Source organism: Spermophilus citellus (assembly GCF_964194105.1).
Source record: "Spermophilus citellus genome assembly, chromosome: 14".
NCBI lineage: Eukaryota > Metazoa > Chordata > Mammalia > Rodentia > Sciuridae > Spermophilus > Spermophilus citellus.
Window position 1 is genome coordinate 94,137,348 of NC_138194.1, and position 576,716 is coordinate 94,714,063.

The following is a 576,716-nucleotide window of genomic DNA, read 5'->3' on the forward strand; positions in this document are numbered from 1 at the left end:
AGACTTTCAGGCCGTCCAGGTTCTATCCCAGGATTCACTTCCCTCTCACCTGGACTTAGGGAATGAAGACAGACTCTGCCCATCTCGTGGCAGTGTCAGTTAGAGGATGTGCATTCAAAACATTCAGTCCTCCATCAAATTATTTATTGAGGGCTTGCTTACTAAATGTCAGGGCGGTTCTAGGTCCTGGGGCTACAGCTGGGAACAAAAACAAAATCTGGGCCAAGCAGGGGACAAACACCTGCACAGGGGTCAAGTGGTGCTGAGCAGCTAAGAGGAAGAAGTAACGCAGGATCTGGGGGAAGAGGGTGCCTGCGCTGCCCTAAATGGGTCTCCAAGGATTTGTAATTTGAAATTCCCAGATAAGAAGTCCCTCACTGTAATCCCTGTTTGGGAGATTGTCAGGGACTCCATATTTCCCCTTGCCTATAATGATAAAGAATGCATTTTTTCTCTCCATATAAATAACAGGAGATACTTAAAAGGCATTTTCTTCCCTCTGACTTGCTCCCCAGCCCTCAAGCCCTTCACATCATTATTTTGAAATCCATCCAGATTTTTCAGGAATATAGACAATGTCCTCTAAAATATCTTGCCCCTGACCTCTATCAGGGCATAAGCAGGGTTATAGCAAAAGCTTTCATTTTGTCTCATTTTCATGGTCCCACCCTCCACCTCCAGCTGTTCTGGGGCTGTGGCAGAGTGCCCAAATAATGAGTGCCAATTTGCCTGATTATGTTTATTCCTTTCTTTAAAAGGTACCTGGAGCTCAATACAGTGGCACATGCCTGTAATCCCAGGGGCTCCAGAGGCTGAGGCAGGAGGATTGCAAGTTCAGCCTCAGCAAAGTGAGGTGCTAAGCAACTCAGTAAAACCCCTGTCTCTAAATAAAATACAAAATAGGGCTGGGGATGTGGCCCGATGGTTGGATGCCCCTGAGTTCCATCCCTAGTTCCCGCCCCCCCCCCAAAAAAAAAGAAGGTGTCTGGAGCCTTTTCTCTTGCCCAGGTCCAGTGTTAGGAGCTAGGGACACTGCTATGATAGACTTCAAGGGGTCTCTCAAGGGGTTCCAGGTCCTGAGGGAGTAGCAGGGTGCCCAACCAGTGCTGAAAAGCAACATTAATGAGGCATGTACAGAGACAGAGCAGGGAATGGTAGGTGCACAAATTAAGGTGCAGAGAACCAAAGACAGGGCAGAAGGAGAACATTGGAAACCCTTCCCTAGAAGTTTCAAGAGACATTTAGGCAAAGTGTGTGGGAGGAAAGAACCTGGAAGGCTGAGGCCAGTGAATTCAAATCCTTCCTCACCAGTTACCCCTTTGTGACCCTGAGCCAGTCTCTAAGGCTGCCAGAGCTCCAGTGCCCTCATCCCTAAAAGAGAGGAACTGATGCCAATCCTGCAATAGTAAGAGAGAAGTGGGTAAAACTACTGGATCTTGAACTATGACCTTGAGCAGCAGGAAAAGGCAGAGCTGAGCCGCTAATAAAAAGAGCATTGATATTCCTGGACGCTTATGAAGTGCTAACCAGGAGCCAGATGCCTGCCCACCTCATTGAATTCTCACAACAGCCCCGTGAACCAACATGCTCAGTGTTATGTATGAAGATCCTGAAGCTGGGAAAGAGATGGAATTTGCCTGGGGTCATACTGATTGTAGACAGAGGTGGAGCTGGGCATGAACCCAGATTATCTAACTCCAAAGTCAAGGACTTGCATACTCCCTGCAATTGAAATGGAATGGACAATAATTACTTGGTTAGGTGGTGGGGACTAAATGGAACAGAATGTATGTGGAACACAGCACTCATAGGAGCCAGGAGAGAGCTGGCCTACTCTTGCTAATGCTATCATAATAATTGTTAAAGACATAGGGATGAGGAATTTTCTGGCAAGCTTAGACTCTGTGGTTTGAATGTAACATTGAGTGCAAATTTGGAGCAAGGCAGGAAACGGCATAGGTGAAAGTGCGGGTGAGGGCAGGAGCTGGATCATGCTTAGCCTGTTCTCCATTGAATTCAGAGATACTTGCCATGAGGAGTCCAACTCATATGTATGTGCCTCTCAAAGAAGAAAGTCTCCATTCACTGACTACAGCGAGGCTAAAAGGCTGGCCTTGGCTTTTTAATCAGATTCTCAGAGATTTGACAAACTGAAACATAGGGTCCTGGGGACAATTCTCAGGGGGCCGCTGGCAATTCTGCAGTTATCTGTTCCATTCCTCTGGGGTATGAGCCCTGTTGTCAGAAGGTAAAAGTCCAACGTGCTGAGAGAGGTGCTGGACTGGAGATGGGAAGTCCTGCCTGCCATTTCCAGCTGCACAATGCTCCACAAGGCATTTAACCTCTGACTACTTTAATTTCTTCATCTGCAAAATGGAAATAATGATGTTATCTTCTGTATTGAGAGGACTATAAGAGATGATGAATATTTAATGCTTTATAAACTGTAAAGCCATGCTTAAGTTTCCATATTAGAAACTGTTTCTCTCATAGCACAGTCATCACATCTTTCAAGTAAAAAAAAAAAAAAGTAGCAATTTAATTCCTCACACACCTCAGAAATGTGATTCCCTGCTGGGCAGTTGTGGTGCTGAATGCTTTTAGTGTAGAGGGTAGGGGAAGTAGAAGGAGACGGGAACTTTCTTTGTTCAATTGGTTAGTATTTTGCAATCAGGCCGATTCCTCATCCTGTGATGAGAAAAGCACATTTTGGAAAGCTCTGCTTACCTGTTTGTCGGGTTTCCCACCTCTTGGGCCACTCAGAACCAAGAGGGATCAGGGAGGGGACTCAAGCCTAGCCCAATCTTGCTAGAGATGCTGACCCACAGTCTCAGCATGACCAGGTAGAAGGCACCTGTAGATGCCCCCCAGCCCTTCAGGCTGGGTACCCCCTCAATGAGGTGCAAGGACTTGTCACCACAGGGAGCTACGGGAGCCTCTGAAACAGGCCTACGAAAGCTGGTGAGTGTTTCCAGGGTCTGCAGGATTAATGCTTACTGGATATAGGGTTTCCTTTTGGGGTGACAGAAATGTTTTGGGCTGGGCGGAGTGGCCCATGCCCATAATCCCAGCAGCCTGGGAGTCTGAGTCAGGAGGATCTTGAGTTCGAAATCAGCCTCAGCAAAGAGCAAGGCACTAACCAACTCAGCGAGACACTGTCTCTAAATAAAGTACAAAATAGGGCTGGGGATGTGGCTCAGTGGTCGAGTGCCCCTGAGCTCAATCCCTAGTATGGCCTCCGCGGAATGCAATGTTTTAGAATTAAACCAAGGAGGCAGTTTCATGACATAATATATGAATGTCACTGAATCATTCACTTTAAAATGGTTAACCGTAAGCTATGTGAATTTCACCTGAATTCTTTTAAGAAGAAAGAAAAACACTAGTGAGCAGGAGCTTCACTTCATTGCGATATATCCACAGTCGGGCTACAGAAATGAACCAGTGTGGGAATCACAGCAACTGGGTGTGGTAAGGACTTGGGAGCAGCTGGTTTCTACAAATGATCTTTTAACCATTAAAAGTAAAAGAAATCCAGGGACTAGGGTGTGGCTCAGAGGTAAACGCTTGCCTAGCATGCGTGAGGCACTGGGTTCGATCCCTAGCACCACATAAAAATAAAATAAAGGTATTGTATCCACCCACACTAAAAAATAAAGTGTTTAAAAAAGTAAAAGAAATCTGTATTGAATACTGCAGTATTATTATTTTCATCGTTATATAACTTAATCGATTTGGGTGGGGGCAGAATGTGTAACACCATGCAAATACTTCAGGTTGAACTAGGTCTGAATTCAGATACTGGCTTTTGCCACAGGATCTTGGAAGAAGTATTTGGACCCTCTGTGCCTCAGGTTTCTTCCTGTAAATGGGCCGGCGACCATTCCTACAGCAAGACATTGTTACAGGGACTGAGTGGGACGGTGTGGGTGAAATCCCACCTGGAAGGTGTCCTTGTTGTTGTCGTCATTTATTGTTGGCATTACTGTGACATACAAAATCTTTCAAAACATGGACCCATGAGGAAAATGGACCAAAGAAGTTCTTGGGGTGTGTCAGCCCGCTGGGGTGGCTGCAACGAGTATCATAGTCTGGGAGGCTTATCAACAATGGAAATTTATTTCTCACCCTTCTGGAGGGAGTCTGAGATCAGGGTGCCAGTATTGTTGGATTCTGGCAAAGGCCCCCCCTTCAAGTTTGCAGATTTCTAACTTTTTTCTGTGTCCTCGCTGGGAGGGGAGGGAAGAGGGGGCCCTCTGAGACTTTTTTGTAGAGGCACTGGTCCCCCTCAGGACACCCGCCTGCCCACAGGCCCTGCCTCCCAGCAACATCATAGTGGGGGTTAGAATTTCAGTGAATGGTTTTGGGGAAACAGAGACATTCAGTTCATTGCAGGACAACCTTGGAAGCACTGACTAGCCTGGTGTCCCGGAGCTGTAGATACCACAGTCACTAAGGGATCCCTGGGAACACCTGCACAAGGCATCTGTCACACGTACCTGGGCACATAGGGCATGGCGGGTGGTGGTGATGTGGTCAAAGCAGACATAGCTTCCTCCCCTCCCTTGGCTCCTTATAGGTCTCCAGGGACCTGAGGTGAGAGAAGAGGCTGCCTGGCATGTCACTGACTACAATTAAAAGCAAGACAGAAAACTAGAAGTTCCGCCAACTCCCCTGGGATGAGTTCATGGAGAGCAGCCAGCCCTTCTCACACCACCAAGGGCCTTAATCCCCAAGAAGAGCAGAAAGCACAAATGGCTCTGGAGACATGGAGGAACTGCACAAATGGGTGACTTTCCTTGTCAGGAAAACCTCACTTTGGGGGGAGTACTTCATCCCTGCTCAGGTGTTGCTGAGATTCTGTGAGATATCAAATGGTAAGAGATACATGATAAAGGACAGAGGTCCCTCACCTTGGTCATGTTGAAATAAATCTACCTGCCAAATTTACTTATGTATGCATGCATTTGTGGCTCTGGGGAGGAAACTCAGGGCCTCGTGCTTGCTGGGCAAGGGCCCTACCACTGGGCTACACTCCAGGACCCTGGATTCAGAATTTGAACTCAGATCTGTTTGCATTTCTTTCACTTTTGCCTTTGTTGTTTCTTGAAAAGAAGAAACAAGGTGCAAAAGAAATCAAGGTGCAAATAAGGTTTGGAAGATGGGGGAAGATTCCAGGCTGGGAAAAGTTAAAATATCTCCCCGAAAATCAAATACAAAAATAACCCCCAAACGGCCTTTAATTTGTTCTGTCTATGCCAGGCACTGGGTACTTCACGTGGATCATTTATGCTTCTGAGAGAGAGGTTTTCCTTGGCCTCTACTCAAGGCCACACAGCTATGAAGGGGCAAAATCAGGGTCCCCCCCCAAATGTGAATTATCTTAATCATTTTCATTATTGAAGTTAGTCCTGATCCACAGATGGGAAATGATGAGCATCAGGGCCACCAAATGGCAAAGGAAGTTGGTCCTTGTAAGGAGCTGGCTCTGTCGACATAGCTTCCTTCATGGACACTTAATACCGTCTCGGAGCCTGCGACTGCTTTCCTCAGTTTCCCCATGGGCAACAAGAGGGTGGGGTTGAAAGGTTTCCCACATTCTGTGAGGACTACAAACTCAAGCACTATCAAGATGGGCAAGGAACACAAACCAGAGAGGCGCCCCCAAATTCAGCAATAGGGAGCAGTGGGACCCGAGGAGAAGCACTTGGACCTTCACATTCAAACCTTCACACAAAGGACAGGTTTCTGCCTGCAGGCTCCACATTTGCAACCTATCAGAGCAGAGCCCCAGAATCAACTGCACCAGCATCACCCGGAAACTGCTTAGGAAAGCAAAACCTACTTACTCGGAATCTTTCCGGGTGCAGCCAGTGTGGAATCTTCCTCATCTACCAAATCTGTGTAGTAACAAGCCCCCCGTGATTTTGAGCACCATTTGAGCACCACTGACTTTGAGCAGAGGTTCTCAGCCCTGAATGCATCTCAAAAGCACCAGGGAGCTTGCTACATCTCCAGTACCTGAGCCCCAGCCCAGGATTCTGAGTTATTTGGACGTGGGAGAGGCTCAGCCTTCAGAAAGTCTCAAGGTTCAAGTGGTTTTCATGTGCAGCCAAGGCTGAGAACCCCTGCAGGTGGCCATGTGGAAAGGCTGTATGTGCCCATTGTACTCCTCTTGGGTTCTTCATATCTCCCCCTTTATTTTATTTTTTTTAAATATTTATTTATTCTTTTAGTTTTCGGCGGACACATCTTTGTTTGTATGTGGTGCTGAGGATCGAACCCGGGCCGCATGCATGCCAGGCAAGCGTGCTACCGCTTGAGCCACATCCCCAGCCCCGCCCCCCTTATATCTTCCATATCCTTGGGTTCTGCAACTGCAAATTCCATCAACCACACATTGGAAATATCCAGAAGAAACATCAAATACATACTGAACATTTCTTGTCATTGTATATACTATATCCCAAATGATGTAGTATAGCAGCCATGTACATAGCATTCACATTGTATAAGTGTTTGAGGTTTTTAAAATTATATTCATACTTTCTATGCAAATGCTACAGTATTTTGTATTAGGGATATGAGCATCCTCAGACTTTGGTATCTGTGGGAGTCTCAGCACCACGTAAAAATAAATAAATAAAATAAAGGTGCTGTGTCCATCTACAACAATATTTTTTAAAAGGCTGGGACGTAACTCAGTGGTAGAGCACTTACCTAGTATGCACGATACCCTAGGTTTAATCCCTGATACTGGGAAAAAAGGAAAACCTTTACAGAAATGGTCTCCTTGTGTGTACTCTGTAACTTGGGGTCTGTTGGTTCTGAGGACATGTTTTGCATGTCTGATGCGGTTGACTTTTGCTCATTGTGTTTACTACTTAACTACTGTGGAGTCTCTCCAGGCTTTTCTGCTCTATCTCTCTGCTCCAGCTGTGGTGTGGTGTCCTCTGCCCGCTCTGGAGAGCTGCACCCTGGTCCCAGTCTCTCTTCACCTATTCCCCCTCTTGCTGCTGGAGGGAAGCCTTACTGGTCAGTTTCTATTTTCTTATACCCTTGGAAGAATATTCTGCCACCCCAGGGATTCTCTGCTTGGCAGCACGAAGGAGCTGCTGGCATCCAGCTGTCCCCGACATGGCTTTCCTGAGCTCCTGCTCCGTGCCTGCTCTGTGTTCACTTTCCACGGGATTGTGTTTCATAAGCTCAGCACTACCTACATTTCAGCAGATTTCCATGGCCATTGTCTCTGGTGAGTTCACCCGAACAATCCCTTGATGGAGATAAAGCAGAACTATTCTCTTGCATTTGCACATAAGGAAATTGAATCACAGAAAGGTTGAGTGACTTGCGGAAGGTCACAGAGTGTGTTAGAGACAAATTTAGGACTAATGCTCAGCTCTCCATACTCTTTATTATCCTATGTTCTTTTGAAAATTGTATTATGAAAATAATTGCATTTAATGCTAATAACACCACTTTGTAGTTTTAATGTTATTTCCATTTTGCAGATGAGAACACTAAGTTTGCCTATGACGTGATCCCAGAGCTACTTAAATCAAAACCTCCCAGAGTAATTGTTTTTTAAAAATTTGTAGTCCTCATTCCCCTGACATTCTTGTTCACTGGGTCTGGGTGGGCCCAGGGATCTGCATGTTAATGAGTGTGATTTTTTTTTTTAGGGGAGAAAAAGTTTATTTGGCATTCCTGGTTTCAGAGACCTCAGTCCATAGATGGCTGACTCCATTGCTCTTGACCTGAGGCAGAACATCAAGGCAGAAGGGCATTGAGGAGGGAAGCAGCTCAAACATGACAACAAGGAGGAACAGAGAGATCTACTCACCAGGGACAGAATGTAAACCCCAAAGACATGCCCAAGTGACCCATTTCTTCCAGCCATACCCACCTACCTACAGTCACCACCCAGTTAATCCAGTAGATGAATGCACTGATTAGGTTAAGACTCTCCTAACCCAATCATTTAATCTCAAAACTTTCTTGCATCCTCTCACTCATGAGTTTTTGGGGGATGGCTTATATCTAAACCATAACATTCTGCTCTTGGCCCCCAATAGCTCATAACCACCTCACAAGGCAAGATACATTTAGTTTGTTTTCAAAAGTCCCCATAGTCTTAACAGTTCTAGCATTATCCCAAAGTGTAAGTCCAAAGTCTTCTTTAAGACTCAAGATAAATTCTCAGTGTGAGCCCCTATAAAAATCAAAAGCAAATCAAAAAAATCAAAAGGAAGTGTGTGTGTGTGTGTGTGTGTGTATACACACACACACACACACACACACACACACACACACACACACACAAAGTAAATATTTTTATTCCAGAAGGGAGAAATAAGGCCATAGAAAACAAGACCAAAATCCATCTTGGCAAAACAGGTCCTATACCTCTGCATCCAACATCTGGGGCACATAGCATTATGATGTTCTTTCCAAAGGGCTTGCATAACTCCACCCTATGGTCTTGTTGGTTGTAGGCTATATGGACTCTCTCTTAGGTTGTTTCTGCTCAATTTCTGTAGCTTTCCTCAGCAGACCTCCCAGGCTACAGGCATCTCTTAATCTCAGGGTCTCCACTGCAACTTAGGCTTCTTTCTCACTTCTTCATGCATTACCCTCTCAGGGGAAGCCTGCTGGGACTCTGACCCTGGGGCACACTTTGCCTATCCTCCCAGGCCTTCCTTTTTAAGATTTCTAGTTGTAGGTGGACACATCACCTTTTTTTATTTATTTATTTTTATGTGGTGCTGAAGATCAAACCCAGTGCCTCACACATGTTAGGCGAGCGCTCTATCACTGAGCTACAATCTCAGCCTCCAGGCTTTTTTTGAAATCTCAGTAGAGGCCTCTGTGACACCCTAACTCCAGAATCCTTCATTCCTGCAGAACCAGAACCACATGGTTACCACCAAATTTGGCTACCATCTCAAGCAATAGCCAAACCTCCTGGGATCAAGGTGACAGCAGTCTCTGAGTGCCTGGGCAGCTGAGGATGGTGAAACAACTTCGTAGGACACCTGTGCAGGCAGGGTGCCCCATTGGTCTTTTCTGATAGGAATTTTTACTTTTTATATCATTGAGCCTGGGATAGGTGTGGTCTTGCCAATTCCTAAGATAACCTCAAGCTATCTATTCTGATAGTTTTCGGTAAAATATTTAACATCTTGTTAGTGGCTATAATGTCTTCAATAACCATACTTCCTTAGTCCCAGTTTTACTCACAGTTTTCTGGGCAAACTGCAAGATTTTCAAATCTTTCTGCTCCCGATTATCACTAAAACTGCCAACAGTATCCATGCCTCCCCCTGAATACGGTCCTGCCTTGAAATTTCCTCTGCCAGATTAATAAATCCATCACCTTTAAATTCAGCCTCACAGAAAGTCTCAGGACATGGACAAAAGGTAGACAATTTCTTTACCAGAATGTAACATGAAAGGCCTCTAGTCCAATTTCCAATAAAGTTTGCTTTCCCCTCTGAAACCTCCTGAGCCCAGTCTTTACTCTCCACAGTCCTAGTGGGATTCTGGTCTCTTGAACTCCACAAGAATTGGCCATTGAGCTCTGCTTACAATATTCTAAATCTTTTCCAGCTTTAATCTCTAAACTTTTCCAAATTTCTCCTACTACAACCAAGCTTCAAAGGCTTCTGAACTATGTGGTCAGGTTAGTCACGGAAGCAAGCTCACTTCTTGGTACCAATTTCTGTTTTAGTTGCTTTTTTTCACTGCTGTGACCAAAAGATCTGGAAAGAACAACACAGATGAGGAAAAATTTCTTTGGTGCTCTTAGTTTCAGAGGTCTCGGTCCATGGAGGACCAACTCCATTGCTCTGGGTCTTAGGTGAGACAGACCATCAAGGGTGAAGGGTGTGGTGGAGGAAAGCAGCTCAGGACATGGCAACAAGGAAGCCCAGAGCACGGAGTGATTCTTACATGCACTCAAGCACGAGGAACCAGGCCCTAGAGTTTTGCCCTTCTTGTGAGCCAATATTCACTGTGGCAGACAGCTCCCACATAGCTGGGCAAGGTCACCCATTGTGGCTGCCAACTTCAAGGTGGCACATTACTGTAAAGGTTGCAGTGGAAGAGGCTAAATGTTGGCAGAAATTAAAAAGCTGCACATGCTTGCAACTGCCTTGCTGAGCCACGCACCTGGGAAAACCCAGCTCTGAGCCGATATAGCTGCAGTGACTCCGACGAGGTGACCTGGGCTATTGGGAGTGATCCAGAGGGAATCCCAGGACCATGTTCTTCAGGCATTGACTTCCTGGAGATCAGAGGTTCCTGGTCTACTGATTATGCCTTAGCCAAGTGCAAATAGGTAACATTCATAGAGCACTTACCAAGAGCCACACACCTGGCTGGGCATCATACACATGATCTCATTTCATAGTCAGTGCTATTATTATCTTACCTTATAAATGAAGAAATTGAGATCTAGAGTCTAATGACTTACCAAAGAGACACAGCAGGCAAACGTAAGTCTAAGCCTGTGCTCTTAGCCATAATTTAATGCTACCTTCTTATAAAAGTCATTTTAAAAATGTTATTTTTTAATATACCAAACGTAGTACCTGGAACTCAGTAGGTGCTAAATAAATGAGTTGCATGAACCAACCGAAACAAATTTTGCAGGCGACAGCTGTAAACTGGAGCATAATTCCTCAAACAATGTTAAACAAAAAAGAAAGGAAGTTGTAAGTGAGTATTGTCATTTACCTCCTTTTTATTGAAGTCTATTGGGCTTGGAAACACACACACACAGAGAGTTAATTGATGGCAGGCTGGAGTTGGAAGCAATCTGGCTATTTGGAATCTTTTTTTTAAAAAATATTTATTTTTTAGTTGTAGTTGGACGTAACATCTTTATTTATTTTTATGTGGTGCTGAGGATCGAACCCAGGACATCACACATGTCAAGCGAGTGCTCTATCACTGAGCCACAACCCAGCCACTATTTGGAATCTTTATTTGATTTGCTTTAGTGGTTAACAGTTTTAAAAATATGACCTGCCACTTTATGCTGCAAATTCTCCAAGCCTCAATTTACTCATCAGAAAAATAGGAGTGATCATAGTCCCCCGTCTTCGGACGGTAATGATGATTCAACCAGACGAGACACCTCATGTGCTTAGTGCATGCACAGCACACGAGAAGTCCCCAATCATATCAGTGATTGTCACTTTTATTATCACTTTTGGTGCTTGTGAGAAATATTCTTCTGTCACACTCATGCAAAAGAAAAGGGTGAATGGAAAATATAAGTATAGATGAAGCCTTGGTTCTGAACACAAATGAAGATCCAGAGGTTGCAAAGGGTACGTTAACTGCCAGAGATTAATCCCACATAGATTTGTACAATTTACATTCCTCCTTGACGCACACTGTGAGTTTTTCAAAATATTGTAACTGCTTTTCATTTCCACCTGTGATTATAGATTGTTTAAGTTGCTATCAAACTAAGTTGCAGATGGACACAATACCTTTATTTATTTTTATGTGATGCTGAGGATCGAACCCAGTGCCTCACACATTTGAGGCAAGTGCTCTACCACTGAGCCAAACCCCAGCCCCTCTAACTACCTTTTGAGTGGCAGCTTTACTTGATGACTGGATGGAAGGGGTATTAAAATGCTGGATAAAATCCCTCACCATCACAGGGCTCTGGAGTTTGTAGGGGTTTTACACACATCTTCTTTAATCCTCAACTACACTTTCCCCTTCAAGATGAGGCAACGATGCTATTACTACCATCTTTTTTTTTTTTTTTTTTTCCAGTGCTGGGGATTGAACCAGGGCCTCCTGAACCCAGGGCCTTCTCCAGGAGAGGTTGCAGATGGACACAATCTGATGGAACACACAATGGAGGCAGAGAGCTGCCGTAACCCACCCAAAGCCAGCCACTTCATGACAGAAGCTAAGCTTAAACTGTCCCTGGAATCAGTCTCCTGACAAGAACTGATTCTCAAATTCAAATTCCCACTTGGTGACTTGGCGCCTCGGTCCATTCTGTGTTGTTGGAACAGAACACCCCAGACGGGGAGGGTATAAAGGAAGGAAATCTATTCCTGAATTGCTGAAGGTCGGAAAGTCCAAGGCCAAGGAGTCTACACCTGGCGAGGGCCCTTGTGCTGTGAAGGGCAAGAGGGCCTGAGTGTTGTCCTGAGTGTTGGACAGGGTCCATCTTTGTTGGACAGGTCCTTCTTTGAGGTCCCCACTCCTTTGATAACCGACCCACACCAACCTGTTGTAAAGGCAGAGCCCTCCTGACCCGATGGCCGCTGGTCTCACCTCTGGGCACTGTTGCATGGGGGATTGAGCTTCCAGCGTGTGGACCTTGGGGGGCACAGCAAACCACAGCACTCAGGAACCAGGTCAGTGAGGATCCCCGTCCGTGAGAGAGCGGGGACTAGCAGTAAGAAGAAATTTTACCAGGATAAGCTGATTTGGGGGCACTTCCAGCCAAGATGGGGTAACCAGGAACTGATTTGTCCTCCAGTCTTAAGCAACTGAAAATGAACAACAAATCAAGAAATATAAAACTGCTGTTGCAGACCGCGGGCCGCAGGCGGTGAGGGGAGTGGTCCTGAGCCAGGGTGAGCAAGGCCTCCCCAGCCTCTGCTCCTCATCTGGGATCCTTTCTATCCTTCAAAGCCCAGCTCCAGTGCCACCAGCTCCGTCAGATGTCCCTGACTCCTGCTGGCAGTAATCTCTGCCCCGATGTCCTGTGGCAGGTCTTCAATGTGGCACTGGTCATCGTCCGGCATGTTGTGCGGTTTGGTGGATGGGAAGGTTCCTCCCCACTCCATTCCCCACGGAGCTGTGAGCAGTTGGCACAGGGGAGCAGCCAGCGCTTGGCAGGACACCCCGGGACCTTCTTACCCACCCCAGGCTGCATCGTCACAGGGAGGAGGGGGACAAAAGGCAAATGGATGGAATTAGGCAAGCTTGGATCAGTGTGGAGGGGACAGCAAGAGGCCAGCCTGCCTCTAGCTCAGGTCTAGGAAAAACCAAAATATTGTGTGTGGTCTTTGCTTTTTTTAAAGTTATGAGCATCTCGCAGAATGGGGGCAAGGGCGTCCATCTGTCCCACAGCCCCTCCTCCAGGTAGGCTCCTTTCTCAGACCAGCTCAGGACCTCACATCCGTCCAGGCCAGCTCCAGCCTCCCCCAACCCCACACCTGTCCTGCGAACGGCCACCGTTCGCCATATTTGCATGCAATCATTTTCATTCTCTTTCCTTTGTTTATTTTTTGGGTGGGGAACCTGAGTGTTCCCTTCTGAGTCGGTGCATCTCCCTCCACCCTCTCCGAGCTTGGTCACCCCCATGTATCCACAAACAGGATGTAGAATTTTGCAGTTTTAAAACTTCATAGAAGTGGCTCCAATTTGTAGGAACCCTTCCATCAACGTTCTGTTTTGCTCAATGCTCAATGTCGCTCCCTATGGACCTGGTCTGTGTATTTAGTGCTTTGTGGCGCTCACTAACCCTGTGAGGACCCTGGAGTCTTTCCATGTGGCCAGCTCTGCTCCCTCCATCCCCCACAGTCCCGGCTTCGTGAGAGCAGGGCTTTGTCTGTAGTCCCCAGGACAGGGTGTACCCTGAAAAATCTGTAAACTTGTTCCAAGAATGAATCAGCACCCTGCAGTAGCCCCCCACACAGACTCCACACAGTTCTAGCCTCTTTCCTCTACAGATGGGGGGTACTTTCGTTATTCCAGTATTTTGCTTCATTATTCCAGTTCTTTTATAGGGATGTCCGTCTCTGTGTCTTCTGTTCGCATGTGGGTAGAAATCTCTCTGGACCCCAGTTGGAGTGGTTGGGAAATAGGTTAGATATGTACAGCTTTGCCTTATTAAATATGACTACCTACTTTCAAAACATTATGCCAATGTAAGTACAAAGTCTGCCCTCAAACCCTTTTAGAAGGTTTTCTATGCATAAAATGTGAGGCGCGGAGATATTTCTCTTTGGACACATTGAGACTTTTTACCTTTTTCTTTTTGACAGCTGTTGGCATTACTTTGCTAAGATCCACCTTATTTTCTAAGACAGTCCTGTTGGTGGACATTAGTTTATGCTCTGAAACATCCTGAGTGCATCACATGCACGTTCATGGCAACATATTATTTTGTTGCTGTATCATAAAAATTACTGATGTGTATTTTTAAAAGAATGCCCAACAACTTAGGAGGCTGAGACAGGAGTATCCCAAGTTAAGGGCAGCCGCTGAGAATGCAACTCAGTAGTTAAGCACCCCTGGGTTTAATCCTAGCGCGCGCGCGCGCGCGCGCGCGCGCACACACACACACACACACACACACACAGATTTATTTTTCTTAGAAAAAATTCCCAAGAATTAGAATTTAGGTCAGTATACTAAAAATTATTTTTGTACCTCTTACTGCCTCAAAGGATTACATATTATCACTTAGAATGCCCCTCTCCTGGAAGCCAGTTTCCTTTGGGCATCTTGTTCATTTATGTTACTGAATTCACTCTGAGTCTCCACAAGGCAGGGCTGTGTTGATACTCTTCTGTGTCCCTGGAGTCTGGCACATAGTTTTGATGCACAGTAAATATTCATTAAAAGAAAAAATGGCTCTGGAGGAGGATTGGGTATCAGTCTGGGAAGATGGGGTCACCTCAGCTGCCCTGGGAGTGGGTTAGAGACCTGAGAGGGTGGTAACAAGGCTGTGATTCCTGGGGCCACCTGGGGCCTACCTGGGAGCTTGCCTTCCTGTCCATTCCTGGTAGCAGGCAGCCAACTGGTTGGGCTAACTGTGGCCTCTGTGTGGGCAGTGGGGTTACGCCAAGGGTGGGGCCAGGAGCAAGACCCGCATGCGGCTGCTGATCTGTCACAGCAGCTGATGTGAGCACAGGACCTGGCAGGTCCCAAGCTGGTGCTCACAGTGGTTTGAGGAAGTGAGTCACCTGGGTGACACCTGACCAAGAATATCTACTCTGCAGCTTGGGGAAAGTTAAGGGTCTTTATGTGGCACAGATGGACCTGGATTGCCCAGGTTGGCCCTGTGAAATCACAAGGATCCTTATAAAGAGTGGCAGGAGGGTCACAGTAAGAGGAAGAAGCAGTGACCACAGAACTACAGGTTGAGTGATGTGCTTTGAAGATAGAGGGACCTGGGCTGGGGTTGTGGCTCAGCAGTAGAGCACTTGCCTAGCACGTGTGAGACCCTGGGTTCGATCCTCAGCACCACATAAAAATAAATAAATAAAGGTATTGTGTCCAACTACAACTAAAAAATTATATATATATATATAATATATTATATTCTTCATATATATATATATATATATTATATATATAAAGAAGATATAGGGACCAGAGATGGAGGAATGCAGGAAGCTTCTAGAAGCTGGAATAAGAAAATGCCGCCCTGAAGCCTCCAGGAAACAGGCAAGCCAACACCTTGATTCAGACTTCTCACCCCCAGGACCAGAAAAGAATAAATCTGTGCTGTTTTAAACCACTGAATTTGTGGTAGTTTGTCTTAGCAGCTGTAGGAAACTCGTACCTGTGAAGTGGGGATGGCTATTAGCCTGGGCCACCCAGCTGCTTGAAGACTTAATGCCCTTCAAGGTTTCTACATGTTTAGAAGCATGCCTAGCAAACAGTAAGCACTTAATAAGCACTTTGGCAAATCACCTGAACTCCCTGGATCCAGACACACCCAGGATCAGGAAGGGCTTCTGAGAGCAGCTGTTTCCAGGGGGTTCAGCCTGCTCTGTTCTCCCTTGCTGCCCTCCACTTAGCAGGTGCCTGGAGCTTTGGGGGAAGGTGAGCCCTGGCAGGTGAAGCTTCAGGCCTCGCCAGGCCATCAGGGAAAGCTGATGGGGGTTCATGGGAGTGAAGAAAGAGTCCCGACAATTGCACTTTCCTGCAGTGATTCAGTAGAGCAGAGTGGCCAGGAAAGCAACCGGGGACAGCTCAGGTCAAGGCAAGAAATCAGGGCAAGGGAGGAATCATCTCTTCTAATCATCTCTTTGCCATGGTCAAAGCTTGCATACACACACACACACACATAAGAGCCCACGTGTGTACACACACACACACAACTGATGCTCCCAGTAGTGCCAGGATGTAGGCAGAGCTATGTAACCCATTTTCCAGATGAAAAACTCAAATTTAGAGAGGAAAAGTCTTGCCTAAGATCATGCAATTGGCTAGGCTCCCAGCAAGGGCCAGAGCCTGGCTTCCACTCCCACCTCTGTTGCAGTCCTGGGTATTGGTGACCTAGCAGGTGGGCTTCAATTTCCTTGCCCCTGCTGCCCTGTGGGGCTGCCCCTCCCTACTCCTCCTTCCCCTTCTAATTGGGTGCATGCACAAACAGGATTACATTCATAACACCACCTACTGCATTTGGTTTCAAGAGCAGGGGCTACCTGATGATGAATACTAGGCCAGAAGGAGAGAGGACCACTTCTCACGAATCTCAGGTCATTCTTCTCTTAGTGAAATTCTGGTTGGGTCAGGTCCTCAGCACTCGCTCCTTAAACCTGTTAGTTGAGGACTCACGATGTGCTCATCCTAGCAGGGGCATGCACATGGCAGACCCAGATGGGGCCTCTGAGGCACCTGATGCTTGGTCAGTGGCCTGAACCCAGAACTCGTCGGAGGGCAGACAAGGCCTGGTGGAAAGGCAGTGGGTTAGGCAGTGGGCACCCGCTGGATGAGAAGGAGGCTAAGGAGAGTGAGAGCAGCATGACCCTGTCAGCCTGGCAGGCAGTGGGCACCCGCTGGATGAGAAGGAGGCTAAGGAGAGCGAGAGCAGCATGACCCTATCAGCCTGGCAGAATCCCAAGACGCCAGGCCCCAGGCCATTGCCACTGAAGCCATCTTTTGCTGTCAAGTCCACTTGTTTTGATTGAATAGTCAAATCTGTGAATGCTACTTTTCAAAGGGCAGTCTGTGACCACTTGCATGAGAACCACCAGGCTGGGTTTGCCAGAAGCCCCCCCCCGTCCTGGGGCTCAGATGGCTCCAGCGCCCCCGTCCTGCTCACTCTGTCTCTAGGAGCCAGTTGCAGGCTTTGCATTTTCCAGTTTGAGACCCACAGGTTAGGTGTTGGGAGAGACAGGCCTGGAGACCGCACAGAGACGAATGGTTCGTTTGGCAGAGGGGAAGGGCAGCTGGGTACTGCTCTGGGTTGGGCTCTCCTGGAGCATCCCGGGAGCACTGAGCAGTGGACAGCATGGGTGTGTAGGAGCTGCAGGAACCCTGCCTGGAGGGGAGGATTCTGAGTAGAGCGGAGGGGTTACCTTGATACCTGCACTTTCCAGCCTGACTCACGGAGAGAGGGAGTTCACCGTTGAGGGCCCGAGGGGCCAAAGATGAGGAACTTCTAGAAGAGTTTCATTTTTATTTTGCAACTCACAGCTCACCCTTGGGCAGCTTGCCTGTGACTCCCGCCTAGACCTGTTTGTCACAGGAAGTCCGGTTCCTGAACCTCCAGACTCTGCTCCAGGATCTGAGCCCAGCCTGTGCCCCTCCCCAGGAGGCTCTGCAACCTGACTCAGGAAGCAGAGCAGCCAGGTGTCCCCAGGGTGGTAGAACTCACAGAAGAGGAGGCCCCAGGGCTCTAGGGCACAGGATGTCCAGGCTGGGCCCAGCAGGGTCGGGTGGGGACAGATGCTATGGTGGAGACCGAGGAAGCCCCTGCTAGGGCCAAATGGCTGTGTCCCCCAGAAGGAGGCAAATAAATGACACTTTCCTCTGGTTTCAGTTGACAGCAAACTTTTTATTGGCCCAAGAAGCTGACACTTTGTCAGTGATTTCATAATAATAATGAAAGCAAAAGCTGTGATATTTCCCCCTTTCTCCTCCTCACCGCCCTAAGAAACAGCAGTTTCAAGCTTCCCCTGCTAAAAGTAGCCGTGGGAAATTAAGAATGAAGGGGTACAGGGTTGAGGGAGCAGATTGTCACTCATTTTTTTTTTAAGCCCCTGATTTACATCAGGCGAGATATAAGCCTAAATTTTGCTTTAAAAAGGTCTGTGAAGACAAAGGGTGCACATAGTTAAGATTTATTCAGGAAGACCTATTGTAAAACACTTTGGGTTACCTGTTCTGGGTCTTTGGAAGGTGGTGGCAGTGTAACACTCCATTGACAAGCACACTGAGGGCTCCATGGGGCCATGCAATGTGCCCATGTCCCTCAGCTTTGAGAGGGAGATCACCGTTTGCTGTGATCTGAATGTACCTCCCGAAGTTCAGGGGCTAGAACCTTAATCCCCAAACTCATGTTGATGGTATTTGAAGGTGGGACCTTGGGGTGGCAACAGGGTGAGGACGGGTGACTAGGCTCTGCCTCAGGAATGGAAGATGCCTTCATGGATTAGTGGATTAGTGAGGGAGCGGCTTCTTAAAGGGCCCTCCCAGATGCTGCGTGTGCGGGCACATGCTCGTGGGCTTCCCACCTCCAGAACTGGGAGCCGAACAGACTTCCTTATAAATGACCTGGTCTCAGATATTCAGTGATAGCAACAGAAAATGGATGACCACACCACTCAGACTGGGCCCACGGGAATCCAAAGCCCATACTCATACTCCCAGACGTCACAGAAACGCTCAGTTTGACTTGAACAGCAGTGTTACAGGAGAAAAACAGAAGGCCACCTCACAGCTCTCGGTGATTTTGTCTGGCCTCTGAAGACTTTGCCTCTGAAAGTTCATCTTCTGGAAGAGGGAAATGAGTCATGATCAAAGGAAAAGCAGCAGAAAAAGACAACCACCGGAGGGGAGGAGAATTCAAACCACATAGCAACAAAGGACTTGTCTGTAGAAAATATAAATAACTCAAAATAAGGGACAACACAATTTAAAAATGGGCAAATGAAGATGTGTTCAGCATCACAAATCACCAGGAAATGCAAATCAGAACCACCAGGAGAGGTCACTTTATCCTTATTAGGATGGCTGTTATAAGAGGAGGAAGAGGAGAAGTGGGGGGAAGAGGAGGGGTGGTGCTGGTGAGGATGTGGAGAAACTGGGACCCGCATGCACTGCAGGTGAGAATGGAAAATGGTTCCTCTGCTTTGGGAAACAGTCTGGCAGGTCCTCAGAAGGCTACATATAGGATGCTCCTATAATCTAGCAATTTCACTCCTAGATGTATACATACACAAGAAATGAAAACCAATGTCCATGCAAAAACTGGTCCCCAAAAGTCCACGGCAGCATTATTGATAATAATCAAAAAGGATGGAAACGACTCAAATGTCCCCTCAAATGGATAAAGAAAATGAAGCATATCATACAGTGGAAGATTACTTGGAAAAAAGAAAACAAGCAATGAAATGAGATGAAACAGGGACAGGTAGTACAAAGGGGACCCACCTTGAACCCATCGTGGTGAGTGAGAGAAGCCAGTCAGAGCAGAGTGCTTAATGAATGCTTCCACTTACACGAAATTTCCAAAGAAGATAAATATATAGATACGGGAAGTAGATTAATGGTTTTCAGGGGTTGGAGGAAAATGAGGAGCACTGTTAAATGGGTATGGGGTTTCTTTATGGGGTGAGGAAAATGTTCTAAACTCAATTGTGTTGATGGTTGTGGAGCTCTGTGGATATACCCAAACCGATTGCAATGCATATCTTTCATGAATGAATTGTATGGTATATGAATTATACCTCAATAATGCTGTTACAATTTTTAAAAAATGGGTGTAGGTATTTGTGTGGTGTGTGTGAGCTCTAGCAGGGGACCAAGCAAGACAGGGCTTACCCCACTCAGTCCCTAGTCTCACCTCAAATTTTAATAGACTATTTTTCATTGGTGTGTTATACATATTAGCAGGATTCATTTTCATACATGCACATAACATAATTTGGTCAATTTCATTCCCCAACACCTACCCTGTCCCTTCCTTCCTCCCTCCCCTGGTCCCTTACCTCTACCCTTTTGGTCTTCCTTCTAATTTCCTGAGATCCAACCCCCTTTTACAAAACACTTTTCCTCTCTAGCTTTCACATATGAGAGAAAAATATATGACCCTTGACTTTCTGAGTTTGGCTTATTTCACTTAACATAATTCTTTCAAGTTCATTAATTTTCCTGCAAATGATATAATTTTGCTCTTTTTTATGGATGAATAAAACTCCATTGTGTGTATATATCACATTTTCTTTGTTCACTCATCTGTCGATGGGCACCGAGGCTGGTTCCATAACTTGGTTATTGTGAATTGAGCTGCTGTAAATACAGCTATGCATGACATTGCTGTAGCAGGCTCACTTTAATTCTTTTAAATAAATACTGAGGAGTGGTATTGCTGGGTCAGACTTGTTTTAAGTGTTTTTTAAGGTATAACCAGTGATCTGCTGAAGTTGCCACAATATGACTTTGGAGAAAGGGTTTGTCTTGGTTGGCTTTTTGTTGCTGTGACCAAACCACCTGATAAGAACAACTCAGAGGAGGAAAAGTTTATTTGGGGCTCATAGTTTCAGAGGTCTCAGTCCATGGATGACCAACTCCATTGCTCTAGGCCCAAGAGAGGCAGCACATTGTGAGGGAAGGGCCAGGACAGGGAAGTTGTTCCTCTCTTGGCAGCAAAGGAGGAGAGGGAGGGAGGGAGGGAGGGGAGGAGGAGGAGAAGAAGAGAGGGGAGCTGCAGGGCAGATGCACCCTTCCAGGGTGCCCCCAGGACCCGCCGCCTCCAGCCAGGGCTCATCTGCTTCCAGTTACCTCCCAGTCTACTCAAACCAGGATGGACTGATCAGGTTACAGCTCTCACCACCCCATCCTTTGCTATCTGAAGATTTCCTCTGTGAACAGGAGCTGTTTGTAATCAGCTACAGTAGAAATATTCACACCCAGGAACTGGCAAATTCGACGAATAAAGGTTTCTTCTAAATTTTAATTTTTTAAGAGCTGCTTAAATATTTACCAGCAGACCACTGAGAATAACAGCACACATATAAAGAAAGCCCAAGCCAAGAATGAACAGGTCAATGAGTGTTCAAATTGAACAAACCCTTGTGACCAATCTTCAGAGAAACAGAATAGTATCTGTACCCTGAAACCCCCTTCCTCCAGGGTCCCCTCCTAGTGGTTACCCAAAGATAACCACATCGATGGCCAATTTGTGTACATTAAGTGGAATTAAAAGGTGAATTCCTTCAAGTCTGGCTTCTTGTGATTAATGTTATTCATGAGATTCGTCCATGTGATTAGGCTGTAGTTTGTTTCGGATACCATGTGTGAACATTTCCCATTTATGCATCCATCTCCTGTGTTTCCTATTATAAATAGCTCTTTTAGGAAACAGGTCCATGTCTTTGAGCTGACATATGTACACATTTCTGTGTAGGGATCCTAGGTCCTGGGCATCGTCATACTCAGTGATAGTTGACAGTTTCCTAGTCAACTGCCTTTGACGTCCCCTCCTTGCTAGCCGGGTCTCTGCATCTCTGTTGCCCACCAGAATAGGCCTCCTAGGCTTTGGGGAGAAAATAAAGCCAAGGCCATGGAACTTGTTGGGAAAGCAAGCCAGTGACTAGTAATCGGAGGTAGGGCTGCCAGGGGAGTCCTGTGAGTTTTTCTTTCTTATGAGAGGGTCTCCCTAAGTTGCCCAGGCTCTACGTGTGGGCAGATGTGCTGCAAGTGACAGGAGGCACCAGGCCCTCCGTCTGGTTCCCACTAGACCTAGGAGACCAGTGGGTGAATCTGGGAGAATGTTCTCCCATGTCTTAGAGAGGAACACGTAGAACCAACAGGCTCCAAGCACTGTTGCACATTTGAGTTCCAAGCTCCTGAGCTGAGTAATGGTAGGAGGAAGCTCAGGGCCGAGAGCGCCCGAGCCACATGCACTGTCTGCCCAATAATGTGCTACGCATGTCTGTTTGCAACTGGCCAGGGTGGTGTTGAACCAGGTCTGTTTCCTTTTCATGGCATTTACTATGGCGAGACAGTGATGGTTGGAGTTTCCTAAGTGCTGAGCCCTCAATGAGAGGCTTCCCCACTATTAGAGGGTGCGTTTGTAGGGAGGTTCAGGATTCTGGATAATTCTCCCTTTTGGTGACAGAGTAGATTTTCAGGAGCTGAGTGGTGTTCCAGGAGTGACCTGGCTTTCTTGGCGAATGTGTGGGAATCACCTGGGGGACGTGGTTAAACGCAGACTCCTGGGTCCCTCCCATGATGTAGAATCTCCAGGACAGGACCCAGGACTGTGATGCTTCCCAAATCTGAATGCCGGGTGCTGTTTTCTTGCTGGGTCTTGCTCTCCAATCTGCCTGGAACTGCACAGTGAAGTTTTCATTCTGCCTGTTCGAGTGTGAAGCCGAATAAGGCTTCTGTCCCGATGATTTAGCAGAAGGTCAAGGTTTTGGCCTCAGCTAGGATTTGCTGTGTGGTAAGATTTTTGCAACATCTGTGTTTATCTGAGCTCTAATTGCTGTTTTCGGGAGCTTATGTGTTTCAGCGTCTGCGGTGGGCTGCTGTGCTCACAGATACACACGCTCCCTCACTGTTTACTTCCGGCAGTCTACGTGCGCCAGGATAGCCACCTCTGGTTCCCAAGTGTGCAGCAGCAGTCCAAGAAATCCTCCTATGGGGCTCTTCTGGCAAGTGCTGGCACTTCTCTGAATTGGAAACTTCATTTTGTGGTTTGCACTTTCCTGGCAGCCGACCTGCTGGGAGAGGGGAGGAGCAGGCCAGCAAAGGCTCCCAGGCAGGAGCTGCACTGGGCCCTGTGTTAGGGTTCAAATCAGAGTTCCTGAATCATGAGTGAGGTTGGCTTCTGGCAAGTTACAAATCAACCTGAGCATCAGTCTTCTCATCTGTTCATGGGGAGAATACAGCTCCCTCTAATAGCTGTGACCCAGCACTCAACACAGTGCCCAGCCCACAGGCGTTGTTAGCACTGGGCCCTGATCCATGGGAGGTCAGGGTTGGGTGTAGGGACGACCCTGCTCTCCAGCCCAGCACTGATGGAAGACCCTGCAGGTGGCTCTGCCCATCTCCAACCTGCTGTTCTCCTCTTCCTGCCTGCTCCAGCTGTTTCAGGAGGGCCACCTCTCACTCACTGGCCTTGGTGAGAGCTTCCCCAGGTCCTTGGGGACAGGCACCCCTGTCCAGGCCATCCCCCAGCTGAGCCCCACAGTCATCCTCACCTATCCATCCCCTTTTCAGGCTGGAGCTTCTAGAAGAGGACATGGAGCTGGTCTGTGCAACCACTGGCCTGGCATCATCTGGCCACAAAGGGGATGCGTGTGGGATACATGAGCCTTGGACGCAGAGAAGGAAGGTGACATGATTTAGTTGACTTTGCCTCCATCCCAGGGAGTTGGCTGCAGAGGCCAGGCCCAGTGTGTCTCCTGGTCTGTAACCCCAGGAGCTGGTTTGGGCTCAGCCTCGGCTCGCCAGCTAGAGAAGCGAGGCCATTAGCTCTGAATACTCTGCATGCTGCAAAATTGGGATTTGCATCTGGGACAGATGGATACACAGGGGGAATGGGCAGCGAAGGATAAGCTGAACCATCCCAACAAATGTCATCCACACCAGCCCCCCTGCCATGCATGCAGACTCTGGGAGTGAGGAAGACTTACACATATGCAAGGGGAGGAGAGCACAGGGTTAGGACAGAGGGGAAAAGCTGGGGCGGGGAGGAAGGGAGAGCAGTTGTCCTCGACGTGGGCTTGCCCGCTGCCCACCACTTCCCGTGTGAAGTCGAGCAGTTCGCTCCAGCTGCTCCAGGTCAGAAAACTTCATCAGAAAATGTGCCTAACAAGACGACACCTGCCTCACAGCTGAACAGGTGTAGGAGGCCCGGGCCTGTGTTCAGTGGGCACTCAACCCAGTGAGGTGCAGAGGCCAGAGCCAGCCTCCGAATTCTGTGATCCCTGGAGAAATGAGACAGCTATTGGGCCACCAGAGGGGCTGCTCTTAAGGGGGTGGTGAGTTCTTGGTTTTAAATAGGCCCTGTAGCAGGGAAACAACATTTTATAACCAGATGGAAAACAGGCTGCTGCTCTGCCTGACTTATCCAGGCCAACAGTGTCAGCGTCTCCCAGAAACCGCCTGATGCAGATCCACCGCTTCCCTGCCAAAGCCCCTTCCTCCAGCCACACAGTGTGTGTTGGGTTTCCCACACCAGCTGTGTGGACAGACCTGAGGTTACCAACTTTCAGGAAGGGAGGAGAAGGAATGTGGAGACCAGCGCTTCAGAATCTTTGATGCTGTGGTCACTCCCTGGCCAGAACTTCGTGTAGCAGACGTCTTCCATGGTCTACCATGGCTCAGATTTCTGCCATGGTAGCCAGAACCACTTGTATGCACTCCTGACTCGGGGATTTGGGAGCCACGAATCTCTCCGAGTTTCATTTCCAAGCTTGTGAAGTGAGAGGTCAGTGCCCCTGTAGGGGCTCACTGGGGACTTAGCCAGACGCTGTAGGCAGAGCACCTGGGCCTGAGCTGCTCCACCCCACCTCAGGGCAGCACCAGGAGTGACAGGTGCCGACAGAAGCACTGTGCGGCACGTTGCTGGGCACCTAGAGCTGCGGCTGCATCAGCATGTCACCCCAGGACACGGAGGGGCCCCCCTCTCCTTCCTGTCCTGTTCACAGTGCCACACGCTGTTCACAGGAGGTAAGATGACCAGTATCATTCTTTCCTCCAGAGTAAAGCCGATGAAGTCCCGATCTTCTCCAGTAGGAAGGAGTGGACAACTCACAAAATGGTCTCACTGCAGATGTTTGGGGTCAACTGAGAATGTTTATTTAAAAGCAATTTTAAATATTAAAAAAAGTAGAAATTAACACATACAGTACTGAAAAATGGTCACATTAAATACATGTGAAACGAAAAGTGTACTGATGTTTGATGGTAACATCCAGATGAGGATTCGGAAATTAACTAGTGGCACTATGGGATTCCTATACAACACGTTGAAGATCTAGGCAATACAAAAATAAATAGCAATTGCTGTTCAACAGTCAAATAGACACACACTACTTTCAGAACATTACTTTCTCCTCCGGGGAAAAAAAAGAACTAATTTGCTATTTTTTTTTTGGGGGGGGGGGAAGTCCCATTCCTTCAAAATACTATATCATGTACAAAATGGCAGATCATGGCTCTTCACCGAGTTTAAGAATGAGATCAGATTTAAACTCAACAAGATTGCCAATGGTTTTTCTATCTAGTTTTCCTATGTCCCACAGTAAGTTGGATTAGAGAGAACTCAAATTCCTCATGGAAAACAAAACAAAACCAGAGAGGAGGAGGAGGAAAAAAAAAAAAGGTCTGAAAAATGCATCTGTGAGAGTTTCTACAATAGGGGAAACAGAATAGACATCGCCTCCACATAACTCTAGAGACGGAGCTTGTGTGTGTATTTAAAATAACTAGTTTATTTTCAGATGAGTTGCAAACAGTCTGGCCACAATGAAGAACGGCTCTTTACTGCAACTTCAAATTGTGAATGAATGAGCTCGGACCCAGGGCAGCCTCAGATGCTGACTTCCTGTCCTGATACCAGTGTGGCTTAAATGCTGAGGCTGCTGGCACGGCCAGTCACATATCAGCACGTGGCCTGGTGCCTCCCTCACATTCTGGGTTAGGTGCGGGAATGCACGTGTGCCCTGATGCTGAGGAAGCAATTGCTTAAAATCAGTTTCCAATAGTAGCTGATAAAATATTTCTCAGGTATGCCATGCAAGGTTTATTCTTCAGGTGGCTACTCAAAGTTTTCATAGTAACCACTTAAGCAGAACTAAATATTTACTGAGCACTGTGACTATGAAAGAGGGTTTTTCCTATGGATTTGGTTGGGAATTGTGCTTCTGTGAAATTAACATTTCTCATTCACGGTTAAGATTATCTGCTTAAAAATATTAAGTCTTCTGTGCTGTTGCCAAAATAGCAGTTTAAGCAAATGGAACATCAGAACGACACGAGCCTTAGAATCAAGGACAGTCCCACTGGTTGTGGAACATGACTGCTGTATTCTTGTCCAAAATTCAGACTGATGCCAAAGATCAAAACACAATGTTCTTAGTGGTCTGATAAGCATGGCTGGGATGAAAACAAAATGAGAGAGAGAGAAAGAGCACAAGTGACAGAGAAACAGAGACAAGATTCCTTGCAGGGAGAGCTTTTTCACAGTGCAATTCATAGCAGCTTCCAAAACTTGGTTATGAATTGACTTGAAAGGGAACTGTCTAGTGGCTGGCGCTTCAGATGGGAACACTAATGTATGAAGAAGAGCAGAAGAGCTTGGTTTCAGCACCTGGATCCTACTCTGGAAACACTGTGTGAAGGGCTGACTTTTAATTTCTCCATTTTGAATAGTCTTTTAAAAGTAAATTTATCCAAGAACAAAACTAAGAAAATAATTTAAAACCAACACTTTAGATGCTTCAACACAATTGAGGGATGCTGATTCATAATACATTATGTAAATTCATACTCTTTGAGAGAGTTGAATGACTACAAACAGATATAGTTGCAACCTTATAATTTCTGCTTTAATGGCAATCAAGTTTAAAAAATGTACAGTTCAACTTATTCATACTATTTATTCCTTTATAAAAGGCAAGATTTCAGGTATAAGCTTCTAGATGCATGCATAATGTAGAGGCTAATATTTTCTGGCAGTCCTTGGTTCCTGAAAGTTAAACTTCATCAGACATATTTTAAACTTTGTCAAAATAGGCATGAAGGATATGTTATTTTTGCATAATGAGGTAATATCTCAAGGGTGGGCACTCATCATCATAAGACAGTATAAATCCACTTGTCTCAACTTGCATGAGGCTGTGTGCATTGTAAAATGCCACAAAGAGTTTTGGGTCAGTGAACATTTGCTGAAGGAGTAACATATTTAACTGAGCACTTGTCTGTAATAAATACCAAAGTAGGTTTTTGTAGCTGTAAACTGTGTACACAGATAACTACAGGCTGGTCTGTCATGGAGCTAACTAGAAGTTTCACCTGGAGAACAGAACCCACCTCTTTGCTAATGCTGCATTTTCAGTAACAAGATTGAGAATACTGCACTGGAAGGAGCAGAGTCGACTCTAGGCCCTTCAATGGCTGCTGAACAGAAATCACTCTACTTTCAAAGCCAGCAATTCCTACACTCCTGGTTTTTTGTTGTAGTTGGTTTATTTTTTATTTTTATTTTTTTATTTTTGCTTGCTTGTAAAACAGCACAGATAGAGAGAGATGTAAGTGCTAGGTGCCAAGGACGGCTTTGGCAAACCAGCAAGGCGCACCGGGCCCCGAGGCTACCCTCATACTGGCAAAGGCAGAAGACCACAGGATATTTACAATACATACTCTGTTCCCCTCCCGAGGTGGCCCTCGAGGAGTTTCCTATTCTGTAACAGCAGCTATACACACACTGTGCACAGGGTGGCATGGAAGCAGAAGTCTGGCATGGAGGATGGAGACAACCATAAGGTTCTGCTTTCTGCTAGTCGGACAGGATGTGAACAAAGGACACTGGAAAGACCCCCTTCCTTTCAGGCTGTCCTTCGATGTGCCCAATCTGCAAAGGAAAAAGATAGTGGTCAGGCTGGAGGCAGCAGGCAGCTGCCCTGGGACAAGTCCAGGGGGTAAGAGCCCAGCCCCAGAACCTAGAGCCCTGGGGTGGCCCCAGACACATTTCCCTATCCTTTGTGAACCACAGAAACTATACAACGAAACAACAGAAGGGCACTTCTGCACCATCTGCCTGCCCCCACGGAGTTCCCAGAGAGGTGGAACAGCCTGCCCAAGGCCTCCCGCCAGCCCAGACTTCACGATCCACGTTCTGAGCGGGTGCTTCTGCTTTCCAGATGGGGAGGAGGTGGGGGTCAAACATACCTTGCTAAGCCTCTCAACTGTAAAACAGGGCACCAGAAAAGCCCTTCTCAGGCTTGTGTGATTACTTTAAAAAAGAAAAGACAAACTACATGGGAAAAGCTGCTACGTGCCCATCATTATCCTCTGGCTACTCTGGGGGAGGATATTGCGGGAGTCTGAGGCTGAGGGCAACCGTACTGACTGCTACACAAGGCCGCAAGCCAGGCTGCCTGCAAAGATCTTCTCGTCACCTCTATTAGGTCAGTGTTAATCACATCAAAGAGGACCACATCGGGAGCCCTGGACAGCAGGAAAGACAAGACCACTCACGCTGGCTTTAAATGGCAAATACACCCAGCAGGGTGGTTTGAAGCACGGGACAGGATCAGTCAGGCCAGCTCTCATTTTCTCTGCATGAAGTACCAACTGCACAGAGAGTGGGAGCCAAGAGCTGTGTCTAGCCTATAACCAGCTCCTTTACCGACCAGGCCTGTGGCGGTGGAGGCCATCGGTACTACTGGTCCCTTATCCTGGATATGTAGTCAATGGTTAAGATGTGGCCTACCCACGCCACGAGCGCTCGGCTGAAACCACGCAGTACGAGGGTTCTGTGGGTGGCATGTCACCATGGGGATGCATGGTGACATTCATGTCTGGCTGGACATGTGCTGTTGGCCCAGAGAACTTCTCCCAGGAACAATGCTGAACACACTATCGCAGACTCGTCTCTGCTGGAGTCACCCGTCCTTAGCAAAGACTATGATGGCTGCTTGATCACACTACAGCCAAGTGAGTTTGGTGACACCCTTGTGAGGGAGGATTAATCAGGTCCTGGTTTTCAGAGGAAATAGGTTTATAGGAGGGACATGCCTCCCCCAAGGCCACAGAGACGGTGGAGACCTCAGAGTTCATCTCTTTGGCCTTGTGCACACTGGCTCTCCAGGCTGCATGCTGGGGGCCAGCCTGCCTCTGCCAACAGAGGCTGGAGGCCCCTGGGCCTGCCCCAGCTCATCCTGTCCCAGGAGAGGGACACCTGTCCCCTCAGCCCAGGGTTTCCTGACCTCAGTGCTGACATCTCTGCTGCGTGGCTCCCTGCGCATGGCAAGGTGTGGGCATCACCCTGGCTTCTTCCCACAACATGCCCACAGCACGCATCTTTCCCAGGTCCTGACAGTCAAGGTTTCTCCAGATCTTGCAAACCTCCCAGTAAAAACCATTGTTCCAGTCCAGCAAAACCACTGCCTACAGGCCCAGGGGAGGAGAAGCCAAGGTGAGTGTGTACACTTGCATGTGCCAGGCTTGCACAGGCCAGGCACACACGTGAGGGGGTGTTCTGGGCAGCCACAGGTTTTGCTGGCCCAACTGTGAACCACAGAACTGAGCCCCTCTTGGGAGGAGGGGACTCAGGCTGCCAAAGAAGGAGGATTTATTTCTATACTGAAGGTGGGAAACTGTCAACCAGAAAAGTTTGAGGTGACCGTCTGCTGCACCTTGGCCTGGCAGTCGTCCTGGGGAGACACTTTCTGATCAGTCTGAGAAGTGACCACTGCGACGGTGCCTACAGGTCTCCAAAGAGCTGGGTGGAGAGGACAAGGGTGCCTTCCCTTACACATACCTGAGCGGCAGGTCTTGACGTGAGGGGAGTTTTCACAGATATTTTCATTTTATTTTCTAGAATTATGTGATGAAGCTACTGCAAGTCCTCTTTACAAACTGGGAACCCCAGACTGGATTAAGGACTGAGCCCGAGGGCCAAGCACCACAAACAGCAGAGCATGTCCTGCACCTCCGCCTTCTGGCTCCCAGCTGGGGGACAGCGTGCAAGGGGAACAAAGCACAGGCTTCGAGCTCTGGAGCGACTCAGAGACCTGACTGCCTTCGTATCATCTGCCTGGCCTCGGCAATGTGCCTGACTCTCCTGAGCTTGAGCTCTGCATCTGGACATTTAAAGATGCCTACAACACACAGTGGGTTGTATGGTACCATGGGAAATCACATCCATGTGTTAATTTCCTTGACCCATTTCTGAAGGAAGGTACCGGGCGGAAGGATCAAGTGTAAAAGGCTTGTGGGCCATTGTCGCAGCTGGCAGGCTCTCTGTGCATGAGGGATGCTTTACTGACTGCAGGGTCTGCAGGTCCCCACATGTCATCTGCCAGGGTGTGGTTGGTGACTGGAGGAACCAAATGTACATACCCACCACTCCTGATCCTCTTCCCCTGTGACAATAATTACTTCTCCCTCGATGAAGGTGAGCTCGTCGTCGTTGTCTGCCTGGCAGTCGTAAATGGTCTTCACGCGTCTCACTTTATTCTTCCCCTTCAATACAGAAACTGGGTTTTAGCTGGAAGAACAGGCTGCAGGGGTGAAGAGCATGGTGCTCTTTAGGAGATGGGTGATGTGGGGCAAGCAACTGGACCTCACCGAGCCTTGATTTTCTCAAGGGTGTGTGCATGGGGGGGAGTGTCTGCCAGGCGCCCAGTGTACCACCGTGTGCTCTTGAGGAATGACAGGCCCTTCCTCCATCAGGAGCAGGCTAATGCCCAGTTAGGGATTGGCCACTGCCAAGTTATTTTCACTAGAAATCACATCATGTGGGCAGGAACCAAAATTCAACTTCCCCAAAACACATGAAGCACCCTGCCCTCCCCCACTGGCAACAGCAGCTTGCAGAAATGACAGCGGAGTCTAAAAATGGTTTTAGGAAACATGATGTAAAGCAAAATGTGTAGCTTCTGCACACTGAATGTGCAGCATCAACAAATTTCGCTGTCCCCTCATGCAAAACAGCAGGTTAGGACATGCCGGCTACCCCCGGCAGGATCAGCCCTGCCGGGTGGATTCTTGCTCTAACACCATTGTAACTTCTGGCCAGTTCTGACTTAGGCTTTCATTGGCTGGGCTTCCAGTTCTTAGTAAATAGAAAGACGAAAACAGAGACCTTACCTTCTAAAGAAAACTTTTAGCACCCAGCTAATAAAATAATCAGTAATAAAAAGAGCAAGCTATCTCTCTGAAGTGTTTGGGTCTGGTGACTCCCCCTCTCTGCCTCCTCGCTCCGCCCTGGATGAGCCAGGCCTGAGCTCCCTGCCAGGGCCATGGTGGGGTCTGGGAAGCCTGGCAGAACTGTGGTGGCAGCAGACTCTGCAAGCAACTGAGAAGCAACCGAGAAGGCCCATGATGTGCTCATTTATAATGGAAAGGATTAAATGAGACGGCTCGACCGCAAAGCTCCCAGCATCAACTGGAACTGCACAAATCAAAAGGCTGGTGAGGCCATCGGCAGTGCTTTGGACTAGGGGTAGCGTCCTCCTGAGGACAAGGAAGAGCATCTATGATGCTCGCCAGGCTGGTCTCAAATCCACGAGAGGATGATTTATTTTTCTTACCTTTCCTTTGGTATTCATGTGAAACTTTTTTTTTTTTTGGTAGCACTGGGGGTTGAACCCAGGGACACTGTACCACTGAGCAACATCCTCAGACCTTTATTCTTTTGAGACAGAATCTCACTAGGCTGCCCAGACTGGCCTCAAACATGTGATCCTCCTTCCTCAGCCTCCTGAGTAGCTGGGGTTACAGGTAAACCATGGATACACCTCTCCTCTAACATGTTTCACAGTAAAATGAGCGGATGGGGCTATCTGCACAGAGGGAGGACTCTGGGTTTCCACAGTAACCGTGCCGTGGGGTGTAGCCGTGTGCAGGGCAGAGTGCTGCACATCTCCCTGGAGCATCACCTTTCCACAGAGATGGTGGAGAAAGCCATGTTGTGGTAAAATAAAGATGATGCACTACAGAGGAGGAATGTTGCTCTGACAGAATGGCAGAAGGCTGAGACTTCCTCAAAGCCCGCCCGTGGAAGGGTGGTGGACTTGCCTTATAGGAAGGCGTGAGCAGCACAGGCTGAGGAGCTACTCAGGACCCCGAGAGGGAAACTGCTCTCGCAGCAGTACCGCCCTCAGGTTCTCGGGAGAGCAGCGGCCTTTGTGCTGTGTGGCCCGAGGGCTCCCAAGGCTCACCCGCTGACCCACCTGTGAGCTGGGTGTCCATGGGCCCCCTTTTGTATGTGAGGGAAGAGCCTCAGGGTGAGGGACTTGCCACGGCCCTGAAGTTTCCCCAGGTCCTGTGGCAGGTGAGGCAGGTCGCTCAGCCTGCCTCTGACCATCAGGCTGCCTCCGCCCCAGCACCTGCCCGGAGCCAGGCAGAGGCGTGGTGGGCAGCCTGCTGCAGGGGGCAAAGCCGTCCCGACGCCCTCCAGGGGCAGTGGGGTGAGTGGCCTGAGTGCAGGGGGCACCCACCGTGTTGATCTTTCTGGGTAGTGGTACAGGCGTCTCGGGCAGAGTGGGCGTGAGGTCACTGGAGTCCTCAGATGCCTGCTTCGGGACAGCGTCTCTGGACTGCATGTTTGGGGAGAGATCCCCGGGGTGTGACTTCTGTGTGACCTCGGAGGGCTGCTGAGACTTGGGCGAGACGTCACTCGTCTGAGACTTTGCCAGCAGGTCGCCCAGCTGGGGCTTGGGGGGCAGGTCCTTCATGTGCGGTTTGGGAGGTAAGTCTGAGAGCTGGGGCTTGGGTGGCAGGTCGCCCAGCTGGGGCTTGGGGGGCAGTTCTCCAGGCTTAGGTGGCAAATCTCCAATTTGGGGCTTGGGGGCCAGTTCTGTGGGCTTTGGGGGCAGGTCTCCAGGTGGTGGCTTTTGTGGCAATTCTGCCAACTGTGAAGATTTCTGAAAAATCTCAGGCGGGATGTTGGCTTTGTCTAGGGAGAGATGATGGCTCGTTTCTGTTTTCCTTAGTGCCACTGTGGGGAACAATATAAGAGAGCAAAGTCATCGAACAGAACTGAGGGGGCAGGCATCGCGTCATCAGCATTGGGCACAAGCACCTCAGTGGAGCCACCTCCAGGGAGCACTCGCGGGCACCAAGCCGGGGCCAGGCCCAAGCCTGGGCTGCGGTTCTTGGCCAGGTGCGAGGAGGAAGCTGGAGAGTCCATCATGCAAGGACAACAGGGCCACCTTAATTCTTAAGAGGATACTATTCCCCGAAAATCGGAAAGCACAGTTGAAAAGAAAACTGCCCCATAAGCCTACCTCTACAGGTAGCCATTTTAATATACGTCCTTCTGATTTTTCTGTGTATTTTCTACACACGAGACTTTTATCAATATACTGTTTGAGCAAGAGTACCTGCCGTGCTATTAAAATCCTTTACGGGTAGCACAGATATAATTTTGAAGGGGAATTTGGTCGATTCTATGGCTGTTATAATTTACTTCCTATTTTTTTTATATGATTCACACAATAGGTAAGAAGAGAAAGGTCCCTCTGCCCACCCGACCTCCACTTACGCTGCGCACACGTACACTGAGGACGTCATCTGACACAGTATCGAGGACCGCAATCCCAACACTGCAACCGTCTCCCCACCCAATGCACCTGGAAGGGCTTCTCCGCGTTCCCTCGCCAGCTGCACATACTGCACGGCCCGGCAGGGACAACTTGCCGAGCCACTCACAGCCTTGCACCGCTCTGCAGAGCAGCACTTATGGCATTCAGATACGCCTTCAAGTCGAGCTCAACATTAACTAGCTGTGTGACCTTGGGCGAATTACCCAATCTCTGTGCCTCAGTGTCTTCATCTCTAAAACCCTAGTTCAAAGGGTTCATGAAGATTACACGAGTTAATGTGTGTAAAGAATTGACTGATGGGACCTGGCAGGCGGTGAGTCTTCTGTGAGAATAATCATATCATTTCTGTTCAGGCTCCAGAGCTAGGAAACAGAAATCTTGGTCTGAGCATTCCCCAGTGCTCTCTGTGCTGAAATGTTAACTCCCACTGGGAGATGTTAAGAGGGTGGGGGACTTAACCTGACTGTGGTGCTAGGAGATGGAGGCTCTAGGAGGTGATCAGGGTTAAAGTCATCAGGGTGGAGCCCCTGTGACTAATCCTAATGAAGAGGTCGCTGAGGACGTGATGCCTGCTCTCACAAGCCTGCTTCCTGACTCTAGACCTGTGAGCCTGTATCACCTTGGGACTCTGTTAGAAGGAAGACCATCACCTTCAGCACTACGGACCCAAATAACCTTTTTTCTTTATAAAGGTATCCAGCCCCAGGTATTCTATTACAGAAACAAAATAGGCTAAGAGGGAAAACTTTGGTCTAAGAAACTTAGAAGACAGATCAATCAATCTAATGTGTAGACTTCATCTTGATCCTTATTCAAATAATTCATAAAAAATTTGTTAGTTAATTGGACATGTGAACATTGTGTAGTTGATGATACTGAGGAATTTTTAACCTTTTATATGTGAGGATGAATTGCATATGCATGAAATCACATGTTTGGGGTCTGCTGCAGAACTACTAGGGGCCAGTGGATAGGGATATATACAGAATGGGATCAGGTATAAACTGGGAAGTGCTGGAGATGAGTGACAAGTATCTGGGAGGCCACGTTACTCTATTCCTGGTCTAGCTGTCAGGACAGGTGCAGGTGAGAGAGCAGAAAACGGCACAGGAGGGATGGGAGGTGTGGAGGGGTGGGGACGGGGAGCAGGCAGCAGCAGCCTAGGTGGCCATTTGGTCTGGGTGCAGGAAAAGTCTGCTGGGAGGCAGGGAGAGGGACGCAGGGGTAACAGGCGAGAGACACAGGTCAGAAGCTGGGCAGCCTGAAGGAGGAGGACAGTGCCTAGCAAACTCGGCTCAAGCTCTTGAGACCAGGATAAAAATAAACACTGTCACCAATAAAACCTAACTCTAGAGAGAGACTCAGCAAATTCTGGGAAAGCTTCCTTACTGCTCCGTGGATGATGAGTCAGCAGCCAATTGAGACACCCCTTCCTGACAGGGAGCCGGCCGCTTCTGCTGATGTCCTTCCAAATGGTCACTAGACTGAAGAACTTTGGAGAGTGGCAAATTCTAACTCTTCTACACTGACTTCTACTCTAACTAGGCTACAGAACACGGGACAGGGTCAGAAGTTGGCCCCAGGCACCAGCAGTCCAGAGCAGCTCCTTTGGGCCTCTGCCAGGACCTATGCGGATGCTGGCCTCGGGCTCCCAGGACAGGGGAGCAGACATCTGATGGGCTCCGTAGGTCTCAGGGCAAGGCTGGCTCTGCACATCTCTGCTGCACTAGAAGTCTGAAATTTTGGTTATGGAGGAAAACTCTGTTTAGGACTGAAGAAGACCTGGTCAGAGTGGAGTGACTCTGCTCTGCAGAGCAGCATTGGCAGACCTGCCTTCTGTCCTGTGCAGAGCTCGCGCCTCTCTTCAGCATGACAGATGCCATCCTGGGGGGGGGGGGTCCCTGTTGCCACCCACCTGCTGGGGGCCCTCTGAGCATGACTGCACTGTCCTATAAACTCCACGAAGTAGGCATCATTCCCCACTTTAGAGCTGACGTGCGTGAGGCCCCCAGGTCACTGGCCTGAGGTCACAGGTAGGAAGTGGAAGAGCCAGTACTACTCCCCAGGTCTGTCTGCTCAAGTGTCCCAGAGGGGAGAGACTTGGAGATCATGACAGTGTCTTCTGGAAACGTATTTTTTTTTTTTTTAAATGAAAAACTACAGTGTTTTGCTAGTCACAGATTTTGAATTTATAAATAAATTTATAACCTTTTTGAAAACAAGTATTTACTGGGCACCTCCTATGTGCAAGGTGTTGCTCTAGGCATTTGGGACAGATCAATGAACAAGAGATGAGACCTCTGTCCCTTGGGAAGGTGCAGGGACACTTCAATTTCACGTGAACATAGAAAAGAGAGAAGCCTTACCTTTCTGAGGTAGTTTAGGAAGAACTCTTGGGCCAAGGGCAGTCTTTGCAGAACTGGTGCTGACCAAGAAATAACAACCATTTAGGATCTAGAAGTTCTATAATATCAGTAGTGATCTATTATTCAAAGAAATCGAAGCATTTACAGAATTACCTGGAGGATTCTTTCAGAATTCAACCAAATATTACTCTATTTTCAGGACTTCCTTTTGCCTGGTTGAGAAGCATGGGAAAGGGTTGGGAATCCTGAAGCCGAGAAGTTTGATAAAGCCACACTCGGCCTCAGAGCTTTTATTGTTCAGAGGAATAACGTGCATGAAAGCACTTGGCCACCACAAGCTGTGACCGTCACGTAGCGACCACAGCACCCTGCCTCGTCAGCTCCTACGAAGCAGCCCTTGTCACCTCATCTTCAGAGGAGGAAGTTGAGGTGCATGGAGTGTCACTAGCTAGCAGAAGGTCCCTGGGCCGGTGGGGGACAGTGGAAATTCAGCCCCAGCTCTGCAGGCCCCGAGCTCCCACTTCCTTCTCCACGCCAGATGGCCTGGCCTCCAAGCCTCAGGCTGGCCCTCCGGAGGACATGTACCTGCGCGGGGGAAATGCCCAAGTGCCTGGAGCAGAAGTCGGGTCCACGCGCAGTAGCGCCAGGCAGCCACTGTCTCCCTCTAAGGAGACGCTGTGGTGACCCTGAGCACCCCAGGGGCACTGTGCTCCCGAGAAGCAACAGTAGCCACTGGCATGAGCGGCCCTTGCTGAGGACCTTTTCCTGATCTCATGCCCCCTTCCTGGCCTCTGACCGGCTGCTTTCTCTTCCTGCTGTCCTAACTGCATTGAAAGGAAAAAAAAATGGCCAAGCCTTCCAACCAAGCAACCGAGTCAAGGAGAAGAGGACGAGGCACTTGTTCCTTTGACGCGGCCCCTGCACACCGGGGTCCTACTGCCCCCCTGCAGCTCCCTGGCAATCCTCCCACCCCTGCGGCCTGGAGGGCAACCCCGCCTGGCCATTGCAAGTGCTTTCTCTGTGCCACCCTCCCCTCTCTGGCCCCCTGAGCAGGGGTGGAGGAGGACCAAGTGAGGATAAAGTTGGGAGCAGGGTATGGAACCAGCCAGCTCTGATATTCATGCTGCTCTGAACCTCAGTCTCCTCATCTGTGAAGCTGAGGATAATAGTGATTGGGTCCATCCCACAGGGGTACAGGGGTCCAATGTGACGGCAGCATTAAGAGGAAAGGGGTTTCGTTTTTTCTTTGATAAACCCTGCAAAATAGCCCTGGCACACCAGCTGATTCTTTCTCCTGAGGGTCTGGAAGTGGTTCTTTGTGTCTGATATTTGGGGTGCACCTCTACAGAGAAAACCCTTTGGGGTGGGCTGAATAAACAGTATGGCCTTTAGCTGTCCCCCTTCAGGGAAAGGAGGGAAGAAAGGAACACCAGGGTTAGCCCCACCTACAAAAATCTTACAAACAGCCAATCTAGAAAGAGGTTTTGTGTTTGAGAAGCTCTGGCTTCCAGATTTCCCAGAGGAGAATCTTTTCCAATTTCCAAGTCTGAACAGGTGGAGGGGGACATAACAAAGTCACAGAATTAAAACATCAGAAGCAACAGTAAAGCTCGTCTGGCAGGAGCGCCATCACAGACCCTCCTCTGACTCTGACCTCAGGGCCACGAGGCTGAGCTGCCCGTGGATGGAGTGCCCCATGCAGGACAGGATGCCCCGAGAGTGGACGCCCAGCCTCTCCTCGTGAGCCACGCTGCCAATGACCACACCTTGAGTGGCACTGGGAACACAGCCACAGCCACCTGCAGAATCCTGCCCATCGCAACTGAGTCCAACCAGGAGGAGCTCAGAGGGCTTACCTGGATTGTTGAGACAGCCCCTCAAACTTGTTCGTGGTCTTACTTGAAGATGACGGACCCACATCGTTACCTACAAGGGAAAGCAGATAGATAGCGGAACGTGACGGAGGGATGTACGGTTTCTGCAAACAGGTGGGATCCCTGAGGTTCCAGAAAGGTATCAGAGACCTCAGCCTTCTGGCTGTGTGCGTTTGGGGCATTAAGACAAAACAAAATGAAGCACTGTTTTGGGGTTGGGGTTTTTATTACGAGTGGAGGAGCAGCCTGGTTCTTGACAACGCCTCTAAGAGCACAGGACCTGGTGTCCCATTGGCTCAGATCCTGGCCTCAGACTGGGGGCACAGGGAGAAAACAGTAAAGTGTCAAGTTCATGTAGAGGTTGCCCCTGGTAACCACACTCAGATGACACACTCGACCCCCACACTGTGGGCACACATGTGGACACAACAAGGAGGGTGCTGATGACAGTCATGGCCCTGAGCCACTGACTCGTCATTCATCCATATTTTAACATTTCTTAAGCACCTACTATATGCAAAGCATGAGTGTGAAGTGTGGGCACGGAGGCACATGAAATGCCACTGCTCCTGGGAGCCTCGTGGGTGGCAACTATTAACGCGGAATGAAACAAAGACAGTCCGGTTGGCTACTGTGAAAATCCAGAGGAAATGGTGTCTGCAGCCTAAGTGGCAGGGGTGGGCAGGGACTATCCGCCTTGGAGGTCATGGCACATGAACTCCCTTGTGGGGAGTGGCAAAACCAGAGGCCCGCAGGTGAATGTATGTGTGCTTCTGCCCAGCAGAAGTCAAAGACCAGTTAGAATAAAAGTGGCTTGCTGGCGCACATCTATAATCCCAGCAACTCAGGAGGCTGAGGTAGGAGGATTCGAAGATTGAGGCCAGCATCAGCAACTTATGAGACCCTATCTCAAAATGCCCTGGAGTCCTGACCACGAATCTATGTGCTCTTTGCCACCCTTCATGATGCCTCAATGGTAACATTAATCACAGAAACTACCTTTATTGAGAACTTACTGTGAGCAAGGCAATATACCAAGTGTCTCAAGGTAATCATGCCCATGAGAAGTAATATAATCACCCTCTCTCTTTTACACTTGTTGAACCATAAAGAGAAGCAAAATTGCCCAAGGTGAAGTAGCAGGTCAGAGCCAGGGAGACCACCTCCAGGTCTGCACTCTAAACCCCACCCTCCACCCTCCCAGGCCTATAGAACCTGTTCAACCAGGAGGGCTTGGCGGTGCTGGGGCCTCTTGAAGGGAATGTCCCTGATTCTAGGGTATCTATACACAAAGCCCTTGCATTGCCAGCATCAAAGACTTTCAAACCAGTGCTGTTTAACTTTGATAAGATACTGCTAACCATCAGTGTATCCATGAGCCTGTAATGTGATAATGGAGGACTTCTTTGGGATCTCTTGTAAAATCTGAACTGATTGCTTTAAGGTAGGCTTTCTCCCCCCCCCCCCCCCCAGCATCATGCTTAGTACTGAGTCTACAGTCCTGGATATCAAATTCTATCCTTTCAGACTGAAATGAGCCCTAACTATCAAAATGTCACATCCATGGATTCCCTCTCCAGGTGGAAACACTTCAAACAATGGCTATTAATTCACTTTTTCACATGTGACAGGCACGAGTGACTTGGAGACCAGCAGGCTGAACCCCTTGGCTCTACTGCTGTCCTTCTCTCTGAAGTCACATAGGTGAGTTATCATGGCTGTGGTCTGGTCCCACGTGCCGAGTCCTCATTTAATCTTCCTTTCTGGCCACTCAAGATGATGTGCCACTCTTCAAAGACACTGTTTTGATGCCTCTGTAGCTCTGCTCTTTCTTTTCTTTCTGTCCCCTTCCACTCTTGGTGAATCTCACAGCTAGGCAAAGGCCACCTACTGTGCCCTGAAGAAAAGCCTGGCTTAGAAACACTCCTAAAAATAAGACAGCACTAAAAGGAAGAGGAGCAAAAATGATGGCGGCAGCTCAGTCCTTTTTTCTTTCTCCGTGCAGCCTGGAAAAGGCTGTGGGTGGATCGCACAGATGTGTGCAGGAGAGACCTGGAAGAGGCCGTGGCCGGACAACTGGAGACCTTGTAGCCAAGACTCCTGGTCACTTACTATACAGCTCAGAAGCTGCAGGATGGGAATTTGTGGGAAAGGCAGAGGACATTAGCCCAGCAGTGAATGGCCTGGAGGACTTGGCCCAGGGAGGACCCAGGAGTCTTCTAAAATGAGGGACTAGTAGATAGGCCTGGAGTCAGAAATGGGTTCAAATCCCAGTTCTGAAGTTTCTGGATTCGTGACTTTAAGCAACTTCTCTGCTTCAATAACAACAGATAATTTTAAATCCCAGTGGCCAAAGGTGAGGAATGTTAGTGATTCCCAGAGGTCACTTAGGCGTGGAATGGTGGAACCCAGATCAGACCTTGGGCTTCCAGAATGTTCATCCAGTGCACAGATGGCCTCCCATGACCCACTCTGCAGACATTTCTCTAAATGTTGATGGGCTGAGGTCCCAGGAGGAACTGCCCTGAGATATTAACTTTAGGAATCTCAAGTGCAAGAACAGGATCAATCCTATGCCTATCAATCACACACCAGATGATTTGTTGCATGTTTTTCTTTGTTTATTCCTGTGAGACCCCTAGAGTAAAATCTGGGGTCCATTCTCAGCCATGGTATGCGACCTCATGTTAGGGATTTTAGAGATCACACTCCTCCTGTACTACATCTTACTTTGCTATCCTTTTCCTTTCTCTTTCCTCTCATTTCCTTATTTTTTCAATTGTGTTAAAATATGAGCTGGTCTGTTTTAAAGTAGGTTCTTTAAAACAGGAGGAGGTATAATGAAGTGCCACTTCAAAGATCCTAAAGCCCCCACAAGACTCAAACCCGCCCATTGTTCTATTTGTTTCCTTATCAAGACTGTCCTGGACGTCTCTAGACACAGATGGCCCCATTGATCACAGAAGTGGGGATTCTGCAAAGCGGTGCCTGGGCTGTTCTGGGTGCTGTGGATGGTGCAGTTCTGGCAGAGAGCCCCTGGAGTGGCCCTTCTTGCCAGGGCCAGGCTGGAGCTGCGCTTGTTGCAGAGGAACAGTGGGGCTCAGCCCACAGAGCACTCACTGCTGGCTGGACTCCCTGGGTAAGTGGAACACCTTCTCTCCACAGGCACAGAAATGACTGTTGAGAGGGGGACAGTGAGGAGTCTCACTCACCTGCTTTTTGAGCCCAGAGGTGTCCTGGGCAGAAGGCAGTGGGTGGGGAGCGTGGGTTCTCAGCCACTCAGGCTCAGACCACCCCTGGCCCTCAGGCACCAGCTGTGAGAACTGGGGCAAGCTGCGTAACCTTCCGGAGCCTCCTGTCCTCACAACCCAGGTACCAGCACAACCTCCTGCATACAGGGTGCTCAACAATGCCCGGCACTCCACGAGCAAGAGCCAGCTTTAAAAATACACACGTGCAGTTGTTCATCTAGGTAATGACACCATAAACCTGCATTAAGAATTGAAGAAGGCAGAAAATGGTTTTGAGGGGTAGAAAGACAGTGTCTCTGTAAGTGGCCTTTCATGAAGTAGATGCCTTAAAGGCTACTCTCTTGGCACTCATCCTTGCAAGAGTCTCAACATCAAATGCCTGCTTATCTCCTCCAGGCTACTCCCCTTATCCTGCAAGCACAAACTCAAGCTCTACCACCTCCTCTTTTTTTTTGTTCTGGGGATGGAACTCTGGGGTGCTCTGCAATTGAGTTATGCCCCCAGCCCTTTTTTGCAACATCGGGGATTAAACCCAGGGCCTTACACATGCTACACAACTGCTCTACCACTGAGCTACATCCCCAGACCCCTCCCCTTTTTTGTGGGATACCAGGGATTATGCCGCAGTCTGGCTAGGCACAACATAACCGACCCGCCACACAGCAGGATTGAATTCAGGGGCACTCAACCACTGAGCCATATCCCCAGCCCTATTTTGTACAGCACCTCGCTTTTGCTGAGGCTGGCTCTGAACTCATGATTCTCCTGCCTCTACCTCCTGAGCTGCTGGGATTATAGGCGTGTGCCACTGTGTCCAGCAGACCTTTGTGTGTGTGTGTATTTTTTGGTAGTTCTCAATGGACAGAATGCCTTTATTTATTTTTATGTGATGCTGAGGATTGGACCCAGTGCCTCACAGTGCAAGGCAAGCTCTCTGCCACTGGGCGACATCTCCAGCCCACCTTTTTATCTTGAGACAGGGTCTCTAAGTTGTCCAGGCTGGCTATGGACTTGCAATCCTCCTACCCGACCTCCTGAGTAGCTGGAATTACAGGTGTGTGCCACCGTGCCTGTTCTCCTTCCTGTATAAAGTCCAGCATGGAGGGCTGGGCAAAGCATGAGGACATCGGTGGAGGCAGGGCCTGGTAGCTACAGGGGCTCCACAGAGTCAGAATCCAGAGATGCCCGAGTCCTGAAACAGGACTGTGGTAGGAGAACCCACCAAGTGTACAAGCTTCAGAAAGTGACAGGTGGAAACTTGCTCTTGGCTGAGGGAAGAGACCACTGTGCTGCAAGAAGGGGTGGCCTCAGTGCTGGCCATAACCCTGGCTGGCATGTTCACTGAGAACTAAAAAGAACGAGGGCCGAGAGGGTGGTGAGACTTCTGGGCACACTGGAATGTGTTCTGCACATGGGATGGATGTGAATCTTTGGGGTCTAAAGAATAAACGAGGATAGGTTGAAATGGCCACCTGAACATATTAAGTCCTAACTCTTGGAACTTGCAGATATGAACTACTAGGAAAAAGCATCTATGTCACAATCATTAAGTTAAAGCTCTTGAGATGAAGCGACTACCACAGGAATTCAGGCAAGCCCTAAACACAGTATCAGGTATCCTTACAAGACAGGCAAAGGGAGCTTTCAGAGCAGAGCAGGTGGCGAGGTGCCCATGTGAGGCAGAGGGAGGAGTGGTGTGCGACATAACCCAGGAACACTGGGAGGCACCTGCAGCTGAGAGGGGCAGGGAAGAGGACCTTCTCTAGACCCTCTGGAGGAAGTGCAGTTGTGCAGAATTTCAGACTTGTAGACTATAGAACTGATAGATCTGGTGCTGTAAGACACCAAGTTTGTGGCTTGTGCTACAATATCCTCAGGATGTTAATACAGGTTTCTGATACAAGTGACAGTCTACCAACTAGCCATCTCAGTAACAAAATGTTGCTACTGAGAGTAACATTAGCTAGCATTTACTGAGAGCTTCCTATGTCCTGTATCCTCTGCTTCATGTGTCTCTTACTTAAATTTCATGAGAATATTCTGTAAACTATAGGTATAATGACTAGCCCCAGTTAATGAATGAAAAAACTGAGGCACAGGATAATTCAAAGACACCTGCTAAAGCCACATGGCTACCAGGTGGCAGAGATGGCATTAGATGTAGGTAATATGACCCTAGCATCCACTTGGGGGGCTCTACTGAGCACAGCAGCACATACCCTTACAAGACGTTCATGCCTGGGAAAGGAGGAGAGGCCGAGAACCACGGGAAGCCGCTGTGCCTGAGGCACACAGAGTGGGCGCATGAGGGGTGGCTGGGCCAGGCCCTGTTAAGCAGATCCCAGGAAAGCAGGGCTTAAGGGATGACGAAGCACAAAGGAGCAGAGGTAAGAAGATCCTAGGCTGAGGGCACAGATCGAGTGGAAGGATGCAGTCTGGGAGCCTGCTAGGCTGCAGGATAGCAGACACGGCCTGCTCTGGGTGGATGTGCAAGGCTGCGAGAGCAACAGGCCGCTCCTCCACCACATCTTCCACTGGTGTCTTCCCCAGACAGTCCTAGGGCCCTCACCTCCATGGGCTGAGAAAGATGAATCCAGGGGAACTAAAAGACCAGGAAATATGGGCCCACTGAAAGAAGATGCAGGTTCCAGGGAGAGAAGGTGCCTAGCAGGCTGCTACCCTGCATGCCTCACTGTCCCCCAGCCTGACCCTGCCCTTGGCGTCTGAAACACAGCATCAGCAGGAGACAGGTGTTAGGATCACCAAGCAGTAGTCACATGACATGAGGCACAAATGCCAGGACTGGAGCGAGTTCAACCTGCGAGCAGTCCAGCTGTGTCTGTGAGCACACATACCCACTACTGACAGGTCTGTGTCTGTACACCTGTCTAAGTCTTCCACACGTGCACACGTGCCACGCATAAATACAGCCTTGGTAATTCTGGAATGAATATTCGAGAGTGTGAGTCATCACCAGAGCTGTGTTATGTGAAGTATCTCTTTTCCTGAGGACAGACTCTGATTTGTCCTGGGGCTGGCTGGCGGCAAGGGGCTCCCAGTGGATGGCTGAGAGGCCCATCTGCAGGTCTCTGAAGCTCCCAGCCTACTGCCAGGCAGGTGGTAACTTTCATCCAGCCACAGCAACTTTGCTTCTTGGTGAAAAAGGCCCCCACTCCACCTCTGCTGGAGATGAAGAAGAAAGGCCAGGTGCCTAGTCCTGCCACTGAGAGTTCAGAGCAGAGGAGGAATCCTAAAAAGCAACCGCCAGCTGGCGGCAGTGGTGCCCAGTCCCAGCGACTGGGAGGCAGAGGCAGGAGGACTGCAAGCTCAGGGGTACAGTCTCCCTGGGCTCAATCCCAAGAGCCATTGGAAAAACCAAAGTTCAGCTTTTCAAGCTAGAAAACAAATCTGGTTATGTTCTTGAGGAACACATGGGTCCCTATAAAGTGAATATAGGTATATAAACCACAGAGAATAAAACCCAATCAAACGAGAGGATCAAAGTATGGTGGAATTTAGAAAGAAGGTTAACCTGTGATATGAAAGTCTACACAGGAAACGTGTGATTTCTGATGGAATGTTACTTGTTATTCTCTTTGACAAATCGGAGGGTCCTGAAGGCCTTGGGGTGCCACCTCTAACCTGTCCAGGACATCCTTAGTATTTCCGTGCACAGGGTCCTGCACACCTGCACACTCTCTTCCTACCTTGCTCGTTTCTCCCGGGAGCTGATTTGTTAACATCAGCCTCGAACATCTCCTCCTCTGTGAAGCCTTCTCTGCTTTCCCTCGCAGAAAACAGACACACTGTTTCTCAGCATTTCCACAGTGTTTGGTTACATGAGTACCTGACAGTCAAGAACTGCTCACTCCTCAGTGTCCCTCACTGGGCCTTGGGCTCCATGAGCGTATGGACTGAGAAGGCCCAAGCAGGTGTCCTAATTAACCCTGCTGTGTCAAAAATATTTCTCTACTATGATAATACACAGACATATTCAGGCACGCTGCACACCCTCACGCTCCCCTCTCTGTGGCATCTGGGCCAGATGGTGGATGGGTGTGCCAACCTATTTAAGTGAATGGTATGGCTTTTCCCCAAATTCAAATACCTAGAACGCTTGAAGTAGGCTTTTAAGAAAGGCTTTAAAAGCATTAAGAGGACTTCCTTATTAGCTAGCAAAACAATTAAAATGCAAAAAAAAAAAAAAAAAAATCCACAATGAAAGTTACTGGCAGGAAGAAGTAAGACAGGTAGAGTAGCATGTTCATTCAGCAGCACCTGACCGCTGGGTGGGCCAGGACCTGCTGGGCGATGGGCCTACCCTATAACGTAGGCAGGCTAGCAGGAGAGGATGGCATCTACGCTGCTGCTTCCTCCTCCTGTTCCCTCCTTGCCCATACTGCAGATCAAACCCAGGCCCTTGTGCATGCTAGCAAGGGCTCCACCACTGAGCTACATTCCCAGCTCTGAAATTATGTTTCTTGTGGAAACATTTGCAATCAGTGTCACTCAACTGTTTATACTTGCTGATTCTGAGTAGGGCTATTCATTTTCAAGAGATTGCTGGCTATCTGCTGTGTACCAGGCATGATTCCAGGCTACGCAGACACAGGTGAGAACAAGACGGACAAGGTCACTGCTCCCGTGGAGCACACATTCTAGTGGAGAGACAGACACGTGAATAGAATATTTCTCTACTATGATCAGGTGCTTGGGAAGAAATCTGCTCCTTCAGAGAGGAGAACCACGGAGACAAACATGAAAGCTGAGAACTGGGGGAGAAAGGAAGCTGGGCTTTCAGGGAGCAGAACAGAGCTCCAGGAAGTGGAAGGGCCTTAAGGAGGGAAGACCAGAGTGCAGCCAGGATGTGGAGGGAGGCCAGTGGCTGAGTAGAGGTGAGAGCCCCAGCATGCAGGGCCCTGGAGGCCTTGGTGCAAGGAGTCCACCTTTATCAGAAGCTCAACAGGAAATCTTTACAGGTGTTAAGGAAAAGAATGACCATGATCTGATTCACATTTTATAAGAAAACCATTCTGGCTGTTTTGAGGCAATGGACTCCTTTACTTTTCTGGCCCTTTACTTCCTCTTCTGTAAGTGAGATTAATAACACCTACACCACACGGTCATTGTTGCGACTGAATGAGAGTTTGGATATGCTTGGCACTTTATTACTATCACGGTTGGTCCTCTGCATCTGCAGTAATGCTCCCTGGATTCAAGCAAACAACTGTGGACCAAAAATATCGAGGAAAAACCTAAGTGTTCTGAACATGTCCAGACTTTTTTTTTTTAAATAAAAATTACATTGTATTAGGTACTATAAGTAATCTAGAAGTGATTTAAAGTATATGCGCTTAGGTGATATGCAAATACTATGCCATTTTATATAAGCAACATGAGCATCTGCAGATTTTGGTATCCCTGGGGGAGGGAGGTGTGTCCAGGAACCAAAATCCCAGTGATAGTAAGGAACAACTATACTGACTGCTATTAGCAGTATTTAAGGGCCCCAAACATTTTCAAAGTGTTTCTCGGCCATTAGAGGCAGGAATAATCCCACATATCCAAGCCCTCATCCAGTATGTGGCCCACTTTCTAAATGCGCTATCCATCGCCAGGGGAGCCCCACGCTCCGCCTGGCCCTGGGCGGCTTTGGCCCTAACTTCAGGAGAACTTACCCCAAGGAATTGCGCCTTTGTTTGGGGGCCCGTGAGGTAGTGGGCTGGGAGGGTCGGACAGGGTTCTCTTGTGTCCGGGTGGTGGGGGAGGAGGCCTCTTCTTGGAAAGGGTGGAGCTGCCACTAGAGGTCTGGGTGCTTAGAGGGAGTGTTGAAGGTGGGCCAGTTGGACCTAGAAAGGAAATTGAATGGGGGCAGGAAGGTTAATCCCAGGCTCACAGACACAGGACACCAGTATGCAATCACTCCCACACATCCAAATGTGGTGCGACACACAAAGACGAGCAAAACGCTGATCTGACCATGTTCGTCAGTCCAACATCTTTAAATCCAACTTTAAAACAGGACTTAAAAGAAATTGTTGGTTTTAAAAAAAAAGAAAATTACAACAAAGGAGAGAGTGTGCTTTTAAGGAACAAAACGCTAGTCAACATAGATGCTAAGGGGTTTAGATCATTATTTAGGTACAATGGGAAAAATAAAACACACACATTTTAAACCAACAACTCACTGGAATCATCACGAAATCTACGTAGGAGGAAGGCACACAGCACTACCAGCAAAATCAACAGGGGAAGAGCAGAGTAGTGGATCAACTAAACCCTTGGCCTTTTCTAAATGAATGATGTAAAGTTACCTGGCAAAGATTGAAAACCCTAAACTCTTTTTTATTTTTTGCTGCAATTCTGAATTGTTTTAGAAATCATAAACCATTTATTATATTGGAAGCCTGAACAACAGGTAGTGGATTTCATTTCTAAATGTAGTTGTGGGGGGAGTACATATGTCGAATTTTGTTTGTTCAGAGTGACACTGAAGAGGCTGCTGTGTGTCAGCATTTCCTGCTGGGCACTTGGACAAATTCTTTTTTCTTTTTACACAATATTAACAGGTGAATGGTTTAACCATGTCCATGGACAACTGCTTCTGCAAACATTCAGGGAAAGAAAGAAAGAAAGAAAAGGAATATACGAAAAAGCTAGGAACACTGCCACATCAAACATTTAGCATAGGGTAGTAAATTCCTGACGATTCAGAAAGGCTCTGAAAGAGCTTTTACATTCTGTGCATTAAAAAAAAAAAAAAAAAAAAAAGCTTAATTACTTCTGGCCTCCCTCCTGGGTAAACTGGGTAAAGTAAATTTAGATAATTTCCCATTATTGATTCCTAGTCAGTACTAACACTGACCTAAATTACTGACTCACAGGAAGACAGTCTAGTCTTAGAAGTAAATACTGCTATCTCAATAAAATGACGATCTGCATAGGATGAAATAGCCATAATATGTAATTCATTCTCTGTCTTACTGGTGTAATACAAGAAGGAAGGCTTATGGTTGCTCTAAATCAATGCCCTAATATGGCATCAAGTTAATGAAACTTTCTTTTCGGTCCTGGGGATCAAAACTTTCTTTTTGGCACTTTACCACTGAGCTATGTCTAAAATTCTTTTCACTTTTATTTTGATATAGGCTCTCTATAAGTTGCCTAAGCTGGCTCTGAACTTGTGATCCTCCTGCCTCGGCCTGCAGAGTCACCAGGATAACAGGGGTGCACCACCACACTCAGCCGGGTTATTTTAATTTTACAACCCTAAAGTAACTGTTACTAAGGTTGTGCACCAGTATAATGCTCTGTAGTTTTCAAAATGCTTGTTTTTCCTTTTCATTTTCATAACAACTCTGTGAGGTAAGTGGATCCAGTACTGTTCCTATTTTGCAGCTAAGAAAATCGGGGCTTGGCATGAGGGATGGAACTGGGACAACACAGGTGTCTGGAACTGGTGAGGTGCTTACCCCATCCTGCTGTCAGTTCCCAAAAGCCAGGGCAGCATTTCTGCACTTGGCACACGAGGAAAACAACAACAACAAGTGTTCAGTATCAGGAAGTGTAACTTTCCTCTTGGAAAAAAATGCATAATAGATAATAGACAATGGTGAGATTCTAGAGTAATCTCAACTTTAGCGCCACCTAGGGACTTTGAAAAGCAATGCATCTGAAAAGTCACTCATCAGATTTCAAATCCTGGCTGGGAAAAAACTGCCAGACAAAATACTAATGCAGCTGTGTACGTGACTTTAGGAGGTATTCACGCCCCAGAGTTGTCCAGTCACCACAAGCCAAGCAGAACCCAGCCTCAGAGAGTCTAGAAACTTGGTCAGACACAGTAAGTTCCAGGTGGAACCCTGCTCTGTTGGACTCAAGGTGAGTGCTCAGCCTGGAGGACAGCCAGCCTGTTCCTCTCTGAATGGAGCCACGTCCTCTCTGGCTAGAACACTCAGACATAACTGCACTCTCTCTTCACCGCTTATCCTCGTCTTTTAATGGTCAGTTCAGATGTGACCCTATTCAGGGTCTTTCTTTAACCCACCCAACCCCTAGAACACTTCTATCTCTGAACTTCCACAAGCCTTACAGACACTAGATTTTCTCTGCCTAACACTGGAGATCATTTCCCTTCTGTCTGTCTCCCCATCTCCCAGTGATTGCACCTGGTACATGCTGGGCACAACTCACGTCTCTGGAAATAATTCAAGTGCCAGTGAGCAAGATGCTGTTCCAACATCTTGTGCGTCCAGTTTTTAGTAAGGCAGAGAACCCCGAGGCCTTCCACACCGGGAGGCCAAATAAAGTGTCTTTAAAATTTCTAAGAGAAAAGCCAACACTAGAAGACAGCTTGAAAAATTATCTTGACAGTTCTTTAAAAACTTGTCTGTAGAAGTATGATTTACATATTTTAGCATGCCACACAAAGAGGGGTGATGACAGAAGTTACATCTACACAACTCAGGGTAACGTGAATAAAAATTTTACCATCTTTTCTAATGGTTTTATTTTAATTGATAAATAAATATTGTATTTTTTGTGTACAATAAACTGGTGGGAAATATGCATACACTGTGGAATGGCTAAATTGAACTAATTTACATGTGGACCTCACATGCTCATCATTTCTTTGTGGTGAGAACCAACTCTCTCAGTAATTCTCAAGAATGCAATATGTGGGCTGGGGTTGTGGCTCAGTGATAGAGAGCTCACCTACCACGTGCAAGGCCCTGGGTTTGATCCTCAGCACCACATAAAAATAAATAAAATAAAGGTATTATGTACAACTACAACTAAAAAAAATACATAAAAAAGAATGCAATGTTATTGTTAACCACACTGTACGACAGATCCTCCAACTATAAAGGCTTTCATAGTATGGAGTTTAAAAGAGCTTAAAATTTATGTTCAATACTTTATAAAGTAGATAAAGACACAGTACTGTGCCTTTGTGGAGAGAAGGACTGTGTAGAACATGTGGTTATCATGTTCATGTTCAGATGGGGAAGTGGGCACGGCAAGGTGAGCGCTGGGACACGTCAGTAAGTCAGTGACAGGGCCAGCCAGTTCCAGCATGGCAGAGGGGTGCCTGTGCCTGAGAGCACACCACTCCTGGCCCATCTCTACACAGAAAACAGCACCAGTACTCATTTGTCCTTCAGTCTCCTTCTATGACGGACTGACAACCGGAGCTGACAGGCCACCAAGAGGCAACACAATGCCTGACTCCAGTGATAAGAGAAAGTCTCAGATTCGAGGGCCTTGGGTGGGTTCTTTTAACAATTGCTCACACATTCCTGAAGGCAAGCACAACAGGATTTCCTCTGCGTCCCCTACACACCCTGGCGGTCAGGAGACTCAGAAGGCCTGAGTCAGTGGCCACTGCTGAGGGCAAAAGTCACAATGTTCTCAGCCGGGGCGAGGTCACTAGTGTGCAATAGTTTAGAAAGGATAGGGTAACTGACAAGGGCCAAGACAAAAACAAAACAACCCCAAACACAAATCCAATATGAATCCAAGTCGATGGCCCATGGGCAGCAGTAAGGAGATTAAAATTCCCAGGAAACTGTGGAGTCACTACCATGGGACTAATGCTCCGGACACTTCCCAAATGCCTCTGCATTCCCAGGGCTGCACTCTCCTCATGGTGGGCCCCTGCAGGGAGCTGAGGCATGTGCCTGCTCCACTGGCCCCTGACCTCTGTAACTGCTGCTATAAACTCTGAGAAAAGTGGGAGAAGCACTGTGGGAATCCCGGCCCAGCTGCTGGGCACAGCTGCTGCAGCCATTTCACACCCAGGCTTTCAGCAAGGCGACTCTCTGGGACAGACAGCTTAGCTTCTCCTTGCTCTGGCCACCTACTTTTGGGACGTGCCTTCACTGATTCTTCTTGTTATTCACGCTTTAAACATGGACATGGATGGCAAATGCTCTGCGTTCTGCATGTGAAGGCAGCAGCCTGTGGCCTGTCATTGAGGAGCTCTGTCTCCTCACCTGGACAGTGCATGAGGACTTCCTTGCCCCTCTTCAGAACTGCAAGCAGCACCCCCTACTGGCCCGATGGCATATTCCACGGGTTTCTCTCCCCTGGAGTGCCAGCTTCTGCACTCCTCTAATGTTCTGGCCCCTGGAATATTTACTGAACTGAACACATGAGACAGAGAAAACTCCCATTTGTTGAGTGCTCAGCGTGCTCTCTGCAGTGGCCCTGCAGGCTGGACACCCAATCCTTATTTTTCAGGTGAACACTGACACTCAGCAGGATCTCTCAGGCTAGATGAGACACACAGAGGCAGGACTGCCCTGGTGGACAAGGATCACAGTCTTTTTTTGTGGGGCAAGGGACAGGCAGCTTTTTGGAAGAAGAGAAGATGAAGTCTGAAGGCTTCTCACGCGTTCACAGCTGCCCAGGCAGTGTGTCCGGCTTGACATGGACTGAGATGTCTCAGAGGGTTTGTTGATCTCTCGATTCTTTTACTATGATGCCGGGCACCATGCCAGATGGTCTGCTGGCTTATCAGACCGAGGCTAGAGCCTGCTTGAGGCAGGAAGCCTACATTTCAGAAAACGTGTGAGCAATTCAGGGCTGGCTGTCAGGGCTGACTGACAGGCCACCAGAGGCAACACAGAGCCTGACTCCAGGAGGGGTTGTCAGCCGACAGGCGGGAACTGTAATTCGCACATCAGTTGTTCCCCTCTCCATAGCTTGAAAGGTTCGTCCTTTAAAGTACGTTATGTTTCTTAGGATCAGATTTTTTCATTTACTTAACAAATCCTTTCTTGGAGCAGAAGTGCCTACACAGTGTAGGTCTCACTATTTGGAGCACCTGTGAGGATTCCCTGCTAATAGCTGTGGCGTTGCAGAGGTACCAGTGCCAGCAGTGGAACCCCTCACGGAGCACCAGGTGCCACGCGCTGAGCTACATGTTTCATACACGTCTCGTCTCGTCTCCACTGGATCTAGAGTGGGGCGGGGGTTCCGGGTGCTACATAAAAGGCACCAACTTGAACCACGGTAGAAAGCCACAGTTCTAAAGCTTAATGTTATTAAAAACAGTTAAACCCAACCAACAGATCAACCAAACATATGCAGGCAATATGTGTCTCCAAGTCCCTGGTGTGCAGATGGGTCCTGTGGCACTGTGCTGTCCCCGATGTCCTTCCACGCCAGGTACCTCTACTGCCACAGCCCAACAATCCAAATATAAATTTTTCCAGAGCAGTGCAGAGTTATGCTTTTTTGTGTGCTTGGGATTGAATCCCAGGGCCTTGTGCATGTGAAGCAAGCACTCTACCTACTGAGCTGTATCCCCAGGCCCTTGGGATTTAAATTTTTTTTTTTTAGTTATAGATGGACACAATACCTTTATTTTATTTATTTTTATGTGGTGCTGAGGACTGAACCCAGTGCCTGACATGTGCTAGACCAGTGCTCTACCACTGAGCTACGACTCCAGCCCTGTCTAATTGGAGTCTGATGACAACCCTGTGAAGCAGGTAAGACAAAGATGGACCATGTTCCTCAACACAGGAAAGGAGAAACTGCAAGACCTGGTCTGACAGATCCAGTTAAATTTTCTATCTTATTTCAGCCTCCATGTGACCTGAGGTGAATTCCTTAACCATTCCAGGGCTCAGTTTCCTTATCTAATAGGATGCCGACTGTGTAAATCTTTAGGCATTCTTGTAGCTCTAAAAAAAAAATCTAAATTCCACACATAATTTTAATTTAAGGATTGTTTTTAACCATAAGGCATGGGGCAGGAGAGAGCGGCTCACCAGGAGCGGGAGACACCTGTGCACACCATTCTATAGCTTTCCTCTACTCTCTCTGGACCTCACTTCTGAAAGAGGGGTTAGGTAGCAAACCATGGCTGCAGGTGGCTTAAGGAAGGTGACTTTGGGGTTCTGAATGGCTGAGTTCTTCTGAGACTTATGGGAGCACTGCTCAAGTACAAGGGGCCTTTGCTTGTGGTAGTTTAGGTCAAACTTCTCTGAATTTTGAGGCAGCTGGAATTTCTTGAAAATATTCCTGACCTGGGTTCAGGAGAATTCTTTCTACTGCTCCCCTATGTACTTCCCTCATGTGTGGGGACTTTGTCACCAGGGTCTGTTTTTGTCTCACTGGAAGCTGTTACCCCTCCGATCCCTAAGTTCACAGGGAGGTGACCTGTGCTGCAGAGGACCCCAGCTTCCTTGCCACGGAGAGTGAGCACAGCCTCGCCAGTGCTTCCATCAGTGAGCAGGACGAGGCGAAGGACACATCGGGCTGTAAAACAGAACCATGTGCGCACAGAGCACCATCTGGTCTTTACCCACGTCTCCTAGGAACTCCACTCTAGACACGACCAGTTTCCTAGCCACAGGAGAGCCACGCTGCAGGTCCTCATAGAAGACATGAGAAAGCTGCACTCCTCACGAATTACCAGCAGACAGCCCAAACCTCATGTCCTGCTACCCACAGCCAGGAGGAACGTGCTCCGAACAACAGGAAGGGGTTCCACACTCAATCGTGGGCCTTTTTTGGAGGGGGAGGGATGAGCAGTCTGTCCTTAGCTGACCACGGTTGCTATGGCCAAGTCTCTAAGCTCTTGTTTCAGCAGCTGAATCACTAAATAAATTTAGTCTTTGTCTTCTGGGTTGCTGGTAGAGGACTTGTTAGAATTTATTCAAGGCAGGCAAGAGATGCTTGGCACTGAGCTAGAGAGTGTATTTTATGGGTTTCTCTGTGCCCTTGAGACAAAATTACAGAAGGGAGTGGGAGAAGGTGGGGGTCTATGGGTCCCCAGGACTCTGGTATCAGTTTTTTCTGTAGCCCAGATTCCAGATTCTCAGTGACCTGGATGCTGTGTGAATAGGTACAGGTCCCATCTGTCCAGATAGGCCATCATGCCATCAGCAACCACAACTAGGGGACGTGACTATGTCAGACTCACTTCCCCCATCACTTTATTTGGTTTGGAGGTTTTCACAGTCTTCTTTAGGTTGCAGAGAGGGAGTCTCTGCTATGGTCAGATGGTACCCTGATGGGGCACATCATTACCCAAGGGAGGCAGTGGCAGGGCACTTGCCTTGCACACCTGCAGCTGGATGCGGGGGTGTAAGGCTGTGTTCCAGCACAGTGTACACATTGTGGGGAACTCTGTCCCCTGCGTCTTTGGCTTACATGTGCTACTACTGCTACGGCTACTGGTCCTCTTTGATGAGAAGTATTGATTCCAAAGCCTTATTTTAACTTTTCTCCATTATTTTATGATCTACAAGGCCATTTGGGGTCTCCCTAGGAACACAGCTCTCATTTATAATACTCTTTCAATGAAGAATAAGCTCTGAAAAACAGTTTTGAATAAAGCTCACATTTCAGAAAACAGCCTCTGTGTGATTCAAATAGGCAGGGCATTGTGTACCGAGAGCCCTCAAAACCTGTGCTAGCACAGGCTGAGCGCAGGGAGAATCCTGCATTTGGTGGTTTTGGCAGAGGTCAAACTGGGAATTGCAGCTCTGGGTACCTCAACAATTCCCTTGGCTCGGGTGACTCTTTGTTGGCATTTCTGTGCCTCAACTTGTCCCTATGCAGGTGGGCACATTGACTTTCTGAGCAGGGAACACTTCATGGTCAGAGGATAAGGATAAGAACTCCACTGTTACAGAGTAGGACACTGGACCATTAGCCCAAGATGCCAGTCCTGTGAGTACTTGATAAGGAGTACAAAAACACTGTTCCAGGGAAGATTCCTTTCCAGGTAGCACCCCGGGGAAAAACATCCTCTTCAGAGTGTACAGGAATATAGGTTTTGGTCACACAGTACCTGGGTTAGAATCCAAGTAGCTCAGAACCTCAGGACAGTTGCTCAGCATTTCTGAACCTCAGCACCCTTGTCTGCACAATGTCAGTGTCTACAGTGCCTATCTTGAGACCATGGGACAAGGCACGTGTGGCTGAGAACTTTTCAAAGAAAAGTGCATCCTGTTAACCAGCACTATTACTACTACACTAGAGTAGCATCTTCCACACAGGACCAGCTCAGTGCAGAGAGAAGTATCAAGCAAACCAAAATTTCATCCCATATTACAAACAGCCCAGGTTTTGAGGCCACGCAGATCTCAGACTGAATCTCAATCTTACCACTTAACTGGCTGTGTCACCCTAACCCTAACCCTAGCCCTAACCCTCAGACTCAGTTACTCTAGCTCTTTGAGCTATATTTCCCTCTTCTGTAAAAGAGGCACAAAAGCACATACTTCACAGGACTCTGGTGAGGCTAACCTCAGACAATGTGTGTACAGTCCCACCACTCTGCCTGTCCTGCTGACGGCGCTGGGCAGATGGCAAGGTGCGTACTTCAAGCTGTCTTTCACAACACATTCATCCTTGGCCCCTCAAGTGTACCTTGAATTCTTACCAAAGCGGGGCAGACTACCGGCTCTGAGGATGGAGCCACCAAGCCCGTACCTTTCCCGGCATTCCTAGGAGGCAGAGGTGGAGCCTCTGCAGTTGGTGACGTGGGCGAGTCTGTGCTCGTGGAGGCAAAAATCTGGTTGGTGAAGGCCCCGTAGGAGAGCCGCTGCTTGTCCCGTGGGGTGCTGAAACCTGGCAGTGACAGCTTGTCCTGTGGGGAGATGCTGGAGGAGTGGCAGAAGCTCTGGGGTCTGGGCGAGCGCTCTTTCTTGATGGGGCTCGGCTGGTAGATGAAACAACAGTGGGTGAGATGATAACCAAGGGTTGTCCTTAAGGCTCAGGGAGGACCTTTGCAGGTGCTGCAGGTGGTCACCAGGTTCCTGGGCTCTAAGACAGCCTCACAACAATGAGTAAGTGAATAAACATGTTTTAGAATTTCCCCAAACTCTCATTAAAAGTTGTCACATTATGTAATAACTGATCTCCCCTTGAAGTGGTCAATGGCTTTAGGATCTCTCTTTGACATTCCTTGTATCCTGCCTGGCACAGAGGGAGTGCCCAGCATATGTCTGATGAATAAACATAGGAATGAACTTTCTGAGCTGGTTAAGAACTACCCACAAGGGGCCCAGGGAACTGGTTTCATCCTGAGACCATATTCATGAGTTATAAGACTTCAGACAAGGTGCTCAGTTTTCTTTGTGAACAGTGTTCTCTTCTGTAAAATGGAGACAACAACAATATACATACTTAACATAGCCTAGGCTCATTTAAGTATTTCATAAATGACAACTGTTAGTACACACCCATTAGCTATTTTGAAGGTTAATTTGATGTGTCACCTTGGCTAGGCTATGGTATCCCAATGTTTGGTCAAACACCAGTCTAGATGTTGCTGTGTAGGTAAGTTTTTAGATGTGTTTATGCCAGCAGGTTTTGGACTTCCCTCCAGAAGGCAAGTGGGCCTCAACCAGTGACTTGAGGGGTAAAGTCAAGACTGGTCCCTGAAGAACAAGGAATTCTGCCTCCCAACTGCCTTCAGCCTCAATGCTGCTGCATCAAATCCCTCTGGGGTCTCCTGCCTGCTGCCAGCGCCCACAATCATGTGAACCCCTTCCTTGAAGCACATCTCTCTCTCCATCTTACTGGCTGTTTCCTAGCAGGACCTGACTGATTATAGCTGTTCAGTGGTGCCCAACCAACGGGGATCCAAGACCAAGCAACATCTGGCACACCAGGTCATAAGACCAAAATTAACAAAATTAACTCACAAAACAGGGCCACTGTCAGTCAGGGTCAAAATCCAGGGGACGGTGAGGCTCAGGGACACCCTCGACACTTACTTTGTCATCCAGATCATCATCGCTTTCATCGATCTCCTCCTGTCGAAGGTTCCATTCGTACTCTACGTGGACGTGGGGATTGAACTTTCCAGATTTAGCCTGGGAAAGCTGGAAGTAACAGCAAGTGCACACCATTTCAATCGAAAGGCCAAAACACGCCAATGTCACACAAACACTGAGCAAACCACACCATCTTCCTGGCTTCGAATGAATCAGGGGTAGCTGCACTGTAGGCACAACTCTGATAGGACAGGCTGGACCGGACGTGACGGGCTTGGGGGATTGCAGAGAACTGCAGGCAGAGCCTTTCTCCAAAACTAAAAGCATTTTTAACATTATTAAAATAAACCTCAGAACTGCAAATTCCTGGCTGGAAAACAAAATCAGGAGTCTGTCAAGTTTAAGAGAGAGGCCTTTACAAAGTCCCAGCCCAGGGTCTTTATTTATTTTTGGTACTGGGGACTGAACCCAGTGAAGTGCTCTGCCACGAGCTATATCGCAGTTCTTTTTAAATATTCAGATGGGGTCTAAGTTACCCAGGTTGGCCTTAAACTTGCAACCCTCCTGCCTCAGTGTCCAGAGTAACTGGGATTATTGGCATGCCATTTCTTATTTATAAAATGTGGGTAAGGATAACTGTCTTAAAGGGTCCTTTTAAGAATAAAAAAAAAAAAAATAATACAACTGTGAGGCCTGGTACCTGGCACTCAGCAGAAAATTTGAGGGAATATGCCTTCTTCTTTCCCCTCTCTCCCTTTCCCACGAGCTACGGTGTGAATACAGTTTGTCCCCTCTGGAACCCCTGCTAGAATCCAATCCACACGGTGAGGTATTAAGTGGGTGGAGACTGAATCCAATCATAATGTTTAGAGGTGGAGGGCTCCGGGAGGTGACTGGGATTAAGAAGCTCATCGAGGTGGAGCCCTAAGACTGAATACTGACGGCTTTGGAAGAAGAGGGAGATGACACACGTGCTCCCAGTCTCCCATGTAATGTGCTATACCAGCAAAAAGGTCACCATAAGATGTGGCCCCTGGACCTGAACCAGATCTAAGAGCTGAAAAAAAATCTATTTTCTTCGTAACTACTAAGTCTGTGGTACTGTGTTGTTAGCAACAGAGACACAGACTGAGTCACTATGGTCAGGAGTGCATGCTGACATGAAGGCCCAGGGTATGAGGCAAGAGCTAGTGGGGTCCAAAGGCGAGCATGCACCGTGGGTTGGGGAGCTGGGAGAGCTGTGTGCTCAGCGCCTGAGAACCAGCACACTGGGCTTTACCTGCCAGCTTTGAAAGTGGCTTCCCTACAATTCTTTACTGTGAGCTGCAGAGCAAGCCTAAGGGACACGGCCTCATCCTCAACCCTAGCTGGCACCGACACCTCTCCAAAGCCTCTCACTCCCACATCACGACTGCATTCAAAAGACATGCAGATGACAAGTTTGTCATTTTACCACTTTTTCAAATGCAGCTTAGTGCTTGTCTGAATTTCTTTAGCAAACGTTTAAAGGAATGAATCTGCTTCCTTTATCTCCAATTCCACTTTCTCAAAATGACACTTTCAAGGCGGCTGATGTCTAAAAAAATCTCCCATTCCATTTTTTGCTCACCAGATCTTCGCACTGGGAAGCTTTGAGTCTCTTTGCTATGTCCAAGGCAGTTTCTCCAGCTTGGTTAACTGAAATATGGGGAAAAATAAATTACATGATCATCTAGGACACATCTTGAAAGTCAAGGAACAATAACTGAAGTACCATGTAAGTCTCAGTTCTGCTGGAGAAATGTTCAGAGAATGGCTATCAAGAGACTCCGAGGCAGGCTTACCGATGTCCACGGTGGGCTTGCTCCTCAGCAGCAGCTTCAGGCACTCGGGCTTGCCGTACATGCTGCAATAGTGCAGAACCGTATTTCCCAGGGACGTCTGCTTATCCAGGTTCCCACTGAAAAATTACAACATTGTTGGAAGAACCGACTTCCTCTACAACTTAAACTGTGTGCGACAGTAGTTCCTCCCTCTTTTGTGGGAGATATGTACCTGCATTTCAGGAATTCTGCAGATTCCTGAACTACAAACTGTACTAAACCCTATAGAGACTGTGTTTTTTTCCACATATACACATGCCTGTGGATAAAGTGTAACTTATAAATCAGGCACAGAAAGAGATTAACAACAATGACAAAGTAATAACAACAATAGACTGTAATGAAAGTTACTGAAAACTTCTGAATTATTTATTTTTAGAATTTTCAGACCATGGATGACCATGGGTAACTGACAACTCAGAAAGCAAAACTGCAGATTAAGGTGAAACTAATACTGTAATTGCTCATTTCTGTGGGTTTTTTTTTTTTTTTTTTTTTTAAATACAGAGCCAAACTATGTTGTCTATGTTGTGCAGGCTGGCCTGGTACTTGTGATTCTCCAACTTTAGATTCTCGAGCAGCTGGGACAAGAGGCATGTGCCACCAGGCTTAGCCTTATAATTACTTATTTCCGTGTTAATAACTGACTCAAATATGCGCCCTTATTGTTGACAGGGAAAATCATGTTCCTAACATTACACCTAACTTTGTCCATAACATACTGATAGGAATGGTGGGCACTTACTGAGTGCCTCCCATGGGACAGACACTCTCTTAGCTTTTCCAGGTATGGCACACGTAATCTTCACACCCACTTGATGAGTACTATTCATAGCTTCTATTGCACAGATGAAAAACCAAGGTACAGAGGCTACATGCTTGTTTTCACGACTACCAAGACAGGGACAGGCAAGTGGGGACGTGGACAGGGGGACTTGTCTGGAGACCATGTTCTCTGCCACTGCACTGCTACCTCTGAGGAGGAAGCCTGGACATTTACGCCATTTGGCTCCTGTCCACGCACCATTCTTCCCATTCGATGACTCCCTCTGGATGAGCTCCAGCTCCTCCTCTCGTCTGCTGCTTACAGAGCAGCCCAATAAAGAATTTAGCAGATACCAACCTCCTGTGTTTGGTGTTACACTCCTACCAGTGTGTCCCTAATTTGAATGAACCATGATCCAGCCACATACACTGCTGCCTTACGCTGAGCTTAGGAACAATGAAAACTCACAAAACATGGCTGGCCTTGCTGTTATGCCTTCTTTCGACTTGTCCTTGTGCAGCAGGTTTCTGGTCACAGAGACGGGATTTTACATTTATCAAGGCCAGTGGTTGGCAAACTATAGCCTGTAGAACATATCTGGCCCATCCCCGGTTTTTGTAAATGAAGTTTTCCTGGAACACAGCCACGCTCGCTCATTTACATGCTGTCTCTGGCTGCTTTCAATCCACAATGGCTGAAGCGAACAGCTGCAATAGAGACCTCATGGCTTGCAAACCCTCAAATTTTTATTATCTGACTTGTTAAAGAAAAAGCTTGCTCAGTCCTGATCTAGGCCACCAACAGGACCCATTTGTGCTACTGCGTAAGTCATATAAATTCAACAGAGAAAGCAAAAGCCATACCAGTTTTGTACAAGGAAGTCAACTAAATGGAGAGATGTCTGGTCTGCAGTTCGGACGGCAAGATGAAGGGCGGTCTCCCCGAGCTCCTGAGAAGGGAAGGGTAAGGATGGCAGGATGAGAACAGGCCCACTTGCCTCCAGCAGCTTCAGCTACATCCATGCACTAAGCAATTATTAAGAGAACCGCTTTCACTTTGAATTCTCGTTGTTTAGACATGTTCACACAATCAAGGTATCAGGACCCGTCATCTTGCGCTACAGTAACGTAACATCATCTGCCGTGGGATTTTAACAGGCCCTACCTGTCCAGGTTCCAGCAGTGGTTCCATGAGCTCCACCCCCTCTGCATAGACTTGAATGAGTGCAAGTAGATCCCTGGATTTGATGGCCTCCAGCAACTCACTCAGCTTAGCTGACGAGGAGGAGCAGGTCTTCCTTGAGAACCTGTGGTCGACGTACTTCGCAGTGATGTACTCTTTTCGTACAGTCCTACAACAGAACAAAAGAAGATGACCCAAGAACTTGATTTTTCAATAGCTAAAGCTTCACACATTGTTCTGACCAACATTCCTCTTTGAGAAGAGCTTTTAAGAGCCATTAAAATGTGGTTCTTTTCAATATTCAAATAAACCAGGTTTTAGACCAAGTTATTACAAGAGAGACAAGAGGAAGAAATTGATATATATATTTACTAGTATATGCAGGTAATGTGCAGTTACAAAATTAATGGCTTATAGACCATAGCTGATTTTTTCCCCACCATGAGATCATAAGAAATTTATTAATATTTCAAACTCAAATCCATATATGTATTTATTGAAGTTGAAAAATCAAAAAAGTTAAAACTCCTTAAAGACCAATTAAAAGTTTTCAGAGCTTTGAGAAAAGGATTTTAGTCTTCAGATACAATACCCCATTTTATAGTTGATGTGACTGAGGCTCAGAAAGGCTGTCTTCAGTAACCCCTACAGGCCAACACTGAGCTCCCGAAGGATGACAACGACTCTCTTCCCTGCACAGGTTTCAGGCTGGCAGCAGTAGCCTGCTGTGGACAACCAGCCCAAGGTCTGAGTGGGTGTGACATTTCTTAAATAGTCACCCTCGCTACTTCAGTTCACTTGGCCCTGGTGTGACCAAGCCCACCTCCTGGCCACTGGAAAATACAACCTAAGGGCTGGGGTTGTGGCTTGGTGGTAGTGTGCTTGCCTAGCATGTGTGAGGCACTGGGTTCGATTCTCAGCATCACATACTTATAAATAAAGATCCATCAACCACTAAAAAATAAAAAAGAAAGAAAGAAAATACAACCTAAGTAGCACAATGGTCATCTTTGCCACCTTTGGGATAATTCTGAAACAGAAGTCAGCTCAGAGGAAAGGAGACAAGAGACAGGGAGACAGAGCTGGGGTCAGATGATCATGTCTGCCATTCCAGATCCAGCTGTACCTGAACAGATACCAACCTCCTGTGTTTGGTATTACATTCCTACCAGTGTGTCCCTAATTTGAATGAACTATTTTCCTGGTTCCACGAGCCAGTTACTAAAAAGACAGCAAACAGAGTCTGAGTTCATATCCTAGTTCTGCAGCGTGCCAGCTGTGTGCCCTTACTTCATCTTTATGAGCTTCTGCTTTTTCATCTAAAAATGGCGAACAATATTCCTTAGCACATTTTGAATTCAAGAAAGTACAGCACCTAACAGGTGCTTTCTTGCTTCAGAGATGGCTCTCTCACAAGAGATATAAGATTCCTTGCTTGGAAATAGTTACCACACCTGTGGTAACTGCTGCTGGCCCCCGCGTTCTACACTGTTCAGAACTGTACAGTTCTCTCATTCTGGGTTGACGGTCAAAAGAGCTGAGCTGGGTGAGGAGAGCACACAGCTATTGGCCCTTCCTCAACTTTGTGTAGCGTCTGCTAAGTAACCAAGATCTAGCACACACGGGTGTCTTTACACTTAGGTTAAGTCCTTTTTGGATGGCCACAGTCTGACGTGCTAAAAGACTGCTAAAGAGGGCTGGGGTAGCTCAGTAGTAGAGTGCTTGCCCAGCATGTGTGAGAATGTGGATTCCATTCCAAGTGCTTGCGCGCGCACGCACACACACACAAACTGGAAACAAACAAACACTTTCACTAAGGTGAAAGAATGGGCTAAGCCTGGCTTCTGAGTCCCCTCATGACTTATATGAAGTGTGAAGGCAGCTACTGTGTTGAGCACCAGGCTGAAGAACTGAACGGCTTGCTTTTATCTGATACCACTTGATAGACCAAGTTCTGGATGTGCCTGTTCTCTTATCTGTAAAATACGACTAACGCCCCCTGCCTTATGTACCCTTCCAGGAATGTGAGAGTAGGTACAGAACAGAGTGATGCATGGGTTAAAGCCTCATTTTGAAAGCTGTCTTCCTTTTGCTACCAGAAGGCAGAACTAGGACCAACGATGGAGAGCTGTGGGAGGGAGACCTCTGGTGTTTTAACTAACCTTCAGCAAGTTCTGCAGGTAGCATCCACGTGCTGGAAGGAACACACCAACACCAGTGACCATCTGGCAGAAATGATGCAGAGGACACTCGGGTGTCGTACCACCTGGGCCACCCTGAAGATCTCCACCCTTGGGTCACCCGATCTGTGGCCACAGAAAGTGTGTGGCCTCTCACTAGAGAGGATATGTTCAATTCTTCCAGGGCTCTTGGTTTGTAGTCCCCCGGCAATCACAGGTTTTGTGACACTGGGGTTCTGGGGCAGGGGGAGGTCAGCTGTCTAAAGCTCTGGACACCAGAGCTCCCCTCCTAGGGCTGGAAAAGACAGCTCCCCCCAAACCTGGCCCTGCTCATTTACCGTATTCCAATCAGTGGTCCCTGTATGTACCTGGGGGCTTGGGTGAAAGCCCACGGGTTACCTTCTCAGGGAGCTCTTCAAATGCCCCACACTTAGACCCACCAGCAAGGCCTCAGCCACCAGCAACTCCCCTCAGAACACACTGAAGTCCAACTATTCTGCTTTGTCTCCCTGCTGCCACCTCTGGCTGCACTGCTTCCATTCCACAGTGGATCTGGCCGACCAGATTCTCCCTGGCTGTGCTTCCATCCGCCCCACCATCTGTCCTTCACAATCAGCTACAGCAGGGCTTCTAACCTCAGGACGACTGGCCTCTGCCCACTGGTGCCAGCGACACCTGCCCAGGTCTGGACACTGCCTAGTGTCCTCTGGTGGCCAAGGACGGTTACCCCTAGTTGAGAACTGCTGTGCTAAAATGACACATTAAAAACAGAACTTAGATCATCAAGCTTCTCTGTTTAAAACCTCTCAGTCACACTTAGGATAAAACTCCAAACATCACACATCCTACAGGCCACCTGTGATCTGGCCCCACCTCACATGCCATCTCCTATACTCTGCCTCCTGCTGTCCCTGCAGTCACACCTGCCTTTGTCTTACAGCTTAGAATGGCCGTGCCTGTCCTGCACCCACACCACTGTCCAGCAGCCTGGCCCGCTGTCAGGCCCACCTACTGCAGCTCTCCACTCTAACCACCCCCTCCTACCAAAACCCTACTCATCTTCTCATATTCCCTTTATAACACCTAATTCTAGGAGAAATTATACTATCTATTTTTTTAATTCTCTGTTTTCCTCACCATGGTCAGAATGTAAGGACAGGAACTCTGTGTTGTTACTGTATCTTTGGCACCTAACACAATACCCAGAGCATAGAGGTGGCCTAATAAGAATTTACTGAATGAACAGGGCAGGTGGCACATGCCTGAAATCCCAGCTATTCGGGAGACTGGGACAGGAGGATTGCAAATTCAAGGCCAGTCTGAAAGAGCTCAGACTATCTCAAAAAAAAAAAAAAAAAAGTTGTTTGCTGAATGACTAAATGATGAACTGCATATTACAGAAGGTTCACTTTATTTCTCTGGGTAGTGAAATAAATGAAATAAAATAATACTTATACAGAGTGCTGTCCCTAGTCATTTTTTAATTCAAGCCCCTTAAGCCTTAGCATAACCCCAAGAGGTAGACACAGTCTTCAGATGAGGAAACTGAGGCACAGGCCTAGCCTAAGGTCACACAGCTCAAGTCACAGAGGGCAGGGATCTGAAGTGCAGCAGCCTGGTTATACTCTCTCCTAGCAAGTTTTAGGTGTGCAGAGATTCTGGAAGCACTGGTGTGGGCAGGACAGCTCTCTGTGTGCTCAAGCCCTTGCTGCCAGAAGGCTGGTGAGGGGACTCGGAACTTCTTTGTTTACTGCAGCTTTATGATCCAGCTGATTTCCCAAGTTGACCTCTCGAGGTGACCTGCTCTTACTAGTGCAGAAAAGACATCGGCAGTTTTTGTGAGGATATACTTGGACATTGCTGCCAAGCAAGATGGCCTCCATGTTAGGTGGGGGAGGTATCCAAGCCCCCTGCACCCCAAACTCTCACTCCCTGGGTCACACCTATGCTACCCTCCAGACCCCAGGCATCATGGCTGATGGGCTCTGCATGCAGTTTGTCTCCTGCTGTTTCCCCAGCAGACAGGAAGCACACAGCAAGCATTTGCAGAATCCAAGAAAAGACCACTGCCAAGAGGCTTCTGTGAGACTTGATCTCACATTTCAGACTGAATGTGCCCACTAATAATTTGAGTAGTTTCTCAAATCTGGTGTCCAAGGAAGAGCGGTGTCCTGCTTCCAGCCTTCCTCCTCCAAGGCCTTCCCTGACCACCGGGGCAGTCAGTGTCTATCCTACTCTACACAGCACTGAGAACACTTGAATCCTGCGGGCTGAGGGCGTAGCTTGGTGATACAGCGTGACCGCCATGCGTAAGATCCTGAGTTTAATTCAATTAAAACATTTTTAATAGATTAATAGTCACATGGCTCAAACATAAAAGTGGTATCAAAGAATACTTAGAAGTCTCACACCCACTCCTGCCCAGAGCATGCAATTTTATTGATTTCCTGTGTGCTGTCAAGTGTTCCCTCAAGTGAATTTTAAGTTCATAAACATCTACCTTTATGCATCTTTTACTATCAGAATTTAAGACCTAGGCAGTGAGTAGTGAGAGATTTAGGAGGAATTATCAACAAATTGAGCCAAATTTCAGTTCCCAAGTTTGAACATGAGCCTGGATTGAAGGGACAGGTGTACTTTACTGACTCCCTGGCACCCTTGCTTTCCCCAGGGCAGTTCGTTTTGTTTGGTGCTCTGTGTCTTGCTTTCTTTTATGTAACAATGATCTACACAGTGCTCAACTGTGTGACTGTACCCTAACATTCACTCAGAGGCCTATAAATGGATACTTGTTTTGTTTCTACTCTTGCTACTACAGAAGAGGAATAAATTCACAGAAGTGGGACAGTTGAGTCAAAGAGTAAATAGATTTATAGCTTTGGTAAATATAGGTAATTTATTTTTTTAAAATTTTTATTGTATTTGGACACAACACCTTTATTTTATTTATTTTTATGTGGTGCTCAGGATCGAACCCAGTGCCTTGCACATGCCAGCCAAGCACTCTACTGCTAAGCCACAACCCCAGCCCCACTAATTTGTTTTTTATCATGTGCCATCTTGTACTTTCACCAGCAACTATTAATAGAATGTCTGCTTCCCCACAGACTTACTGAGTGAAAACATTGGGGTGGAAAGCATGGGGAGTTTTGCCAGTCTGACAAGAATCTCCCATGGTCCTTTTCTTCTCTTTTTGGTACCAGGGATGATTGAACCCAATAACATTCTACCACTGAGCTACAACCCCCATTCTTTTGCTTTTTGAACAGGGTCTTGCCGAGCTGTCCAGGCTGGCTTTGAACTTGTGATCCTCCTGCCTCCCGAGTCTCTGGGATTATAGGTGAGCACCACAGTGCCCAGCTCCAGTAGTCTTTGTAGGTCTTTCCTGTGTCACAACATGCTCCAAGTATAGAAAACTATCCTTATCCTCATGAAGTTCTATGCTCCACAAAGCAGGTGCTCAGCTGCCCCTACCTAGGGGGAAGCTGATGGTGGAAAGAATCTGTGGATTCCAAAAATACATTTTGCTGTGCTTTTCTCCAATAATGGGAAAACTTAACCACTAAGAAGATTTTGGGGGAGGATAGGAAAACAATTCTAGAACAGTGAACAATTTAATATATTAGAGATACTTACATATCACTTGAAGGGGTAGGTTTTGGTGAGGGGCTGGGTAAATTTGCTTCCATAATATCATTAAAACTATTGTTTCCTACATTCTTGGCCAGCTGCAACATAAACAAAACACAATACAGTAAGCTCTTTACTATTAGTTAAAAGCTTCCTATTATTTGCTTTTGCGATTTCTGAATGTATATTTTCCTTCATTTGACTCAGAATATAAACCATCCATTCAACTGGTCAACAAAAATTTACTGAGCATCTACTTACTACATGCCGGGCACTGAACTCTGAATGAGAGAAATGGGCAGATCATGCTCTCTTTTCCCTAGTGAGGCTGACAAGAAAATCAATCACATCTACTATATCAAGTGATAAATGCCAGAATAGAATAGGATCTGGTCCTACACACAGTTAAACCCTTTGAGATCAGAGAGAGAAAGCTCCATCTGTGAGTTTAGGCTGAATTTCTAATGGGCAGAAACAGATTTTTCAACCGCAGCTCATCTCCTCTTTATGATGAAATTTACTCCTAGTGAAGATGCTACAGGTAACTACTGAGGACCTATGGAACATTTTGTTTCTGGATTCAAGATATTTCCAAGAAAATTTGTCCCGGAGGGCCTTTGGTTATTCACATAATTTTGAGAGCAAGGTGAGGTTGAAGAAGTACTCCCTCCTTCAGTAGACAAGGCCTGGGCTTACTGCACAGAGTGTTTAGTACTGGGCTTTCCTATTTCTAGGTGTTAGACCGGGTTTCATTTCCACAAGTCAAGGAGATGCACCAACTGTGCACTAAAGAAGAAAGTGCTCAGGTATCAGGTCTGAGTCTTTCTCTGTAATCCTGAGGGACAGGGAGCCCATTGTCAGCATGATTTCCTATTTTCTGATGAAGAGGCACGCACAGCACAAGGAGGATCAGCACTGCACAGTGGACCCTCAGCTGGGGCAGGCTGCTGGCTGGTGACTGGCTGCCCTGAGCTTTTTACTTTTCTCCAGACAAGGCTAGTGACAAGCGAGGTCATCAGCTTGTCCTCAGCTCGTGTTCACTCAGGAGCTGCTCCAGGGAGACCCTTCTGAGTTCTACTTTACTTAAACATTTTCACTTTACATACAAAGACTTGCTCTTAGTGCACCAGGGTTAAACTTGTCAAGACAAGGCTCAGGGCCTCCAGGCATCATGCCGATGCCACCTGGGCCTTCTGTTTCCTTTCTTGACATATTTATGGCAGCACCGATTTAACTTGGATCTGATGAGGGCTCAATATTCAGGTGAATCATGATGGGAGGAGCAGTGGTTACAGAAAAACTTAACTGTTCATAACATTTATTTTTCATGTTACAAAGCTAAGCAACACAAGTTTACACTGTTTATTCTGTTATGAGGTAAAGAAGTTATGAATTAAGGAGTAACTGGTTTTGTGACAGTGATTGTGACAGTAATTCTAAGTCATATGTACTTTTACAAACAGAAACAGTACAAATAAAATCAAGAACTTTTTAGTCATTATTTTTAATAACATAAGTCATTAGGTAATGTGAACATGTGATTTTAACTTATTATAAAAACGAATTCCTAGCCAGGTGAGATGGTATACACCTGTAATCCCAGTGGCTCGGGAGGCTGAGGCAGAAGGACTGCAAGTTCAAAGCCAGCCTCGGCAACAGCAAGGTGCTAAGCCACTCAGTGAGACCCTGTCTCTAAATAAAATACAAAATAGGTCTGGGGATGTGGCTCAGTAGTTAAAGACCCCTGGGTTCAATCCCCAGTATCAAAAAAAAAAAAAAAGTTGTTTCCTAAAACTCATAAAAAATTCAGGAAATTAGAATTCTTTGTACCTAGAAGAGACAAAAATCCCCAAACAATATATTAAATATATTCATAAAAATAAATTTTAAGTTCTCTTTCAAAGTAGAGGTTATTACTTACCAAGAGTTCAGAAGTTCCTAATTTGTCTAATTCCAAAGATTGAATTCGAGAAATATGAACCCCCATTTCCCTATGGATGCCGGAACATTCTATACAGGTCAAAATACCCAAGTTGGTTGAAAGCCAGGTGGGTTCTGTGGAAACAATTTAATGAAACAAACAAGATATCTAATTTAGCATGCAATTACAGAGAAAGCTAAAATAGTATAAAACTTGCTTTGATGCTCTGTTGTTTCTTTTTTTTAATCATTTAAAAAATCATTCTTTTTATATATACATAACAGTAGAGGGAATTTTGCCATATTTACATACATGAAGTATAATTTATTCTAACTAGGATCCTGTTCTTGTGGTTGGATAGAACTGGAGACTATCATGCTAAATGAAATGAGCCAATCCCCTCTCCAAAAGACCAATAGCTGAATGTTCCCTCTGCCACTTGCTCACACTGTGAGTCACTATCACACACACCTGAAAAGGGCAGAAAACCTGACTCCTCTCTGAGGTGCTTGTGGCATCCTGTGAAGTCCAGTGTCACAGCAGAACAATAAGTAGATCATAATGCTCGAGAACACCAGGTTTGCTTCCCTGTTCTCACCTCTACTGTCTTGGTGACATAACACAAATCACCTTATCTGAGTCCCAGTATCCTCATCTATCAAATGGGGACATCAGCATCTTCTCACAGAACTTCTCTGAAGCTTCAGTGTGATAATTTAAGTAAAACCCCAAGCACAATCCTCAGTACAGGGAAGCACTCTGCCATTGCTAGCTGTTGCCAACACCTTGGCGACACAGTGCTACCTGGAAGCAGAAGTTTGTGAGGGTGACGTCGTGTGAAGCAGAGGCTGGGAGGTTTCAGTGGGCAGGCAGGCGGGAAGGTCAGGTATCAGGTGTCAGCGGATTTCACACACACAGTTCTTAAGGCCTTATAATGGGGTGTGTTATCCTGACTGCAGGATGAGGAAGCTGCAGATCAGAATGGTAAAGGGACTTGACTTGACATCATCCAGGCCCTGAGGGCAGACTTGTGATCTATAGTGGGACACCCTGTCTGTGCTCTTCCCTTAAGGTCCCTGGTGTTTATTTAACTGACCTCATAGGAAAGGGAGCACCGTGGCCATCTAGGAGAACAGGTGGGCGCCTTCCAGGCAGAGCAATGGGTGTAGGTAGGAGCAACTGAAGGATGGGATGTTCATGGTGGGAACACATGTTGTGCGTGCGTGTGCGACGGTGTCCACAGGAGGCAAGGCTTTTAAGTAGTGAGCTTGTTCTATATTCTACATCTAGAGTGGACGCTTAGCAGGTCAGTTCAGGCATGGGGACAAATACCTGACGAGCCACAGTCACAGCACACGTCATTCCCGGGGAGCCGCTGGACCTCTTCAATGATGGCTTTCGTCAGATCTTCCAAGCTGTTCTCCCCTGTGCTCTGCTCGCCCCGGAAGGCCATGGTCAGGGCCTCCTCTTTGCTGTTGGTCAGCACCGATATCCACCTGCGGTCAGAACAGCAGGGGCAGGAGGCCTTTGAGGGTGTGGCCGTGGCTTTCTCCATTCACTGCAAACAGTCCTCTTTCATCAAGAATTTCCAAAAGAGACCCCCCCACCCCAAGTGGCTATAAAGTGAGGGAAAGGAGAGAAAGGAAACTCGAAGGAAAGACTTAAAGTGGGGAAAGCAACACAGGAGAGGACAGAGAAGGAGAAACCCGTGCAGCTGAGGACCGGCAGGAACACGCACGGTGCCTTGTTTCTATGCGGGCAGAATCAAGGGGATGCCAGGGGCCAGGGGGCCAGCGAGGGACCACTGGAGAAGGGGAGGGAATGGGACAGAGCTCAGCGGAGGCATCTGCTGTGGAAGCCTGTCTGTGAGGACGCTTACAGGTGAAAATGAAGGAATATTATGTTAGCAGCCACAACATTTATGCTTATGAAAAAGGAACATCAAACAGTGACATTTACAATGCACAATGGAGCGTGAAGGCTCCCTGATAACATATGCAATAGGACTGTCACCTGTTCCCCAGTAACCCCCCGCCTCCAGTCCAAGCATGAAACCACCCAGAAGTCCAAAGACAGGGTGCTGCTTAATAAAGCATGAAATAACCACGAAGGGGAATGTGAACAAGCAAATTCTCAGGCCCATCCTGTGATTCCAGCAACTCAGGAGGCCAGGGCAGGAGGATCACAAGTTCTAGGCCAGTTCTAGCGAGACCCTATCTTGAAATAAAAACCAAAAAGGACTGGCTGGATGTAGCTCAGGGGTAGATCCCTTCTAGAGTTCAATTTTGGGGGGAAAACAAAGCAAAATGTGGGAAACTTGGTCCAACGGCAGGGATCTGGAATGGTCTGGTAGCAGCTGCCCCTTTTGGAAGGGGCATGAAATACCATTTTGCCACAGTCCCCACTGGTCTACTTCATTAGTTGATGACATTGGACCCTTCTGACTTTTGAAGTTGAGACTCAGGAAGTAAATTAACTGTGATTAAGGATGTGGGGAACAAGCGAGGCTCTGACCTGGGGGAGCTGGAAGATCTCATGTGAAACAGCAGAACCCTAATCAATTAAATCATAGTCTATTCACAGAAAGCCCGAGGGAACACAGGAGACACAAACTGACAACGTCCCCTACCTTACAAACATTTTGGGTGCAAGAAATTTCAGTTACCTTGAGCAGTTCAGAGAACTTGTAAAAACATAACTATGTAATTACCTAAAAACTTCAATTTTTTAAATGGTGGCAACAAAATATCACGTGATAATAAATATATATGATTGCATTTATCAATTTATTTTCTTCCTTTTATCGGTGCATCATAATTGTACATAGTGGAATTTGTTCCACATTTATACATGCACAATATGAAATATAACTTGGCCGATATTTAGTCCCCAGCATTTCTCCTCTTCCCTCCCTGGGTCCCTGTGCTCTACTTTACTGATCTCCCTTTGATTTTTTTTAAAGATGGACACCATATCTTTACTTTTTATTATTTTTATGTGGTGCCTTCAAACCCGATGCCCAATATGTGTGAGGCAAGCACTCTCCCGCAACCTACGACCCCAGCCCCCTCCCTTTGATTTTTATGAGACCCCTCCCCTTCTTCCTCTCCAGCTCCCACATGAGAGAAAACATACAACCCTATGTTTTAAGTCTGGATTATTTCACTTAACATAATGGTCTCAAGCTCCATCCACTTTCCTGAAAATGACAATTTCATTATTTTTTTACGGCTGAATAAAACTCCATTGTGCATATACACCATATCTTCTGTATCTATTCATCTGTTGATGGATACCTAGGCTGGTTCCACAGTTTGGCTATTGTGAACTGGGCTGCTATAAACATGGGTATGCATAGACTGGTACAGTATAACTTTAATTCTTTAAATACAATAAATACAAGGGAGTGGTATAGCTGGGTCAAATGGTGGTTCCCTTCCTAGTCTCCTGAGGAACCTCCATACTGATTTCCATGGTGGTTTTGCTAATTACAATCCCACCAATGATGTAAAAGTTATAATGAAAAACATTGCCAGCCACTGTCTTCAAAATGTCATATGGAGGTATAGAACTGAGTACGTTGGGTATGTTTTTTTCCCTCCACATCCTCTCTAGCTTGTTTTCTTGATGGCTGCCATAACTTGTGTGAGATGAAATCTTCTGTTTTGATTCGCATTTCCCTAACTGCTAAGGATGTTGAACATTTTTTTTTCATGTATTTGTCAACTGCTTGTATTTCTTCTTTTGAGAAGAGTCTGTTTAGTTCATGTGCCCATTTATTATTTTTGAATTCTTTATATATTCTGGTTATTAATCCTGTCATAGAATAGTTAGCAAAGATTTTCTATAGGTTCTCTCTTCACATTCTTGCTTCCTGTGCTGTGATTTTTAACGTGAGGCTATCCCATTTATTAACTCTTGCATTATTTCCTGAGCTTTAGGGGTCCTAGCTGTGCCTACATGCTGGAGTGTTGACCCTATGTTTTCTTCTAGGAGTTGCATAGTTTCTGGCTTAATTTCCAAGTCTTTGATTCATTTTGAGTTGAGGTTGAGTTTTGTACAGGGTGAAAGATAGGGGTCTAGTCTCATTCTCATGTGTGTGGATGACCAGTTTTTCCAGCACCATTTGTTAAAAAGGCTCTTTTCCCCAGTGTATGTTTTTGGCATCCCAGTCAAGAATCAGATGACTGTAGATGCATGGGCTTGTCTCTGTGTCTTCTATTCTGTACCATTTGTATGTGTCTGTTATTATGCTTGCTGTATAATTTGAAGCCAGGTATTGTAATGACTAAAAAGGACAGATTTCACCAAAATGCTAACACTGGTTGTCTCTGAGTGATTTTCTTTAGGAAAAAACTGATGAGGAATAGCTTGTCTCTGCTTTTATGTAATTTTCCTAATCTAAATATAAGTTTGTATTACTTTAATGAATGAGGAAGAAAAAGCCAAAGTTTAAAAAAGATAAAGAAAAACACTGCCAGCCATTGGCTTCAAAATGAAAGCTTGTCTTCAAAATGTCATATGAAGGTTTAGAACTGAGTATACTGGGTATGTTTTTTTTTTGTTATTTTGTTCTATATATTGTAGGATGAAGCTGATACAAAGCAAAGCACCATCTACAAAATGTTTGACTAATAGCGAAATTGTGAGAATTAAAACTAACTGCTTGGAGCACTGGCTTGCACCTCACACCGTTGACTCTAGGTGGCGCTCACCTTCAGGATATCATGACACACCTGAATAGCTTTCCTTTTCTACTGCAGAAAACACCACTTCAGAACCAATGTCTAGGGCACGCAATACATTTTAAATTAAGCAGTATCTTTAATTATTTAGTCTCAAGTTAGAAAACAAACTGTTTTCTTAAAAAACAATTCAAGAAACTGGTGTGACAGGACTAGCCACTGTGGAACTCGCTGGCCGGACTGCTGTTACTGGTCTCCCTGTTGACCGCAGACATCTCCAGTTTGCTTTCCTCAGGCACCATGACGTTCGGCTCCTTAATATGGACCAGTCTCTACCATGGGCCAAGGACTTATAATTTTGAAACAAAATTCCCCGAGAGCCTGTAGGCTGGGCTTTAAAATACCTTGAAGGTGAGGCAACAGAAGCCAGGACAGTTATGTGACTTTCCCGGGGCCCTGCAGCTGGACTGGGAAGGCTGGCAGGAAAGCCATTTTGTTGGCCCCCTTTCAGAGTTTCTCCCATTATGCCACATTTGTCTCTTCACCCCAAGGCTCAGGATTAAAAAAGAAAAAAAAAAAAAAGAAGTTTGTCAGGATAATCAGAAAAAAAGTACATTTAAAGGACAATTAAGTCTCCAGGGAAGCAATTCAGATTTGATGGAATTGGAGTGGCTATATTTCAAAAGGGTCAAGAGTCAAAGTAACTACTTCTGACAATATGTAACTTTTAAATTATTTTAAAGTAACAGACATAAAAAAAGTCCAAGCAGCAATACATAATTGCATTTTAATACCTTAAAAATAACTTTGAGTTTTGCAAGATAAAAAAATAAATTGCCACCATGTGAGGAGCTTCACACATTTTGTCCTCACTCGCAAAATCCTCACCCTCCTCAGCTTACTGAAGAGATGGCCCTGGCCCCATACCTTAGCGGAAAGGCACTGGTGAGCAGAACCTGGAGCAAAGGCCATTGCTGGACTTGACACTGCCCCCTTCCTTGGTCGGAAAGAATTTTTTTCATTTAGTTCCACTGGACACTTTTGCACTGGGTCGGAACCCAATGATTCAATGAAACTGCCTCTATGTGAACCTGGAGGTAAAAAAGTACTGAGGCTTCCCTCTGGGCACGTGATTTCTTTGTGCAGTTACCTCCTACTTCACTCAAAATGAAGCCTCCCGCCTCTACCTGAAGAGGCTGAAGTGAAAAATGTGTGGCAATTTCACGATGGACAAAGCAACATTTTTACTGAAGAGTGCTGAATCCCACTGGCAGGAAACCAGTCATCTAACAAAATGGGGTTGAACTGCCTCTAAGCCCCGAGAATCAATAAGACACTGGAGGCCTAGGTTTAGACAGAAGGCCACAAAGATGAGGTGGACCCCTCCCGACCTCACGTGAATTTCTCATTTGTTTTCCAGTTAGAGCTCTGAGGAGGGGGAGAGAGGGAAGAGAGGGAAGAGAGGAATCAGAGAAGTTCAGGAAGCAATATTCCCCCGTGGGTTTGGAATTCTGTCTGGATTGAAATCCTGGTTTACCAGGACCCTGGCCGCAGGCACACTGTGCCTGTTTCCTCATCTGCAAACTAGGGATCAAAGTTCCTCCTTCCTGGGGTTGTGGACTATTTAGCCCAGTAACCTCAATAAATACCAGCTCTCTGAATCTGTGGGTGGAAGGCAGCCCTCCTGACAGGGCCCTTCTCATCTGGTTCCTGAGTCACACTCTCCTCTGCCAACTCTGTGCTCGGAACATCAAGCCCGGGGGCCTCTCCCCGCTCTGCCTGTTGCTTCTCGCCGTCAGGACCCTGCCTGCAGGGCAGAGTGCTCACACCCTTCCATGCCTGCCAGAGCCAGCACAGCTTATCTTCCTCTAGAATGTCACTTCTGCAAGAACCTCAGAAGGTGAGCACCCCGAGTCTGCTTTCCCCCAGTAGCCCTTGTGCTTAGCGCCTGCTCCACGTCACATGGCTCGTCTCTTTCGGGGCAGGGCTCCGCTACATTTCTTGATGTGTTCTCAGTGCTTTGCACTGTTCTTGGTATCTCAGTGGCATTTAATAAGTATGCAGGTGGATGAATGGGTACACAGAGCTGGCTCTTCCTTCTCTGTCTCCCTAACCTGCCTCTCCACTTGATTCTCTTTGGCTGTATTTCCCAACTCCACATGCCTTTTACCCATTCCTAGTCTCTTTCTGATCCCTTTACCATTTCCCTTCTGCCACAGGGAAAGAGAAAAATGTTGCACCCAGTTCACTAAACAATGTCAGAGATAGGTCTTTGGAAGGTAGGCAGCCCTGCACAAGATGCCTCAGAGTGGACAGAAAACGGCAAAAACTTCCCAAAGATGTTTTGGTAACCAAGATGTCAATTTGTATTTCCTATTAATTATATCCATTATATACATAAATAAATGAGAATAATGCTGCAGAGAAGCACGTGTGAGAGTGAATGAAAGAGAAGAGGTATGTGAGGCACACTGGGTGTGAAAGGCACCTGTGGCCCTCTGGGAAGAAATCAGAAAAGGAAAATGACAATACTGATTGCCATGGATGGGACAGAACTTTGAGAGTTTGTGAAACTCAGCCACATTACCCCGGGACTTGCCAGAAATGAGAGAAATCTGAACAGCATAAAGGTCAACTGCCCTCGTTAGCACCAGGGCTGTGAGCAGCTGAGAATATCATAGCTGTAGGCCACCTTCCGCAGCCCAGGGCTGCCACAGGAAGGTGGCTCGGGATCGCTCCCAGTAGCATGTGACCACAAACCTGGCTCTTCCCAATGCAGTGAGTGACCCAGGGAAAGGGGGCCTGGCAGTGTTCTTCCTCAAGGAAGCATCCAGGCATGCTGGCTCATGCATTTGGCCACCAAACACTGAGCAAGGCCTTTCTAAGTGTGGGTGACATGATTAAAAGACAAGTAAGGTGCAGTCCTTGTCCTCAGGAAGCTCTTGGTCTCCAGAGGGCCATGGGTGAGCACCAGAGGACAACAGTGGGGGGAAGCAGCCATGGGCACAGAGGAGGGAGCAATGACCCCGGAAGCAGAGAGGCCTGGGCCCAAAATGGCAGGAGGTGCCAATGTTTACTGAGCACACAGGACCGAGCACCCCAGATGCAAGAAGGAGCAAAGTGTGGGAAAGGAGCTTGGAGAGCCAGGAGCGGTTCCTACTAACTCTACAAACTACTTACGCCACATAATCCTGCTCATCTTCTGCCTGAAAATGATACGTCCTATTATCTAAAAGAAAACAAAAAGAAAGTGAAACCTCAGAAAGCATCATCATTCAGGTGTAACGCAGCTCTTTAAAGTTCTAGGGAAAAAAAAAAACCTATCCAGCAAGAGTCGGAATCTAAGATTATTTTTTACATCATGCTTTGCCAGATGCACAGTTTGCTCTGTCAATATTATTGTTCTCAAGTACCAGAGGAATATAATAACACAAATACCATGCAAACATTAGGCACCTCTTCTGAAACAAAAGTGAGAAGGGAAGAAGTCCCATCTGGCCAGGTGGGCTTTGGGGACAAAGCGCGGAGTGTGGCATCTCCTTTGCAGCAAGGATTCACCAGCCACTTCTCCATGGCTTAAAAGCCCCCTGCAGGGCGGATGCTGCCCACTTTGCCCCAGGTGTTGGGCTGCCCCCTGCTTTCTTCACCAGGAAGAAAGGCTCAACTTTGCCACTCAGGAAAGGGAGGATGAGGTGTAAATTGGCTATTTGGGACAGATGTCCATGAGAGAAGTGCTTTCTTAAAACCCAAGATTTGCAAGATGCTGCAAGACATTCAGGGTGAAATAACATTTACTGAGCACTTTCTTACATGACTGCTCCGGGCTGGGCACCCTCGTCCTTCATGAAAAAGACAATGTGTATGTTCAAGTACACACACGGGTAGGAGCGCTTCACGGCCCTGGCCAAATACCCCACCTTATTGCTGTGTGACCTCATCCGAATCACTGAACCTCTCCTAAGCTTAGTTTTTTCTCTTCTGTAAAATGGAAAACTGATAGGGCTTCTGTGAGAGTTAGCCACAATGTATATTAAAAGTATCTGGCGCATTTAGATGCTCAATAACTGACAACTATTATTAATAATCTATAGGTTCTCATATCTAGGGGTTCTTGGCTTTTTGAAACCATGTAATTTCAACCTTTCCTATTTCCTTCTCATCAATAACCCAAGAAATCTCCAAGTCATGAAAATCAGGGGAATCCAAACTTTACATGATGCTGTAGAACCCAGCTCACACTACACCCGAAGAGCCCCATGACCGACAAACTCCTAGATCGGACTGTTTTTGAGCCTGCATTCATGGAACTGCAGGGCAGGAAGGTATGTTTGTGCTTCCACTCAGGTCATGCACTTCAGCTCCTGGCCTGCTCTGCTGGGCTCTGACAGAGGAGGACAAAACCTAAGGCTGGCACTGCAGGATTTCGGGACAGTGGTGAGTCACTTCATTGGCCTTGCTGGCCTCTCCCCCTGCAGAAGGAGGTGTCCCCTCAGCTGCAATGTGGCCATCAGGTGCTCCCACAGGAGCTAACTTAGCAGAACAGCAGTCCCCAGCTGCTACTCACCGTGACAGCACAGGCTACAGGGTGTGTGTGTGGGAGGTTATTATGGTGTCACCTCAAGGGAAAGTAAATCTGAACCATATGGCATAAGGAAGTGAGGGGATACAGTGACAGCAATTCATGAAGTTTGAAGGCCGTCCTGCTTGGAAGCAAGATAACGATTTTTTCTCGAAGAGTCTGATTTTGCAGGGATATAACTCCAGGCAAATTAGCCGTATGGTACAGTGCTACACATGCCTTCCCAAGTCTACATCAGAGCCTCTTGACCCCCAGGTGCACTTTAAAAATCACAGAAGGGCTTTAAAACCCCTATGTCTGGACCTCACACCAAAGAATCTTTGAAATTCAGAGAAATGGGAACATACTTGGAAACAACTCTCTGAGGGGATCCAGCTGTGGACTCACTGCACCAGGACAACATATAAATGCATACTCTTCATATTCCTAAACATGGTCACATCTGACACTGCTATGCCTTCCCAACTGTAAGAGGGCTCGGTGCAAATTAAGTGACCTGAGAAAGCCGGGCACAGTGGCACATGTCTATAGGCCAGCTGCTTGGGGGCTGAGGCAGGAGGACTGCTGGAGCAAGACTCCATCTAAAGCTGCAGGTGCAGGAATGACAAGCAGCTCCACCATGGTGACCTTAGATCCCTGCTTGGAAATGCTGCTTCAGGATCCGGATGATGGACATCTGCAGGTGTCAGAACCCACAACAACCTACCAAAAGTGTTCTCAAGGACTCACGTGAAATCAGGTCAAAAGACTTCTTGTCTTCGGCGTTCGGTTTCACCTGGCAGGTAAGAAGGTTCAACTTGGCTGGCTGCCTATTGGACTGGAGAAAAGAAAGCAGAGATGTTATGTGTAGCACTGCCTTCTCGCTGCGGACCGTGCCCACAGCACAGCATGCAGTTCACAGGGCCTGTTCAGTGATGCAAGAACACATTTTTAGCAAGGAAGAATAGACACCTGGGCACTGCTGAGTGTACTGCAAGGCAACACCCGATCTGCAAGTTTCTGTCCTCAAATATAAGCGGGTAGGAAAAGTCTTGATTTACTGCATTAGAGCTCTGAATCTCATCGAGAAGGAAAATATTTAGGTGCCCAACTAAATGTCTGTTAACCGCAAACAGGGATCCTGGTGATTCATCTTACGGGAACCAGGAATGATTGATTCACTTCACTTCCAGTGAAGACTGGGCAGAGTCCCTAGAAATGCACCTTTTAGAACCTATACGTATTCAAAACCCATAGCTGGCAGTATCAAGATGGTACCTTACAGTGACATGTAGGGGAGCCGCAGTGCATTTACTGATTCAGGATGACCCCAGTAATCAATCATCCCAAACCTGATGTCCCAGGAATCCACAAATCTGGTTGCAATGCAAAATTTACATCACTTCTCTCAAAAGTATGGGGGTGAGTCCCACCTGGGAGTCACTGCTTAATCAGTCCCATATCTGCAGAGAGAACTCTGAGGATTTCTCTTCACTCATGAGCACACCTCTCGGCCACACATATAAAACAGACCTGACATTAACCAACGTGCTACCTCAGGAGTCTCGCCACACAGACATTCCAGCTCTCCTTCCTACACTTGTGCATGGTCACCTGCTGGCCAATGCTATCATAAGGACCCTGCTTCCTGCAGGAGCTGAAGAATAGGTCACTTGAGTGCCTGAGTTGGGCTACGCTTGGACACAGAAGCTTGTGGGAGCAAGCAATGGAGCTGTCTGCTCTGACCTGCTGCCTGCCCTGGCTGAGAGTCAAAAATCCCCATGTTTCCACCTAAGGAATGCCAAGTATTTAGGCAGACAAAGGAGAAGAGGGACAGAGAGGTCCAAAAAGCCCCAAACAACAGAGATGGAACACAGTCAAGACAATCAGAGACATTCTGCATCTCTCCTAAACAATAGGCCCTCAAGGATTGTGTTGACCTTCCTGTACTCTCGGACCAAATCCAAGATCCTCCCCCTCTGTGATTTCAATGACACTAGACTCAGAAAACCACGTCCCTTATCCCCTATTGGTTCCAAAGCAAACCGTCTCAGAAGAGGAGGTGAGATCCCAAGGAATTTCATGATCACTGTACGTAGCCTTGATTTAGAAATGGAACTAGGAGTGCAGTATGGGTGATTCCTCCCTAGGAGGGCACAGCGCTTGGGAAATGTGCTCCAGAACTGGCTGCTGAACTCGGGCAGGAGGGGAGGGGACACGGGCCTGAACCCTGTCTTAGAAGAGAACTGGAGTTTAGCTTGCTAAGAGTCTCAGACTCCAAAGCTGGCATCTACAGCCACACAGCAAGCCCAGCCCATGGTAAAAGAAACTGCTAGTCCTACATCTCATCTCTGGATGTTGATAAAATTGCCAGGTTTCCCATATGAATGACATCGATGTACAATGATCTGAAAAGGAAGTGACCCAGTTAATGGTGCAAATCTTGTTCCACTTTGAAACCCACATTTAAAGAAGGATGTAGAAAAGCTTAGGGAGATGGAGAGATGATTAAAGGGATAGGAAGTGGAAACTCTGAAGATGGGTTGAAGGCACTGCTTAGTCCAAAGGAAGGTGGCTGGGGTTGACTTAATAACCACCTTCAAGTTCACAAAGGTTGTTACTGGAAGGCTGGGCAGCTGTTTTCCATTTGCAGACATGAAAATAATTATGTATTTAAAAATTTGTAGAAAATTTGAGCCAGACATGCAGAAGAACTTCCCAAGCTTTAAGTGACAAACAAGAGGTTTCAGGATTCTTAAGTAGAGAAATTTGTCTTGGAAAATTTTAAGAATTTTGACACTCTTCACATCTGAATATGGCAGAGGGTTAACACACTGATTTCTCATTCTTCCCAAATCTAGAGTTCTCTGGTGTGTGTGTGTTTTCCCCCCATATACCAAACAACAGATACAATATCTTTTTTAAAGGAAAAACCCTTCAGCTCAATATTAATTGCATTCAAGCAGGTTAAAGAGTACCCCCCCCCCCCGCACTCCTCGGCACTAGTTTTCTGGAAAGCTTTGGATGATAAGGGTCTGCTACAGTTGGAGTCATTCATGATTAAGCTACAACTTCAGTGGCAACGGAGTATCTCGCTTCCCTCAGAAGCCCTTCAAGGCTACAGGACTGACATTTGCCCCTTATTTGACACGGACACAGCCTGTATCCAGGGTGCTTCCCAAGCTGGGCTGCCAGGGAAGAATCTGACAAGCGACCTATCACCTCAAATGTGACTTTTTAGGAGCAAAGAACACCATGTTTGACTGTCTTCAGCAGCTGACCCAGCAGTGCTGAGCCCACCAACGCCAGCAAGGGAAGTGGTGGATCAACCAAAGCCCAGGGACAAGGCGTCAGGCTTGGAGACCACTGTGGTAAAAATAGTCATTCCAGATGTTTGTCCAACTTCCCAAAATTCCAAAGAACTTTCTTGACATTTAGTACTAAATTATAGGTATACTGATTAAAGAAGATGTAATCTTCTCTGGGGTTTCAGCATAGAGTAAAATCAAAGTAAAACTAAATGACTTGCTCTGGGCTACATCAGGGTGGGATGGTTTAGGAAATACTTTCATATTGTTTAAGTACAGGCAGGAAAAAAAAAAAAAAGAAAGAAAAACTCATGGACAGTTCAGTGCATGGAGTCCCTTGCTGTTGAGCATTCTTGTCCCACTCTGAATAAAAACCAATCTGTACCCTGACTTCCAGGTGCCACAAGAGGCCCCTTCGACTGACTTCAGCTCCTACCATGGTGGAGGGCCTGGCCCTTCCTGCTGTCCAAGCCCAGCCCGCATGCCCTCAACTCCTGCCTCCCTCCCTTCAGGGCTCATCGATCAGCAAGTCCACAGGGGACTGTTCCTGGGCCCCTCTTCCCATGGCGGTCCTTCTTACCCTATTTCTTCCTGGCTCTTATCTCCCCTTTATGCTTCTTGTCTTTCTTCCCATCAAGGGTACACTCCCCCCACCCCCTACTAAAATGTGCCGGGCATACAGAGGTGTTCAAAGTTCTCAAATGAAAAGACTACATTCAGGTGCCTTAGTACATTTTCCCTAGGAGGGAAGTCTTATATCTTTTACTAGATGAAGAAATTGAGGCACCCAGAAGCGACATTCCTAAGATCTCTCAGAAAGGAAGTGGTTTGAGTGGCTCAGAGGCCCTGCTCCTCTTCTGCTTCCTCCGTGGAGCACACCTGGAGAGACAGCAGTATGGCCTTCCCAGACCTAGAAATGCTGAGATGTCCCCGCAGTAGAGCTCCTGAGAAGAGTAAAGCTTAAGTCAACAGAGCAGAAGTTCCAAGATTAACTTCTATCTTAATATCTTCTCAGGTTATTTGATTCTCACTCAAGTACTGACTTTCATAATTGATAAATTTTAGAACATGAAATAACTACTCATTCATATGACAGAAGTTTCTACCACATTCTTAGCACATCTGAAAAACATGACGTCTGTACCCTCAAGCGGCTCTGAGAAACAGACCTGAATGTGTCCCAGAACATGCCTGGTGCCCAGGGAGTCCTGGAGCCCCAGCTCTTGGGTATACACTAGAGGCATCCTGGACCTTCCAGTGAGGACCTCGGGGAGGAGGGAGTAGGACCAAGCCAGATGAGTGGAAAGAGTGTGGAGGTGCAGGTAGAAAGGCCAGGAACGCAAGGAGGGACAAGTGGCCCCAGGTGATGCGGAGCAGAGAAGCAGGTGAGGGATTCCATTCCTAGAGCTGTGGCAACCTGTGGAAGGAAGCTGAGCAGGCAGTGACCAATCAGACCTGCCTTGCAGGATGTGGCTGTGGAGGAGGTCAACAGCAATTCAGAGAGGAGGGCAGAGGAGTGGCAAAGAAGAGTCTGAATCAAAGTTAGAGCAGTGGTGCCAGAGGCTGGGGATGGCTAAACAGGATTTCAAATGAGTGACTCAAGAGAAACCACGCTAGGGTGTGCGAATTACCCAGAGCAGGCCTTGAAGACAAGCAGGGGAAGGGCAGGTGCACATGCAGGTGCTCGTGGGTAGCACCTCTTTCCAAGGCTTTGAGAACTTCTTCTCTAAACACAAGCGTCACACCTGTCAGCTGAAGGTTTTATGGTTCTGTTCCAGGCTCTCTTCTGAGCCTGTCCTTTGACAGATTTTAGTTTTCAATAAAATAATGCATAGACACTGGAGAAAAATGAAGAGACAGATGGAGGAAAGAGGAAACTCAACATCACTTGTTAACCCCACTTTTATACCCAATGATCCTCACAGTTATTACCCTGATGTTAACAAGGTGCATGCCAGGTGCCCCTTGTTTTTGCATCCATTGATTAAACCTGTATTTACTGTTTCATAAATGCTTGTTTTCTTAACACGCACAGATGTATTCTTTTCACATACATGAGTGGACTAAAAAGCAATCAAGGGTCAGGAAGGTGGGGTAAACTGATTCATGTACAAAAGAGGCAAAGCTGGGAGTGGAACAAGTCTCTAGACACTCATCACACTGTTTCTCTGTCCAGGTAAGACGTAGAAAATTTGCCAAGTAGAAAATATTTTGTTCCTCCTTTCCTGGTTCTTCCTGCTCTTGACTGGCCAGTTCCTTCATTTCCCTCTGGATCACATAACAGGCCTGCCAGAAACCTGTTCCTGACAAGCTCCACATTCCAAAACTACTACTCTTGTGGCCAAACCAAAGTTCTCTATCCCGGTGATGATCTAACCAAAGTACTTCTCTAGACTATGGAAGATAATGAAGGCCCTAACCTCTTAACCTTCCAATCACTTTAACCATGGGACTAATTTCCAGTTTTCAAGAAACTCTCTATTATTGCAGTAAGGAACTGTTACATTTTTATCCCCCCCAGCTTTTCTGTTGGTGTGTTATAGTGGTACATACGATGGGATTTGTTATGTATTTGTACATGCACAGAATATAACAACACAATTTGGCCAATATCACTCCCCAGCACTTCTTTTCTCCCTCACCTTATCCCACTCTCTGGTCCCCTTCCTCTAGCCTATTGATCTTCCTTTGCTTTTTATGAGATCACTCTCCATCTTTTTCTTTTTCCTCTCTAGCTTCCACATTTTAGAGAAACCACGTGACCCTTGACCTGCTAAGTTTGGCTTTTTTCACATAACATAATGCTCTCAATTCCATCCATTTTCCTGCAAATGACATTATTTTCTTCTTTTTTTTTCTATTAACTAAATAAATTGGTCAAATCAAAATTTTCTTTCTTTGACCAATTCTTTTTTTTATTAGTTGTTCAAAACATTACAAAATTCTTGACATATCATATTTCATACATTTGATTCAAGCGGATTATGAACTCGCATTTTTCCCCTATATACATATTGCAGATTCACAACGGTTACACATCCACTTTTTTACCTACTGCCATACTAGTGTATATTGTATTCTGCTGCCTTTCCTATCCTCTACTATCCCCCCTCCCCTCCCCTCCCCTCCCATCTTCTCTCCCTACCCCATCTACTGTAATTCATTTCTCTCTCTCGTTTATTTTTCCCCCTTTCCCCTCACTTCCTCTTGTATGTAGTTTTGTATAACAATGAGGGTCTCCTTCCTTTACCATGCAATTTCCCTTCTCTCTCTCTTTCCCTCCCCCCTCTTGTCCCTGTTTAGTGGTGATCTTCTTCTCATGCTCTTCCTCTCTATTCTGTTCTTAGTTACTTTCCTTATATCAATGAAGACATTTGGCATTTATTTTTAAGGGATTGGCTAGCTTCACTTAGCATAATCTGCTCTACTGCCATCCATTTCCCTGCAAATTCCATGATTTTGTCATTTTTTAGTGCAGAGTAATACTCCATTGTGTATAAATGCCACTTTTTTTTTTTTATCCATTCATCTATTGAAGGGCATCTAGGTTGGTTCCACAGTCTAGCTATTGTGAATTGTGCTGCTATGATATTTTATTCTTCTTAATGGCTGAATAAAACTCCATTGGATACAGGCACCACATTTTCTTTATCCATTCATCTATTGATGGACACCTCGGCTGGTTCTATAGTCTGGCTATTGTGATGGTGCTGCTATAAACATGGTATGTGCATATCACTATGATATCCTGGCTTTAATTCTTAGGAGTGGTGTAGCTGGGCTACTCTACCTTTGGGAGAATGTAGTTCCTCTCAGGATCAGCATTAAACAGTGCTATCATATAAATAGGGGGAAAACATTGATGAGGGCTCTGGGTAAGAAGCTCTTGTGGGGCTGATGCTGTTACTGCATCTGGCAACTCTGCTCTTCATCCTTTAAAGCATTTCCACAAACATTTATTGAGGGCTTATTTGCCAGTATAGAGTTTGGGTCAGTAAAAGAAGAATTTTGAAATTCACATTTCCTAACTGTAGTAGTCTCTTTGATCCCTGCCTTGTTCTCTAATAGGAGTTAGACACCAAAAACCTCCTGACCTCCCATATTTATAAAAAATGCAATGATACAACATCTGAGCCCTGGTCTGTTTTTTTAAGGAACATATTCTCATTACATTTTGTCAACTGTGTTTAATGTTTCTGTGACCCAAATGCCTGACAACAAGAACTTGAAAGATTATTCTGGCTCATATTTTCAGAGGACTTGGTCCATACTCGGCTGGCTCCAAGGGAAACATCATGGTGAAAGGGCTTGGCAGAGAAGAGCTGCTCAATCTGGCAGCCAGGAAGCAGAGAGAGTAAGGGGCTGGGGAGAGCATGAGTCCTGCGTCACACCCCCAATGGCCTAGCTCCTCCAACCAGGTCTTGCCTCCAAGGAGTCCATCCAGCCACACAGGTTAGTCCACTAATGAGGGCAGAGCCCTCCAATCACTGCCTAAAAGCCCCACCTCTGAACCTCGCTGCATGTGAGAACCCGGCTTTCAGTACACAAGCTTGGGGAGATATTCCAGATCCCAGATACACGGTCCACAGAGCAGGCAGTGAGTGGCTGAGAATGTCTACCAGACCCATCTCATCCTCACACGGGGTCTGTCCTTCAGAGCAAGGGCAGTCTCTTGACAGGTGTGTGGCATTTACCATGCCAAGGGTTTCACGCCTTTGTTTAATTAGCACAATGGCCCCATCAGTAAGCACCACCAGAGTGCCCCACATTTAACAGATGAGGAGCCAAGGCACAGAGAGGTTAACTAACTTCATCTTAAGGTCACAGCTAGCTCCAGCAGAGCATTTGATGAAGGCCGAGTGTTTTAAAATAACCTTACTTTTTTTGTACCAGGGAGGGTGGGTGCAGGGCAGCATGAAAGCAGGCTGATTTCAGACGGCAAGGCTTTTGTTTTCTACCTTCGAAATCGTAAAATCAGGATTTTCTTTATTCTTATCCCTGAACGACCAACGGCATCTTCTGTAACCAAGTGGATATGCTTTCTTAATTTGTGGGCTCTACATTAATGAGGTTCTTCTCTACTGGCTTTTCTACTAGAATTACAGAGCTGCACAGGAAGCACCAAGAATGACACGCTGTGTGTGGGACCTCCAAGGCAGGGCTTTGAGACCACAACCCTCACAAGCTGCGAGGCCTGAGGTTTTGACCTGAAGGTTCTTTTTAAATTTAATTCTTCAATTTCATCCTCCCTTCTTCATTTATGAAACAAGTTTCTTGCAGGAGTTTCCTCTAATCTCTGTTCAACATGAAAGCAGGAGAGACTTAACTGGCAGGTCCTTAAATCCTAGGAGACATTAACTCTCTGACACCCTTGTTATTCCAGAGGATTTGCCAAAAGAAGAAATCAAGGCTGCAATGCTTGATCTTTTCTGATGCCCACATGAGAGACTGCTCTACAACACCTAGCTTTAATGGAGTCACACTTTGGGAACTGAGCTCCTGAAAGTTTGGTATGTCTGAAGCAAAGCAATGTTCTGTTAACTTAAAAATGCAATTTATTCATATATTAAGGTACTGAGGAGAATGGAGGGGAAAAAACCTCACATGGAGGCAATCAGACCTGGCATTACAAATGGAGCCAGGAGCAAGCACCTTAGCCCCTCTGAGCTCTTTAGCATGGAGAGAGAAAATAAAGCTGTTTTTGCTGTGGCAATGAACTCAGGGATGCAGGACAAGTGTCCAATGCTCTGCCTCCTTGTGAGAGGTGGCCCAGGATCTGGAATTCAAATCTGGCTCCAGCACTTATTAGTTGCGTGACTTTCAGACTTCTTCCCATTAAAATGGAGATGACCTACCTCTTTGTGAAGGTGTAATGAAAGGCAAATGGAAGGCATATGTAAAGGGCTGGCACGCAGGGAGTGTCTCAGACTGTTTTATTACTACACTGAAATATTGGAAGCTAGTTGTCTTATGAAGAAAAAAGGTTTATTCAGCTGACAGTTTTGGAGGCCCAAAGTTCAAACTGCATGGTGCCAACTCTGGTGAATCCTCCCCCCCCCCCCACTGGCTACACTGCCTCCTGGTAGATTCCACTGCGGTGGCAGTGTGTGAGAGGGGGATCTCATAGACAGACAGGAAGCCACAGAGCAGCACAGCGGATAGGGGATTGAATCTAGGGGTGCTGTGCCATTAAGTTATATCTCCAGTCCTTTTAAATATTTTCTTTTGAGTCAGGGTCTTGGAAGGTGGCTCCATTTCCAGATCAGTCTAATATGCTGTCAGGGCAGAGACTCACTAGGCTCACTTAGCCAGGGGCAGCCTCTTCCAACAGTTGTAACAGTTCATTGAGATGCAAGTGATATGGGTTTTCCTCTGAAATAAACTATATTGATGCTGCTAATATGTAATCTTGGGATTCAAACAGTGAAAAGGAGAAGACCCTTCATCAGAATGCATAATAATAAGGTGTAAGTAGATGCATTTTTAAACTTACATTTTATAGAACTTGAATTTGTGAAGCCCTCTTGTAAATGTTAATGTCTTCATTTGCAATAGAAGCCTATAGGGATATTCCACAGTGACCCTGAGTTTGGAAACACTTGCTTTTTTCATATGTCCAAATACCTCTACTGGTACTGACACAGCCTTTTCCACCTGCTGGTGAACACAGCTGTGGAGAACATTAAGCACCTGTGCCTTTGCACCTGCAGCTACCCCCACCCCACCCCGCCATGCTGTGGATGGAACCCTTGGCTTAGCATTTACTAGGCAAGTGCTCTACAGCTCAGCCCAGCTGCATTTGAACTTCATTCATGAAAGTCGATTCTGGTATTTTGTCTAAAAGAAAGAAGGGAGAGTTCCCAGGTCCCAAGGGCAGCAGGGTGAGGCGGTTGATACTGTGACAGAAAATTGGCACTACCTCAAGCTGGCGGAAGAGACACAGAACAGAAAATTATTATTAAAATAGGGGAGCAGGCAGTTCAAATAGAGAATTGAAATAATACTGGTTCAAGAAATAATATTCGTTCAAGTTTATCCCCGACTTCTCCTTTTCTGTTATCCAGTAGATAGACGGTAACAGCTTCCAGAGTCCTACTTTCCCTTGAGTTCCTTGAACATGCTGCTCAGCTCAGGAGCAGAGGCTCCTCTCTCCCCTCGGCAGGGCTGGCTGCTCCCCAGCTTTGGCATTAAATGTCCAGAAAGCCTTTCTGCCCACACTATCGCAGCCGCTGAGCCATCTTCTATCATGGCCTCCTGCATGCTGCCCCTACAGGTCCCCACCCTTTGTTTACTCCAAGCTCCGGGAGGGCAGGGGCTACGGACTCATCACTGCTTACAGGGTCTAGCCCAGTGCCTGGCTTAGACAGCTACGAACAAAAACATTTCAATGAACAAAGTGTGTCCTCTTTATATTTGAGAAAACCAAAGCCTCCAAAAGCTTGAAGAGCTTACCCAAGGCTCTATAGCTTGTCAAGGGTGGAGCCTGGGTCTAACTGGCTCCACAGTTTGCCCTCTTTGAAGTCACAGTGTTGCTTTCTAATCCACTGACGAAAAGATTCTCTTCTCCTAGTAACAATGGGGACAAAGAGGTGGGTTCAGAGAGAATCTAGAACAGCCTCAGAGCTGTAAAGGCCAGCCATGGGCAGGAGTGAGTTCCGATCCACTCAGGGACAGGAGCAGCCCTCTGCCAGGCTCCCCTGTGCTTCCGGAGCACTTTCAGTGCATCCTTCAACGCCCCAGCAGCTGACTGTTATCTCCAGAGCTCTGCATAGGTCCAAAAGCAGTAGTCCTGGAGAGATGTCCACTGTTTTGAAGAGCCCAAGGACAAGCAGAGACACATCGAATCCCTGCCTTAGCGAAATGCCCTGGGAGGCCCTGGGAGGTGATGGAGCTGCAGTTAAGCCCAACGGGCAGAAATTAAATTTCTATGAGAAAATACTTACTCTGAACTGGCTTTGTAACGTGTCAAGGAGTAAAGGGAATAAGGGTACAAAAGAATTCCAATAAAGCACAATTTAAAATGGAGGTAGTAACACATTAGGGAAGACGACAAACAGTTCGGATAGGGAACATGCACTGAGCACAGTCCTGCCCCTCGTCTGCTCTAGTAACTCATAATCAATGAACTCATCTCACCTTTACAAATGCCCATCAATCAGGCACTGTCAAGGGCTCCTTTTGATCTAGGTGGGGAATCCTCGCCTGGATTCAGCATCAGAGACGGAGCTCAAGCTTGGGTAGCCTGTCTCCCAAGTTCTGGAAGCAGCAGCCCCCAGCTCAGCTCACTGAGGTGATAACTATTGAGCTCAGGAAACACTTTTTGTGGTCCAAGCTCTCTAACGCCTTTAATTCCATTATTTTATTTAATACTCAAGACACTGAGAGACAGGGACTACTGTTAGTCTGTTTTACAGAGCGGGGCACAAGCTCAGTATGAAGCATGCATTGTAAGTAGGTGAACGCACATTAACTCACAGGTGGATTCCAGGGCTGTGCTTTGAATCTCCCTGTTGAGGACAACGGGCCTCCTGGCAGGTGGCCCCTCACATTACCTGTAGGTGCTCGACCTGGTCTAGGCCAGTGGGATGCCTAGTCTTTTTGACTAAATCAAACTTTTTTTGTTGTACTTCTATGTGACATTGAAGTACTTTTAATGTCATCATATCGAGAAACAAGTGACTAAGAATTTTTTTCAGTTGTCATTGAACACAATACCTGTATTTTGTTTGTTTATTTTTATGTGGCTCATACATGCGAGGCAAGTGCTGTACTGCTGAGCTATAACCCCAGCCCCAAGGGACTAAGAATTTAATGGCTGTTATGCTGTTAATTCTCAGGGCATGTACAGGCATTTAAAAATGTAAGACATCATTTAGGCAGTCTTCAGATTCAAGAGTAAACTCCTAGAGCCCTCGCACTATCCCCAGGACCAGCACTCCCTCCCCTCCTAAAAGTCCTTGCAGCCTTCTCTATCTGAAGACCCTGACTGATTCAATGACATGGGAAGTGACTTCGTTCCAAAGTGCTGTTAGTCTTGAAAGTTTCAAAGACCTAACAATGATCTGGCATCTGAGGAGAGGCCTACAGTCTAGTAGAAAGAGCACGGGCTTTGGAACTTGTCCAGCAGTTTACAAATTACATGGCCCCAAGCGTGGTATCTCTGAGACTCATCCATAAAATGCAGTTTCATTTAAAAAATCTTCACTGAGCACTAACTACATATTGGGCAATGTGCTAGAATTAGGAATTCACTATGAGCAAGACAAGGTTCCCACTGAGGAACCTCAGCCTAATGAGAAATGAAGGCAGGAGCGCCTATCCTGAGGACTCTCCTGAAGACCACATGCAGGGAACACTAAGTGCTCAATAAAAGGCAGTTCTCTTTCTTTTTTCAACCCATTATCTGAAAAGCACGTTGCACTGAGGTTAATTAATTCAGGGAGTGAGGGTGTTGAAAAGCACAGCTGCCTAGGCTTTTATACAGGATTACTACAATGAAGTCAGACTATAATTCTAATACTTCATCTCTTTGATGATTTATTTTATTATATTTACACTGTTTATGTTTATACTGCTTTTAGTTAAAAAAAAAAAAAAAGGAAATGCAAACAACTCAAAGGCACAGACTGGAGTAAGATGGCAGCTGAAGCTGCTTTGGGGCTTGTCAACCCCAGTGGGAACGGCAGTTCACACCAACCACCTTCACCAGGGCCAAGGGAGCCAAGTGAGACCCAGCGCCTGGCTTTAGTATAACAAAAAGAAAAAAGCACTGAGGCCAGAAAGGAAAGAACTGGCAGAGTCACCTCCTCTCAACTCCATGCAGCAGCCCCAGGTCTCCTGCTTGGGGGATGAACAGGGGATTACGACTTTAGACTTCAAACCTAGTACGAGGTCCACCACAGTGAAACCCAAAGTATAGAAATCTATTAAGAATGGTTTAGTCTAATGTATGAAATATAATATGTCAAGAGCTTTGTAATGTTGTGAACAACCAATAAAAAAAAAAAGAAAAAAAAAAGAGAATGGTTTAGTGACTTGACACAAGCTTCTTTAATCTTAAGTTTTGCCACAGATTTGTTAATAGTTGGAATTCTGAAAAAAAAAAAGCATTTTATACTATGTTTAGAAAGTACTGGATGGGGTCGGGGTGTAGCTCAGAGGTAAAGCCCTTGTACAGCATGGGTAAGACCCTGGATTTGAGCAAGGAAAAAATGATTAAATATTAATATCAACCAGGTATGCTAGTGTAAGCCTTAATCCCAGCTACCTGGGAGGCTGAGGCAAAAGTATTGCAAGTTCAAAGCCAGCCTGGGCAACTTAGTGAAACCCTATCTCAAAATTAAAAGTAAAACAGGGCTAGGGATTCAGCTAGGTGGCAGAACACCTCTGGGTTCAGTCCTCAGTACCAAAAAGGAAAACAATAACAGTTAAGAGTAGAAAAATGTACTGGATATTTACAAATAAGCTGTGATGATGATGATGAAAGCAAATGCAGAGATTCCCACTAAATTTGATTCCTACAGTGCTGTGTTATGTTGAATAGTAAATAAAAACACATCTTTGAACAAATACATGAAAAACAATGTATCTGTTGGTGAAATCTAGGGATGGGCTGTATGCAATTCTTTCAGGTGTACATAAGAAAGTATTTCTCCATGGAATAGTGAGTTGGGGAGATGAATCACTCTGGGAGCAGGTATTACTCAAATGGTCAAGTCAAAAGACACTGTGCCATTAATCTGAAGGTAGCCTGGTCCTCTCCCAAGTCACTATGATGAGAACAATCTGCAAAGGTGACATTCACTGGGGGTGGGTGTGGCCTGCAAGCTGGAGGAATTTTCAGGTGTTAAGGGCTCCTGAATTAAGGCCCCAAGTTTTCTTACAATAGAAACTCTTCTCTAGCAGCAGAGGGAATGTTAGGAACTGGAAAAGGGTCTGGGGAGTGGACAGTGAGGAGGGCAGGGAGGCGAGAGAGCAGGTGTAGCAGTGTGGAGGGTGTGATCAGCGCATGATGCATGCACGTGTGGAGACAGCACAGCAAATCCTAGTAATCTGCACATTTAGGAAGTATTGATGATTATAAAGAACCAAAGGCTCTTTCCCTCACTTTTTCAAAGTCACTACATCTTTTTGCTTTCCTAGGAACTACTGGCCCTGATTTTCAAGCTAATCCTAAGTAAGCAATGGTGTCTACAAAGTGGGGAAAACTGACTAGAGATCTTCCTATGGAGGCAGGAATGATTATAAGTAATGTAACTGGCAGCCAAAAAAGTGGCTTAAAGCCAATGGAAAGTGTGGAACAGAATAACAGAACTCAGGGAAGGAATCAGCAGTTGAGGAGGAGCCTGTTTGCCCTGGGCTGCTCTGGGCAGGAGAGCTCCCAGTTTGTATCAGGAGGGGATCATCAACAGAGCTCAGGCTCGTCAGTGACCTGTGAGGAGCTAACAGAACAGCGAGACTGATCACTCTGTGCACACACAGCGGGCTGTCTCACTGCATACCCACATCATCTTTGAGTTAAACACTTTTCTCAAGGTCACACAGTCAATGGCAGAGCTGGGATTCAGACTCCCATCTGACGGATGCCACAGCCCCTTCTCTCAGCCACCAAACAATGTGGTCGGTGCGATACCTGTTGTTAATTAGAAAGAATGCACATAAACTGTTGGCTTAGCCACAACATCGTCTTTTGGCAGAAAAGAAAAAGGGAGTGAGAGAGAACTCATTTATTTCCTATATTTAGCAGTGTGCCCAAGGTCGTATAACTGTCGAGCAGTGCTGCTGATGCACTTCATCTCCTGCCACACTGCTCTGCTTTCCACAGCAAGTTCACAAGAAAAGTAAACGGACAGAACAGGGTAAGGCCACATGTCGCTCTCAAATGCTTGCTGAGAGGGCCATAGCCAGGCAAATCCATGGGAAGAGTTCTCCAGCAGAAGGTCATGAAAATTAGGGGACACACTGTAAATCTGACAAAAAACTCATGATCTAAATAGTCAAAATAGATCAGAAACTTTCACTCTAGTATAAACTGTATGGAATTAAAGATGAGAAGGTCCAAATTATCTATTTTCCACCCATGAACTTGGGTGAATGGAACTTAGTTAACAAATGCTGAATATATGAACAACTGCTAGACAGTCTCAATGGCAACCCCTAACAGGTCCAAGTCTGCAGGCGGGATTTCTGCTATCGGATGGGTGGCTGGCTAGAATGGGCATGATGGTTAAAAATCTCAGCTGGGCTGTCGGCCAGAACTCACCACAGGGTTCTTCAGGGGTCAAGGGACAGAGAGGAGGGGAACTGCTCAAGTTTCATAGAGAACTACAATCTTTAGGAAGCATGCCATCCATCATGTACTAGGCCACAAGAGGTACCAAGCATCTTCTGTGTGTCTAGGTCTGAGTACCTGGCTAAAGACGGACCGAGAGCTGTAGAGAGCTCAGAGTGCAGAACAGTTGGGCTCTACAGGAAGAGACACAATAGCAGGACCACATGGACTAATGCTGGATAGACTCAAACTTGAATTTCTTATTCTACCAGTTACTAGTTATGTTCAGATCTAGGGTCTGGTTTCTTTATCTGTAAAAGGAAGGTTCTGATACCACAAGGGCTGAAGGTAAGTGGTACTTCCTTTCCTTCACAGAGAAATATAAACTCAGCTGTAATGAAAAATTGCCAATGCCATAAATGCCCATCCTTGTTTCTACTATTCTGTCAGCAACAGACTGCTTATCCTAACTCAAGGGCCCCACTCGGCACAGGCTACTGCAGTTCAATCATGAATTTGTCCCCCAAACTGACGTTACTGGGTTAAATGGCACACACATTTTTAAACACACCTGGAATGAACTTTGCCATCCACTGAGTGATACATTTTCCATTAGAACACTTGCATCTTTGAGAATAAAAAATAAGTTTTTGCAGCAGGGCATGGTGGCACACAGCTGTAATACCAGTGGCTCGGGAAGCTGAGACAGGAGGATCGTGAGTTCAAAGCCAGCCTCAGCAATGGTAAGGCGCTAAGCAACTCAGTGAGACCCTGTCAACTAAATAAAATACAAAAAAGGGCTGGTGAAGTGGCTCAGTGGCTGCGTGTCCCTGAGTTCAATCCCAGGCACAACCCCCCACCCCATTTTTGTTTTGCTAGTTTAAAAAGGCAAAACAGAACTTGTTTCACTGTGCACTCTTGCGGCCAGCATGACCGAACATCTTTACACACATCATTCCTACATTACTTTTCTATGCAAAGAACATCCTCTATCAATTTTATAATGCTTTTTATAGGCTTTCTAGAGCAGCCGATGGTATTTCCAAAGATAAGATTATGATCAAACAGGTTGAGGGAACCAAAAAAAAAAAAAAAAAAGGTTTCTGGGGGTGACACAGAAGGACATAGGCTACCACAGGACAAGATAAAACCAATGTTTTGTAAGAGAATATCCTAAATGATCTGACTCAAATCCACACATAATATGGATTTGTGGGCAATACCTTAGTGTGGTTATATCGCCTCAGGAGCTTTCTGGTTCAGGAGGCTGAAAGTGTAACAAACAGGCAGGAAAACCACAGACACACTTACAGTTGCGTGTGAGATGGTCAGAATTCCATTCTTGACGGTGCACTTCCTCCTTTGCCACACTTTCCGGATCCTAGAAAGCAAGCCCAACAGAACTGTAAGTAGTGTCTGAGTCATCTGGGACATACAGTCATATGGTATGAAGAACAAGAATTACAAAAAAACCCACTCCAAAATTAAAAAATCCTGACCCCCTTTAAGTTACATAAATCAGAAAATTCTGATTGCCTTTTATATCCCAGCTACAGGGTAATTCAGACAGGTAGGCATAACAAAGATGCTCATTACAACACTGTTTTTGATGGTGAAAATGAGAAATAGAAATTACAGAAATTTAATATCAGGAGAACGAAAAATTAATTATAGTTACAAGATAGGTAAAAATACTATTCTCTGGAAAGGGGGCCCAGACCTATATTAGGCATTATGTTAGTAATGCTTACAACCATATCTGTCAATCTTTTACCAAAAGGCTCTGTTAACTGATTAATTCTACAATTAGATGAATTTTAAAAAGTTATGACGTCTGTCATGCAGGAGAAGAACAGGGGTGACACTGCCTCAGATGTAGGAAAATGAGCTGAGGGTCCAAGGCACAAGATGATCTAGTTTTGGTGACTCGTACACCTCCCCTTCAGGGGTCTTCCAATGCTAAAATGATGCCAGAGCCCCTGGAAAGAGAACTGTTCCTGATTCATACAGGAGTCAACTGTGGTCAAACCATCTGAAGGAGTTGTGATATTTTGAAAAAAATTGATGAAGCTGAAGATGGAAACCTCCAAAGAGAACTAATTTCAACTTGGAGTTTCCTGTGAAGCTCCAGGTGCGATTAAGAGGCCGAGTGTCGGGCAGAGCTGTGCACGCGCAGCAGGTGCAGCTTTGCTGCTTGGGACCACTTCCCCAGGGGAGGCAGAAATGGGCAGGGAATAGGATTCCCTGGCCTGGGAGAGGGTTGTGCAGGCCTTCTGATGCCATGGAAACAAATGACACCAGAGAGGACCATTCTATCTTTCCCAGATCTTTAAAATTGTAACTTGCATTTTCTTTTCCATCATAAATTAATACTCTAAGGAAACTGCCAAAACATGAATTTAAAACCAACACAGATAACACTGTCTTCTTATATATGTAACTATCAGAAGTATAGTTTGTTTCAGAGCATGTTTTTCAGAGCATGATGAGAATTTGACTCCATTTGACTAGATGTAAACTGAACACAATGCTCAAAATACTAGTCTCCTCAGGAGATAGTTTAGAACCACTAATTGAGAACTATCCTCAAATCACAGCTAAATCACAAACTTTCTTTTCTAAGTACTAACTAGGATATTAGCGCTGATATCTACCAAATGAAAATGCCTGAATTTGGTTAATGTTTCCAGCTATCTATAAGTGGTTCTGATCTTGTTTTACTCTCACAGAAGCTTGTGAAGATGGGAGAGGCAGTCCCTGTACATTAAGCCAAAGCCAGCACCATCCTTCCCAACACATTTCAAAATACCAAACCACCAAATCGTCAAACTACTCAACCTTGGGTAAACTCTCCCTGCTCAGTTTACTCATTTTATTTAGTTAAGCTTTAATATATCAGTTTTTCTTATGTGTATTAAGGAATCATAAAATAAACATCCATATTCTCTTGCACAGCTAATGAAGCTGAGGAAAGTAACACAAAAGCACTGACCTTTCTGGCCGAGAGACTGCTAATGAGGCATTGCAGATCGCCAGGAGGAGGAGAGTATTAAGATATGCCCCTGCACAACTGAGAACAGCAGCTCCTGATCTTTGTAAATCTTCTACAGCTCTTTTCTATTAAAAAGTAGCCTTGCACGACTCAGTGTGTATCGATGCTGATGCTGGATCATTTGGGCTTTGGATCCCATGTCATTGTCTAGCATAATCCCAGCAAAGCTGTCACTTAACTCATGTTACTTCACCTCTTAGGGACTCATTTTCCTTGCCTGTATCATGAAAATAATGCCCTCCTTCTGGGATTATGTTGAGAAAATATATGCTCCCATGCCTCTTAATAAATGCCTCTGGACCATAAAGTTTTAAATTATTAGACATTTTAGATTGGTTTTCAAATTGTGTAACAATCCTTAAGAAACAAGAAACATTTTAAAATCGGGGTCAGAAATTACTAATGCAAATGACCCTTAGGAGAAAATCACAACATATCAGTGGTTACTATTAGCAAATGAATTTGTCTTCAGGTATAGGCACTGCAGTATCTTCTTCCACAGAAGTAACCACCAGCAACTCTGGGTTATCGCGATTCACCTGGGCTGCTGAAGCAATTATTAGGAGTTTGGACCACTTGACTTCCAACCTCCCAACTCTAAGATGCAACAGCTCTTCCCTTATCTCTTACCAACAGACTGCAGCAGGGTGAGAGTGAAAGCCATATCTCACCTACCTTTTACCCCCCAGCATCAGCAGACTGCCTCACACACTAGAGTGCTTGTTGTATGCCTACGAAATGTATGCAGGCATGTGGAAGGGTGAGTATGCTAGTTTGTTTTGGGTGTGCCAAGAGTGGTTGACAGCAGTAATGGCCACTTTGAAATATGAAGGGGAGACTCCTGATGTGAAGTCAGATATGCAGGTTCAAATCTGGCTCTTGCAATTGCTGTATGATGTCAGTCACAGAGATGACTGTGGGTCTCTGGCAGTAGGGTAGGCACTCAGCAGATGCTCACAAAAGAACATTTTAAGGTCTGGACTAAACAATACTGATGAAAACACTGATCTTCCTGGGACATGCAGATGTTAACCACTCAGAAATAGGCAACTCTAATTTCCAGAAAATCATGGTGATTTCAGGTGACAGTGCTTAAAAATTTGATTATTTTATACTTCTGCTTTTAAAGAAATGCAATAGTACATTGTTGCCTTTTTCTTTCTTTAGAATGTAAGGACTTTCTTTTGCTCAATGCTATATATTTCAGGTTCCTTGAGTCCTAGACACAGAGGATTCTCAAAAGATACTTGTTGAAAGCATGAATAGAATGAGCATAAAGACAGCAACACCAGAAATTTGTAAGAGAAATGGCTGCAATTTCAACAAACAAAACCAATAAAACACCTATAGCTTAGATAAGGCCAAGAATATATACCCACAAGCAGTCAGAAAACAAGGAGCTTTCTTTTAAAAATGGATGCCAATTAGTAAAGGAAATGATTTAAGAGTCTAGTTAAGCACTTACTGCTAAATAGGATCATTTGTTCAAGCAACAAAGGCCAGTGTGGCAGGACCAGGGGACAAAGTGGAACAAGGAGGCTGAGGAGAAAGACCAGGCAAGACACTCTGTATGCAAAGGGAAGTCACTGGAGCAATGTAAGCGAACGAATGACATGGTGTGCTGGATGTGTAAAAGACCATTCTGGGCCAGGTGTGGTGGTGCACACCTCTAATCCCAGCAACCTGGAAGGCTGAGGCAGAAGGGTACACATTTGAGGCCAGCCTCAGCAATTTAGTGAGACCCTGTCTCAAAAATAAGAAGGACTGGGGACATAGCTCAGTGATAAACTGGCCCTGGGATAAATTCCCTGTACCAAAACCAACCAACCAAGACCAGACCAGAGCACTCTGAGAGCTGTTAGAGGGGAGTTGGAGAGGGAGATGACAGTGACAGAGTCCAGTTAGAAGGTGGCACCAACAGTCCAGGAGAGATGAAAGTGGACCATCTCTGGGCAGCAGAGACGGCTAGAGGTGCATTATATTTAGAGTTAGAATGGAAGGGCTTTTGTCAGATTGGCTGTAACAGAAAAGGTCAAGGTGACCCCCGAGGTTGGGGTTTGAATGGCCAGGTGCACCTCCCAGGCAGAGAACAATGCAATAACTAACAGTAGAGAGGAGGGCCTCTCACTTCTTGCCTTCCTAAAAGTACAGGTTACAAGTGACAGGTGCCATTTGGAGGGGCCACAAAACTACTACTGCTTTTTTTTTTTTAAAGACAGCAGGTTAAATCTCAGACTTATGTGAAGAAAGTCAGTGCATTAGAAAACATTTAAGTGTGTTTTCCAATTTGAGAGGCTAGAAAAAATTGTTAGTTAACAGCCTTCAGTAAATATGCCGATCACACCCAGGGACGCCGGGCCCATACACACCCGTCACTCTTCTTCAGCAGGTAACCCTTCTTCTCACTGCCGTATTCCTTATTGCCCTGGAGCTGATGCATGCTGTACCCTCCTTGCCGGCTCTGGGAATCCTAGAAAATAGAAACCACCAATTAAGCTAAAGCTGGAGACAATTTTCAAATCCTTGACTCTATCCTGTCATTGAGCCTTTGCCCATTGGTCTAAGAATTATGAAGCTTTGAGAGCTGTGAGGTCTTTGCCTTGGTTTTTAGAGGAGGGAAAGGGCAGGAAAACATTTGCCAGTCACAAAGCCAGTCTGAGGAAGGGCTGGGCCTGGGTCTCCTGTTTCTAGTTCAGAGCCCAGCTCTACTCTGAAGTGAGTTCAAACACACACAGGGCGCTGGTGGGCTACCAGACGACTCAACCCAGTTTACACAAACAGAAGAGGCAAGCACAGGAAGCAATGGAAAGACAGGTGGACCACAAAACAAAACCCGTGCAACCTATGGGGGCATGCCATTGGTGCCTCACCACAGTTTCTAAGGACTGTGTACCCAAGCGGCCACTACGTTGTGAAAGCCTAAGAAACAAGTGAACCATATTGGACTGTAGCATGACAACATGGGTGTCTAGACATGGAAGTAGGACAATACATTCTCACAGGAAGTATGGACTTACTCTCCTAGACTTCGATCAGGAAGGGCAAAAGCAGAGAGAGAAAAGGCAGAATGTTGGAAAATACAGTTAATTTTGCTGAAAACGTTGACACTTATAATTTAAACATTTCATATAATGCACAAAGAGAACATTGCTGTAAGAATAATACCAGAAAACACGAACGTGTACCTTTGGAATCATGATAACCCTTGGGTGACGGGACAGTAAATATCTTATACCTATAGGGTTTTGCTGGGCCATGTTGAGTGACAGCAGAAATATAGCAGAATGGAAGAACATGAGGTATAGGTTACCAAGATGTAGTGTTGACAAGCTTCAATGCGTGTGGTCAGGGAATCAATAACTCAGTGAAACTCAAAATTATTTACTTAGAAAACTTCAGAAGAGCCACAGATTGTAAGAGTTCAAATAATGAGAGCTGAGTGCATACATCCAGTTTATAAGAGACACCTAAAATGTGGTGGTGCTGCGGGAAGCTCAACTAGCTGCACTGGTTATCTCTTGATGGATGTGCACAACACATCTCAAGGCCAGGGTGGCTTCTTTCAGACATTCAGGCTCTGGGTCAAACAGTGTGTGATCAGTGAGGCAAATTAGTGGGAGGAAAATTTCTATGACAGTGCGCCTTTATGAGGCTATTCCAGTCGTGATAAATTCTGTGTTCAAACCTAAAAGCCTGGACAGAGGGCTTGAGGGCCGACAGAGGATGCAGTCCTGACGTGCAGGTGGACGCTCACACTCTGACCACGTTGCTGTCCTGCTCTCTCGTCAAGTAGCTAGAGCCAACTATATACCAGGCAAGCTGACTGATGTTAAAGAGGTCACAGATTCAAGTGACTTTCTTACTCTTGAGTAATTTCTCTAACAATCCAGATTCCTTTCATGTAACTAGACAATTTTAACATGGGCAGGGGTGGGGCATGGAGTGAAATCTGGCAATCTCTTGTGAAACTCTCCTGAATGTTTACCTTTAAACAGGGTCAGAGCCTTGAACTGCATAGTAACTGAGCTCACGGACTCCTCCCTGGTAGGCATTCCCATGCTTTCTGGATGGATACAGGACTGAGGGACTGGACTACATGCCAGACAGGCAGAGGAGTGACCCTGCCCTCCCAGTGCCTCCAGCTACAGTCCCTAGGAACAGTTGGGGCAATTTTCTCTTCTTTTTAAAAAATATATATATTTTTTAGCATTGATGGACCTTCATTGTATTCATTTATTTTTATGTGGTGCTGAGGATCAAACCCAATACCTCACACATGCTAGGCGAGTGCTCTACCACTGAGCCACAACCCCAGCCCTGGAACAATTTTCTTGAGGGAGGCACTATAACCTGACAAAGAAAAATTAGGACTGAAAATCAGCTCAGGTAGCAGGAACTGAGGCCCGGGACAAAATAAAGGCAGGGATTAGTGAAATCCACAAAGCTCTCTGTGTTACTCCAGTGAAATCACATGAGAATTCCAACTACTGATTTAAAGTCAAGGACCTCCCCTGTCTCCCAGAAACATTAAAAACAAAATCTAAAATCTCCTTGGATATCTTCTTAAAACCGTCTCTAAACTTGACTCATTTGATAGCCTTTAAAATACAAGTCTAAGTTTTAAAAATAAAAGTACTCATACATTTTTCTAAACATGGATTCAGATGAATAATGTATGAAAATTATTATAATCTTTAAACTTGGTGTGAAAACATTCCTTACATATAATTTATTATTTGCCCACATAAACTTTAAATTTTAAATAACAAGTGCTTGAGTTGAATGGGTTTGCTGTATATCAGGCAAACATATTTCTAAGGGTGAACAAAATGCCTTATTCTAGGCTTTGATTTTATTAAACTGAACAGAAAGAAGCAATATGTGGCAAAAGTCAAGCATCAGTAATACCAAAATGACTATTAGTGAGTTTCATGGCTTAATAAAGTTCTATCAATTATCATTTGTGCACATGGAGAAATGATGGCCTTTCAGGTGGCTTAGCAGAGTACTATAAATAAATGAAAAGGATTTTCTCTTCTGAGAAAGTAGGTATTGGAAAATCATCAACACAATCATATAAAAACACAACTGAAGAAATAGATCCCGAATTTATTCATAGCATAACAGAAGTATGTATTCAGAAAAGAGAAGTGCAAATGGAAAACTCATTTGGGCAAATATATGTAATATTAAAAATAAAGAATGAACTTAAATCCTTGGGGAAATTTCATGATGTGAGGCAGGAAATGTAAACTATAGAATGAAATTGCCCTATTATTTTTAGCTCAATTTCCTATCCTCTTATTAGTAGTGCAGACAAATCACTTTCTTATCTGAAACCGTATTAACATAAAATCTATTATTAAGGACTAAAATCTCAATCTCTTTAAACTGCAAGCAATTACACATACTCACTGATTTAATGGGGGTTATAAATGTTTCTGGTATTCAATTCAAAACCAAACTTCTACTGCTTCAATTTTCAATTAAGCGTGTGGATGAGTGGGCAAAGACCCCTTCTGTTTTGTCTTACTAAATGCTTATTAAGCAGTTCTGGGGTGCCCAGCAATGTGCCAGATATTGCAAAGTAGACAGAGAAGAGCAATGCATGGAATCGCCCAAACTTGCAAATCACACTGTGATGGCGATTCAGCACCTATCAGTGACTCAAACAAAAGGCTGGAATTTTTGAAATGATTCAGTACACTCTGAATATGACTGACAGACATCACCACTGAAAATAGAATATTTATAACCCTAAAGATAGTTAGGGAACAAATAGTTCTTTTGGGAGGTTAGGCTATTCTATTGTAAGAGGTTAAGATAATTAATTTCATAGAACACCTGCCAAAAGACAATAAAGACTTAATTTGATTTTGACAAGGAAAAAAAAACATGCCTTCCAAAAATCTGGGAATATTATTCACAATTAAAAATTTTAAAGTTTCCTTCAATGGAGCCATGTTAGAACATGGTGGGGGAGACAGGCTAAAAGATTTGTTGGGTGTTTTTAATTTCTCAGGTAACCTTTTATATTACTTTACACTGTTTAGAAAGTAGTGCAATGATGAGAACTCTCTGGTGGATACTCTCCTCTCACATTTAATCTAAGTTGTTAAAAATCATTAGCTTCTAAACATAGTTTGCAACAAGAGATAATAAAGAGCCATGTGAAAGGGACAGGTATGTTGTGAAAGATCAATTTTTCTTGTAAAACACTCTGGATATGCTGCTAATGGAAACTTATTTATTAATCTGGGGTAGAATTAAAACAAATCAAAACATCTGCTTTGTATCATGTACATATTCCTTTTGTTTAGAGAAAACTTTTTCTTTAGTTAGCTTAAGCAGAATACATTAGTCTCTATGCAAAACAAAAAAGGGACTTTTTTTTCCAATAAAGTATCCATATATAGGAAGAGGTAATCCTGTTGACAAAACAAAGATAGCAAGTGGTTAAGTGCATACCAGTAAGAATTCTCACTTTTCTCTCAGATACAATCTACCCAAGGCCCCCTGCCATTTGAGTCCTTCAACAGATTTTATACTGAGAAATCACTCAGGGAGGAGACATCTTCTCTAAGAAGGTGTGTGGTGGGAATGATTTTCAATCTGATGCTCAGGAAGGCCTCAGATCACAGGTGCAGGAAGCGCCCGAGACTGCTGGGTACAGACATTGCCTCAGAACACACAGATCTTCCTGGCCACCATGCCTTCTCCACAGGTGAGCAGGTACTTCACCTGAGAAAACCCCAAAGCATATAAAAACTGCATTGGAAAAGCAGAAGAACAGCAAGTTACATCCACTCAGTGAGGAAAACCTCCAGGGTTGCTGCATAGGCCCCGTGTGGCTGGCGCAGGGCTTCCCACACTTTAAGGACGGTTGCTTCATCTTTGTTCTGGACTCAGAAATTCCAGGAATTAGAAAAAGTGAGAATGCTACTGTTGTGAGATAGCATGAGAAATTGACAGTATAAAAAATGACTATTAATATTGCATTTGAATACTTAAATTTAATCCATAATAATCTCATAACATAAACAGGCATATTTGACTTTCTTCCATGTAACAAATGGTACTTATTTTTCAATTTTCCCTTATTATGAAATCCAACATTCAAGGTCCTTCTTAATCAGAACTGAGTTTTTATCTCAGAAACCCACTGCTTATTCTTCTACCTACCCTGCCTCAAACTGTTTGCAGTCTTCTACCTCGAGTTTCTCTCTGGCTGCAACCTACCTCCCAATAAATCCTGAATAGCACTGATACTGATTTAGGCATGACTAATGGGTTCATGCTTCTGACTCAGTCTAGATAATGAGTTCCTTGATGGAAGGGACTGCAGCTTAATATCTCAAACAGTGCTTGGCACACAGTAGGTATTAACTGAATGGTTGAACAAATGACCTTTATAATTAAGGTTACTGCAGTCATCTAACATCTACCTTGCACTGTATACTTTGTTTCAATATCCAAGGAACATTTTACCCAAATTTTTCTATTTATGGGGCAAAGCTTCTGTAGGATTCTGCCTCACAATATTTCCTTATTTCCCTGGCAAAATGAGACATGCCCCTTTGGCTGGATATAAGGTTTAGCAACATGGGGTGTACTGCCTTTCCTTCAAGGGCAGAATTAGAACTCTAGAGTCACAGGATTGTAGATCAGGGTATCTTTTTTTATAATGGAAAGAAAACTAAAATAGGGTTTCTACACTGGGCATCACTGTAGGTGCACATTGGTCCCTCACATCTCTTTGTCCCCACAACCACCCTGGAAGGAAGCCATAAATGTGCCTGTTTTGCAGAGCAGGAAACAGAAAGGGTATCAGTAGCATAAGCAGCCTCACTTACACTGTTAGCCCTGCTGGGAACATATAAACCACCTACTTCTTTCTGATCAAGCTGAAGAGAGGATTTTATTAAATCTCGAAGTGCAGTGAGCTGTTTCTTTTCTTCATCCTGGGTCTGTTTTATCTATGAAAGAAAAAAATCATCTTCTGTTACTTATCATTTATACTTTTATGAGCAAAGTTTGATTTATCCAAATATAGCACTCATCAAACAATTCAATGACACAGTAGATTTTCTTATTAGTCCTTCCTAAAGTCTTATTTTTGATATGAGAGGCATGGTCTTCTCATTCTAAGGAAGTACCAGTGAGTTCTGGAATTCATGAACAATGCACCATGCTGTCTTATTAAATAATACATCCAGCTAAGGCAAAACCCTGAAGCAGGAAGGTAAACTGATATAATATTGAGATCACTGATTCTAGCTTTTCAAAGTGTGGAGGTAGGAATACCACGATGGGATTAGATGGGCCGGAAGAGAAGCACATGGACAACCAGGAATCCCATGGGCCAGTGCACAACGAAGGTTCATGCCACAACATGTGAGGACAAGAGACTCCTGCTTTTCAAAAAAATCACTTGGAATTTAACTGTAATCTGAACCACATAAACTATTAAAAGAAAATTACAAAATAAATACTATGTGCTTTCAAAGTTATATTAAAAACATAGGTGGAAAATTCCTTATCTAAGACCAGAGTGTTTTTTTGTTTGTTTTTAGAATTTTGGAATATATGCACAATATAATGAGATACCTTGAAGATGGGACACAAATCTAAACATGAAATTCACTTTTATTTCACATATACTTTATAAAAATAGGCTGAAGGTAATTTTCTACAGTATTTTTAGCACACCTACATTTTGACTATGACCTGTTACAGGGTCATGTCAGTCAGTGCCCCAAAAGTTTTCAGATTTTGGATTCTGGATGTCTGGATGAGGGTTGTTCAACCTATATAAGACATTATTTACAATGCCAAAACCTTATCTGAAGATATTTCCTCAGATTCATAAAATACATTCTTTTAATACTTCTTACAAAGAGCTTCGTGTAGGCAATGAATTTGCCATTTGTACGTTTATATTTAGCTTTTTTTTCCCAGAAAAGTTTTCCTTTTGGTTTAAAAAAGTGAAACACTGGTATTTTGAAGAAAAAAAAAGAGCAAAATAAATCCATGACTCTGCTTACTCAGACAGTTATGTAATTTATATCCTTCCATGGCCAAAAATTGTTCCTGACTAACCGGCATTGAAATTTGAAGCTATGTAGTCCTGAACAGAGAACCATCCAGAACCAAAGGTTATATACTCCCCATCCTGCTCCTCCTATGCACCCCAAAGATGCATAGGAGGAGTATCTGACCAGTGGTAATTGCTCTGAGCTAAACAGAAGGATCACTTAGGCTTTTCTGCTTTTGATACCATTTCTCGAACAGATTTCAAATTTACTGATGTTTGCCATGAGTTGAAATGCATGTATTGCAGGGAGAACTTACATTATATAAATCAGCAGCCAGTTTTTCAATGTACTGTTTCAATTTATCAGCTGTTTTCAAGCCATCTTGGAAGAAACTATAATACAAAACATTGGCAGTTTTTCAGCAATGTAAAAAAAAAAAAAAGAACTATAATTACCTGAAAAATCTGAAAACACAGACCCTCTTATTTACCTTCACAAAACAAGTATAAAACAAATTTCAGTATTTTGTAAAGATGCACCACCAGCAACAAATTATGGCTAGTATTTCACATCTGATATCATCGTCACTGCAAATTACTGTTGCAGTCCTCACGTGATGATTTCATAATGTGTCCACCCATCTACACGTAGAACAATTCCTCCTGGTTGAGCCACATTTGAATTCAAGAAAGAAAAACATTTTAACCACTGGCATCCATGAAGTCAAAGTGGCCACCACGACAGAGATGTGACTGGACTAGAGGGACAGGCAGGAGGGAGGTCAGAGTTCTTTCAGTCCCCCAGAGGGGTCTGTATTCCAACACATGCTTAAAACAGAGGACTTCAAAGCAACGGTACAATGGACCTGGAAAACGGAATGTCAGCACACAGGTACAAAGGCCTGAATCCTAACAAGAGCTAACGCCAGCGGAATGAATGAAGCACTTCAATCTCATCCCTGTTTTTAAGAAGGGTACATGGAGGAGAGAGCGCACAGGACTTGCTCAGGTTGTTCACACAGAGACAGACGACTGAGACTCAGGCCTCCCTGATTCAGCACCCTTGCTGTCGACACCAGAGGGAGACTTCCTACTGCAGGCAGAGCACTCCCCTCAGGGGCCCAGTGTGTGACATCAGCTTAGTACAATAAGCTGCAGGACACTGGTATTTATGAATTCCACTGCTCTACTGGAAGCTTCTCTAATCATGCCCCCACTGTCCATTATTTCTCCATGGACTGTATCTGTTTTTCTGTCTCCCTACAGACAATGAGGACTATCTTATCTCCATATCACAGCCAGCCCTACACAATGCAGATGCTCCACAAGTGCCTGCAAATGAAGCAACAGCAAGATATTTTAAAACAAGGGAGAGAATTAAACAACAGCAGATGGGGTAGAGAGGGAAAATGAGAGGGAAGGGGAGGGGGGATAGTAGGGGATAGGAAAGGTAGCAAAATACAACAGTCATTAACATGGTATTATGCAAAAATGTGTATGTGTAACCGATGTGATTCTGCAACTTGTGTTTGGGGTAAAAAATGGGAGTTCATAACCCACTTGAATCAAATGTATGGAAGATGATATGTCATGAGCTTTGTAATGTTTTGAACAACCAATAAAAAAAAAAAAGATATTTTAGGGTACATTTTACACTTCTTCTCTACGTTCATTGCCAATAAGACGACCTATCAGAACTGGCCTTCACAGTGGTTTCTCAAGTTCTACAAGTGCCAGCATTCTTTAAGGCTGAAATCTTTTGGTGGAAAAATTTTTACCAAATTAAGAGAAACACTATTTTATAAAGTCTTCCAGCAAAAGGGACAGGGGGAAAGACACCTTTTTGGTCAACTATTTATTAAAGGCATAAAAATAGGAAAAGAAGAACTTAAATTATCACTATTTGCAGATGACATGATCCTATACCTAGAAGACCCAAAAGGTTCTACAAAGAAACTACTAGAACTAATAAATGAATTCAGCAAAGTGGCAGGATATAAAATCAACACACATAAATCAAAGGCATTTCTGTATATCAGCGACAAAACTTCTGAAACGGAAATGAGGAAAAACACTCCATTCACAATATCCTCAAAAAAAAAAAAATAAAATACTTGGGAATCAACCTAACAAAAGAGGTGAAAGATTTATACAATGAAAACTACAGAACCGTAAAGAGAGAAGTAGAAGATCTTAGAAGATGGAAAAATATACCCTGTTTGGTCAACTATTTAACTGGAAAACATATTCAAGTCCTCATTTTCAGGTTCTCACCACATTCTACAGGGATGCAAGTGAAACTTCTTCATACAGAATTAAAGAACTTGTATGTTATGTCCCTTGAATACTTTTCTGATTTTAACTTCTACTATTTTCCCTTAAAAACTTTAGGCTCCAAGCCAGGTGCAGGGGCACACATCTGTGATTCCAGAGACTTGAGAGGTTGAGGCAGGAGAACTGTGACTCCGAGGCCTGTCTCAGCAACTTATTGAGATTTTTGTCTCAAAACCCTAAAGAACTGGGGATGTAGCTCAGTTGGATAAAGCACCCCTGGGTTTTATCCCTATTGCAAAACAAAACCAAACCACCACCAACAAAACCAAAAAGCAATAAAATAAAAAACAAAATTAACAACAGAAATTGTTGGCCTGCAGCCATGCCACACTATTTCCAGTTGCTTGTTCCTTCTCAACCCATGGCTGACGACGAGGAATACGAACATGTCCTTCACTGCAGGAAGCTCCACTGGATGGTGCTGCTCTACGAATAAGCAAACAGATCTGAGCCTAATGCAAAGAAAGTGCTATCTACAGTGTGATCCCACTGATGTGCACACCAGGGATACCTAAGTTCAGTCATCTTTTGAGTGAGAAAAATGTGTGTTTTTTTTCCTTCAGCTTCATTTTTTAAAAACTTTCCCCTAAAACATGGCATATTACTGAAGCAAAAAAGATTAAAAAATTGATATTTAGTCTGGGAGGACAGGTTGAAGGCAAGCTTCTCGGAAAAAGTCATCTTAGGGCCAATTTCTAGTTTTGGAAATAGGAGCAGAAATGAAGGATGGGTTGCAGAGAGAACAAAATGACCAAGAGAGTAATAAGTAAAGGCATAAAGAGCAAATGCCAACATGCTGCCAACGTACTGTCCCTCTGGTGATTCCTTTCTTTGCATGCTTGATTCTCTCTCCTTGAGAAGGACACAGAACCACTACCTGTCACACTTCAGAGGGCAGCAGCTTCTCTCTTCCCCTCTTCCTCTCAACTTGCAGTTAGCTGCAGTTCCAAGGAAATGCATGGGCTTGGGAAAGTCAGAAGCATGATGTCCTAACTCTAAACCTTGCTAGATGTGAGTCCTGGGGCAGGGTAGTGGCTCTACATGCAGAGTGGCACGCTCACCTCTGCAAGTGCACATTAACTTTGAGGAGCACTAGACAAGCTACTTACTACAGACGAAAAGTGTTCTATCAACTGGGAGTGAAGCACAAGTGTGAGCTCTGATTACCTATCACGGAATTTGACGTGCAAATCCTCCAAATGGAAGGAAATCACCTGTCTGGCACTTGTCTCAGCCATGTTCTCTGTCCATATTTACTGAAATATGATGAGATCTTCAGAAAATTGATAATGATGACAACAGTCACAACAGCAGCAGGCCTGAACTGAGATTTTCTCTGTGTCTGTCACTATTTTGCACAATGCAGGGAATATCTCTTTTTAAAAGTTTTATTATGGAACCAACCATGTGATTAGAGCAGAGGAACCTTCAATCCTCCTTCTCCTCCCACCTATGGGGAGGGGAGTGGGGCTGGAGATTGAGTTTATTACCAGTGGCCAATAATTTAATCAAGCACGTCACATGATGGAGCTTCCAAAAAATTCCCTAAATAGAGGTATTCAGAGAACTTCTGGGTTAGTGTAGGAGAGCAGCATACCTAATTTCATGGGGACAGAAACTCAGGACCCTTTTGGATCTCACCCTATGTGCCTCATCATCTACCTGGTCACTTGTGTCTTTTATAATAAGTCAGTAACTTAAAAAAACAAAATCTCACTGCAACTCAACACAATAGGTAATTATCACTAGTCCTTATATAGGAAAGGGAGATGATCACTTGGCCTGGGAGAGTTCTGGAGAGCCCTGGAGATAATGTGCTTAACACAACAGGCACAGACATGTAGTTCAGCACGTGACAGTCCCAGGCCAAAACGAGCTTCATTAGTTTTCTGATCTTAGAGAAGGCAAGACTGGCTTCACAACTTAATCAAGCAGGTTGAGATACATGTCACCACATTTTAATGATACAGGATGCTAAGAAAATTTAAGTTGCCAGCTGATGGGCAGAGGGACCTCATATTTACACTGACAGGCTATAACACATCCACAGCCCAAAGTGCAAAGCCATGTTCATCTAATAGGGATACCCGTCCACTGGTAGAACAAATCTCCAGAAAACAAATCAGAGCCTTAGCATCCAGAGTCTCTATGTCCTTCATTTTTAGCCTACTTAATTGTGTCCAAACAGCAATGGGGAAGGAAAACCAAGCAAAACAAGAGTGTCTCCCTGATCCTCCTGGTTAGATTCTGTTCGAGTTGGCCTAGAAAGAGATGCTGTTTGACTAAAGGCTAAGAGAACCTATTTTCCAACCCACCAAACAAATTAAACAATGAAGTGACTAGCTCTCATACCTTCTGAAAGCCTGGTCTCCCAGCCTCAGGCTTCTGAGTCAAGAACTAATTCCCTGCCTTCCAGGTAACAGGGTGACTTCCTTCCAGACATACTCTGCACATCTGCGGCACCAATGAGCTTGAACATACAGCACTAATCCAACAATTCAGATCCAAGTGGCACTCCTGAACCCACTCCTGGAAATCAAGCCTTAAAAATATGGATGTCTAGGCCCAATCCCAGGCTTACCAAATCAAGGTTTCTGGCATGCTGTCTAGGAGCATGTACTCTGAAGCTGGAGACCTGGGTTGAAGATTTGGTTCCATTACTTTCTAGCTATAAGTTTTGTGAGAGTAATTTGTTTTATAGTTTTTTAATTTCATTTTTTCCCTCGAGATAAAATTCATATAATAAATTTCAGTCTTAAAGTGCCCTATTTAGTAGTTTTTAGTATATGTGCAACATTACGTAACCATCGCCACAAATTCCAGGACTTCCATCACCCACCAATGTCCTGCGCACAGCAGTGTCCACCACTTCCTCCCTTCTCCTCTGCCTTTGCAACCATGAAATCTGCCTTTTGTCTCTATGGATTTACCTGTTCTAGACATTTTACACAGAATCATACAATATGTGGTCTTGTGTCTTAAGCATGTTTCAAAGATCCATCTCTGTTGTAGCATGCATTGGTACTTCATTCTTTTGTATGGCTGAATACAACTCCCTTGTGCGGTGACACCACATCTGAACCATTCATCAGCTGATGGATATAAATATCTTTCTATTTTTGTTTATTACTTTAATTACAGGGCTGTAGTGGGTGTGGTGTCTGTGGTTTTTAAAATATGTTCTTTATTTATGTTAGTTGTGAACGAACCTCCTTATTTATTTATTTTTTATTTATGGTGCAGAGGATCAAACCCAGTGCCTCACACATGCTAGGCAAGTGCTCTGCCACTGATCTACAGCCCCAGCCCCTCACTGTGATTTTGATCTGCATTTCCCTAATGACCAACGACGTCAAGCATCTTTTCATGTACTTTTGGGCTGTTTTTCTCTCTCTCTTTTTAAACATAAAATAGAAACTAACTTTATTTCTCTGGAAGAAGTCGATATTGATAGCTGGGGCAGCAACTCTGGCCACAGAGGCTGGTAGGAAAACATGGATGGCACAGGGGAAAATGGGTCAAACAGTTAGCACTGGTGTCCCTCGGGAAAGCTGCCCCCCTTGGTCTCCTCCCAATCCTGGGGCCTTTGGCCCTGGTCTTTGCCATAAGATGGTCTGGAACCCTTTCTCTGTTTCCTGAACCACGTTGGGCTATTTTTCCAGGCACAAGATTCTAAGATCAAACAAGCCCCATAACGTGTCCATGGTAAGATCACAAGTCACATTCTTTTGGCACCCCCAAATGTCTGCCAGGGCTCTCTAGAAGAGTGCCAAGCCCTTATGGTTTCCCAGGTGTTGACCCATCTTTGGGCCAACACATCCTCCTGCCCAGGACACACACTCCAGTCATAGGCCCCATCAAAGACTAGAGGCAGAGGCAGGTCACACACTGCCCGAGGAGGCAGCCCCCAGCCTATTATGGGGCTCCTGCTCACCTCCTAGCTGGGGCACTGAGTTCTGAAACAGAGTGTGCAGGGACAGCGTCTGGTGAGAGAAATGGGCAAAGCAGAATTCCAAGCCTTCTGCTGCCTTGGCCTCGCTCTGCCCCCTGGGAGCAGCAAGTCCTCCAGGCCTGGTGGGGAGTGTCTCCTACCCTTGTCCCATGGATGGGCTCAAGTGCTTCCTTCAGAGCAGACTCTTGCTCTCCAGATGCCTTTGAATGCTTGTGATGGGCAGGGCCACTGGAGCCCAGCAGTGGGCAGCCGGCTTGTTCCAGGTTATCTGTATATCTCTTTTAGAAAAATGGCTATTCATAATCTTTGCACATTTAAAAAATTGAGTTGTCTTGTTGAATTCTTTCTACATTCTGTATACTGGATCCTTATCAGATAGTGGTTTGCAAATATCTTCTGCCATTCTCTAAGCTGTCTTCTCATTTTTTTGACAACATCCTTTCATAAGCCAAAGTTATAAATTTGGGAGTCCAGTTCTTTCTTTGGTTTTCTGTGCTTGCTATCTCTATTTTAACACATTTTTTGGATAGCTATTAAATGAATGAACAAGACTTCCAGCGAGTTCTTTATCCTTTTTGAGCTATATTTTCTGATTGCTCTGAATAGGAAATGAGAAAATGCATGTAAAGAATTCTGGAAAGGCTATACACCCTGGCCTATAAAATAAGCTCTTGGCAAATGTCAGGTTTTATTACTGTTTGTAAGATGAAGGATAATAGAGCAATGTTTGTAAAAGCTCTTGACTGTGCAGATTGTAGTGATAACCCAGGTGGTAAAGGAAATAGGTGAGCAAGAGGATGTGTTTGTTTTGAGAGCAGCACATTACCAACCATGCTCGTGTTTGAAGTAAGGAGTAATTAGAGTGGGTGAGCTGAAATGGGTAAGAAAAAGTCAAGAGCTCTTTCCTGCTCCCTTTATTTCTTCATTGTTGTAGCTGCATTCACATTAAGGTGTCATGATACATGAGGTATTGCCTTGCAAATTCACTCTTTAGTACCGGCTGATGCTGTATTGAAAATGATTTGGGAACTAGAATAAATGCTCAGAAGAAGAAAGTTTTTAAACAAAAATCTGAGTAGAGAATGCTTTATAGATCCACAACATGCCTATTAGGAGTTCTGAGGGACTGGCTAAAGTAGGAAAAAAATAAAATGCTCCTTGAACGAGAACCCCCACCCTGGCATCTTGCTATGATGGAACTCTGGGTCCAACCATGGGGTAACTTAGAGTTGAATTTCAGTATAACCCGGTTCTACCATGAGGTCTTAGAACTGCACACAAGGTTCTTCACGTGCAGAGTTCTTCTTCTGCTCATACTTCTCTGTCCTAGGGGGAGACTTTCTCACCAGAAAAAGTCAGCCATCCTAGTCCAATCGTGAGTACTACTACCTCCTCCAGGGTACAGTGACCCACCTTCTCAGCCTTCCTGGCCAGAAGTGTCTCCTTTTTGTCTCCTTTTATGTCTATGTCACCAGTCACTGTTTAGAATCACTGCTATTACTGATATGCATGACCTAATTCCTGTACCAGACAATTAAGTCCCAAGAAGAGAGCCCTTATTTAATTTCTGCCCCAGAACCCAGTAAAGTAGCTGGACTTTGGTAGGAGATTAATAAATATTTCTGAGCAGGGAGAAGCAAAGAATAAAAGAGTAAAGGGAGGACACATTAGCTAATACAAGTTAGGGTTGCTCTTCTCATCTTTGCTAACAAGGCTACAATGCGTGTATTTTACAAAGCCTCTTATATTTGGAAAACTCATGTTTGTGTAGCTCAAACTCTCATTCAGACTTAGAAAATCTGAGATCAAAAAAGATTTCTAAAATCAGGTTAAATCAGATTTGCTACCAAAGTGTTGCAATTCAGAAGATTGAGAGATTCGCTTATTTTGGCAAAAGTTTCAAAGCAATAAAAGGTTTCTTAATAAAATCAAAATTGATGAAAGATGAAAAATTCCACCCAAAACTAAAATCAGGGATCACCACAATATCCTTCCAAGTTTCATAATTGTCCTACTCCACTACTAAGTCAAAAGGAAGTTCCTAGTCTTCAGTAAGAGCCTTCATCGAGGGCTGGGGATGTGGCTCAAGCGGTAGCGCGCTCGCCTGGCATGCGTGCGTCCCGGGTTCGATCCTCAGCACCACATACCAACAAAGATGTTGTGTCCGCCGAGAACTAAAAAATAAATATTAAAAATTCTCTCTCTCTTAAAAAAAAAAAAAAAAAAAAAAAGAGCCTTCATCGGTCAAGTCAAACACTATCCTATAAATGTGGAAGCTATTTCCACTTAAATATATGCTTTTTATTTTTGATAAACATTTATACGAGGGTAGAAAAGAGAAAAAAAGTTATCAAGTTAAATTTATGTAAATAACAATGTGATCATTAAAAAGCTTTTCCTAAAGAGAGACATCCCAACAACAAAATATATCGCACATCCTCAAAAGAACCCTGAGTGGTACTAGAAACCTTACCCCAACTTGACAGATGAGGACACTGAGGTTCGGTGAAGAACCTGATAGTGAAGGACCTGATCACGTGTCCCCGGCCCCAGGGTCAGAACTTGATCTAATCTACTACATGACTTGAGCCTTATGCTGTTATCATAAGATTAATGCTGACTTCCCTAAATGTTTCAATTGTATATAAAGATCTGTCTAGATAATGCTACTATTAAAAGGAATAAGAGATCAAAGGGAATTATGTATTTAATGTTTTGGAGAGTAGGCATTGTAACCTAGTCCAAATGACCTTGACATTATTCTACTCATAAATTTATATCAGAGCCATCTGGACCACTTTGGAAAGGTCCTTGCCCTATCTTCTCTATAATTTTTACCAATTAATACCAGACTTTAATAGTAACTGGCACATTTTCACATAACACTCTTCCTGAAAACTCGTGCAAGTTAACCCAACAAGTAAAGAGGAAGTAAACAGATGCGCTGCCAGAGAATCATGAGAAGAATAAAAAGGCAGCCCTGCAATGCAGACAAACAAAAGTAGAGCCAGCATACAACAGTGGATGTCTCTCAGAACATAACACCATTTCATAGAAACCCATGTTCAAATGAAAAGTATTCTTCATGCCCAAAGCACTCAATTTCACTTATTTAGATGATGAGAAAACACCCAAAACAAATCCAGGTGGGAATACATGGTGTAAATGACCCACTGACAGTAAAACGGCAAGTACGGGAAGAAAATGGGCCAGCAAAAGGCCCCCATTGGGACAGGACTCGTGTGTCTCTGACACAGGCTGCAAAGGCTGGCCTGCAAGTTCAGCATGTCAACGGAAGACAGCGTGTCAAGTGACCAGTCAGTTGTTCCATTTTGAGCTATTAATTTATATAAAACTCTGTAGATAGAACACAACACAATTTCTTGTCCACTGAGCTGTGGAATATCATTATATAGTTATATACAGCCCTAAATGAAGGAAAAAAAAAAGCCAAGAAAACCAATGAAGCAAAGGGGCCTTCCCTGGGCTACGGGCTAAGGCTATGACTGTAATGATCTACTTACTTGCACTGTGCGTGATAATACTTTATAAGGTTCTGCAGCAGATCCACACCCTTTTTGGTCTTGATTTCATTGACTTTAATGAGATACTGTGGAGATAAAACAGAATTTCATGATGCTAATTTCAGGCAGGGTTCTTAAATCATGGGTTCAGGTGGCACACCACCACACTGGGCTACACAAGTCAAAGAGCCTCAGTGGCTTCAGACAAGGTGAGCTTGATTTAGGGAATGTGGATTTGGCACAGTCACAGAGAGTGTAAAACAGATTAGAGCATTAGCATTTTATAAATTTTCACAATTAGTTTACTAGACAAGCGGAAATAAAACACAGCAAAACATTCTAGAACAGTTGAGCATTCCCCCTCAGTGCAATGCATTTCAGACTTATAGTTCACGTGCTTCTGAAAGATAGCTCTGTGCAGAAAACAGGAGTCCCTTCAAGAAAAGTGATACTGGGTGCAGTGGAGCACACCTGTAATCCTAGCTACCTGGGAGGTTGAGGTAGGAGGATCACAAGTTCAAGGCCAGACTGGGAAACTTAGTGAGATCCTGTCTCAAAATAAATAATAAAAATTTAAAAAAGCTGGGGAGTCTTGTTCAGTGCTAGAGTACTTGCCCAGGATGTGCGAGGCCCTGGGTTCAATCCCTAATATTACCCCTGACACCTGCTTAAAAAAGAGAGAGAGAGAGAGAGAGAGAGAGAGAGAGAGAGAAAAGAAACATGCCATAAGATACCAAAACTTATAATCCAAAGACGTGAATCAAAAAGAATTCTTGTAACTTAAAAATGAAAAAAGAAATAAAAATAATAACAATCTGTTATTAATTCATGTAGTTAACTAAACAGCACTGATTCTGATTTTCATTACCAGCCAAGATTTTTCTATTGACATTGTTTCTTGCTCACTTTGTTTTATCATAGAAAAGATTTCATGATCAAACAAGTTTAAGGAGTCAAATGTTTACAAGGAAGAAAACACAAAAGAAAATTCAGGAGAGAAAAACTTGAAATGAGAATTTTTTTCATTTTAAATATTTTCCAAAAACTGCAAAAGCATCTCCATTACCCCGAAGCAGCCAGCATTAGAACAGGTTAGAACAGGTCGAAGTCAAGCGGAGCTAGTGTCTGGTGGGGACTCAGTTGGAGAATCACTGCTCTAAGCTTAGGCAGCATGCTCTTGACTGCATGTTTTTCATAATCTCAGACTTCCTCAATGACTCCTTCATTTCAGTCTTTCCTTCATTCCAACTGAATTCATGGTTAAGAAAAGCATGCTCTAAATTTTTAATGTCATCAGTGTTACCTCTCACCAAAATTTATCCCCCACTCACTCACTCACAAGCAACATTAAGGTTCTCACCAAAGAATCCTGTTTTGGCTTAAAGAGCCCCATAGGACCAAGGCTCAAAATATGAGACAACAGGGCAATGATGGATCCCAAAAGGCTTGGAGAAAAATGGAGATTAGAATCCTTAGGAAAGAGTCCCCTCCTCTAACGCCCCAACAGCCTGCTGACTGGCAGGACGCTAGTTACCAAGCTCCAGGCCAGAGATGGAAAAGTCCGTTCCTACCTCACACATTTGGAGCTGAAACAGGCGCCTTTCCTTCTCCATTTCTTCGGCAATCTCGGCTCCTGTTATCTCGGTGCGGATCATCCCGTGCTGTTTTGCATGCTCTCTTTTTTCCTTTTCAATTTTTGTACTATAATAAAAGCAGATATAATTTTTTCCCAAACACGTTCATGCACAAAACCAAGAGTGAATCCTTCTGGTTTATCAATTCTATCAAATGTACCAGTCTGATGGGAGTTGGTGATAACAGGGGAGGCTGTGGGGGGGGGGGTGGGGCAGAGAATATATAGGAACTCTCAGTACCATCTGCTCAGAAAAGAAGCCTTTTGGGCTGAGGATATAGCTCAGTGATAGAATGGTCCATCCTGGGGCCTCATGCATGCTGGGCAAGCACCCTACCACAGAGCATCCTGCTACCAGCCACACTCCCCTCCCCCAAAGAAACTCTTAAAAAACCAACACACTGATGTCTCCCCTTTAACGAGAGCCCCTATTATTTCTTAATGACTAAACATCAGGAGGCAAGAACTTTTAAATCAACAGAATCAACCCTTGGTAAAAATATAAATTTAAAAAGCACTGACACCTTGTGTGGGTTTTCATCTAGGAAACTTTATATTTTAAATTTAACTTTACACGTGATAGATCCATAAAAATTCTCTTACATTTTGGCTGGCAGGGGGGAATTTCAGATATTTTACCTTTTCTTGTGGGTAAAGCACTTCATGATGGAAATAGCAGCAGAAAGCCGGAAGAACTGAGGCTTTTCCGAGTTATTGATAGATTATGAGACTTAGAATTATTACAAGACAATTAAAGTATATAATGAGTCTTTGTGGGTATGCATAAAAATGAGACAAAAGTTATTTTAAACTTGTGCTATTTTTATATCCCAACAACATATTTTAATCATTTAGCCACTTATCATTAGGTTGTACAAAATAAGGATTGGGAAAATTCCTTATGTATAATTTGGGATTCTATGGAAAAATCTTTCAGTGAGGAGGGAAGGGTGAGGGGGTACCAGGGAAAAAAGAAGCAGGTCACATTAAATCTACAGTACATGAAGCCAGCACTTGGCTGACAGATGACATTTTGCTAGTCACAGCAATAATCATAACTCTGTCCAAAAATCCACTTAAATTTGAAAATGAGCTTCTAATTTCAGAAGAATCATGGATGTAAAGATTAATTCACTTCACCCTCTAGTCTTCTTTAAGTTGTAGTGGTAGCAGAGTGGGGAGCCAGACACCACAGAAAGCTAGAATGCTCGTCTATATACAGATGCAGGGAAAACGCACTCTCAACAATGGAAAGTCTACTGCAGATCTGGCTGATTCATTCTAATTTACTAATGCTGTATTTAAGCAACTCTCTGATCATGACCCTGTGGCTGTCAAAGAGGTGTGATGGTGAGAATTTTAGCACAAAGAGAATAAATCTCAGTTCCCTGTGCACTGACGCAGGTGCAGAGTGTTGCAGAAGTTTGAGAAGAAATGGGGAGGGGGGGGAGACAGGCATGAGTTAATAATAATGCTAGTGCTTGGTGCACCGCAGTGACTTGATCACATGTGGCTATTTCTTTTTCCTTTATGGGTCCTTTCACATGTTAGTAAAGGCCTCAAAAAATCATGCTCTCCCTGAAGACAAGAACTGATGACCACAGGGAGGAGAGAATTCGCAGTGTTTGGAAGAGTAGGGCTGAAGAGGAGAGAAAAGTCTGGGCCTTGAGCTATGGGTGCTCTGCCTCTCTTGCTCAGCCACTTCCAGGATGTCACCACACTTGATCTCTAGGCAGGACACTGAGGGCCCCTGAAGACACCTCTGATGCTGACATCTGCAATACTCCTGGCCAGAGGGCTGCCTTGGCGCCCTACACCTCACACCCAGAGGCTCTGTGCTTTCTCAATGATTCCTATGGGTGAACCCGAGCATTTCACCAGGCCCTGGGTGGCTTGCTCTGAAATACGGACCAGCAGCCAAGGACTAGAAGACAACTGAGGACAGCTTCTAAAATCAGAGTGAGAATGTCCAAAACAATTGGAGAGGAAGGGAGAGAAGGAACCAAAAGTCAAATCCTCAGCTAAAACAAAACATTCAAAAACCTGGTTGAGCAAAAGATCTTTTAGATATTAAAACAAAACAAAACAACAACAACACTGCAATGTAATAACAGAAAAGAGAAGAAAAGTGTAAGAACAACCTAGGAAGCTCAAGATTGAAGGATGAGTTGTTTGAGAAAGACGTAAAAAGAAGAGCCAAGAGGAATTACAAAAAAATATTTCCAAAGCCGGGAAAATAAAAATTCCACGTGAATGCACACACCATGGCACATGAAGATTTCATACTGTCTTTTATAAAAAGAAGGCTAATGTTTTCAAACAGATAAATCAATAAATAAAAAAAAACCCCACATCTCACATAGGTATAAATGGGAGTCTGAAAACAGGAGTCTTTCTTAAATTAGCAACATTGGAAATTAAAAAACAAGGGAACTGCCTTCAATATTCGGACAGAATGGTTACACTATCAGGGCTTTTTATTCAGCGAATTCCCTTTTTGTGTGATGGCAGGAGGAAGATAATCTGGACACGTGAGCCTGAAAATCCGACCTCTGTTAAAGCTGTTTGGTGGAAACTACTGGAGGTGTTGGGCCAGAGACACGTGGGGTGCACCAGGAAAGAGGAAGCAGATTTAAGACTAGAGAGGCCAAAGGCAGTCTACAACGACAGCTTACTGCGGATCAGAAGAGCTCTGGGCATGGGGGTCTACAGACAGAAAGGAAGGAACTGACAGATAATTTAATACAAGAGATACAGACATTATTTTAATATGTGCAAGGTACTTTCTAAACAGAAATACTACTGACAGGAGTCTGACATCTACTGGGATGCCACTACTGTTGCCCTTTGGAATGTCAAAGGCAAAGACCTCACTTTTAAAAAAATTTCTGGTATTGTTAACTTAAGGAAAAACCCAATGTCTTTCTGATTCCCACTTATTCATATATGATATGTGATCATTTTTTAAAAATTCACAAAATATTTTAAGCAAATAAAAAAGCAAAAAAAATCATACTATAAGAATGGAAATTCAGGCTGTAGGCCCAGCTACTTGAGTCGAGATGGGCAAGTTCATGAAACAGGAAGGTGGTGCTGGTCCTGGCTGGACGCCACTCAGGGCAAGGCTGTCATCATGAAGAACAATAATGATGGCAGATCACACTGCCCCTGCAGCTACACTCTGGTGGTTGGAACTGATGGCTGTCACCACAAAATGACAGCTGCCTTGGGCAAGAAAATCGCCAAGAGGTCAAAGATCAATTCTTTTGTGAAAGTTTATAACTAGGATCATCTCGTGCCCACAAGGTACTGTGGATATTCCCTTGGACAAAACTGTTGTCAGCGGATGTCTTCAGAGACTCAACCCTTAAGCACAAGGCCCGATGGGGGGCCAAGGCTAACTGGAAAGAGAGGTATGAGACTGCAGAGAACAAATGGTTCTTACAGAAGCTTCAGTTTTGAATTTGTTTGTTTCCACTATTAAAAAAGAAGAATGAAAATCCAATCAAAATACACCATTCAGATATTCATGAAAATATAAACACTGATGAATGGTTTAACCAAGAATTGCATGAACCACACTGGATGAACAGGGTTGAGAAGGTGATGGTGGCTGTGGAAGGAGCTAAATCCTCAGCTGCCACAGCGGCATGTCATACATGAACCAAGGAATGACAGCAAGAGAACACTGAGGGACAGGGACTAAAACAGCAAACAGGTCAAAGGGTTGGAAACGAGAGAGGCCCAGCAGGCTGGGAGGGTGGCGAGAACTACTGCATCTTCTTTGGAAGCACACTCACTGCCCACCTCGCCCTCCCTGCTGCTTGTGTCACTTGTGAGCCTTGTGCCTTTAAGTGCAACACAGATGCACCAAGCTTGCACTCTGCAAGACAACACAGGTGAGAACTGCTATGTGGGCCTTGGGTCCTTCCTAGAACACTTTCCACTCCGATGAACTTCTACAATGTTGAAACCATTGATATTTGGGGTCTCCACAATATGCTGTGACAATAAGTCCTAACTGAAATGAGCACGATCTGATATTTTATGTACATATATTGACCAAATAAAATATTTGATTGTTAAAAGGTTTAATAGAAAGCTGGACACAGTGGCACATGCCTGTAATCTCAGCTACTAGGGAGGCTGAGGCAGGAGGACTGCAAATTTGAGGCCAGCCTTGGCAACATGGCAAGACTCTGCCTCAAAATAAAAATAAATAAGATTGGGAACATAACTTAGTAGTACAGTGCCCCCGGGTTCAATTCCAATAGAAACTATTTACTGAGAGACTATCCTATTGAAAACTGTCAATACATTATCTTATCCTTAGAAAAAAACCTTAAGAAGTAGGTAATTTTTACATTATTTAACAAGCGAGGATCACTAAAACATACTTTACTATTCTGGCTCAAGATCACAACCTAAAAATAATACTGAAGTCTGTGATCCTTACCATTTTGTTTCACTGCCTCCTGGGTGCTAAATGGAAGACTGTGAACTGGGGATAGTGGCACACACCTATAGTCCCAGTGACTCAGGAGGCTGAGGCACTAGGAAGGCAAGCTTGAGGCCAGCCTCAGCAACTTAGGGAGACACCATCTCAAAAACAAAACAGAACACAAATAACAACAAAAAGGACTGGGGATGTAGCTTAGCGGTAAAGCACCCTGGTTTCAATCCCTAGTGAGGATGGCGGGGGGAGACAATAGAAAATGTCCAGCCTTTTTTGGTTATTTGGAAGGTAATAATAGATTCTCTGTGTATACTTGAAAGTCATTTTGTTTTCTATGATGTAAACAAATGAGACCTATTACACAAGAGACAATTTGTTTTTTTCCTTCCTGCACCACAAGAAAGAAATCGACCTATTTAGGAAAGTAATTATTTGAAAAGAATTTATTTAGCTGGGTGTGGTGGTGCATGCCTATAATCCTGGTGACTCGGAAGGTGGAGGCAGAGGATTTCAAGTTCAAGGCCAGCCTCAGCAACAGAATTAAGTGTCCTTGTTCAATCACCAGTGCAAAATAAATAAGTTAAAAAAATAAATAGAAAGAAAGAAAATAATTTATTTAAATTATAAAAGCAAAAACCTTCCTCAAGGTCGTATAACTAAAACCCACTGAACTTACTATTTGAATTTTTTGTGAGTGCCCATGACCTACTTTTCATACAGAAAGAAATGGCCCATAGCATTGGTCAACCATTGTCAGAGCCTTTTGGTTCCCAGCTGCATTTTTAGCTGTTCATGCACAGAAGCATCCCTAGGATGGCAAGTGCCCAACAACGCACTTGTTACATAAGTAATTACAAAAGTAGCTTGGGAAACAGGCTTAGTCCTGAACTTGTTCTTCTTTTGCTTCTCTTTTCATTCCGCTGCTATTGCTGCCTTCCAGAAATGTCTTTATTCTCTTATGTTTACAGTTATCCATCTTTACAGCCAAGAATTTTATTAAAAGCTTTAAAATACACACATCTCCCACCCTATTCTACTGCCTGGTATTACAAATTTCCCAGAGTAGTAATAAAGGGCCATGGTGCAATACCTATGGTATAAACACCAGCCAGGCAGCATGCAAAGTGCTTACTTCCCTAATCCCTCCCTCTGGTCTCACCCCAATGCCCATGTTCTGCTGCTCAGGCTCTGGGGTAGACAGACCTGGAGTGAATGCCAGCTTGATGGCTACCAGATTGTGTTTTTCTTTTTCTTTCTTTCTTCTTCTTCTTTTTTTTTTTTTTTTTTTGGTGGTGCTAGGGATTGAACGTGGGTACTTTACCACTGAGCTGTATCTCCAGCCCTTTGGTAAATTTTTTATTTTGAGGCAGGATCTTGCTAAGTTGTTGAGGCTGGTTTCAAACTTGCAATCCTCCTGCCTCAGCCTCTGGAGTTGCTGGGATTACAGGGGTGCACCACTGGGCCTGGCCGTAACTACTTTTAAACTAGGTCAGCACCCCCAATTTAGGTCTTCCAAGGGCATATTAAGTGTTTTGTTAAGAAGATATTAGGGGCTCTATCCTTTTCCCAATTACTTTCTTATGAAAACAAACAAACAAAAAGCACTAATACCCAAAACAAAAACAAAACAAAACAAAAAACACTTACAACTTTGTCTCATAATCTTTCCAGGCTTTGTCAAATGGCTTCTTGAGATCCTTAGAAAAGAGAGAGAGAGAAAAAAATAAATAAAAAAACTGAATTCTATTTACTTCTGCTTAAAAAGGACAAATAATTTTGAAATAACATTTTAGCAAAAATGACCTCCTTTATGGGCCATTTGAAACTTTTCTGAAGAGGCTTGGTGCACATTATACCACTTATTACACACAGAAGCCCAACAGGGAGGCAAGGTGGGTGCTCCTGGTCATGCTGCCCCAGAGCGGGACCCAGAGATTCCAAGAGGTTGGTCAGTGGTGGTCACACTGGAGGAGCCAACACAGATCTCCTGAAAGTGCCTACTCTCGTTCCTCTCCACCCTGTATCAAGCAGCACATCTTTTCCAATGATCGTTTTTTGAAGAACATGATTTTAATGCTAAAAATGTTCAGAGTACCTCTCAAGTACAAGTACTGTCATGATCTTAACAGGAAAAAAATATCAATCCTTCCAGTTAAAGTGAAAATCAAAAGCTCTGAATTTTGGACACTTACTCCTTTGACTCCCTTTAGGTCTCCTTTTAACAAGGAATCCAAGGTGAAGATCACATTGTGGCTCAGACCCTGGAGCTAAAAATCAAAACAAAGGAAAGATGGAAGACAGTTAAAAAAAAAAAAAAAAAGCAGCAGTAAGACAATAAAACCAGCTCTTGCTGACCGAGCATTTCTCACACACGGCTCTGGAAGGCTCTGGAAGGCTCTGGAAGGCTGCAGCGTGTGTATCACCTCACAGAACCTACAGGATGTCTCCCTGGGGAGGCGGCACAACCACTGCCACTTGGCACTGAGAAATGGGGATGGAGGTGGCGTGTTGGTGAAAGTGCAGCCCCCACGGGGGAGCAGGTTTTTCCCACTGCTCTGAGGCAGTGGCCTGGGGCTCCTTCCTTTAAAGGTACAGGGAGAGACTGAAAGGAGATGGAGCTGCTGCTCAGCTGAAGAGAAGAGCAACAGAAGAACCGGGGGGAGGGACAGTGAAAGAAGCAGCAGTACAAGGACAGAGAAGAGCTTGTGACCTGGTCTCTTTAAGGAGCCTCCTAGTACCTTGATGACATCAGTTTTAGTGACCTTGAAATGAGGCTGCGGGGATCCGCAGGACCAGATTACTGATGGAAAGGCCTATGGATCTCCTCACTCAAGAAACATTCCCACTCAATCTGTGCTCATCAGTCTGTCTAGCTGTCTGTTCACCTGCCTGTCCATCATTCACTGAACACCGACTCTGGGCCACACACTACACTAGAAACTAGGTGGTCCTGGGGATTGAACCCAGGCACTTTGCTGGGCCCAAGTGCTTGATGAGTAAGATGATCAGCTGGATGCTGTTCCTGCCTTTAAGGGGTCTGCTCCAAGGGCAGGGAGTGGACGGAGCCAAGGCCGCCACACACTGCCATGCACATGGCAAGACGTGGGGAATGTGGTGGGAGAAGGACTAACTCTGACCCGAAGGGGCTCTGTGCGGACCCTCTGAACCACATCCACTGTGTGGGGTGTGAGATCCGACTGAGCAGATGTGTCAACCGAGGCAGTGAGAAGTGCTGTTCACACTCTGGTAACCCAGGAAGTGCTGAATGTGTTTATTTTTTAAATGTCATGGGGATGCTAAATGAGTAAGGCAACGTGGGAACACAGCGGGGCTGAGAACAAGAAGACCTTTCCTTTGGCTCTGAACTTCTCCTTGATGCTTTCCTGTTGTTCTTAGCCCAGGCTTCCTGCAGCTCTTAAGTCACTCTAACCCTTCACTCTCCCTGAACCCCGACTAGTTTTACACACAAGTGTCAACGGTGGAAACGACCACTTCTCCTTCTCTTAGTGCAAAGACAAAGAGTCCTACTAAGACAATTCTGTCCAAGTGCTTCTGCCACTGTGTGTGCAGAGAACAGCCGGAGGGCCACAGGCTAAACTGAGTCCACGTGTTCCGTGAGGGTTCAGGGCTTTGGTTTTTGGGAAGTAGGGCAAAAAGCCCACTTAGATTTTATAATCGTTTGTGGCCCTCCAAATGGCCACAGTACATAAATGGTAACACGTGGAGAACAATGAGGGGAGAAAAAGACGAAGGGTACAGGTAATGACGTTAAAAAATCAATAAATGAAGTTGAAAAACATTGCCTTCGGTGTGAGAGGGAAGAAATATAGATTAACAGGACTTGTCTTCTGCCCGAGATGGGCAACTTGTTCTGAGTTCTCAATTCCATTCCTGGGGTATAAGCCCTCAGCCCACCATCCACAGACTGTAGAAGTTTGTGTGGACGGTGGGTCAGTGGGGCTGGGGCTTGCCCTGCCCTCCACTACTCAAGCCAGAATCTACCTTTTCCCCATTCAAGAAGATCCCCATGTGATCTTTCTTCAAGGTATTCTTCCTTAAACACTTGGGTATGTATGCTTCATCTGTTGGCTATTGCCCCAGTTTTCAGGAGAGCTCCTTGACAGCAGGGTCTGTGTGTTCACAAAACTGTTCCCAGATTTCAGAACACTGCCTAGCACAGAGGGGTCGGACAAGAAGGACTTGCAGAAGGGAGGTAACACATATCATGTGGGCACCAGGTTCTTTTCGACAGGGCTGTTTATTCTGATAGAAAGTGAAGGGCCCACCAATGAGCGCTGGCTAACACATTATGGAACTTTTAAACAGCCATAAAAATAAGAGAGTTCTTTATGATTAACTTTGGAAATCTGTCCATTATTACTAAAAGGAAGGTATAAAACAGTTCTTAAGGTGCATACAGATTTAAAAAAAAAATTTTAGTTATAGATGGATGCAATCTCTTTATTTTGTTTATTCATTTTTATGTGGTGCTGAGGATCAAACCCAGTGCCTCACATGTGCGAGGCAAGTACTCTGCCACTGAGCCACAACCTCAGCCCCAAGGATTTTTATAAGAGATGGAAATGTCTGTGCTTAACTTATTTTTGAATCATGCACAGAATTTTATTTTATTTTATTTTTATTTTTTGGTACCAGGGATGAAACTCAGGGGCACTTGACCACTGAGCCACATACCTGGCCCTATTTTGTATTTTTATTTAGAGACAGGGCCTGAGTTGCTTAGCACCTCATTTTGCTGAGACTGGCTTTGAACTCGCGATCCTCCTGCCTCAGCTTCCCAAGCAGAACTTGTTACAACAACTTTATCAATACAGGAAAGAAACTGGTTTGGAAGTTGAATAAATGAGAATAGTAGAATTTTAGTAAAATGAAATCAGTTATCTGCTGATATAAGTTCCTCCCAGGAATTAAAACTGGGCAAAGGTACAGAGTGGGAGAGGGGACTTTTGCATTTAAAAAAAACAACAACAAAAAAACACAACTGTTTGCAATGTAACATTGTTAGTTTTAAAAAAAGGTAAAAATTTAAAAATATGAAAAGAATACAACTACAAATGTTTTTAACCTTATTATCCTAAATTATGGTTTTCATCCATGCCTCAAATACCTTGTGAGATGAAGAAAAAAGAATACATTGCTATTGCTATCTTGAAATGAAAGCTGTACTACAAACCAACAAAGGAATTAGTGCTGAATGTGATAGTTGTTCTAAAGAAAAAGTCCCTTCAAAGTCCTATACTGACTACAATAGCAACCTTTTATGTCACCACTGTGGTCAGGCATGGGGTGTGGATGTAGTTGCACTGATTGAAAAGCTCAAGAATTAAGAATTCTTGGTGGAATTCTTGGTATTCTTTTGTTGGCATATATACACATATTCTTGGGGACTAATTAAAAAAACCCACTTTTTTATGTATTATAAGTCAGAATATTCTCAGTGATTGACTAGCCTATTAAAAGGCCACAGGAAAATATTTAAAAACTTACACTTTCCACCTTATATCTCAGGAAAAAATAAGTTTATTTTTAAAAACTGACAAAGAAGGTTGTCTTCTATGACAAGTACTAGCAACCCCCTGCGTGCCATTATAAAAACACAAAGTCAAAGAGGAAGCAGACCAATCTCAACAGACTTTAAAAGCCTTTCAAATCCACTGTGGAATTATTCACCATTCATGTTAATAAAATTCTACTGATTCTTCTATTCCCATTCACTCAACTTCTAAACCAACTCCTTTCCTATAACAAGAACGCTGAAGTAACAAGTTCTGTGCATGATTCAAGTCTGAAAGAAGTCTTAAAGGAGTACCACTTTTTCCAGTTTATTAATCAAACAACATTTTAAAAACAATTTCAGGAATGATGTTTAGGTATGGTAAATATGTTTCCTTTCCCCCAAAAATTACTATTTAAATTTCTTTCCTCTGCCAATACAGCCAGCCCAACTAGAAAACTGGAATAAATCGGACAAAGGGAGGCTGAGGTCTATCCTTCATTATGCAAGAAGGAACCTGTTGAAGCAAATAATTGTAATTAAAATTAGTTGTATTAAAAATAACCATTTTCTTCTCAGAACTGCTCAATGCTGACAGACATTATACAAACAGCCCCCACAATCCCAGCCACTGAAAAAGACTTCATGAAAGTTTTCCTCTAAGTACACAAATTTAAAACATATTCTGCCTTGATTTTGTTCTTTACCCTCTCATTCAGCTTTACCAGTCGGAACAATCCTGTTGGCTTACTGATACACTGCCTTTCTCCTCAGAGGGCAGGGAGGGCCCTGGTCTTTTTGTTCCATGAGTGCCCCTCCTTTGCAGGAGTCCCAGAGCAGTGGCAGGCCACAGTCAGGCTCCGAGCCCCTCCGTGGGCCAGCTGGTTGGCGCCTGAGTGGCCCTGCTGCTGTTGCGGGAAAGCCAGGAGCCAGCAATGCCTCCATTTCTTGCCTCTGAGAAGAGGCGAGAGCCGCACAGCCCCACAAAGGGGACTTCCACCACACCTACGTGCATGGAAGACTTTATTAATTAGCGAGGACGCAATCTGCCTGCTTTGTCACCCTGCGCTAATTGACGGTCTCTCTCTGCTGCCCACTGGTTCTCCCTCTTCTTCCGGTCGTCGACACACAGAAACAGTTTCTCTGCAAGTAAAGCTAATGCAAATCTGCTGACTTGCTTAACACGCTGGAAAATCCAATTAAAATAATGAGCCATTTCTCAGTGCCCAAGCCTGCAATTCCCTGGTATAAATTAGGTATTCTGTCTATGTGTTAACTCTTTCATGCCCTGGACAGCTATGTACTTCTTACCTTGAAGCTATCTAAAACTGTGCCTTGTCGGTAGGCCACTTTCTAGGATATTGTGATATAGAACAAAGAAACCTAGCGTTACCTGGCCACTCAACACTCCTGGAGTGGGTGACTCTGGCAAACTGTTTGACCTTGCTGGTGTCTGAGCACTTTCTTCAACTGGCCCACACCAGTGGATTGGACCAAGGCAGAACTGACACCAGGGAAGCACCACTGCACTCCCATCCACACTGCTAAAAATTCTGTCAACTATTCTATTTCCATTTACTCAACTTCCAAACCATTTGTCTTCAGTAATAAAGTTTAACGAGAGTTCTTTACATGAGGCCCCAGAGCTGGATGCTTTTATTAGCACCCTCTCCTCATTGGCTCCTGATGACCCCACAAGGTATTATTAAGAAACTTGCTCAAACACACACATCCAGTTAAGTGGAAGAATCAATCAATAAATCAAGTATAGCTCCATAGTCAATGAACTGTTCATAACACTATCTTCTTAGAGATATCAGAATATTCTAAAGACAAAAATATACCATATACATGGAATGGACAATTATTACCTGTCATTACTGACCTACTACACTAAGACTGATTTTATTTGGTTGCACAGGCATTGAGGGAAAATAGGGATATTTGCTAACAGATTGAGGGCACTTCCACATCCAAGAGTGGGTTACTGCTACCACCTGATCCGCTGCTCAGGGATTTGAAGAGTATATTGCTCAGCTGCCAGAGTGATGGTTCACACACAGCTAGGTGTGCACCTGGGCAAATTACTCAACCTTCTGGGAATTGACCTCCTGGACTGTGAAGTGGGAATGATAAAACCCACTTCATATGCTACCAAAGGGATTGTGTGAGAGAGTCCATAAATATAAATGAATGCAAAATGTCAGAAACAAGACACACTCAACAAAATGTAACTAGGCTATTTTCATAGATTTCTTTACACCTTAAAGGCTAAGTAAAACAGCAAACTATAATAATATTTCAGGTACTTTTAAGGCTATAAAACACTCTTTATACTTATCACACCACATTCTCTCCATTTCTGTCCCCTAGATCTTGTTTCCTGGCCTCACTCTGCAAGACAGTCACTATAAAATGAAAGATCCCATTATACCCTGTTTCATTTAAGCAGAGCAGCCTGAATTACATTGTTTTTTAAAACGACAAACAGTAGGTACTGTGTTTAACATATTATCTAAAGTTACTATTCAAAATAATTCTATTGAATGGGTCTTAGTCTCACTAAACAAATGAGGAAAACAGGTTCAGAGAGATTAGGAACTTGCCTAAAATCAAACAGTGAGCAGAATAGATGGTCAAGTTAATAATGAAGATCTGTTCTCCAAAGTCGAGTCTCTTTTCCTGCTATAATCTTTTTGAAAATGTTTTTTTATTAGTGCATTATAGCTATATAGACTAGTGAGGTTCATTTTGACATAATCACACCTGCATAGAATATAATTTTCTCCATTTCAGTCTCCAGTACTTACTTCCTCCCTCCCCTTCTCCCCTCTGCATGATCCCTCTACTCCCCTGGCCTTCACCCATCTATTTACTGGTTTTACAAATTGGTACTTTACAGGTATTCACAAAGGTGGAATTCACTGTGGTACATGCACACAGCATAATTTGGTCAACCTCATTCCCGTGTTCCTTCCCTTTCCCCCACCACCCTTAACCTCCCCTCCTCCACTCATCTCCCTTCCATTTTCAGGGAGTCCCCACCAACCCTTTTCCTCCTTATTTTGCTCCAGCTTCTGCATATGAGAGAAAACATTTGACCCTCGACTTTCTGAGTCAGGCTTATTTTACTTAGGATGATGTTCTCCAGTTTCATCCATTTTTCTTTATAACTGAGTAAAACTCCACTGGGTACATAAACCACATTTTCTTTATCCATTCATCTGTTGATGGGTACCTAGGCTGGTCCCATAACTCAGCTATTGTGAGCTGTGTTGCTAGAAACACTGATGTGCCTTTATCACTGTGGTGTGCTGAATTCAGTTTTTTTGGATAAATACCAAGGAGAGGGATCCCGGTGGTTCTATTCTAGTCTTTTTGAGGAATCTTCATACTACTTTCCAGAGTGGCTGTACTAATTTGCAGTCCCACCAACAAAGTGACTGTACCCTTTTCCCCACATCCTCACCAGCATTTATTATTTGTATTCCTGATGACTGCCATTTGACTGGAGTGAGATGAAATCTCAATATAGTTTTGATTTGCACTTTCTTGATTGCTAGGAGTGTTGGACACTTGGGTTGGCCATATACATACTTCTTCTTTCAAGAAATGACTGTTTAGTTCTTTTGCCCATTTATTGATTGGGTTGTTTTTTAGTGTTAAGTTTTTTGAATTCTTTATATACTGTGAATATTAATCCCTGTCAGAGGAATAGCTGGCAAAGAACTTCTCCCATTCTGTTAGGTTTACACTTGTTTCTTTTGCTGTGCAGGTTTTAAATTTGATGTTATCTCTCTTACTGATTCTTGGTTTTATTTCTTGAGCTATTTGGGTGTCTTGTTAAGGAGGTTGGTGCCTGCAGCAACATGTAGGAGTGTGAATCCTGTTTATTTATTTATTTTGGGGCAGCAGTTGGAAAGTTTTTGATCTAATTCCTAAGTCCTGATCTACTTTGAGTTGACTTTTGTGCAGGGTGAAAGATAGGGATCTAGTTTCAGTCTTTTACATATAGATATCCAGTTTTCCCAGCATCATTTTGTTAGAAAAGGCATCTTTGCTCTAACATGTCTTTTTTAGAAACTTTGAGAAGTATCAGATGACTTTAAGTATATGGGTTTGACTCTGTGTCTTCTATTTCATTCCATTGGTCATTAAGTCTGTTTTTTTTCTTATACCAGGGACTGAACCAAGGAGTGCTCAACCCCTAAGCCACATTCCTAGCAGCACTGAGTCAGGGTCTTGCCAAATTGCTTAAGGCCTTGCCAAGCTGTTGAGGATGGCTTTGAACTTTTCATCCTCCAGCCTCAGCCTCCTGAGTTGCTGGGATTACAGGCATGTGACACCACACCCAGCTTCAAGACTGCTTTGATGCCAATACCATGCTAGTTTTGTTCCTATAGCTCTGTAGTATAACTTAAAATCAGGTGTTGTGATTCCTCTAACATTTTTTTTTTTTAAATTTTGCTCAGAATTGCTTTGTATATTCTGGGTCTTTTTCTCTTCCAAATGAATTCTAGGACTGTTTTTTTTTTTCTCCTAGGTCTGAAGAACACTGTCGGTATTTTGATGGGGATTGCATTGAAAGTGTATAATGTTTTTGGCAGTGCAGGCATTTTGACAATATTAATTCTGTCTATCCAAGAACATGGGAGGTCTTTCCATTTTCTTTCTTTTTTTTAATATTTATTTTTTTAGTTGTAGTTGGACACAATACCTTTATATATTTTTATGTGGTGCTGAGGATCGAACCCAGGGCCTCGCACGTGCTAGGCAAGCGCTCTACTGCTGAGCCACCACCCCCGCCTTAGTCTTTCCATTTTCTAAGGTTGATTTCAATATTTCATTCAGTGTTCCAGAGTTTTCATTTTAGAGGTATTTTACTGCTTTGATTAGGGTTATTCCTCATTTCTTTTTCTTCTTTTTTAAAGGTTATTATGAGTGGAATAGTTCTTCTGATTTCTCTCAATAGGTTCATTATTGGAGTATAAGAAAGCTATTGGTTTTTGTATGTTGATCTCATATCCAGGTATTTCACTGAATTTGTTTATCAGCTCTGGAAGTCTTCTGGTGAAGTTGTTTGGGTCTTCTAGATAAAAGATCATGTCATCGGCGAACAGATAATTTGAGCTCTTCTTTTCCTTCTTTGCCTAATTGCTCTGGCTAGAGTTCCAAGAACTATAGTGAATATGAGTGGTTAGAGGGGACATCTTTGTCCTGTTCCTGATTTTAGAGGTAATGCCTTATTTTTCTCCATTCAGTATGAAGTTTGCCTTTAGTTTGTGAAATATATCCTTTGTAATGCTGAGGTAAAAAAAAGAAAGAAAGAAAGAAAGAAAGAAAGAAAGAAAGAAAGAAAGCTCCTTCTATAACTAGTTTCTTCAGGATTTTAAAAAAGGTGCTGGATTTTTATCAAAGGCTTTTTCTGCATCTACTGAGATGATCATTTGATTCTTGTCCTTAATTCTGTGGTAAATTACATTTGCTGTCCTGGTATTGTCTTTTTTTAAAGTGATTATCACATTACACCACTCTCCTGCTTCACGCTCATCACTGCTTCCCAGAGAACTGGATTCAAACGCAAACTTCCAGTTTAGGTCTGGCACTGCCAACCTGTCCCCGTCCCCTCTACTCATTTCCACTATGACGTAACCCTTTGTCAGCTTCTTGACCTGGTGACCTCTCTCCTTCTTTGCACATACTCTGCCAGTCTGTCTGGAACACCTGTTTGTTTCCCATCTAGAGCAATGCTCCTGGAAGGCAGAGACTAGGCAAGACTTGCCCAACCAAGCTCCTGGCACAGAGGACATGTTATAGATACTAAAGAAAAGGCTTGTTGATTGAGTAAATGGCTGAACAGATGAATTCTCCAAACCAGAAGAGCTATGCCAAGACCTGAAGTGTTATAGAATCTCCCCTGGGTGCTCAGCACTAAAATTGGAGGAGAGTCAGGACTCAGGAGGAACTGGAGGGTTGAGTCTTCCTAGGAGATGATCAGAGGTGATAGACCAAGGGTACCCTCCATCCAAGAGGTGTCAGGCTTTGTCTCACAACTTGGGGGGGGGTGTCAGAGGTCAGAGGTCTGTCTATGCCAAACCAGAAGCTGCCTGCACCTGGCTGTGGAAGGTGAGGCAGGCCAGTTCTCTTCTCTACTACTTAAAAAGTCAGAGGTCTTTATTTTTCAGTTATAATACTCCTACAGTCTAAAATGAGCTCTGGAGGAACAACTGAACACAGAAGACAAAAACCCAGGCCCAGTGGGTCAAACAACACCAGGGTTGCTCACCCTGACAAGAGCAGGCAGCACCTGTCCCCACCAGTGAACAACCCACAAAAAGAGAAGAGTTTAATAGTAAAGCTGGAGAGTCAGAAGGGCCAACTCAGAACTCCCAGTAAAATTCTGAATTTTTTGGTATGGTGTACAATGTCCAGTATGAAACCTTGGGCACAGTATAAACATACTTTTCTGAAAAATTCCCATCCATCTCAAGACCACGAGCTTCTTAATTTGACCAGAGAAACGGACTTACCACTGCTGGGGCCCTGGGCTTCAGGCAGCTTTCGCCATTTCCTGACTCTCTAGTGCCAGTGACGAGGGAACTGAAAGTACTGAACTGAATCCTAGGGTACTGAAGACAGGATCTAAATGACATAGACTCCAAGTGAGGCCCTCAACTACTTCTATTTTAGTCAGTAAAAAATGGAAATGTTTAAAATACATCAGAAAACTTAAAGTACAAATAAAAGATGGGTATGAAGCAGTGCCTCTGGATTCTGCAGGTCCGTTTTTGGGGACTTCAAGTGATAATGAGGAAAGAGGATCCCGGCTCCCTTCCTGGCCTCAAGCAGCTTTGCTTCAGGGGGCTGCATGTTTCTTCCTGAGCAAAAGTCTTTGGCTGTAGTAGTTTACAGTAAAGGAAGACATTTTCAAAATAGATAAACGGGTGGTAAACCCCTGTAGTATGGACCCAATGTTAAAAAACCACATGACTTCAAAAATACACGATAAAAATGTATAAATAAAAAGGTTACAAAGATATATATAATATATATTTATATAAATATAATCAACCCCTAACACTGAACAGTATTTTTTAATTCTAGTAAGCAAATGGTGCTATTTTTTGATTCTCTTACCAAGTAGACATATGACACAAACACAAGCAGTTGATACAGTTGACCGGAGGTCCACTTCTCATTCAACTCGTTCTTTGACCTTTTAACATAAGATACACATCAGATTGCACACATAGAAAAAATAATAAGGTAGTGAATCTGAAGGAAAGAAGTCGCAGCTCTTCTGTAACATGAGAATTTGTCTCTGTCCAGGATGGCATGTTTCCTAGTGTTTCTCAAAGTATGGTCCCGGGACCAGTGTTCCAGGACCACCTGGAAACTCACTAGTAATGAATGCAATGCCAAGCCTAATTAAGTGCCACTCTGAAGGTGGCACTCAATGACCTAAGTTTTAACAGACTCTCCAAGTGAAATGAATCAAGGCCAAGTCTGAGAAGCACTAGCCTTAGACTAAGGGTTGTCCAAAGTAGAAGAAAGTTCAAAATTCCTGTACAGAAGAAAGGACTGACAGCCAGAGAAAGGAAATCACTTGCCCAAAGTCTGAGACATAATTATCAAGAAGTGCAGAGGTGAGTGAATGCTCGGGAGGACCTGGGAAAGCCCCAAGTAAGAATGAAATCACACCATGCGCTACAGCACTGGGGACTGACAAGGTGAACTTATCAGAAAGTACAGCCTTACTGAGTGCTACAGAGAAAACCGGGTAGGTGTAGGAGTGCAGGGGAATGTAAGAATTCCTTAACTTAAAATCATGCAATCATATTTTGTCTAATTCAATTTAGGTAAATGGTGGGTTAGATTTAACATCATCTCCTACACGGAGTGAAAACGAAAGCACTATTTTCCTTTGCACTATGTGCAGCATCTGATTTCATTTGAGGATAATTATACAGAAAGCAGGAGCAGCTAAGATCTGCAAGACCAAGATAAATGAGAAAGCAGAAGGAAAGAGCTTATGTACCAAGACCCTGGTTTGAAAAAGTGGTACCAACCCTAAGGATTTCTGCAGTGTGCTTGAAATGATAATCAGTTCATGATCAAGTTTCAGACCTTTAATTTCATTTCCATGCATGTCATCTATAATTTGCTATGTTTAAAGTAGAACAAATCCATACTGTAAGTGACATCAAGGCATATTCTCCTTGTCTTCAATGAATGTCTCTATCATTCATTGTTATATAAGTTTTGCAACAACTGACTTTTATGCAGAAAGCATGTTAACACAACTGAAGAATCCTTAATAAAATAAATATACAAGCCCACAAGGGGTTACCATGTCCTGGGAGGACACAGTGATGTGCCCAGTGGGCATCATTTAGCTGCTAAGACAGCAGCCTGAACTGCCCTGCTCTATCTGCTTGGTCTTCATGTTTTGAGACTCATTTCATGTGATTTTCACTGAAATCTTCAGAATTCAAAGAAGCCATCTAAATGGTGACTGTGATGGTCATCATCAGTTGGCTGATGTATCTCAAGGCCACCTTGCAGAAAAGGAAGAATCTTCTTAGATTTATGCCTGCGATACCAATTGCTGCCAGGAAAGCAAATAAAAGTTTCCCCTACTTGTGGGCACTCAAAGCAGGAAGTTTCAAAAGTCTAGCTCTATACTCATGCCCACCTTTCCTGGCAAAAGCAGACTATTAAAATATTCTCCACAAGCAATCTCTTACTCAGAAGTGACATTCGTTCTTAGCAGAGCCTGGGATGGAGAGGGCACTTGGTTAACGCCAGTTGAGTCAAAGGTACCCTTTAAAGTCTTCTTTTAAAATGATGACCTTAATTTCCACTCATTCTCCATAAAGTGTATCGACCATTGCTTAGTGCTAGTTAGTATTTCTATTTAAGGAAAATAGCCTGTTAGCTTAAGAAAACAAAGTTTCCTAAATATGTCTAGGATTAAGGTCCCTCTTCTTTGAAGACATGGATACTCTGCTCTCTGGATGAAGGGGCAAGTGAGTGAACAAACCAACCTGCCTGCTACCCAGCTTGCGAAGCAGTGGAGTAGAGATCTGAACTCAGCCGTATCTGGCTTCAAAGTGGCCCTCCTTCTGCCAACTCTCTGAACTTTCCATCTTTTCAACTACTTAACACAGTTGGAGTCGTAAGTCAGTAAAAAGGTTCATTCATTTTTAATAAATGATGTAGCGAGATACAAGTTCAAAGCTGAATTAGGCAGCCACTTCCTCATGTTTTAATCTATAGGTACCAAAGAAACCAAAAGTCTCAATCTAAATAAAAAGAAGAGGCAAAGTGTAAAAACCCACCAGCTGAAAAAAACGATCAGAAATTACGTACTGAAATAGAAACAAATAAATTTTAGAAGAAGAGTAAAATGAAATAAAATTAAAAAACAAGTAACAAATGAAATGGATTAGTTGATTTAGGGAAATTTCTAAATCAGCATTTCTCAGTAGTTCAATGGGATGTTAATGTTTCTTACACAATGGGAAAGATTTTGCTCAAATTAGGAAGCGCTGTATTGGACAGGTTTATTATATGATGTCCAAGCCTTAAACGTACAATATGCACTGTAAATTTCCATAGAAAACATGTACAGCTACTCAATGTAAAACTCTTATCAAAGGACAAGGCAGGGGAGTAGTATCACTGTTTCAGTCTCACACTCTTGATACTCTTGTTTCCAGGCAAGGAGGAGTCAGGGGCACTGGACGTAGCCTCTGTGCACATCTGTGCAGGCTGTATACAGCTCAAAGCACCCACCTGGTGTGTTCGAGTGGAGTATGAAACTCGGCCATGCTACCCTTGCTTATCTGTTTCCAATGCTGACAGCAGCCCAGAAGAAGGTGCCACAGCTGGGCTGGAGTACCTCCAGTCAGTCAGTTCTGGAGCAAGTGGCCCTGTCTGAGGGCAATGGTCAGTGGAAGTGAGGAGAAACTCAGAGGTAACATTTTGCAGAGGAATCCAAAACCAGTTGAGGACAAGACCTTTAATCTGAAGCAGTGAGGAAGAGTGACAGAATCTAGATAAGACTTCTTAGAGATGGAAAATAGGAAATTGGGGAAGAGCACCGGGTCCAAGAGTGAATGTGGGGCAGTTTGACAGAATTCTGAGTCAAAGAGAGTATCGACATTTGCTTTTCACAATGCACCTCCTGACTGACGCCTGGAAAGAGAGCTCTGGAGGCTCCTAGACTGAAATCATGCAGACAGAAAGCTAATCATCTCCAACTGTGCTGGCCTTGTCCTCCCACCAACTGTGCCATTGCTTTAATTGTTGTTCTTTAAATCAATGTGAGAGTATGTGTGAGTATGTCTCACTGGGGATTATGCTAGGCAAGCACTTTTCCCCTGGGCATCTCCAGCCCTCTGAGTCAGGGTCTTACTACATTGCCCAGGCTGGCCTTGAACTTATGATCAACCTGCCTCAGACTCCTGAGTAGCTGGGTATACAGGTGTGCCCCAGGGCACCCAGCCAAAGCAACACAACTTTAAATAGTAAACTTATTCCAGAAGAGGATGTCCATATCTTTTGAGGGGCAGTCCAGTGCTCTCTGGAGTAGACACCCAGGTTTGAATGCTGGCTCTTCTACCTATTTAACATCCCATGACTCGGTTCTTTCGGCTGTCAAAGAAGGATAACTATGGTTACTACCTGGAAATGTTGGTTTGAGGGACAGGCAGCAGACAGTAATGATCACTAAAGACTTCATGTTTTCCTTTCCACTTCCTGGTCCCTAAATAGGGCGGTGGAACCACACCTAAAACACCTGGGAAAACTTGTGATTTTTTTATGTTTGCCTACTCTCTTCTCCTGCCATTGCAAATCCTGTTGAGGAGGAGCTTCCATCTGCCTTTCTGAGCATTACCATGAGAAACAGACCTCTCAGTAGACCTGGGACAGGAGAACTGCGGGTTAATTGACTACTGCAGCACATCCTAACCAATACAGCATGTAAAGTGCTTGAAATGGTGCTTGGCATACAGACAGCACTCTATAAATACATGCTACGGCCATCATCATTTGTGTAAGTAAAAGTTACACATAAAAAACTGCTAATCTGGGCTGGGGTTGTAGCTCAGTGGTAGAGTGCTCACTCGCATGTGGAAGGTACTGGGTTTGATCCTCAGCACCACATAAAAATAAAATAAAGGTATTGTGTCCATCATCTACAACTAAAAAAAATATTAACAATAACAACTGCCAACCTTACCTGCCTGCAGGCTTTGAGGGTAAGACCGCCTCTTTTACTTTTATTTATTTATTTATTTAGTGGAGACATGGTCTTCGCATGCTGCCCCCACCTTTTCTTCTCAATAGCTTGGACTAGAGCCTATCTTTCTGTAAAGAACATATGGATCAGCAAATGTTAGGGGCACCATAAAGCATCCAGGACCATTCCTGTTGAAATTCAGCCCTCTCTTGAGGTTAATGAAACTCTCCATCAGAAAGTGACTGATTTCTCCCTCCCTTCATCTTTCCTCCTTTTCTTGCCTTCCTCTTTCAGACCTCAGAGTCTAAAATAGGCGTCTCCTAGTACTAAAATGCTGTTTTGTGAGTCTGTCTCCGGTTGAAAAACACTTGGCAATCACATACACATTCCACAAACACAAACTTTAGGTGAAAAGTCTTATTCACTGCATGCAAAATCCACAGCCTGAGAATTTAATCCTGTTTAAAATGCATGATCTGAATGTCTATCTGAAACACTTCTAATGTAAATCTTAACAGAAAACCAAGGTTACAAAAAAAAAAAAAAAATCAATGGTTTAAATTCAGCCTGAAGTAATCTAAAATTTCTGTGTACTGAATAAATTTAACACCAGGTATAGCTGTATTGATGAAAGAGAAATCCACATTATTAATTATGGTCTACTTATACAAGAAATGCTATGTAGACTGCTAAAATATTTTTCAGTTTTGTTTATATGACTACCAAGAGCTATTGAGCAACAAAAGAAAAGCTTGCAAAATACATGCATAATGTCTATTTTTCATTTTTTTTTTTTAAATTTACTTGGTGGCAAAACCTGCCCTGCCCCGAGTCCATTTGGCTGGAAGCTCTGACTTGAGGTGGGACTCTTCATAGTTTTGTATTTATCCTACTTCATGTAAATATTCACATTCTTAATGCTAAGATAAAACTGTGTTTAATTATAAGCCAGAGAAGTCACTGGAAAGGTATTAATTCATGGCCAGTAACACCTGTTGCACCTATTTTTAGAAAATATACAAATCTCTGAACTTTAAAATACAACTAACCTCAAGGATTTTGGCCAAGAGTTCAACCTGGATGAGACGGTTAACTGTGTCTATGTGTGTCATTGGAAGAGTTCCTGGAGAGGGCACCTCAACTCAGGAAAAGTGGGGTTCGTAACATACAGCGTAAGGGGAAGGAGTTTCAGCATGTGCCAACCAGATTGACTTAGGAAGCAGACATTCAAGGGAGGACGCAGGCCATCTGAAGATACAGTCTTCCCTGTGCTTGTCCTTGCCCACTCCCTGCATCAGGCTGTTTTCTGTGGCAAGGACAGTGGCCGAGGAGGAGGGCTGGACTGTTGGAGTTGCGTGTTTTCCATTTCAAAGGTTCAAGGGCTTCCTACATTCCAACCTTTCATGGACACCTCCCTTTTCAGATCCAGTGTATCTTTTTCTGCACCCCTCAATTCCTCTCTCTTGTCTACATAAAGTATAGACAGACACATTAAAATATCTAAATTATCAGTATCTCTTTGTATAAATTTATCAAATGTTTTCAGAGGAATACTATACTTTTAAATATTAACAGAATTTAGCATTATATAATAATTCTTATTTTTCATATTTCTGAAATGAAGTAAACATGTAAGACTTTCATAATGAGGTGGGGGACCCTTCCCTCTTAATCACCCATCCACAAATAGGTCTCACTTCACAAAACATCCCACAATACTATACTAAAGCCTGTTAGGACATGAAGAGATGTCTGCTGGATCAAAAATCCAAACCTTCCAATTATGGATGATTATTTTGTAAAAAGGTGAGGTTTTACAAAATAGGATGGCTCCGGGCACAGGGGCTACCCATTTATCATTGAGCACTCCCATCACCTTTATACTTCTCAATATTTTAAGAAGAACTTGAGAAGTAATCCGATAGAATTCTAGATCTACTATGCACATTTCTAGCTACTCTCATTTGAGCATGAAGAAAAGAAGAATCTTAAAAAAAAAAAAAAAAAGTCTTGAGGCTAAGGTTGTAGCTCAGTGCTAGAGCACTTGCTTAGCATGTGTGAGGTACTGGGTTTGATCCTTAGCACCACATCAAAATAAATAAAGGTATTACATCCATCTACAACTAAAATAAATAAATAAAACCTTTAACCCAAACCACAATACTTTGCAGTCAGACACTGCAATAGGAAATGCTCCACAGCTAGAGAAATCTTTGCTTTGCTTCAACAGCTCTGAAGCAATAACTGCCTTCCAACTGTTAAATGACACTGTGGCTCTTGGGCAAGATACAGAACTGTCCAGAGGCTTAGAACAGAGAAGGAACCAGGTATATGGAACATCTTGGCTGAACTAGTATCCTTTTGGGCACCTCCTATTTTTAAAAAGCTTTTTCTAAAACCACTGCCACACTGAGACTCTCCAAGGGCATGACATTTAAATGTTTTTTCTTTTCCTGTTGAGAATCTGTTTCAATCCAGTTACTCCTTCCTTGTCCTATTTTATGGTGTGGGAAAATTAACTGGATGCAACTCTCTGTTGTTGACTCCTTAACTTCTTTGCCAAGATCACAAGCAGTGACGGCCTGAAGCTGGGAGTAGAATCGGCCCAGCTGGCACTATTTAGCAAGCAATGGTTTTACTGCTTTCCTCTCAATGGCCTAAACAACAAAAAACTGAACATACTTTTGGTACTTTATATTTAATCAAATGAACAACAAAAGCACTAAGAAACAGCCAAACTAGCATCATGTTTTTTTTTTTTTTTTCAAATAAGAAAGCTGCTATGTAAAGAAAGGTCTTCTTGCTAATACATTAACTGCTAAAGGGGCCCCAGAGTAGAGGAAAGGGGATGTATGAGGGTGTGGATGCGTGGGACAGTGTACGCTCCAGGCTCAGCAGATAGCTTGCTCTGTCTGGAGCTGGCTCTGATGGGAAGCATCTTTAACCAGGGGAAGGACAAGTTCAAGGGGTTTGGCAGGTCAACTAAAACAATGGTTCTAAAACCTTTTTTTTTAAAAAAAAACATCACTATCCACTAAGCATATACAGCAAACCAAAAGCTAGGAGAGGTAATTCACATACCTTATTTTTTAAAATGGCACTAGAAGAAAAACTCGAAGAGTGAGAGGCCCTGACCTGTGTTATCCCTGCTGTATCCCTCCTGTGGGAACACAGTGCATGTGGAGAATTTCAATAAACACTTGAATGAATTGGTAGTGAATATGGCAAGGAGGTATGGTTAATCCCACTTTACAAAACGCAAAAAAAAAAAAAAAAAAAAAAAAAAAAAGACCCAGAAAACCCAAGTAACCCGGCAAGGCCACAAAGTAAGAAGATGCTCAGTGATTATTTTTACCTGGGTCTCTAGGAATTTAAGGTCCATGTACTTAAAATCACACCACAGATGTATTAAAAAGAACAACAGAGTGTGCCCACATTTCTCTGGCTTCTCACCGGGAGGCAGCATTTCCTTGACATAATCACACATGAGAAATATTCACTTGTGGGAATGTACAGCTAATCGCTCCATCTTTTCAGAACAGTGACCACATACAGGACTTTAACCAAAGGAAGAAATTCATCAGGAGGAGAAATACTGGTTTACAAAATCTGAAGCACCAAGAAAGTGGCTGAAGGTTGCAGATAGTTGTCTCAAGGAATATCAAAGAAGTGAGTCTCTTTTATTTTTGCTCTGAATATTTGTTTTATATGGAAATCTTTACATAACTATATATTATTAAACCCTTTCCCCTAAATCCCCACAAACTAAAATTTGATGGCTAATACTTTTTATTTTGAAGTCAGAGACTCACAAAATGTTGGAAAAAATTGCACAGAGTTCCCACGTACCCATCAACCTGCTTTCCCCACAGCAGAATCTTATACAGCAAGTTATGAAAACCAAGAAATTGATACTGGTGCAATACCCTGGACAATCCCTACTGACTTTACTTGATTCCACCAGTCTTTCCAAGTGCTCTTTCTTTTAAAATATTTCTTTGTACACAGTTCAAAGGAGGATATGGTTATTAGCACCTACAAAAGGCCAAGTGCTTTGCACAGGCACAGTAGAAAATAAGCCTTGGGTTATCTCAGATATCAGCAAAGTCTTAACACCTACCACAGGCTCAAAGGTGTAGAAATGCAAATTGCATCCAAGACTTTCATTTGAGAAAAGAGCCAGATGAATGTATACCACCTTCTGAGAAGTATCTGTTCAGTTCCTTGGCCCATTTTTTGATTGGCTTATTTGTTTTTTTTGGTGTTTAGCTTTCTGAGTTCTTTATATATCCTAGAGATTAATGCTCTGTCTGATGTGCAAGTGGTAAAAATTTGCTCCCAAGCTGTAGGCTCTCTATTCACTTCACTGATTGTGTCTTTTGCTGAGAAGCTTTTTAGTTTGAACCCATCCCATTTATTCTTTTTTAAAAAATTTTTTAATATTTATTTTTTGGCGGACACAACATCTTTGTATGTGGTGCTGAGGATCAAACTCGGGTCGCACCCATGCCAGGCGTGCGCGCTACCGCTTGAGCCACATCCCCAGCCCCCATTTATTAATTCTTGATTTTAATTCTTGTGCTATAGGAGTCTCATTAAGAAAGTAGGAGCCTAATCCAATATGATGGAGATTTGGGCCTACTTTTTCTTCTATTAGGTGCAGGGTCTCTGGTTTAATTCCTAGGTCCTTGATCCACTTGGAGTTGAGTTTTGTGTATGGTGAGAGATAGGGGTTTAATTTCATTTTGTTGAATACGGATTTCCAGTTTTCCCAGCACCATTTGTTGAGTTTATCTTTTCTCCAATATATGTTTTCAGTACCTTTGTCTAATATAAGGTATCGGTAATTATGTGGGTTAGTCTCTGTGTCCTCTACTCTGTACCATTGGTCTACCAGTCTATTTTGGTGTCAATACCATGTTGTTTTTATTCCTATTGCTCTGTAGTATAGTTTAAATTATGGAATAGTGAGTGATGCTACCTGCTTCACTCTTCTTGCTAAGGATTGCTTTAGCTATTCTGGGAGTCTGAGTGAAGTGAGCCAATCCCAAAAAAACAAATGCCAAATATTTTCTGTGATTCAAGGAGGCTGATTCATAGTGGAGTTGGGAGGGGGAACATGGGAGGATTAGATGAACTCTAGATTGGGCAAAGGGGTGGGAGGAGAAGGGAGGGGACATAGGGGTAGAAAAGACAGTCGAATGAGATGGACATCATTACCCTAAGTATATGTATGAAGACATGAATTGGTGCGACTCTACTTTGTATAAAACCAGAGATATGAAAACTTGTGCTCCATATGTGTAATATGAATTGTATTCTGCTGTCGTATATAACAAATTAAAATAAAAAAATTTTAAAAAGAGCCAGATGATACTGCCTAAGGAATCACTTTCCTATGCTCATCCAGCAAGGCACCCAAAGGCTGCTACAATCCATCAGGGTTCCCTGGGCCTAAGTACAGCTTGTGCTGGTGGCAGACCTTGGCATCATCCACATGATGCAAGTTATTATGGTCTTGGTATGAGGTGTCCCCCAAAAGCCCTTGTGTGAGACAATGCTAGAAGGTGTAGAGATGAAATGACTGGGTTTTAAGAGGTTTACTCTAATCAGTACATCAATCACCACATAGAAATTAACTTGGTGGTAGCTGTGGGCAAGTAGGGTGTGGCTGGAGGAGGTGGGCCACTGGGGGTAATGCCTTTGGGGTAATATATTGGATAAGCTGACCTTAGTTTCTGCTTTCTGATCATCATATGACCTGCTTTCCTCCACCACACCCTTCCACCATGATGTTTGGCCTCACCTTGAACCCCAAGGAATGGAACCAGAGGTCTATGGACTGAAACCTCTGAAACTGTGAACCCTCAAATAAACTGTCCCTCTTCTATATTGTTCTTTCTGGGTCTTTCAGTGATAGCAGATAAAAAGCTGTTTAGAACACAGGTATATAGATTACCAGAGTTCTGGGGTCAGGGCAGCTTCCACCAAAATTTCATAAAAACCCAGGAATTCGGGCAGGATCAGAGTGGATGTGAGTAGCCCCCAACAGGACAAAGGGTAGTGAAGCTGTGGGAGTCAAGCCAAACTTACAAGGGAGACCCAAGGAAGTAGAGGTGCCAGCAACATGCCACACTTGTCAGGCGAAGCTACAGGCGCCATGCAAAGCCAGCTTAGGAGAGTGCCCATGTGCACTGCTGCCAAGGAGACCATAGGGGCAGGGCTGCCCAACCCTTTAGGAGCCCACATTCCACAGTGTGCCCTGGACACCAGACATTTCATGTCTGCCTTGCTGGGTATCCATCTGCCTTGGGCTGAACCCTCCTATTTCCTATTCCTCCTTCTGGAATAGAAATGTTTACCCTATGCCTGCATGTTTTATCCACCACTGTATCTTAAAAGCACATCAATTTTGTGCTGTGAGGTGGACATGAGTGTCTGGAGGCCAGGAGTGGAGTGTTAAAACCTGGATCTTAAATGTCTTTCAAAGGCCCATGTGTTAAGGCTTAGTCCCCATGTCACTGGGAGGGGGAGGGAGAAAGCAATAAGGTCCCAGAGAGGAAGAGGTAAACTAAGGATGACAGGGTCCTTGACATATGTGATGGAAAAGAATTTCAGCATGTGTCAGATACTGAGGCACAGAGATGTACTTAGGAAAGCAGACGATGAAGGCTATCTAGACATGGGAAGGAACGCCTTGGTCTGAGGTTTTAATAAATATCCATAGATAGCAGGGGCTGCACTAGAGGTGGGGGTGGTCACAGTTTGCACAGTGTTCTTGGTGTTTGCACACTGCCCTCACACCTTGGTACTTCCTGCTGCCAAGGACAGGAGAGCATGCATGCAGGCTGGACTGCTCCTGAGCTGCATTCCAACAGTTCACAGGTGATTCTATTGAGATTCAGGATGTTTTTCTCTGTATCCCCAAATTTCTCTCTCCCTAGGGTAGTGTTATCCAGAGGTGGGAAAACCTTTGTGAGGAGGGCCTTGGGTCACTGTAGATACACCCTTGAAGGAGATTAGGGGACCCAGGATCCAAAGTGCTTCTTATCCCCACACTTTTGGCTTCCTGGCCTTGAGGTGAACAATTTCGCTCTGCCACTCACTCTTGCCACAGGCCAGAGCAACAGGCCAACCAACCGACAGCAGACTGCAGACTAAGAGCTCCAATACCTTGAGCCAAAATAAACCTTTTTAAAGTTTATTATCTGTAGTGCTTTGTCACAGAGGCAAAAAGTTGGCAAAATAAACACCATTTTTTTTCCTTGAAAGAAAAACTGGCAAACTGTGGTTATTCAGATCTGGGTATCATATGTTAATTTATCTCTAAAATTAGTGAGGGGAGGCTGTCACTTCAAGGTAAACAACTGACAGAATCTATTGGTAATGATAAAACGAGAGCTTTCAGAGAAAGCCAAAATTTTGAAACACTTGTATCTGTCACCACGGGCTTGACAGCATCTGAATAGTTAAAGCTCCATTATATGGTTTGGTTTACATGGGTAACTTCTTCTATTTTTGTTTTCTTTTTTAATTTCCATGGCTAACTTAAGATATCACTTGTCAAATTCTGGTATAGTATCAAAAACAATAATTACCATAATTACCTCGAATACTTTCTTTGCCCATACAGACCTGTGTGTGGCCACACTTTACCCGCTTCATCTCAACACCATCCAACATGGAGGTGCATATGAGAAGCCAGCCGTCTTCTACCAAGTCAGGTTGAAAGCATGTGCAAAAATGTAAACCACCACCACGTTTCTTGTTTTTTGGGGGGTGGGGTTCTCATAAAAAACAAGCTTCTAAGGAGGGAACATAAGTTTATTATCTTAAGAAATTAATACATAAAATTTTCTTGGTTTTCATTTCTAAGATAGTAAATGTGGACAGAAATAATATACACAAAAAGTCTTTCATATCCTAAATCATTTTTGAGATTGGGGCCCCAAGACCCAAGGTTTGAGAACTACCATCTAATACTTTCACTATTTCCAATGTGCTAAAACTGTGAAGGAAATCAAAAGACAACAATAGACCCCTCCCCTCCAAACAGTTTTCAAGCTAACCCAACACAAACTATTTTAGTACAGCTCTCAGTGGCCACAGCATCAGGTAGCTCATCAGCAATGAGCAATGAGGGAAGGAAAATGTAGGGTGGTAGTTTAAAGGGAGGATCAATGTCCTATCCATCAGAGTCCACAGGTCTTAGGACTGGAAATCACAGGAGCCTTATCCAGACAGACACACATCTGGAAAATGGGAACTGGTATGCCAAGCCTCTCCTAGTCGCAGTTATTCCTAACCCATCAGGGGACTACTGCTCCAAGACCTGTGCACACCCACTCCTTGTGAGCAGGTGATCATGACCCTCACAAAGAAAATTTGCTGGGGGGCTAAAAAAGGGGGGGGGACAAACTGCATAAGGGGGTATGAGAGAACAGAATAAGAAAGAAGTCCAAAATACTGAGCACCCCCCAAATGTGTGAGGGCCATACCCCCCTAGATTTCTGCTTGTCATCCTGTGTGATTAGCCTTAAATCCTTCCTATGGGATCTCAAGAGCTAGTGAGTGTGGAGTCCTGTGGGATTCCCACAGCCATGGTTGCTTTGGCTCTGCTGAAACAGCATCACCTGTAGCAGAGAACTTATGCTCACAGCCCTAATTCTGTCACTTTCTAGGTATAGTGTTTTTTTGGGAAATTGGTGTACTTATCTATAAAACAATGATGCCTGCTTTGACACTGGAGTTACCACAACCAACAATCAAAGGGGAAGACGTGAATAATAATGAAAGCTTCCATTTTTTAAGCACGTCCCACGTCCCATGGGTCAGGTGTTACGTTCAGTGATTTACTTCCTTGACCACATTGGGAAGAAACAGCACTGTTAGTTCTTTCACAGGTAGGAAGTTGCCTTAGAGATTTGCCTAAGGCTATTGGGCTGGTTGTAGGAGACTGGATTTCAGGTGTGATTAAGACCAAACTCTGATTCTCTCTCCACCTGCAATTCACAGACTCTTGGATCCTACATTACAAGGTAGAGAAACGTTTTAAAAGAAGCATTTTAAATAACTTGGGGGAAAGTGGGAGTAGGAAAAGCAAGTTATTTTAAAACCAACTTCATGTGTTAACTCCAGGATGAGTTCACAGGACTCAGTGAAAATTGCAATCCTCTGCCCATCCTCAGAAGTCAGTTAAAACTTAGAAGCTGGTTAACTAAAAGCAGTCTCAGTCTTTGTAGCTCTTGTGAGTTTTCAACAACATTCCACTTGATTGTCATGCCTTTTACAATCACTCAAAGTTCAGAAAAAGGAAAAACAAAACATCTGCATGGCAGGTAAGAAAGCCACTGTGGCTTAGTGTGCTCGTCTTTCTCAGAACCACTCTTGCAAGAATGCCTGGACACAATGCACTCGAAATTCCAACTGCTCAGAATTAACACAGGCGTTGAAAGCCTTTCCCCACCTAGGGTTAGTCAAAAGCAGAAAGCTATTACAAGACCTAACCCAAAAGCTGTCCTTTCCTTTTCTTCCATAAAAACAAGTAATGTTTTAGTATGAACTATTAAAATACCCTTTATAAGCAATATCTTAATTAGAAAATGAGGCTTTTCAGTATTTAGCACTTAGACTTGGAACAAGAGACACTGGTGTCTTTGAAGATATAATTTTGAAGGTCTAAATAATATCCAAGTATTTTCTTTTACCTTACTCTGTTTTGACTCATTAATTTCTGCTTCCTGCTTCCAGTCTTCACTAGTCTAAGGAAATGGGATGTTCGAGACTCCTCTGAGGAACACTGTCCCATGGGAGTGTTCCTCAGTGTGGACTATAGGTACTGCAAGCAGACCAGGAAACCCCTCCCTGGTTCCCCCGAGCCCTGAGCTTCAAGGTGCTCCACCATTTTGGGCAGATCAGGTTCTCCTGGTCAAGCACAGGAAGGGAAGTGGCAAGCCACTGCTGCTCTCAGGCTGCAGCACCTCTGGGACTGTCTCAATAACCAACCAGAGCACAAACCCATTCTACCTGCCCCATCACCAGGTCCGCCACTGCCACCTTCAAAGGGAAAATGTTTGCTTTTATTTTATATACTATTTATGTTTTGTGGAACTGGAGGTTGAACCTAGGGATGCTCTACCACTGAGCTACATCCCCTGCCCTTTTTATTTTAAGACAGTCTTGCTAAGTTGCTTAAGCTGGCCTAGAGCTTGTGATCTTCATGCCTCAGGCTCCCAAGTATGCCTTTATTTTCTTTTTGAAACGAAGTAGGTCTTCCAGCCATTTCTTTAAGGTTTTCCTAGACTTTCATTCTACAGGGAGTGGCTGTGAAAACAGGCCTGCAGCTTAGAGTGTATCTGATCTGAGGGCATAGCTAGATCAGCACTTCTAGCTAGGAAGGCAGGACAACCAGAGAGCATAAGGTGACAGGCAGCATCTATAGCGAGGTTCAGACTGTAGCCTCAGAGACAGAATGCTGGGTTCCAATCTGCTAACAGCCTGAATGAGCCAAGTACACAATCTCAGTGTGCCTCTGGGTCCTCATCTGGCCTGCAGGGATAATAAACACTGGCCTGCTGGAACGTGTTAAATGGAGATCATCCACAAAAAAGCACCCACCACATGGCCAGGTTCATCAAAGGTATTCAATGAAGATCTGTTGTTTTTACATGGAGATAAGCAGTATTATTAGATACACAAACACACGTATACACATGCACCAAGTTTAGAAGCAATCTACGTGGTAGCTAAGTAGCAGGGACTGGTGCAGGAACCTTGAAGGGAATGACTCTTAGGCCAAATACATTTGCTCTCCTAGAAACAAAGGGAGCAAGATATCAGGGAAAACAACTTCCCGAGTCCTTCTCTGTCAAAGTGAACTCTGTCAGTCTTGTTTACTGCCTTTCTTCCCACCACAACCACCTTTTGTGCAATATGACCAGCAAAAAGGCAGGTAACACCCACAAGGAAGGACAGGAGTGGGCCCTCTTTTGAATAAAAGAAATTCTGCCAGTCTAAGATTTGCAACAATACTGTGGTCTTGTTAAAGGTGTAAAACATTAGTTCCTGTGCTCAAAATTATCCTTCTCAAGTTTTTGAAAAGAATAAACATTTTTATATTTGGCATTTATTTTCCTTCAGTTTAGCTGATTGTCAGTGTAAGGCTAATTCGACAGTATAAATCACCAATTAGAATGGTAGGAAGTCAGACACATACACACATATTTAAAACGACTATTCCGACTGGTCCAATATGCAGGGCAACAGGCTGATGAAGGGCAGTTGACGTTTTTCAAACGGGGTTGTCTTCATGTGTAAGCTCTTTTGTATCAGGTGGCTTTATGACACGATTATCACTGAAGGCCACAAAAGCCTAGGTGGTGTATGAGCCACTGACCCAGCGTGAGGACATCTTGAGCTCAGGACCTGGATCCCTAACTGGGCAAAAGTGAACGCTGGGGATTGGGGGCAGGAGAGGGGTGGAATAGCTACTCTTCAGCTGGCTAACAACAGAAATCCTTTTCCTCCGGCATCTGTGACCTCCTTGTACTCAGACACAGAAGAGACTTGATTAAATTAATTCATGAGGAAGTGTGATGGCTCTCCAAGAATATTTCACCAAAACAATCAATCAATCCACATGGAGAGCCCACATGATGAGCACTGGCCTTTCCATGTGTGAATGTGTGCGCGGGTGGAGGAGGGTTAGAGCACAGCCTGTGACACTACTGCCTGGCACTCCACCCCATCTGTGTCCACCTCCTCCGTCACTGTCTCTCGTATCCCTTATTTGCAGGTATTCTTCTTGTCATCAAAGTCTGAAACTTTCTCTTGTAGGGGAGACAGGGTCAAGGATGTGGGGGAGTTGAGGGAGGTTTGTTATTTGTAAATCAGGAACAAAACGCATGACTGTCTTCACACAAGTGAGGTATAATACTTGCAATTCGTATCAGATAAAGAAATCTTATCACTCTTTTAACTAGTTAGAAAGCAAAAGTTGCTAAAGATTATCTTCAAAAATTGGTAGAATAGGGAAGAGTTTAAATTAAGTAGTTTCTCTTGGCTTTGACAAAAGGACCCTGCTATCATCTGGGCCTCAGGTTCAAATCCTAGCAATGTCACAATGGAATTAAAAAAAAAAAAATGACCTCCATATCTAGGAGAAAACAGCTTTTAATTTTTATTCTTTTTCACCCTCAGGCCCAAGGGGAAAAGAATAGGGAACTGTTCTCTATATATGATCTTATGCTTTGATTAGACTACGATTCTTCTTAATCACACAAGAAATGACTTACCAGATTTTTCAGCAGTGTGGACAGTTCCTTTGTAAGAGTAGAAAACTTGACAAAAGCGGTGCCAAGATCGGGGTTGTCTCGACTTAAAAAATTACTCCCAAACTTATCAAGAACTTGTGCATAGTTTTCTTCATTTTGTACATGGTCTAAAAAAGAAAAGGAAACGAGTTATCACTTGCTACAGTGAAGAGTTGTCCTGTACACCGATCACTGCAGACTCTAGAAAGAGAAGCAGAGCAACAGCATCAGTTACTCATCGTACAGAAGGTGGGTCGCAGGACACTGAATGTTCTCACTCTCCTAAAGGAAGCTTCCCCTTTTCCTTTCACATTATTTAGTTCATTTATATCCTGATTGATCCACTAGCTCCTGTATAGTCAGACAGTCACACAGGTCTCATATTTTTGAGTGATTAAGAAATCATTTCCTGGGGGCTGGGGATGTGGCTCAAGCGGTAGCGCACTCGCCTGGCATGCGTGCGGCCCGGGTTTGATCCTTAGCACCACATACAAACAAAGATGTTGTGTCCGCCAAAAACTAAAAAAAAAAATAAATAAATGTTAAAAATTCTCTCTCTCTCTCTAAAAAAAAAAAAAAAAAAAGAAATCATTTCCTTGGAAAGCTGGGAACGGAACCACCATTTGACCCAGCTATTCCCCTTCTCCGACTATACCCAAAAGACCTAAAAAGAGCATGCTACAGCATCCATGTTTATAGCAGCACAATTCACAATAGCTAGAATGTGGAACCAACCCAGATGCTCTTCAACAGATGAATGGATTAAAAATGTGGCATTTATACACAATGGAATATTACTCAGCAAAAAATAACAAGATCATGGCATTTGCAGGGAAATGGATGGCATTAGAACAGATTATGCTAAGTGAAGCTAGCCAATCCCTAAAAAACAAATGCCGAATGTCTTCTCTGATATAAGGGGATGACTCAAAATGGGATAGGGAGGAAGAGCATGAGAAGACGACTACCACTAAATAGGGAAGAGAGGTGGGAGGGAAAAAGAGGGAGAAGGGGAGTTGCACGGAAGGTGGAGGGAGAACCTCATTGTTATACAGAATACATATATGATGTTGGAGGAGAAAAAGAAAAAAAAAGTGTGTCACATTAGATTGGATAGAGAGAAAGGATGGGAGAGGAGGGGAGGAGTAGGGGGGATAAGAAGGGCAGCAGAATAGACATTATGATTGATGTATGTACATTCCATGTATGTATTATATGTCAAAATACATAATTCTGCTGTCATGTATGACTAAAAAAAATAAATCGTATGGTTAAAAAGAAAAATAAATAAATCTAAAAAATGAAAAAAAATATTTAGAACAATAAACTGAATTATTTACATATTAAAAAAGAAATCATGCATAAAATTTTTAGAAAACCAATCTTGGAATGCAAAAGGAAAATGAACTTGTTGTGTCACATTTCTTTCCCTGCAGCTAATCTTAGTTTCCTTTAATCTTGTCACACCCCAGGTAGGAGGAGCAATACTGTATGAGGCTTTGCACGTCCCTTTTCTTAGTGTGGAACGTGCAGGCCTGGACTAGGTGCACCCGTGCTTGACGTCTGGTTTCGCCACCTATGAGCCTGCTACTTCGTTGGTCTGTTTTAACTTCCACGCTTACTACCCTAGCTGGCACACAGTAGGCATAAGTTTTATGAATCCCTGAGCTCTTGCTTTCCAATCTATAAAGTGGGGCTGATGTCTCCCTCAAGGTACTGCAGTGCTGTGGAGTAGACACCAGGTGTATAAATATTTCTCTACTAGGACGAATGCTCCATAACTAACTCCCACCTGCACAACTCTTCCTTTGTGTGGCTTCTGGGATGTCACTCATTTGACTGTCTTTGTCGGTTCCTCATCTGTCTAACCTCGCCATGTTAGAAAGCCCCAGTTTTGTCTTTGGGACTTTATTCTTCTCCACCTGTGCCTATTCCCTTCGAGATCTCAGACTGAAGGATTCAAGTACTACCAAATTGATATTCCTGCCCTAAAATACAGACTTGTATATTCAACCATCTCTTTAGTATCACCACTTAGAGGTCCAAGAACTGTGTTCAATGTTAACATGTCTAAAACAAACACTTGATCTTTCCCAACCTCCTTTTCCATGCTTCCTTATCTCAGGCAAACAACTGACTTAAGTTCTTTGTTCTTTTTCAATATTTTTTGAGTTGCCAATGAACCTTTATTTTATTTTTTTATATGTGGTGCTGAGAACAGAACCCAGTGCCTCACACATGCTAGGTAAGCGTTCTACCACTGAGCCACAACCCCGGCCCACTGACTTCTTAATGGCATAATGACAAAATCCACCAAGACATACTCTTTCTCACACCTGAGATGCAGTCCATGGGCAGACCCTGCTGCATCTACCTTTAAAGTCCATCCTAAACTGACAATTTCTTATCCCCATGCCAACAACCTTACGCTATCTCATCTCTTGGCTTTGGTCTCTCTGTTGCTGTTCTCACTATGTTATCAACACAGCACCCTGTGTGACTCTGTCAAATTGTACAGATCTTTTAACTCTGGTGGCAGACATTACCATTCATCGTGGATGTACAGGTTCCCAATCCTGGTAGGCTTGTGGAACAGAAAGGAGTACTGCGTTTCCCCACACCCCTGAAGTAAAGGCATGGAAGATGGCTTGCACTGCAATCTGAGTGGAGGCAACCGAACTGCCTTTACATGGAAGCACTTCAGGTGTCACACGTTCAGTTCCCTCTCTCCTCTTCCCTCCAGTGGTGCAGAGAATCGTGCATTTGCACAGAAGCCCTCGGTGGATGCACAGTACTTAATGAATGAACAAACGAGCAGATAGGTGTCTGTCAAAGTCAGAAGTTTAAAGGCTTAATCCAAAACACCACTTCCTCTCTGTAAAGCCCTCCTTTAAGCTGGGAATGCATGTCCCTCACCCACCATTCTCTGTACTTCTACTGCACTACTTTCCATGGCCTACCACTTTTTTACACATAAAATCTTTCCCTGGCACCAGGCCACAAGAGGAAGTTCACCTCTGCATCCGCACCCAACAGGCACTGTGATCTGGATCTTCCAGTGAGCTGGACTTACAAAGCTAGGGCTCGGTAAGTCCTTCTTGACTTGGATTCACCAAACTCATTTTCACAAAGTTAAGAGCATTCTGTTCTGAATTTCCTAGGCTGTTCCACAATGAGATGAATTATTTTAAATTTTTACTTTCAAACACCCTCCATAACAGCATAGGAGCAATGGGCACTTAGGAAAAAGCACATGAGTCTGGATGGGGAATAACTTGGGAAGGAAGTGTCAGAGTAGGCCAAAGAAATGAAATGAGGCCCCAGCAGCCTTCTAATCATCAGCACATTAAAAATTCACAATGCCTGCAGCGGATGTCAGCGTTTCTGGCTGAGATATTAAAAAAAAAGAAAGAAATGCAGTTCTGGTTACTGCTTAAGTTTATACAGAAAAGTGACTCAGAAAAACACCCACGGAAGGGCACAGCAGCTCAACAGACAGTGCACACACGTCTGATCACCCTCACTGCTACAGCTGTCCCCGATACCTTCTTTCTGGGCCTGAGAGGCCTCACTTACCATTGAGAAGCTCACCACACACACTCTCTTTTTCTGCTTTAGGAGGACAGTGAAAAAAATATGTGCATTTCAACTATTTCCAAGGGAAGCATCTCAGTGGTGAACACTCGCATACAGGTTGTCTGTTTGCTTAAAATTATAAAATATTCCAAATGAAGTAAGAGGAAATGTTTAGATTAACACTACATCCATGTACTCACCATGAGGCTTAAGAAATAAAATATGACAGAATGGTTCCCCGGTCCCCTACCCTATTCCAATCTCTCTCTGTCCCCTAGCCACAGACACTGTCCTGAACTGGAGTCTCAGTCAGAGGTTAGGAGGAACTGCAAGCAGCAGAGTCTACCAGTGATGACGGATTCATCGAAAACCAAGATGGACTCAGCTAAGAAGAGAGGGGCCATGGGAAGGGAGCCAGCACATGTTGAGGATTTCCTCTGACCCATATGCCTCCCATAATCTCCTATTTCACCCGCACCAGGACTCTGTAAGGGAAGAATTATGCTTATTAAATAACTGAAACATAAAATCTGATGTGAGAGAGGCTGAAGGTAAGACCAGATGAGTAAGTGCAGGCTAGATCCTGTATGTTTTGTTAACTGCATAACTGAATAACCAGGTAGTCTATATGTGTGTATCTGTGTCCCCATATAGTAATGTATATGTTACGTGTACATACACATAATTTTCTCATGTACGTACACATTTTAAGATGTAGCAGTTTAGAAAAATATATCTTGGGAATAATAACAATCCTACAAGAGTAAAAATTATGAAAATTAAATATCAAATGCTTAAAACTGCCTGGCATGTAGCACAAACCTCCAAAATGTCAGCCATTGTTACCTGTGACTGTTATAACACCAAGGCATATGCAACATCAAATAGCATAGGTGTGCAGGCCTCACGTTTTAATTTTTTTTAACATACACATTATAAATCTAACAGTGACAATTTACTAAAAAGGTCTTACATCATGTACACACACATCTTTGAACAAAATTAAGAGTTTATCAAGCAGATCTTCAACGGGTGTGCAGAGTGAGAGGCAATACATGATTCTGGAGGAGGAAACAGCTGGGGGGCGGGACAGGGTGTGGAGGAATGCAGCTATCTGAGGGGATGCCAGCTCCAGTTCCAGAAAGAGGAGGGAAGTAGCAGGCTCTGGGGACGCACATCAGGGATGAGTGTGACTGAAGACAGACTAGTGGAACAGGAAATGGATGGATCCTTCAAGAGGTCCAAGACAGCAGCAGAAAGCTCTGTTGAAAGATCTTCACTAGAAAACCTTCAAGAGTGTGGGGCAGCATGGGATGGGTAACCAGGAGAGGGGAGAGACTGGCTAGAACAGGGAAAGTGAGAAATCTGGTCCATTCAGTAAGAGGACCCACTCTTTCCCAACATTTGTGAGATTTCTGGCATTCATGACACTTACTGTAAGAAAGACAGTTTCACTTGTTTCACTTCAAAAAAATCCCAAATACAGTTTTACCAAGTAAATCAGAAAGGGTCACTCTGTCAGGATGTCAACTGCCAGCATATCTTTGGGGAGGTGACTAGCGTTTACTGACCACCTGACATGCTCTGTGTTGTAACAGGGTCTTTGCATTACACTCCAGCATGTGACCCCTACGCCCATACCAGGCAATCAGCAAGGACTCATTAGTCAAGACAGAACAGTGACAGCAGCTGGTTTCTGGGTCATTCAGTGGCTGCTAGTCACACACTTGGCCTTTACATACCCGACTCCATTTCCTCTTACTACCAAGTCTGCTGAGATAGAAATAACCACCACCACCCTATGTGCAGAGGATGCCCAAGATCACAGAACTCATAAACCAGGGAATTTAAACCGAGGCCCTTCTGATCTCAGAGCTGGGCACTTTCCACAGATGGGGATCAGAATATGCCACCACTAAAAACTGAATGGAGCTGAAGGTAATTAGCAGTGGACAGGCAGGAATCTGCCCACCCCCTGCTGCCCAAAGACACCACAGGCCTCCTTCTTTGTGAAGGTGTTGTCCTTCTCCCCTCTGAGGAGCTGAAAAACCCTTGTGGGGGAACAGGGAGGGGGTGCTGGGGTACGTCTGCATAAACAAACATCACTAGAACCATCCTCACCTTCCATTTGTGTCCCTATCTCTTTACCTTCCTACAATCCACTGCCCTAGAAAACCAAGCCTCCTTTTTCCCTTTCTCCTTAATTCTCCACAGTCTATGGCCCTTTATTAAAATCGTACATAAGCTCCCAGGCTGGGAGGTTTTCACTTCTTTTCTGTGAGGCTCCCACTGATATACTGTAAACCTTTCTCCCGGCTTTTGATAGCTTAATCTACAGGCCCCTCTCACTGAATCTAAGAGGTGAGAGGTGTTTCCCCCTCCCTGCACTCCCTAGTACAAAGTGGGACACACCTAATTTCAAATTCCCATTCTATCACTCGCTGTCTGTGTGGTACTTGGTCAAATAACTGATCTTTCTAAGCCTCACCTTCCCACCTGCAAAACAGAAATATCCACAGTACTTACCTCCCAGAAGTGTCATAAAGATTAAGTGAGAAACCACATGCCAAGTGCTAACAGCATATTTACAACGACAACAACATCAGCTGCCCATCCTTGGCCTCTGCAGTGAAGCCAGGCGTTTACCTCTGACCAGCTGGCAGTAGTGGCAGACAATACTCTGAAGTCAGTAAAATTCCGAGCTTACCTTTCCTAGAGGTTGGCAAGTGCCTCAAGAATACACTAAAATCCTACACTTTTTAAGCACACCTGGTACAGTCATCCAGTGAGAACTTGCAAATATTTACAAACCACAGCACATGCTCAGCAGGCCTTTCTCTGAGGACTCGCTGCCTACCTGTCATCCTGTGTCATACTTCACCAAATTGGGCCTTTTTCATAAAACCTCCTCACTCAACTGCTGACTCAAGCTTTGCTTCTTAGGTCCTGTAATAATGGCTTCCACTGATGAAGCACTGACTGCATAGGACCCATCACAGGGAACAGCCTAAAGCGCATGCAAAGGTCCCCAAGGGAAGCACCTTACAGAAGAATAAAACTTGGGGTGAAGGAGGACTAGAACCCAGCGCCACTCGATTTTGTAGCACATCTTTTCCACTGGCAAATGAGACTGAGACTCTCAGGGAAGTGTGTCATATGCCACGGCACCTGCTAGGAATCCACAGTTAAGGGCTGGAACAAAGTGCAGAGGACAGCCCTGTCATGACATGCCAGCCACAATGCTAACAGTTCATGAACCGGTAACACTAAAAATTTTGAATCTTTTATATGCCAGGAATTGTGCTAAATATTTTCCCTTCATTATCTTGTTCAAAGCTCAAGTTTTATGAAGTTGAAATGGTTTAGAGGGGCTAAACAGGCTGCCCAAAGTCATACAGCTAACAAGCAGTGGTGACAAGCATGGATTCCTGAGCCTGCGCTCTTAACCCATACTTTTGGTTAAGTTCTGGGACCATGAGAACACTTCCAATTTGAACCAGAGACTGGGTGATTGGGGGGACTTGAAAAATCTAGGTCTCAGCTCCAGCTTCTACTATGTAACACTGGTCAAGTGACTAGACTTCTCAGGGACCTCAATTTCCTCATCTATAAAACAAGCTTAATACATGTTCGGTTCATTGACTGCCAAGAGGTGAAAGTGTCACAATGAATATGAAAGCTCCTTTGGAAAACAACAAAAGACACTATAAAACCTCACGGCTGATCTCTATTCAGGAAGTATAATAAGGCCTCCAGATCAACCATCATAAATCCATCTCCAAGCACAACCCAATGTCTGCAGGCATCCTTCGGTGGAGGAACTCAAGAGCATAGGCCTGAGGGGCAAAGGGACCTGGGTCTGAATCCCTACTTGGGTCCTAACTGGCCATGTGTGACCTTGGAAATGTACTTAACCTTCCTGAGCCTCCATTTCATAGGTAAATGAGGTGCTGGCTATAAAATACATGGCAAGCCTTTAAAAAATCTCTTTACTTTTGTTAGATTGAGATCTGTATTCTAATGCGAATGGACATCAGGTATAAATTTAAATATGGTATTTTGGGGAGGATTCAGATAAGTAAAGTATGGATCAATCCCAGGTCTTACATTAACCAGATGTGGGTCTAGGGCAATTTATCACTGATTCTGCTTCCGTAACTGTAATAATACCTACTTGACAGGTTATTATTATGACAGGAAATGGATGAGAAGAGCCTACAATTTGCCTCATCCGTCTCTGGCGCATGGTAGGTATTTATGAAATGCCAAGTACCATCCCTCACTCCAAAGTAGTTTTACTTTCTGAGTTCCCTTCTCTTTCCTGGGAACCTAGCTTCTCTTCCAGGATCTGGACTCAAGTTGTCTTCTGTGCCAAGAGCCCCGGGCAACATGTGCTCATCATCTTCTCTTCATGAGCACAGCCAGGATACGCTTGCTCATATGCTCCAGTCATACAACCAATCCAAAGTACTCTTGTTTGTGACCTCCAGGCCTTGGCCTTCCTCTTTCAAGGGCATGGCAAACCTCTTGCCATGCTGGGAGTCTCAGCCCTACCTAATTTGCATACAGCTCACTCCCAGGCATGGGCCTGGCACACAGGAAGGACTCAATAAAGCACAAACTGCAGGTAGTGGAGTCTCCTGGAACAAGCCATTCTCCTCTCAAAAAACACGCATGGGCTACATGACAGGCATGCAAAATGACAGGCACTGTGAGCTACCCCTGCAGTAATAAAGCTGTGCAGTATGTGAAAAATTACAGTGTTGGCATAAAGAGGAAAGTGATAAATTTTCTTACACCATTCTATATACTCTTTGTAGCACTAATCATACTTATAAAATGTTAATTCTATTTGTTTTTAAAATTACCAAAGATAATTCCTATATGATCATAGAGATACAAAGATAAAAACTACAATTTTCCCTTTTCCAATTCTGCTTCTTTAAAATAAACTGAGATAGTAACCTGGAATATGTCTCAGCAAAACTTTGTCCATAATTAAAACACACACATAAGTATAGGAGTTTTCACTCCATTCTTCTCAGTTTTTAAAAAACCAAATGAGACATTAAATATGAGATTGCATGGCTTGTTTTTTTCCTGCTGAATAAGAATCACGAAATTCAATATAAATAAATCTGATTATTTTAACTGTCATTATTTTCCACAATAAGTGCTACAACGATTTATGTAACAAGCCCCCTAGTAAGAAACTTTCAGATTGTTTACAGCTTTTCCCACCAAAAAAATGCTGCAATAGATATTCTTATATATACACTCTCACATGCTGTTACTTATCTCTGAAAAGATATTCACAGAATCAGGGCTGTTGGGAATTATTCATTATATCCAACAGTAATGTATATAAGGACACAGATGTTACTGTGTTTTTAATTATTATTTTAAAATCTAATTTGTTATGTATGATAGCAGAATATATTTCAATTCATAGTACACATAAAGAGCATAATTTTTCATATCTGGTTGTACACAAAGTAGAGTCACACCATCTGTGTCTTCATACATGTACTTAGGGGAATGATGTCCATCTCATTCCACTGTGTTTCCCATCCCACTCCCCCTTCTTTTCTCTCCCTCCCCTTTGCTCTGTCTAGAGTTCATCTAATCCTCCCATGCTCTGCCCCCTAACCCCATTATGAATCAGCATCCTTATATCACAGAAAACATTTGACATTTGAGTTTTTGTGTTTGGCTAATTTTACTTAGCATTATATTCTCCAACTCCACCCACTTACCTACAAATGCTATGATTTTATTGTTATTGTGTTTTTTAATGAAAAACTTAAAGAAAATCAGACTTTTTGTATTTTGTTAAATATTAACATTTGCTTTTCTGTTTATACACTTAACCTAGCTTTCCACTGGTTGTCTTTTCCACTCGTTGTCTTTTTCTTATCAACTTGTAAGAAAGCCTTGTGTAAGACAGAGCAATGTTTTTTAACATGTAACCATGATATAGTGACATATGTATTTTGGTTTTTGTCCAGGATTCCTGTCTTAAAACTCTCTCTTCAGTAAGGATCATAAAAAGTACAATTTCTCTTCCTTGGCACAGGTCAAAAAAACTTGAATCTTTCCCTTTCTGTCACAGGTGGCCATAGAGAACTTCTCTGAGCTAGACTTGACAGGACCTTAAGATCCTCCTTACTCCAGAGGGGGTGAGAAGAATCTGAATAGATAGTACTGGGGTTCCCCACCTTGTCTGGTAACATTGCATCATACCCTTTTTATTCAATCACATTTTAACACAGTTGCCTATGCTTCAATCACACCTAAGCAATAAAAGTCTACATAAAACCTGAAAGGACAGGGTTTGGAGAGCTTCTGGGTTGCTGAACACATAGAAGTTCCTAGAAACTGGCACAACAGGAGAGAAATAGATGCTCTGTGCCCTTCCCTCATACCACAATTCTATAATTTCTCCATTATTCTTTGTAATATCCTTTATAACAAAGTGGTAAATGTGTTTGAGTTCTGTGAGCTGCTTGAGCAAATTAATCGAGTCCAAGGAAGGGGTTGTGGGAACCCCAATTTATAGCTGTCAGGTCAGAGGTACAGATAAAAACAAGTTGGGTCTTGTGACTAGCATCAGAGGGGGGAAGACTGTGTGCTTGGAATCTCCAGGTAGACAGTATCAGAACTGAATGGAATTAAACAGCACTCAGCTAGTGTCTGCTGCAGAATTAGCTGCTTGCTTATTGGTGAGAAAACCCCACTTTTTTTTACCTAGTATTCAGGATTGAATCCAGGGACACTCTACCACCGAGGTATGACCCCAGCCCCTTTATTATTTAAGACAGGATCCTGCTAAGTTGCTGAGGCTGGCCTCCAATTTTTGATCCTCCTGTCAGCTTCCTGAATTGCTGGGATTATAGCCCACCACACTGGGCTCCCCACACCTTTTAAAGTCATAGAAATATGTGTTGGAAGTATACAATACAAAAACTGAGTTTGAATTGGTTTTTCCTTGTTTAACATCAATTTTTTTTTAAAAATTTGCCTTTCAATTTATTTACAGTGGGTTTCACCATACAAAAACTGTTAAATTTCCTTAGCTAAATATATATTATTCCCAAAGATTTTTGGGTTCTTTTGCCTTATGTTCCTAACCCTTTTAATCTTTTCTGTTTTTTTTTTTAATTTAACCTTCAAATGCAAAGCAATGTATCTGTTTGCAAGATAGGTTCTAAAGTTATTTATTTTTTTGCTGCTGGGGATCAAACTCAGGGTCTCTTGCATGCTAGTCAAGCCCTGTACCACTAAGCTGTTTCCCCAGCCGGGTAATATTATTTAAAGCATGTTCTTAATCTTTATAATAATTAGTTTTATTCTATTTTCAATACTGAAATAGTTAATCCATCTGCAATGGATTTATTTATGACATGAGAAATAGTTCTAGCCTTATTCTCTTTCTTCTACATAAATATATATTGCTATTTAACATGGTTTATAGAAATCATCCATTTAGTTTTGACTGAAAAAATGAACATGTGACAAAACCCGGAGGGAGCAGGTCAGGTTTCACAAGAGAAGGTGATGGAATAAAAACCTGAACCATAAACAGCTGTCTAAAAAGCACTCCTGGGGTAGAACATTCAAGGTAAAAGCTAATGGTGTAACATACATGCATGCATGCATGCAAAGCACCCAGGAGTAAAAAAGCTAGTGTTTGCCTGAGCAACAGAGAAACAGACAAACTGACATGGGATCTTGGTTTCTCGAGCTCACCATGCATGATCTAGAAATAGGTAGGTTGAGGTATTAAAAAGTGCTGTGCTCTATTCTTTTCATCAGATTGAGGCTCAGATCCTTTTTGACCTAACATCCATAAAACCAGCACCACTCATCCATGACCCTGTTTCAATTTTTACGCAGTCACTCCATAATAACTATAAACACGTAACTGGGGAGTGAGGGCTGGATTTATTTACTTGGATATGACATTGACTAGTTTGAAAACAAAAGTTACTTGATGAGTGAGTTATTGCACTTCCCTAAGCCTCAGTTTCCTCATCTCTTCCCACCACTGCTCACTGTACAGGTCTCCTGGTAAGATTAAAGGAAGGCCTTGGAGGCAGAAAGCCCTGAGGATATTTTTTTTAAAAGGCCTCTTTTCATGCCATTCTGGATGATTCATTCCTTTAATTTCTTAATGCCATTCTAAAATTGGGTTGTTCTTTCACAGTTCCAGCCAAGGCTCAGCAAGAACTTGCCCCAGACCATGGTGTGTTATCTAGAAGCTCAGCATGTACACTCCCAATTTTGCGGCCCTGTCAAATCCATCAGTTAATAGAGTGCCAAGAAAGATACCTGCAGAGTCCCACAGGGCTGTTACTCAGCTTTCAAACAGCACCTGGACATTGCTTCCCTCAAGCAGTGGCAGAGATGTGTTCTCTTGGGATTTTGTCACTCAGGCTTCTTAGTTGCCAGGAAAAACACATCACGCTGTTTTGCTGATTGCTGTGCAAGTAATGGCAGCGCTTGGAGATCTGGCCCCCAAGACAAGCTAGCAAGGCGACAACCAATTCCTCCCCTGTGGCAGCCTCTGCAGTGTGACTATGCAACGTCGGCAAGTCTTCTTATAGACAGGGTTGTTCAAAAACCGTGGCCCCCCATTTTACTAGCAATAAATGAACTTCCATCAAGCACCTGTACTGTCATCCAAAGGCAATTTAGGTTATTAGCTCTGTGGTCTTGGAAATGTCTCCAAATTCTTCTGAGCATTGGCATCTTGATTTGTAAATTATGTATAAAAGACTTAGAGATAAAATAAAACCTCACTGGGGTCTTGTCCTGGTAAGTGAGGTGCCTAGCGTGAGCACATACCCTCCAGCCCAGTGTTCCTCAAACTGTTTTGATCATCCACTCCTGTCAGTTAAATATTTTACAGCATATATTTCCAATCAAGACTTATGTAAGTCATGTATGTATTAATATTTTATGCTACATGCATATGCTGTAATATATTATCTAATGAACTGCTAATATAAATCAGTGGCTCTGACCTCAATTCCAGCCATTCCAAAAACCTTGAAGTTGAATGAAAAATCCTGCTTCGCATTTTTTTTTAAATTCAGTGAAAATCTAAATCTGTATGTTTTGAAAATATCAAGGGATCTATGACCATAAAACCATTTAAAATCACAGAGGAAACATCAGCTGAATCTAAAGGACAAGAAGCTTATCCTCTCAGGGTGTGCAGCCTGGTGAGTCTCAAGGAATGAAAGAAATCAAAAGGAGTCAGTTCTGTCTGGTTTCGGCTGCTGGGGAAATGCAGTATTTCTGAGGCACTGTGAACCCCTCCTTAGGGTACCTAGAGTATATTTTGGAGGTGATAAAAGTATCTTTATCTCATTTTATAACGGGACAGGATAGAGATCATCCTCTGTTTCATAAGTAGAGAAACTGAGGTCTGAGAAGCGACACAGCTGTTACGGTGTTCCTGTCAGAGGAGGGATGGTGTGCCAGCCTCTCCCTGGGCACCTCCAACTGCTCGCTCCACAGGTGGCATGAATCCCACAAATGTGACCTCAGCATAGGTCTCCACTTGAGACCTCCTGTAAAAGGTGCTGCCCTGAGTGTGGACGAGACCACAAGGTGCTCCGCAGTGTGCGTGTTGTGATTCAGAATGCACACAAGTTTGAAAAGAAATGTGGCTGATTATATTTTCCTCTTCTAGTTCATCCGAATCACTACAGAAAACATGTTAATAACATTTTTTATGATCTGCTTCTGTAACTTATGATGTGTTAATAACACATCATACTTACCCATGGGGGTGGGGAGACTTAAAAAAATGCCAGCAAGAAAAACTAGTCCCAGGGAGGTATTCTAGACTGCCCCCGGCCCCCATACACACTCAACTCTCCATAAAGAAAAAGAATAGGTCTCATCAACTGTCTGGCACACAGCAGATCTGAAAATGTCCTGTTGTCTGTGCATACAGTGGCAAAGTGGCTGAGCAAAGTCACCCTCTGCCAACACCTAAGTGCTCTGTTCTATGGCACTGATCACCAGTGATAAACACTTCAGAATCAATAACTTACTGGCTTTCATATCCAAAGAGGGCATCAAAATCAATAAATACTCATTTTTCAGTCTAATGTCTCAACTGGTGAGGTCTCTCTGGTCCTGGAAACAAACACTTTCAAGATCTGAGTCCACAAAGCAAACTACAGAGGGGAGTCCAACACATATGACTGCCCACTACAGGCCACTAGGTAGACTGCCTTCAGATGATGTCTCCGGTGATACTCCATCTGGCCAGCGGTATATATGAAGGAGGCAGGATTTCTGCAAAACTTGAGGGCATCACACACAGAAATAAAAACCAAGACTTGCATTGCTCCACAGACTTCATACAGGGAAATTAAGCTTTACATCTTAGTACAGGAAAATGGAATCCTAGTTGAATGAAGCATAAGTCATCCAACAGTGGTCAAAATGCAATTTGCAATGTGAGGCAAGGTATAGGTAGGACACAGAGTCTTGTCTGTAATGTCAAGGAGGCTCTGTGTAAGGCTGAGAGCAGATCCTTCGAGAAAACTACAGGTGGTCATGGATCTGAATTTTCGTGTAAACCATAAAGAGGATTAGCTGACAAAGACCGAAACCACAATCGATTTCACCTGGTGAATGACAAATGAAGCTATTATTATTTCTACCAAAACAGGACCATTAGGGCACAGACGTTCTTATATTCACCAAGAAGTTTTCTTGTTGAATTGAGGCTTTAAAAAATCCCAAACTACCGGTCCTGGAATGAGTGCTCACAATTTATTTAAAATAATTTCCTGTCATGTCTACTCCATAAGTTTCAGAAACATATCATAAAAAATAACTCATTTTCAATAAAAATGAGAGCACTCATTCTCTGACCAGAATGGAGGACGTGTGTGTACTCACACATACACCACACACACACACACACACACACACACACACACACAGCTTCTGACTTCAAGTAACAGGATATTTGAGCCAATAGCTAGAATACAAAATTGAAACTTCTTTAAAAAAGGAGTTTTAAGATTATTTTAAAAGAAATTCCAGTTTTCTAAAGGCATTCTTTCCGTCCCTCCCATTTCATCCCCTATAATTTGAGGAGCAATGTTCTTCTGGGTAAGTATACTCATTTGGTGGCAGGGGCTGGGGGGACCCTTTCCTTAACCATTCAAGGAACTCATTATTTCAGTTTGTTTTCAGCTCTGAAGCGCAATAATGGACCCACAAGAATGCAAAGGGCCTTGAAGGTCCAAAGAAATTTGTTCTGACTTGGCTCAAAAATCACCACTGCAGTATTTCTATTGAAATCCTCTACTTCTAGGAGCCTACAATTTATTAATTTTTACTAATAAGCTTATTTTAATTCAAAAAGATTTTTTTAAAAATCCAGTTATCATTCACAAACAGAATATAGCAAAGGGATAAAGTTCCTAAACCAGTAGATTTTGTATGTCTTCACATTTCTTTCTCATCTTCTTAATAAAATACTATTTTGTCTTTTTATCTATTTCTGTCAAGAAAATTTCTCTCTCCACTGAAAACCACAGTACTAAAATTAACATTATATGGCATCATGGTAAAACACCGAGTTTAATTACCAACTCTAGTTGCAACAGATTTCATATTGCACCTTCAAATTTGAGAAAAAAAATGTTTAAAAAAATTACTGAAATGAATTTGCCTGCTTTCTATCCACTGATAAATTTAGTACTTTACCTTTAAAAATCTAAGATTTCATTTTGCATTATGAGCTATTTCTTAAAATAAATTAATTTTACAGAAGGGAAACCTGTAGGGAACACCACACAGTAATTTTTCTTTAAAAAAAGCATAAATCCTCTCTTATAAAACTACTTATTACATAATTCTAACTGAAAGAAAACGGGAGGGAGAAAACAGAAGGCAATGAGAAAACCAACTGTTTTCTTTCCTGCAGTGAGAAAGCTATGAAATTGCTCATAACAATCGAGCTGCAGTAGACTCTCAAATTACATACCACTGTCACCCCCCTCCCAAAAAATTAAAGGGTTTAAGTCCCTTAACTTTCAGATTAACAATGTTATAGATTTCTAGGGGGCACCATGTGTTACTAATAAGCTAACATTTATTCTAAATATATCTTGGCATAAATTTGAAGGAAGCCATCATACAATAATAAAATACACATTTTGGTTTGAGATACATATGGGAAGCATGCACACACACACATACACACACACACAAATATAGAAAAAAGATCTAGAACAAGCAGATTGGGGGAGGGAGGAAGAGAGGGAAAGGAAAGGTATGAGGGAATAAGATTGATCAAATTATGTGCATCCACAAATGTGGCATAAGGAATCCCACTGTCCTGTATAATTACAATGCACCAATAAAAAAATAAATTTTGTTTACAAAAAAAGATGACGACGATGACCTAGAAGTAGGTTTATCCTGAATCTTTATTCCCAGAGAAAAACATATACATAAGTAATATATATATATATATATATATATATATATATTTTTTTTTTACTTAAGATTAATGCTTTAAATTCATTTGGTAAAATAACATATTCAATCTATCCATGCTTACTAGGAACCACAGGACTCTCACTTTATAAACATACAGTAGTAGCCTTGATTTAAATGGCACTGAAGTGGTAAGCTCTTCTTTTTTCAAAAGCCATCCCTGACTTAGGAGCCATATGCTAAACCCCTGGTGGCAAGGGCAGACATCCCATGAAGGACAAAGACTGAAATCAAGGTGCCAAGCAGGGATACATCCCCTTGAGGGTCTGAGGGGAGCAGCAGATTTGCTTGCAGGCCCCTCACTCACAAGGTTGGCAACCCAGTGCTGGCTTTTGGTGAGATCTTTCTCCACAGGGTTGCTTGAGTATCCTCAGGACATGGCGATCAACCTCCTCCAAGAAAATGACCAGAAAGAGGGCCAGAGGGAGGGCACTCTCTCTTTTATGAACTGGCCTTGGAAACCATATGATATACATTTTGATTATATTTCATTCATTGGAAGGGAGTTACTAAATCTGGCGTGCATTCAAGGGGAAGGGGAATTAGGTTCCATCTCTGGTCTGGAAAGAAATGTCAAAGAATTATAATATATTTTAAAGCCTTCACAGTGCTCAACAAACTATTAGCTATTTTAAACATATATTAGCAAAAAGAAAAGGGGGAGAGAACAAATGAAGCTTTGCAGGTACTACTAAGGTACACTTTCTAAACTACCATGTTTTCTAGATTGGTAATATTAAGATTTCAAAACTTAGGAACAACACAGGAAAACTCCATGGCTTGGAGAATTCTCCTGTGCCCCCGCAAGAAGTTGACAGAGTTTCATTTTTAAAAAAGATGTCCTCATACCCAGCAGGGACAGTGAGAGACAAATTCCCAAAGCAATTTTCAAACTAAAGGGCTTACAGAGATATGACAATGTGCACCTGAAAAATAATTTCTCTTAAAATATAACACTACTTACTAATTAATACTGATAAAGCTAATGTATAAAAATAATATATTCTAGAGTAAGACCCTTCACAATTTTCAACCATCTTTCAAATCACTTTGGGAAGCTAAGTTGCTGGTAATTTCCAGTTAGAATTATAAAAAACATTTCTTAAATCTTTAAAGAACATCACGAGGCTTCTCTGTCACTTAAGCACTGTGAGAAAACAAGAAAATTATGAAAACATATTGGGAAACAGACACAAGGGTTCAGCCTCTTGTGGCTTCCTTGGATGAGGCCAAAACCTTTGGACGGGAACAACTTGGATTCCACTGAGCATGTATCATGGAAAGATATGCAACACCACCGTTTTACTCATCTAGCTATTCTTAAGAATTAAATGTCACAGTGCTGCCCACACAAGCTGACCAAAACTCTGAATATGCCACACTGGTTTGTGACTGCAGAAACCCATCAGGCCCCAGCAGTCTGTGAGAGCTTGTAAGGATCTGGGTTCATCCCACATTTCCAAGTCATGGGCACAATTACTACTGGGGCCCCTATCTGGGAACCTCTGAAGTCACCCCACAGATTACATCTGAACAACTCATTCATGAATATTCATGATTAGTGAATATTTAACAACTGTAATCAGAAAGCTTCAGAAGGAGGACCCTTCCAGCCTATAACAGCAATTAACTGCACATTTGCTGAGCCCCTACCACACTTCAGAAGATGAGTAGAGTGGCTGTTGAGGGCAGAGCTGGGCTCTCCTTGCATGACCCTGGACATGTTCATCTGGTTCTTCAAGCTTTATTCCATCATCTATTAAATGGGCATAATGGCACATACTTCACAGGTTTCTTTGGGCTAAATCAGTACACCATGAACACCCAGTGAATGCCATTTCCTGCTCTCAGCCCCCTCCCTCACACTGTCACTCCCCTCACTGTACCCTTGAGCTTCCCTTTACAACACTTTCTAGTTTCTAATTATAGTTACTTTCCAGTTTGATGAGCCGACTAACATTTGTCTCCCTCACTGGCCAAAACATTCACGGAGAGAGAGACTGTCTGACCCCACGTACCCAACATCTAAAACAGTAACATATGACAGGTGCTCAATAAGTAGTTGCTGAATAAGCAACATTGACAAATGCACAAAACTCAGACATGGAAGTCACAGTACCAGCCCTCACCAAGGAGTTCACGGGTCAGTGCAGCAGTTTTTCATTGTAGCTACAAAGTCAGACTCACTTGGGAAGTAAGACATATCATTTACACTTCAATACCTGCAACAACTTTAGAGTCTGGGCCTAAGGGACATCTGTCCCTATTTTTGTTTTTTAAGAGTACCTCAGAGGATTCTAATGAACATCCAGGGGGTGGAATCACTGGTCTAATTCAACAGCAAAACACAACAGCAAACACAACACACTGGGACATGTGTTCTCCTACAGAAGCACTGAATGGAAGGACCTCCTGCGATGAAGGAGATATACTACACCTACACCAACCAATATGTCAGCCGTTAGTCATGTGTGGCCCTTGAGTCTTTGAAACATGGCCACTGCAACATTGAGGAACAGCCTTTAAATCTTACTGGACTATTAATTAATTTGAATTTAAAAAGCCATGTGCAACTAGAGGGTGCTCTAATGGATAATGCAGACCCAGGGGGCAATCATTTGGAAGGCCGAGGGACCCAAATTCATCAGTGGCCCCATCCACAAAGAAAGTGCAGTGTAGTAGAGGAGATGACACCCAACTCTGCAGAGACCCTTGAATTCTCCCCTTTACAGAGGGGTCATACATCATTTCAGGGTAGCTGTGACCAAAGGAAACCCTTTAAACAACAAAATGAAGCATGTCCTCAAGTAAAAAAGCATTTGGGTGTTGCATGACAAGGTCATTGTGGCAAAGGAAGCACATTTGGAAAAGGGTAGAGATGGCAGCACCTCCTAGCTTGGAGCAAGGGTCTCCCTTCTGTGGCTCACAAGCTTGGAGCCTCCAGCATGAGCCGTAACGATGTGGAGAACTGACAGTTGTTCCTCAAGCAGAAAACGGCTCATTAAGCTCTTTATAAAATCACACTGCTCCAATGTTATCTGTAGATTCATGAAATAAAACAGAGATGGCGCTCATGCTGTGTGTTGTGGTTTGGATCTTAAATGTCCCTCAGAGGGCAGTGTGTGGAAGGCTTGGTGCCCCGCTCCTGGTACTCCTGAAGAGGAAGGGTCCTTCAGGAAGTGGGGCCTAGTTGGAGGAAGGGCCACACAGGTACTTGGGGATCCTGGCACCTTTCTCCCTCTCTGCATCCTGGCCACTGTGGAGTGAACAGCTTTGTTCCACCACATTCCCTCCACCCCGTTATTGTGCCTTGCCATAGGCCCAAAGCAACAGCGCCAAACAATCACACACTGAAACTTCTGAAACTGTGAGCCAAAATAAATCTTTCCTCCTTTAAGCTGATTTACTCAGGTATTTTATTATAGTGGTAAAAAGCTGACTAATGACTGGATCTGCCATGCTTCCTACCTACAATTTATTAAGCATCCACCACGTGGTAGGTAGTATATTAGGGGCCCTAAAAGTTCTCATTTTGTCTATACAATACACTGCAAATTAGATAATATCTTCTTATTTTATGGGAGGAAATTCAAGACTCATATAAATTCAAGAAGTTAAACAATTTACTTAACTTTAACAAGTAGGGCAAAGCTAGGACTTAAACTTGGACCTTGAGTTTCTTTTTAAAAAGGGTGTACTGTGTTCTACACATATACATACTCTCTTTCAAATACCATTTATTTTATGTTTCTTCAAATCCCAACAAAGGCTCCAATGAATCTCCTTGTATATATTTCAAATATATATATTTTTGGTGCATAAGATGCATAACTCAGAAAGTGCATAAATACTAAGAGTAGCATTTGATGAATTATCACAAAATCAACTTTACCATTAACCACCAATCAATTCAAGAAAAACAAGAGTACCAGCCCCTCAAAAGACCCCTGTGACACCTTCTAGTTATTTACCCCACATACCACCCTAAAGAGCTGAGATTGATCCAGGGCCTACCACACTGTGCAAATTCATTAAGATGAAGCAAAGGACAGAAGTTATGAATTAGGCAGGTAATTTAGACCAAAACTTAAAACAAGATTTGGCCACAACACAACAACCACCATTATTTATCTACCTTAATTAGACATTAATATTTTATTGATGTTGGGCACTGTGGCGCATGCCTATAATCCCAGTGGCTTGAGACTGAAGCAGGAGGATCACGAGTTCAAAGCCAGCCTCAGCAACTCAGCAAGACCTAAAGCAAATTAGTGAGACCCTATCTCTAATAAAATACCAAAAGGGGCTGGGAATGTGTCTCAGTGGTTAAGTGCCCCTGGGTTCAATTCCCGATACCAAAAAACAAAACAACCCCCCCCCCCAAAAAAAAACAAAAAAGAAAAAAGAAAAATCGCTATTTTATTGAATATAAAGATTTAGGGAGTAGTATCAAAAAACTGGGGTGCAAAAGGTGTTAACGATTACTTTTAGAGATTGTCTTGAGGTCTGGGGGACTGAAAGAAGATAAGAAACTATTAGGTTTCCATTTACATAGGCCAGTGATTCCCAGCTCCAATGAGTGGGTCAGAGCCATAAAGGGGCTCCTTTCAGCTCTGTAAGTGTACAATGATAAAATTAAGAGGAAACATCATTTACTATACTCCCATAACATTAGGCCCCTTAGTGAGCTGGAGATGTGGCTCAGTGGTAAAGTGCTTGCCTGGCATGCAAGGTTCAATACCCAACACCACAAAAACAAATAAAGAACATTAGGCTCCTTATGGATATTAGTGCATTTAAGTATCTGCAACAACTCAGTACTACCCCATTCCCATCTTACAGATGAGAAAAAAAGGAGGTTCAGGAAAGTGAACATTTATAACCATCTCCAGGTCACTTTGTTAATAAGAAGGCTCGAAGGAAACCCGCATTTGTGCCTCTATGAAGCCTATGCTCTTTGTGTTACAGTCTCTGTCACCCTGGAGGGGTTTTCTGAGGAGGTATACCAGCCAACTGATTTCTCAGAAGAGTGGCCTCCAGGCAGGTTAGTTGGTACTGCAATAATGATACCAAGATGTGTGTCAGAGCTGGAAATGTATTTTATGTTTCCCAAGCCTCTCCTTCCTACAGTACTGTAGCCTACTGTTTCTTGTTGGCCTTACTTTGGTGTGTTTCTTCTTATTCACTAACCCTTTTGTTTCTAAGTTGACAAAGTCACTAGATCAAAGCTAAAACATTTAGTTTCATGGGTTATTTGGCATCCACTGACCAACAGTAAGATTGCTGGCATATCTATAAAAATTTGAACTCACACCTGCTCTGATATTCACATCATCCCCTGGTCAATGCTGATTTCAAATGTGCACAGATGCTATGAAGGAGGAAAAGATTCCCACATGTTTAACTGAGGCCACCATCACAGACTGATCCAACCACACATTTTAAATATCTCCCATATCCTTTGTGACAGAAAACCACTATCACTCTTAAGTTCTTAAATGCATAATAAAATCCATGGCAACTAACCTTTTTTTTTTCCCCTAATAAGGAATTTTTTTTTTCTTCCTAATGCTGGGAAAACAGTATAGTAGAAAACTCTGTGGACAATACTTATGATTCGTGCTTACCTTGACCAGAATTATATATTGCTTTTACAGATTTCTTCACTTTCTGCAAGGCTGTTCTATCTTGGTCTAGAGCCTAAAAGAGAAAAATATGAAAAAAAAAGGTGTTAGAAATTTGGTACATAAAAGAAAAAAAAAAATTCATTCAAAACTATGAGCACCAAAGCAGCAACAAACTGATATGACCCGATTCCTTCTCTTTTGAGTTTCCACCTGGAGAGGGAGGAAGGTGAGCACAAGATGATTGATTGCACAGTACCCAGGAACAGAACACATCTTAACACATCTTAGCAATGGAAATTCCAGCCAGAAAAAAAAAAAAAAAAAAAACAAAAACAAACAAACAAAAAAAAACATTTGGAAGAGTGTAATAAGTAGGAATGACCTTCTCGTAAGTGCTTTTAAATCTGAGGATTTTAGTGTTAAAAAAATTAAGTATGACATATGGCAGTTATATTTGAAAAATCTGTCTACTAAGAAAACACAGTATGGAAATGCCACCATGATGCTAGTGATGCTCTTAAATGATTCAAGGATGATGTAACAACACATGTGCCACAGTCTACTTGTATTCTAAGTGGGATGTCGCGGGTTAACTCTGGTGCTGGCTATATGATTATGGATGGTTGGTTAAAATTTAGCAAACTATACACTTAGGATATGAACTCTTTTCTATAATACTAACTTCAGGTCCTTTCTGCTTTCCCAGGGTCTGTGGTTCACAGGCTGGGAACCCCTAGACGGTGTGTCAAGTTTTGGAAGGCAGAAGCAAAGAGCAGAACAATAAGCTCAAGTAGACGCACAGTTTAAAACATTACGTGCACACGGACATCCATCATAGTACTTATGCCTCAGAACTTCAGATGACAGAATGGAAGCCCACAGAGGGGTAAGCCTTCCCTGAGGGTCGTGGAGAGTTGAAAGGGACAATGCAATGGCAGCAGGCACCTGTTGTTCCCTTTCTTCTTTCCTGCCTTTCTAAACATATAGTTCAATTGTGGTTCATGAGCCATTTCCTTTCAGCTCTCCAGACACCAGTAACCGGTCAGGTGGGAACCTGACCCATGCTGGGCTCTAAGTCCTTCTCAGGATTTCTGGGCTTGAGAACAGGGATCCAATGCCCAGTCTCTTTTTGATAAGGTTAGCCTGGGACCACCAGTGGTTTTGTTTCTAGATGTGTAAAGAATCTGGCCAGATCTGACGTTAACAGTAACAAAGCAACAGAGATGAGGTAGAGAAAGTCCTGGCTGCATCTGAGTCGCAGCTAACCTTACAGCAGTTTGAGTATATGAGATAAATTCTTTTTGTTCCAGTCAGTTGAGGTTGGGATCCTGTCACTTGCAACCACAAGTCCTAAATAATGCAAGAAGAAAAATTTACTGAGCACTGACTGCAGGTCAGGCAGAATACTTGTTACATAAGATACATATGCTTTCAATTATCTTCTTGCAATGAATCTTTAAAAAACAACTCTGTGAAGTATCAGCTCCATTTTTGGATAAGAAACTGTGATGGGCCTTTATTAAATATTTGTAGGAATGGAGGGAGGGAAATTTAACTCATTTGCCCAAGGTCAGAGCCAGAAACTGTTGTAGTCACATTTCACTTTAATGTCTATCAAATCCAAAGGTGCTCGCTTTTCCCACTGGAATGCTCATCCATGATAATTCCATCATGCCTGTCACGTTATATCTCTGCAATTTTTTTTTTTTTGCCACAGTCATGGCCCACTAGTCCTTCTATTTAATTAATATTTTTCTTTAAATCTATGTAAACCTTTTTATTTAAACTTAAATAACTGCATCATAAACAGCTACAATTAATGGGAAACCAGGATCACTTTCATTAATAGAAGACACCCTGGAGACTGGCATGCCCTACACAAAACGTTCATCTGCTTGGTATCTCAAGTCATCTGACACGAGCAAACTGCATACCACATGTAAGGAGTCAGTTTCAGGGAAAAGATATACTTTGAGTTAAAGATTTAAGATTTGTACTTTTAGAGAAAGGGGAAGGCTAACTAATATTTAATTAATACTTAGTGTGAAGCAGAAATCATATTGAGAGATTCACATAGATTATCTCAATTCTGTGGTAAATCCTAGGAAATAAGTACTATTGTTATATCCATTTAACAGATGAGAAAAAAGAGACATGGAAAGGTTAACTTGTCCTGGGTGGCAGAGCTGGAATTTGAACCAAGGACTTGACAACAGAGCCTGGTCTGATCACATGGGAGGGGGTATTCACCAGTTCTTAGAACAGAATTCCGAGTTAAGAAATAAGACATTTAGGTTTCTAAGAAAGCACAAAGAAAAGAATGCAGATAAGCACTCCTTTACAAGATTGAATCCAACAGGTTTGTCCTTGGTGGCTATTTTTTGTGGCAAAAATGTTAATAAAAATAGCCATCATTTTTTCTAATAAACACATTACCACCATCTTCTTTCCTGAAGAAACCCCTGATTTTTATTTTTATTTTATTTTATTTTTTTTGTTTTCATATTTTATTGGTGTTTATAATTATGCATAATAGTTGGATTCTTTGTTACATAGCCATACATGCACTCAATATAGCAATATAATTTGGCCAATATTGTTCCAGTATTTCCACTTTCCCTCTTCGGCTCCCTCTCCCTTGTCCCTTTATTCTGCTCAACTGTTCTTTCTTGCATTTTCATGAGATCCACCCCTTTCTTTCCTTTCTTTTTCTTCTCTATCTTCAACATATGAGATAAAACACATGACCCTTGACTTTGAGAGTTTGGCTTACGTTGCTTAATACAATGATCTCAAGATCACCCATTTTGCTGCAAATGACATAATTTCATTATTTTTATGTTTGAATAAAGTGCCATTTTGTATGTATACACCACATTTTCTTTATCCATTTGTCTGTTGGTTTTTAGAGAGGTGAAAGAGCTTGCTCAGTGCCCCATGACAGAAACAGCCTGTGCCTTCTCAGCACGACAGCTGGGTACTGGAGAAGCACTTCCCCATTTCCCCTGCACCTTGCTCGCTTCTCAAGAAAGGAGAAAAGATCTGCTCCTGGATGAAAACGACCTGTCAGTTCGGCCCTGGGAGTAATGACCATATTACGATGGGCCTACTCAAAGAGAAATGAGTGTGTGGGCTCTGAGGCCTGGGCCTTTTCAGAGTTAACCACCCTCCAGGAGCAAAAGTATGCGGAAGATTCCAGCAGTAACATTTTATGAGACCCTACATCTACTTTCCCTTTTTGGAGACCTGGGGTGGGGTGGGAGGGAGACTGTCTCAGAATTTAAGTTGAATAAGACTTATGTTTTCCCAACTCATCCATGAGCTGACAGGATGTAATGTTCACATACTGATTTTTAGAGGTAATTGACAGCATTTCCTCTTGACAGCTGCAGTTAATTTAAGTCTGGGTGACACTTCTTTTTTTGAGCTCTAGTGTTTGGCCACTGGGCAAAAAGAAGCCAAGTACAATGCACTTTTAAGAGCCTTTTTTTTTTTTTTAAGAGAGCTGGAGGATGCTGTCCTTGCTTCAAACAAGGTTCCCTCCAGCAATAACATGTCTAAATGTGCTGGAAAGTTCTACTCCCGCAGATGCTGAACTGCAATGACATCCTATGAAATGTCATATACATAAAATTAGACAAGGGCTTAGAGAAAATTGCAGATAATATTGGCTTATAAATTCTCTCTTCCAAACCATTAAAAGTATGATAAAATATGTGCCTGCAATTCTAAGGGTGTTTCTGAAGTTTACCATCTCAAAAGGGTAGGGGGTAGGAAGAGGATGAAATAATAACTAAAAGCATACAGGAGACTATGCTCATCTCAAGTAATAGAAAATAGCATTTGACCTGTTAAAATTGGGCAGTACTGCACTTCACATTCTCTACATAACTACAGAGGAGGATGCTCATCTAGGAGAGCCTTTCTGACCTTGGCATGGAGGCCGTCTACTTTTATTTCACACACAGCCTTAAGTTTCGGTACTTGAATCTAGACACAGAGAAGACAATGCGGAGAAAACAGCACGTGAGAACAGGTAGCCAGAGGGAGTCAGAAACAGCATGCAAACTGGACACCAGAAAGAAAAATTCCTTGAGTCTGAGGTCACTTTAGGCAGGACTTAGGACCTTTCCTACCTCTCCAGGCCAAGTGGTATCTCTCGGTTACAGTTCAGTGCAACAGCAGCTGTTCTCAGTTACTACACAGACCCAGCCTCCCCAGCTCCTGGCTTGGCAAGTGGCCAGGCTCATTCCTCTGCCTGGAACACCTTCCTCAGGCTCTTCAGTGACTGGTTCCTTCCTATTACACAGGCCTCAGATTAAAAGCCCCTCCAGAGAGCCTTCTGTGGATACTAAAGCCATGAACCCTTGGGCCACCCAAGGGCTCTTTTCAAATACACTTCATGCTGTTTTCCAGAGTACTACCATACCCTGAAATTATCCTGTTCACGACTGATGTATTTTTATGGTATTTAACAACCTCCACTAGAAGACTGAAAGTTCTATGCAGGCAGGGACCTGTGTGAACTCAAAGCAAAAATGACTTTATACATGAACAAATGAACTCAGTAGCACAGTTCCACAAAATGTGAGGTTCTGCAATATTAAGAATTGCCTTAAAAATGGCTGAACAGAATGAAGCTTTGAGTTCAGAAAACATGGGCCTCTGTAATTCTTCTCAGAAGTTTATGTACACATTTTATGTCTATGTCAAATGTGCATGAGATATGACCACAAGTGCTAAGAGTAATGGTGTAACAAGAAAGACAGACCTTACACATTCTAAGTGAGTTCTGTACTTAAAATAGTTATTCTGGCAATGTCTTTAAAAACATTTTACTGAAATATAATACACTTACATTGAATGAGCAATGGTAATACTACTGCCATTATTCATAGGTTTTTATTTTAGATTTATTTTCAATTATACTCAAGTAGGAAAAGTTGCTCTTATTTTGGGTAGATTTGGTTTCAAAAATAAACACAAGTCTTTAGAGCTCAATCTTATGAATATACTCACAGAGTCAGAAAACAGTGCATGACAGTAAGACAATAGCACAGAATTTCCTAGAGATTTGTGGAGGTAGACAGAAATCACAGCTGCCTTCCAGGGATACTCTAAGCATTTACTGTATTAATGTGCCTATAGAAGTGGCTAGCATAAGCCTCATACGGGCAGGTGCTGCAAAACATCTCTGAAAGAAGTACTCCTATACCAAAGTGAAGTCTTTAATGAAAGGAATTTTCACTCATTTTTATTACTTTTAGCTGTATTCAGAGAGGTCGTTTCAAAAATACTTCTTTTCCCTGGTGGTACTAGAACTGCACTCAGGGTCTTGCACATGCTAAGTCTACTTTCTACTGCTAGGCTACAACTTCAAATACCAAATTCATTTAAACAGATATATTTGACCTATATTCAACACAAAACAAATGTTTTCCTTATATTATTCTTTTAGTAGGGAAGACCACCCTGGCCTAGTTTGGGTTCAGACTTTCATTACTTCAGCCTTCTACTTGTTGGGCGCTCATGCTACCCCATGAGGAGAAGGCAGGCCTGGGGAGCGAGGTGTTTGGGCTGCAGGAGGGATGTCTCATTACACTCACAGGACATCCCTGAGGATGAAACAACAACCCAGCTCTCATGAAGTCTGAGTCAACTCAGTCATTACTCCCCCACTGTAAGGCCCGTATGCTGGGATGTGGACACCTGTAATCACAACATGAAAGGATCCAGTGTGGTCCTCAGGAGAGCTGCAGCAGAGGCTGGAGGAAGGAGAGGCAATGCACACTGCTTCCTACCTCAGGTGGGAGTGGCGAGCAGGTGGGCCAAGCAAGAATTTGTTCTGAGGATCTTCACACTTGGGTTTTTGCACCATTCACTCATGTACTCAGCCAGTAAGAAAGCCGGGCACCTCAACAGGCACCAGCAAGGTGTGAAAACCGACCAATGCACCCGCCTCTACTTAAGCAGCTATACGCCCCCTTCACATCCCTCTTGCCACAACAAAGCACCAAAAAAAAAAAAACAAAAAAAAAAAACAAAAAAAAAAAACCCAAACTTTTGACATTAAATGGGGTGCCTGGTACTACTTGGGATACAGTTGATGATGTAAGTTATCCATAAAATATTATTCCTATGCCAGCCTAGGGCTTTATTCACACTTCTCATTTCATTTTTATTTTAGACGTTTAGGTACCTATGTCTCTTCTGCTACTTAATCAATTTAAAATTATTTAAGGAAAATATCAGGTTAATACCCATTTTTCTTTCTTTCTTCACATGAAAAATGCTTTGTAAGAATACTGACTTGAATAAAAGGATCTCTCTCTCTCTCTCTCTCTCTCTCTCTCTCTCTCTCTCTCTCACGTAACAAAGGATGACTTAATTCAGTGCCTTTAAGTAATATCCAGGCTAGTCCTCCCTACTGCCTTCAAGGCCCACCTGACCCAGCCCTCTCCTTTGACTTCTGCTCCCACTCTCCCCAGTACTCAGGATGTCCCAGCAGTCTTTCTGACCCACCAAGCTATCTCATCTCAGAGCTTCTGCAATTGTTGATCTCTCTCCTAAAACCCTTTCTTCAAAACTCTCTTCCCCCAAATCTTGAGGGGCTTGATCTGCACCTCTTCTCTTTGCATTCAGCTCAAAGTCCTCCCCTTGAAATGCCTCCCTGACCACCCTATTCCCAGGCAATCCTGTTGACCACCCTCTTTTACATCCTATAGAGCACTGAGATTCTCTGAAATCATCCCAATGATTCATGCTCCTCTGTTTAATAAATTAATTTTAAAGGTGTGATAATCAATGATCTAGCTGGAGGGCTGAATCAAGGGTGTGTCCTCTAATAACCTTTGACACAGGCTAAAGAATCTAACACGTAGCATGGCATCAGACTTACTGTGGCACTCAATCAAGGTGAAGGAGTGAAAGAGCAAATAAGTGCACAATGCAAGGACAAACACTTCTCTTGTGCCTGTGACATCTGAGGACCTAAGGGAGGTTCCAGGAGAACAGTGGCCTGAGCACATTCTATAGGCAATGTGCCTCCTCCCACCTGGTCCTGTTCTAGTGAAGAGAGGGTCCCAGAACCTCCTAACTACCTGAAAGTGAAGCAGCACCTTTTCCTGGAGGCTGTGACAACATCCAAAAGGACCGTGAGGGCACAGTGAATCCTGCCAAAGGCAGATCTATCCCTTGGCCTGAGAAGATAAAGGCAGGGGCCACAAATGCAATTAAAAAGCAACCAGTCCGAAAAACGCTTCTCATCATTTCTATCAACTAGAATTACCTTTCTATGCATTCACATTACAAACTCTACTTAGCGTAGCTATGGGTTAGGAGATAAAGATACAGAGGTGAACAAAATGAGGCCTATAGGTGCGGAATACCTTTGGAAAAGCAGAGCGAGTTCCACGGGTCTAGGGGTGAGAAAAGGAAGGGGAAAGGGAGAGGAAAGGGAGAGGGAAGGGCTCCGTCCTGCGGTGCCTGCTGCCTGAGAGGTACCGCTCTAGGTGATCTGGGGCTTGACCCCTGCAGTCAGGGTGATGATGTTCATGGCCACCGACAAGCACAGAGGAAGCAGGCACAGGTGACAACTGGAGGCAGAAGGAAGCGGAGCAGAAACAGGGAGCTGGAAGCACAGCCTGCTACAGCTGAGTGAGAACTGCAGCCCGAGTGCAGCCATGCCAGCAGTTACAGAGGGGTCGGCCAGGAAGCGGCGGCCACCAGGCCTGCAGGCGGAGGAAGAGCAGCGGGGCAACAGCAGCTCATGGGAAAGGAAGAGGTAAAGATGTTATCATTTGTGAGTTTCAAGATCAGTAAGAGTTGAATGAGGCTGCTGCCCAAGGGGAAATGATCCCTGTAAAATAAAGTTTGATTTGCATAATGCCACCCAAAAATGGAAAGTTGACACATCATATAGAAATAAAGGTTTTAGGTTATTCATCTGCGTTGTTGTGGACATGAAAAAGTGTCCCAGAGATTCAGATCTCCTGCACCCCACAGACTTTACGAGAGGCATTGCACGTGCCCACAGACGGCAGGGTCTGTAGGTGCTGAACTTCTAAGGGCCTGAGCCCCACTTGACAGGTTATTCTATGGTTCAGACCTTCAACAAAGATTCAGTGCAACACTTGGAGCGATACCTCGTGAATGACTCTAAGAATCTATTCCCTGTAAACAAACACCACAAAACTGCTAACTCTCTAAGGCAAAAAGATTCTGTATAAAACTAACTCACAAAAGTCTACTTTTGTGCGTAGATGCAAACTTTCAGAGGCACAGTGGGAAGGCAGGACTGTGCTGGGCCCAGAGCAGGGTCCCATTCACTCATTCAAGTGAATCTGCTTCTGTATGAAAGGACATAGCCAGAAGGCCATATGTTGCTTTATTTCTCATGTGCCATATTTTAAAACCTTAGTGTTTATTCTAACCAAGTGAAAAATAACCATCATAATTGAGGCAAATAGAGCAACACTTTTTTTTTTGGCTTGGGTGATGTATGTAGAAATATTTTTCTAATCTCTCCAGAGCTCACTGTGACTATAATGGCCCCCAAGCCTCATCCTGTCTTTCAAGTCAGTCACAGCTACGATGCACCCATGATGAAATTAGTCTGTTTTTCCTAGTGAAGGCCTAGGGCCTGGATGAACAACATCCCCCTCCATGCACTACCCTAAGTTCAAAGGAAGCCTCAGGAAGCTCTACACTTAACTGAGAAAACTGCCCGGGGATGAAGGGCCCCGACTTCTTCCCTCCCTGGCCTCCCCTTCCACAGATGAGAAAAGTAGCCCAGAGAGGAGCAAGGGGCAGGCCTGGGTCAGCTGTCACAGCCAATATTCTTCTCACTAAACCACCCTGCCTTTTGTACCAACAGCAGATGCCAGTAATGCAGCAGAGAAAGTGGAAGGACAGATCCCTGTCAAAGCTAGGCTTGGTGGCACAGGCCTGCAATCCCAGAGATTTGGGAGGTTGAGGCAGGACGATTGCAAGTTGGAGGCCCACCTGGTCAACTTGGTAAGAGCCTGTCTCAAAATAAAAAATACTAAGGGCTGGTGGTGTAGCTCAGTGGTAGAGCAAACCTGGGTTTCACCCCAGTATTACCAAAATAAAACAAACAAGAACACCAGATGCTCATCAAGACCCGTAAAGCCAAATCTCTCGCCACAAAGCTTGGGGGTTCCACACATCCAGAGGATAAGCCCAGTCTTGCTTTTCACCAGGAAGCTCATTATCTGCGGCTAATCACCAGAACCCCTGGGGGCCCATACCATCTACACATAGGACCAGCAGGGCTGCCCAGTGGGATCATCAGTGTTCTAACAATCAACAATCACTTGTTAACCGGGCCAGCCTTTGCCTCTTCGAAGACGCAGAGCCTAGTTGTGGAATGAGACTCCATCCTAAGAAGTGTGACACGGAACACAGGCTTTGAGGCCCAGGAGACCCATGTGCTTCCTGCTTGGCTATGTGACTGTGGTCAAGCTGGTCACTCTGTGACACTAACAGTTCTGGTAATGCCTTCCTCATGCCATACCACATCAGAGAATGTTGCTTCTCCTTTCCCTGATAGTCCTCAAAAAAGTCTTGCTTTCTTTCTCTCTCATATTGATGATGATACAAATGGCAATGAGTATTTTTATATATTACCTCATTTAATCCTCTTAGTAACTAATATGGATAAGGGAACGGAAGCTCTGATGACCCTAGATCACACAGCTTTTCCAAGCAATAAAGCCAAGACTGGAAACCAGATCCTCCTGACCCTAAAGCCTATCTAAAACCATGTTGCTCTCTAATCTTCTGACCTGACAGCGGGGTCCAGAGTAATAGAGAACCCTTACAAAAATCAGCAAGGATTCAGTAATCAGGACGCTAGACAAAGGGCTCCACAAACCTTCTCCTTCCTCTTCTGGGAGCTCTCTGTGAAGGAGTCGGAGGAATTGCAGTTGGAAAACACCAACCAAGCAGCTCAGCAAGGTGGGGGCTGGCGTGGGGCACCACAGCAGAGTAGGAAGGAGTCACCCTGCAGCTCGATGGGCTGTGCCACCTGAGCAGTTGGGCCCGCGCGGCCGCCAGCCACCTCACACAGGCCACTGCTCCATACTGTGCTCCACAGAGTGAGAGTGGTTCAGAACCTCAGCAGGGTTTGCCACGGAGCTTCCTGCAGCCTTTCTGGTTCTCACCACTTGCACTAGAGTTGATTGCTGGACACAAAAAATAGGTTGAACGTGGAAAACCAGCCACAACAGTACCTGGAGATGAGGAGGCTTACAGAAGATTCTGGGTGCCCTTTAAAATATCAGTGGCTTACTGAAGAACACCACTGAGAATGGCTGGTAGGAAAATTCTTTGAAAAAAAATGGTGGGCTTACCTTTGGGATAAGCAAAATAACAGGAGCTTGTTTGTAAAGGAGAAATAGCTTCTCTAACTAGCATTTCTAAGCCACCTGTGGCCCAGACAGGGCACTCAAATGCTGAAGAATGCTGGGGGCATGGACGGTAACATCCGGAGTTCAGGCTCCTCCACCAGGAGGGTCTGCGCCTGTAGACACCGGGGCCCATCCACGTGGGGATACCTGCTGAGGACTAGACAGTCCGCTTCCTCAAGTCCTCGAGGTGGGGAGCGGTAAAGGAGCGAGTGACCACATTTCTAAAAAGAGATAGGCTTAGTGTTAAGAGGCACCGAGATCAGGCAGCTGAAGCAAGTGACCATGCAGAGGACAGAGAGCTGCAAACCAGAGGCCGTGGGAGGAAAAGGCCTCGGCAAGGCATCTGGATTTTAACCTGACGGCACGGGTTGGTCAAGGATGGAGTCAGTGGGTTATAGAAGAACAAGGCGATTAGTTTTGTCCTCAGAAAAATGACTCTGTTGCGGCTGTTGTGTTGAGAATAGAGGAAGAACAAGAGGAAGACTAAGGGGAAGAAGAGCAACGAGCCAGGTTATTACTTAATACACCCCTCGGAAGTATTTCTGCTGTGGTTCGATCTACTTCCTCAGCAACCAAAGCCTCGTCCAAATCTTCTCGTCCCTGCTGCTCCTCCAGCAGCACTTTAGTGGATGCTCAAGATGCTCACCTGGAACCACAGTCACATTCCCCCTGTATCGCCCTCTGTGCCCGACAGACGGAATGCTGCCAAGTCCCCCTGTAGCACTTCTTCAACCACTCCAGCAACGCCTGCCTTACTGTCCAACAGGTCCTGCAACAACCACCCAGGGGTCCCCTCCTCCATCCCCTGACCATCCCTCTTCTATACCAAAGCCGGGTGTTTCTAAAATATAAACCTGACCATATCAATTCCCCAGCTTGAAAGCCCAGGACAGTGAAGTGGAAACCCTGACGGTGGCTCTCGGAGCCCTTTTCCAGCTCACCTCAAACTACACGCAGACCCCTGTGCCACTCTGGATCTCACTTTGTGTTTAATGGCACTACAAACAAATGGCGTCCAAACACACTGCACCCTTTTTGGATTCTGTGACTCTGGAGACAGGAGATACATTTCTCTTCTTTCTGAATAATACTTCTTCCTCAGTACCATGTTATTAACAATCTTACAAACCAATGCTCAACCTTTACAAGGGGGTTTTATTTGGCACTTTCTTTGAAATGTCCCCATCCCCCCACTAAGAAATGATCTCTCCACTCCCTAGTGCCAGGAGAGCACTAAGTAGGTTACAATGACTTGTCCTTACATTTCTCTCTCCAACAAACAGCAGCTGTGTGTAAGGGGGAGACCTGAGGTTTACATTCATGCACAGAAAGAACCGGCTCCAGGATCGGCAATGGCAGGCACCTAAATCCGATTGCCCCTCAGATCTCTTTGATTCTCTGCTTCCTGATCTGGAAATTTATAAGGTTAGTCCAATCTGCAATCTCTTCTGGCTTTGATTTTCTGAAAATCAAATATTTTCAAGTCCTGCGAATGTTATCCTTCTGTTTTAAATCAAAGAAATTTTAATGTTAAAAAGTGACATGATTAGCATCGAAGCCCTGGGGAAGGGTTTTACATAAGATTTACATGCGATTCAAAGAATAAACAGAGCTTTAATCTCGGGCACTAATTCATTTCTGTGTCCTGTTTTTGCACCTGTTATTCTAAGAAATTTTCTGGAAGGTCCACCTTGAATTTCACAAAGACCTTATTAATCTAATAAAACTGGCCTTACTAAGACCTTTTTATAGCTACAGATACTGAGTCTGAAATTAGGGGTGTAAGGTCCCCCAAAAAACTTAGTAAACAACACAACCAATGCTTTAACTCTTGCGTGTTTAACTCCAAAGCCTGCTCCTTCTGCCATGTTGCAATTACCTCTCCAATTAATAACACGCCTTACTTCCCTTGCTATCACACCCCAGTATGCCGCCATAGAACTTCCCAAAGCTGGCTCAGCTGGCTCATCTGCCTCTCCAGCTTCTGGGACAGCAGTCAGAAGGGAACAGAGCTACAAGCTGTGTGGCTTCTCCTGATTAGGAGTTCAGACCCATCATTTTTTCACCAAGAAGCCTCTGAGCTGCTTATGCGGTCAACATTGAGTAATGTCTTTTACAGACACACAGAACTAATTTGGCACAGGAGACCAAGAAACTCCATCCACACATTTGCATGAAGATGATCGCTAAAAATGAAGAACTGTTTCTCTGGGGGGTGGGGTAGAAATGATGGTATTAAAAACCAAGCAAATGGATTGAAGCAGCAGCTTCCATACTGTGATCTGGAAAACAGAGATGCTGGAGGTATTCAGGGAAAAGAGTTTGGAAAACACTTTATGCAACCTGTTTCTCTGCTGGAGATACTCAAGGCACAGAAGAACAGAGAATGGGGTGCTTTACAGAAACATGTTGGAGGTGGAGATGCAGCTTTGCTCAGTGATAGAGTGCTTGCTTAACAAACACAAGGCTCTAGATTCAATCCCCAGTACCACCCAAAAACAAAACACGCTTATATCTATAATCCAGCAATTTCCAATAAAACAATTAAAGTTAGAATACCTTTTGTTTTTATTTTTGCATACCCAGGGAACAATATTTGTTGGAACATCACTGTAGAAAACTCAGATTTAAAAAAAAAAAAAAAAAAGATCTAACAAAGTTAGGTCTCAAAAACTATACTAAAAGCCAGGAATAGTGGCACAGGCCTGCCTGTAATCCCAGTGACTTGGGAGGCTGAGGCAGGGGAATTGCAAGGTTGAGGCCAGTCTCAGCAACTTAGTGAGACCCTAAACAACTTAGCGAGCCTCTGTCTCAAAATAAAAAATAAACATAAAATGGACTGGGGATGGAGCTCAGTGATAAAGTGCCTGAGTTTAATTCCCAATGCAAAACAAAAATCAAAAAACAATAAAAGCCTGCAAAAAACCACCAAACTATACTAGATACAACTAGAGAAGTCTTGAGATTTCTGAGGTCAACAACAGATAATATCAGGAAAAAGATAAACGAGTGCAATCAACTCTTATAGAACAAATAAAACCAAGATAAGAGAACTAAAAGGCAAAAATGAAGGCAACAAAAATTATGGAAGATGTAGACACCTCTAATACGTAATTACTGCTTGGAATTCTGCTGCTGCTATAGATACTCAGTAGAGGAATAATACATTAATACAAGAAACTGAAAATAGCAAACAAATGCAAATAATTTCAATAACCCTAATAACTGGAAAATTCTAAGTAAAATAATAACAAAATGCCTTTTTACATTTATAAAGCAGAAAAACATAGGGAAAATGACAAAACAATATAGAATATTCAGAAAAATGGGCCAGAATTCATACAGAGGACAAATGAACTGTATTTTAAGTTATGAAATTTGCTTACATTTGACATAGAAATCCTACTGAAAATTCCTAACACTTCTTGGTAACAGAGAAAGAGAGAAAAATGACTTATTGCACGTCCTATATGTTGTTAGCAGTGTTTTACATGAAAATCAGAAATAAACTAATCCAGTTATGGTTTGGATGGGAGGTGTCCCTCACAAGCTAACGTGTGAGACAATGCAAGAACATTCAGAGGTTTATGAGAGCCATAACCCAAACAGTGAATTAATCCCCTGATGGAATTAACTGAATGGTAACTGAAGGCAGGTAGGGTGTGGCTGGAGGACATGGGCATTGCAGGGCATGACGACTTTAGAGGTATATTTTGTATCTGGCGAGTGTAGTCTCTCTCTACTTCCTGATTATCGTGGCTTGAGTCTCTTTCCTCCACCACACTCTTCCACCATGATGTTCTGCTCTGAGGAATGGAGTCAGCTACCTATGGACTGAGACCTCTGAAACAAGAGTTCCCCCTTTGATTGTTCTTGTCAGGTCTATTAGTCATAGTGGCAAAAAAGCTGACTAAAATATCCAGCAACAGTGAAATGGTTAAATATAACACAAACATAAGAGAGCTGACTTCAAAATTATGTATACGACAATTAGAATTAAAGACATAGCTGAGCATGGTGGTGCACACCTGTAATTCTAGCTACTTGGGAGGCTGAGGCAGGAGCATTGCAAATTTGAGGTCAGCCTCAGCAACTAAGCCAGACTCAGTCTTAAAATAAAAAATGGGTGGGGATGTAGCTCAGCAGTAAATGGGTCCTTGGTTCAATCCCCAGCACAGGGGAAAATTCTACTGAACATCTACTATGTGGTACATGCACACCTTATGAAAACACCATCATTCAGAATATATATTACATGTATTATGACAGTGTGAATTATCTAGAAATGAAAAATTTATAAGTATAGATGTTTCAAAGCTGTTACTACGTTGTGATTAGAAAAAAACAAAACTTCCTTTAAAAAAACAAAGTTAACTTAGTGCCTAAAATTTTGAAGGCTTTGAAGTGTCTTATAATTCACACAATGCCTACTTTTCCCTCAGCAATTTCAAAAGATCCAATGAGATATTTTAACTTTCATAGATAGTAGGGAAGAAATAGTACATACCCTCAGTAATTTCTGTGCCGCCTTGCAAATTGTGCATTTAAAAAATTAGTAGAATATTGTGTTTCAAGAGCTCCTGTCTGGGGCCAAGAAGAAAACTATAATCACAGCAATTACCTTGTGAACCTCTAATTTCTGTTGTAGTTCTAAAGTTCGAGTAGTACACCCACCCACGAACACCATGGCTCTTTCATCTAGAAGCACTTTCAGCTCCATTCTTGGGAAAATAATAATTATAGGTACAGCAAGGTATTTAAAGACAAAAAAGAAAAAAAGTCACGAAAACACCATTTTCATGTTACAATACCCCAAGAGTTCCTTGGAAAATTAAAATCTAGACTGGAAAGAGGTCCCTGAGTCAGATCTTTCTAGGAACATAAGAACTTTATCAGGAGCCCAGGCAGAAGAGAACAGGAGTTTTTGCTGGTGTGCTGGTGGACACACTGGAAACCCCCAAGCTAGCTGGACATTCAGCTTCTTCCTGCTGGTTCTATGGTCCTACAATGACCTAAGTCTGGGTCTTGACCTGATGACTCAAAACATGTGGCTGATGGTTCATACTCAAGTAAGCTTAGTCACACCATTTTACGTAAGATGAGAATCAGAACTGCCAGAGAGAGGCTGGGAGCTCACTATGAAGCTGCGGAGCACAGAATCTGGAGCCAGACTGCCTGGGTCAAACTCCAGTGCCACAACTTAGTAACTTACATGACCTGGGCTCAGTTACACAACCCAGCTGTGCCTCAGTTTCCTCATCTGTGAAGCAGGGATATTTACAGCAACCAATCTGAGTTATATGGATTAAGTGAAGAAATCCATTTAAATAAAATGGTTCCAACAGTACTTAGATCAGAGCAAGCCCTCAACAAATGTTAGCTAGACTTCGCAAGTGCAGACTTCCTTTTTTTCAAGCTTTCCAAGAGGTGAATAGCTAGCAAGAACAATTTTTATATGGACATGCAGTTATCAGAACATAAAGAAAAGGCAGATACAGGTATAAAATGTTCCATTCTGACTAGCTCTTTAGATTTAGTGATCTTCCTAGAATGCACACAAGCTGTGGGTCCACTGCAGTGCAGGGAGAAGACGTCATGACTTCTGTTTGTAGTCTTTATGTTACGTAAACAAACAGAGAATGTGTGTGTGAGAGAGAGAAGATGGAATGCATGCTCAAAAGGGTTCCAAATGACACGCAGCACAAAAGTTTGAAAATCACTGTTCTGTTAACAAATATGAAATTTTACTTTAATTTCCCTTTTGGTGCAGATTGAACCTGGAGCCTTGCACCTGCTAGGCAGCTGCTCTACCACTGTCCTATAATCCCAGTCCCTAAGTTTTACTTTTCTTCAATATTTATTGTTACACATTTCAGAGAAAATCCTGAAGATAAACATCTGGCTCCATATATGCAGAATAATTCAAAGAATAGTTTCTGACTGTCCTCCAGCTCAGGGCACTATGAAGGTGGACTAAGACTTTGGCAAAACAGCCCAGAAGCTGTCTGCAGGCCAAGCAGACAAGAGCACTGTTCAGTGTTTAAAAGGATGCCAACAGTTTTTCTTAACAGTAGCAACCAGTCTACTAACCTTAAATTTAGAAAACGGGTGACATAAATGGCATTAACATTATTCAAATGTAAAACAATTGTTTATATTTTCTTGTCACCTTTAAAAAAAATCACTTCTGATTTTCCCAGCTGCCCAAATATTACCACCATCTTTGCTTTCCAAGAAAATTAAGGCTCTCTAGAAAGGTGAAGCAATGTTTTTTTTTGAAGCCCACAAGGGTAATAAATGTTGTCTTGACATTTATCTCCTGAATCAAAATTTAATTTTTTTAAAACTGATTTCGTTCACAGGTGTCCTACAACCTTACAGATAATACAATACTAAAAGGAAACAAAAACAATTTGGGACTGGGATAAGCTAGTGGTAGAGCACTTGCCTAGCATACTTTAGGCCCTGGAGTGGATCCTTTTGTTGATTTATGTTTGTTCATGTACAGGTCCTTTATGTAATTAATCAAAGTTTTACATGCAGTCTGTACTCTGCCTTTTTCACTTAATATCAGGCTGCAAATCATCCTGCACATTTTATTCTATATAAGCACACATCAGCCTCTGCACAGCATTACATCATTCTGATCTGCTTCTTACACATGCTTGTTGTTGAAAATCAGCTTAGCAGGCAGTTTTTCTGCTTTTATAACTAAAAGCATTTATTATGAAAACCTGATTTTCAGAATGGATGTCAAGTAACAAAAAAGTTGCTTTTAATAAAGATGCTTTCAATTTGCATATATGTGCTTTTAAACATAATTATAAAGTAGTAATAGCCACCGAAATTTTTTTAGTGTATTAATAATTCATGATGTTCCTAAGTCCTAATACTGACAAAAAGTCTTAAGTAAATGTCACAAAGATCTAACTAATTCTCCTGCAAATTACATTTCAGTGCAATTTAGGATAATGGCTAACTCCAAGTATAGGATCTTAAAAGGGTTCAATGGCTGATGTGGACTGCCCCTGCCCTAAGCCAGCCAGCTAGCCAGACATACATACACCAGTTCTTAACATGCACCCCTTCAAATAAAACTCCCTGAGGATGGCCAATTCAGAACACCTGAGCAGAAGGAAATGTTCCCAGACCTCAGGAATACAAGAGAACAGTGAATGAGGTATCTGCCCACACTCACTCACAAACATTATTAATACCCACTGAGTGTTGTCTCCATAAAGGTAAATCTTCGTGGTTTCAAGTTTTTTTTTTTTTTAAACAAATCCAATCTCTGAAATTATACTCTGGTTCTTCAAGATGCACCTGAGCACTTGGGAGAGGTTTTCTTCCCAAGATTCTAGGTTTTGTGTACAAGTCATTTAGTGAAGGGCAGGGTTCCTCTCCAGGCCCCTGGCTCATGAAATCAGGTTCCTGGTATCCTAAACTAACTTGAAAGGGGTGTGCACTGACAGACCACGTGGAAAACTTCCACCCTAACTCTACAAATTCATGCATTATAAATATCCTGGGAGTACTCTATCCCAGAGCTGAGGAATACAGAGAGATCCCTGGCCTCAGTGACAGTCACCCTAACCACATTAGGTAGCTGGACACAAAATGCTCTTATACATGAATGCTTCTTCATAGCATGACACTTGGGGAGATCCAGGAGGGCCCAGTGCAGTAGCCACAATGTGCACATTTGGGAAAGATTCTTCCCCTCTACTGAGCTATTCTGGTACCACCTAGAACAATGTCAAGTGACATGTCCCAGGGATCCTCCAAATCACTCCACCTCTTGTACATGAGCAAACAGCCTCCAACTGTCCAATGACCAGGCCCACTAAGAATACCAAGAGGTTCAAGACCAGTCACAGTCCAGCTACAATGAGTGACAGAGAATCTAGCTAAGGTTTCACAAGGTACTACTCCGGAGGATTGGGCATGAGGAGCATTACTTTGTGATCAATATTTCATTCCACAGGCTTTTGTCTGGTAGTTCTCGTAAGGCTAGTGTTAAGGGTATTCTAATTATATGAAAGGCTTAATTTTGAGAACAACAGTCATCTTTTGGTAGCCATGGGGGAACACCCTGAGGATGCTCAAATGGTGGAGTACTTGAATAAAACCTGTACACATCCTAAGTCATCTCTAGATTGCTTATAATACATAATACAATGTACATGCTATGTAAACAGTTGTAATGCTGTACTGTTTAGGGAATAATGACCAAAAAAGTGTACATTTTCAGGATAGGTTTTTACTGTAACATTTTCAATCCATGTACACAGAACCTGAGAATGCAGAGGGCACTGTATTAACTTAGACTAGTATTTCCCAAAATCTGAGTGCAACTAGCTGAATGAACGCTGCAAAAATTCCTGTTTCCAATAACTTTGGAAAATGCTCCACACTATATCCCCAATGAAAGACTCATAGGGCATTCAAGTATTAAAAGCCTGAGAGATTCAAAAGCCTGAACCTATGTATCACACTATTTCACAAATTTATTTGACCTCAAAAGCACCAGTTGCTCATCTCTATCCTTTTTAGAAGGGCCTACTAATCTTAAAGCCAGTCCTCTATGTAATACACTTTGGATAATACAAACCTGGATCATGACATTCAAGAAAATCTGTTATTAGCCATGTGTGGTGGCACGTGCCTGCAATCCCAGCGGCTCAGTTGGCTGAGGCAGGAGGATAAAGTTCAAGGCCAGTCTAAGCAACTTAGTGTGGCCCTGATAAATTTAGTGAAACCCTGTCTCAAAAAATAAAAAGGGCTGTGGATGTGGCTCTGTTGGTAAGTGCCCTTGGGTTGAATCCCTAGTACCAAAAACAAAACAAACAAAAAGGCTGGAAGAAAAAAGAGAATCTGTTATTTCCATTGGAGATTGTGAACGAATGTCCACTGTTCAAATTCTCTTGTTTGCATAGTACCTTTTATAAATTTTTATTGGATTACAAATATTTAAAAAGTTGGGAGATTTAAAATAACAATTTAGAAGTCTCGCTTTTCCTATCAAATGCCCTGACTGAGCCAAACTCACCTTTCCCCAGTAACAAGGATAGGACTGATCAGCAGGGCCTAAGGGGATACTATTTTAGGTACTCCAGTTGCCCAGGGTCCATGTTAGTCCCTGATGCCTGGCCCAGTTTCACAAGGTCCTCTGTCATCTACCTGGGTAGCTGTCCAAGGGCAAGAATTCCAGGATGGACTATTAGGGCCTGTAATACACGTGGCTGGTGGAGGAAGCCAATGTCCATCAGTCACCCCAGCATCTACCTCCTCTGTGAAGTTGGGGCCCAAGAAGTTGTGCCAAGGACAGTCCCTGACTTTGCCCAGTACCCCGGCATATTTAATAACAGCCAGCCATACTCTTGTCTGCTCCAATGAGCTATACAAACACCCCAGCTGCCAGTTCCTCACTTCCACTGGGCTCAAGTCCCAAAGATGGATCTGAACATGAGATCCCACCCTTCACTCCTTTCCAGTTGTTTCATGTCAGCACTTGGAAACAAGACAGAGACCAGAGCTCCAAGGACACAGACCATGTTCACATGTTCATATAATTCAATCTGCCTCTGAATGGCTGTGAGAGTAGGTTCACATCTCTTAATCCCTCTAGGGTTAGGAATCTTCAGTCTACTATTTAACAGGGTGAGTGGGAGGATCAGAGATGCAGCAAATGCTGGATACATACTAGGTGCTCAGTAAGTAGCACTCACTAGTTCTCAGAATTCATCTCCACACATAACTGTCTGACTTGTAGTTCTTTTATATTTCCCATGCAGTGGTTTGTATTTATACATGTGTTGCTGACCGACCTGCTGATTTCCACCAAAACATCAAGAAATGTCCTTGCCTCAGTTCCCATGTCTCTCCTTTCCTCCTTCCTGGTCAATTCCAAATATAAATTCCAGAAGGGCATTTGTCCCTCTGCTTAAAATTTATATTATATATATATATATATATATATATATATATATATATATATATTTAATATTTTGAGGGCTGGCAATAGGAAGGGAACTCTCTAAAAGTAAGAAAAAAAATATCCCCAGAGTATGGTTCACAGAATTCATGACCCGAGCTCATTTAAGAAGTAACAATCTGCCTATGATTCAGGGAACTGGAGTGCTGACTCAGTGCTATACGGGCAGGACTTTCCGCTTCATGCCCTGGGATTACCATGTATGAGAGAATCTCCCACGGGATTTCCCCCCAAAGTCTTTATTTGCTCCCAACCAGCTTCAAAGATTCTCCTACTTTCCACTCCTTTTAAATCTGCCCCCTTTCATTTCAGCTAATAAACTGAAGTAATTTCTCATGAGTTACTGCTGTGGAAAGAAAACCTCAAAGTAGACACTTAAGTGCTTAAAATTCACTTTAAACCCCTGCCAGTCCTCTTTGGTGAAATGACACTGGACTGGCAGGAAGCAAGGCCTCTCAAGGCTGCAAGCCACTCCTTTTTCAGTACAAAGCAGAAAGCAGGGCGCCGCTCCACGATGCCCTTGTGGGTGTTATGACTACACAAACCTTCAAACGATAGCAATGCCGATTAGAAGTGCCGTTTTTAATATCCAACCCAGCGAACCATCACCATGGAGTCACGCTTGCTGGCTGATTAGCTATGCAGTGTACGCTCTCTGTGATGGCTTCAGGTTAGAGTTTCTTATAATGGACGGGGGCCGGGGTCTTTGCATTTCCATGATGTTGTCACTCAGAAAGAAATGATAAAACATTGGATTAGACCTCAGTGCAACCAATCGCACATATATAGGCACACTGTATGATTTCTGGATGCTTCTTGTGAAGATAAAGAAATATTTGGGCTTTCAAATTAACTGCATTTATCCATCCGCAATGGTTACCCTACGGATTACAACAGCTACAAGTGATCCTCTCTCTTCAAAGATAGCTGTGGGGCCTGGGGTTGTGGCTCAGTGGTAGAGCGCTTGCATAGCATGTATGAGGCACTGGGTTCAATCCCCAGTGCCACATAAATAAACACAGAAAATAAAGGTATTGTGTTAAAAAAAAATAGCTGTGGGATAATTGATAGAAGATACCGACCCCACCCTGCCCCCCCGCCGCCTTCTGAAAAGGAAAAAGAACAATAAAACACTTATACACTGTCCAGTCAGGGAAGTTAAAAAACACTAAGGATCTAGTTTCTTCTTTCCCTTCAGTAGGTACTCTGAATGTGTCCCGTTGATTCTGACACCAGAGGTCTTCCCAATGCGCGGCGTGTAATGAAATCATCAGGTCTGAGTAGAACTTGAGGAGGGTTTACTGCAGGGCACTTTCTCACCATCACAGTCTGGTGGAGCCCCTCCCTGGGCTGCCAGTCCTCGAGCTTTGTGCCAACAGCAGTGGGCCGTCTCCTCTCACATGCCCTGCAGTTCAACCAACCTCTGTGCCAACCACGGATCTCGGCCGAATCCGACACTTTTCTGCTCTCAATGTCAAAGCTCATCTCATTTCAGTAAATCACAGAGTTGAGGAGACCTTATGGATGATATGATCTAAATGTGTGTGTTATTAAAACAAAAGCAGAGACCAGACTCTAACGAGGGTGAATGACTTCCCTAGTTCACGCAGTCTGGACAGTCTAGCAGAGGACCAAACCCAGGGCTGACTTCTGCTCCTGGGCTTTCCCTATCAGGGTGCAGCTGGAACTGCATGCAGGTTCCTCAGCTCAAGAGCCCCGTAGGGAGGGGGCAGATGCTGGGCTGTCCTCTCCAACCTGGGCTCTGTGGTGCAGACGGAGGACACCGAGGCACGCACGGCTGCAGGATGAACAGAGTGCCCTTTCCAAGGCTCCAGTCTGGAGGGAAAATAGATTTACAGCAACTCAAGGTAAACACAATTGCGGTACAAAGCCAAATTTGCTTTCTTCCTCTCAAGACAAAACACAATACTTCCAGGAAATTTCAAGATCTCTTAAGGTTTCCTACTCTGTAACGAACTTCATGCAGAAATGTAGTCCAGGGGCTGGGTGTGTAGCTCAGTGTTAAAACACTTGCCTAGCATGCGGGAGGCCCTGGGTTCAAGTCCCAGTACCCAGAAGGAAGGGATGAAGGAAATACAGCCCAGACTGATCCAAATACACTGTTTGAAAGCTCTAAAGAGTAATCACTAGGGGAAAGGTGTGGGCGTCTCTACCTCCAGACCTCGGAGAGGAGGCTGTGCCAGTCAGACTGCGGAAGAGGATGGGGGCATGTGCTCACACCCCAGGTCTTGGCACACCTTCTCGTGTTTCAAGATCTTACCACCTGAAAGTGATTCTAGTTTCACGTGTGTGTACACATGACTGTGTGCGCGCACATCTGACACCACAGCCCCTAAACACAAGCCAATCACTTTGGGGCTCCAGGAACAAATACATTCCAGAGAGAAAACATACTACCCTGAGGTGTTAGTCGCCAAAATGGAAGCTTCCTATGCAGTTTTCAAGGGTGTTTCTGCCTATATGCTCTTCCCACCCAACATGATGACCTAACCACTCCATAAAATCCAACTCCACCTCCAGCGGGGAAGTTTAGAAGGACTAGAAAGAGGTGTAGGGTGGTGGGGGGTTTGGGGGACCCTGGGCACCCTAACTGTAAGGAAGCATGGCCAGGAAGACCCTAAACATAGGTGTCAACTATCCATTTTAATCTAGCTTAATTAGAGGCCGAGAATGCCTCAAGTGGAAGTTTCTCCAGGCAATTATCTGGTCAACCTACAGAAAGAATCTGACACAGTATAAAAATCTCAAGAATTCATCCAAATAATGTGTGTGCTCAGATGGAAAGAGGCCCAAGGACCTGGGGTAGGGGGTTCTCTAGGGATCAGGATATGGTCAAGGCATCTCCCTCCTTGTCCTTATTTTGTTCTCTATTAGTTCTATGGCTGAGAGTTGACTCTCCACCCCCAACAACTCACAATTTTTAATACTGTCTACACAAAATACTTACTCACAGGATGAATGAAACAAATACAGTTAACGTGTAGAAAAGAAAAATAAATAAACTTTACAATTACTACAAAAACTTAAGTGAAAGTAACTGCTACATATGGACAATGCAAACTATGCATACTTTTTTTCCTTTGCTAATACAAGCATGTAAGAAAAAAAATTATTTTATAGACAGTCCAGGTTTCTAGCACTGCTTAAAAAACAACAAAAACAAACAAACACAAACAGCACATGTGCCAGGCACGGTGATGCACACCTATAATCCCAGCACCTCAGGAGCCTAAGGCAGGAGGATGCCAGCCTCAGTAATTTAGTGGGACCCTGTCTCAAAATTAAAAAGGGGCTGGAGATGTAGCTCAGAGATTGAGCACCCCTGAGTTCAATTCCCAGTTCAACAAAAATAAGCAAAACAACACATGTGGGATTCTAGATAAGTTAAACATGGTTCTAAATGCTTGGGATGAAAAATACTTCTTTATTAAGTGCAGAAAAAAATAGTCTTTGAATGCCAGTTTGCATTCCTAGTTCCTCAACTGCCTTTAATAGTTAGTCTGTAGGAACCCCTCACTTTCCACGATCCATATTGGGATTAAAGGCTATCACAAAACTTTGAAAATATTTATAGAAAGCTACATTCAAAATCCCCCTCCTGCAAAGCTTTAAAGAATAGCCTCAAACACAAGTTTATCTTTAGATGCATTATTAGATGCTTCAAATTTTTTACTTCTGCAGAAGGATAAACAGAGAGGCCTGTTCCATGACCCTGAAGACAGGGTTTCCTTGAATGACACGCTAATGAAAAATGCAAACCCGTGGAAGTCTTGACTCACTGTACCAGAGTTTGTTGCATTCCAACCAAAGGTCTGCTTTGCATCAAGAGAAGAAACAGCTCCTCAAACCAAAGGCTTCCTTAACCCCTTGTCTGGAGAACAGTGCCGTTAAAGCGTAACATGGAAGCCCAGCTTCACATATCATGTCCGATCCTGTGTGCTGATCATAACATCTACCTTCTAAGGTACTATGTATACAGAGGACTCTAAAATCCCTGCTTGGGAAGGTCAGGGAGAATGAGCCAGAGAAGGTGGTGCTTTGCCTGGCTTTAAACAGTATATGCTCTTCCAGAGTCTGGGAAAAAGTCAAGAAAGGGCTGGAAGAGCACAGGCAAGGTAGGAAAGGAGAAGCCATGCTGGGATCCCTGGTGTGTGAGGGGAGTGCCTTCAGAAAAACAAAGAAGGGGCTTCCAAAGCCCTCTTCCCAAGGCAAACAGAAGCAATGGCATCTTTAAGCACCAACTTAACTTAACAAGACCCCTAAAGCTCCAGAAATAAAACCAAGAATCAGTAAGTGGGAAGATGTCAAATTAAAAAGCTCTGCACAACATAGAAAATGATTAAGAGTACGAAGAGAGAGCCTACAGAATGGAAAAAGATCTCTGCCAGTTACTCCTCCAACAGGAATTTCATATTCAGAATATATAAAGAAATAAAAAACCGGGCTTGGTGATGCTTGCCTGTAATCCCAGCAGCTCCAGAGGCTGAGGCAGGAGGATCACGAGTTGAAAGCCAGCCTCAGCAAAAGTGAGGCACTAAGCAATTCAGTGAGACCCTCTCTAAATAAAATAGAAAACAAACAAACAAACCACAGGGCTGGGGATATGGCTCAGTGGTTGAGTACCCTTCAGTTCAATCCTGGGTACCCCCAAAAGAAAGAAAGAAAAAGAACTAAAAAAACTTCACACATAAACACAAATAAATCAATAAACAGGCAAAAGAACAGACATTTCTCAAAAAAAAAAAAAAAAGAAATACAAATGGCCAACAAATACATGAAAAAATATTCAACATTTCTAGCAATTAGGGAAATGCAAATCAAAACAATATTGAGATTCTTATCTCCTGTTAGAATAACTGTCAACAATAAAATAATAAATGATGTCAAGAGGTATACTCAAACACTGTTGGTGGAACTGCAAATTAGTACAACCACTCTGGAGAGCAGTGTGGTGGTTCCTCAAAAGACGAGGAAAGGCCACCACATGCCCCAGCTATCCCACTCCTCAATATTTATATAAAGGAACTACAATCGGTATACTATAGTGATACAGGCTTGCGAGAGGGAAAGAAAGGAATACAGAACACCAGGGCAGCAAGCATGTGAGCCGAGGGCCACAGCCCTGGTGGCTTCACGAGGTAGCCTCACGGGACTTGGGTTTCAACACCCTTGTAGGGACAGGAGAAGATGACTCATAGGTAAGGGAGTTGGAACTTTGATACCCTCCCAAAGGTGGAATTCTTGAGGAGCTATATAATCTCAATTAAAGTGAACTAGGGAAAAGGAAAATCTGTCCATCAACGCAGGGAGAGGCAGGAAAGCTGAGCCTTCTCTGACCAGACTGGGGGTGGAGGGGACCTCAGCTGAGTTACCTAACCATGGTGAGTCAGTCCCCTGTGTTTCTCAAGGGCTCCCAACTTCAAAAGTGGTACAAAGGTCTGGAAATTCAGAGGTGAGGGACATCATGTCAGCATACTATTCTCAAATGGCAATGGTGGTGAGAGTTCTGTATAAGGTACTCACCAGTTTCCAATGAGTTTAAGATCTTTTTAAAAAAAGTTTTAAAATTAAATAAAACAACAGAGGTTTGTAAATAGAACCACACCAGGAAAATCAAATCCAAAATCACTCTAGAAGTTAACAACTCAAATAAGGCTCCTGATAATGAGATATGTGATGAAAGTACAAAAAAATTTTTAAAAGAAAGAATCGGCAGATATGAAAAAAAAATTTCCCCAAGAATTGAGCTAATCATTGAACAGATCACATAATGTGTAAAATAAATAAATACCTAAAATAAAAATGAGAAAAACAACAGGGTATTATGAATAGATGTGAAAATACTAAAAGGACCATCTAAAAGGAATGGTTAAACATTACACATAAGCCGATGAGAGAAATTCTGAACTGGAAGGTATGTCTGATGAAATTATGCTTCTGAAGGTCACGGGAAAACTGTAAGAGCTACAGTGAGCAAGCAATTCATGGAGCTGGGCAAACAGAAATCAGTGGCCTCCCATGAGACAATGCTGACAGCTAAGACTCAGAGCTCATTCTGTACGAGATATTGTGCTCAGCACTTCACACAAAGAATCAGATTCTCTCAAAAACCTAATGAGACAGGGATGATCAGACTGTGATGATGATTTTACAGATGAGGAATGCTAACAAGCACCTTGCCCAGGTCACACAGTAGGTAAACAGGGAGCTGGAAGTCAGACCCAGGCAGTCCAACTATGTAGCTGGGCTCTAAACCATTCTGATATCTCAACAGAATCCCTTTTCCCTTAATAAAAAATCTACTTTGTAATTAATAAATGAATTATATGTTGAAAGAATTCCTCGGCTGCATCCTTAAAGAAGCAGTGAGTCAGAGTGGAACCTACTAGCCCATCCCATAGAATCCCCTTCCTTCACAGGAGCAGTGAACTCAGCTGTAACTAATATATCCTCTCCTCTGGAAAACACCCTAAGGAGCTAGTTAAAAGGGCTATTGAGTAAGGCCCTCTCTCTAGGACAAACTCAGGAAGCCACTAGCACTGAGCTGGCCAGAGCAGCTGAAAGAGTAGTCTTTCCTAAATCATGGCTTTTTGTGGCTGGTGATGCTACACAACACTCACGATGCAACATGGCAGTGTACACAAGTCCCATAAAGACAGCACTCTGCTTCTTCTGTCCAAGCAACTCACTTCTGAGAATGTGTCACACAGAAATAGTTCAATAGGGAAAAAATGGCTAATGACTCAAAGAATTGGAATATAGCGCTGGTGGCTATCAATCAAAAAATCGGCCATTTTTGGAGCTCTAGTAACATAGAAATGGTTTAGGAAATTAAGGAACATCTCTACGTGACATCATATGGCCCTCAAAGTAATGAGGGCTACAAAACTATAGAACAATATCTCAATTATTGAAGTGAAAAAGCAAAATGTAACATGGCACGTATTTAAGATGGCAACTGTTTTATACAATGTGTGCAAAAAAATAAAGCCTGAAAATAGATGGTTTTAGGGTAGTGAACCATGGATGTTCACTCTGCATTTTAAAAATTAATTATTGTGTGGCACACTGCATTTGAAGAGAAAAAAGCATTCAGGCTTCTTGACAGCGCTGCAGTTCAAGAATCATTTGCAGTCTCCACAAAATTATACTACTGTGTGTTCAGCTGAATTCTTTCCCTGCAGCACTCCCTCAAGGGTCTTGCCAATGTTAGCTTGCATTATGCGGGACAAGAGCAATATCAAGTTACTTAACACCACTGGAGAAACCTGCAGGAGGAGAAGGGGGTGGAGGAGAAGGAACAGTCAGAGGCACTCAAGCCACTAACAAAAAAAGCACTGTGGCTTGTACATAAAACCATTACTGGCCTCCATGAGACATTATCAGTCCAATAATACATTTCTGTTTCAGACTTTTTAAAAAGTGTACTTGAAACCAGAACAGGCCTTGAATTTCAAACACTCAGAACTAAAGGAATGCCGCAGAGGGAGAATTAAGGCCAACTGAAATTGGCCTTTTGTCTAAGATGCATTCTTCAGACCAAGTAAAAAAGGCAGAGGCTGGTGTAGCTGTGGATGAATTTGAAAGTAAAATCTGAGGCTTTCAGAATTACCCACACAACAGGGACAGAACACCAGTGCAGATATCTGTGATATGGTTTCCAAATAATATGGCCATGGTGTGACCTGAGTGTGCATCCGCTCCAAGGATGCAGATGAAAGCTATAGTTAACAAGATGTCCTGGGAATACAGGTGGTGACAGTCCAAAGGGCTGTTCACACATGCTTAGAGAGGCCTCCGCAGAAGAGAAAAAAAGATGTGAAACCTACGTGCCAACATTCTAAATTGTTACTCAGGCAACACGTGCTACCTACCAAGGCTCTGTTTCATGTCGATATGGTGATAATCTCAGATCAGTGCAGAAAACGAGGGTTTTGAAAAGTCTCTCTTGCCTCTTGTGTACCCCAGATAGTTTCCTAACTAAAAAAAGGTTTTGCTCAGACAAGGAATGGCAGCCTCAGTGTCTCTGGCAGCTGTGTTACTGTTATGGGAAAGTGGAAAGGTACATGAAGGCAGGGGTTTGGATTATTATGAAGAACTTTACTCTGAAATGAACGTAAAGGTTTATTAACTGTCACCTTATCAGGTCTCTGGATTAGATAAGGGGACCAAGTATGTGTTCTAGCTCTCAGAATCACAGTATTTTGAAGCAATGCTTCAAAGTGCATAAAGTTACTAAACATTTAAGACAAAAGGCCCAGACTAAACCCCTGCCCTATCTGGATCTATAACCTCATCCTTAGTAGATAAAACTTGGTGTTTTTTTTTTTGGGGGGGGGGGTCGGGAAATCACACTAAATTCATTTCTGGACCCACTAATACTCTGTAACTTGCAGTTTGAAGGAAATAAATTCTGATGGTGCCAGAGTCTAAATATTCCTTCAGTCGGATCTTTGTGATCTTTAATAAGTTAGAGATCAGCTTTGAATATAAAAGTACCAAAGGAATTAAATAAAAAGTACATAAAAAGTTTAAAAGTTAGTTGAATATCTAGTTGTAAGAATAAGTATCTTACATATTCCAAGATTTTTACTTTGATATTTTGTTCTGCATGGATGCCGCAGAGAGAGAATTAAGGCCAACTGAAATTGGCCTTTAATAATAAGTCTCTCAATTAAAGCATGTGTAAAGGTCTAAAAATTAAACCATTTAGGCCAGATCTTCACTCTGTATATTTCTTTGGAAGAAGATAATTTAATCCTTACACATAAGTTTAAAAAACAAAAGATATAAACCCCTCCAAAACACAGAGGAACCTCAGGAAGATTACCCTCCAGCAGGTAGAAGCTGCTGGGGGAAAGCAAACCTTAGACAAGAGCTACAGACTTTATTCCCCCGTTTCTCTTTCTTTTAGAAATTATTTTCCTAATTTGCTCAAGTGAATTTTTCCTAATAAATCTACTTCTATGAAACAGATCTTTCCTTTAACCATTACCCAAGAAGCCCCTCATCCCAGAGTGTAAGATGAATCACCTGAGTGAATAGTATCTTCCCAGGTCCCTGAACGCTGGCATAGTCTGGGGACCACGCAGCTCCTGTGTAGGAACTGCTTGAGGGTCTCCAGTGAGGCCCTGATCAGCACAACCTGCTGCTCAGACCTGGTCTCACCTGTCCTGGGAGCGACAATCCCCCACTCCCCAGCTCTCACTCTTCTTGTGGGGAACAGGGCTGTGACTGTGCTCACTACGGAGCTCTACCACCAAGGGCTCGATCCCCACGCAAGGGTGAACCTTCAGGTCGTACTCTGCTGAAGGGGCCATTGACCCCACGAGTACCTTCAGCTTTACTCATTGACCCCACTGTACCTTCAGCTTTACTCTAGGCTTTTTCAACAAAATAAAAGGCAAATCATAGTAGTGTGCTATTAAAAGACTGTACTATTTGTACGCCATTTTAGTCCTAGGTATTTTTTCTTTACCAAGAAATTATACCTTATATAGTTTTGGCAAAAAGAATACCATACCACTTCAAAGAGGAAGGAAGGTATAGAAAATCAGGAGCATTTCTTCTACGTGCAGAGCCTAACCTTGCAATTTAGCTTCCCACACCTATCAACTCACATCGATATTTCTTGCTCTTTGTTTCCTTTAGGAATATAAGAGCAAAGAGGTTTTCACAATAGAATTAAACATTAAACTATTAGGTTAACCACCCACTGAGCTAAACTTGCTTTCACTGATGGGGTTTCATATCATTAAGAAATGGTCCCTGATGAATTATGTGTGATCATCTCTGATGGGAAATAACTAAAATTAGTTTACCATTCTCCAGTCTCCTGTTTACAAGACAGTTTATCACTGTTTTCCCTCTATTTCTTATTTTTTAATTTTTTATTTCACAGCAATAGGGATTGAATCCAGCAGCACGTTACCACCGAGTGATGTCCCCATTACTTTTATTTATTTATGTTTTAGTTTGAGACAGGCTTTTGCTATATTGTTGAGAATCCCACTAAGTTGCTGAGGCTAACCTTGAACTTGTCCTGTCCCAACCTCTCAAGTGGCTGGAATTGTGGGCATGTGCTACCAACCCTGGCTCTACTATTTCTTTTTACCATACATAAAAATCTTTGTAGGAATTTAAAAAATAACAAAACCCTTTGTGTTATTACATTGGAAGACAAAAAAAAAAAAAAAAAACAAAAAAAAAACAAAAAAACCCAAGATTTACTGGATCACTAACAAGTTGGATGAGTTACTCCTCAACTATTCAACTGCTAGAGGTCTAACTTATACTATTTATCCTTAATTGTGTTGTCCATGACTTATTTTGGTGGGAGGGAGGCAAGTATGTGTTCGAGTGTTTTGGGATGGCCTTATTTGATCTTCATGTAGATCACCCAATGACTTCATTTATTAGAAAACAAACAAAAAGCAAAAACATTTCCCCCCAGGGCACAGATTCAGACCTTTGGACAAAGTATGATCCACATCAGAAGTTAGAGGGCCTCACGGGGTTGACTACAGGCAGGATTTATATTCCAACAATATTTGTTAAGCTCAGACTCATCTTCCTATCCTATCTTCATTTTTTTTTCCTTTTTCTTTTTTTGTGCTGATGGGAATAGGATGCACATGCTAAGTAAGCACTCCGCCACCGAGGTACACACAACGCCCCTCTACCCTCAATCATAAGTACCCTACAGGAGTACTCCTAGCCCTTGAATTATTCCTATGAAGGCATAACGGTAGATCTATTTTACTGTGAAGAAATGAAGACTTAAAAGCAACTAAGATACTAAAAGTCATCTTTAAACTCATATATCACATTTCTATTTGTTTTCTAGGACTATTAAATTTCCTTTAGTCTCTAACATTCATGAAACTCAACTATGGTGTCCACTTCATGCTACTATAATAAACCTGGTTTTCCAACATTCCCTAGATTTTAGATATCAGAAAAACTTTACACAATATCAGAGGTGTAGGAGACTCCTAATACAGCTTTTAATAAACAAATTCTATTCTACAGTGGCAGGATCAAGATGGGGAGGGAGTCTCCCACGTTCAGAGCTACAAGAATTGTTTTCAACTAAAACTCCTCAGCATATCACCAATATTATTACTTTACCCCAAATTAATAGTATGAAAGAAAAATATTAGCAAACAAAAGATCTGCATAACCACTAAATGAATCCTTATGTCTAAAGGATAAATATGAGCAGTTTTGTCTTATGAAAATTTCAAACTTCTTTTAAAAGGAGCCAGATGAAAATGCATTTTGCAATTGTGTGTGTCTTGTGAGATGTTGTCTTTTCAAATGCCATTGTTGTTTTTAATCTATGAAATATTACAAGATTATATTCATTTCTTTGTTTTGTAAGCACTATTTTTTTAAAAACGGGAAAATTTTAAAAAGCAAAGTTTTATGTGACAGAAGGTTTAAAAAAAAAAACAAGTTCAGGAGGGGGAATATATTGTCCTTGCTCCTTTTGATGGTACTCCTCATAGCCAGAAGTGCTATGCTGGTCCCTGTATGTATGAAAGGGAAACAGGAAACACTTTTCTTGCTATGTGAATTTGGTGAAGTTCACAGAAATGTGCCGCGGCAGGCCAGGCTTACTTTCTTCCATTCAGGCTTACTTTCTTCCATTCAGGGTTGCAGAAGGGAAAGGAGAAGCATAGTTGCCACACAGAAGTAACCCATTTATCTGGTCTGGTCTCATAACAAAGCTGGTTACTTCCTATTCCCAAGACTTTTTTCAAAATCCCATCAGTCCCAGCACTCTCCACTGGATGAAGACCGTGATTCAGACACAGAGCTGGGTCTTAGAGTAAAAAGACCCAAGTCCTAGTCTTGGCTCATTACTAACTAGCTCGGAAATCTTGGCATCTATTTTGGTCCTCAGTTTCCCTATATGTAAGAAGTAAACACTTGCAGTAAAAGTTCTTTAGGGTACATGATTCTATTGTATGAATCATGATGCCTTAAGCATTATCATCTCCTTCTGCTCATCTGTCTACCTACCTATTAATTATTTTTAGGTACTAGGGATTTAACACAGATGTACATTACCACTGAGCTACATCCCCAGCCCTTTTTATTTTTCACTTTGAGACAAGGTCTTGAAAAGTTGCTGAGGCTAGCCTCAAACTTGCAATCCTCCTGCCTCAGTCTCCCCAGTTGCCAGGATTACAGGCATGTACCACTGTGCCTGGCTTCAGACTCTTGAGACTACAGCTCCACATTCAAATCCTAGCTGTGCTTCCTCAAAGCTGGGTGACCTTGGGCTGATTTTCTGATTTCCTTAGCCTCAGTCACTTACTCTGTGCCATAGGAAGGCATAATCATTTTCGGCACTGGTGATTATGAAATGAGGAGACAGAGCTAGTTTTCAGAAAACTGTTAACCACGGGCAGCTCTTCCTTACCTTCCAAGTGCTTTAAAACCCAGAGCTGGGAGACTTCTGCATGTGGTTATATGCTTGGCCCCCGAAGAAGGAAATAAATGGTGAATAAATAAAGCCTGTAAGCGGGGCTTTTCACAGGTCAATAAGAGCTTAAAGAAAAAAAAAAAGACTATAATAAAAACCACTAATTCATTTACCAAACGTTCCTGGAAAGCAGTAATAATGGCTTTGGGTGGCAGCACTTAGGCACATTCAGAATGATGACCCAGAGTCAATACCTCTCCGCCATTACCACTCCCTTGAGGCATCTCCCCAGCTAGCTGCCTGTCTGCAGAGCTCTCCTCATGACCAGTCTAGGAACCAAGAAGCACTCGTGAGAGAGACCAACAGAGCAAAGGGCTCATCCTGAGAAGTAAAATGGCTATTAAAGGAGCCATATCGAGACCAAATAAATCTATTTTATTTGCTTTCTGTTCTGACTCTCCAATGGAAAAAGGACATAGAAAACCTAATTCCTCACAAAGACCAGAGCAATGAGCTAGAAGAGAACACAGACACTTCAAGGTGAAGGGTACACCAGCCGCCTTTTTGCAGAAGTACAAGTACTGAAAATGACAACTTCATTGTCAAGAGGCAAGAGTCTAGGACACAGTGGTCAAGGAAAGAGCAAGTGACACACAGGCAAGGATTTCCAAGGGAGGAGAGGGAGAGGGCTCAGCCCAATTCCATGACTGGATGCCTTCACTGGAAAAAAGGTATCACAAGAAGAGCCCCAAGAGACTGGCTTCCCAATTCTGGGCAATGTTAACAAAGTTTAGTGTCCCTAGACACAGCAAACTCCAGAGGAGGGTTCCTCATTTTTTTTTTTTTTTAAAAAGAAATGACAAAGAAGGGGGAGCTGGCTACTTCAGCCATCACAACCTCTTTCATTTGTCTCAGTTCAGAAGACCACTCCATATAAATCCCAGCTTACTCCATTACTGTGGTAAGGGCTACAGTAGGGATTTTATAAAGGTTAAATGACTTGCCCCAAACCATACTGCTAACAAGGACTGAACGCAGAACTCTTAAATCCAAACCTAGGTTCTCTTTTATAGCTGATTATGGAATACAAAGAGCACGCCTGCTAAGACCACTGATGGTCTACGTCACTAACAAATATGCTGAGAAAATCTGAAATGAACACCTGCTCAAGCAGACCTTGACAGTTCTGCAGGCCCACCCTAAAATGAGAAAAATGAAGAGTATGCCACTTGATTATGTGAGCCTGGACTGGAAACACCCGTGCTTCCCCAAAAAGCCCCATGGCAGCATGAGTGACCCTAAACTATGAGGAAACCGTGAGTCCAGAGGCCAAGTAACAGAAGCCGAGGAACAGGGAGGGCAGTGCACCCATGGTGCCAGAGTTACCTTGGCTGACTCAGGGAGCCCAGTGGCCACAACACAGAGGATAGGGGGCTCTGCCAGCTGGGAAGGAGGCCAGTCCCTCGTGGGGGAATAAATCCATTTCCTAAACTGTGTGGGGCCTAGCTGACTGGAGGTAGGTGGAGTAAGGCCTTGGGCAGCCCCCTACCCACCCCACGTGAGAATCACTTTGTTTTTAACTGCAGGCACCTGGGCCCCGCACCAGACCTTCCAGAGAAGAATCCCCATGCAGATTTTGCTGCATGCTCTGACTGGGACCAGAGGCCATGGTAACCCAGGAAGACTAGGGAGAAAGCAGCCGTCAAACAGGCTGAGGAGTCAGAAGAGCCAAATGGTCTGTTTCACCCAGTCTGGCTGTTCCCTGTGAACACTACGCAGTGATGAGGACAATGTGTGCAGGCAACAGCAGACAAACACCAACATCTGTAAGCCACACTCGCTCTATGCCTGGTGAGACAAAGCTCAGGTCAAAGCCTAGGACACAGCAAAACCAAACTCAAACATGAATTCCCTTTTTACCACAAGTAAGAATGCTTAGGCAATCCCATCTCACCAAAAAAACCCACAAGACATACACAACATAAGACTGTGATTGTGTTTTCATGACAAAAATCCAAAAGAAGTGCTGCCGTGCTCAAAATCTAGCAAGGCACCAAAGTGTCTGATGAGTGGGAATGAAGGAAGTCCGGATATTGGAATGGCCTTCGAATGCCCTGGGAAACATCGCGAACATCCATTAGCTCACATTTGGAAGTGATATGTGAGATTTCTCACAGGAGTTTTCACATTTATCTACAGATACATAAAAGCCTTTCCAGCTTCTACTGCGTCTGCTGAGAGCTGTCAGTACTTGAGGGCTCATCACACAGACCTCTCCAGGATGCTTTTCTAACTTCAAATTGTGTTTAGAGAGACAGAAGAAGTGGCAGGAAGCCCCCAGAGAGGGCCTCATCTGGGTGGAGCTCAAGGGGGTCAAAGTACGCTTAGCAATGAAAGGAAGTAATCTCAGCGAGGCTGAAGATTTACTTCACTGCACCCTGAGACACAGTGTTAAAAATCTGAAAACTATCCAAGGGCCATGTGAAAGTTAAGTACATAAGTTAGCACCAACAGCCCCCAACCAAAAGTTACTTAACTCCATGACAGTAATAGTATGGAGGAAACAAGCACAGTAAATACTCCGTAGGCTGCACGAGCTTTTCCAAAAGAATCTTGAGGTTAGATCTTTAGGATGGATCTAACCAACCAGAGAAAGCTGTAGTCACATCCTGTATCCTAAACACATTTTATTAAATTAGAGGGGTGTGGCAGGTAGAATCTACCATTTCTATGCTAAATGGAAAGAGAAAAAAAAAAATAGCCCTCTCCAAAAAAAAAACCTCCATTATTTGCGGACATCAACAATGTCAGGGTGGGAACAAAGAAATAAACCAGAGATCCATTGGCTTCTGTTCCATTAGGAACCCATGAATATAATATCTGCCAATGAGAAAAGATTGCTCTTTCTTTGCAAGTCTTCCATGCAAATCAGCATTTCTTCTTGTTTCTCTTTGGTATACATCACCCAGAGCTGTAGTTACAGTCCACATGCTCAGACACACGATAAAGGAGTTGAGTGATCTGGGGTTTAAAAAAAAGCCTAAGTAATTCCCAGAATATTTAACCCATCGGCATTAAATATCCCTTCTAAATTGAGATGTGCAGGGGTGGAACAGAGGAGAGACTGCAGTTGCTCCTGGGCCACCCAGCTTTTCACCTTACCAAGGTACCCACGCTGAGGAATCAAAATGCAAACCCAGGTATGTTCATAGAAGCCTTCACAGAGGCACTGAGCATGGCTCCACAGCCCCTCCTCATCCACTGGTTTGTTCAAAACAAACCTTGGAGACTAACAAAGCAGGCAGCCTGAAACCCATTTCACAGCTATGGAAGCTGATGTATGAGCATCAATGAAAGTGAGACAACCAACGGGAATAGATCGCAGCAGGTTTCTGTCGTTCGGCCCATGTTTCATGCAAAACCCTCAAACAGCAAGTAGCTGATTCACAATAAAACTGAGGGGAAAAACATGAATGCAATTACATAAATCCTACATCCTTCTTGAAACTGTGTGGTTGCTTTAGGCCAGGAGTCTATGGGGGAGAGAAGGAAACTGCTCTTTTTGGCCAGGTTCGATTCCTATACCTGGGGTTAGGGTGTTTGAAGTACTCACACTTTTTGCCATCAGCTGCCTGTCTGAAGCTCCATCAGATGTCCTTCATGGGCCCTAGACATGACACTCAGAAATGTGAGGGTTGTCTCACAACACGGGGCATGTCAGTGGCAGGTGCAAAATATCCACATCTGGGTAAATATTTAACCATGTTTTAAAATGAGGGCAGGGAAGCCCCATTCCATAGGAACACAATTTTTTTTTTTTTAAAGAGAGTGAGAGAGGAGAGAGAGAGAAGAGAGAGAGAGAGAGAGAGAGAGAGAGAGAGAGAGAGAGAGAGAGAGAGAGAGAGAGAGAGAATTTTTAATATTTATTTTTTAGTTCTTGGCAGACACAACATCTTTGTTGGTATGTGGTGCTGAGGATCGAACCCGGGCCGCACGCATGCCAGGCGAGCGCGCTACCGCTTGAGCCACATCCCCAGCCCAGGAACACAATTTTTAAAGGCAGCACAGTATGGTAAAAGTGGATTTGCTTTTGAAACAAGCACAGGAGTTCAAATCCAGGTTTGCCTGCTTATTAGCTGTGTCTTTAGTTCCTTCTGTGCAAAGTAAGTGTATCTGACTAGATGACGTCCATCTAGATCTCTCTCGACTCTGAAAACATCCTGTCATTTCTGTAAGAAAGGTCAGAAATACAGTGGAGAGAGAATGAGAACAAAGAGAAGGGAAGGCAGGAAGGAAGAACAAAGGTTAGTGAGACGGGGCCATCGATCCCCACGGCACCCCTGCTCCGTTTAGAACCCACTGCTGCTCTGAACCAGGAATCCACAGAAAATCTGCAGCTCAGAAAGAGGAGATGGGAACTAACTTCTAGTGAACATCAACTATGTACCAGATTAGAAGTTGAGCCCGTGTCTCAATTTAGCAATAAGAATATCTCGAACTGCTGTTTGTATGTTCCTTTATTTTATTTGAAATAAAATAAAACAGAGGCAGGCAGGCGGCAGGCAGACCTGCTTGTTTTACTCACAAGGCCAGTGACAGCACAGCTGGACCTGAACCAAGATGACATTACAGACTGTGCAGCACTCCTCCCAGTATTCTCTGCTGTCCCTTCCCACCTTCTTTACGCCTCCTCTGATGGATCTCAGGAGAACTCATCAGGATAAAATGGTAGTGCTGACCCAGAACACAAGTGCTGCTGGACGTACTTCCCAGTGCCTTTCTGCACGCCGGGGATAGCGTAAGTGTAATCACTGTTATCACATCTTTTGACAGCCATCTCCTCACAAATCAGCCCCACTACTGGAGGGTGCCCTTGACATACAGGCTACCAGGGTAGAAAGCAGTCAATCATGTGAGCATTTCCAGAATCTGGACAACAATGTTCTTACTGGGCACCCCCCAGTAGTGGGGCTGATTTGTGAGGAGACGGCTGTCATGCAATACAATTTAGTCACCCTATTGAACCCTCACAGCTTTGAGTGGTAAAATCATTCATCTAAGTCAACAAAATGCAACAGGAAAGAGGGACAGTGGTATATAAATACTCAACGGTCCCATTTAAGAATGAAAATTTAAAATAGTAAAAATTATCTATTTATTTAAAATTCAGAACAATTAGGTATTAGGGCTGGCGAGAGCGCCAAAAGTGAATTCAATTTTCTACATTAGAATTTAACCACATTTCAAGTTATTCAAATTTAAAAGTAACAAACAGGAAATGAGAATTTGTCAGTTCACTGTTCTTGGGTATTAACAGCATCATTTGACTTAAAGTAACCCACATCCATGCAGTGTAACAGACACTGTTTTGTCTAAGATGATGGGAATGAATATGGTGTTTACAGATCCACTTTTCCAAAAAAAAAAAAAAATGACAAACATTCTATTTTTCCAAATAAAGATTCTCAAAACAAAAGAAACAATGTTTCCCTACCATTTGTGACTTTCCCCAGGCTTTTAAGTTTTTACAAATCTCCTATGATCAATGCCATTGTACTTTCTAGATTTTTTTTCCATTAAAAACTGATATATACTGGATTTGAAATTTTACTACTGGTGAAGAGGGAATCCTTAATGATTCCAGGGTTTTTATCCTCAAAAATATACTCAATTTTTAACAATTACTTTTTTGGGTTTTTTTCCCCCCGTCTCTTCTGGGTCACATCTATATGGGGATATGTGGGGAACCCAGAATCAACACACACAATCATGGTAGGCTAGCCAATTTTCCTCTAGGAAAATATGCCTTGCATATGTTCTAAATTTTGTAATATAAGTCAATTAGAATCCAATTTTATTTGACTGCACTGTCAAAGCAGAGTTACACAGTTTTAGGGACCCAATAATCAATCTGGGAATTAATAATCTCTCTATTTTGCCAAAGAGGAAAAAAGACCTACGAACAAAATTACATTGTGACTATTTTTTAAGTGCTGTAGTAAAAACTATAAATTCCATTTGTATTTGTATACTAAACCTTCCTTTACAAAAAATATGGCTTTATTATTATCAGTCTACTTGCAAAAACAATTAAACTGAAACCTTTTTGAAATCTCATCTGAAACCATGTGTGGTCTACCAATTTTAGTCAAACTGGTCCCATCTGCACTGGGCACATACCCATTATCATCAACCCTGCGGTGTGAATGGGCCTGTGAACACCTAATAAGATCTCCAAACCAAAGGCTAAATGGGTTCAGTGACCTTCTCCTTCTACAAGTAGTACCTGACGTGAAAAAAAGCCTAGAATGACCACATGAGAATGTAAGTGGGGAGACACAAGAATCGACAATTAAAACCCCACATTCTCTCTCTCTCTCACACACACACACACACACACACACACACACACACACCTTCCAGCAAACGTTTCCTTGGTGCCTGCCTCGCTCTAGGGGCTGGGAATATAGAAATAAACCCATTCCCTGACCTACAAAAACTCAGGCAGGAAAGCAAAATCATATGCATCAGTTCCATCAGTCCAGAGAAAAGTGTTATACAGAAGGGGCAGTTATTTTTTATTGTTAAATCATATAAACTGAACACATTATTAATGGGTTTGAATAGAACATTTCCACACACACGTGCTGAACTTTGATCATATCCACCTCCACTGCCCGCCCCTCTCTCTGCGACCTTTCCCCTTCCCCACCAGCCCCTTTTCCTTTGTGTTCTTGTTTTCAAAGTTTAGTTTCTAAGTATGGGAGAAAACACTGAATACTTGTCTTTCCTTTCTGAATCTGACTTATTTCACTTAACATGGTGACAGGAGGCGGGTGATCAGTGGGTCAAGCCCTGGTTTTGAAATGGGACAAACCTGGGACAAATTTGAGCTACCAGTCAGGGAACTTACTACTTAACTTACTACTTCTTGCCTCAGTTCCCTCCTTGTAAAACAGGGTCAGAGCAGCTAGCTCACGGGACTGCAAGAATTAAATGAAACACAGTGGGCAAAGGCTCTAAAGAAGAGAAAGGAGGCACTCAGTAAAAGCCACGGGAAGACAAAGGGACATCTACACCATACAGAGAGCTGGGAGAAGCTGATGCTGAAACAGAAACTTAGAACGCAAGTCTCCTTTCACCTCCAGCGTGCTCCCTTCCTGGGCTGGGCCTACCCTCACACTTTGGGCTCCGGCCTAGCCCTAGAGACTATGAGATGAGATGCACAGAGCTTGTTCGCCACAGCATTCGGGCACTAAGATTTTCAAACACTGCTTAAGCTAGGCAGGAAAAAAATGTTCTGGCACATGTACATCAATCATCATATTTAAGCCACAGGAGAACACCAATCAATCACTGATTTGCTAATTATCCAAGAGATCACTCGCTCTTGAGAAACACAAACACATATATAAATACACACACACATAATTATTTAAAGGGTATCATCCCTGTTCTCATGAAAACCATACAAACAGCAATTTGAAAATAGCAAGACTGGTGGGTGGAAGAGGATAGTACAGACAAGAAACAAGGAATCACAACTCAAAAGCTAATTAGAGGCAGGAAAATAATGTTAGTAATAGCAGCAAACTTGGGTTATCATAATAGGGAGAGTGACTGTAGCAAAGTGACAACAGCCTTCACCATTTAAGAAAACTAATTAATTAGCTTTAGCTGCCTTTTGCCATTTGGGAAAAGGGATTCAGAGTTATCAGATTGTCTTAAAGAGATTTTTCAAAATAAACCTAGAATCTGATATTTATGTTACATTTCCTGAAATTTAAATAAGAGCAATTAGGTCAAATTTGGCACAGCATATGAAACCTCTGTTGGCTGGACGAGGCAAGTGGACCACTGGTTTGTGAGCAATGCAGAAACTACTACGGAAGAGGAGAAAAACATATCCAGGTGGGCTGGAGAAGTAGGGGTCACTCTGCAGAGAACATGGAAGAGATGGGCCTGGCTTTAAAAGATGCCAACACACAGAGCTGGAGAAGGGTGGAGGGGCCAAAGCAGGCGAGGAGGATGGAGGCCCTGGGAGTGAAGAGAGGACACCAACTCGGTAAGGACACGGAGTCATTAGGCATTAGTAAGACTGGGTGTGCGGCAGAGGCAAAAACAGAAGGCCTTGAAACCAGGCACAGGAATTCCGATTTTGCTGATGGGCAGAGCAGAATCAGTCTGCAGCTGCCTACGTAGAAAAGCCGTGATGCACTCCCACGAAGACCAAGGGCCTCGCAGTGGTGCTACTGAGGCCTGAATGGAAGGCAAAGCTCCTGGGAGAACCCAAGTCGCAGAGACTCATCAGATGCAGGAAGACGCCAGGAACCACGAGGAACCAAAGAGCCCAGAGTGGACATTTCCCTGTTCCCACCCAGGATGACCCGGTGGGAGCTGATGTGTGATCTGGACAGCTCTGTTAGACTCATCACCACCGTATCCTCCCTAAACTCCCAGTTCACAGGCACCGACGACAGACATGCTCCAGGATGAGACCCAGCCCTAAAAAGGGACGAACATGACCAATTAAATGTGCAGGCACCTAAATTTGGAGGCCCTAAAGATGCCTTTAGAAATATGCATAATAAAACCTGGAAATTAGTAATCATAACCCCAAGATCTCAGTGACTGGAGCAGTAACGGCAGGAAAATGCTACCTGGGCAAATGAAAATGACATACATAGCTGACGTCAAGCAATGACAGTGTAATTCAGCCCCCAGAATTCAGGTGCAACGGAAGGCCACAAAGGCAAAAGCCCAATTGTGGAAACTCAACTTTTCCCTACGGGGAGCAGGAACCCAAGACAGACCTGAAGCAGGACAGGTGAGCTGAGTTTTATGAAGAGCAAGTGAGAGTGAAGCTGGCCTGAGATCCGAGCCCAGTACAGCGGGGATTTAGGAAGTCAAATGCCACCACCAACAAAAGCAGCCACTTCCTGGCCTATGTTTGGGAACCAGTGACAATGAAACTTGGTGACCACACGTACAGAGTGATGTAAGATGTGGCGGGAGGGTCACTTGTATCACAGCAACCACTGACCAAGCATGAGGGCTTCAGTCCCCAGAGACGGAAAAACAGCCCTCCTGAGTCTCCTTCCTGCCACAAAGAATGTGAGCTCTCCTTAGAGGGTAACAAAACAGATCACCCCTTTCTTCAAACTACTTGCAGAGAGAGGACGGCTGCCCACCCAGGTTAGTCCCAATGCCCATGGGGGAGGAACTGAAAACTCTGCCACCCACGCCCTATTCCAGACCTGAGAAAGTAAACAGACCCTCCCCAGCAATGGGGGTCCTCCTGATTCCTTGACGGTGCAGTCTTCCTTCCCGGCCAAACGTGAGCCACTTCAGTGAACCACCAGACCCCAGAGGGGAGGAAGGGCTGCCAACCAGCGAGCGCAAAGTAAAGTCCTAGCAAAATAAACCCCAGGACAGCCCAGCGATGACTTGAAGTCGTCAGCCTTCCATGATGCCCTTCTAGAAACCCAAGTAAAAGTGGAAGACTCCAGGAGTTTTGAGCCACCAAGAAAAAACTGAAATGGTCCCAGCTTTTGAGCACAAGCGAACATGGAATTTCACGAATGAAGAGAATCCTTTGCATGTCGGCCAAAACACAATGATCTTATCATTAGGAACATTTCTGGTGGTCTAAATAAAATCAAAGAAAAATGTAATCATCATCATATTTACCTACTCAACAGCCATTTAAAAAAGAAACTGTTCTAATTACAGAAATGAAGAGCGTCGTGACGCATGTAGCAGCTCAGACACCCAGCCAATTGTCTCGGACATCTTTGGGAAATTAAACACATCAGGTTGGTTTTGTTTTCCTGAAAGCCCCGGGAAGGCAGCCACGATCGGTGTCAATCTGGCATTCAGAATCTCGCTGGAATAAGGCTGCACCAGCGCACCTCTTCCGCAGGTGATGGCCAGGCTTTCCTTAACAGCATGAAAGGTTTGTTTATGCCAATCACAGTGGAGGCTCTGCCACCTCTGGTTCCTGCTGTCACTTGAGGATGGTTTGTTCCTGCTGATCAACAAAGCCCCAAATATTGATAAAAAGTAAATACAAAATAATGATCCCAAGGCCCTGCTGGCACAGATATAATCATCGGGTGCCTGCCCTAAATTAAAAAACAAACCTGGGAGCCCCCAGGTGTCGGGACCTGGGAGGTAACAGGCACTTCCTCCCTCAGTCCTCACAAGGGACCTGCCAGGCCTAACTATCGCCTCCATTTACCAGATGAGAAAAACAAGGCCTGGAGAAGGCTGGGGTTTCCTCAAGGTTTCAAGAGGCTCCAAGGGAAGAGCATGTTGTAAAGGCCAGTGTCTCGAGCTTCTTATAAAACACCAGCAACAAGCTTTGGGGAAAACAGGACCAAAGTAAAAACGGCTGCAAAACGAATCCGCAGGGTTGTTCAGGATTCGCCAACAGCAAAGCTAGCACTCACTCTGCAGCTGTTTTCCCCAGCACATACAAGAGATTTGGGGTTTACCTTAGGCTTGAGCCCAACACTTGGTGTGACATAAAACACAAATGTGATTCACAAAATCAAGCAGCTAGAGGATCCCTTTTCTGGACTGAGGGTGCTGATGTTGCAGGTGTGAGAAGCCAGAACTCATGAGCTTCTAGTCCTGCTCAAGAAGGTTACTTAATACTTTTATGCTTCAGTTTCCTCCCCCATCAAATGAGGGCTGCTGCAGCTGTATGCACCAATGGTTACAGCGTATAAGCATCAGGACAATGCCTGATGCACACTGTGTTCAATAGGGGCTCCGTTATCACCTTCAGATCCTTCTTCATCATTCATTTGTTTGCAGAGCTCCAGAACCTGTACATGCTAGGCAAGTGCTCTACTGAGTCACACCTCAGCTCTATAGTCATCATATCTACACCAGAACTGAGGAAGGAAATCAAAATACACAACATTCAACATGTTTACCGAGCTTAACAAGGTATGTAAGGGCCCAAACCAATGCACAAGTGAGCAAACAACCTAACATCTATATTGGTCAGCTTTCTGCTAATGTAACAAAATACCTGAGATAATCAATTTAAAAGAGAAAAAGGGTTATTTTAGCTCACAGTTTAAGAGATTCTAGTCTATGATCAGTTGGCCCTCCATGACTCTGGGCCTGTGGTGAGGTGGAACATCATGGTGGGATGTGTGGCAGAGTAAAATCACCTCACGCCCAAAAAGAAAAAAAGGGAACAAGATCTCACAATCCCTTTCAAAGGCACATCCTCAGCAACTTAAGGACCTTTCACCATCCCCTTCCTCTTCCTAAAGTCCACCACTTCCCAACAGCGCTGCCCTGGGGACCAAGGGCCTTTGGGGGACATTCAACATTCAAAACGTAGCCCTGTCTATGCGCTCATCATTATGAAATGATAAGAATAAGTTCACACCCTCAAGGGACATTTGTCTAGGCATCTGTTTATTAGCAAGATATATATTAATATTTTAAGAAAACAGACCCTCATAATACAGAGAATGGTGCAGATTGAGGAGGACTGTAGAGATCAAAACGGAAAGCAAGCACCGTTTGTGGAAGATATTCCAGAAGACCAACCTGAGGAGGACCTTCAAGGGTACTGCTCAAAAAGAGGGAGTGTATTCCTAATACCAGAGCCGGGAGGAACACAGGAAAGAGAGAGTGTTAAGCTGAATTACTTGATTCTCATCAAGGATGACTACATAAACACCAAGGAGTCAGGGAGGGGACTTCACTCATCTTGGTAGGTTCCCTGCCTGCGGCCTAGCCTAGAACAGGCAAACACTGGTTACACGGATAATGGACAGAGGGTAAAAGGACAGGGTGGAGGACGTTTTGACTGAGGTTGGGGGATAACCTCAAATAAGAAAAGGCAGGTATGGTTGTTTCAGATTAGGAAGAATTTAGACCAAGTAGGTGGTGGCATGTATGCACTCATGAAGCCACACCCTCCTTTATGAACAATGCTAAGTGGTTTATTAATTTATCCACCCACCCCTACCATTCACCCATCCATCTTTTTTTTATTTTGAGGGTCTTGCTAGATGCTTAGGGCCTCAGTAAGTTGTTGAGGTTGGCTCTGAACCTGCGATCCTCCTGCCTCAGCCTCCTGAGCTGCTGGGATTACAGGCGTGCACCACCATGCCCGGTTCACCCATCCATCTTTGAGAAGGGAGATAAACTGATGATGGAGCTAATTAGGCTAATTTTTCCAGCCAATGAGAAACAGCCTGATGCTGTGATGGGAACCTAAACTCCAAAGGCCAAAGAGTGAAGCCCAGTTCTTGGAGCAAATCCCCTAAGCCCTCCTTCTGTAAAACAAAAGCCTGTTCCACCAGGCTGGAGTGCAAACTCCAGACCTAGATTATGTCAAAAGTTGTAATCATGTCACATTTCACAGAACACGATTAGCTGTGAGTGTCCTCTAACAGACTGCATGCCTCTCGGCAATGTCTGGGAGCCATCTTTGTACTCCTGGCCCTTCACACTCAGCCTAGCATCAGCAAACCAGGGACAGTTAGGTAAACTGACCTGACTTCTCCCTAAAATTTCAAACGCAGACTCTCCTGCCCCATCAGGTTGCTGCGGTGACCTTCCTCCTGCTCGGGTTTCTCCCCCTGCAATGCCTTCGGCCAGCTTCACATGCAGCTTATCAGGCTCTTGTCTCACACTGCATTGCCCCACAGCTCTGCCCAGCCCGGCTGCTGCATCCCCACCCATGCAGGGCCTCTCCCTGGCACAGCTCCCCCCACCACCAGGGCTCCGGTTGATAAATGCGAATGTGTGAGGAGGATGCTTGAGACTTCATCTGGGGCTTTTTTTTTTTTTTTAAATAAAACTGACTTTTAAACTAGTTCTAAGCTTTCTGGTCCTAGTGTTTAACTTCAAGGGTACCACTGCTCAATTTAGGTGCCCTGACCTCACTCCTCAGAATAACTCCATTCTTCTGAAACAGCTGCTGGAGAAAAGCAGCCCTTGGTGAAAGAACTGTTCACAGGAGGGTAATTCCGAGAGGATGCAGAGCTCCAGACGGGTCGTAGCTCCCTGCAAATGTGCAGGAGGACACGCTGCCTCCTGCGTGTCCCCCTGCAGCTGGGCATTCCAGAGCTCCGCAGCTCGCTCTCATTACTTCTAAGATCAAGGGGGGAAAGAACACTCAGAAGTCGTGTTAATCCCCGTCAAGACAGTCAGCAGGGCAGTGGGAGGGAGGCTGTCCTTAAAGAGCTTAAACGTACTTAGCCAAGCTACACAGGCACAGTGGGAAGGCGACAGCACCTGTGCGGTGCTGACATAATGTTCTGTTGTCAGAATGGTTAACATTCAGACCTAGAATAGCAATAAGGTAACCATGAAGCTACAGCTGCACCTGCTTCGCTGCCCTGGTATCACTTATGAAGTGCCCTGGCACTAGACAGTTAGTCACTGAAGGCCAAAGTAATGCCATGTGCATCTTCACGTCTCTGAGCCTGAACAGTGATGATGATGTGAAGGACACTCCACAGATATCGTGAGACCACGTGAATGAATGCAAAGGGATACTGAATCTATTTGCCACTTACCCAACATTCCTCATGGCCCCGTACACATCTCTATGGCTCACAAACTATGGTGAGTTGTTGTATAGTTGCATTACTCCTCTTCCTCACATTACCTCCAACAACATATGTCCTTGGAGGAAAGGCACTATGCAGGTAAAAAGCAAGTACCCCAGCACTCCACAGCCCTCCACAGGCCATGTTCTCTATCTGCTGAGCACCACTACATTGTCACCCGGGATGCCCAGAGCGTACTGCACCAGCCCTACGTGGAGGTCCAGGACTGCTGCTCCTCCCCAGGAGGGTCTCATACCCAGCCAGGAAAGCCTTCTTGGAAAGAGGGAGCACACCCGAATCGGGGCTATTATAGCTAGTCTAGTCCACCGGAGGATGTGTGGCTGAGTTCCTGAGTAAAGACAGTCCTTCCATCTACCCCTCTTTCCGAGGCAGTCATTCCTCCCAAGCTGCACCACGTTATGAAACCTTTCAAAACGTCAAACCACTTCCACCAATTCCAAACTGCTGGGTCACCTTTACCTGTGGACTATTTCCCTGCAGATGCTCTGAACCAGCACAAATCCTTACACCCTGCACTGAATCCACAGGATAAGAGTTTTCCTCCCTTTCTTTGTGTCAAGTCCTGCGGGACCAATTTTGGTATCCTCTCATATGTACCTTCCCACTTGCTATGACAGACTTTCAAGCCAAGGAGCTGTGGCTTGCCTTACAGGCAGTAGAACTGTCAGGGTTCTTGATGTATTCGATGCATCAAACTAATGGAGACCTTCCCAAGAACGAGCTGCTCATCTTCTAAAACCAAAGAATATTTTGCAGGCTGAGGAACAGAAAAGAGGAGTTGCCAAGTTACCATTTCAGGAATCCAGTTATCTTGACTTTTCCCCTGAGGCCTGTCTCTGCTGCAGCTAAAAGCGAACCTCGGATTCTTGTACATATTCACATACCCCTCGGGCCAGAAATGAGGAAAGCTGGTATATAAATGGAACATTACAGAAAACTCTTAGAATGCAAACGTCAAATTCTCTTCACGATGGAAAAACTCAGAAGAAACCAAAACTGACACCCAAGGAAAATGCGAGGGCCAGAAATGGACAGTTGATAAAGTCCATATTTTAAAATAAGTTAATTCCAGGGAAAATAATTACTTAAGACCGAGGTCAGTTTCTTGTTCATCCCCCTCACCTCTGCCTCCACACCTCCCCACTCCAGGACTTGCTGTCCTCATCATGGAAAAGGTCCGCAGAAAATCCTCTCCTGCCACTTTCCCCTGGTGTCCTCAGGAGAAAAGAAGGAATGGGACGGGGACTCCTACGTGCAATAACACTTAACTTCCTGTCTCCCAAGGGACCAGTGAGAACAGAGATGCGGGAAGGAATAGAAGATGGGAAGAAGTAGTAAGTTAGACAAACCAGAGTTAGGGAAGGTAATAAATAGCGTGAATTAGTGGAGTTGATATTGAAAACATTTCACTCACACTGCGAAAAAGTAGTCAAAGCCCCCACTTACACAGCAGGAGGTGAGACTCATTCACTGGCTTATGTTTCCCTGTATGAGAGACCGTCTCAGATCTCAAGCTGCCATATGTTAAAATTTGCCAAACTGTGGGAAATTCTGATGACTTTGGAAATTCTGATGTCCCTAGAAAGTCACTTGTCAGATTCCACTACTTAGGAGGGGGCACTGAGGAAAGAACGTGCAAGCACTCCCTGTCAATCACAGCCAACACCCGTCTACTCACTGCCGGAACTAGACCATCCTCGAGCCCCAAGCCAGACTCCCATTCATAAAATGCTTCCTCAAAGCTGAAGAACTTGAGTCTTACTCGGCATTCTTTCTCTCCTTCTTTCCCCTTTCAGATGCTATTAATAAAGTCCACAGAAAGCAGAGAGCAGGGGAGAAGAAATGGGGGAGACAACAGTCTGGATCAGGACCATGTTTGCCTTCCTTCACTTGGCACACACGAAGGGCCCAAATGCCAGACTGCAGGCCACGATGAACAGGGCTCTCTGGCTCCTCGGGGAGCTTACAGACAGGCTGTGAAGACGGAGTGGTCGACTTTGTGACAGAAGCAGCCACCTGCCTGCCTGTCTCCTGCCCCCAATCCACTCCAGAGGGGAAGCTTTCTAAAGCAGCAGTCTTTTGAGCTGTGGGCTTTGGAGAAAGGGAGGTGAAGGAATGGTAGGCCAGGGAGCAAGGGGAGGGAAAGTGGTTTGCTGTCCAGGATCTAAATCCAGAGCACCCAGGAAACTTTCCAAAGATTATAACTCAAGGATGGAATCACTACAGAATTCCATTCCTGGTCCAGACTTTTCTTCATCTACAACTGTCTCATGTTCCCTGTATGTACCAGTGTACCTACACAGGTGTAGTGGTGCCAATGAGGATTTCTAATCTCAATATGAAAACTCTAGATGATGAAAAGAAAAGCAATCTCTGAACTTGAACTTGAGGTTTTTAAGACCAAAGTTCAAATATGCTACTGATTTCACTGTACAACTCTGGGCATGTCATGGAATCTCTATGCTTCAGTTTTATTATCTGTAGCAGGATGAGATTATTTTACAAGATTGTGGTGGGTGCAGAGTACAGGACACACATAAAAATGTTTCCTAACTCTATAATCACGATCATCACTAATCATGCCATGTTTGTGTAGTTAGCATCTCTGTCTGGGATACTACTGTACAAAATACTTGGCAAGTGTTAAAAAGTAAGAAAAATTAGTCCTAATTGGCTTACCTGATAAACAACTTCCTTGGCTCAAAGTCTCCAGAACTGCCCTTCCTGTTCTGAAGGTCACTTCTCACACTGCACATAAACACTGGGAATCTTTTTTTTTTTTTTTTTTTTGATGCCAGGGATTGAACCCAGAGTGCTAACCACTTAGCCACATCCTCAGCCCTTTTTTATTTCTTGAGACAGGATCTTGCTAAGTTGTTTAGGGCCTTGCTAAATTGCTAAGGCTGGTTTTGAACTTACAATCCTCCTACCTCACCCTACTGAGCTGCTGGGATTACAGGCATGCGCCACTGTGCCCAGCTACCAGGGAAATCATAAAAACCCAGGTTCTGGTTCGGTAGATCCAGAATAGATGCTCAAATTCAGCATTTCAAAGAATCCAGCTGTTACTGAGGCTGCTATCTGCACACACCAATGTGAAAAGAAACTGGAGACCCACCAAGTTTTCAAACCAGCAAGTGGGTGCCACACAGGGCAAGAGTGGATTCAGCCGCACAACTGAGGCAGCACTTGAATTCTGGCTCTTCCCTACCTTCTAACATCTATCCTCTGTGCCTTAGCAGACCATTTCCTCAAACCAAATTGCCTTGTGACATATTAAATTATCCTTCAGTCACAGAGGGGTGATAAGACATGTTCAGGTTTGACGCAGCATGAAATGACAGCAATGCACACTAAATCCGACTGTCCCGACCTCACCACCAACCTCAGAGCTGGGGAGGCACTCAAAATCAGCTCTACCCACTGCAGCCTCAAGGGTGGCCACCACTGCTCACCACTACATCGGTTTCCTTAGATTATTTTGTGAACTGGTCACCTTACAAGACAGTTACCTCCTCTGTGTGCCATAAAGCCAGCTTTGTTAAACCACCACCCTGGCCACTCATAACACACAGTGTGATTTCTCACAGTGTAAGAGTGTGACCCTGTACAGGTAGCATAACCTGGACAGATTTGGGCTCGAGTCCAACACTGTTAGCTCTCTGGTGACCCTTAACTCTTTCTTCACCTACCTAGAGGACAGTAGCAGACCTTCATGCAGAGGGAAGGGACAATGCCATGAGATAATATATTTAAAGTGCATTCAAGGGCTGAGTACCCTTCTCACGAATCCAAATTCTGTTTCCCTTATTAGTGCTACTGCTTTGCTTCCGCAGTAGGAAGAGCATGAGGGTCCACAAGTCTCACATTTGGTTGATGAGAACAGGAAAACTATCTGACAACAGAGTACAGTCAGATAAAAGCCAACTCTAGCAGTCATTTATAGTCACAGTCACAGTCCAACTATGGAGGCAAATTACCAGTGACTCCTTCGTGGAACATGGGCCAGGCACCATGCTGCACATCTGTAAATTCCTGTTAACTCGAAAGGCTGAAGTAGGAGGATCACAAGTTCAAGAGCCACCTCAGCGACTTACTGGAACCCTGTCTCAAAATAAAAACAAAGGACTGGAGAGAGAGTTCAGTGGCAAAGCAGTCGTGGGTAAAGCATCCCCAGTACTGGGGTGGGTGGGAGGGAAGAAAGATGATGAGATGCCTGCCTTCTTTTTAAAATACCTGTGGAAATCAAAAAGATGAACAAGGCCAATTTGCAGCAGGTAGACAGGACCTAGCATGCAACAGGGAAATAAATAATAAATACATCCCACATTTTCTTCCAGAGAGGTTTAAGTCCCTAAAGCTATTAACTCATTGTTTTGCAAAGACGGAGTCACACTGATTACCTAGAACCAGGAGAAGAAAGAGCAGAGGTGCCTGAATCAGACAGAAAGAGGTTCCAGTCAGTTCTGGCATTTATTAGCTATACAACCCTGCACAAAAATCCTTGTCTAACTTTCCACAGCTCTGAGAGAGGATAATAATAATAGTTATTGTGATGTTAAGTGAGACAATGTTTACAGAGTGCTGATTACCTATTACTGGCCCCTGGAAGGCCCTCAAGGGGGAGCAGAAAGGCTTTCCAAGTAAGTTGCAAATGGCTTATGTGCATGAGGTGGACTGTATGATGGGCTCTAATTTGTGCTGCCACTGGTTTAAGAAAGGTTCCTATAAATATCATGAAACTGTGGCACAGGTCTCCCCCCACCACCCCCAACCAGTGCTTAACTACGTTTCATGGAGATACGGGAACATTTTTGGACCAGGTCCTAGCCACGCTACATTTCAAAGTTAAATATATTTAGTTAGGAGCTGGGCTACATTCAATAGAATCTCTTTTTAATTGTCCCATCTTTATCTCCCAAGGCCTTTCCTTTTAGTTCCCAAAATACCATCCAATTAAAGGAACTATTACAGATTCTTATGTGTAATGAGGAAAGAGGGGATAGCGCTCACCTCTGAAACCCCAGTCCAGCGGAGTTCACTGGACCAGGCTCTTTAATCCCTCCAGCTCAGCCCTGCTCAGCAGAAGCACACTGTCAAGGCCTACCTTCCTCATACCATGCCCTCAGGGTACTGGCTTCTCTAGGGAGGAAGCACTCCCCACAATGAGCACAAGGCTTCTTACTAAGCAGAGTTTTACCTGGCTGAACACCAGATAAGTTGATGTTTGCATCTGGGTGCCTCTGTGTGAAGAACAGGTATCCTTTGTTCCTGACTGTCACCCCGAGCTCTTTGAAAACCTTCCTCGGTGGGGATGTGGCTCAAGCGGTAGCGCGCTCCCCTGGCATGCGTGCAGCCCGGGTTCGATCCTCAGCACCACATATAAACAAAGATGTTGTATCTGCCGAATACTAAAAAATAAAAAAAATAAAAAAAAAAAAAACCTTCCTCATTGGTCACACTGAGCACAGACCATGGGAGGACACACAAGGCCACTACAACCCAGTGTCGTTTCACTCTAGAGCAAATTTCTGTGGAGGGACGGTAGGTGGGCATGCCTGCCCTTAACTGTTAACTCACCAAGACACTCTTTTTGCTTACAAGCCCATGTTGTCACCCTGCTGAGAAGCAGCTGCAAGTTTATCACTCATTTCAAGACAGTTCCTTTTGGACCTCAACCGTTTATCCTCCTACAATCTCAGATCCTACATTCAAGAATTCCAGCTCTGAACCACAGAACAATTTCTTCTGGCCACTGTCTGCCCCTTTAGATGACAGGTATTAAGGAGGCTGGAATCACAGCTGTCCTACACTCAGCAGCACCCCAGCACCCAGCAGAGCACCTTGGCAACAGTACATACTTCAGAAATACTAACACTTTTGTGCAAAATAAATGGTATCTTAATGAGAAGACTGTAGAGGACGAGAAGAAGGCAAACTCACCTAGAAAGGCCAAAAAATGGGGAGGTGTGGGCTGGATGCCCAACAGGGTGTGTCTGTGCCTCTGCAGGTCTGCTCAGATTGGGAGTGAGAATGCTAACGGACATAATGCAATGGGAGGCTGTGAGCAGCCGAGGGCAGACCGTCCCCTGTGCCACGTGCGATGTGCTCACTCTACACTGAAAAACTAGCTAGTTATCTTCCTAATGCCTGGAGGAATAGCTTTAGCACTGCACAGAAGCACGGTGCATTGACTTAAAAGTGGGCAATGAACTCAGCAATGCCAGTACCTGGTCATCACTAACAAATGTCTCTACTCCGTCTTGGTTGGGTGCACAGTGAGATCTGGCATGGCCTGGCATGGCACTCTCCATCCCTAACGGCCAAACATCCAGGAGGCTGTTGGCTAGAAAACAATGATATGTGGATTTAGTTGCTATGCTGTTATTATAGGCATCACTGTCACTCTCCGTCAATGTGACAGGAAAGAGAGACTGACCAAGGGCTGCACTTCAACACTGGGAAAAATGAAAAATGCTTTGGCTTTAAAGAGAGACACATCAGCAAGACAGATTTGCAGGAACTTTCCAGGACAGAGTTCAAAACCTAAGGTTTAAAATCCAAAGAAGCAACAACAAAGGCAGTCCAGAGGAAAATTAATGCCTATTTTAAAAGGCTGCATCTTGCATTTCAAGATGAGAAACAACACACTTCCCAGAAACCATGAAAAACACTAAGATACACCATGCGAATAGTTTAGGTGGAATTTCTTCACACACATCTGACAGTGGACCAGAAAGCCACTGGAGGATAGGCAGGTGTGAAGGAGCCACACAGACAGGAAGGAGATTAACGAGCCAAGGACCCAGGCGGCCCCTGAAAAACACCTTAGCCAAAGAAAGGACAAAACCAAGCTGGAAGACACACTGTTTATTGGCCAAACAAGAAAAATCTCTCAAACTTGTATATACACATCACACAGCCATACAAAGGGTTACAAGTTCTCAGGATTTCACAGTGATCAAGCCTTGGAAATGGCTGAACCAGAGATGCGGCTTAAAATCAAACCACATTAGGACATCCCAATGAGCTGTCATGCCTCTCCTTCCAATGAAAGGACAAAATTGGGGCTGGGGTTGTGGCTCAGCGGTAGAGCACTCTCACCTAGCACATGCGAGTCCCTGGGTTCAATCCTCAGCACCACATACAAATAAATAAATAAATAGAAATGTGTCCAAAGAGAGAAAGAGAGAGAGAGAACGAACAAACAAAATTGTTATATTTTTGCTGTTATCTGTTTTAGAAGGTAAAACTCTTTGCCCTATGTAGGGGGCAGCTACATCACCCACATTCTCAGTGTGGGCTGCACACTGGACTCACTCAGGAGCTCTGAGACACTGCTACCCAAGCTCCCACCCCTTCTGATTTAATTGTTCTGGGCTGAGGCTGGAATTTTTAATAGTTCTCAGCATGATTCTAAAACACAGCCAAGAGAGAGAACCATGGCCGTATCATTTCTGAGACTAATCCGCAAGCTCTCAATTTCTGGAACAGATAAATGTCAGGAGCCGCTCTAGAAATACACGCCCTTAAGTCCCGAGCAAGAGATACTGAACAATTTTTGCACCCCGAATAACTTGGGCTTTACCTCCGCTTGGATAATGAGACATGTGTGGCTCCAGGAGTAGGCATTACCCAGTGGGGTGGAGTTAAACTCACCTGTTCCTTTTTTTTTTTTAATTTAAAAAAATTTTTTTATTGGTTATTCAAAACATTACAAAGCTCATGACATATCATCTTTCATACATTTGACTCAAGTGGGTTATGAACTCCCATTTTTACCCCAAATACAAATTGCAGAATCATATCGGTTACACATTCACATTTTTCCATAATGGCATATTAGTGACTGTTGTATTCTGCTACCTTTCCTATCCTTCCTTGATATAAAGAGAGCAACTAAGAACAGAACAGGGAGGAAGAGCATGAGGAAAAGATTAACATTAAACAGAGACAAGTGGGGGGGGGGAGAAAGGGAGAGAGAAGGGAAATCATATGGAAATGGTAGGAGTCCCTCAATGTTACACAAAATTACACATAAGAAGTTGTGAGGGGAAAAGGGGGGGGGACAAGGGGGAGAATTGATCACCTGTTCCTTTGTAATCCTACCCCTTGCCTCATTTGAATGGATTCTCCCCAATAAAACCAGGTTTGAGGTGTGCTCTTTCTCTTTCTTACCTGCCTTGCCTCCTTTGTGGGAGCTGGGTCAGGGGAGCCGTCTCAGAACCCCCCAAAAAAGGTATTTCTCTTTGGTGATTATTTCATGCCAGCCCAGTTCACCTGGAGTGACCCTAACTGGTTTAGTCGTGTGTCATGACAGATAATGAGATCGAAGAAACTTAAAATTCAATCGTTAGGTCGGAAAGCACTATCCTAATTTCAAAAAATAAATCATCTCTGCCTGCTTCATTTATCTCCTTTTTAATCAACTGGTATCCCTTTTTTAAGCAACTGGATTCTTTTATTTTTAAATATTCTTTTAGTTATAGATGGACACGATACCTTTATTTTATTTATTTATTTTTATGTGGTGCTGAGGCTCAAACTCAGTGCCTTATATATGCTAGGCAAGCGCTCTACCAATGAGCCCCAGCTCTAACAACTGGATTCTAAAAATGGAAGCCCAGCCCTGGGACGGCAGGAGAGAGAGAACCATCCACTCGTGTGCCTCCTGTCTGGTCCAGGTTTCAGCACAAGACCACCTGCCATGTGATGATTAATCTCAGACAGGGGCTGCCTGCACTTAAGCACCAGCAGGGCCCCCCATTCTTTGCCATCCTGTGTCTGGAAGGCAAGTAGTGCTATCACTAAATCACGACCCAGCTTGACAAAGCCATAACTAGTAGAGAAATTCATTCCCTATGATGCACTTAGGGAGATGATGCCAAAAAGCCCATTAGTTCAGATGAGTGTGCGGGCAACCAGAGTATACACAGGACGTGACAGGAAACAGGGCCTTCCATTTTATCCAGACTATTCTAAAGGTAAGTGGCTTGCATAACTAATTAGGCTACCTCTCCCCAACTGCCTATGAGAGACATGAATCAATGTCTGCGCTTGGAGAAAATCTCATCCTTTCAATGAGCATCCCCAACGTGGCGGTTCCCCTTAGTCCACACACACAAGTATCTTCAGGGAAACAATGGAAACTCTGGGGTGGCTCTAGTCTGCAAGAGTCGCTGCTCCTTCCCTGCTCTCCAGCAGCACTTCCTACACGTACCCATTCCTGAAGAGCTGGCTCTAAGCGTGCTCTGGAATGGTGCTGTGGAGGCAAGGATTTGGGCACACTGTGTTCACTGCTGTGTGCCCATGCATCTAGCCAGCACTCCACATGTAGCTGTTGAATAGATAAGAAAACATTTGCTAAGTTGAATGGTCACTGCTATTTCCATGAGTCCCTCTAGGGCAAAAGCATCTACACAGTATTTATCTTGCTATTTACTTCTTTACATATTAAATATACATTATACATTCATTACAAAAAAAAAAATCATTAAACTCCAGCAACCAGAAATAACTAATGCAACCAGAAACATGGCTCCAAAGTTTTCTTTATATGTTCATACAATGGCATGATACTTCTTTTATATGTTGTTTTTCTGCTTATAATAAAACATGACTGTTTCTAGGTCAATACATGCACATGCACTGCTGGTTAGAGTGTTCCATTCATAGATTTCACCAGTGTTGCCCAGTAAGGGTGTGCCAGGGTTTCTGCAGTTCTTTTTTTTTTTTTTTTTTTTAAGAGAGTGAGAGGGAGAGAGAGAATTTTAATATTTATTTTTTAGTTTTCGGCAGACATGACATCTTTGTATGTGGTGCTGAGGATTGAACTTGGGCTACATGCATGCCAGGCAAGCACGCTACCGCTTGAGCCACATCCCTAGCCCGGTTTCTGCAGTTCTAAATAAAACATGCAGATAGAAGAAACTTCAAAGAAACAGAATGACTGGGTCAGAGTTGTAATGAGACCCCAAAACCTAGGGCACAGGTTAGTCATCTGTGTGCTCCAGGAGTTGACATTCCAAAGGAGAAAAAGACATGTTTATAATCTGCCCATCGGTGTGGTCTAATGTGCGCACACACACACACACACACACACACACACAGATAGATACACTCGCTCATTTGCACTAATACATGAAATACCGTGTGCATCTTTTCATTTTAACCAATAAAAAGGCACTATACCAACCATATAAAATAAAACTCTAAAGATTAAGTAAACATAATGGAAACTAAACAGGGCAGCTAAAAGAAAGAATATTTTGGAGGGAGGGTGTGTGTGTGTGGTATGTGTTGGGGATCAAAGGGTTCATTTTCACAGACACAGACTGTGTGTCACTATAAAGCTGAGAGAGATGAGAAATGCTAAATATGAAGAGGCAACAAACCCAAACAAATAAAAATGCTGGCTTTTAAAGCAACGCGGCCAGCTGTTCTTCATGGCAAACAGGAAGAACAGATCGAGAGGGCAGGCTGCTAATGGGCACTGAAAAGAACAACCAACTTGAGTATCCAGATCAGCTGCCATCTGCAGGAGGACTAGATGGCCACAGGAAGAAGACCCAAGGTGTCAGCCACACCAGGACAGGCGCCCACCAGAGGGGAGGCGAGGGGCGGGCAGGGATATCTAAAGCTTCATTGGCTTCATTAAGCCAATGGTTCTCTGGAGAGAACAGGCTTTGGGCTAGAAGAGCTGACTCACCAGAGGAGTGCATCACGACACCTTCACCTTCTGAAGCATCGAAGGGGAGAAAATGAGGACACCAGGAACGCAAGGCTCCCGGAGGACAGGCACCTTGGCCTGCTTCTTCAGCTCTGTGGTCCCCACAACACTGTGAGACCTATATGTACTCAAAGAGCTTTTCCTGAATTAAGTGGAAAAGAGTCCAAGAAAATTTTTTGTTCTATGGTGCTGGGAAACCGAATGCCAGGTTTTGTGCATGCTAGGCAAACACTCTGTACCCCTAGTCCTAAAGTGCAAAAAATTTAAGTCACTATGGAAAAAAGCATAATAGCGTTTTGGTTAAACATAAAGACTCCACACACAATGCAGAAGGGAAGACTATACGTGATAAGGAGGTTCGTGTGTCTACTGAACTTAGAGACAGAAACTCCAGATTTGAATCCTGCCTTTAGCTATTTGTGAGCAAAACCATCAGGAGTGTTACTAACATCTCTACATTGATAAGGAGGTTCGTGTGTCTACTGAATTTAGAGACAGAAACTCCAGATTTGAATCCTGCCTTTAGCTATTTGTGAGCAAAACCATCAGGAGTGTTACTAACATCTCTACATTGTTTCTTCATCTACTAAATGGAATTTCTACCGTAGCTTGCTCCTGGGATTGCTGTAGGGCTAATTTTCTCAAACTGTGTTCTAGCAAAATAAAACTAAAGTGTGTGCTTAAAATATTTTCTCTATACTACTTCGGATATATTTGGAACAGAGCTTATCAATCTCAGCTCTAGTAACATTTTGAGTGGGATTCTTTGTTGTGGGGATCTCCTGTGTGTTGTTGGATGTTTAGCAGTATTTCTGGGCAGCTGACAGTATCATCCTTCCCTGCTTATGTGGTGACAATCAAAAATGTCTCCAGAGACAAAAATCAAGATGTCCTTCATTAGGTGAATGAATAAAGAAACTGTGGTGCACCCTGACCATGAAATTTATCCAGCAATCAAAAGAAATGAGCTATCAAACCAGGAAAACACAGAGGAATAAAAGCAATACAACTACAATATTTTACAGCTCCAACTATGATATTTTGAAGAGGGCAAACTATGGAGACAGTAAAAAGATCAGTAGTTTCCTGGGATTGGGACAGGGAGGGCAGATTTTTTTAGGGCAGTAAAAATTAATACAGTAAAAGAGGATACATGTCATTATACATTAAACTCCATAGACTGTACGAAAAAGGGTGAACTCTAATGCATACTATGGGTTTCAGTTAATAATAATGTATTGCTATTGGCTTATTAATTGACAATTGTAGAATGTCAATAATGGGAAATCACGGTGGCAGTGTATGTGGGGGGGAGTTAGGGGCTTATGAGAACACATGAATAATTGTAGCTCAACTTTTGTGTAAATTTAAAACTGCTCTTCAAAAGAATGTATTGAAAAACACTTCTGAGCAAATGAAAAACTATTTGTAGAAATTGCCTAATGGCCCCCAGAGAGGGAGGGCAAAAATCACCCCAACCCCATTAAGAAACTTATTAAGGATATAACTTCTTACTTCATTTCGTTAGGAAAAAAAAGTCTCCTAGGCTTTACAGAACTAAACATATATTAATCTTTTACAGTATTCAGAAAAGACCATCTCTTATTTTCTGAATACATTTCTTATTTCTCTGATACATTTTAAAGTAGAAATAACTAATCAGTTTCCTGAGAATCATCTGAAAATATTACCTATCACCCCAAAAGTGGAACATCATTTTCCCCCTCCCTTGCTTCTTCTCTAAGCCTGCTACTGTAACACTAACATACTGGAAGAATACAGTAAAAATGATTTAGTCCATAAATCTGATCAAGTTCTGGTACAGTCTCACATAATGACAGGTCTGGGCCAAAGTGACTTCTGTCAGTCGGCCCTCCCCAACTTGTATTTATACAACCCATGATCTCCAAGCACCAAACCCCCTGTCCACAGGGTGTCCATACATGACAATCTCACTTTCCATCTCCACTTTGTTCATATGTTTGTTTTCAATTTGATGCAAAAAGTGTATTAGCTGGATGATAATCTCACCTGAACTACACCGGCTACCGCCTAACTGGGCTCCTGTCTTCCACCTGATACCCCAAAGTCTATTTTCAGAGCACAGCCAGAAGAATTCTTGTTAAATGTGAGCCCATTCAGTTCATCTGTCTTACTCAAAACTATTGGGGGGGAGAAAAAAAAAGAAAAAAGAAAACCACCTCCCTATTTTATTTACTGACTCCTTACAATGGTCATTAGACTGTATGATCTGGCCACCTTCCCAAACTCTTCTTCCTTCCATACCTCAGCTACCTCAGCCACAGGATCTCCTGGTTGTCTCCTGAACCTGACAGCCATGCTCCTACCTCAGTCCCTTTGCACTGCTGGCCCCCTTATCTACAGCTAACTCTGTCTCAGCTTCCAAATATATTTGCTCATGGAGGCTACCCTCAAGCTCCCATACCTCCATCATTCTTATTCCACCTGTTTTCATAGCATCTGGGACACGCCATATATTTGTTTATTTCTTGACTGTCGACTCCCAATAGAAAATAAGTTCAATGGGTTTACCCTTTACTCTTGTTTGCACTGCTCTATCCGCAGCATTCAGATAATCCCTGCACATTGTAGATACTCAATAACAATGGATGATAAGAATGAATGAATAAATCCGTCACTTAATCAATCACTCCATTAAAAAAAAAAATCACCTCCATCTTATAAATGAAGAAACTAAAGACTAAGTCACCCTGGCCTCAAGTTCAGATTAGAATATTTGGGTCCTTCTCTCTTAGCTGAAGCTTCTTATCCACAGTCCTCATTCCTCCCCAGACATTCACTCCATGTTCTTTACAGCACCTAACAAAATTAGGGCAAGCCATGAGCTGTCATCACAACTAGGACTCTGGGATCAGAAAGATCTGAATCCAAATTTCCTGTGGCCACCAAAGGACTGAGACCTTCAGCAAGAAAGTTAACCTAGTTAAATCTTAAGTTTCTCACCTGAATAGTAGAGACAATACCACCAACCTCCTAGAGTTCTGGGGAGAATTAAGCATAGAAAGGCCTTGGCAAAGAGCAAGCACTCCCTAGGTGTCAACTTTCATGTAAAGTATTATTACTTAGTGAGCCACTCACTTTCAAGGATTTGCTGACTTCTATTTATGCAAGTCATTATAAACGTACATCATAAGGGACTCCTGTTTTTCATACCCTTCTCCCCACACTGACAATCCCTTCAGACTTTGATAAATGTTTTGCTCTTTTTAAAAGCTACAAAATAAATTCAGAAGCAAAAGGCAAACCTCATCCATTTTTGTCAGCTCCAAGCCCCCAAAGGATCCACATTGTCAAAGGTCTGAGCAGAGGTGGTCCTTCATTCCTTCTTAAATTTATTGCTCCAGAGACCAGGAGAGAGAAGTCAATATCCTCAGGATTAAACCCAGGTTTTGCATAAGATTAAATGGAAGGAGCTACTTCTGTCAAGTATATTCCAATGAACCACACACTCCCTTAGGACTCCACCCACCCTCCTGTAAGTTACCGTGTTGTATTCACCATCTCTATTTTATCCGTATGGATTTTTCTCCTTGAAATCAAGGAGCCAAGTGGGACTAGAAATGCAGAACTCACTGCACCCCACCCAGCACCTCTGCACTGGGGATTCCTCAGCCTGGAGCATGTGTACCTGGCTCACTCCTGGCATCCGCTCTTCTCACGTCTCAGAATGCAGCTCTCCGGTGGTTTCTTCCCAGGGCATCTCTTGGCAGTCCTCACCAAGCCCTCCCCACCCACTCTTTTAAGTCGCCCTACATGTTTCCTTCCTAGCAGTGATGCTTCCAGGAACTTACCTTGATATCTGTTTGCTTTGTCTCTTTCTAAAATGAATATAGTGAATGTTCAGGAAATATTATTTAACTAATTAAAGATCAAATTTTAATCTGATCTTCTGGCTCACTAATTAAAGAGGGTCCTAAAATAAAAGCCACTGACTTATGGGCACACCTATTGCTATTGCATCAGCAACAGACTCCAGGATTTTAGTGCAAGCCATTCCAAGGAAACCAGAGATATCTGCTCCCATCTCCAACAGCTCAAAAGGGTCTAGAAGCCCCGAGCAAAATGGTAACATCTTCACTGTCACGTGCCTCTAGTTTTTCTCCCCAACACCCAATAGGTAACCTCCTCTTCTGATAGAGCACTGCACAGGTGTGTGTACAGTCACCTACAATTTAAATGTGTCCCTTTTACCTCTCAGCTCATCTTCTAACAGCCTTGTGAGGTAGGAGGGAGCGCTGAGCCCTTCTATCTCCCAATTCCCATGCTCCAATTTGCCAGAAAGAAACCAAAAGGCTCAGGAAACTCAAAATCAGCCCCAAGACACAAGGAGTTAAGTGGTAGTGCTGGAACTCTACGCCAGATATCTCTGGCTCCAAAGTTCCTACCCTTTCTCCTGCAGTAGTAAGCTGTTGCCCTTCGTAATACATTGAGTGGATTTAAAAAATTAAAAACCACATTAGTATTAAAATACACTTGAGAGAACAACTCCTGCACAGTGTCAGGAGCTGCTTCCTCCCTCACACGTAGTCTCCATTTCCTGAAACACAATTAACTTACGAAATATTCACATTTTAAAACCAATAACTCAAATTTTCTGCTGGCAATTCATTCTTGAATTTATAATGCTATCACAGGCTCTTTCAGTTATTACAGAAATATTTAAAATACATACAACTCTCCACCTTTATTGATGTGTATTAGATACTGGTGAACAAACTCAAGGCCCCGTTCATGCAGATGAGCACTCTACTGCAGAACCACACCATGGCCCTCACTATTCATCTTAATAAGCATTATACATGCAGCTTCAAAATTACACTCCAAACTTGAAGAATTTCCTTAAGATGTCACAGTTGTCTAATTTAAAAGTGTTTTCTCCCGTTGAATTATAAAAATAAGATCCTCAACTCCAAACTAAAAAAAAAACAACCAACCCAAGATCAAAATGAGATATCTAAACACAGACAAACCCAAATTTATTATAATGAAATATAAATCAAGTAGACTAAAATCAAGTTTTACATTTTTGATTCTATGTTTCTGTACCAAAAAGAATTCCCTTTATAATAAAATACAGATGTTCTTTTGAAAATAATTGCGGCACTATAAGCAAAAATTGGTAAGTGTAAGATATTTTGATAAAATAGCATGTGGTCAAGATTATTAACATGAATATCAGGGAAGAAAGGAATTCCAAACACAGATAATCCAGAATCACTGTATAGTTTCTCAGCAATAGATGGAGTTTTCTGACACGTGTACTTTTGACAGATATGAAACAGTTTCATCCTCTGGCCACATCACCTAACTAGCAGTAGGTGTGCAGAGTGAGGGTGACACACCTATAACCACCAGGGGTGGAGAAGGAAAGGGAGCCGGCTGGAATGAAACCAAAGGTACTTACATGCGACTGGCCCATAGGTGAGAAGTGACCATGGTGGCCCTGGGATTTCAGTACTCTGTTCCTTCAGTAACATGCCCTGAAGCCCCACTATGCATCAAGGAGTCAGTTTGCTGGAAAATGGGATTATCCACTTGATAATCTTTGCAGTGCCCATACTATATTCAAAATCATAATGTGTGCTTTGCACCAGAATTCCTACTTCTGAGAAATTCGGTGTTGGGGGTGGAATGGTAGGCAGGGAGAGAGGTAAGCACATCATTTCAACAGAATTAGTATCAAGAAAGAGGTGTGTGACTTCTTATAAAATAACAGAGAAGTACTAACCCAGCCCTGACTGACCGAGATGGTGGAACAGGAGGAGAGAAGACTTCAGGCGCTGGGGCACTTAGACTGACCTGGACATTGGATGAACAAGCAGACACCTGACTAACCACAACAGACACATCACGGAGGAAGCACAGAACACAGCCGCTGCTGGGGACGAGGCAAGATAAGCAGCGAGGCCCTGGGAGAGGAGGGGCTTTGCCAGCAAACCTGTGGGTTGTACCACGGCCTGGGCTCTACCATGCAAGCCCTGCCAAGGGGCTCTAGGTGGGAGCGGCACTGTCAGGGAGGGAGTTCTGACACTGAGATGCATCCGGAATTTCCTGGTGCCTCAATTCTGGCTGAGGAGGGAAATGGAAAAAACTCAAAGCAAACAGAAATTGTGCCTAAAGGATTGAAGCAGGAACAGATTTTGTTTCCTCTAAGACTAGACTTTAACCCTAGTGAATAAGGTCACTGCCACATGGACCCATGGCCTTGTCCACAACAATGAAATCTGTGCCCAGGACAACTTACTAGGTTCAGTTGAAAATCTCTAAAAATCCAGTATTCAGCAAGAGCCTGCAGACATTGTTATGGAGTTAACGGAAGGCCAATCCCAATAACAGACAATGGTCAAACAGAAGTCCTTTTTTAAATTGCAATATCCCAACTGTCCAATTTCCATGGCAGGAAGTCCAGTTCTACAATGTACTAGGCACACTGACTTGGCACACCAGCCTATGATTTCTTTGTGTCAGATTCTACATCTGCAAAGTGGAGATGTTAATGTCTATCATAGTGGATTGTTTTTGTGTGTGTGTGTGGGGGGAGGTGCTGAGGGTTATTAAATGATAGAATAAATATGAAAGAACTTAAAGAACTTTATAAACTAATTCTCTAAAAATCAGAAATAGCTTGCTATACACTCAGATGATAGTACTGTGGAACAGAAATTTATTAGGAGGAAGTAGCTTTACTGCACTAATGAAAATTAAAGGCACTGCTTTAATTAAACAAGACAGATTAGCCTATACCACTTATTTCTAATAACATAAAACCACATACCAACCTCTCCTTGACCCCAAGAGTCATACAGTAAATACCAGGACAGACGGGGTGAAGAGTGTCAACTTCATGGTGATGAATGTGTCACAGAGTGAATTAACCACAAAGGCAATTAAGTCATAAAGCAGTGGTGGCAATATTAACTAAACAGAAGGCTGAGCGGATCATCTCTGCAAAGATTTCATTAGCCAAACCACAAAGTCCTGCTGAAAAACACACCAGCAATCTAGTTAAAAACAGGTCACACTATTTATGGATTCCATCACTTAATCATAAATTCTTTGGAAGGAAAAAAGGTCTGAAAGCTTTTTTGACCAGGCAGGCTCAACAGGACCTTTGACATGTCAAAGAAAACAGTCGGTTTAAACTCTGCCCACTCTCGACTGAAATCTTCTTGATCGTCTCACTGCAGAAACCATCCCATTTCCCTAAGCCTTTGAGCTTTCCTATAAACAAGCTTCACGGGACGCCAATGTGTGTGTTAACACCTTCCTAGAGAACACACCATGCTTTGGGGTGAGGCAACCTGAGCCAGAATCACCAAGAGGGACAGCGTTTCCTGGTGATGTTCTGTTTAGAATTATGGGTCGGGCTCGGCAAGGGCTTCCATTGTGGGGACGACAGCCGTTCTGTGAACACTCTAGCTCGCACTGCCGGCAATGTGTGCCAGGGCCTGATCCGAAGGCCTGGGAAGTGAAGTGTGTTCCCTGCTCTGACTACGCGTGCAAAACAACCAAATACCCACTGTGGTGATCTGATTGGTGTAGTCGCCCATCAGGTCTAAATCATCTTCCTGTACTCCGCTCTACTTTCAATTTTTCCTCCAGTGGCCATATTTTGTAAAACTAGGAAAAGATTTTCTCATAGACAGAAATTCTTTAGAAAGTCCTGCAACATAAATCTAAAACAACAATGGCCGATCCTATCACCCAAAGACAATCTCCACTGACATTGCCTTCCGTCTCCTTGTCGCCTTTTCTCAAGGCATATGCATTTTCTACTTGCTAAACCGTTATTGTTAAAAGGCAAACTAAGCAACGTCTATCACAGGTTACTTACCACTGAAGAAAAAGTGTTAGACCAAGGAACCATAAACCAAGCTAGACTGCTAAAATGTATTTTCCATAATAAAAAACATCCCTAGCCTAAAATCAACAATTTTTTTAAAACACTGGTAATTGAAATATGACCCATAAGGATTTGCACTGTACTCCTTCTAAATGGAGAGATCCAAATTCAGTCTGGAACATGTATGTGCAAGTACAGTCTTGCTTATTCACTTTACTATGTTCTCAATAAACACCCCCACCATAAAGATGAAAGTGATGTGTCTAAGGAGGTTGGCTGCCACTCCCGCAGGACATCTGCAGCTGAGCCCCTGGCCTTGGACACTGATACCCCATGGAAAAAGCTTGAACACTTCTCAAACCAGAAGTCAACTTCATCCAACACACGTAAGTAGAAGATGTCACTAAAGGACGAAGGGGAAAAACACATATTTGAAATTTTGGTTTAAAAAGAAACATTGCAACCTGTGCCTACTCCCAGAGGGCCCTCTCTCCCTTTGATAGCGAATATCCTCTGTATTGGGGATGTGTCCAGTCCTAAGACATATACTTTGCCTTACTTAACCACACCAAACAATGTTTTAGTCCAAGATGCCCCTGCACACATGGTTACAAGGCTTCTGGGCAGACAAGCAGGGCCCTGTTTGACAGACTTCAGTTTGCATCAGTCTCTTCAAGATATGTCATTGCACCAATAAGCCAGAGACCAGTATGTATAGGTCCTGGCACCCAACAACCCGTGGATAAATAGAAGTAGTATCAATGTGAACATTAGAGTCTGTATCTCCAGTTTACCCCAAAAGTCCTGGATGCTCATGTATGGAGTCGATATTATTCATCTTTAGGAGTCTCTCTTCCCATTCTGCCTTTTCCTAGTCGGGGGGGGGGTGGTGGTGGTGACGTTTTTCCTTAACAGAATGATACTCCAACTCTCTTCCTGGAGCCATGATCTCAGGTTTAAGGAACAGGACAACAAAGACACGGAACCCAGAGTCAGAATGGAATAAAATGGTGTTGATTTAAAAAATTTATAGTACCTGTGACCCCTGGCATTTGCTTCACCCAGATAAGCCTAGCTTGCTCATTCACAAACTGGCAATAAAAGTGGCACCTATTTAATTCTTTCTGATTGAGAATTCAGTGAGAATATGCAAGTACAAAATGCTTTTAGCACAGTAGCTGGTACGAAGGAAGTTCCTCCAAAGAGGGCAGACATTATAATGAGATAGCCCCACTCACACCTGGTTCCCTAGGAACATAAATCACCATGGTAAGAAAACACGGATTTGCAAAGACAAAAGAAACCAAGACCTCTGCCCTGGCTACCCAGGAAGATTGCCAGCACAGACCCTGCTGGCCACATCTGTTCACAGGAACTATGCCAACAGGAAAGCTCGTCCTAACTCTGGCTCCTTCCCAGTTTGGTGCTCACTGGAATGACGTGCCTCTCTCTCTCTCTGCTCTCCGATACTCACGCAGCCTAGGGAGGAAAGATGACAGGGAAGAAGGGAGGAGAAGCCACAGAAAGAACAGAGCCCAGTCTTGTCCTCATGCCTCCCTCCTGGGAGTGAGCTGCTCACCTTCTGCTATTTCTGCATCGCTGCCGAGCAGATGTGCATCTCAATCCTGGAGCTCAGCATTATGCGGCCTCCTTGCCCACAGCCAGAAGCCAAGGCATCCAACATAAGCTTTAGCCGTAAGGATGCTGGTCCATTTGGCCTCATTCCTTTTAGTTCTCAGCTTAGTTCTGAACGCAAGCAGAAAGCAGTGGTGCTACTTACTGGGCTTCCTCCAGCCCCAACAAATGCGTCATCCCTTCCCCATGGTTGGCAACGTAATTTCTCACACGCTGACTAAAACAAAATCAAAATAAAAACAAATATTCTAGCTCACAGCCAGTTTTGCAGTTTTATTTTTTACCTCTAAATTGATTATTAGTCACAAGGAAGCCCAGAGACAAAGGAGAAGTAATAAAGGAACAAAGATCTATGAAGACCGAGCATTGTTACCTTATTTCTTGTTGTTTGGATACAGTTCTTGGATGTCATAGCTCAGTTTCCTCACAGGATACATGAGAGTGTTTCAGACAGGTTAAACAACATGCAAGAGGTCACAGAACTCTGCAGGTGGTCCACATATGAACCCACAACATCACTGGTCCAATCCACTAGCTTTACATATGAAGAGACCAAGGCCCAACCAGGTGGACATGGAAGCGAAGCTGAGATGCAAGCACAGAGGCTGCCTCTTGCTCAGTGCTCTTTCCATTCTGTCACCTTATTTCCTGGTTCTTCCGGGCTGTAGCTGGGCAGAGGACATGGAAACCCAGGCACTTGATCTTGCCAGCCATCCTGAGCTGAAGGACAACAACTCCGACTTCTCTTTTTCCATGCCTTCAGGGACTACAAATGGTTGTCATCTCATCTTTAAATATTCTGATAAGCCAACACCACTGCAGTGCACTGGCCAAATGGCTCACCCTTCACTTTGCCTGGGTCAAGTTCAGATGGCTTAAGGAGACCAGTCTGTGGACTTCTGGAATTCTGAGTAAGGGCCTTTCAGTCCCCGTGAGAAGAGATGGCTTTTCCCTTGGAAACAAACAGGCATGGAGAATTACAGACCCCTTCTAGGCTCAAACAGGGTTGCCAATGCCCAGCACTACATATTAATCCAACCTGTGACCCTGAGGAAGTCACCTCCCCTTTTAGGACCTTGTGACTGGACTATATGATCATTCAAGTTTCTTACTGACATATTTTATTATATTGTGAAAGTAACGGCACTGTCTCTTCTACAATATGACATCTGTACATCAGTAACCAACTCAAATTCTACAAGGAAATAAGCTTTAGTCTTTAGTTTTTGGCCCAGACTAAACAGGCATGTTTATACCTGTATTTAAGAAGATACTGGGTGATCTTAAGCAGCCACGCAACCGAATACTGTCTAGACTGCAAGTGAGAAAGATCAACCCTTAACCTGTAGGTCCCTGCTGCATCTTGCATCCTCCCCCACGGTAATACTTTGGACAATGTCATGGCAATAGTTTGCAGACCTGGATCAATATGCCTGAAATAAACTGCAACCCACTCAAAGAAGGTAGCTACCACGGAGGGATTATTCATAGGCATCAAAAGAAAAAAAGCCTTAAAAAAGGATTAAACATACCAGCACAGGCCATAAATCAATGCCATGGTATCAGCACAGTGCACCCGAGCAGCAAGCACTCACCTGGTGTTAAGTCAGCAGAAGACGTACCTCAGAACCCTCTTATATTTTGTTCTCCCTCAACGTTGTGAAATCAAAAGGTTCATTAGGTAACACACACACTCACACTCACACCCAAAATACGCTGACAACACCTAACCCACTGTCAACCTGAACATGAGAGGAGGAGGATAAGAACGAACACAGCAGGCATCACATGCCTCTTGGTGCCAGTGAACACCGTCAGTTATGCAGCACTGATGCCCCACCTGCCCTCCAAACTAGGGGGAAAAGACCAGTCAGGCCTGAATCTGCTGAGGCCTTTATCTGTTTTCAGGAAGAGGAGGAACAACAGGTCACACATCACAGTGATGCAGTCAGCCAGACACCAGCAAAGAAAGCGGGGAAATGCCACAAATGCACAGTTGCTTTGACAGATAAACTCTTCAGAAAAAAAATGGAGCAGGGAGGGAAACGTCAGAGATTTATCAACCAAAACAACTGTGTACTTTCTGCTCTGGCACTGACTGAAGAGACCACTGGGGAAATCGAACACTGATGAAATATTTAATGGTATTAAGGAATGACTGTTCATTTTTAACTATGGTTATATTTAAGAATCTTCATCTTTTAATACTGAACTGCTGCCAGTAAACTGATGTGCCTGGGACTGGCTTCAGAATGGCCCACTGGGAACAACTGGGAAATGGGCAGGTCATCCATGGAATGAGGTCAATAAGGTCATCATTGTTGAACCTGACGCTGAATTCAAGGGCGTTCATCATGCCTGTGCCATCTCCATAATCCGACAATTCCCATGGTTTAAAAAAAAAAAAAAAAAAAAAAAAACTTTGGTTTCATATTGCAAAAGAGGGTGGGGGACAACTTAAAAAAAATCATAGAGGGGCTGGAGTTGTGACTCAGTGGTAGAACACTTGCCTGGCATGTGTGAGGTCCTAGGTTTGATCCTCCGCACCGCATATAAATACATAAATAAAAGATCCATTTACAACTAAAAAAAACAACTTAAAAAAATCATAGATACAGGTACAGGTGTATAAGCTCTGCCAAAAATCACAAAAGGATGAAAATAGAGAACCTCAAAGGGCATCAGCAACAGCCACAAGCAAGCAAACCCTTAAACACATCTAAAGATGAGATAAATGTGACCTCTCCCACAGAATCGTGTCTTTTAAAAACATTCAGCTGTTTGCTGTTTCTAGACTTTAAGTGCCAATCCTCCTACATGAACCCCTAAGCCTTCCTGAGAGACTGCCTCACAGCTGGGATAAGCTCTCCTGAACTGCTCAGTCTGGGACAGTCTGAGGACAGGCCCCTGCAGAGTGTCTTAACAAGCCCTCCAGGTGATTAAGAACCACTGGCTTATCCATTTGAGAAAAGTGGAGATTTGAATTACAATTGGATAGAGCTAGAAGAAACCTACTCAATTTCACAAAACAGGGAACTGGGGCAGGAAGGAAGGGCCCAGTACTGCTCAGGTGACAAACTCTACCCTGGACACTTCACATGCATCATCTCTTTGAACCAACCAGTACAGGTGACCACTACTCTTACTTCAATTTGTAGCAAGGGAAATTAATCATAGTAGCAACTCCTTATGTCCCAATGTGGGGATCTGAATTCAGACCTGATTCTAAAGCCTATGCTCAACCACTTTGAAAACAAGGTCCACCACAGATACTTTCCCCCCTGAAAAGAATGGCTTGTTTTGCCATCAATCATACCCTGGAGTTCTGGATTTGAGTTTGCCTCTACGATTCTCAACCAAATGAGATCAGGGAATGCCACCAGATGTTCACTCACCTACAGTTGAGCCAATCCCAGCTAAGTGACAGCTCATTAAATTATGAAGTGACTTGCAAATGAAGGCAAGAGGACAGAGAAGCAAGCACATACCTACTATGAGCAAGTGCGAACTGGTGGGGTTTTAATCCTCCTCCCTGAAGAGTGTTAATGGGTTTTCATGGAAGAACTGGGGGAGCAGAGACTACACTGAAGGACTGGGGGTGGAAAAGCAGACTGAGGAACAAAAATCCCAAGGGACTGCAGATAATTTAAGTAATTCTGGTGGGTCCCCAAAATAAAATAGATCCTCGGCCTTCACCAAGATAACCTTATAAGGAAACTTTCACAAGAGCCACCTGATCACCTCCTTCCCTCAGCCTTGCAGCCCTCACTCTCAGTGAGATCACATAAAATCAGCCCTCCTTCCCAACCTCCTGCCTTAGAAAGGAAATTGCTAATCTGCTTTGCAATAATGGGTCAGAGAAGAAAACATTTTTAAAATTAATTTATTTATTTTAATTAGGTATATATGACAGCAGAATGCATTTTGATTCATTGTACACAATTACAGCACAACTTTTCATTTCTGGTTGTACTCAATGTAGCGTAGCACCATATGTGCAATGATGTGCATATGGCAATGATGTCCATCTCATCCCACCATCTTTCCTGCCCCTATGCCTCCTCCCCACCTCTCCCTCCCCTTTGTTCCATCAAAGTTCCTCCATTCTTCCCATGCCCCACCCCCATTATGGATCAGCATCCACTTATCAGAGAGAACATTCAGCCTTTGGTTTTTTGGGATTGGCTTACTTCACTTAGCATGATATTCTCCAACTCCATCCATTTACCTGCAAATGCCATCATTTTATTTATTAATGCTGAGTAATATTCCATTGTGTATATTTACCAGTTTCTTTATCCATTCATCTACTGAAGGACATCTAGTTTGCTTCCACAGTTTAGCTATTGTGAACTGAGCTGCTGTAAACATTGATGTGTCTATGTTACTATGTATGCTGATTTTAAGCCCTTTGGGTACAGACCAACCAGTGAGGATGTGGGGGAAAAAGCACACTCATACGCTGCTGGTGGGACTGCAAATAGTGTAACCAATCTGGAAAGCAGTATTGATATTCCTTAGAAAACTAAGAAAACTGTTTTAAAGTAACACCTTCATGCAAATTTACTGCAGGGTCATCTGTACATTAACAGACTAGCCTTGTGGTATTCTGAAGTTACGGTTACATTGCTAAATGAAGGAGGTGCAATTTGAAAACGGGAAGTTCCTTTTGGTGACAGAGCCCGTAATCAACATCCTCACAGAAGACTAGAGGTTTGACTTAAGGTTAAAAAAAATATATTAAACTTCACTGTTAAATTTCCAGTTCCAGAATATTTAAAGCATATGAATTTTTATCTTAGACACTATATACTTTCTGTGTAAACTAAACATCTCAATTCACACATGAGCTCTGGCCACTGCAGCAGTCTTTGCAGAGGGAAAAAGGTAGGAATCCTCCACTGTGACGGGGCCTGGGAATGCCACCTCTTAGCTTCTCTGATGGCCTGGAGATCACTGGCTTCTCCACCCCCACTCTTACAGTCCACCCCTAGGTGGGCAGGCAGCTCAACAACCACTCCTTCAGTGTCACAGGAAGTCAATTTGAAAATGGAAGAACTGCATGTAAATGCTAATTATCAATAAAGGTTAGAGTGAGTCACACTCAATTTGGTTAGAGATCATCTTTCAGAAAAGAGCCATCTGTAAGGCTCTGGCTCTTACTCCGTCTCCTCACTTCCCACACACAAATTCTACTTAGTGGGCAAAAACTTTCAGGCTACAACATCTTTGACTTCATTTTTTTTAACCTCCACATCACTTTTTATAAGGGTCACAAAACAGCTTAAAAAGATGAGGAGAAAGAGAAGGGCAGAAGGCCGGTTAAGCACCAGCTGTAGAGCCAGACATGGTGCTGAGCTTACTGCACCCGAGTTTATTCACTACCTTTTACAACACTGCCACTCGGGTATCACTGTGCCCATTTTATAGAGGAAAGAGAACTGAAGTTTGTAGAAGCAACAAATGGTCCCCAAACTACATTTCATTCCCAGTTATACCGGGAGAGGCAGAGGCTCCACAACACGAAGTGATGCTCAAGGTCAACAGAGCTCACACCCACACTGAGAACCAGACACGAGGCCTGCCTGGCACCAAGGCCTGGGCAAGCTTCTGCACTAGGCACACTGCACTCCCGGTGGCACCTGTGAGACAGGACACGCGTGAACCTGATGGATCTGGCCAGGATGGAATCGCTAAGGAACACTGTGACTGATGCTCATGGAGAGAGCTGTGTCACAGACGATACCAAGTATTAAACAAGCGAAGACTGGTTCAGATGTGGTCAGGATATGCAGACAAGGGTTTCAGCCACAACAGATTAACATCTTGAACTAGGTCTTGTTAAAGGCCAAGATTGAACATTTGTTTGCTTGTTGTGAACTCGTAAACTTAAAAGAGACAACTTGGGCTCTAACCCCAGGTCTTCACAGTTAGCCGAGTGGCCTAAGTCTAGGTTCCCAATTTGTAAATAAGTGATAAGTTACATCTGCATCCTTGTTTCATCATGAGGACCAATGGAGAAAATGTGTGCAGAATCCTCTAAATAATAAAACACTATGCAAATGGAGGGAATGCTGATATAGCTGGGGAGGTGTAAGTTTTAAGGAAGAAAAGCATCGAGCAGCCCCAAACAATGCTGGTCACATGGGAAGATCATTCTAGAATTTACAAAATAGAGAAGAAATGAAGTAAAGAACATTCTGTGAATACTCCCCAGAATGGTTAATCCCTCTGTATGTAACCAAGAGAGATCAGATGAAATTATGATTGTGCACAGTCAGGGATCAGAGCTGAGATCAAGGAACAGAAAAATGAAACTGGGTCCCAGGAGGAAAGAGCCAGAACTGGGGTCTAAGGCAGGGGGCATGTCTCAGAACCAGGACTACCTCCAAAGAACATTCATCCCAAGGACAGCTGCGTCACATAAGGGAGAACCTACAAGCCGAGCAGGGCACAGGCCAGGGCCTCTGCTTCTCCCTTTCTCCAGATGTCACTCTAGATCAGACAATGCCAATACACAGGTGACTCTGTTCCCCGGCTGTGGGTCCCCTTGGGGTGTCTGTACCAAAACATATCCATTAGCCAGGGCCCCCACCAGCCAAGGTCAGTACACCGAGACACTCTTCCAGGCCCACATGTGGCCTACCTGACAGGAAGCTTTACTTCAGTGTACGGCACAGTGAACAAATGGGAGAAAGCAAATCCCGCAGCACTGAGCATCCAAACTGGCTCACTCACCTCCTGCCCGTCCCTCACTGACACTCTCCCTAACTCTCAAGCGTGGGCCTCTTTGTTTCTTGCTACTCTCAGCTACAGGCCTCCTTCCTCCCACTGGTTTAACGCCTCATCTTCCACTCGCTGTAGCCAACCCTGCATCTCCGCGAAGGACCAACTAACTCAGCAGCTACTCTGTGGCTAAGACAGAAAAGAAAGTTCTGCCTTTTCCACTTAAAAGGGATCATTCCCCTTCCTCAAGACCTGTTCTCAAAGAATGCCAGCCCTTTCACCAGTCCGTTTCCATCCACAGACCCACCAGGGACCACTCATGTACCATCCGTCATCACACCGGTCTCCTCTGAGATGGTTCATGCCAACCCTCCCTCTCCATGCAGCTCAGGAACACTAATATCCCAATGACCTTTTCATCTAACCCCAACTCTCTCCACTCCAACATCACTCCAAGCAATTTTGGAATCTTTTTCAGTGACATGCGGCCCTGACTTCCGCCTCCGGGCTGCACCGAGCTTTCTCTTTCCCCTCCAAGTACTGCTGGCCCCAACATCCACTCTCCCCTTCTCCTTAACATCAGAATCCTGGTTTATAGCAAGACATTTCACCTCTGGGAATATTTCCCAGCCTTTCTTGCTGTCAGACGTGATCAAAAAGTTCTAGCACTATGTGGGTTCTCAGAAAGAAGTGGCTCAGTTGGGATGGACTGATTTTCCCTTTCCTCTTCAGAATCTGCATTTCAAAAACGATAGCTGGAGCCTTGACAGCAATCTTAAGCTAAGGAGTGCCCCTGAGGATAAATGCCATGTGCTGAGGAAGGAGGGGCAGGAAGAGAGGTGGCCTGAATCTCAAATGGCAGCACAGACCTGGTATTCCAAGCCTCTGGAACCCTTTTAGGTGACAGAAAAATGAACGATCACACTTAGGCCTGTTTATTTGGAGTTCTTACCCCCTGTAATGTGCAACTCAACCTGATCCTAATTTATACCACTTACAATGGAGTGATGAACAAGGTCTCTAGCACAATTAAGAAGGGTCTAAAGAGATTGAAAGGCCAATGTTTCCTGACCTCAGTGTAGGATGTCCTACTGAATGCTCCAGGCCCTATCATGTGATACACTATATACCTTCAGATGGACTCCTATTTTGCTTTTGTTTCCTGATCTTCACATCTTCTTTCACTTCTCTATAAAGTCTATAATGTAAAATTTTAGGAAAGTACCACACATATGCTGAAAAAAAAAACACTCAAAAAACATGCAGAAGCAGTTAATTTCTTCTCATATAATTAAAAAGAAAAAGGTACTTAAGTGAGTGTTCATTTACTCTTCACTTACATTACCCAAAACATCACAGATAAAGTCATATAGCTAAAATGGTCATGGTATTCCCCTTTCTCAGCCAAAATCTGGCAAGAAAGAATGCCCTTGGGCTGGGCCAGGGCCCCCACCAGAAGATTTCCATGGCTCAGTGGTAGAGTACACACCTAGCTCATGAGGCACTGGGTTTGATCCCAAGCACAACATAAAAATGAATAAATAAATAAATAAATAAATAAATAAAATCAAGGTATTTTTAAAATGACACCATGTTAAAAAAAAAAAAAAAAAGAAAGAAAGAAAGAAAGAAAAAGAAAAAAAGAATGGCCCTTGCAGAAGGGGAAAAAAAATCTCGATGATAAACCAAAACACCACAATACTCCATCAGGGTTTGCAGACACCGGAGGAAGAGGGCTGAATTGACCTACTGAACTTCTGTTGAGTGTCTGAGATTCCACCCTGGGGTCCTTCAAAGAAGTGGCTGGACCTACCCTGTGAATGAGAATGAGCCCATGTCCCCTGTGAAGGTTTTTCACAACTTCCTCCCCACGTGGAAAGGCCAAGGCCACCAGGATGCACCATGCACTGGACCCTGAACAGGTGCTCAGCTGATACCTCCCACAGCCCACTGTACTTAAAGCTTGTGAGCTTTGGAGGCCTGGGGCTCTGCTGCCACCCCGTCTGTGTCACGGGTGCTAAGGATGCCTGGACCATAACAGATGTTCACTGGATGGTCACTGTGTGGATATATAAGTGAGCTGTCCAGGAGGCCCCATACCTGCTCCCAAGACCTCCCTGCTGTCCTTCAGACATCTCAGCACTGGCAACTGCTAACCCAGGTTACAGGTGGCTTCAGAGCAAACAAGGACCAGGTACTAAGGCAGGAAAGACTCCGTGACACAGGTGGAGGAGAGCACAGAGGGGAAGCTGAGGAAGGGGCGGTGAAGAAATGGTTGCTGCACCATTAGACACTTTTCAGAAATGGCTAAAATAAGGAACAGGAAACTCTTTACAAATGGGTATACAGAAACCACCCACTGACAGAGTTTCTATGACAAGACAAGAAGGAAAGCACTTAATAGTGTTTTGGAATCCGTGGACCAGATGGTGTTTTTCTGAGGAGCTCTTGCCCTGCCATGGGGCTTGGGGCGGGGGTGCAGGAGCGGCTGCTGCTCGCCAGGCATGTTTCTGCACAGCCCTGGGCAGCCCCTCTGGTCCTCGGAGCAGTGCATTGCAGGTGCCATGACCTAGCCAAGTGCAACGCGGAGAATGAGAACGAGCAGTCGAGGTGTGCCAGCTCTGCACACCACCAACACCGCATCCTGGCCAACCCTGCCAGCCAGGCAGCGCATCATCACCTCCTTCACACAGAAAGGGCTCCTTCCTCAAGGCCCTAAAGCCGACCTGTGTCAGCTGGGCTCAGCACTCTATTCACATGACTTCAAGTAAGGACCAGATTATGTGAAGAAGCCTCTACTCCCCGATTTAGAAATAAGACACCATCAGTGGAAATGTCAAAGGGGACGGTCAGGAAGAAAGACCAGCAGGACACAGCAGTGGGGCCCACAGGGCTCCCTGGTCTCGCCTCCAGAGACGCAGGAAGGGAAGAGAGCAGTCAACCCTAGAGCCTCGGTGCAGGATTAACAGCTAGGCCTTCTGCTTTATTTGAATGGAAATCGTAAGAAGAAGAAATGAACACGGCTCACGAGAACTCCTGTCACTCCTGCGTGAGCACCACCGTCAGTGTTATGGAGTGTTTTACAATTGTCACTTCCTCTATAGCAACGACTGGTAACCTGGAGAGGAGACAGCAAGGAGCTGAGCACTGGCTGAGGACTCTCAGGAGATGGCGGGGAAGCTTTGTGTGGCCAGATATAGAATGGCACCTCCTTTAAGTGACAGTTGCACTGGCTCCTGGGGCCAAAAGCAGCCTCCAGCTGCTGCTAATTTTAAGACAGCCATTTCTATCCTTTGAAGAAACAACAAAGCAGAAAAAGCATATCAAGAAAAATCCGTGGCACTTCCTGAGAGATTGTGGCATGAGTGAATGAAGAGCAAAGGGCACATGGGAGACAGAAGCCAGTTCAAAAGGTGGGGAGGTCTCAACCTAGGCCCTCAACAAGGTGCGGGGTGTCCTCCGTGCAGGGCATGCTGAGCGGCCCAGAACTGAACAGTCTATAAACGCCTGCGGAGGTGAGCCACCCATACCCACGAGGGGAGCAGGAACTGATGTGATGTTTCAGGGAAGCACTGGCATGTGTGAAGGCTTCAGACCCACCAACTCCACTTCCAAAATCCCGTCGTAGGAAAGGTGAATAGAGATACGTGTACCATGATAGTGAAGGAAGAGAGAAGTCTACATAACAGGAATATCGATAAGCAACAGAATACTACACAGACATGAAAATGGGCAGCAAAAATTTTTAACATTAGGAACAACCATATTATAAGTGAATAAAACAGAACATGCAGCTTTACAAAATGAGGTACGCTTTTGGATAATATTTCATCCAACAATTATTTCTATATGCTATAGAAAATCTCAACTGTTATTAAAAAATCGCAGAAGTATATTTTAATATACTCCTGTCTAGTTGATGCTATTAAAATTCTCAAAATGGTTATTCAATTTTGTTTTTTATTTTCATGAGACATATTACTTTCATAATCACAAACATTCACGATATTTTAAGTCAAAATCAAATTTATCATGTTTTACAATTTGGTTTCATCACCAAAGTGGAATATTAACAAGTGTATGTCACATGCCTCTAGGATTTGTGATCTTAACAAAGGGAGCCAAGCACGCGGGAAGGCACCTGTATACCCAATATCTTGGGAAGCTGCGGCAGGGGGGTTCTTTGAGCCCAGAAGTTTGAGACCAACTTGGGGGCAACATACTGAAACTGAGACTGGGTGGGGGGGGGAGGAAGGAGATAAGACCTGACACCAGATTTAAGCACTGATAAGACGAGGGATGTCTGAAGCAACCTAGACCTGGCTTCCACAACATCAGGAAAAGTAACTTTCCTTTCTAGTGTCCCATACTACAACAGAGGAGAAAATTCACATAGCTTCTCGCAATTTCTAGTAGACTGTTCTGAAAGGAGAATTTGTCCATACAAAAGAGTAAAACTATCTACCCCAAACCACAGATAAGGTCAGCAGACATCAACACCACTGGCCTAGTTCACTTTGCCAGGGAGCGTGATATGCCCAGTCCTCAGTTAAAGGTATTCAGAACAATAAAATAAGCAAATAACAACCCAGCCTTCTGTCTAATCTCAAACAGAAAATTGTAAAGTAAGGGTGTTGGCCCAGAAGACCAGAGACCCTTTCCATTTTGAAATCCTGTAATGCTAAGACATCAAAAATTGAATCACTGGCATGTTCATCCATCTTGTCCTAGAAGAGCAGCTAATTCGATCTTCCAAAGAGCAGTTCGTTTCCTGCAAACCTGGATGGTAGGAGTACATGAGCCCACTGGTTGCAGAGACGTGCCTGCAGAGAGGCAGGCCTGGCATACACAACCCCCTCCACAGCCACTACCTCTGTGAGGATAATTTATGTCCATGTTTGGCTCCATGTTTCTACCTGAGCTTACACAGAGGCACCTGGTCTAGCACCAAAGTTCCTGAAGGGCAAGGAGAAGCAGACAATATGGCAGGGTCAAGAGGACAGTTAGTGACATTCAAGTCCTATCTTAGTCAACAGGCGTGTGAACTTTAGGACCTCATTTCTACATTTATAGAAAGGAGAGATGGACTCACTAGGTCAGGGTCTCCCTCGAGTTCCTACACAAAGTCCCCCTCAAAAGTCACAGGGTGCACCTTACCTAATGTACTCGCTCTAAGGACGTGGTTCTAATTAAGTCTGTTTTATTACCAACATTGGTCCATATATTGTTTTCTCCTCAATATTCTCAAGACTGTTTAATATAAAAATGATTCCTAGTTATTTAAATTCCTAAATTAATCTACATCCTCCAATCCAAATCTGATTAACTGATGTGCTAGGAAGATGTACCATGTTTGACCTGTAGCATCCATTATCTTGTGCATCATCATATAAACCCCAAAGAACTCATTCCCTAGCATGAGATACAAAGCTCTCAATAATCACAACATTTCTAGGATAAAATGAAACAATGTATGTGCAAGTTTCCAGCACTCTGCCTGCCTCATAACAGATGGTCAAAAGATTGAAGCTAAATCTGAATCTAACTGACCTGTTTTCTTTATCAAATTAAATGTGCTTTGAAAATAAACATCAGAGAGCCTTGAGCTGGTAGAGCAAATCATAAATATTACCTGGAGAATGCTGCTGCTGACACGGTTCTTAACCGCTAGACTATCTTGCTGAGAAAAGTGAGGTGGGCAGAATATAAGAAAAGCAGCAAGTAAGATGCACAAAAGCAGAAGAAAAATAGTAAAACAAGAAAAGACGACTAGGTAGGTATGCACAGTCACCAAGTACATAGGTAGGACCTCAGAGATGGCAATACATACCCAGGTTAGCACTGGAAATTTCTCTGTGCATGTGATTTTATGCCATATGTGGTAAAAAACAAAAGTGCTGTAACTAACCATGATTCCTTCATTGTCTTAGATGCAAATAAATTATGGAGTCACGGCAGTTTTCAGATGCCTTGAGTCCCTGTTCCCTCCTACAGAGATGACATTCATATTCCAGGTGTACTTTACCTTTATCTACTAATCGTTGAGCTGCCTTACCCTCCAGGATGCTGATGAAACACACATCTTAAATAGCTTTCTACAGAACTAGTGGCAAGGAATCAGACAGCAAAAGTAAATATTATGGACCTTCTTGAAAATAATTCCTTTCATAGTTAATGAGGACTCAGCTATATGGATTCAGACCAATTCAGCAAATAATTATTTAGTCCCTATTATGGCAAACCCTCATGATGAGGATCCTGAAGAATGTATAGAACACAAAGTCCTCACCTAAGTGGGTTTACTTCTGGAAGGAAACAGGATCTGCATATCAATAAGTAATAAAGGACAGAATGTGATAATCCCCAAAGAGAGCTCTACAGTCCTGTGCTGGGCAGGGGGATGATTTTCAAGCAAGGAAGACTGAGAAGCTTCAAAAATAAGGCAGACCTTGGCTGATGCTTTCCTACAGGACCAGTTCTACCCTGGCTGCTTTACAGTAGACACTAGGGAAATCAAACTGGATGAGGAAGACTAGGACCTGAATGGTCAAAATAAAGAAAACACAAACACGTCCGCCACCATTAAAGACAACAGCACAAAGATGGAAGAGAACTGGCATTTCCTAAACACTAAAAGCAACTGCTCCTTGTGATGTCCATTTAGTACCTAGAGGACATTCTCCTGGCTCCCTGCCATGCGCCTGGAGGATAAGCACCCATGCTTAAGCACACAGACCGCTCCACCTTTCAACCCAAGCATGAACATTACCCTTTGGATGCTAATCCAGGGATGCAGATTGAGAGGGGGCAAAAACTAGTGGTTTCAAACACCAGTGTAAAAGAAGCAAGAGGGATAATACTTTCTCTTTCCACTTTTCTAAAAGCAACAGATAAGTCTTTAAATGCTATAACCAACACTAATAAAGTGGGGAAAGGCAGCATTAAACTGACCCAGCTCTATCAGACAAATGCAAGTCAGCCCAAGACAGAGAGTCCTACTTGTTAGCCCCTGTACTGCTGGATAAGAAAGCAAACACCATCCAGAGCCATTTGCAGAGAGCTGAGACTCCCGTGGTATTTGAAAGGCCATGTTGACTCCTACTTCCCTCTGCTATCTGTTCCCTGACCTCCCATCTCTAGGCAGAATGCTGCCCCGCCTCTTCTGCCTTCCCATGGCCCTTTGCAGACATCACCAGTAAACTTTTCATCCTATTGTATTAACATCAGGCATCCACGTGTATGGACAGCGTCTAATGCCACCCCTGGGCCCTCAGCAGATGTTCCAAAAGGGGGCAGCTCCCCTCCTGCCTATGAGGCCCTGGGGCCCTTTTATATGCCCCACCTGAGAGCACCAGGCACAAAAACACTCCTCTGGACAAAACCCAGCAGCACACAGAGCAGATGTAGGAAAGCGTCTCTCTTTCGGTCTGCTCCAGAGACACCCATGTCTTCCTTGCAATGCGGCTCCCCAGGTTATCACCCCACTTCCTCTGGGGGCTCAAAACACACCAGGCCTTCCCCCTCCCACCCTGTCCGATCTGCTGGATGCCAACTAGCCTAACCCTCTGAGTCACTCATCAAATCATCAAATTGGCTGAAGCCGACTTTCTGTAAGGGCACTGGAGATTCTAATTAGGAAGATCTGGACAGCCGGGGCAGAACTTCCCTTGGTCCTGCAAGAAGGATCATTACTCAGCCAGGCTCCACCTCAGGCCGGCTGGCTGCTAATCTTTATGGAGCTCCAAGAAACTTAAGCTCACTTTTCTGAAATGAGAAGAGAAGGTCAGCAGCAGGGAAGGGAAACAGCGGGTCTGGGTGAATGGCCAAAGGGCCTCAGGCTCTCTGGGAAGCAGGCAGGCATTCAAGGGGTTGCATCTCATCCCAACTGCAGAGTTGGCTCCACTTGAAAAAAGTAATCAAAAAAAAAAAAAAAGCCACTGTTAAAAGGCTTTAAAGATGATCTAACACCTCTCTTCTACAGAAAAGGAAACTGAGGACCAGTTTTCTCAAGGTGAACCAACTTGAGAAAGTGTGTGGATGGAGCTTCATCAAATACCCAGGAGCCGACTGCGCCTGTACTGGGTGGCTCAGAGGCACTGGAGAAGCGTTACATTCTGATTTAACTCTATATGAACTTAGGAAGGAAGCATCATCCATGAGAGCAGTTGAAATCTGAGTTCTCCGGTTCTAGGAATACATGAACAAGGGTATGAAATGTCAGAGCACTTCAATTTCATCTCTTTTATTCAGATGTTCAACATTCTGGTAATGAACTTTCATCCACACGATTCATATCTTCTCTCATTTTTTTACAGCACCCATTTTAAAAAACAAGAGCATACACCGGTTTCCTCAGCTAGTGGAGCAGAATGTGAGCATCTAGTGTAAGAAGCTGGGGAGGGCTTCCGTTAGATCTGCTTTGCAGTCATGAGCTCTGCAAAAGCCAAGCAAGGCAAATGAACCTGCAAAGCACAGGTTTGGAGCAGAGACCACCAGTCAGAGCCCAGCTGCTCAGCAGCAGCCCTGCTGCAGCACCTTCCAAAAATGGAGTCTTGCCCCTCCCCTCAAATTCTCAGTAACTTAGGGAACAGAGCTCCCAACAAGCTGTTGGGGGGCCAGGGGTGGGGTGGCAGCACCAGAAATCAACTAGTGAGCTTACTTACTTTCCTGAAAATCCAGGGCCGGTTATGTCTACCTCTCTCTGGGAACTACATGTAATCTCTCTTCAACTGGGAGAATTGGATAAATCAGAATTCCTTTCTTTCAAAGTTTCCAAAGGGAAATCAGAATGCCTGAACATTAAACGGGGTAATACAGACTGCTGGTCCTGAGGCCAACTTCAAACAGCACCCAGTGAGAAGAGACCAATTCTGCACCCTCCTTCCCTCTGGTGAGCTGGGTAACCACATCGCAGCACCCTTGCTGAGAGAGACACTCATCAGATCCACTTGTCATATTCTGCTCACCGTATAAGTAAAGAGATACCTATTCTCTATGAGCTCTGTGAGTTCAAATACACCTGTCTGAAGGGCCACTTGTCCATCAGCTGTTGTGCTGAGCAAGGGATTGGGGGTATTCAAAGAAGAAAGCACTGCCTCTTCTAGACAGTTTCCTGAGGGAGATGGATACATTAACAACCAGTTATGGGAAGTGCTGTAGCACATTACCTGCCTCAGGCTGGCGGGCAGCTCAAGCACCCAACAGAAGTCAGGGCCAGGTCCATGCATTTCTAGCAGTCTCTCCTCCATTCCCTGTAAAACTGCTATTGAAAATGATGTTGTCCTCCTCATTTGTAGATGACAAAACCGAGGCTCAAAGAGGTTAAGTGATCCTGAACCACACAATTATCAACAGTAACCACAGCCTTTATGGAGCTTCCTAACAAGGCTAGAAACTGTTGTGAGTTTTGCACATAACATGGAATTTTCTCCTTCCATCTACACAACAAACTTTCGGTAAAGTATTACTGCTATCCCAATTCACAAATAGGGAAACAATTTAAGTAGCCTGTCATGCCAGAGCTGGGTTAGAATCCAAAGTCTTTCCGACTCCGCAGCTATATCCTTAAGCACCTCTGGATTTCTAAGCAGTACGGCTGGAAATCAAGGAAGGCTTTAGGGAGGAGGTGACATATGACCAGGAAGAAGCACCTCACTGTTGATCCTCCTTCATTATCAGGTACTGAGGAATGAGAAAGGCCCCAGCAAGCTAATGTGGGAAAGAAAAGAAGTTTGCCTTTACAGGCCCGCTGACCTAACTCCAGCACTCCTGTGCTACTCGCAGAACATGCAAACTCAGCTTCCTGCAAGGCCCATCCTTTCTACTGCCTTCCTCTTATTTTATGAAACATTCTATGCTGTGTTAGAATTCTCAATTCAAATATAAAGAAGCGGACATCCCTTAAGCAATTTTCCATCCCCAATAAAATACACATCTCGGTACATACGAGGAACAGACTGCATTTGAACTGTAGTCAGCGCAACATTACTGAGCTGTTGCAACAAGTTTCATTTTCATCTCCCCTGGAAGATGCTTAAACAGCTTACTGGATTCAAGTCAAAACTGAATTACAGTGCGTCCATCTGGAGGCCAGCAAAGGGTGAACACCAAGAACAACAAAAGCAAATGCTCTACACTTGAACACATTAAGATAGCCAGACAGCAAGTGAGCAGAAACAGAATCCCTTAGGATAAATTCCAACATTTAAAAACAAAATATAAACTTAATGCAAGTCTCCACAGCATGTTTCCCAGCCCTGAGAATTGAAAATGATCCCACAGAAGGGACCCAGAGATGCTGAGTGGTCTGTTTCTTCCCTTTTTTTTCAAGTCATCTTAACTTAGGCCCTTTAGAGACTCCAGCACACCAGACTTGCTTAGCTATTTCTTCCTCTCCCCACACTAGTCTGCATCTGAGCAGTAAGATTTTGATGATTAAAAATGAAATGAATGCTCCCAGGAGGCAGCATCCAGGTAACTAATGGAGCTTTCACAGAGTGGGCTGAATGATAAGATGCTTACAGCAAAGGTATGTTGCTGGTGGGTGTTCCACCCTCCTATACAGAGAGAGTCATTCTTCCTGGACCCTGGGTCCACCAGGATTTGTCTTTAGGTTTAACACTGGCACTGTCTGAAGATATGGTGATACCTATGGCCCCATGCTTGGTCTGTCTTCCAACAGCTTTGCTCAGGTAAATCACCTGTCATCCAACTGCTGCCAGGTTGTCAGGAAAGCCGCTTCCGCTCCCTGCATAGCTGCAGCTAGATCTCAGCAAGGTGTGTGTGAGCCTTTGGCTTAGTTTTCTTCCATGGCTCCAGGAGCATCGCAAAGCACAAGTGTACAGGACCACAGTTAAGATGTCATGTTACTTCTTAACCAATTCTATGACTCCTCTGTGAAGGTAGTAAAAGAGCTAAAGAGGCCCAATGTGAATATTACCTACAATAATGAGGATGACTTAGAATCCAACAATAGTGGAATAGCTGCTAATTCAGGTACATCCACATATGGGAACACTGGGCAACCATTAAAAAAATGTTTGTTTTTAAATGTCCAGAATGTAAAAATCCACAGAGATAGAAAGTAGATTGGGTAGGGCAGGAGATAATGACCAGGTGATCTGGAAGAAAATGGGGAATGGCTTATAATTGTTATAGGGACTTCTTTGGGGATGATGAAAATATTTTAACATTGACTGTCGATACTCTAAAATACCACTGTATACCTTTGTTTTGTTTGCAGTACTGGGGATTGAACCCAATGCTGTTCGACCACTGAACTACACCCCCAGTCCTCTTTATTTTTCATTTTGAGATGGGGCGTCCTTAAGTTTCCCAGGTTGGCCTAAAACTTACGAACCTTCTGCCTCAGTCTTCCCAAGTCCCTGGGAGGATGGGAATGCACCACCTTGCCTGGCTGGCTGTATACTTTAAATGGATGAAATATGGTCTGTGTATTGAGCATCCACAAAGGTGTTATTAAAACAATAGTGTGGGGGGCTAAGGGAAAATGGCAGGTTTTAAAATATTTAATAGGATCCCACTTCAGCCACAAAAGAAAAATCACAGCACTTTTATCATCTTCAGCTACCACCACTGTAACATGTAACATTCAGTGAGCATTCATCTTCTGTTGATGGCCACTGCTGGACTTCACATGCACGTCTCATCTCCCACTGTGATAGCTCTTTGATATTGGTATGATTGTAAATGAGCAAATGACTTGTAGAAGCAAAACTTGACCAAGTTCATACAATTAATAGTTCGTACAGGCAGAGATTCCAATCCAGAACTGTCAGACCAAAGTTTATGCTCTTAACTACAGTGCCATTGAACATGGGGGTCAATAGTTTAAGAGCAATGAGCATCCATGACAACCTTTGCACTAGTTTTGTTAGAATAAACCTGAATTAATTTTCAGATAAGGGAAGAAAGATAAATGACTAATTTTGCCAAATGAATGGAAGAAGTTCTGAGCATCTTACTCTCTCACAGGCCCCAGGCACACTCACATGACACAAGACATGACAACACTTTTACTATACAACAGTGCAACCCTTTTACCACACAACCTCATCCCCACGAGGGACACAGCTGGTTCAAGACTAATTAATAACCAATTAGCTACTGTTCAGGGTATAAAGACTCTTAACAGCTGGAAGAGGCAAGTCTCCTAGACTAAAGCAGATTCAGGTAAATTTCTAAGTCAGAATACCACATTTTCTTAAATCACCTCACTGAGGCCCTTACTACTCTCCAAGCCACCTCAGTTCACTTCTGACCACATGGTGGATGGCTCTTCCTCACAATGAACTCAGTACTTGGGGTATCTGAACCCTTCAACCCTCCCAAGACTTAGCCCTCAATCTTCTCTGGGCAACACATCATTAATTCCCTAAGCCCCTTGAAAAATGGTTTTCACTCTCTTACCATCCTGAGGTCTGTCATTCCCCCAAAACACAGAACACACCTGTGGCGCAGACATGGGATAGAGTCTTCCTTGTGGAGGACACTAGAGTTTTATAGCTTGGATTTGGCTCCTTTTCCCTGGGACTATGTGAATTTGCACAGTTGTCACACCCCAAAGCACAGAGCAAAGATACAGGACCTTGGACTTATTCCTTCCATTTTTGAGGGGCTACTGTGTAAGAGGCTTTTGGAGATCAGCTGCTTCAAAAATCCATCATCTCACAAATGTAGAAAGTGGCCTAGGTGGCGGGCTGCACAATTCAAGAGTTCCAGAGGTGACAAGGGCCTTGTGACTACAGAACTCCCCTACAAACACATTAACTGGCTCATAATGAACATACAGCTAAGGAAAAACTATAGGTGTTCTCAACCTTGAAAAACTTGAGGGCCCTTTACATTGTAAGAAAAAAAAAAGAGCTCTGAAATAGGAAGTAAACAAAGATCACACAAATGCATTCATATTTCAAATTAAAAAATATTGACCACCCATGGTGAGTTACAGTTCTCCACAGGAACAGCCTCAGATGGTGCCAACCTATATTCTTCTTGGAGAAAAAGCTACATGGCTCAGTGAGAAATTTATTTATTAATCAACTGGAGCAATAATCTTATTTATTCAAATTATTTTCTAGTCAACACACCCAGCAGCCCTAAATCATCACTTCCCTCCTGCCCTGTCCCACAAAAAGAGGGATTTGATGGAACAGCCAGAGTCCTCGCTTTCAGGGAAAGATGAGTGTAATCTAATTCCTCAATTTGTCAAACAGGACATTTTCATTGCAGCTGGACCCAGCTGGAAGGGAATCTCTCCCACACACATCTCCAAGAAAACATAAAAGGCATTTAACACAGAAAAACGCACACACACAGAGACTGATTGCTTCATCAAACCAAACTGAATAGGCACAAAACAAAGTCAATAGCACTGCCACATGGATACCGAGCCATGACACCCACCTAACCAAGACCCCATTCCATCCTGGGCCTTTGCTCAAATAGAGTCCTCTACCTGGACTGATTTTCATCCATCCTTCATGGTGGAGGTCCGAAAGGACTTTCTAAGTTCTCTACAGCTGTAAGCAGTCAGGGCCTCATGTGCTCCCAAGGCGATCTGAACTATCACAGTACTGAAGAGTCCATGCTGTATTACAGTTAACTCTGTGCCTCCCCCATTCATCTGTGAACACTCTGGAGCAGAGGTAGAATTCATCTGTTCCCCTCAGCTTCAGCCACAGATGGAGCACACAGTAGGTATTTTAGACAGTTTTTTTCACCACTCTGACTAAAGGACCTCACCAGAAAAATGGCAGAGGAAAAGTTTATTTGAGAGCTCACAGTTTCAGAGGCTCCATTCCTCAGGGTTCAAGGTGAAACTAAACATCATGTGAAAAAATGTGGTACAGGGAAGTAGCTCACATGATGATCAGGAAGCAGAGATAGAATCCACTGACCATATACAAAATGTATATCCTGAAGGCACACCCTATCTGCTTTCAGTTACCACTGGGTTAATCCCTATCAGGGGATTAATTCATTGATTGGGTCAAGACTCTCACAACCCAATAATTTTTCCTCTGAATTTTTTTTTTTAAGAGAGAAAGAGAGAGAGAGAGAGAGAGAGAGAGAGAGAGAGAGAGAGAGAGAGAGAGAGAGAATTTTAATATTTATTTTTTAGTTTTCGGCGGACACAATATCTTTGTATGTGGTGCTGAGGATCGAACCCGGGCCGCACGCATGCCAGGTGAGCGCGCTACCACTTGAGCCACATCCCCAGCCCCTCCTCTGAACTTTCTTGCATTGTCCCATATGTGAGCTTTTGGGGGATACCTCACATCCAAACAATAACAGTAGATGCTCAAACAATGTCAGAATCAAATGAAATAGAACTTAGTCTGACAGAAAGACTTTCCAAGCATTTAAGGTTTATACTCCCAAAGGGAATCTGTCCTGTAGGTAAGCTTTATGACAGATCACAATCTCCAACCCCAAGTTAAAGGTGCACATGGATCTGCCAGGGGGGAGAGAAAGGAGATAGGCCAAATAAACCCATGGCTTATTATCTGTTGTCTTCTGGGAATTCTGCCTGTCTTCACATACAATCCTTCTGGAGCCTATGAGTATTCCAAATTAAAAATTACTCATGAAGCCATGAAGAATATTCTGAATCCAATTGTACAGCCCATCAGAAATGCTCTTGGAGGTGCGAACAAACCTACTTTCACTTCTACCCTTACTTTTCTTTCTTGGATACAGTGTACCAAAAAAGGAATTTGGCGTCAGAAAGACTTGGATTCAAAGTCTGCCTTTTCAGTTTTCAGATGTGCCCTGAGTTAGACAAGTTTCTCCACATTTCCATCACTGCAAAATGGAAGTAAGACTAGTTCCCTTAAGATAGACACAAAGAAATATATAGATGAAAGTGCTAGAACCCAGCAAGCCCATGTGAAATCTCATCATAAGTCTAAGTGCTATGGGCTCCACAGTTAGGGAGAGATGAGGGGTACGTTACCTTGAGGGGAAAGAGCAAGGAGGGCCCCTTCACCACTTGGATCACATCCTAGAAGTTCAGTGGATATCACAATGGCGTCTTGCTCATAGACCTATCCCTCTGAGCCAGGATGGAAATGCCAAACCAGAACTAGAACTCTAGGAGGCAGCCTGTGGAGGAGGAAGAACCCTGGCTGGGAGCATTCCTTATTTCTTTGTGACTTGCTCAGCATACTTCACCTCCCTGGGCACTAACTGAAGAAAATGGATCCAAAACATGCAGTAAAACAAGTCACAAAGTTGGTTAGCATTGAAAACCCACTCTCCAATGACTCACAACATTCAATTTGCCAGAAAACTCACTTTACAACCACCTACATTGAAATTTTAGAGAATTAGGCTTTCAAACATGGTGGGTATATTCACAGACTGCAGAACCTAACAGACATGAGACAGCAAGACTTCTTGCTTTTATCAGTGAGCAAGTTATTTCATTTCTGAGCCTCAGTTTCCTCATTTGCAAAAAAATAAAATAGACTGCTCACATCTGGCCATTATGAAGAAAATATGAGAGAAATATGTAAAGAATTTAGCACAGTGACTGACACCTAGTCAAGAGGTGCCAAGTTCTCAAAACTATGTAACTATTATGATTAGCATTAATTATAAGCAAAGAATTTAAAACAACACATACACTCAATGCAATTCTTAAACACCCCCACATGTATCACGTAGGGAAGATTATCAGAATTTATAAGAATGCTGGAAAATAGAGGCCCAACACACACACACACACACACACACACAAAAAAAAAAAAAAAAACCCACAGAAGATTCTCTGTGAAGTCCTGGCCTATTCTAGGTTTGGTTTCTCAGAACCACTAAATCAGACAGTACTGGAATATGCGGAATAACAGAGCTTACATGGAAAACAGAAGGTATTCTTATGGTCACTACTTCAAAACCAAGATCAAACACCTCTTTTTGAGGCTTCTCTGTTTACTTGATTCAGGTGTCAGTGTAAAAATTTCAGACTACCTAAAGCTTTTTGTTTATATTTATGGACAAAGTTCAGAACAATCTGGTTTGATGGAGCATTCTGTGAAACTCACTGCTCCACCCTGCATTTAGGTGGCCCCTTTCACATCACCTGCACTTTTTATATTCAACCCCATTTCAAATTAACCACAATGCTATTTATTTGGTTATATAATTGTAGCTTGGCTATATTTACATTATTTGTACATTGCCAGATAAAAAAAAATAACAGAACTAATTTTACTTCCACACTTTCAAAAATCTCAGAATTCTAAACCCAAAGTGAAATTTACATCAATAGGAATGCTCTGTAAATATTCCAGAATACAAAAGATATTTTATTTTCACCCTCTAAATGGCTGTGAATAGAGTAAAAGCCTGATTCCTTAGTTATCCCAGCCTAATTTGCTTTAAACTTATCCTTATCACTTCTTTCAAGTAATCAATAATTTTCCCACCTGGAGGAAGCGGGTCTATTAACATACCAATAGCCATTCATAACCTGAAGGCACATGCAACACGAGAGGCTTGGTTTCCATTGCATTTTTATAAAAAAATATTTTATAGGATGTTTTTATAAAGATTTAAGAAATCTACAGTGGTTTGTTTTTCTCCCCTTTTGCACAAAACTGGGGACTGAACTCAAGGTGCTGAACCACTGCACGTCGTCCCCAGCCTTTTTTATTTTTTGAGGAAAGGGTCTCACTAAATTGCTGAGGCTGGCATCAAACTCAAGATCCTCCTACCTCAACCTCCTGAGTAGCTGGGATTTCAGGCATTTTTTTAAAAAGAGAAAATAATAAAGTGACTTGTCTAAGAAAACCGTACTCACACTAACAAAGAACTAGAATAACAACATTCACAAAGATTCAAGCACAAACTGGTTCAACCTTCCACGATGAACTTTTGTTTGGAGGCCAAACCATGTCATGCTCCGTTTTGCCTTAAGTGGCTCTCAGAACTCAAGGGGAAATTATAATTACATGTCTACTCTAGATTCTTACTATGTACTCCTTATTTCCTAAGCACAAATCCAAACCAGTTGGATTATTAAAAAGGTTATTCTCCAAAGAGTTAGGCAACAAAATGTTAACATTCATCATCTTCGGATCATGGGATTCATTTGTTTTCAATTTTGTTCTTTATTTCTACAATAAGCAGCTTAAAATAATCATTTTAAAAGTTCTAGCAGGGCATTTATCATGAAACAGAAAGGTTTATATCTGATGGTAATGATACCCAAAGATTAGTATTTTCTCTTGGTCACACTGATACAATAGCACCCTGTCACCAACTGAGATTTATCTTTCATTCAGCAAACTTCAGGAGGGCCACAGTGTCCCAAACCTGTGTTCAATCCCATGAAAATCAAGTTTACAAACGAGATCCACAACCACAGCATCCACACACCTGCGAGGCCAGAGTGTGCACGGGGAGCACAGCTGGAGCAATGGGGCTGGGGGGTGGAACAAGAAAAGGCAATTAGGAAAGGTCTCTTTGCAGAGACATCTGCTCAGCCCAGGAGGGAGTCAGTGCTCATCTGGCTCCAGGGAGACAGACTTGTGAAGCAGCAAGTGCTGTCAGTTTGCTTCTGTGTTCCTACAGGCAGAGGGCAGAGGGCAGAGGACCCTAGGAGCAGCTGTAAGGACGGTAGGCATCCCACAAACCATAGGAAGCTACCAAGGTCAACAAAGAAAAGAGGTTCACTTTAACTTCCAGGTAAGAAAAATGGAGTGTATCAACATTTCTTGGGTAATGAAAAGAGGAAATCCCACGATGAAACGCTATCACAAAACATGGCTCTTGATTCATTCCACAAGTCTCCTGGCCTCCCAAGGTCTACTTCCATCCACCCAAATGCAGTGCCAATTCAGGGGATAATGTATTTGGTCTATTTTCTACTTTTAAATCACATGCCAATAACCAAATCTGGAAAGAACTTCATGAGATGAAGCAAATATAGTTATCTTGCTATTTATTCCCCGTTCCTTGCAACTACTCCAATGGCTTAAGAATCACTTCTAGCCGCAGCATGTGACCAAAATAAACTTTTATTTGACAATTCAGAAGAAACAACAAACAAAATGAATGAAAAGACCTTTTATATTTTAAGTGTGCAGTGATTTCCTGTTTCTTCCACACTTTTGGCAGCCATGTACCATATCACAGAGTCCTTTTTATACTGCAAAATCAACAAAATTCCTTTTCAAACTATGGAAAAACTGGGCATCTTGCTCAAACACCAACAGCTCTCCCTTAGTAATATAAGACAGCAATGTTGTTAAGAAAGATTACCTCACTAACAAAGTACCTCTGTCATGAATAAACCCTCCCTTAGATAATCCAAATGCATGTCAGTTCTTCAGCCTTCCCCTCCAGAATATCAAGCATCCATCTCTTTCTTTACGACCTTCCTATGCTTCCTGTTCCTGCTGCCACTGACATGAGAAACATATAAAGATGGCTCATTTATTCCCAGTCCCCCATCACAGTGAGCCGGGGTCCTGAGAGCTACAGCTCACTTCTTCTCCATTACTTCCTCCCCTACCTGACCATTGCTTCCCCCAGTCTATGGTATCAGAATTTCCCTTGGATGACACTGATCATCTTCCTCACCATCAGAATGACTATTAATTAGACACTTAACATGCAGCAGACTCTCAGTTTCTTAAACAGAATAGTTCATTTCATTCTTGCTATCACCCAATAAGGTCACTATAGAATATGATCCCTATTTGACAGATGGAGAAACCAAGGCACGAGAGTAGTAAATTGAAAAACAGCAAGCAACACAGTCATCATTCAAACCTGGGTCCATCCAATTCAGACCCAGGCTGGTCACACTTGCTTCTACTGAGAATTCATCCATTCAGCAAATGTTTACATGCTCTATGTCAGGCACCATGCTAGGCGCAGAGGATGCAGGGGGGACCAAAGCAGAGCTCCACCTTCCTGAAGGCTATTTTCTACTGGGATGTCAGTGCACCAAGGCAATAAAACAAAGGGACAGATGTGATAAATGTCTCCTGGTACCAGACATGGTATTAGGTGCTTTGTGTGGGTGAAATAATAGCAAAGCAAGATGATGGTGTTGACGTCTATCATCAGGGGGATCGGAAAAGACGCCGTGCTCTTACAATCTGGGAGGAGCATGGTGAAGTTGTTCAAGGGGAAAGATGATACTTTTTGATAGTCTTCATTCCAATATTATTTACCAAACAGCAAAATGTACCCATCTGCACTGACACCAAAACATTCTAGACCAGACACGAGACCCCAGAGAAAAACTGGAATGAATTAAACTCCAAATGAAACCACCTGAGAATATTTAAGAGGAATTATTTCTCCCCAACAATTCCAGTCAGCAGTAAAAATCTCACATCGCACCTCAAAAAAGCAGGTGCAGAACTTCAGCAAAAACTGAGGCCAACTGATCCTGGGGGTGGCTACTGAAGGAACAGCTAACACTGCACTGACGGTTTTGGCCTTGCAATAGGAACAAAAGGATCTCTTCCTAGTGGATCTGCTTACTTCTGCTGGACAAACCAGCCTTCAATAACACATCAATAATTAAATAGCACTCAACTAAAAACTAATAATGCAATAAATGGACTACTATAGGGAACCACCCTCTTACTTTGAGGAGCTTGAAAAATGCCCTACGATGGCCCAAAAAAACGTTATCAATGATATGGGCTTATTACAGCCAATGTGAACACAAAATCCACAGCTTGTCTATTAAAGACCTCAATTTGGTAGAACAGGAAAAGCCCATGATGTTTCTATTATGAAATCACTGGCTCCTAAAAACAAACTAACAAAAACAGTTCTTCCCCCCGAAAAAAATCACCCTCATAGAAGCTACTGGCAACATTTAGCAGCAAACTTAAATCATAGGGCCATCTCCAGAGAGACGACAAGATGATTAAGTGGCCAGGGCACTCTGCACTCCCCCAGTAGGCTCTCTTTGTATGCCGAGTGGGGGTGACAGGTGGACCTGACAGGAAATGACAGGACCATGGTGGGCCTGCTCTCCCTGCTGGCTGGCTTTCAGTTCATGGGTAATGGAAAGGGAACCAACCTTGAGGGTCAGGAGAGGACAGTTTAAGTCCCAGCTGTACTTACACTCAAGCTATTTGACTCTGCAGAGTTCCTATAAGTTCTGGTTTACTCATTAGTTAATAATGACTAGGTCTACAACCAACGAAGCCAAATCAGAGAATAAAAGACAAAGCAAGAGATACTCCATCCAACTCCCATAAATGGGAAAGAACTACAGAGATGCAAAATTATCCTTCTTCCCCCTCAAGATGCAATGGTCTCAAACCCTTATAACAGAGGGTCTAGAATGCTATCTCCCTCCTTCTGGAACTACCCAGAAGTGAGAGTTATTACAGACCCATTCCCTATGCACTATCTCTTCTCTTCAAAATCAAGGTCTCCCTTAGGCGCCACTTAGCTAATCCAATCAACTTTTCAAAAGCAGTGATGTGAATAAGAAAAGGTTAGGTGCTGGTCATTCCTCTCAAGCAGCACACACACATATTTATTTATTCACTCTAGTTCAGTGATCTGACTTTTTATATGATAGATGCTAGGCTGAGAGACGAGGGAGTCCCTGGCCTAAGGAACTCAGTCAACAGAAATGAAGATAGAGAATAAAATGTGTGTGGGTACCCTGCTAATAACTGCTTGGAACTGACCCAAAACAAGGGGCAAGCCAGCCAGGCCAGTACTCAAGGGGCTCAAATGTAAATGGAGCACCAAAATACACATGAAAGCAGACTGAGAAAAATATATCACAGTATTCTCCCCGAGATTATTTCTAAATGTATCTGGAAGGAATGCAGTGAAAATTTCCAAGTGTGAGTTCTGAGAACAACATGGGGCATGTCAGATTCACAGCAAATGTCACTTATTTGCCATCTCCAAGAAAGGGGAGTTTGGTCACTTGCAGGGCCCTTGGTTTGGCTGAGTGAGGTATACAAGTCTGGGACTTACAGGAAAGAACTGCAAAGGGACAAGATAAGGAAGGCAGAATCCTAGTACCAACAAGTCTCCTCTGAGGCAGCGGCTACTGAATACGTGTCATTATGAGGAGCTCCCCTAGAGTCAGGTTGACCCTCACTTAGACAAAAAAAGCAATGAATGACTAACATGGTCATTTAACAAAGATTTAATGAACCACATGTGCTCAGGCACTGAATAACCAGCATAAATAAGAACCTGCAAGACATAGTTATCTTGTAACTTTCAATTTAATTATGGTCCAGACAAAGATGGACTTGAAAATCAGCAGAACTGGAGGCTCCAAGGGGGTATTCATGCATCAATTTGGACATCCAGGAAAGCTGCACTGACAAGAATCATTAGTTGCTGGAGGCAGAATTTCAGACCAAGACAAAAACGTGGAAGAATGGCCTCATATCAGACCACTGACAGGAAAAAGTCAAAATAAGAGGGCATGAAAGGGCATGTTGGCGCCATTAAAATTCTACCATGCAGACCAGCATGGAGTTGCACAATGGAAATTTCAAGTTCTGCCGCAGTCTTGGCTGGGCACAGAATCACGAGCCACCACACAGCTTTGTAGATTCAAACAGCAATTCTTTTTTCCCGAACTCACACCGGCCTCCAACACGTTCTGGGGCAATCCCAGTTCTGCTCCCACTCAATTCACCTACTCCACGAGGCTTTCTTCCCAAAAATGCTCTCTGAATCTCACGAGAGCTCAACGGGAGCTCAGGTAGCAGGAACGCCCTGTTTCCAGCAGCAATAATCCTCAACATCGAACTTCCCTAAAACCCAAGGTCTTAAACTGGGAACGCCCTTAACCCAAGGAGCGGGATACTTCCTCAAACTGCAGGACACACCCTAATCCTGGATCCTCCCTGGTCGTTGAGCAGGGTCACCTTTCTCAAACACACATGCAAGGTCAACAGCGAATTTAACATGGGGTACGCTGGCAAGGAAATTTCGATACGTCATTCCTACTTGGTAATGGCCCTCAGCAAAGTTCTATATTGAAAATCTCCAGGAAAAACTGCTATGTCCACATTTCCTCTCACGGGCATACAACTGAATCTCTGAAGAAATTGCTAACTCAATTCCTAGTTTATTTTCATTCTTAAAAAAAAAAAAAAAAAAAAAAAAAAAAACTTTCGAAACAGCTGGCAGAAGAGGTCCTGCTCCACTACACTCCAGTTCTTCTGTTCTCAGATTTTTTACATGGTAACGGAAACAACATGTAACACCAAAAAAGATGCCATGCCCCAAGGGAGACAAGTTGAACCCACTGCATTTACAGAAATAAAGTGCCAACAATGGAAAGGAAACAGGCTTGGTGGTCTATAGGGGACATTTAAATCAGAGTGCCTGCCATGTACAGTGTCCCCTCAATCATAAAAACAGCCCTAATGTTCTTTGCCCTGGGGAGCTGACTGCTGGAGGGCCCCCACCAGCAGAGAGGCCTACTGTGGAGGGCTCTGACCAGGAGCAATGATTCTGAAATTATTTCATCTCGGAACCTGTTACCTTAACACTCTCAAAAATTTAAAAGACTCCCAAAAAGGTTTATTGTTGTTGTTTTAAAATAGGTTGCATCTATTAATATTTTCTGCAATAAAAATTAAAACAAATGTCTAAACCCTATAGCACATTCAAAAGCTGTCAGAAGATGACAGTACCATCACACACCACGTAGTCCCTGGAAAGCTCCACTGCATATTCATGACAAAAAGAGTCAAAGCGGCAAATTAACTTTTTTTTTTTAGGATCTCACTGAGTAGCTGAGCTGCTTTGGACCTCACTAAGTTGCCGAGGCTGGCTTTCAACTAGTGATCCTCCTGTATCAGCCTCACAAGCTGCTGGGATTGTAGGGGTGCGCCATCACACTCCACGCAAATTAACATCCTGACATTTATTTTAAAAAAAAACAAAAACAGGGACCTCTCAGAGCCTCTGGGAGAGCCTTGAGACCCCCACAGGGAATCCCAGAATAGGGGCGATGACAAACGACAGAGTAGTCCACTCTAGAACTTATATTAGCAAATCAGGAAAGGCCTGGAGAGTCAGTGAGAAAATAATGGCACAGGCTGGTCACAACAGGATTAATTTCAAAATATTTAAAATGTTTACGTGTTTTCCACGTTTGTTTTTTAAGTTTGGTTTACTTATTTACAACTATCATCTGACTTTAATTAAATGGCACATGCCTCACATAAGATTATTAAAATATCTATCAATATAACTCCTATCTTGACTGACAACTGGGTTGATCTCCTGTACCACCAACCACTTATGTCTGAATTCTTGATACCAATGCATCTTGTGGCTTTATCAGAAGTAAATCTCCAGTATAACAAAAATGAATAGAATCCAAAGGGAATCCCCATAATAAATTCTAAATGGTAGTAAGCACTTTAGTCCTCTCCAAATAATCAAACAATAACATGTCCACAATAACAGGGAAGAAAGTGTTGTATAATCCTTAAAGGAACAAAAATTGGGTGTGTATGGAATGGAATGGGGTAAAGGATGATGCATCCCTCCGTCCCATGAAAATCAAAACTACTGAAGGATGGCAGAATCTGCCCCCAGTTTCTTAAAGAGCTTCTGTGACATACCTGTTTTTGTGCCACTTCTCTGGGGTTTTTATAATGACCATTTAACCTTCCTTTGTCCTCAACGTGAAGTCTCACTCATTTATCCAAACACTATCTGCCTCCTCTAAGAGCAGAGAGTAACCAGTGGCGAGGCTTGGTAATACACCTACTTGATTCTATCATCTACATAAAAAATAGCGAGAACCAGTTCTGTATGTGTTGTGAGCACTTCCCATGCACCAAGGCAAAGAGTAAGGCAACTAATTGCAATTATCTCAGGGTGGCCCCAAAACAATCCTTTAAATACATATTAGACTCATTTTACAGATGAAGAGAAAGTTCGGAGGGTGAAGTGGTCTACCTTTAGGCACGGGGGTGAGTGGGGTGAGAGGTCCAAGGAGCTAATGATGCTTCACATGCTTTGTCCTCACAACAGATCCACACAATGGTGTAATGTAAATACCAGAGGTAAACAGAAAGTGAACATTTACTGGGCATGCTTTTGCAGCAGGTGCCAAGGCACAGAGAAGTTAAGCAACTTCCTTCAATAGGATGGTAAGTTAAGGAACAGCACCAGGCACTGAAGAGCACCTTACATGGTTTAAATACACAGATGCAGTTAAGTACCTGACATTCAGCAAGCATCCAGTAAAGTTAGCTGCTACAACTGGAGTACCCTGCATATAGGAAGTGTTCAACAGAGTTGCCAGCAGCAGCAACAGAGATTCTATGTCAGGTAAATGAAGAAGGGACCCTCCTCCAGGAACATTATTCCAACCACTCCAAAATAGCTTCAGTGCCAGCCATCCCAGCCTTCAGTATCTATAATGCCTCTAGTTGGTCAGGCACATCTGTGTGGAATTTTTTTCACTTCTGCTATTTAAAGCATGCAATGGGGTGTAATGGAAAAAATATACCCTGGGTTAGCAGTGGAGTTTCACCTCTTCTTAACCACACAATTTCTCTGGGCCTGGGTTTTTGCAGCTGAATGCTAAGGACAGTCACGCCTTCCCGGCCATGCCAGTGCTCCTTGGAAACAGCCAGCAGAGATCCTGCCTGCCTGCCGCGCTGCTCTGGCCAGTTTGTTGCTCCATGAAATCATAAGCTTCCTGAGGATTGCTTCCTCGGCAATTTCCTCTCAGTCAGCTATTGCTGGGCTCTTTCTGCAGAATGACCGATACAGAATTTGGGGCTGCTAGGATGACAAAATCACAAGGTGGGGGCAGAATAAGAAGACCCTAGCAGTTACAGTGCCTCATCTCCCCATGTGAGCAGCATGGCAGTCAAGACAGCACTGAGAAGACTGCAGGCCACAAATTCCCCAGCCCCAGGGGTCCTCAGATGAACTGACTCCTCATCAGGAAGAGCTAACAGGTCTGTGTCCTGGCAAAAGCCATAGCCATGTCACCCACACTGTGAGCGAAGTGGCTTCTCCCAGCTATTGTTTCTTTATTAAGTAGGACAGCATACAAAAAAAGTCCTTGTAAACTGAAGGTGTTATATTGCAAGATGCTGGAAACCTCAGTCTTAAAAAAACAGACTGTGGAAAAGACGTGGGCAAATAATTTAGCACTTCATGGACAGCAAGTTGTGAGAGTCAACAAATTTACAAGCATCCTTGAACAGGTCAAGGGGACCAGCAAGAGTACATGACAGGCAGGAAGTGGGGAGTCAGGAACAAGGTGGAGCCAATGGCAAGCGCAGCTATCACAAGGTTCAGCATGGGGCAACTCTCCTCTACTCAAAAGCAGTGTTTTACCCGACTGGTTTCATCTGAATGTTTTAAATACTTCCTCTGTGACAAAAGTCATCTTGGGGCTCAAACACAAAACAAAATCAGTTACTTAAGATAAGACACACTGTCCATAGTCAGTAAGTGTTTAAGTCAATGAATGTAATAAATTAAAGAGACCTGGGTGGTTCTGTGCCCTACAGGTCAGCAGGCAGCAGCTGAAGCTCAGGGATAATGAGAAATGTCGGTGATCTAGAAAATGATGGGGTTGATCTCTACGGTCTCCACAGGCTCCCTCTGGCTCTAAAATTCCAATATTACATCACTTCCCTTGAAATTTTGTAAGTCCTCAGTTCTTCCCTTTCCATTCCTGTCCAGTCCCACAGACAATCCTCAGAATCTCCTCATCCTCCATCCACCCACATGGAGGTGGGTTCACCTTCCTGAGTTCTTCAAGGTTCCCACTGCATGTATATGAGTGTGCTCACTGGTTCTCTCAAGCAGAGTCCCAAGACCTGGGTCCAAGAATGGAAATAATTAGATGAATAAGTCAAATCCTGCATTCAAAATAGTAACTTGATAGGCTTAGAACCAACATCTCAACTCAGTGGGTGCTACATGACAAAAAAGCAGAATAGACTGCCGGGAGAAGAAAATGACTCCAAATAAGTCACCATCTTCCAAGGATTCCACACGATTTTGAGAAAGAATGGGTGTCTGCAAAGCAAAGTTACCTTTCTAGGAAAGGCTACCAGGGTCCTCTCTGAGAGGTCAAAGACAGACTTCACATACCAACACAGTGCACAAGAGAATCAAAGCCAGGCTCTCAGAACACCACTGCTGCTTCAGAAAGAAACACAAATTAGCTCTTCCTGGGAACAGTTCATGCTAGGTATGGAGCAAATCCCTCTTTCTCCTTCAAGTTATAGTTTTATGAGAAAGGGCATGAGCAGAAACCAAATACATGATTAGTATTTGTGGCATTCATACGCTTATAGCTGATGCATAAAGTGCATATATATGTACATGTGAGTGTATAAACTATGAATTTTAAAATGTTCATTCCAAATCTACTTTTTCAACAGGCTACAATGCCTAAGGCATCAGTGCAACATCGATGAATCAACACCTGGTTTGAAACTTTGCTCTACCAAACAAGAGCTGTACATTTACTGGTTGTCTCCAAGCATCTATTTTCTAAGGAGAAATATGCTATAAAGAGAGAAACCTTTGCAAAGCTGGTTTAAAGTTAATAAATATTATAAAGAACTTAGAGTACTAGGCTCTAAAGAAAAGCTTAGTAACTTATGGCTGTTACAATACAATGGCTCCTAAAGCTTTAAGACTGCTCAATCATTGCAACAGATACCCAGACATTTCCAGAAGGCTTCCCAGTAATAAAATATTGCCTTTCTTCTTGGGAGGTGGGGTGGGTGATTGAAGTAGTTTGTTTTTTGACCAATATTTGATATGATCTGGTTATGCCACATGGCCATAATGTCTAATAGATCACATTAAATTATTAGGCCAAGTGACATTACTCACTATGGCAGGAAGCGAAGTTGACACCATACTTCCAACTGGGAGCCCCATGTCTAACACCTAATGCGGCTTCCTAATTTCCTCTCCTTGGCACCTGAACCCACCATTCTGTTGTTGGGTTAGGACATCACATGCTGCTGTAAGAGGGAGGGGAACTGAGCACAGTGGCACACACCTGTAATCCCAGTGGCTCGGGAGGCTGAGGCAGGAAGATCATGAGCTCAAAGCCAGCCTCAGCAACAGCGAGGCGCTGAGCAACTCAGTGAGACCCTGTCTCGAAATAAAATATAAAATAGGGCTGGGGATGTGGCTCAGTGATTAAGTGTCCCTGAGTTCAATTCCTGATACCAAAAAAACAAAAAGAAAGAAAAGGGGTATGCTCATATCTTTGAGTAAGCCATTGAGTTACTAAGTGAGCTGAAAACAGAATTCAAAAAGAAGGTACAGGTCTTGAGGCAGGGCATTGAGAGGGAGGTGGAGAAGACAATGTTCTGGAATCCTAAAGGGATGCCAGAAGTCCTAAAGGAGTGAAGAGGATGAAGAAAGTACCCAATGGGCAAAGGCGATGCTGAAGCACAGAGGCCTCGAGACACAAACCCCAGCATCCCTGCTGACTGTACTTCCTGGTCAAGTGCTGCTTCTCTCTGTGCTGTTTCCTCATCTGCAAAATGAAGTTGGTACTGCTTGCTCTCCATGTGCTCTGAGGTTTGATAAGATGATAACCATATGTATAGACCCAAGCTCAACCTACCAAGAGTGGACCTTGACTTGAAGAAGTACACTCTAACCTGAAACTCCACCAGGACAGATGCTCCAGAAAACCAGTACACAAACCCCTAGAGAAACAGAGCCCTGAAGGCAGTCTGACTTAAGAAGTTCACTTTGGGGCTGGGGATATAACTCAATCCCCCCACCCACACACACACACACACACACACACACACACACACACACACGTCCACTCTGAAACTTTTGGAACCAAAAAAGCACCACCCTGGAAAACCACATGGTTGTCTCAAACCCAAAATATAGCAAATTCACATGACAATAGAGATGTACCTCCATAGCCAAGAGCCAGCTCAAGGCCAAAATCTGAAATACACTTGACTTCAAAAAACGATGTGCCAACCCTCAGGAAAGACAAGTTAAACTCAGTTTTGGCCCCCGTTCCTTTTCTTTCCTTCCTAAATTGCTCCCAAAGCCTCATCACCCCACCAGCCCCACTAAATTCCAGTAGAGTTCCCTCTCTAAAACCTCCTTCCTATTTCTCGGCCAAGTGCCAAGTGGGAAACAAACTAAAAAACATGACCATACCCATGCCCGAGTCCCACGGCAGTACTATGGGGTCTATAAAAGACAATTACTGCTAAGGTTTCAGTGTTGTTTATGGTATGGATATGGTTTGGAGTGTGTCCCCCCAAGGGTCTGTGTGTTCAAAGTCTGGTCTACAGTGCAGTGGTGTTGAGGTGGTGTGACCTTTAAGAGATGGGGTCTAGTGGGAGACACCTAGGTCACTGGGGGCGGCTCTCAGAAGGGATTAAGGTACTTCTCCTGAGACTGGGCCCTCCCTACTCTGCCTTCTTGTTGGGCAACATCACCTCTCCCTCTTGGGAATGCTCCTGCACTGTGACACCTGAGGTCAGCTGGCTGTTGGGGGCACCACACCCTTGAACCTCCAAACTGTGAGCTAAAGAAAAGACTTTATTTTCAAAGATACTAAGCCTTAGGTACATGGTTATAGTAACCCAGAATGGGCTGATCCAAAGGGACTTTTCAGCTGGAAAAACGTCCTGTGGATTTGGTAGTGGGAAGTGAGAATGTTTAGACAGCCAGGGAGAAAGGAGGAGCTGCCTGAGTTCAGGGATGCCCGGCCAGAGGCAGCCATCTTTGGTCTTTGCACATTTCCCCTTTTTACGTGAACATTCACTAATTCTGAGCCCATAAGACTGAGGCATTAGCCAACTTATTTCCATAATAAGCAGGAATTTCAGAAGAGAAGCTGTATGGGTAAGATAAAAAAAAACTACCCCCACTGAGGAGGCTGGAGGCTGACAAGGCAAAACTGCTCATTTCCCGTGACACTGAGATGACACTGGCCTTCAGTTCTCCACCCTGGCAAGCACAGTTGGAGCACATCACATGCGCTCTTTCTTCACTTTACCACTGGCTTGCCAGTAACTAGTCACATATACAGGCAACAACACACTGAAAGTTTAATGTTTTTTCCTCTGGATAAGCGCTTTTTTTTTTTTTTTTTTTTTTTAAGAGAGAGAGGGGAGAGAGAGAGAGAGAGAGAGAGAGAGAGAGAGAGAGAGAATTTTTAATATTTTTTAGTTCTCGGCGGACACAACATCTTTGTTGGTATGTGGTGCTGAGGATGGAACCCGGGCCGCACGCATGCCAGGCGAGCGCGCTACCGCTCGAGCCACATCCCCAGCCCCTCTGGATAAGCTTTTAAATCAAGATCTCACTGTAAGTCTTCTTGGGTAGAGAAAAACACTTCCCCGGGCTGTCTGGGGTTGGGGGTATAACAGGGCACACATGACATTTCTGGTGGTACAATCTGGCAGCATGACAACTGTCAGAAATTTATGAATACCCCTGGCCTTTGACTCGATGATCATTCTAGGACTCTATATACACTAGGACAGGAACGTACAGATGTATTCAAATATCCACTGCCCCAATGTGAACAAAAGGTCACACTGTGGGGCAAGCAACCTAAGGGAAGGAGAGAAATGCCACTAATACAGTGATTTGCCTCTTTAAATGCTATGGGAATGCTTACGATATGTTAAATGAAAATAAGCAGGAGACAGATGTGTCTTGAAGAAACACCTGATGTGATGGCTCTGGGCTACTTGTGTTCAGTAGGACTGTGGTCAACTTGTTAAAACTTTTTATACTTTTGCTCATTTTCTACAAAGTGAATACATTCTTATTCCTTAACAAGAAAAATTATTAGTAACAAAAGCATGTTACCAGTAAATTGTAGCCCACATTAAGTGATAGCCCAGGGATGCAATTCAACACTATTCACCTGTGGAAAGTCTTCAGGACAAACTAGTTTCTTTGACAAATGGCAAGGAGGAAAGAAGAGAATCTACAGATTGAAGGACATTTAACATAAAAGTCCATCAACCTCAACATGTGCATCTCATTTGGATCCTGACTTAAGACTTTTTTTTTTTTTTTTTTTTTAGGACAACTAGTGAAATGTGAACAGTAATTGAATATTTAATGATATCATGAAATTTTTTTTTCAGATGCAATAACAGTATAATGGTTTGGATTTTTTTCCCAAGTTCTTATCTTTTAGAGATACATACTGAAATATTAATGGGTGAAATGAAATTGTATCTGGGAATGCTTCAGAAAAATCAGGAAGGTAGGAGGGGGAGAAGGGCAGAGAAGAAAACAAGATTGGCCAGCAGCAGGTAAGTGTTGAAACTGTTGACAGATACATGAAGACTCATACTCATCTCTCTGCCTTTGCATGTGTGTAAGATTTTAAGTTAAACAAATTAAAGGGGCTGGGGTTGTGGCTCAGGGGCAGAGCGCTTGCCTAGCACGTGTGAGGCACTGGGTTCGATCCTCAGCACCACATAAAAATAAATAAAAATAAAGATATTGTGTCCATCTACAACTAAAACATTTTTTAAAAATCTAAAAAAGCAAATGTCTAAAGGGAAAAACTACATGGAGGAATGAGTTCAACAGGAAAAGGAGTATCAGGTGCCTGGGGAGTGGGCAGTAAGTGATCTAATGAAGTATTACAAAATTGTCCCATATTAAACCCCACATTTGTTACTTCTAAAGGTATTAAAGCTTTAATATTTGGCAAAACACCCCCACCACATGGGTCTGTCTCCTCCAGATGGTGAACTGTTGGGGAGGGGCATGGAACTGGGAGCAGAACTGACCTCAAGACTAACCGTGCCTTTTTAGCCAAGGTTTCTTTAGCATTTCATTTTTTGAGCCTTAGTATCCCCATCTTTTAAATGAGGAAATAGTGGCTTTATTGCCAAATGAAAGATGGTGTGGATAAAAACAAAATATTATATTGAAACAGTATAAAAACATGGAGAGTAAACCCAGGGCACAACCACTCCTAAGAACCATGATTCACTACTTAGCATCCATACAGAAAAATCAGAGAGGTCGACTCTCTTTGAAAGTATCAATTCTCTCATTAATCCCTCTCCTACCACCCTGTGAACTGGCTGCCCCAGATGACTGATGTAAATTATATGGGTTTAAATGCCTCCCACGCAAAGGAAACAAATCAGGAGGGAAAAATGTTTCCCTCTCCACTGGCAGATGCATGTCTTGTTTGTGTGTGCACTTCCACCAGGAAGGAAATGCTACCCAGACTCGCCTCTGTTTACTCGGGCTTTGCTAAGTTACTAACCAGGCAAGGCAGGGTGGGAGGGAGGTGGGTGTGGGCCACCAATCCCGGTTGGATCCCTGGCCCCATCACATCCTAGCCTGTGGGAGGGTTGGAAATAACAAATGCAAGTACTCGGCACAGAGTTGGGACTCAGAAAGTGACAGCTATCACTGTCACTGGTACTGCTAACCCAATGAAAGACTGCAAATTACAAACACCAAAAGGACAAAGAATTTAGCTCAGCATTCAAGTCTGTTACAGCATAACCTTGAGGAAACTCAATAGTTAATGGGTTTCACAACTGCTCTATGCAATCAGTAGGCATATAGCTAAAGTCCTGAGATGTAGGTTTAGCAGCTTTGCTATCATCTTAAAACTTTAATCAAATACCTAGTGCCAACTGGATTTGGGGTAGGACTGGGGTTTGTCCCTGGTCCTGGGGTACTTCCAATCTAATAAAATGAAGACAAGTATGAACATGAGTGAGAACATCATTTATTTCACTAGCTTCTCACTCACATTATATTTTATCCTAAAATCAAAGAGGAAACAACCCTACTTCCACAGTCATCCAGCTAGTATTTACCACCTTGTTAGGAAGTTCTTTTACAAGTCTAATCTGAACAGGTCATGTTTCAGCAGAAGTCTATGTCCTGTTTGCTCGACTTTACTAGCATGTCATGGATACATAGACACACACGACATTGTTTCTTGAGGATGGGTCTGAGGTAGAAAGAGCAGGGAATGGGCTGAATCCTTCCTAAACCTAGTTCTGCATCAATAAAATGGGGAAAGGGCACGTGCCCAACAAAACTGCTGGAAAGATTCAACTGAGACCACGACTTGAGCATCCACCAAGTGCCCAGCACAGAGTAGGTACTTAGCAGTAGTGTTAGCAGATTCTCAATGTGTTCAAATTCTTAAACACAAAATACAGAAGCTCTGGGATGGTGACAGCATTATTTAAGTTGGCACCATTTTATTTACTGGGAGGTAGTGCATTCATTTGCTTTGCTATTAAAAAAAATATTACTATTAAAGCAGCAGCAGCTGCTGGGCCAGCAGTGAATGCGTATTTTGACTTGCACTTTGTGGAAATAAGGAGTATCTAATTTTATGTAACCGCTATTAATGTGAATAAACATTACAAGAAAGAGGAAATGGGATGCATAAAAAGAAAATGATTAATAGAACATAAAGGAAGGTTCCCCACATTTCAAAACAAGAAAGACACTCAAGTTTTATTTTATGCATAACTGGGCAGTGAAGAAGCTGCTCAGTGGAAGGAGAGCTGTTAGCCCTCACTGAACCTCTGCGAAGTCTCTAATGCTGGGAAAAAGCCAATCAAATCAGAAATTTTCCCAAACAGCCTAGTTGCCCCACCTAACCTTCAAGCCAGCCTGGGTATCTATGGAAAGATTATGGAAAGAGCACAATGTCATCACTTGGGATTCAATGGCAGTAGGGTGTTTATTCTCTGCCCACACCCTGTGTAGAATGTTGGTCTTTCTTGACCACATCTGCAAAGCTAAAACTGGGCAGCACAAACCTCTGACCACAGCCTTCAAAGGATCCCAAGTGAATATAGCACAGAGTGGGTCATGGGGAGGTGCAGAAAGAAGGGCAGAGAAACTAACATCTCCCAAGTGCCACTAGGTCTAAGACATTTCACTGGCCTTACATTACCCACTGGTTCTCTCTATGTGAAGTCTTGTCATCTCCATTTAACTTTCATGTCAGTAAAAAACGAAAATGAGGCTAGAAAACCTGGATCCCAGCCCCAGCTTTGATGTGCGAGGTGGGTGTAGAAAATATGTTTCCCTCTCCTCCATCCTCTGAGAACCACCATGAAGGTGCTGAAAGGGAGAACTTAAGCCTACCCATCACTTAACCCCCATCATACTTCCCAAAACGGAGGTGGTCTTGGTGTGCCAATCTGATCCTCCCACCAGACAGAATCAGGCACAGAGACACCAACTCGTGTGGGGTACTTTTAAAGCTGCAAGTTATGTAGGGGCCTAGCCTGTGTCATCTGCCATTGGTCTAAGAAAGAATGCCTCTTTTATTTACCATTCTTCCTCTAATGGTCTATAAAACACTTCATCAGACTTTCCAATAAATCCCCATTTTACTTAACTAGTTGTCTTGTGTTGAGGCAGGCATGGGGATCTGTAAAAAACTGAAAAGGCCCAATGCACTTGGATCTTATAGGCCTTGGCACCCTCATCCTCTAAGACCTTTCCCAGCCCTGCTGAACTTATATCATGATATAATATCACTGTACTTACTATCGCCCACTGCATGCTGAGCGTGACGTTCAGTGTGGTCATCCTGGCCCTAGCCCTTGGGCATAATGCTACAGAAACACAAGGTATCCAGCTGTATTAATAATACAGCTGGTAAGAGCTTATGTTTTCCTCCACCCAAAGTGCATCTGGCAGGAAAAAGGATGGCCTCAATTGCCTTAGCCAACTCTGGTTTTTTGCAATAACTGGTATCCAAATGCAATAGTTTTTTGAGTTTTACCTCCCTGGCACATGAGGTTCTAATTTTGTTTTTCTAGCTTCTTGGTGGCTAAATTTGGTGCTGCTATCAAAGGGACATATATTTCGGTTCTTTGGGGAAAATTATACCATAGCCTTGGCATTAAAATTCAGTTCTTACATAACTGACCACAAACAGCACCATGACACAGGACTGCTCAGATGGTGCTATGGCCCAGAAAGAGCCTACGGTGAACTCCTGCATTCTGTTAAGACCAAGAAGAGTCAAGTGCCTCCCACGTTGACTTACCCCTATCCCAGATATAATTAAAACTCATTTTAATGATGTTGAAAAGAGCCTGAAGCAAACAGAAATGCCAATTCAAGGAGAGATCCTCTTTGCTTTAAGGTTCCTGCCTCCCAACCAAAATAGAATTCCTTGTGGTCTCAGTGCTTCAAGCTGTAATCAGTAAAGCACACAAGCCTAGCTGCCACGCTGTTCCAGTCAGGACAAAGGCATAAGTGCTTCCCCTCCAATGACCAAACAAATGACCAAAATCAAATACCTGCTTTTATTATATAACAGAAAACAGCTCGTTATCCCAAAAACCCAGCAAAAAAAATCAAAAGGGGCAGCATTGTACCCGCTTTGATGCACCAGTGGAGGAGCATGGCGGGGGGTGTATGGAAGTAAATGGAAAGAATTAGAGACTGGAGAATGCACGGGCAGTAAGGCTGTCCCAGTAGAGCCCATCTGTTGTCAGAGGGACAACACTGTCACTGACTCCCCTTATTTCAGAGTAACTACCTAGGGCTGAGTATATAGCTGTGTGAGCTGGGAGTATGTTTCAGATCCAACTGGGTGTGACCAGAACCCACCCCAGTTACAGTATTTAGTGCTGCCCTAGTCTTCCCCTTAGTCCCATCTGTGCCTCTACCATTCAGGGCAGTTGGCTCTGTCATCTGACCTCATCACTCACCCTTTCAAAACGAGTCTACCTAGTCTCGTCTTTTTCAGTTACACATTCGATTGGTCTAACACAATCATAATAAACCATAATGAGGATAATAACAGCAATCATTTATACGGCAATTACCATGCCAGCCACTATTGTAGGCACTTTACATATACTGACTCACTAAGAGGTGGTACTATTTTCATGAGGGAACAATATTTCAGGAATTTGCCCAATACATTCCAGAAACAAGAGGGTTGCAATTAACCTCAGCAAGGGGACTTCACCCTCCTTGGCCCTAATGTTGCCACTGGTCCACTGTGAGCACTCCTGTACATCTGTTTACCCATCCAAGAATGCTTCTGGCCTCTCTCACAACTCCTTCCTCCCTGCCCCATAGGGGGCTGACAAATCAGATCTTGACATTTATATGACCATTTTTTTTTTTTACCAGCTTACGAAGTCACTTAATGAGTGCCTATGCACATTATCTCCTTTAATATGCAAAAACATTTATCAATCAAATGAGGAAACACAGGCTTAGACATGGAGTGATCTCTAGTCCCACCCTTTACTCATGTTTAAATAACATGTATGGGAAAGGCCAAGGAGTCCCCAAATGACTAGGTGTCATAAGTGAAAACCACCTCTCTGAGGCTCCATGGATCCCTACACAATAAACACAAAGCTTGAGTAGTGTTTGAACATCCAACACCACAAATGACTTTTGTTGACAGGCTCTCAGCCTGAAAACAGGATGGGCTACTGTAGCCCAGCATGGCATGTCTTGAGAGACCTGGACTTGTACTAGCCGACTGGGCTAACAAGAGGAGGTTCCTAATTTTAGGAATTAAAATTCTTCCACCTTGGAAGCAAGTTCCAAAGAGTGATATTGGAGAAGATTTGCCTGCCCCTCCCCAGCCCCCCCAGCACTACAACCAGCCTCAGGGCCCTATTGGAAATCAGAATATAAAGAGCCCTAGACTGGGAGCCCAGAGCCCTGAATTCCAATCCCAGTGTAATTTCCTTCTCAACTTTAGGCCTTCTCAATCTCTACATCTAAAGCAACAGGACTAAACTAGACCTATATGGGTCCCTATCATGCGTGAGATTCATGGTTTGCTAGTTAACCAATCATGTAAGATTAACACTTTTGTTTCCCCACTTTTAGGCATCTATAATTGGCATTCTGAGCATGTGATCAGCAGAAGATAAGCAAGGCTACACCACAGAGTTGATCAGTTACAGCTGAAATTAAACACATGTGCTACAAGAGTTATGCCAAACAACATTATCAGAGATGTCTATTAATTTTTCTGCAATACTGCAAGTGTTATTAGAACTACATCACACCTTTTATAGTTTTCTTGGAGATCAGGCTGGCAAGCCCCAGACTAGATTTCCTCCAAGGTCCTTTCAGTTCAGATATTTAGTGGTTCCCTGAGTAACTAGCACCCAACAAAAAGGTAAGGCTGTGGATGACCAGGAAGTTGGAAGCAGGCGGGGAGTGAGCCCTGCTGCAACTCTGAGAGCAGCAGTCTTTCAGCCAGGTCCGTGGCCAGTTCACAGGCAAAACATAGGCTGGTCAACAGTTCCAGCCTGCAAATGCTAGCCCCGTGACTTCCAGCATCACCCTCTTTTCACTTCTGCCCAGCCCAGGAGGACTACTTTCAGCAGTCTGACTACAAAAGGCAGAGATTTAAAGAGGTCTCAGAAGAACAGAGAAAATCAAGTGTCTTATTTCTTTCTTCCCTCTCTAACTTTTTTCTTTGATACTAGAAATCAAGTAGAGTCAAAAGTAATTGATAGATAGACATCTTTCTTGAGCCTTGCAAGATAGCAAAAAGAAAAATCAGCAAGGAAGCATAGAAGACAGTGAAAAAGAGCACTTGCCCAGGGTACACAAAGCCCTGAGTTCAATCCCAGCACAAGGAAAAAAAAAAAAAACTTTCAATTCAGAGATTCTACATTTAGAACCCAAAGTCTACCAGTCACTACCATATCCACCTTAGACAAGTCATTTAACCTGAGCCTTCATTTACTCATAGTAGAAGAATAATGCTAAGAATGCTATACAGTGGCCTTTTATTGGATGACAGATATATAAAATGTTTTTAAACACTAAAGATGTATATATAAAGGGCAAGTAGCCTTAGCATGGAGAGTATCTGCCCAACAGATTTGGGTCTTACTTTAAAAAGAGCATGGATTCTGGCACATAAAGCAAGTTTACTTCTTCCTTTCATTCTGCAGGCAAACTTACTCTTTACGGACCACTGCTGTCTATGTCCAGAAAAAATGTACCCTAGTTACTCTCAGACTGGGGCAGAGGCTTGGGCCACTGAGCCTGAAATTCTGCGTGGGATGGCAGAATGACGGGAAGATTTGTTGCCTTTTATTGTTTTATCTTCAAGAGGTACTTAAGCAAAAGTACCCACCTCAATTTTATCTAAACCCTTCCTGAGAAGGGTTTCTTCTTTTAGGGCTACACACTCTTTGGGGATAATTCATGAGCCCCTTAAGTTTAGTAGCTGCTATATTAAGAAGTACGTCCCATTAAGTTTACCTGTTTTCAAAATATACTTCCATTCTAGAACACAGGGCGGGAGCAGGGGGGCTGATGAACAATTATGCCAAGCCTTGTCCACAGGATTCCTATGTGTGGCATTCCTAACTTATGGACCTAACCCCATTTATATTAACACTGATAACCTCTAGTCATCAGTACGGAAGAAAACACCCAAAAGGTTTTAGTTATAAGAGTGAAGGAATACATACAGATGAAGTCTGACTGGTATGCATGAAGACTCTACACAAATGGGATTAATTCCCAAGTCCACTACTTACTGACCTTGGGCAAAATGTAATATGTAATTTTTGGTTTCTTCACCTGTAAAAGGAGCCAACACTAAAAGGAGGGAGAAAGCATTAAATAGCAGCATATATCAGGCTTACGCATAGTAGGAGAATCAATAACTGAATGAGAGAGGCTTGATAATCAATCTACTACATTCCATACTTTCATTTCTTTACCTTCAGAAAGGACTGAACACCACCCCGCTGACAAAAATTAAAATAAGCCTCTGATGCCAGATCCACAATTGACTGCCAGGTTCCTTGAGAAGACTTTTAGATAGCACCTCTTAAGGGCAGGGCTGTCCACCTTTGTACTCCTGGGCCTGCCAGTAGGAGGCACTTAACAATCCGTACATTGCCTGCAATGGTAATTTGAGTGATTTTGATTGTATTGCAGACATAAAATGTTCTATATCATTTCTCTCATCCATGAACTTGCCCTTTCTACCCTGTTAAGAGTTATAGACTTATTTCTTAAACTCCATTAGCTTCTCTATAATACAATCCATATAATAACCCTAATGCTTTAGCAGGGCTTGGCAGAATGATTTGTACATAGCAGCACTTCTCCAAGATGTGTGAAGTGAATGCTTTTCATGGATCATACCTACATAAATTCTCACATTTAAATCAGAAAACCCATATCAAAAGCTTTGTAAGCACAGAGGGAAAAATAGTATGTTTAAATACCACTCTTAAGGTCCCTGAATGTGGTCATGAAGAAAACTAAGCTTCTAAAAAACCTAGGCACCTATTTGATGAGACCGAAATTAAAAGGTACAAAGTGAAGCCTCCCATGTGCTCTACCAAAACCACTGAAATACATCTTTGGAGACATTTAGGACATTTATTTTATGCCTTAAATGTTGAAAGAGTTTGCTAACTCTGTTTATTTACTAGTCAAATCTTGAACACAAATCACTTCATCTCTTTGGGTCTCAGTTTTCATGTTGCGAAAATGGAGATAACTGTCCCTCTTCCTTCACAGAGCTCCTATGAGGATTAAGTGTAATCATGCACACCAGATGCCTACCACAGATCTGGCAGAGAGCAGCTGCTCAATAAATGGCCACAAAAATAAAATACTGGCCCAAAATAAAATAACCAAGCAGACCTTTTGACCATCTCCCTTCTATAAAAGGCACTGAGCATTGGCCACTCTAAGCCTTTAAAAGGTGGATTCCGCCTACAATGTCCCTCATAGCAGTCCCAAATGCCTGACTGTTCCCTTCTTGGGTCACTTACTCATAACTTTCAAACAATCACAAGTAAAACGGCACACATTGTGTGCTTTGGATGCTGAATAAGCAGAACATTGGCTTTGGCTTGAAAAACGCTCACAACCCAGGATGAAAACTTGGCAAAATACTAGTCAACCCATTTCTGCCTCCCAAAAGCAGCCTCTCATATGTGCCAGCCAAGATGTGGCTTCCACAGCCATGTATGATTCTTTATCATCAAAGCAGAAGCCCAAAAGCAAACTCTTGGCCTCCTCTTAGCATACATTTCTAATTCACTTCCTAGAGTGCTCATCACAAGAAAATTTAAATAAAAGCCCTAATATCTGCACAACACAGCATACTCCTGCCAAGGAGATATGGCAAAAGAGGATGGGTTTACTTGGGGTTTCAAGCCTGGAGACCTCAGACAGCTTTTGAGTTGAGTTCCATATATGCTAATTAGTAATCCAAAGAACAGAAAAGATCATAAACAAGTAGAAAGATATTTCATTACTAGAACTAGAAAAAGAATTCCAAGCGACCCAAATTAATCCTTATTCTGGAATTTCCACATCACCAAAAAAGTACCCAGAAGTCCTATTCCTAAGAATAACCACAAAATAACACAAGCCACATTCTTAAAGTTTCCAAATATCTCACTTGTGAAGTATATGCCAAAAAGATTTTGTGGTGTGTCTCCAAATGTTTCCTTAAATTTATATTTCATTTCACCTTGAACCCCATATTTTTATTTTTAAAGAACTGAATTTGAACAATTTAAGATATCTATAATACATTTATAATATGCAACCTTCCATACCTAAGCTTGAAAGGGAAATAAAAATTCAACCATGAAGGTTGGAAAAGTATTTCACATTTGTGCAAAAGATAACTACAGTCCAACCTTATGGAAAATGATTCAAGAGTTAAAAGATGCAGACAGGGGACAATGGTTTCCGAAGCATACTGTACTCGGGATCACAAAAAGAATTACAAAACTATGTGCTATCCTGAATGAAAACATTTACTGTATCATCAATGAACTCTAATGTGACATTTTTGAACTTCCATCCTGGTTCCAAATCCTTCAAGTTCACAAGTGGACCACACTTTCATTATGGTTGGATTTTTCCTACTTACTCTAGCAAGACAGTATTCCTCACAAAAAAGAAAGAAAATGGAAAAAGAAAAAAGAAAAAAACCTTGTTGTATTTGCATTTAAATGTAAACAAAGATCAAAAACAGCTGCAAGTAATTTGATATTAACTTATCCTAAAGTGTTGCTGCAATATGTAAATACCCTTACCTATCAACACCAAATACCCTTATCACCTGCTGCACAAACAGAATACAGTAACATTATCTGAATATACAGAAAGAAAAAGAAAGTTAAAGTAACTGACAGCTCTATTAGCAGGCACTGAAAAACTTATCTGGAAGGAATATAACCCTACAGCCTAATCAATGTCACATCCTTTAAAGGATTAGTACATAAAAAGGATGCAAACTGCTCCTGTATCAACATGTTCCAATTTATTACAATTAAGTGAAGGACAGTCTCATCCTGAGGTTGAATGCCTGGCAACTCTGTTTCAAATCAAACACTAAGCATCACACTAGTGAAACAGACTGACACTTCACAGAGGAAAAAACAAAACAAAAGAAAAACCATTTACCTCTTGCTCTCAAACAAGTTTAGTCTGGTGATACTTCTCCATTCACTTCAAAATTTATTTCAATCACCTAACAATGACTCTGGAGAGAACCCTAGAAGCAGTCCCAAATGGAATTAAACATTCAGACTAATTCACAGCACCTGGCAGGCAGGCATTGTGGAACCTAGCACTAAGAGAAGTCTCTTACTTCCTAAAATCTAGAAGACCTGTGCTTCAGAATACCAGGTCTATATGAAAGTACAAGTATCAAAGCTGATGTATCAAGAGCAGTTTTATTGTTATTTTGGTGGGATTGAACCCAGGAGCATTCTACCACTTAACGGCATCCCAGCCCTTATTTTTAAAAGAGGGTCTAAGTTGCCCACACTGGTCTCCACTTTGAAATTCTCCTAAGCTTCCCAAATACCTGGGATTACAGACAAATAACAGTTTGCCCACAAAAACTCAAGCTTCCCAATATTAGGTGGCCCTAAACCTTAAAGAGCTATCCCCTCTGAGAAAACCATCTCTCTTCCTAACTTCCACCTAATACTGCCTTTCTAGTTGGAATAGGCTTGGCTTGCTTAAAGAAGTGGTGCTTTATGGCACTTAGATACGGTACTGAATTCCAAAGCAAATCCTATTTTTTTTTAATTGAGGTTTCAGAGGCTTCTGTAGCTTCCTCCTTATCCATCCCACCTTATCACTAACTCAAATTTTTGAAGAAATCGATTTGCCCTTGACCCTGTCCCTGGACACCCTCAACGCTTTCCTGGAGGGTCCAGATAACTGGAGCTGTTCTTTCTGCAGCCTTGGGTCTCCCCTCTCTGGTCAACACTGCAGGCTGCATCGGCCTCCTATCTCCCTTTACAATCTAAGAGTCCCCTGCAGACCTGGCGCAGCAGCCCTGAGCCCTACCAAAGCCAAAGCTGATAGAGGAGCCGGCTGGAGAGTTGTTTGCACAGATCTTCTTCCACCTGGGCTTTCGGGGAAGTCAGGCGCCAGGCATTAGCTGGGAGGAGTCTTGGGATGGAGATGGTCCCAGCCTGACTTCTTATTCTTTTCCGATTTTTCCATCAGCCCTAATCTCTGCAGCTATGCCTGCCTGACCCGGAGAAGTGCGCTCACTGCCCATCTCTCCGTCCCTTACTGGTGACCTTGGCCTTCCCACTTCAGCCCTTGGTGGCGCGACGCCACCTACTTCGCGGGTTAGCGAAGGGTCACAATGATGTGGAAACGCAGAGCAGACCTGCCTGACTTCCAGGCTGGGTGCAAGATACAGAACGGACTTCCCTCTTCTGCCTCCTCAGAGTGTGGAGAAAGCTCGCTCAGCTCTTCCCCACCTCCGGTCCCCGAGCCTTTAAACGTGTAGGACCCGGGAAACTGCTGACAAATGGGGAAGGGGTCTGCAGGTTTAAAGTTCCCCATTCACCCAAGAGTGGGCGTGGGGGTGGGTCCTTGAGGGGGTGTGGCTCCCCCTGCCCCCGACATCGCGGTCCTCCCCAGTTCAGAAAGCAAGAGCATCCCACTGCGAAGCAGCGGCGGCGCGCGGGGGCAGCGAGCCGGGGTCCCCGCGGCCGGGCCAGGGTCCTGGGCCGCGACCTACCTCCTCCAGCAGCGTGACGGTGTTCCTGCAGTTGTGCAGCCGCGTGGTGAAGCTGGACGTGGTGGGCGAGTTGTAATCCTCGGTGGTCTCGGCGATGAACTCGGACACGGAGATCTGGTCCGGCATCCTGCCGGGGGGGACGAGACACAAGCGAGGGCGGGGGGTGAGTCACGGCGCAGGCTCCCGGGGCCGCGGGCCGCCCGGGGCTCATGAACGCCCCGCGCGCAGCCCTGCGCCCGGCCTGGCGCGCTCCCACCCGCGGCGGCGGGAGGAAGGGCGGGCGAAGGCGGGCAAGGGCGGTGCTCCGCGCCGGGCCCTTCAAACTACGAGTCGCGCGCGAGGTCGGGGGCTCCGGGGGGTCCGCCTCCCTATGCTCATGCCGGCGGCGCCGCAGCTGCTCGGCGGCGCGGGTCGGGGAGGGCCGGCCAGCTCCGGAGGCTGCTCAATGCTCTGACAGGCGGCGGCGCGGGCGCGACCGACTGAGCACACACTCCCGCGGGCGGGCGGGCGGCGCTCCCGCTGCAGTCACGGGGACAAACAAGGAAGTGCTCTGCGCACGCGCCGCCCCCCCCCCCGCGCGCCCCCGCGCCGCCCCCGGCCCGGCCCTGCTCCGACGCGGGCGCCCGGGGCGGGCGGGGGCCGCGCGGCTTGCGGGGCGCCGGAAGCGCGCGTCCCCGGCCCGCCCCCGAGCAGTTACTCCAGCGAGCTGGTTACGCGAGCGTTTTGCAAGAGGGGGACCAAAAAAAGTTGTAAGCGTTCTTGTTTAGTCCCGTGTGGGTGCAGGAAGCGAGGCCGGGAGAGCCGCCTCCCGCTGCGAAGGCCGCCGGCCGTGCGAGGGGGCGCGGGGCGTGGCGCGTGGCGCAGGGGCGGCCCCGGGGCAGCCCGCAGCTCGCCGGCGCTCGCTCTCCCGCCGCAGGGCGCTCGCCACCGAGGGAGGCTGGTCTCCTGTGGTTGGTTTGGTCGCTAAAAATGCTGAGCGAAGACCAGTGAAAGGATTTGGGTTTTATAATTTCCTAATCTTTTCATTTGCACTTTCTCCCCCCGCCCCCAAACCCGGAGAAAAGACGAGGATCAGGGAGTGTAGAGGCATTTCCCAGGTGCAGATGGTGTCCAATGCTAAGCGAAGGTCAAGTTTCAGCTGCAAAAGTACCAATTGATAGCTCACTCCTCGGCCCCAGCAGATGGCTATTTTTTAAACTAGCTCAATCTACTGTTGTTAACGCGAAGAATGTAATTCCTCACCATTGACTCTAGATGAAATTGATTTTACAAAGAAGAAAAAAAAAAGCTAGGCCCGTGGGGTGCCTCATAATTGGCTCCAGTAATTGCAGCCTTTAGGAGCCTTTGATAGTGGCCTTGTAGCTGATCTTCCTAATGAGCACCTTAGAGAGGGCTGAAGGCTGGCCTTTGGCCTCTCCTCAGCCCGTGCTCCTGCCATTTTTTATGGTTAGGGGTCTGTTCTCTGCTCCTATTGGGCTTGGCACTAACAGGATTCTTGTCAAATGGAAATGCATCACCTCATTAATGATCAAATATTTATCAGAGCCTATAAAGTGCTCTGGAGAGTCACTCGGTGACAATGCTCCTGGTGTCATGGTGCTTATCTTCTGGTAGAGCAACAGAAAACTAGTAAATACACAACAAAAGTGGAGTAAATATACAGGAGCCCAGCAATGGCGTTGAGTGTGAAGAATGTTCAGAGAAGGCCTCTCCGACAAGGTGAATGGAAAAGAATGAGGGAGTAACCCAAAAGGCTAGCTACCCTGTTGGCTATGGGATCTTAGACCCTCGTTTGCCTCTCATGAAGGCAAAAGTTAAGGACACCAACTCCAGGAGGCTATTATGAGTTCTCATAATGCATGAGATCTGCTTTGTGAATTGGAAGCCATTATGAAAGTGTGATGTTTATCTCTCCTTATTGGCCAGGCTGGAACCTGCACTAGGCCCCCAGCCAGGTGCTCATCAGTGCCCTCCAAGGGACCATGTTTCATGTAGGAAAGTGCATCCACCAACTAAAGGAAGAATTTTCTAAGAGAATACACACAAATCACCTTCCCTGGCAAAGTGAAGTGTTGAGAAATGCACTTTGAGGGGCATTATTTTAAAAATTAGTAAATAAATAAACAGGTACCCAATAAACAGAAGTACTTTCCTCCCATTAGTACTTTAAAAGCTGGAGGTTCTGGGAAAATAGCCAGGTGGCAATAGCAGGTAGTTGAAAATGGTACCTGGGGGTCAAGTGGTTCCAGAATATAGCTTTTGAAGTATGAGCCACCTAGGAGGAAATCCTACTTCTTCATCCACTGCATCTGGAAAGTTCTATAACTTGGAGCAAATATGGCTGCTATTACCTTGAGCCTCAGTAATCCTGTGCTCCCCCATGGAAACAGTGAACATTACATGGAATACTTAGACTTCCCTCCTCTCTGAGAATACCTTATTTCCTCCAGGATAGAAATAAATTCAGACTTTGAATTCTTCTTCTCTGTATTCCAAATTGTCATCCAGCACCTGTCACCTCCACTAAGCTGGTAGCTCTTTCCAGCCTCTATATCTGGCAGATAGTAAACAAATATGGGCTGTTATTAAAAGCCAAGAGCTGGTGAATAATTGCCTCAGTTCCAGGAGGTCTTGGGTTCCAGAGCTTTCTCTTCTAATAACTGATGCTGTCACCTTGGGCCTGGGTGCTATCACTTGTAAAATAAAGAGGTGAATGTGTCAAAATGACCACACAAAGTCCTCTCACCTGAAGCTGATTGGTGTATATATTGGGCCCTGCAGATGCAAGGAATAAAGATATTATAGCAAGTTAAGCTAATTGCGATAGTAAATAGCCAGGGATTTCTTTCTTGACTGAATTCGCTAGAGCCCAAACTGCTGTTACCAATTGCTGTTTCAGTTTCATTTGAAGATTATGTTATTTTTCTGCTCTTCCCCTACTTCCTTTTGGCCAAGAAAGGAATATGCAAACAATGAGATGTTGTGCTCTGGTAAGTATATATCCCTCAGACTGGTCTGCAATTAAAATTTTCAAAGGTTTACACCTCAACCCACCATTTCTGGTGTTCATGGACCATCATCCTCTTTAAATTTGAAACTGCCCAGTGCAAACCATCTGCACCTAACATTTTCTCAAATACCCTGCAATCCATTCCTGGATATATGAAAGCAAATAGAGTCTGACGTGGGCAAAATTTAAATGCTGTATTTCTTTGCCTGGAGCTGCCCAGAAATATATGCCATCCTTGCCAAACGCAGGAAACATATATATGCACTCATTCTTATGCTCGTGTGCACCCAGCTTTATATGAAGCAGGCAATATCTTTGTTATTATAATCCCCCTCCAAGACTGTCCAGCACCTTTGTACCTTTCATCCTACCGAGTGCTACTCACCAGGACAAGACAGTGGTCTTAGCTAGATGATCTTTGCCTCCTTAAACACAGGAAACAAGAATGGTGGTGGCTTATTCTAGATAGCAATGGTGCTATGATCCCACTGTCACCAGAGAATTAACTCTGAGTTCGAATATCCAGTTGCAGGCCTCACTCTCCCATCTGCCTTATAACCAAGGGGAAGCATTTGCAAGATGACTGACAGTGAATCAGAGATGGAGAGTCAGGGGTGCTCTCTGGGCCCAAGAAACCAAGAGGAGCCACTGGTGCTCTGAGCCACAGTACCAGCCAGTGACAGAATTCATCAAAGCCTCCCCAGTTCCCTCCTGGAACAGAGGCAATGGGGAGAGAAAAGGCTTCATGTTATGTAAACTTGGGTTTGAATCGCTATTCTGTGACTTGTTAGCCTTGCTTTTTCATCTGCAAAATTAGGGTAATGGATAACAATAAAGCTGTGTTTCAAGTTTTTATGTGAAATGAAATGAGAAGATATAGATAAAGATGTTAACACATAATGAATAATCAACCAATGTGAATTCCCTTTGAACTCTTTTTTATGTGAAGTATAACTATAAATACATCTCTGTTCATTCCACAACTCATATCTCTAAATTAGTCACTTAGAGGAAGGAAGAATAAAGGGAGGGGAAGGCTGCATGGTAATTACAGAGACTAGGATCTCAGATGTGTGAAGAGTTTTCAGAGACCTCACTTAATCCTTTCAGTGTCCTCTGTGAGGCCAGATCCATTAGTGATAGTTTGGATTTTGGAAGTAACTAAACAGTCATAAGATGAATGCCAATCAGAAGTAAATTGAGATCAGAAAAAAAAATGGCCCCATTATTACAAAACACAGCTTCTTTAAAGAAGGATATTCTGGCTGAAGCAACTTCTGGGAGCAAGAACAGGGCATTAAATTTGCTGGAATATGAGTTGGAAAGACTTGGACTCACATTTCTGCCATGCAGCAGCTATGAGACCTCGTTAAAGTAATATATACCTATGTATTTCTTAGTGTTTTGAAAATACAATGAGCTAAGGCACATACAATGCTAAGTATGGAGTTCTGAACACACATTCCCTTCTTTAAATCTCATGACAACTTTAAAAATTAAGTGTAATTATCCATATTTACCAGAAAGGAACATGAATCATCAGGTATACTACAGGATACTACTTTCTGACCTCCTTTCCTGGGCCAGCCAGTGTTTTCAATCATTCACCTAACAGTCCTGAGATGCAAGTATGAGAGTAAAGGGACCTGAAACATAATGAGATCTCACTGAAAGTTAATGTCCCCAGCCAACTCTGCATCCAGTGTTTTTTCTACTGCCTGAAAAATTGTTCCCTTCACATTGTATGATACAGTATTTTCACTATACAGTGTTTTCCAGCCCAGACCACCAAAGAAAGTGGTTTCCCTATTTCACCTGATAACTCACGAACAACTTCTTCTACCAACTAAAAGGAGTAGTAGAGGAAAGGAAAGTTCTTTGGGGGCAGGAGCAAGGAGGAGTGAATTTGATTCTGTGTGTTGTGCCATCAGGCTCAAGTTGCCATATTCTATGAGCTAAAGACTGTTTTCTTCATGTTCTTTGTATGAGTGCTTCTCAAGGGCACTCATGAAATTTCATGTAATATTTTTTAAAAGCCTACTCTTAACTCCCAAAAGTACTTAATTTAATTTAAACGTTTCACATGAAACCACTAGAGTGTTCTCAGTAAGTAAAGAGAACATGGTTTGTTTGGAGACAAAAATCTCTGGTCCCTGACTGTTCCTTCTGATGGAGATAAGAGCAAAAGATACAGAGAGTACACTGGGAACCCACAAGGCATGTAGTGTGACTATCAAGTGAATGAACTTGGGAATATATTTCTATTCAGTAAGAAATATCATTCCTTGGGGCTGGGGCTCAGTGGTAGAACACTTGCCTAACATAAGTGAGGCACTGGGTTTGATCCTCAATACCACATAATCATTCCAATAATGTCAGCTAATAGTTTCTGTGCATATTAGCAGGTATATTATTCCTGTTTTATAACAGGGGAAACCTGAAGTTTAGAGGTCATGTAGGGCAGTATTGAAGCAGGACTGTACAGTCTGATGCCACAGCTCAGGTGATTAGCCACAGTGCTCTGTGGCTCAGCAAAGACAATTAATGGGTCCGTACCCCAGGATAATTTTCTGCTGCAGTCTGTTATCTTTTTATTCCTTCTTGGAGCTTGATTCAAATGCGAGCTTGACTGGCCTGGGGAGCACTTCCTTGGCCCCACTCCTTGGGGATTAATTAATTAATCCCCAATTAATTAATCTAAGGGGATATTCTCAATACAGCCTTTTCCCTTTGTGGTCAGCTGCTGAAGGATGTTGGCACAGTTTTGGGGAACCTCAGAGTCAGGTACACATGGCAAACTGAGAACCTCCCCTGTGACAAGCAACTCTGTTAATGTCAGGGCTTGGCTGAGAACTCATCTTCCTACTGAGTTGCCTGCAAAGTTCCCAGATTGTCAATCCCTGGGGGCACTCGGAGGCTAAATCCTATAGTCTCTGGATCACCTACGTCCCCCAGGAATTAAAGGAAGGACAGAAGGTTCCTGGAGCCCCAGGCTTGACATTTTACAAGCACCATCTTCTGAAATCTTCCCAGGAACAGGGTGAGGTGGCCTGTTTTTTGCTGAGAGAATCTGGGGACAGGTTATGCTCAAGGTCAGCAGTTAGTAAGAGAAAGCTCTTCACAGCGGCCTGAAGCTAAACCTGCAGGCCCTTTCTTCCCCACAGAAGGCCTGCCTAGCACAGGCCCCCCGAGGCCTCCATAAATGTGTTTTGAATTGAACTGGCTCCCTTTTATGAGCTCCATCATTTCTAATAGAAGTAAAACAACCTCCAAGTGAAGAAAAATGGTGGTGTTTTATAGGATTCCTAAAAATGTGCAATCTATAGAAGTGAAGGATTCTAAGTCTTACTGTATGTCTGTAAAAGAAACATTCACCTGAAAAATGAGAACATACAGAACATCCAGGCTTCTCTTTCTTTGATGAATTTAAGTTGAGCTAATCACATGTAACGGTGACCTCTTCTATGCCCTCTCAAAACCAACATGTGCCTCTGTTAGGGCCCTTTTCATGGCACCATTTTCTAAATATTTATATTTCTCCACTTATTCTATGACCTCCTTGAGACCTGTGGGGCGGGGGCATTCACTGGGATAGCCCCAGAGTCCTGGGTGCTTAAGAGGTACTTATGGGATAGATGGGAGAATGAGTGAATGACAGGCAATTCTGTATGTGGGAAGGGTGAAGAGCAATTGGGGCAGGAGAGCCAGAGAGAGGCATGAGTCCTGGTTCTTAGAGCTGCTTCTATTATCTTGTATCATGAACAACAGGATCCAGAGAGAATTTCACGGATAATGGGCTTTCCAATCCTTCCATTTTTTTGATGAGGCAGCTGGTTCCCAGGCCATCAGGTGATTTGCCTGTGATTTGGATCAGGCATCCTGGTTCCCAAGGTTTTCCCAGTTCTTCATCTTTCCCAGCTACATTTCAAAGCTGGTAGTAAAGACCCTATCTTTAGACAACTCCCACCCACTCAGATTATGTTGGTTTTTGCATCAAAGCATCAAGGGATGCTACTGGACTCTTTTCTACTATTTAAAAATTGTAACAGGATAACATTTGGCATACCATCACTAAACGGACACCCTTAATTTTAAGAAACAAGACCTCATCCTATAGTACTTGCCTCCTGCTTTTCTTCTCTCTTCTCCATCTCACTCTCTCCTTTTCCTGTCCTGCTTCCCAAAGCCAATAAATTCTAAATCCTCCCATGTCATCCCTTCCTTTCCTCAAGAGCTATTCTATAACAGTACACGTTTTTGTGACCTTAGCACGGAAAGTCAGCTGTGTTATTTTTGTAAGCAAACCACATCTTACCCCAAACCAGTACAGCCCTACAACACATGCAGGATGCAGGTCAAATTTCTCCTTTGCCAAGTCCGAGGTTGTGACTGACATTGTTCTTTCTGGTCATTTTCAGAGATGAGATCATTGCCTGGGGACATTCTCTAATGGGAACAGAGGTATTAGGATGAAGCCCAGTCTTCTCAGTTCTCTTCCAGTTTTTAAGCAGCCTGGCAACCTGGATTCCGATTACCCCAGGTTCCGTCCCACCAGCCACTTAACAGGGTTTGTTACCTTGGGTGAGTAACTTAGTCTCAGTTCATTTTTAAAAGGGAGATGATGATATGGTAAGGTTGTGGTAAGATTTAAATGAGGTAATCTATGCAAGATGCTTAGCGATGTAACTGGTATATAGTGAGTGACTTATAAATATTAACTACTAATATCATGATTTGAATTCTGAACAAGTACTATTTCTAGAATCCAAATCTAAAAAAAAAGAAAAGATAAGATTCAGTCCCTGTCATCAAGGAGCTCCTAAGTAGTCAGAGATGCCAGATTTCAGCACAATGGATTAAATGTTCAACATATTCAAACAGAAGAGGAAAAAGTGACCTGTGAATGTAAAGTCCAAGGAAAGGTGATTTCATGGGTCATGCTCTCTCTCTTTGATTTGCCCAAAGTCCAGCGAGGCCTATTTCTATAAGCACTTTTCAAAGTTGAAATACTGAAATACTACTCAAGGAAAAAAAAAAAAAAAAAAAAAAACAAGATAGATGGCTGCTGTCAGCAATGAGGTGTACCTCAGAAAGAATGGGAAGAAGGTTGGCTTCTTTTTCTCAGCCAAAGCATTTCACCACCTCCAATGGCCTCATTCTCCTTACTCATTCTCCTTATGGTTAAAACCAGCAGCCTGGGGCAATGCTTTCTGAGGTCCCTTGGGCAATAACATCCCATAACTCAATGAATTATTTTTTGACAGCAGTGTAACAACCAATCCCACACACCAACAGGCTCCCAGCTCTGCTTCAAAGTGTACTGACAAGCCAAGAGCTGTCGGAGGTTATCAGTTCCGGGTGAGTGCTGCTCTTAGGGATACCCAAAATACGTGAATCTGTCACGGTATCCCATTGTTGTTTTTCAAATATAGAATTGCACCTGCAATGTGTTTGAATCATGAGCCATATGATGAAAGAATCGTACTGTGATTTTGTCAAATGTAGGGTACTGCTCCACTTGAGAAAGGAAACTGCCCACCCACTACAGTTTTCTTCTTGTCATATGCTGTTGGTTAACATCCATCTCAAATGTGAACACTCCAAATCACACTAGGAGCTCTCATTTAAAAAAAAAAAAAAAATCTTAGGGCTGGGACTGGGGCTCAGCAGTAGTGCACTTACCTACCATGTGTAAGGTACTGGGTTCGATTCTCAGCACCACATATAAATAAATGTCTATCAACAACTAATCATCATCATCATCATCATCTCTACAACTGCTAACAAACCTTCTGACAGATATACCTAACTTCTATTCTCTTTTTTTTTCCTGGTTTTTGTTTGCTTATGAAAAATTGTCAGTTTTGCTCTGGCCTTAGAGGTTCAAAAGCATGATGCACCCTAATTTATACAATTTCTTTGTTTTAGTGGATAGCAGAGAACTTACAGTTGATTGGCTCTGGACGTTATTTTCAATATATTCGGGAGTTTTATTATGCAAATAAACTTTCCCCCTAATATTTGGGTTTAAAAATTAACTTGCATTTATCCTCAACTATTTTTAACATATTGAAACTTCAGCAGATCTGACAAAACTTTAGGTCATTGACTACATTTTCTGACTGCCCTACATCCCCTTCTTCTAGGAACTACCCCTCTTTGAGTCCTTGTGAGTCTCAAGAAACTGTCAATCATATGTTTCCACCTTCCTAACCAAAGTGCTAGACCCAGGCTGTCCATCAGAGTGTTCCAGACTCCTGGAAACAGCCCTGGCTGGCTCCTCACACTCAGCATTTAACTTGAGAAGAGCAAGCAGAATCCCTTGTGGAGGATTGCTGTAGACTCCAGGTAAAGAGGGAAGTGACTTTTTTTCTACAAGACTCAGCTCAAAGAACATAGTAGGCCTTCAGCTGCTGGTGAACATCTTTCCCACCTGGTAGAGCTATCACCTAAGAACGATCATAACGAAAAGACAGCAAGAGATGGGGTGGGGAATAGATTTCTGGTGACATCATTTGAACCCCTGGTCCACAGGATCTATCCTATGCCTTGCTGTTAATCCAGCAATTCTTTGGAATTCCCAGTTATGTGAAAATCTATGCTTCTTTTTTAGTGTAATCTTGTCTAATTTGGATTTCTACCACTTCAACTAAAAATGCCCTGGCTAATCTTTTCCTGGGCTCCAGTACCATCTTCAACAGTTAATCAATGTGTGATCTAGAACAAATATTCCCTGCCTGAGATCCTTGGCTCTTCACTAGAAAAAGGGGATAATAATATCCACCTCGAAGGATCGTTACAAAGCGTAAGTTAGATAATACACATAAAATAATGGGAGAAAAGATTTGCAAATCATATATCTGATAAGGGAAGAGTGTCTAAAATGTACAATTCCAGAAGAAAAAGATAAATAACTAATTTTAGAAATAGTCAAAGGAATTGAATAAACATTTCTGCAAAGATATACCAACAGATAATAAGCACATGAAAAGATGCTCAACATCATTAATGATTAGGGGAATGCAAATCAGAATCACAACAGAACAACACTTCACACCCACCAGGCTGGTGATCATCAAAAAGATAGAAAATTAAAAGTGTTGCTGAGGATGTGCATCAGTTGGAACTGCCCCGTGTTTCTGGTGGTGATGTAAGAAGGTACAGCAGCTTCAGGAATTAATCTGGAAATCCTTGGAAGGCTAGATACAGTGTTACCAGATGACCAAGCGGTTCCACTCTGGGTCAGAATCCACATTTGAAATCCTAATCCCCAAGCTGATAGTATTAGTACTGATTTTGAGAGGGAATTAGGTCATGAGGGTGAACCCTCCTGACTGGGAATCCTGCCTTATGAGAGAGCTCTCTGGCTCTTTTTCAGCCAGATAAGGGTACAATGAGGAGCTGTATTCAGGAAGAGGGACTCCCCAGAATCCAACCATACTGGCACCCTCACAGTGGACTTTTAGCCTCTAGAATGAAGAAATAAAGTCCTGTGGTTCATTAGCCACCCCATCAATGGTAATTCGTTGTAGCAGCCTGAACGAAGACATACTCCCAGGGATATACACAAGAGAAAAGAAAACATGTCCACACAAAAACTATACATGAATGTTATAGCATTATTCTTAATAGTCAAAAAGTAGAAGCAAACCACATGTCTAGGAATGGATGAACAAAAATGTGGTATATCTATACAATGGAATATTATTCAGTCATGAAAAGAAAGGAAGTACTGAGAGGTGCCTACAATATAGATGAAACTTGAAAACATTATGCAAGTGAAAGAAAAGAGTCACAAATTGGATGATCCCTTATATTAAATATCCAGGAGAGGCAAACCTGTAGAGCCAGAAAGCTGATTAGTGGTTGCCAGGGGCTCAGGGGAGGGGATAGTGGGCGATGATGACCAATGGTTACAGGGTTTCTTTTGAGGAGTGAGGAAAAAGCTCTGGAATTAGATCATGATGATAGCTGTACAACTTCAAGAGCACACCTCAAAGGAGAAAAGTTCATATTATGTAAATTATAATATCAATTTTAAAAATAACCACTGCAATGATACAGGTAGAAGGCACAATTTGCCCATTAGTAATAACTATAATTCTAGGATTTAGCATCTACTGTGTACAAGGCAATTGATACAGTGATTTTGTTTAGTCCTCACAACAACCCTACAAAGTAGCTATTACTTTCCTCATGTTTAATGGATAGGAAATTGAGGTTCAGAGAAGTTAATGTCGGTCCAGGGTTCTGCAATTAGTACGTAGTGATTCAAACAGTCTATCTGATTTCAAAGTTCACTCCCCTTCCACTCTACCACACTCTTGGTACCAAAACTACTCTCTGCTGGATGTGGCAGGAACTGCTGTTATACCTTCTATCTGGTCTCCCTTTACTCAGTAACAAAGTCCCCATTTAATTCAGGACAACAATAGATACAGCTAAAAGACCCATCTTCTAGACTCTATTGTAGCTGGTGTGGCTGAGTGGCTAAATCTAGCCTGTGACATGTAAACAGAGGTACTATTTAGAGTTTTGGGGAAAGTACATTTTAAAAAGAGCTAACCTGGCTAGAGGAGGACTCTTATTGTCCTTCCCCACTTTCCTTCATTCTGCTGCCTGTAATTTAGAGGTGATGGCTGACATGTCGGTAGCCATTTTGGATCATGAGGCAATTACTAAGGAGGGCGGAACCAGAGACACAGAAAAGGTTTGGATTCCTGATAACCAGAGGTACCATCTACCATCTGGTTTTAAATTCTATCCAGACTTCTCTGGTCTGAGAAGAAAAGGAAAAAAAAATCTAATTGCTAATGTTATTTGGGTTTCTGTTTAGACGCAGTTGAAATGTAATCCTAACTTATATGCTGGGCCTGTAAAACTGCTGATCCAACTAAGAATGTATGAAAACAGCTAATCTCAAAAGTGGTCAAATTAAAATTATTCTAACAGAGTCACTTTCCTAACTTGTCCTCTATGTTTTAGATTCTATACTTAGAAGCTTAGGGATTCCATTGAATTATTCTAAAGACAATCACCGAGGCCTATTTTGTGCAGCTATAGAATCATTGAAAAGACTGGTCTCAATTCACCAAACACAGACATTACATCTCATATGCACTTAAATTTCATCTCAGAAATTGCTTGAAAAAAATCAGCCACAGAGGAGCCAATAGGCTCCCACCGAGTGGATTTCTGAAGAAGCAAGTTTATTTACACAACCTTTGCACAATTTGGTTAAGGGAGAGGAGACAGGGAAGATTCCAAACACAAAGTAAGATGATTAAGCTCAGAGACATCTTTGCTTTAAAATCAATGTTCTGCCTGATATTTCCAGTGCAATCACTTAAAATTCCAGAATTATTTTCCTTGCCAGAAAGACGAATGGCAACGCCCTTTCCACGACAGAAATAGAAGCCCAGTTTTGTTATTTATCTGCTTCCATGAGATTGATGTTGTATTAGTCAGTCGGTGTATTATGTGTAATCCGAAGGCATGTTGATACAGTGTTGTTGGGTCAGTATGGCTTTTCTTTGATCATCCTTCTTTCTCTAGGGCTCTTTAGGATTCAAACCACAATGACGTAAGTGAGGATGGAACATTTGAGGGAAGGAAAGATTTTTCCACACTGTTTTTTGTCTGTAGCTTGATATATCTAATTTTGCACATATTGTGAATGGCTACAGCTGGTAACCCAAGTATTCTTTCTTTCTTTATTTTTCAGTTGTTTATAGACCTTTTTTATTATTATTTATATGCAGTGCTGAGAATCAAACCCAGTGCCTCACCCATGCCAGACAAGTGTGCTACTGCTGAGCCCCAAGTATTCTTTATGAGGGCAAAATTCTGGCTTTATTTGCTATTATGTGCAATCATCTGAGAGAATTCAGATGAAAACTGATTACAGACCTTTCTCCAGACCTTGTGTGAAATTTTTACCCTGGTCTTTTCTAAGAGTGCATGTGTGCACACATACACAGTTTCATATTTTCTACAACACAGGAGCCAGGAAGTAAGCAACTTAGATCCCCAGGCAGCAAATTCATTTCTACAAAGTCCATGCACTAAAACCTACGCAATCATCACAGATGTACCCCTCAACCTGCACCTGGCCCTTGTTTCCTCTTACATATAATTCTAACAATTTTGGTGAGCTGATTTTAGGCTTTCAGCAAACTAAACAGAGCACTGAGCTGGGAATATTGAAAAGGACCCACAAGGTAAGGGGGGAAAAGTACCAACTACATACTAGAATTTTGCTAGCACACTGCCCCACAAAAAAAGAAATTCTAAACACACAGGTACACTGATGAGGGCAGACCATTCTACTCATCTGATCCCAGACTCAATAATAAGCAGTATTTGAAAATGATGGACCTCTGAATTCAAGAAAGGGTTTGAGGCATGAGGCAATAGAATTGATGCCATGCTACATGCAGGTCTTTGTAGAAGGGTTTCCAATCAAAACAGCAAGAATAACATAAAATATAGAATTCTTGGTGTTCAAAGTTCTTGCAGAAAATGCAGCTCTTTTAGAAGAGCATGAGTGGCCAAGCTGAGCACCACACTTAAAAGTCCAAAGACCTGGGATCCAATCCTGGCACTGCTACTTGCAAGATGCATGACACTGGCCAAAGACTCAACTTAGTTCAGACACACATCCCTCATCTCCAAAATGGAGCTAATGAATGATAGCAACTTAGGGGATTAAATCAGCTAAGATATGTGAGAGCGCAACATGTGTGTCCCATAAATGTCCATTCAGTCCAAAGAAGTGCGATCTTACTATGGCATAAACCTTCATGCTTTCAATAAAACTATTATTCTAAGTGTTATTTACTCTGATGCTGTCAACTAAAATCAAAGGAAAACGTAAGCTAGCAATTTCACTCTGAGGTCTATGCCCAACAGAAGGTGCACATATGTTTGCCAAGAGACACGTATGACAATGTTCATGGAAATATTATACAATTAATATAATATGTGCAAAGTCACAGAAAAAATATGCTTTTCAAAATAACAGTTCTGCTACTGTGAAGACCCTGTAAAGACCCACTTCTATCCCTAGTCTTCATATTCCAGATGCCTGTGGTCCTAGATTGTAATCTGCCCTATTCTCTGAAACCCAAAACAAAAGTATAATTATAAACCACACAGAAGCTATGGCTCAGGCCTCTTTTCCATTCTTTGACTCTAAACAGGGGCCAACTGCTCTAGCCAGAAAACAGTCCTGTCCTCAGAGATCCATGGCACCTCTGTGCCCTGAGCCTTCTGACTTTTGCCAAGGCTATTTCCAACATTCATAACAGAGGCTGACTATATCCAGTCTTAAGTGGGGAAAAGCTAAAGAGTTGAAATAGGAAGGAAATGAATATATCTATCTCTTACAGCAGGCAAGAGCCTGTGTGCTTTCTGATATTTATCTCATTTCATGATCACCACAGCCCTGTAAAGAAAGAATAATTGCACAGGGCTGAAGGATCATGTCCAGCATCACAGAGTTACCAAGTGCATATGTCTGCATATGAACCCAGTTCAGATGCCAAGTTCAATTCTCCTTCAACCACACCACATTGAAGGCCACAGGCAGAGGAGACATCCATTCAGCATGGATCTGGAATGGATTAGATCTGGACAGAAGTTTTGTGTGCTAGTGTTTAAACCCCAGATCTTCCCATTACCAACCCTAAAACCACCAAGTTCTGGAATCAAGTTCCCATTTAATACAGTCTCCTCTTCAAAATGCAAAAAGGCAGTTAGCTACGGTGACACTTCTGGTCTGGAGTGGCTCTACTATTTTGAGTAATTGCTTCTCAACCACTTATAAGCCTGTTGGACTTAGTGAATTGCAGGTTTTGTGCCACTCAGTGAACTGGCCCACTGTCACTTGGTTCATGGAGAGGAAACTGAACGGATATTAAAGTTGGGCTGACCAGAGCTGAATCCCAGCCCTCCCCATGCTGCCTGGTACCCGGCTGCCCGGCCTCCCAACCCTGGAAAATGGCAGGAGCTGAATACATCTTGGCTTCTTTTCATACAAAGAGGATAAGAAACCACAATGACCAGCCCTGAAGGATAGTGGTGTAACTTTTCAGAGCCGCCACCTACAAGGCATCTAGGACACCCTCAAAGTGAAATGTGAAAGAGTCTGGCACCATAAAAACTCCTGTGTCCCTGCTCCTCAGCCCCAGCACTCCGTCCCTCGGTGGAGACAGCTCTGGGATCTGAGCCTCACTGAACTCGTCATCAGCCGCCTTACCTCCCCCACCTGCATGTTTGCCACCCATTTCCTACTGCTCTGTATTACTGGTCTCGGCTTAGACAGCCATCTTTCCTGGTGGTCACCTGATGTCAGGCAGCGAGGACCTGGACAGATATCAGGGGTGGTTTATGGTTACTGACTTGTGTTTAGTCTCAGGGATCTAAACCCTTGAATCTATAGTCCTTGGGCCACAATTCAGCCTCCCTGGTCAATATTCTATGGGTCACTGTAGGAATGGACCATGAAGAAGGAGACCCTGAGAACTGGCTGGGAAAGGAGGTCCCCGGAGGGTCTGGCTATGGCTGGAGATGGGAGGAGCAGATGAGACATTAAAAAAAAGAAAAGTAATGAAAGCAAAAATAAAAGCAAGCAAGAAAGAAAAGAAAATGAGGTCTCCTCCTTCTCATTTCCCAGGGAAGGGTTTTGAAAGGTGTAACAGCAAGTGTAGGCACGTGGGCTCCTCCTGGCCAAGAAAGGGAAGAAGAAAGGACACTGCCACTCCTGCCCACGGGCCACTACCCAGCACTCTACCTCTGCCGAGGCTCCGTTACTTCTCACACAATGTGAGTGACATCAGATGAGGAAACTGAGGTACTGTAAGAATAGTCTTAATCTAAGAGGGGCCTTGGCCTCTGTAACTCCATTTTGAAATAAAACTGCAGTCCCACCAGGCACGCCTAGGGAGCCCTCCAATATGGTCATCAGGCACAGCCTGATAAAACTAGTCACTTTACACAACCCTGATAAAACTCTGTCATTTGACTTTGCCCTGATAATGGCAAAAGACAAGAGATCAGGGCGGAGACCACCAGACCAGATGACTTGACCTCAGAACAAAAGATGTCACTGAGAAACCTGGTAAGAGCTGATAGGGTTTGGAAGGGCGGTCAGAAGCCCCAAAATTTAGTATAAATGATGGAGCAAATGAACAGACATCCAGCCAGCCTACACAGATACCCACATGCCAGAGAGCCTGATGAGGACCTGGACTGACACCCCAACTCTTCTCATCATTTGCCTGATCCTCTGCATCTTCCTAGTGCTCTCAAACTCTACAGCCACATCTTGACCCTAGTAAGAACTGCATGACCCTCTCCTCAACTGGCTGTCAGGAGAAGCCGGCCCCGATCCCTGACCTGGTCGCTGCGGTCTGAGTGAGTGTGCATCTGCTGGACTTAAGATCTAAGACTTAAGACTTTAAACCTAGCACTTAAGCTTAGCATGCTGCATGCTGAGGGAATGTATGTAATAGGTCTGTCATGATTAAGTGTGTTTGCAGTGCTTAGAATTAACTTAGAATTGTTTGTTTTGAATTGATTATGTCTATGGCAATGCCCAACATTAAGGATTGTCATCCCTTGATTAAGAACCTATAGAGTGAAATTGTATTAAGTGATTTGAGTGAATAAAACGTTGAAATGGGCAGAAGCACGTGGACATTCTTTAACTCTCCTCTCAACTGCAGATGTTGCACTTTTGCCCATCGTGACAGAAAAGCTAGATACTCTGCCTATGTCCTGACAAGTAAGTCTATGTGATTTCAAAGCTGTTTTTCTCTGTCCTTTGTCTCCAACATGATGTTTGCTGATGTATCTGAGAAACAGCCAAGTGGGAACACACTTATCTGACAGGGAGGTTATCTACCTTCACCCCTGCCTCATCAGAGACACAAACACATATTCATGCACGGCATGCATTCACACTTAAAAAGGAAAAAAAAAGGAATTATCAGCCCTTTGGAATTATACTTTTCCTTTCTGCTTCTTCAGTCCAGCAAATATGGGCTTCCAGATGCACACACTACAGTAATTCAGGCTCTTTTTCCTCTCTCTCTGGCTGGGAGATCTTCTTCAGAAGATTTCAATTTGGAAAAAAAGGTCTCCGACCCATGAAGCACAGAGACAGGACCACGCAGCTGGGCTGGGCCAGGTGCCCTGAGCGCTGGTGTGTCTGCCAGGCCCAATGGACTTTGCACTGGGGCTGCTTCTCCTGGGCTTATCTGAGGAATTCCGGCAAAGGCTGAGCCACAAGACCCAGTGATCTCAGTGATTGTGGCTGCATGTAGCTGGTGTGAGAGGAGCCTGACGTTTACTTCTTCAATTAAAAAAAAAAATGTTGACATCCAGTTGAAATAGGGCAAGAGGTATGAAAAGTTTTCTAAGAGCCACTGAAAAGAATCAGACCAGCACAGAGTCGCAGGGACTGTGCCACCATCTTCCATAACCACCAACCTCCCAAATGGCAAAGACAGCCACACACACGCATGCACACACACACACACACACGCACGCGCACACACACACACTTAGAATTCCCCAGCCCAGGTGTGAGTGACAAGCAGAGAGTGCAGACCCTCACTATTTATGCGACCCGCCCTGCCTGAGCACCTCTAGCTGCAGGCTCGGTGCAAGGAGAGTCAACACAATGAGCAAGGCCACAGTTCTAGACCGAGTGTGCACATGGCCTCCAGGCCCACCCTGTATCTTTCCCTTCCACACTGGACATGTCTCAGAGCCCCTTGGCCCTCCGCTTCCAGTCTATTTCAGGCAATGGGTTACTGCAATGTGACTGCAGGGAGACACCTGGCCAAGGGCGTGTTCCCCTCCTCTCAAGGTTCCAGCCCTCTCAGCCCTGTCTGAAGACCCTCCCCACAAAGCATCTGGCTCCAGCTTCCCAGAGGTGTCTCCTCCCTTATCTCTTCAGATCTTCAGAGGGGACTGGGGTGCCCCACTATCCCTTATGATTTCTGTGCCCCCTGCCTACACTTGTCCTGAATTCAGTTCTCCCGAGTCTACCCCTATTTGGGGCATACCATCTGTTTCTTGCCCAGATTGATACAGGGAGGCAACCATCCAAACAGACAATTACAGTATAATGCAGAACAATAAAAGATAATATTGTTTCCGGGTGCGCATTCCAGCTCCACTACTTACTATCCCGTTAACCTCTTGAATCCTCAGTTTACACCTCTAAAAGATGAGCTTAATACTATTAATAAAATAAAAATGAACTTAAGACTAATGGGAGGGGGAGGATTAAATGAGATAATACGAGTTTTAGACACTTTGTCAAGGCTGATAGATACTAGCAGGAATTCTTAGTCAACCATGCAGTTCCTTCCACAGAGTGTCAAGGGTTGCCAGGGAAATTGGGAACAGAGGACACAGAGAAAGGGACAGGTGATGGTAAAGGGAATTGGGAAGCACTGCACAGAGAAAGCGATGCTGGGCTGCCTTCTGGAGAAGTCCAGCTAGCAGGACGGCTGGCCACGGAGCTCTAGGCAGAGGGCACAGAGGCCTGACACCCAGCAGAGGTGGGTGCTGTGGGCTGCTCAGTGGGACGAGCACTGTCGTTGGAGAGGTAGGTAGGGGCAGCCAGTGAGGGTCTTGGAAGTTCAAGCCAAAGAGCTGGGTCTTTGTTCTAAAAGCCACAAAGAGCTTCTAAGCTGGCCATGGACATGAGCAGGTTTGATGCTAAGAAGGTTCAGTCTGGCCACGATGCTGGCTCTGAGCGGGCACAACATGAGCACATAGTGGGTGCTTTGCACACGGTGGAATGAGTGATGCACACCAGCAGTTCCATACAGCAAAATCTGCCACCTCCCCACTCCCGTCTAACAGACTCGAAACATAAAACATGCCATCGTCCGGAAATCTTACAGTCACAGGGCTTTTCACATGTTTTCTTGTTGAATCTAATTAATAGTAATTAATATTGCTAAAGTATAATAAAAATATCTATCTGGTATTTGTCCCTGGCTACTGACACAGATCTCCTAAAATCCTTGTAGTCTCCCGAGGGATAAGTGTCTCTCTTTTTTTTTCCCCCTGCAGTGCTGGGAACTGAACCAGGAGCTCCTGTTACTGCTCTGCCACTGAGCTACACCTCCAGCCCCATCAGGGTGTCTTTTGCATGCTGATGAGATGATTTGGGGGGGGGGGGGGCTACATAATTTCAGGATGGTCTCCAGAGAGACCTTTAGGAAATGAAGAGGGGCTGAAGGCAGAATTCAGTCACCAGTGGCCAAAGACTTAATCAATCATGCCTACATAATGAAAACTTATATAACTGCTAAACTACAGGAATCGGGACAGGGAGTTTCCAGGTTGGTGAGCACAGCCATGTGCTGGGCAGGCAGCATCTAGGGAGGGTGTGAGCTCAGGCACCTCCGCTTCCCTACATACTGCCTTCAGTGTGTCTCCTCCATTTGGTTCTCCCTGAGTTATATTCTTTTTTTAAATATTTTTTTAGTTGTAGATGGACACAATACCTTTATTTTATTTGTTCACTTTTTTTTTTTACATGGTGCCGGGGATCGAACCTAGTGCCTCACACATGCTAGGCAAGCACTCTACCACTGAGCCACAACCCTGGCCTTGAGTTGTATTCTTTATTAGGAAAACAGTAATGGTAACTAAAGTATTTTTCTTAAGTTCTCTGAGTTGTTGTAGCAGATCATGGGATCTAAGACAGGAATTGTGGGAATCCCCGAATCTACAGTTGATTGGCCCCTGGGACTTGTTGACTGACACTAAACCAAATCATTGGACACCAGCTGATTTTGGAAAATCAAGGAATTGCTGGGTATGGAAAAACTCCATACATCTGGAGTTATAAGTGGTACCAGAAAAAAAGATGTGTCACCCATAAATACTACTTGACAGTGTATGCAGGACACTGCTGCCCTGTGCCTGCTGTGAGACACTCCTGGGCCATGCCAGCAGGCTGACCAAGAGAACAACACTCTTCTGGGCGGTGCTGCCCTACTGACTCAGCTGCTGACTCAACTGTCCCCCTGGGTGTGGCAGCTGGAGGCAATTGGGACCAGCAAAATGCCACACCCTGAGCCTGGCACACCCAGTGTCCCTGTTCCTTGTCCTCAGGCTCAGAGGTCCCAAAACTAGAAGACTAGCCAGGAAATTTACTCCCTCCACCACCCCAACCCCTACCCCTGGGGGTGAGCAGCCAGCCTGCATCCAGAGATGAGCTGCAGACATGGTCCTTCTCCTCCTCTAAGGAGCATCTACGTGGGGCACCACGTTCCCCCAGAAGCACAGCCGGAGGCAGGGATCTGAATGCAGCAGTTTATTTGGGGAGTGACCCCAAGTAGATGGCTGGGGGGATAAGACAGGGATGGGAAGGAAGCCAGCGCTGGGAGATGAAAGAGCAGATGACATTGAAAGCAGCAGGTGTGGCCCACTGGGGACCTTGGGAAAGGCTACAGAACATGCCCAGAACTTTGCAGCTAAAGGACAAGGAAGCAGGAGCATAGATCCTCCAACCCTGGTCACTGGCTGAGGGCTGCTGCCTGGGAATTAACTCCCAGCACCCCTAGGAGAGCCACATGCAGCCACACTGCACCAGAGGACGCCCTCGGGAGCAGCAGCCCAGGCTGCTCAGGGTACAAGAGACCAGCATGTGCCCAGGCCACGCGGGTACAGCACCACTGCCGCTCGAGAACCCGTCACCCAGACGCAGTCCCAGTCCTTGTGGGCAAGTGTGGGCAAGGAGGAGCGACCGTCACCCCGCCAGGCAGAAGCCACGGCTCATGTGTTCCCACCGCAGTGCTGTCCACCCGCAGAGAATCCGGGCCAAGCCATGCATGAGGCTTCAGATCGTCAGCAGCACAGGAGAAAAGTAAAAAGAAACAGATGAAATTAATTTTAATAATAGGTCATTTAAGCTGATATATCCAAAATAATATCATTTCCACATGTCATCGATGGAAACATTATTAATGAGACCATCTGCCTCCTTTTTTTCTCAAAGTCTTTGAAAACGGGCATCTTTTATGCTCACAGGACAGCTCAACTTGGACACACCACATTTCAAGTCCTTGGTAGCCACTTGTGGCTGGTGGCCAGTGTGTTGGAAGACACAGTGTTCGAGCACCGAGGAGTGCTTACTCAAGCCAACAACGCATGGTGACAGTAGCTTCCCAAAGTACCTAGAGTGACACCTAAGCTCTGCACAAGGTCTAAAGGCCCTCCTGACATGATCAGTGGCTGCCACCTCCCACCTTCACTCTTCAAACCCTTGTCCTGTCCACACCCAGCACTGCACTAGCCATTCCTGGAACTTGCCCCCTCAGGGCCTTTGCATGGGTTGTCCCCCTCGCCTGGAGCCCCCTGCACCCAGACTTGCCTTGTCATCCTGCAGGTCTCACTCCGCAGGATCCTCCTTTCTCCCACCCTCCTCCCACTCCACTCCAGACCCCTTGCTCTCTACTCTGGCTTACTTTCTTAAATTATGCACATCAGAAGTTATCTTGTTCTTTAATGACATGTATTGATTTCCTTGTCTCTCCCATCATCCGCTTAATCCCCAGTTTCTACCACGAGGCCTGGAAAAACAGCAGGCACCCCGGTAAGTACATGTTGAATACAGGAATAAACAAGTCACGGCTCTGGTAGAAAAGAAACCGAGCAGAGAGTAGAGATCGAACTAAGTCTGACACAAGAGCCTTGATATATCCTCCTTTATATTCCCAGCACTGTCACCCAGTGGACGCTTGTTCAAAATGGAAAAGCAGTGAATAGGAAAATAGGGCCAAGGGGGAAGGTGGCAGCTACTTTACCCAGAGAGGACTTCACAGAGGAGCTGGGACCAGGGATGACTGGGTGTGTTCAGGGAGGGTGAGACAGCCCTCGCTGGCACAGGGAACGGCATGTGCAAAGGCACAGAGGCACAGGAGAGCACCTCATTCATGGCCAACACACATTCACAGCCTCCCTTCTCTACTGGCACCTCCTCACCCAGCAAGGGCTTGCAAGGCACCTTGCTCAACCTTCCACCTGGAAATAACGTCTTGCCTTCAGTCTGGTCCTGACTCCCTTCCCGCCCAGTCCAGTAGGCAGCCTGCTCACTTCTGGGACCTCTCCCCTCAAGGGGTCACCCAAACTCCAGCTCCTGGGAAGAGCATGTGCCAGCAGCCATCAAGCTGCAGACTCCTGTCCACATCCTCTCACCGTGCACTGGGAGCCAGCGGTTGTAAGACTTCAGTCTCCAGGGGCCAATGAGGGGAGCTGGCAGAGAGGATAATAGAGCCCTGAAGATCTACTAAGTGCCAGGCCCCGGGCTAGGCACTTCCATGAGGGGACCAATTCCTAGCCACAAGTCGGATTATTATGCCCACATAGAGCAATCTGGGCTCACAGGGGTTGGTGGCTTGTTCAAGGTCACATGTTCCACGGAGGAGCCTTGATGCATACACAGTATCACAACAGAAGAAAGGACCCAGGCCTGACAACCCCAGTGACATCCATCCTTGGATCCGGGAGAGCCTGCAGCATGTGCTTTGCTTTGACAAATGTCCAACTGGTCAGAACAGTGCCACCCCGTTTCTCCCAGGGGGATAAAAGAACCTGCCCAGATCTCCTCCACAGTCTAGGTGCCACAAGGACATCTCCCAGTCCCTTCCAGAGCTGGCCAGCTGCCCTTCTTACAGCTCACGGTGAAGACTGTCCTTTGTAACACTCACCTGAACTCTTATTAGAACTCCCAAGCAAGGGAAACCAGAGTCCTCTAAGATTAAACGTGCTAATAATGGTAAGTCAACACCCCATGCTTCACTTAAAACTAAGTGAGAGTACAGCAGTCTAAGGGTGATCAGAGCCCCAAACTGGACCCGACACAGAGGCGAGGTGGAATGACCTCAAGTTATCAGCAGGAAATGGCTTGCCTGATTAAAATGAACAACAAACCAATGTCCCCTCCATGCATATGACAGACCTGCTTGAAGGAAGAGGTGATCACACCTGTTCAGGTGGGACACTGAAGCTGTCAACACTGCTATGTGATTTACAGCCTGGTCTGCAGATGAGCATTCACTCTGGGTTATGTCGCTTTCCTAATCACACTACTCTCAGGGCCCCACTGGGCAGAGGGGACAATGTGAACAAGTCATTGAGAGTCAGAAGATGTGGGCTTCAGAGAAGGAGGTGCCCCTCACTACCTGGGCAGGTTGCCCACTCTCCAGTCACTGATAATGTAGTGAGAAAGAAAGATTAAACAACAGTAAAAGATGGTCACACACACACACACACACACACACACACACACACACACCATGGGTATTGCACTGAGGCTCCGTGGAGGGGCATGGGGTAAGAAGTTAACCGCTGGGTGTTCTTGCAAGGGGCAGCATCCAGGAAGGCCCTGGGAACAGAGAGAATAGTTTTTCAAGCAATCTCTACTCTGGCTGAAACACACAAGGGTGTATGGAAGAGACACTGGGAAGTCCAGGCTGGTCACACTGTGGTGGGGGCTGAGGACAAGCAGCCAGGAAGGGCTCCTGGGTGCTCACTGGACCTGGCAGCCTCTGCGGCTTCCCAACCACTCCTGCTCCCACCTGCCTCCAGCCCTTGATCAGCCGCTGGGCCTATCAAATTCCTGCTGCCAGGAGGAGGCTGCTAGAGTGCCAGACTGGAGGGGGCAGAGACCCCGACCCATGGTTCAGAGGAGGAGGGTGATCAAAGGCAGGGGAACTAGGTCCACACTCTGTCTTTGATCCAACGGGATGAGCTGAACAAAGGAACTACAGGCAGGGGAATCACCGTGGGCCTTGTGCCACACAGACAGGGCCCCGGCACTTCCAGAGGGGAGCAGGGTGCTGCTGGCTGATGGGGGTGTGTGTGAGGCTCATTTAAAACAGCCAAAGCAGAACAGAGACTCCTGAATGCCACACAGGGGAGGTGTTTGGAACCTGGCATTTGTGTTTCCACACCCCAGAACCTAGTGCCCCCTCTTGGTGACTGTATTCCAAGTTCCTGTTGGGGAAGCCACCCCTTCCTCTGTTTGCTGCAGAGCTGATCTTCAATCTCCTCTGAATTCAGGGGATGATCAGATAACGTAGACTTTTCCTATCAAAATATTCCATGCCTGGTCCACAGTGATTGGTCCAGGATGGGCACGGGACCCAAGCTAGACCAATAGGAATGGATTCAAAGATTATGTGAGAATTTACAGGAACTAAAATTATCTTTTGGGATCATTAAATTGGTGGTTTTAGCACGAGAACTGTGCTGCCGCAAGTTGCAACATGGAGAATACGAGAAGAAAGCCAGCCCAGGGGAGTGAACAGCTCGGAGATGGAGGCAGATGTTCAGTGGTGATGCAGAGAGGAAAACAAGAGCCCAAACCTTTTAATTCAATTATACTGGGCCAAGCTTGACCTCTGGGCCCATCTCTGACATAAGCAAGGAAATCCCTTGATTGCTTAAGCCTTACTGAATTAGTTTTCTATCTAAAACTAAAACTGCACTGACGCGTTCCTCATTACCTATCCATAGTGCAGAGCCTCTGCCTGCCCCAACCCGACATCCTGTCCTCAGGAGAATGGATGGGGCACACAGGAATTCAGACAGTGAGTAGCCTCGGCCTACATACCCTAGGACCCCCAGCCAAGAGCTGTGCCTGGAACAGGAGGGACACAAAATCTCCACTTGGCACCCCAAGAATGAAAACTTCCAGCAACAGAGCCTCCCCCAGCAGAAGCAGCTAGAAGCCAACTCACCTCAGCCATGGTCTGCAGCTCCAGAGGCTAGCAGTCAATTATCTTGCTGCTGGTGAAAAGACAAAGCAATGAGAAGCTGCGGCCAAGCTCACTGCAGCCAGTCCTGTTAATGACCTCTCTGCAGCAACTCTAAACCTCTGCTTTCAGTTCATGGCTCAGCCAGAGTCACTTGAGCTTTGTGAGCACGTTTTCATGTGAGAGAGACATCACTGTTGCCAGGCTATCAATTCTCAGGAAAATCTGTGTATCTGTTTATGAGCACCAAACCCCAAATATTTGCAGAGAACCCCTTTCAGGAGCATATAAAGTATTCCATATTTCATTCTTAAAGAGAGAAAGAGGGAAAATTGTTCTCCCTTCCAATCTGAAAAATGCATTAACTTATCATTTTCATTTTAAACCTAAATTAAATCAACTTCAACACAGACTGAATATTAAGACTGCTGATTTCCTTAAGAGTATCTGGCTAAGGTCTAACATTATGGATAATCCAAAGAAAAATGCAAAAACAGAGACCAAAATCCACACACACACACAAAAAAAGGTTTAGGTTCCAACCTAGATGCCCTTCAACAGTTAAATGGATAAAGAAAATGTGGTACATATACACAAAGGAAGATTACTCAGCCACAAGAAGAATGACATTATGACATTTGCCAGTAAATGGATGTAACTGGATTCTATCATGCTAAGTGAAATAAGCCAATCCCCCAAAAACAAAGGCCAAATGTTCTCTATGTGGATGCTAATTCACAATAAGCAGTGGGGAGGGAAGAATAGAAGTTCAGTGGATTAGACAAAGGAAAGTGAAAGGAAGGGAGGGGGATGAGAATATAAAAGATAGTAGAATGAATTGGATATAACTTTCCTAAGTTCATATATGAATACAAGACCAGTGAAACTCTACATCATGTACAACCATAAGAATAGGATCTTAATTTGAATAAGTTATATTCCATGTATGTATAATATGTCAAAAATATACTCTACTGTCATATATATATCTAAAAATACCAATTCTACTACAATATTCTGCCTTCCTCTTATCCCAGAACAATGGAGTTAGCCCACCAAAAAAAAAAAAAAACTTTTCCTCCTCTAAGTTGTACTTCTCAAATATTTTGGTCACAGTGATGCAAAGCTGACTAACACAAAAATTGACACCAAAAAGTGGGACGGTCTTGACTGTGACTACCGTAACCATGTGGTTCAGAGTCTTTAGAACTGATTTGTGGGAGGAGTTTGGAAAAGTTTGGAGATGCAAAATGGAGAAGCCTCAGAATATTGTAAGCTGAGCTTAACTGATTCTGGTGTGAGCTCAGACCAGAATGCCAATAAGACTGTGAACTGTAAAGACTATGCTCATGAGGTTTCAGATAGAAATGGGAACTTTACTGGAAATCGGACTAGAAGACATTCACTTTACATTCTGGCAAAGGACTTGTCTACATTTTGCCCTGAGACTTTGTGTGGGGCCAAATATAAAGGTGGTAAACTAATTAATCTGGTGGAGGCAATTTCACAGCAGCACAGCATTCAGGCAGAGGCAGGGGTTTTACTGGCAGCCATCAGCCAGGTTTCCTGTGAAAATTACAAACAGAAAGCAAAGCAGAAAGATTTAAAAAAAAACTTGAAAATTTACCAGAAAATGTAAAACTGGGGCCAAAAAAGTGTGGTTGTTGAAGAGATTACAGCCACACAAAAGATACTAAATACTTTATGAAATAGGAGGGGCTGGGGATTTGGCTCAGTAGTAGAGTACTTGCCTAGCATGTGTGAGGCACTGGGTTCACTCCCAGCACCACATATAAATAAATGAATAAAATAAATGTTCATTAACATCTACAAAATATTTATAAAAAAGAAACAAAAGGAAAGATGGCTTGAGGGCATCTCAGGAATTGGCAAGACCACACACAATCATACGCTGAAAAGAGTAAGAGTAAAAAATTCCTTTGAGAAAAGATCATGGGAATACCCTGCTTGCTTGGACAGGGGGCTGAGGAATTTGTTCACTGTGCTCAGCTGCCCAGGCACCCAGAGGCTGCTGCAGCATGATAATGCCAGGAGGCCCAGTTGCTGTTAGAACTGGCAGAAGAACTTGGTGCCACCCATGTGGTGCAGGTTCTGTAGTACAGTTTGCAGGTCATGGAGGTGTCCAACAAGTTTTCAAAGGAAGGCCTGGGAGGCCACTCAAAGTGTAGTAGGGTCAGCATCCCTGTGGGTGGCCCCTGAGAAGGCCATGCATGAAGCTGTGAAGGTGAAGCCAAAGCTGGAGTGGACACCCAAGGAATTAAGAGATGCCAGTGACTGGACTGTCTGCTGAGGAGAGATGCTGACTGTGGAGAGAGCCAGGCTCAGAGACCAGTGAATGCTGCAACCAGCAAGGCCAAAGGGGAGCCACTGCCCAAGCCCTTTGGAGAAAACATCTTGCCACCATGTGCCCCAGATGTTGGAGGTGAAACTAAAGAAAATGTTTGTCCTGCTGGGTTCAGGCTATGTTTGGTTCCCAGCCCTTCTCTCATTTGGAATGGGAATGTTTACTCTGTGCCACTGCATATTGGTTCTATGTAACTTTACAGAGGTCACAGTTAAGAGTTTGCCTCATCAACTCCAGATGAGACCTTGGAGTTGAACTTTTAGGCAATGCTGGCTGGCCCTGTTAGGAATATGAAAAGTCTTGGAGATGAACTAAATGCATTTTGCATTGTGAGATGGACATAGCTTTTGGGATTCAGGGGCAGAATGGTATGATTTGGATGTGAAGGGTCCCCCAAAAGCTCCTGTGTTGATGTAGGAATCTTCAGAAGTAAATGATTGTAAAGCAGTAAGCCAATCTAATGATTATGAGAGCTATGACATAATCAGTCCATCCTGATTTGAATGGACTAACTGGGTAGTAATTGTAGGCAAGTGGGGTGTGGCTGGATAAGGGGGGTCACGGGGGCATTCTAGAAGGCGTCATCTTCTCTGTGTCCCCTTCCCCTCTTTCTCTCTTTCTGCTTCCTGGCTGCCATGAATGGAGCAGCTTCCCTCCACCATGCCCTTCCACCATGATGTTCCGCCTCACCTTGAGCCTAGAGCAAAGGAGTCAGCCCAAGAAGAAATGCACCTCTGAAACCATAAGAAAAAATAAACTTCTCCTCCTCTAGGAAGTTGTTCTTGTCAGGTATTTCGGTCACAGCAACATAAAGCTGACCAACACACACATGAAGCAAAGCCTGGGTATTTGACAGGGCTTACCCAGTAAGGAACAGAGAGGAGGCCAGTGTCCCTTCTAGAAGACAGGGTGAGGCAAACAAAGGTGGGGACACAGAGGCAGGCAGAGGTGGGATCAGGCAGGGCTTTCTCAGACAATGGGAGAAATCTGGATTTCATGCTACAGACAATGAGCAGGAGATGTGGGGCCAGTGACAGATTTAAACAAGGAAACAGCCCCATGTCATGCAGGGGAGGGAATGGAGGAACAACCCATGTTGGACATGCAAGCTGAGTATTCCTTATCTAACATGCTTTGGACCAGAGGTTTTGGGTTCCAGATATTCTCAGATTTGGAATATTTGCATATACATAATGAGATATCTTAAAGATGGCACTGAAGTCATAACATGGAATTCATTATATCTTATAGACACCTTATACACATAGCCAGAAGTTAATTTCACAGGGTATTTTTAATTATTTTGTACTTAAGACCAAGTTTCATTGTGTGGAATGGAATCTGCCTTGTGATATCATGTTGGTGCTCAAAGAATTTCTGATTTTGAAGCATTTTGAATTCTAGATTTTTGGATTAACCTTTATTGAGGTTAATCCAAATGTATACACCAATTTGTCATTTGAGATCATCAAGATGTGAACTTGGAGGACAGTTTCAGCTGGAGACATAATTTTTAAGTTATCAGCATGCAGAAATCTTGCTGGTTGGAGCAAGATGTGCCCCACTGAGAGACTATGAAAGAGGGCAGAGTCCCAAGAAGAAATCCAGATGGGCCTGGGCCACTAAAGCCCAAGGAAAACAGCAATTTTAGAGGGAGTGGGTAGTTGAGTGAAATGCCTGGAAGCTGAGCTGACTTGTAGATTAAATCTGAAGCCATGAGATTTAAACCTAGAGCTATTTAGCCAGGGAAGGGATAGTGAGGCACGTACCCTAAAAAGTTCTCCTTAAAGCTTGGGATAACAACACAATGAGTCAAAAAAAAAAAAAAAAAAGAAAAGAAAGAAAGAAAACAAAACAAACAAACAAAAAAAAAACCCATAAGCTCTGGGGCCAAACGGTCTGCAACTCAGTTCCAGGTCTGCCATTTACAGCAATGCAGTCTTGACCAATTTCCCAAACCTCCATCAGCCTCAGCCTGTCTTTACCAAGGAAATAACGATTCTATCTACTCACAGGGGTGCGGTATAGATCAAATGACTTAATAAATAGCAAGTGCTTAGAAGAAAGAGTGTTCCTGGCTTATGTTAAAAGCTCAGTGTTAGCTATCATTATTTTTTCTGTTGCTGTTATAATAATTAATGCTAAGTACCAAGAGCTGGATTTCACATGTATTGTCCCAGGTGGGAATCTATACCCATTTTATACTCACTTCACAGATGAGAAAACTTGCCTAGGACCATGCAATAAGTTCTTGGGTGGAGGCTGCATTCACATCCAGGTCAGACGACCTATGCTCTTAATTACTACCCTGTGGTTCCGTCATGTGATGCCGAGATGGCTGGTTAACATCCAATGCAAGAGAAAAAAAATGGCTGAGTAATGCCACTAATTGTGCTTCTGCTTCAACTTGCATTTCCACAGGTAATTGTTGCTTTTGAATTGGTGCTGGCATGCTTAGACAGTCATGCTTTACTTAACGATGGGGATAGTTCTGAGAAATGTGTCATTCATTATACGATTTCACTGTTGTGCAAACATCATAGAGTGAACTTACACAAACCTAAATGGTATAGGTCAATAATCACTGGGGGTGTGGCCTCTTGATGCAATCAAGAGATGCAGTAAACACAAGATAGAGGAGACTACTGCAAGTATAACAGTCATACTGTTTTCCAGTAAATTCTTTTTCTTATAAGGAAGAGGACATTCGAAAATAACAATTAAAATATAATAAATACCTAATCCAGTATCACCATTAAATATTATGCACTAGACATCATTATATGTGCCATCGTTCTATATGACTGACAGCACAATAGGTCTATTTACACCACCATCACCACAAGCGTATGAGTAATGCCCTGGGCTATGACACAACAGGAATTTTTCAGCTCTTATGGGAACACTGTTGTATTTGCACTCCATCATCGACCAAAACATCATTATGCAGCACGTGACTGTATTTCTTAGAAAATCCAAATCTTATCTTGCATTTCACAGGATTTAAGACTGTGATGAGGTTGTGGTAGATCAAGATTGAATGAACTGTGCTACTAGAAACCACAGGTCAGGAGTAGGGTGTGGAGCTCTGGCTTCCAGCCCAGCCTATAGTAGAACAGCTGTCCCCTCCTCTGTTCTATACCCTGAGCTTTCCTCTAAGCTTCCATTTGAAGAAAATATTCCGCAGATACAAAAGTTTGAAAGCCATAAGACTTGGCATTTCCCCAACTGCGTCTGCATTGGAATCACCGTGGTGATCACCTTCCCGCCCCACCCCCCACTCCCCACCACAAACTTAAGGTCCTGGAAACACTGGAGGCGGGGCCTGGGAATCTGATTTCCAACCAGCTTCCCAGGTGGCTCAGCTGCAGATTCAAGTCTGAGAAAAAAAAAGAGAATAAACTGTACAACACAGTAGCCACTACATATGGCTCATTTCAATATAAATGTAAATGCATTAAAATAAAATTTAAAAATTCAGTGTTTCTGTTTCATAAGGCACAGTTTAAGTGCTCAAAAGCCAGATGTGGCCAGTGGACACTATAAACAAAGAATATTTCCATCATCACAGAAAATTATATTGGGAAGTACTGGAAAGCCCCTTCCGGCCCGAACATTCCAGGGCTCTAAGCTACAAGTTTGCTTAAATGATGTGTCTCATGTGTTTCGCACCAAGACATAAAATGCAGTCAACATTTCCTACCACTTTTATCTGTAATTAAGGCATAATACACTCCTAAGGCTATATTATCATACTTAGCCCACTGGGCTGAGGTTACCTGTTTGCCTATCTATTTCCCATAATACACTCTAAGTGCCTGGAAAGCAGAATCCAGGCAACAATTGTTTATGTCTGTTATTCTGCATGTGTGGGGCTTAAATAAATGTTTAGGAATCAATTGGCTAATGGTACTATCACATCAACAGAAAACAATAAATATTGGTGAAAACGTGGAAACAGGAATCCTTGCCTATTATTAGTGGGTATGAAAATTGGTGTAGTTGTTACAAAAAAAACAATAGAATGCTTTCTTTAAAATTAAATGCATAGAATTATCATATGATCCAGCAGCTCTATATTGGAGTGTATAACCCAAAGGAATTCAAAGCAGGACGAAAATGAACATTTATATACACCCATGTGAATAGCAGTATTACTGACAATAGGTGAGGGCAACACAAGTGTCCATAAATGAATTAATGGACAAACAAAATGTGCTACAGAAACATTCCATGGAATATCATTCAGTCTTGCAAGGAAAATTCTGACAATGCTACAACCTGGATCAACATGAAGGCAGCATTCTTAGTGAAACTGGTCACAGACGAACAAAAACTGTATGATTCCACTGATATGAGGTAGCTAGAATAGCCAATTTTTGGAGGTAGGAACTATAATGGTGATCATCCAGGGCTGGAGGGGGAGAAAACAGGAGTCAGTGTTTAATGGACAGTTTCAAGGGGTTATTTTTTGGGTTTCTGGTTTTTACTTATTAATTACTTATTGATTTGCATGGATTTGTTTGTTGGTATATGTGCAGTGCTAGGGATGGAACTCGGGGCCTCTCACCTGCAAAGCAAGCATCTACCACTGAGCTACAAACAGACCCAGAGTTTCAGTTAGTGATGGTTTCATAATAATGAGAATTTACTTAAGACTACAGACCTGTACTTAAAAATAGCTAAGATGATATTTTTTATGTGATGTGCATTTCACAATTAAAAATTTTTAAATAATTTTTTTTAAAAAATAAGCACTCACAAGTACTAGCCAGTGGAAATATATCAGGCCTCCTGCACTTGAGAAAATGGCTTTGGGAAAACTTTATTCTGAATCTACCCTGTTGCACTGTGGGTAGGCGCTGGGGCAGGGGAAGGCAAAGCTGCTGTAAGACATGGAGGCACTCTCACAAGTCTGAATGCCATCTCACCTCTTTGGAAGGTGTTTCTGCGAAGATCCTGGCACAGAGGGCCCCTCTGGTCTCCTGAGTTTTGAATTGCGCTGCCTCTTAAAGTCCTTACCAGCGAGTGGTCCTCCACGTAGCTGACCACCAGGACCCCCTGGAAAGGACTTGGCCTGGGGCTTCTGCTTCTGTGTCTGGGAGTGGAGTCGTGGGGATCTTTATTTTTACAGAGTTGTGCAGGAGAGCCTGAGGCGGGAGCCCCCAGTCCACAGCACCTACATTCTGCTTCACGGGGCTGCTTGTTCCATCTTCTCATCTGGCTTTGAGAGGCTGCCCAGTGTTTGCAGCCAGGCAGAAGGAAGCTCCTTTGAATAAGTTAGTGAATGGGGAAAAGGTGATCGTGTTCATCAACATCACTTATCCCAATCTTCCCTATGGATTTTGCACGCACGATTTAGACCAAATGATAAATAGCGATAAGCAGCGTTTGGTGGGCACCTGACACCTGCCAGGTACTACGCAGGTGCTCTCCCACTTAATTCTCAAAGTAACTCTCTAGGTAAGAAAGGTACTGTCATTGTCTCCGTTTTACAGATGAGGAAGTTGAGGCACAGAAAAATCGAGTGACTTCCTCAAACAGAAAGCTATCTTTTTTCGCGTGGCAGTTATATCATGAGCATGCTCATAACCTTAAAAACATGTCATCGTCTTCTTTTTAATGGATGTTTTAGCCTAATCTGCATGACGTCTGCCCCTTGTTCATTAATTGCTCTCTGCAGGACAAGTTTTATTGCAACTGTTTGCCATTATAAATAGTGCTGTGAAGGGCATCTCTGTGAGAGGGTGTGTTCTTTATTTCTGAAAGACTGTCCCTAAGAAAGCTATGGGGCAGTGACCTGCGGGTGAATGATACTGACCAGGCGGGCAGGCCCCTCTCCCAGGGAGGCCTGGTATGTCCAGCACACTCCCCCATGGGGCACCTAACATTGACTGCAGAACAAGTGCTCTTCCAAACACTGAATTTGATCCCACCTGGTCCTCACAAGACCCCTAAAAGTATAGATGAAATGCCCAGAGCAGAGGTACAGGAGTATACCCAGGCTCCCCCAGCCAGCAAGCACCACAGCCAGGACTGTCCTAACCACCAGACCAGCTCACCCTGCCCCAGGACTCCCTCACCCACCAGCCTAAGAACAGACTAAGGAGAGGAGGAAGAAGGAGCTCTCCCCATTACTAGGACCACACAAGTATCTCCCAGCCAAAGCACATGAGAAACAGCTGTCTCACTTCCCCGGCAGGAAACCTGAAGCACTCAGAGTAAGGGGGAGTGGCTGCCCTCCAGGCATTTACCTTGGGCTGAGGTAAGTGGAAAGAAGGTGCAGGTGACCCACCATGTGACAGTACATGCCTGTAATTAACTGTGCTGCCCCACAAAAACATGAAAGTCCTAGTCCCTGTAGCCATGAGTGTGACCTTTTATTGAAAATAGGGTCTTTGTATAAGATAAGATGCAAATTAAGATGAGGTCACATGGACTTGCGCCTGCCTATAATCAGGAGGCTGAGGCAAGAGGATCACAAGTGTAAGGCCATCTGGGCAACTTAACAAGACCCTGTCTTAGAATTTTAAAAAAGGGCTGGGATGTAGCTCAGTAGTAAGGCACCTGTAGGTTCAACCTCAGTAACATCCCCCCAAAATAGATGGGGTAATAAAGTGCAGGGCAGTCCCTTAATCTAGCACGATTCATGGCCTTATGGGAAAGTAGAGGAGAGAGCACCATGTGACAACGGACTGAGACTGGGGTGATGTGGTTGTCAGCCAAGAACACGCTGATTGCTGGTAAATGCCATAGGCTAGGAAATGGCGAGGGGGGGTGTCCTCTGCTGTTTCAGAGACACCAGAGCCCTGCTGACACGCTGATTGCAAACTTCATGCCTTCAGGAGAATGAGAGAGTGAACTCTGCTGTTCTGAACCACCAAGTGTGTGGCACTTGTGACAGTAGCCCTGGGGAACTCACAATATTGTCCAGGCCTTTGGTGCCATCACAGAGGGAGCTGTTTTGCACACCTTGGATCCCAGCAGCTGATGCAGTCTCTGGCACACAGTAGGTCTCGGAAAGTGTCTGCTGTGTGAGCAAGTTCAGAAAAATCAAGTATAAACTAATTAAGAGGACGGGCTGCGGGTGCAGCTCAGCGGAAGAGCCCTCTGCTTAGCAGGCATGGGGCCCTCCCTGGGTTCCCTCACCAGCACCACAGAAGCAAAACAAAACAAAAACCAGCAAGAAACGTGTCTTTTGGATCTAAGACACTTGAGCAAGTGAGGTGCTCCACAGACATCTGTAGAGTGAGTGTAGTTTTCTAAAAATGAATGGGCTGGGTGCTGGGGCACATGCCTATAATCCCAGAAGCTCAGAAGGCTGAGGCAGGAGGACTGCAAGTTCAAAGCCAGCCTCAGCAACTTAACAAGGCCCTGGGCAACTCAGGAAGACTCTGTCTCAAAATAAAACATAAAAGGGTCTGGGGATGTGTCTCAGTGGGTAAGCACCCTGGGATCAGTCCCTGGTACCAAAATAAATAAATAAAGTAAGTAAATGAACTAAGATAAAATAAAATAAAAATGAGTGGATGGTAAGTTTGAGGAGGCTTTGCAGCAAGACTCCTTCATGCCCAGGTTACACTCAAGACCTGGCACATAGTAGCTGCTTGACACTTCCGGAAGGAGGGAAGGGAAGAAGGGAAGAGGGAGACAAGGCCAGAGTCAGTTTCCCCACTCTTGGTTTAGGAGGAGTTCCTTCCTGAACATATCCAACTGAGGACTGGCCAAAGCTGGGCCACGTCCAGTTGAATTTGACACAGCTTCAATTACACTGAAAGGCTCTCGCTGTGGAACTTGAACGCTGTTTTTCTAAAATGCATTATCTTTTTCTTTTACATCCAGAAACCCCAACGCTTCCTTACCCTTCCAACTATGCTAGAAATGCAGAGTTGAGAGGTCAGCCTTCTGTGTTCAGCTCCAGGGACACGTTTCCTGTCCATGTGCCGCATGCATTCCTGACCCCTGCCCTGCAGCCAAACAGGGACATCAGCTGGGCTCAGGGAAATTCAATTTGGGCTGACAGCCGGCAGCACAGTAATGACAGGGCGTCTGCCTTGACATTTGGAAAGGCAAGGGGAGGTGGGGCAGGCACAGAGGAGCTTCCCATGGGCTTGGCTTGGGAGGGTCTACAGGGATTTGTGCATATGAAGAGAAACTCCAAGAATAAGGCCAACATTTCCACCGTGGGCTAGGAATTCAACTCTGCTTCCATTCTTTACAGCCTTGCCTTTTCTGGGTTTGAGGGTGAAAAAAAAGAAATAGCTCTATTCCCTTACTCCCCCGGACTTTGGTTATCCCAGGGCAAGCGACAGTATGGTGAGGGGTTGTGATGCCACTGTTCATTCAGTCGCAGGTCATCTTCAGCAAGAGGGCCTGCACTCCTGCTAACCAACGTGGGAAGTCTCCAGTGCTGTGGTTCCCTTTCTCTTCCACTGAGGAATGGCCAAAGCCCCACCCTGGCCTGCTCCATGGAATGCCAGGTAGGTTCACACCTGCGATAGTGACAGACAAGTAAAGGAGAGCTGACCCTTCTCAGTGCCGGCAAGGGGGCACAGAAAACTGTCGTGATGTAACCCTCATTGGTCAGCTTGCCCACTATTGGGGAACTTTTCCCCCATCAAAGGAGCCAGAGGGGAGGGGCATCTCTGTGACTTTTGCAGACCTGGGACTGCAGGGCTGGGTTAGTGTACGTGCCCCTCTGTGGCTCCACTGTGTCCCCCATGGAACTAACCTGGTGGCTGTCAACCTGTTTGGTATTCACCTCTTTTACTGTAGACAGAAAGCCCCTCAAAGGGCTACTTGCATACACACCTGTATCCCACGTGACCTGGCCCAGTTCCTGGCACCTAAGTAATATGCAATTGATTAATGTATGTTAGATGAATGAACGAATCAGGCAATCGATAGAAATGACAGCACAGATTCAGAATTGGGCAGGTGAAGGCTTCACCCGTGCTTCACCGATTACCAGCCGCACAGCCGGTTGTCATGAAGTACGAGATAAATACACTAAATTGTCCACATCTCAAGTACAACATTCAAGGAATGTTGACACCCAAGAAACCAGCACCCAGGTCAGAAATGGAATATCAGCAGAACCCAGACCCTCACCTCGTGTCCCTTCCAGTCACTGTGTCTCTACTCATGCAAGGGTCCTCTCCTGATGCTGATCTTCAAATTGGGGGGTGGGGTAGCAGCCGCAGCACTAACTGCCGCAGCTGGAGTAACAGAAGCAGCGGTAACAGGGGAAGTGGTAACAATAGTAACGGGAACAGCAGGAGTAGGGGAGCAGGTCACAGAAGCAGGGGTAAGCTGTCCCTATGTGGCATTTACTATAGGCCAGGCACGGTTCCTGAGTGCTTTTGCTAAATTCATCTAGTGTTCAGAAGAACTTACAGAGTTGTACACCACAGGATTTTTAATAGTGAAAACGCAGAGGCACCCAGAAGTCAAGGAACTTCTCCGAGGTGACCTGACTGTGGAGCCACGGATCCAGGACTCAGGACTCCAGCAGTCTGGCCCTAGAGGTTGTCCTCTCAGTAGCAAACTTTCAGTAACTATTAGCAAGGCCATAGAAAGATCTGTCCTCTATTATCTGTTTTCATCTTCTATGATAAAAACACTCAATTCAGTAAGCACACAGTCTTGCAGAATAAACATTATATTTCCCAAGCCTTCTTTTCATCTGAGCAAAGCCACAGGACTAAATTCTGGCCAACAGAATATAAGAAGAAACAGCAGGTGTGATATCCAGGAAGCATCCTTAAAGGAGGAGGACTACCTTTCTTCTTGTTCTTTCCTTTTGCTGGCAGATACGATGTCTGGAGCAAAAGCAGCTAGAATGGGACCATGAGGTTGTCTTGGAAATAGAGAACCACGGGGCAGAGAAACAAGAGAGAAAACGCCTGGGTGTCTCACAGATTTCTATAGCAGCTCTACACCATTTATGTCTGAACTTTTAGACAAGAGACAATGTATACTTTCTATATTTTTAAAGACAATTTTCATTTATATTTTACATTATTCACAGCAAAACCTAATTCCAGTAATGCCCTGAATTCTTGCAATTACAGCATAATTAATGTCACCTAAAACTCCAACATGCAAAATTAATGCCATTTGGTGTTCAGCTTTTGACTTAACAAATCACAAAATGGACAAAACATGATTTTGCTTAATCCTGGAATAGACCAACTATGAAAATAAGGAGGAAAAGCCTCTTTTTTTTCCTGGAAAGCCAGAGCAGGTCCTTGTCACCTTATGACTGTGTCACCTCATGGCTATGTCACCTCAAAAGCCTCAGTGTTGACACCCTACCTCCAGCCTCTTACCTCTCCCACCCATTCAGGATACTCTTGCTTGTCTAATCATTCTTAAAAACTATTTTTATCTTAAAAACTGAACTAATTACAGTGCTCTATGTGCCTGTTTTATGTGAGATTCTTTACTATGTACTTTTTTCTCTAACCTGCACACACAAAAAAATCTAAGATACAATTATTACCTCCTTTTTATAGATAAGGAAACAGAAGACACTGAGCCGGCTCTTTCCTCATTCCATGATGACTTCTTGGAAACACTAGCCACAAACAAGCCAAGCCCTTGTCACATCACCCTGACCATTTTGGGAGGCTGAGTTTACAGTGTTCTCTGCCCACAGCTCTTCCTGTCCAGCCTACTGTCTTACTACCTCTGACACAGACTCCATCCACTGAGGTCAGAGTCCTCCCTCTCCGAGGCCTGCGCCTACACCAGGCCTCAGTGTTCCTAGTTGCAAAGTGGAGACAAGTGGGCAGATAGAAAGGCAGGGGACCTGGGATCAGGGACAATCCACTCAGAAAGGCAGGGGACCTGGGATCAGGGACAATCCACTCTAAGTCCCACGGAGCCGGTTCTTTATCTGGGAAATGAATGTAGCAGTTCTAATGTGGCAGGAATCCTGCAAATGAATGAAACAATGTTTCCCAGGAAGGGATGGCACTGAGAGCTTGGCGAGACTGTTGCCCTTCCTGACCCTTTCTGCCCCACCCCACCTTTCCTTCCAAATAAGAAGGCAACACTTACATGACAGAAAACACTGAGAAGCCCACAGCCCTACCCACCAGGGATCTCCTGTCAGGTCCCAGTGTTTCAGTTCTGCATTTCAACCCCCAAAAGGACTCCCTCTGCGTGTCCCAGGCTGGGTTTCCCGGGTGGGACGGGCTGGAGAGCACTCACCGATTCCATAGTGAATCTCTCGACGAAAAACTGGAGAGCCTGGAGGCTGAAGATCTCATGTCTCACCCGTCACATCAGAAATCACCTGGAGGGGGGCAGGAAGAAAAGGTAACAAGGGTCATCCAGCGGCCTGTGCAGAAGACACTGTCTCAGGCCCGCCCTTGATTTCACTTGGAGCCAGCGCCTTTGCTAGTAACGTCCTTGCACATGGGGTGGCTGTCCGGGCGCAGGAGGGAGAACTTTGGGGCTGGTAGCTCCATGGCTGTCTCTGTGCAAGGAAGTGCTCAGGGATCCTTCTTGGATTCTATTTCTAGCTCTACATTGGAGAGCAATTTACAAGTCATTAACTTCTCTAGACCTAGGCTCCTAACATGAAATTAAAGTGTGCTGGCATATGCCACAGACAGACACCTGCAGCGGTGTGCCCACGGGAAGGCAGACGGGCTCCCCCCACGGCAAAGAGAACCAGCCCCAGGAAGGAAGTAGATTCGGGATAATGTATGTGGCTCAAGACAGCCCCTCTGAACCCGGGAGAGGACTGTAATTAATGCAGGCACACTAAAGCTTAATTAATTGCTGAGCGCAGAGTGCAGGAAGTCTGGGATAAAAGCTGTTACATAAGCAAACAGCTTCAGTAGTTGAGGAATGAAGGGGAAAGAGAGGTGGCAATGAGAAATCAGGAGCCCAGGGACCTGCTTGGGTCCAAGATCCTGTGCTCAGAATAGCATCTCCATTTGAGGCCAGAAGCTCTTGGTCCACCTTCTCCCGCATCCCTGTATCTGATCCAAGTCACCTCTCTGCTTTGCTTCCTAAAGATCTCTCAAGCTCACTCTCTCCATCTCCACCCACAGCCCTGGACCAAGCCACCGTTATTCTTACCTGGGCCGCTGCAACTGCCTCCCACCTGATCTCCCTCAGCCATTGCTCCCCCTCAACCAGGTCTCCCATGAAAAGTTTCTACTAACACAAAAACAGAGAAGAGCACCACAAAATCCCACCACCCGGCCCCAATCACCATCAGCCATCACGACAGCACCTTGACCTTCAGCAGCCCCTAGTCAATCCTACCCTGACCACACCTCTCAGCCTTTCCCCTGGCCCATTGTAATTCTGAAGGAAATTCTGGACATCATTTCAGACATCAATTTCACAGTGTGCATCTCCAAGATAAGGTCTTCCATAAAAAGCCAACTGCAATACCATTACCACACTCAAAAAAAAAAAAAAAGATGATTAGATGATTCCTTGATATCATCAATTTTTCACACAATATTCACATTCCTACTAGTTTCATAAATGTCAAAAAATGGCATTTGTTTTTCAAAACCCATATCCAATTAAGACCCACATCTTACAACTGACTGATATGCAGAATGAAATGTTTAAAACATAAATCCAATGGTGTCACTTCCCGTCTCTCCTCCCCACGCTGAACATTCTCCAATGGCTTCTCGGTGCTTTAGGATAAAAATGTAAATCATTTCACGTGCTTGGACTTATGTGCCCCTCTCTGTTCTCATTTTGACCACCAGGTTCAGGCTGCAGCCACAGGACATTTTTTTTTTTTTTTTTTTTTTTAAGATCCTGGAACATGCTGCAGGTCTTCCTGTGTCACAGGTCCCTTGCCCACGCTGTTCCCTCTGCCTTGAGGGCTTCCTCTCCCACCCTCTTTGCCTCTTCATCTAGCTAACACCTGCACTTTCTTAAATGTGATGTCCTCAGAGAAACTGTCTCTGCACTTCCAGATCAGATTATGGCATTTTCCTCAGATTTTAATGTTACAGATGCTCCTTGACTTCAATGGGATTATTTCCCAATAAATGCAATTAAGATAAAATATCCTAAGTCAAATGCATTTTGAATACACCTAATGTTGAACATCACGGGTTAGCCTGCCTAGTTTACACAAATTCAGAACACTCACATTAACCCACATTGGGCAAAATCACCTAACCCAAACTCTATTTTATAAAAACATGTTAGATATCTCATGTAATTTATTTAATAAAAACAGAACAGTTGTATGGGTCCATTTTTTCAACATTATAAAGTCATGGTAAGTCAGGGACTATCTATGTATTCTTTAACATGAAGACTGATTAATATTTATTGATCTGGCTTGATGATCAACTATTTGAGTACAAAGACTATTTGTTTTGTTTGCTCACACAATACCTGGCAAAAGGACATTAATAAACATTTGTTGGATATATAATCAACACTCTTCCCTCAACCCTAGATGTTCATGGTAATTGACTGAATCTTCTTGAACCTGAACCATTTAATTAGGTGGAGGATGGACAAGCTTATCCTAAATTCCATATGGAAACGTGTTGGATTCAGGATAGCCAAACCATCTTGGAAAAGAGGAACAACATTGGAGGATGTCCATTTCCTGACTTCACAACTGGTGACAAAGCCACAGTGCGGTACAGCCCAGTGTGTAAGTAGAGGGTGGTACCGCTTTTACAGAATCCTCCTAGAACAAAGATCTCGGATCCTCACTGTACTAAGCACACATCGCTGACAGGTAAGAGCTGTCACTTGCATGGACGGTCAACGCCTCTCCCAGCCCACCTCTCAGCTTGCTTCACCCCAGTGGACCTCTGAGACAGTGTGGCAGGCCAGATTCCTCCAGCCAGATATGTCCCAACACAAACCTGAGTTACACATTCCTGTCCTTTGTTATGTGATGTCTAGTTTTCCCACTGGGACGGGTGTCCTTTACTTCCCTACCCCACTTCATCCTGAACTGGACCTATGACTCGCCTTGGCCAATGGAATGTACATGGAAGAGACAATGGTGTGTGGGTCCCCAAGTCTGCCCACGTCTCCCTTGCACCTATCACTTGCTACCTTTTAGTTTGGACCTCAGATTGGAGATGTGGAGCACCTCCGAACCAGCAAGAGGCAGCCATGCTAACCCACAACGACCCCACAGATCTGTGACCATGAAATAAATATCTGCAGTCAAGCAAGCCACTGCGATGCTGAGGCTTTCAGTACTGACCGATACTCACAGGAATATTATTTATGAACACCAATGAGTAGGAACAGAGGTCAGAAGAAGAGAGAGCCGTGTACCAGCCAGCACAGCTACGCCGGCAAGCGACACAGTGAGTCTTGCAGAATGTCCACCCACTTGGTGCCAAGCTGACCCTCACAAAAGTCCTGCAAGACAGATAATGGGCCAGCTTTATAGAGAAGAAACCAAAGCTCAGAAATATGAAATAAAATGGCCAAGACAGTGTGTGGCAGAACTGACATTCTGACGCAGGTCATCTGACTCATAAACTCCAAACCAGGCTTCCTCTCCAAAAAAGGTCCTACAGGTGCTACTGTGAGAATCCCTGGTCCACAGGGCCACCTCCACCTTTGTCCCACTCCTTTAATGGTTTGTTTGGGGTGTGTGTGTGTGTGTGTGTGTGTGTGTGTATGTGTGTGTATGTGTGTGTGCATGTGAGAGATAGGCTGCTGGGCATGGCAGTGTTGGTATCCAGAATAGATGCTTAATAAATACTATCACTGGGCCCAGTGTCAATACCTCACCTTCACAGGTGACCCTCTTTGGCTTCCAGGCCCCTCATTTGTGAAATGAGGCCACACAAACCCAGCCTACATTGCAACACTGCTGTGACCCTCCAGAGAGATTCGGTGTGAAAGAGCTGTGTGAGATGTGACTCCAAAGCCATTCACACCCTGCTGCCTGATTCAGCCCACGTCAGCCAGGTGGGCGTCCACCCTGTGCCAAGATCTTTCCCACAGGCCTCCACGGTGAGCACCTGGGTGAAGACTGAGCTTTTTTTCTAAACTGGGATTCTTTCTTTCCTGTTGTGAAAGTAATCCAAGAACATCAGAAAAACTGTTATTGAAAAAAAAAAAAAAGAAAATCATTCATGATCATAACACCTGAAGATAAATACTGCTTTCGGGTTTGAAGCCTTTTCATTTCTAAGACTGGTTTTTGTAACTGTGAGACCAATAACACATCTTGATCAACATGAGCCTCTTAGAACCAGGAGATTACTAGTAAGTGAAAAAAGAATTCCACTTTGCCCTCATGCCTTCATTCAACCAACTCTTAAGTTGCACCTGCCACGTGCCTGGGGCTGTTTGCTGTCTGAAGACAGAGCCAAGAACAACAGAAAGTTCACAAGCTCAAAAAAGTTAACATTCATTTATTCCTTTTTTAAATAAATAAATAAACATGGGGCACCAACTAGATAATGGTGATGACGGTAACAGTGAAGACGGTACTTCCTTTGCTACCCTGAATTCTCACGGCAGGACTTCACAAAGGTCGCGACTTTCCGGTGAGCTATGGATATCCTTCAGTGCTCTCACCTTAAAACTGGGATTATTAAGGTACCTACCTCAGTACAGTCACTGTGAGAATTAACAAGATAATGTGGCAGAAGCCTGAGCACAAAGCTTGGTTCCCAGGCACTGATGGATATGTGGTGACAAGCAGCAGTGGAGATACCACTGCCTCATTTAATCCTCACAACCATGCTACAAGGTGAAGCTCAGAGACAAACACAGGGTACCACTTGGGCTCCCTCACACCTGGCACCTTCTGAAAGACAGAGGAGAACACACCTAAATGGGAAAGGAAGTGGGACACTGACCCACCAATTTCCATCCCTCACCAGCCAATCACAGCCAGGGGACGGTCTCAGAGATGCAGGAAGCTCAGTGAACAGGCGCTGGCAATGCTCGGAGGCATGGGCAGGGCACTGTTGGCATTGGGAATAGGTGCTCAATAAATACTATCAAAGAGGTGAGTGACAGGCTCCTCACCATGACCAATTCTCATTGCCTGCTGCCCCGGGATAGGAGGTTTAAAGCAACTACCTTTTGGAATGAACTAGAATCAGTTGCCTGAGGGCTTCACTTTTGTTACCACCCATGTTTCTGCTTTCCCTCTGTGATTCTATTCTGTGACCTACAGGGCATCCATCAGGACAGCCATTACTGGTGCCAGGCAGGAATAGGGGCATAAATATTTTGGCACATAAACCCTCCTTTCCTGCCAATCCTCACTAGGTGTTGAGTTTTATCCACCAAGGCTCATGGATGTTGGGAACTGTATCCTCTTATAGAGGATGCCATGAACCTGTGAGTCATCTGTCTGCAGCCGGTTACAGCTTAGACAACCTTTTCCTCCAGAGAATGTCAAACACTTTTCCTATTTACCAGTGTGGTTCTTTCCTGTTCTGTGGATGCTGTGCTTAGAAAAGCAGAGGCCTGAAGAAAACACCCCAAACACTTACGCATTTTCCTTTTACTCTATCCTGCCCACCTAACTCTGATCCACTGAAATTCCACCCCTTCCAAGAAACTTTCTCCAATTTTCCTAGCCTAACAATCTATCTATTTCCAAACTCCTGTGGGACTAATACAAAAGTACCCCTTATTGAGTCCTGTGATGGTTAATTTTATGGGTCAGCCTGACTGGGCTAAGGGGTGCCCATGCAGCCTCTAATATGTTGTTTCTGGGGTTTTCTTGGAAGGTGTTTCTGGAAGATTGATTAAAGAAGATTGCCTCTACAATGTGAGTGGGTATCATCCAGTCTGTCTCAGGGCCTGAATAGGACAGAGGAAGGGTGAATCTGCTCTGCTTGAGCTGGGACATCCATCTTCTCCTGCCTTTAGACACTGGTGCTCCTGGTTCTTGGCCCTTCAGAGGCTGACTGGGAATGATGCCATTGGTTCCCCCGGTTCTTAGGCCTTCAGACTCAGAATGAACCACCTCACTAGCTGGTCTAGCTCTCCAGCTTGCAGATGACAAATCATGGGACTTCTCAGTCTCTCTCATCGTTTTTAATTATTATAGGAATGAGTCAATTCCTAACTTGAAAAAAAAAAAACTTCTACTCTCCTTCCACCTTTCTCTTCATATATAAATGAAGAATATATCCTATATATTATAGAACTGATACACATGCACACACACACACACACACACACACACTTACACACACAACCAGAAATGTGTGTGTTCTATTTCTTTGTATAACCACCCCTCCTAGCCATAATCATGTTCTTTTTCAATCCTCATAACCCAGAACTATGATTGTCTGATTGTTACAGTCAAGGAAACTGAGGCTCAGACAATTATGTAATATTTCTGAAGTTACATAGCTGGTTGGTGGTGATAGACTCAATATGCAGACTTGGGGCAGCTTGATTTCAAAGCTGAGACCTTTACCTGCTATGCTCAGCAAAGCAGTATGGATTCTGATTGATGCACCCCATTTGGTATTGTTCTCTGATTATTCTGGATAGGTGAGCCAAACCTCCTCTCCTGTGGCCACGCTTGCATGGTAAATACTGGGGCTATCTATGTTGGTCACTGTGATTTTGTACCAGTTACTTGGTCTTTAATTTTCCTTGTCTACTAGCAAGCAATAAACCCTGCTTCCTGACCCATGCAGCCTGTTAGGCATTGTGACCTTTGGCCAGGTGACTGTGGATGTTGGCTATTTCTCCTAATCCCTCTGCCCCACCACCATGCTAGTGTTCGGGATGGGCCACAGGGGCTGAGTCTAGTGCCCAGGATTGCCCAGAATACTAGTGAACAGAGGGATACTGAGAAGACCCTACAGTTGCCCACCCCAAGAAAGGCAAGAAGGGCTGAGGCACTGTCCCTAACAGTGCTGGAGCTGCTGGTCCTTAGCCTGGCCTGGCCCCACATCCTTACTGGCTGTTTAAAATGGTCACACTCAGAGACAATTTGGGTCTCCCTTCTCCAAAGAGATCCTTGCAAAGGACCCATGCTGCAAAGACCAGAACTAATGTCTTGTTGGATTATAAACTGATGATGACGGTGACTACTTTTCTTTGTTCCTACTCCTGGAGGCACCGGGCCAGACAGTGAGGCTGAGCAATGATCTCAGGTCACTGCCACAGAGAGCTCTCAGTCTAGTGTGCACAGAGGCCAGGCACAGAGACACAGCAGGATGAACTGCTTTGAGTGGTATAACCTGGGTATGAACATACCACAGGACCTACTCACGAACACTTCTTAAGTGCCTATTGCATGCTATTTTTCATTCACTAAAGCTTTCCACAATGAGAATCATCCATCCCAAGGCAGCCCCATCCATCCATTTATTTATTGGAAAAAGTGTTTATTAAATGAAATGTCAAGGATGTAATGGTTAACAAAGAGACAGTCTTTGCTTAAGGAATCAGACTAAAACCAAATAAACTCACAGGTGATGAGAATTAGGCAAAGTCCAGGTGCCATAGGAGCCTGCATACCACAGGTGCTTAGTGAACCCTCAGCATTTTGAATTTCACATTTTGAGAATTTGAAGAAGTAAGTGAATACAAAAGAAAAAGTGTCAGGGACTTGAAGAGAGAGAATCCTAGAATAAGTGAGAGCCACAGGCTGAGCAGCAGGTGAGGCTCACCCACTAGCCCCACGATCCGCTCCTTACACCAGCAGGGGCAGGCTCCTCTCAGCCTATGTCACCATAGGGTCCCCAGGAAAAGCTGTGAGCATGCAAAGTGAAATCCAGGGGTGCCCCAGCTTTGCTGGGCTGCCCCATGTTAATAGCCTGTCCTTTCAAACCATCATGTGTTCTGTTCACCAGCAGTGTGCACGCTGGGCCACCAGTGTGGCTGCTCCCTGTGTTCACCGTGTGGGAGGGGGGAATGGCAGGCAGCGCCAGCAGGACAGCATGTGGGCAGAGACATTGCCATGCCCGCTCTCTTCTGCGACTGCTGGGTGGTCTCCAGTGAGGACCACTTGTCTGAAACTGTGTCCTCCTCTGGACAATGTTGCTGGCAGCAGACTGAGATGGTGCCCATGCATATTGCCTGGAGATGCACAGGTCATTAAAGGCCAGCATGTCCGCTCTCAGCTACACCTGCCAGTCTCTGCTCTCAGAGACCAAGAGGTAGGCAGGATTGAAGGGCACTAATGGTCCCAGGTGCAGCCCTCACAGGGTGGTTGGTAACCACACTGAGAGGCCCCAAGAGGAAGGCAGCCTGCTCTCTGCTGGCCAGGGCACCCTTCACTGGCTGCCTTCTCTTCTCTGCCTCGCTTCCTCACACCTCTACCTCTTTCCTCAGATCACCTCCCAAATAGTCTACCAGGGCTCTTGACTTTCCTCAGGGCTGGCTTTGGGGGAACCCACCCCATGATGGGGATGATGATACTTTTGATGCAGACCTGCTGGGAAGGGAAAAGGAGGTTGTGTACGTGTGAGAAGCACAGGGCACACGTGGGATGAGCAACAGCTAGTATGGTGACAACCCAAACTAGCAAGGACACCTGCAGCAGGACTCACCAGCCTGTTGGCAAGGCCAGCAGCATGGCCATGTTCCACGGAGCTGGCCACTCTGTTGGTGTCCACTGAGCACCGCCCCAGTCACTGTCAAAGAGGTTACAATGACCAAGGCCTGGGAGCTACCTTCTAGGAGGAACACTTTGGCGTCTGGCCTCCACTTGTCCAAGGACTAGAGCACTGGGATGGAGGACACAGGAGGATTGAGTCCCCCTGGAGGCTGCCTCATTGCTGAGTGCTTCCTGGTCCACACAGGCCCCCACGGGTGCAGCCATTACTCCACACAACCGAGGACACAACAGCCCTAACAGAGTAAGCAACAAGTTTTTTAAAATAACCAAGCTATCATAGTTATTATGCATATCAGACTCTACATGAGCAATAACTTCTGTAATCTCCTGACAATCCTGGAGACAGCAAAGATTATCATTCCATTTCACAGAGAAGGGGATGGGCAAAGACAAGGATGAGCACCTTGCTAGTGTTCTTATAGCTAATACATGGAAACGAGGTCTAATCACAAAGCCCCTTCTTCCTTTAAGATTCCACCAGCCTTTCCAAGTAGGGGTACCCTCAGTAGAGAGGTCTCCGCCATATGTGATTCCTCCAGTGTTAGAACTAAAAAAAGACCTTGGGCAAGCTAATCAGACCAGCCTCGCTCATTCTGACCTCCCAGGAGTGGGTCCAATCAGCAGCCACCACCCAGCAAGGTAACTTGACTACACTCTTTGTGATTGCCTCATTTCCTCTGTTATGTGATGGTCGTTTTTCCACATTTTAACACGTCTAAAACAGAACGTGTCTCCCTATCAATGGAATTCAGCTTCTGTTTTCTCTCCTGACCCTGTTACGATCTCCATAATGTATCTTGTACTCAAAGGCATCTCAGAGTCCAAAGAAGTAAAGTGTGTCTAAGCAACATTCAAATGTCATCTGGTGGAAGCCCAATGCAGTCTTCAGAGGTCTATAAATTTGAGAGATTAGGAGCCTACATCCTCTCTTCAGGTCTCCTAAAGAATCCTTCAAAGCACACCTGGCCCTGCATGAGGTTTCACCCACACAGTCTCTGATTTATCTGTGACTCAGAAATCCCAGGCTTGGAATCCCTAAATATTTGCATTTCTAATAAGAAAGGAAGTGAATTCCTCATTTGTTAGTCCAGAGATAACAACATCTAATAAGTAGTCATTATACTGTAAAATGTGAAACAGATAGGACAATAGCTTCTGTTTTCCAGGTTCATTCGTTCACACATGCATTCATTCCTAAGGCAATTCCACAGATGCTTAGGAAGTGCCAAGGTGAGTTGGGCACCTTCCTCTGGTGCAAGAGACACAGGTAAATCAATAATTGGTGGTATCTGCAAAGACAGAGGCTGCTACAAAGTAGAGAATAATGCAGAGGACTGGGCAGGGTGGCTTCACTGGGGAGGGGACAGTAGCATCTGGTTTTGAAGATGAACGGGAGAAGACCAGATAGAAAGGGCAGGAAGACGAAGCCCTCAGTGGACAGGCAGTGAGATCTCACATGGGGCAAATGTCTGCTATATCCAAGGCCCAGTGAGGATACTTCCAGAACCATAAGAAGATAAATGTGTGTTATTTCAAGAGACTACGTTAGTGCTTCTGTCAAAGAGCATGTTACCACCCATGCCAATGTGCAGATTTGCATTGGGGTGGTGGTGGGGGGTCCTGAACTTGAAGGGTGCAGTGGAGCAGAAGGAAAAGGACAGGGCTTTGGCATCTGAGGACTGGGGTTTAAGTCCCAACTCCTCCCCTCCCCCAACCAGGCTTGGGCAGGCCACCTAACCTCCTGGAACCTCAGTTTCCTCATCTATAAAACTGGCATAATCAAAATAGCCTCAGAGACCTGCTATGAGCTAGACCTTGTGATTTCTATTTGGAAACATAGAAACTCGGGCTTCTCTTGGCATTTCCTTGGGCCTCTAAGTCTCAAAATGTTGCAACCTTTGCCTCCCTGGAACAAGCCAAAGTACATCATCTTATTTAACAATGAAGTTTCCTTTCTCCTATGATAATAAATCAGAATGTTCCATTTCAAGGGTGGAAAAGTGTTGTTTCACTTCTGTAGCTTTTAGAAGGTCTGGTGCATACCAGGTGCTCAACAAATACCTTGGTGCCAGAATATATTATCTGAATCAGATAAAAATAAACCAGAGGATCAACAGGAAGACTTCTAAATGATTTAGCAAAAATGGGGAACTGGGGATGCCATTTACACTATGGGGAAATATTCATGAGACCTAAAACTGGCCCTGTCACTCTACCTCCCAGAGTGGGACAGGAAGCCCCGTGACCCGGGACACCATTGCTGGGCAGTTCCAATGCCCAAACTTCTTTCTGAAAATCCATCTCTGTTTCTTAGAAACGTTACCGCCTGTCAACGTGGAAGGATCAGCCAATCTCTACAAGACTTCTTTTAGAGTTCCCCTAGAACCCAGATGCTTTCCTTTTAATCACGTTTTAAATATCTCTTTGCTGTTTTTCTCCAAGTACAGTGGGAAGCAACACCTGGGCAGGATGCTGAGCCTGCGAGCCGCTGACGCACTGCAGTTTCGAGGTCACTCCCTGTTCTACTCAGCGTCACCACCAGCACAGGAGCGGCTGCCAGTGGGTGCCCACCAGAATGGAAGGCCCTTGGAAATCACTCAGGCAGGCACGACAGAGTCATAAGCAAAGCCACATAACATTCAACCCTTCTTCTCTGGGGAAGGTTTTCGGGGAACAAGAAGCACTACGGCTGGCACAGTGCCTAGCCCAGTAAACCTGTGGTAAATAAATGAATGAATGAGTGAGTGAGTGAGTGATTGAGTCAAGGCCTAGACAAACAGCCTCGTGCCAAGGCTGCCCAGCCACCTACATTTCCCACTAGAGTTCCCATCACCAGGTGTCAAAAGATCAACACCATAAAATCAGTGCCAGGGGTCCCAACAAGACTTTGGCTTGACAATTATCTCCAGTGGGGGTTACCCTTACGGCCCGCCACCTTCTAGAGCCTTCTGGAACCAAAGTTCTTAGAAGTCAACCAAGTCTCCCCACCTTCTCCAACCTCTTCCTCCCACATGTCAAAGAACCCTGAAGACCCTAGTCTGAGGTAGATGTGTCATTGTCCCAAGGGGCAGATTTGGCCGTGGCTGCCTGCCTTGGTTCCCTGGGGCCTCGGGTGCCACAGCAGCGAAACAAGAGTCATAAAACCCACATCCCACAATTGCAAGGAGGTTTCCTGAGGACACGAAGAGCATCAGGGATTCCTTTTCTGGTATTAAGGCAGCCTGAGCTGATGGGCCTCTTCCCTGTCTGTAATCACACACAAAATCTTTAGTGACCACTGTCAGTACACAGTCAAAATGGGGGAAGCTAAGAGAGAGGGACCCCCCCGGCCGGAACAAAGGCCACAGCTCCCAGTACACGCATGCATGTGCAGTTGTGCATACACACGTGCACACACCCACACACTCAGGCTTGCAGAAGTGCAACAGAAGGCGTGCAGCCGTGGCCCACAGAAAGGAGGCTGGCTGGCTTCCAGATGCCCCTCCAGGGACCCTGACAAAGGACATCATGTGCTGGGCTGGGACATTCCAGCGTCAGCCTGTTTCCTCTGTGGAAGCAGTTTCCTTGGCTCGTTCTGACATGGGAGGTGGGGGTGGGAAGAGCAGTCCCCTCTTCCACACGAAGACTGCTGTGGAAAGCAGTTGGCTGCCCGGGACTAGCTGGAGTTTGCAACAGCCACACCAAGGCTTCTCAGGATCAGAAAACCAACCAGATGAAAAGAAGGCGGAATGGGGTGGTGGTGGGATGGGCTGCAGGCAGGGAAGGACCGAATTCCAGGCTTCGCTAGATTTGGAGGCTCACAGGATGTGGTCGGGGGAGGAGTGATTCTCCACCTGTGGGCTCTTGGGAGGGCCAGAAAGGAGAGAGGGCCAGGGAGGCGGTTTCAGGCAGGCTTGCCCTAGCGGGGCCACGGCCTTCAGGATGACATCCTGACACTGGGCAGCCACTTCCTTGGAGGGAGAGCCTGGCTCAGCTGGTGGTTCTAGTTAAAGCCTCAGGACTGGCTGTGTGTCCATCCTGGAACCTCTCAGAGCACTCAGGCAACAGGAGGAAGGGGGAGAGGGAGAGGGAGGGAGGAAAGAAGGAAGAAAAAAGAAAGGAAAGGAAAGGGGTAAGGGAGGGGAGGAAGCAAAGAACTCTATGACAATAATGTTTAATTAGGGAATAAAGGAGCATGAACCTCAACTTTAAACATAAGCAAGATAACAAGAACAGATTGAGTCTGGTTGTGTTGAAATTCTGGTTGTGTTGGGATTCCCCTCATCTCATAGGTGAGACACCATGAAGTACAAGTTCCTGCACTCCCCAGCTGTGTGCCTGGCAGTGCACAAGACCATCCCATCATCTCCACTGATTCATTTAGAAGGATAATGTGACCCAACTTAGGGCAATGATGCGTAAGGCTGGAGGTTTCTGGGAAAGTTCCTTCTTGATGGGGTAGAAGTTTCAGAAATGATGGTTTCTCTCTTTCTCTGGATGTTGTGATAAAGACGCAGAGCTCCAACGGTTGTAGCCAATCTCACTATCCAGAGAGACCACCAAACCAGGACAGACCCAAAGAATCCCAAGCAAACAGAGCCAGGGCTCCGAGAACAGAAGCTAAGTCTGAATCCTACTGTGCCCATCCCACTCCACTTGTCCCCCATTCTTCACCCCACTCTGTACCCCAATTGACCTGAGGGACCAAGGTGAGAGTTCCCCAATCCTCTGGCTTTAGCAGGGAACCCACAGGAGATGGGAGGGAGGATAAGCATCCACTCTTCTGCCCCAGAGCCTCTCTGGAGGTTAGTGCAAACTTGTCCCCAACCCAGGTCCCAGCTCTAGCCAAGCCCCTCCACCAAGTCCTTGCTGTCTGCAGGTTCTAAGAACCATTCCCTCCCTGACCCTCAAAACTGGCATGACACAGGAGCCCCAGCGGTGTCACTCCAGGTGATGCTCCAGCCCTGGAGCTTCCCTACACCTGCCCACACCTTCACAAAGATCCCTGTGGAGCCAACAAGCACATGGGGAGCTGCTCAGAGGCATGAGTCGCTAGGGAAATGCCAGAGTGAGACACTGTTTTACACCCACGAGGTCAGCCACCATCAAGAAAATGGCAAACAACAAGTCTCAGCGAGGATGTGGAAAATCTGGAAGCCTCGCATATCGCTGATGGGAACGTAAAATGGTTCAGCTACTTTAGAAAAGTTTGGCAGTTCATCAGAAAGTAAATATAGTGACCAGATGACCCAACAATTCTACCCCCAGGTATATGCCCCAAAGAATAGAAAACACGTATTCAAATAAATACTTGTAAATGAAAGCTCACAGCAGATCATAGGCAGAGAGAACCCAAATGTCCACCAACTGGAGAATGGATCAACATAGGCTCTACGCACACAGTGGAATTTTTCAGCTATAAAAGGAATGAAGCTCTGATACCTGCTATACCACGGATGAACACCCATGTTAAGCACTGTGCTTAAACATGCTAAGTGAAAGCCAGACCCCAAATCTTACATATGTATGAAACACCCAGAATAGGTCAATCCATAGGGCAGAAAGCAGAATGGTGGTTAGCAGGGGCTGGGAGTGCGGTGACCAGGGGGGCTGCTTACTGGACACGGGGTTCCATCTTGGGGTGATTAAAACAACTTAGAACTCTACAAGAGAGGAGAGTTGCAAAACATTGTGAATATACTCCATGCCACTGAATTACATACTTCCACATGGCTCACTTATATGTCAATTTTACCTCAAGATTTTAAAAAATCCACCCATGAAGTTCTCCTTGAATTATCCTAGTCATGGGTGCTATGTGTTTCCTACTGGAATGACTGACCCCCCCTCCACACACTGGCAGACCTGCAATGGTGTGAGTTAGTGCACCTCCTCGATATTTCCTGAAAACCAGTCTTATTCCTCGCAGCTGGAAGTTCCTAATCAACATGGCCACTTAACCATCTACCCTCTGGGCAACCTCAGACAAGTGTCTCAGCTTCTCTGAGTCTTAGTTTCCACATCTTTTAAAATAAAGCTAATAAAACCAACTTCATTAGGTCGGTTTAGGATTACTGTGACAGCTACATAGGAGAAATTATAGAGTGCATTTAGAACACTAGCTGGAGCTCAAAAGGTCACTTCATCCAATCCTTTTAATACCAGTTATGACTCCCTTGGTGGCAATAGTGATATCCACCTGATAGAACTGGTATCAGGCTCACATGGGGAACATGCAGTGTGGCAGGTAAACAGGAAGACTCTGTCACCAGATTGCCATAGTCCAAACTTTAGCTCTGTCTCTTAGCCGCGTGTCCTCCAAAAATTCCTTCTCTGAGATTTACGAAATAGGAATAATTATAAGTAAGGATTAAGCTTCAAGCACCAGCACAGTTCTTGGTGCACAGCAAGAGCACAAATATAGGGCCTGTAACTGGTACAACAGAGAGTTCAAGTTTGTTTGGTCTTCTGCCTCCGTCTTCCTCCCCTCCTACCAACAATCACACTTAGAGTGTTCTGCATACACCAATTGCATAATAAATGCAATCACAGTGTCATGTCTCTAGGCGTGACAAACTATGGCCCTGGTCACAAATGTCATCTGCCAGGAGTTTTGCTTCTCCAAACCATACATCCTTATTCCTCAACCAAGCTACATGTGACAGGGTTTCAACGCCCACTCACTACCTGGGGAGTAGACTGATAGCTGTTCCCCAAAATTGTTTCCTCATCTTCCTGGGCATGCAGCCAGGTGACATTTCCCAGACTCCTTCGCAACTGGGTGTGACCATGTGTCAGACTTCTAGCCCTGAATGAGGGTGGGCTCAAAGGCCCACACTTTTGAGGAGTGTGCCTTCACCAGCTCTGTCTCCCTTTGCCTGTGGATGTAGACAGTGACAAAGTGCTGGGTAGAGTAGGATTACCAACAATGGAAGAGGCCCAGGTCTGAGTGTGACCGCTGGCAGTCACCCATGAATTAGAAATGCCCATTTTAGAATTTCACATGAATAAAAAAGAAACATCTTTAGTGTGTGAGCCATCAAATGTGTGGGGACTACTTGTTACTGCAGCTATTTCCACTGTATTCTAACTAAGACACCATCCTCATCTCCATATGAAATTTCTATTGAGCTGAATTATACAAGGTTTCATGAATTCATCCCCCAAAATCTAAAACTGAATATTACTACATCACAGATCCTGTGCTAGATCCTATGGATTTTGAGTAAAATTATAACAGTATCTGCCCTTAGGAAGCCAAAAAATAGTAAGAGACAGGCATAAACAAAACATCAGAATGTGACGGCTGCCTGGAGAAAGGCCTTCACAGGGCTGAGGGAGGGCACAGCCGATTCTGCTGGGGACCAGTCAGTGGGAATGGCTCCCAGAAGCGGGGTACCCCAGCTCAGGAGAAGGGGGTCCTAAGTAGACCAAGGTCGCAGGCACTGAAGGCAGGGCCCATCCTGAAGCCCAGGGGAGGGTGAGGGAAATGGAGTACCAGCTGCAGGGGAGAGGAGGGCGGGAAGGGGAGAGGAGCATGAGAGGAAGCTGGGGAGGAACAGGGAGCCAGACCTGGGCAGGCACCTGTGATGGTCCAGCAGCATGTAACTGTGCCACATAGAAAACCCAATGAGACCTGAACTAGAACCTTCCAGCCCAGGCCTGCTTCCTAGTTCCTTGATACAAAGGTAGATCTGGAGGAGCTGACACCCCAGCAGGTCTAGCTCCTGCTTGCTGGCCTGTGCTCCTCTTACACAGGTGCTTTCCACTCCTCTGATCTTCTCTGCTGCTACTCCTAAATTCCCTCTAGACTCACTCCACTGACCTTTGAAACAGGCATTTCCCCGGGGATCTCTGTCCCTCCTCCTTCCCCTGCGTCCACAACACTCTCTCCCAGGAGGCAGCCTCTTGCAGGGGATTCACACCAGCACCAAAGCAGGGTTGGCGGCTGACAGTCCTCACAACAAATCCCAAAAGGTGGCCTGGAGCCCAGGAAAGAGCAAGAGGCTTGTAGTCACAGGTGCCAGGTTCGAATCCCAGCTGCTACCTGTTTACCGTGGGACCCTGAGCAAGCCAGTAGACAGGCTAAAGCCCCGTCACTTCATGGCTGCTTTTACTTTCTTCATAAGGAATGATATCAACAGTTGGAAACAACTGTGTCCCTCTGCCAAACTCTCACACCTCACAGATGAGGAAACTGAGGTCCTCAGAGGTTGAGGAAGCAGCTGCAGTCATAGCTGATGGCAAAGTCAGGCCTCCAACCACATCTGTGATGTACACCAGCCGTTGACAGAGCTCGATGGCCCCAACTGGCTCGGGGCAGACTGCTAACATTATTATGCTCTGTATTTACCACATGCTAGAAAAATATTAATTAAATTAAAAATGCAAATAAAAGCATCTTTAGCCTATTATCAGCTTTTAGCTATACAAAGGTAAATACAATGAAAATGTCCAGGGCTAGATAAATTTTTTAAAAATGTGCACTCTCAGAAGAATTGTTCTTAGAAATATAGACTGGTAAACTTTTCTGAGGGCAGTTTAATGGTAAATATCAAACTTAAAAATGTGCCTATCCTTTGACCCACAATTCCACCCCTAAGCATTTGTCCAAAATGAATATTTAGACACGTAAGAAAATGCAGGGGCTGGGGTTATAGCTCAGTGGTACAATCCTCAGCACCACATAAAAATAATTAATAGATAAATAATAAAGTTGTTGTGTCCAACTACAACTACAAAAAATAAATTAAAAAAAGAAAATGCAAAACTTAGAAACAAACTACATGTCCATCAAAAAGGGTGGTTAAACAAATTATGGTATCATCATGGCCATTAAAAATCGCCACACGCATCTATATTTTGTTGCATGGAAAGGGTGCCCCAATGTATTACGAGAAAAAGTAAGATTATTCAAAAGAATGTGTAAGATGATAGCACTGTTTGCAGAAACAATGTATCTCTCCGTTTATCTGCATAGACAGACAAGAGTGGTCTCAGTGGCTGGGTAAATACGATGACCACTGTCAAAGAGTTCCTGTTCTTTTCAGAATTTTATCATAAGCACACATTATACTTACATTTGGAGAAAAAAAGAAACAGTGCAGGAAGTAGATTGCCTAGGCTAGGGGGTGGCTGGTGAAATGGGGGTGACTGCTAATGGGTACGGATGGGGTTTCTTTTTGAGGTGATAAGAATGTTCTAAAACTAACTCTAGTGAGGGCTACACAACTCTGTGGGTACATTAAAGCCATGGAACTCTGCAATTTAAATGGTGAATTATATACTATGTGAATTATATCTTAATAAAGCTGTTACCAAAAATTGAATTTAAAGATTAAGAGAGAGAGAGAGAGAGAGAGAGAGAGAGAGAGAGAGAGAGAGATTGATTGTAGTCAGTGGTGCATGCCTGGAATTCCAGCAATTCAGGAGCCTGAGGTAGGAAGATCGCAAGTTCAAGGCCTGCCTCAGCAACTGAGTGAGGCCCCAAGCAACCTGGTGAGACCCTGTCTCAAAATAAAAAATAAAAAGGACTGGAGATGTGACTTAGTGGTTAAGCCCTCCTGGGTTCAATCCTCAATACCAAAGGGGGAAAAAAAGGAGAGAGACAGACAGACAGAGAGAACACTGTAAAAGGCCCTAAGGTTTTAAAAAAAAATCAATTAGTGGAGCTGGCTGGGAAGTGGGAGAGCTGCTGTGCTCTCATGTGGTTAGCAGCCGTGCATCCTCTGGTTTATGCGGCCAAACAGCCAACCAGAAGTTCTGGAGATGCTGTCCACATCAGTCAGGATCTCCGGCCGTGAGGACCCACCATTCCCAGCCTGTCAGGCCAGCAGCCGAGTGCCCCTCTCTCCTGTCACGGCTCCCCACATGCCTCTGCCATATGGCCGAGCCTAGGAGAGCCCTCCATGCTGCAAGGGCCCTTGAGCAGGGCTGGCTCAGGCCCCATGCCTCTCTGTTTTTGCTCTTCCTTCAAAGCCGAGGGGCCACCCTGTGGTTTTTAACAATTTAATCTTCCCAGTGACATGCTGGGATCAGAACCCATAGTGGCCGGGACCAATGCCCTTTTCAGCAGGTGATGAAAGGGACCAGGTGCATCCATTCCTTCACAAAAGCACTTCCTGCACACCTAGCAGGGGGGAGGCACAGGGCCAGTACAGTGCTTACAGGAGTGGGCAAAGCAAGGTTAGCCTTGTGGAGCTCAGGGGTTGGCAGGGGAAGAGGCAGGCAATGGCACATCAGCAGGACAGGCGTGTTGACAAGGTCCAAATTCTATCTCAGGGGTCAGGAAACAGGCTGAGCATCCACATGGCACACACACTCAGAACAGCTACCATCACGTCAGGCACTGCGATCAGCACTAAAGACATGGGGGAAGACACAATCTGCCCTCCAGGAGCTCAGTCTAGCAGGATTGACGCATAGCATCTCCAGAGCCTACCCGTCACCCAGGGGTGGTCCAGGGACACTGGCCCAGCTTGATGAAGGTTTGGGGGAATTGAAGGAGGAGAAGAAATTCATGAATTCAGTATTCCATCACCCCTGCTGCCTCCAGCGCTTCCACCTTGGCCTTTTGCCTGAAGGACTGGAGCAACCTTCCAAACTACCTTCCTGCTTCCATTCTTTTAACCCTGCACCCATTCTCTACACAGCTGACAGTGGGATCCTGATTTAAAAACAAGTCAGTCAAGATCATAGTACTCCTTTGCTTTTTCATTCAGAGTAAAATCTAAAGTCTTCAAAAACATCTAAGGTCAGATGTGGTGGTGCACACCTATAATACCAGTCTTGGAAGGCTGAGACAGGAGGATTGCAAGCTCAAGGCCAACCTCGGCAACTTAGCAAGGCCCTAAGCAATTTAGCAAGACCCTATCTCAAATAAAAAAAAGTAAAAAGGATTGGGGATGTGGCTCAGTGGTTAAGCATCCCTACGTCCAATCTCTGATACCAAAAAAATTCCCCAAAAGGTAATGTTCTCAACCCCAGGCTATCACCCTCTTCCCTCATCCAGAACTGTCATCACACATTGTACCCCAGCCACACTAGCCTCCTAGAGGTTCCTTTAATGCAACTTTCTATGTGGCTACCCCAGAACACCTGCACTAACAAGACCCTCTGCCTGGGACACATTTTGTCCTCAATTATCTATGTGTTCACTCCCTCAGTTCTGCTGTTTCTGCTCAGGAGAGCTTCCATGAACACCCCATTTGCCAGTGTACACCCCCCAGCCTCAGCATCCTCATCTTCCTTCAGAAGCTTCTTTCATGGTCTCATATGCCAGCCATTTACTAGTTGTTTGAGTCTGTTTCTCACCACCAGAATGAGAAATCCTTGAGGATAGGTACTGTTTTCTGTTATGATCACAATAGTTGCCCATCCCTTGGAATAATACTGGTATGCAACAGAAACTCAAATAAATACCTGTGTGTGGAATAAACACTGAAGTTCTGAGCTGGGAGGAGGTGTGGGTAGGCATCCCTGGGCAGCAGAGAGCAGAGCAGGAGTGGGTTGGGAAGGGGCACTTCAGCTGACCAGGGCAAAGGGAAAGGGCTGCTCTGCTCAGGGGCGACTTTTAAGATGCAGAGGAGTTCTGCTTTTCTTCTTTTTACTCGCTTTTCTGTGACATTTTCAGTAACTGGAAGGCAACAGGGACTTTAGAGTTCCCTCTCCGATGAGTTATTGAGGCCTCTGGAAGCCCTAGCTTCTCCCCGTCCTCCAGGGACCCAGGCCCTCTTCATACTGACAATGCATTATTCCCCTCAAGTGCCGCCTGTCCAGTTCCAACACTTTCTGCCCCTGATAACGAGGCTTCGCAAGCACTGATAAGCACCTGTCTAGAGCCCAGTGTCTGGACAGGGCAAAGTGGACAACAGCCACTTCTACTCAGGGCCTCTCTGGTGCCTCTCATACTCATCCTGTGAGATCTCATTTCAAGCTCCAGTGGATATGAGCAGCACGGGTGACTGGAAGTGAGCCCCAGAGAAAGGAAGCTGCCCAAAGACACCCTGAAGAGAGACCCAGATTCCCCCCTGGACCGCAGCATGGCCAGGCTCGCCTTCTTTCTACCACACCACGTTGTCCTGAGACACAAAGGACTCACATTGTCACTTTCCCATCCTTTAGAAGGCTCACAGAGCAGGTCAAAAGCCACTTCACCTTTTGAGCCATGTTCCCTTCAGTGTCCATCTCACCCTCCAGACTGGGAGCCTTGACATCCAACATCCCGCTCCTAGAACACAGCCAAGGAAGTCCTCAATAAATGCCCTGGACATGTGTCAAGACGACAGAACTGGAAGGTCTGTTCACACCAGTACTGGCTGAATGGCGCCCCAGGCCTGGCTACAGTCAGACATATATACATGGGATTATCTTCTTGGCCAGAGTTTAGACGAGAGGCCAAGTCATTATCATCACAATCATCATCGTCATTGCTGCAATATGAGTTTCCTAGGTCCACCGTCACAGCATCCATAATCGGGTGGCTGAAAACAACAGAGACATATTCCCTCAAATTCTAGAGCCTAGAATTCCAAAACCAAAACGTTAGCAGGGGCAAGCTCTCTGATGCTTTGTGGGGACACTCCCTGCTTGCCTCTTCCTGGTTTGTGGATGCCAGCAATCCAGACTTCAGATGCGTCACTCCACCCACATGGCCATCTTCTCAAGTGCACCAACTTCCCCTTTTATCAGGACACCACTGACCCCATGTTCATTTTATTTCTGTTGGAGAAATTTTATTTTTAAATAAGGACACAATCTGACACAATTTGAGGAATGGGGCCTTCAAGATGTATTTTGGAGAAGACATGACTCAACCTCTAAGGAATCACCATCCCCAGGACAGCTAACGTTTCCACTGCCCGACTGCGTGTGCCAGGAGCCATACTATGGCTCTCTGGGAATCAACTCATCCAGCTCTCACCACAGCCCTAAAAGCAAAAGTCTTAATTCTCTCCATCTGATGGGTAACAAAACTGAGGCTCAGAGAGTCCTGTAACTTGCCCAAGGTCAGTTAATACCAAATAAAAGGCCAAGTGGACTCACACAAGTCCAGGAGCCAAACTCCTGGCCAATCACCTACACTACCAAAGTGTTGCTCCTGAAGACGTGATCATTTTGCAGACTCAAATCCTGGGTCTACACAATTACCATCTGCAGACACTCCACACGGTTTCCTTCTTCAAACTGCAAGTTTAAAATACCATTGCTGAATCAACTTACCCCAACCAACTCTCAACTTGTTCCAGGATGGGAAAACCCCACCCATTCGTGTTATGCCATTAAGACTCTTTCAGAAAAATGAATTTTAAAGAGTAACGCGTGTCTACTTTACTGATTCATAAGGCCCTGCTCATGCAAACTCCTGAATTCATGATCCTCTATAAACACTGCCCGCACAGCCTGCACCCTGCTTCGAATGATACAACCCAGAACCCAGGCAACCTGCCCAGTAGGTGGCTCCGGATTGCCCAGGAAGTTGCAGGATGGCCAGTGGGAAGAGCGCTGGGCTTGGAGTCAGGAAGCCCGGGAGCCGAGTCTTGTCTTTTCTTTCCTCCTCCACGTGAACTAACCTCAGGGCCAGGGCCCAACTCCTCCTTGTCCTTATGGACAATTTGAAAGAGTTTTTCAAATGTAGCAAAAATCAGATTTTCCAACCCTAAGCTAAAGAGGAATAAAGGAATAATTCATCAAAGATGAATTAAGCATCTTAACCAGAGGGTCAACACTTGGCTAAGTGGATATTAAGGACTCACCATGATGAATAAGCCTGTAGAGGAGAAAGAAACCGTGTGAGAGAGAGGGGAGGGAGGGAGGGAGGCAGAAATAGGTACTTTGACCATCTCTCCGCAAGGTGGTCCATGCCCATTTCACAGCCTGAGAACAGAGCTCAGCAGTTAGGTGACTTGTCTGAGGGAGTAAGTAGAGGGCCAGGGCTGACCTCGGGGGAGTGACTGGGAAGGCCAGGGGCTTTTCTCCTCACCTGCCCACCCTGGGCATGGAGAAGGAGATGGAAGCTTGTTCAGCTGGAAGGTGAGCCCACCTGAAGTTTTAAGAAGCTTCTTCTAACCATGGCTTAGAAGATGGACTGAGGGGAGGGCAGAGAGTTGGGAGGGCTAGACCATCTGGGGAGTGGGCAGAAGAGGCTGAGCTAGAGAGGCTGGGGTAGAGTTCCTCACACTGGTTTGGTTTAGAGAAAAGAGCAACCAAAGAAAGGTGATGACTGACAGGCATGAAGAAAGTTCTCTCTTCCGGAGGCTCAGATCTAAGACAGAAGGACACCAGGAAAACCCTGTCCACTTCCTGTTTCCCATATATAGGAAAACCAAAGAGCTGCAGTTGTGGGAGGGGAAGACAAGAAAGAAGAAGACACAAACTTGGTTCTTCCTCATCCCACTTCCACTGAGGCAGGAACAGCAATCTAGGGGAAGGCAGAGACTGGTAGGGCCAGGGGGCCTAGAAGGCCACAGTCTGGTGAGACACAGACCTCAGGCAGCCTTAATTACAAGCCAAAAAGCCTGGTGTCCTGGCTCTCCCTCCTCATGCCATCATCCATCAATCTCCAGACCAGCAATCCTGATTTCCCTCTCTACCTTCCCTCCTCGACTCCCCTCCACAGAGTATTAGTCAGATCTTGTCACTAGAACAAAATACCTGACATAGGCTACTTATGAAGAAAAAGAGGTTCGTTAAGCTCACAGTTTTGGAGGTTCATGGGCATGGAGCCTGCATCAGCTCAGTTCTGGTGAGGGCCTCATGGCAGATGGTAGCCAGCAATATTGGGAGGGCATACCAGAGCAAGCAGGCACATCTTGTGTCAGGAAGCAGCAAGAACTGGGTGGGACAGGCTTTTGCTCCCTTTATAACAACCCTTTTGGGAGAACTTAAGAGATTCCGGAACTGCCTTCCTGCAGCACACCCCCAAGGGACTAAACAAAAATCTCAACAGCCCCCGCTCTTTATGGTTCCACCACTATCCAATAGTGTCACCGTGGGGACCAATCTCCAGAACATGAGTCTTGAGGGGACAAATGACACTACTTCCAAACCAGAGCAGAGTGCAATCTGCAAATACCCCACACCTCCACCCCGCTGCTGCTCTATTTTAGGTCTGAGGAAGTAACTGTCCAAGGAGAGGAAACTTGCTTAAGGCTATTACGGGAAGGTCTATAAAGGACCTGCTGTTTGCTTTTCTAGATCAGGAGCTCTGTGATAGTGATGGACAGGAAATCACAGAGAGACTGTATTCCAGAGAAACCCCCAGTGCTGTTTTATTTCAGCCAGGAGTTTGAGCTTTCTCCTTGAATAAACCTTTTCCTAGATCCCAGCAAATAAGCAGCACATTCCTACCACAAGGATTTCATGAGAGCTCTTCTCAATCTTGGGCACCCTTCCCCACTGCTGCCTACAGAACTCCTGCCCTGGGTGCCCCAACATTGTCTCACCACACGACTGGGACGACTCCCCATTCCCTGAACACCCAGGGCTGCTCCCCTGTGGAGCGGGCGGGCTGACATCCATCCAACAGTTCCAGTTATCCAACGGTTACCTTTCTCTTCTGCTCAACTGCAAGGTATTCAAGTGCACGGATTTTGATTTTTTCATCTCCCAATCCTAAGTGCTTGGCACACAGCAAGACATGCAGGAAGTTTGTGCAGTGAAAACTCTTTAAACTGAATTAGCTCTTCCGTGCTTCTTCTCCCTATTGATCACACAAATGGGAGCGCTGATCTCATTTGGAGCACACTGACTTTTATTTGATACCAATTACATGCCAGGCCCTTGCTAAGCTGCTTTTCTAATATATTATTTTATTTGACACCTTTAAAGAAAAGTGAGATGTTTTCACTATTTACAGAAGAGCAAATTGGAGCTCAGGGTGGTTAAGAGAAAAGCTCATGACAGAGACTACCAAAGCCACCCAAGGAATTAGGGCATGAAATTCACATTCAAGTCTTCAGAGCCGATACTGCATCATGGTCGAGAGTGTGGGTACGGAATTCAGACCACCTTGCTTAAAATCTTGTCACTTAGTAGCCATCTTGGTTTCCTGGCATTTCAAACAGGGCTAAACACCACACCCATTTGATGGGTTTTGGTGGGCACTGGATGAGTTCACAGAGGGAAACTGCTCAGGGCGGTGCCTGACACGTATGGATGCACAGTAGATATTAGCTGTCATTATTGACCGCAAGGCCCGCCGTTTTCCCATGGTGTTTTGATGAATGTTTTCCATCCACCAAATCTCCTTTGGCAAGAAAGAGTAAGCTGACCAAAGGACAGTCCACCAGAGAGAGCATGAGAACTGCTGTCTAGAGGAGCAGCTCAGGGAACAGCAGGTCAAAGATCATGAAGACTATGACTGCATAATTCCCCATGCAACAGCTCTCAGCAGCAGCTCAGCCCTCATTGGTGTGATGCTGGAGCAATTCACAGGGGAAAGAACATCACAGGAGCCAGAAGCCAACTCAGCTCCCCAGTGCCCAGCTACTGGCCCATACACCAGAGAACGGCCCCTTTGCTAGAGAACTCCAAACGCTTGCAGCTATTCCCTGAAAACCCAGGCCCTGCAGAGGGAATCTCCAAAGCAAAATGCTCACCTGAAGATATCTCATCCCAGTGGCCTTGCAGACAAGAAAGACCCATTTTTCTCTGAGGGTCCCGTGTTCCACACCCTCATGGCAACCTGGCTGGGAGGGTGAGTTGGGACAGAACTATCATCCCCTTTGGGCAGATGAGGAAATGAGGTGCAAAGAGGATGCAGGGCTGCAACTCAAGGTCACATAACTAGTCACTATCGTCCCTAGGCTGGAACTTAGAACTTCTGAGTCTCAACTCAGTGCCATTTTTCATTACCTTATTATGTCCTTTGTATCACCATCTGTCTTCTTGGACTACATAAATTTCCTTCCCTCCCTCCGTCAGAAACATTTCTTGCCTCTCTCCTGGCACAACGCTAGACACGGGGCTTCAGAGATGAACAGGCTCACCCTGGCCCCTTGTAGCTGAAGCAGCCTCCTCTAGCAGCGGGCACAAGCACGCTCAGGAAGCTCTTCTGCCTGAGTCCCATCTTCTTATTGCCAGTGTTCTCATATATATCCTGGTTCTCTTCCCAAAATGGCAATGCTTACATTTTTATGAATGTTCTTTCTCTTCCTGTCTCTAAAAGAAGGCTGAATGGATTAAGCTGTCTGGCTCCAACTTGGTGCCTCCTGGAAGGAAAGGGAAATTCAGACCTCTTTACAAAGCCAGGACCCACAGGGGTCAAAATCTTCTCTGAAAAGAGACCCAAACTGTTCCGTCAGTCCAGAGAAATGGCAAGAAAGCTGGGCTCTGCCTTGGGGTTTGAGAGCAGAAAAAAGGCTCAGAGTTAATAGTGAAACCCCAAGGTGTGGGTGTGGAGCCCCTCAAACTGTGAGGACCCAGGAAACCCTCAGGGGCTCTGCTGAAGCACAAAACTGCTCAGCGAAGACCACTCTGCTTCCCTGGGTAGGTAGGACTCTCATGGGCACAGAGCACCATGAAAGCCCCGAACCACAGAAGACACCACGAATGGGAGGTGTGAGCCCCCCTAGAATGAACAACAGGACAATCTGGAAGTGAACGTCAGTATGTTTAAAACAAAGACAAAAGTCTGGAACAGAAACCAAGAAAGATCACCCAAGGACTAAAGGCTGGGCTGATCTGAAAGAGAACCAAACAGAATTTCTAGAAGTAGAATGGACAGGCATTAAAACTTAAAACTCAACAAAGGAAAACCCAACAACCTGGCCAAGCAACCTACACCCGACTCAGCCCCTGCTCAGTGCCTGCCCTTTGCCAGGCACTGTTCCGGGCACAGGGGCATGAAGGAATAATCTAGAGTCTCAGCCCCCATCCCGTCGCACCCTTCAAGGTATCCATCTCACAGGAGAGGCCACCAATGAGCAAACATGTTTCCCTGCAAGATCAGAATCACAACGGTACCAAGTAACATTATCCTCGTGTAGGATCTCAGGTGAGATGACATGGATGGTGCAGAGGAAAAGAAAAGGCGGGGTCAGCAGTGGAGCCCAGAATCTTCTGGTTCCCTGAAGCCTTCCCGTTTCCATGTAGTTCAGGGAACTCAGGGGAGAAGAAGTATCAAGGACTGGTTGAGTCCTCTGAGTACATTTCTACTCCTAAGGAGAATTAAAACTACAAGGAAATATCCACGGCATTGTCACATGCCAGTGGTTTTATGAAGACAGGATCCCTGACCAAAAAGTCACCATCAGCTTCGAAGAGGGAAGCAAGAGTATCCCCCAGAACCCCAGGAAGGCGTGTCCTGGTACCCTCCTTCCTGTTCTGCCCACGGCCCATCCCTGCAGCCTGCTTCTACGGAACTCCCTCCCGCCACAGCTTGGGGAAGTCCTGACAGGCACTCTTCCTTATCCCAAACCAGACTCCAGCTGGGTCCTGCAGCACAAGCGCGCTGGCTGCTCCTCTGTTTTTCTAACTCCATGCACCTTTGCGCTTCCTGAGTTAGGGTGGTGGAGGAAGAGGAAACGCCAGAAATACTACAAGAGGGGCTTGGTTGGTGGCATTTCCAGGGGACGGGAGCTGGAGGGACTGGCAGGGGAACCCCAGGCAGTAAAGAACCTTGTCTCTCTGCAAGCCAGTGTGTTGGAGGCCACCAGAGCCAATGTGGCTCTTCAAAGCGCTTAAAGTCTCCGGAAACTATTTCCTAGGAGCATCAGGAAGCCCATTTTCTCTAAATAACTGAGACTTCGGAAATCTGGTCTTAATTACCCCTCTGCAGCAACGTGGCTATACAAAGCACCATAGCTGCTCCCTCACCCTCAGAGTACAGGACCGCCCTACCAAGCGCCACCAGCAGGCCAGGCTCTCAGTTATTCTCCCCCCGCCCCCCCCCCCACCCCGAAGGTCTTAGACAGATCTGTCTCATGGAACTACACACTCACTCATCTCTCTTGTGGCCAGTAGCCTGTTTGGGAACAGGGCTGGCTTAGGTGAGGACAACCTAACCATGGTTTTGGAACCAAGAGTTTAGCTATACAAAAGGCACAACTGTTGGGCTTCACACTGTGCCAGGAAATGAACCACCAGCAGACTTTAAATGAGGGACCACCCCCCTACCCTCCCCATCCCTCCTGGGAGAGGATGTGAGAGCAGGTGAGCTGGTAGAAGATTTGCATCCCTGATAAATTCAATTCACCCTTCAGCCAGAATGAGACAAGTCAGTGTCCCTAGTGAAAGTAAACACCTGGGCCTGCTCCTGAAGAACGCCCAGGGCAGTGAATCCTCAACTCCAACTCCCCGTGGAAAGCCTGGCACAGAGAGCTCTGGCAGAACCCACTGGGTCAGGAGCCTCTCCCTAGAGGCCCTATAGCACCCTCCTTTACCAGCCCCCAAGATGTAACATCTGAATCCCCAAGACCTGTGAACATGTTCCATTACCTGGCAAAGGGGCACTAAGATGGCAGATGGAAAGTTTGCTAATCAGTTAACCTTAAAATGAGTGAGCTGCCTAGTTTACACAGGTGGTCCAATGCCATCACTTAGAGCGTCCGTAAAGGCAAGGGGAGAATCAAGAGACAGCAGCATGAGAAGGACTGAGAGCAAGAGTGCTGGCTTTGGGAACAAGCCAAAGCATGTACAAGGCCCGAGAAGCTGGAAGAGACTGGGAACAGGTTCTCCCTGGGCTTACAGAAGGAGCTGCCCTGTCAACACCTTGGTTTTAGACCAGTGAGGACTATTTCAGACTTTTCAGACTATAAGATAGTACATCTTACATGGCCTCTGTATTTGGCGGGGGTAGGAGGTCTTCCCGCAGTGATCTGGCACCACCTCCAACTTACCATGTGCCTTTCTCATGGCTCCCTTACACTAGGGTCCCATGAGTTCCCTTACTACCTGGAGCACCTGGAGCTCTTCCAGGCAAAGAAGACTTTGCACGTTCTGATCCCTCTGCCTGGAGTGCCTCCCCTCCCAGCAGCCTCTCTACCCCTAGTTCCTGCTCCACTTTCCAACTGCAGACCAGGTTTTTTTTTTCCCCTGGCAAACTTAGAACCTACATTGTATCCCTATCCTCCACTTTGGTGTTCAGTCTGTGGCTTTAATAATAAATATCAGCACAACCTTTAATTTCTTGGAAGTTATCTATTTTTTCCCAATTCTTTATCTCCTCCAATGGAATGCAAGGATGGGTGGGGCCAGATCTACCTTGTTCATCACTGTATCATCAGGACTTCACCCAAGGTGTAGCAGGAAGCAGGTGCTCCACACAGGGTAGCTGAATTGATTAAATGAAAAAGTGTGCGGCTGACATGGAAAGATGAAGCTGGAAATAGGCAGCCTTGAAAACAGGGTCCTTATTCATCTTTGCACAACTGGCATCTAGTACAGTGGAGCCACTTAGCAAATGTTTATGGGGTGCATGAAAGAATGATTCAATTCCAGACAAATCTGAGAAGCACTGTCCTTTCTGGGCAAGGCTCCCAAAGGGCTTTCCTCTCCTCCTCGGGACTCCTTAGAGGTGAGAAGCGCAGGATACAAAGCAAGTGCTCCATAAGTGCTGTCACTGTCCCCACTGCTTATGTGGACATTATTTGTGCACCCCCTAGAAAAGATCTCTGGAGCTTATGCCAGATACAGCAATGGAGAGACAAGTGAGAAGAAATGGAGAGAAAAGTGAGATGGACACAGGAGGGTCCCGTCAAACCCAGCTGAAAACTGGGGAGGGGAAGTGCAGGAACAACAGTGTTCCAGGTAACCTGGATTCCCTTCTTTCCAGGAGACTGCGCCACCTGGGTGCATGTGGAGCAGCCAGCTGGGAGGTGTGTCTCCATGAGGGAGGGCTCCATTTGAATGCACACATTCATCTTTGGGCCTGCAAGGCTCACACTAATTTTGAAAATCTGGCTCACTGTGGCTGGTGAGGACTGGGGAGGTGTAGAGAATTTCAATTTCCTTCACCAAATGGCAAGCTTTCGAAAAAGTCCTTTCTTTCCGACATTATCACATACTAAAAATGAAAAACCAGCCATTCAGAGCTCTCATAAGGAGAAATAGGTGGGCTGGTTAGCCCACAAGAAACAAGGGGGCTGAAAATCAAGTCAACTGATCATCACATGGTACATAATGTGCTAAGACACTGCCCTTTTTTGGATTTGAGGGGTTTCTATTTTTCACAAAGAATGGGTTGGTGAAAAGTAATTCCCTACATAAAAAGCCACCCATTTCAGATTTCAAATCCATTTGGTAGCTTAACAGTAAGGTTAAGTAATGTTTTTAACTCCCCATCTCAAAATATGTAGTTTGAGATGACTGCCTATCTCAAAAATAGCAGCAATAAGACAGAACAGAGAAGTCACTCAAGTGGAGAAGGCTATAATGCAAGAAGACAAGTTCGCAGGTCTGTTTCATGGCTGGCAGACCTTAATCTGACATTGTCACAGGAGCAGTGGCCTGAGAGTTGAAAGACTTGTAAACTATTCCTGGCCATAAGAACCGTGGGGCAAGTCAGGTTTCCTATCTGGACCTCATCCAGGTAACAAAAAGGAGTGAGAACAGTTATTCTCTAAGGTTTTTTTCTTTCTAAAGTGTTGGTTGAGTGACCAAAAGATCTTCATCTTCTTAGTAGCTCTCTAACTGCAAAACAGAAAAAATCTTGGACTGAAGGTTTCAACAGAGGTAAGACTAGCCTAAAAACTGAATTCTGTGGTTCACAGTCCCAAAGCATTACTCAGCAATCCATGCCCCGCTGTCATCCCTGAATCAATTAGGCCAAGACAACCTGACCGAATAGATGGAGAAACAAATGGGCGAAAGTTCTTGGTCTTTCTGATTTGTACAGGTAAGGCTGAGGTCAAGGTTGGCTAGTCATCTCCCTGCACTAGTGGAAAAATAAATTGTTAAAGGAAACAGCTTTAGGAATGCCCAAGATGAACTCTTGGGATGAATTAAATCGCAGAAAACCGGACACCGGCGAGTTTCTTTTTTCTTTTAAACTTCTTGTCGCTCTCAGAAAACGCAGCAGGTCCCAACATGATACAAGCGGAAAACACAAGCCACTTTCCTGGTCTTCCCGTGAGCCAACACCGAGCCCCTGGTGGCAAATTTGCCCCCTTACTTGTCTCTTTTGCTTTAAGCAAGTGGCCTGGGGCCTGCCTGGCAGCGCCATATCCAGGCAGGGCCGGGGGCCGCGGGCGGCGGGGAACTTTCCTCAGCCACGCCAGACAGACAATGCCGCGGCCGGCGCCCGCGCCTCGGCGCTAGGAGAGGGCCCCGCCGGCGCTGTCCCGGCCTCCAGCGGGAAGGGGGCCGCTGCGCCACCAGGGCGGCCCCCGCCCCCACTCGGCGCCTCCGCAGAGCAGGGGCCGCCAGGCGCGCGCTGCCCGGCCGCGCTCGGAGCTGGGGCGCGGAGCCCCCTGGGCGGCCTCGCCCGGCCCGGCAGAGCCCCGCGCGCCCCGCACGCTCCCCAGACCTGGGGCCGGCGTCCTGCCCGCGGAGAGGGGCACCCCACCGGGAAAGGCACTGGGAGCCCGCCCGGGGCCCCGTCCCGCACCTCTCCGCGTGGAGGGCCGGGCGGGGGGCGCCAGCCCCGGAGGACGACCCCGCCCGGCCCGGCGCCTCGCAACTCACCGGGACCGGGCGGGCCGCTGGGCATTATTCCATCGCGGGCTCGGCGCCGGCTCCCGGTGGCGGCGCAGACGCCCGCGCCCCGGCACCCCTGGGCCCCGCGGCGGCGGCTCTCGGGTCGGAAACCGGACTGCGTCCAGGAACCGCCGGATGGCTGGAGGCGCGGGCCGGTGCCCGAGCGCAGAGTGCCGGCCCGCGGCGGCGGCGGCGAGGCCAGGCGAGGCGCGGGAGCCGAGCGCGGCGCAGGAAGGGGCGGGCGACCATGTGCCGGGGGGAGGAGGCCGGCGACGCGAGCTGCTCGCACGAACCCGCTCGGCGCGGAGGGCGCGGGTTTCAGGAAATCCAAACACTTCGACAGGAAATCGGAATCCTGACTAAGCATTCCCGGCCCGGCCGCCGCTCAGCGCCGGGGGCTCCTGCCGCGCTTAACCCTTGGCCGGCCGGCACACTGGCGGGGGCGCGGCGCGCTGGACACCCGCGGGCACAGGCCGGTCTCGGACTTCAGCTGGGGCCTGGCGTCCTGGTCGTGGGCCCACACCCCCGCCGGCTGCCTCCTCCTCCAGACAGAAAACCTTGGCCTTGAGGGCGGGCTAAGGCCGGGCCACCGGGAAAGGACCTCGACCCCTCTTCTGTCCTGCAGAGGATGGACCTGCAGGCTCTGGCCGTTTCCTCTATTTTCATTAAAAGAAGTAGCATCACCTCGCTCACAGGTTTCACTGCTTCCTCTTTGCTCAGTTCCTCACTTTTGCCCAGGACTGGGAGGCAGGATCTTTGGGGCCAGAATGGTGCCCTAATATCATGGATAGTATAGGGTGGACTTTGATCTCCGACCTGGGTTGGAATATGGCCTTTGCCTTTTTCTACCAATGAGACCTCTCGAGTAAATCACTTAACTTCAGTTTCCTGAGCTTTGGTTTCCTCAAATCTGAAATGGGTATTAGTTAATACTGTCTTTATAGGTTTGATTTGGAAGCCAAATCAGTGCCTGGCACATTGGAAATGAACAAATAAATGGTAGCCATGTTTTTCTTTCTTAATACCATTAAGAAATATCAGAGAAAGGAGGATTTTAGCTTGTGGGGTGTGCATTGTGCATACCTGTGCCTAATTATAAAGCCAGGGACCATAGTCTTTCCTTAGAGCACCATATCCCTGCTACTCACTGAGTGATCATTTTTCTTTGCAGCGTTTTAAAACATGCTTTCCGCAGAGGAAAAAGTTAGTGGCTGCAGCAGACCCCTTTCTGGTGAAATCTGAAACTCTGCAAACCTCACTGAATTTGGGATTTTGTTCTTAACCTAAGGGTCAGGACCTTGAGGAAGGGGTGTTAATAAGCCTTGAGGTGCTTCACAAAGTTTGGAAAAACCAAAGTCAATCCCAGCCTGGGTAGCTATCGGGAGTGATTCATTGTGGTTTCCCACGGAAATGCCACATTTGGGGGGTTTATAACCTGGAGGATGCAGCTTGGTGGTTTTGCTGTAAGTGTTTCAGATTCCTTTGAAACCCACACTTTGAAAAGGGAACAACATGCAGATGAGTGAAAACTGAAATGAACACTCTTCTCCCAGTGAAGAATAGACATTAGCTTTAGATTGAGTTTTATCCCTTCTCTGCAGACTTTCTTTCAGTGGTCAGAAGTGGTAGGACACACTCGAGGCTGGGCTCCAGGAGCCCAGGGTCCTGCCCCAGTCATTTGCAGACACTGCTCCCTCTGGAAGAATCTCTAGGAGGTTTTCTTGGAGGCAGCTCATAACTCAGAACTTAGCTTCTCTGAGAAGCTTTTCTCAACCATTTGATCTTGTTTCTGGCACCTACATCCCCATCTCCACCTTCCACACTTCTCATATCCTGTTTTATTGCTTCCTAGCTCTTGTCCCTAGTTTATTTATTTGGCTGCTTATTTATCATTCCCCTATGGGGAAGGTGCATTACAGCAGGATCATGCTTATTCCCAAAGCCAAGAACAGAGCTGGCCCATAGAGTACCCTCAATAAAGACATGTCAAATGAATGAAAGAGGCAAACAAGACTAGAATTGCTGATTCCACCCGCATCTGAATCAGGGCAATTGACTCAGTCCCTTAGCTGTCTGGATCTTTCACAGATAGACTCAATGGGAATGCTCAGTGTGATGGAAGAAAAGCCAGACGGCTCTATTAATGGTCCTGGAAAGTTAAAACTATAAGTAATTAAGACTGTCAGACAAGGTAACTGTAGTCTCATTGGTGCAGTCCCAGTTAATTATTCCCTCCTTTGTGCTTCCCCAGCATTTCTGTTCATTAAAGACCTTATTTATCACATCATATGTTCACAGGGTGCTTTCCTAAGTCCAATGACAAACTCTTTGAGGTAGAGGGAAGGAAAGGGACCACATTTATTGACCATTTGTTCTGAGAAGAACCCTGAGAGCAAGTGGAATTTGAATTTAGTACTGGTTAATTGCATACAGAGTGCTTAAAAATTTTCTGGATATTACTGCAAAAAATGAAAAAGAACTACTTGTCCTCCAAGAAAGACAAGTAAGAAAACTCCATTTAGAAAGCAGAGCTAAGTATTCATAGAGGCACGTCTGGGGTGTCATGGGGCTGCACAAAACATGGTGGTAGGGTTTAGAGGGAGACTGGAAAACACTTTCAAGAAGTGGGTACATGTTCTTGAATGACGTGTCAAGGACCTGTCTAGGTAGATGAGGGGCACAGGCCCCCTAGGCAGAGCAACAAGCACATGCGTGGGTGATGGTTGGTTCCGTGTCACCTGGACCCATCTCTGAACTCACCTGCGGCTGCAGTTGGATGCCCTCTGTTCAGAGGAATTGTCCACTTGAAACATGAACCTTCCTTCTCTGCCTGAGGCTTCCTTCAGGCCTGTGGAATATTGCCCACCTGGAAATGCCCAATAGCCTAGGGCCAAACCCAACCAATTAGTGGATGAATGCTCAGCTTCCCTTTCCGCCGAGGGAATGATTCTAAAATGCTCTCAAAACAGTTCCTTGGAAGATGCCCAGTGGTATTAAGTCCATTTCCCCAGCAGTAACCTCCTCATTAACTTGTTCTTTCTTTCGCTCTTCTTCTCCCTCCCCTGCCTCACCTTCCCACCAGTCTTTTGTTCTTCCAAATAAAGTAAATGTGCTTAACTCCTTGTCTCAGGGTTTGCTTCTGGGGAAATGCAGCTCAGAGAAACATCCACTCACCTATTGCCAGATCTCACTTGGGCACCCTGTGTGCCTGAGTTGACCCTGAGCATGAGCAGATAATATGGTCAGGTAATTCTGTAAAGTTCAGCATGATCTCAAGGAATGGTGCATATTCAGAGTGGAAAGCAATGAGATTAAAAAGTGCTTGTACCATTATACAGCCGAGGAAACTGAGGCACAGGAGCATTTAATAACTTGCCCAAGGCCAAACACTTAGAGAGTGGAGGAGTTTTGGAGTCCAGACTCTTTACCACCCTGTATTTCCTTTCCTAGGAGCTAAAGCTCTGGACTTGGGCTGAGGGGTGAATTTCACCCTTGGGTAATGGGAGGAGCATCAAGAGAAGCAGAAGGAAAACCTGGAGTTAAGGGAAGCAATGATTCTAAAAGGAGGGAATGGCCAGCACTCACAAAGCTCCCAGAAAATTCAATCCAGTAAGGATTGGAAAGCAAGTGTCCATTGCATTTGATAACTACAGGCTGGTTGCTCTTACCAGAGCTGTGTTGATGAAGTGAAGGGATTGGAAGCCAGATTGCAGTGGGTAGAAGAGTGAGTGGGAGACTACAAGTGTAGACAACCCTTTTCAGAAATGTGGCTGTCTAGCAAGTGGGAGGCAAGGGTGGAGGCTTCGCTAAAGATGAGCAGGCACCAAGCATCTGTGGGTGATGGGAAGGTCCCAGCAGAGTGGGGGTGGTTGCTGAGGGAAGGCTGGGCCATAGATGGAACAAGTCCTAAGGAGGAGAGGGGAGGGAACCATGGATTGGAGGAGAGCCACCTTGGCCACTGGAGAGGAGGGCTAAGGGGAAGGTAGAGAATCTGAAGTTCCATCATGAGATTTTCCTGGATTCATGGACTAAGTGTTAGTGGGTTCTTAAGGGTTCCCTAGTCTAATTCCTCATTAAACCTGTTTTCTGGACAATCAAATATGGATGAGTATAAAGCGACTTCAGCCTCATGCCTAGAAAAGAGATGTAGAAGAAGCTATTTTGGCGGAAAGGCGAGGCTGAGACGAGTCTTGGCAGTCAGCAGGCACAGTGTGTTGGCTGGTAGGGGGGCATGCGCAAGGAGGGACAATGGTGCTCACCTGTGAGGAGGAGGAGGGCGATATTTTTAACTATGATAAAGAGCAGGGAGGGGAAGGTTCTGAGCAGGGAGATAATAAGTTCCTGTTTGTACTTTATGCGGAGGAGCAGGCGGTGTGGGTGGTAGGGAAGAGTCTGAAGCTTTGCTGGGCTGGGGCTCGGGCTCGAGGGTGGGGGGAGCAGGAGGCATAGGGACCTGCACAGTTGGTGAGAGGGGGAGTTGGCACCTAAGAAGGTAGCACCCTTCACTGGCAGCTCACTGTCTTGCTCTACAGTGAGTTCTCCAATGCAGCTGTTCTCACTCCTGATGCTATCAACATGTTGGACCAGTTCATTCCTTGCTGTGGGGGGCTTCTTGGGTATTGTGGGACGTTTAGTAACATCTCTAGACTCTACCCACTAAATGCCAGCAACACTTACCAGTTGAAACCACCAAAAATGTCTCCAGGCATTACACAATGTCACCGAGTAGCAAAGGACCACTGTTCTGCCAACTCTTCCTCAAATCACTTCAGAATTGTGGATTAACAAGTAGACCTTTGGATTACCTTTTTTGAGCAGAAGTACCTGCTCCAGTTTCAAATCCTGGCTCTGCCAGTTCCCTAGTTCATGACCTTGTGTGACTGTGCTAGTTAGCTTTCCATTACTGTGACAAAATTCCTGAGAAAAACAACTTAAAGGAAGAAAATTTTATTTCGGCTCATGGTTTCAGAGGCTTTAGTCCATGGTCAGCTGGCTCCGTTGCTTTGGTCCTTGGGCAACAGAACATCATGTTGGGGAGTTGTGTGGTAGAGCAAAGGTGCTCACTTTATGGAAGCCAGGAAGAAGAGAGAGAAAGGGGCTGAGGTTGGGGACAACATAAAGTTCCCAAGTGCACACCCCTAAGGACCTATTCCTTTAACAAGGGCCCACTCCTACAGTGTCTACCACCTCTCAGTAGTCCATTCAGTTACGAATCCACCAACAGACTGTTTCCATTCATGAGGTCACATCCATTCCAGAAGGTGCCACCTCTGCACTGGGGATCAAGCCTTCAACACACAAAGACATTCCAGATCCAAACTATAACAGTAATTTTCTTCTCTTATCTTGATTTGTTTCACTGTTTTGTGTTTATCTGTAAAATGGGGCTTTTGAGAAGATGGAATGAAGAAATCCATGCGAAGTGGTAAGCTCAGAGGTTGGCATTCAGTTGTTGCTTGCTACTATTGGTAATGTTCACAATGGTGGTCAGGCACTGGTGAGACATTCAACGCACATTTGGAAATTGGGGCCCCAAGATATGCACCTCACAGACATATCAGGAATAAGAGGACACCCTTTGAGGCTGTGGATATCTACACATGGATTGGAGAGAGAGCAGATAGAAAGAAAGAAGGTTTATCCAGGTGCAATGGTACACACCAGTCATCCCAGAGGCTGGCAGGAGTGGGCAGAGGCAGGAGAATCATGAGTTCAAAGCCAGCCTCAGCAAAAGTGAGGTGCTAAGCAACTCAGTGAGACCCTGTCTCTAAATAAAATACAAAATAGGGCTGAGGATGTGGCTCAGTGGTCAAGTGCTCCTGAGTTCAATCCCTGGTAAAAAAAAAAAAAAAAAAAAAAAAAAAGAAAGAAAGAAAGAAAGAAAGAAAGAAAGAAAGAAAGAAAGAAAGAAAAAAGAAAGGAGGTTTAAGCAAGAATCTCAGGGAACACATATATTTATAAAGCAGGTGGAGGGACAGGAGTCTGTCTGCAATTGAGATTTGGGTGGTCAGAAATGTGGATGAGTGTTCTGGTATAGATGTGCAATGTTCCCCCAAAACTCAAGTGTTTAAAACTCAGCCCCTAGGGCAGCAGTGTTCAGAGGTGGGACTTTGGGGAAGTGATTGGATCACGAAGGCTCTGACCTCCCCAGTGGATTAATCTAGTTGATTAATAATTGGAATGGACTACTGGGAGGAGGTGGGAACTGTAGGCAGGCCAGGCATGGCTGGAGGAAGCAGGTCACTAGGGTGTGGCCCCTTCCGTGTTCTCTTTCTCTCTCTGCTTCCTGGATGCTGTGGGTTGAGCAGCTTTCCTCCACCACATCCTTAGCCATGATGTTCTCTGTCTCACCTCAGGCCGAAAGCAAAGGAGCTGACCGACCACAGACTGAAACCACGAGCCAAAATAAACTTTTCTTCTTCCCAGTTGTCTCTGTCGGGTGTTTCAGTTACAGTGATGAAAGCTACCACAATGAGGAGGTAAGTGTGAGTTGTCATCCAGCCAACCGTAAGCACCACCCCCAATCTTTGGGTAGCGGTTGGGAAGCATGGCAGCTGGGTGTCCTCTTATGCAATGATGGTGATGTTGACGCTGGAGCCGGCTGTCACCTGAGTCAGGTTCTGTTCACATATTAATGCTCATGTAATGCCCACAAGAAGATGGGGACTTAGAGACTATTGATGATCCCCTTTGTGTAATGAAGAAATGGACCCAGAGAGGAGTACAGTGGTGAGTTCATCAGCGAGGAAGGATGGAAGGACAGAGGACCTTTCACAAAGAGAGGACAATGTGAGGGTAGACAGTGACCCTGAACTACTTCAGGACAAAGAATGTGCACAGGGAGGTGTGTCCAGCAGGGCTATGGCCAGCCATGTTGGAGCCCAAGGCAAAAGGAAGTTAGTCACACTGACCCCGTCTTCATTTAAACTTTTAGTATTTTGTTCATCTTTGATTTGTCATGTGGATTTTTCTTTTCAAAATTGGACTGAAAATTTTTTTTGAAATCTTGATTCCTGAATTTGTTGGCGCCACTGGGATAGATCAGAGTGCCAAATTCTTTCAGCCTTGTTGACCTTGCTGCTAAGAACTCAAATTCCAGCCTGGGTCACTCCCTTTCCCTTAATCAGGAGAAGGCAAGGACCCTGATTTCTGTCTCACATCACAAGAGCCAACCGGGAACAGAATTCCATGGGAACCAGGAACTTTGAGGAAGAGGAAATGATTGCCAGACACCAAAACCTAACAAATGTCCACTACAAGAGGTCCCACTTTGGGCCATCTGGAGATCCTTGGCGCAGAGAACAAAACCTCTGGGGGAGTCGAGGAGAGGAGGAGAGGGAAGAATAACATGGAGTCAACATGCACGGACCTCAGAGACAAGTGAGCCCGCACTGGCAGTGGGGTGTGGTGATGGTGACACCTTATAATCCCAGCTACTCAGGAGGCTGAGGCAGGAGGGTCCCAAATTCCAGGTCAGTCTTGGCAACTTAGCAAGACCCTGTTTCAAAATGAAATAAAAAAGGGGCTGGGGATACAACTCAGTGGTAAAAGATTGCCTAGCATGACCCTGGGTTTGATCCCCAGCACCAAAAACAAACCAAACCCAACCTGCACTGCAGAGCCTGGGTATAAATGCTGGCTCCACCACCCACTAGTGATGTGATTTCATCTAGTAACTTAAAGTTTTGAGCCTCAAGTTTCCTGGCTATAAAAATGGAAATAATAGGGGTTGTGGCTCAGCGGTAGTGCTCTTGCCTGGCATGTGTGAAGCATTGGGTTTGATCCTCAGAACCACATATAAATAAATAAATAAATAAAATAAAGATCTATCAACAATTTTTTAAAAATGGGAATAATAAAAAGTTTGGTTACCATAAGGCTATTATGATGATCAAATGACTGAAATCCTGCAAGAGTGTTTGAGTCAAACAAATATTGAACATTCTTTTCTTTATGGAATTGTGGTGGCTATGGCTTAGGTGTGTCCCTCAAAGTTCATATGTTAGAAACCTAATCTCCAGTGCAACACTGTTGAGACCTTAAAGAGACCATCAGGGCACCAGGGCTCTGCCTCATGAATGGATTAATGCCACTGTTGTGGAGGTGGGTTCTTGAGAAAAGGATGAGTTTGATTTCATTCTCTCTCTCACAGTCTCTCTCCATGCAGTGTCTTATACCATGTTATGACACAGGAAGAAGGTCCTCACTTGGTGAGGGCCTCCAGGAATGAAAGAAATAAATCTGTGTTTTTCTTTTTGTACTAGGGATCAAACCCAGGGATGCTTAACCACGGAGCCACATCCCCAGCCCTTTTTTGTATTTTACTTAGAGTCAGGGTCTCACTGAGTTGCTTAGGATCTGGCTAAGTTGCTGAGGCTGGCTTTGAACTCGCGAGCCTCCTGCTTTAGCTGCCTGAGCTGCTGTGATCACACTTGTGTGCCACCTCACCCAGCAAATCTCTGTTTTTTTATAAATCACCCAGGCTCAGGTATTTTTTTATAGTAGCACAAAACAGATTAAGAGAATGGTATAAGCATTTTAAAAATTATTATTTTTCAAGATACTGAGGAATGAAGGTGGGGAGATGGAATAGTAACATGAGGCTGAGAGGGTTTGTTTTCGTTTTTATTTCTCCCAGTTGGGAGAGCAAGACCAGGGTCCTGCCCAGAGGGGCAGCCCTAAGCATGTGGTGGGCATGAGTCCCCACCTAAGCCAGGAATACATGTTATGAGTCCTCTGGTTGAGCTGATCAATTCACAGAAAAGCTAATGGCTGGAGGAGGGGCATACAGGCCTGGCCAGCATGGTCAGAGCAGGGCCCAGGTCAGGAGCGTTTGAGACAGGACACTCTTTCCCGTCACACTGTTGTCTGTGAAAGCTGCCCTGAAACGGCCCTGTGAGATGAACACGCCACAGCATTTCCTCTGGAGCCTCTGAGCATCAGGGAAAATGCCTTCCGTCCTTAGGTTATTAATTTTAAAAGCTTCATTTTCAGCTGTAATGGACCTTGGTGATAAAAGGGTCAGAGAGATGGGTCACTGCAACAATCACTTAAGGAAGTAAAGTCCTCTTCCATTTTGTGGAAATTAATAAGGGCTTCACCCTCTCCTCCACCTGGGAACACCCCAGGCATTCCAGAGCCAGCCACCTCTGACCTGGAGCAAGGGGTTGGCCCCTCATCTATATCCAAGGCTTCCTGGGATCTCTGCTGGTCAGACAGGCACTGCGCCTCTCCCCTGCAGTCTCTGAGGACAGGGACCGACTTCTGCTATGTTCCCAGCACCCATCAGAGTGCCAGGTGCTCAATGTGCACTCAACCTGTGCCTCAGAATGAATGCTTTCCTTGCAAAACATAAGTGGATGCTGATCCATAATGGGTTGGGGGGGAGCATGGGAGGAATAGAGGAACTTTAGAAAGGGAAATGGGAGGGAGGAAAAGGGGGTAGGAAAGATGGTGGAATGAGACAGACCTCATTACCTTAGGTACATGTATGAAGACATAAATAGTATAACTCTACTTTGTGTACAACCAGAGAAATAAAAAATTGTGCTCCATATGTGTACTATGAATCAAAATGCATTCTGCTACCATGTATAACAAATTAGAACAAATTAATTAATTTAATTTAATTAAATTCTGGAATTGGCAAAGAGCCGACAAGGAGGTTTGAGAATGAGCTTCTCCAGTAGCATGTGGTCAAGGGGGAAGTGACTGTGTTTTGATTACAGTACTGAGGATTGCAAACCTCAAAGCCAAACTCTGCAGTGTTTACTCTGTGCCTGAAATTGCCCTGGTGATTCCAGTGGCCCTTTCCAATGATTACCTCACTTATTCTCAAAAGAAACCTATGAGGTAAGACCATTAATACAGACAATTAACAGATGAGGAAACTGAGGCTCAGAAAAGCTGCACACACAGTATCTGTCTTTGCTGCTATTTGCTATTCTCTGTTACACTTAGGTTATCTTGCTCCAAGCTGAACTCCTGGATCCAAAACAGGGCATGGAGTTTGCAGACTTCAAGTCTGAGGGAATTTTTTGGTGTATCTGAGCCATAGATTTATAAGGTGTCATAACAGAGTCCCTCTAATCTGGGTCTACTGTTTCAGAAAAAGTAGAAAATCATCCTCTGGTGCTTTTGTAAATAGTCCTTAATTGAACTCAGCATTGGTATCATTACCACCAAGTTCTGCAATTAACCAGCCTGGAGATTGCTTGCTATGTTGCAGCTATGGAGATATTTACATATCCATGTGTTAACTCTAGGCAAGACTTTCAGCCTGCAAATTGCTTATCCAACCGTGATCATAGCTGCTAGGAAACTGCCTGGGGCCATTTCAGGGGAAATTCAGAGGAGAGAATTCCCCCAAGGACAGCTGTTGCCACCCCAGAATGACAACACTAAGATTAAGAACTAACATTTATACAGTCCTTTAAAAACTAGGGAACACCTTCTCATAGAGTGGCTTGCCTCTGTAGGAGATAGTGCCTCTGTATGATAGTGGGGAGGAAAGGACTGATATGAGGATTATGATTTTTAAGAAGAATCCCCAGAGGCTGTTATTTTTAGGGCTATAATATAATGCTTCATTCAGCAAATATTCATTGAGCACCTACTAAGTGCTAGGAACTATCCTAGGTGCTAGATTATAATAGTGAACAAACAGACTTTCTCCTTTGACTCATGAAACTATAGTCTAGTGGGGGAGAAATATCATAACCAAATAATGTACACAAATAATTATGAAGTTACAACATATGCTTGAGTGGAATCAGAGAGATAAAAGCTACAATGAGCCTAAAATAGAAGGATTTAATCTCATCAAGACATCTGAGCTATCATGGATAGAAATTAACTAGATGAAGAAAGAGGGAAGAGTATTTTTATGCAGAGACCGCAGGATGTTTAAAGACCCTGGGATGACAGGGAGAGCATCAGTTGTTTTTTTTGTACATAACAAAACACTCAAAACTTTTTTTAAAAAAATGACTTAAACAACTGTTCAGATTTCATTTCTGTGGATTGGCAATTTGGGTGGGATATGCAGGTGGCTTCCATCTGACCCCAACTCTGCTCATTCATACACTTGTGGCCAACTCCCAGGACAACTGAAATGGTGTCTATCTTAAGTGATTGCTTATTCTTCTCCAGGTGTGTCCAGGTTTCTTATACAGCGGCTATCTTGGGAGAGGACAGGAGAGAAGCTTGCAGGCCTTCTAGAGACCCAGCTCAGAACTCACCCTCACTCCTGCTACCCCTTCTCTATTGGTTAATACCTTCTGATAAAGGGCCAATGGGATACAGAATCTTACAAATGAAAGGGTTTTTCTGGGTGCTTTGATCCAGGAAACAAAAAGTAGCATTTGATTGATGGGAAGATAAACACATCACACATGACCCTACCAGTATCCAGTCCACTAAAGGTCAGGAACTGGTCCCCCTGCCTTGGGTTCTTTTTAACTCTACACCCTTGCCCTCTCCACAGTGAGGGCAGAGAGGTTTATCTAAAATGCAAGCCCAATCTTGTAACCTTCACTATTTCCTCAATGCTTCCCAAGCTTATCTGCACATCAGAATCACCAGGAGAAGCTGTTTAAATTTCATACTCCTGTCTTCCACCCTCCACTTACTAAATTCAAACTTCTCAGGTGGGGAAAAGAGATCAACATTAATATTTTTTAAAGCTCCCAAGGAGTTCGATGCAACTAATCCAGCTGGGACCCATTGGCTGTAAGGTAGTCCAGATTCAAGTTTTGCAAAAAAAGATTCTGTAGCCTTATTGAGTTCACCAGCTTAGACCCTGAATTTTTTGAGAAATACTTTCACCCTCCTCCAATCTTCCACCCCCAGAACTGATGTCTTGTTTCATCAAGAACCTTCCATATCCTGTACTTTGTTAATCGTATTTTTTTCAAATGCATTATTAATATTGGTTTGCATATCTACCACATCCTCACACCTCCTCCCCAGCTCAATGTTTTAAAAACTTTTCCACGTAATCCGTGAGGTTCTTGTGGGTCATATTCAGCCTGTAAACTTCAGTGCCTACTAGAGGGTCTGGTATAGAATTGAGCCAATGAACCCAAGTGTCCATGGCCAATGAATGGATAAGCAAAACATGGTATGTACACTCAATGAAACAGTGTTCAGTCTTAAAAAGATGGGCCGGGTTTGTAGCTCTGTGGTAGAGCACTTGCCTAGCATGTGTGAGGCACTGGGTTCAATCCTCAGAACCACATACAAATAAATATATAAAAATAAAGGTATTGTGTTCATCTACAGATAAAACAATTTTTTTTTTTAAAAAAAGGAAAGTACATTATGACACATGATGAAAGGGGAATGAGCCTTAAGGACATTATGCTAAGTGAAATACGTCAGACCAAGTGGGCAAACACTGGAGATGGCACTTATTTGAGGTATCTGCAGGCGTCAAATGCAGAGACAGAGAACAGGATGGTGGTTGCCAGAGGCAGGGGGAAGAGGATTTGTTCAATGGGTACAATTTTACAAGATAAAAAAAGATTCTGGAGAAGGCTGATGGTGATGGTTGCACACAATGTGAAAGTACTTAATTCCATGATTTTAAAGTGCATTTAAAAATGGTTAGGTTGATATCCTTTGTATCACATGTATTTTACCACAATTGGAAATCAAAATAAAAACTTGAACTAATGAAACTATGGAGGTCACCACGCATTTGTTGAATACTTCGAGGCTTGGGACATTTTCTGATACAACAACTCTGTCAGAGAAGCTCACAATCTCTATTTTAACTTCAATTCTTTAAGATAATGGCTCTGCACATAGTCCAAAAAGACACTGTTGGGTGACAGCCAGATGAGGTCTGACCAAAGGCTGCTTGCTCTGTTTAAGTCTGCCTGACTGCCCAGGCTCAACCTGTTCCTTCTCTACCACTCTCCGGCCTGTGATCTCCTTAGTCTTCTCACTCTCAGACTAGGGCACCTCTGCTAAGTGGCTCTCTCTCTCTTCCAGATTCCGTAACTAATTGTTCCTACTCCAGGCAAACCCAGCAGGTTAGCCGCCAGCTCAGGCCAGCCTTCTCAGGCAAAGAAACCTGATAAAACCACCGCCCCCCTGCACTGGGAATTGAACCCCAGACCTTGTACTTTGTTGGCAGGGGTTCGGAGCTATATCCCCAGCCCTTTATTATTTTATTTTTACTTTATTTTAAGATAGTTGCCCAAGCTGGCCTTGAACTTGCAATCCTCCTGCCTCAGCTTTCCCAGTTGTTGTGATCACAGGTGTGTGCCACCTGGAAGGACTAAAAAGTTCTTTATTAAACAGAACCCATGCGCGCCATTTTCTGGAGTTTTGAGTCTACCTGCTAGAAACAAGCCACGTTTCCACCTTTTCTTCCACACAGCAGATCTCCAGATGTTCCCATACAGCTCTGATGAGCCTCCCCAAGCATCTTCCAGACCTTCAGTTTCATAGAGGTTCCTAGACTTTTCCTCTACCCAGTTGCCCTTGCCTGACCTCATATAGTTGACTCATGTTCTCTTAACACATGGCTCTCAGAAGTAAATAAATTCTCCAGATGGCATCTGACCAGTGCAGAAAAGAGCAGGATTATTATTTCCATGCTGTGGATGCAAATTTGCTGACTCCTGAAAAGAATCCAAATATCCATTATGTTTTTAAACTTAACTATAAACCCAAACCAGGCACTTGGTGTGTCAGCCCTTAGGGAAATCAAACCCGTATCCTGAATGCTCCAGATTGCCTGAGATCCCTGACTGCACTCCACCTTGAACAGACATGGAGCATTCCGTTATTTTGCTATCTTTTCATGATTTTCAGAAATTGACTAATTTGCACATGAAGCTGGAACTCTCCGGGTCCTCGCCCTGTTTACTGTCAGGAATCAGCTGTTGCAGGCCGGTTGTCCTCACTTACTGAGATAGGATCTCAGCTCCCTCCCATCAGAATCTAACCCAGTTATTATTTCTGGATCCCCGAGAGGGTCTTGTGTGGCTTCTAAACAGGCCTCTTGGGTTTATTCCCTCCAGACCCTCTATGACTTTCAGCTGCCCTTGAAGCCTTCCCATGAGGAATAAAAACAGGGACACGAGTCTGCCCAGACTGGGGACTCCCAAAGCCCCTGAATCCACAAACTTCACTTCTCTTAACCTGGAGCCCTCCTGGGTGTTCCGTGCCTGCCTTTACCTCACCATCTCCTCTGCCGGCAGCTACTTCTGCAGGAGGGCCACAGAGCTGCTTTCAGGAGCTTCTCTTCCCTCAATCTTTATCAATCACCCAAAACCAAAATACTGTATGTGGAGTGAGGCTAGATGTATCTTGAGAATTCTTGGCCATTTTGCTCTCTAGCATGCATGCATATGGCTCTTATCCTTGGAGATTACCTGACACATTTCCAGGGTTCTCAGACTCAACAGAGAACATTATGTAAGCAGAGACATAGGGTGGAAATGTTAAAACCAGGCAAAAAAATCCCAGTCTCCTGAGGTCCCCAGGAAATCATAAAAGAACAACAACAACAAAAAAAGTGTTTCTAACAAATGAAACAATCTCCTGGTATTTATCTGGAAATTACAAAGCATTTTTTAAAAAATTTATAAAGAAATTATTTTATATTTTGTATTAAATCCTCACCCATTCATCCAATCCAAAACTCTCTCTTCACTCCAAGTTTTTACTGTTCCTTTCTATTAGATAACAATCATATTTCAGTTGGGAAGAGACTGACAAAATTCAGCAGGGATGTTGCAAGAAAACATGAATAAAAAAAAAAACTGTTAGTTGAACAAGTTTTTACTTGAGGGCAAATGCTAAAAATAAATAAATAAATAAATAAAAATTAAATAAATAAGCCAGTGAATCTCAATTTTTCTGAGATTGAGAGTTTATTTTTCTTTTTAGTAGATTTGCTATTTTCTCCGTATAAGGTCTCTGACCCAGATTTTTTCTCCTTGAACTGTGGAAAAATCATTGCTTCTCCTTACAGTGCACTTTATTTTCGTGGTGTGGGATACCACGGTCCCTTTAATGACTCTAAATGGCAAATGGTGCCCAGCAGAGGTGGTAGAAGCATAGGTTATGCTGACGCCTTGGGGATTTAAAATCAAGTCTGGTTGGTGGTGGGGGTGTGTGTCCTAGAGCAAGTGGCTTCACCTCTGACCTTTTGAGTCTTCCTCTGAGGATAAAAAAATGTATACATTATGAGATCATGTAAAGTGCCCAGCACAATGCCTGTCTTGTCTGAGGTAAGTGGAGAAATGTTACTTCTTTTCTGTTTCTCTTAGAGTGGAAAACAGGAGAGCTGGATTCTGGCCCACAGAAGGTTTGTTTAGATGAGGCACCTAAGGAGGGGGAGGGGCGCCCCTGGAGGGCACTGTTCATTTATGACCAAGAACAGCAGCTGAGAGGCTCAATGAGGAAAACCTCTTTTCCCCCTTACAAATATAGCACCAGTTGAGAGATAAAGAGTGCACAAGGAATTCACAGGTCACCATCGTAACTATAAAACTGATGAAACTCATGGTGTTACATGTTTGGTCCAAAGGATACGCTAACTCCCTTTGTTCCCTCAAATTAATATAGACTAGATGCTTATAAATTTAGAATCACTATATCTTCCATATGGATTTTACTTTTCCATTGTGAAATATCCCTTTTTATCTCTTGTAACATTTCTTAACTCTTCTAAAGTCTGCATTTTCTGACACCAGTGGAGTTTTGCCAAATTTCTTTTGTTCAGGGTTTGCATTAAATGTATTTTTTACCTTGTCATTTTTAATTTTTCTGTATCTTTAAGGTATGTATCTTGTAAACAGCATGTAGTTGCTATTATTTTTAAACAACCCAACCTGAAAATCTCTTTTAATTGAGTATTTAGTCCAGTTACATTTAATGTAGTTAACTGATGTATTTGGAGTTTGTGTGTATACTTAATTTATGATTTATCAAGATATGAGGGCTATCCCCTCATGATGCTTTGAAATTCTTATTTTGATTCACTATTCTCCATTATTAGAAAACTGACTTGATACAGCCTGAATGAAACAAAGATTTAGATAAGTACAAATGCAAAAGTGTTCTGAGAAAATATTTGCCCTTTTACAACTGTGAGTGATGCCAATAACAATAAGAAAGGGTGGACAGCAGGAATTTCTGCAGCATGTGGGCAGAGCGGCTTCTCCTCTAGGAGTGTGTATTCAAAGCCAGCCCTTACTAGGATGACAGCGTGACCAGAAAACCTCAACAAAAAAATAAATGACACCTTCTCTAAAGCTTCTCTGGTTCTGTTTCTGGTTTCCATTGCTGCTACTGGTGTGAGAGTCTTTTAAAACAAAAGAGAGATGACTCTCAGTTTCTCTTAAGCAGACTTCAGAGTTAACAGCCACGTTACTGTTTGTCCCATGATGCCTGCCACTGATTAGATTATCATTAAATACACATTACATGAATGAATTAACAATGTGAAATATGTAGCTCATCTGTAAATCATCTTAGTCATTATGTTGCTGTCTGACCTTGGGCAAGTCAATTTCCCTTTTTGAGTCCTGGTTCATTTTAGACTATTCATCTCACACATGTGAGATGTGCTCACATTCCCTCATACAAAAATAAGGAGTTAAAAAGCTCTCAGGTGGTGAGATAATCAATTCCTTTTCTAATTCTCTCAATAGCTCTGTTTATTTAAAAGAGAAAGTCACAGTTTTCTATAAGTAAATTGCTAAGCTCTCTTAAACACTCTGTTATACATTAGTTCTGGACTGTTCCCCCCAAACTCATGTGTTGAAGGCTTGGTCCCCAATGCAGAATCTTTCAGAGACAGGGCTCTTGGAAAGAGATTGGATCATAAAGTCTCAGACCTCATTAGTGGATTAATAATTTGATGATTTATGGGGAGATGGTGGAAACTATAGGAGCAGGTCCCACTTGGAGGAAGTAGGTGATTGTAGGAAGTAGGTGTACCCTGGAAGAGGTAGATCTTATCCCAGCCCTTTCCTTTCTCTTCCTCTGCTTTGTGGCCACCATGAGGTGAATGGTTTTCCTGTGCCATGCCCTTCCACCATGATATTTCCCCCTTGGAGCCAGCCAACCATGGACTGAAAACTCTGAACCTATGAGCCCAACTGAAGTTTTCTGCCTCTGAGTTGATTTTCTCAGGTATATGTCACAGTGACAGGGACAGCCTTTCTTGTCCCCATGGTTACTGGGTGGGGCAGTGCTGATCTGTGCTGAACCAGTGGAATGCTCTCAGGATTCTGTATGTGCAGGGAGTGATCAAAGATACAATGATTGTGGGAAACTCAAAGTCCTTCAATAATTATCTACTACGGTGAATCATGCTCCTACCATGATCCTGCAATTCCCCTGGAAATAATACATTTAAGAAAAATGAGTGCACATATCCTTAAAAAGACAGGTACAAACATTTTCAATGAGTAGAAATACTCATCATAGCCCCAACTAGAAATAATCAATGTCCATAAAATGTAGAATGGATAAGACATTTTGGTATAAGCAAACAATAGAATATTTCACTGCAATTAAAAAGTGACAAACTGTGAATCACTACTACAAGCAACCACATGCATAAACCTCACAGATATGAGAAGAAAATCACCCTCAGGTATAAAGAAGTACAACAGAGTGGATATTGTATGGTTCTGTCTATGTGAAATTCACAAGCAGAAAAAAACTAATCTACAGTGATAAAAATCAGCACCTTTGAGGATGATGTGTCAACCAGGAGTGGGTATGAGAAAGCCTTCTGAGGTGTCAGAAATATTCTAGAGATTGAACACAGTTCTGGTTACATAGAGGCAGACATATTTGAGATGTATACGTAAGTCATGCGTTCTTAACTCTATATAAATTGCATCTCAATTAAAAAGAAAACAAAGCCCAGTAGCCTGAGTTGTGTCCAGGGTTGGCAGCTCTGGCGTCTGTACTCTAACTATACTGCTATGATGTGTGCTTGACTCTTGGTCATGTACTCAGCTGCATAGCTTCCCTTGGTCCCTGCCTGCTGTAGGAGCCAGGTTCCCTATCCTGCCAGTGCGTCTGCCCAGCAAATTATTTTTACGTTCACTTTGGCCCAACTCACTCTCTGCTATATGTGGTCAACTCCCCTAACTGGCACATTAAAAAAAACAAAGGATTTTGATGGCTGCTGGGACCCTCAGCTCTGCCCCATGGTTGTGCTGCCCATGTATGATTCCACCCAGTCCTTCAGCAGTCTAAGATGCTTTCGAGTCAGAAGATGTCACTGTCTTCATGGCTGTCATCTCAGTGGTAGCATAATCGTGAGAAAACCCTACAGGGTCCTCTTTACCAAGAAGTCCACTTTGATGCTTTAAAAATTACTAAATTCACATTAAATATGGAATTATTAGATTACAAATTATTAGATTTAAATTGTTAAATTATTTCCATTAACATTTCTTCTGTCCTCCCTCACCCCTGCCTCTCTTTTTGGAAGGCCTGCTTATTGGTGACCTCAACCCTCTCCTAGCGTGTGACCTCTGGAAAAGAGGATTACATTAACAAATGTGATCATATTTTGTAAATCATAAAAAGACAAGATACACGAAAGGCATTAGTATTAGTTTTCAAAAGGCAAAGGAAATTGGTGCCTGATATGCTCAGCTGGTTCGAATCATTAAAATCATGTAGATCTATGCTTTACAAGCCTGCCTAATTGCAAAAGCTATAAACTGTCTTGGGAAAACAACCATTTAAAAGAAGCATGACATTTCAAAATGTAACACAAGTCAGGACCAACTATGTCCCGATGGTCATTGTAGCAGAATTGTTACCTTGTGGGACACTTTAAAATTCAATTAGATTTTTGGACTGGAAAAATAAAAGCACAGGATGAAATGAAGATAGCAGGTATACTGGAAGATAATGTTACATAAGGAAATTATTTTGGTGAACTTTATTTGAATCAGGATGATTCATAATTGTATAATTAGATACTTCAATTTAAACATGAAATGCAGTAAATTATGCAAGGAGCAAACACAGCATCTCTCCCTGGTAGTTTTCAATGAAATATATTAATGAGACATTGACATTGGTTTGTTTTTTTTCCCCAGACAACCAGTTGTGATTAGTTGATAGCCTGATGTCGGCAAACATTTCCCTTTTTAAAAATATTTATTTTTTAGTTGTAGGTAGACACACAATCTTTGTTTCATTTTTTTTTTAACGTGGTGCTGAGGATAGAACCCAGTGCCTCACGTGTGCTAGGTGAGCACACTACCACTGAGCCACAACCCCAGCCCTGCAGACATTTCCTCTTAGATTGAAACATGAGCATTTAGGTTACCAGTTCTCTCTCTTGTATTCACTCACCATTCCCTTGAGTCTAGGTCTCCTGGAGAGTTCACAAACCATCGCTGCTTTCGAACCCTGGAGTGGCCGAGTGGCCTGGTGGCCCGTCAGCAGTGCATGATGGGAACTGCTCACACAACCACCGGTCGGTGGGGATCACTGAGGGCCCTTTTAAGAGTGATGGGAACTGCTCACACATCTTGGAGCCACCTTTGCCTGAAGGTGAGACTTCCCTGCCTTCTGACCCACTGGCCCTGGGGTCAGAATCTCATACTGACGAATGCTTTGACTCTGGAATCAGACCGGCTTTCCTAATGTCCTTTTTTCCTTCCATCTTTGATCATCCAAGAGGTGGCTAATTCATGTATTGTAAATTAAACATTTGGGCACAGTTTTACCTTATAATACCTTTTTGGGGATTCTCAGTAACCCTGGGAATCAACTGTTTTCGATGTATTTTCTAGCCCTTTATATAGCAAGATGAGACACTTACAGAGGGATGGTTGCTTCCTCGAGATCTAATGGCTAGTGTCAAAAACAAAATCAGATTCAGGATTGGCTAGATCATTTGATTCCGGTGTAAAATGAACATGGAACAGTTTTGATGTCACTTCCACAATTTGATAACAAATTGGAACCCACTGTTCAGCAATCATTAAGAATTCAAGACGGTCACAGTGGAGCCTGAACTCAGGAGTTCTAAACTTCACCAGCAGCTTCAGGAGCAGTATTGGAGTTTCAAGGGACATCTTTTTTCCTTGTCTGAGTTCTCAACCAAAATTGTCAGGCAGATGGTGCTAAAAATGCCAGCTTGATTTTGGAAAAAGGCAGGGTTGGAGATGGTGGTATAGGTGTGGCTGCAGTTGGCTGCCTAATTCTGACGCCAGAATAAGAGACTTGTTGCTGGTGGCTTTAGAGAAAGGAAAATTGCTCCCAGCAGGGACAGCACCTTTTCAGATAAACTTCCAGCTGGCGAAGCAGGGCTGGTTCTCTAGACCAGTGGATCCACAGAGGAAGAAAGAAGGGTTAAGCCTACCCAACCTAGTTTGGTCTTCAAGTCTCACTAGTTGGAGATGTCACTTTTCCTTTGGGAAGGAGTGACCAAGGAGGCAGTAAGGGCTTAGGGGACACTCTTAAAAGGGCCCTCAGTGATCCCCACTGACCGGCATTCATGCCCTTATGTAATCCTCTCACCCTTAGTGTGAGCTGGACCTAGTGATTTTGTTATAACACACAGAAGTGATGTCACTTCCACAATTTGATTACAAAGACTGTGACCCACACTCCCCTGCTTCCTCTGATAAAGCCCATAAAATATGAGCTGTTTCATGGAGAGGCCCGTGTAGCAAGAAACAGAGGGCAGTGACTGATGAGCTGAGGGGCTCATCCAGGGAATTGAATCTTGATTGGCAAGTGTGATTTGCACAGATCAGTTGATGTACACTTTGTGTTTTTAAACCAGAGTCCACCTGTGGGCTCAGCAGCTCTTTGACACTCAGATGTCCTCTTCTACACAGGGTTCCCTTGGCCTCCGGTGACCTTTGGGACACCTGCGTGGGATATTTCAGCTCTGTAGAGCACAATTCCAAAAATCAGCAATGAGGTGGTCTCATTACTGGTCTTTTGGACTAACTGTCCACCCCCAATTCCACCTTCCCTCTCCCTGCCTCTTTTGTTACTGAAAAATCAACTTGGCTTTTCTTAAAACCATCAAGATGTCTTCATTGCCTAGGTGAAAGCTAAACCCTGTAACTTTCACCCTGAATGTGTTTCACAGTCTTGTCCAAATCAGCCTGGCCCCTCTGACCTAGATGCAAAGGGAGAAAAACATTGATTAACGGGGAGACCAATTGAGAGATTTTTAAAGTATCCAGATACATAATGAAGCCCTTTACAAATGCATGGGAGTGGCCCCAAGGATTCTAGATGGGTTTGTTCATTCATTCACTCATTTCACAAATATCTACCAGTCAGGCATTTTTCTATAAGCTGTGGAACACAACAGTGAACACATAATTCTTTCTTCATGTGCTTATATTCTCTGAGGAGAGATGAACTAACCAAACAAAAAAAAATAAAATCTATATTATCCTACATGTTGAATAAGTGCTGTGAAGAAAAATGAAGCAGGGAAGTGTTGAGAGGTATTTTAATTCAAAATACGGTGGTCAGGGGAGGCTTCAGTGAAAACGACATTTAGGCAAGAGCCAGACCAGGTAGGGCATGGTAGGCCTTTGAACCCCCTGGTTTATTGAAGAGAACCGGTATTCCCTGGGTGGGACATGCTGCTTCTGTGCTGGCAAAGCAGTAAGCTTTGGTAAGTCACTTGCCTCTTCACCTTGTTTCCTCATTTGAATTACAGTGCTGTCCATCTCGAAGAGTTGTTGCATGCTTTGAAAGATATCATGCACATAGTTAAACAATCCATTCACTTATTCTTCTTACAAAAATTTGTTGAGTGCCCAATACATACCACCAATGACATCTGGCATGTATAAACACACACAGCACACATATGTTGGCCAATATTAAAATTATTGAAAAGAGACAAGTCTCTGGGTATGGTGGTACACACCTGTAATCCCAGCAACTTGGGAGGCTGAGGCAAGAGGATCTAGAGTTCAAAGCCAGCCTCAGCAACTTAGCAAGCCCTAAGCAACTTAACTAGACCCTATCTCAAAATAGAGCTGGTGATGTGGCTCAGTGGTTCAGCCCCTGGGTTCAATTCCTGGTAATAGCAACAAAGAGACAAGTTGGCAGGTGATCTTTGTCATGCCTTTTTTCCAAAATGGTAACTGCTGCATTCTGGGCCTGATTCATTAAGGACCATGGGAACAACACAATTGCAGTCCTCTTCTACCTCACAGCCTTCTCACTCAAGAGGCCATAAAGCTCACTCATATAAGGCCATTTGGCTGGAATGAAGTACCCAAAGATCTTATAGAAAAGCTGATGCTAAACAATAAATGACATAATTGCCAAGCTGGACCCCATGATACAAGATCTCATTTCTTCCAATCTCCAGTATGAGTTGCCTATTGGATTTCTTTTTTTTTTAATTTTATTGTTGGTTGTTCAAAACATTACATAGTTCTTAATATACCATATTTCACAGATTGATTCAAGTGGGTTATGAACTCCCATTTTTACCCCGTATACAGATTGCTGTGTCACATCAGTTACATTTCCATTGATTTACAAATTGCCTTTCTAGTGACTGATGTATTCTGCTGTCTATCCCATTCTCCACTATCCCCCCTCCCCTCCCCTCCCCTCCCCTCCCCTTCTCTCTCTCCACCCCCTCTACTATAAATCGTTTCTTCCACTTATATAATTTTTCTCCTACCCCTCCTTTCCTCTTATATGTAATTGTGTATAACCCTGAGGCTCACCTTCCAATTCCATGCAATTTCCCTTCTCTCTCCCTTTCCCTCCCGCCTATCATCCCTGTTTAATGTTAATCTTCTTCTCAAGCTCTTCGTCTCTACCCTGTCCTTGGTTACTCCCCTTATATCAAGGAAGACATTTGGCATTTGTTTTTTAAGGATTGGCTAGCTTCGCTTAGCATAATCTGCTCTAATGCCATCCATTTCCCTCCAAATTCTATGATTTTGTCATTTCTTATTGCAGAGTAATACTCCATTGTGTATAAATGCCACATTTTTTTAATCCATTCATCTATTGAAGGGCTTCTAGGTTGGTTCCACAATCTTGCTATCGTGAATTGTGCTGCTATGAACATTGATGTAGCAGTGTCCCTGTAGCATGCTCTTATTAGGTCTTTAGGGAATAGACCGAGAAGGGGAATAGCTGGGTCAAATGGTGGTTCCATTCCCAGCTTTCCAAGAAATCTCCATACTGCTTTCCAAATTGGCTGCACCATTTTGCAGTCCCACCAACAATGAACAAGTGTACCCATTTCCCCGCATCCTCGCCAGCACTTGTTGTCGTTGGACTTCTTAATGGCTGCCAATCTTACTGGAGTGAGATGGTATCTTAGGGTGGTTTTGATTTGCATTTCTCTGACTGCTAGCGATGGTGAGCATTTTTTCATGTACTTGTTGATTGATTGTATGTCCTCCTCTGAGAAGTGTCTGTTTAGGTCCTTGGCCCATTTGTTGATTGGGTGATTTGTTATCTTATTATCTAATTTTTTGAGTTCTTTGTATACTCTGGATATTAGGGCTCTATCTGAAGTGTGTGGAGTAAAGATTTGTTCCCAGGATGTAGGCTCCCTGTTTATCTCTCTTATTGTTTCTTTTGTTGAGAGAAAACTTTTTAGTTTGAGTAAGTCCCATTTGTTGATTCTAGTTGTTAACTCTTGCGCTATGGGTGTCCTATTGAGGAATTTGGAGCCCGACCCCACAGTATGTAGATCATAGCCGACTTTTTCTTCTATCAGACGCCGTGTCTCTGATTTAATATCGAGCTCCTTGATCCATTTTGAGTTAACTTTTGTGCATGGCGAGAGAAAGGGATTCAGTTTCATTTTGATGCAAATGGATTTCCAGTTTTCCCAGCACCATTTGTTGAAGATGCTATCCTTCCTCCATTGCATGCTTTTAGCCCCTTTATCAAATATAAGATAGTTGTAGTTTTGTGGATTGGTTACTGTGTCTTCTATTCTGTACCATTGGTCCACCCGCCTGTTTTGGTACCAGTACCATGCTGTTTTTGTTACTATTGCTCTGTAGTATAGTTTGAAGTCTGGTATCGCTATACCTCCTGATTCACACTTCCTGCTTAGCATTGTTTTTGCTATTCTGGGTCTTTTATTATTCCATATGAATTTCCTGATTGTTTTATCTATTTCTACAAGAAATGCTGTTGGGATTTTGATTGGGATAGCATTGAACTTATAGAGAACTTTTGGTAATATCGCCATTTTGATGATGTTAGTTCTGCCTATCCATGAACAGGGTATATTTTTCCATCTTCTGAGGTCTTCTCCTGTATCTCTCTTTAGGGTTCTGTAGTTTTCATTGTATAGGTCTTTCACCTCTTTTGTTAGGTTGATTCCCAAGTATTTTATTTTTTGGGGGGATATTGCGAATGGAGTAGTTGTCCTCATTTCCGTTTCAGAGGATTTGTCGCTGATATACAGGAATGCATTTGATTTATGCGTGTTGATTTTATATCCTGCCACTTTGCTGAATTCATTTATTAACTCTAATAGTTTCTTTGTAGACCCTTTTGGGTCTGTTAGGTATAGAATCATATCGTCTGCAAATAGTGATAGTTTAAGTTCTTCTTTTCCTATTTTTATGCCTTTAATTTCTTTCGTCTGTCTAATTGCTCTGGCCAGTGTTTCGAGGACTATGTTGAACAGAAGTGGTGAGAGAGGGCATCCCTGTCTTGTACCAGATCTTAGAGGGAATGCCTTCAATTTTTCTCCATTCAGAATGATGCTGGCCTGTGGCTTATCATAGATTGCTTTTACAATGTTGAGGTATGATCCTGTTATCCCTAATTTTTCTAGAGTTTTGAACATAAAGGGATGCTGTACTTTGTCGAATGCTTTTTCTGCATCTATCGAGATGATCATATGGTTCTTATTTTTAAGTCTATTGATGTGGTGAATAACATTTATTGATTTCCGTATATTGAACCAGCCTTGCATCCCAGGGATGAATCCTACTTGATCATGGTGTATAATTTTTTTGATATGATTTTGAATCCGATTCGCCAGAATTTTATTGAGGATTTTTGCATCTAGGTTCATTAGAGATATTGGTCTGTAGTTTTCTTTCTTTGAAGTGTCTCTGTCTGGTTTAGGTATCAGGGTGATGTTGGCCTCGTAGACTGTCTTTGGAAGTTCTCCCTCTTTTTCTATTTCCTGAAATAGCTTGAAAAGTATTGGTGTTAGTTCCTCTTTAAAGGTTTTGTAAAACTCTGCTGTATACCCGTCTGGTCCTGGGCTTTTCTTAGTTGGTAGTCTTTTGATGGTTTCTTCTATTTCCTCTATTGTTATTGGTCTGTTTAGGCTGTCTATATCTTTCTGACTCAATCTGGGCAGATCATATGACTTAAGAAATTTATCGATGCCTTCACTATCTTCTATTTTATTGGAGTATAAGGATTCAAAGTAATTTCTGATTATCTTCTGTATTTCTGAAGTGTCTGTTGTGATATTGCCTTTTTCATCCCGTATGCTAGTAATTTGGGTTCTCTCTCTTCTTCTCTTCGTTAGCATGGCTAAGGGTCTATCGATTTTATTTATTTTTTCAAAGAACCAACTTTTGGTTTTGTCAATTTTTTCAATTGTTTCTTTTGTTTCGATTTCATTAATTTCAGCTCTGATTTTAATTATTTCTTGCCTTCTACTTCTTTTGCTGTTGTTTTGCTCTTCTTTTTCTAAGATTTTGAGATGATATATGAGATCGTTTATTTGTTGGTTTTTTCTTTTTTTAAGGAATGCGCTCCAAGCAATGAATTTTCCTCTTAAAACTGCTTTCAATGTGTCCCATAGATTCCGATATGTTGTGTCTGTGATTTCATTTAACTCTAAGAAGTTTTTAATTTCCTCCTTAATGTCTTCTATAACCCATTGATCATTCAGTAACCTATTGTTCATTCTCCAAGTGATGCATGATTTTTCCTTCCTTCTTTTATCGTTGATTTTCAGTTTCATTCCATTATGATCAGATAAGATGCATGGCATTATTTCTACTCCTTTATATTGTCTAAGAGTTGCCCTGTGACATAATATATGATCTATTTTTGTGAAGGATCCATGTGCTGCTGAGGAAAAAGTGTAACTACTTGATGTTGGGTGGTATATTCTATATATGTCGATTAAGTCTAGATTGTTAATTGTGTTGTTGAGTTCTATAGTTTCCTTATTTAACTTTTGTTTGGAAGATCTGTCCAGTGGTGAGAGAGGTGTGTTGAAGTCTCCCATGATTATTGTATGGTGGTCTATTAGACTCTTGTACTTGAGAAGAGTTTGCTTGATGAACGTAGCTGTACCATTGTTTGGGGCATATATATTTATGATTGTTATGTCTTGTTGGTGTATGGTTCCCTTGAGCAGTATGCAGTGTCCCTCTTTATCCTTTTTGATTAACTTTGGCTTGAAATCTATTTTATTTGATATGAGTATGGACACTCCTGCTTGTTTCCGCAGTCCATATGAGTGGAATGATTTTTCCCAACCTTTCACCTTCAGTCTATGTATATCTTTTCCTATCAAATGCGTCTCCTGTAGGCAACATATTGTTGGATCTTGTTTTGTGATCCATTCGACTAGCCTGTGTCTCTTAATTGGTGAGTTTAAGCCATTAACATTTAGGGTTATTATTGAGATTTGGTTTGTTCCTCCAGTCATATTTGTTTATTTATGTTACTAAACCTGATTAGTTTTCCTCTTTGATTACTTTCCCCCCTTTACTGTCCTACCTCCCACTGATGGTTTTCAATGTTATTTTCAGTTTCCTCTTCCTGTAATGTTTTGCCAAGGATTTTTTGAAGAGATGGTTTTCTAGCTGCGAATTCTTTTAACTTTTGTTTATCGTGAAAGGTTTTAATTTCATCTTCCATCCTGAAGCTTAATTTCGCCGGATACACGATTCTTGGTTGGAACCCGTTTTCTTTCAGTGTTTGAAAAATGTTATTCCAGGATCTTCTAGCTTTCAGCGTCTGTGTTGAGAGATCAGCTGTTATCCTGATTGGTTTGCCCCTAAATGTAATCTGCTTTCTTTCTCTTGTAGCTTTTAAAATTCTCTCCTTATTCTGTATGTTGGGCATCTTCATTATAATGTGTCTAGGTGTGGATCTCTTATGATTTTGCACTTTCGGCATCCTGTAGGCTTCTAGGATATGGGATTCTGTTTCATTCTTCAAGTCTGGGAAGTTTTCTCGTATTATTTCATTGAATAGATTGTTTATTCCTTTGGTTTGGAGCTCTGTGCCTTCCTGTATCCCAATGACTCTTAAGTTTGGTCTTTTAATGTTATCCCATATTTCTTGGATGTTCTGCTCATGGTTTCTTAGCAGTCTTGCTGAGCTGTCTATGTTCTTTTCAAGTTGAAATACTTTGTCTTCATTGTCTGATGTTCTATCTTCTAAGTGATCTATTCTGCTGGTAGTATTGTCAATTGAGGTTTTAAGTTGGTTTATTGCTTCCTGCATTTCTAGGATTTCTGTTTGTTTGTTTTTTATTACTTCTAACTCCCTGTGAAATTGATCTTTTACTTCCTGGATTTGTTTCTGTAGTTCCTTGTCAATGTGATCTTTCATTGTCTGATTTTGCTGTCTCATGTCTTCTTTGAGACTCCAGATCATCTGAAGCATGTATATCCTGAACTCTTTATCTGACATTCCATCTGTTGCAGCTATTACCTCTTCTAGAGTTGAGTTGACCTGCATTGCTTGTGGACCTTTCTTTCCTTGTCTTTTCATATTGCTTGCGTTTCTTTCTGCTTGGTGAAACTGTTGTGTTTTTGAAATTTTCCCCCTATTTATTTATATTGCTCTTGTATAGTTGGGATATCTCTCTTGTAGGGCGGGTAGTGGCTGTGCTCCTCCTCTAATTAGAGTGATCTATCTACCACGCTGGTTGGTCGTATGTCTGCCCACCCTGCGGGCACGGGTGGCTGCTCTACTCTGCCCCCACTCCAATTGTGGTGACGTTCCTACCACGTCCTCGGATCGTTGGTCCTGATCCGGATGTGGGCGGCAGCTCTGCTCCACCCCTACTCCAATTGGTGTGACGTGTCTACCACGCTGGTCAGCCTCTAAGCCTGTTCCGCTGGTGGGTCTCAGATCTGCCTACCTTGCGGGCTTGGGCGGCAGTTCTGCTCATCCCCCACTCCCAGTGGGGGTACCTAACTGCCTCTCCAACGGGTCGCTGGGCCTTTTCCGGACACTGGCGGCGGCTCTGTTCAACCCCCACTCCAACCAGTGTGACGTGACTGCCTCGATGCTACTTGTCCACCACACTGGCAGGCTGCCGAGCCTGTCCTGCCAGTGGGACGCAGGTCTGCCTACCTTGCAGGATCAGACGGCGGCTCTTCACGGCCTTCACTCCAAGTGGGGTGACTTGGCTACCCTGCCGTCGGGTCGCTGGTCCTGTTCCAGGCGTGGGCGGTTACTCTCCTCGGCCCCAGCTGCAGTTGGGGTGTCGTGATACCACACCAGCGGGTCCCTTAGCCTGCTCTGGGCGCAGGTGGCAGCTCCACTCTGCCCCCCAGGCCCCCGCAGCACCCAGCAGGACCCGGACCAAGAAGCAGTCCCTGTAGGATCTCCAACCCTGAGCCAGAGCAGCTTCGGGAGTCAGGAGCTGGCCTCTCTGGTCCCCGCCACGTTCTGCTAGGAGCAGGCTCCACAGAGCAACCGCCGCGGGTTCTCCAACCCCAGGCCAAAGCAGCCCCGGGAGCCCAAGCCTGGCCGCACCAGACTCTCCCTGCTCGGTGCCCAAGCCTGGCCGCACCAGACTCTCCCTGCTCGGTGCACGCTCCACTGGGAGCAGAGTCAAAGACGCAGTTCCCGCGGGCTCCCCAGCCCCGGGCCAAAACTATTCCGGGAGTCAGAGTCCCGCTGCCCCTCGTGGCAAGTTTCACTTGTAGCTGGCCTCAGCTCGCGGTCCCCGCAGGTTCCACGGCCCTGGGCTCAAGCAGCTACGGGAGCCAGAACCCAGCCTCTCCGATCCCTGCCACACTCTGCTAGGAGCAGGCTCCACAGAGGTACCCCAGCCTCAGGCCCCAGCAGCCCCGGGAGCCTGAGCCTGGCCGCTCCAACCTCTCCCAGCTCAGTGTACGCTCCGCCAGGGGCAGGGTCAAAGCCGCAGTCCCCGCGGGCTCCCTAGCCCCGGGCCAAAACTGTTCCGGGAGTCAGAACCACGCCGCCCCTCAGCGCACAATCCACTTGTAACTGGCCTCAGCCCGGAGTCCCCGAAGGATCCCCCGCCCTGGGCCAAAGCAACCTGGGGAGCTACAATCTGGCCGCTCAAAGTCCGGCGCCCGCCTTGCCAGGGGTGAGCCCCGAAGAGTATTCTCCTCAGGTTCTCCAGTCCCGAGCCTGAGCGATCTGTCTGCGCAACGCAGGCAAATACCAGCCTGGAATCACCTGTTCCGTAGTTGAATGAGGTGAGATCAGTAGAAAACCGGGATGATTGCGTCAGCTCTCCAAGATGGCGGCTGCTGTCATCCTCCGTGTTCCGACAGTTGTCGGGAATCGAACTGGACCGGTTCTCTCCTCTGTCTCAAGGCCGGAACTCAGCACTCAGCGCGGCCAGTGCACCACTGGCAGGAGCCTCCAGAATCTGCTTCGCTGTAATCCCGCTCTGGTACCTCCGCCGCTAACTAACTAGTGCGCGCCCCAGACTCCATCCGCGGGGCGGTCCGCCGACCAGGTACTGCTACCCTCCGTGCGGAGAAATCGCCCGCGACCAAGCCCCTGCAGCCGAATCCTGCGCGCTGGAAATCTGTCATCTAGATTCTGGAGCACCTCAATTTCACTGGAAATTCCCACCAAGGTAGCCTTCAGCCGTTTTACCTCGTCTTTCTCCCGCACAGTGACGTGGCGCACTGGGGTGCTACTCTCCCATCGCCGCCATCTTCTAGCTTCAACTTTTCAATGGTTCCTCACTGCTGCAGAGGTCTTCAGAAACAACTGTGTTAACTGCGAACTGTCAGGTCAGGCAAGAGACTGAAAGTCCTCTCTTCACCTCCACCCTTCACTCATCCACAAGAGCTGCTACAAATTGTGTGCTTTTTCCTGTTGGTGCAGACTATCTCGTCTAGGAATTCCTATCTGCAGGAAAAGGCGCCCCAAAGACGCGACCGGCCCCTGGGGAGCCCGCGGTCCGTCGAGTCCCGCCAGGTGCCCGCCAGGCCAGCCTCTCTTGGGCCAGGCTCGAGTTGGCGGTTGATGACCGCGGGCCAGCCGTTCTGCCTCCAGAGGAAGGCCGGCAGGGCCTGATAGCTCTGACAACACGCGGAGCCGGCGCACCGCCTGAGCCGCAGTTGAAGAAAAAACCCTATTGGATTTCTTTACTGAGAGTTTGATGCAGGGGCCAGGCAGGGAGCCCCAAGGCACTGGAGAATGGATTCTTTATGGTAGCACAACTCTAGTAGTTGAAGTTTTCCTGGACAGGTTGACAGATCCACTATCTGGTTCATCCAAATGGGCTCTGAGCCCCTTGTAGAGATACACAGCTGCCTACACTGATTAGTGAAAAGCAAAACAACCCAACAAAACTTGTTAGATACCCAGTTGGTGTGTCTAGATGAGTCATCTGAACTCAGTTGCTTTCCAATTCCCCCAAATCTAATGCAGAGCCTGCTAGGTTTTAGAAGCAGTGCTGGCCAGTGGAGGATAAAACCGAATTAGACAGAGCTATTGCCCGTGAGGGACTCGCTGTCTAGCCGGTAAGACACACACAGTGCTGATGCTCCCTGACAAGGGTTATAACAGGCAAGCATGAAGTACAGTGGGAATAACTAAGAAGCGACAACTCTCTCTCTCTCTCTCTCTCTCTCTCTCTCTGTGTGTGTGTGTGTGTGTGTTGTGGAGAAGTATTTGTGAGTTAATGAAAGCCACAAATGTTTCCAAGATACTGATGATTGTAAGATGTTCCCTGATTTAATATCAGCTTTTGGGTAAACAGTGAAAGTACTGCCACATTAAACGGTCACAGTAATTACCATATGCATACCAATCACAGAAATGTCAACACTGTGAAAATACACTGTTAGAACTGTTTTTCTGCTAAACTAGCGATTCCTACACCTGGAGGGGATTCTGAGGGTCTGTTCTCATCATGAGGGTGGGTAGGACTGGCTTAGGGACCCAGTTTAGAGTGTAGAGAGACCTGAACAGGGCAGAGGCCCCCAGGGCAGGCACTAAAACAACTAGCCAATGCTGGAGGCATAAAAGGAAGAAATAGTTACTCCCCAACTCCTCCAAAGAGAACATAATACATGGTTGAAAGAAAGTTGTAAGAAATATTTGGATAAGATGTTTATGAGGATGTTGGTGGGACAGATCCCCTGAAAGCCTGCTTGGGCTGCTAACTGCCTTCCAAGGAGGCTGCAGTTGGGCCAGGTGTGGGGTTCTGGTTTTGCAAAATGGGGTGTGCAGGCTCAGAGCTCATTAGTTTCATAATGGAGAACAAGAGTGGGTTTACCAGCAGGTCTCCTTCCCCATCCTGTCTTCTCCTTTAAGTAAATGCAAATGGGTACTTAGATTATCCATTTGAAGGGGAATGTGATTATTTGTCTGCCTGGGAGTCCCACTGTTTCTCTGGCTGAAAGGCAGCATTCAGAAGTAGCAGCTGAAGACAATGTGGAGGAGGTCCCAGTCCAAATGCTGGGCTGGAAGATGGAAACTGGGAGAGAGGCCAGGCTTGTAGGCTCTGGGGTCACCAGAGCGAGGAAGCTCCCAGGGCTTGGAGCCTTCTGCTGGGATTCACAGGGCACAGGTGGCCTCCTTCCCTGGGGTGGAAAGGAGCTGTTCAGGGTGCTGAGGTTAATCAGGCTTTGTGAGTTCTTAATCATCAATTGGTGGATTATCTTTTCCTTCACTGCCAACTGCTTTTCTAAGTCACTGTCTTTGTGTGTGTGTGTGTGTGTGTGTGTGTGTGTGTGTGTGTGTGTTTGTGTGTGTGTGTGTGTTTGAGGTTTGAGGAATGAGGAGAAATGGATGGAAGAGAGAGCAAAATATGGATCAGGGAGATGCCCTGGGCTCACAGCTTTCTGGAGACTAGCCTGCACAGGCTGGACTCTTGGAGCAGAGGTTATCTTTGTAGCACAATATTTGGGATCCCACAGGCCTCTGAATCTTGATTCCAGCATCGGCCCATATGATCTTGGGCAAGTTATTTTTTTAATCTCTCCACAATGTTAGTTTCGTGGTCTGTCAGGACTGACAGAATTAACCAAGATCGTGTATAGAGGGTATAGGACTGCACGGTATAAACAGTGAATCGTACTTGTCATTGTTATTGTTATAAATATAATAATATATTCATATTGGGACTCATTTTTGACCCTTTTACTCAAACTAAACCCTAAAATAACTGCAAAAAGCAGACAATGGGCCAAAAGTCTCCATCATGGATTTATAAGCAGTGACCTTTTCATTGAAACCCAAGGTCAAGTGCAAATGCCCAACCAGATACTGCTATTTTCTTGCAGAAACATCTTTTTTAAAAAAAATACCTTTATTTAATTAATTTATTTTTTATATAGTGCTGAGAATCGAACCCTGAGCTTCATATATATAAGGCAAGCGTTCTACCACTGAGCCACAACCCCAGCCCTTGCTGAAGCATCTTGGAGTGACTCACTTGACTTATTTGAGTGGATTTTTCTACCTAACGAATGGAAATGGAGCTCTCAGCACTAAAATTATTGCCTGCACTGGCATAATTCACATCTTAGAGGATTGGGATGCAGACTGAAGCCCTGTTCCCAGGTAAAGGGAAAGTTCTGTGCATGTACCTTATCAGTTAGGATTTCTACCTTGCCCTCCTGTCAAGGCCTGCTCTCTAGTGTGTAAAATTGATGTATAGTAGGTTCTCTACAGAGTTGTGTTGGATGCATAATTAACAGATTTGCCCATACATGCAGGGAACCATTCTGTAAACACACATAACTCAAACAAGAATCTGTGGTCCCAGGCACCTGCTCATGCTGAGCCCTTTCTCCTCTCCCAGGGAGGGTTTGGTTTTTGCCTTCGTGGTTCCCCAAGACTGGGGAAAGGGTACAAAAAAGGGAAAGAGTAGAGACAGACTCTTGCTTAAAGCAGAAAGGAAACAAAACACAAGCAGAACCTCCAAGCTGATCAACATATAAGAAATAATAGGGAGAGAGCAGCAGGGGGTTGGGGACGTGAGGGGACTCCAGAGGGAGAACCAGCCGCCCTGGGAGTGTGTTTGTGTGCATGTGGCTGGGGAAAGCCATGCAGGTTGTCAAGCAGAGGCTCTGAGCATTTCAGAGTCTGAGCAAACAGGGGAGGAGAAAAAAGGGAGTTTTGGAAGCGCATCATTGTGGGTTAGATATTGCATCTTCCTCCCTGTTCTTGGGGCTACATGGGTGATGAATGGATTCTCCTTTCATTGGGAGCTGCTGGGTGGTGTTTTTTTTTAAACTATTAATTTAATTTATTTGTAGGTATACATGTCAGTAGAATATATTTTGACATATTATCCATGGAGTATAACTTATTCTAATTAAGATCCCATTCCTGAGGCTGTGCATGATGTGGATTTCACTGGTCGTGTATTCATACAGGAAGTTGTATCCGATTCATTCCACTATTCCCATCCCCTATTCATTCTGTCATCCCCTATTCATTCCTATTCCCATCCCCTCTTCCTTCCCTTCATTTCCCTTTGTCTAATCCCATGAACTTCTCTTCTCCCCTCCCTCCTTTACTGTGTGTTAGTGTCCACATATCAGAAAGAACATTTGGCCTTTGGTTTTGGGGGGCTGGCTTATTTCACTAGCATGATTGTCTCCAGGGGAGTAGTTCTTTCCATTTGACTGCACCCAGAAACAAGGCACACAGGCCTCAGGATTTATAAGCTTTACACAATGAATAAGTTTCACCTTGTACAGAAATTAGGCGAGGGTCCGCAGTCCAGCAGTCAATCAAAGCACTCCCATCTTCCAGGAGCTCCAGGCTTCACACCTGTGCATACACACTCACCTGCACTCTTGCACATTCACCCAGGCGTGAAGCCTCAGGTGCTGTGGAGCATTATACCAAATGCTATTGGTGGCATCTAGGACAGCATCACAGAGGAGGTACCATTTGATCTGGGGTTTGAAGGGGAAGCAGTTCAAGTCTTACAAGTGGAAAAAGAAATATAAATATGTCTACATGTATATCCATATAAATATTTACATGTGATATTGGATGTTTAATGAGCACATAAATGATGTGTACTGGAAATATGGGGGAAGAAGAGTCAGGGGCAGTTCACAAGGGAGATGATCCTTACTCTGAGTCTTGATGTATGCATAGGAGTTCACTAGGTAAAAATTGTGAGGAAGGATATCAGAGTCTAGACAGAAGGGAACACTGTGTGTGAGACAGGGAGGTGCCAGTCCCTTGGTCCTCTGGGTGGATGGCATGAACTCATGAAACTTGACCCTGGCCTGGCCAAGCCTAAGCCATCGGTTGTTTGTGTTTCAAAGGTGGACAAGGACAGCCAGGGCGTGTGTCTGAATAGGCAGCGTTTTGAGTGCTGGGTACACCCAGTTCCTTTCTGGTGATAAACAATGTCATGTAGTGAAGTTGCCTTTCCAGGACAGTGACGCCACCTGGGTTTGGCTCTGCACCTCCACCTGGATAAGGGACTTATTGTCTTTCACAGAAAGAAGCCACTGAGGTTTGGAGGAGTGGCAACCTGAATCCCTAAAGCCTCTGGCAACTGATGATGTCGGGGGTGGCGGTGGAGGGGAAGGAACTGCCGCCACAGCCTCAGCCTGGTGCCAGGGCCTTGGAACCATCACTCAGCACATTTTCATGTTCTGGTTTCAGGTGCCTCTCTCCTGAGTGTTCAGATAATTGCCGTTGTAAGAATGTAGTGGAGGCAGCCAAGGAAGGCCCCTTGGGTGAGCTGCCATTTGAGCAGAGCTCTGGAAGAAAGGGAGCATCTGAATACACAGATGGGGGACTTTCCTCAGCCTCACTCCGTCCACCTGCAAAATGGAGCTTGATGCTTGGATGAGAGAATAAGCTGGTATTCTAGGCCAGAAGGCAGGCAATGCCAGTCCCATGATACAGTGGAGCAGACTGAGGCCTGGCACGTGGCAGGTGCTCAGTAAAAAGCAGCCGTGGCAGTCATCACCAACATCATGGTTCTAAGCAGGGGGACTGATAGGAAAAGCAAACCCGTGGGAGGTTCTGACTAACATGCTCACCGCTGTCTCCCTAGGACCTCAGACAGGCCTGCAGATGGAAGATGCCAAGGGAAGCTTGCCAGTGAACGAACTAGTTCCTCTACTGACCACTTTGGTGACTTTGGAAAAGCCATTAAGCCTCTCTGTTCTCAGTTCCTTCACCTGTATAGTGGTCACTGTAGTGACATCCACCTCATCATTGAGAATTATTTGGATTATTATTATTTTAAAAATATTTTATTAGTTGTTGGTGGCCCTTTATTTATTTTTATGTGGTGCTGAGAATCAAAGCCAGTGCCTCACACAGGCTAGGCAAGTGCTCTACCATTGAGCCACAACCCCAGCCCTGAGAATTATTTGAATTATTAAGAATTAAAGAATAGTGCCTGGCTAAATACTTCCTGGTTCTTTTACTCCTAAGCAGTGACTGAGGGTGACTGACTGGAAGTCACATCTGCTGTTACTTGGTCATGGATGTATTCATGGATTTGAGGGAAGATCTTCCACCCAGGAGTTTTTAGAGAACCTCTCCTGGTGAAGACCACGACTCCAGAGGTGTTACACTGTCTTCTCACCAAGAGAGGGCAAAGCAATCAGAGATGCTCTTGTTTGGGAAGAGGGGAAATATGTTTAATAGTTTGGGACACTGGATGTGGACCTTTGAACACTGGCTGTGCTCATGGCTGTGCGACTTTGGTCATGATGTCTGGCTTCTCAGAGCCTCGCTGCAAAACGGGGATCACCAAAGCACTCACGGCCTCAGCACGGAGTACTCACTCCACGATTGTGACGGCAGCACGGGGCAGGCTCTGTGCTGAGTCCCTGTTCAGTGAGTGGCTCTATCCCCAGCAGCTCCTGAGGACCTGCAGTGCCTGACAAGGTGATTTGATTACACTGTTGGCAGAGGAGAGCCCTGGTGAATGCAGTCATTGTTGTACTGAGTTTTTGGAGATGTAGGTCAGAAGTTGTTGGAAGAGACACCTTCTGGCCTCCTCCTGAACCTCATTCCAAGCCATTTTCCAATTGGATTTGTTTTCTGCCAAGATTAAGAGCGGGGAGGGAAGCCACCTCCATAGTGGAGAGACTGACATGCTCTCCCAACAAGAAACTAATTATCCTTCTTGCAAACGACGCAGGGATATGTTCAGGTCTTGGATGTGTGACAGGATTCTGCTGGTTTTGGCAAGAAGGGCCCTGACTGCGGACAGGTGAGGTGGAATTACTAAGCATTTGACTTGAGTAATTCGGTTCAGTCAGCATTTACTTGGCCTCCCCTGTATGTGCTCAGTACTGGGGATGCACAGACCCATCAAGACGTGGTCCCTGCCCTCAAGGAGCCCGTGGTCTATTGGGGGAGATCCACATGCCACTTAGAGCCCTGCAGGTCTCTCTGGAGAGAATAGAGGGGTCCAGGAGGCAGGGGTGCTTGATGGATAAGGGAACTGTTCCCTAGGCAAGAGGGGCTATTCCATCCCTTATCTCCAGAGAGCTCGCTCTTTCATCCCTTTGATCAGTGCATTTCTTTTTCCTTGAACTTTCAGGCCTCATTCTCACTCCAGCTTGCCTCCAGGGTATGCCAACCTGCCTTTGAATGGTAACTTATTATTTGGGTCTTTAAATATTTATAGTAGGCCCTTGATTTCTTCACGCATATGGTAGATGGGTGAAGACTGAGAGAGAGAGGCCTTAGAGGGCAGAGAGAGGCCAAAGGAGGATATTGGGCTAATCCGAGGGGAATTGGTAGGACCTGAATCAAGATGGTGCTGTGGGAGGAGATGTCGAAGGAGATGCAGGAATGGGAAGGGGAGAATGTACAGGAGCTGATGACAGATTGACATCAGACTGGGCTAACCATGAATGGTGTCCACTGCCACTATGCCCATGATAGTGGCTACTCAGAAGGTTGTCCCGTATAACAAGGTTGCTTGGACACCATCATAGGAATTTGTCTTCAGGGAACACATGGCGCTAATATGGAATTTAAAATGGTGCGCTAATATGGAATTAACCTTGGAACACAAAGGGAGAATAATAGTAACTCTTTCCCCCCCCTTTATTTATTCTTATGACAAAGTGGAGGAAGTTTCAATTTGGGGTTAAAAAGTAGGATATGTTTGTGGTTCTTCCCGATCTTTCTTCTGAACAAAACTGAGAGCCATAAGACAGCAACAGTATTCAGCTGGAATTCAGTAAGAATGTTCTGCTTTTGTTGTAGTCCTTTTGTTTATAGCAAGCACTTCCCATTTTTCTATATGCAGGTCTCTCTGTAAATAGATCTATTTAAATTTTAAAAAGGAGGATAAAATACTAACAGATATGGCAAAATTGGGCAGGTGCTATTTGAATGACGAAATGGTAAAAAAAGACATACCCAGTCCTTCCTTGTCCTCATGATGCCATAGGAAGGTGACTAGAAGTGACCTCTTGAGGGGATGAAGAATGGGTCTTCCAGACAGGGAACAAAGAGAATCTTAGTCTTGACTTACAGGTTGGATGAACAGTGATTTCTGGTGCACTTTGCCTAATTGCAAATTATAATTTTATTTCTTGACTCAAATAGGCTGATGTTTTCATATCTTTTGATTTATTTAGAGGGAATAAAATATTCACAAGAATTTCCAAACAGAGAAGTGTAGCAAGAGCAGGAGGGAGAGTGGCAGCTCACAGTTTATAGAGACGGGGATTCACCTGACTTTTACAGTCGCTTCCTTTCATCTCACTCGTCACACTATGCTCATGTGGAACCCCGCTCCATCCCTATGAGGTGGGGATGCTTATTCCTATCACAACTTCATGTAATCGGGTCATGGCACGTCCTGCAAGTCGAGATCCAGGATTCGAACTCAGGCCGTCTGGCAACAGAGTCCACAAATTCAACAGCTCTGCCATGCTGGGAAGTAGTCAGGACTCTGATGTGCGTTCTGCATCCTGGGATCTGCAAACATGTACTGAGCATCTCCTGTGTTCTGGGCACTGCACGTAGGCGCAGGGGCTACAGAGATTAGTTAGACTCAGTCCCTACCCCTGAGACCTCAGAGTCCTGTAGGGGAGGGGCACGGACACCTTCAACCCAACATGACTATGGCACAATGATGCACAAGGAAGGTCCAGTGAAGCACAAAGGGGGACTGATGACCTCAGGAAGGCCTTGCTGGGGAAGTGTGGCGGGAGCTGGCCTTCATGGAGGGAGATAGGTTTGCTGGTGGTTAGATCTGGGAAGTGGTGACATGGGGAGAGAAGAGGTAGAACAAGTCAGGGGTGCAAACAGTGCAAAGCAAGATGCTTTACCTGGGAAACTGTGATAGGGTCTGGCAGGAGCATGCGGGGTGGAATGGGAATTGAGACGTCAGGACAGCAGGTGTCAGAGGGAACAATTGGCCAGATCTCCAGACACTAAGGAAGCTCAACTGAGCCCTAGCAAAATGCAGACCCACCGATGAGCCTGCAGCTGGTGGTGGAAACATAGGAGACAGGATACAAAGTCAAGGCCTTCCAGGTCCCTGAAACTCAAGCTCAATCAGCACTGAGACAACTTCTCTCTGCCTTGTTTCCTTAAAGAGACCCTGGGACATTTGTCATCTTTCCATTCGCCTAATAAGATTGTTGCATTTAATTTTCACCTTCTCTGCATTTAATTACCCTCCTTTGAAGAAGGTTGGTACAAAACAACCTGGATGCAGCCATCCAATTATGCTGACTATGGGGAGAAAATCATCATCAGAACAACCTGCCAGCGAAGCCCTGTGTTTACTCAATTCTCTAGCCCCTGCAATATTCATCGTCGGGAAACAGATTTGCATAAATTCATAGTCATTTTGAACAGTGACAAGCGTGGTGCCCGGTAGGCAGAGACGTGGAATTCCACATTATTCCTGGATGTCAGTGACACAGTCAACACTGCTCCTTCAGTATTGATGGAGCACCAACAGGGTACAGGCACTTTGCTAGGGTTGGTGGGAGGAGGGAGGTACAGAGATGAATTAGCTGTGGAACTCCATTAAGGAGCCTAAGGCCCGGTTGGGGAGAGGAGTGCTATAAATAACTGTGACATGGGTAGAAGTGCTGAGGACCTTAAAAGATGCCGAGAGTGTAGCTGTGACATTCAAAGGAGAGAGATTATTTCCAGCTCGGGGAATCTACAAAGTCTTTTGGATGGCTGCACCTAAATTGAGTGTTTGATCATTCACTAAGCAAATATATGCTTGCTTTGGGGACAAGAATCCTGCCAAGTGTGTTAGAGATACACAGGTGATACGGAATAAGCGAAAAAGTATCAGCTTTCATGAAGCTTAATTGGGGGAGGTAAAAAACACAAGTGGATCAATAATGATCAGGAAGATTTGGGATGCATGCAATGAAGAAAATTGAACAAACTGATCAATAGCTTGTGCTGGAGCTGATGGGGCTACTTTATACTGAGTGGTCAGAACAGGTCTGAAGGATAAGACAGAGTGATCCATGCAAAATTTTAGAGGACCAGTGTTTGAGACAGAGGCAACTGCAAGTGCAAAGGGTCTGAGGTAGGATTGTGTGTTGGGTGTTTGTGACTTGAGTGCAGAGAAGGCAGAGCAGATAGAGAGGAAGCCAGGGTGGTAGGTGAGGCCAGAGTGTGACAGGGTCCCTTGGATCATGGAACGGGTTTGGATTTGACTGCAAGTGTGAGAGGAAATGCTGGAAGGGCTGCGGTTAGCCCTGGGGAGACAAGAGGGGGGCATTATGACAGGGGGACAAGCATGACAACATGGGACTGACTAAGAGGTCATTTTAGAGAAACATCCTGAGAACTATTCTGGGGCCCCATGAGGATGGATGATCTGAATAACTATAGCTGGCCTTTGACCCTGGGAAACATAACCTTAAAGAAAACCATTCCTCAGATTCTGGACAGCTTGTGTCTCGTGCCGACAACCCCCTGCAAGTCATCTCTTCTCCAGAAGCTTTTCTCCCACAGAAATGCTCAGTGTGCCACGAACTTTTCATTCTCCCCAAGTCAATGAGAGGTGCAGCTTATACCAGCAGCTCTGAGACCACAAATGGTGTGAGCCTTCCCCCGACCTCCACCAGGAGCCCTGGGCTTGTTTTCCTGCCTCCTCCCAACCACCATTCACACACAGCCACACACTCACTCAGACAAACAGCAAGGAAAGTAGGGGCAGTAGGAACCAGCTGCAGGAGGAGGTAGATGGAACAGGCCCATCACAGAGGGGGACTTGGCCTTGAGGTCCCTGCTGGGCCCACCCAATTTGGAGGAGCAAAAGTGCACCACATACCAGTGTCCAAGCCACACATCCTTCCTCCTGTGATCGGATGAGGAGCCTCTTAGAAGGAGCAGGTGGGAGGCTTGTGGGAGGCCTGAGCCCTCTCTCTCTTTTCCCTCAAGAGAAAAAGCTCTGCAAGGTCCCTGCCCAGGACCCAGGATCTAGTTCAGCTCAGGCCAGATTTGTTCTGAGATGCTGTGCATTCAAGAAAGCAGACCACAGCAGGACACCCGGGCCGAATCCTGGGTCTCCTATTTATGAGCAGTGACATCTCGGGCAAGTACCTAAACCTCTGAGTGCCTCATTTCCCCCATCCATCATATGGGGGTAGGGCTGGTGGCCACCTTCTAGGATTACTGTGAGCATTCCATGGGTTAATATGTGGGAAGAATACGGAACATTGATTAAAACAGGTCGAGCTCTGAATGAATGTTTGCTGCTGTTATCATCAGAGGGGCAGATGCTGACGATGATGGCCGGGAGGGACAGCTGCTAGCATCACAGAAGAACACAGATAGTAAAACTTTGCTCAGGTCACAGCACTGTGCCCTCAAGAAGCCAGGGACACTGTGTCTGAGGACCCTTCCCAGAGCTATAGTTTGATAGCGGCTGGTCTGAGCTCCAACAAGGGAAGAGACAATCCATGATGGCTTCCTCTGTGAGCTGTCCCCTGGCCCTCCGGGGTTCGGCTCCCAGAGTAGGGATGGTGGAAAATTCCTCCTGTATTCAAACAACAAGCAGCTACCAGTGGGAGAAGGGCCCTGTGGGCCACTGGATAGGAGCTACCCAGCTGCAGGCAGAGCCCGATTTAGGTCTGGCTGGCTCCCCTGGGCGTCACCTCGAAGGGCTGCCTGGCTCTGTTGCTGGGGAAGCAGCCTGGTGGGAAATGCCCTGGGTTTTAGAGGATCCAGGAAACTGCGTCACCAGAGTGTGGGCTCCCTGGGGATGGGAGGGCCCTTTCCTGAGGGAGAACTTCCCTTGTCCATGGAAATGACTAAGAGGCTCAAACAAAAAGTGGGTGACCTTGGGGAGGGGAAGGCTGACCATCAGCAGAGAACTTCCTACCAGCCCAGTCTCAGCTGTGAGCCCCGGCATTCCCCCGAGGTGCATGTTACCACTGTCCCATCTGGCTGAGGCTGGTGGCTAGGAGAATTAGCAGTGACCCTCCAGTGCCCAGGGCAGCCCAGGGCACGATTCAGAATGTCTGAGCTGGAAGATACATCAGACCTCATCTGGGATCCAGGAATGACATGATTTGCCCAAGGCCACACTGTAAAAGTCCAGTTGAGTAGGACCAAAGTCCCATCTAGTGACAAAGTCCCATCTAGTGTCCCTTCCACTATTCCAGAATAATCTTACTAACACTGGGACAGTGCTGGGCACAGAGCTAATCGTCTCCCTCATGTTGCCTTGGTTACTTCTCACTAGGGTCCTAAAAGGTGCCTACTGTTACTCCACTTTACAGACCAGGCAGTGAATCTTGGAGAGCCTGAGGGTGTTGGCCAAGGTTCTGGAGCTGATCAGTAGCTGAACTAGAACATAAACCGAGGGCACCTGGACCCATAACTGCAGTCCTTTTCCTTCAGTGCTCAGGGTCCTCTGCTAACCCCTATGACCCCACTTGCTGGCCCTCCCCTCTGTGCCCTGGGTGGCTCCCAATCTATGTGCCAAGTAGCTGTCAGTTTCTGATGTTTAAGTGCACATCAGGGCTGTTTTGTTGTAGAACAAGACAGTAAGGAAGAAGCCTCAGGCCTTTTTCAAAATAGATGTCTAGATTAATAAAATAATTCTTTTCTGATTGCCAAGGTGATACCAATGCTGCTTGCAGAACTCGGCAAAACTATAAAAAAGTAACAAGAAGGTAGGGGAAAAAGCTCCTGTAGGTGCCTTGTGGAAATTGCTCATGTCCTCGTCCCTTTATCCACTAATGATCTTGATTTTTTTTTAATCAATTAGCTTAAGAACAGTGTCCTTTATCCTCAGAATTGGGATAGATGTTTCTTCTCCCCTTCCAGTTGGTTGTTTGTTACTGCAGTTTGAAAAGTGGTTCTGGAGGTTGGCAGCGGCTGCCTGGGTTGTAAATGACCTGGTCACTTGCTCTGCAGATCCCTTGTCACCGTGTCAGTCTGCCCGATTGGCGGTGGCAGGCTGACAGGCCTTGACAGGGCTGTGGCCAGGGTTTGCCCACGGCTGTAGAGATTCTTCTTGCCCAGCTTGATCTGGAAAAAAAGCCGTTCTGTCTTCGAAGGTCCCAGTGCGTCAGTCAGAAATGCCAGTACTATTTATTTTCCCTCCATGGACAGCACAGGGCTCTGCTTTGGGATTGAGAACCAGGGTCAGGGAACTCGAGTTTCAGCCAGTCCTGGATGCAGCTGGAAGGTAAAGGATCCCACGGCATCCCTCCCCACGAGCATAGCTCTGCTCAGCTTCCACTGGGTTAGGGACCTGTGGTCCTCATCACAGGGACAGTTTGTGGGGCTCTAAGACCATTAGCTCTTGAACTCCCTGGACAAGGCAACCCCTCCTTGAGCTGGGGTTTACACAGGGTGGTTTCTGCGCTCCCCTCAGGAGGCAGGTGAGACTTATTAATAATTTATGTTGCAGATGAGGAAATTGAAGCTCAGTAGCAGAGCTGGGGCTAGAATCTGAGCTGCAGTGAGTTTTCCTGATGACGGGAGAGACCCTAGCCCTGGGGGAATCCATGAAAGGGGGTTGTCTTGGAATTGGGAGGCTGAGGAGGGAGGAGGACATGTCACCTGGGTGTCCAGCTGGACACACATTCACCTGCTTTGCTCATTTGTGTGGGCCAGTTCTGTCTCTCTGTCCCCTAGGGCTGCCCTAGCCCACCTCAGATGTAAAATTAGTTGGGCCCCCACACATACACACACCATGTGCTTAATCCTGAAACCCCAGAAGTATGCCCACTAAAGTTAGGGACAAGACATGCCCATGACCTCTCACTGCTAGACAATGTTGCATGGCATAGCTGATGTGATCAGAAAGGAGGAAAAAATCAGAGATGTAGACATTAATGGGAAGGTGACAAAGTATTAAGTGCACCTTATATTCAAAACACCTAGGATAGTCAACTAAAACATTTCTCACAACGGAATTCAAAAAGGTGTCTGAGCAACAGAATTAGTATCTTCCAATATAATAAACAGATGAAAAGTGAAAAAAGCTATTTGCAGTACTTACAGCTTACCTACCTTATCAAGTTATGTTAAGATGCATATGAAGACAATTTTAAGATGCTGTTGAAGACTATATACAAACACATGAATAATGGAAAGAAATATCTGTCTTTTATTTAGTTTTGGGGGCTGAGGATGGAACCCAGGTTCTCGAGCATGCGAACCATGCCCTCTACCACAGCTAAACCTCAGCCCAAGGAAGGTGCATAATACACACATCAACTTTCCTTAAATTGATATTTAAATTTAACAATATCCCAATTTTTAATATTTTTTTCTAGAGTTAGAAATGCTAAAAGTTCATGGGAAGAAAAGAAACAAATGAGAATGATCATATATATTCTGAAAAATAAAAAGTAGTTTAAGCCTAAAAGATACCAAAATACATTATAAGCTAAAATAAATTAAGCAGTTTGGTAACAGTGCATGAGTAGAAACACCAATTAAACAGTGTGTTGAGTCCAGAAATAGACTCAAATGACATAAAAATGCAGTTTGTGATTAAGAGGACATTTCAAACCAGAAGGAAAAAAGGAGATTACTTAATAAATGGTGTCATGTTAGGCAAATGATAGCCATCAGAAACAAAGTTTGGATCTTTCCTTAGTTCCTTATGCCAAAATCAATTCCAGATGAAGCAAAAAGTTTAAATTAAAAAGAAAAATCCTATGAAAGTATTAATACATGGAAGATTTTTATTTAAATAATATCCAGATGAGAAAGAACCAACAACTCGATAGAAAGGAGAAGGACATGAGTAGAGTTTCAAGTTCACAGGAAAATAAATAAGATGAGAGGTGTCAGTCTCGCTGCTAAAAATAAATGCAACTAAAATTCTTGTGAGATCCCATATTCACCTATTTACGTAGGCACAAGTGATGTTTGCTAAAACATTGTCTTTAAGGACAGGGAAGTCAGCACTCTGTTTTGTGGAAGTAGCAAACAGTGTGACCTCTTCATAGGGCCCTTCAGCTATGTCTTCCAAAGTAAAACACCCATATTTCTGGACCTAGCTGTACATTTCTAAGAACATGTCCTCTGCACACATTCACATTTGCTTAATGACACACCATAGGCTATTATTAATAGAAAAATATTGGAACTCACATTCATGTTGACAGAGGACCACGTTCCGCAGGCTTCCAAAGAAAGCTACATAGCAGAGTTGTGGTGATGCTGGACGAGCCCCCACACATTCTAATTCTATGGCAATGAATACTGCTGAAGATTTCAAACATTTTTCATCACAACCCACCAAAAAATTACATTTTACACCCCAAATTCATTCATTAATTCATTTCCTTTCAACAGATACTCAGTAACTACTACATTGTTAGACATGAACTAGGCACTGAGGAGATAAAAGAATAAAATAGAAATTAAAGAATATTGTATCAACAAAAACCATTGAACATTGAAACAAACACCACTCCAGTGATAGAAGTCAGAACAATGGTTTTGTGAACCGAAGACAAGGAATGAGTTTGACCTCACAGGTGCCAAGATTCTTTCTGGGGTCCTGGTAATGCCGTGTATCTCCATGTTAATGGTGGATACACATTTTTATACATTTGTTAAAACTCATCAAATTTTATGCTTTATTTAAATGGATAGATATTTACTATATGCAAATTGTACCTCGATAAACTTTACTTAAGAACAAAATAAAACAAAACTGAAACCAAAATTTGGTGAAACAACACAATTCTCTTGTGTGTGATATAGTACTCTCATCTCTCCCTTTCCTTCCCCTTGTTTTTATTGCAACAAAGCAAAACAAACATGATCACACTCAGAGTGACCAAATGAACTGACCAAATGAACCTATGAATGTACCACAATCCAGAATTTAAAGATTCTGGTCTGTGTATGTTACTATCGGTGTAAGTAAAAGGTGGTAAGTATGATGTGAATATGTGCACATAGGATGCCTGTAGAAGTGCATATATATTGTTACTTCTAATTAATGCACCATATATACTACATATATGATAGATGCTCCAAATATACATGCATATCATTTATATATGATAAATGCATCATCTCTCTATATATTATTATATACATGATAAATGCACCATATATATGTATGTACATATAAATGGATATAGTAGCAATGAACTGCTTGTTATCAGGGAACTGGGGAACTGAGGGTCAGAGAAAAGATTGAGAATTTAATTTTACTGCACATAATTTAAATTTTTTAAACCATAAGATAAGCTTTTTTTTTTTTTTGAAAATGTATCTAAAACATTGAAAAGAAATGAGAACAGAGCTGGAATCCAGTTTCAGTTTGAGTCACCCACGTGACAGTGCCTAAGTTATATAACGTCACTGGAGATATATGTTTTCTGTTTCTGATATACTGATTGTATTAGCTTTTCATCACTGTGACCAAAATACTGGGTAAGAAGTAGTTGGAGGAGGAAAAGTTAATTTAGGGTTCATTGGTTCAGGGGTGCAGTCCATGGTTGGCTGACTCCATTGCTCTGGGCCCCTGGTGAGGCAAAGCGCAATAGCGAAGGGTACGGCAGTAGAAAGCTGCTCACCTCAGGGTGGCCGTGAAGCAGAGAGAGAGAGCAAGGTGCCAGGGACATAAACCCCAAAGCCATGCCCCCAGTGACCTCGTTCCTCCAGCCACACCCTACCTGCCTATAGTTACTAGCCAGAGCAGCAGTCCTTTCAAATTATTAATCCACCAAATGGATTAACCCACCGGTCAGGTTACAGATTTCATAATCTAATCACAAGAATTCAGGAGACACCTCGTATCCACATCACAAGTCCTTTGGATATTCCAGATGCTCTTTGAGTCATCCTTTGAGTCAATCCCTGCCTGGTCGGGCCTATGAAATTATAAGGTCTGAGAAAGAGAAGTGGAGTGTCAGTCCCACAGCAGCCAGCACTCATGAGCACCCGCAGCAGGTAAAGTACCTGCTGAACCCCGGGAGGTGGTCTCTGTCTCACTAGTCTTGTGGGGGAAAGAGCTACAGGGAGACAAGTGCCATGCACTGGCAGTATTGACCTGTTCAAAAAATGCTCCGGGTCTACAAAGACACCTCCACCTCTCGCCAGGTGGATTAGGAAAGAGGTGATTATAGCAGAGCTGAATTTGAAGGATGAGGCTAAGCTTGTCAGTCAGAAGTGGAATTCGATATGGTGATATTGTTGTTCTGGACCAATAGTCTGGTTACTTGGTCTGACATTAAATAACATTTATAGGAATAACAAGGCCAAATGTCTGAAATCGAGACTATTCCAGAAGATTGGGAGTATTTAGTTTCTGCGGATAATAAGGGAAATAAATATTGCTTAACATACATTTAGTGGACACCTGTAGAGTTCCAGGGACTGGATTGTTATTGATGTGGACATGAATAAGACACATTCGAATGTAAAATTTGAACAAATGCCAGCTGCTTCTTGGATATAGAAACAGGATTCTGACTCCAAAGAAATCTAGATCATAAGAGCTAACAGCTAGTGAACACTTACCAAGTATCAGACCCACTTCTAAGCGTTTATGAACACTATAATTTATTCATTTACTCTTTCTAAAAGCCCAGTGGCACAGTATCTCAGATCAGGGCCCTGGAAGCAGAGCCTGAGGCAGGCATTGGGTGCCTGTAGCTTATGGAGGGCATGGTCTCAGGAGAAGGGAGTGAGGGCAGCTGGTCAGGGCAGGGGAGGAGCTAGGCACAAATGAGGTGAGCGTTAGCTGGAGTCAGCTTCAGGCTGATCTCACACAGCTCTGAAGCATGAATCATATGCACCACAGAGTTCATCTTGCAGTGAGAAAAAGTCAGTCAGACCTGGAGGCTTTGTTAGTCAGCCATTGGCTGCTGGCTGCCCTTAGGATTAGGGAAGGTGGTCCTCATTAAACTGAAGATAACCTCTGCAGAGGGGCAGAAGTGGGACTGGCTGGTCTGAAATTTGTAGGACAGGCTGATGGGCTAGAAATTGAGGCAGACCTGGATGCTGCAGATTCTGAGGCAGAATTTCTTCCTCTTTGGGAACCTGAGTTTTTGCTTATAAGCTCAACTGATTGGATGAGGCCCACCCACATTTTTGAGGGAAATCTGCTTTACTGAAAGCCAACCTATTGTAGATATTAACCACATCTGGAAAACACTAGGTCAGTGTTCGAGTGAGTAATTGGGTACTATCACTTAGTCAAGCTGATATAAGAAAATAACCAGCACAACTGATGCACTCAATATTGTGTTTTACCAGCCAGGTAGCCATTAAAAGAACTAGTGAAATAAATCACAGTGTATTAATGCAAAAGCTGGTGATGCAGCCATTAACAAGGAGGCAGAATCTATTTCACGTGCTCATAGGAAAAGTCACCAAAATTCATTGTCAAGTGAAAAAGCAAGTCATCAAGTGATCTCATCAGTGTGGAGGAAAAGGGGGAATGTGCATTTGTGTAAATACCCAGATTCTTATGTACATCTATGTGTATGCGAACTGAGACTTTTAGGAAGGATATTCAAGAAATTTTTGTTAGTAGTTGCTTCTGAGAAACGGGGTTGGAAAAGGAAGGAAAGAAGGAGGCCTTACCTTTCATTTTATATCTTTTCTATACTGTTAGGGAATGGATACCCCCCCAATTCTAGATTGCTATAAAAAGTTTCTACTAATTAATAAAAGCTTAGTATTTATTTGTGCTAATGCTGGGGAGATGCTCTTTTAGTGGTGGGCTTCTGCTTTTGCATTCTCCCGTTGTTGGAAATGCAATCATGTTTTACTTCCTTAGTTAAACAAAATGAAAACGAGGCAGGGGAAGAGCAGCAGAGCTCCAGGGAGGGGGTGCATGGGAGCCACTGGGTGCCTCAGAAAGCACCACACACAATGCATGGACACAGGAAGGTGAGAATTGTGGGACTGATATTTGAATAATGGGAATTCTAGGAAGAGACACTCATAGGGATTATTGGCTTTTGCTGGGATGTGAAAACTTGACAGGGTTCTGAGGGTGGAGTGGGGAGGGGTGCTGGAATAGAACTTTTCCTGTCACCATGGAGAAGGCATGCAGACCCCAAATGGAGGCCAAAGAGTTGTCAATTATATTAGATGCTGTGAAGGGTACACATCCTTCTTCTAGGTTTGTAAGAGGAGGACAATCAGGCCTGGCTCTCTTCCACTATCTGGGACTGTGGAGCTTTCCTCTGCATGCCCCCCATCATCACAGAGCTGGGGGAAAGGGGTGCCAGGTGCTGAGCCTGGGGTCTCCCTCTCCAGTTGAAAATCTGCTGATGGAGTGGGCGAACTGACCCAACCCCTCCACCTTTTTAAAGATGAGGGGGAGCTTTTGGGTACCAAGAGCATACAAGTGGATGCCAAGAAGAGCTTAAGCTGTCTCAAAGGTACCAGGGAACCCCACAAACAGAAGGCTGTGGGGAGACAATGAGGAGTCAGGGGTTCAAAGAGGTTACCCTGGAGTAGGTCTCTCCAAGGAGGGAACCAAGCCATGGTGATACTTCTCCAGGTGGAGATGACCTTACATAGGTGCAGGTTCAGGATGGCAGCTCTGGAGAATGATTAGGTTCATGATCTATTTTGGGGACATATAGGCATCTAGATGGTAACCACAGCCGTGGGAGTAGTTGAGCCTACCAGGAAGTGCATGCATGCTGAGGAGGCCAGAGGTTGGGTTGGAACCCCTGGGGACGTACCATTTGGCAACTGGCAGAGGAAGAGGCATGCCCAAAGAGAGTTAAAAGGGTGGTTACATAGGAAGGAAGAATGTGACTCAAATATTCCATGGTGACTATGAGATCCTGTTGAGATGTTAAGAATTTATTTTCCCAGGTTAATTGGAGGAAGAATTACTTTAATAACATAACAGTTTTCGGTTGACACATCCTTTGTTTTATATTCTTAGGTGTATTACACAGTTTCCCATATGCTGTTTGGCAAAGATCTTTGTATAAACATGTTTACATATATATACATATATATGTAGGCATGCATATGTTTAAATCAATTAAACTGATATTTATCAAATCTTGATTATGTGAAAAACACTTCACATCCCGGGGGATGGGTTTGTCCAGATGCCTTGCGATATGCTCAACACTGACACCCAATATGTGGTGAGCAGAAACATCTGCTTCCCAGGCTGGGGTCTGCACCGAACCCAGGACCTGAGAGCAAACTGTTTTGCTTTACCAAACTGTTTAATACCTCGAAGAATTGATCTACCCAGATCAAATTGTGAAACACAGTAATCTATTCATGTGGTTGAATATGGTTTGCAGTCTCCAAATCCATGCTGAATTTAATCCCTGCTATGAGATATTAGGAGCTTGGTCAGATGAGAATTTTAAGAGGCCATTAGGGCTCTGCCCTCACAAATGGATTCATCCAATAACTTGAGGAACAAATTAAAGGGCTAATGATTATTGGGTTATCTTGAGAGTGGGTCTTCTATAAAGCCAGTACATCTTGGTCTCTTGCATGCTTTCTGTACCTCTCCATAAAGATGCCTGGCTCCCTCTCAGAACTCAGCCACTCCAGCAAGAAGGCCATCATCAGATGCAGCTCCTGGTGACCCTGGAACAGAATCATGAGCCAAAATAAACCTCTTTCCTTCATGATTTACCAGTCTGCGTATAGCATTCTTAGCAACAGAAAATGGATTGAGACACGCATCTTCCCTGAAAACCTTCTTTCAAGTGAGAAATAAGAAGACATCAGTTAATATCTTATGTAGCATCACAGACAAGAGCCTGGCCATCACTGCAGAGGACAGCAACAGCCTATGAAGAATGTCCCCCGTTAAGTTGCATGGAATGGAATCTGTTTCGCAGCTCTGTTTACCCAGTGTGCTTCACCTGCTGTTTTTTTTTTTTTTTCTGTGCCCCCTCTCTGCTCTTGCATTTGCTGTCCCTCATGGCTGGGACAGGGTGATGTTCCAGACACAGAGACATGGCTCCTGCAAGAAGTCAGACTGAGTGTGGCACTTCTGGGAAAGCAAACATGGCTCAGTCCAGCAAGTCCAGAGCTGGCAGGAGAGCAGGGGGCAGGAAGGCCTGGCAGTGGGTTGTGAACTAAAGCTGAAAGTCAAGATGCTGAGTTAGAAACAATTGGGGAGGCAAGTACAACAATTTGGGAAAGAATGGGGATTTTTTTTTTGCAGATAAAAATGAAAGTTCATCTCTTATGAAGTTTATTTTTCTTCCACCAGACTGAGAAGAAATTGGCAGGTTGGAGAGAAGTGCTATCTCCCAAATGCTCTCCTGTTGCTGTCAGGAGTGGAAGAAGGGGGAGAAGTAGGCCTGTGGGGACCCACCTGACCTAGCGTTTTGCAATTATGCCTAAAATATCTCTTATCATGGGACACTTCACTTTGCTTAATTTTATTTTTAACTTACAATCATGGAGAAATTGTAACCTATACAAAAGCAGATAATGTATGTCAAGAACTATGTAATGTTTTGAACAACCAACAATAAAAAAATAAAAAAATTAAAAAAAATAGAAAAAAATAGAAAAAAAATAGAAAAAAAAGCAGATAATGTGGTCTTCTAAATCTGCATGAACCCACCCTGGACACCTGGCTATGACTCATGGCCACCTTGCCATATTCCCATGCCATCCACTTCACCTCTCTTAGTATTTTAAAGCAAATACCAGGCATAATATAACAGCATTCACAAATATTTTATCATCCTATATACTCGTTAGTACTATCTCTTTAAGAACTTTTAACACAAATAACCACATTGCCCTTTTATCTTAAGTTTTGAAATCATCACACACAGGTGGTATTCAAATTTTGGTGTCTAGTCATTGCCATATTTTTCTTTATCCTTTTGTTTTTGTTTAAATTAGGAGCTGGACAAGATGCACACATTGTGATGGCTCATGTCTTTTAACCTAGGGCTTCCCTACCTGTCTCTCTCCTTTTTAACACTTTCAATTTATTTGTAGAAGAAACTGCTTTTGGTTTTGTTCCTGAAGAATTTCTCCTGTCTAGACTTGGCAAATCTGAGGTAGTTTATTTCCTTCTTTTTTCCTGTAACTTGGTAGTTTGATTTAGAGTTGCATTGTCCAACATATACAAGAGGCTACTTAAATTTAAGTTAATTAAATACGTGGCATAGTAACTATTGTGGCTGTTGCTACGGTGTGGAACAGTACAAATCACAGAATGTTCCATCATTGCAAAATCTCCTCTTGGACATTAGGATCTACAGGTTTAGTTGAATATGACTTTGGTTGTTTGGGGAAGACTGCTTGACAGGTGTTGTGAACGTGGAGTGGAGGCATATAAGACCTGGTTTTCTCCCTTTTATGAAATAACATTAGCATTTGATACTGGCTTTTTTAGTTCACTAGGAGAAATATAAATCTATGAATTAAGTGACCCCAAAGTTATCCCCCATCTCCAGTGTTTCTCCCCTCCATCTCTGAGTCATCCTTGGTACCTCCCTTGACCTTAGTGCTTATCCTGATGATTTTCCCTTCTAACCACTCCTGGAATCAGGTGCATGTCTTCATTTTTGATACTTTCAGGGCTGAGAAGCTGAAAATGCAGCTGCTCCAATGCCTCTCCACACTGCAATGAGCAGGACCTCTTCCAAGGCAGCCCCCTGGGCTTAAAGCAGCTTGGTATTGCCACTGCCCTTGGATAAGGACCCCGAGTCCTGCAAAACCCTGCAGGGTCTCCTTTCAAGCTCTTTTCAGCTGTTGAGGCAGGGTTAACTCTTAGGCAGCAGGATAATGAAGAGGCCCCTGGGGCTCTGGGGGGAGGAGTTGGCTGTGAGGGGAGCACTCAGGGTGCTGAGGCAGTGGCTGAATTGATTGAATGTTGTGGAAATATTTCTGTATTTTAGCAATTGATTCTGTTCTGTGTTAGCCAGCCTGTTGTCACTGTGACCAAGTTACCTGAGGACAACAACGTAGAGGAGGAAAGGGCTCACAGCTTCAGAGGTTGGGTCCATGGTCTAAGGCAGAAACATGTCAGAAGGGTGTGGTGGAGGAAGGATGCTCAGCTCAGTTCCTGGTTTCTGGTGCAGGGGGCAGTGTATGGGGAGGAGGCCACGAGAAAAGATCGATCCTTCAGAGCTTGTCCCCAGTGACCTAACTCCTCCAACTAGGTTCCACCTCCCAGTCATCCATTCAGCTATTGATAAATTAATCCATTAAATGGATTAGCTAGCAACAGATTAAGCCATTAAGTGGATTAATCCACTGATGAGGTCAGAGCCTTATGATCCAATCATTGCCTAAAAGCCTCGCCTCGGAACTTGGCTGCATTGGGTGCCATGCTTTCAACACACGGGCTTTGGGGGACATCCAGATCCAGACCATAACAAACTTCAACGGTGCCTTTGGTACTGTCTTCCTGTGAACCCCTCACCCTTTATTTGGTCATGCTGGCTTTCCTGTAGGTGCTGGAACTTTCCATACACCCTTCAGTTAAAGGTTCTCCCCCCACCCATTCCTCTTCATCCTTCAGGTCTCAGTTCACAGTTCACGTCCTCAGAGAAGCCTTCCGTGGCTCGTCCCTGGCCCTTCAGTCTGTGTTTCCATCCTCTCATGGAACTGTGTGTCTCCCAGCTCACTTTCTCTGATGTGTCTCTAGTTCAGTGCATTCCCTGCATTTGTTGTCATTCCCAGCAGGTATACAACAGTCTCTTATTATTGAAGGAATAAGGTGACAGTGGAGGTGACAGGTTGAACTTTTAATAATATTTGATGTTATTTGCTCTGCTGGATATTTCTTCCTTTTGCTTTATAACTTTTTGATGTTATTATTTTCCAAACAGTGGTTTGCCCTTGCAGACACACCTCTAATTTGTTATCTGGGGATCTGGGTCCTTACTCATCTGGCAGAGACCGTTCAAACACCTGGCACTCAGTGGTACCCGCTGCCCACTCTGCCAAGGGCTGTACAGGTGTTCCTGACAAGCCCTGCAGTGTCCATGAGCATCACACCGATGCACTAAACAGGGATGCAGAGGAAGGCACACATGCCAGGACCAGCAAATTAAATGGAAGAGCTGGTCAAGAGCTTCTCTGAGCCCTTGTCTAGTTGCTGGGGGCAGGAGTGAGTAAGACAGAGCAGGAAGGCACCCTCCAGGAGCTTAGGGCCTGGTGGGGAAAGACTACTCTAATCAGGTAGACAGAGGAACAAACCACAGTATAAATCCTGTTGTGCTTTGAGAAGAAAACAGAATGATTTGATAGAAACCAGGAGCAGGGGGGGAGCTGCTGTGGGGAATGGTCTGGGAAGGCTCCTCTGAGGAGGGGACATTTGAGCTGAGCCCAGGAGGAGGAAGGAGAAGGAAGGTGCAGAAGATCATGCGGAGATGAAAGGGCCAAGAGAATAGGATCTTGGAGACTGGGGAAGACAACTTCAGTCTCAGAGGTTGTTTTTCAGTTCAGGAGCATCTTCAACTCAGTAGAGGCTTTCAGATGATCCAGGAAACAAGAGTCTCCAGTTCTATGCTGGGACTCTCAAAGGAGGAGAATGTGGTTTAGGCACCAGAACTGACTGCGACAGCAGGCTTCTACACACATGTGCATGTATGCACGTGCACACACACACACACACAGAGGATCGTGCACGTGCGTGTGCACGCACACACACACACCACCCACACTGGATTTGGGCTGTGGCTGTAGATCTCACGCCCAGACTCTGCCTCCAAGAGAGTGCAGATTTTGGCATTTCAGGTTCTCCTTTCCCCCAGTATGCAGGAGGAGCCGGCTGTCAGAGGGGGGAGGCGGTGGGTGGGGACCAGGCCTCTCAATTAGCATTCTCACTCAGAGCTTGGGAAGCCTCCTCCAAAGTTCCTGGGCACATTCCCCAGGGAGCGGAGAGAGTTGTCTGCAGTCCAACCTGGGTACTTAAAGTTGGTACAGATCCCAAGCCAGGGCGCTGGCAGTGGATGGAGAATGGGGTGGAAGAATCAGCTGTGGAGCAGGGCAGAGCTCGCAGGAATGCCAAGACCGGCCAAGAGAAGAAGCAGCAGCAAAAAGAATTAGACAATTCAATCACTTTTTATATCACAGACTCCTCTGGGCCTCGGAAGGTAGGGTGCTTTCCTGAGCTGTGGGGGTGTCAGCAGAGAGGATGGCATTTAAAAAAGAACCTTCCTTATCTGGGTTCAGAACAGCACCACCCTCCCAGCTGCTCAGGCCCAAAATAACACAGTTACCTTTGACTCCTGTCCTTATCTCATGCCCCACCTCACCCAATCTATCATGAGGTTCCTCTTGGTTTCACCTCCAGAGCACCTCTAGAACCTGATCAGACGCTTTTCCACATCTCAGGATTCCTAACTTCATCATGTGTTCCAAGGAGATGTGCATGGGAATTTTAGCAAAAAAAAAAAAAAAAAAAAAAAAGATTTTTCCCCCTCCTGGAAAACAATGAGTATGAAGAATTTGGTGGCTATTTTTGGCTCAGTACAGGGACCCAGCTGAAGATGAAAAACACAGAGAGAGGCAGGGAAGAGAAAGGAGGGAGACAGTGAGTCCTCCTGACATGTTATGGGGTCACACATTGCCTGACGCCTCCTCCACACCTCTGGTCTTTTTACCATGGAACCCAGTAAGTTCCTACTTTCCTTTAAACCAGTTTGAACTAGATGGCATGTCACTCACATAAACAATAATTTTCATTGCTTTGTTCTTTTAAATTTTTTTTAGTTGTAAAAAAGTTGGACAAAATACCTTTATTTTATTTATTTTTATGTGGTGCTGAGGATCAAACGCAGTGCCTTGCATGTACTAGGTGAATGCTGTACTGCTGAGCCACAACCCCAGCCCCTGATTTGTCAGCTTCTTACTTTTAAAAAGGGGCTAAGATAACTCATAGGTAAAGGTTAAATGCTAGATGTTCCCAGAACATAGAAATCATCTTTGTCAGTGATGAACTATTGATTTAATGATTTATTATAAGAAAACTAATAGAATTAGCACTATTCTAGGCCCTTCACCTGTGTCCTTGTTTAATCTGTACATCGACCTGCTGCTGTGGGCATCGTCATTATTCCCCAGGAACTGAGTGAATCTCATGAAGGTGGCAAGTAGAGAAGCCAGGTTCAGACCCAGAAAGTCTAAATTCAAACTTCACACCCTGACTCTATGGGGCTCTTCAGCTGGCTGGGTGGGGGTGAAGGTTTGCCTTATCTCATCCTGTTAGGGCCTTTCATGGTGCATGGTGGGGTGTTTCTGTGGATGGTTAAAGTTGGAGTTCCACTCAATAGGGAGCGGGAGCTGATAGGAGCATATGGTAGGTATCTGTCAGGTGGTTGGAAAGACGCTTATGAAAATCGGTGTAAAGCTGCAATAAGAGGTAAATCACACAGGATAGACCAGAGGTTAATCAGCTTCCCCCCCCCTTTTTTAAAGGGTTTTATACTCTGTTACAACTGCTCCATGTATAATATTCAAAAGAACGAGCACATCTATTCCAAAAAAACTTTATCAACACTGGAATGCGAATGACATGTCCTTCTCAAGTGCCACAAAACACTATTTTTCATTTCATTTCCACCCCCCAGATTTTTAAACATGTAAAAACTGTCCTTAGCTCACAGGCTGTTCAAAGCCATGTGACAGGGGATCAGGCCCCCCGGCTGTAGTTGGCCACCCCAGTGTAGACTTGGCACTTGTTTGCTGAAACACCCCCAGGGACTTTGCCTCATGGGCTGGGCATGGAGAACATGGTCGGAGCAGGAGACTTTGCATTCCAACAGTGGCAAGGGGGAAGAGGCCAGTGGGTGATTCCTGGAGAGTACCATTCATCTGGGGTACCCCCAAGTTCTAGTGTTCAAGACCGCCACAACACAGCAGATGAGATGCAGAGGGTCTGCTTCGGGAACACTGGGCAGGTGTGCAGATAGATGTCCCTCCCCGGAGCTCCTGCAGGCAGTGGCACTCATGTCCCTGTCTCCTCCTGGAACATCCATTAGCACTGCCTGTCTAAGGTAGCAAGGGGCAAGGCCCGAGCCAGGGCAGCGGTGCCTGCTGTGCCTTTGCATCCTGGGAAGACCCTGGGAGGTAGTGAGGCGGCAGCTGCATCTGATTTGTTTCTCCAGGGCCTGGGCAGAACGTGCTGGAGAGAAGCTGGAGAAGTGGGCAAATAAGCGAGGACCCGGTGGGTGGCTCCATGCGTGGGGATGTGTACGCTGCTCTTCAGCACGAAAATGGGGGGTTCCAGATTGATTCAAGCCCTTTGGGGAGTGGAGGATGAAAAAAGGCGGCTCTTCTTCATACTGACAGCCCACTGGAAGGTTAAATTCTGTTGGAGGTGCAAGATTCAGTGGCTGTCGTTGCCTCCCTTTCCCTAAGCTCGGGCCCAGCCCTTCCTGGGGCAGACACAAGGAACTCATCAGACATTCAAGGGTGGGAACTGCTCATTTTTAACAATTGAGATGCAAGGGGAAAAAATTGAAATTAAATCCAGCAATCAAGTTCTAATTATGCAATTACTTCACTTTGTGGCTCAGTGCCAGGGGTGGGGGCCTGGCTCCCACACATGGTGTTTCTGTGCGAACTCGGGGAGGGGGAGGTGAGGGAGAGCAGTCTAAGGAGGTTATATCTGAGGACCAGGAAACAAAGGCATTTTATAATTAAGCCATCTTGCCAATGGTTGGATGCCAGCGTTCTGACCGGCAGGGCTGTGGGGCGACTGGGGAACTGAGGGCCTCTCCAGAACTCAAGTCTGAGGGTATGCTGAGCTTGGGGCTTCCTTTAAACAACTCCTGCTGGCCTGTCTTCTACTGAGACCTCACTCTGCAGGCCTGGGGTGGGTACCCCTCATTCAGATTTGGGCTGGTTCCCCCCTCTGCAGGCTGAGACTCTTGGGACCTTGTGGTTGGCATTGGTGGCACTGGGGCAAGGTGTAGGCCAGTCTGCCCTAGAACCTTCTACAGAGTCAGGAGAGGCTCGCTTGAATGGATTCCTGTTTGTGTGCTGAGAAGATTTGGGAGCAGAGCAGCTGCTGGTTGGATGAGTGGATTTCAGGGGCAAGGGTTGAGAACTGCCCCTCCACCTCTTGTTCTTTCGCTTATTCATTCATTCCCTCACATGCACATTTCCTTCACTTACTAATTCTTCCACTACTATTTAATGGAACAGCTCATTTGCACAGCACATTCTTCTTAGTTTTATAGGAAACAAGAAAAAAGATTTAAGATGGATCTTGCCCTCCAGGAGTAGAAGATGTGTGTAATATGATCTGGTATTTATCAAACAGCTACTATGTGCCAAAGTCCTGTCCGAGGTGCTCACACAGGTTAGGGTTAAATGCACAACATTGCTCTGAGGGATAGTACTATGATGGTGCTGACCAGGACACTGGTACTCAGAAAAGGTTAAAGTATCTACTTCTCCAAGGTCACACTGTGAGTCAGTCTGGAAGGACTGGGAATAGAATCCAACTGAGTTTTTGGTTCGGGAGCTTGTGACTCTTCCCTGACTTCCAGGCAGAACAAAGCGTGTTCCAAGAGAGACCCAGAGACCTCAGGGGCAAGGAAAACACAAACCAAACACAAACGTGGCTGCTCCTCCCATCACGGAAGAGATGGAAAGTAAAATGGGGAAAATGAAGAGGACGTGTTCCTGACACCGTAGCCGGGGACAGCTCCAGCCCTCTGGTGGGAGCCTTGGCACCCTTCTCAGCTGAGCAGCTGGCATGGCAGCTGTGGGGTGTCTTGGGCGTGCACCAGCTGAGCCCCTGCCACGTCACACAAGTGTGCCAAAATCATGCTCCAGTGGGTGCCGAAGAGAAGAAATTGCTTGGGCGGGAAATTCTGTATTATCCTTTGCAGCCAACACAAAAGCTCTGGAGCTTCAGCTAGAAGAGAAATCAAATGCAGGCCTGAGACGCCACTGCACAGATCCCGCAAGCCTCAAGACCAGAGCTACAAAGGAAGCAGCGGGAAGGATGAGTCTTGTCTCCTCTGTGATCATCTGGCCTCCCCCAGCTTTTCCAAACTCGTCTGCTGCCAGCGTCTCAAGACACAGCTGGTGTTCAGCCACGTGGAATGTGTCCGCACCGCCCCACCTGGCCCTTCCAATGCTCTTTCTCTGCTGTCTGCCTGGCAAGCTCATTCTTCAAGTTCTAATCAAGAATCACCTCCCTGGAAAGCCTTCCTTCATATACCCTGCCCAGAGACAATTTATGGCTCCTTTCCTATGAGCTGCCCAAGGGCACAGGGGTCAAGGTCATGGGCTGAGCCAGACCTGACTGACCCCAATTCTTCTACTTTCTGTGTGACCTTGGATCAACAGCTTTACTTCTTTGAGCCTTAGTCTCCTACAACTGTATCCTTGAGACAATACCAAGACCGGCCTCTATGGGTTGTTTTTCTCAAATACTTCTGGAGTGCCCGTTGTGTGTCAGATGTTGTGCCAAGTGCTGAGGATACAGTGACAAATAAGACAGGCCAGGTTTCTCTAAGGCTCTGATGCAACAGTTTATGTACAGGGCTTAGTATGGTTCTTGTATTTGGTACAAGCTCAGTTAATTGGTTCTTAAAATCATGGTCCTTCAGGATTTTGCATGTATCTCTGCTGGAAGTTTATTGCACTGTACTGAAATTCTTTGTTGACATGGTTTCTCTTGCCAAGGCTCTGAGTACCACAGATGTAGGGTGGAACGTCTTATGTGGTCTTATATTCCCAGTGCCAATACCATTCCTGACCTGCAAGAGGTCACCTTCGTGTTCTATTGCCAGAGGTATGATTGAAGATGACAACCCAGCAGCTATCAGCTCTTCGGCTGCAGAGGTGGCTTGCAAAGTGAGGGCTAAAGGTAACATGGGGAAGAAGAGTCTTCTTGAGACAATTGTTAAATTTACCCAGGGAGTTTGGTCTGGTGGCCAAAGGGGGTTCCAATCTCTGTGTCTTCCTTTTCCTCTCTCTCCTACACCAGCCCCATGAGATGCTGCAAACAGAGATCAAAGGCCCCAAAAAATGAGTGGGGAGGAGGTGAGAGGGTATTGGGACAGAATGTAAGAAAAAACAAGAAGGTGACAGAGAAGGGGAGAAAGGACAACAGTCCTTCCAGATGCAAGCAGAGAGTGCTCTTGACCATCACAAGCAAAGTCCACTGGTTCTCCCAGCCCCAGGGGCACAGCGACATCTGTCTTCTGCACCCCTGCTACTTCTGACTCCTGCCTGGGTGCAGTTGTTCCTCACCTCTCCTGGGGCTGGGGACAACTTTCACTGGGCTCCCAGCTCCCTGGCTTGCTCCCCTCCATCCTCCAACCTGCAGCCCCAGACCCGTTCTAAGATGAGCATCTAAGATGAGCCTCATTTCTCTACTGTAAGATCCTTGATGGTTCCTGTGCCACCTGTAATAAAGCCCAAGCTCCGTGGAATGGTGCAGAAGATGCTCTGTGCTCTAGCTTTTGCCAGTGCCTGGCTCTGGCCTTATCTTCTCCCCATCACCACTCTCCCACCCTGCCTCACCACCTCACGCCGTGCCACATGCTTTCTCCCCACGGATGCCCCATCATTCCCCCAAAATGTCAGTTGGTTCTCCCTTCCCTCCTTAGCAGACATCTACTCGTGTTTCAAGACCCTGTCTAGGCGTCATGACTCCCACATCCTTACCCCCTTATATAATTATCTGTTGGAAGCGGCACAAAGTCCCTGCATGGTGCCAACGACTCTCGAATGCACTTCATAATAGCAGCCAGTCCGCACTGGGTGCCAGCAATGAATTAAGAGCTTTTCATCATGGTTTATATGAAGCCCCAGAGCCCCTATCTCCATGAGGTAGATCCCGTCATTACCATTTCCATCTTGAGATGGGGGAATAAGAGTCAGTCAATGAAGGTGATAAATGTGCCCAGGATCACACAGCTAGTGTGAATTCACCCAGGTCTGTCTTGTTCCAAAGACCATACTGTGAACCACTGTTCTCTACTTTATTCACCTCTCCAAATGGTGGTCTCTTTAAGTTACGGATGATTTTTCTTTACACTTATGTCCCTAGCACCTAGCACCATATCCAGAACCTAAGAAGAACCTAAGGCAAGCTGTTGAGTGGACTATGATTTTTGTGCCTGGTTTACAGGTCAGGAAACTGAGGCTCTGAAGTATGGTGTTTGCTCACACCCATCCCATTGGGAAGTGGCTGGCCAGGAATGAGGGCCCAGGTCTGTCTGTACCCTGCCCATCATTGACTTCTCCCTCATCTAGGAAAACGATTGGAGCTTGAAAACAATACCACCAACTATAAACACCCACACAGCTACTGGAAAACTCTTCTTTTCATAGTTAAGCCCAGTGTGTGAAAGGTCGTGGAAGCTGATGGGACAGCCCAACAGGAGGGACCAGCTCCAGTGTGTCAAAATCAGCAGCAGCAACATTCCCATGGCTGCCAGCTGGCTGTGGCACCATGTGGCATGCTCTGTTTGTGCGAGCTCACTGCTATGGTTTAGATATGAGGGCCCCCCAAAGCCCATGTGTGAAATGATGCAAGAAATTTAGGCTGAAATGATTGAATTAAACCCCTGACATGGATTAACTGGATGGTGACTGTAGGTAGGTAGGGTGTGGCTGGAGGAGCTGGGTCATGGGGGGTGCTTTGGGGGATTATATTTTGTCATGGTGAGGATAGCTCTTTGTCTCTGTTTTCTGGTACCATGTCCCCAGCTGCTTCCCTCCTCTACACCCTAAGCTATAATGTTCACCTCACTTTGAGCCCCAAGGAATGGAGTTGGCCACCTATGAACTGAGGCCTCTAAGACCATGAGCCCCCAAATAAACTTTTCCTCCTTAAAATTGTTCCTGTCAGCAAAAAACCCTGACTAAAACAGTCACTGAATCTTCAGAACCAGAAAAGATCTTTGAATCATTTCCTGAAGAAGAAGCTGCTGAGGCTTAGCAAGGTGGTAACTTGTGTGGAGCTGGTGAGAACCCACCAATGTCTCTTTGGCCTCTGTTCTTCACCCTGTGAGCACAGTCTGCCTTCCCTCTGCTTGACTTTTGCTTCTGTTGGATTTTCCCATCAACTGGATGGAGCTAAAGTGTCAGGGCTTTGCCACTGCCATAAAGGGGGCACTGTCTTGAAAGTGCTCCTGCTTTGCCACCTGTTGGCTCAGTGACTAGCCCTGAGTCTCTCAAGGCACCAAGGAGAGTGAGCACGGTTATGAGTGTACCACCATGAATACCCCAAGGAGACAAAACCACACCGGTTCTGGGTAAAAGGACACAGTGAGGGGGTGTTTCTTCTTCTTCTCCTTCTCCTTCTCCTTCTCCTTCTTCTTTTTTTGGCAAGGGAGATACTGGGAATGTAGGGAGGTGGAAACAAACAAACAAACAAAAAAACCAAACCCAAACAAACAACAAGAACAACAAGAACAACAAAAACCCAAGCAATCTATAGTTACCTCTCATTTCCAAAACCTCTACACAGCAACAACCGAGCTGAGCAGGAAACCAAAGGTGGAGCTTGTGCCGGAGGCAGAAGTGATCTTCCTGGTTTCTGGGGATGCCCTTCTGGGTTGGTGGGAGCATCAGAGGGTCAAGGAATCTCTGGTCTCTCCTTCCTCTCAGTGAAATAGAAGCAAGGTAAACAAGCACGTCTTCCCAACCTACTCACTGATTCCTGAAATTTCCTTCCCCTGAGGCAGTCTACCTTTGCGCTTATTTTAGTGTTGTTGTCAGTACTAAAAAAAACCCCACAGCAATCTGTATATGGGGTGAAAGTGGGAGTTCATAACCCACTTGAATCAAAGTGTGAAATATGATATGTCAAGAACTATGTAATGTTTTGAACAACCAATAATAAAAATTAAAATAAATAAATAAAAAAAGAACAAACAAAACAAAACAAAAAACCCCACAGCACAGAGAAGCACTCACTGAAAAATGTTTCCCTCCTGCTGTGGATCTCCAGTTTCTAAAGCCAGAGGTGAGCAGCTGAGCATTGCTAATAGCTTCGTGTGTAATTTCCTGCATTTTCTTTACGAGTAGGAGTGTATGGACATGCTAAATCCTAGTTCCAATGAAGAGGAACCAGGGCTCTATGACCAGTGAAGTAAATACATAAGAGAAGCTTGGGACACCTTGCCATGCAAGAGAGGAGAAAAGCCACCGAAGATCAATGGTCACATCCAAAGGACACAGGGGCTCATGAGTGGCTCCCAAAGATGAGACAATTTAAGCACAAGCAAAAATAACAGATGCAATTTTCTGAACACACACTGAATATGTAAAAACAGATGACTCATAATGGATATGTTAAAAAGAGGAATTAAAAACATGGGTGAAACAACCTCCAGCCCTTAGATAAACTTTGTGGTTACCACTAAAGATGTTCCCACCCTTGGGATGTGCTTCATCTGCCAGGACTCTACCTCCTTACTCTAAAAAGAGACAAGTCAAAGGAAAGAATTGAACATACTTTCTGCCTTTCCTGAGTGAACTGTATTTTCAAGTAACCAAATGGTCCTATTGATGAAGAAAAGGTCTTTGCAGAATTCTAGTTCATGGATGTGGAAGGTATTGTATGCTCTGATTGTTATGTACCCGCGAAGTCCATATGTTGACATCCCAACACTAAGGGGATGGTATAGGAGGCAGGGCCTTTGTGGGTGATGAGTTCATGAGGGTGGCATTAGTGCCTTTCATAAAGAGACCTTTCCATCACAGGAGGACGTGGCTGGGAGGCACCATCTGTGAGCCAGAAAGTGGGTCTTCATAAGATGTTGAATTCACCAGTGCCTGAATCTCGGACTTCCAGCCTCCAGAACTGTAAGCAATGTATTTCTGTTCTTTATAAATCACCTAGTTTCAGGTTTGTTTTGTTTGTTTTTATTTTGTAGCAGCACAAACAGACTGAGAGAAGGTAGAAACTGCTGTTTGAGCTAGAGGCTTGTGGAAATGAGGATCAATTACCATCCCTAGGGCTATGAGCTGGCGTTGGGACATCAGCGTTTCAGGGAACTTGACAGGCAGCCATTTCCTAGAGACCGCTCCTCTGAGCCTCTAGAGTGGTGGTAGATAGGGGGTCTTCAGCAGTCCTGGATCCTTTCCATGGTAGTTTGGGAAGTGTTAAGCATTTATTAACACTTGCTGTGTACATAAAAACAGAGGAGATGCTCTAGAGGAGAGAGAAGTACACTTAATGTGCACCCTTTATGGGCTGTGGGTAAGCACCCCCATGCTGTCCAGCTCCCAGAATCCTCTGCTGAGGGACAGGAAGCCACAGCTTTATCCACCAGCTCCCAGACCCATGGAAGGCTGCTCCCAGGGGTCAACTCTTCTGGGCTGCCGTCGTGCCTGGGGAAAAGGAGCCTTCACTGCATTGGAAAACATGGAAACCAAGTTCTTGCTGGGGAAACTCACATTCCAAGTTCTCTAACTGCATCTGCCATTTCAGGGTGTCTGGAGAGGGGTGCAGAAAAGATTGGCTGCCATGACTTCCAGGAGAGGTTGAGGTGTTTGATAGTTACTGCTTATTGAGAAATGAGAAATAAGAATTGGGGTGTTTGATAGTTACTGCTTATTAAGAAATGAAATTTGAGGTGAGGAATTCTGAGGTGGTACTCAAATAAAGAATGGTGAAAATAACTATTATTTCTTGAATATTTATATGCTCAGCACATAGCAGCTATTCAATTTTTTTCCCCTTGCAGTCCTAATGATTGAACCCAGAGATGCTCTACCACTAAGCTACACCCCTAAGTCCTTTTTAGTTTTTGAGAAGGGGTCTCACTAAGTTGCTGAGGATGACCTCAAATTTGTGCTCCTCCTGCCTCAGCCTCCTGAGCTGCTGGGATTACAAATGTGTGCCACTATGCCCAGCTCAATATATATTTTTTGAATGCAAATGTTTTTATTCAATTTATTGGACATTTATTTATTATGTTCTAGGTGTTGAGATCTTAAAGCTGAAGGAGACCATGGTCCCTGGTGTGCCCTCCGGGTCCATCTCTGACTTCCATTAAAGGTGTGGCAGATAGTCTCTTGTGAGCTCAACTTTGCCTGAGAGTGCCAACATCCTCTGTCAGCCTCAAGCTTATGAGGTTTCTATGTTTTCCTTTTCCCCAGGCACGAGTGCAGCCCAGAAGAGTTAACCCCTGGAAGCAGCCTGCCGTGGGTCTGGGAGCTGGTGGATAAAGCTGTCGCTTCCTGTCCCTCAGCAGAGGATTCTGGGAGACGTGATGGAGCTCATCGGGAAGTGCCTGTGGAGTGGAGTTCCTGCCACCCACCGCTGCAGCCTTGATAATGGACAGGGATATTGACTTATTTCTCACTCACCCAGTTCCTCACTCCTGCTTCCTGCTGTCACATGCCAGAATAAACTAGAGCCTCCCTGCCGCAGTCTGGCTGCAGCAAAATAACGTGTGTGTGTGGGGGGGTGACGAACAACTTGTGTAGATTGATACAGCAGGAGTGGGAGCCGTTTATTGTAGGACAACAGAGGTATTTATACATTCCACACAGCTTATCTTAATTAGCATAAACTAGATACATCAGTCAACCAATAAGGAATCTCCACACTTAATGGCTCACTGGCCTTACTTCACAAACCACTCCCTCTGGCATTTTGCCAGGCGCCATCCTGACTTGTTTACAGACTCTAACACCTCCCAAGTCCATCTCAGCTCTGCTTTTAGGAGAACAAAGTCCTGAAGGAGGCTGCCGTTCAGTTGTTGTCCAAGAGACACGGTGTGAGCCACATGCCAGCTTACAAATTTCCAGCAGCCACACTAGAACCATCAAGAGAAACAGGCGAAATTAATCGTATAAATATATTTAATCCAATATTCTCCCAATGTTACATTTTAACATGGAACCAACATAAAATTATGATTAATGCAATATTTTACATTTTTTCATACTGAGGCTTCAAAATTTGGTGGGTAATTTACACGTAAGGCCCATCTCAATTTAAACATTAAATTTGTATTGGAAATATATGATCTGTAGGAAGATTTCATAAAAATTTTTGAAAAAGTATATTTCTTTACCCAAGCTATTCTAAAAATACACTTGAGTATTTTCTAATAACTATGTTTTCTAATTAATAAATTGAATGTTCATTCTTAAATTAATTTGGATAAAATAAAATATTTGGTTTCTCAGTAGTACTAGCTACATTTCAAGGGTTTAAGAGCCACATGTAGACAACACAGTTTTAGTAGTATAGACAGATAATAAAGTAAATAAATAAAAAAAAGCAATATATGAGATGGACACTAAGGTGAAAAATAAAGTTGGGGTATACAAATATGGTGTGATGGTTACAGCTTTAGAGGATTACCAAGTTTAGTAAATAAGAATACAAGGCACCTGATTAAATTTGTATTTCAGATAAACAGCAGGCACTTTTTAGTAAGTCCTATACAAAAATGGCTGAAATATTTCATAGGACATAATTATACTGAAAGGATTGCTCCTTATTTATCTGAAATGCAAATTTAATTGTTTGTCCTGTATTTTATCCCATAACCCCAAATAGGGTGGCCAGCAAAGACTCTCTGAGAAGGTCTCTGAGTGTAGACATGAGATGACGGTGCAGGTCACGTGGGTACCTGGGAGAAGAGCATGCTGAGAGAGGGTCTAGAGAGGGAATGCATTGGTGTGCTCAAGGAAGGCAAGGAGGTGAGTGCAGAGAAAGCACCATCCACGGAGGGAGCAGCAGGTGGGGCCCCGACACCAAGGAGAAGCTGCTGCACACACAGCCTGGTGGGGCAGTGCAAGGCGTTTCCCTCTGGGTGAAACTAAGCTAAGCCACTAGAGCTGGGCTGAGCATCGATGTGCTCTTGTATTTTAAGAGGATCTCTCCAGCTGCTGTGTTGAGAATACATTGAAGGGAAGAATCAGGAGGATCTGCAAGGGTGAGGATGTCAACTGAGACCAGAGGGGTTGGATTCTGGATGCGTTTGCGAAGGCAGACTTGCAGGTGTACTGTGCATTGGATGGAGCTGGAGAGGTAGGTTAAAGCTTCCTACAAGTCTAGCCTCATCTGAAAGAATAGAGTTTTCGTGTATGGTGACTGGGAAGCCTATGAGCTAAGCAAGGACAAAAGTTAGGGGAGGGAAGAGGTCAGGGGAGGGTCATCTGTTCCTCCTGGACAGGTGACATTAAAGATGCCTGTTGGAAACACATGTGAGATGCTGAGCAGATGAGCTGGAGTTCAGGGGAGACTGGCTGGAGATAAGAAGCTAAGCTGTGTTGGAAGTCAGGAGACTGGGGAGTGAGTCTCCCTTGGAGTGTTGCAAAGAGGGGAGTTTGTGGACTAATGGACTGCAGTTGCTTACCAAGCCCACAGGAACTTCCATTCTGTAGCTGCAGGAGTTGAGGCTTGGAGAAGGGAAGGATGTGCCAGAGTTGATACAGCCAGTCAGAGGCGGGTCTGAGAAGAACCTTATGTTCTTTCCGCCACTCTCCTCTAGAAGGATCTCATAGTTAAAAAGAAAAAATATATATATATATTTTGAATCTTGTGGCAAATACATTTAAGATAAAATTTACAATGACAGCCCAAAGTATACAATTAAGTGATGTGTAGGGTGTTGACAGTGATTAGTAGCCATCATCACCATCTCCTTCCAGAACATTTTCATGACCCTAAAGAGAAACCCCAAACTCATGAAGAAGTTGCTCCCATTTCTCCCTCCTCCCAGCCCTGGGAAACCACAAATCTACTTTCTGACTCTATACACTTGCCTATTCTGAATATTTCACCCAAATGCATTCAGGCAGAACTTTTTTTGTTTTTTGGCATTCTGACTTTTTTTTCGCTCACTTAAGATAATGTTTTGAAGTTTGCTCCTGTTGTAACATTTATCAGTACTTCATTTTTTATCTTTTCTTTTTTTTTAATCTTTTTAGAATTTTGTGGTGGTAAAATACACATAACATGCAGTTTACCTTCTTAAGTGTACAGTTCAGTGATATTGAGCACATTCATACTGTTGTGTCAGCCATCACCACCCAACTCCAGAACTCTTTTCATCTTGCAGAAGTGAAACTTTGCACCCATGAAACGCCTCTCCCATCTCCTTCCCCAGACCCTAGCGACCACCACTCTCTTTCTCTCTCTACCTTTGATGACACTGACTTCCTTGAGTAAGTGCGATCCTACAGTAGTTGTCCTCCCGTTATGGGCCTGTTTCATTTAGGGCAGTGCCTTCTGGTTTTAACCATGCTGTAGCATAGGTCAGAATGTCTTTTTAAGGCAGAATGATTTTCCACTCTGTGGAAATACCACATATTGCTTATAAGTTCATTTGTTGATGAACACTTGAATTGCCTCTACTTTTCAGCTATTGTGAATCATGCTGTGGTCCAAGTGGGTATGTGAACATCTCCTCGAGGTTCTACTTTCAGTTCTTTTTGATAGATTTCTAGAAGCGGAATTGCTGACTCACGTGGTGGTGTTATTTTTAATTTGTTGAACAACTGCTATACTTTCTCCTGGGGCTCACCATTGTACGCTTCCCTGGCCACACCCAGGATATCTAGCTTATCCACAGACTCCACAATACTTATTGACTCTGTTTTGTTTTGGACAGCAGCATTCTAATGAGCACAGTGTGGTAGCTCACTGTGGTTTTGATTTAAATTTCCCTAGTGATTACTGATACTGAGCATCTCCTAATGTATTTTAGGCCACATTTATGTCTTCTTTGGAGAAATGTCTATTCACATCCTTTGCCCATTTTTGTATGTTTTTTTTTTTTTTTTTTTTTTGTGTGTGTGTGGTTAACTTTCAGGAGTTCTCTATTCTGGGCATTAATCCCTTATCAGACATACGATTTGCAAATGCTTTCTTCCATTCTGCCAAGAGTGTTTTTGATGCACAAGTTGTTGATTTTTCTCGACATCTAACTTGTCTACTCTTTGTTCTGTTGCCTGTGCCTTTAGTGTCATATCCAAGAAATCATCATTGAATTCACGGTTGTCAAGGTTTTGCCCTATGTTTTTTTCCAAACAGTTTTGTAGTTTTAGCTTTTCTGCTTTATGTCTTTGATTCATTTTGAATTAATCTTTGTATATGGTGTCAGATAAGAGTCCAACTCTGTTTTTCTGCATGTGGATACCCAGTTTTCCCAGTACCATTTAGCAAAAAAGACTGCCTTTTCCCCATTGGATGCTCTTGGCACCCTTAACCACATGGGAGAGGGATTATTTCTGGGATGTCTCCTCCATTCCCTTGGTCTCTACGTCTGTCTTTATGGCAAGCCCCTCCCCCCATTTGATGACTATAACTTTATTTCATCCTTTACATTCCCTAATAATATTTCATTGTGTGGATAGCTGCACAGGCCACACCCTTCCAGGGCATACCCCCAGTGGCCTGCTTCATCTGACCATGCCCTACCACCTACGGCTTTCCACTACTTCTAGGAGTCTATTCAGCTCCAATGGATCAATCCACTGCTGGATTGATCCAATCACTCCCCAAAGTCCCAGGTAGGAACATGGCTGCCTTAGGGAGCAAGCCTTCAACACATGAACCTTTGGGGATGCTTCATATCCAAACCATAACAAGGCTGTCCCCAGGAAGTGGGCATACGATTGGCTGGCCTTGACCCCAATGCCCACCAAGGGAGGGCATTATTGCCAGATAAGGGAGAAATAGATGATGGGTAAGAACACAAGAAATCCTGATTAAAATAATCAAACACCACATTGCCTGTGTTCCTAGCTCTGTGAAGTACCCCTTGAAGGGAGTAAGAGCAAAAGAAATCATGAAATCCTGATGCTCAGGGTTTTTGTTTTTTATTGCAGGTGGAGCGGTGAGGGAGCTGGGCAGGGGTGGGGGCAGGAGTTTCTGAGCCTGGATATTCTCTAACTCCACCACGTGTTGCATCTGCCTGTTCTCCTAAGAGCTCCCTTGGTAATGGAAATGACTAATGAGGCGAGTCTGGCCATGTGTGGTTCAGGATCAGAACATGCTGTCAGCTCCCCTGACCTCACAGCCTGGCTCCTCCATCCTCGGGACGGTGAGGATTCTCTGCAGAGCAGGCCTGTGTTTTCCTGTTTTAGTCACCACCCGGTGTCAGAAGCCATTCTGAGTCATGCTTCTGTGATCTCGTCTTGGGACAATGGTGAATAGTTGGTGCTTTTTCATTTCTCAGGGCACGTCTGAGATGAAAGCAGGGAGAAAGAACAGGGGAACATTTCTTTTCCCTTTGTGCTTACAGATCCTTTGCCTAGATATGACTGTAAAAATAACTCTATGCTCACTTTTATGAATAGGAAATGTACAAAGTCTTATTGTGGAGAACTGGAAAAGAAAGAAAAAGGGAGCAACATAAAGATATCAAGCCTTACCCTTAATCCCATCACGGTTCCACCATACAGTGTATCATTTGGGGTCTAACTTTGCTCTTTTATTTCAATGCACGTATGTGCCTGCGCAAATGCATGGAAATTTTTCTAACTTCTATCGCTTACAGAGTCAATAGCCATGACTTAAGCCTCAAGGTTGCCTACAAAATTTTGAAGAACAAAGGAAGAAATTAATTGTAAATATGTATCGTCAGAATGGGAAATTAAGATCAAGGCCCGTGGCATCCTGGTTAACCACTTGCTATCCCCGGTAATAATAGCTAACATTTATAAAGTGGTTCCTCTGTGCTAAGCACTTTTTGTGTGCTAGTTTGCTTATTCTTCATAGCAAAGATATAGGAATGATGATTATTATTACCATCTTATAGATGAGGACACGAGATGTAAAAAGATCCAGCAACGTGCCTAAGATCACATGGTTACCAAGCAGCAGAGCTGGGTGGTCAACATGGCCACCTGGTCTCAGGGTCATGCTCTGAGCTGCTGTGAGCCACTCTGGCTCTCTGAGGTTAGGATGCAACCATCATGAAGAGGGTGGGGACTGTGTTTTGTCCACTGTTCCATCCCCTAAGTGTCACACAGATGCTCAAGAAATAATGACCAAATAGATGAGTCTCCCAAGCTGTGTGTGCTCAAGGACTTCTTAACTACCTTGAGAAAGTGGTTCAATTCAAGGGCAAGTTCTGTCATCTTTTTCTTCAAAGTAGGTTCTGCACCTACTTCCCTCTACACCCACCACTGCTGTCTTGGGCCAAGCTGCCTTGGTTCCTCACTGGGACTTCTGCTTTGTCCTCTTTCTTGGCAGTCTCCCATCTTCAGCCCTTGCTGTGGCCTAGTCTTTATCCTGTAGTCAGAGCTGTCTCTGAGAACAAAGCAGAGGATGTGTCCCTACTCAAATCCTCCCATAACTTCTTATCGCCCTTGGAGTTGAATGCAGGCTTCCAGGGTTTTTCCATGTTGCTGTGTCTCCCTCCCCAACCCTCTTCTGCCTCCTGTGCTCATGGTCCTCAATGACATAGGACTTTTCCTGGAACACAGGGACTGTCTCGAGCCTTTGCACACTAGCTGCAATGACATGTTAGTGTAAGTGTGGGCAAGGTGCCAAGGCACACACTAGGCTGTTAACACAGGTAATGAGAAAGAGGGGAATCTGGAGGGCTTGTTCCTTTATTTTAGGCCAGTGTACCGTGTAACCAGTATACCCTAGATAATGGTTTGGTAAGCATGCCTTAATTTTGTAGTTTTAAAGAGAAATTCAACAAAGCCAGAAAAAAAAGAGTCCTTTTCCGTCCCCATCCTCTCTTAGCTGAGGATGTAGTCTCCTCCTTCTCTACAGCAGAGCTCCTGGGCTTCCTGTCCCATCTCTCTGTCCCATCATCACCACAGCCTGGCTTCTGAGCTCCGATGCTGTCCTCAGAGCCTTACCAGCAGTCTCTCTGTGGCTCCTCTCCAGTTCTCTCCAGACCTCTCAGCAGAACTCCACACTGTCCACCACTCGGTCTTCCTTTACAAATCTTTTATTTTTAATTGTGGTAAAATATACGGAGCATTAAATTTACTATCTTATTCGGGGGCGGTGGCGCATGCTGTAATCTCAGTAGCTTGGGAGACTGAGGCAGGGGAATCACTAGTTCAAAGCCTGCCTCATCAATTTAGTGAGACCCTAAGCAATGCAGCGAGACTTTGTCTCTAAATTAAATATAAAAAAGGGCTGGGGATGTGGCTCAGTGGTTGAGTTCCCCTGGGTTCAATCCCCAGTTACCAGTTATATATATATATATATATATATATATATATATATATATATATATATATATATATATATATATATATATTTTTTTTTAAGGACGCTATTCAGTAGCTTTAATTCCAGGCACATTTGGTGTGCAATCACCATGACCACCTCCAGAGCTCATTTCACCTCACAGATCTGAAATTGCACCAGTTTAACCACCTGCCATTCCCTTCTCTCCCCAGTGCCCGGCCACCACCACTTTCTTCCTGGCACTGTGAACTTGACTACTGTAGGTACCTTATTAAGTAGACTTGTCCTGCCTTTGTCTTTTCGTGGCCATCTTACTTCACTTACTGTAGTGTCCTCAAGGTCCATCCGTGCTGCACCGAGAGTCAGCAGCTTCATCTCAAGGCTGAGCAGTACCCTGTGTGTACAGACCACGCTCTGATCATTCACTGGCCCACTGATAGCTGGCACTGAGCTCGTGCCTACCTTCTAGTTCCTGTGAACGGTGCTGCTGTGAAGATGGGTGTGCGGTGTCTCTGCGGGCACCTCTGCCTGTTGAGGTGGGGCTTCCTCCATTCCTTCTCTATACTTTGCCAGCTCTTCCTCTCCCTCCCTCCCTGGGTGCTCAAGTCTGATGGCCTGCTGCTCTCTTAGGCCTCTTTCCTGTCTCGTCCACCCCTCCTGCAGCAGTCGCTATCTTTATGCCTGGAATGCTGAATAATAATCATTATGGCTAATTAGAAATATTCACTGTGTGAGAAAACAGTGAACATTTCTAATTAACTATATTATCTCATTTAGTTTTCACAATAGTGTTGTAATAATAGTTGGGTACTATTATTTTCCTCATTTTGTACATGATGTAACTGTGGGATGGCAGGATTAGGTAACATGCCCCCAACCACACAGCTGAAATGTGGAAGCCAGGACTTGAATGGGGCAGTCTGTTGCAGGGTCTCTGATTTTAGCCATTAAGTCCTCCTTTGGTTGGAAATCTGTATCTACAGGGTCTCTCCCCTGCTCAAGACCATACCGATCGCACTCCAATGCATGCCCGGGAGATCATCAGAGATTGTGCTGCTGAGAGAATCTCCTCTTTGCTCAGTAGGGAAGGCTCCTAAATGATACTTTGGTGAAGTTATTGTATGTTATGGGTTGAATCGGGTCTCCGCACAAGAGACATGATGAAGTCCTTACCCAAGTGCCTCAAAATATGATCTATCTTGGAAATAGGGTCTTTGCAGATGTAAAGACAAGGTCAGACTAGACTAGGGTGGGCCCCTGATCCACAACACTGGAGGCCTCCTGGGAAGATGGGGTGGCACTGTGTTATGGCACCCTGGGTGGACAGAACACTGTATGTTGCTTCTCATAAAGGATTTCTTTGGGCACACAGCGGACCGTGTAGATTTGCTTGCAGTTCAATCAGGGCCAAAAGGTTTTTTGTCCAAAGGGAAGTTTGGTGGGGCACCAGTGTGAGCAACTGCAAGGTGTCCTGAGCACTGGAGAACAAGCTCATCTACTTCTCAATTCACTTGTTGAGCAAACTTTTTGGAATGCCTGCTCTGGTCCAGGGTCCATGCCAGGGAAGGATACTCTATTTAACTTATTTTTAACTCTATTTAACTATTCAACTTATTTTTCTTATCTAAACTACTCTGTGCACTCATTCTTATGTGATACAACACAGGTCTGTGAAAGTTGGTACTTCCTAAAACAGGTGATAGAGCACAGGCCCAAGGTCACAGGTACCAGAGGTCAAATGCCTGTGTTCACCTCCTGGCTCTTCCACCTCCTAGCTAAGTGACCTCATCTGCCTCCGTCTCCTTATTGTGAAATGGGAATAATAGCATCTACCTTTCAGGGTTGTTGTGATGCAAAAAGAACGGATTGCCCCTGGAATGTCTCCTGCAGTCCCTGGTTTATAGCCAGTAAGCCACACATTAATTATTAACAAATGTTTATTATTATTTGAAAAAATCCGTGTGTGTGTGTGTGTGTGTGTGTGTGTGTGTGTGTGTAGAAAGGCAAGTTCATCATGGAGGGGAATGACTTTAAAATGGTGTAACAAGGAGCCCAGAGTTCTTTAGAGAGACTTCAGATTGTGAAAGAAGGGGAGGCTGGCAGAGAGGGATCTTTGACTCCTGGTCCCCACCCCACCAATCCAGCTAGGCCTTTTACTGTTTGCTCTTTTTTGGGAATCAGGTCTGTTTTCTTCTGAGCAAAGACTTGCCTATTTAAAAAGTTTAAAATGAGCTGATGGGGTGACGCACACCTGTAATCTCAGGAACTCAGGAGGTTATGGCAGGAGGATCTCAAGTTTAAGGCCAGCTTCAGCAACTTAGTGAGGCCTGAAGCAACTTAGGGAGACCCTGTCTCAAAATAAAAAATAAAAAGGGGTTGGGAATGTGGCTCAGTGGTAAAATACTGGGTTCAGTCCCAGTAATAATAATAAAAAAAGAAATAAGTTTGGAAACTACCTAAATACAGTATTATTTTATGCATTTTGTCCTGTGTTAAAAGGGCAAAAGAAAAAAACCCATGTTACTTTCCTAACCAGACAAAGTATTAATAAAAGAGGAGGTGGATTTTTATTATTTACTCTAGAATATATCAGTGGTATATCACCATTATTTTGATGTTGTTGCATTAAATAGGAAACCATATTAACCTTATAACCTTCTGCCTTTCAGATAATGCCCATGCTCCCCAGCAGCACCCTGGAGCTGGCCTCCATTCTTGTTTTTCCTCACATCTCCCTCTGTCTCCATGGTTACTGCGCTTCTGTCATTTTCTAAATGTGCCTGGCCTTTCACAGTTCCTTATACTTGCATATGAGTAGCTAACGTTTTGGAAAGCTCTTTCCTCTTTTTGGCCCACTCCTAGTCATCCTTCAAAACCCAAGTCAAATGTTCCTTCTTACAAGATGCTATCCCTGGGTAAGTGCTCCTCTTAAGCACTCTCTGGTGATTCCTGCAGAGTGGTTATAGCCTGTTGTGCTGCCATTGGGGGCATGGATAGTGAACTGGAATGAATTGTGTCTCCCCAAATCCATGTGTTGAAGTCCTAAACCCTAATGGGAACTGCATTTGGAAATAGGATTTTTAGGAGTTAATTAAGGTTAAATGAAATCATACAGGTGGACCCTCATCTGGCAGGGCTGGTGCTCATATAGGAAGAGTAAGAGACACCAGCTTCCCTCTCTCTACCATGTGAGGACACAGTGAGAAAGTGACCCTCTGCTAGTCAGGAAGGGGAACTTGCCAGCAATCAAACCTTGCTGGAGCCCTGACTGTGGACTTTCCAGCCCCCAGAACTTGAGAAAATAAAGTTCTATTAAGCTCCCACCCTCTGGTATTTTGTTATGGCAGCCTACTTGAGCTAATACACATAGGTTTGTCCAGGTGGCTTATTTAGGGCTGCAGAATGTTTTGAATGGAGAGCAACCATTCTGATTAGTTGGCTTCCATAATCTTCCAGTCAAAACTGGGTTGCACATTAGCCTGCATGCAATTATCTGTTAATTTGTCTCCTCTCATCCCTCCACGAGATAGTAGTCTGTTGGAGTATAGGAACTTTGTGTTATTCATCCATGTTTCCCAAGGCGCCAATAAATGTCTATTAAATGACAGAATCCATCTTGTTCTGCCTCCACAAACAAAATAGATCATTTTTTAAGGATATTAAGACCTGAGCATTTGTATTTGATTTAATATCCTGCCCTCACCCAACCTTGTTTTTCATGGTGTATTCTTATAGAGCTAGCCCTGGGCAGAGGGTCCTGCCCCATGATAAGAGGGTGACTTGCAGAGCTGGGAAACCATAGGATCTGGAAGAAGGAGACCAAATGTCACTTGTGTGTGTGAGCTTGTTCGTGTGTACATGTGCACTGCAATTGACTTCTGTGTAATAGAGAGAATAGGTGCATCAGAAGTTAAAGATTTTATTCCTCTAGAGAGGTGGGAAGTGGTAGAATCTGGATCCCAGAGTGAGAAGATCTGAGTTCCAGCTCCGCCACTTGAGCAGGTCACTCATGCTGATTAGGTTCCTCAGACTTAGTTTCCTCGGCTCTAAAATGGGCACAGTTGTTAGAGGTTATGAGGAATTCTGGAGTACTATTAGTTGGCATTTTGTTGGGGGACCAGCACTGCCAGACTTGTGTTTTGGTTTGGTTAAACCTTCTTCCCAGGAGATTCCCAGGAAAGATGCCTGCGTAAAGAACAAGAGCAAAGAGAATTAGCACCATTTCATTTTTATCTGATTTAAGACCCAAACTCTGTGAGCTCGTGAAACCGGCTCTGCATTTTCTCCTAAGGTAATTAGGGGTGAACAGCTTCAAATCCAAAACTAACAGAACACATTCATCAAAGTGAGGCAGGGTGAACCTGGAGAGGGCAGATGCTTGGAGAGATTGTGGGTCCAAGGAGGAGCCAAGGTGGGTTGGGTCCTGCTGTCATCCATGTGAGAAGAGAGAAAAAGAGCAAGTCGTCAGGGCCTCTTCTAAGGGAGTCCTTGCAGAAGATGGGGAGGAAGGTCCACTGGTTCTACCCCTTGGTTCTCCTAGCCACTTCTTCACCGTGGAAAAATGTGACCCCCAAAGAGAGAGTTTATGTGCGTTAAAAAAATGTCTTTACTTTTTGAGAAATTTCTGCTCTACAGAAAATTGAGCACAAAGTATGAAAGTTCTCCTAGGCCCCCACCCTCCTCCTCTAGTTCCCGCTGTTATAAGCCTCTTACATTAGTGTGGCACATTAATTACAATTAATGAGCCAATATTGATTCATTTTTTTGATTCATTATTATTCACTGAAGTCTGCAGTTTATGTTAGTGCTCACTCTTGGTGGTGTTCGCTCCAAGGGTTTTGACAAATATGTAATGACATAAATCTGCCTCTGTGCTTCTCCCCATCCCTGTGTGTCCCTGCCCATCCCGCCCTACCACCCTCAGCCCCCGATGATGGCTGATCTCGCTGCACTCCCTCTCTGTGCACAGTGTCCCTGCCAACAGGCAACACATTCTCAGTGCCCAGATCTGACCATTCCCTCTAAGCCCCCTGGGTGGGAGTGAGCTCTAAGGTCAGGAAAGCTGATCCCTCCTCCAGGCGCCCAGAGGACTACCGCAGGGATAATAATGTCTGTACCACAGGATTTTTATGAAGATTAAGTACATGAAAAATAAATTCTAACTCTACAGATGTTAACTGTCGTTGGCATCTCGAATTTTGGTTGTGGGTTAACTCCATCAGGGTAAGTCAGTATTTATTTTAATATGCAAAAGGGTTTGCTAAGCAAATCTGGGGACTGCAGGGCAATGTTTAACTTAGAGAATGAGCTTTTAAAAAACAATTAGCAGCTGCCATTTCTGAATTAATGTGCTGCCCAACTGGGCCGTTCCCCAAGGCTGAGTCCTCACGCCAGCTCTCCTCCCTCTACTCTCAGTGATACTCATTTATCTTCATGGCTTCTCTCATTTCCTTTTGGATGAATTCCAAATGCGTCTGCAGAACTGGCCTGTCACCTGTCATGGTCAGTACCTCCCACTGTCTCCTGCACAGTTCCACTCAGATGTCCTGCCTTCATATGAAATGCAGAAGTCAAGGCTAGAGCCCTCGGGGGTGTGGACAGACTGGTTCCCATGCACATGCAAGCAGCGGGTGGGAGTGTGGAACCGTGGAGATGCGTGGACAGCCGGGTAGTGGGTCCTCAAAAAATTAAAGCTAAAATTACTATATGATTTGGCAATTACAACTCTGGGTAAACATTAGAACTAAAAGAACCGGAAACAGGGGTCTCAACAGATATTTGTACACATATGTTCATAGAAGCCTTAGTTACAATAGCACAAATCACTCATGTCCATTGACGAACATAGACACCAAATGAGGCACATCCTTCCCATGAACTCGGCCTTAAGAAGGAAGGCAGTTCTACCACAGGCCATGGCAGGGAAGAACCTGGAAGGCATCATTCTCCAGTAGAACTTTCTTTTTCCTCCTTCCTCCCCCTGGTCCTCTTCCTCTACTTTCTGATCTCTCTGCTATTGTCATGAGACACCACCCCCCATCTTTTTTTTTCATTTTTTCTTTCTAGTTTCTATATATGAGAGAAAACATTCAACCCTTGAACTTCCGAGTTTGGCTTATTTTATTTAACAGAAAATTCTCTAGTTCCATCCATTTTCCTGAAAATGACATAACTTCATTCTTCTTTATGGCTGAATAATCCTCCATGGTGTGTCTATAGCCTATTTTCTTTATCCATTCATTCACTGATGGACACCTAGCTTGGTTCCATAGTTTGGCTATTGTAAATTGTGCTGCCATAAACATGGATCTGCATGTGTCACTGCAGTGAGATGACTTTAATTCTTCAGGATAAATACCGAGGAGTGGCATAGCTGGTCATATGGTGGTTCCATGCCTAGTCTTTGGAGGAGCCTCCACACTGATTTCCATAGCAGCTGTACTAATTCATAATACCACCAAGTGTCTCAGTGTTCCTTTGCCTCCACATTAGAGGGCATCATTCTAAGTGAAATAAGCCAGACATAAAAGGACAAATATTATTCTACTTACATGAGGTACTTACAGAGGTCAAATTTATAAGGCAGAAAGAAGAATGGTTATTGCTAGGGACTTAGCAGATGGGGAAATGGGAAGTTGTTTATGATCAGAGTTTCAGTTCTTCAAGATGAAAACGTTCTGCAGACCGAGGGCCAGAAATGTGGTAGATTCAGTGGTGCAGTGCTTGCCTCACACGCACAAGGCCCTGGGTTCAACCATAGTACTGCCAAAAGTTCTGAAGATTGATTGCCTAACAACGTGAATACACTTGACATTACCCAGCTGTACACTTAAAATAAGATGGTTGACTTCATTTATGTGTGTCTTTTAATGTTATGTGCAGTTCACCACAGTTAAAAAATTTTGTTCCTCATCTCATCTCATACAGCCTTGGGAGAAGGGTGGAGAGCAGAGTGAACTGTGGGCTCTGGCAAATGACTGTTGAGTTGGAATCCCAGCTCTGTGGGAGCTTGATTGGATGAATTTCTTAACTTCTCTGTCTCAGTTTCCTCATCTATGAAGTATAAACCTAAGTGCCTACTTTACAGAATTATTATGAGGATTAGATGAGAATATGTATATAGAGCTTAGAAGACTGGTCACCATGTAGTGTGAGCTGGTGAAATGACAGCTATTTTTTACTTGGCCCCTCTTTTCTTAGAAGCACCTTCCCTCTCTTCTCCACCTATATGAATCCTCCACATCTTGCAAGACCCAAATCAAATTTCACCTCCTTCTTAAAACTGTTTTTGACCATGACAGACTATAAGACCCTCTGCTTCCAAAGAATCATGTATTTGTAGATATGTATTCACTTATATAGTATTGCTTTGTATTGTACATTAGTAGTAGTTATATTTGTGACTATTATAATTGTGTCTGTATAATTAAAAGGCTTTTGAAATCCAATGGAGAGGTATGAAATACTTCAAATAAAATGCAGGGGGGAGCTGGAGCTAGGTAAAATGTCATCAGTATTGCATGTGGGGTGTGCTGGGTTCCCCTGAAAGAAGACAAGGACCATGGTGCAGTTTATTTGGGAAGTTATTTCAGGAGTAAGGTTGGGGAGAATGAGGGAGAAAAGAAGAGCCAACAGAAGTGTATGTTACTGAGGTCACTGTGATTAGCACTGGAGCTCGATCCTGCCTACCATCTTCTGAGGACTGTTAAGAGGGTGTCTAAGACTTGTCTGCCGGAGAATTTCCACCAGGAGCAGTGACATCAATCTTGGCTTCTGTTTGCACAGTTGAGGCTGCACCTGGGGGAGGTCGCTCCCTTGCATTTCTGGGCTGACATGTATGCTTGCTGAGAAGGTGTCTGATGGCATCAGAGAAGTACTGGGGCAAATGCTTTGGGCAAGGTGCGGTCAGAGAAGCATTCAAGGAGCCACCAGACACAGCTTTTCCCTGCAGTGTCCAATAGTTGAGGCCAGGGAATAGGAGGCCCCTGAGCCTCAGTTTTCCCACCTATAGAGTGAGACAGTCATTCCTTCACTCTCTGTAAATTTGTCACAATATCACCAGCACCTAGGGCACAGTTTTGGCACATGGAATGCACTCCATAGATAAACGAATGAATAAATGAATATCTATTTTGCAGATTGTTATGAGGGTTGAGTAGAATAATGTAATAGTGCCTAATAGTAGGTTTTTCCCCATAGATGGCCCCTCTTGGTGTGACCATGGTGAAGAAGGGAAGGGGAAGTTCTGGGAAATGAGGCGGTGGAGTCCATGGGTAGAGCAGGTAGAACTGGCCTTGGTCACTGAAGCTGCTCTGGCCTAGTGTTGCTGGTGAATCTGCCTCTCTCCCTTTGTCCTGCTGCCAGGGGATGGCCAGGGAGTTCTAATCCTTACATGGTGAATCTCTGAGCTTTGAGGCTGATCCTGTATGCAGAGATGTGTAATTACCCATAGGGGATGTGAAACTATCAGAATCCACAGGGGACCTCTAGACTATTCTCTAACCAGACAGGAAACCCAGGGCCTCCTCTGGGATTGGTTTGCTTTCAATTCACTTAAAATTGGTTGGGGTTGCCCAGCCAGTCAGACCTGCCTGCTGGGTCTCCTGCCCAAGACACCCCCAGCCAACACCTGCTGGACTAAGACCAGCACAGGAGCAGAGGCCTGTGTCTTCCCTGGCCACCCCTGCCCTCTGCTCACCTCTGAAGATTAGGAATGAGGAATTTATAATTTTCTGTAAGCCATGCAATTGCCTTCCACATTTTCTTTTTCTTTTGGCTTCTTAAGACAAATCCAACTTGTCACCTAGGTGCTCAGCTCAGGCAGAGCCCATTCCCAAAGGAGGAAGGAAAGCCTCAGCATCCCTAAGCTAATTGCTTTCAGGCACAGGCCTGCTCATCTGCACCCTGCACAGTCCTAGGGTGTGTGTGTGTGTGTGTGTGTGTGTGTGTGTGTGTGTGTGTATGAGCTCGGCAGGGGCTCTGCTGGGAAGCTGGCCGCTGCAAGAACTGGCCTCTTGCTGGACAAGATGGAAAAATTGAGAAGATGAGGGAGGGGAAGAGAAGGGGAGCTGGGGAGGAAAGAGAAATGAGAAAAGGGGATGAAAGAGCCCAGGTGTGAGGCCAGCCAACCATGTACCTCATCTCCCCAAGTTGGCCAGTGAGAGAGGATGGAGGTGTGTCCAGGACTGGTACTAACATGTGTCCTGCCGTGTCGCACAGGGAAAGGTTTCCATGGCCAGATAATTTGAAGATTCAAAGTTGCATTAGGAAATTAAGGATCCCCGAGGACCCTGAAGCAAGGACACCTATTTAACTTGGGTTAATCTAGCATTTCTCCAACTACACAATCCTCCTGTGCTGCTTGTTTGCAAATAAACATCTGTCTCTTTCTCTTTTCCTTCCTCTCTTCCTTTTTACAAGATCACACATATGCCTTCAATTCCAGTTCACACCAGGGGCTCGGTCTGGCCTTTCCTTTTCCATCCATTTGGAACTCTCTTTCCGGACAGTGCATAAATTGAGGCTCACTTGTTTCATCCTAGAATATGCGTGATATCATTTTGGTATTGCTAACCTATCCCTCTGTGAAAAACAAACTCACTGCTTGAAGTTCCCGGTTTGAGGACAGTTCTTTTTGTCAGTAGCCCAAAGCTATTAGTAAAAAATACTGTGTTCAAGATTTACACAGTTCTGTTACAGCCCCCCTGTGAAGATTTATCTTTTTAAAGTAGAGTCAGGTCATGTATTTTTATTTTTCTTTTTCTCCCCTGATCATGTTGATTTTTTTCCCCTGGAGTATGGGAAACATGATTTGATTAAAAAATTTGAGACAATATAAAAGTTGAGTTCAGAGATGCTACTCATCTCTGCTCCCACCCACACTTCCATTCCATCCCATTCCCATCCCTTCATATAACTAATTGCATCAGTTCCTGACTCATCCTTCTGGTGGTTCTTTTTACTCACCAGATGTGTGTGAGTGTGTGTGTTTCAAACTTCTGGCCAAGTGCAGCGGTGCACACCTGTAATCTCGGCAACTTGGGAGGCTGAGGCAGGAGGATCGTGAGTTCAAAGCCAGCCTCACCAATTTAACAAGGTCCCAGGTAACTTAGCGAGATCCTCTCTCAAAATAAAAAAATGAAAAGAGTTGGAGATGTGTCTCAGTGGTAAAGTACCCCTGGGTCAAAAAACCAAAACCAAACCAACACAAGACGAAAATGACAAAACAAAAACAAAAACAAAAAAACTTTTGTATTACTCAAGGTTCTCTGGAGAAACAGCACCAACAGGCTCTACCAATAGATATAACAGAGGTTTGGTTAGGGGAATTGGCAGGTGGTTACAGAGGCTGAAGAGTCCTAGGCTGTCTGAAAGCTAGAGAACCAGGGGAACTGGATGAAGCATGGCTCTGCACAAATCCAAAGGCCAAAAGCCAAGCAAGTAACTCTCCTTCTGAGGCTAAAGGCCTGGGGGAGGGGCCCTGGTTCTTCACAGGTGGTACACCTGGAGTTCAGACGTTCCAGGGCAGGAGAACATTCACCTATGCCCATAGTGGAGGTGGGGGGGGTGGAGAAAGGGGAACGGCAGAAAGAAAGGGAAAGATCTGAACAAATACTTGTCTCTTCTCTGCTCTTTTGTTCTATCCAGGCTCTCTGCCAATTGGAAGGTGCCCATCCACATAGATGTAGCGGATCTCCTCACTCAATCCACTGATTCAAATGCCAGTCTCTTCTGGAAACACCCTAATTGTTATGCCTAGAAGAGATAATGCTCTACCAGCAATCTGGGTATTCTTTAAGCAAATTGACACCTAAAATTAACCATCACACTTTCTTATACAAAAGATGACACTTTGCTTTTTCCACTAATTTGTAGTTTCTAGAAGTCACTCCACTTTTTTAATTATTTTTTTTTTTATAGCTGTATAGCACTATATTGTGTGGACATACTGTGGTTTCAACCAGTCCTCTGCAAATGCATGTTAAGGTTGTTTCCAATATTTAGCAATTACAGAAAATGCTGCCATCATCAATGCGGTGCATGTGTATTTTCCTGTATCTTCAGGGTAAATTCCTGATGTGAGATTGCAGGTCCAGAGGGAAATGCATATGCACCTCTGTTGGATGTGGCCCCTGTCCCCTCTAACAGTGCCAAGCTGGTTTGCATCCTTGACCCTACTTGTAGGAGAGGGTGTGTTTTTCCATGGCCTTGACAAAAGTATGTGACATCCTTTTTTTTTTTAACTTTGTCAAGGCAATAGGTGGGACGTGTTATCTCATTAGGGTTTTAATTTGCATTTTTCCCATCTTGAGTGAGATCGAACATCTTTTCATTTGTCTAAGGGCTGTTTTCTTTGTGAATTGTGTTTCATTTTCCTATCAGGTTTTTAATCTTTCCCTCTCCCATATTTTAGAGTCTACGTTAGGAGAATTGGATCTTTATCTGTGATAACAGTTACAAATAGTTTCTCCTTTTTTTTTTTTCCAATTGTTTTTTGACTTTGGCATTTTTGTCATGTTCTGAGAGTTTAAAGTTTTTTCTTGTGGTCCAATTGATCAATCTTTTCTTTTTTGCACCTGGGTTTTGAGTCATAATTAGAAAGCCTATACCTACTCCCAGATTATAAAGGAATACACCCATCTTTTCCTCTAGATCTTACAAGGCTTCATTTTTTTTCTACATTTAGATCTCTGAGTTCATTTTTGGGTTTGGTGTGAGGTCTGGGCTTTATGGTTATCTTTTCCCAAATGGCTACCTAGTTGTCTCAGCACCATTTATTAAAAAGCCAGCTTCTGTTCCTGAGAGTGTTTCACACACACTCATAGGTCAATCTGGCCAAAGTTTCTGGCTAGAATCTCCTCCCCAGATTTATTTCTCCTGGTTGACATGATTCTGACCTCTGGCTGGCCAGCTAAGCCTCAGATGGCCATGCCAAGGGCTTTGTGATGACAAGTCTGTGGCAGGGCAGGCCACATGTCCAACTGCAGCAGCTGAATCCCGCCCTCTGTCCTCCACTCTGGATGCCATGTAGCTTTCCAGTTCTCCGCCTGTGGTTATTTCCACATGTGGAAACGTCACCAGCTGCTCTTAGCCCTAAATTGCTATGGTGTATTTTCCTCTGGTCTCTAAAAATGCCAGGCGTCCTTTTAAATACTACTTGCAAAGTTTGTTTTGCATTTTTTCTTGTTCTAAATTCAGATGACCCAGTGAAGTGGAGAAAGGATGAAGAGACAAAGAAAGAAAAGAATATTCCTTTCTCCCATTTCTCGTAGAGTTCTTCTCATCTGTCTGGACTGATGTTAGATTCTAGAAACTGGAGGCTATTCTTTTTGTGCAGGGAATGTGTATTAAACACCTACTGCTTGCTAGTTCTGGGCTAGCTCTGGACAAGACACCATCCTGGCCTCTTGGAGCATATGGTCTAATGTGGGGTGGGTGAATTTGGATGGAAATAGATAATAACAGCTGTTAGGTAGAGGTATGGAATACTCTGGAAAGTGTAGGAAAAGAAGAATCTGTGATTCAGTACTGTTCTGTGTTTGGAAAGCCCTTTCATTTCTAGTGTCTTACTTGATCTCCAGAGCACCACCATCTGGTTGGTATTGATGCCACACCCATTTTGCAGATGAAGAAACTGAGGTTTGCAGATAGTAGGGTGTAAAGGGCATAACAGGTCCAGAGCTTCTGATTCCGGTGTCTGTTCTCCCTCTGCCATTGCCCATCCTCTCTGAATGTGTTTTGTGACTAACTCTTCCTGGAATCTGCAGGAACACATAGGCATGCCCAGCCTGAACTCTTTGGGGTGTGATCACATGCTGTGTCCATTTCCAAGTAGGTAGAAACACTTAGAAATTTGCTTCTCACTGCTTTCCTAACTCCTCCCTGGTCTCCACTTCTCTTTTCTGTCTCAGCTGTCTCCTTCAAAAGTGGGAACAATAATAGTAATACAATCTAGTTCAGAGTGCTCTTGGGGAATAAGGAGGAAAATGTATGTGACGTTGGTTGGAAATTATAAAATACTACCCCAACAAGGATGATTATTGTAATTTTCTCTGCGAATACTCACAAAGGACAGACAACAATAGCCAATAATAGCTACTACACTTCGACAGGTTGCTATGTGCTTGGGGCCGTGCCAGGCACTTCATGCACAATATCTAATTTAGTCCTCATATTGGCCCAGTGAGGGAGGAATTCTCATCCTCATTTTATACATGGAGAATCTCAGAAAGGTGGAATCACACAAGCAGGATTTGAATCCAGCATGAAACCAAAATCTGCTCTTCAAAAATATGGGTTGGATGAGACACAGGGAGAAAGGCCCCTGGTTCCTTCTACCCCATGCCCTCTGCCCCTTGTGAGCTCACCTCTGACCTCCAGCTTTCCTGCCTCTGTCCACTGCTTTGCTGCATTGCTATCAGCAGAAATTAAGAATGGCCTTGAGGTTTAGGTGAGGGAATTTGGTCCCTCATGGGCCTGGGGAGAAGCTCAGAGGCCTGCCCAGCTGCTGTCACTTTGAGGGACAGCATGCCCTTCTGTCTTCCAAACTGCAGTGTGAATGCTGTCAGCTCTGAGGACCGTGACTAGGAGAGGAGAGGGCCAAGGGGACATCGCGGCAGCCCTACGTAGGTGTGGGGCTGGTAGTATCTGCCTGCTGAGCCCACAGCCTCTGGTGCCGCCCTGTGCCTGTCTGTGACTGTCCTTGGCTTTGTGGAGACTAGAGGCACCCTCAAGGATGTTTGGAACCTATGGTTGTTCTTTGGTTGTTTTGTCTTCTCTTGGAAAGACCAGCTGCCTGGTTCTCAGGGGCACGGGGGCTCCTTCCACAGGAGATGGCCAGGACCTGCCATCAGCTGAGGCAGGGGAGGCAGGGTGAGTCTGTCAGAAGGGTGTGCACTTGGTGAGAGAGGTCAAACTGGACCAGCTTCGCCTAAAGGGGGACCCCGTGGCAGTGGGTGGCTGCGGGAGGGTGGCAGAATAAGTTGGGTGAGATCCTTGCTCATGGCTTTTCCAAAGCAGGAATCCTCATGTGCTCTCCAGCCTCCTCTCTTCCATTTTCACAAATCTCTCTGGGGTCTTGTTAGGGTATCAGTGTACCCACTGCTGTTGGACTGAGGCCCTCAATTCCTCATGGGCTGCTGGAATGAGGGTCTCGGTTCTTGACTAAACCACGTAGCCCTCCTCACAGGGCTGTTCATAAAGTGGCCTCTGGCTTGTGCTATCATTAGTGATCCAAGAGAAAAAGAGGGAGACAGAAGCTATTATCCTCCTAACATAGCCTTGAAAGTGAACTCTCATTTTTTCTCTGGTGTTTATTTGGTTAGACATGAATCATTAAGTCTACTCCACAATCAAGGATAGCAGATTATACCAAGGCCTTAACAGTAGGAGGCAGGGATCATTGGGCTGTCTATACACTAGAATTAGAACATTTTCAGGTATAAATATTTATTGAGCAACTATTTTATGCCAGATGGTTTTCTTGGTGCTTAAGTTGCATTGGTGAACAAAACTGACAAAGGTGGCTGTTTTCTAGGAGCTTCCAGAGAGAAGGGCCCACATGTAGTTTTGGAGACATGTGAGAACCCACCTTCTTTGAGAAACCACCAGAAGTAAAGAAGGATAAGAAACTCGTTGGGACTTGGATATGTGGTTGATATTGATTATAAAGGGCCTTCAGTGCTATGTTGAGCATTTGGATTAATACCCAAAGCAGCTAGGAGTCTTAGCAGCCTTTAAGTCTGCTAAGAATATATTCAACAGGGAAAGATAGATCCCAGGTGATTAACTGGGAGCTGGGGGTAATAGTTCAGGCAAGAGATGTTGCCACCAGTCTGAGAATGGATCAAATGTGATGTATCCAAACAAGGAATATTGTTCTGCAAGAAAAAGGAATGGAGAAACGGTATATGGTACAAAGTGGATAAACCTGGAGTCTACCACACTAAGTAAAAAAAGTGAGTCACAAAAGACTATATTATATGAACAGCCCAGAACAGGCAAGTCATCCATACAGATGGAATGTCGATTAGTGGTTTCCTAGGACTGGGGAGGATGCAGGCTGTGGGGTGGGGTGACAGCTTAAGGGTATGAGGTTTCATTTTGAGGAGATGAAAAACAGTTCTTAAATTGTGGTGAAGATTGCATAACTGTTCAAATACAGTGAAAACTGAGTTGTACACATCAAATGGCAGATTGCAGGGCCCATGAGTTACACCTCAATAATGTTGTTATACACACACACACACAGACACACACACACCAAAGAGAGATGACGGTGGCCTAAACCTAAGTGAGTTCCTGTAACTTTGGGGCCACTTTGGGGACAAGTCATTTTCCCCTGTGCAGCCCCCTATTCAGTTCCTCAAACCTTATTAAATCTCATTTGATGACCCCACTTCCTATTTTTCGTGGGCACCTCCTTACTGCTAGTTTCATATCCCTCTGCTCTTTTCTCATCTTGACTTCACTCCAACCCCCTGGGGGTCCTGGACTCCTGTTCCTGGAGTCCCCTCTGCCCAGGGGTGACCATGTCTCCCGCTGGGCTCTCGGCCTGTCTCTGTTGCTGGCGTGTCCCAGGCTGCTCCCGCTCTCCTAGTCTGACCTCAGCACATGCCTCATTTTTGTTCCCCATTTGCATCTTGGCTGTGCCCTTGAAAAGACCTCGCCCCGCTGCTGCGAGGCTTGGAATAAACACGTGGTACCTGAGGGAGATCGGGGCTGAGTCTGTGAAATTATCCAGCTGTGAGGCAGCAGGGGAAGTGTCTGGGTTTGCAGCCCGTTTCCCCAGGGCCAGCTGCGAGATGTATGTGCAGGTTGGGGCCGGGAGTGCATGCGCAGTGGACCGCGCCTTGTTACTCCGGTTCCCGGTCTCCTGGCCTCCTACTCTGTGCCAGGTGGTTTATGTGCAGCTCTGTGTGAATTTTGGCAGTGATCCTTTGGGGGTGGTTATTTTAACCCCAATTATCACATGGAGAATTCGTGGCTCTAGAGGTAAAATGACCAAGCCGCTGTCACATGGAGCGGACAAGTTGGAATGGTCTATCAAATGGCTGCAGGGCTCCTGTGGTTTGAATATTTCTGTTCCCTCCCAAACTCCTGTTGATATTTAAGTCCCCAAAGCATCAGCATCGGGAGGTGGGACCTAATGGGAGGCAGATGAATGCTGATTACAGAGGGCTTGAGGCTGCGAGTTCAAGCTCCTGCTCTCGGTGCTGTTCTTGCCCTTTCCTCTACGGGATGGTACAGCCTAAAGGCCATTATCGGATGTGAGATCCTCAACCTTGGACCTCCCCCCTTTTAGAACTGTAAGAAACAAAACTCTGTTCTTTTCAAACTATCCAGCTTCAGGTGTTCTATGATAGCAGCAAAAAATGGACTAAGGCGGCTGTGCACATCTGTAATCCCAGCAGCTCAGGAGGCTGAGGCAGGAGGATCTTGAGTTCAAGGTCAGCCTCAGCAATTTAGTGAGGCCCTAAACAACTTAGGGAGATACTGTCTGTAAATAAAACATAAAAAGGGTTGGGGATGTGGCTCAGTGGTTATCACCTTTGGGTTCAATCTCCAGTACCAAAAGGGAAAAAAAAAAAAAAAAAGGACTAAGGCAAACCTTACTGTATTTGAAAAGATCTGAGGTGAGAACCTCATCAGGTCACTTGCCTGACCCGATGCCTTCAATGGCATCTGAGGACTTCTGAGATGGAGTCCAAAATCCCAAATAAGGCACTGCATGATCTGGCCCCCTTTCCTGTCCTCTCTCCAGGCTCTCCTGGCTGAGCCCTGTCCTCAGGGAACGCCCTTCTGTCACACGAGCTTCCCTCTTGGATTCAAGGATTCTCGTTGGACATTTGTCTGGAAAGGAATCAATCATGGTTTGTGGCATAAATAAAACTGCTGTTGTTTATTTTAATTAGAAAAGGACCAAACATAGCGCATCGTCTGGATGTTTTCAGCCAATGTTTGGTCTTGCCATGGGCACTGCTCATCTTGGGATCTCTTCCTGTACTTTCCAGGGCTGAGTCAGGAGTATCTCCATGTGCTTCCCTTAACTAATTGATTTTCCTCCCGTGCTCTAATTTATTATGGGTCTGTTTCCTCCACTAGGTTGCAAATGTTTGCAAAGGTGTGACACTTGTTTGCTTTACTTTTTGCACTAACAATGCTTTATACAGTTGGCCCTCAATGAATGTTGGAACCGATGAAATTCAAGGTGTGCCTAACAGTGTCTGATTGTTGATAATATCATTTAACCAGGAAGTTAATATTACTAGAAGGTGGGATTTGCTCATTGTGGTTTGGTCTTCCTTATGACCTGACTTTGTTGGGGGATCCTGGTGACAAGGTTATTTTCTAATATAAATTTTCTAAACAAATTATTGCTTTCTTTTAAATTTATTGCCAGAGTATGATGTTGATACCAGAGTAAGCATGATATTTAGGGTGAGGCAGAATTACTTTCCAGGCCTGGTTTCCCTCCTTCCTGGTTGTAGGATTGATTGAACTTTTGAGCTTCAAATCCTTTGGAAGGAAAATAGGAATAATATTACCTGCCTCATAGGTTTCATGTGAGGAGTGCATGAAAGGTACAGGGCCCGGCACAAAATAAGCACTTTAAGCATGTTAGCCATTATTAGTATTACCATAAGGATAACAAATCTACCTTGCCTGCCAATTAGATGCTTGACAGATGGTAGCCGTATTATTATTATAAAGGAACGCTGTGGTTTGATTGTAATGACTCTGAGCCTGATAGGCAGGAAGCTGCTCTTTAGGGATTTAGGGAAGCGGGAGCCAGTGCTGGGAAGGCTCTCCCTCTGGTTTCCTGGAGGTAGACCAAGGGTGGCCAGATCTGCCTGAGTGGGGTCCAGGAAGGGAGTCATTTGTAGGGCAGCATCTTTTCCTGGAAGCTTGCTTTTGAGGATACGGCAAGTGGAGAGGCCCTCGTTGAGGGTCTTGGGATCCTTCCTCCTACCAGCATTAAGGATGCGAAATTGGCCAAGGCAGTGCTGGAAATAGTGTGACAAGGGGTAGGGTGACTGAGGGGGTTTAAAAGGGAACTTGGAAGAAGCTGTGTTTGTGGTCATCTGGTGAGATCCCCTGGGCACATCTTGAAAACAAGCACTAGAGCTGTCCGGGAGCTCTCTGCGGGTCTGGGGCATTTTGGCTGTGGCTGAGACGCACAGGGGATCTTTTATCTGTCAGGTGCTCCTTGGGCTGATCACCCCTTCCTCCTTTTCCAAGAGCTGGCCTTTAGCAGTATGGATGCTTCCATTTCCCTTTCCGGTTAAGAGCCAGAGGTGAGCCGGCTGCAGAATCCCAGGCCTTTGGATATTTGGAGCCTATTGGCTTCTGGCTTCTGATCAGCACAAACGGTACCCCTTCTGCGAGCAGGCCTGGGACACCTGACTGCTTGGAGGGTGTGAGGAGGACCTTACAAGCGTAAAGTGTCCAACAGAGGGTGGGTCCCAGGGCCCCGGCATGGAGGAGCTGGAACCTCGCCTCTGCCCCATACATCTGCACCCTAGGTCCAGTTACAATGCTTTTCTGAGCCTGTGCTTCCTTGTTTCCAAAATGGAGATCAAATTTTCACTTTATGGGACTGTTGAGGTGTTTGGATTCAGTTCTGCCCTTTTATCATGCTTTCTGAAGTTTTCCTTTGTTTTCATTCTTCCGTTTTCCATTATTTTGCTTTCTTATGAATTATTTGAATGATTTTCAGTATTCCATTTTGATTTAGCTCCAGTTTGACAATATCTGTTCTGGTCTGAATTGTGTCTTCAAAACTTGTGTGTTGAAGCTCAAATCCCCTCAGGAATGTCATTTGGAGGTTGGCCTAGGGGCTTAGATGAGGTCCAAGGGTGGAGTCCTCATGATGAGATTGGTGCCCACAGAAGAAGAGAAACCAGAGGGTTGGCTTCCCTTTCTCTCTCTCCATCCTCACACACCAAGGAAAGGCCATGTGAGGACACAGGGTGAAGGTGGCCATTTACAATCCAATGAGAGAGCCTTTACCAATCCTGCTGGCCCCTGTTCTGTGCTTCCAATCTCCAGAACCATCTATTGGTTAAGCCCCTAGTCTTTGGGGTTTGGTTATGGCCTTTTGAGCAGACTGAAAAATCTCTGTGTGTGTATGTTACTCTCGGCATTACAATATTCATATTTGACTTTTCACAGTCTACTTAGAATCAATATTTTCCCAGTTCTACAGTAGCCTCTAGATATCTATTGATCTTGTGGGTTCTTACGCTCTTCCTCCCCTCTTCTGTTGAAGTTGTCTTACGTGTTTATACATACATTCACGATCTTACCTGTCAGTGTTAATTTTTTTTTGCTTTTAAATAAGCGTACATATTTTTAAAAACTTGGGAGGAAAAAAAGTGTAAGTAATGTGTCATTTTCCTCTAGCTATTTTCAAGATTTTTTTTGTTTGTTTATTTTAGCAGTTTGAATATAATGTGTCTGGGCATGTAAGTGCAGGTATCAGAAAGCAATTTTTACACAAAGGAAAGATAAGAAGACTCCAGACATTGTGATTGCAAGTTAGACAAAGCCTCGTTAAATACCTAAAATTAAATTGGACGTCATGTTAAATACACTCTAAGACTTGTATGGTCCTATGAATGTGAAAGAAGGCACAATTAAATCATATCTCAAAGTTTTTAAAATCATGTTTCTTAGCATATCATTAATTTAAAAAAATTTAGACTTAGAGGGAGATAGACATTTGCTTATTGGGGAGCTTATTAATGAGAATAGGAACTTCAGACTTTGGTTAGTAGAAAAATTAGATAACAACCCCTAAGAATGTGGACTAATTGATTATTTTCCTCTTGAAGTGGTGGAAGAAATGACAATAACAGTCAAAAATCGGGTCACAGACAAGAATCTAGGCAGCTTGCTCAGCTCTGTCCCACCTCTGTTCATAGATGAAGCCAACTACAATAACAAAACAGGCCTCGAGTGGCCTGAGGCCCTCCCAGTTGTCATGATGAATACCAGGGCTGCAGTTCAAGAACTGAGGGGCTTCAGACCAGATGACACCATCAGGCGACAGCCTGTGACGGCTCTAAGCCCTGGAGGACACATTACTGTCTTTGTCCAAGACACATTTCTGTTCCGATTCCTTCTCATCCTAAGTGTGATCTGCCAGCAGAGGACTGACTTCCAAGCTGAGCCACTCACACCAGCCTGGAGACAGAGTCCATACCCAAGAATTCTGGAGAGAAACCACCCCACGTGCAGATGGAGCATGCCCTGTGCAATTGGATTTAACAGTCTTTCAAGTTGGCTCTGCTACAAAGTCAGAGACAAGTGGATGTAGTTCCAGCAAAAACATTGCCAAAATAAGGTGAGCCCAATTCCCCAGCATGTCACCTCTATTTAAGTTTAATTACCCCAGAGCCTAAGTTTTCACCACTCTATGGCAACTTTAAGCTACAAGGTCAAATAGGCATTGATAGGTAACAAGAAATTTCATAACAAAGCCTGGAAGAACTGTGGAAGGTCAATGACTTTGATGGTATGAACTGGAAAAACCAATGAGCTGATGCCAGCTGTGGAGCTCAAATGGTCTTCTCTCATGTAGATTTGACATCCACAGTGCAGGAGCAGCAGAGCTCCGCCATCAGGAGAAATTTGTGCACATGTTGTGAACGAGAAAGGCTCAGAAAACAGTATCTTACCTCTTGATATCATGCTCCTTGCTATTCTTTTGAGGAAATTTGTGACCCTTTTTAAGGGTCTCCCTTACCTGTCTACACTGAACATTTGCTCTTTCCCCTTCATATGAAAAAATTGCAGATGAATCACTCTTTGGATGTACAGTGTCAGCCTCTCAGATATTTCTATACGACAGCATGTTGGCCTCTTGCCCCACAGCTATTCTTGGGAACCTGGTGGTGGTGCTAGGCCTCAGGTTCTGCTTGTATAGAAATGGGAACCCATAAGATGAATGTGTCAAGAACTGTGTGGGACAGCCCCGGCTCCATTCTCATTGTTAATCCCTCTCGTAAGTAAATGATGAAAGGCGTGTTTCCAGCACTTCTGAATCTGTGTTCTTAGACTGAGGGGAGCTATGCTTCTGTTTTAGATAAAGGTCCAGGTAGGTGGCCTAGAGTTGGGGGAGCTTGTTGATCTTTGGGGGACCATGTTCTCCTATCTTGTGACTCTGCTATCCTCATCAGGAAGATTCCTTCACATGACTAGGATGGCTGCTCTGGCCCCTTTGCCATGTCTGTATTCTAGGCCCAGGGAGGCAGAGAAGGTACTAGAAGGCCCCCTCCTTCCTTTTATAAGTGGAGCACAACAAGTCATCTGCTGTAACACAATCCACAGTCTTACTATTGCTGATCTGCATTTACATGACTTTATCATTCCAGAAAACTCTGGCTGAGGAAGATGAAGTTGCAAATAACTTTATGATTGGTTTCAGGAAGTTCCCCCAAATCCACTTATTAGAAAATTAGGCCATCCATACAGCCCTCACTCCTTCTCAGGAAAACACAGTGCGCAATGAGGCTCCTCTGAGGCCGGGAAGGGAGCTTGGATTCCTGGAGTCTTGCTTTCTCTTCTGGTGAATGCCAATCCTATGATTGGGTCACAAACTTCATCCAATCCTAATCAATTCCCCCTCCCCCTACTGAAAGACCATCCTGAAACCAGACTTTCAGATCTCATGAATTTGTCATCTTAAATGTCATGGTACTGCAAAGGTTTGGTTTAGTTGGTGGTGGGTCTGTCCTACTATGGCAAGAAACTTGAGTCCATTTCTCAGAAGGTAATTTTCACAGTGGATTAAGGGTCTCAGCAGCTGTCATGACGTGGAGGTTGTACACCCAACATTTTTTTTTGGGGGGGGGGGCTAGAACTTGGTCCTGTGGTCACATGTAAAAGCCAGAGTGGTTGGGAAATAGTCTTTCAGTGGCTAGTTTCATGTTCAGCTAAAACTTCTGTTACTACAGAAAAATAGGAAAACAAGTAATGGGGATGATAGTGTTAGCTACAACTACCCACACCAATACCAAGACTGGCACTAAGGGCCTCCTTTCCCTGAAGCCTCCCTGTGTGTCGGCACTTGGAAAGCACATTCCCACAGATGATCTCATCAGTTTTCAGAACACTAGGCAGTCAGCAGTATTATTACCCTATTTTACTAAAGAAATTGAGCCATAGAGAGGCTAAGTAACTTGACTAGGTTAAATCCTAGGTTGGCTGTAGAGCCCAGGGAGCAAGATGATGTAGAGGGATATGTGGTTTTGGCTGAGCTATCTTGGAAGGAACCCTAGGTATAATAGTTTTCTATTGTTATATAACAAATAACCATAAGCTAGAGAGCTTAAACTATATACATTTGTTATTTCAGTTTCTGCTGGTCAGGGATCAAAGTGTGTCTCATATACCTAAACAGAGAGCCCAGAGACTATCTATTTAGGTCTTACAAACCTGCATCCAAAGGGTCCGCTGGGATGCATTATCATCTGGAGGCTCAGATGCTTCCAAGCTCATTCAGGTTGTTGATGGCATTCAATGGAAGGCCCCAGCTTTTGTCAGCTATTCCACAGTTCCTTGCCATGTGGCCCTTGGGAAGCTATTCACAACTTGGCAGTCTGTTTCTTCAAGGCCAGTCGGAGTGCCACTCTCCCATTAGAGCATCTGATACAACAAAATGGAATCTCATGAGTGATGTCAAACATCAAGGTGTGACACTCCATCGCTTTTGTGGAATTCTGAGAAAGCTATGGGTTCTACTTGAACTCACGGGAAGGGATGGCACTTAGCGTGTGTTTGCCATAATGAGCCAGATGACCCGATTTTCCCCTGACTCCACCATTTACGGGATGCATGTCTTTCTGTGAGCCATTTGACTTCTCTTGATGTACTTTCAGCTCTAAATTGGACCTAATAATTTGTTCCCTGCCCACATTACAGCTTTCTGGGAAGGTTAAATGATATCATGCATGTGCATAAGATACAAAATGATGAGATTATAATGTATTAACGAACATAAACTGATTACCCGGATGAAGGCTTTATTAGGACTAGCTCTTGTCCTTGGGATTGAATAAATGGTGGGTTGTATAAACTTCTGGTATGTCTGTTGCTAGGGGCTTAAATGTACTTGGATAACAAAAGACTATGTTTAATTTCATTGGGGCACTTAACAGCTAAATCAGTTATGCTAATAGAAACTATATATGCAAAAGCTTGACAACTAAGTGAGACTCCTGAGGGCACTTTTTCAGAATGATTTAAACATCATCAATATAGATTATATAACTTTTGCATAATAGCCTGCTAGCCAGACACTTCCATCAAGTAAATGCAGGGCTGGAGTCATGTAATGAATTAAGAGTCAAAAGAGCAAACTTCTGAATCCAGCACTACCAAGCCACAGAATGGCTCTGTGACCCCAAGAGAGTGAATTCACTCCAGTAGGAGCCTCAGTTCCCTCATTTGTAAAAATGGGGAGAGTGAGCTCTCCGAGATGCCTCCCAGCCTAAAGGGTCTTAAGAACCAAAATGACAATTCCCTTCCAGATTCAACATATTTGGGATTTTCGATGCAGTAGGTGGATCTAACTACCATGTCCCTCTCTCATGAGAGTACACTTAATAGCAACCAGACCTGGAGTCCTGTGTGTGCAGAGGTGCTCCAAGGTGCTGCATCTCACTTTGTTATTCCTCCAGTTGCTGCCAATATTGTCTGCTTAGAGGTCAGAGCTGACTTCCTCCCCTAGAAGTACTCTTGGTTGAAGAGAAGTACCTGGTTCAAGGCCATAATCTCTCCTGGAGAGGAACATATGCTCAGGGACTGGGCATTGCATGAGTCATGAAGTAGAAGTCTAGCAGCTTGCCCTCTTGCTTCTATTTGAAGTGACTCTGATGGTCTGTCCTAGACACTAAGCTCCCCAAAGGTTGGCTGAGAGCTCTTTGAAACAGCATTGTACTTCAATTTCTTCTCCCGGTTTTGTTGGCATCAGTCCCTCACAGGTGTTGATCCTGAGGGTATTCCTCAATCAACCACCATCTCAGAGCCTCTTTCCCAGGGATTCTGGGCTAACAGTCATCAGTTGGCATCAGCTTCAATAGAAAATCCGGCAAAAAGTAGGTTCAACAATGGAGCATCAAAGTTAGTTTAAATGAGAACCTCACCAATGATCCAGGTGCTATTCAACTTTTCATTCTGTACCCAGCAGGAAGGAAAAATATGAATAGTCAAGCAAGATTTCTCTATACATAGAAAAAGGGGACCTATGATATCCTGAAAATCCAACTTTTTCTTTATGAGTTTTTTTTCTAAAAATAAAACTCTCGCACTTTCTAAATAATTGCTTATTGTGTTCACGAATCCAGTGCAGCCATAATAATGCTATTGAATATCTATTAGGTATTGAACATATATTTACTTTTAAACATATTTAATCCTCTCAATCATCCTGTGGGATGGCCTATTTGTCTAAGGTCATATCATACCAAGTGACCAAACTTCAGTCTCCTGACCCTAAAATAAGTGTTGACTTTTTTCCTTTTTAGGAGATTAGCTTCTGAGAAGGTCAGCTCAGGCACTAACAGAAAGAGTTCTTAGATTGTAAGCAACAGAAACTGACTTTGGCATTCATAACCAGTAAAGGAATTGTATCAAGCAGGGTTTGGGGCAGAAATAAAACATCTAAGGTTATTTTAACTAGAGAAGGACTAAACAGAGAGAATTAGGTGCTAATAAAACTGTGAAAAGGAGTGAGAGAGAAGATTTTAGGCTAACTATCTGGGAATAATTGTAGAAAACACAGACAAACATGAGAAGACTTATCCCCTTTGAGGCCACCATTGGAACAAACCTGGAATCAAGAGTCCACTGCTGCTGCCGCCCTGATGCTTCTCTAGAGAAACCTCAGAAGGCCATGTTCTTGCTTGCCATAAGCAATAGCCAAAGGAAGTCAAGGTGATTTGCTCCCCAGATCTCATGGGATGCATCTAATTGGTGGAACTATTTCCTATACAGAGCCTGAATTGCAAGGCAACTTGGGATATGTAGTTTTAGTTTTCCAATCCCTCCAACCAGGAGGGTGAACGGAAGCTCGGTACAACTTTTAGCTCCCAAAGGGATGGATAGCTCATAACACTCAAGAAGAATCTGAGAAAACAGGTCCTGGAGAGAACAGGAACTAGAAAATTTGCCGAGATTTGGCAGTAAGAACTAACGGAGAACTTTGTTGGGGTTTGACGTCCTAGTTTCTTCTGCTTTTAGCCAGAGATTGGCTGCCAAGTCCCACCAAAATAAAGAGGTATTTTGGAACCTCTGCAATGTAAACAGCAGAATGGTAGGCAGTATATGGAAATGTCACATAAATATAAAAGTGGCCAAAGGTACTATCTTGAGCATCAGGAACCTAGCAGTCTTGTCGGAATCTTCTGTATTCAAAACTGGAAGCAAAGGTCGTAGGATACTTTGGCAACTTATGTTGGTGATTATTAATAGACTTGTTTTCTTTTGGCCACCTTTATCCCAAGGTTCTTCCAATTATTAAAAAACATGACAGTGGTCCTTCCTTACCCACAGAAGATAAATCCCAAGACCCCAGTGGATGCCTGAAACGAGAGCAGAGAATCATAAGTGTGTTTTGTTTTTACACACACACACACACACACACACACACACACACACACACACTTAATGCCTTAACTAAGCACTTGTCATGTACTGTGGTCTTAACTTTTGCAGTTTGAGATAGGATAGCAAAACTAGTATCTTTTTGTCTCCTCCCTCTCACATTCATGGATAGAAGACCATTTTTTACCCCAGATCTTAGCAACCTCAGCATGTTTCTTTCCCTGCTTTTATTATTCTGTAGAGAACTTTCACCTTTTCACTTAAAGTCAGTACCTTACAGCTTCTCGTTGGCAAATTCGAGTTGAAAGCATTGCCACTCTTGCCCATGGGGTCATTACTAAGTAAAACAGGGGTCACTTGAACACAAGCACTATGATGCCATGACAGGAGGTCAAATAACTGCGATGCAGAGGTGGGTCGCTTACACAGCATGGATGTTCTGGACAAAGGGAAGATTCACATTCCAGGCAGGGCAGGGTGGGATAGTGTGAGATTTTTATCATGCTACTCAGAACCCTACGCAGCTTAGAACTTATGAGTTGTTTAGTTCTGGAATTTTCCATTGAATATTTTTGGATGGCAGTTAATTGGTGGTATCTGAAACCACGGGCAGGACTTGTGTGCTTCATTAACCCTGCTTCAGCTGCTCTGAGGCCAGCAGGAGGTGGCCTATCATCCACATCGTAGAGTGTGTTCATGATCTACCGGATCGTCACCAGCACCGATCCTGATGACAGGAACCTTAGCAAAGACACTATCCGTGGCCTTTCTTATGCTGTGGTTCAGGGGAAAGAGAACTTAGTATTCATGAGTGCCAAGTCTGGCCTGCACAAAACTCTTTAAACAGAATGATGGATTATTGATTTTCCTCAGGCTTACACAGCACTGCAAAAAGCATAAGTGTTGAGACTTAAGGGGAAGCACAGATTTCTCTACAACAAATGTCAGGAAAGAGATTTTTATGTCCTGTCCTCATATTAATAGATCACATTTATCATATAAAGGTATAATGTGAGATAGATAAAAAGAAAACAATTACAATTGGGCCTCTGTATTTGCAAGTTCTGTGGGTTCAACCAGCTGCAGATAGAAAATATTAAAAGAAAATTTTTCTTTAGGGAACAAGTACAAAATTTTTTCTTGTCATTATTTGCTAAACAATATAGCATAAGAACTAGCATGTACATTGTATTAGATATTATAAGCAATTTAGAGACGACTTAAAACATACAGGAGAATGTGCATAGGTATATGCAAATACTGCACTAGTTTATATCAAGGAATTGAGCATCCTCCAAATTTGGTATTTACAGGAGCCCAGGAATCAATCCCCCACAGATGCTGAGACATGACTGTGTTTTTCAGTTATTCCAATGAATTGAAGTGATTTTAATTTTCTCATACCTTCTTCCTGTCTTCTTATGCATCATGGTTAGTCTCTAAATTGCATAGTCATAGCGTTGACTAGTGCTTCTCAGTCTGGATTATGCCTCAGAAATACTAATGCAGCTTTAACTATATAGATTCTCAGGAGCAATCATAGGGATTCTGATTCAGGAGGTCCAAGGTGGGGTCTGGGAAAGGTGTGTTTAAATATGTCATAGATGATGCCATGTGCATTTATGCCGGGTTTCTGTTCTCATGACTAAAAGGCTCAGGGGTTACTCCAGTTGAACTGGGTTAAATGGGCTGCTGCAAAATAGCCACACAAGAGTCACAAATACCTTTTTCTTTGGGGTCGCTGTGACAGCTCCTCTGACCTTAAGGGTCCGCAGGAAGAGAGAGAGAGAAAGCACATGCTGACCCCTTTTATTGAGGAAAAGCTATTCAAATGAGGCAAGGGGTCAGGTTTCAGGGGGCTGAGTCTATCTTCATGATGTCCACTGTCAGCAGGTTGACTGACATCTAGGTAGGTTACACCCAAGGGCACAGTAAGAGAAGGGGACACACACAAGGCACTTCCATGGAACATTGTATCCTAAACAGGGCAGGAGGTTATATTACAAAGGAACAGGTGAGTATAGCCCCACCCATGGGGCTGTAGGAAGACACACCCAGGCATGAAGACACATTCACTTGAACCCTAGAAGAGCAGGGCAGTCTAGCAGCATGGGTGCCTGACTCCACATCGCCCAGTAGGGGAGTTAACTCAGTCACGTGTGAGGTTGGTCTCCTACACATTTAGAGTTGAGAACCACTGACATAAATATCAACATGAGAGACATTCACTTTTCCTGGCCTTATGGAATGGTCACTTCTTGTAATTTCAATGGCCAAATCTAATAAATATACCAGAGTTTCCTTCATCAGTTCCCTACTATGAAAAGTTTAGACATTTATTATTTTCCCAATGATATATATAGTATTATAATGAATATTCTAAATTTTTCTTCTTTTCTCTGGGGATTCAAATAGATACAACTATAGCCATCTTGAATTGCCATTGCCATGACTGGCTGCCATCAATTTTCCTTGCATTGTTTCCCAGTATGCTATAAATAAATAAAACCATTAGAGTGTGTGGGACTTTAAGATCACTGTTAGTGTCAGGAATTTATTGGTTGTCCTTGAGATAACCTTGAGATAAACCAGGTACCTTATAGCTTGGATGAAATCATTTTGGCCTGATCATTTTATGGGAGCCCTCCTACTGACTCACATCACGGGGATCTACTAGTCTGCTGCTGCTCAGACCATGCTGGTGTCAGTAAGTCCCCAACAAATGGCACTCTGTGCAGTCCTGGGCTCATCTGCCTCTTTCCCCTGTCTCATGACACCTTGGGGCCAGATCTCATACACTGAGACCTGGTGTTCTGGAACACTTTTAAATTATTATCTTAGGAGGAAAATAATAATGTGTTGCACACATTCTTAGCCAACTTTTGCAGCACTGTGACCAAAATACCCCACAAGGGCAATTTAGAGGAGAAAACCTTTGGTTTGGCACATGGTCTCAGAGATTGAGTCCATGGTGGGCCTGCAGCATTGCTCTGGGCCCACGGTGAGGCAGAATATCCTGGGGGAAGGGTGTGACAGAGGAAACTACTCAGCTTGCAGTGGCCAGAAAGCAGAGAGGAAAGGGATGGAATAGGAAAGATGCAGGCTTCCAGGGCATGCCCCCAGTGACCCACCCGCTCAAGACACAGCCTACTTGCCTACTCCCCATCCCTTTCAAACGTGGGCTGATTAGGTCACAACTCTGACAATCCAATCATTTCTCTTACATGAATGGAGGAGATTTTGGGGGACACTTAATATCCAAACCATAATATCCATACCATAATTAAAAAATTCTCCAAAATAGATTAGCATTAATTGAGTGTATGTCATCTTTATTTAAAGTTGCTTAATTGAATTGAATTTTTGAAGATAGATTATTTAAGACATGTTTTTGTTTGTTGCTTCCTAGCTCAGGGTAAAATATGGCGATTTCCTTGTCTCTCTAGTTGGTCTCCACTCCAGCCTACACTGCAGAGTGTGAAGTACAAGAAGTGGGGGCAAAAGCCACAGGTAAAGTTTCAACATTAAATACCTGTTGATAATTTATTCACTGAGTTTCAGGGTTGTTCTTGTCTGTCAATGAGAGGGATAAAAATTAATAGTTCTCTACTTTCTTCATGAGATATTATGAGGATCCAATGTCATAATGTATGTATTTTTTGGGTGGTACAGGGGATTCAACCCAGGCCTTATCCATGCTAGTCAAAAGCTCACTACTGAATGACATCCCCAGTCCTTTGTTTTTTTTTTTTTTTTTAATTTTATTTTGAGACAGGGTCTGGCTAAATTGCCCAGACTGCCCTTGAACTTGTGACCCTCCTGTCTCAGCCTTCTGAGTAGCTGGGATTATAGGTGTTTCCACCATGCAGGGCTGTGTAAAGATGTTTTGTAAGTTGCTACAAAAATACCACTTGCTTTTACCTAAGGTTTCTCCAAAGTGAAGTGCTTATGTTTAAGTTGATGAACAAAGAAATGAACTGGGGACCAAACAAGAAATGATAGCTTCTATTTCCAATCTTGAATCTGGAGAATGGGAGTTGCACACGCAAAGTGGTCATTCGTTTTAGCATCTTGGGATATTTTGGTATTGACATGTGCCAAAGTCAGTGGCTCTATGGACTGTATCAAAAAGTTGTGTCCTTCTGGTATTTTATAATGTGATATTAACACAGACGTTCATTGGTAGTCTCATGGCAAAGCATGTATAGTCCAGTGTAAAGATGAGCTATGCGTTTTTCTTTTATGCAAAGTTTTTCTTTTATGTGCCGTGTTTACCAATGTCCTGTGGTAATGTGTCTGCCGATAGCTTACTACTCACCCAATAGTAAAAAAGAAAAACAAAACCAAAACATATTCAGCCTCTCCTTTGGTGAAATTTTTAAAACATTGAGAAATTAATGTGCATTTTCAAAGGAACACATGCTTTCTGGGAATATTTAAAATGGGTGTTCAGAGATATTTCCACCACTGCATGATTATTTTTGTCACTGGATAGAACATGTGGCACCTATAAAAAGTCTCTTATCTGTACTGTACACTTAACCTTGAAAATTATGTTTTTTAATATTTAAAAAAAATCTTCAAAGTAAAGAGTTTCAGTGGATTTTAAATCCATCCCTCTACCCTACCCCTACAAATAGAAAATATCAGAACACCTTCTGATTAGTTTGCAAGAGATCTTGGAAGTTTGATTTTTGCTGGTTAAATTTTTAAAAAAATTCTATGCAAAATTGAAGGTGGAATTAAAAAATTGAGCATAATTTAGTCCTTTAATTGAATTGATAAACCTTTGGGAGGTATCTTGGTTATTTATGAGAGTCTTTAAAATCAAGTATTAAAATAAACTGAATTTAAAACTAGACCTTACATATCCCATGTTACAAAGTGAAACCAATATTCAAAAAATATAAAAGCATATTAATCACATTGCACTAACCAAAGCATATTATTAACTTTTTGATGGGTTGGAAGTTTTTGTATTATTAATGGGAAGTAGATGTTACATATTTATCATTTCTATATAATAGATAAAAATATATGATATAGATAAAAATAAACTGTAAGTATTTTTATAATTTTTTTCTCTAGATAAAAATGCATAAACTGAAGGTACAGCTTAATTGTATTTGGAACCTGCTGTGTTTAACAAAGAGTTCCCCAAAGATGAGGACATATCTTATTCAACATTCCTTTTTCAGTGCTTGACAATTCGTAGATGTCATTGTAATAATTAGTGAAAGAGGGTGGAAGGTTGAGTAATTAATGATGTATGGCTACTGAATAGGAGGACGTTACATGGAAGGACAGATTGATTGAGAGGCCTGCAGTGCAAAGTATTAGTGAGGGGTACCAAAGCAATGTGAGTCTTGGTACCTCTGCACAAGAGCTTACTATCTGCTTTGTGAGACAAGGCTGCTTGCAGGAAATAGTCCAGCACCAGCACGAGACAGGTAAGCAGCCTTAATGTGGTATGACTGCTAACTTAGAGTGAGCAGATCAGAGTGGGAGACTCTTCAGAAAGAGACAGCACCAACCCACTGAGTGTTGGATGCATCTGTGTCCACCACCCAGCTTGCGAAAATAATTTTGTTGCTTAAGGACTATTTTCTAGTTACTAATCAGTTCAGTGTTTTTGGTGAAAGACTTTTCCCTTCTAAAACTATAATTATGGCTTTCATAAATTCAAGTCTGGGAATGCCTACAGGTAATCACCTAGCTAGTCTTTCTTATTGAGACATTGTCACAAAAGGGAAGGAAGAGGAAAAACCAAAACCCAAACCAAACCCCAAACCCCAAACCCAAACCCTCTCTAATTTAGTTATTGAACACTTGTCAAGCAGCCTCATAAATTTACCCTTCTAGGGAACCCAAAGGGAACACAGACATTGCCTTGTTGATTCCCTAGTTCAGCAAATCCCACTGTTTATGTGGCAGGGACATGCTGAATGCTGGGGAGGTTATGATTGTTAAACAGCAATTATGTCATTAAGTGCTTTTATAAAATCAAGGAAAAGACCTTTCCCTTTGGGGTCAGGCATCGTTCAGACAGTTGATCTTGCAGCACACATTCATTAGTGCCCAATGTGTACTAGCCATAGTCCTAAGTATTGAGTGTTGATGATACAAAAAAGAGATTATAGACCCTAAACATCAAGAAGGTATATGATTTAAATATGTAAATTTACCCTCTCTTTGAAAACTTCTTTAAAGGCTGGAAAATATGCTCTTTTGAAAAAATACATTTGACCTGATGACACTCTGAATGCTGTGACCAACCTTTCTGCTGAAAACAACTATAGAAGCCAGTCAAACTATTTTTAAAAAGTCTTCTTGAGGCCCTGCAGAGCTAACAAGACAATAAAAATGTACCATGACAGTATTCAGGAAAGGTACCCAGGCCCAGGATATTGATCTCAGTTCCTAGGATTCCCTTTTTCTCTGGGAAAGTATGTGAACTCTGGAGAGAAAGACAGATCAAGAAGTTTGAAGGCCATAACACCTTAATTCTCAAGGTTAGTGGAGAGGGGAGCCCAGGAAATGCCTTTAACTTTGGGTGGGACCCTGTATGGAGTAAGATGAGCTAGAAAGAGGCACTCACAGGGACTGGTGCTCAGTTTTGAAAAATTTTAGTCCCCCAAATTGGAGTAAGGTGAGACTGGAGTACTAGTTCTTCAAAGTACCTGCCAGTAGCAAACATAAATTCTTTCTGGAGAAGGATGGAATCATCCCAGGCCTCAAATTCACTTTACAAACATTTTTACAAGAACTATGTCCGGGATATAATTAAAAACAATTAGATATACTGAGACAACATGAATGAATATTAGCAAAAAAATAATAGAAGTAACAGACCTACAGTGGACTTTTAAATAACCACAATTAGTATGCTCAAGAGTATAAAAGACGTAACTAAGAATATCAGCAGAAAACTGGAAACTATATACAAACCCAATTAATCTTCTAAAACTGAAAAATTCCACATGCAAAAGGAACTCAGTGGATAGAGTTTAGTAGCACAATAGAGAAGCAGTAAAATAAAAGATAGTTCAGATTAAAAATATCCAAAATGAAACAAGGAAACAAAAGATAAATAAAAAATCATAAGGCAAGAGCCCTAAGTAAAACTACAAAGGCCCAGTTTACATTAAATTGGAGCATGTGTTGAAACAGAGAATGGGGTGTAATGTTTGAAGAGAAAAAAAACTTGCCAACTACCAAAACTTATGAAATATGTTAAACTATGCATTAAGAAGTTTTACAGAACTTAAACAGGATAGATAACAAAGAAAAATACACGTAAATACCACACTGCAATACTGCTGAAAATCAAATTGAAGATGAAATCTTAAAATCATCTAGAAAAATGCCCTGTTATCAAGAAGGAAGCAAAGTAGGACTGACAGCTGCCATATTGATAGAAACAAAGAATCTGTGGAAGTTGGAGACAGAGGAATAATGGTTTTAAAGTGCTAAAAAGATAAAAATCAATCTGCCAACCAAGAGTACTGTACCCATTGAAAATATTATGTAATAATGAAAACAAAATAAAAATATTTTCAGAAAAATGAGAATTAAAGGGTTTAGCTCACACGCGAAAAAATATAAAAGAGACTTCTTCAGAAGGAAGGCAAATGACCCCTTTTATGGGTAATTTAAATGATATGCAAACACACAGAGTATAACCATACTCAGCCTAAGAGGATGGGAAAGTGGGTATCAGATTTCAGAAAAGCAAGATGAATAAGCTCCAGAAAGCTGTTGTACAGCATTGTATCAATAGTCAAGAATGATGTACACTTTAAAGTTTGTTAAGAGGGTAGACTTCATGGTAAGTGTTATGTACTCTGAAAAATATTAAAAAGTCCTAAACATTTTGTGTTGTCCCAGAAATGGGTAATATTGGACTTAGACAAATTAAGGACACAAATTGCGAATCTCTAGAATAACCACTGAAATGTCTATAAAAGTTAATTTAATTTCCATGCTAATAAAATGGGTATATGCAGTGAAAATTTTAAAAATTTCATAATCTTGGCAAAAGCAAGAAACAAAACAACAAACAAAAAAAGATAGAATGAATAGAAAGTACTCAAAAATATGGTTAGTTAAAATCCAAACATATCAGTAATCATATTAATTAAATATCAAGAGAATAAATGTTCCTTTGGAAAACAAACGTTGGCTGGACATGACGGTATATGCCTGTAATCCCAGAGATTTGAGGCTCAGGAGGCTGAGGCAGGAGAACCATGAGTTCAAAGCCAGCTTCAGCAAATTAGGGAGATCCTAAGCAACTCAGTTAGACCCTGTATCGAAATAAAATATAAAAAGGGGATATAGCTCAGTGATAAAGTGCCCCTGGGTTAAATTCCTGGTACCCAAAACAAAACAACACAAAAAAAACCAAAACCAAAAATTGTCACAATGGATTTTTAAAAACAAACCTTAGATGCCTAATCTTGAAAGAGTCACATATAAGATACAGGACTATAAAGTGATTGCAACAAAGAATGAAAAGTGCAGGGAACCGTGGTGTCGCCATATTTCCATCAGACCAAATGGACGTGAAGGCAAGGATTTACAAGATGTAAGACATGATGTTTTGCAGTGAAAATAGACTCAGCTTGCTAGGAAGATATAACAGCCTGAAATTTATATACACTAAATAACATAGCATCAAATATATCTGAAGTTAAATTTCACAGAACAACAAGGCAAAATACACAAATTTACTACTTGAGTGAGAAACTTCAGCGCATTCCTTACAGGGTAAGCAAACAACAATTTTGAAATATTTTCTACAGAGAAAATATATAGACAATTCAGTGTTTTCTTTAGCATGGTTGATTGAAATTTGCTTTTATTGATATTTCACCATCTATACATGGTAATGTCAAAGTTGGGAAGATCTCTATTAAACTTTTTTCAAAAGTTTGAACTATAAAAGGAGGAAGGCTTTTCCACTGACTTGCTTTGTCTTTATATTTTGGTAAACACTATCTGGCCCTGAACACTAATTATATTATGACTCTGGATGTGGGTCAGCATAGTAGATAGTAAGAATTTTTCTGAAAATCATTCCTTTTACACAGAGCTAATGGTAATATAACATACATGGAAGTGACAGTAACCTTAGGGATATGTCATATAAAACCCACACCAAATAAATCCACGTCTCTGAACTAAGTCTCCAAAATGCTGCAACCACTCACACATCAATCAACCTGAGGGACAGTATGAAAGAGACAAGTATAGAGTGGAAAGAGATGATATTCTTAGTCAATTTTGGGTACAGTGTCTTACTTGCCATACTTTATAGACATCCACAACTAAAACATCCTTGGAAATGACCTTGCAAATGAGAAACCCTGAAGGGTACACTTGACTGCGTTCCTGGCAAATCTGCCATTGCCTGGCACATAGTAGGAGCTCAGAAAACATTTGTTGAATAAATGAATAAAACCTCTATGTCTGAGATTCTGACTACTTGGAACAGAAACTATTGCTATGGCCATCCTGGTGAATGCCAGGTGACCACTGGAATGACTATTTTAGTAAAATCTCACAAAGTTTCTTTGGCCAAAGAAACTACTTAGGAAAGATTTATCCTTCGTATATAATTAAACAGTCTGAATCCAATTTAGGACCACATCATAGAGTATGACTCTTGAATTTGCGAACAAGCCATGTGGATCCAAATTTGGCTCCTCTAAAATTGCCATCTTGGCCCCAAATGCAGGATAAAATTTGAGACAGTTGATTTAGCATTGCTTAGAGTTAGCAACTTGAAGCCATATCCTTACCCATGCTCAAAAGTACATAGAAAACTCAGCTACCTTGCAGTTAAAACCCTTTTGTATTATATTCCTTTAAAATCCTGGTCTGTCTTATACTTTGAATGATATTTTTTACCCATGCATGGCTTCAAACAACATGCATCAGTCTTTTGGAAAATACCAGCTTACAATGTTCTCCAGATCTCTTCATTGTTGACATTTTTCATTATACAATGTTGAAAAATTGCATTCATTGCCAATCACCACTGATCTGATCATGAGTCGTTAAGCATTGGAAATCTGTCTGAAACTCTAATCTGTACTTGGAATATTGAATTTTATTGTTGGCAACACGTACTGTCAGTTATTTTTCTTGAAGTGACTGGCTCACTTCATTCATCTTCAAAAATGTCTGCCAAATACCCAAGTTGGAATAACTATAATTTGTCTGTTGGTGTTCATTCAAATCAAACTGGTGCTTCCCTGAAAATACAGCTATTTCAGCTGGCAACTCAGATGGTTTCCCAGGCGCTCTATCTTGAGACGGCCTTTGTATAGCTCCAGGCAGCAGAAGTGCTTTGTGTGTACCTCCCATGTCATCCCACGGAATGGCAGCAATGATATTCAATCATCAAAATGAGATAAAAGTATCCGTTTCTTATAGCTTCCTCAATGATGTTCTGAAATGGAGCTTGTTTCTAAATATTGAGAAATCCATCTTCATTAGTATATTTTACTGTGAAGTTATGGCAGTGAAGAATACAATGGCTATTAATGCAGTTCTGTGTCTCTCTTGGGATTCTTGCTGAAGTTTCAATGGTTCTACCCATTACTGACTTTGTACCTTTGGTGCAAATGTAAGTGCAGTTAAAAAGGGAAATAACATGGTGGGCATCCTGAGGTCTTTGGAACCTTTGGGGGTTCCCCAGGTTACACTTTGGGAACCACTACTTGTAGGGCTATGTGGCTCTTCTCTGACTGTTATCACCACCGGATGCTCAGAGCTGCTGCTTACAGTCTTCTGCTTAAAAGATAATTACAGGTGATGAGGGCAGGAATGGCCGTCAATTCTAGGACCTTCCAGAATACCTTTCCCCATGTACAGAGTCAACAAGCAGATTTTAAGCTTCAAAATGTCAGTAAGGAGAAAGTGAATAGGTTGAAAAGTTTAATGACATCTGCAGCCTCCTGAATAAGAGGGATTTAGTACTTCAGAGTTCATTTGAGAGCCTCTCTCTGTGGGCATCCCAATTCCTGTGAATCTCAGATGGCCCATCATAAACCGATTTTATGCAGCACAGAAACCAGTGATTTAAACATTCCATAAAGGGTATTTTATGGGGCAGGTGATACAGCCCAGAGGGGAGAGAATAGTATTAGGAGCACAAACTCATCTCCTGTTTCCTGAAATATTGAATTGAATCACCTACATTCCTCAGTGACCATTTCTATTCACCTTGGGGCTTGCGTTTACAAACTCAGAACCGGAGGTGTCTGTAGTCCTGGTTTCCAGATCGGGGGCTCTGGGGGCTTTTCTGTGGTTTGGGCAGCATGGTGGTCTTGAGACATCTGGTCTCCTCTAACTCTGCCCCAACATTTTCATTCTTCTCCGTCAACATGGCTCCCTGGAAAATGTCTTCCACTCTTAGGGTGTAACTACCACCTCTGTGCCCCCACTCACTCCCTGCCTTAGTTAGACTGCTCTTCTCCTAGGGGCTTAGACAGAGCATGAGAGCTCCCATTTTGTTCCTACTGGGTGCTCTGCTTAGGAAGCTCTGCCCATCTTTCTCACCTGGTCGATTCCCAGCAGCTTAGTTCTAAGGACATTTGTTGAGCAAACCTTCCCTGACTTTCCAGGGTGCACAGGTCTCTTGCTCACGCCTTTAGTCTGTGTGCTGCACAGTGGAAATGGTGTCATTATTTGCATACTGTCGTCTCCCCTTATCTGTGGTTTAGCTTTTGGCAGCTTCAGTTACCCAGGTCAATAATGTAAAATAGAAAATGTCAAAATAAATGGTTTATGAATTTTAACTTGTGTGCTGCTCTGAGTGGTGTGATGCAGACTCATGCTCCCCCTTCTCTCCTGCCCAGGACGTGAAGCCTCCCATCAATGTATGCCCAGCTGCCCATTAGCCACTTAGTGGCATACAAGCATTCAGGTAACCCTGGCTTACTTAATAACAAGCCCATAGTGCAAGAGTAGCGATGCTGGAAATATCATGGCAACATGTTGTTATAATTGTTCTATTTTATTGTTATTGCTGGTAATCTCTTATGGTGACTAATTTATAAATTAAACCTCACCATATGTATGTTTGCATAGGAAAAAACAGCATCTATAGGGTTCTATTTGTGGTTTTAGGCACCAACTAGGGTCTTGGAAAGTATCCCCCTTGGATAAGGGGGAACTACTGTAATAAGTAGTTTAATATCAAGCTTTCTAGACTCTGACTGCTTATATCAAGCTTTCTAGACTCTGACTGCTTAATTATTTGTTTCTCAGTAGAAACTCAACTGCACCAAAGACCATGACTGTTTTGTTGACTTCTGCAGCTCTAGCTTCTGGCTTTGGTTTGTATTCGTGGAACGCAGAAGGAACTTAATATGTATTAGAGGAATGAATGAGTGAGTCTAGGTGCACTGCTACATACTGTATGTCCAGACAGGTGTATAACTGAACATTGCCACATGGATATACTACCTATCTTTAGCCCATCCTTGCCCCTCCAACTCCATCACAATCCAAGCCACAGACCTGCTCATTTGTTCTGCTACAATACTTCTTCAAATGCTCTCCTTTTCTTTTCTCTGCCTGTCCCCAGGCTATTCCACTAAATCTCCTCTTTTAAAAATGCAAATGCAATTGTATTCAAATTCTTTTTACTCCACTTTACCAACCTCTTCTTTCCTTTTGCACCTTGTCTCATACCACTGACCCCTAACCTGCTAACACACCAACTTCATTGCCCTCTTTGGATCTTTACTCTGGTTATCTCCCTCTGTCCGGAATGTCCTTCCCCTAATTTGCATACAACTGGATCTCTGTGGGCCTCAGACTACAGTTTTGATATCATATCTCAGACCTGGACCAGAAAATGATTTTTTTTTGGGGGGGGGGGGGAATTGGTGTGCTTGGTCTTTTAATTATTGAATTTCACGAGTTCACGATGTGTTATAGGAACCCGATACTCTCGGGATAATGCAGTAAGCACAGTGATGTGGAGGGGTGGTGTGGAAGGTCACTGGCCTCCACTCCTAGTTCTAGAGTGATGCAGCCTTGGGCAAGGCATTGAAATTTTTGAGTCTCAAGTTTCCTGAGAAAGTACAGTGTTTAGGCCTGTTTTGGAGATTTGTGAGTGAATGTGTGTACTGTAGCTGCTCCATAAGTGAGGATGGTGCTACAGCTGCTGCCCCAGGTGCTGACTGAGGGAGTGGATTGGAGAGCAGTTTGGCTCTTTCAGATCAAATACTCAGACTCATGCATTTATAATCACTATAAGCAGCCAGAGAGGAGGAAAGTCGATCCCAGCCAGGATTAGAGAGAAGTGTGTTCGCAGCTATGGGATCTGAAGTTAGAATTAGAGGGAACTATTAAAAAATTTGGACCTAGAGGTAGGTCTGAGGAGAGGGTGTATCTGATGAAGGGAAACCAACCTCTGATCCTGTGCCTTTCAATAGATATGAAGCACTGATCTGTTAATGTGAACCTGGATTGACGAGGCTGGAATCCTGATTTTTTGGGGACTTTGGATTTAGGGTGATCCATAACATTTTTGGGGAAGCCTCCGGAATTTGTAGAGTGGCATCTTTTAAAGATGGGCTGGAAGCAAGAGAACTCCGAGTGGCTTCTTTGCAAAGGGAAGTTAGTGAAGACTGAAGAGGACAACCCGGGGTCACTGATGGCAGACCCTGGGTCTAGCTGCTTCCCTGGAGGGAGCAAAATGTGCAGGGACTCACTGAGTGTGGACCACCTGGTTCATAGGCAGCGTTAGTCTTTGGATTTCCTTATACTTCCCTATGCATTTGTTCTTCTTCAGTTATACTTAAATTTGGTGGAAAAGCTGCAGCAACAGCTCATTACCTGCAGGGAAAATAGCTTACTGACAGCTGATTAGAAACAAACACGGAGTCCAAAAGATGAGGCATCAACTGCTTTTTCTGGGGAAAAAGCCTGTCTGGCTTCCACAGGGGACCAGCAACCAGGAATCCTGCATTTTATTGCTGTGATCTCTGCTTCCTTTCTCTCCTCCTCTCCTGTTTTCTCTCTTCTTCCTTTCTCCACTTTTTTTTTTGCCTGCGGAAGCATTTTGATCTTTTAGTTTTTAGGGTGGAGAATCTATAAGAGAAGCAAACTGTTCTCTAGTTCTCTCTCTCTCTCTCTCTCTCTCTCTCTCTCTCTCTCTCTCTCTCTCTCTCGCTTTATCTCCTAAGTGCACGTGCGTGCACACACACACACACACACACACACACACACACACACAGCTTCATTAAAGTATATCCACATATCCACATGCTCTTATAGAAACTCCCTCTCATAGCATTACTTTCAGTTGCTATTATGCTAACAAGATGTTATTTCTCCTAAAAGAGCTACCAAGGAACTCTTAGGTAATGAGGAAGGGAAGAAAAAGATCTGGATGAGAGGGGAAAAAACCCCCATATCCTGCTACATGTAGAGTTTATAGATATATGTCTGTTTTTCTTTGGCTGTTTAACAAAATTGAAAGCATATTGTATACTACTATATATCTGCTTCTTTTTAAACTTAATATGTCACACACATTTCTTCATGTCATTATCTATGATATGGTTTATTTCTGTATTTTACTGAAGTATAATTTACATACAGTAAAATGCACAAATCCTTAGCATATAGCTCAGTGACCCATGTGGCCACAACTTATGTCAGGATATGAAACATTTGTATCACCCTAGAACAATTCCTCATGACCCTTTCTGTTTAGTCTACTCCCTGTCCCCTGCTCCTAACTTAAATATCACCTTGGCTTCTCACACTGAAGATGGATTTTGTCTGGTTTTCTACTTCATTTAAAGAGAAACGTGCAGTGTCTACGCTTTTGTGTTTCTCTTCTTTTCCTCCACATGATGTTTTGAGACTTGTCTTGTTATTGAATGTGTCTAGACTTCATTTTTTAAAAACTAATAAGTTGTATGAACATTGCACAAATTGATTATTGATTCTCCTATTGATAGATATTTGTTTCTAGTTTGGGGCAATTTAAATGCGGGGCTATGGATATTCTTGACAAATCTTTTTGTAAATGCATGTCCTCATCTATACTCTGTGTACATGTTCAGGGCATATACAGACTAACTAGGCCATGGCAATCACTGAGCAGGTATGTGTTTAACTCTGATAGACACTGCCGGAAGTTTTCCCCAAGTAGTTGTGCCAACTTTTACTCCCATAGGTTAGAGGGTTTGCATGTTCCTTCACATTTTCACCGAGATGGTATTGTCAGTCTTTTCCATTTCACTCATTTGGTGGAACTCTTTGGTTATGGTTTCAATTAACTTTCCATTTTTACCACAGTCAGTGAAATTGAGCATCTTTCCATATGCTTGCTGGTCATTCAGTATCTTCTTTCAGGAACTGCCCAGTCAAGTTTTTCCCCATATAAAAATCTGGGGCTTTTGTCCTTTTCTCTCATATTTGGAGTGTTCCTTCTATGTTCTAGATACAAAGTCCTTTTTCAAACACAGTATTGTTGAGTACTTGCACCTAAGCTGTGCTTTGCCTGTTTACTTCTTAACAATGTCTATGGATAAACAGAAGTTTTAATTTTAATGGTTATTTGTTTTTATATACCTAAGATATCTTTGCATATCCCAAGTTTAAGAAGATCTTTTCCCATGTTTTTTCAGGAAGTGTTGTAGCTTAGCTTCCCACAGAGGTTTATAGTTTTTCTTAAATTAATGTTTGTTTGCAGTGTGAGTCAGAGATCAAGGTTGATTTTCTCTTTGTCTACATATATTCAGTTGCTCCAGCACCATTTATTGAAAAGACTTTCTCTTCCCCTTGATTTTTTGATTCCTTGGTCACAAAACAAGTGGTCAGATATGTATGTGTTGCTTTATGCCTTATCTGTCTCTATTCATTTTCATTGATCTGTCTACATTTAGTTGAGTGTTATTGGTGTAGCTTTATATAATTCTTGAAATATAATAATGCAAGTCCATCAACTTTGTTCTCTTAAGATAAGCTTGAATATCATCAATGTTTATAGCAGCTCAATTCACAATAGCAAAGCTATGGAACCAACCTAGGTGCCCTTCAACAGATGAATGGATAAAGAAAATGTGGTACATATATACAATGGAATGTTACTCAGCCATAAAGAAGAATGAAATTATGGCATTTGCCAGTATGGATGGAACTGGAGACTATCATGCTAAGTGAAATAAGCCAATCCCCAAAACCCAAAGGTCAAAAGTTCTCTCTGATATGTGGCTGCTAACACATAATAAGAGGGGTGGGGAGAAGAGAAGTTCATTAGATTAGACAAATGGGAATGAGGGGAAGGGGGGATGGGATTAGGAAAGACTGTGGAATCAATCAGACACAACTTTCCTGTGTTCATATATAAATACATGATCAGTGACACCTCACATCAAGTACAGCCACAAGAATGGGATCGTAATTAGAATAAGTTATACTCTATATATGTGTAATATGTGAAAATGCACTCTACTGTCATATATATCTAAAAAGAACAATGGAAAAAGGTAAGCTTGGCTAGTCTAGAGTCTTTCAATATCCATATATTTTAGAATCAGCTTATTAATGTTTACAAAAAAGATTTTGAGATTTTTATTAGAGTTCACTTAACCTATGTGAAGAGGAATTGGGGAGAATAGTCAACAACAATGTTAAGTCTTTGAGTATGTTAACAAGGGATGCTTTTATATCTCTCTTCAGAAATCTTCTTTAGTTTCTCTTGGCAATGTTTTGTAGTTTTCAGGAAGAGATCTCTCTATATTTTATTAGTTTGTTCCTATATACTCGTGCTACATTTTTAGCATATCAGTTTTTCTCATTTTCATATTAGTACCATGGTCTTTCATTACCTTCCGTATCCTAAACATTACCAGTTCATTTTAGGTACATTTTATAATCCTTTACAGTTGGAGATTTAGTTTATTTAAAGGCTGAGGTTATTCACACTGAAAAGAAAGTTGAGTTTAACATCTAAACCAAATACCCTGAGCCAGATAGTGTTCTTAAACTTTGTATTGGCTTATTTAATCCTCATACAAGCTACGTTGTTCATCTCTGGCTCTTTCCTTAGGATATATCCTGAGATGTGGAATTGCTAGAGAAAGGTGTGTTTGTAAAGTTTGTGGAGCAGTGGGAACTTGCAGGAGTCATTTTGGTGCAGCCAGGAGAACAGTACTGTGCAGTCTGTGTTGTGGCATTCTGTAGATGAGGTTAAGAACAGCCCTTGGGAAGCACTGTCCTAAGTCTTTCCTGGGTGACAGGATGGAGGAATGTTTGGAGGAGCAATGGAGGGGAAAGGTCAGCTCAACTGACGTGTCCTTTCCTGGGTTAGCTCCCGCTCTGTGTTTGTCCACCTGTAACCACACCCATCAAATGAAGGACATAAACATAAGCAGAGATGGGATAAGTAGGAGCAAGGTCAGAGAGGAGTAGGCAGGAGGGTGAGGGTCTCCCAACTGTCATTTGAGGAACTGTGGACAGATCTGAGGGAAGGAGGCAGGGTGAATAAGGTCTTAAGAAAACCTACTAGCTTTCTTAAACTCATCAGGCTAATTTTATGTGTCTTGAGGAAGAGAAGATGGAAAGGGAAAATGAGGCCAACACCCAACATTTCTCCCCGCAAGTGCTCCTGGGGTCCTGGGAGGAGCAAGATCCCATTTCTGATGGTCTTCACAGAATGCAGGATGACCAGCTACCCCCTGGTGAGGCAACCTGGTTGGGATTTGGATCCAGAAAGGCATGCTCAAATCCAGTTTCCAACACTTTCCAACTGTGTGATCATGGACTAATAGCCTGAGAGCTTTGGGGCTCTATTTCCTTGTGTATAAAGGGAAACAACAATACCTGCTTGCAAAGTGTGTGTGCGTGTGTTTGTGTGTGTCTGTGTGTTAAAGGAGTAAACTGGTCCCTAGATGCCCTTTATCACTGTGTCTCTAATTAACCCACACAATGCAAAAAGGATCATTTGCTTGAAGGTGGGGGCAGATCATCTTTAATGTACTGTTCAATATTCCAAGGGAACGGAATGAACACCTAGTGTGACTCTGGACCATTTGCACTGCCATTCCATGCCCCATCGACCACATGATTCTTTTCTGGATGCTTATGCCCCTATCATTCTACAGAGGGTTTGTTTGGCTAAACGAGAAGAACTTGTAAGTAAATGATTATGACCGGGGCTGGGGATGTGGCTCAAGCAGTAGCGCGCTCGCCTGGCATGCGTGCGGCCCGGGTTCGATCCTCAGCACCACATACCAACAAAGATGTTGTGTCTACTGAAAACTAAAAAAATAAATAAATAAATTAAAAAAAATGATTATGACCGTGAGATGAAGATTTGTAGTGTGACAGGCTCTATGGAAACACCCATCAGGACAGGTCTCTTGGACCAGGTCAGCCATTCATCTGGCAGAGGCTGTGTCCTCCCCCATCAGTCCCCAGTGCCAGTTGGCTGCTGTGTTGGTGATAGAGAAGGCTCCAGTTGGCTCCATGTCAGACAGATTGAGTGAACATCATTAGGGAAATATAAAAGGGGCAATGAACAGCTTAGATAAAGTCACAGAAAGAAAGGTGATCATATCTGCAATTGACTCAAGGCAGAGTGGAAGAGCTGAAGTGCAGGGTGAGGTCACAAGACTTTGGAAGGTCTAGGCAGGTTGAAAAGTGGGCCAAATTTAATAGGGAAAAAAATATCAAGGCCCCACATCTAGAGCATAAAATGAGTCAAGCTTTGTAAACATAATGACGAGGACTGAATCCAAAAGGAGAAAGATTGATTAATTTGGCTTTAACAGACTATAAATCATACATGTCAAGAACACTTTAAACAAGATGGAAAAGGAAAACTGTAAACTGAGAAAAATGATGACAACATACATGATAGAGAGAGTGGGTTGATATGTTTAAGATCTTTCAAATGAATAAGGGAAAGAAAACTGCCCCATTAGAAAAGCAATGAATGACTGTAAACAAGCAGATCAGAAGACCAAATATCAAAACAGCACATGGACACTGTTTATCCACAGTGTTTAAAAAATCCCTGCACAAACAAGTGAGTACCTTTTATTTTCTCAGTCAGACTAGCACGTTTTAAAGGAGGAATGGCAATTGGTGTCAGCAGGACTTGGGAGAAGCAGACAGGCTTGGCCTCCACAGGACTCTGAATTGCCTCAGCCATTATGGAGGGCAATTTGGTAATGTGTATCAAAATCCTTAAAAATATCCCAACACCTTGGCTGAGAATTCCACTTTTAGGAGTTCATGCTAACAAACAGGCCAGGGAAAGATACAGTGATGTAATAAACTAGGGAATTCATATCAGCGGTTATTTAGAATAACAAAAAGAAACAACCCAATGTCCAATAAAAGGGAGATAATTGTTTAGGATCATCAGAATGATGAAATACCATGCATCCATTAGAACCACCACCGTGACAACTGTTCATAGCATCTTGTTTGGTGGACAAGGCAATATGCCACTCAGATCCTCCTTCGAGGAGGACTTGCTATCACGTGCACCCTGTAGTCTGCCTCCACTACAGGGTAGCCTCAGCCAAGGGTGCAGACTTCCTGATTTGCCCCAACCAGGGATTGTTGGGAAAGCCTAGTCATCTCTGCCCAATGCAGAACCTTCTGGCACAGCATTTCTACTCCAGATCTCCCCAGGAAGCTGAGCTGCATTGTGTCATGCCTGCTGTTGGGAGATAATTCTCCATGAATATTTTCTTTTCTTTCTTTAGAGAGAGAGAGAGAGAATTTTAATATTTATTTTTTAGTTTTCGGTGGAGGACACAACATCTTTGTTTGTATGTGGTGCTGAGGATCGAACCCGGGCCGCACGCACGCCAGACGAGCGCGCTACCGCTTGAGCCACATCCCCAGCCCTCCATGAATATTTTCATATACCTTATAGGGTCTGAGATTTCTGAGCAAAGAGTACCAGCAAACTTGGTTAAAAGATGACTGAATTATTAATATACTCTGCAAGTGAGAGACAGTGTATTTGCTCCAAAGAGGTTTAGAGTCTCATCTGCCCTGGAGACATTTACTCACATCGCAGGGTAAGAAATCTGGAGATGCCTTCCTCTCTCCTGCAGAAACATAAATTTGTGTTCCAGACTAAAAAATACAAAAACAAAAACAAAACTTCTTTCTTCAGAAGAGTGTATGGACTGATGTGATAGACCCCCTATATAAATTTTATTTTGGGGGGATTATACCCTATGCTGCAACCCTACTGAATGCACAGGGTAACATCTGGTCCTTATTCCATGTACGCAGCATAGAGAACCAGCATCAGTGTGCCCCGACCATAGATTTCATGTTTCCTGTCATAATCAACCTCTCTTTCTCTCTCCCCTTCTTTTCTCCACCCACTCTCTGAAAGATAGACCCGTGTGTGTGTGTGTGTGTGTGTGTGTGTGTGTGTGTGTGTGTGTGTGATGTATGTAAAAACATCTACATCGGATTCTGACTTCTGCCTCCACCCAACCCTGTTTCTTCCACTTTTCCTCCACAATGATCTCAGTGTTTGTGTCTGGAGAACCCAGCCTGCAATATTCGCTGAGTTTAAAAAGAAAAGCGGTCTCTAGACCCACACAGAAGCAGAATAAAATTCTCGCACTTTCCCTGAAGTACATCAAAAAAGGAAAATGATGAAACGACAAAATATCAGTGATGGTTTTCTTTTGATGGTTTGAGAATGAATAATTGCTTTTTCTTTGCGCTTTTCTGGGCTTTTCAAGTTTTTCTGCGTTGAACATTTATTACTTTTAATTAAGAGACCTGCCAAAAATGCTATTGTCACAGGTTGCCTTTAGACGGAAGTGAAGGTGGGGACGCGGGTGCCACAGCTGATATTTGCAGACACTGACTGCACGGCTGGCACTGTTTGAAGCCCACGTTAGGTTTCTCCTCAGACATCTCCGCAGTCTTACAGACGACATTATTATCTCTTCCTCACGAAGGAAGGCAGCTGACACTGGCAAGGATACACAACTTGCACAAGGGAGGGGAGCCAGGGACTCCACCCTGTTCTCAGAGCCGGGGCTTCTGAGCCTTGCAGCTTTGTCCTCGGTGCACAGATTTGGTCCTGGCCAACCTTCCCTGCTAAGTCCTGAGTGACTCCCTTCTGACCAGCTCTGTGCCCCTCGTTTCACTCACAGGGCTCTTGACCCGGCCCTGCCTCTCTCCACAGCCCTCCTCATGCCACTTCTGTTCTCGGAGCTCCTGCCACTCGGTCCCTGAATGCCATTTCTCCCTCCTTGGCACCCTGGGCCAGGCTGCTCTTGCTTAGTGGTGTGTGGCCATCGGCTTCTGGGCCTCAGGTTCCAGCGTACCTGTTTTTGCTGCCTTCCTCACCCATCAGTGTGGCTCTTCTCCTTTGTGCACCCACCATTCCTGGTTCCCCATTTTGTTATCCTGTGGCTCTTGGCATTTGGTAGGTCCCCATAGTGTCCACTCATCTAGACACGTCCTAGGGCCTATGTGGACACAGGGCCAGGCTGCCTGGATGCAGACCTCGGGTTATCTTTTATGTACCACTGAGCAGGTTAGTTATTTCTCTGTACCTCAGTTTCCACATCTGTAAGTGGCTCGTTTTCAACACTGCTTTAGGTAGGATGGGTGGAAGACCCGTGACCTCAGGGCCTGTCCACCTCACACCAGGCATTGAGCTCCTATTGTGGTGCCTGGTACATACAGGGGCTCAATAAACATTTTTTGAATGAAGAACAAATGTTTAGTGAGCGCTTATGCTTTCCACTGTTGTTTGTCTGGCCGTGACTGTGTGGAGAGAATATCTCCTCTAGTGCTAAATTTCGTATCCCTCCAGAGAAGACAGCCAATGTAGACCTTTGCCTGTGAACTTCCAAGGGTCTGTGCATGAGTTTTTTTGAGCACGAGTCACTAAACTCAAGGTCATGGAACATCTGTGAACTCAATGTCTGGCTCAGTGTAAGAGCAGCTTTGTTCTGTTTACCCATTAGGCCTAAACCCTTGAAGTGAGATGCAGTCGGGCAACTCTGCAGAGGACTCAAGGCCCATTGTGCAGGCAGGACCCCTCACTCTCCCCCTTCTGCCAAAGTCAACACCTAATGCTAAAAGAGGTTGAGAAAGTTGGGTTTCCTGTCTTCATTCTTCATGGTGCCACAGTCTTTCAGTTAAAGACCCCTCTTGTATGGTGCCCATCTCCCCATTTTAGCCACGGTCTGTTCTGGTCCAGAAGCTGCTCCTTATCCTCAGGGCCTCCCACACAGTGGGTGTGCACGTAGCCGTCAATGCCTGCTGATGGCATGGCCGAATCAACCCATCAATGACTGAGCCAGTTACTGGGCTAGAGTTCACTAAAGGCAGGACCATATCTGACTCATCCTTGTATCCTCAGAATCAGAAAAACTACTCACCAGGAAACTGGTCAGGGTCAAGAATGTCAAGCATGTCAGGAAGGATGTCAAGAATCTCAAGGTTGTGGGGGTTGAGGTTGAGTTCAAGGCAACTTCTGGCTGGGCCAGCAGGCAGTTCAGGGCGTGCCTTCAGCTATGACTGTCATCAGGGTCTGTTCTAGGAGAGGCCACCTCCCTTTAAAGGCAGCAGTGACCTCATTCTTCCCTGTGACACACCCTTCTCCACAGTAACAGTTGACTGACCCGGAGTCCCAGGATTCAATGTGGTCACACTGTGAGTACAGGGAAGTCCTTTCTTTTTTTTATTTTATTTTATTTTATTTTTTTATTGGTTGTTCACAACATTACAAAGCTCTTGACATATCATATTTCATACATTAGATTGAAGTGGGTTACGAACTCCCAATTTTACCCCAAATGCAGATTGTAGAATCACGTCGGTTACACATCCACATTTTTACATACTGCCATATTAGTGACTGTTGTATTCTGCTACCTTTCCTATCCCCTACTATCCCCCCTCCCCTTCCCTAACATCTTCTCTCTCTACCCCATCTACTGTAATTCATTTCTCTCCTTGTTAATTTTCCCATTCCCCTCACAACCTCTTATATGTAATTTTGTATAGCAATGAGGGTCTCAGGGAAGTCCTTTCCTTGGTCACTGGCTCTTAAGTGAGATGTTCCAGCTCCTAGAACATTCCATGTTTACAGTCACAGTGAAATGCATCAGGATGGCCTTCCTCATTACTGAATATTGAAATAATTCCATGCAAACTGTCGAGAAGCCACTGTTCCCATGATGCCACTCCATGCCACCCAGAAACCCAGCCCTTTGCTGGGCCCATGGGGAGGATGCTGGGCCCAGCACTGGGCCTTCAGGACTTTCTTCAGCTGCCTTCCTTTCCCCTTGGCTGATGCCCACTTGGTAGGAATTGTTAAACATTTTAAATATCCCCTTGCCACTGTCACATCCATTGTCTTATTTACTGATCATTGTTTATTCTTTGTCTCCCTCACCCCAAAATGCATTCTCCAAAGTGAAGCCTGAATAATGTTTCTAAAATGCAAATCCTTCTACTGCTTTGCTTAGGATACATTGAAGGTTTTGCATTGGCCTCATTAAAACATCCCGGCTCCTTAACCTGTCTGGAGGTCTGTCTATGACCCAGCCCCACTTCTCCAATCTCACCTTAGCCCACTCTGTCCCATTGCTACTCCTGCTCCTCTGAACTTCCCCAGTTCTTAAAGGGCACCACAGTCTCTTCTCTCCAGCCCACTCTTGTCCCCAACCAACCCTGCTCCAACTAAGTCTTCCCCTCTCCATTCCTGAGCCTCAGTGTTATTCTTCTCCTGCTTTCTTGGGGAGTCCCATACTGTAGGATCCCCATACTTATCACATTTCATGTTAATACATGTAAATGTCCATCCTCAAAACTGTTTGCTAAGGGTATATCTTGTCCCCAGCCCATTACCCCCCACTCCCCCTCATCTGCCATGAGATGAGCTGCTTTGTTCTACTACTTGCTTACCATAATGATTTTCTGCAACATCACAAATCCAAAGCATGGACTGAAACTCTTAGCCAAAATAAAACTTTCCTTCTTTAAGTTGATTTCTCAGGTATTTTGTCTCAGTAACATAAAACTGTCTAGCACAATGGGGCATAATTAAGTGCTTAGTAAACATTTATTGCACTTTTGAACTTGAATTCCCTAATTGGTGGAATTCAAGAGAACCATGTTAATTCCATGCCTGCTCTTTATGTCTGTGATTTTGGACAATTCCCATTTGTCTTGGGATTCATATTTCTCACCTATAAACTAGGATAATAATAACAATTCTGCAGAATAAGTAAAAATCAGTGTCAGTTCCTTGTGACTGTTCTTTTTTCCAGAGAGTGTCTGATGGGCTGAAGGGTATTCATCTGATTGCATACGATTTATACAAGGAAGATGTTATGTATTTCTTCTCTGAAGATTCTGAGAGAACAAATAACTTACCCAAGATTATCCAAAGAGAGAAGTACTTAGCCAGGATCCAACCCATTCCACCTGACTGGAGTTTACAGTATTGTCCTATCCTATGAAAGGATAAGATGAGGATTTGAGATCATATGTATCCACCCATCCACCCATGCATCCATCTCTGCCAGCACAGTGCCTGACACACCACCACAGGTGTGAAACCATTCATCACTGGAGATGGTTCAGGTCTCATCTTGCTTGGTGGCAGGTTCTGAATAGGGGGATCCTGTTGGAACTCATCAGGTCCTGGGATTTCAAAATGTAGAAACAAATGGAGATGAGAATTGTGGCAAGCTTGTTTCCTTTCAAGCTATTATCCAGTTCCTGTAATGTAATTTGCATATTCCTCTAACACAAGGTAATCAGTTTCCAGTAGAGCAAATATACCAAAAAGAACTTTTTTTTTAATGATGAAACTTGGTAATTGTTCAGCCTCTGAGAGGGGAGAGACACGTTCACTGGCTGTGTAGTAGTAAGAGTCATTTATTGAGAGCCAACTCTGTGTTCAGGGCTATGCCAAAGCTGTCCACATGGTATATTTGATAAGCTGTAGCAACAGCTGTAGGGACAGAGAGGGCTTCTTATCTGGGAACTTGAAAATGAACACAGGAGAACCTGAATAATTCTGCATTCAGCGTCACCTCATTTGTAAGTGGCGAAGCTCAGCCTTGGACCCTGGTCTGTCTCATCCAAGCTCGTCTCACTTCACCGGAGTATGGCCTTGGATCACAGTGCAGTTGCTCATCACCCAGGAGATGCTGGGGACTGAGGATGTCAAAGATAGGTCTTTCCTTGCTGGACAGAAAGTAGGACCTCTCCTTTAAGGGAGAAGGACTCACCTCTAAGTTTAGGGAATAAAATGGAGGTGCTGACACAAAGCAAATTAGAAGATCTTCCAAAGGTCCCATTTAACCCTTGGAAGTCCTTGTCATTTCCTTGCTGAGTGGCAGTGGACAGGTGTTTAGGCTCTGGAGTCTACAACTTTCTCAGCCCTGCAGTGACTGGCTGTGTGGCTCCATCTGGGCAGGACACTGCATCACTTGCTTTGAGACCTGGCCTCCTTCTCGTGATAAGGGTTAAGTGAGAAAATAAGGAGAAGAGATTGGTGCTGAGTGAAAGTTCCATATTTGGTGGAATTCAGGTAAAAAATTCTAGGCTTGGGATTTGGGCATCAGCTGTCACATGGACAAAATGGTTCCTTAGGCTTTTCCCTACATCTGATATATTTCTTTTCTTCCCCCAAAGAAAACCACAGGCAAATACGAGAAACACAGAAGCAAGCAGGCTTCAGCTCTCCCTACAGGAATGTTTCTGAGGGTTAGTAGCTCAGCCATTTTCCATGAACAAAAATAAATTGCTCAGAAACATCTGGGCCAGATTGGTCAGGAATCCACTCAAAGCCAGCATTTCAGTTTCAAACCCAACGTCATATTGGCCCTACTGAGACGCCTTTGAGAAAACAGAATGGTTCCAGAGTTTGCCAGGGTTCCCTCTGCCCCATCTCTTTTCTCTCCTGAAAGGCTCAGAGGCAAAGGCAGCCAAACAACGTTTGGGTGGGCTGATAAAGAAAATCCATTCTGGCTGCAGATCCTCCCCGCCGCCACCAGCTCTCAGGCCTGTGCACTGGGCCCCAAGACCTGAGGACAGGGGTTTGGACTGGGGGTGGCACCTTAGGGCACCCTGCAGGCAGGCAGCAAGAATTTCCAACTTGAAAGGCCTGGGAGCTTCTCACCCACTGAGGAGGCAGTGACTCAGCTAGTTGAGCTGGTCCCTGGGCTTCATGGACTCTGGCGAGGTGGATGTGCCTGCTGGGGTTGGGGTGGAAGGGTGGAGGTTTACTGCTATTTACCAGTAGCTCCCCTGGACCCTGCTCTTGGTTCCCAAGCTGATCTCAAGGGTTACAGTACCCAGTGCCCACCCGCTGAGACAGTGACTCAGCTAGTTGAGCAGTCCCCAGGGCTTGATGGACTTTGGAGAGGTGGGTGTGCCTGGTGTCCCTAGACAGACTGGGAGAGGTGGGGAAATGGGAGGGACACGGTAATCGTTCATTTGCCTTCATCAACCACATGCTCCAACCCACCTCAGGGAGTGTAGGGGAGGGCTTTAGGGTCGAGGCACTGGACTGTCAGGATGGATGGGGCTTCTCAGATCCTGTCAGATGAGACTCCAGTGTGCACATCAGAAACTGAGAGCAGACAGGGGACAGGATACATCCCAAGGCTACAGTATCTGTGGCTCAAATCAGTTCTTGAGACTTGAGCTCATTGTCTCAGAGCTTCCTGGAAGAATGGTAATGAACTAGCTGAGGAGTGTGATAGGGCTGTCACAGGCTCCTCAGGGGTCCCGAATGGGTACTCCTCATATGGGATCAGATGAGGTGTCTGATCATGTGCTCAACTACAGAGAATCTGAGCATGTTTTGTACACATGCATTTGGGGGTCACATGAAGTCAGCTAATTAAAACTGCCTTTAATTTCCACCCCTTCCCCCATAATGGGTAGGCAGGGTAGTGGGGTAAGGGTTGGTGAGGGAGGGGGATGGAGAAGGAAGGGAGAGAGGGTGGTGAGAAGGTGTGGCTCAAGGGCAGCAGTGTCAGGACAGAGGCAAAAGTCAGAAGCTTAGGGATCAATTAGATGAAGCAAAATCAGCTGTGGTTTTTCTGTGACTGACGGGTGCAGTACTCTGCAAAGCAGCATTGGGGCTGTCAAACCCCATCATTGCAAATGTGTGTGATGAGCACACCACCTAACAGCTGAGTGGAATTAATTATCTCTCCCCAAGACAGTCCAGCGATTACTAACTGCTTTCTGCCTCCAGCCTTCCAGCCCCAAAGTCATCTTCCCGTCTCTCCCGGCCAACTTCACACCTGCTGCCAGGTAGATCTCTGTGAAGCACACGTGTGTCCAGCGCTTCCCCACAGCCCAGGGAAGCAGAGCTGAGGGGCAGTGTCTTTCTTAGCTTGGCGGCTCCATGTCTCCCAGTGCACTGCCCACAATCCCCTGGTGGGAGATGGAGTAGTGGTTAGAATATTGTTGTGATGGTTGAGTTAGTGGAAGAGCAGCAAGACTGGCTGCTTAAGCTTCCCCTGCCCCTGTCACCTGGCCACTTCTCATGATTCCCAGATCCATGCCTGCCTAATGCCCTGTCCAAGTTACCATGCTGGGACTGCCTCTTTCAAATATGAAGGTTGGCCCTGTCACCTGTACTAGCCCTCCTTCTACTTTCTGATGACTTCCCTTCCCTAAGACCACCCTGAGGAATCCATCTCTAGCCTCCCGTCCTGAGGCCCTCTGCTATCACATCACTACCACTCCTTTCCCTCCTAGTCCTCACTAGCTCCCCAGCCTTCCACTTGCTGGGCTTTCCAAGGTCCAAGGTGATGGCATGTCATCTAGACAACTTACCTGTACCAAGGAGATTCAGCACCAGCATCTATAGAGTTATCCAAGCCTGAAATCTGAGAATTTTATCCCAGGAAAAGGAGGAGGCTTTAATTTGGAGGGGATGGTGGTAGAAGATACAGGGGAGATGGGACCTTGCATTGTCCTTCAAATGTCAAGTCATGGCTTCTTGGCCTTCACTATTCATTTTTGCTTGAAGGAGGTGATGGGTTATTATAGTGGGAAAGAAACTGAAATTGAGAGCTGATCAACTTGCTTCTACCAGCTTCCCACTGTGACCTTGTGCAAGTTACTTTTTTCGATCTCAGATTCCTTGCAGGGAGGGTCAAGGGGTCCATGACAGCTCTGTCTGGCTCTGACTTTCCATGACTCTCTGACCCAGGCTCACCAGATGAACCCCCTCTGTAAGCTAAGATCCCACCCCAAGGGGAGGTCTGGATCTGCTCTCTAGGTCCTTGTTACATGACCCTCTGCAGGGTCAGCAGCTGCCCTGTTTCCTAGGCAAGGTCTCAGCCATCACCTCCATCCTGACAGCCTGGTCTGGGATTAATTTCCCTCCAGAGACAAGAGCCAAGACATAAATTGGGTTCTGCTCCCCCATTGTCTGCACCTCTTGTTCCTCATGCGCATCAAGATCTCGTGAATGCAGGTAGGGTTGCTGGGGCTACTGGGTCCTGACGCTAGGGCAGCAGCCTGTGCAGGCATGTGGCCAGCAGGCTGGCTGTGCTCAGAGTGTGATTTTCAAAATTGAAGTGAAATCTGCTGCAGGCCAGAGCACAGTAGGTGGTCTCAGTTCTTGTGTCATAAATCACTGGAGGTAACTTGTTTTTCCTGGCCGGTCTCATGACCCAGTATAATGTTATTGGGTTGGGAGGATGACGGGGAAGGGAGTTTTCCCTGCTGATCTCCGGGGTATATAAATCTTTACTTTCAGCGTCCCAGGGACCGTGTGTGCTGTGGTAGAGAACAGATTGAGCCTCCAGGTGTGGGGGCAGGCCAAGTTCCCTCCACTAACTCTGTGTGGCCTACACCAAATCACTTGTATTTTCTGAGCCACATTTTCCTCACCTGTAACAGGAGAAGCCAAATGGGTGGTTCTCTGTGTCCCTGTAGAGCCCACATCCTGGGCCTCCGTGATTCTACAAGGAAAGGTATGTGGAACCGACTCCAAGGATCAGGTCCACACATGCTGTGGACTGCACTGAGGCCCCTTGCAGCTTGGCCTCCAGGGTCTTTCCACCATCCTCTCCAGCCAGCCCTTCACTCCCCCCACTCCCCCACCTCTACCCATGCTTTTCCATGTGGCTTGTCTTTTCATGCTTTTGAATTTGGACACATGCAGATTAATTAGCCTGCAGTTTCTTTTAAAAAATCTTCTCCACCTGGCAAAATCTTTAGATCCTTTACGCCCAGGTCAATTCTCTGTGGAGTCTTCCTCACCTTCCTCTGGCCTCTGGAGCTCCCAGGACTTTAGGTAATTACCAGCCTGTAAGTTCCCATAATGCCTGTCGGGCACAAATTAGAGCTTGGGCTGCATCATCCCCCACTCCCACCACCAAATAATTTCAGAGTTGACATCCTAATCTCCAGTCCCTCAGAATGGGCCTGTCTGTGGAGATGGAGCATCTTAATGTGATGTCTTCTCCCTGTCTCTTCACTGTGCCTGTGTCCAAACTTCCTCTTCTCTTAAGGTCACCAGTCAGATTGGATGGGGGCCCACTCCGATGACCTCATTTAAAATTAATTATTCTTCAACTCGAATCCCAAATAGACGTGGCCTAGGAACCTGTATTGTCTCTGGAAAAATCTTGTGTACTTTAAAATTTGAAAATTAGTCCTAGTGCCTAAGGCCAGTGTGAAGCAAGAATTATCACATCCTCCATATTTATTGAGCAGACATCATTTTGATGGCAAATTATTTGTGTTTTTACACTATCCAGAGAACTGATGAAATAATAAGCAAGAAAAATATCAATATTCAACCAACTAGATTACTAGACCACTTTCAGATCTGTACTCCAAAATTATTGAAAGGAATTTAAATTATTTTCTAAAGGACCAAATAGATTTTGTGTGCCATTGTCTCATTTATCTTTGACCCCCCACCCTGGGAGGTGGGCATTATTGCCATTTGACAGATAGTGAATCTGAAACTTGAAGAGTGAAATGATGTGCCAAGGTCACATCCCTGGGAAATGGCTCAGGTAGGACACATCCAGATCTTATCCCATGTTGTCTGACATAAGCCCTTGGTTCTGAGACCCTTTCTGGCTGCGGCTATTGATGGGATATTTGAAAGGGGTCAAGGCTATGTCTAGCTACTCCTGGGACACTGGACTTCTTTTCCTGGTTCAGACGGAAAACATCGTCATAGGTGAAAGACCAGGTCGAGCCCCCCAGGGACCTCCAGGGGCAAACCAGTCCATGTATTTGGAGAGTCAGTTTGAGAAATGTTTATTTATCAAGGAGCCCCCCACCCCAAATAAAAAAAAACAACCCAAACCAGAAGTCTTGTAGTGACCAATGGATCAATGGTGCTACCCTCCACGAAGACAACTCCCCCCACCCACAGTGAATGATGTATGATTTGGGACTTGACTTAGATACAGGGCACTTAACTCAGAGAACTTAGTGCACTCATAGGGAAGGTTCCAGACCCTATTCTCTCACCTCCCTTTTCTATGGAAAGAGTCTGAGCTGACAAGTCTCTACTTTGAGATTTTATCCCATTGCTTCTAGCAACTGTGACCACTGATTCAGAGTCTATAATATGCTTATGGCAGAAGGATGAGTTAATAGCCCATGACAGTTAACTTTGCATACATTATTGCCTTGAATTCTCACATACACTTATTTATTTATTTTTGGTACTGGGGATTGAACAGTGGTTGAGAGCCACTGAGCCACATCTCCAGCCCCCTTTTTATTTTATTTTATTTATTTTATTATTTATTTATTTATTTATTTTTATTGTTGGTTGTTCAAAACATTACATAGTTCTTGATATATCATATTTCGCACTTTGATTCAAGTGGGTTATGAACTCCCATTTTTACCCCGTATACAGATTGCAGAATCACATCAGTTACACTTCCATTGATTTACATATTGTCATACTAGTGTCTGTTGCATTCTTCCAGCCCCCTTTTTATATTTTATTTAGAGACAGGGTCTTGCTGAGTTGCTTAGAATCTTGCTAGGTTGCTGATGCTGACTTTGAACTTGCAATCCTCCTGCCTTAGCCTCCCGAGCTGCTGGGATTACAGGCGTGCTGCATTGTGCCCTCACATGTGTCAAGAGGTAGGTGTTACTGTCTTTAAGGACTCATGGGACTTGCCTGGGGCCAAAGGTAGGAAGTGAAAGAATATAGGATTTGAACCCAGGACTGTGCTGGGAGTCTGTGCTCTGTGCTGTGTATACACTTGCCGCATCTGGTGGAGCTCAGCCTGTTCCAATGCCTGATTTGAACCAACTTGAAGAAAGACTAGATCGGGTCGCCTGGGGGAATGGGCATGGCAGTTCAGGAAGCTGTGAAGGACTTGTTCCATTCAAGGTCCCATGTAGTACATGAAGAAAAGTGTCTCCACTGCTCATTTCTTCCTTGTTCCATCTGATCAGGAGCCAGGCAATGGAGACCCCTCCTCTATTTTTTTGCAGTGGCCTCCTGAAGACTGCAGATAAATAAGTACCTTGACCTATACTATAGTCAGAGATATCCAATTGCGATCTTGTCTCTGCTATTTCTGTTGAGATGTCGGGCAGTTGTTTGGTCCTTCACTTTCCTCATTGGTAAACTAAGGTGATTCTGCCTCCTCCACGTGCTACTGTGGGATATCAGAGCTGAAAATCGATGGTACTTAAGCATGACATAAAACACTGAGTTAGTTGGATAGCATGGTTAGGAGATCTTTCCACAGAAAAAGGGGCTAGAGTGGATGACAGAAATGCAGCCATGTACAATTTCACATTTCACCATCAGCATTATCACCACCACTGCTGCCCACCTACTGCTGCTGGGCAACACCATAACCACCACCACCACCAATACCACCCCCCTGTTAGTTACCCCAGCCTCCTACCACCTCACTCTGTGCTGAGAGCCACAGCTGGAATGACGCATGGCATTTTTGCCAGAGCCATTGAGATGATGATGGTTATGTTAAGCTGTGTATTCAATTGTATATTAGATGCCTCGCTCAGCCCGCTACTTTGCAGTTCTCATGGGGATTCCTGGAGAGTTCGCGGTGGTTGGGGAAGTGCTGGAGGAGGGATTTCCGGTTGGTGGTGTTTCCTGGAAGGGCCGCATGGGTAGTGTTCGTGGGAGTTCGGACAATAAAGGAGTTCCTGTTTTGAACCTACAAGTGCCTCGTGGCGGCCTCGTTATTTTGTGCTCAGCCAGACTGCGGCAACTCTGTCCCACACTATTGCTTTTATTAGCATCACCAGCTAGTCCATCACCTTCATTACCACCTCTACCACTATCGGGTCATTTCTGCCATACAATCATTGGCACACACCACCATCATCACCAACACTACTACCTCCACCATTGCCACCACAACTGCCAACTGCCATCCCCATCACTCACCCAACCTCCTACCACTACCCCCACTACCATGGACACCCCTCTACCCCTTCTGCCATTGTCAGTAATACTATTGCCTCCATTTTGGCCATATCACTACTGCCATATTACTACTACTGCCACCACATTGTCACACTACCACCAGCATCATCACCACCGCCATATCACCTACCCGTGGGCAAACATGTTACACATTCCTTCCAGTTCCTAGTGCAATGCCTGGCTCCAAGTTGGTTATCAGGAGATGTCAAATGAATGAATGGACAATTGAATGTTCTAAGCTAAATAATTAGTACTACCAGGAAGCAATAATTTCTATTCCTTATAAGCCTTTATAGAGATTCAAGTGGCCAATTTTAGTCTACCTCTTGGAGTCTTAGGTCCTTGGCTTTTTAGAAGGTCAGTCCTGCTGACCAACCCAGGCTTCATTGATGGGTAAGAATGGTGTAGACAAAGGTCTGGGTAACATTGCCAGGGAAACCAGCATTTGACCACAATTGTCTCTCTGGAAAAATATTTGCATTAAACCAAACTAAGGAAAATTTATTCCTAAAATTTGAACAGTTGTTTCTATGATTAAATATAAACTTCAGGTATTCTTTTTAGCATCAGTATGGACTAAAATAACACTCTCCATTGCCCACCTGCTTCCCTGCTTGAGTCCCTGAGTGCTGTCCCTTGTTTATGTCAAGTCATGACATGCTCCTCCTCCTCCCTGGCTCTGTCTGCATTCTCAAGCGTGGAATTTCAAACCTGAAAATAAACTTGGATATTCACCAGCAGTCAAGGGCGGGAACATCTCTGGGGACCTTCAGGTTGTTGATGTTATTCCTTCCCAACAACAACCCCCCTTGGTTGAATTTAAAGTCGATAGCACCTTTGGAAATTACACTTAGAAACCGTGACAGCTCACCCTCTATCCTGGGAGGCAGCCAGGCTGTAAGAAGGCCAAGCAGTCCCTTAGGTTCCATATCATAAATTATGGCTGGCTTGGGATGGTCAGTACAAGGTGGCTTTGTGGCTGATTTATAGAACCATTTTCAAACATAAGCTTTTAGTTCATCACTGAGACAAAGAAGGGCCCGGAAGGTCAGGTGCCTTTCCCAATAGCTCCTGCTCCAGCACTGAAGCCTGGTGTCCTCTGTGGGGCCAAACACTTTTCTGTGCCTTTTCAAACATGAGTCACTGGTCCTTGAATGACTGTCCTCTGTTTTGTGAACATGGGAATTACTGAGGCTGAGATCATGGCTGTCCTTGGGGAATGTATGCACTTGAGCCATCTGGTCCCCCTGATGTTCCCAAGTTATCTTTGTATCTGGCTTCTGTGAGCACCTGGTGAATTCTCCTGAGCATAGATTGCCTCCTCATTGTCCTCCATGGTCACTTTGGTGTTTCTTTCTCATGATCTCCTGGCCTAGGCTGTCCTTCCAGATGGCACTGAAGTCACTGCATTAGCAGCATTCCAAGAACATGATCATTGGTGATGCATGATGTCATGGAAACAGCATAGAGCATCCAGCAGTCCATCCTGGGATGCGAACTCTAGCTTGTTCATTTCCAGCTGGGCAAGTGACCTGGCCCTAAAGTGCCTCAGTTTCCCAGGAGCCCAATGAGCACAATGATACTACCCACAGGATTATGGTGAGTAAGTGAAATGACTAGGCAGTTGCTTTGATTGACTCATGGCATTTACTAGATGTCTCAAAAATAGTCGATTTACTTCCACTCCCCTTGAACTCTTATTATAACATCCTGTGTAGAGAGATTTGAAATGCCACTGAGATTACTTTCATAAGGCACCAAGGCACGATATTTCTCAAGTATTGTTTCTGAGTAAGAGTCATCTTGGAAAGGGTGCTAAGTAGGTGGCACAGCCTCTGGGGTTGTTCATCCCTCCTGTGGTGCTAGGTTGGGGTTGCAGATGTGGTCTGTTTGCTGTTGGGTGGTTTCAGTCTCTGTTTCAGCCTCCACAGGTGAGGCCATACAACTTTCTGTTGGTACCCATCTGACAGCTCCAAGACTGTTAGAACCCGGAGAGGGACAGCCACACAGTACTTGGTGGGAGAAATAACACTGGCTCTGGAGTCTCTCGGGCATTGGTTGAATTCTTCATGAAGTCCTGTTCTAGATGTCCAAACTCAACCTTTCTTTTAGAATCTCAGTTTCCTCATCTATGAACTGATGTTGATAATCTGTACTTATCTCCAAGATGATCTATTTAATTCCAAAGTGACAAGAAAGGGAAGATCTAATTCCAGAGGACTTAATAATAAAGGATACATTGCATTAGATAACTGAAATGTTCCCAGATAGGACTTCAGACATAGTTTGCTTAGGGATCTAGTTCCACTCCTATGAATAACTTAGCTTCATTCTGTGCTGTGTATTGGCTTCTTCATTACTCTGACTTCCTTCATGTACCAACAGACCTATATGCAGGTATGTAAAATAATGCTAAGGAACTTAGATGTGTGCCCAATGGGGTACTAATACAATGTATAAATCAGCCACAATGCCACCTTGTACTGACCATCCCCAAAAGCTCCTGTGTGAGACAAAGCAAAATAAATAAATAAAAAAGTCAGCTTGAATAAGCCTATTCTAGATAATGTGTCTACCACTGGACCAACCACTATGGCGTGTAGATCACCTTCAGTCCACTCTGAAGCTGGAGTCAGTGCTACTCAAATCACCTGCTGTACCACAAGAGGGGGTGAGAGATGGGATAATGCTAGGAAGACGGCCACCATGCTCTTCAGAGTGGAAGTTACTGAGGAACTAGCGGGCTGGTACTACAGCGGATGTGTTTTGCGAACTGATACTTTATCAGGCCAGTAATCTCATTTAATCCTCACAAGTACCCAGCATTATGTAGTAACTGGAACTCTCAACAAATACAGATTTCTCTGCTGACTGTTACGCACCTCAGATTACCAGCCATCTGCTGCTATTCTGTGATGGACTTATATGGTTGCCTGAATAACACCCTCTTGAATATCCAAGTTCTCACTTGAGAACCTGGGAATGTTGCTTACATAGCTAGCAAAGGGGGCTCTGCAGACATGATTAGCTTAAAGATTTTGGGTTTTGTGGGTGGGCCCTGAGTGCAATCATGGTGTCTTTATATGAGGGAGTCTGAGGGAGGTCCAACAGAGAAGACGATGTGGTATTGGCAGCAGAGATTAGAAGGTGTTATGGTTTGAGTGTGAGGTGTCCCCAAAAGCTCCTGTGTGAGACAAAGCAAGAAGGTTGAGAGGTGAAATGATTGGGTTAACCTAATCAGTGTGTTAATTCCCTGATAGGGGTTAACTGAGTGGTGACTGTAGACAGGTAGGATGTGGCTAGAGGAGGTAGGTCCTGGGGGCAGTGCCTTTGGGGTTTATATTTTATCCCTGGTGAGTGGAGTCTATCTACTTCCTGCTGTGATGTCCTGAGCCACTTTCCTCCACCACACTCTTCCACCATGATGTTCAGCCTCACCTCAAACCCCAAGGAATGGAGCCTGCTGTCTATGGACTGAGACATCTGAAACAAGGAGCCCCCAAATAAACTTTTCCCCCTCTAATTGTTCTCATCAGGTCTTTTGGTCATGACAGCGAGAAAGCTGACTAAAGGGGCCACAAGCCAAGAAATGCAGGTGGCCACCAGAAGCTACAAAAGGCAGGGAAACCAGTTTTCTCCCTTCAGGGACTCTGGAATAAACTGTGCTGCTAATTTTATCTTTAGCTCAGTGAAACAGATTCCTCCTGAGCTCCAGAACTATAGGAGGACGAATTCATGTTGCTTGGAGGCACTATGCATGTGAAACCTTTTCAGAGCAGCAATGGGGTACTAACACAGTGCAAATTGGTAACATTTATTACACAGTGTATCGGGCAGTCATCCAAGTTCTTTAGCATTATTTTACTTAATTCTCAACAATAATGGTTAATGGCCAATGTTATTATTGATTCCAATTTTGTAGATGGGCAAATAGAGAGAAAAGACTATACAGTTTGCCAGACACCTCTCAGATGTGATGGAGCCAGAGGCCGTCCACCATTCTGCTGCCTTCAGCCAGTTCCTCAACAATAACCTCTCCCTTCTCCATTCCTCCCCTCTTGCCAGCTATTTGTCTGCCCTGTGCCTATTCAGGAGACCAGATTCCCACTGTTCTTGACTGATCTCCATCCCCTCATGCCAGGCTCTGTCCTGCCCTGTGAGCAGAACAACTGCCCTGACTTCTCTTTGTCGTCTCTCATCTCAACGACTAATCAATATTTCCTCCTCCTGGTCTCCAAAATTATTGGTTTGAGACTGTTTTAAAAGGTAGTTTAGGGGCTGGGGTTCTGGTTCAGTGGTAGAACGCTCGCCTAGCAGGCATGAGGCACCAGGTTCAATTCTCAGTACCAGATTAAAAAATAAAATAAAATAAAAATATTGTGTCCACCTAAAACTAAAAAATAAATATTTTTTTTTTAAAAAAGGTAGTTTAATCAGACTGGTATAATGCAGTGTAAGCAACCTAGTGTTTATTGTGTTTCACAGTCACTTCAGGACACAGGTGGTCTTATTACCGCTGTTTCCCAGATGGGAACAACAGAGACCAAGAGCATGTTTATATACCAGGTTTATATATGTAGAGTGATTATATGTATATATCGTGCCTATATATATATGTGTGTGTGTGTGCATAAATATATTCAATATATACAGGATGATTTTTTTCCTGTCATTGCTGTCAGAAAGGACTGGAAACCTTTTCATTAAATTTGTAAAGTTTGAGGAGTTTTGACTTAACTGTTGAGTGTGCAGCATCCTTGGAATTCACCTCTGGGGGCTCTGACAAGGGTATTGCCCAGCAGCCAGCTGAAACTGGCACACTGAGAGGCTGCTGTGGCTGCTGGTGGGGATGAGATGCCAATCATGTGATGAGGGAAGGGGCAAAGAGAAGAAATATCAGACATGAGGAAGAGATGTCAACCATGAGCCCCAGGTCAAGAGCTACGAGGTGACCTCAATGCAGGTGTCGACACGTAGTACAAGGGTTTATTCCAGAGCAACAGAGGTTAATTGACTTAACGGTGTGTTCCAAGTATCCCTGGTGTCCAGCTTGTCAACATGACAGGTCCAAGAGACGAGGCTGAGGACAGCTCTCCTGGAGTCAGGATGCGGGTCTAATGGAGAAGATGGATGGCATTGAGTGGTGGATTGTGTGGAGTGGAGAAGCCTGTCCTTGGGAGTTGGGGTCAGGGGTGAAGTAAGAGAGGACCTGGTTCTGAGAAGTGGGGAGTCCACAGATGAGGTGGTTGGGAGGAAGATCAAGCCCAGTGAAGGAAATAGCTGACTTGCTTGGATGCTTGCTCTGTGGGAGCAGTGCTGGCCACACACAGGGGATCTCTGGGTTCCCTCTTGCAGACATGACAGGTGCTGGGCATGGAGCTGCCAAATCAGTTTGAATTTTTCATTTTATCCATGGCTTTGACACTGTGCTACCCATAACAGAAAGCCTTTTGAATTCATTATGTTATGGTTTAATGCCAATATTTTCCCCATTAAAGGCACCTATAAATATTTTTCCAGAGTGACATGCGTATTTCAAAAGATCTTCTAACACAATACATTTATTAAATTACATTAATTTTTTATGAAATAACTAGCTTTCTAAATAGAGTAACTGCACTTTCAAACCAAACAAAAAGGGCTATTTTAATAAAACAATACAGGATATCCTTGCCAGTTTTCTTGAACTATTACAACTAGCTCAAGTAGCTTATTGCTTACTTCCTTGTCCCCAGTTTGGGAACACTAATGACACAAAGGAAGAAAAGCAGACAGAGGGTTTAAATAATCTTTACCTCTTTATTTACATATTGATATAGATGGACATATACATTATGTATAAAGGATGCATTATATATGAAGCGATGGAGAAAAATGTCTGTGATGGTAGGTTTTACATGCCGGCTTGGCTTGGCTTGGCTATAGTACCAGTTATTTAATCAAACACAATATAGGTATTTTGCAAGTATAAACATCTATCATCAGTTGACTTTAAATGAAGCAGATTTCCCTCAATAATGTGGGTTGGCCTCACTCAGCCAGTCAAAAATTTCAGAGCAAAAACTGAGTTTCTCAGAGAAGAAAAATGCTACCTCCAGACTGCACCATCAACCTCTGCTTCAATGTCCAGCCTGGCAGCCTGTCCCCCAGATTTTGCAATTGTCAGCCTCACAATCACATTAGACAATTCTTTAAAATAAACTTCTGTGTACAAGTGTGTGTGTGTGTGTGTGCATGCGCGTGCGCGCGTGCACACCCCCCCACACACACCTATTGGACCTGTCTCCAGAGAACTAACTGCTGACAGTGGGGATGACAATGGCCAAGTCAAGCTTGTTGAGAGTCACAGTGTGTTCACTTGCTCATCTACATGCTGATATCCAGGGTCTGAGATCCCAAGGATCTTACTCATAGGTTATAGGTTCTGGCAGGGAGTGGGAGGCTGAACGTTGTATTATTACAAGGGAGCTGCAGGTTCATTTGTGTAACAAGCTCATCATCGATCTAGCAAATAGAATCAGGAGGTTGGGGAACTACCACTGATGGCCTCCAGCACCTCTCTGTGGAATGCGAGGCTGTCTGCTAAGGCTAGGGGTCAGAGCCTGGAGTCTAGGAGGCTTGGGAAGAGGGCATGGTATGTAGAAAAGCCACTTTGAGGAAGGAGCAAGTGACTTAATTAGGGAAATGAGAAAGGACTGCCTTGCCTCTTCAGGATGCCAGGAAAGCTGGAGACTTGGAAAGTATTTAGTTAAGCCAAGTGCCCGTGGGCTGTCATACAAGAGACTCTAGAGACCACTTGGTGTGACTGTTCTTCTCTTCCAGCTTCTCACCATTTCACACATGAGCAAACTGAGGGTCAGAAAGGCTGATGTGATTTCAGAAAAATCTCACTGTGAACCAACACCAGGGCAAGCCAGAACCCGGGTCCTCTCTCTCCCATGGTCCTGCTCTTCCTACCTCAGGGCACAGCGATACCAGCTCTGCTCCTCGGTAGAGTAGTTGGTGTTGAATGTTAACACAGCTGTGGGCTGCATTTTTACTAAATGCAGTCTTTTCCTTTACCTGAGCTTTCTCCATTTTGCAGATGAAATGAAAAGTTCTCTGGGTGTCTATAACCCATGCATCACTGTCCTGTGGCCAAGACTGGATGCTACACTGCTCACATCCCATTACTCAATGAGATGTAGGGCCTTTGTTCCTTCATTCTGCTTTGCAAACAAACATTGTGTCCTACCCAGACGCTGGTGAGACCATCGGCATTCACCTAAGACAAGACAGACTGCGGAGGACGCTTTCAGAAATGCTGATCAGGAAAGTGAATATGTGCTGTTTTTAAAATGATAATAAATCAGTGGGTGATCGAGAATGCAATATTCAGAATAATAGAATAGCTAGAAATTCGACCAAGCATGAACGAGCCAAAGCCTCCTAATGCACTGTGAATTAATCATCAATACATGTATTGGTGGAAGACAACTTGAACACATGCATCAAAGGAAGGCAGATAAGACTCAAAATGCCTTAGTGAATCAGAATATGTTAATCCACTTCAAGGTGACATTCATTTTATGGCAAAAATAAGTAAATAAATAAACTCTCCTGGGTGCTTGGAAGACTAGGGTGTGTGGCTCAGCTTCCTCGCGGGAGGGATGCAGAGATTTTATAAATTGATTAGGTAATAAGGGCAAAAGTTAAAGTTCTGGTTAAAGTTCTGTACTGCTTGCAAACTTACTTCTTCTTTCTTGATACTTTTCCAGTTATAGCAAATCGTCCTTTAGATGAGTCCATGAAAGGCACAGCCCAGGTAAATTTAGCTCGTGAATATTCCCATTGTCCCTGAGAGCACCAGCAGAGTCTTGAAGGGCAGCCTGAGGCAATGGGGGTCTTCTTTTATTCATTGAACTCAGTCAGGTTCTGAGCACCTACATGTGGAAGCACCACTGACAAATGCTGAGGTAACAAAGATAAATGCAGTAGGGTCTCTGGTTTTGAAGGAAAGACAGATGAGGAAGTATTTCATACACTCACGGAGGCAAGAATACAAGGAGACAGCAGCTGCTCTGGAGGGGGAAGTTGAAGTGATGGGGAGACCACGTGGAATAGTCACTGTCACCACTTGGACTTGGACATCTCACCATTGGATGCAGAGGAGGAGAGAGGAGAGTGTGGAGAGGGACAGTAGACCTGGGGCTATGGTGCTTTCCTCTTGGAATCATGAGAACTGGAGAACAGAACTCCCTCTAACAGGATCTGGGGAGGACTAACAACAGGAGAGAGTCCATCTCTCTAGGACTCTCTCTATCCCGGCTGCCCTCCTTCCCTTCTCCCCTCTAATCTTTCTGTGCAGGAGCATCAACAGCTCCTCCACAGCTTGGACTCCTCCATGTAGTGGGGGAAGATGGCCCTGCTGGCCTTCTATTCTAACAGCATTACAACCTCAGTTGAAAGAGAAAATATCATCCTCCTAGAGTTCAGTCAAAATCCCAGGGAGAAAATCTGGCCCTGCCTTCTGAGTCATGTGACCTTCTCTTAGATCAATCACCATTGCTGAAGTTCTAAGGGTGGCCAGAGCCTAAGCAGAAACCCATCCCAGGGACCAGATGGAGGAAGCACTGGGGGTGAGAGCTCCTTCAGAACCCATGGAGTGAGGAGGAAACAGTTCCTCAAATGGTAAATTGGTTTTGTGACCAGAAAACCAGAGAAAGATGTGGGGAGGTAAACAACAACAAAATCAAACCAAAACAAATTATCAGAGGTCCACTTTATAAGAGAACAAGGTCTGTGGGGCTGCAGAGAGATTAGGGAGCTTGACTCTGGTTCTCTTAAGCCAGTCCTTTAAGTCAGGGCATGGCGCATTTCCCCAGCATGGTCACACACCTGGAGTCCTGGGGTAAAAAGACAGAGTTGACTCCAGAGGCAGTGAGTAACCTGGGGTTTCAGTAGCTGTAGGCTCCTCCTCCCCGTTGACCAAGAGCCAAGAGGGTCAATATCTTGATTCATTTATTGTCCCCTGGGCAGGAGGCCCTGCCTTGTGTCATTTTGCCCTTAAGACTCTAAGGAAGGAATACAGTAAGCCAATAATGGGCCCTGGTTCTTTAACTCCAGCATCGCAATGCAGAAAGAATTTTAAAAAATTGTGTCCTAGCCCATTCAGGCTGCTATAACAAAAATGCCATAAACTGGATGGTTTATAGACAACAGTTTAAAGAGCCTTGCAGTGCCAAAGTCTAAGACTAAGGCACAAGCAGATTGCATGCCCTCTGAGGGCCCTCTTCCTGGCTCATAGACGGCTCCTTCACGTGGGGGAGGGGAAAGGCAGCTCACTGAGACTTCTTTTTGGGGCACTGATCCCTTTCCTGGAGTCTCTGCCCTTATGACCTAATCAATTCCTGAAATCTCCATATCTTAGTACAATTGCTTAGGACAAATGGTTGGGAGTCCACATATGACCTTTGGGGGATATAAGCTTTCAGAACATAACAGAGAGTGAAGAATAGGGTGGGGCTAATGGTATCTAATCTCCTTTAGGTGCATTGGTTCAGAGAAAAGGCAAAAGAATCATTTTCCTAGAGTGGAGGTGTTCAGAGGCTGAGGACAAATACTAGGTCAGGTGTCACAGCAAATACCCGAGGCAAAGCAGAGGAGCATGTTCCAAAATGTTGCCGAAGACTGTGACTTAAGCATCTTGAAGTGAGGGAGGGTCAGTGAGGTGAGGTATGTGGGCAGGATAAAATCAAGTAACCGCAGGTCCCAGCAAGAAGAATGCAGCAGTCCAATCATAATCAGCAACAGAAACTTCTGCCTGAGGCTGAACTTCTATATGTGTTTGAAGTATGTTGAAGAGGCGAGCTGAATGAACAGAAAAGGGTGGGGATAGAATGGACATATGGCAGATTTTTGTAAAAAGGAAATTAGCCCTTTAGATAACTTATGTTCTTTTATAAAATTCTCCTCTCCGCTCTACTTCTCCCCTTTCCTTTTTTTCTCTCCCAATCCTCCTCCCCCACACAAAAGTGAATGCATGCTGTGCTAACATTCCTGTAGCAGAAATTTATGGACATTGGTTAAGACTAACAAAACAAGTCTAGAAAGGAGAAATAGGGAGCTAGAAAGAATCTTTGTTATTACTTATACCAGCTCTCTCATTTTAAAGAGGAGAGAACCAAGTTCCTGCAGTTTCAGTGAGGGAGTGGCCCAGTCCACTTCCCTGACCTGAGAACAGAGCTAAGCTGGGTCTCTAGGATCCCACAGCAGTGCCTGGCACAGTGTCTGGGGGTGAATTCTTTCTACGTCTGAAATACAGGGACACATTCTGGGGCTCAAATTCCAACTACACCAGCTGTGTGGACTCTGGACAAGTTGTTTCACTTCTCTAAGCTCAGTTTTTCTATCTGCAGTAGAAGAGTACCTTTGAGGGTTGTTGTGAGGATTAAGTTAGCCAATATTGCATTAATAATGTGATATACAAATCAATTTCTAGTGATGAATGTAGAGGCAAGATTGCTAGGGAATAGAATCCAGAACATATCCAAAGAAGAATGTACCATGATCGTGCAGGATTTATTGCAGGAATGCAAGGGTGGTCCAATGTTAGGAAAGAGCAGATAATCCTTTAGAACAACAAATCAGAGGAGAAAAAAATTGACTGTTTTCAGTAGATGCTTAAAACAGTACTTTACAAATGGGGTAATGTTTATAAACATTTCTGACATGGTGCCTGACTCTGAGTGGGTGCTCAAGCAATGGTAGCTGTTATTGTCAACTGTAGAACCCTGATTAGTCTGCATCGGTGGGTTATACAAAGACAGTGGTTTTTACAGAAATAGCAGTTATTTCTTGGACTGTTTTTCAAATATAAGTCAGTAAAATTGACCAACGTGAGAAAATAAATTTGCGGATTTAATTAGGTTCATTGGATCCTGGCCCCACCTGCTCCTCAAGCCAGAAGTTATTTTTAACTTCTTTAAACAATGATCCTCCATCTATAAACTGGAAATGTTAGTGCATCTCATAGGCTTGTGAGGAACAAATAAAATAATGGCCACACAAGCACTGGGCAGATTGCCTCTACAAGACAATCATTTAAGCGTGCTCCTGTCCCCTGAGAGTGGCCTTTGCTTCAGCCAAAATTTTCTAAATAGTAATACAAATGCTTGGGTGGCAAGTCTCTGGCCCAGGTTGAAATAAAAGTGTAGTCAAGCTTCCTTGGTGGGAGTTAGTGTGGTCTGCACTGGCTATAGGTGACATCAACTATCATGAGATTATAATGCAGGTCAAGTCCAAGGTGAAAGGCATTTTGGGGCACTTTGCAAGGCAGAGGAAATACTAAAAGGGAATATATTGAAAGAGAGCTTCAGGAAACCAGCAAGATAAGACTTTGGTTTGGACTAGTGTGGTAGGAAAGACTCAAGTCATCTTCAAATCTCATGTCTCCCCAAAGCACATGGCCTCAGTTCTTTAAAATAGTTTATTATTCATTTTTTTATTTGAAATCATTTCAAACTTAAAGACAAGTAGCAAGGAGAGTATAAAGAATTCCCATATTCGTTCTCTCAGGATATATCCAACTTTCACTGAACGTCCAGATAACACCCTATATAGCAAGAGAATCCAGTTCAGAATCACAGTCACTCCTGGACATAATCTCTTGTCCAGTCTCTTTCAAGGTAGGATACTTCCTCAGGCCTGCCTTGATGTTCATGATGACCTCAACATTTTTTTTCCTTTAAATATGACATTTTTAAAATTTAAACTTACAGCAGCAATTCTGCCAATCAGTAATAAAGCTTATTAACAGTGGGAATAGATGTCAGCCACATTCACATCCCATTTTCACAATGACTGTTTTGACTGTGAAAATGCGCTTAACAATATCTAATGCTTTCCTATGGCTCATTGGCTCCTTTTGGATGATGGCATTTTTAAGAACCTTTTCTGAGCACCGCGGGCCATTTGTTCTGCAGCACGTCCTTCAGTTTGAGTTTGCCTGCTGTAGCCTGCTGATCAGATACAGGTGATGCTTGTTTGCAGAAATTTCTCAGAAATGATGCTGGGATTCTCTAGATGTGTCTCATCAAGAGGCAGGTGCTGCTGCTTTGAACCACGGCTGATGTTAACTTTTGTCACTTGATCAAGGGACCAGGCTTCGTCGCTGTATAGTTACTCTTTCCCCCCTTGGAACTAAAATCTTTGTGTGGGGAGATTACTTGGAACTAAATAAACATCTTCTTCCTCATTCAATTTTATGTCTGCTTCTATTAACTAAACTCATTAATGTTTTTGCCTGACTTAATTTCTACTGTGAGGGTTGCCAAATGGTGACCTTCTGTTTTCATAGCTTTCTATTTGTTAGTCAGCACACTATGGAAAAGAAGAGCTTTCTGTGTTTCTCATTTATTTATTAATTTATGTATATTTTTGTATATGCATATAGATTTTTAATTTTACTTATTCAATGGCATATTGTACATCATTAACATTATTATCCTTATTTTCTCTGATATTCAAATTGTTTTAGATTTGGTCAGTGGGAGGAGCCCCTTTAAGGTGGATCTTGGATCCTGTTGACATGTCCTCCTCACTCTTGGACCACCTTGGGATTTTCTACCGCAGTAGGATATTCCTGACTCATATTTTCCCTGTCCCAGCCCTGGATTAACAATTTTCTAAGGAGCCCTGTTTGCCCTTGATGAAGCTTGTATTTAGAAATCAAGGTCTAGGTGCTAGTGTGCTCATTGTTACTTGGGTATCATGGATTCCAGCCTCTCTAGGTCTCTAATTCAGTACCACATGGTTCATTGTAATTTTTTTTTTAAATTTCTGTATTTGTAACTCCCCTCAGTGATAGTCAGAAGCCTGAATCTTGTTGTCCTCAGTGTATGCACAGGTGTTCCCCCCACCCCACCCTGGCCCTTCTAAATCTGACTGCTCTCCCAACCTCACTAAGCTCACATTCCTCTTGGCAACTTTTCTCACCTAGGTCTGCATCTCCGCTGGGCTGTCGTTCTCCCTCAGGCTTGCCAAAAGGATTTTGGATGGAATTATTCAGGAAGGAAGCAAGAAGGGAAGCCAAAGAAATATAAATGTATATTTTTATTAATATGCACTTGAGGCTGGATATGGGGAGATGGGCATGTTCTTAAATAGACAGTAGAAGTATATATTTGTATAATATCTGTCTTAGATATGCTCTGTTCCTATGTATTCAATATGGCGCGCGCGCGCACGCACACACACACACACACACACACACTCTCATGCTCTTTGACCTAGAAATTTCATTCCTAAAATATCACCTTAAATAAGTAGGTAGTCCTAGAAATATAATAATAAAAGTATATCAGTGTGTTGCAACATGGAACATAATAGTGAAAAAAAAGAAAATATAAATAAATGCTCAATAAATCATGGTTCATTAATATGTATCAAAAAAGATTGTGGAGATTTGTATTTTGTCATCAAAAATGCCAACAATAAATTATTAAATAAGGAGCATATAGAGGACATACACAAAAAAGCAAACATCATGCATTCTCTTTAAATAGACATGTACATATCTTTATTTCTGGAGAAACATCTCAATGACTATTCATCACACGATAGATTATCTTTAGGTTGTAGAATTTTGGATTGGTTTGATATTTTTACCTTACTTTTTGTTTCAACAGTGAACATGTGTTGTATAGTTTTGAAAAAGGCTAAAACCAATCATGAGACCCTAAACTCAATATTTTATCTGAAAAACTGGCATCGATCCCATAAACCTGCACCGCATACACACCACTACCATCCTATCAACCACCCCTATGCAATAATTGCTAACATTTCCTACCCAGCCCACTCAGCAGGAATGGAATGAAAATGGAAGAAATGATTGACATTGTCATCTCTAAGGTGCTGTGAAGAAGCAAATGCTATCGAGATCCTTGCTGTTTTTATCATTCATGGTCATTGCCTTCAGTATTGACTTCAAATCTTTCTATCCATCTTAGTTTTCTAAATTCATGCTAGGTCTTTCTTTTTTTAATATTTATTTTTTAGTTGTGGTTGGACACAATACTGTTATTTATTTATTTTTATGTGGTGCTGAGGATGGAACCCAGGGCCTTGCACTTGGTAGGTGAGTGCTCTACTGCTGAGCCACAACCCCAGCCCTAGGTCTTTCTTTGTTCAGCTGTTTAGGAGCTGAAGATATTTTTTTTTTTCAGTTCTGGGGACAGAACCCAGAGGTGATCTACTGCTGAGCTGCATTCCCAGCGCTTTTCATTTTTTATCCCCAGTAGCTGGGATTACAGGTGTGTACCACCAGGCTCAGCTGAAGGATCTTACATTAGTTGAGAAGATAATATCCCAACACTTGCACACCACTCAACAGCTAACCAGAGCAGGGTTCAGTCCAGGGGCAGATACTAGAGTCTATTTTTGCTAGCAGTCCAAGGCCAGAGATTTGTGTGGGCTGGGGAGTTGGGAAAGGTCTCAGAGGGCTGTAATACCATATTCCTGTTAGACTGTGATAGTATATTGTTAATTGCTTTTCAAATACTGTGACTGAATTTGTTCACACTTTATGATAAGTCTGAAGTGCAAGTTTAGAAACCAATTAGAAGGCTAAAAATGAGGCTGAGAATAAAATCCACTTTGTTCATATTTTTAGAGATCCTGCATAGTTTAACAGGCTCTAAAACTCATTTTATCCAAGACAATAATATCCCAAAGACAAATATACAAAAGTGTGGGCATAGATGTGTGTCATCCTCTGACTCCTATTCCGGCATCTGGGAAGAAAAAATATCAACTGCATGGGAATGAGCTCAACAAAGGGGCAGGGGATTAATCTGTTTTGCTTACTGGTGTATCCCAAGTACCTGGAGCAGTGCTAGGGCACATAGCAGGAGCTTAATAAATAATTATTAAATGCATAAATAGCCTCACTTTCACATTTAACATGCAAAGTGCTTGGTTTCTTTTTCAATCATGTGTAGCCATGTTAGTGGATGTTAGTAACTGGAAGCCTAACTTGCACACAGATATGTGTAAGGATGTCCCAGGGTTGACTTGCATGGTGGGATGCCAGATTGCTAGTCAAATACCTGAGATCAAAGTGTTAAGCTTCAGTGACACAGGTGGCATCTGGCCTCTGTCTTCCAGGGTTTCCAAATTCCTAATTTACTAAAAGTCAGACTTCATAGGAAGACTAATAAGACATTTTTAACCTGTGCTTTTGAAACTTATCCATGAAAATGCTGCTAAGAGTTGGGGGACATTTGCAGGCCACATTAAGCTGAAAATTTCCTAAATCTGTCTTTATCTTAAAGGAGTTGAATTTCCTTTCTACTCTGTATTATATCTATGTTTGTTTAAAGAGAAGGACGCTTCCTCCTCAAATTAACCCTCATGGCCATTTTTTATCCCCAGGATATAATCCAAATTCCACTAGGGATCATCAAAAGCTGGCCTCTGCCTATCTCCTGTCTCCCTTCTTATCACCATTCTCCAGACATCGGTGATGGCTTTAAATCCCTCCCCAGGTTCACAATCCTGATCTCGTGACACCAGGTCTTCAATTTGCTATTCTACCTAAAACCTGGATCTTCCTCTCCTCCCTCAGCCAACTCTTCCTTGGACCCCTCCCTGTTGCAGAGGACGTATGGCCCTGCCAGATGCTGCCCAGGTCTTCTGCGGCAGCCACCCTGCACTGCGCTCTATTGCTATTGCTTATTTAGTCATCTCTGTCCATCTCAGGCGTAGCTGCATGGGTGGGGCTCGTGCTGAGTTTTCTCTCCATCACTCTTGCTCTGTAGCTCAGTGTTGGGGGTGGTAGGCTATCTTTTCCCATATTTTTTTTTTCTGAGCTTCTCATACCTCCCCATCTGTCCCCAAATTAGGCTTTTTATACCAGGACATTTTAGAATGTTTTATCATAAAATAAATTTAGTTCCTATTTTGGGGGGGACTAAAATCATATTTGGGTTGAGATTTCCCAATAAGTTCCAGGTTGGATCACCAGTGTTCCCCAATGGTCATGTGATATCCAGCCTGTGGTACTATTGAGAGGTGATGGGACTTTGAAGGGGTGTGGCCTACTGGAAGGAAGTTAAGTCATTGGGGGTGTGCCCTTAAAGGTGATAGTGGGACTCTGGCTTCATTCAGTCTCTCTTTTTTTGCGTCCTGGCTGCCAAGAGGTGGACAGCTTTGCTTTGCTGGGTTCCTCACCTTGTTCTCACTACAGGCCACAAGCAAGCCTACTGACCATGGCAGAAATCTCTAGAACCATGAGCCAAAGTGACCATCTCAGGAATTTTTTCTTAGTGACTAACATGTTAGCAATAACCTAAATAGAAGACAATTTACCTCATTTATTTGCAGTTCAGTAATATTTCTGTAATTTAGGTATCTTAGCTCCTATAAAACTTGATGGCAGGTATTGAAGTAGTGAAAATAGATAAACAGATGAGTCTGAGAACTGTGACCAAAAACCACTACCAGGGAAGAGGCCAGTGTGCTGTGCCCATAGTTACATACTTCCCTCCTTCCTGGCACTTCCAATTGCTCCGACTGGCTGCTGGGTAAGTAGCCATCATATGCAGCACAGCACCACAAACTGCAGCAAATTGCTTTCCTAGAAGAATGATTTTTTTTTAAGATGAATACTGTTAAAAAATCTTACAAACTCATTATTTTTTATTTTACAGGTGGACTCAAACAATATTTGGCTGCAAAGAAATCATCTTGTTTTGGGTCTATCACTCTGATGAGGATGATCACTCCTTCGCCTAGGCTAAGAACGCTCCATGCTTTCATAATGATTTTAATTCTGAGACAGTATTGACTGAGGCTAGGAATGCAATACCTGGCGGTTGAACCAGGTATCGATTGCCTCCTAACAGGCAATAATGACTTCAATAAACACTGGAAGTCTCTAGTGAAACAAATAGATAAATAAACTTGTAGCTGAAAAGGCTGTAATCTCTCTCCCATGAGCCAACTGAGGATGTCTCTGTCAGCAAGGTACCATTGGGCTGCTGGAGTCTGTGTGGCTGGTGTCCTGCAGAGACCAAAGGTACCTGGGGATTTAAGCCACCCTAGAGGCAATTTTTGACCAATGCTGAAGGGTCCAGGAACTTAAATACCATAGCTCCCTGGTCCTCTGGTTGTGATCATTTGAGTGTTGCCTGTGATATATTCAAAGCTCTCCTGTGGGATTGAGCCCAAGTTCCCCTCTATGACACTTCATTAGATAAAGAGGCCTTGCTTGGCTTCCTTCCCTTCTCCTATCCTTCCCCTCCTATTGTTTTTTCCTGGAAAATCTTCCCAATAAGTTACTTTAATGTGTAATTTTCTGTCGCTGGGTAACCCAACCTACAAAAATACTACAACAGAACTGGAAACGTGGTCCCCTGGGAATAGGTTGTTAGCTTCCTACCAAGAGTATTCATCCAAGTGGGCCTTCAGTAGGACCTTACAGAATCACACAGATGACGTGACAATCTATAGATGCTGCCGAAACCTCCAGAAGTACTTTCTTCTCATCTTCGAGTGTTGTTTTCTCAGATTATTCTTCCCCAACTACCAGGTCTACAACAGACCCCAGTTACTCCATTACTTTCCACGTTGGCATCTTGTTAGTTTCTTCCAGGGTACTTGTTACAGCTTGCAGTTATCATCTGGGTTTGTTTCTTCTTTTGATTTTTGCCCATCTTTACCCCTGGGCTGTAGGTCCCATTAAATCAGGGACTGCTACTTAGCTAAGCACCTCATTTGTCCTGTTTCCTGCTGTGTGCTCTCTATGGGCCCAGGACTTTCTTAATGAACAGAAACCACATGTGACTGACCCCTTCTGCCTGTGTCCACTAAGACTGACCTTATCTGAAGTTGCAGTCATGGTTTTCCATATCTGGATTCTATAAGAAATTAGTAGAGTTTCAATATGCAAAAATTTTAGAAAACCCACCTGGCCCAAATAAGGGGAACAGCTAAGGCAAATGTATTTATAGTGATTGTTTGGCTTGGGGCACACCATCCAGTAAACAGATTGTCCTCGAAGATCTGCACGGAAGGTGTGGAAGTTCTGAAGTCAAAGTGTTGCTGGTGTTGGTTTGGTTCTTGGAAAACAGAAAACCTGTGTGACGGTGCCCAATGTCTCTGAGTCAGATTCTCCCCAGGCAGCAGGCCAAGATAGAGTTTTCTGTGGGTGGTACATTAACCCTATTGAGCAATTAGAACTTCTCCAAAGTAGTGAAGATATCAGTTTTGAAATCCTCCATCCCTGTGGATAGAGGAAGTAGAGCAGAATTTCTCAAAGTGGATTTCATAGAACACAACTTCCAAAGTAGTGAAGATATCAGTTTTGAAATCCTCCATCCCTGTGGATAGAGGAAGTAGAGCAGAATTTCTCAAAGTGGATTTCATAGAACACAACTGCCACATTATGTTAACAGGATTCCACAGAAACTAAAGCCTGTGTTGGTGGCAAAATATATTTGGAAAGAATCATTAACATGTTAATACATTTTATTTGTGACCATGGGATATTTTCTTTAGACTATTGCATGGAAACAGTCTCTACTGTAGTAGAGACTCTCAACTTCACGCTTGGTCTTTGTGACTCTGTGTCCTCAGGCTTCTGAGCTGGAGAAAGTCCTTGCCTTCTTCCATGTGGACTATCTCAAGGGTCTCATCCACTGCCCTCTGTTTTGCATCTTATGCTCCTTTCAAAGTCAGAGTATCTTCCAGTCCGTAAATGACCTGCCAACTTTCCCAACTATTGTTTCATTACAAGTCATCAAAAAATTTAAGGGCTTAAAATAGCAACAATCACTCATTTAGGTAATGACTCTGCATTTGGGCAGGGCTCAGCAGGGAAGGCTCTCTTCTGTTTCCTGCAGCATCTGCGAGGGCTGCTGAACTGGAGGCTGTGTTTCCAAGATGGTACATTCACGTGGTTGTGGGTTGGTGCTGGCTGGCGGCTGAGATCTCACCTGGGGCTGTCATTGAGAACAGCTATGCATAGCTTCTCCTTGTAGTTGGGTGGTTTCCTCACAACATGCCAATTCAGTTCCAAGAGTATTCAAAGGTACAGGAAGTGGACTGGCTTCTTAAGGCCCGAGCTTGGAAATAGCAGTTTCATTTCCACTGTATTCTGTTGCCCAAGCAGTCACAAAACTCAGTCTCTAGGGCAGAGGATATCAGCTCCACCTCTTGATGTGACAGAGGATTTTGAAGCCATATTTTAAAATGGCTACAGCCACCCTGTGAATTTGCTCTTAAAATTCCTTCTGCCTATAATGTTCCTTCCTTCCACACCCACTTTGCCACCTGGAAAACTACTGATCCTCCAAGGCCTGCATCCAATATCACTTCCTCCAAAAATATTCTTATCTGTATTTGCTTAGCATGTTGTTTTTATTGCTAGTCTCATATTTAACCCAGCAGATTAATGTTGGTTGTCTTCTTAGAGGGCAATAAGACATTTTATTTATCCATTATCCCAGTTCCTAGCATAGAGCTTGTGTTGAATTAATTGACTAATTTTCCAGACCAACTGTTATCATAACAACTATCAATTCATAAATGTTTATTGTTTAACAGGGCCTAAAATAGGCACTTTATAAATATTATCTTTTTGAATCTTCACCAACAGCCATTATTATTTCCATCAAACAATGAAGGCAGTGCTAAATGGGTCAAGTCAGGATTCCACTCCTCCCCCTCCCTCCTTACGTGACACACAGTGAGAAGCCCAGTGAACGAGGCAAGACAAGATGGTAGGAGTTGAGACTACTTGGCTGTCTGATGTCAGTGCGGACAGCAAGGTGTTGAGCTTCTGCTGTCACTCTGCAGCCACAAAGCAGAGATGGAACCTAGGACCTCATGTATTCTAGGCATGTGCTCTACCACTGAGCTACATCCTCAGTCACAAATTCAAATTCTTATTTTCTAAACAATCTCATTTTTTTCCAGTGATTAATCTAAATAAGTAAAAATTGTACATTTTCAGTTTATTTCTCAATTTTTCACTCCAAAAATATGTATTATAAAATTTTGAAATATTTCAAAATATAAAATGTCTTCTTAGTAAATCCCTCTGACCTCAAGTATAATATAAAAATTGAAATTTACTGTCAACAACACAGCTCTGAGAAATAGTTTCCTTTTATTTTATATAGATAGTAACTAAAGTGCATTATTATTTTTACTGATAAGGAGAATCATATTGATATGACTTAAATTTCATTTCCAATCATGTGGTTAGAGATTGTTGCAATTTTCAAACTTGGAGTAATACCCATTGTAAAACCATTCAGCCACTACTTTCCTTATTGGAACTAATCACTCTAAAGCTTTGGCAAATAAATGTTGAAACAAGCATCTTAAAATGAACGAGAGTAGAGAAGCTGAAATAAAGCCCTGCTGATTTATTTAAAAGCTGTCAGACGAACCTTAAAGGACACAGTCAATACCAGGAACAAATTTACAAGCCAAGCACTTAGCACAGAGAATGTCAATTTCATAAACAATGGAAAAAGTGATGTATGCTCCCTTTCTTCCAAAATGGTGTGCAATGAATAAATAAATAAATGTGACAATGTCTGCAACTTATACCAGCTTGTTGAAAGACAGTTTTCAACAGGTCTCCCATGTTTCGGTGTGTATTGCAACCAGAGGCACTGATTGCTTTTACTCTGAACTATCTTTTCAAGGATGTATTTTTAGCAGACAGTCTTGGAAGACCCAGCATTGCCTTCTAGAGCAAAGGGCAGATTTGTTTACAGCTTGTAAGATGGAGACAATGTATTCCTCTAGTGCAAAGGACAGGCATCCTTTGCTGCCATTATAAAAGAATCGGGTTCCCTAAGTTCTGGATTCCACTCCTGTTAACAAAACATACAAATGTTACCTGGCCCCATTTGCACTTTCTGGGAATTGGGGTGCAGAAAACTAGCTCAAGAACATGGTAATTCTATTGCTGTGTTTAATACAGTCCCACTTTTTTTTTTGGTTGAAGGGATATAACCATTCAGTCCATCACACCATCACACTGTATGATCATCACAATGGAAGTAGAAAGAGTCTGATGAAATTCAACATTCATTCATGAAAGAAACTCACAGCACACTAAAGAGGGAAGGAAACTTTTTGCATGAGATGCACTATTAAGAAACCTATTTATCTTGGTGAGAGGACCATGCAGAGGAATCCCATGGAGATGCCACATGGCCAGTCTCTGGGAATAGGGGATTTCGACACTCCTATTAGACAGAGCTGATCATAGATCCTGGAGTGAGGATTAAACCTATCTCCTCTCAAAGTATTTGAGGGCGTGAGGGGGAAGATTCCATGGAGAATACTGACATAAGATTGCTTAAAGGTGTGTAGATGTTGAGTGAGAACAACAAGGGCCCGTCTCAGAGACCCTCTGGGTCAACCTCCAGAGGACCAGAGAGGAGAAGCAGCTGGTTCAATGCTCAATAAGTGGTCAAGTCCAGCTCAGAACTCATACTCATCTCAACTACAGTCAAGGGATGCTTTTGTTGCACTAAACTGGCTGCTCACAGGCATCCAGGACTTCGGAGTCTCAGAGTCATGAACGTGTCTACCAGCTGGAGATGTTCATATACATTTTCACCTTTAAAGATATTGGAATATACACCTGTGTTCATAAATAAATGCACATAAAAAAAGGCTGGAAGGATACATAGCATGCTGTTAACAGTGGCTAGCCCCAAAGAAAAGGGAAGTAATTAGGATGGGGGAAGGGGGCTCTACTCTCCACCTGGGTTATGTTTTCAGCCTCTCCTCCAACAGTGTCCAGCCTGCCCTCTTAAGCCACCAAAACCACTAATCCTGTTGTGCCATAGCCATTGGTTATGGAGTTCCTCATTGCTCTCAGAATTGAGCCCAGTATTCTTAGCATGGCAAATCAGGCAATTACAGCAACTTCTTCTGACAATCTGACCAGCTCATGTCCTCACTGAACCCCTGCCACCTCCAAGTCCTCTCTGCTCTGGTCACAACACTTCTTCAAACATGTGAATCACTCATTGTTTACTTGCCTATTTTTTTTTAAAATTCACACATGCTGTTTCCTTTGACTGTATTACCTCCCTTCATCCACCTCATCCCTAGTGAGTTCTGCTCAACCTTTTAGGACCTGCCTCAAGGGTCACCTGTATAGGAGGCTTTCCATAAGCCACACCCACACGCAGAGCTGGTTCTGACTCCATCTCTGCTCCCAGCCCCCATCTTTCTCCCCACATTGCATGGCACACATTCTACAAGCCTGTGTGTCTCTCCCCCTGGACTGTGAGCTCCTGGTAGCAAACTGCTGTGTAATGCATCTTAGTATTCTCAATGTCTTTCTCAGGGATCCAAAGAAGAGAGGCCTTCAATAAATATCTGTTAATGAATAAATGAATGAATCTGGCCAGAGAATCGTCTGACTGTCTGTACTGAGAAGGGGGTGGGGGGGAAGGCTCAATGCTTTTCTTAGTATTGTACATGCAAATAGGTTACTTTTCCCAATCTCCCTGCTACTTTTCTGAGATAGACATGGTTATTGTCTATTCACAAGAATAAAATAGAGGAAGGGTTAATCACATGGGAAGGTTTGGGTCCTTGCTCTGTTATTTCAAACTGTGTAACCTTGGGCAAATAACCTCTCTGTGTCTCATTCTTCCTATCTGTAGAATAGGGAATAAGGTTAGCGTATCCATCTCATTAGATTGTTGTGAGGGTTCAATGAGTTAAATCAAGGCAAACACATGGCATACAGAATTGCAGAAGTCTGAGCAAATGTAACATATAGATTTGAATAGAGAGGCACAGGAGAGGAGAAGACACTCAATACTAATAAAGAAAAGGATTTGAACACCAACAGATAGGATCTAGAGTCCACTCCTATGACCACTGTCCTACTTCCCACCCTGAGCTGTACAAGTAATAAATTGGCTAGCTGTCATTTAGTTAGGAAGATATCAAGCTGGTTGTTGTCTTACACTTGGGGCCTTGCCCACTACTCCTGTCTGTGGGGCGTGCAACAGAAAACGTGGCCTGACCCAGGCTCCAGCAGTGACCAAGGCAAGACTGCACCTCACAATTGCTCCTGAGCTCCTTCCCTCATCTGTCCAAGACAACCTGTGAGGGGCAGAGGTTTCCCCAGATCTCCTGCTGGTTTTCCTTTCCCACATTTTTGCCTGGGGCCCAGTCATGAACACAGGACTCCCACAGCTCAGCCAGAAGAGTGGAGCTTTGTCACTGTGACCAAGATACCTGACATGAACAACTTAGAGGAGGACAGACATATTTTGGCTCATGGTTTTGATCCATGGTGGACTGGCTCCATTCCTTTGGACTCTAGGAGGTGTAGAGTATCATGGCAGATGAGGGTGGCAGAGGAAAGCTTATCAGCTCATGGAAGCTGGAAAGAGAGAGAGAGAGAGAGAGAGAGAGAGAGAGAGAGAGAGAGAGAGAGAGAGAGAAGATAAAGTCTCCAAGGTCATGTCCCCAAGGACCCCCTCTTCAATTAGTTTCCACCCCCTACAGTTTCCATCACCTCCCAATAATCCATTCAGCTTTGTATTTCTCAATGGATTAATCCATTGATGAGGTCAGAACCCTCATGAGTCAATTACTTCTCAAAAGTCCCACCTCTGAACATTGCTGTGTTGGAGAACAAGTCTCCAGAACACAAGCCTTTGGGGCACATTCCAGATCCAAATTGCAACAGGAATTTTGACCTAAAGACTTAAGTCCCTGAGCTCCCAAGCTCAGGGCCCGGCATGTAACAGGCTCTTGATGTGATCAAGAGAAGGAACCTCAGGTTGGATGAAATTTAGAGAGATTCCTCCTCAATGCTTTTTTTGACCTCTCCTTCTGAGCATTTTAGGATGGTCTCTCCATGAAGTAGGTCAATAGAATTTAGGCTTGAGGAAAGCTAGAAATTCTTTCTCCTTCCCTTCCCTTTTTTCCCCCTTCCTCCTACTAAGACACCATACCTATCTAGTGGTGTGCTAGTAAATGTTTAACAACTCTACACCACTTTCTGTACTTGTTATAGTCCCACCATGACTGATTTCAAGCTACCAGCATGATGTCACCAAATGTGGAGTGGGTAAAGAGGTGCATGATCAGCTCTCCCAAGTCAGGGTGAGCTGGCTCAAGCCAGCTGTGCAGTACAGGGTTTTGGAGATGCATGATTCTGATATAGATTCTGAATCTAGCATTTACTAGCTGGGAAAATTGATAATCTTCATAAATTATAGTTTCCTTATCTGTAAAATGGGGATAATAATAGTAATCATACTTGTCATGGAGCTGTTGTGGAAAGCAGTCAGGGAAACATGTGCAAAAAGGCTTGTCTGGTACATCTACACATTCTATGCAAGGTAGGAAACATTGGTTATTATTACAATATTAAAGTCACATAATATAATAACTCCTTTCCCTGCTTGCAAGATATTGCAACAGACCGGCAGTAAAAATAAAAACTCCCTAGTGCTCTGAGATGTCTGGATCATATCTCGTGACAGTCACAGTTGGGACAAAGGCATATGCTGATGAAGCATGGGAGGCTCAGCCTGTGGGGAACCCAATGGCTGGAAAGAAACCATTATTGCAAAGATGAAATGACCGTCTCCTCTTCACTCAAAATAGATTTTTGGCTAATAGACATTCTTCAATGACCCTATAACAACCTTGAGGAAAGTAGATATTCAGGCCATAAAACAGACTGCATTCTGATGCATGATGTAGCTTCCAAATGAAAGGGTGACTTTCCTCATTTCCAGGCAGGAAAGAAAGAGAGCAAAGAGAGCAATGTTTCCTGAGCTGGGGAAAGAAATAACCCTCATGCCCAGTGGCTGTCCTTCTTTATTCCATGGCCCTGTCCTGTGGCTGGCACATGGTAGGAATTGCAGAAATACTCGCAAAGGCAACACAAATATGTCTCGAGCACCTACTGTGTGCCAGGCTCTGTGCTCAGCATAGTTACTCAAGGGAGACACGTTCCTGGCCCTTGAGGCACTTGTTGTCCAGTGTTCAAGAAAGACAGATCAACCAACAACTGCCCCTTCATGACAGTAGTGTGAATAATTGGTCCTGGGATCACTGGTGAGGTAGCAATTCAATCTGTCTGGAGTTAGCATGGAAAGATTTACACAGGAGGTGACATATGAACTTGATCTTGACTCATGAAGAACTACACTAGTCAAAGGAAGCAAGAGAAACCGTTGTGGTGGAAGGAACCAACATTGTGTAACAGGTGATATTTCAGGACTAATGGAGAGCTTTTCCCTTCCTGGACTCCAGCCTTCCAGCACTCCCTGAATTCATCCCACTTGCACCAGAGGTGAAGCCAGCTCAGCGAGGCACTAACGTGGATAGAGGAAGGTGACCTCTGTACCAGTGCAGGTAAGGAGAGGTGCATTTTCTGTTGATAATTTAAAAAAATTAAACTAAGAGTTTCTGTTTTCTATTATCAGTGTGTAGGCAATTCTAAATAATGCCAGTGATAGGACATACCCCCTCATCTCTGCATCCCCCCACCTAGCAGGGCCAAACAATTCCCCTGAGCCCACCTTGATTTGTGATTGAAACATTTGAGCCAAGGGTGAAACCTGAGCACATTGGTGTGGGAGGAAATGCTAACAAAAAGCATCCTCCTTGAATTACCTTCTCAGTGCCTCACATTGTCATCATTTGTGTCTCAACCCTGTATTTCACAACACTTCCTCTGGGATTTGGTTTTCATCATAGTGGTGATAACCATCACAGCATCAGTCAGGACAAGGCTAGGTTAAGCTGCAGAAACAACCAACCTTCAAATCTTAGTGGCTTCTTATAACTGTGGTTTCTTTCTCACTCGGGCTGCATATCCATGGCTCCTTGGTGAGAGGTACTGCCCCATGACCCTTTTTTACTTGGGATTCAGTGAGTAAGTGGAGTTTCCTCTCAACCTGAGCTGCTTTAAACACCATGGCAGGGGCAGGGAGACTGCAATGCCTGGCACTGTCTGTGAAGGCTTCCCTCAGAATGAACACATGCCACTTCTGCCCACACTCCATTGGCCAAAATAAGTCTCACATCTTTGTCTGAGCTGAGGATGGAGGAAAGATGGACATTTTAAAATAGGCTCAGGAGAGAAAAATGCCAGAACATTTATAATGACTGTCCCAATCACAGGAGTATAGGAACTTAAAATTTAGTTAAAGAGGGCCAATTAGGGATGTACTTAGAGGTTAGGGGAAAAGGGCACATGATCCCATCCTTCCCAAATCTCTGGCCAGGTTCCTACATAGACCCTAAGGTCTCTAACCTCCCCACTCTTGCCACCACTAACTAGACAGTGACCACCAAGTTTGAAGCTAGAAACCTAAGTGCAGACTCCCAGAGGAAATGGCACTGGTAGAATATGCTTAAGCTGGGGCGGGATATGGTCAGACCTATCAGAGGAGATTGTTCTCGATGCAGAGGGAAGAGAACTAAAGAGTGGAGATGTGGAAGGCCAAGGAGTCCAATGAGGAGGTTCTAGACCAGGGCTGGGGTGGAGGGAATATTAAAAATGGAGCAGGACATAGCAAGAAGGACCTCGTGGGGAGGGATGAATTTCTGACTGGTTTAGCTGCTAGAATTATTCGAGTCCAAGCCTGTAGCTAAAGGACAGTGAGGGCTGGAGAGTGAGTCCCTGGATCCAAGAGAAGGCAACTTGGCCAATAGTTCTTGGGTGGAATCCAAGACACTGGAGGAGTTTGGGGAGGATCACAAGTTAGTGACTGGGCTTTTGTCCCAGGTATGCTAGCGGGGACAGTTCCTTGAAACCTGGGCTAAGTGTGGCAGCCTCCCCGTCTCCCAAGCACCTAGCAAAAGTATATGGCCTGTAGTGGCCTTTAGCACTTGCTTGTTGAATTAATTGCAATTGAAAGTGCTTCCTTGAACCAAAGCTTCGGTTTCAATCAATGTGGGGAAAGAATCCCATTGTCTAGCAGTAACATTGGCTTTTTAGTTCCAGATCCACAGAGTAGCAAATGTACCTCCAGAAGGGGAAAATAAGAAGGAAAGGAGAGAAAACAGGCGTTACTCTCCTTCCAGAAGGGGATTGCTGCTCCCATCTGGGTTCTGTGTAGGTATGTGTGGGTGGAGGTTGGTTCGATATATTTGCACATCCAGCAGCTACTGGTCATAGATCTGCCAGGCCCTGCTCCCTAGGAATGAGCCTCCCTCCCTCACCTGACCATGCACTGCAGTCAGTTCCTCTCAGACAAACCTGGGCTCCATGACGACATGCATCTCCTTGGAAGGGGAGCTTTGCAGGGGGACCGTCTGCAGTGTCTTTTTCTGTCTGTGTCTCTGTATGGCTGCTATGAAGGCATAAGCCCTGAGAAAACCCTTGCTCAAGTTCTAGTTCTTCCTATTATCCTTTTGACTCTTGGAGCAGTGCTGTTCTGGCTGGAGATGTAGCAATGTCTGGCTAGGGACAGCAGGGCCCAGGTCACTGGGTCACCATCAGGTGAAGAAGATGGAGGCGTGCAGTCCTCTGGGGCGGTCTGGATAGCATCAGTTCCAGCTGTCAGCTCTGCTCTAAGTGTGGTCTTGGCAAGTAATTGCAGTGTTGCCAAGGGGCACTGGGCCCCACTGCCTCTCAGCATTGACCTCTCTTTGGAACCCACAGATTGCTGAGCTGTTAATGCGAGTGACTAGTGTGTCTGTCAGGGGAGGGTGGTGCTCATGTTTGCCACAGCACAAAATGATAAGAGAACCACAGGTTTAGAGGTCACGGGCCAGCTCAGCATCCTCATCCTCTCATTTTGTGCCTTCAGCCAATGCATTCAGAGTGCTTGCTCTGTGCCAAGTTCTGGGAATACAGAGCTCAGGTACAGCTGGTGATGGGGATGGGGCGGGGGCCAGAAAGCTAGCATTTGTCAAGCATCTACAGTGTCTTGGACAGAATATTAATTATTCTGAAGCTACCACTTCATAATAACACCATTGATTTTCCAGACACTGTACTGAGCAGTTAAATATATATTACTTTTAACCTTGGGAGGAATTATGGGTGGTTTTCACTTTATGGATGAAGAAACTGAGGCTCATGCCCAACAGCTTGTAGAAGTTGCCCAGCTGCTTGACTCCAGAGCTATGCCTTAGTGTGTGCTCATGCCTTAGTGTGTGCTCATGCACACAGTACCACCTGCTGGCCTCCAAAATGGCTAGCCTGCTTTGTAGGGTTGGAGATTATGTTTATTCATTCAAAGATCACTTGGGAGTTGATCTGGTGATGCATTTAATGTGCTTAGCAGGGGACTGGTATACGGCAGGCCCTCAATAGTGCCCTTACTAAAAGGTGGCTTCAAACTTCAGGCAACTGAGGCCCCAAGAGTGAAGGCATCTGGGGTGGAGGCTCCTGGGCTCAGCTCCTGTATCCTCTGTCCCACCCCCATGGTGCATGCTCTCCTCTTACATCCCAGTTTCCCTCACCTCGGTCATTACACGTTGAAAGAAAATGAAAGCCAGGCCTCACGTTAGACTTAGGGTAGCTGGATTTGTTATCTTTTTCATCTCAGTATCTCTAGAAGGCTCTGGAAGGGTGCAGCTATTAATAGAAACAGTCACTGAATGGAATTGTGGGCCCTTTCAGCCTCGTGGGAAACAGGCTGTTCCCTCTCCACCACAGACTGAGTCACTGAGAGCACCTACACAAAGGGCCCTCTTGTCCTCACGTGGAACCTCAGTGGGCTGTGTATCTGGGTAAATGGAGGCTCAGGTCATTCAGCACAGAAAAGCCCAGTGCTTGGGTCAGAAGCACCTTTTCATCCTGTGGGTGGCAAGAGGTGGCTGGCAGGGGTGAGGGTGGGAAGCCAATCTCCAAACCCACTTCGGGCTTCGCTACTCTTACATCTGTGGTCTTCTGGCTAAATTGCTGCAATATGTGCTCCTTGGCACCAGCCCTGAAGACCACCCAGGCGTTGAGACAAATGCAAAATGCAGCCCCTGACCTCAGCCCAAAGCGGGTGCCTCTTGGAGCCAAGCACGCCCTGTGGTCTCCCTCAGTGCTGGGTTCTCTCCTAGGTAAGCTCCTGGCAATTAGAAGAGGAGGAATGGCAGGGGTTGGTGGGGACCCAGATGGCTGCTCCTACAGATCAAGGACACTCACTACCTTTCTGGTACCAAGTGGCATAGCTGTGTTCCTGGGCACACAGGTGGTCTGCTTCAGGCAGCCAGTACGATTCTGCAAAGCTGGACCAGCAAAAGCATTCTTGTCCCTAAGAAAGCTTTTTAACTTTTAGGACAACTTGCTTTTGTTGTCCTAACCCATTTGTTAGGGAGGGTTTTCACCCTAATGTGCTCCCTTTTATAAGTTTTAATGTGCATCCTGGGTTTGCTTTGTGCTTTATTGAGTTGTGGTATCCAGAAAACCCCACTGATTAGGAGGCAGAAGACCTCTGTGTGCAGCTCAGCCCTTCCTTACCCTTTGTCTGGCCTTGACCTTGGGGGGAGCCTCCTAACCTCTCACACTTTACTATTAAATTATGTAATGCATTTAAAATGGTGCTACACAGCCAAAGGCTGATAAAAAATTCAATCAATGGTAGTGTTTTCTTTTGAGGGGAGGGAGGTAGCTAATAGTTTTCTTCTCAGCAAACTTGAAATATTACCCAACTTGCCTCCTTGTGGAATTTTTGTGAATATATATCCTTGGGAAAATTAAGATATTATTCATTCACTCAACACACTGTTTTGAGTTTCTACTAGAAATGTATATCCTATGTAGAAGTAAGTGATCGTGCTACAGCTTGGTCATCGTTTTGTGGAGGTAAACATAAAGCAGGGTGGACATGAAGAGCATGCCTTTATTCCCCAGAGAGGCTGAGTGGGGCTTTGCCAGGTCCACGCTGGCAGATGTATATGAAATTCTGAACACATGCCAGAAACTTGGAGTCTGCCAGGCTAAGAAGCTCACAGCAGGAAGGAAGGAAGAGTGTGGATAGCAGCACAGAGGCGTTCAAGTGGGCACATTCGGAGGAGAATCTGGGGTCAATATTATCAGTATCGGAATCCTGTAGCAGGATTGTGGGAACAGCTCCTGTGCAGATGGCCTTGCCATATTTCTTAAGCTCACTCCATCTTTAGCTCATAAGCAGAGTGGTGGTATACCCAGGGTGCATTCGAAAATGCAGGGCTCTCCTTTTCTACTGTGTTATGGTTTGGATGTGAGGTGTCCCCTCAAACCTCATGTGTGAGACAATGAAAGAAGGTTTAGAGTGAATTAATCCCCTGATGGGAACTGAGTGGTAACTGAAGGTGGGTGGGAGGTAGCTGGAGGAGGTGGGCATTGGGGGCGTGCCTTTGGGGTATAATTTTGTATCTGCTGAGTGGAGTCTCTCTCTCTTTCTGCTTGCTGATCATCATGTGAGCTGTTTCCCTCTGCCACACTCTTCTGCCATGATGTTCAGCCTCACCTCAAGTGCCCAGGAATGGAACCTGCTGTCTCTGGACTGAGACTTCTGAAACCACGAGCCCTTAAATAAACTTTTCCTCCCCTAAAATTGTTCTGGTCAGGTCTTTAGTCACAGCAGCCAAAAAGCTGACTAAAGCATACTGTCACCATGAAGGATACAAAAGGCCTTTATCACCCAGGTCCCAGGGACACTAAATGCCCCAGCGTGCACAGAGAACCTCACAGAGTGAAGGGTGGGAACAGCAGGCCACCAACCAGGTCACACTGTGTAATTCTTCCCTGCCTTTAAGTCCGTCCCTGTGACTGGAGCTTACTGGGCCCTCCAAAGAATGTGGAGTTGAATTAGTGATTGTTGGGGATTCAAAAGCTCTCACCCAGCCATCTCTATCAACTAAAATGCCCTAAAAAGGGTCATTTCCCCTCCCCATGGATTTACATGTGGTTTAGGAATCATTGTTTTTGCTTTCTTGATTTGCAGTAGCAGGGTTGGTGGGAAAAGAACCCTACTAAGTTTCAGGGTTACCTGGCTGGACCCATGTCGTTCTCCGGGTACCAAGGTGTGTGGATTCCACCATCCTGCCCACACTGCTGCCCTGGCTTGGGCCTTCTGCTGCCTGTTGCATCCACTCCACTCCTCTGACAGGAGAAATCATCTTTCCCTAGTGCAGATGGGACTCTCTTCCCTTATGCTCTTCCCAGGCTTTTCTGGAAGGCAGGGCACGCAGAGGTTAAGAGCATCTTTGTGACTCAGTTCTTTACCTGTAAAAAGCATATCATTACTTTTGTCAGGACATTAAGAATTAAATTTGCTAATTTGTGCTTAAAGCACACAGAACAGCATCTAAGTGGGGGATTATTAAGATTATTTTTTGGTGTCATAGGCCCCTTCTCAGAGCAATGAATTAAATGCATCAAATGAAATATACAGGGTTTAAAGAAACCAATGCTACTGAAAAAGTATGATAAAATGTAAAAGAAAAAAAAATTATCACCTCATTTATGGTACATAAATAAATGTGCTTTGTTGAGGTGTTAAATAGTAAGACCCAGTGGTAGGTCAAATATGTATTGCAATTTCAAAGTAGCAATGAATGCACTACTATTTTGCGATTTTGCAACAGACTTCATAAGAAATGGAAATGTCAATTTTTTCTATCAGGAGCTGGGTAGGCTGCACCAATGAGGGGAGGGGGCGACTCTAAGAAAAATTCAAGCTTGAGAAGCTGATCAAGCCCAATACAACCAGGCAGGTGCTCTTTTGTGAGCAAAATAGAAATACAGGTGTATTTTGTAAGCCTCTTCCAGCGAAGCCAGAAATTAATGTATTTTGATGAGACTCCTTTTCCCCACGCTGAGTTTTAAATGTCATCAATTGGTTTAGCATGGGTATGCAGGTCTACACGTGGAGGCCAAACCTACTTGTTCTTGGGTCACCTGGGACCTGCAGGGTCCCCTTCTGGTGTTATTCAGTCATCATGTCCTTCCACAGAGTGGGCCAGGGCACACATAAACTCTTCTTCCCTGATGCCTGGCCCTTTCACCATCTCCTCTAACCCTAACTGGTCCTTGCAAATCCAGCTCTAGTGCCCCTGCCCAGAAAGCTCCGGAGCCTCCCTGGCCTGCCCTTCCTGGGCTTCTCACAACATGGCACACCTGTCAAGAGCAGTCTTCACTTTTCCTGTGCGCTTGTGTCTGCCGCTTCCACTTCCTTATTTAGGGTGCTTTTCCCTTCCATGTCTCCTTCCACTCTGGGAAAGTGCTTAGTGGAGGATTTTTTGGAAGGAGCAAATGAATTGAATGAGTGAATTGACTGATTTAATATCCTCACTCACAGACCCAGCTGGGACAATGGGGCACTGGTGTTTAAATTTGACGTGCGTACAATGTGACTGTGAAATGATGATATTGCTTTCAGATTCCCACATCAGATTCCTCTGCTAGTCTCCAGGAGGCAAATCTTCTCCCTCTGAGGGTGGATTTTATTTTATTTTTTAAAATAGACATAATTCATTCTGAACTGCTTCTTATGAATAAGATGGGGAGAATGAGTTCAGAAACACCATTTTTGGCTCCTCCAAATCAAAAGGAGTGTCTGTGGGGCCAGGAAACTGATTTTCTAGCTTCACTTATAAACCAGCTACAAAGGTAATTTCCAAGAAGCATTCCAAACGTGGCCTGAGCAAAGACAGTGTCATTAGAACAATCCCAGGGCTTAGCAAGGCAGGAGGAGAATGTGTGAAGGATCATCTCTCACTGGGAGGGTTAGGTCTGGCATGAGGCTTTAAGAGTACAGCCTCATCACGTTAAAAAGCAAATCTAGAATTTGCAGAGGACTTACATTTTCAATGGGCTTTTGGAACTGTTATCTCTTGGGACTTCCCAGTAATTTTGTAAAATGTTAAAGGTAAATATTATTAACCGCCTTTGAGAAGGGAAGAGTTAAAAGATCAGGAAGCTTGATGGTTTCCCCAAAGTCACAGATCTAGAAGTGGGAAGAGCCACCCACACTTGTCTCAAACTGTATCATCAAGGCACAGACAGCACATAAGGAGTGTGCAGGAGGGACCGGGAATTTGCTTTGGTGCCTCCAGTGGCCCTCACTGAGATGAAGAGGGATGAGCATGCTTCCTGAGAATCTGCCCTGTCACACTTCACACACACACATCTTGTCCAAGAGGCATGACAGTGGAGTGGACAGGAACATGGATCGTGAGCCAGGTGGCCTGGGTATGCACCTCAGCTAACTAGCTGTGTGAACTTGGACACATCACTTACCTTCTTCATGTTTCAGCTTTCTTCTCTTTAGAAGATGGATTACCACTCAGAGAGTGTTGTGAATAATGAAATAACATGTAAAGTCTATCCCTGACCTAGAGCAAGAAGATGTCTGTGGTGTGATACCCCATATTACAGATAGGGAAACCATGGTTAAGCCATTTGCCCCAAATCTCACAACTGGGACTTGGAACTAGGTCTCTATATGAAACAATGCACCTTTCGACACCCTTCTGAGTAACGAGCTGTCTTCAATCATACTCACTGGTGGAAAGGTGGCCATGTCCATGCTAATTATTCTGTAGATCCAGGCAGAAAATCCCTTCTTTTCCTTTCATATGTTCCTCAGAAATATATCTGAAAGTCAGTGTTTCATACATCCTATCTTATGTATCACCAAGTGGTACCTTTCCCCAGAGGACTAAAACTATAATTGAATCCCTGATTACAACTCACTCAACAACAGTCTTAAGCAACATAGTTTTAGAACCATGGATACATTCTTTGATTTTGTTTGTTTCTTTCATAATTACATATGTATTTGATCTTCTTGAGGCTCAAGATTCCCAATTTAGAGCATGCCTAATGACTTCCATCTCTGTCACAAATGTCTTAAGTTTATGAGATCCCTGGTTTTCATTGTTAATGCCAGTGCTGTCATTTTTTCCAATGCAGCTTGTTTTCAGAAAATAATGAATGCAATAGACATATTCAAATAATTGAACAGCACCCACTGCTGCACAAGTCTGACAACTCTGCCAGCACGGAGCTGTGGTCTCTTGGGCGCTTCATCATGTGATGGCTTGACTCATTAATCCACAGCATAATTATGAAGTCTGTGTTAAACACATGTCAAATAAGAGTAGAGGGTGGAAATGAGAATGAAGAGAGGAGAGAGGAATGTCTTAGGAGCAGTCGGTCAATGTGAGTAAAAACACCATTGTGACTAGCTATGAAGTATTCCATAGGTTAAGTGCATTATAGTAACCAAGTAGGAACCCACAAATGAACCAGGGGTTGAACTTTTCAGGGCTCTGAATTGTGTAATAGAGAGCACCCATTTTCTGGTGGATTTAAAAAAAATTATTTGCAATTCTTCTTGACCTCCTTGCTCTTGTCCTGACTGCCCTCTGAGCAGAATATCATTTGCTATCAAAGCTCAGGCTTTGGCAATAAGACTAGTTCTGGCCATTGAAATGTGACTGGAAGCAGCTACATGCCAGTTTCAGTCTAAGGTCTTAAGAAGCAAATTTCTACCTGCTCTTTGGAGCTTCTTTATACCACCATGAGAAGAACACACACCACAGAGTGTTCCTTCAGCCTGGGTTCTGAAACTCAAACTTTGACAGAAGCCTGGGGTGCAGCCTGGCCCAGGTGACCTGAAAATGTAATAAAACATTTTGTTCATAAGTCACTGAAATTTAGAGATCATTTGTTATACAGTATTATCATGAGAACAATAGAAAAACCTAATAAGCAACGCAAGCTGGCTGAATGGGAAAAAGGTATTGACTCATGTAGCTGGCTGCCTTAGGTTAGAGACTGAGACTATGTGGTCTCTGTCCAATTATCTACCCATCCACCCATCCACATGCACATCCATCCATCCATCCATCCATCCATCCATCCATCCATCCATCCATCCATCCATCCATCTTCACTGCTTCCAGACTTAACTTCTTTGTATTTTGACCTCATTCCCTTCCTATGGAGGTAAGTCTGTGGCGTGTATTTATTGAATATAATTTTCAGAATATTATCCCAAGAAGATGTCCTGGGAGAAAAAAAGTTCCCGGTCTAATAGACTTGAGAAAGAATATGTACTTAATTTCAATTTAGGGATTTTTATGATCTTTTTGACAAATAGCAAATAAACTGAAACAAAAATATGAGATGTTCTGTTAGTGAAAAATCATTAGCACTATATGTTAGTGACTTTTCCTTTTTGAGGATACATTAAAAATCTGTGTATGTTTTTTTGTAGGGCTGGGGATTGAACCTAGAACCTTACACCTAATAGGAAAGTGCTCTAACTGAGCTACATTCCTAGTCCTAACCTCTTTCCCAAGTTTGTTTGACCACCCAAACCTAAAATCTAGGGACATTTTCTTGATACACACTTGAAGGGAAATTGTGTAGCAGAGGCAAGGGCACTGATGGGGGAGACCCGGCACCTGAATTTTGTCTCAGTTCTTCCTCAAACTTACTCTGCACTGCTTTGGGGAAATCACTTCCCTTCTAGGGCCTTGGATCCTGATTCATAAAATGAGAAGGAGTGATTACTTAGGCTTTTAAGACTCTCCTGGGGTCAGCGATCTGCAACCCTAGTGGTATGCCATATTTCACAAAAGAAAGGGTGATATGGCTTAGAGAAGGATGGTTAACTGCCGGCCAGGGGAGCACCATATGGAACTGTAGAGAGTACTTCCTCGTTCTTATTTAAGGTTCAATGTTCTGGTTCAACCCTTTCAGAGTCGAGGATGTGGAGGGAGATTCAGTAATGGCCGCTCCAGTTCATTCAATGTGCCCATACACATGGGGCCTAGCTCTAGATTCCTGAGCGCACTCCATGTTTGCACCTCCTTCCCTTCTGTCTTTGTTCTTTGTCCCCATTTCCCACAACTCCCTCGACCTTTAAACCTCTTGTATCCCACCCCTCCCACCCCCAGTCCCCCTCTCTCTGGGTGTAGCCTCTGCAGTGGGTCCTTGGCTATTCTCAGTGGCATTCAGTCCAGCTGCTGGATGGGGGAGGCGAGTCTGCTTTGAATCCTGCATTAGTCAGGATGCTTTTGTGGCAGAAACAAAACCCTGACTCAAGCTGGCTTAAACAATAGGGAGTTTATTATCTCACATATCAGGAATTCCAGGGGGGCAGGGCGGGTCCAAGGCTGGTTGAATCAGCCATTCCACAGTGGCACTCAGGACCAGTTTCTCTCTACCTCTCTGCATCATCAGTTGGTGTCTTTCTGAAGCTGCTTTCAAGTTGGTGGCAGCAGTTCTTAGCATTCTACCAGACATGACAAAATCCGGATGAAGAAGGATCCATATCTTTATGTGATTCTTTCTTATTTTTATTTTTTATTTTTTTAGTTGTAGATGGACACAGTACCTTTGTTTTATTTATTTATTTTATGTGGTGCTGAGGACTGAACCCAGTGCCTCTCACCTGTGAGGCAAGCGCTCTACCAATGAGCTACAACCCCAGCCCCATTTTTTTGTGATTCTTTCATGGAAATTAAGGCATCTTTTTCTTCAAAGCCCCTAAGCCACCAGCCACCATGGAAGAAACCTCTACTCACCTTCAATGACCAGAATTGGGGAGTGGCCATTCTTCAGCCTCTGTAGTGAGGAGAGTTGGAATCCACTGTAGTGAGAACAGGCTTGTCCATGGTTCCACCAGGACCATTTTTTTTTTTTTGGTTGTTCACAACATTACAAAGCTCTTGACATATCATATTTCATACATTAGAATCAAGTGGGTTATGAACTCCCATTTTTACCCCAAATACAGATTGCAGAATCACATCGGTTACACATCCACATTTTTACATACTGCCATATTAGTGACTGTTGTATTCTGCTACCTTTCCTATCCTCTACTATCCCCCCTCCCCTCCCCTCCCATCTTCTCTCTCTACCCCATCTATTGTAATTCATTTCCCTCCATGTTTATTATCCCATTCCCCTCACAACCTCTTACAAGTAATTTTGTATAACAATGAGGGTCTCCCTCCATTTCCATGCAATTTCCCTTTTTTCTCCCTTTCCCTCCCTCCTCATGTCTCTGTTTAATGTTAATCTTTTCTTCCTGCTCTTCCTCCCTTCTCTATTCTTAGTTGCTCTCATTATATCAAAGAAGACATTTGGTATTTGTTTTTTAGGGATTGCACCAGGCCCATTTGTGAAGCAGCAAGCCTAATGTGGCAGAGATGGAACAAAATCTGAGTTTTTTGGGGAAGGAAGGAAGGAAGGAGGGAAGGAAGGAAGGAAGGAAGGAAGGAAGGAAGGAAGGAAGGAAGGATGAATGCTAGATGAATACACAGTTCCAAGATCTTAAATTAGGAAGAGTTTAAGACTGGCCTCAATTAATCCTCCTGGCTATAAACATTAACCTATTGCTAACATGTCTTTTATACCTTATGATGCAAAAAGAATGTCAGTCTCCTTCCCAGCCCCGCATTCCATGACAAAAGATCTGTTATTTAGCATCTGTATATGTCAAGCTCCAGGAAAAGAGGTTTGAGAAGGAGAAAACTCACTCTGTCCTGATTTAATTGTTCTATTTATGCTACAAATGCTTCCCACATTTCAACAGTCTTCCTCCTGTCTGGAATAGCCAGTCTGAGGGAGTGGGCTCCACACGGTAGCAAGTCCTTTCCAGTATGTGTGCCTTATCTCCCTGTGGTCCCCTTATCTCTCTGTGGTCATGAGGGTGGCACGGCCCTTTTCCCTATAAATCATCAAACATCATCAAAAGTGTTTGCAGCCCCAATTTTGTGGACAGGCTGAGGAGAGTTGGAATTGACCCCTCTACTGCTTCTTAGAAATGGAATCTTGGCCAATGATTTCACCTCCTTCTTTTTCCATTTGCCTCTCTCTAGCAGAGATCATGATAATAACTCTCATTCCCTAGGATTGCGGAGAAGATGAAAAAAGGGGAAGCCAGTGAACACCTAGCCACAGAGCCTCATGTGGGGGAAGTGCCTAACAGTTATTGATGGTTGTTATTTTTAAGTTCATAGGAATATAGGTATTATTCTGATGTCATCTAGAAAATTCCAAAGCAGCCAATGAAGCTGAGCTGGTGCTTCCACCCCCAGGAGAGCAGGAGAGACGCCACTCAGCACCCGCAGCGACACAGCATCACATGGCCCGAGGAGGGAAGCCAAGAGTCTTGACTGCACTTGATTCAGCAGAGACTGTCTGCCAAGTACGCTTTTGGAAAGTTTCTCCCCCCTCCCCTCCTGGAGCATATTTGGGACGCCTACTTGTCATATTGCAAAGTGTATGTGACAAAACAATCTGGGATCTCACTGACAATTATTCCCTTCATGCTGCAGCTAGGAATCTCTTGGCTCAGAGCATACTGTCAGCTCCAGAAACCTCGGGCAGAAGGGCGACCCAGAGGGTGGAGTCCACCCAGCAGGACAGGTCAGAGGCAGGGCAGGGACAGGAGCCTTGCTAAGCCAGATGAACTTTTACCTTGGTTTCCCAGCCCAGACCACTCACAGGAGTTTCCTCTCCTTAGAAAGCAGATTTTCCAACCTTGGTTAGGCAAAGAAAAGCAACAGAGAATGGAATAGCATCCATTTAGTAAGCCTTGTATTAGTTTCCTAGGGTTGCTGTAAATAAATTATGTCAAACTTGGTCGCTTAAAATGACAGATTTCTTCTCTCACACTGTGGAGCCCAGAGTTCTAAAATCAAGGTACCCACAACACCATGCTCCCTCCAAAGGCTCCAAGGGAGTGTCCTTCCCGGCCTCTTCTGGCTTCCACTGGTTCCAGGTGTTCCTCGGCTTGGGCCTGTCCTATGATCTTCTTCTCTGTGTGTCTCTTCACTTTCTCTTGTCTTAAGGACACTTGTCTTTGGATTTAGGACCTGCCCTAAGTCAGGATGATGTCATCCTGAGATTCTTAGCTTAATTATGTCTGCAGAGTCCTTTTTCCAAATAGTGCTACCTGCATGCATTCTAGATGGCCGCCATTCAACCGGCTACAAACTCTTCTATGTGGCAGTTGCTACACCATGTATGTGTGACCTACTGCTGTCCACACAGCAACCTGGGAGTTTGCATTGCCTGACTCACCCTTTCCAGAAGAGGAGCTTGACCACTGTACAAAAATATTTCTTTGATTCCTCACCTAGCCTGGTGTGATAGAAAAGTCCCAACCCCCACTTTATAGAGGGAGACATGGGGCACAGAAGGATCGTGCCAGTTGTTCAACTGTTGCTGATAAGAGAAGCCCAGTACAAGTTTAGATCTTTCTCTCACATTAAGGGAATAAAGAGAGATAACTCTCATCCCTTCTGTTATTTTTTCTCAAAACATATTTTCTGAATAAATAACAACTTGAGGCTAAGTCAGCATATTTTCATCTCCCAAAGAACTCCGGAATTTTCCCCTTATTTTCACTTCCTGGTAAAAAGAAATCCTAATACCATAGCTCAAATTCCAAAGAGGGCTTGGAGACAGGGCCCCGATTCTTGCAGCTGGACTAAACTGTAAGAAGTACATATTCACTGGTTCCTAACAGAAGCTTCCATAGCAAAGCTGTCAATTAGCTCCAGGCCAGAATTGTCTTTAACCTTCAAAGGCCAGAACTGTCAGTCAAGGGACCCTTTGGGAGGAAAGTTGATCCCTGTGGCAAATCTAGTGGGTCCTGATTTTTCTACTTTGGTGATGAAAAGGATTAGAAGCAGGAAGAGAGCTGTGATTTATTGAACACTTGTGGCTTGTCACTCTGTACAACAGATACTTTTGAATAAGTGACTTGTTCAATCCTCATTTACCATTATCTCTACCCAAGGACACCTCTAAGATTTGTGGGGTTGGGAAAAGGAGTATAATGGCAGCAACCAAACCAGAGTTAAAGGTGTGAAGTTGAAAGTCAGGCTAATAAACTGGACAGACCCCAACCTATATATGTAAGCTCAGTCTACCCCTCCCCCACAATAGCAGTTCCTGGGCCACCCTAGGGTGTTGTATTTGTATGTTTGGTGCTGCTCTAACAAAATGTTTGAGGTTGTATACTTTATAAGGAAAATAAATTTGTTCAGTTCATATTTCTGGAGGTCCTAGAGCATCTCTCTGGCATAGGCTTCTCATGGTGGATAACCTCACATATCAGTAGTGTGTGTGTGTGTGTGTGTGTGTGTGTGTGTGTGTAAGGTGGAGAGAATTGCATGGAAAGAGAGGAAGTCAGAGAGTGTGTGGGGGCTAGGTCCTTTCTTTTAATCTATTTTCTCAGGAACTAATCCAGTTCCAGGAGACTTGACCCACTCCCATGGGAGGGTATTGATCTTCCTGAGCTTGGTACCCCCATGACTAAATCACCTTCCCACTAGGCCTCTCCTCTTAAAGATGCTTTGCCTCTCAATATTGTTACACAGGGGACTAATCTTCTAGTGCATACATTTTGGGGAAAACTATGTCGAAAGCATAGCAGGTGTGTACATACATAAGTGGAGCGTTATACTCTGAAGGAAACCAGGTCAGGGTCATTTGGGCAGAGAACTGTTTGTCTGGCGAGAGTCTTATTTAGCCAGAGGGGACAGAGTTGGAATATTCCCTTGGCCCCTTGGACTTCTTGGCCTACTGAGGAGAAGGTATACGTCAGGACCCTATAAAACACTGGAGCAAGAGTGGGGGTCCCTTTTTCCTGGGTAGGGGTGCTTGTGTTCATTTGTTCCCCACAAACTAACCAAAAGTGTATTAGTTATTTATTATTGTATAAACCAATTTCCCTAAAACTGAGCAATTTAAATCAGCCAACCTTTGCTATCTCAAAGTTTATGTGATTAGGATCCGGAAATGGCTTAGCTGGGTGCTTAGGCTGCAGTAAATATGTCTTTCAGGTGAAGGTGGCTGCCTCCATGCCCATTCCCATGGTTGGTGTTACGGTTTAGACATGAGGTGCCCTCCCAAAACTCATGTGTGAGGCAATACAACCATTCAGAGCTGAATGACTGGATTGTGAGAGCTAACCTAAACAGTGGGTTAATCTACTGGAATGGATTAACTTGCTGGTATCCATAGGCAGGTTGGTATGGCTGGAAGGAGCAGGTTCCTGGGGCATACCCTTGGGGTTTATAGTTTGTACCTGCTTTCTCTATCTCTGCTTCCTGGCTATTATGAGCTGGCAACTTTTCTCTGTCATGCCCTACCACCACGATGTTCTGCCAGACTTGAGGCCCAGAGCAGTGGAGTTGACCAACCATGAACTGAACCTCTGAACGTGTGAGCCAAAATACACTTTTTCTCCTCTAAGTTGTTCTTGTGGGGGTTTTGGACGTTTCTCTAAAAAGCTGACTAAATCAGTTGTCCAGATCCCGTTCCTCCAGGTTGTTGGATTAGGCCTATTTCTTGCCATTTGTTCCTCTCCGTGGAGCAGCTCACAGTACGGCCGCTGGCTCCATCAGACCAAGCAAAGGAGAGGGAAAGAAGGTGTAAGAAAGACAGAAGTCACCGTCTTTTGTCACCATGTCTCATAAATGACATCCATCAATTTTTGCTTTATTCTATTCAAAAGGAGCAAGTTTCTAGGAGCAGCCTCCACTTTGGAGGTGAGGCAGTGATTCTGGGGCGCCATCTTAGAAGCTGCCGACTGTACTTACAAGCATGAGGTTACATAATTAGTACATGACCAAGTCAGGATTCAGATCCAAGTTCAAACCTAAAATTCACACTCTTTTACCCAAACCACACACAAGCCAAAGTTCTCTTTATATCATTGCTGGACTTAGCAAGACTCTATCAAAAGATACATGAAAAAAAAATAGGAGGAGATGGAGAGAGGGAGAGAGAAGAAATGACAAAAAGAAGGAGCATTCATGAACCAAATTCAGCATGGGGTTGACAGACAGGACGACATATGTAGCAATGCCAAGGTCACAGCATCTGGTTCTGAATAGGGCTTCAGAACACTCCAGCTATTTCTCACCTTCACGTCCCTGCAGGTGAGTGTTACAGAGGTTTCTGCAGGTGGAGAGATGATTTTGTCACATTTTAGTCCTTGATACAGTAGCACCAAAACCCATGATCCCAAAGGCCTATTTTTAAATTGACCTATAGAAGCATCTTACATATTCTTGAGTGGAAAAGGCAAGGTACCAAATGGCATGCAGAATGTGATCCATTTGGGTAAATGAAAGGTCTTGTGTTTATGCTGATGCAGTCTGTAATTTTTCTAGAATAACACATAAGAAATCACTGATAGAAGCTTCCTATGGGGAAAAGGAGTTGAAGGAAGATCTTTGCTTTTAAATGTACAACTGTCTGTATGGTTGAATATTTTGCCATGTTCATGAATTGCAACTCTTCAGTTAAGAGATAAATAGAGGGCTGGGGATGTGGCTCAAGCGGTAGCGCGCTCGCCTGGCATGCGTGCGGCCCGGGTTCGATCCTCAGCACCACATACCAACAAAGATGTTGTGTCCGCCGAGAACTAAAAAATAAATATTAAAAAAAAATTCTCTCTCTCTCTCTCTCTCTCTCTCCCCCTCTCTCACTCTCTCTTTAAAAAAAAAAAAAAAAAGAGATAAATAGAAGAGAAGGGGGCCGGGTGAAGACCAAGCAAGCATTTCAGACTTATGAGGAAATAAAGTTGCCATGAGAACACACTTGAAATCCGTAGTGCTGGGCTGAGCCCACTTCCTGGGGCTGGCAGGAGTTCTAAGGTGTTTTCTGGTCAGGATCCCATCCCGGTGCCAGAAACCAGTCCTCATAGCTACATTCTTCCTGTGTGGCATGTTAATCTGATTTTTCCAGTGAAATAGAAAAAAAAAAAACCCCATGTAATAAATTAAGGGACTCAGTATAGGGAACTGGCTCAGGTGATCATGGAGGCTGAGAAACCCTAAGATCTCAGTCAACGAGGCAGAGATGAAGGGGAGCCGATGGTGTGGTTCTAGTCTGAGTGTGACTCCCTGGGCATCCATGGGTGAGAGTTTGAGTCCTTGTCCAAATTTGAAGGCAGGAGAAAACAGATGCTGCTGCTTGAACACAGGCAGACAGATTCCCTCTCACTTGGCCCCATGGTGCTACGTAGGTCTCCGGATCAGATGAGGCCACCCACGTTGGCCAGGGCCACCCACTACTGATTCCAGTGTTCATCTCATCCAAAGACGCCCTCACAGACACCCTAGAATGGTGTCTAACCATCTGGGTTTCCTGGGGCCCAGTCCAGTTGGCATGTAAGCGAAGTTTACTAGCGGGCGCTCCTCCCTGACGGGAGCATGAGTCCTCTCTTGCCACTTCCAGTAGGGGACACTCCCACTTCCAGGGACCTCTTCCTCTTTGGATCTAGAAGCCTTCGTCTTGGGCTGAACTCTGTCTCCTGGGCCTCTTCTTTGGTATTAGTTCTGTTCAGAGAACACAAAGAACTCTTGCTGCTCTGTAATTCGTTCTCCTCCAGCAACCAAAATCATCTTTAAAGATATACGTTGGATCAAGTCCTGTTCTTGTGCTTTAAACATATTAGAACAAGCCAGCTCTTGGGGGTGACCCTCGGGGCCCTGTAGGACCTGGCCCCTGCCTGCTTTAGTGGCCCCACCTCCTACCTTCCTTCCACCCTCAGTAAGTCTCAACCTCACTGACCTTTCGCTTTGTTCCTTGGATGTGCCAGACTCCTTCTGGCCTTAGGGCCTTTCCATGCTCTTCTGTCTGCTTGAAACATTCTTTCCTTGAAGCAAATCTCAACCCCTTCTCCTCACATGCTCTCAGCTCCAATGTCATTTCTTTGAAGATCCTTCTCTGTCCATTATCTAAAATAGCTGCCTCCCAGGACCCCTGTTCCCAGCCACTTGCTTTGTGTGAAGCACTCCTCATTATGCTTTATTATATTTGCGTGACTACTGTGAATCCCCCACACCTGGGATGTGCTCGCACGAGGGCAGGATTTTATTTTGTTTTCTTCACTGCTATAGTTCCAACATGGAGAACCCATCACAGAGGAATCGACAGAGGTGTGATGAATGAAGGAATCTTTCTTTTTAGTGACAGCACTTAAGGTTGTATAAATGGCAGTCAGGGCTCCTGGTAATCTGTTTTAAACTAGACATCCCCAGGCTCCATCTATCCCTAGTAGACACTGTTTGGCCTGTTTTCCATTTCAGGGCGCACTCACCTAGAAGTGGTCCAGTTTGTTTCTTTCCAAGTGGCGTGCTCAGAGCAGATGAAACACCCTAGGCAGAGTCTGAACCCCTGTGTGGAATAAACACTCACTCTCAACTCCTTCTCTGGACTTCCTATGTATATGTAGGGTAGGAGGGGAACAGTGGGAAGAGAAGGAGAATACACATGATCACCTTTGAAATTGTGTGACTTTAAACTTGGCAATGTCTAAAAATTCAGCATGAGGCAATGTCTAATAATTCACGCAGGCCAGGTATGGTGGCACACACCTGTAATCCCAGTGACTCAGGAGGCTGAGTCAGGAGGATTGTAAGTTCCAGGTTAGCCTGGGTAACTTAGTGACATCCTATCTCAAAATGAAAAATAAAAAGGATTGGGGACATAGTTCAATGATAGAACACCCCTGGGTTTAATCACCAGTACTAAAAAAAAAAAAAGAAGATTGATGACTCATGCACACACCCCGAGCACACACACTGCAGGCGCTCACACCCCTGCTCCATGCTGGCTGTACTGCATGGGGGCACCAATCAAGCCATGCAGCTCTCAACTAGGCTATAGCAGCTCAAGGCCCTCTTTTTACATGGCCTCTGTTAGTCAGAGATGGTAGCTTTTACAATTCCTCCAATCTAACGAGTACTTCTCTGGCGTTCCCACAAAGGGACCACCTGTATTAGCAGAAGCCCTGCAAAGCACTGGAGGAGAAAGAGCTCTGGGACTGGAAACCAAAGCTAGATTCATGCCTCATTCATTCCTTTCTTCATTCTCAACTAATATTTTTTTGAGTATCCATATGCTAAGGACTATTCCAGAATCTGGACACAGAGCCAGACAAGGTCCCTGACAAGATGCCTCGAGGTTAGACAGGTGTGGGATCAGGGCCTTTGCTGATTTCAGAGCCTGGGCTTGTTCCCAGGGTAATGGTTCACTGCCTTTGGCAGGTGCTGAGCAGAGGAGCGAGGAGGTTGGACAGGAGCAAGAGGTGGTGTTTTCTGTGGAGCAGGCAGGCCAGCTGCAGTCTGGGGAGCTGCTAATCACTCTCCTCACTTGGCCTCTGACTCCTCAAGGCTGGTGCAGTGGGAACCATTAATTGAGTCCTTGGCAGTCATCTCCTATCATCCTTAAAATAGCTCTAGTCTCCTGGCCCCATCCACCACACGGGATCATTAGAGACATTCTCGTCACTGAGGTGACAGGTGGGATGGCAATGCTCTTGCTTCATGGATGCCACGGACAGTTCTTAGGACTTCACATGTTCTCACACACAGACAGCACTTAAGGTTGTATTTCACAGAGGAAGAAAGCGAGGCCTCAGAAGTTAACAAGGTGGCTAAGATCACAGAAGTAAGAGGCAGAGGCAGGGTTTGAGCCCAGCTGGTGAGGAGCCAGGCTCTGGGCTGCCTGCTCTTCTATGTTCTCTCTCAAGCCCTGGCTGTAGCACTTGGGGCCTTATAGAGGCATCGAATTCCTTATTTTCTTCTATTGGGTTTTCCATTTTAGCAAGCCGTCAGGATAACTTACCAGCTGAACAAATGACTGCCTCCTCTATGCCAGGGGCAGTGAGCTTGAAGACCTGCTCAGCCAGTGGGCTTCCTGTCACAGTCGCAGACAAAGTATGTATTCCTCAAACCCTGCAACGAGGTATGTTCTAGCATCTACAGCAGCAATAACAGATAATTAGTTTATCCCCAAACTGTGTGACACGATTAGTGTTTTCTCTCTGATGTTGAACAGGTCTGCTCCAAAGTCGAGGTGGAGAACTGCAGGTAGAAGCTAAATTTAAACTTGAAACCATACCTGATAATTACTACCTTCAATCCCCTGCTGAAAATGAGTCAACAAATCACCTTGGTCATTAGCTGTAACCAAGGCAGGATCCTCTGAAAGTCTGCTTAGAAAGGAAAAACAGCCCTGGTTTCCAGCCAACATGGGTTTCAGGGAATGTTCTGCTGCTTCCTGGCTACGGAGCTCTTGGAAAGACCAGAGGAGCTGTGTCAGTTCTGATGGACAACAGCATGTCCACATGCAGTATCTGGACAGTCTGGGTCTTGAGGTACAAGGTTGACCATGTAGAAGAGAAGATGGTAGGACCCCAGGTTCTTGATGCTATTGTTGGGAAACTGAATCAAGACATTGGAAAGTGGTCTTACTTCTAGAAGGTTTGGTATCTGAGGCAAGTCCTGCTATGGTTTAAGCCATTGTGAGTGGGGGTTTCTGTTGCCTCAGTTAGAAGTGTGCTAACTGGTGTACTGGGCAATCAGGAGGACCAGCTGATGGTGCATGTGAAGTGTTTTGTGTGGTCCATGATAAGTGGCGTTGATATAGAGGGAAGCGTCCCACACATCACCATCTCTGTGTCTTTGCCATGATGTTTTCTCTACTTGGTACAGAGTGATGAAATTTTCACTTGTAGGGAAAGAACTAAGGGAATAGGATACAGAAAGACCAAAGGTCTTAACAATCACATAGGAATGAGAAACACAGATGGAGGCTTGCCTGGCCTTTGCCAAGCCCTGGGCTGACCCCAGTAATCAAGCACAGAATCCCTTTCCATGCCTGGAAAGTCTCAGGACAGGAACAGGCAACCGTAAGGGCTCACCTAATTTGTTTTCCTTCTCTTTGGGATCACTCTCCATTTTTTCCTAATGTCCACGGTTTATATGTTTTGTCCTTTAAAAATTTCTCATTATAAAATTATTATATCTTTATAATTACAAAAACATTATATCATAATACAGTTACGCAACATATGCATATTACATACATAAACACATAATTTTATCATGTATTATATAATAATAATAATAATAATAATAATAATAATAATAATTACTGTCCTGGTGGTTAACACTTTCAAACAGATTTCTGACTGCCAAAGGAATGGTTTGTTCTCGCATTAAATGAATGTGCTTATTATGTATAAACACATATTTCTGTAATGCTTTATAGAATTATAATAATAATAATGATTAATGTCTTGGGGGTTCACACGTTGAAGCAGATTTGCACTGTAAAGAGAATGGCTTGCTCTTCCATGGGGGGAACTTCAGGCAGCAGGGTCTGGGGTGGGCGGGGCCGTCTCCTCCCAGCGTCCTGAAATCACATCTCCCTGGAGCTGCGGGGAGCAGAGCTGAGCCCACTGGGGTTCTGGGAGCTCTGGGCATAAATCCAGGAGACGAGTGCTCCCTGGGAGCCTGGCTCCGAACACCATCGCCAGAACCTGGGTGGGGGCAGGTGGGCTCCGGACAGAGTCTGTCCTGATTTTCCCTGCTCCCTAACACTGAAACTCAGAGGGTGGTGGAAGTAAGGAGAAAGACAACTCCCTTCATCATCATCAGAGCACAAAGAGGAGAGGCTTAGGGAGGGTTGGACCTACCTGTTCTTCTTCATCTACAAATAGAGGATGGGAGTCCTGGCCCAACCTGCTTAATGTGCTGGCACACAAAGAAATGAGCCCAGTTAGTTTAAAATCTTTTTAATCTCTGAGGCCCTATAATAAGTTATTATATTTTGAATAACTTTAAGATTTATTTTTATGGGTGCATTATAATTATATGTAACAGTGGGATTCACTGTGCTATCTTTGTGCCTGGACCCACATAAGTTGATGAATCTCATTCTGCAGGACACTGCCTAGCCCTCCCCTCTCCCTTTCCTGGTCTGTTTGCCCTGCTCTACTGTCCTGCCTATCATTATTGTTATAAGTAGTGCGTTAGGATTCTATGTGTGAGCGGGATCTGCCTCGGCATGGTCACACAGGACAGCGCCATTTGGTGGACCTCGTTCTCCGTGCTTCCCCATATGTGAATCACTGAGGCTAGAGTACTGCCACATTCCAAAGGGACACGATCACATATTCCACTCAGTTGATCAACTCCTGGTGCTACTGAGGACGACACTGTGGTCAGTTGCAGAAGTGACTCAGTTCTTCTTCATTCCTTCCTTTCCTGCACCACATGCCCAGAAGTGTGGCCCTGCAGCTCCTCTGTCTGGGGGCGGAGGCGTCCTCGGCCTTGACTCTGGGCTGCCTTTGCAAATGGCTGAGTGAATGGAGTGCAGCAGGGGAGATGGTGAGCCAGATCTGAGAGGAGGATCAAGAGGCCATGCATGCATCCTCTGGTTGTGGAACCCTCCAGGTACCACACAAGCAAGCTCGAGGCAGCCTGCAGGAGATGAGGCTCCCATCCTCACTCAGCCAGCCTCCTGCCATGCCAGGCGTGGATTTGGTAGCTGTCTGCAGACCCATGAGTAAGCTGCTCAAGGCCAGATGAACTGCCCAGCTGAACCCAGGGTAAGCAACATTGACCTAGAGAATCAGGAACTAAATACCAATTTTAACTAAGTTTTGAGGTGGTTCATCTCTCAGGTATAGAGACGTATGAACATTTTCCATAACTCTTACTGCTCCAGTCAATTGTCAAAGACTGCGTTGAAATATGGATCTTTTCCAGTTGTGCATGCATGTTAGGAGGGATACAGACTGAAGAAAGTCAGAAACATAGATTCTGCCAGCCCTTAGGAGTTCTGAGATAGCCTAGGAATTTCTTTCTTCTTTTTATTTTTTATTGGCACTGGGAATTGAACCCAGGGGCACTTTACCAGTGAGATATATCCTTAGCCCTTTTTATTTTATTTTTTCTATTTTGAGACAAATTCTCCCCAAGATGCTTAGGACTGTCCTCCTGCCGCATCCTGCCAAGTTTCTGGGATTAGGTATGCATCATGATGCCCGGTGGCCCAGGAGTTTCTGCTAAGGCCATGAGAGATCTCTGCTTAGGAATTTGTCCTGTGGATTTGCTGCTCCTTCCCTGTCCGGGCATGGTCAGTTTTAATCATGGTGATGAAGTTGGCATTCCTATGCTGGTGGACTGTGAATGGGCACACTCATTTTATTCACTAAATAAATATTTAGTAAAATATACCTTGTGGTCAGGCCTGTGATAGGAGATGGAGATATAGGATGTAGCATCTGTCCTTAAGCAGCCCATAATTTATAAGGAAAAACAGGCCAAACTTAATTGTCAAATCAGCTCATACCTAAAAATAAAATATTGGAAAGGAATTTGGCAATATGAATCAAAGGCTTTAAATTATTTTTACTCTTTGGTACAATTATTTCTCTTCTAAAAATACATCCTAAAGAAATGATCCAAAATGGAAAAATGTCTTATTCACAAAATGTTCTTCTCTCTATATAAACATAGTAGATGTTATTAATTCCCAGCATCAGTTTAGTAGTGATATGTCCACTAGTTTGAGAGTTATGCAGCTGTGAAAATTGTTTATGAAGAGTTAATTCATAACTCTAGGGGATGTGGCTCAGTGGTTAAGTGCTCCTGGGTTCAATCCCTAGTACCAAAAAAAAAAAAAAAAAGAAAGAAAGAAAAGAGTTAACTATAACAAAATGGATATGACAGATGCTAAATAAAATACAGAATACTAAAGTACATTTGCAATGGTATTAACCCTATGTAGTAAAATAAAGATGGGGATAAACTGCTTTAAATGTTTATAGTGGTTTGGACAGAGGGAGAGAAGAAAAGAGACTTTTTTAAAAAATTAATTTTTAAAAAATTTATATATGACAGCGGAATGCATTACAACTTAATTACACATATAGAGCACAATTTTTCATATCAATGGTTGCATACAAAGTGTATTCACACCAATTTGTGTCTTCATACATGTACTGTGGATAATGATGACCATGGCATTCCACCATCATTTCTAACCCCCTGCCCCCTCCCTGCACCTCCCACCCCTCTGCCCTATCTAGAGTTCGTCTATTCCTCCCATGCTCCCCCTCCCTACCCCACTATAAATCAGCCCCCTTATATCAGAGAACACATTTGGCATTTGTTTTTTTGGGGGGATTGTCTAACTTCACTTAGCATTATCTTCTTTAACTCTATCCATTTACCTGCAAATGCTATGATTTTATTCTCTTTTATTGCTGAGTAATATTCCATTGTGTATAAATGCCACATTTTTAATCCATTCATCTACTTAAGCAGCACTGAATTGTGCTGCTATAAACATTGATGTGGCTGTGTCCCTGTAGTGTGCTTTTTTAAAGTCCTTTGGGTATAGACTGAGGAGAGGGACAGCTAGGTCAAATGGTGGTTCCATTCCCAATTTTCCAAGGGTTAGCTTGGGTGCACCAATTTGCAGTCCCACCAGTAGTGTATGAGTGTACCTCTCCCCCACATCCTCACCAGCACTCATTGTTGTTTGTATTCATAATAGCTGCCATTCTGACTGGAATGAGATGATATCTTAGAGGAGTTTTGATTTGCATTTCTCTAATTGCTACCGATGATGAACATTTTTTTATGTATTTGTTGATTGATTGTATATCATCTTCTGAGAAGTGTCTGTTCAGGTCCTTGGCCCATTTATTGATTGGGTTATTTATTTATTTATTTTTTGGTATTTAGCTTTTTGAATTCTTTATATACCACAGAGATTAGTGCTCTATCTGATGTGTGAGAGGTAAAAATTTGCTCCAAAGTTGTAGGCTCTCTATTCACCTCATAGATTGTTTCTTTTGCTGAGAATCCAACCCATTTATTGATTTTTTATTTTAATTCTTATGCCAACTTCAATTAAGGAAGCTGGGACCTAATCCCACATGATGAAGATTAGGGCCTACTTTTTTTTCCTATTAGACACAGGGTCTCTGGTTTAATTCCTAGGTCCTTGATCCATTTTGAGTTGCATTTTATGCATGGTGAGAGATAGGGTTTTAATTTCATTTTGTTGCATATGGATTTCCAGCACCATTTGTTTCTCTAGTGCATGTGTTTGGCACCTTTGTCTAATATAAGATAACTGTACTTTTGTGGGTTAGTCTCTGTGTCCTCTATTCTGTACCACTGGTCTGTTTTGGTGCCAATACCATGCTGTTTTTGTTCCTATTGCTCTGTAGTATAGTTTAAGATCTGGTATAGTGACACCACCGGCTTCACTCTTCTTGCTAAGGATTGCTTTAGCTATTCTGGGTCTCTTATTTTTCCAGACAAATTTCATGATTGCTTTTTCCATTTCTAGGAGGAATGCCTTTGGGATTTTGACCAGAATTGCATTAATTCTGTACAGTGCTCTTGGTAGTATTGTCATTTTGGTAATATTAATTCTGCCTATCCAAGAGCAATGTAGATCTTTCCATGTTCTAAGGTCTTCTTTGATTTCTTTGTTTAGAGTTCTGTAGTTTTCATTGTATATATCTTTCGACCTCTTTAGTTGATTCCCAAGTATTTTATTTTATTATATTTTATTTGAGGCTATTGTAAATGGGGTAGTTTTTCTCATTTCTCTTTCTGAGGATTTGTCACTGATGTACAGAAATGCTTTTGATTTATGGGGTGTTGATTTTATATCCTGCTACTTTGCTGAATTCATTTACTTGTTCTAGAAGTTTTCTGGTGGAGCTTTTTGGGTCTTCTGGTTGTAGAAGCATATCGTCAGAAAATAGTGCTACTTTGAGTTCTTCTTTTCCTATATGTATCCCTTTAATTTTTTTTCATCTGTCTAATTGCTCTGGCCAGTGTTTCAAGAACTATGTTGAATAGAAGTGGTGAAAGAGGGCATCTCTGTCTTGTTCCAGTTTTTAGAGGGAATGACTTCAATTTTTCTCCATTTAGAATGATGTTGGCCTGGAGCTTAGCATAGATAGTGAAAGGAGACATTTTTGATAATACATTTTTATTGGTGTGTGTGAATTATACTGAGTATAGGGTCCATGTGACATACTTATTCATGCATGTGATATACTTGGATCATAGCTCCCACTGTACACTCTTAAAGTACATATGTGTTACACTTCTTGAATGCATGCAAAAAAAACCAAAACCGTAAATGTGTCAATAACTCCTCAAGGTTTTTATTATCATTACCATTTTATGGTTAAGGAATGAGGCTCAGGAAAGTTGATCGACTTCTCCACACTTAGAGAGCTGGTGGATTTGAACTGAGGAATCCTTGACTCCAAAGATCCTTTTCTTTCTGTTAGAGCTGATGGACTCCTACCAAAGGGATTGCAACAGTTTTTATTTTCCTCCATTTCCCTTATGAGAACTTCATAATTCTTCTTCAATAAATTTTATAATTTTAAAACTTAAGTATCACTTAAAATTTAAATACATGGTTTGCATGGTGTCCCTCTTGCTTGGACTCATGCACTTGCTTGTCTGGGAGCTTCCGGCTCTCTGAAAGGAGGCCTCTGCCCTCCCAGCTGACAGGGCCTGAGGTTCTTTTAACAAGGGAAATGCTTCCACTTCTAATTGGAAAGACTCTAGCCTTGATCAAATTTAATCCACTTCTGCATCCCCAGTTCCTGCCACAGCATTCCTGGGCCCTTGCCTCCGGAATCCCCTGAATGCTCCCATAGAGGGGAATCTGTCTACTCCTGAGGCAGCCACATTCCATGGCCTGGGGAATTCTTCCTTGGATTAAGCTGAAACCTGCCTCCGGGTTCCTCTGGCAGATCATGCTCATTAGGGTTCCTCAGAGAGCCCTCCTAAGTACTTAGAGAGAGCCCCTGTGTTCCTCGAAGTAGAGGTTCCTGGCTGCCTACCCAGTCTCTATTGTCTCCTCCTGCCTTAGAAACCAAACTTGAATTTTATTCAGGTGTATGATGCCCCCAACAAAAGACTGCATGTTCCAAGCTTCTCTGTAGCTAGTGGGGCAATGAACCTAAATTCTGGCCAAATAGAAATTTTTGATTTTCTAAGATCATTCCTTAAAGTGGATTCAGATCTGCTGCCCCCCCCCAACCCACCACACCACCACACACATCCTAAGTGATCATCAGTCTTTTCTATCTCAGGTTCAATATCCCTAGTTTTCTCTGATAGGGTTCAAGACTTCTCGCCCCTTCAACATTCTATTTAGAGCTGTTTCAGTCTTTCCTTGGGGCTCCCCAAAATGAGGCTGTAAACTACACACAAAATGATTTAAGATGCAAATAGCCCAGGGCATAGAGCACACAGGATACATCCAAGATGGGGCGGTCTGTCCCTGTCTGTGCTCCATGGCCTCTTTCCCTCCTCTTCCCTTTACTTGGCACTTACTTCTTAGTAGTCATAGCTGACATGATGAACATTCTAAGTACCAAGCACCAACACGAGCACCCGATGTGCAATATCTCATTTAACTTAAACTTAGAATTCCTCTTGGTGCACCTGTCCTCCCCACTCCTCTGTGAGCCCCACAGAATATTGACAGGGTCTTCTTTATTGGTATTTCCCCGTGCTTGGTACTGGGGCATGTATTTGTGCGTAGATCATGAGCAGAACTGAGTGTGACCAAGTGAGCTTGGACTCAGGCGACCCTGAATTCGAATCCAGCTCTACCACCCAGGGCTTTACCTCAGGACACTGCCCTGCCTGATTCTCAAGCAGAGAGGGAAGATGAAATGAAACCCGTGGCATTGCTTTGTCAATTGAGACCCACCTGTGAATGGTGACAGCATCTCTCATGGAGAGAGCGAGTTTGGAGACAGAGAAGTGGAAACATAGAAGTGTTGGTACCAGAAAGTAGAAGGCAGCACAGAGGGGGTACCGCAGGAGAAGGCGGGAGGAAGACAGGGGGTGGGGGGTCAGGGGCCTGCCTTGGGTCTCAATCTACTCTGCTGTCAGCTGGCCCCATCTCCAGATGTTCTGGCCCGACCTAGGGCAGACCAAGGGTGGGTGGTGGGGAGGCACACAATGCTGGTGCCTGCAGCCATGCTGAGCAGTGACCTGGAAGAGCAGAGGCTTCCAGACCACCAGGGGGCGCCCGGGGGTCTGCACTCCCTGGGACCACTGAGTGGGCAGGTGAGGGCCAGGCTGCAGCCCCTGGACTAAGCCAGAGGTCATTTCCAGCCTGAAACTCAGGAGTCCTCCCGGCAGCCCCACCAAGCCTTTGCTTCCCACCCCGCAGGGGGAGGGACTGGGTTTTGGCTTCTCAGTACCCTGGGCAGCAGGCACCTGCCTGGCACACAGTTGGACTTAATATTTTTTCGATGTGTGGTGGTGTGGCCTCAATCGATCCATTGAGGTGAGTGGTGTATATTCAACTCCACAAGTTAACTGGACGTTAATGGCAAATACAATTAAGAGCAAACAACACTGTTCTTTCTCAGCTATTCAAGAAAGAGGGGGAAAGGATGCATACTTATTGAAATTTCACAAAGTGCCAAGTAGTTTGCTAAGTGCTTTTATTGACTATCTCATTCATACACTAATATTATTGGGTCAGGATCATGCCCCATTTTCACAGATCAGAAAATTAGTGCTTTGTGAGATTAAGTACTTTGGCCAAGTTCAAATGGAGGTTTGAGTCCCATGGGTTTGCCTCAACTATCCCAAACTCTCTCCTTGAACCATTTTTGCTTAGACTCAGCTGTGTTCTTCTGTCAAGCCAAATAAGAGTTCCCAGCGTACCTTGCATGTGAACCTGAGTATTAACAAAATATTAACTCTCAGAACTTATTGATTTATTTCAGTTTGATAATGACCATTAATGGATTCCTACCATACAGCAAGAACTTTACAAGTGAACATTCTGAATCCTCCAGAAAACATTGTTATTAGGATGTTAGTCTTACCATTTTGCAGTTGAGAAAGTAGAAGTTCAGAGATGTTAGGAGTCTTGACTGAGCTCATACAGCTGGAACCTAGAGCAAACTCGCACACCCGTGCTTTCCCCACCTTATCACGACGTCCCCTTTTGCTAATTCTGATGGGGTCAAAAGAGGGGTAAGACCATTGCTGCTCCTGAATCTTGTTCTACTGCTGGGGCTTGAGCGGAAGTCCCTCTTCCTTGTGCTGCCTCTCCTGTCCCTTTCCTTTGCAGTGACTCAGGGGTGACTGGGGGACTTCCCACCTCTACTCCCCGGACTTCTCATCCTCCAAGGCCCCTTTTCCCTAACTCCTAGTCCTGCCACTTCTTCGCTATGTGGTCATAAAGAAGTCACTTTACTCTCGCCGGCTCCTTCTCTCTGTCTGTACTGGGGGCCTCCATGTCTGCCTGACAGTTTGGAGTCCTACCACATTGCGGTGTTCCCAAGTGGCAGCACCAGTACCCGTCCCATCCCACGAGCTCATCCTGTGATGTGGATTGACAGCTCCACTGAGGGGCAGGATCCATGTCCCCTTCCCTGGACTTCCTTGAACCCACAGGCCTTCCTTGACCAACAGACCATGGCAGAAGTGACTCCTGCTGGCTCCCAGGGCGGGTCATGAGAGGAGATGGAGCCTCCTCCTGGTCCTGTCTCTCGGGACAGGCACCTTGGGGTCCTGAGCTGCCCTGTGGGAAGACCTGACGCTGTGTGTTGGAACAGCTGGGGAGACCTCGTAGGCAGGGGGTGGGGGGACCTCGTAGGCAGGGGGTGGGGGACCTCATAGGCAGGGGGTGGGGGAGCCCTAGCAGTCCCATTCCCAGATGTTTGTGCTTCCCAGCTGTGTTACTCAGCTCCCTGTCACTGTGACCAACACACTGACAAGAGCAACTTAAAGGGGAAAAGCTTATTTTGGCTCATGGGTTCAGAGGTTGTGTCCGTGCTGAGCTGACCCCATTGCTCTGGGCCTGAGGTGAGGGAGAGCGTCATGGTGGAAGGGTGTGGGGGAGGAAGCTGGAGGAGAAAGGGGGAGGGCCGCAGGGAAGATGCACCCTTCCAGGGCACGTCCCCAGTGACCTACTTCCTCTAGCCAGGCTCCGCTTGCCCACAGTTACCACTAGCATGCACTGATTAGATCCCAGTGGTCACGGTCCAGTCAGTCGCCTCTGAATGTCCTGCATCAGCACAGGAGCTCTGGGGGCTCCATGGAGCCAAACCACAATGCCAGCCCAGGAGACAAAGAAACCAAGGACCTCCCAGCGAATTCCAGCCTTCAAACTGCTCCAGCTGATGTCGAATGGAACAGAGATGGATATTCCCTCTGGACCCTGCTCTGTACTTTAAAATTTTCAGCCAATTATTGTTGTTTGAAGCTACTGTGTTTGGGGTAGTTGAAATGTAGTCCTAGGAGCTGCCATGGGGAAGGGGGACTGACCCAGAGCATCTGAAGGGCTTAGCATTGTGCTTGGGAAGTCAGGTTTACCTGAGGTCACCGTGGGAAGTCAGCCTTAGGACCATGAGACGTGGGCTTCTGGTTTTCATAAATCAGAATCAGAGTTTTTCAAGTTGCTCAAACTCCTCGGGAGGTAGGTTTTAACCAATTTCAAGAGCTACAAGCCCACAGGAATGTAAAACTCAGTTCAAAACACACTATAAACTGACTCATTTTCACGAGGCTATTAAAAAAAAAAGTCGAACATATGCTTAATTTTCTTAGGGCTTCCAAAAACAATAGGAAAGTCTTTCAAACGGAGCCATGTGTGTGTGGAAGATCTGTCCAGAATCCAAGTCCTCCCTGACTTAGCCTAAGGAAAATTCTTTTGTTTTGTTGAAGCTGGAGGCAAAGAAAATCACTAGATGAGAGGAATGATTTCTCGTCTGTCATGTGCCGTGAATAGGAACCAGCCACTGAGCACTGGGTCAACTCTCCTGTCTTCCCAGCCAGGTCTTGATGGTGTCAGGTGGACACTGGACTCCGCTGTGATGGATCCCAAGTGGCCTGGAGGGATGAAGTGGAACGTTGAGCTCTGCCCAGTCTGTTGGAGCCAGAAGGATTTCCAGGGACCCTCTGGTGAGGCCCCTGGTTTCCACAGGTGAAGGCTGGAACCCTGAGGGTGAAGGTGATTACACAGCGTCCAGGAGACCCAGGATACACCCAACCACCCAGGTGTCATTGCTTATTTATTTTTTAAAGAAGATTTTGTTTTATGTTTTTTAAAAAATTAAAATTTATTTTAATTAGTTATACATGACAGTAGAATGCATCTATGCACTTTGATATATCATATGTAGATGGGTATGATTTATCATTTTTCTGATTGTACATGTTATAGAATCACATTGATCATGCAGTCATATATGCACATAGTAATAATGTCTGTTTCATTCTACTATCCTTCCTATCCCCACATCCCCTCCCCTCTCTTCCCTTTACTCCCCTAATTTACCTAATCTAGGGTAACTCTATTCTTTCCTAGTGCCCCCCCCCATTGTGAATTACCATCCACATATCAGAGAATACATTCGGCTTTTGGTTTTGGGGGACGGGCTTATTTCACTTAGCCCGATATTCTCCAACTCCATCCACTTACGGGCAAAAGCCATAGTTTCATTCTTCTTTAAAGCTGAGTAATATTCCATTGGCCATATAGAACACATTTTCTTAACTTGCCTTTAAAGTATTTAAACCCTGAAGGGAAGCTGTGAGCAGATCTCTAGTGTTCTCCCCACAAGAGAAAGCAAAACAAACAAAAATGGTGACCTGTGAGGGGACACCTTCGTGTATATGTGTGTACAGATGAGGGAGGCTATGAATAACAAAGCTGCACATGTCAGAGAGAGCATTTGGCCTTTGGTTTCTTGGGACTTCTCTGATATAAGGATGCTGACCCACAGCAAGGGAGGACAGGGAGGGGAAGTATAGAAATCCACTGGATTAGACAAGGGGGAATGAGGGAAGGGAGCAGGGAGGGAATGGGAAGACAGTAGAGTGCATCAGACATCACTGTCCTGTGTTCATGTACGAATCCATGACCAGTGAAACCCCACATCACACAAACACAAGAATGGGAAGTTACACTCCATGTATGTACGACAGGTCAAAATACACCCTACTGTCATGTATACCTAAAAACAACAAAGAAAAAAAGTCATTAGGCATATACCCAATGGGAATGCCCACCTAGTTCACCACGTGAAAGAATGTTTCCAAGAGCAATGTGTGCCCACAGGAAGCCTTTCAAATATGTATCAATAATTAAAGAATAAAATTTTAAAAATCATCATGCTGCACACCTCAAACCTACACAGTTTTATTTGTCAATGAAACCTCCATCAAGCTGGAGGAGGAGTAAGGCATCGAGAAACAAAGGCTGGATGGGCAGACACGCGCAGTGTTCCCTGAAACCCCACGTCATTCTGCACGCCCACCCTGTCCCTCGGTCAAGATGCATCTGAAACTTGTTCTTTTAGATTTATTCACTTCATATTGGGTGTTACTAAAGCATCACACTGTATCCCATAAATGTAATACAGTCCCGACTTGCCAGTTAAAATTAATATGAATAATAAGTCATTCTGTAGCCTCTGATTTGTCAATTAAGATTAATATTGATAATAAGAGTCAATGTGCAGCCTGTGGGGGTTGAATAGTAAAGCCTGGGAGGAGGCAGGAAGCTGTCAGGGAGGATGGGCTCCGTCTCCCTCAGGGACAGTGGAAGTGGAGCCCTGGACTCAGGCCCAGCCACCCTCCACACTGCATGCACCTCCTGCAGGAGTGGGTGGGGTGTGTGCAGAAGGGAGGATGGTCAGGTGTGGATGTGATCAATGGGAAAGTGAACTGCTGTGCCCAGCGAGGGTGGGACGGAAGGTCCTGTGGCCCTGACAGCAGTAGATGACTCCCTGGAGTGGAGGATGGCAGTATCTCCCGGAAATTAAAATTAAATAAGGAAGGGCAGGTCTCTCCAAGGCTGTGCTGAGAGGTTTGCATTGTCTCGTGTGAGCACTGGGGGGCTCCTGAGGGATGTAAGCAGAGGAAAGGCTTGATCCTATTCAGTCTTCCAAAAGACCTTGGTGGGGAGTTAGAGAGAAAAGCATCAGCTCTAAGGAAGATAATAGGACTGACTTCTTGGAAGGAACTGAACTCACTGTCACTCAAAGTACTCCAGAAGTATCCGGGTGGCCTCTTGCTAGGGATGGCAGAGGGTGGCTGGGTCAGACACACTTTAGATTCTGACATTGAGTGTTTTCCTTCCCTCTGTTCTTAATCTCATTCAGATCTTTGGATTTCACCCCATTTCAACGACTACTTCTTTCTGTCACCTACATACATCAGCTACTGTGCTAGGTACCAGAGGGGGCAGTCCATGGTCACTTAAACACAACCTTAATGTGGGGAGGTGCTGTGCTGTCATGAGTGAGGCTGGGATGTGATACAGTCTTCTGCTTCACTCTGTCCCTCAGGGACACTAGGAACCTAACCCACCTGACTCCTGTCCTTCACCCGCCATGGTGACACTGAGGCATCCCTTGAATTTCATCTTTGTCCCTGCTGACCTTTGCTGACCCAGGTGCATTTAGTTATATCAAGGGTGAATATTTTTTTAAAAATTTATATTGATTGGTTCTTTTTTCTTCTTTTATTAAATTGATTTTTTAAAAAAATAAATGACAGCAGAATACATTATAATTCTTGTTACACATATAGAGCAAAATTTTTCATATCTCTTGTTGTATATAAAGTATGTTCACACCAATTCATTTTTTCATACAAGTAGTTTGGATAATGATGTCTGTCACATTCCACCCTCCTTGCTAACCACCTGCACCCTCCTGTTCCCTCCCACCTCTCTGCACTATCTAGAGTTCCTCTGTTCCTCTCATGCTCCCTCTCCCTACCCCACTATGAATCAGCCTCCTAATATCACAGAAAACATTCAGCATTTGTTTTTTGGGGGGATTGCCTAACTTCACTTAGCATTATCTTCTCCAACACTATCCATTTACCTGAAAATGCCATGATTTTATTCTCTTTTATTGCTGAGTAATATTCCATTGTATATAAATGCCCACATTTCTTTTATCCACTCATCTATTGAAGGGCATCTAGGTTGGTTCTATAGTTTAGCTATTGTGAATTGTGCTGCTATAAACATTGATGTGGCTGTAGTATGCTGTTTTTAAGTCCTTTGGGTATAGACTGAGGAGAAGGGATAGTTGGATCAAATGATGGTTCCATTTCCAGTTTTCCAAGAAATCTCCATGATGCTTTCCATATTGGCTGCACCAATTTGCAGTCCCACCAGTAGTGTATGAGTGTACCTTTTCCCCCACATCCCCACCAACACTCATTGTTGTTTGTCTTCATAATAGCTGCCCTTCTGACTGGAGTGAGATGAAATCTTAGAGTAGTTTTGATTTGCATTTCTCTAATTGCTAGCGATGATGAACATTTTTTCATATAGTTGTTGATTGATTATATATCATCTTCTGAGAAGTGTCTGTTCGGTCCTTGGCCCATTTATTGATTGGGTTATTTGTTTTTTTTTTTTTTTTTGGTGCTTAGCTTTTTGAGTTCTTTATATACCATAGAGATTAGTGCTCTATCTGATGTGTGAGGGGTAAAAATTAGCTTCCAAAATGTAGGCTCTCTATTCACCTCATAGATTGTTTCTTTTGATGAGAAGAAACTTTTTAGTTTGAATCCATCCCATTTATTGACTTTCGATTTTAATTCTTATGCCAGAGGATTCTTATTAAAGAAGTTGGGCCTAATCCCACATGATGGAGATTAGGGCCTACTTTTTCTTCTATTAGATGCAGGGTCTCTGGTTTTATTCCTAGGTCCTTGATCCATTTTTGAGCTTTGTGCGTGGTGAGAGACAGGGGTTTAATTTCATTTTGTTGCATATGGATTTCCAGTTTTCTCAGCTCCATTTGTTAAAGAGGCTATCTTTTTCCCCAGGGCATGTTTTTTGGTGCCTTTGTTTAGTATAAGATAATTGTACTTTTGTGGGTTAGTCTCTGTGTCCTCTATTCTGTACCATTGGTTTACCAGTCTGTTTTGGTGCCAGTACCATGCTGTTTTTGTTACAGTTGTTCTGTAGTATAGTTTAAGGTCTGGTATAGTGATGCCACCTGCTTCACTCTTCTTGCTAAGGATTGCTTTAGCTATTCTGGGTCTCTTATTTTTCCAGATGAATTTCATTATTGCTTTTTTCCATTTCTATGAGGAATGCCATTGGGATTTTGAACAGAATTGCATTAATTCTGAACAGTGCTCTTGGTAGTATGGTCATTTTGATAATATTAATACTGCTTATCCAAGAGCAAGGTAGATCTTTCTATCTTCTAAGGTCTTTGATTTCTTTATTTAGGGTTCTGTAGTTTTCATTGTAGAGATCTTTCACCTCTTTTGTTAAGTTGATTCCCAAGTATTTTATTTTATTTTTTCAGGCTATTGAGAATGGGTAGTTTCCCTCATTTCCCTTTCAGAAGATTTGTCACTGATGAACAGAAATGCCTTTGACTTATGGGTGTCGATTTTATATCCTGCTACTTTGCTGAATTCATTTACTAGTTCTAAATTCATTTACTAGTTCTTCTATACCTAGAAGACCCAAAATATTCTGTAGAATTTTTTGGGTCTTCTAGGTATAGAATCATATCATCAGGGCTGGGGATGTGGCTCAAGTGGTGGCGCACTCACCTGGCATGCATGGGGCACTGGGTTCGATCCTCAGCACCACATACAAATAAAATAAAGATGTTGTGTCCACTGAAAACTAAAAAATAAATATTAAAAAATTCTCTTTCTCTCTCTAAAAAAAAAGAATCATAGCATCAGCAAATAGTGCTTATTTGAGTTCTTCTTGTCCTATGTGTAGCCCTTTAATTTCTTTTATCTGTCTAGTTGTTCTGGCCAGGGTTTCAAGAACTATATTAAATAGAAGTGGTGAAAGAGGGCATCCCTGTCTTGTTCCAGTTTTTAGAGGGAATGCCTTCAATTTTTCCCCATTTAGAATGATGTTGGCCTGGGGCTTAGCATAGATAGCCTTTATGATGTTGAAATATATTCCTGTTATCCCTAGTTTTTCTAGTGTTTTGAACATGAAGGGGCATTGTATTTTGTCAAATTACATCTATTGAGATGATCATATGATTCTTATCTTTGAGTCTATTGATGTGATGTATTACATTTATTGATTTCTGTATGTTGAACCAGACTTTCATCCCTGGGATGAATCCCACTTGATTGTGGAGCACTATCTTTTTGATGTTTTTTGTATTCGATTTGCCATAATTTTATTAAGAATTTTTGCATCTATTTATTAGAGATATTAGTCTGAAGTTTTCTTTCTTTGATGTGTCTTTTCCTGGTTTTGGAATCAGGGTGATATTGGCCTCATAGAATGAGTTTGGAAGTGCTGCCTCTTTTCCTATTTCCTGAAATAAATTGAAGAGTATTGGTATTAGTTCTTCTTTAAAAGCCTTGTAGAACTCAGCTGTGTATACATCTGGTCCTGGGCTTTTCTTAGTTGGTAGGCTTCTGATGGAATCTTCTATTTCATCACTTGATATTGGTCTGTTTAAATTATGTATATCATCCTGATTTAATCTGGTCAAATCATGTGACTAAGGAAATTTGTCAATGCCTTCAATATCTTCTATGTTATTGGAGTATAAGTTTTCAAAATAATTTCCAATTATCCTCTGTATTTCTGCAGTGTCTGTTGTGATATATCCTTTTTCATCATGTATACTGGTAATTTGAGTTCTCTCTCTCCTTCTTTTCATTAGTATAGCTAAGGGTCTGTCAATTTTATTCATTTTTCTCAAAGAACCAACTTTTTGTTTTGTCAGTTTTTTCAATTGTTTCTTTTGTTTTGATTGCATTGACTTCAGCTTTAATTTTAATTATTTCTTGCCTTCTACTGCTTTTGCTATTGATTTTTTCTTCTTTTTCTAGGGCTTTGAGATGTAAAGTGAGGTCATTTATTTGTTGACTTTTTTTTCTTTTAAGGAGTGAACTTCATGCAATGAACTTTCCTCTTAGTAATTTTTTTTATATTGTCTCAGAGATTTTGATATGTTTTATCTATGTTCTTATTTACCTCTAAGAATTTTTAAATCTCCTCCTTGATGTCTTCTGTAACCCTTTGTTCAGTCAGTAGCATATTATTTAGTCTCCAGGTGATGGAGTAATTTTTATTTTTTATTTTGTCATTGATTTCCAATTTTATTCAATTATGATCTGATAAACTGCATGGTAGATCTCTAGTTTTTTGGAATTTCTAAGAGTTGCTTTTTGGCATATTACATGGTCTATTTTAGAGAAGGATTCATGTGCTGCTGAGAAGAAAGTGTATCTGCTTGATGCAAGTTGAAATATTCTATATATGTCAGTTAAGTCAAAGTTATTAATTGTATTATTTGAGTTCTATAGTTTCTTTATTCAACTTTTGTTGGAAGATCTATCCAATGGTGAGAGAGGTGTGTTAAAGTCACCCAAGATTATTGTGTTGTGATCAATTTGGCTCTTAAACTTGAGAAGAATTTGTTTGATGAACATGGCTGCTCCATTGTTTGGGGCATATATATTTATGATTATTAAGTCTTGTTGGTGTATAGTTCCCTTAAACAGTATGTAATGTCCATCTTTATCTCTTCTGATTAACTTTGGCTTGAAATCTACTTCATTTGATATGCGGATGGAAACCCCTGCTTGCTTCCACAGTCTATGTGAGTGGTATGATTTTCATTCTTGTCTTTTATTTCCTCTTCATGGAATATTTTTTCAAGGATATTTTGTAGTGCCAGTTTTCTAGCTATAAATTCTTTTAACTTTTGTTTATCATGGAAGGTTTTTATTTCATCATGAAATCTAAAGCTTTATTTTGCTGGATGCAAGGTTAGCATCCATTTTCTTTCAGGGCTTGATACATGTTGTTCCAGGATCTTCTAGCTTTCAGGGTCTGTGTTGAAAAATCTGCCGTTATCCTAATTGGTTTCCCCCTATGTGTAATCTGATTCCTTTCTCTCATAGCTTTTAAAATTCTCTCCTTATTCTGTATGTTGGGCATTTTTATTTTAATGTGCCTTGGTGTGGATTTATTGTGATTTTGTACATTCGGTGTCCTGTAGACTTCTTGAATTTGGATTTCCAATTCATTCTTCGTGTTTGGAAGGTTTTATGATATTATTTCATGAATAGATTGTTTATTCCTTTGGTTTGGACCTCTATGCCTTCCTGTATCCCAATAATTCTTAAATTTGGTCTTTTTATGCTATTCCATATTTCTTGAATGTTCTGCTTGTGGTTTCTTACCATTATCACTGTGTGGTCTTCGTTCTTTTCAAAATTATATATTTTGTCTTCATTGTCTGATGTCCTATCTTCCAAGTGATCTACTCTGTTGGTGATGTTTTCATTTGAGCTTTCAATTTGGTTTATTGTTTCTTTCATTTCAAGGATTTCTGTTTGGTTTATTTTTAGCACCTCTATCTCCCTGTTGAGGTGATCTTTTGCTTCCTGTATTTGTTTATGTAGCTTCTTGTTGAAGTGATCTTTCACTGACTGTATTTGATCTCTTATATCTTCCTTGAGTTCACAGAACATTTTAACCCTGTACATCCTAAACTCCTTCTCTGTCATTCCTCCTGCTGTGGCTTCCAATGATTCTAATGATGTTGTGTCTTCATTTGTTTGGGGCACTTTCTTCCCTTGTCTTTTCATGTTGCTCATGTGTCTTCTTTTCCAGCTCTGTGGGTCTGGGGTGTTATTGTTTTTACCCTATAGGTTTGTAGTGCTCTTGTAGGGTTCCAAGACCTCTCCTTTGTGGGGAAGGACAGTGTTAACAGATCCCAATATCAACAATATATCACCTATGAACAATTTGTTGTTATTAATAAGGTGTTTACAGTTTAGTCTCAATGTACAGAAATGTTGGATTCAATTATTATCTATACTATAATCAGTAGTTTTGTAAAAAGGTCTACAGTTTCTGATGGTGGACCATAAAACTGGGGGTGGGGTGTAGGACGATATGCTGAGGAGGGAGGGTGTGAGGATATAGAGTTAATATATCTTAGGAAGTATGAAAGAGAAATCTAGTGAAGAGGGTTAGTAGCAAGAGAATAGATAGGATGTAATTTAGGGTAGACAAGTATGTGGGAAGACAGTAGAGTACATAAAACAAACACACATATGTATTTAGAAAAATATAGGATGTTAAAATAATAAAATTTGGAGGGAGAAAGAAAGATGAAAGAAGAAAAAAGAGAAGAAAAAGAGGGCAAATACAATACCTCTATATTGTATTATTTTTTTTGAGGTTGTTGTGCTGTTTATTTTTTTTTATTGGATGTTCACAACTTTACAAAGCTCATGACAAATCATATTTCATAAATTAGAATCAGTTGGGTTATGAACTCCCATTTTTTCCCAAATACAGATTGCAGAATCACATCGGTTACACATCACATTTTTACATACTGCCATAATAGTGACTGTTGTATTCTGCTACTTTTCCTATCCTCTACTATCCCCCCTCCCTTCCCCTCCCATCTTCTTTCTCTACCCCATCTACTGTAATTCATTTCCCTCCATGTTTGTTATCCCATTCCCCTCGTAAACTCTTAAATGTAATTTTTTATAACAATGAGGGTCTCCCTCCATTTCCATGTGATTTCCCTTTTTTTTCTCCCTTTCCCTCCCGCCTCATGTCTCTGTCTAATGCTAATCTTTTCTTCCTGCTCATCCTCCCTGTTCTGTTCTTAGTTGCTCTCATTATATCAAGGAAGACATTTGGTATTTGTTTTTTAGGGATTGGCTAGCTTCACTAAGCATAATCTGCTCTAGTGCCATCCATTTCCCTGCAAATTCCGTGATTTTATCATTTTTTAGTACTGCGTAATACTCCATGGTGTATAAATGCCACATTTTTTTTATCCATTCATCTATTGAAGGGCATCTGGGTTGATTCCACAGTCTAGCAATTGTGTATTGTGCTGCTATGAACATCGATGTGGCAGTATCCCTGTAGTGTGCTCTTTTAAGGTCTTCAGGAAATAGTCCGAGTAGGGCAATAGCTGGGTCAAATGGTGGTTCCATTCCCAGCTTTCCCAGGAATCTCCATACTGCTTTCCAAATTGGCCGCACCCGTTTGCAGTCCCACCAGCAGTGTACAAGAGTACCCTTTTCCCCACATCCTCGCCAACACTTGTTGTTGTTTGACTTCATCATGGCTGCCAATCTTACTGGGGTGAGGTGGTATCTTAGGGTGGTTTTGATTTGCATTTCCTTGACTGCTAGAGATGGTGAGCATTTTTTCATGTACTTGTTGATTGATTGTATGTCCTCCTCTGAGAAGTGTCTGTTCAGGTCCTTGGCCCATTTGTTAATTGGGTTATTTGTTTTCTTATTGTCTAATTTTTTGAGTTCTTTGTATACTCTGGATATTAGGGCTCTATCTGAAGTGTGAGGAGTAAAAATTTGTTCCCAGGATGTAGGCTCCCTATTTACCTCTCTTATTGTTTCTCTTGCTGAGAAAAAACTTTTCAGTTTAAGAAAGTCCCATTTGTTGATTCTTGTTACTAACTCTTGTGCTATGGGTGTCCTATTAAGGAATTTTGAGCCCGTCCCCACAATCTGTAGATCGGAGCCAACTTTTTCTTCTATCAGACGGAGAGTCTCTGATTTGATATCTAGCTCCTTTATCCACTTTGAGTTGACTTTTGTGCATGGCGAGAGGAGGGGATTCAGTTTCATTTTGTTGCATATGGATTTCCAGTTTTCCCAACACCATTTGTTGAAGATGCTATCCTTTCTCCATTGCATGTTTTTAGCTCCTTTATCAAATATAAGATAGTTGTAGCTTTGTGGTTTAGTCTCTGTGTCCTCTATTCTGTACCATTGGTCCACCCGCCTGTTCTGGTACCAGTACCATGCTGTTTTTATTACTATTGCTCTGTAATATAGTTTGAAATCTGGTATCGCTATACCACCTGATTCACACTTCCTGCTTAGAATTGTTTTTGCTATTCTGGGTCTTTTATTTTTCCATATGAATTTCATGATTGCTTTATCTATTTCTACAAGAAATGCCATTGGGATTTTGATTGGCATTGCATTGAACCTATAGAGAACTTTTGGTAATATCGCCATTTTGATGATGTTAGTTCTGCCTATCCATGAACAGGGTATATTTTTCCATCTTCTAAGCTCCTCTTCAATTTCTTTCTTTAGGGATCTGTAGTTTTCATTGTATAGGTCTTTCACCTCTTTTGTTAGGTTGATTCCCAAGTATTTTATTTTTTTTGAGGTTATTGTGAATGGAGTGTTTTTCCTCATTTCCGTTTCAGAAGTTTTGTCACTGATATACAGAAATGCCTTTGATTTATGTGTGTTGATTTTATATCCTGCCACTTTGCTGAATTCATTTATTAGTTCTAGTAGTTTTTTTGTAGACCGTTTTGGGTCTTCTAGGTATAGAATCATGTCATCCGCAAATAGTGATAATTTAAGTTCTTCTTTTCCTATTTTTATGCCTTTAATTTCTTTCGTCTGTCTAATTGCTCTGGCCAGTGTTTCGAGAACTATATTGAATAGAAGTGGTGATAGGGGGCATCCCTGTCTTGTTCCATCTATATTGTATTATTAAGATGACTCAGTCCTCAAAATCCTATTTCATGCAAAATTCTTGGTTTCACATATGTTGGGGATGTGAGGGCTGGAGGATGGAAGGGTAGAAGAAAAAGAGAAAAAAATACTCGAAGGAAGAAAGCAGGATTGTTGCTGCTTGTTGAGGTAAGTCACTCCCCCATAGTGCAGTCCGTATCTTTCCTACTTCTCTTCTCATCCAATAGGTGGGGTTGTCTGTTGTAAGTTGGTGTCTCTGTCCTCTGGATGGTGGAGGTAACCAGGGTTGGAAGGATGGCCCTAGTGCAGGGTGCCTGAAAATGGGGAGTGGCACCTGCCAGTCCCTGCAGGGAGACTGGACTTCAGGGTCTCTTTTGGGGACTGCTCATATGACTTGAGTGTCGGGTACTATCTCTCTCTCTTGCCTGGAGATTTCCCAGTTCCTGGTCTCTCTGTTAGGCTCCAAACTTCAGCCCCATCTCCCTCTCCCCTAGCAGTTCCCAGATGCAGGACCTCTCATACCGGGGCTCCCATGGGCGGCGCCCTGTCGCTCTGCACACCTGTGTTGGGTGGCTACTGTGTTGAGTCACTGCTGCTGGGCGGAGTTGGTACCTGGCCTCTGAGATTTGATCTGGGAGCTGCCCCCACCAAATATAGTGAAGGAGGTGAGCCAACATGGAGGCAGTTTTCTTCCTGCACTGGGGTGGCAGGTGGGGAGGGGGGAGCCAGTGATGGCATTGTGCTGGGGCTAGGTAGCAGCTGAGTGGCCTGCATGGGGGCAGAGTGGAGTCTGGGAGTTCTGCAGAGGTGCTGATAGGTGATTCTGCTGAGGAGCTTGCGATCCCTGCATTGGCTAGAACTTCGGCCTTTGGGTGTTGGGAGCCAGGAGTCTGAAGTCCTGCTCCAATGCTGAGGCTCTGAGGCTGGGAGCCCTGCGCAGGTCACAGCGCTGGTGATTTCTGTGGACAGCAGTTGTATAGGGGTCCTCTCACACTCTCTGAGATGCAGTATTCTAACTAGGTGAGATCTGGGTCACAGAGCAACACAGAATGCTGCCTCCCTCTGGCCTGCCATCTTCAAGTCCCCTCAAGGGCGAATACTGATTGTTGTGGTCTTAGTTTTCCTTCCTTCAGGTGTTTGAATCTCAATTTTTAAGGTATAAAATTGTTCTGCCTCAATGTTTAACTTTGGGGCCCTGCGTCTCTTTAGCTCTGATTAGCCAATCTGCTCACCAAAAGCTGGAGACTGGCACACTCCACCTTGACTTTGGGCAACCCATTTACCCTCTCAGAACGTGCATCCTTATGCCAAAAATAAGAACCTTCCCACCTGCCTTAAGTAGCTTTTCAAGGGGAGTTGGGAGCAGGGCATACATGAGGCAGAACATGTGATGTGCACAAGTCCAGCCAGAGCCAGGCGTTCCAGTATTGGGCTAAAGGTGGAGCACAGAGCTGGGCAGGGGGCTGCTCATTGAGGTAAGTCAACTCCCCCATAGTGCAGGGTCTGGATTCCACCTGGACTGTTCAGCACCCTTCTAGAGTAAGGTCTTCATCTTGGGCTGATCAAATGAAACACACAAGATACTGTTGTGTAAATTGTGTGTGTGCAAGAGGGAATCACCCTTCTCAGTGACTGGAGTTCTTGAACTCTTGTCCAGGAGAGCTCCTTGCTGGTTTCAAAGTGTCTGATAATCTAAATTGGTCATTAAAAGCTAAGTAAGTGACTGGCTGGGTGGAATAATCCTCAGTGGGATTCAGGACTGTCATCTACCTAACTGTAACATGAACATCAATACTTAATCCTTGAACTTTCAACTTCTTTTGTGACTAAAACTTGGACCTTTGTGATGTTATTAAAGACGACTAAAGTTGTATACATTTGTTGTGCATTGTATAGCAGGTGCTCAGAAAACTATTGCATGGAATTAGAGCAAAGGAGTTGGGTAGGTAATATTGACTTTACAGAGGCCAGGCAGAAAATACAAGCTTTCCAGAGGAAGGAGGAGTTGGGATCTGAGGTCAAATGGAGAGTACCCATCCTGTCTAGAGGGGAGAACAAACATTCTTCCTCTTTGGTACACATTGCCATGGGGAATGGAAGTCCAGTTACCATCAAAATTCTAGAGTTTTATGTGGCATATCTCAGTTTTCAAATGTTGAAAACCAATTTTAGTTCAAATAATGATGATGTACCTGTGGGTCAAATAAAACATGTCTGTGGGGCTCCTGCTGGTGCCTGAGCCCTCGATGTGTGACTTCTGCTTGAAGCATGCTTTCTGTTTCCCTCAGGGCAGGATGTGGCCAAGCAGCCAGCACTGCCTGCAGCAGACTCAGCTCCCGCTGGAGATGGGCCCTGGGGTCAGTGCCTGCTGCTCTGCAGTGCTGGGAACACAGCAGGAGGGCCTCAGGGGACTCCTGCTTCCTCTGTTGCATTGCTAGCCTGCCCCCTCCCCTTCCGTAGCAATGTCTTTCTCTGGATGTGTTAAGAGGCCTGACTGGTAGCACTCAGGTGGCTTTCCCAAGACCTGGCACCGTGGGACTGGGTGTGAGTCTGAGAGTGTAAATCCCTCACAGCCAACTCAGGGTCTGTGGGTATGTGAGTGTTTGTCTTGAGTGTGTGTTTGAAGGGGGGGAGAAGAACATGTCTTTGCCACCTTTTCCCTGTGATTCAATAGATCCAGTTCCTTAATAAGACGGTTTCCTTGATTCTAAGTTCTGTGTTTATAAAATGATCTTCCGAGGTGAAAATGCATACATTACTCAATTACATAGATGCTTTAATTTTACATCTCATCTAAATTCCAGAGCTTCAAAATGTGAGAATATGGGTGGCTTAAACAGGAAGTTTTCTAATACTATCAGGAGATATTTTATTTTTTAAACAATATTTTACTTCTAAAGATGCAGCATGGGAATTTATAATTATAACTTGACTCATATTTCTTTATTTATTATTTTAACTATATAAATTTATGTGATAATTTGGTACCTGTACACAGGTAGCATAATTTTGGAACACTTATTATGTGCCCAGCTCAGTTGACTGAAATATGACCCCAAAGGAGTTCCATGTCCTAATTCCTGGGACCTGTGAATGTTACCTTGAAGGGGAAAAGGGGTCTTAGCTGATGTGATTAGGTGAGAGATTTTGAATCGGGGTGAAGTGGAACCACCTTTCTCCACTAAAAAATCTTAACTGGGCCTCTCCAGAAATCTTCACCCAGACTAATTTTAGGACTGTCAGCGAAAGAGTCTCTGCAAAAGAGTCCAATGTAGATAAACTTCCTATTTTCGTGTTGCCCTGTTGACTTGGCCACTGGCCGAGAAGATATCAGCACTCCAGGTGCTGGACACCCCCTTACTAGTTTTTCACAAACATATACAGTATAGTACTTTGAAGAAATGTGCAAACAAGGCCTCTGGCCTTGAGGTGGGCTTCACAGAGATGTCTACATTTTTAAGATAAGTTACAAATGGGCTCCATGGTAACAGCTGGCAGGGGAGGAAAGAAAGGGGAGAAGAAGCTCTCCCCTTCTCAGGGGTTGTCCTTGAAGAGTTAACTTGCCCAAAACAGTGAAAGAAAAAGCTGCTTTTATGTGAACTTTTGCAGACTGTGAACTTCTGAGCCCCTCCTCTTACACGCTGGGTATAAAGCTCTGAAACTCCCTGAACTCGAGGTCCAGGGGATTAATTGATTACAGCAAAAGCTGTGCCCTCTGAACCTGTCTGCAGCCAAATAAAACTGTTTCCTGCTGTCTTGGGTGCCTTGCCTCGTTTGTCCCTACAACAGGGGAGATATTGAATCATCTGGGTGGGTACTCAGTGCCATCACACATGTGCTTACATGAGGGAGCAGAGGGAGATTCTGCACACTCAGCCCATGAAGGAAGATAGAGAGATCTGAAGACGTTGGCCTTAAAGATGGAGGGGGTGCCTAAGCCGAGGATGGCTGGCAGCCCCTAGAAGAGGCCGGAAGGATTCTCCCAGAGCCCGCGGACAGCACAGCCCTGTGGACCTCTCCACTTTGCCACAGGGTTGCTGATTTCAGACTATGGCTTCTGAGACTGTGAGAGAACAAATTTATGTTTTTTTTTTTAAACCACCAAGTTTGTGCTAATTTGTTACAGCAGCCACAGGAGACTAACACACCAGCTCTGTGCTAAGGATCTGACAGAGACACAACATCTCATTTAAAATTTGGAACCAATCTTGATGGTAGCATATGTATATGTTGGTAGTATCACATGCATATATATGTGTGCGTGTGTGTGAGTGTGTGTGTGTGTGTGTGTGTGTGTGTATGATACCATCAACATTTACACACGCTACCCTCAAGGCTTCTTCCAAATTTTAAATTATTTTGTGTTAAAAATTTAAATATTTTAAATTAATATGTGCAGTATATGTTTCTCTGTATGTGTTGTGTGTTCTCACATGACTTTCTATCATTCAATTAATATTACTGTCAACTAATATGTTCAGCATTGTTGTAGGTGCTGGAGAAACAGAGATGACTGAAACAGATAATCCTGGTCTTTATTGAGTATTTAATAGACAAAATAACAGCATTCTCTAAAGTTGTATGTTTAATTGACATGAAAAATACTGAAAGCAGGGTAATGAAAGAGTGTATGTATGATTTTTGTCTAGAGAATCTGTCTTGGGGGAGGGGATCTGGCTTAGAGACTGAAGAAAGGGAGGGACAAGTGAGAAAGGCCTGGGGAACAGCATTTGGGCAGTGGGACAGCTGGGAGATCTGCAAGCAGGAAGAATGCCAGGTGGTTGTCATGTGAGCAAAGTGATGACACCGGTGACAACGTAGTAGGCAGGAGCATGGGACCCGTCCCAGGGGAGAGGTGCAGACCCTAGAAAGAGCCTGGAACTTGCTCAAGTGTAACGGGCAGTCCCTGAAGGGCTCCGTGCAGGGGAGTTGTAGAGTGGAGAGGTCTTTTAGGCAGCACCGCACAGTCCAAAAAGTAAGGTGCCGTCTGAAATCTACAACAGCTTGAGGTGCAAAGGTAGAGGCCTGTCACCTGCTGCTCTCCGGTCCCTGTCCCAGTGTTCAGGGACTGACCTCGTTTCTCCCTCACTTCACTCCATGACTCAGCAGTGAGGAAGAGATCGCTTCTTTTTAAAGACAAGAAACCAGAGCTTAGAGAGATGGACTCCCTTGGCCACAGTCCCTGCACCGATCTCGGTGGAGCTTGGCTGGGAGCCCCAGGCCTCCCGACCCCTGGCCCAGGGCTCTCTGAAACATGGGGTGCCCCCGAGGGAGCTGAGCCCACCTTCCCAGGCTCTGTATGGCACCCAGTTTTGGAGCATCCTCTGAGGTTCCCCACCAAAGGACTCCCCGCAGACCTTTCCCGAGGAAGCAGAAATGAACACTCTCAGGGACCCAGCAGACTAAATTAAGAGCTACCCGGGGGTGGCCCCACAGGGGAACCATCTGCTTCACAGAGCAGCAGGGAAGGATGCTAGTGTGGCCCCCATGGTGCTGGACCCCAGGGGAGACCATGGCTCTCCTCACACCTACGCGGCAGCAGGTATGAGTCAGGGTCATGATCCTAACTCAAAACAAAACAGAAGTGGGATTTACCGGGAAATTCAGTTTTTTTTTTTTCAAAATGAAAGAAATTTATTAATTTATTAATTTATTAATAAATTTATTAATTTTATATCTGATAAACATCAAGAATATTAATAAAGAACACTTCTTCATTAATAAAAAATAAAGATAAGCAACCTGTATCAGTACAATCAAGCAATGGTAAAAATACTTTTAGACTAGATAATTTATAAATAACAGGCACTTATTTCTCACAGTTCTGAGAATGGGTAAGTCCAAGATCAAGGTGTTAGTAGAGTTGGTGCCTGGCAAAGTCCTGCTCCTCGTGTATGACATCCCCTAATGCCTTCTGTGTCTCCCCTAGCAGAAGCAGCAGGGCCCTTCCTGTCCACCTCTTTTCTAAGGGGACCAATCTATTCATGAGGTGGAGCCCTCAGGACGTACTGATTTCCCCAAAGACTCCAACTTTTAAATTTTCACAATAGGAAATAGGTTCTGAAACCAACATTCAGATGATAGCACAACCCAAATAACAAATATATGAAGACGTGGAGTAGATATGTCTTTAAAGAAGATACACTAATGGCCAATGAGCACATGAAAAGATGTTGAGCATCATTGCGATGAGGGAAATGCAAATCAAAATATTATGAAATACCACTTTGTACTCACCAAAATGAGAAAATTATAAAGAAAAGGAAAAATAGTAAGTGTTGGTGAGGATGTTTAGAACATGGAACCTATGCAGTGGCTGTAGAAGCAGTTTGCTGGTTCCTGGAAAAGTTAAACAGAATTAATGCATGATTGCACAATTATTCTTTTGGGTATATACTCCAAAGGTGAATGCAAGTAGCGAAATAAATACTTATGCATGAATATTCATAGCAGTACAATTTACAGTAGACAAGTTTGAAACAAACCCCTGGAGCCTTAGATTTCTCTTGAAGAATCCTAGAAAATTATCATCTACCAATGGATAAGTGGAAAAATAAAGTGTTGTATACATGTATAATTGAATATTATCAGCCATGCCCATTTGGGCTCTTTGCTGGGGATTCATCTGAGCTCCGGGGGGGGGGGGGGGGTGCTGACCTCCATTGCCTGGAGAGGAGGAGGTGTCTGGAGCTCCCTGTTGCTGCTGCTCCAGGCTGATGTTCCTGTCTAAGCTTTAGCCAGGCGCCCATTGCTGTGGCCTCTTGTCCCTCTGGGAGGGAGAACATTCTACTGGTGCCCGCCCACCTGCACCACACCGAGACTTGGGGCACTCGCTGAGGTTGCCTCTAGATGTGTCAAACCCACCGCACAGACATTTCTTCTGCTCCCACGCCATTCTCAGCCCAGTCTTGGGACCATCTTGCTGCTGCCCAGGCTCTGCCTGTACCTGGAAGTTTTAAAATCTGTCAGGACTCAGCTTGGTGTGCACATGACCCCAAGTCTTTTCATTGCTCCTTGTCCTTCCAGCCCAGGGAAGCTTTCCATGCTCTCAGGGAACCCAAAGCCTGGTCCATCCTGCCTGCGCATCTTGGGATCCTTCGTATTGTACTAGAGGGCTGGGTCTTAAAACTGAAATCCCCAAATTGCATCTGTGTTTTCTCTGCTTTCTAGTGCTCCACAAAATAAAACAAAGAAAATCTTGTTAGTCTTTCAAAATATGAACGCTTCCACTCCATTATATGGCAGGTGTTGGAAACATGTTTCAAAGTTAGGCTGCCCGCCTTGAATCCTAACTAGGTGTTCCACGTTTCAGTGGGGACACACATATGACCTTGTCTTCTGATTATTTAATGGGAGGTCACCCCTGCCTGATGGGTTATTTTGAGGATTGTAAAAGACAATGTCAGCAGGGCTCTTGGTACAGTGCTGGGCTGCTCCGGTTATGGCGAGCTAAGCAGATTTCCAGTTTGTGGTCAGCATTGTGTTTCTCCACCTGTGCATTTTGGGAGGTCTCCAGGACCAACTGCAGGTTGAGTGATTTCCTAGAAAGACTCACAGAAGCCATAAAATCTGGTTTCTAATGGTTTGATTTATTACAGTGCTATAGACCTGATGTTTGTGTCCCTCCCCCAACTCGTGTGCTGAAATCCTAACCAAGGCGATGGCATCAGGACTGGGTCCTTCGGGAGGGATTAGTCATGAAAGCAGATCCCTTCCAGATGGGATTAGTCCCCTTATGAAAGACTGCAGAGAGCCTCCTTGCCCTTTTTGTCATGTAGGGACACAGCAAGAAGACAGCTGTCTATGAACCAGGATGTGGACACATACCAGACACCAAATCTTCCATTGCTGTGACCTTGGACTTCCAAGTCTCAAGAACTATGAGAAATAAATTTCTTTTGCTTATCAACCATTGTGGTTATGGTATTCTGTTAAAGCACCTGGATGGACTAGGACATACGGTGAAGGGACACGGGTCAGAACCAACAAGGAGAAGATGCACACAGCAAGGAGGGATCCAGGTGTAAGCTTCTGGTTGTCCTCTTCCAGTGGACTTGTGCACACGTGGCTGACTTCTCCCAGTAGTGACATGAGGGATGCACAGAATATTAATAACCTGGAAGTTCACCTGAGCCTCTGTATTAGAGATTTTGTTGGGAGGTGGTCATGTGGACATGGTTGACTGCCCATGTGGCTGACCTTTGGCATTGAATGGGTACCAAATGACCCACAGCCTGCCACAAAAATCACATTGTTATCCGTGTTATCTGGGATAAACCACAGTCCTCAGGCAGATCAGGGCCCTAGCCAGGCTGGACACTCCAAGGGCTTAGAGCTTGGTCAAGGGATAGACCTTTCCTTGGACAAGTCTAACCGTCCACTGTACAACCCATGTCTTCATCCTGTTCCAGCCCACAGTGTTCCCCTGACTCATTCAGCACAGTGTTGGTGTGCGTCAATGTCCACTCATTTTGGTTTGACTTCTGTCACCTTCCTTTGCCTCACTCTCCCTTTCTTACCCACGCTGGACAACCATCTTGCTCTCAAACCTTCTCTTTCGCCTTCCTCCATCCACTTAGGCAGTCCACTGGCCTCCTGCCTGCTGCTTGCATCTGCGCCGCCGCCTGTCCATCCTCACTGTGAGGACACTGTTTACTTTAGGGATAAGTTCCTCTAACTGGCCTCTCAGCTCTCTGGGCCAGCCCATTCTCATGTTGCCCTCTAAATAGCACTCGCCAGGTCCTGTCCTTGGCTCCCAAGTCTTTGGCAAGGCTGTTTACCTAAAATATTCATGCTGTCTTGGCGAGATGGCTTTGCTTAATTTCCTGGCCCCCTTCCCTGTCACTTCTTCCTAGTCTTCTGAATCGATGTTGTTATTCAAATGTGATTATTCCCACCCCTGGGGATTTGCTCTGTCTGGAATATTTTTCCTCCTTCCGCAGCACTGCTCTGCAGGCTCCTTTTCTGTGCCCCCACCATCCACCCACCCGGGCAGGCCAGCTCCCTCTGGGCTCAACAAAAATGTCGTCTCCCTGGAGCGGCCACCATGATTGTCCCTGGGTGCTTCCATAGTGCCTTGGATGATCTGAGGCTGGAGTTCTTTTCACGTGGTAACCGAGTGTTATCAAACCTGGGCTGGGCACAGGCAGATTTGGCAAAAACTTGTCTGCTCAACAAGCAGTGAAGAAACTATAAAATCTGGGTGAAGCTCAGCATTTTGCTCTGGGCTTTGCTAAGGTTGATTCCTAAACACGCGGGATTCAGTTTTGATTCTCTTTTATTCCTTTGCACAGGCTGTGGTTTTCAATGGAAAAGCTTTATTTTAATTTTTAACCTCAGAATGGTTTCTTCTTTACTCCTCCCCTTTGCTTTTTGTTTTCTGCATAAATCACTTTCCCCTCCTCACTCACTGTGCCCAGGAATTTGCAGGCCACAGTCACTTTATCATGTAATACTCAGCTATAAAGCAAATCAAATACCCTGGTAGCTTTTGCTTTATGAGAAAATATTTATTATGTTTGAACTCTGGTTTGGAAGCTGGTTGTCATTTACTAGCTGTGTTTTAATATTGGGTTGTTTTTCTGTTATTGCCTTAGCGGCTGCAGGAAATCCCAATGGTCTCAGATACTGCCACCTGGTGGTGAACAGAATGATAACCACTTCAGCAAAAGTAGGTTATCCTTGAAGGCCAAGCACCCTTGCTGGGGAATTGCAGACAAGGAGAAGGGGAGAATCACACCAATTCTGGAAAGCTCCATGCCAGTAATTATGGGAGGCATGTTCCAGTGTATAGCTCACATAATCTCCACTGCAGCTCTACAGTTGCTGTGATCTCTTTACAGGTCAGGATATACAGCCTTCAAGAAGTCAATTTGCAAGAGAGCTGAGACCTGGGAGCTTCATAGCTGGAAGCATCTGACCCCCAAGCCCAGGCTCTTTTCATAACCCCTAATTATCTCCTATAGATGGAAATTGCCTTCTAGAAAATTTGGACTCACCCCACATTCTCTACCCTTTGTCTATGTAGGGACAAATGATGAGTGAATTTAGATATTTGGTAGGATGCTGTTTGGGAGAGGATTTAAGTTGGTCTCCAACAGGGATGGAGCCATTAGGATAAACATGTAGAAGTTATGTAAAGAAAAACCTCAGCTCAACAAAGAGGAGCTTTTCATATCTAAATTGTTTCTTTCTTTGAGCTACTTCTTCAATTCACCTGACACCTGCCCATTATCTTGTGGTCACTGGAGTGCCCTGTCTCACTCAGTGCAGTGAGTCCTCAGGAGAGGGAAACCCTGGTTGACTCTTCTGTCCAGAATCTAGGACACAAGCTGTGTAGTAGTTATAAAACAAAGTATTTGGTGAGGGAAGGAATGAGTCAGAGAAGTCTCTCCTGGGCTTTCTTGGGAGAGATGGACATTCTTCCCTGAGAGAAGGACCCATTGAGACTGGAAATGATGCCCTGAAGGGCTCTCTAGCTTCAGAGAGGGGCTGGGTGAGGGCATCTGGCAGAGCTTCCCTACCCGTAGTGAGCTGTGGTGAGTGCCCATAGGCTGAGAAACTGATCTCTGAACTCAGAGGGATGACAGGATGACACAGGGTGGTAGTGTTTCCTGAACAGGAGCCATTGGCCAAGAGCAGCTTTGCCCATTTATGCCAATGTGCCACAATGCGAGGACACACTGCCCAAGACCTTCTAGACCTGAGAAGCTAGTGTTCCATGCTCCTGCTTCCCATGTCTTCTCATCACTGTGTCGTCTACACGCCGTTCTGCAAACTGTCCTACGGGCATCCAGATGGTGGAGGAGACTATGAAGCAGAGGCACTTACCTGTGTCATTGAATTGGGAAGAGATTTTGAATTGACCTCAAATGTCAAGGGACGGCAGTGTAGACAGGAGGGTGTGGAATTGCTTTCTTCCATCATAATCCTTGTGCCCAACTGTATTGTGTGTCCATGAACCCTTGCTTTGCTCCTCCCTCTTGTCACAACCCTCCCTCCCATTTCTCCAAAGGATGGAACACATCTCCTTGTTCTTTTGATGGAGCTGGCCAAGTGTCTGGCTTTAGCTGGTGGCATGATGCAAGTAGAGGCCTGTGCCCTGTGCAGGATGCCCCCCCACTTTTTTTGCATTTTTTAGAAGAGCAAACCCCAGGGGCAATGTGCCCCAGGATGAGGGACATGAGATGTGTGGCCACCCTGAACTTGTTTACAGCCCCAAGCAGCGGCTCCAGCCACCGTAGCTGACCGTAGACCTGTGAGTGAGAAAAATATTTATTGTTGTAGGTCACTGCAATGTTGGCATTCTAAAGAATGCACTAGTGCCAACTAGCATACTCTAAGAAAAATTAAGACCAAGGAATGGAAGCTATAGAGAGGCAGACTGAATCACAACCAGCACTCTCTCCAATTCTTCTTTTGTTTACATAAATATTGCTATTATCTATAAAGACAAGGGACATTGATAGATTTGGACACATTTTGGGGCTGGAACTGTGGACTGGGAAGATTGTCCCATAAAACAGGGGATGAAGGATGTGTAGTTCTATGAATAAGGAGAATAGCAGAGAGAGAGAGAGAGAGAGAGAGAGAGAGAGAGAGAGAGAGAAAAGAAGAAGAAGAAGAAGAAGAAGAAGAAGAAGAAGAAGAAGAAGAAGAAGAAGAGGAGGAGGAGGAGGAGGAGGAGGAGGAGGGGGGAGGAAGGAGGAGGAGAAGGAGGAGGGGGAAGAGGAGGAGGAGGAAGTGAGGAGGAGGAGGAGGAGGTGAGGAGCAGGAGGAGGAGGATGGGAGGGGAGGGAGGCAAGAGGAGGGGTAGGAGAGAAGAGGAGAGGAAAGTAAAAGAGGAAAAGCAAGGCAAGATGTGAAAGAATAGTGAGATATTAGGAGATGATAGCTATGAATTGCATTTTTTTCCCCAAAAGTTCCTGTGTTGAAGCCCTACACCCCCAATGTGACAGTATTTGGAGATTGTGCCCCTAGGGAGGTAAGATTAAGTAAGGTCACAGGGTGGGACCCTAATTCAATAGGATTGTTGACTTGTAAGAAGGGGGGATGCGGCCCTTGGCACACGCAGAGGAAGGATCACATGAGAACACAGCAAGAAGGCGGCTGCCTGTCAGAAAGAGAGCCTTTACCAGGCATCACATCAGCTGCACCTTGATCTTGAGCTTCCAGGCTCCAGAACTGTGAGAAATAAGATTCTGCTATTTAAATCACCCCCACTGTGGTATTTTGTTACGGCATCCAGAACAGATTCAAGACATGGTGTGTGGCTCATTGTGATTTTTTTTCTACCCTCCTGACCAGGAGGCAGAGACTTCCAGGTCCATTCCATGCAGGGTTAGGGCAGGGATGAGGGATGCTCAGCAATGCGAATTTAGGATGTTTCTCTGACTGCTGATGCTAAGTCACCGATCGAATCTGTGTGTCTGCCACATGTTGAGGGATGGTCAGGATACTATGGATGTTTAGCAAATTCCCCAGGCTATCTAATCCTCGATTTAGATCCTCTGGAGGCACAGGCCACTGCACACATGTCTGACGGGTTGTCCTCCACCCCAGCCTCCTTTCTGCACTGGGTCAGAAAGGCTCCTCACATTCCTGTCCCTCAGATGGGACCATGTCCCATCCTAAAAATTCTCTGTCTCTCTTAGAAAATAACTCCATGTTCCAATTACCCAGGTCTGGTTCTTGATATGTTAATTGGAGCTTCAGAAATGTATACTATATATTGCGAGGAAGTGGGATTTTCAAAATATTATCTTGAAAATTCTATTTCAGTATTCAAAAGATGAATAGCAAATGTGCTTTCTTCCTCTTTGCATTTCTGCTTTCAGAGTCCTAATCTCATGCATCCCTCTCGCTTCTTGCCAAGGCAGATGGAAGCCTTTGGTTGATGAGGGGGAAGGTCACACACAGGGAACACACAGCTAAAAGCGTATTAGCATAAACCCCACCCCTGCCATCATTGTAATGTCCTTGACAAAAGGGTCACATTTCACTTCCATCTGCACTTCTTCATGATGTCTAGTACACAGTAGGGTTCGCTTGGTGGGAGTGACCTGTAACTTGTCTCCATTAGTCAGGATTTTCTTAGTTTTAGCTTTGAAAGTCTCTGGACCAGGGAATTTCTCAAACCAGGGAACCAGGGCAGTTGCCTACCCCTATGTACACAATCCATAGTTGTTACTAAGGATTTGCTCGATATGAAATGATCATCATTAGTCTCTGGAGTAAACAATAATAATGTGTTTGAGTTTCCACATGCTTCATCTGTGACTTCTGAATTTCATAACAGTGGTTTCGCTCAGCCAACAACTAATTGACTCATAAGGTCTCACTGTAACTAAAACACGATTATCTCTCACAAAAGAAGAATGAACAGCCCAGATTCATCTGTTTGCTAATTGTTCTTTCTGGCCCTTTGGTTCTTGGCCATAACAACTTCTGGACTTCAAAGGACTCGAGAAATGGTTGGCTGTGGCACAAAAACAAGAGGAAGACCTATTTGTCCAATCTATTGAAGTCTTGTATTGATGGGTTCAAACTGTCAGCCATTGCACCTTGTAAGAAATACCAGCACAAAGGAAGAGAGGGATTCTCATGAGTAGTTGGTAATAGATGGAAGTCTTTGCCATGGCACTGGATTCAAAATGGCGGAGGGCAGGGGGTGGGATTCAGGAGACATTATATTATATTCTCATCCTTGTTCCTCCTGTTGTCATGCCATAACTAAAGTCACTGGCTAAAAATAAGTGAATAAACTTTAGTGCTAATATGTAGGGATTCATCATGGCTAAATTGTAACTCCTTATCATGACATAAAGTCCTGTCATGACATTGGCCCAAGATGTAACTTCTTGCCGCCTGCCGAGCCCTCAGTCTTACTCTAGGGCCTTCCCCTGGGACATCTCCAGACCCTTTGCCAAGTCGTGGCTTTCACTCCTTTCTAGCTTTTAGCATAGACTCAACCAGTCTCCTGTCACCTGTTTCCTTTCTAAGTTGTTACCTTTGACATCTCTAGAAACATGACATTGCTGCATCTTCTGTGACCATTAGGCCAGTTGTCTGGTGGCAAGTGTCCTCTGTATGGCTTACCCTTTGTACACCTTCTTCCCAGGGGCCTGGTTGGAGAGGGTGGAAGGCAGGGTCTGAGCAGTACTGGCCTATGGATCCAGCCGAACACCACCTGAAATCCAATGTCCCTGACCCGTAGCAACTCTCTCCCTACTTTCAAAAATTAAAATCTTAGTTTTGATAAAATATATATATTATAAAACTTGGCTTTTAAACCATTTCCAAGTGCGCAATTCAGTAGCATTAATTAACTCTTTACAGAATGGTTCAACTATTACTTTCCTGAAACCTTTTCATTAACCCAAACAGAAAATCAATCACTAGTTACCTTCCCTGCCCCAAAAGACCCTGATAACCTCTAACTTACTTTCTGTCTCTGTAAATTCTATTGCAGCTCCATTATAGTTCCACTAGACAGGGAGTTATATACCTTCAATGATAACTACATGAATTAACAAGACCTGGAAATTTGGCTAGAAGTAAAGCCTTCTGATGAGTTCATATATAAGTGTCAAGAATCTGCTCTACTTGACCCAAACTGTGTTAGATGATGCAGGAGATACAGAACTATTAGATTTGGTCTTTACCAAGGCCAGAACAACCACTGCCTCTTGTTTCTTTTTTTTCCCTAATATTTATTTATTTTTTAGTTGTAGATGGACACAATATCTTTATTTTATTTTATTGCTAAGGATCAAACCCAGGGCCTCATACATGCTAGGCGAGTGCTCTACCACTGAGCCACAACCCCAGCCCTCTTGTTTCCTTTTGACATGGAAGTATTGAGAATAATTTTTAATTTTTTGTAGTTCACAGTCTTAGAATTTTCTTAACACTATTCTCAAAGTGGTGGGTACTTGTCACTCTTTAATGGCCACACTAATTACCTGGACATTATGTTACAATGCATAGTCCAAGTAAGTAGATCTGGGATTGGGTCCTAGTTTGTGTGTTTCTTATAAGTTTCCAAGACTGCTGGTCTATGGCCCACATTTTGAGTAGCAAGCCTTGAATAATTGTTGTCATTCAAGATGTAACTGACTGCCCTCCATGGGTCCATGCCATCAAGGTGCCTGTACTATAGATACAGTATATCTATAATATACATATAATTTTATTATGGTCTATGTTTTATGAAATCTACCATAAGCTATAGAAAGATTAAAAGGAAAAAAGGGTCAGATAAAATCTATCTGCTCATGTTTTTATCTTTCCTATTATATTTCAAGTTTCTTCAAGGCAAAGACCTCTCTTTTTTTCTCTAGTTTTAATTTATAAGAACTAAATAAATTGGACTAAGCCAAATTCCCCCTTAACATTTGGCTTTGATTAGAAAGAGATAAACACAAAGAAAATATGCTGATATACTAATGGATTGCTCTAATGGATTGTCCTTTCAACTTTATCCAAGTTTATTCCTCACAGGCAAAACTGAATTTAGTTCAGCATGTAGCGTGGAATGGGGGTTTCCTTAGCGTGTTGACTGGCGGACCTCACAACCCTTCTGGCATGTCCGATTCGGTGCTCCAGGAAAGTGAGAGCAGTCACCTGGTGAGGCAGAAGCCTGGGTGGACGAGCAGAGGCCTGAGGTCATGTCAGGGCCAGGGGCACTCTGTGCTGCAGAGAACCTAACTCCATTTCCATTTTCTCTGTGACAAGGGACAGGAGTAACATACAGTCCAAGCCTTGGGAAGTTGTTATAAGCTCAGATGTGATGAGGCACGTAGAAATGCTTCACAAACTTTGATGCTATTCATTTGTTATTGTTATTGGATTCTAAGATTTTTAATTCCCTCCCATGTATGTGAATTAAAAAATCAGCGATTTCTGAAATCATCCTGTATATGTGGGTAAATCAGTATGATCCATAAACTCTTTCCTGCCAGCTTGAGTGTAGATCAACTTTCCTGGTAATTAGTGGTACTCTTAAACTTAAAAATATTATTACAACTGTTTATTCCTTTTCACTCTTTTGAAAGCAATATGAAGATGCTGCTTCCTGTGACATCCTGTGACAACTTTTCACTCTCCTTGCTTGTTTTCCAGCATATCATGCTCCAGTTAGAAGGACACTTGGAAAAAGTGTAGGTTCGGGAGTCAGATCAGCTGTGGTTCCGGGCCTTCTCTGCTGGCCCCAGCACTGTTCTCACTTCTTCTGGGCTCTTCCCTGCTATTGCGGGGGTTGGAAAACTGGGGACAAGCCTGCCAGCCTGGTTCCAGATATGGTTAAACCCTTCAAAGGAAAAAAATCCACTTGCACGAGACCAAAGAAAGAATGGAAGCAGAATTCCCCCCCCCCACCTTTTCTTTTCTTGCTGGCAGCAACGGCAGAGGTGAGATTTGGGCAGATGTGAGATTCTTTGCAACAACAGCCTCTGTGTTTTCCTAAAAATAGCTACTTATCTGGGGACTTTGGAGGGGGTATAGCAAAGAACAGTGTCTTCCTGAATTACCTACCTGCATTTGGGGTGCCAATCCTTATTCTCCAGCAGCAGGGGGAAACCTAAACGCTGGTGATGGGAGAGCCATTTCTTATTCCCAATGTTCACTACTTGGATGTGTCCATCGGTCCTGAAAGCCCCTCATGCCTAGTCAGGACTGATCCACTAGATCCTTCTCAACTTAACACACCTGGCCTGTTTCCTGTCTTTAAACCTGGCTGACCTGGTCTGAGAATGTGGGTGAGAAACTCTAGTTCTTTATCCCTCAGTGTCCTCCCTTGGAAAATGGACACAGTGGCTCCCAGAGCCCTGGGAAGGATTAGACCCACAAAATGTGTAAAGTGTACAACACAAAACAGAGGTGAAGCAATGCTAGTGTTTTGTGTTTAGTCTCCCCACCCCTCCTGTCCTTCCTGACTCGTTGTCTTCTTTTAGGTCCAGAGTTCTTCCATTTTTTTTTCCCTGGAATTGGTTAGAAATTTGGGTGCTGGGGAGCCTCTGAGTGCTTTGGGTGTACTTGGCCCCCGGCCAGTTTGGTTTATTGTGGTGCTGGCCCAAGTCTCAAGGTTCCTCTTTCAGATCTAGATTCATTGTCTGTTTTTCAAGGATCGGCAAGGATGGCTGATTGCTGTCAGGGTTTTGTGATTATTAGCTGATAAAGTTGTCCTGAGAAGGTTCATCAGCACTTTCTTCATACATAAAAGCTCAAAGTCATTTTTAACCGTCTGATTCATTTGTCTTGCTCCTAAAAGTAGCAAAGTAAATTCCTGGCCAAAGAAAATCTTCCAAGAGGAAAGTGGTCTTTTTATAATTCCTTGTCTACTTATAGGAACCCACCTGCTGTGACGCTTGCCTCTGAACTTGAGAGAGCTCAGTAATGAGCTGTCCTGGCCTGGGGGACGCAGTGGAGGGAGAAGTGCTGGGGCCTGAGGGCTTCCGTTCCTCCCAGCTCTGCCTTCACCGACTAGAGGCCTGAGGCTGGGAACTACCTCTCCTGGACTTTGATTTCTTCCTTCTAGAACCAGTAGACTCAAATCTCTGAAGGGGCTTCCTAGCTCTGGCATTTATGGAATGAGCAGAGGGCCTGGTGCCTCTCCTGGGCTCCCCGTCACAGCCACTGTTCCCTCCCCTCTGCCTGTCCTTTCTGGGATGAGAAGGGTCTCCTGAAGATCAGTCCCTCCACCCAAGGCTGGTGAGCAGGCTCCTTCTGTGGCTGGTTGCTGTGTGACCATGGGCACGCTCCCGTTGAATTCACTTCTGCGAATGTGTGCTGCTCGGCTCACTGTGCCAAGCGCAGGGCTCTTGGATGGGGACGTGGAGTGCTCATGAGGGAGAGGACGCAGACAGGTGAATGCCATGGTGCCACCCAACAGCACTGAATGATTGGCACCAGGGTCTGTCCAGAGAGATTGTTGGCCAGGATTCTGAATCAGGGCATGATGATTGTCCACCAGTCCCAGGATGGGACAGAGAAAACCCACAGTGATAAGTGCTCCTCTAAGGGAGGGTCAACAATCATGGAAGTACCGTTGGCACCTAATCCCTACTGAGTGCAGCTGGCCCGAGAGCAGCTGTCTTGGCAAGTTCCTTGGGGCAGGTGACGTCTGAGCAGAGTCTTGAGAGCTGAGGGATGATGGCCAGGGGAATTGATGGAAGGAAGGAATCCAGAGAGAGGAAAGGGCACGAGCAAAGGCCAGCAAGGCCAAGGCAGCAGAGTATGCATCTCTGAAACGCCAAGTTAAAGGATAAGAGTTGTGTGACAAGGCTGCAGAGGATAGACAGGACCCAACACTCAGGTCCTTGGATTAAAATGACATGGAATTTAGATTATAGATTCAACAGAACAGGGCTAGGAGACCTCAAGAGCAATACTGCTTGGGTTCCATGACTAGTTCTACTATTTCCTGGTTGTATGACCTTTGGAAAACTTGTCAGGGTCTCTGGGCTTTACCTTACCTATGAAGTACAGCACCTTCCTTTTAGAATTTTGGCGAAAATGAAGTTTATTCAACTTGAGAAAGGCTCAGGAAAATGTGTGGTGCGTAGTAAATGCTCAATAAGTGCTGGTTATTGTTCTCGTATTTCATTGATTCTAAGATGCACATTTTTTCTTTTTCTATAGCTTAGCATCTCAAAACTTTGGTGTGATGATGTATGGTGGATGGTACTTTGCAATCTCTGCCAAGAAGGCAGCAGATGTGATGCTGCCCACGCCGGTGAGGTTGGGCAGAGCTGTCTGCGCCTGACTTCAGTTACACGGTTGACTCTACGGAAGTCAAATTTAGTTCCCATTCAAGATATCTGAAAAGAATACACTCTGATTGTGCATGGGATCCCAAAGCTATTGAAGGTATGGAAACAGAACAGTAGAAGGTGGATTTGAAATTAGTGAAGCAAATATTCCATTGGTGGGATAAGGATTCCCCATTTTGGAAAGCAAAACCAAATGCTTATATATCTTTGAAGGGAGCTGCCTTAAGAGATGAAATCATATTACATTTCACTAATATAATAAATGTAAAAGGGCTGCCTGTCAAGCACCAAGCTTTACAACAGAAGTTATCAAATTCCTCAAAATAGATGAAAATATTTCAGATCAACAAGATAAAGGTGTGACCCATTGGGATGCCCCACAGGGCTAGGTGCCATAGTTTTTGGCAGATTTTTTTTCTTTCTTAATGATAAACAAAATAATGGCACAAGGAATAACTGACAGCAGGTTGCATTAAGTGAAATACAATGCTGCTGCCGTTGTTATTATTGCTGGACTGTAGCTGATAGGACCATTGAGCATGGAATGACATTGTTACATTTGTGTGGTAAGAAAATGACTTTGTCATCAGTTCTCCTCCTGTGACATGAGGGGAGGATTGGATTAGATTCTCCAGGGCGTCTTTCTCCTCTGAGAGTCTCTGCATCTGAAATTCCAATGCTGTGTGGACCTCATTGAAGCTTTTCCTTCCGGCTCCCACAGGGCACTCGGAGCTCCAAGACTCTGGTGAGGCCTGCTGACTCCCTCTCCGGACTGTCAGATACCCATTACTGCTAATGGCCAGGCTTACGTGCTGGAGGCAACCTTTACAGAGAATTTGCAGATGGGGTAGAGGCATCGATCGATCGGCAGCTCCTTGAAAGCCAGTGCTCACAGAGATGTGGTCCCTGGGTGAAAGATGCTGGGTGCGTGCCTCAGTTGAAGGAGCCATTAGCAGATTAATGTCCTGTAGTGAACTCCAGGAATAGGAGATAATGGCTTTTTAAAGGGAGGGGCCCAAAGAAGTCATATGAGCCCCTGTGACCCCAGGATCTTGAGGGAGCTGAGGTCCATCTGGACAGGCAGCCTTCTAACTCTGGACAGGTCAGTGTGTGGGTTACAGCTGGCTCAGATTCTGTTGCATCTTAGCTGAGTGACCTTAGCCCAGTCTCTCAGTCCCTCTGAGGTTCAGTTTTCCCATCTGTTCAGGGAGATCATCGACAACTAATTCACAAGCGTCCCCCGGGAGACAAAGTTAATTAACAAATGGAACCTCCCCAGCCACGTGGCTGACGTGGACTAGATGGTCTGTGCATTTTCTCGAGCTTCATTATTTGCTGTCAAGTTTCTTTCTTTCTTTCTTTTTCTTGTTTTCATTTCTCTGCCTAGAATGAGGTCGGATGAGAAACAAAAGAATCCAGAATGTCTTAAGAACTCCCACACATCAACAGTAAAGAGATGAAAATTCCAACTAAATGTGCAAAAGTCATGACTAGATGTTGTACAAAAGAAGAATCTGAATGGGCAATAAACGCGCCAGGGTGCACAATGTTGGTAATTTTGAGATGCCGCCCAGAGCTGCTGGAATCGTGGAGGGGGACAATATCCAGTGTTGGTGAAGGAGTGGAGTCCACAGAACTCCAGAACTTTGCTGGTGGGTGCTTTGAAAACCCGTCAGTGTCCCATAGAATTAAACATGCACTCGTGACACGACAGCAAATCCAACTCAAACGTCAGGATCGTATGCATCCTCCTCTGTTGGGGTTCAGCAGAAGGTGCATGGAGTGGTGGACTGAATTGTGGTTAGTGATGATTAAAACTGATCACTACACATTTTTGTTTTTAAAAATCATGTGACCCATAGGATAAATTTCAAAGAAAGGAGAATGGTCCATAAAGGCTGCAGAATCTGCACGGCCTGCCTTTGGGCCCCTATTTTCCTCTTGCCATGAGCCTTATTCTCCAGCTGAATAAAATGCAAATTGTTTCCCCTGAAGTCTTCTTTTTTAGCTTCCAAGTGGTGGCGCCCTCTTCCATCTGTCTGTGGTTTTCCTTCCTGATGTGTGTCTTCACCTGTCTTGGCCTCGGCCTTGTGAACCCTTGTGAACTCCTCACGATGGTCCCCTCTCTGGAGGAGATTTCCCGTTTCTCTCAGGCCCAGCAGTTGCTTCCTCCTCTGTGCTTTTGAATAAGACCATACTTACTTCTTCAAACATCTCCACCTCAGCGGGGGTGGGGGTCACTCCAGGGTTTACTTATAGCATAGCCCCCTTCATGGAAACTCTCTGAATTCACTTTTCCTGGGTACCCACAGCACAGTCCAAACTCCTTCCTGTGGAATATGGAGCTTGTGGTATTCAGCCCTGCTCCCTGACTTCATCTCATCTCTCCTTCCTTGGCTCAGGAGAGCCTTCCTCTAGCCCCTGGTACCCATTCAACTCCTCCTGCTGCAGATGCTTCTTCTGTCCCTCATCCCAGACCTTAGCAAGGGTCTCTGCTTGCTTGTTACTTGCAGAGTGGCTTCCTTGGTCACATGGCACAAGCAACTTCCATGGCCACCCTGACATTCTTCCAACCTGTCCCACACTTCTCTCTCACAGCCGTAGACCCAGTGTGTTTTATGTGTTGCTTATGTAGTACCTGCCTGCTTTGCATACTCCAAGTTCCATGAAGGCAGCCTCTGCAATAGCACCATAGATTGGCACTCGGAGCCTCGAACAAGTCAGGCATTGAAGGGGTGCGGGGCCGTTAGAGGTTTAATGAATGGCTAGATTAATGATGTATCTCAATTTAAAGATGATGAGAAGCAAAGAATTATTTAATCTATTGATATTACAGAATCCAAATTGAGGACAAATACTTTGTCCTCAATTAAAAAAAAACTTTATCATCCTTTTTACATTATAAAACTAGTACATGATCACAGCAATTCTAACAAAACAAAAAGTTATAAAAAAGTGAATAATTTCCCCTGTTTTCCTGTAGTCCCTCTTCTTTATACTAACAAAAGCTAAAAGATTCTATATGTGAAGATTTTATATATATACATGTATATTTCTTGTTTTATGCATGTGTATTTATACATGTGCATATGAAGTTTTTATTTTTTAGATAAAAAATGGGATGATATTTTACACATTACACTGTTCCTTGTTTTTGTCCACTTAATATATTTCTTTTAATGACACATAGACATTTCTCCAGAAAATACATACAGGCTTCTTTGTTGTTAATACTATATAATAATTCATATTACAGGTGGTATAGTATTTCAATCAATTGCCTGTTGATGAATATCCAAGTTATTTCCAGTGTTATTTCCACTCCTGATAACCATGCAGTAAATATCCTGATACAAATCTGTCCTTATACACTAGATTCTCTCACAATAATGCAAATGCTGGGAGCAAAAGCAAGTGTATTTTAAAATAGATCCCAGCAGACTGTCTTCTAGAGGAGGAATTACATCTCCTTCAGGAGTGCATGAATGTGTCCATTTGCCTCTACCCTAGCTAAGAATGGATGTTCTCGTTTCTAAAAATGTCTTGCAGCATCCTGTTAGCTGTTGATGAAGGCTTCAGGGGAAGGCATCAGTCTTCTGGAGTCCTGAGTCCTAGCAACTTCAAGACATATTCATCCTCCTGAATAAACACAGGAGTAGGGAGCAGAGCCTGCGGTCCACCCTGGCATGGTCCCCCATAGAACCCCCACTCAGTGCAGTTTCCCGAGCGATAGCTGAACTATCCCTGGAAATAAGCACAGCCTGGTGATGGGAGCATATGGACAATGGACAGGATCAAGTTTATCATGATGCTGTGTCATGGGAGATGGGGTGTTAGATTCACACCGGCTGCTTTACTTAACAGCATTAGCAGGAGGAGCCTATGAGTGGCATCTACGCTGTAGGTTTATTTGAAGGGCAGATGGGAAGGAGAGAAATGGAGGCGACAACTCAAAACCAAAGGAGCAAAGGACAAACTCTCCCTGTAACTGTGATTCCTCTCATGGAGATTTTGAAGACATCAGAGATGCTTCTTCAGACCTTAGTGACAAATGAATTTGAGCCTCTTCTTTCAGTTGGACCCTGCATTTAATGCTTCCCCCAACTGAAAGGGCATAGACAGCGCCTTTGCCAAGTGCCAGATGATTCTGGGAAGGGCTGTGGGGAGAGAAGTTTTCTGCTTTTGCTTTCTCCAGCTTTGCCTCTCGGAGCCTGGCTAGCTTATCCCACCTGTGGGGGTGGCTGGCTGGTGTGGCCAAGGAGCGTGGGACGTAGGATGCTTTAAAAAGTGTTTCTTCTACTTCCGTTTCCCTCTTAACATCTACCTAATCTTTGCTTTATTGCCTTATGTTCGGTGCTAGCCTTT

General features: G+C 44.2%; 1 protein-coding gene and 1 long non-coding RNA gene across 2 annotated transcripts; one reads left to right on the top strand and one right to left on the bottom strand.

Moving 5' to 3' along the window:
* Window positions 1-25,399: 25,399 nt before the first annotated feature.
* ASAP1 (ArfGAP with SH3 domain, ankyrin repeat and PH domain 1) lies at window positions 25,400-357,133 on the bottom strand. The gene is made up of 30 exons (XM_081266600.1): window positions 356,483-357,133; window positions 325,513-325,597; window positions 287,130-287,256; window positions 171,630-171,702; window positions 149,872-150,017; window positions 123,008-123,082; window positions 122,463-122,512; window positions 116,298-116,427; window positions 114,727-114,812; window positions 105,234-105,309; window positions 103,772-103,858; window positions 98,252-98,352; window positions 94,142-94,211; window positions 78,002-78,089; window positions 75,874-75,922; window positions 69,341-69,504; window positions 68,009-68,142; window positions 66,094-66,185; window positions 60,260-60,446; window positions 59,959-60,044; window positions 58,291-58,406; window positions 58,077-58,144; window positions 56,468-56,575; window positions 55,179-55,407; window positions 46,403-46,573; window positions 37,456-37,525; window positions 35,600-35,658; window positions 32,127-32,626; window positions 30,025-30,147; window positions 25,400-27,532 (listed from the first exon to the last, which is right to left on the bottom strand). The coding sequence occupies exons 2-30, from the start codon at window positions 325,569-325,571 to the stop codon at window positions 27,458-27,460; spliced, it is 3,399 nt and encodes a 1,132-aa protein (XP_081122726.1). The 5' UTR covers window positions 325,572-325,597; window positions 356,483-357,133; the 3' UTR covers window positions 25,400-27,457.
* A 62,364-nt stretch (window positions 357,134-419,497) lies between these two features.
* Window positions 419,498-422,084, top strand: LOC308633548. Its single transcript, XR_014018796.1, has 4 exons — window positions 419,498-419,611; window positions 419,762-419,863; window positions 420,986-421,061; window positions 421,163-422,084. It is a non-coding gene; the product is annotated as an uncharacterized lncRNA (long non-coding RNA).
* Window positions 422,085-576,716: the final 154,632 nt, after the last annotated feature.

Excerpts from the sequence above, each read along its gene's own strand:
- ASAP1 (XM_081266600.1), bottom strand. The coding sequence starts at position 325,571 with ATGAGATCTTCAGCCTCCAGGCTCTCCAGTTTTTCGTCGAGAGATTCA. Across the intron at positions 116,428-122,462 it reads AAAGATTATGAGACAAAGTT|TACAAAAATTGAAAAGGAAA; the intron begins GTAAGTGTTTTT and ends CTTTTATTATAG. Across the intron at positions 58,407-59,958 it reads GACTTCCTTGTACAAAACTG|TGGGAACCTGGATAAGCAGA; the intron begins GTATGGCTTTTG and ends GTAATTTTTCAG.